General features: G+C 41.0%; 4 protein-coding genes, 1 non-coding gene and 7 pseudogenes across 8 annotated transcripts; 7 read left to right on the top strand and 5 right to left on the bottom strand.

Moving 5' to 3' along the window:
- The first annotated feature begins 14,726 nt into the window (after positions 1–14,726).
- On the top strand, positions 14,727–17,797 carry LOC129557154 (nicotinamide/nicotinic acid mononucleotide adenylyltransferase 1 pseudogene; annotated as a pseudogene).
- A 101,309-nt stretch (positions 17,798–119,106) lies between these two features.
- Positions 119,107–122,711, bottom strand: LOC148777363 (spermatogenesis-associated protein 31E1-like; annotated as a pseudogene).
- Positions 122,712–124,318: 1,607 nt separating this feature from the next.
- Positions 124,319–135,098, bottom strand: LOC148777362 (spermatogenesis-associated protein 31E1-like; annotated as a pseudogene).
- A 13,685-nt stretch (positions 135,099–148,783) lies between these two features.
- Positions 148,784–150,526, bottom strand: LOC148777361 (spermatogenesis-associated protein 31E1-like; annotated as a pseudogene).
- Positions 150,527–151,812: 1,286 nt separating this feature from the next.
- On the bottom strand, positions 151,813–175,885 carry LOC148777360 (uncharacterized; annotated as a pseudogene).
- A 593-nt stretch (positions 175,886–176,478) lies between these two features.
- Positions 176,479–190,511, top strand: LOC148777359 (putative serine protease 47; annotated as a pseudogene).
- A 47,169-nt stretch (positions 190,512–237,680) lies between these two features.
- LOC129557153 (putative serine protease 47) lies at positions 237,681–248,271 on the top strand. Its single transcript, XM_088837779.1, has 5 exons — positions 237,681–237,882; positions 238,885–239,068; positions 240,518–240,795; positions 243,122–243,282; positions 247,954–248,271. The coding sequence occupies exons 1-5, from the start codon at positions 237,681–237,683 to the stop codon at positions 248,269–248,271; spliced, it is 1,143 nt and encodes a 380-aa protein (XP_088693905.1).
- A 51,120-nt stretch (positions 248,272–299,391) lies between these two features.
- Positions 299,392–348,220, top strand: TEX10 (testis expressed 10). Its single transcript, XM_055427155.2, has 15 exons — positions 299,392–299,570; positions 304,357–304,545; positions 305,879–306,591; positions 306,977–307,220; positions 311,753–311,865; positions 319,990–320,228; positions 320,940–321,075; positions 322,476–322,651; positions 323,973–324,150; positions 328,078–328,184; positions 329,490–329,623; positions 338,180–338,260; positions 340,005–340,186; positions 345,225–345,435; positions 346,603–348,220. Exons 2-15 carry the CDS (start codon positions 304,366–304,368, stop codon positions 346,714–346,716), a joined length of 2,808 nt encoding a protein of 935 aa, XP_055283130.1. The 5' UTR covers positions 299,392–299,570; positions 304,357–304,365; the 3' UTR covers positions 346,717–348,220.
- On the bottom strand, positions 348,163–483,385 carry INVS (inversin). Of its 4 annotated transcripts, XM_055427154.2 has the most exons (19): positions 483,167–483,384; positions 480,981–481,069; positions 480,102–480,231; positions 464,618–464,784; positions 413,038–413,211; positions 411,402–411,569; positions 407,536–407,716; positions 405,116–405,225; positions 402,558–402,729; positions 397,229–397,384; positions 396,586–396,815; positions 393,219–393,325; positions 385,353–385,565; positions 372,983–373,269; positions 360,115–360,225; positions 359,508–359,604; positions 351,988–352,217; positions 351,201–351,272; positions 348,163–348,430 (listed from the first exon to the last, which is right to left on the bottom strand). In XM_055427154.2, the coding sequence occupies exons 2-19, from the start codon at positions 481,017–481,019 to the stop codon at positions 348,255–348,257; spliced, it is 2,820 nt and encodes a 939-aa protein (XP_055283129.2). In that variant the 5' UTR covers positions 481,020–481,069; positions 483,167–483,384; the 3' UTR covers positions 348,163–348,254. The 4 variants fall into 4 exon arrangements, with proteins under 4 accessions (XP_055283129.2, XP_055283124.2, XP_055283125.2 ...); XM_055427149.2 differs by having other exon boundaries at positions 359,508–360,225; positions 483,167–483,385; XM_055427150.2 differs by lacking the exon at positions 480,981–481,069 and having other exon boundaries at positions 359,508–360,225; positions 483,167–483,383.
- LOC148777358 (U4 spliceosomal RNA) lies at positions 378,108–378,186 on the top strand (annotated as a pseudogene).
- LOC129557684 (U6 spliceosomal RNA) lies at positions 391,734–391,840 on the top strand. The gene has a single exon (XR_008686276.2). It is a non-coding gene; the product is annotated as a U6 spliceosomal RNA (small nuclear RNA).
- A 148-nt stretch (positions 483,386–483,533) lies between the features above and the next one.
- On the top strand, positions 483,534–576,437 carry ERP44 (endoplasmic reticulum protein 44). The gene is made up of 12 exons (XM_055427145.2): positions 483,534–483,791; positions 527,028–527,100; positions 528,929–528,968; positions 533,316–533,431; positions 549,211–549,395; positions 550,653–550,768; positions 555,093–555,150; positions 557,764–557,880; positions 560,174–560,285; positions 561,158–561,299; positions 572,164–572,266; positions 574,382–576,437. Exons 1-12 carry the CDS (start codon positions 483,735–483,737, stop codon positions 574,481–574,483), a joined length of 1,221 nt encoding a protein of 406 aa, XP_055283120.1. The 5' UTR covers positions 483,534–483,734; the 3' UTR covers positions 574,484–576,437.
- Positions 576,438–576,716: the final 279 nt, after the last annotated feature.

The following is a 576,716-nucleotide window of genomic DNA, read 5'->3' as shown; positions in this document are numbered from 1 at the left end:
GAAGAAAGCTGATCGCTGAAGAATTGATACTTTTGAACTGTGGTGCTGGAGAAGACTCTTGAGAGTCCCTTGGACTGCAAGGAGATCCAACCAGTCCATTCTCAAAGAGATCAATCCTGGGTGTTCATTGGAAGGACTGATGCTAAAGCTGAAACTCCAATACTTTGACCACCTCATGCGACGAGTTGACTCACTGGAAAAGACTCTGATGCTGGGAGGGATTGGGGGCAGGAGGAGAAGGGATGACAGAGAATGAAATGGCTGGATGGCATCACTGACTCGATGGACATGAGTTTGAGTGAACTCTGGGAGTTGGTGATGGACAGGGAGGCCTGGCGTGCTGTGATTCGTGGGGTTGCAAAGAGTCGGACACGACTGAGCAACTGAACTGAACTTTTTCCCTAGGTTGTCCTTGACCTTGGCCAAGCACTGTTTCTCAGCCAACACCTAGAACTAGCAAATACCCCTTTGGGGTAGGGAAACTCTCCCCTGCCTGCAACTGTCATCCCTCCTTGACAATTCTACTTCACCTGATCCTCAAGTTTTCTATAGCCCTCCAATGTCATTAAAAATACAATCTTTGTAATATTTTCCTGTCTAGGTATTGTTAGCAAGACTGATGGTGCATATTGGTATATATTGGAAGTCTAGAATGTTCTCATGTTATTCCTTGAGGTGTCACTTTAAAGACAAAACCTTGACCCCTGTTTCCTATTAAAATAATATCCAAAACCTACAAAGAACTCGTAAAACTGAACATTAAAGAACCAAACAACCCAATTTAAAAAAATTGGGCAGAGTATCTGAATGCACATTTTTCCAAAGAAGATATACATATGGCCAATAGGTACATTAAAAAGATGTTCAATACCACCCATCATCAGGGAAATGCAAATCAAAACCACAATGGGACATTACCTCACACCTGTCAGAATGGCTGTTACATATAACAATAAATATCAAATGTTAGCCAAGATGTAGAAGAAAGGGAACACTCATGCACTATTGGTGAGAATGTAAATTAGTGCAGTCACAGTGGAGAACGGTATGGTGATACCTTAAAAAATAAAAATAGAACTACCATATAATCCAGCAATTCCTCTCCTTGGTATTTGTCTGTGTGTGCTAAGTCGCTTCAGTCGTGTCCAACTCTTTGCGACCCCATGGACTGTAGCCCACCAGGCTCCTCTGTCCATGGGATTTTCCAGGCAAGAATACTGGAGGGGGTTGCCATGCTCTTCTCCAGGGGATCTTCCTGATGCAGGGATTGAACCTGTATCTCCTGTGCTCCTGTGTTGCAGGTGGATTCTTTACTCCTGAGCCACTGGGGAAGCCCATTGGGTATTTGTCTGAAGAAAACAAATACACCAATTTAAAAAAATATGTACACCCTTATGTTCATTACAGCATTATTTACAATAGCCAAGATATGGGAGCAACCTAAGTGCCCATCAGAAAATGAGTAGATAAAGAATATGTGGTGAACATACACACAATGGAATATTACTCATCCATAAAAAGAATGAAATCTTGCCATATGTGTCAACATGGATGTACCTAGAAGGTATTATGCTAATCGAAATAAGTCAGACAAAGGAAAACAAATAAGGTATGTTTTCAATTATGTATGGAACCAAAAAAAAAAAAGAACAAAAAAGTAATAAAATCAAGAGTTTTAAATAAAGAGAACAAACAGGAGGTTACAGACCAGAGAGGGATGAGAGAGGAGAGAAATAGATGAGAGAGATTACGAGGTACAAAATTCCAGAAGCAAAATAAATGATTCACAAATATGAAATATATGTATGGAAGTATAGTCAATAAAGTCAATAAAACTATGTAATATCTTTTTAATGTGACGTATTGTAGCTAGACTTATTGAAATATATATAGGAATATTGAATAACTATGTTGTATAACAAGAACTAACATAGTGTCATAGGTCAATTATACTTCAAACAAATAAACAAACATACCAACTCATAGGAAAAGAGATCAGATTTATGATTACCAACTCTTTATAAAGAGTTGGTGGGGGAGAAGGATTGAATCAGGTGTTCAAAAGGTACACATTTCCAGTTATAAGATATTAAAATACTAGGGACATTATATACAACATGATAGATATAATTGAGACTGTATACGTTATACATAAAAGTTGTTAAGAGAGTAAATCTGAAGAATTCCCAGCACAAGAAAAAATTTTCTATTTCTTTACTTTTTATCTATATGAAATAAAGGATGTTCACTAAACTCAGTGTGATAGTCACTTCATGATGTGTGTAAATGAACTCTACATGCTATACACCTTAAGTTATACAATGTTATATGTTAATTTTATCTCAATAAAAATGAAAAAATTTTAATAATATCATCTACATTTTCCCAATAGTTTGTAACTATTAATTCTCCCAAAACACAAGTTAAACAAATATCATCTGATTTTTTTCAAATGCCTCTGTCCCTGTAATGAGTCACTTCCTGTTTTGTTTCTTTTTCTTGACCTCTCACATATTTTTTAAATTGTGGTACTTCCACCCGAGGCACAGACACATCGTTGCAAAGTCCCTCTACACCATCTTTCTCTCATCTTTGTAATCTGACATCTAACTGGTTTAAAAATAAATTATTAATTTGTCTCTATGAGCTATAAACAAAGCAGGATTGCTTTCATTTGCTCAGCAAAATAGAGGGATGTTTTAATGTGAATAATAACTCATTAATTGGCTTGTTATGTTTGCATAGCTATTTTAGAGTAGAGTGAAAATTCAGTACATTATATATAATGGCTTAGAAAATTTGATAGTTAAATTATATGCGCAGCTTCGCTGATGGCTCAGATGATAAAGAATCTGACTGCAATGCAGGAGATCCGAGTTTGATCCCCAGGTCAGGAAGATTCCTGGAGAAGGGAATGGCTACCCACTCCAGTATTCTTGCGTAGAGAATTCCATGGAGAGAGGAGCCTGATGGGCCACAGTCCAAGGGGCGGCAAAGAGTCAGACATGACTGAAGCAACTTAGCATGTATGCATGCATGCACAGATTAAATGAAGAGTACAATGCAAGAAATATTCACCCTGAAGAATAAAGAAAATATGTCCTTGATGTGTCAGAGGTCACTTTAGAGAAAAGTAGTGCTCTGAGTTATTAATTGACTTATTGATACAACAAATATTGATCAAGTCCTTTATTAAAAGCTTCAGTGACCACTGGCTGGTGGCTGTTTAGAATTCTAGTTGGTAGAGAAATTGATTAATCATTTGTAAACGGATTTGGAAGATGACAGACATTGGTTAAAGTGCTGGAAAATTAGATATCAAGGGGGATATTAGCAGATTACCCAAAGAGGATATGAACAGCAAAATATGAGATGTTCAAAACTCCAAGTATTTTCACTAAAGTGCTAACAAAAAATTGATATGGGCCAAAAATAGTTTATCCCCTTCATGTATCATAGACATTGATTAGTAAAAGACTGTTCAGTTAAAAGCAAATAGCATAAATAACAGAAATTTTGGTCAATAATATCAATCTCTTGCTGTCTACTCCACAGTGATGTATTTTTATGCTATAAAGTATGAAAAACTTAGAAGTCTTTATATTTACCATGGGAAAGACTATAAAATCTTTGGCAAATGGGAAGATAAAACCATTTGTGTGTTCATTATTTAAAACTGCAGCAGCGGGAGTCCTGCCTGTGAGATGCTTGAATAGTCCTTGTTTAGAAGAAATCTAGCAAGCAGTAGGGCACTAATGACCTGGAGTCTTGTTTCAGCAACAGTAAATGTGAATGAGATTTGAAGTAGTGAAGGTGAGGTAGTGAGGTTACTCCCCAAGGTGTAACCAATACAGAGTAATTTCCTTACACCCTTATATTCTTCATATAACACCAGCATCACCTGACTTTCAGTTATTCCTGACTCGATAATGCCTGTGGTCACAGATACTTGTGTGTTGCTAGGTGATAACAAAGTCCCATCAATAGCAGCAGTCTTATTGAGCCTATTCCTGCAGATGAGTGATATATATTTGGGTCATGATTCAAAGATTAACTAAAGAGAAAGACTTTTAAAATCATGTCCACTGAATAGGATTAAGGAGTCAGAAGATCTGGGGCTCCTCTATCAAATTCAATTCACATCTCTAGATATTGAACAGCATTCACTTGGGGAACTATTGATAGAAAAATACTGCAAACATCAAAACACACCTCCAGTTCAATCCTGGGTGGGAGTTTGGTCATGTGGACCTAATCTGGCCATCTTTTTGTGCTAGAAGTTCCACCACTGAACTATGGACTCAGGAGAAGGTGAGGGAGTGAAAGAAAACACTGAATGCTTGGCCATCAAGGATTCTGCTGATGGGCTAAGATCACCAACAGGTATTTTGAAACTTTATTGAGTAAAACAGAGTTTATTTATTTTAAATTTGTTTAAACTTTTTTTTATTAGAATATGGCTAATTAACAATATTGTGATCATTTCAGGTGAATAGCGAAGGGACCCAGCCACACCTATACAAGTATCCATTCACCCCCAAATTCCCCTCCCATCCGAACTGCCACATAACATTGAGCAGAGTTCCTTGTGCTATACAGTAAGTCCATCTTAGTCATCTATTTTAAATATAGCAGTAAAATGGAGTTTTAAATGTAAATAAAGTTATCTTGTTATTGTTGTTCAGTCACTAAGTCATATCTGACTCTTTGTTACCCATGGACTGTAGCATGCCAGGCTCCTCTATCCTCCCGTATCTCCTGGAGTTTGCTGAAATTCATGTTCATTGAGTTGGTGATGCTATCTAATCATCTCCATCCTCTACTGCCCCTTTATCCTTTTGCCTTCAATCTTTCCCAGCTTCAGGGTCTTTTCCAATGAATCAGCTCTTTACATCAGGTGACTAAAGTTAAAGACTAAACTTTGAGGATCCACAGAAAGAGAGACAAAGCCATCTCTGAAATGGGTGTTAAAGTCTCAAATACATAGGGCAGCCACAGTAACCAGACCTGCATGGGACCAGAGAGGCCTATGGTCTCCCAAGCAGCACAAGATCAGCATATGAGGGTGGGTAGAATATTAGGGAGATAGTGCCAAAGAAGCATGAGAAGGGGATGTAACGAAGTGAGAGGGAAGAAAGGAAGGCAACTCAAGATGCAGAGATGAGCAGGTGGCTACTATGAGAAATGGCTCAGTCACACAGGGGTCCCTGAGGGACAACACACCTCAGAGTTGTCCCAGTTGAAGGATGAAGTAGTTGGAGTATTGCACCACCAGGTGTCATTGACTGAGAAATGAGATGGCAACCCAGGGACATTAATTTCCTGGCACTTCTGATCTTCCATATATATATAAGCTAGACATGCTCTTTCATAGGCAGAGAAAGTTTCAGACAGAGCCCTGGGAGTTGTAGCAATAAACCCTTAGCATTATGAAAATGTAGGTGCCAACAACACCTTCTACACACAAGGGTGTGTAGAGGCACAGCAAAGTGAATGTGAACTTTAGAACAAAGATGAACTTAAAACCACCATGAGGAAGGTCTTTTCTTATTTCTCAGCAGAGAGAAACCAACAGTGAGACCACAAATTAGGAGTCACTAACCACTGCAGATGCAGAGTATTTTTTATTTGGTATGCAGCATAAATATAACAAATATGTATCCAAATTTATATTTATGTTTACTCTAATGGAGTATGTTTCTCATTCCTTGTCCTGAGCCAAGAAATTTGTTTTATCTTTTCTCATTTATTTATTGCCTAAATTAGATAACCACTGATGTTGAATGAATTAATAATATGAATGTGCTTTCCAACTGGACAGCCCTTTGTAGAATGAGTGCAGAACCAAGTTTGGGCATGAGTGAGTTATAGAAAAGTGCTGTCAAGATCTGTGCAGCACTGCACAAATGTTAGTTAAGAAGAGAATGATGATCTGGGTGTGACATTGTGCATGGCAGAGACTCCAAAAGAAAAGGGACAGTCCCAGGATTCTTGGCTGCCCACAGATGGAATTTCTATTTTCTCTTTGACCCCATGGGGTAAACCAAATCTTGTAATAGATCATGGACCACAACCCACATGAAAATGACAATTACATACTCAAACAAAAAGTATGTTGAACACTGGAAGTCTGATTTTGTTTAGGAATCCACTGTTAATTTTTTACATTAACTTTTTTATTTTAAAAATTAATGTATGTTATAAAAATTCTGAAATTTTAAAAATCTCTGTAGGAGAAAATATAAGTCCTTTGACATTCTAACCCTCTTTAAGTAGATGAGTTAATTTGGTACGTTTACTTCCAAAATGCTTCCAGTTCATTTCTTTACCATTTTAGCACAGCTTTCTACATTTGGCATACTCATAGTCAACAATGCCAATGTCTGAACATGACAGCATTTGGAAAGTGGGAATTGGCAATTTAATTTTTTGTAGATGGGTCCCCGTGTTCACTGAAGAAACTAAGGGGGCTCAGGAGACCATCCATCCCAATCTTGCCTAATCTGAGCATCTGGGTAAAAGACACACTCTTGGAGCACAGAGATTATGCCCATGTACTGAGACTACAGAGAGCAATGAAAGATGTGTGTTTCTTATAAGCTATGGTATTCCACTATAGCAGCCTAAACTGTCTAAGACAGAAATTGTTTACCAAGAGGTAAGGGTCTTGCTGTAACAAAATACTGTAAAAAATGTAGAAATGACTTTGGAACTAAAGAATGGGTGGAAACTGGAAGACTTTTGAAGTGCATGCTAGCAAAGTCTAGATTTTTGGCAACAGACCTCCAGAGATGATTCTAGTAAAAGCTCAGAAAGAAAAGAGAGCTGTACAGAAAGTTTTCATCTTCTTCAGTTCAGTCGCTCAGTCATGTCCGACTCTTTGCTACCCCATGAACCGCAGCACGCCAGGCCTCCCTGTCCATCACCAACTCCCGGAGTTCACCCAAACTCATGACCATTGAGTCGGTGATGCCATCCAACCAAATGCCTAAATTACTGTGAATAGAACATTGGTAGAAACATGGACAGTAAAGGCCATTCTGATGAAGTCTCAGATAGATGTGAGGAACATGTTATTGGGCAATGATTACAACTTTTACCCTTGTTATAAAATGGCAAATAAAATGGTTGAACTGTGTTTGTGCTCTAGCATTTTGCAGAAAGTAGAACTTTCAAGCAAAAAACTTGGATGTTTAGCTGAAGAGATTTTTAAGCAAAGTGTTGAATGAGTCATTTGGGTCTTCCTGGCTGCTTATAGTAAAATGGATAGGAGACAAATAAATTGCAGATGGAATTGTTAAGCAAAAAGGAACCAGAAATTATCAGTCTGTTCATAATACAAAAATTTGTGTTTGGGAAGGGACACTAACAATGTGACAAACCAACTATTTGATAAGGAGAATAGAGTGCATGAGAACCAGGGACTTAATCATCTTAACAAAAACAGGAGTAGATATGGAATTGTGCCAGTGGAAGTACTGCAAGCTGGGAAAATAAGACAAAATGAAGGAAAACTGCCAGGCTTCTTAGACCCTACATGGTCGACCATATACAGCTATGAATACGCATTATTCTTCAAGACAAGGGAGGAAGGACTCTGAAGATGCTTCAGAGATCATCAGGGCTGCCACACCCACTGAAGGACCAGAGAGCAGGGATGGGTTGGGGGAACAGGTCCACTCAACTTCAGTTTCAAAAGGTGGGGCCAAAACCCAGCGCAGCTATGAGGGTATAGCTCCTGGCATAGCCATAGACAATTCATAATAAATGAGTACGATTGATTGTGTTCAAATAAAAGCTTATGATCACTGAAATATGAATATCAAATAATTTTAACTTATAAATAAACTTCTTTTGATTTTTTTCCTAACATTGTAAAATATAAAATCTGTTCTTCATTTATGTGCCATATAAGAACAGGTCGCAGCCCCAATTTTACTCAAGGGCTGTAGTGTGGTGACCCCTGCTTTAAATTTTCACATGGATTTTAGAATCAACTTGTCTTATCTATAAAAATTTTTGGCACTATTTTGTTTGGGATTGCATTAAATATATTGATGAATTTGAGGATAAATGACATCTTAACTGTATTGAATATTCCAATACATGAACACAGTATGTGTCTCTATTTATAGACCTTCTTTGATTGCTTTCATCTGTGTTTACAGTTTTTAGCATATAGATCCTATGCATATTTCATTAGGTTTTTAACATGGTTAGTCAGCCCCAACACAATTGACATTTTGGACTGGATAATTCTATGTTATGAGTTTCTACCCTGTAGCATTACAAAATGCTTAGTGTCATCCTTGGCACTACCTATTAGATGTCAGTAGTATGCATACCCCCATTGTAACAACCAAAAATGCCTTCAAACATTATAAACCCCTGGTTAAGAATCACATATATATCACGACCTTCCAGTGGAGTGACCGCGGCCCCAGGGACCCCCGCTTCACGCCCAGGGTGCAGCCGCTCCGTCGTTGCCTAAGGTCCCGGCCGCAGGGCAGGGAAGGAGCTCCCGGCTTGTTTGCTGCTCTGCGGCGGCTCTGAGAGACTTTTCTGGAAGAGCGCGGAGCAGCACAGTGAAACCGCGGAGGAGGAACCGAGTCCCAGGTCCCAGGCCTCCCGCCGCTGCGCAGGGAAGGGGCCTGCCCCCGCCTGGCCTTGCTCCGCGGTTCTGAACAACTGTCAGCGCCTCAGGTGTCTCAGCAGCCCTGGGACCCCTGAGGATCACGGCGCAAGCTGCACCCCCGTCCCCAGGGACGGTTTCCCGCCCTCCCGTTTTATTCCCCGTCTCTCAGCGATGCAAAGAGCGCCTGCAGGTCGGCAGGGGCTGGAGGAGCACCCAGGCTTCCTGCTTGCTCAGCTCTTCCCCACGAAGGGAGAAGACCCCAGATCCTTGGTATTTTTCAAGGGATCCGGGGAGGCAAGGTGAGGGATGGGGTCGTTGGCCGGTGTTTGAGGAGCTCCCCCAGAGCCAGATTGCCTGGAGATCTGGCGGCCGGCGCGACTCGGGCCCTGCCTGTGTGCCGGGCACTGCGGTGAACAGCTCCAAGCTTTTGTTGGGCCCGGGTTAAGGACGCACGCGTCCCACCTGCACCAGTGGCCGGCTGCAGGGTTACGGACGCATGCGTCCCACCTGCACCAGTGGCCGGCTGCGGGGTTACGGACGCACGCGTCCCACCTGCACCAGTGGTTACGGACGCACGCGTCCCACCTGCACCAGTGGCCGGCCGCCGAGTCTCCGCTCGCGGGTGGGTCTCGGTGCGGCCGCGGTGCAGGCCCGGGGCTCACAGGGGCCGTCCTCATTCTGGTCTCTCCTGAAGCCAGAGGCCAGAGGTTAATGCAGGTCAGCTGTTTCTATTGGGTCTGCAGCGGGCTGCGCAGCGTTCAATGTCAAGATGGCTTGGGTACCAGAGACGCAGACTTGAGTGATGGCAGAGTGGCCCCATTGATTTCTGTGGCTGTTGTCTTGTGGTATGAAGAGGTTTCTCTCAGGTTTCTGAGGGGCTGTTGATCTGATAAAACACATGGCAATACCACGAGGCCTTTTTCCCTCCGCGGCCCTCGGCCTCGGCTGTGCTGAGTGGCCACCCCGTGCCCCCCGCCCCCGCGGGAGCCACGAGCACCCGCATCACGCTCGCGGGCACGCGCCCCTCGGGTTTCCGATGGCACGGGCTTCCCTGAGCCTCCGAGGGCACCCCATTCTGTCTGCTTTGTGCGCATGGCTATATATTCCAGTAGCTGCTTTTACTCTGCGGTTGTACTTTTATTCTGGTTGTTTCTTGTTTCTCAAAAAAAAAAAAAAGAATCACATATATATATATATATATATAATGCTTTAATATAATATAATACTATATTATATATATAATACTTTAAATAATACTCTTTCAAATATAGAAGTATAATTCATTTTTTCAAGTTGACTTTTAACTTGCAATATTGCTCACTCATTTTGCATTCTAGGAACTTTTTTGTAGAGTCCTAGGAACTTTCTGGCTTCCCTGGTGGCTCAGTGGTGCGGAATTCACCTGCCAATGCAGGAGATGTGGGTTCAGTCCTAAGGTTGGGAAGATCCCTTGGAGAAGAAAATGGCAACCCGCTCCAGTATTCCTGCCTGGAAAATCTCATTAACAGAGGAGTGCTGTGGGCTACAGTCCATGGGGTCACAAAAGAATCAGATACATCTCAGCAACTAAACAATAATAATTTTCTACATAGACAGTCGTTTTGTCTACAAACAGAATATTTTATTTCCTCCTTTTCCAAAATTTTTTCCTTGATTTATTGAAATTTCTAAACTTCCAGTACAATATGGAACAAGAATCAGGAGGGCAGATATCCTTGCCTGTTTCCTTACCTTTCAGTTTTTCATTATTAAGTATGGTTTAAGCTGCCGGGCTTTCTTGTCACCTTTATCAGCTCTTTTACATTCCTAGTTTGATAAGAAATTTATTTGCTGTTGTTCAGTAGCTAAGTCATGTCCAACTTTTTGCGACACTATAGACTGCAGCCTGCCAGGCTTCCCTGTCCTTCACCATCTCCTAGAGTTTACTCAATTCATGTCCATTGAGTCAGTGATGCCATCCAACAATCTCATCCTTTGTCGCCCCCTTCTTTTCTTACCCTCAGTCTTTCCCAGCATCAGGATCTTTTCCAATGAGTCAGCTCTTCTCATCAGGTTGCCAAAGTATTGGAGCGTCAACACAAAGTAAATAAGCCAGCTTACTGTGTTCCCTATATACTCAGGAAAGTATTCAGTCCCCAGAGTTTTGATGTGAACTCCTGTGCCATCAATCACATCCTCTTATTTTTAACCCAGTGCCTCCCAAACACCGACAGAGCCTGCACAGGGCTGGATTTGGGGTTCTTAGGATCGCTTAAGAAAGACATTATAGAAAACACAGATGTGCATGATCTGAATCTGGAAATGGGGTTCACAAGGTGGTACATGTATAAGAATTACTGCTTTAGTTCATATTGCACAGTTTTATTTCCTACAGTCCATAGCAAGAGCCTTTATGGCAAACTGCATTTTGAAATGAATAGAGGATTTGAATATGTACAGGTAGGAAAGAGCCATTCTGAGCAGACATTATAACCAATCATAGAAACAGTAGCAGAGAAGAGTGCTTCCTGCAGTGACTTTTGATGACTTCTGGTCCAGTTCGATGACTGATTTGCTTGGAGTGTGGGGTACAATGTGCATTTAGGAAATATCTGGGATTGTAGTGTAGAAGGCCTTCCATGTGAAGTACATCCAGGTTCATTGCCCAGGTAAAAGGGAGTCAGTGGAGGTTTTAAAAATGAATGAAGACATGATAGAATTATGGGTCAAGAACCACACGTCTAACTGCCAACTGTAATAATAACTGATGTGTTGTGAATGAATGTGAGAGACAGAAGGCAAGGTCAACATATGAGAGAAAACAAAGATTAGAGGTGGCACTGGGGAGTATATACTGGACACTAGAAGGCAAAGAGGAGGAGGGGGAGATTTGGAGACAATTTCATTTGAGTCACAGATTTCAACTTTTAAGGCCAACTATCCTTAAGTGGGAATCAGTGTTTTAATTTACAAAATCAAAAATCCACCCTTAAGATTTACTCAGTGCAGAATATCCTGTGGATATATATTGGATAAATGTGTTAACATTTCCAATGTAAATTTAATTTGCAGTATCTCATTTCTCTATAACTTTTTGAAGAATTCTCAGTCCTTTATTAAATTGCATCAGAATAAATGAGTTGAGAACTTGGATTACTTTCTAGTTCAAGACCTATATGTAATTATCATCTGTTGTCTTACATTATTGCTTTTTTACCTATGCTATTTCTTAACTTTAAAGCTTTATTTCTCATTACCCTGTATCCACACTTAAGGAAATATAACCAGAACTAACTTCTGGGACAGTTTGTGAGAATTTGAGGGACATTTTTAATGAGAATTTTTCCAAAGGATAGAAATACAGCAAAGTATGACCAAGGCATTCCTCTAATATACCTCAGTCAATAACCTCTAAGTCTTAATTCACAGCATGTCTCTATTTTCTGACTGATTTTTTTCTCACCTTATGAAGGAGAATCCAACCTTCACATTTTACCATGGCTTTCATTATGTGAGCAGTAATGATTTTGATGCTATCCCCTAAGGTTTGTTTTTTTTTTTTTGCTGTTGTTCCAGGCCCATTTGCTTTTCCCCTCGGGGGCAAGGAAGCAGGTAGGGTAAAATCATATTTCCCTTTATCTTTCTTCCTTCAGATACGGCTGGTGGCCAGGAGGGCCAGGAGGGAAGGTGAATGTGAAGGGATAACCAGCCTTCATTGGTTCCATTTTGTGAATGAATAAAAGTTACCAGTTCAAAAGTTGATAAACCTAGCTTCTTTCACAATCACCCAAAGTGGAAGCAATCCAGAATTACTTCAACAGGTGAGTGGATTAACAAAGTATGGTACCTCCATACAGTGGAGTACTATTCTTTAACAAAAGGAACAAACCGTGATTCATGTGACAACATAGATAAAATAAATGGATAAAGTTTAATGCATTTTACTACTAAGATTGCTGGTAGGTGATGGAATTCCAGTTGAACTATTTCAAATCCTGAAAGATTTATGCAGTTAAAGTGCTACACTCAGTATGTCAGCAAATTTGGAAAACTCAGCAGTGGTCACAGGACTGGAAAAAGTCAGTTTTCATTCCAATCCTAAAGAAGGGCAATGTCAAAGAATGTTCCAATTACCAAACAGTTGCACTCATTTCACGTGCTGGTAAGGTTATGCTCAAAATCCTTCAAGTTAGGCATTAGCAGTGTATGAACTGAGAACTTCCAAACATACAAGGTGAGTTTAGAAAAGGCAGAGGAACAAGGGGCAAATTGCCAACATTCATTGGATCATAGAGAAAGCAAGGGAATTCCAGGAAAACACCTACTTCTGCTTCATTGATTATGTTAAAGTCTTTGACTGTGTGGATCACAATTGTAGAAAATTCTCAAAGAGATGGCACTACCAGACCACCTTACCTGTCTTCTCAGAAACCTATATGTGGGTCAAGAAGCAACAGTTAGAACCAGACTTGGAACAACAGACTGGTTCCAAATTGGGAAAGGAATACATCAAGGCTGTATATTGTCAGCCTGTTTATTTAACTTATATGCAGAGAATATCATGCGAAATGTCGGACTGGATGAATCACAAGCTGCTGGAATCAATATAGTTTGGAGAAATATCAGCAATCTCAGATTTGCAGATGATACCAATCTAATGGCAGAAAGTGAAGAGGAACTAAAGAACCTCTTGATAAAGGTGAAAGAGGAGAATGAAAAAGCTGGCCTAAAACCAATATTCAAAAAACTAAGATCATAGCATCCAGTCCCCTTACTTCATGGCAAACAGACAGTGAAAAAAATGGAAACAGTGACAGACTTTATTTTTTCGGGCTCCAAAATCACTGTGGATGGTGACTCCAGTCATGAAATCAAAAGATGCTAGCTCCTTGGAAAAAGTATGACAAACATAGACAACGTATCAAAAAGCAGAGACATCACTTTACTTATAAAGGTCAAAGCTATGGTTTTCCCCTGTAGTCATGTATGGATGTGAGAGTTGGGCCATGAAGAAGGTTGAAGAATTGAAGAAACTGTGGTGCTGGAGAAGACTCTTGAGAGTCCCTTGGGCAGCAAGGAGATCATACCAGTCAATCCTAAAGGAAATCAACCCTGAATATTCATTGGAAGGATTGATGCTGAAGCTGAAGCTCCAGTATTTTGGCCATCTGATGTGAAGAGCTGACTCTTTGGAAAAGACCCTGATGCTGGAAAGACTGAGGGCAAGAGAAGAAGGGGTGACAGAGGATGAGATGATTGGATGGCATCACTGATTCAATGGACATGAGTTTGAGCAAACTTTGGGGGATAGTGAAGGACAGGGAAGCCCATGCTTCAGTCCATGGGGTTGCAAAGAGTCAGACATAACTTAGTGACTGAACAACAGAAACAGTTTGTTGTAATTATGCCTCCTTACTACTACTGTGAATCCTGCAGGTAACCATGAAAACCAGGCTGAGAGACAATGGACATCATGTTGAAAAATATTATAGACAATGGACAGCAAGGCTGGACAGCTAGACTAAGACTTTTAGGAGGGTACTTGTAGATAATAGAGAGTGTTGCACATATTTGACCAGAAAAATATGCCTATCAAGTCATAGCTTATACAAAAAATTGTTTTTTTCAGCTATTCCTAGGATAGACTGAAGAAGCTAAAAGTAGAATGATGAATTAATAAATTATTATAAGTGTTTGAACTAAAGAATATGAGCAGACAGCAGGAGGGCAAAAGAAGAAATTGATTTTTACAAGAAGGATTTATAAGGAAATAGATTAACATGGGAGTACTCAAAGTCTTCAATAACTGAAAGGCATCTGAAGAATGACCCTATATTTTAGAGATTGAGAAAATAGGAGAAAGAAGCCTGCAGGGGCAGTTGCTTTCAGAAATGACAATGATTTTTACTCCAAAAACATTTGCAGTGTTTACTGATAACAGAAAGAGAGAACCCAATAGGAGCTAGACAGAAAGCACATACCTGGGGCACCTAATCTTTGGTGTGGTGGAGGTGACCTAAGTTCCATTTTCCTTTTCTTTCACTGAGGGATAAGGCTCATCTGGTCTTTCCTCTGGAAGGTCACAAAGACCCTTGTGACAAGATTGGGAGGGATGGGTAAGGCCTGGACACAGTGGTGGAGAGCAGGTCTTCCTCCCTGCATACTCCTCTGACTTTATCAAAGCAGCCTGCCTAGTCTTCTCATCCCTCTCAGAGAATCACAAGGTCTTTAGAACCAGGTGAGGTGCAACAATTTGTCCTCAACTGGTTTTCTCTGCTCTGAGTACCCCAGCTGGCAGAAAGGGAAACAAGCAACATCACAGATGCAGGAATCAGTAACACTCAAAATTCTGAAAACTAATGTATCACTTTGCTGCCTATCCAGTCTTTATGACCATTGTCTTAGAATCAAGGATTCAAGACAAGATATGGACGATGACTAGAGTCACTCTGACTTGCACCCCCAGCACTCAGGGACAGCACAAAGCTGTGAGATATGCTCACAACAACTTTGAAATGAAGTTGTTTCAAGCTCATTGAAAGCACCTTTCTACCTATAGGAGTCCCAGGATCCCGAGTGTCCAGGATACTATGAACCCAAGATCCCTTCGTATGCATGGTATTATACAATCTCCTGTTTGATTTTTTAACTATTGGTTTTAAGTAAAGTATGTCTTTTTGCCCTATTGTTTTTACTGAAAGACTATTTTTTAGTCAAGTTTGTCAGTCTCCCAAATGCCTTCCACATCATATTGCTATGAAAAATTCCCTGAGATTTTTATACTACTTGCAAGGTATTAGGCTTTATAAAAAAATTTTTTTAACTGGAAATACATTTTTATTTAGACAAATTTCACTTAGATTGCAGAAGTTTCCAGGAGCACAAAGAGTTTCTTTATATCCTTTATTCAGATTCCCCTAGTGTTACCTTACATAACCATTGGACATTTATCAATACTAAGAAATTAACATTGATACATTATTATCAACCAAAGTTTATTTGAATGTAACCCATTTTTCTACTGATTTCTCAAGACCACACACTGCATTTAGTCATCACGTTTCTAATTTTTTTTTAATCAGACAGTTTATCAATCTGTCCTATTTCTCCTGATGCTTTTGAAGAATACTGGTCAGGTATCTTGTAAAATGTTCTTCAGTTTGGGTTTGTCTATTGTTGTCCCTTGATTAGATGGAGTTTGGAAAAATTGGAGGGATAATTTATTTTTATAAAAATACAGTAAGGGTGATTTGCCTGTCTCATCACATTTTATCCAGTAAGGGTGATTTGCCTGTCTCATCGCATTTTATCAGAAGATAAATGATGTCAAAATGATTTATTACTGGTAACCTTAATTTGGTCACTAGGTTAATTGGTGTCTGCCCATATTTTCTGCTATAAAGTTATTATTTTTTCCTTTTTGAAGACACTCACAGTCCAGCCCACACTTAACAGAGGGGAATTAACCTTCACCTCCTGGAGAGAGAAATAACAAAGAACTTGCAGACATATGTCACAATCACCATAGTAATTAATAAATATTTGGCATTCATCCATGGATATTGGCTGCAACAATGTAACTATGATGTTCTAATGGTAATTTTCTGTTTTCCTCATTCTGTCCACATTTATTAATTGGAATTCTTCTATAAGGAAGCTTTTTCCCTTTTCCCCTCTTTATTTACTTAGTTATTGGAGACAGAATTGAACTCTAAATAGATTAAAGACCAAAAGTAAGAAAAAAATACAAAACTAACCTAAGGATAGAGAAAACAATATAAATACACCAAAAACATTAAAAACAATTAACATTTTTAATCAACAGTTGATAGCCATAGAGTGTTTTAAAACACTTTAAAAGACAGGGAACAACATATATGAAGCATACTGTAAGTTTTTGAGACATATGTAAAAGACAATAAATCAAAGTCTAGCATATCCAAAAATTCTTACAAATGAACTACCAAGATGATGACAACAACAACAAATAACAACACAAAAGCAACAAAGTTAAGGAGTTCCTATTTTTAAAAATCAACAAAGGTTATGGATGGGCAATAACCAGAAAACTACTTTAAAATTCCATTTGATAAACTAAGATATGTAAATTAAAGCAATGAGATACAAGGATTCTTGCCAGTCAACCTTGAGGATGTGACTTAAAATATGGATGTGGATCCTCTGTTCTACCTCAAATTAGAGAAGACTGTTGACACACAAGTTGGAATGATTCCGATAGCCAACCTTGAAAAACACTTCAGAATAACAGAATTTCCTTTGTAAGAATAACAAAGGACGTGTCAGGGTTTTGCACTTAGACCAACAACTTGACACTGTTAGCCTAGAAAATTCCAAGAAGACAACTGTGGTTCTCCTTGCTTCTGGTTTTTTATGCCAGTCATCAACATGCACCTCAGGTGTTTGAGCTGGTCAAGAACTACATGAATGCAATAGGAAAATATACAGTTAGTCCACGTACAATTTATCCTATCAGCAAGGTATATAAGAAGCATCAAACTCTTCTTTGCCCATTGTCGAGTTATCATTGCGTATCTTGCCACCAAGAATTCAAAGTAGGTAGAAGTGGGTGCATGGGAAAACCTTCAGAAGGAGTGGCTAGAGTCTGCTAAGGTGCTCAGACACCACTGAGAGAAATTGGAGGCTAGCAGCTGTGATCACCAGAAGGACTCACCTATGCCAGAAAGATCTGAATGGAGGAGGAAGTTGGCTCAACACACTCAAGATTTTAGTCAAAAGAAATCCGTGGGGTCAGAAGCAAAAGGTGTGCCAAAGGTAACATTGCTGTGTGGGCAGATTTACTGGGATCCTTCGGTCATCCCAGCCTGCAGAAGAATGAGGATTTCACCCAAATTGTTAAGAAAGTATGAGCTCATAGGTATTACCCAGGCTGGAATTGTTGTTCAAAAATTAATCTGTGAACCAGGTGTTCTGTGAAAACATCAGAACAACATTCTTCTGGTGAATGAATGGATCACCAATGACATCTTATTCACAAAGACCCAGCAAGCCCTCAGAAGGAGTTAGAGCATTCACTACTTGGTGCTAGATCTTGTCCAAGAGTATACTGAAAAGCATAATTTGTATGACTCCAAGAGTGAAGAGAGGCATTTTGGGGTGATACTGGCTCCTTTGCAAAAAAACAGTGCCGATTCTAAGTCATAAAAAATTCTCCAGCATGATATTCTGGACTTCCTTTTGGGAATTTGAGACAATCCAAGTGTTAGTAACTGGGGAAAAGAATTGTGATCCTGTCTCTTAAACTAAAACTTAAAAGTTTGATAAAAATCAGTAGTAAATTAAAATCAGTTTTGTCTCTCTATCAGGAGTTTCTACGGTGAATGTTTTCAATATGGTCCCTCTTTCTCAGGATGTACAAATCTTTTTATCTTTATTTTTGTCTTTCCAGCTGTGTTGAGATATAATTAACATATAGCACTGCCTAAGTTTACAGTGTTGACTCACTGGAAAAGAGTCTGATGCTACGGGGGATTGGGGGTAGGAGGAGACGGGGACGACGGAGAATGAGATGGCTGGATGGCATTACCGACTCAATGGACATGAGTTTGGGTGAACTCCAGGAGTTGGTGATGGACAGGGAGGCCTGGCGTGCTGTGGTTCATGGGGTCGCAGAGAGTCGAACAAGACTGAGCGACTTAACTGAACTAAACTGAAAGCTTACAGTATAATTATTTAATTTAAATACATCATGAAATGACTACCACAATAAGTTTAGCAAGCATCATTTTCTCATATATATACAAAGTAAAAAGAAAAAAAATGTTTCCTTGTGATGTGAACTCTAGGAATTACTCTCTTAACAACTGTCATATATAACACACAGCAGTGTTAATTGTATTGATCCTGCTGTACATTACAACCCTTGTACTTTTTATCTTATAAATGGAAGTTTTTACCCTTTGATTCCCTTCATCCAATTCCCCCATCTCTGGTAACCTCAAATCTGATCTCTTTTTTTAGGAGTTTTTCTGTTTGGTTTTTGAAGTGTAATTGACCCACAACACTGTACACAATACAATGAATCAGTACTTTTATACATTACAAAGTGATTACCATTGCTTTAGCTTTAAAACAAGGGATCAGCAGCACTAAAACCAGAAGAACATATAATCAAACTACAAAAAGAATTCAAAATGAACATCCTGGCTTTACCACATAAGAGAAGCAGAGTGACAAGCAAGGATGCGTTTAAGGTCCTAACGTCAGTGATGAAGAGAACTAACATTCTATGCATACCTTTTTCTGTGCAGTCTTTCCCCAGGATGGCCAAAGAAGTAATTCTTAAAACAGAAATCTTGTAAAATTCACCACTGATCAGTCATCTCCAGCTCTGCAAAATACAGGCTGTGAATGCTTCTGGCAAAAACTTTATACCTTTAATTTGTTCTCCAGCACACATCTGAAAGCCAGTGAAACTTTGCCAAAACACACTTGCCAGCACCACCACCTTTGGAGGAAGGGAGAGGGGTCTAAGCCCTTTAGAAAGTTGCACAGGTGTTTTTGATGCCCTCCCCCACCCCCAGAGGTAGAAATCCTCTCCCTTACATGTGTTACGTACATTCTCTTCACACTAATCAGTTGTGACTCATGTTCTAGTACTGGTCATCCACCATCTGTCTTTAGGAACAACTTCAAAGATGACATCATCCTTCCTAGAACAGAAGGAACCACAGAGAATGAGAGATCTCACTCAGGGATTTTATGCAATATGAATGCTTTTAGCCTTTACCGAGAGCTTAATCATCAAAAAGATGAATGGACATGAGAAAGGCCATCCTGGCTCACCCTGGAAAATCCTTCAGCTCAGGATTTGGGACACTGATGAATGGCTTGTGGAAGAACACCCAGTGATCTCAATCCAAAACTCTGGAGTTTCTGAAGAGCACTACTATTTCTATTCCAGCTCACTGTGAATCTGCCATTTGTTAATTTAAGCAGCAAAAGGATCTATTTTCTTATGCTTTTCTACTTCTTGTCCTTTTATATAGACTCTAATCAAAGTAGAATTCCCAAATAATAAAGTCATTGTTGTTTAGTTGCTAGGTCATGACCGACTCATGACCCCATGGACTGTGGCCCTCCAGGCTCCTCTCTCCATGCAATTCTCCAGGCAAGAATACTGAAATAGGTAGCCATTTCCTTCTCCAGGGGATCTGCCCAACTCAGGGATCGAATCTGTTCTTCTACATTGGCAGGCAGATTCTTCACCACCAAGTCACCAGGGAAGCCCCAGTTTAGCTTTATACTAAAAACATAAGCTTGTTATATAATTTTCTATTGACTAAAATTTTGTGGCGGATTCACCAACTTATAAACCAAGAGGACCAAATGAATTTTTTATATAATAGTTTATGTTCATGAAAGTCATTCTGTGATAGAAACAGGACTAAAGTTAAATTTGCAATGAAAATGGAATAATTTACTTTTTTGCAATTTATATTTCATACCTACACCTGATGAAGGGTTTATAATTCTGCAGAGGAAAAAATACTTAAAACTGTGCAATCATATAGTCAGATCTGAATCTATAGTTTAAAAAGGGAAAATGTTAAATAAAGCAAATGCAAAAATAGCAACAACAATGAGCTACACTTCACATCCATCAAAATGATAAATAAGGCCAATATTGAGGAACAGTGGCTCCCGAGGCACACTGGATGCAGAGAAACTGAAGATGTAGTCAACCAGATTTTGGAAATAACTACAACAGAAGGTCTGAAAAACAAAGAGATTGTTTTCATCTCATCAGTCCTAGATGAAGAGGTCAAGCTGTAAGCTTTTGGAGTGAGAGCACTGACTCCAAGACCTTAGACTACCAGAGAACTAACCCTAGGGAGTGTGAAATAGTGAGAACTCACACAAAAAAAGCCACTCGAATACAAGACCCAGCATCACCCAACCACCAGTAGCACCCTGTACAGGGCACCTCATCTAAACAACAAACAAAACAAAAATATAAAAAAGTCATCAACAGACAGGATTACCACTTCATTCAGCCTTGCCGATCAGAGGGGAAAAAAGGAAAAAAAAAAAAAAAACTCAGCACAAATCTCATCCTCTACAAAGTTTACACAAACCACTGGACCAACCTTAGGAGGGCAGAAATCAAAAGGAAGAAAGAATTCAACCTTGAAGTCTGGGAAAAGGAGACCTTAAACACAATAAGTTAAAAAAAAATAATGAAAAGGCAGATAAATACTACACAAATGAAGGAACAAACTAGAAACACAGAAGTCCAAATAAATGAAGAGGAAATAGGCAAATTACCTGGAAAAGAATTCAGAATAATGATAGTAAAGATGATCAAAAACCTTGAGAACAGAATGGAGAAAATGCAAGAATCAATTAACAAAGACCTAGAAGAATTAAAGAATAAACATACAAAGACAAACAACACAATTACTGGAATTAAAAATACTCTAGAAGGAATCAATAGAAGAATATCTGAAACAGAAGAATAAATCAGTGAGTTGGAAGATAAAATGGTGGAAATAACTTCTGAAGAGCAGATAAAGCAAAAAGAATGAAAAGAACTGAGGATAGTCTCAGAGACCTCTGGGAAAATATCAAACACAGCAACATTTGAATTATAGGAGTACCAGAAGAAGAGAAACAGGGTATGAGAACATTTTTTAAGTGACCATAGTTGAAAATTTCCCCAGCATGGAAAAGTAAATATTCAATCAAATCCAAGAGGTGCAGAGTCACATACAGGATAAACCCAGGGAGAAACACACCAAGACACATACTAATCAAACTAACAAAGACTAAACACAAAGAAAAATTATTGAAAGCAGCAAGAGAAAAGCAACAAGTAACATTCAAGGAAAACCCCATACGTTTAACAGTTGATCTTTCAGCAGAAACTGCAGACCAGAAGAGAATGGAAGGATATATTTAGAGTACTGAAAGGGAAAAATCTACAACTGAGATTTCTGTACCTGGCAAGGATCTCATTCAAAATTGATGGAGAAATAAAAAGCTTTTCAGACAAGCAAAAGGTAAAATAATTCAGTACCACCAAACCAGCTTTCCATTCCGTTCCGTTCAGTCGCTCAGTTGTGTCCGACTCTTTGCGACCCCATGAATCACAGCACGCCAGGCCTCCCTGTCCATCACCAATTCCCGGAGTTCACTCAAACTTATGTCCATCGAGTTGGTGATGCCATCCAGCCATCTCATTCTCTGTCGTCCCCGTCTCCTCCCGCCCCCAATCCCTCCCAGCATCAGAGTCTTTTCCAGTGAGTCAGCTCGTCGCATGAGGTGGCCAAAGTATTGGAGTTTCAGCTTTAGCATCAGTCCTTCCAATGAACACCCAGGATTGATCTCCTTTAGAATGGACTGGTTGGTCTTCTCCAACACCACAGTTCAAAAACATCAATTCTGCCACTGTTTCCATTTTGTCACCATCTATTTGCCATGATCTTAGTTTTTTAAATGTTGAGTTTTAAACCAGCTTTTTCACTCTCCTCTTTCACCTTCATCAAGAGGCTCTTTAGAACTAGAATTGATGCTAGTTAGAAATCTTTTCTCATTCTTTTGGATGTAAGGAAAAGATCACTGCAGAGTAGATAAAAAGAAATAAGAAAATCAAAAGTCTAAAGGGAAAAATGGGGATAATACAACAAAGTTTCCACTTACGGGATGTATTCAATGTCTTTATCTTTGTGGTATTCTCTCTGTCACTATCACACATACTGGAACACATTGCAATTTGAGGAAGTGCTGCATTCAGCACTGTGCTAAAACTGGGGTTTCAGTGGGGACTTTAATTCTTTTACTTCCATGAAACATATAGTCCAAGACAAAAAGCATACACAAAACAAATAACCTCACAGCTATAAAACTGCAACCGCAACTAGTGGCTATAACTATGGAAAAAGTGAAGTTATTGTCAGATAACTTCCCAGTGAGACATGTATTTGTTCCCTCTCAGTCCTCAGAAAAGTGTGTTACACGGAAAGTCCTGGGAACAAGTTTTAGTCTGCTGGGGAGACAGGATATCGTTGAGTCCCCTACATCTGAAGTTGTGCAGTTTTTGGAATGTCAAGAACAAAGTGAGGGAGTCAGCCCATCCAGACCCTCGGCCCACCAGTCTCTCTCTCTCTTTCTCTGCTCCAATAACCTAACCAACTGCCATGTGTCCATCCCCATTCCCCAGCCTGTTCACAGAGCTGCCAAAGAGATCCCTCCAAATGTGAGTCTGACTGTGTCACTCCTACTCAAATTAGGGCATCTCATCTGATTACTAATAAATCCAAAAGTATTGTATGTGCCTCTTGCAAAGGAAGTCTCGTGTGATCTGGCCCCAGGCCTCTTTTAGTCTCTCTCTCTCACCTCCACATACCTTTGCTCACTGAATTCTATCTATGCGGGGCTCTGTGCTTTTCCTCAAACACCCCTAATCCTACTCTTGCCTTAAAAGACTGCACTTGGAATGGTCTTCCCACCCGCAGCGTATGCCTCCATTGTCTACCTCAGTGGGATCTCCTGAGTGCACTTTTAAAATTGTTGCCTGTGGCCCCCAGGGGGCTGTCTCTGTTATCCTTCCTGGCCCACATCTTCAACTGACACAACCCTAGATACAATATCTACATATTCATAGTGTGTCCTTCCTCATGAAGTCCAGCTGCTCCAGGCTGGCGCTCCACCACCCACAAGCCCACCCCTGTCTTCATCACCTCTTTTCCCACATCTGGGTCTGTGGAGGTTCCTGGGACCATCAGTTGATTTTCTGTGTCTAGGGAGCACAGGGTAAGAGCCTAGAATCTCCAGTAAGGCTCTGGCCACTGAATGGGGGTGTCTGGCTGGAAGCTACCCCTGCAGATGGAGTAGCTGCCTGGGCAAACACCTGGGGCATGAGTGGGAGAAGGGAAACATGACTGACTGAGTAGGGATGAAGGTGAGGAGCGTTAGGGAATTCTAGAGTCTTTCAGAGCCCAGTTCATCCCACGTGGTTGGCCTCTGCTCTGAAATCATATACATATCCCAGGAGCATGCAGTTTAGGTGGCACTTAGGCCAGGGCCCCAAAGATCCAGGCAGGGCCACACTGAGGGACCCAGACCAGCCCTGGTTCCTTCCTTCCTGCATAGCCTAGGAACTGCTCCAGTCAAGGTCAGTGAATGGGACTACAGACCCATTGTGGTTCGTTGACAAAACGTAGTCCCGAACTTGAGCTCCAACATCCTTCCTTGCAGAGTCCAGTTCTAGCAACAATCCCACTAAGTCAGTTTAGTCAGAATCCCCATCCTTGAAATCTGATCACCCATGATATCTGATTGAGTTCCTCATTCTCCACCATCTCCTAGGTGATGTCTGATCACTCTGGCTCACCTTCAGCAAGACCCTTGTTAGGTTCAATTAGCAAGAACTCCCCCCAACTCTCTACTTTACTGCTTACTGGTTTTCCATCCACAGACTCCCACCTTGTTCCTTGCCTATAAATTCCCACTTTTCCTTGTTGTATTTGAAGTCGAGCCCAGTCTCTCTCCCCAACTACGAAAACCACATTGTTTCAGCCCTCACTTCCTGAGTAAAGTCAGCCTTACAAGTATCATGAGTAATTATTTCTTCAACATTCCAGGACCCCAACACAGGCTTTCTCCCCTTGTTACAAGGCAAGCTTGGTTCTCAGACACAATATGTACAAGTGACTCAGTTTCTGGCCACATTCTTCTTTTCCACAAGATGAGGGACCACATTACCATTCAGCTGGAGAATTAGACACACAGCGAGTGTGAATACAGGACGGCCAGCCCCAAAAGGTGATGCCTTCTTGTATCATCCTTACTGGCACTACAGCTAGACAGGTACTTGTTCATAATCCTGTCGGCAAAGGTTTGGTTTTACTGGGGTTTTTCCTAGTTTACCCTATAGAATTCCTGGCTTATGAAGGGGTTTTTGATATACTTTCAATCTATGATAGTTAAGAGTTTTTATTAATCCTACTCACCATTATCATTTCACACTAATTCAATTCTTAAATAATTTTGTGACTATAGAAACCTGATGTCTTCAAAGATTCATCCTCGAAGACTCCTGCTAACATTTTCTAAAGAAATGCTGACCTCTTTCAGTCATTGTTTTCTCCATCATTTTCTCTCATCATTTCCTCCCCCAGCTCTGTCCTAGACTATGGACAGTGATGTCTGCACTTGGGTGTCCTGAGTGTGTTACTTAGGCCCAGGGGTTCTGCTGGTTCTGTCTCGCCACTGTGCTGAGTGGGATTTCTAAGAAAGGAGCTCCTTAGGCCCCAGGTGCAGAGGCCGCTGATCTTTTGTCAGGGTTGCATATTTCAGAGGCTTCAAATAGCTCAATACAACACACTAAAATTAAAAACAAAAACAACTACCATCAGAAGTTTTTGCTCGACTAAAAACATGTGTTTCTTATTTCCTTCTCCATTAAAAGAAGTATTATGGTATTATTGAGGAAAGAGTTTCAAAGTTATAGCACAACATATGCTGATCTTCAAAGCAAATGAATATCAAAGGAAGGCAGTGACCATTTTATGAGATGGACTAACTGGACAAAGACTTGAAAAATCAGCCCAGCTGCTTTACTGGTATTGAGTATACCAATTATGTGATTCCTGGAACCAGACATCTTGGAATGGGAAGTCAAATGGGCTTTAGAGAGCATCACGATGAACAAAGCTAGTGGAGGTGATGGAATTCCAATTGAGCTATTTCAAATCCTGAAAGATGATGCTGTGAGGGTGCTGCACTCAATATGTCAGCAAATTTGGAAAACTCAGCAATGGCCACAGGACTGGAAAAGGTCATTCTTCATTCCAATCCCAAAGAAAGGGAATGCCAAAGAATGCTTAAACTACCGCACAATTACACTCATCTCACACGCTAGTAAAGTCATGCTCAAAATTCTCCAAGCTAGGCTTCAGCAATATGTGAATCGTGAACTTCCAGATGTTCAAGCAGGTTTTAGAAAAGGCAGAGGAACCAGAGATCAAATTGCCAACATCCGCTGGATTATGGAGAAAGCAAAAGAGTTCCAGAAAAACATCTATTTCTGCTTCATTGACTATGCCAAAGCCTTTGACTGTGTGGATCACAATAAACTGTGGAACATTCTGAAAGAGATGGGAATACCAGACCACCTGACCTGCCTCTTGAGAAACCTGTATGCAGGTCAGGAAGCAACAGTTAGAACTGTACATGGAACAACAGACTGGTTCCAAATAGGAAAAGGAGTACGTCAAGGTTGTATATTGTCACCCTGCTTATTTAAATTCTATGCAGAGTACATCATGAGGAATGCTGGGCTGGAAGAAGCACAAGCTGGAATCAAGATTGCTGGGAGAAATATCAATCACCTCAGATATGCAGATGACACCACCCTTATGGCAGAAAGTGAAGAGGAACTTAAAGGCCTCTTGATGAAAGTGAAAGAGGAGAGTGAAAAGGTTGGCTTGAAGCTCAACATTCAGAAAACGAAGATCATGGCATCTGGTCCCATCACTTCATGGGAAATAGATGGGGAAACAGTGGAAACCGTGTCAGACTTTATTTTTTTGGGCTCCAAAATCACTGAGGATGCTGATTGCAGCCATGAAATTAAAAGACGCTTACTCCTTGGAAGGAAAGTTATGACCAGCCTAGATAGCATATTGAAAAGCAGAGACATTACTTTGCCAACCAAGGTCTGTCTAGTCAAGGCTATGGTTTTTCCCGTGGTCATGTTATGGATGTGAGAGTTGGACTGTGAAGAAAGCTTATCGCCGAAGAATTGATGCTTTTGAACTGTGGTGTTGGAGAAGAGGACTCTTGAGAGTCCCTTGGACTGCAAGGAGATCCAGCCAGTCCATTCTAGAGGAGATCAATCCTGGGTGATCATTGGAAGGACTGATGCTAAAGCTGAAACTGCAATACTTTGGCCACCTCATGCGACGAGTTGACTCACTGGAAAAGACTCTGATGCTGGGAGGAGAAGGGGATGACAGAGAATGAGATGGCTGGATGGCATCACCGACTCGATGGACATGAGTTTGAGTGAACTCCGGGAGTTGGTGATGGACAGGGAGGCCTGGTGTGCTGTGGTTCATGGGGTCGCTAAGAGTCGGACACGACTGAGCGACTGAACTGAACTGAACTGATTATGTGATTCTGCAGGTTATTCTTTTAATTTTTAGGAACCAGTTTAATATCAATGATTAATAATTATAAAGGCATCCAAAGATATGTGCAGTGTCTTTATATTTAATATCACAAATAAATGCTATACTGCTCTTTCTTGCTATGAGGGACAGTAAAGTCAATTTTCATGGAATTGCTAACAATTACAATGAAGTTTAGGTAATCATAAAGAACTGATTGGAATGGAAAAAACAGAACTAAACTAATTGAAGTAACGTTTAATAACCCTTGAAAATATTTTCTGAAATACAATGTCTTCTAATAACAATACAACCTAACTGATGCTTTCATCGCTAATCAAAATATTCATCAAAATTCTATAACTTACTGAGCTGTGGTAGTAACCAACAATATGAGCAAAATATAAATTTTGATGTCTTTCTGTTGTCAACCATACCAACAAAAGTCATGAATAAAATGAAAATATGAAAAAATACAGTTTAAATGTATTTTGATCCCATTTTGTTGATATTTACCTATAAATGTCAATGGAATTCAACTCTTGGCTCCTAATTACTATATATTTTTCCAAAATATTCCCTAAAAAGTTATTACTGTCAAAAATCTAGAAATTGTAAAAATTAAAGCCATATCAGTAAACTGGGAGCTCTCAAATTCAAAACTGATATGGAGCTCAATGGCCTGGAATTACAGAATGACTCATTAAGTGAAAATGAGAAAGCTGTTTAACCTTTACAATGACTGTTATTACATCGGGGGTTTCTAAAAGGCAGGACACTGGTTAAAACTGATTATAATTTTCAGGATGATGGACTAAGTTTCTTTTGTGATTATAATAGCATTTAACAACAAATACCTAAGTTTCAATTATGTTCACAAAATAAGCTAGATTTAGGCGCTAACATGCCTTAAGTGGTTTTGACTGCATGAGGAATTTTCAGTCTTGGTCTCCATCTTATTTTCTTTGAACACTAATAATCCGTTGCCATCTTTATATATGCAATGGAGAAAATATTCTTAGTAGTTTCTACAAATAACCCATTAGAGTTAGGTTGAATTCTCATATTCAGATTTATGAAGACAGATCAGTTGAATAATAAAAAATAAGTTTTAGTTCATCAAAGGTAAAAATAAGCTATTAACATTGAATGTGAACATATGTTATACAACCAATTAATGGTCGGCTATGAACCTCATGTTCTCTAATTACCACGTAGCCTTAGCCCTTTGAATTACAGAAACTTTTTCTAATTCTCTATTATATACTTAATATTTCAAATGAAAATAAAATGAGCCTTGTTTTTTAAAAATCTAATCAGTTTGCTCAATTTTTCTCTATTGATAAAAATTGGTCATTAACACTAAATTTAACTGCAAAAATAAAATGAATAGCAGACATAAATATGTAAGTAAATAACAATATATATAAATATAAGGTATATGAAAACATAATAAATTCTGCCTTAATTCTTCATTTCACAAACATAAATTCCAAAGAGTTCTTATCTCTGTCTGTCTTTCAAGTTTGTCCAAAGGATGTAATGAGAAGTATTAAAGAATATAAAGCATATAATATTTTTGTTTGCAAATCAAAAATCCTTTCCAACTATGATCATAGAAAAAGATGTGCAGGTATAAGAAAGGGAAGAGCAGAAGGAAGATCCTTGAACAAAAGTCGGAGGTCACCTATTTAAAATAGCTTAAAAAGGCAATAAAAGCAAACCAAAGGAGGGGTACTGTTAAAGTCAGCAATTTAACAACTGGATCTCCTCCACAGAAATAGATTTCGACTGACTGCAATTTCAGAAAACATGTTTGAAGACTTTACTCTATGCCCTGTCCCTTTTTAAAGTGAAGTTACAGACTTCAGATTTATTGAAAAGTGTCTCTTTTTCCTTTCCAAGAAGGAACCTCTCAACCTTCATTCACTTAGAGCAACTTCCTGGAATTGGCGCACGCAGGGATGTTCATGACTCTTCTGGAGAGGAGGTAAGGCATCACTTAACACTGTTCTCATTTGCACACAAGGGCTTTTCTCACAGATGGCATTAATAGTTGATCAAAAAGTTCTGTTGAAACACAATCTCTTATTTCTCTTTGGCCATTAATGTATTTGACAAATGCAACTGCAGATTTCTTGTTTTGAGTAATAGAAAATTGAGTTTCTTTCAGATTTGTAGTTAAAGTGCTCCCCATAATAACAAAACCTCAGCACTTCCACAGAGAACTCGGGATTACCTGGGAAGACACTTGGGGACTGGTAATTTGCCCTGGGCAGCTCCTGCAGGAAGGCCTGGACAGCACCTGTGAGTGGGTGACAGCAGCTCAGCTGATCAGGGTTGGTTCAGCTCCTGGAGGTCCGCAGGAACACAGTGGGCTCTGCTGTGTATGAATGAAGTAAGGCACTAAGAGGAGCTGGGAGTGGGGTAGTGGTTGCAGGACCATGAGGCCTTTCACACACACACAAATCAAGAGAGGGTCTGGAATCAAGCAGTCAGACAGGTTTGAATCCTGTGGCCCCCAAGGTAGGCAACTCAGGGCAAGTCACTCACCCACCTTGCCTGACAGTTTCCACACCTGCATCCTAGGCACACAGATATTCACTTAGTTCATGTACAGTACTCAGGACAGTGTCTGGCTGTTTAGCCTTGTTATTACCTCAGCCCCTGGCTCACAGTCAGCAAATTACTGTCACTGATGGTGTGAATCAGACCCTCACCAACACCAGGTATGTTAGGGTGAAAAATCCCAAGTGTCACTGCCTGAGATGGCACGCCGGTGGATTTCAGAATTTAGTTTCCATCTATGATGCTCCCAGCTTCGATGTACAGAGTAGTGTATATGCCCCACAGTAAAGGTCATGGAACAGGAAGATTCCAGCAGTCTTCTAAGGGCAGCAATGGGCTCTGCACTATAACAGCCGCTGTGGGCTGGAGGTGGTGCTCCTTTTAGGGGCTTTTCCAGAACCAATAATAAATTCTTGGCACTAGTGGTAAAGAATCTACCTTCCAATGAAGGAGACACAAGAGCCCTGGGTTCGATCCTTGGGTCAGGAAGATCCCCTGGAGAAGCAAATGTTACCCCACTCCAGTATTCTTGTCTGGAAAATTCCATGGAGAGAAGAGCCTGGAGGGTTAGTCCATGGGGTCACAAAGAGTCCTACATGACTGAGCACAAGCATCTCTCTCATCTCCAGAACCAAAGTGTCAGTAGATCTGTGGGCTTCTCTCTGGAAGGGATCTCCAAAACTGATTGCTTATCACCTTAGAAACAAAAGACACCCTCATAGATGTACATCTATTTAGGTATGTGTTATGTAAGCCACAGTACAGTGTACAAAAAGAAATGCTAAGTGCTTGTTAGATACAGATGAAAAGGATCTGCTGCTAACAGCTCTGGCTGTGTACCTACTACACAACAGTCCATCAGCCACGGTTCGTAGTTTCTGGAATGCTTGTAAATCCATATTTCAGAGGTTTTCTTGGCAATGTCTAATTTTTGCCAATCCTCATCATTCACTGATTTCACCGGTAACTCGAAACACTTGTAGGGGAGCAAACACTATCAGCACTGCCATCCCCTTGTGGCCACCCCTTCCCCTATGTGTGCTTTATTGGCCTCTTCAGCCAGCTGGTTCTTGGAAGGAAACTGGAAACTTAAGCCCCTTGTCCATTCTGCGAGAGCCCTTTGGTTATAACCAGTGTCATCTGTAAGTCCATATGGACAGACACCTGAGACTGGTCGCCATATGCTGAGGGGATGGTGAAGGAGACCCCACTGTCAGCTCCTCTGTGTTGGGGGACTCTCATCATCCCCAGGGACCCTGGCGAGCCACATGGAACTGGTATGCCAAGGGCCATGGGAAGGGACCACTGCCATTCTGCCTACTAACACTGAGAAAAGTTAGTGATGCCACCTCTGTTGAATGCACAGAGACAAATTCAAGCACTCTGCTCTGTTCCCACCCAGGCTGGCTTTACTGTCAGCTCCTAGGGTTTGCCGGTGCCTCCCAGGAATGACCTCAGGTTTTCTATTTATTAGGCCAGTAAACAAAATCTTTGGTGTTCCAAAATTAAGTTGTGATACAGTGTTGTTGTTGACCAAATAAATACATAAAAATATTTAAAATAAAAGTGAAATATAGCACATTAAACTCTCTTTGTGACTTTGATTTCCTAAAGGAAGGTGAATTTTAATGCAAGGTATAAGAAGGGCATAATCCTAGAATTAAGGCTTGGCCCTTTTAATTGAGCAAATTTGGCTTTGTAAAATACCTATCACATCCTCCTTCCTGTTCTCATTTCCCAGGGGACCTGGACCTGCACTGCACTGGGACAGGCATCTGGGAGCCACTGGGTAGACAGTGCAGCCAGCGTGGCCAAGAGCTGGCTACGAGTGTGTCCTATGTTGCATCCCCCATACTCTCCCCTTTGAGGTCCCTCCGGGGCCTTCAGGGAGCCTCTGACAGCTGATTGAGGAATGGACAACCCTGAGGGAATAAAACACCAGGGATCCATGAAACCTCCAGGCTTAAGTAGTATGGACGGGAATTAACTGTGGGGGAGATGTGGGTGGTACGTTAAGCTGCAGGGACCAAGTGAGTGAAGCAATAGACACAGCTGGAGAAGGGAATGGCAACCCACTCTGGTATTCTTGCCTGGAGAATTCCATGGACAGAGGAGCCTGGCGGGCTACAGCCCACGGAGTCGCAAACAGTCAGACACGACTGAGGGACTAAACAACAAAAAATAGCCCCGGCCGAAAGAGCAGTTACCACTGAGCGACTGATCACCTCTGTGTACCTGCACTGCTCTCCTTATTTCATAGTACAGAATTTTCCTCCAAATATCCACATATCCAAATATAATATCTTTCAATTTACCTGAAGTGAACCAGGCACAGAGTAGAACATGAGGGATAGTAACATATCAGAGTCATCAAAGTGACAATGTCACATTCACTATTTGGAAACTCCTTTAAACAATTTGAATGAGATAGAGCTTTTTTTGCAGTTTCTTTTGACTGGTTGAAAATAGAGAACTGAATTGTCCAGAGTCATCTGAATGCATCAGTGATTTAAAAAAGGGTAGAGAAAACAATAGTTCAGTTCAGTTCAGTTCAGTGAGAAAACAGTAGAGTGACATATTAAACAGCCTAACTTCCTCTCAATGTTTGCACATAATGTACAATACTGCAAAATGGACGTCTTTTTTGAAACCACCCCACCTCTAGCCCCCAGGGACATAATTAATGCTGGTATTAGATAGCACTTCAAAGAATGGTGATTTCATTTTCTTACAGTCAGAGAAAATTGCATCAATATTTCAAATAAGTGAATCCTAGAGGAATTTTTATTAATTGATAAAGAAAATTTTTCTGAAGCAGAAATAGCATCATAAATGTAATTGAATTGGGGAACATAATAAAAATGTTGAGTGCAAGCCTCACTCATTTCATTCTGTGGTTTTAAAACTTCACAATAGAACTTAAAATTTCCAGAAAAGTGTACAATGGCCCATGTCTGAAAGAAAGGCCAGTGTTTCCTCAGAGACTGTTGTTTGTTGCCTTTCCAAGCTTCATAGAAAAAGAAAGGTTATTAAAATTTAAATGATTATCATATCCCTGTGGAGAGACTATACACACCAAGTGCTTACTGAGGGACTTTTAACAAAGGGCTCATGGGGGTAGAGACAGGTTTAAGGGAATCCCTGAGGATATGGGCACCCAGGGACCTGGGGAAAGTGAAAACAAGAAGACTGTTCTACCCCAGATCTGCAGGGGCCTGGTAAGGGAAGTCCCAAAGCTTGACCATAGCCTGCTGTGGAAGACCCTTGCCCAGCTGAAGTTGTGGCTATAGAAGAATCCATTCACTGCCAAGGTTGCATCCAACGAGGGTGATGGAAGACAAAGAGTAAGTGCCCTGGTCTCTCCCTGCTCCTGCCCTCTTGTTCCCAATAGCATCTCTCACTAGCTGAAGCTGCATGTGTGATGGCTGAGGGGTGGAGCACAGAAAATAGCCAGTCAGACTTCTGGAGAAATATCTGAATGTCATATGTGTTCATACATTAATCTTCTCATGCCTTTAAAATGGTTCCCATTTAGCCAACAAAACCGCAGTATATATCAGTAAGGAAAGCACTTAGCAACTCTGATGGGAACTCTTTCTGTAGTGTAAAACTTTGCCAGTTTTCCTTGATTTATAATGCGTTTTTGTGTTTAGAATATTACCAAACTCAAATAATGGCTGAGTCCAAGAGATGACCAAAGTACAATAAACCACCAAGGACAAGAGGCAGCATGTGATGTGGAGGCATGGAAATTTTATGAAAATGAAACGTCATAAAAAGAAGCAAGAAAATTATGCATCAAAGGAAACAAATGTGTCTGTGTGCTCTTTCGCTCGGTTGCATCTGACTCTTTGCAACCCCGTTGACTGTAGTCCACCAGGCCCCTCTGTCCATGGGATTTTCCAGGCAAAGATACTGGAGTGGGCTTCCATAAAGAGTAAGACAGAGAACTGTTTCTTAGAATTATACAAAGTCACTGATAAGAATTTTTAAAGAAGAAAAAAGATAGGAAAAGAGACACAGATTTTTATTGACAAGGTCAGTAGATACAGTAATGAGACCATAACAAGGAAGGGCTTTCCAATATATGACAAAATTGAACATTAGGTCACTAAACTGCTTATAATGGTTGAACCATGTTGCCTTAAAGATGTTGCAGTCCTAATTCAGCACCTTATTTGGAAATGGGGTCTTTGCAAATGATCCAGTTAAGGTGACAGTCATTAAGATAAACTCTAATCCAATATGACTGTGTCCTTATAAAAAGATGAAATTTGGACACAGAAACAAACACCCACATGTGAAAATGAAGGTAGATATCAGTGAGGCATCTAGAAGTCAAGCAAACCAGCAGGAGCTAGGAGAGCAGTCTGGAACAGATTCTCCCTCACATCCCTAAAACGACCGAGTTCTACTGACACCTGGATCTCAGGCTTCCAGCTTCCAGAACTGTGAGACAATGAATTTCTCTTCCTTAAGCCATTTAGTCTGTAGTCTCTTGTTACAGCAGCCCTGGCAAATTAATTCTCTGCCTTTACTGGAAAATAGTCACAGCTAGCAAGTGAAATGGCACTCCTTGGCTACTGAAGCATTGGTAGACCTGAGACAACTTTTCAGCCATCCTGTTGCTCTGCAGGTAAAATTGTAAGACATCCAAGAGAGAAGTGTTCATTCAATAGACAAGTTATTGGGGAAAGTAGCATCTTCAGCTGTCAGCACTTGCCACAATGAAGGATGATGTGTGAAGAATTAGTCAAGAAAGAACACTAACTTAATTTTGATGCAAAAATCCTTCTCTTTGAACATAGATAATGGTTTGATATAAGAGACTACTGCTAACTCTTTACACCACCCGATAATCTTTCGCAATGGACGTGTCATTATTTCATATAGTGTGTGATCACTGCATTTCGGACTCTTTTGTTGACCATGATGGCTACTCCATTTCTTCTAAGGGATTCCTGCCCACAGTAGTAGATATAATGGTCATCTGAGTTAAATTCACCCATTCCAGTCCATTTTAATTCACTGATTCCTAGAATGTCAATGTTCACTCTTGCCATCTCCTGTTTGACCACTTCCAATTTGCCTTGATTCATGGACCTAACATTCCAGGTTCCTATGCAATATTGCTCTTTACAGCACCGGACCTTGCTTCTATCATCGGTCACATCCACAACTGGGTATTGGTTTCACTTTTGCTCCGTCCCTTTATTCCTTCTAGAGTTACTTCTCCACTGTTCTCCAGTAGCATACTGGGCACCTGCCGACCTGGGGAATTCCTCATTCAGTATCCTATCATTTTGCCCTTTGATACTGTTCATGGGGTTCTCAAGGCAAGTATACTGAAGTGGTTTGCCATTCCCTTCTCCAGTGGACCACATTCGGCTGTGGTCCATGTGATCAGATCAACTAGTTTCCTGTGATTATGATTTCAGTGTGTCTGCCCTCTGATGCCCCCTCGCAATACCTACCGTCTTATTTGGGTTTCTCTTACCTTGGTCGTGGACAATCTCTTCACAGCTGCTCCAGCAAAGTGCAGCTGCTGTACCTTACCTTGGAGGAGGGGTATCTCCTCAAGGCTGCCCCTCCTGACCTTGAAGGTGGAGTATCTCCTCTCCAAGCCAGGCTTCAGCAATATGTGAACCGTGAACTCCCAGATGTTCAAGCAGGTTTTAGAAAAGGCAGAGGCACCAGAGATCAAATTGCCAACATCCGCTGGATCATGGAGAAAGCAAGAGAGTTCCAGAAAAACATCTATTTCTACTTCATTGACTATGCCAAAGCCTTTGACTGTGTGGATCATAATAAACTGTGGAACATTCTGAAAGAGATGGGAATCCCAGACCACCTGACCTGCCTCTTGAGAAACCTGTATGCAGGTCAGGAAGCAACAGTCAGAACTGTACATGGAACAACAGACTGGTTCCAAATAGGAAAAGGAGTGCATCAAGGCTGTATATTGTCACCTTGCTTATTTAACTTATATGCAGTGTACATCATGAGGAACGCTGGGCTGGAAGAAGCACAAGCTGGAATCAAGATTGCTGGGAGAAATATCAATAATCTCAGATATGCTGATGACACTACCCTTATGGCAGAAAGTGAAGAGGAACTCAAAAGCCTCTTGATGAAAGTGAAAGAGGAGAGTGAAAAGGTTGACTTGAAGCTCAACATTCAGAAAACAAAGATCATGGCATCTGGTCCCATCACTTCATGGGAAATAGATGGAAAAACAATGGAAACAGTGTCAGACTTTATTTTTTTGGGCTCCAAAATCACTGCAGATACTGATTGCAGCCATGAAATTAAAAGACGCTTACTCCTTGGAAGGAAAGTTATGACCAACCTTGATAATATATTAAAAAGCAGAGACATTACTTTGCCAACCAAGGTCCGTCTAGTCAAGGCTATGATTTTTCCCGTGGTCATGTATGGATGTGAGAGTTGGACTGTGAAGAAAGCTGATCACCGAAGAATTGATGCTTTTGAACTGTGGTGTTGGAGAAGACTCTTAAGAGTCCCTTGTACTGCAAGGAGATCCAACCAGTCCATTCTGAGGGAGATCGATCCTGGGTGTTCATTGGAAGGACTGATGCTAAAGCTGAAACTGCAATACTTTGGTCACCTCATGCGACGAGTTGACTCACTGGAAAAGACTCTGATGCTGGGAAAGGTTGGGGGTGGGAGGAGAAGGGGACAACCGAGAATGACATGGCTGGATGGCATCACCGACTCTGTGGACATGAGTTTGAGTGAACTCCGGGAGTTGGTGATGGACAGGGAGGCCTGGCGTGCTGTGATTCATGGGGTCGCGGAGAGTCGGACATGACTGAGCGACTGAACTGAACTGAACTGTGATCACTAACACAGTGAGGAATGGGGTCATGTAAACCTTTCAAGGTGAAGCTGGATGTCAGGAGAAGACTCAGTGAAGGCATGGAAATATCAAAACTTGCTCTCAGATATAAAATCAGTTCTGTTCAGTTCAGTTAGGTTGCTCAGTCGTGTCTGACTCTTTGCAACCCCATTTACTGCAGCACACCAGGCCTCCTTGTCCATCACTAACTCCCAGAATTTGCTGAAACTCATGTCCATTGAGTTGGTGATGCCATCTAACCATCTCACCCTCTGTCATCCCCTTCTCCTCCCACCTTCAATCTTTCCCTGCATCAGGGTCTTTTCCAATGAGTCAGTTCTTCACATCAGGTGGCCAAAGTAATGGGGCTTCAGCTTCAGCATCAGTCCTTCCAATGAATATTCAGGACGGATTTCCATTGAATTGACTGGCTTGGTCTCCTTGAAATCCAAGAGATTCTCAAGAGTCCTGTCCAACACCATAGTCCAAAAGCATCAATTTTTTGGTGTTCAGCTTTCTTAATGGTCCAATTCACACATCCATACATGACTACTGGAAAAATAAAACCCTGTAAAGGAAAATTATCTTGGATCAAGGTATCAGCTTCATCAATGCATTAACAAACAAGAAATGGTAGGAAAGACTGTAAATTAGAAATGAATAAAGTGATCCTTTTGAAGAGCATGCCATTGGTTATGTTATCATGTTTATATTATTTTTATTAGTATGACTTTTTTCCTTTATAAACATATAGATAACTGAGCACTGGTGAAATACTTCCTGATGAAATCTTTGTATTCAATTCCTGGGCAGACTTTATACAATATGTTTTGATAGTAGTGTGCATGTAATCTTGGTGTTAGTAAGAGGTAAAAATGCACAACTGTTGTGAAAAAGTCTAGTAGAAAAAGAGGAAGTAAAATTATCACACTATAATGTAATCATACTGATAGCGTGTAAAATGAATGAAGCAGATATTGTTTTTAAGAGAACTATTCATGACATGGTCTCCATTATAGTAAACTCTTATGTGCAGAACATTTGGCAATAAACAATGCTTCAGAAACTATTTTTCCTGTAACTTTGAGCACAGTAATTAAAACCTCACTAGTTGTATTTCCTTCATCTGTTAAATAGCAAGTTCGATGCATGAAGAAGATCTCACTAAGCTGGTGCTCTGGGACAACCCAGAGGGATGGGGTGGGGAGGGAGAGTTCAGGATGGTGCAACACAGGTACACCTGTGGCTGATTCATGTCGATGTATGACAAGAACCACCACAATATTGTAAAGTGTTGTAAAGACTCCAATTAAATTTAATTAATTAATTATTTTAAAATTGAGGACAATGTCCAGGATATATACAACTACAAGTCATTGTGGGGAGAAGAAAAAGCAAATAGTAATAGAAAAATAATAGAGAAGAGAAAATAATGTCAATTAACATATGGTACATATGCTCTATACTATTAATCAGGAAAATTCAAACTAAAGCTATGTGATATGATTTCTTATTCAGAAAGTGAGCAAGATTTTAAAAGTCTGATAATATCAGGATCTGGTTTAGACCATAGAGAAACAATAACTTTTGTATACTGTCCCTTTGGAAGTCAATTGAACAATGCCTATTAAAACTAAAAATATGCATATCTTACTCTCCAGCAATTGTATCCTTAAGTATCTACTCCAGAAAAATTATTTTTCTCAAGTGAGACATAACAATGTACTTGTCTATCTTTCTCAAAAAGTTAATTTTATATAATGGCAACAAACAGGATGTTTAGTACCTGGGAAGTATTGCAAGAAATTTCCATCTAAAGAATCATGCTACTTTGCTGATTAATGTTGTTACCCAAGAATCCAGCCTGATAGCAAAGACAGAAGGCAAAGAATGCAGAAAAGAAGCATTAAGAAGCAAAAGTATAACTGACTCTTTGCGGTGTTGAAGTCTAAGCATTTTGACAAATACATTCAGGCATATACTTAACATCAAAATTATCATAGAGAACAGTGTTTTCACCCCCAAATTTCCTCCTGTTGCCCTTCATATACTCCCCTTTTACCGCTCCCCACTCCTGCCAACCATTATGTTCTCCAACCCAATAGTTCTTCAGAATGTTATAGAAATAAAATTCTATAGTGTGTAGTTTTTGGGTTTGGCTTCTTTTGCTTAGCAAATGCTTTTAAAATTCAACGATGTAGTTCATGTGAATCAAATCTGTTCTTTATTTTTTTAATTTATTTATTTTAATTGGAAGCTAATTACTTTACATTATTGTATTGGTTTTACCATACACTGACATGAATCTGCCCCAAGTGTACATGTGTTCCCCATCTTGAACCCCCTCCCACCTCCCTCCCCATCTCATCCCTCTGGTTCATCCCAATACACTAGCCCCGAACATCCTGTATCATGCATTGAACCTGGACTGTTCTTTTTTATGTCTGAATACAACTGTAGAGTATGGAGGTACCATAGTTTGTTTGTACATTCACCCACAGAAAGACATTTGTAATTTTTTCAATTTTTAACAATTATGAATAAACTTGTTATAAACATTTACAATTCTTTAAATGACAGAAATAAATTTAAACACTCTTAGTACGGCACTCAGTATCTTGTGACAAACTCATCGAGCAAAATATGAGTCTGAAATTGGTTTTCACAGTTAGGTACAGCCACATAGTTTTTAAGTGGACTATAAAGAAAAAGAGGAAAGAAGTTAGAAGGTCTATGGAGTGCAGTCAAACAGGAAAACAGCCCTCCTATATTCTTCCCTGCTACTGTCTACTTTGACTTTAAAATGAGCTCCATTTTCCTGCTTCATAAGTATACATGTGCTTTTTAATTTAAAATTTGCATGGGCAAGATTTTGTAAAAGACACTCAGATAAGTTCATTGTGGCCGTGAGAGAATTAAGACACTAATTAGTAAGAAAAATGGATCTTTGCTATAAGAAAAAGCATAATTACTTCATATGATGAATTTTTATTTGATTTTTCAAGAAAGGTAATAAATTGGAGTCATGGAAATAATCAGTGTTAATAGACTCTCATTTTTCATTATCAAGAGGAGAAAAATAATTCTTCTCAGTGTATTAACAGGATTTATCTTAGCATAACTATTGTAATATTAAGGAAGCTTTCACTTTTTAAAGTGGCTCTGGTAGCACTACAGAAATGTGAATGTTGTGTTAGTCGCTCAGTTGTGTCCAACTCTTTGAGATCCCACGAACTGTAGCCCACCAGGATTCTCTCTCCATGGACTTCTCCAGGCAAGAATACTGGAGTGGGTTGCCATTCCCTGCTCCAGAGGATCTTCCTGACCCAGGGATCAAACCCAGGTCTTCTGCATTGCAGGCAGATTCTTTACCAACTGAGCCACCAGGGAAGCCCTAGAGAAATGTGAAGTACTCAGTAAAAATAGGATGAACAGACAAGAAAGGCTAGATTGAATGAATGAAAGTGGACAGTGGAGGATGTCTTGGTCAGCTAAAGAGCAGAGGAAGGCATACAGTATGGGGGCAGGGGAGATAGCTCTCACTTTAGGGCAATAGCTTGTTCATCTGACAAACGGTTTGCTTATTAGAGAAGGAATTCTAAGTAAGACTCACTTCAAATTCTTTTCCTCATTTATTTCCACTAGTCCTTAATCTCAGTGGGCACCTTGTCTGGACAAAGCCACTCACTACAGCCACTACTCTCAGCAAATGAGTGGCTGTCAACAAAAAAACAAGAGATGACAAAGGCTGGCAAGGGCGTGGAAAGGGGAATCCTTGTGCACCACTGGGGGGATGTAAATTGCTGTGCACTAGTCCTGGGTGTTCGTTGAAAGAACTGATGCTGAAGCTGGAACTCCAATACTTTGGCTATCTGATGCGAAGAGCTGACTCATTGGAAAAATACCCTGATGCTGGGAAAGGTTGAGGGAAGGAGGAGAAGGGGACGATAGAGGATGAGATGGTTGGATGGCATCGCAGACTCTTTGGACATGAGTTTGCATAAACTCTGGGAGTTGGTGATGGACAAAGAGGCCTGGAGTGCTGTGGTTCATGGGGTCTCAAAGAGTCGGACGTGACTGAGCAACTGAACTGAACTGATCCCTTCTCCAGGGGATCTTCCTGACCCAGGAATAGAACAGGGATCTCTTGCATTGCAGGTGGATTCTTTACCAGCTGAGCTACCAGAGAAGCCTGGGACTTCCCTGGCAGTCCAGTGGTTAAGAATCTGCCTTCCAATGCAGAGGACATGGGTTTAGATTCCTGGTTGAGGAACTAAGATTCTACAACCCAGGAGGCAACTGAGCCCACACACCACAACTGCTGAGTCCTCACTCGTTCTAGAACCCATGCTCCACAACAAGAGAAGCCCACACTGCAACTTGGGAGAAGCCCTTTCATGACACAACTAAAAAAGCCCAAGTACCACAATGAAAAGCCTGCATACCACAACAAAGACTCAGCACAGCCAAAATAAAAATAAAATTTAAAAGAACAATAATAAGTACTGATAAGTGCTGGAGATACAGTGTACAACATGGCAGCTATAGTTAACACTTCTGCATGGTATTTTTAAAAGTTGCTAGAAGAATAGATCCTAAATGTTCTATATGAGATTATGAATGTTAACATAGATGTTAATCAATTTGAAATATATAAATCAAGTCCATATATTGCACAGAAACTTACATAGTACTATATGTCAATTATATTTCAATAAAACTGAAACACTTTTTAAATAAAAGGTAAAAACATGTTAAAATATTGCTCTCATCCATATGCATAGATACTTTTTATGTCTAAGAAATCATTGTGACTGGATAAGTAAAATACTGACAAGTCCTAACTTGTGATGACTCCATTGTGATGGGCTTAATAAAAACCCCTCTTGGAGCTAGGACAGAGCAGAAACTGTCAGGCTAATTCATTCACTCCCTGAATGACCTAGAAATACTAGAACTTGTGTTAAGGGTCTTATTAAATTTAAAAATGCTTCCCCTTCTCTTCTCTCCCTGTTTCAGTTATCCTTCTTCTTGTGTTCTCATTTATTAATTTATGAGGGAAAATAAGTTCACATGGAAATTCTGATTATAACTGTGGTTTTGTGTTTACTGCCTTTGTGGTGAATTCACCACAAACAAAATGACATCTACCACACACTAAATCTTCTATCATTAGTTTGTGGCACACGGTCAGAAGAAGCCTCCATGCTCAATGCTCACTGAAGTCAGGAGAGGACCTCAGAAAGTCTGGGGAGATTTGGTGACTCAGCTGTCTTCACTGGGCTTCTGGGGTGCTCTCCTCTGCAGTTGCTGTCAGAGCCCCCCAACTCTCAGCTCCCTGTTGGATGAGATGGTGAGAAGGAGCTTCTAGTCATTTCTGCTCTCAAATTTTATTAGTTAATTGATATTTTTGCCTTCTATAGACCCTTCTCAATACACAGCAGCAATCTATTCATACTCACTCATTCTTTAATCTGTCCAATATTTATGGAATGCCTACTTTATGCAAGACACTGTGTTCAATGATGGGAACACTAGAGCTAGCGAAATAGACTCAGTTCTCTTCTCCCCTCCAAAGGCCTTTGTCTGGGGAGGGAAGCAGAGAGAGATCAGATAGCTGATCAAGCACACAGAAGCCAACCAGGATCAATGCGATAGAGGAAACACAGCAGATTGGTAAGAATTGAGAAGAGGAGCACCTGATCCAGCCAGTTGGAGGGAAGGGTGTCAGGAAAGATCCTGAAGATACAACAGGTGAGAGGTGATATGGAGGAGCAGGAGTGATGGATGGAGGGGTCTCTCCCCAGATGGTGCTGAGAATAACAAGTTCCAGCAACTGAAAAATTGTTAGTCTGGCTCAACTGGTTCAGTGGCAATCCACAAAGACTTATTAACTATGCAAACAGGGGAGTGTGATGTGCAGAGTCACACAGCACGTGGTCCCTGAAGTTGTGCATCTTTCCTGGTGTTTATCCTTCTTCCAACTCTCCCAACACAGCTCAACCAATCCTTGGTCTGTGTAGATCCTCCATTGCTGTCTCTACTTTGCTGATGCTGGCAGTAATCTCCATTGGTCACATCTGGGGTCAGCATTGCCCATTTCTTGGCCAGCTGGTACCTTCACTATGTCTCTGGCAGCCATAGCTCTGGGCAGAAACCACCTTGTGACCCAGTGTAATAGAGTCTTTCAGAGAAACAGAACCAATAGGATGTGATATATGCATATAAATAAGAAAATAACTTACTATAAGGAATTGCCTCGTGTAGTCACGGAAGATCATAAGTTCAAAACTACAGGCTTGAGAGTCAAGAAATCTAGTGTTTCAGTTCCAGTCCAAAGACAATCTGCTGTAAACCCAGGAGAGCCAATGATGCAGATAAAGTCTGAAGGAAATCTATTGGAGAATTTCCTCAGTCCTAGGGCGCCAGTCATTTTGTTCTATTCAGACCTTCACCTGATTGGATGAGGCCCATGACATTATGGAGAGCAATCTGTTTACTCACAGTTCACTGATTTAAATGTTAATATCATTCAAAAACGCCCTCCAAATTTATGCATAAAGTTAACCATCACACTCAAGATCACATTCTGATTCTCACTCTCAGTTCCTAGAAGAAGGGGCTCCTCATCCTGTTCCCTAGTGGCTGCACTCCAGTGCTTGCGAATGGGACAGTCTTGCAGAGAAGGCAGAAATGTCACCAAAGAACAGGGACCCTGTGCCATCTCACCATCCTTTTCTTCTCTCAAACGTGGTTGTGTTTGAAGAAGTCATCATTACTGCATCTCTTGGGTGGAGTAACCCATTTTTCTTCCATCATTGGTAGGCTTTAAACATCTTCACTCGTCCTTACTCATGGGATGATGTTCTCGTCTAGGTGCTTAGCAATCATCACGGTTGTTCACCAGTAATTCTTGATTAGGAAATCCTGTGGAACAAATACAAATTTCTTAGAACTCACCCTGGCAAGAGTGTCACAGATAAAATATTCCCCACACATGAAAAAATATAGAGAAAATATCAGAGAAGCGTACTCTACTTCCTCAATTCTAAGAAGTTATCAATTTTAAGACACAATAAATCTTATAACAAGGTTGAGGGAAAGAAACATTATGGTAAATATACCCTTCAATTTTCAAACTCATGCTGACCATAGTATAAAAGTTATGTTTAGCTGTTGAAGCCCTATGGTAATAGGCTTAACATATTAAATTATTTTAGTGGCCGCATAATCAGAATAAGCAGCACAGTTTCAGAACATTGCTGAATACACGTAGCTCCAGAGGAAAGAAAACAGAGAAGAATCTGAAATTCATGTTCTCAGGATAATCAAAGAGAATAGATGTGATTAGCTGAAAGCATGAGAACTGGGTGTCACATGGAAGAGAGATCAAACTTGCTTAAGGACACAGGTCCAGAACAAGGGCTGCAGTTTACAAAAAGGGATGTTTGACTCTCCCACTGCAAGTGGATTTCCTAAGTGCCTCTCTGCAGGTCAGGGTGGCAGCTGGGGGCAAAGGGGACATTATGCACAGAATTCTCTAATGGAGGGAATTAGATGGAGATCCAGGAAGAGAAAGAAGTGTGGTTGGAGGGGACTTTGAGGACAGCTCCTCTGACACTCTAATGTTATAGATGAGGAGCCTGGAACCTAGCGAGTTGATTACCACACAGTTGATACAAGTGAGGCTCTGCTGAAACCCCCAAAACTCACAAAAGGACTCTTGTGTCTTTGTTAGCTAGTGTTCCCAAGGGTCAGCATCCCCTCCCTGGAGCCTGGATTTCCAGACACAACTTCACTTTCTCTGAAAAGTGTGTTTTTTAGGAATCTGCTTCTTGCTCACAGCTCCATAAATGTTCCCACTGATGCATGGGTATCATTCCTTGCTCATTTCACCACACAGTAAATCCACTGTTGATGTTTGTAGGCTCCAGAAAATCTTGCTATCCACAGGATCTTATTTATTCACATAAAACTTCTTCTAGAAGTGTTATTATTTTCTAGAGGATTTCCTACAAAACATAGTATTCTGTGGAGCACATAACTTGGCAAACTAAGGCACTTATTTGCATTCTGAACACCTCCTGATTAGCCATCAAGCTACTGTCATTCCTATCATTCCTACTGAAAGGTAGATTTACCTAGTCATTTTCAACTGTGGTGATAACCTCCAAAAAACTCTTTCTCTAAATTCCTTGTTTCCAGAAGACATTCATTTCTTCAACAGTAAATGTGAACAGTCAGAACATAACTGAAGTCCAACCTCATGAACAGAGGTCATATACTTAAGCTACTTCACATGTCCAAATAGTACAAAGAAGTCTGGACTATTTAAGTCACCTCGGGGTCAGACAAGAGAAAACACTAAAGTAGTGGAAGTTTCAGTCAATGAAAATGCCCACTAACAGAATGGGATGTGCACAGAATACATTTAAGAAAGTAGTTCTGGTGGTCTAATACAAGGAAGAAAATTTGCTTGAAATCATAATTGTAGTTTAACATGAAATTATTCCCTTGGCTTTTTTTAAATACACATAGAAAAAGCTACATTATTATTTTACAAAAGGAAAATAACAGAATATATTAAATAAGAGTTTTCTTTGTCTTGAAATTTAAAGGAAAAGCTTTTATATAGACTGAGCAATAGAGAATTGTTAACATAATAAATGTATTCAATAGCAGCTTCCTGAAAGTCATGATGGGCTCCAAAATCATTGTGGATGGTGACTGCAGCCATGAAATTAAAAGACGCTTGCTCCTTGGAAAGAAAGCTATGACAAAACTAGACAGCATTTTAAAAAGCAGAGACATCACTTTGCCAACAAAGGTGCCTATAGTCAAAGCTATGGTTTTTCCAGTAGTCATGTATGGATGTGAGAGTTGGACCATAAAGAAGGCTGAGTGCTGAAGAACTGATGCTTTCAAATCGTGGTGCTGAAGAAGATTCTTGACAGTCTTTTGGACTGCAAGGAGATCAAACCAGTCAATACTAAAATCAACCCTGAATATTCATTGGAAGGACTGACACTGAGGCAGAAGTTCCAACAATTTGACCACCTGTTTGGAAGAGCCAACTCATTGGAAAAGACCCTGATGATGGGAAAGACTGATGGCAAAAGGAAAAGTGTGTGGCAGAGGACAAGATGGTTAGGTAGCATCTCTGACTCAAAGGACATGAATTTGAGCAAACTCAGGGAGATAGTGGAGTACAGAGGAGCCTGGTGTGCTGCAGTAAATGGGGTCACAAAGAGTCGGACACATCTTAGTGACTGAACAACAACAAAAGTTATGAAAACAAAAAGAGGAACGCATTTGCGTTAGTTCTAATGAGGTGGATGAATCCAGAGCCTATTATACAGAGTGAAGTAAATCAGAAAGAGACAAACAAATATCGTATGCTCTTGGAAGGAAAGTTATAACCAACCTAGATAGTATATTAAAAAGCAGAATCAGAAAAATGCAAATCAAAACCACAATGAGATACCATTTCACACCAGTCAGAATAGCTGCTATCCAAAAGTCTGCATGCAATAAATGCTGGAGAGGGTGTGGAGAGAAGGGAACCCTCTTACACTGTTGGTGGAATGCAAACTAGTACAGCCACTATGGAGAACAGTGTGGAGATTCCTCAAAAAACTGGAAATAGATCTGCCATATGATCCAGCAATCGCACTCCTGGGCATAAATCCCGAGGAAACCAGAATTGAAAGAGACACATGTACTCCAATGTTCATTGCAGCACTGTTTATGATAGCCAGGACATGGAAGCAACCTAGATGTCCATCTGCAGACGAATGGATAAGAAAGCTTTGGTACATATACACAATGGAGTATTACTCAGCCATTAAAAAGAATGCATTTGAACCAGTTCTAATAAGGTGGATGAAACTAGAGCCTATTATACAGAGTGAAGTAAGCCAGGAAGAAAAACACCAATACAGTATACTAACGCATATATATGGAATTTAGAAAGATGCAAATGATAACCCTGTATACGAGAAGCAAAAGAGACACAGATGTGTAAAACAGTCTTTGGTACTCTATGGGAGAGGGTGAGGGTGGGATGGTTTGGGAGAATGGCATTGAAACATGTATATTATCATATGTGAAATGAATCGCCAGTTCAGGGTCGATGCATGTTACAGGATGCTCGGGGCTGGTATGCGGGGATGACCCAGAGGGAGGATAAGGGGAGGAGGGAGGTGGGAGGGGGTTCGGGAGGGGGAACTCATGTACACCCAGGGCAGATTCGTGTCAATGTATGGCAAAACCAACCAATATAATATTGTAAAATAATTAGCCTCTAATAAAAATTTTAAAAAAGAAAGTGGAAGTGAAATCCAAAAAAAAAAAAAAAAAGGCAGAGACATTACTTTGCCAACCAAGGTCCATCTAGTCAAGGCTATGGTTTTTCCAGTGGTCATGTATGGATGTGAGAGTTGGACTGTGAAGAAAACTGATAGCCAAAGAATTGATGCTTTTGAACTGTGGTGCTGGAGAAGACTCTTGAGAGTCCCTTGGACTGCAAGGAGATCCAACCAGTCCATCCTAAAGGAGATCAATCCTGGGTGTTCATTGGAAGGACTGATGCTAAAGCTGAAACTCCAATACTTTGGCCACCTCATGCGACGAGTTGACTCACTGGAAAAGACTCTGATGCTGGGAGGGATTGGGGACAGGAGGAGAAGGGGACGACAGAGAATGAGATGGCTGAATGGCATCACTGACTCGATGGACATGAGTTTGAGTGAACTCCGGGAGTTGGTGATGAGAGAGGAAGGAGAGGATGGGATGCATGGAGAGAGTAACTTGGAAACTTACATTACCATATGTGAAATAGACAGCCAATAGGGATTTGCTGTATGATTCAGGGAACTCAAACCAGGGCTCTGTAACAACCTAGAAGGATGGGATGGGGAGGAAGGTTGGTGGGAGGTTCAAGAGGGAGGGGACATATGTATACCTATGGCTGGTTCACGTTGATGTTTGGCAGAAATAGACACAATTCTGTACAGCAATTATCCTTCAATTAAAACAATTTCAAAAATTTTTTAAGTTATTAAAGCATTTTTAAAGCATAAATTTCTCAATGTATCTTCGCCATTTACTTATTTCTCCTTCTCTTGAGTGCAATTAGTCAGTTAAACTTTTATCAACCTAGGAGAAATGAACTTAAGTAAGATCAAATACTCTTAGGTAGGGTGGTCAGGTTCAGAGGACAATTTGGTTTATTTACTAGTTGTTTCTAAGCCTATCTGGAAGAAGAATTTCACAGATGCTTCATCAAGGAGGGCTTAAATGAAGAAAACTGGAAGGATGACCATAAACCCCATTTCAACTCTGTAGAAGAGATTCAGAGATGCAGACTGCAGCATCCATTCTCTAGAAAGAAGGGATGGAAGCATGTAAGAGTTATAAAAGATGGTTAATAGGGATAAATCCAAACTCTTCAAAGTGGCATCATCTGGGTCTTGATTAGTTTTTTCAGTCAACTTCCAACTAGTTAAGACCTCAGCCAGGGTCAACAGCCTTGTCATCATTGTTATGCTCAGCATGACACCCTCCTTCCTGGCATCTCTCATTGTTGTGATTTTCCACAGATGTGGCACTATTGGTAAAGTACCCACCTGCCAATACAGGAGATGTAAGAGACATGGGTTTGATCCCTGGGTTGGGAAGATTCCTGGAGGAGGGACGGTAACCCACTCCTGTATTCTTGCCTGGAAGACTCCATGGACAGAGGAGGCTGGCAGGGTACAGTCCATTGGGTCACAAAGAGTCAGGCATGACTAAAGCAACTTCAGGCACACATGAGTGATATTTGACTGGTATCAGTCTCCCCCTTATGCTCTAAAGTGTCAACTTCTGCTAGGTGCCTGGTATCTGGAAACGCTTCATAAATATTTTTCTATAAGGAATAAATGAGTCAAGTATCCATTATCAGGCCTCCTACTTGTGCATCTTTCCTGCCTTTCAAGTCCCATGGACCTTCCCTCACTCTTCTCCTCATAGCTGTGCTTCACCTCCCATCCTCTCACTGCTTAAAATTTCCCCGAAATTGCCAGCATATTTCTCTCTCTTTCACTTTTAAGGACTTTAATGATCACATTGAGCCCATGCAAATAATCTGGGTTAATCTTCTCCTTTGAATGTCCTTAATTAATCACAGATGCAAAATCTCTTTTGATACGTAAGATGACATATCAGGACGTGAACATCTTCGAGAGAGATCACTTGACATCACTATGATGGCTTTCTTATGGTTCATAGAACATTCCACCTATTAATACAACTAGCTTTTTGCATGTTTTGTCTTTCCTACATATTCCTTGAGGATGAGCATCAGCTCTATGTATCCAAAGTGTGTAGAATGGAAACCATACCATTTGGCAGAGAAGCTCACAGCCAAGCAAAATCTTCTTGCACTGAGCTGGAGAATCAGGCATAGATGCAGGACCTCTTTGATCCAAAGACCTGTGTAAGCATCTCTTCTTCATTAGCCACAATTTCACACCATGGTCATCAACAACGGATTTAAAATGTAATACCTAACAGGAGCTGAACAGCAGTAGGAAAGCACATCATTGTTTGGTAGATTTATCCTCTCAATTAAACTATAAGGAAAACCAAGCACATTTTTTCTGCATTAGAAAAAACCATGAACTTAATGTGCATAGATTATTATACACTGTGGAATGTGGAACACTATTGAAAATAAGAAAATGAAGAGCTTTCTCACAAAATTTGGAAATAACAATCTTTCAAAATTCAAGAAGTTTCCCTCTCTATGTTTACTTTGGACCCACTTTCTTGGTTCATTAAGTGCTTCTCATCATCTAAATATTTTGTATCCTTTTGATCACAGTGTTCTATTTATAATAAATATCTTCCTCTGAAAATATGTATTTGATTGTATCTAAATTATCATGAGTTATATATTAAAACTTACACCTGATTACATATTTACATATGGATTTAGAACTAATTTCAGCTTCTCATGGTCAGCAGCTAAACATGTTTGATGAGCTATCATTTTAGTATCCTCCCTACCTTATCTCCAAAGCCACTTGTTATACTATTTTATTGCAGTTATGTTCTTTGGACTCTCATATTTATGGTATTTTGCTCACAATTGCTATAAATTAAATACTACTCTGCTGCTGCTGCTAAGTCACTTCAGTCGTGTCCAACTCTATGTGACCCCGTAGACAGAAGCCCACCAGGCTCCCCTGTCCCTGGGATTCTCCAGGCAAGAACACTGGAGTGGGTTGCCATTTCCTTCTCCAATGCATGAAGGTGAAAAGTGAAAGTGAAGTCACTCAGTCGTGTCCGACCCTTAGCGACCCCACGGACTGCAGCCCACCAGGCTTCTCCGTCCATGGGATTTTCCAGGCAAGAGTACTGGAGTGGATTGCCATTGTCTTCTAGTGGCTTCTAAAGTCAAGTTAGACTTTCCAATATTCTAATTTAGAATCAGAGAGTAACTTTTACAAGATAAATACAATAAATTCTTTTTTGTTTGTGCAAGTTGTTTTCCTTTAGGTTAGCTGGTGTTTACTGAGCATTTAAAAACTGCTATTAATTTAAAAATGACTAATCTGTCTAATATTGAATGGTTTGCCTTGGAAACGAACAGAAATCATTCTGTCATTTTTAAGATTGCATCCAAGTACTGCATTTCGGACTCTTTTGTTGACCATGATGGCTACTCCATTTCTTCTAAGGGATTTCTGCCCACAGTAGTAGATATAATGGTCATCTGAGTTAAATTCACCCATTCCAGTCCATTTTAATTCACTGATTCCTAGAATCTCTATGTTCACTCTTGCCATCTCCTGTTTGACCACTTCCAATTTGCCTTGATTCATGGACCTAACATTCCAGGTTCCTATGCAATATTGCTCTTTACAGCACCGGACCCTGCTTCTATCATCGGTCACATCCACAACTGGGTATTGGTTTCACTTTTGCTCCGTCCCTTTATTCCTTCTAAAGTTACTTCTCCACTGATCTCCAGTAGCATACTGGGCACCTACCGACCTGGGGAATTCCTCATTCAGTATCCTATCATTTTGCCCTTTGATACTGTTCATGGGGTTCTCAAGGCAAGTATACTGAAGTGGTTTGCCATTCCCTTCTCCAGTGGACTACATTCGGCTGTGGTCCAAGTGATCAGATCAACTAGTTTCCTGTGATTATGATTTCAGTGTGTCTGCCCTCTGATGCTCCCTCACAATACCTACTTTCTTATTTGGGTTTCTCTTACCTTGGTCGCGGAAAATCTCTTCACAGACGCTCCAGCAAAGTGCAGCCGCTGTACCTTACCTTGGACAAGGGGTATCTCCTCAAGGTCTCCCCTCCTGACCTTGAACGTGCAGTAGCTCCTCTCGGCCCTCCTGAGCCCTCGCAGCCACCGCCTATTGGACGTGGGGCAGCTCCTCTCGGCCGCGCCTCTTTACCTGGTCCGTTGCACAGGGGCCGGTGTCTGCGCCGCAGGGGCCGGCGTCTCTCGCGTCTGCGCTGCCGGGGCCGGCGTCTCTCGCATCTGAAGTTTAACGGTTCTATGAAGACCTACAAGACCTTTTAGAACTAACACCCAAAAAAGATGTCCTTTTCATTATAGGGGACTGGAATGCAAAAGTAGGAAGTCAAGAAACACCTGGAGTAACAGGCAAATTTGGCCTTGGAGCACGGAATGAAGCAGGACAAAGGCTAATAGAGTTTTGTCAAGAGAACGCATTGGTCATAGCAAACACCCTCTTCCAACAACACAAGAGAAGACTCTACACATGGACATCACCAGATGGTCAACACCGAAATCAGACTGATTATATTCTTTGCAGCCAAAGATGGAGAAGCTCTATACAGTTAGCAAAAACAAGACCAGGAGCTGACTGTGGCTCAGATCATGAACTCCTTATTGCCAAATTCAGACTTAAATTGAAGAAAGTAGGGAAAACCACTAGACCATTCAGGTATGACCTAAATCAAATCCCTTGTGATTATACAGTGGAAGTGAGGAATAGATTTAAGGGACTAGATCTGATAGATAGAGTGCCTGATGAACTCTGGATGGAGGTTCGTGACATTGTACAGGAGACAAGGACCAAGACCATCCCCATGGAAAAGAAATGCAAAAAAGCAAAATGGCTGTCTGAGGAGGCCTTACAAATAGCTGTGAAAAGAAGAGAAGTGAAAAGGAAAGATATAAGCATCTGAATGCAGAGTTCCAAAGGATAGCAAGGAGAGATAAGAAAGCCTTCCTCAACGATCAATGCAAAGAAATAGAGGAAAACAACAGAATAGGAAAAACAAGAGATCTCTTCAAGAAAACTAGAGATATCAAGGGAACATTTCATGCAAAGGTGGGCTCGATAAAGGACAGAAATGGTGTGGACCTAACAGAAGCAGAAGATATTAAGAAGAGGTGGCAAGAATACACAGAAGAACTGTACAAAAATGATCTTCACGACCAAGATAGTCACAATAACGTGATCACTAACCTAGAGCCAGACATCTTGGAATGTGAAGTCAAGTGGGCCTTAGAAAGCATCACTATGAACAAAGCTAGTGGAGGTGATGGAATTCCAGTTGAGCTATTTCAAATCCTGAAACATGATACTGTGAAAGTGCTGCACTCAATATGCCAGCAAATTTGGAAAACTCAGCAGTGGCCACAGGACTGCAAAAGGTCAGTCTTCATCCCAATCCCAAAGAAAGGGAATGCCAAAGAATGCTCAAACTACCACACAATTGCACTCATCTCACACGCTAGTAAAGTCATGCTCAAAATTCTCCAAGCCATGCTTCAGCAATATGTGAACCGTGAACTCCCAGATGTTTAAGCAGGTTTTAGAAAAGGCAGAGGCACCAGAGATCAAATTGCCAACATCCGCTGGATCATGGAGAAAGCAAGAGAGTTCCAGAAAAACATCTATTTCTACTTCATTGACTATGCCAAAGCCTTTGACTGTGTGGATCACAATAAACTGTGGAACATTCTGAAAGAGATGGGAATACCAGACCACCTGACTTGCCTCTTGAGAAACCTGTATGCAGGTCAGGAAGCAACAGTCAGAACTGTACACGGAACAACAGACTGGTTCCAAATAGGAAAAGGAGTGCGTCAAGGCTGTATATTGTCACCTTGCTTATTTAACTTATATGCAGAGTATATCATGAGGAACACTGGGCTGGAGGAAGCACAAGCTGGAATCAAGATTGCTGGGAGAAATATCAATAATCTCAGATATGCAGATGACACTACCCTTATGGCAGAAAGTGAAGAGGAACTCAAAAGCCTCTTGATGAACGTGAAAGAGGAGAGTGAAAAGGTTGGCTTGAAGCTCAATATTCAGAAAACAAAGATCATGGTATCTGGTCCCATCACTTCATGAGAAATAGATGGACAAACAGTGGAAACAGTGTCAGACTTTATTTTTTTGGGCTCCAAAATCACTGCGGATGCTGATTGCAGCCATGAAATTAAAAGACGCTTACTCCTTGGAAGGAAAGTTATGACCAACCTTGATAATAAATTGAAAAGCAGAGACATTACTTTGCCAACCAAGGTCCGTCTAGTCAAGGCTATGGTTTTTCCTGTGGTCATGTATGGATGTGAGAGTTGGACTGTGAAGAAAGCTGATCGCCGAAGAATTGATGCTTTTGAACTGTGGTGCTGGAGAAGACTCTTGAGAGTCCCTTGTACCGCAAGGAGATCCAACCAGTCCATTCTGAGGGAGATCAATCCTGGGTGTTCATTGGAAGGACTGATGCTGAAGCTGAAACTGCAATACTTTGGTCACCTCATGCGACGAGTTGACTGACTGGAAAAGACTCTGATTCTGGGAGGGATTGGGGGTGGGAGGAGACGGGGACGACAGAGAATGAGATGGCTGGATGGCATCACCAACTCTGTGGACATGAGTTTGAGTGAACTCCGGGAGTTGGTGATGGACAGGGAGGCCTGGTGTGCTGTGATTCATGGGGTCGCGGAGAGTTGGACACGACTGAGCGACTGAACTGAACTGAACTGAATCTGTCTAATTTCAAATGCATGCTATAGAAATTAAAATTATCAAGAAAGTCAAACATGCTTGACCTGCATGCTTCAAAAGGTAATCATAAAAATTTACTACACCGAATCAGAATATACATGCAGAAAGAGGGCTATCTACCATTAGCTCTGCTGGACGTCAGTCTACTTCAAACACAATATTCTTTTCACAGTCTGTTACTTTTCATACTTCCCAATCAAATACCATGCCATGACTCACTGGAAAAGAGTCTGATGCTGGGAGGGTTTGGGGGTGGGAGGAGAAGGGGACGACAGAGAATGAGATGGCTGGATGACATCACCGACTCGATGGACATGAGTTTGAGTGAACTCCAGGAGTTGATGATGGACAGGGAGGCCTGGCATGCTGTGATTCATGGGGTTGCAAAGAGTCAGGCACGACTGAGAGACTGAACTGAACTGAACTGAATGCCATTTTCTCTGAAGGAAAGCACAGAATTCAAAAAATCAGCAAATACAGTTTTATGTCCATTATCTACCACACATACTTGAAATGTATATACTTAAACCTTACAGAAGTTAAACCAGGAAGTGGGGGAGGGATAAAGTGGGAGATTGGGATTGACATACACACACTACTACCTATAAAATATATAACTAATAAGGACCTACTATATAGCACAGGGAACGCTACTCAGTCCTCTGTAATGATCTACATGGAAAGGAATCTAAAAAATGTGGATATTTGTTACACATAACTGATTCATTTACTGTACAGCAGAAACAAACACAACATTGTAAATCAACTATACTTCAATAAAGATAAAAATGATAAAAAATAAAAATTTAAAAGTTAATTCCAGAATAGCTAAAAAATGTTCACTAAACCTTAGAATTAATTATAAAAACAAAGAAGGAAAATATAGTTATATAGTAAACAAATGAAGACTTTAAACAGAAGCCATCAGAAAAATAACAGGAATCAAACTAATGCATGTGTCATATTAGTTTATGACTAATGCATATTAGTTTATGACTAATGCATATCACACATGCATGTGTGAGCACTAAGTTGCTTCAGTCATGTACAACTCTTTGTGATCCAGTGAACTGTAGCCCGCCAGGCTCTTCTGTCCATGGGAATCTCCAGGCAAGAATACTGGAGTTGGTTGCCATGCCCTCTTCCAGGTTATCTTCCCAACCCAGGAATCAAATCTGCGTCTTTTATGTCTCCCGCATTGGCAGGTGGGTTCTTTACCACTAGTATAACCTGGGAAGCCTTATATTAGTAAATAATATGAGTTAAATTTGCTTTAAGAGAAAAATTTCTCAATAGAAATTATAAATCAATCCAACTACACTTGTATAAAACTATCTAAAAACTATGTGAGTTGGAGGAAGTCAAAGGTAAAAATGGGAAATGGTACACCAGATGGAGGTAAATGGTGACAAATAGATGTTGTTTAGTCGCTAAGTTGTGTTCGACTCTTTCCAACCACATGGACTGTAGCCCCCCACACTCCTCTGTCCATGGGATTTCCCAGGCAAAAATATTGAAATGGGTTGCCATTTCCTTCTCTGGGGGATCTTCCCAACTCAGTGATCAAATCCCTGTCTCTGCATTGCAGGCAGATGCTTTACTGCTGAGCCACCAGGGAAAACTATGACAAATAGATAACAAACAAAATAAAAATAAACATGAAAATAATAATAAGGTAAGGTAAAAACCAGTCATGAGATAGAGGAGCATTTCATAAAGAAAAACATCACAAGCGGAGGCCTGACCAAATCACCTCAAGATGAAATACTAAGCATGAACAGTAGAAGTATTATTAACATATGTGGGGGTGGATCCAGGCCTTTTCCTGGGGCAGCTGGTTGTGAGACCATGGAGTGTATAGTCTCCCATTGTCCCTTTCCAGGAAATCTATAGATAAATCATGCCCAAGGCTGTTCCTGGAACATTCTAGTTGTCTTATATTTTCTGGCTGTTGTAGTGAAAACGTGAGAATATATCACTTCACCATGCCTCAGTGTCTAGGATCTTGCTGTGGGAAACTGTGACATCTGAAATTGCCTAGAAATTACTGTTAAACATCCATTGGCCTTCTTTGAACAGAATACTTTGTACTTTCTCCCTTATGATTTTCCTATATTGCTTTGTTTATTTTTCTACACTCTTTTTGAGTGAATTGCTATGTTTAACTCCAGTTTCTCCTCTATTACATTGAAATCCATGTCTTCTAATTTCAGTCTATTATTGATTACGAGAGGATTTTAACACTCATACTTAAAAATACATACTTGAAAATCCAAAGTTTAACATATTGCTACACTCTCCTTAAGACTGTAAAATGCTGAACATAATTCCTTTCCTTTTACATATTTATAAGAGCTCAAGATTTTAGTTCTGTCTTTTTAAACCTAAATGTTCCATTTTTCTAAACAGTCAATTTGGATTTCCTTAACTATACTTATTTATTTTTCAGAATTATTTCCTGTCTCATCTCTTCCTTTAGGAATCTTTTCTTCTTCTTCTGATACTTCCTTTAGAAGTAACTTTAATTATGGTTTGTTGTTCATTGTTGTTCAGTTGCTAAGTCGAGCCTGTCTGTTGGTGACCTCATGGACTGCAGCACGCCAGGCTTTCCTGTGCTTCACTGTCTCCTGGAGTTTGCTCAAACTCGTGTCCATTAAGTCGATGATGCCACCCAACCATCTCATCCTCTGTGCCCCCTCCTTCTCTTGTCCTCAAACTTTCCCAGCATCAGGTTCTTTTCCAATGAGTCAGCTCTTCACATCCGGTGGCCAAAGTATTGGAGCTTCAGCTTCAGCATCAGTCCTTCCAAAGAATATTCAGGGCTGATTTCCTTTAGAATTGACTGACTTGATCTCCTACAGTCCAAGAGACTCTCAAGAGTCTTCTCCAACACCACAGTTCAAAAGCATCAATTCTTCAGCCTTCTTAATGGTCCAACTCTCACATCCATACATGACTACTAGAAAAACCATAGTTTTAACTATATGGACTTTTACTGGCAAAGTGATGTTTCTGCTTTTTAAGACACTGTCTAGGTTTGTCATAGCTTTTCTTCCAAGGAGCAAGCATCTTTTAATTCTGTGGTTACAGCCACTGCTTGGAGCCCAAGAAAATGAAATCTGACACTGTTCCCACTTTTTCTCCATCTATTTGCCATGAAGTGATAGGATGGATGCCATGATCTTTGTTTTATGAATGTTGATTTTAAGCCAGCTTTTTGGCAATTAAATTTATTTTTTCCACTAAAGTACTTGCTGTTGGTACATTTCTGGGTTTTCAATATTCTCTGCTACGTTCTGGCCTCCACTGTTGCTTAGGAGATGCCCATCATCAATTTATTTTCTTTGAAATTAATCTGTGTTCTCTTTCTGGATACTTTTAAGATATGTGTTTTACCCTTATTGTTCTCTGAGGCATACCTCTTCCATAAGTGGTACTGGGAAAGCTGGAGAGCTACATGCAAAAGAATAAAATGAGAACACTTCCTAACACCATGCACACAAATAAACTAAAAATGGATTAAAGACTTAAATGTAAGGCCAGGAACTATAAAGCTCTTAGAGGAAAACATAGGCAGAACACTCTGCCATAAATTGTAGCAAGATCCTCTTTGACCCACCTCCTAGAGTAATAGAAATAAAAACAAAAATAAACAAGTGGGACCTACTTAAACTCAAAAACTTTTGCATAGCAAAGGTAACAATAAACAACATGAAAAAAAAAAAAACCAATGATTGGGGGAAAATATTTGCAAATGACATGACTGACAATGGATTAGTCTCCAAAATCTACACACAGCTCATGAAGCTTATCATCAAAACAAACAACCCAAGCAAAAACTGGGCAGAAGACTATAGACATAGCTCCTCAGAAAACATACAGAGGGCCAAGAGGCACATGAAAAGATGCTCAACATCACTAATCATTAGAGAAATGCAAATCAAAACTACAATGAGATATCACCTCATACCAGCAAAAATATTGGAGTGGATAACTGTTGCCTTCTCCAGGAGATCTCCCCAACCTGGGGATCAAACCCAGGTCTCCCGCATTGCAGGCAGATTCTTTACCAGCTGAGCCACCAGAGAATACAAAGAATACTGGTGTGGATAGCCTATCCCTTCTCCAGGGGATCTTCCTGAACCAGGAATCAAACCAGGGTCTCCTGTGTTGCAGGCAGATTCTTTACCAGCTAAGCTACCAGGGAAGCCCTTCCAGTCAAAATAGCTACCGTCAAAAAATCCATCAACAATAAATGCTGGAGAGGGTGTAGAGAGAAGGGAACCCTCCTACACTGTTGGTGGGAATATAAATTTGTGGAACCATTATGGAGAACAGTATAGAGGTTCTTTTAAATATTACAAATAGAACTACCTTATGACCCTGCAATCCCACTCTGTTCTATAAATTCAATTTACATGCCCTGAGTTAATTTTCCATATGAATTTTGCTATTTTTCTTAGCATTAAGTTTCTTTGTTCAATAACAAAAATGTTATTGAAAGCAAATGTGTATTGGTGTTGGGAGCAAAGGAGTTGCATCTATGTGGTAATCTATTGAATCATTTTTACTGGAATTTCCTCTAAACTATCTAAAAATATACATAGTTACAATTATAACCTTGCTTAAAACTCTCAGTGAATCTCTGTTGTTTTGAATACACAGACTACATTGCCTATAATGATGTAAAAGGGCTTCTATATTTTTATTTTTCAAGAAACTCCTCTAGATTTTTGTGCTTCTCATGTTTTAGAAAACTATTTAAGACAATTAAATCTTTTGAGTATATTTAACACATGGCTAGAGAGGAAAACATCTAGAACAATTTCTGGTACATAGTGTTCAGTCTATAGATGTCAGTGGCTATTGCTGTTTTCACATTTAGCCAAATGCTGCTGCTGCTGCTGCTGCTGCTGCTAAGTCACTTCAGTCGTGTCCAACTCTGTGTGACCCCACAGATGGAAGCCCACCAGGCTCCCCCGTCCCTGGGATTCTCCAGACAAGAACACTGGAGTGGGTTGCCATTTCCTTCTCCAATGTGTGAAAGTGAAAAGTGAAAGTGAAAATGCTACATTCCATTATTTAATTTTTAAACCCTCTCTATTAGCTGTAAATCATTGTTTTTATTTTGTGCGTGATGAAACTTAACTGCTACTTAAACTGTTTAGATAGATTTTCTGTTATCCAGAGATAGTATAAAAATGTTAAGATTTTAATTCATATCACTCCTTTTCTTTTTCCCACTAGTTACTAGGATATTCTTCTAAATCTATAAGCAATGATGATCATAGGATAAACAGATTTCTGCCACATGTTCAGATTTTGGTAGAAAAGACTCAATGTCCACTGTTCTTACTTAAGTGCTAGCATTCTTTTCACCTTTTGTTTTGGCAGACATAACTAATCAATCATTGAACTCTTCTCTGACTTGAGATGAGGCTTTAAGCATTCACAGTGAATCTATCAGATTTTAAAAAGAGATGAAAGAAATTTCACATCCCTGCCCAAAATATGCTACCATGTACTGACTGCTTCAAAGAAAGCAAATAGATTATTTGTGAGAGTTTCTCACTTTCAGAAATTTTAAACCTACAGGCTATTTTTAAAAGAACAAAAGATGGAATAATAGATTTTACCAATGAAATTAAAATTTATGAAGTTCAATGATAAATCTTACATTGAAAAAAATTTATAATATGCTATCTAAAATTGTTGATTATTTTAAGCATATTTGAAGTAAGGTAATTGGCTCCATTGTCTCCTAAGTAATTGTTGAGTGGGAAGCCTTGCTTAGGAAAAAAAAATATCCAGATCACTTGGTGAAAACTGATCGTTAGAAATCAGCACAACCAAAGCACATGTGCAGGTCAGGAGGATCTTTCAGAAAATCACAATTATAAAGAGGAGGACAGTGCAGAAAGACAAAACATTTTTGTTTTGTGACCACATCAGACATGTGACCCAGAAGCATGCTCTAAATCTCAGCAACAGCTGATCTCTCAGATCCTCCTAGGACCTGCACCTCTAACCTGCATGTGTCCTTGAACTCATTGAATTATACATTTTTTTCCTACTAACCCAACCTGATAACATTTTTCTACTTATAACTCAGCACATTCTTTTCTTATCAATGCTTGCCTCTCAATAGTAGTAGAGATGGTTCAGGGAAACATAGAGTATAAAATGTGGTTATTATCACCTTAGAGCTAGGATACTATTTGTCCTATAAATACAAAATAATGTTGTTTACAGAAAAATCAGAAAGCACTCCAGAGTGAAGTGGAAGTGGCTCAGTCATGTACGACTCTTTGAAACTCTATGGACTATAGAGTCCATGGAATTCTTCAGACCAGTATACTGGAGTGGGTCAGTTCAGTTCAGTTGCTCAATCGTGCCCAACACTTTATGACCCCATGAACTGCAGCATGCCAGACTTCCCTGTCCAAATCCCTGAGCTTACTCAAACTCATGTCCATCGACTGTTATGCTATCCAACCATTTCATCCTCTGTTGGCCCCTTCTCCTCCCACCTTCGATCTTTCCCAGCATCAGGGTCTTTTCTAGTGAGTCAGTTCTTCACATCAGGTAGCCAAAATATTGGAGTTTCAGCTTCAGCATCAGTCCTTCCAATGAATATTCAGGACTGATTTCCTTTAGGATGGACTTGTTGGATCTCCTTGTAGTCCAAGAGACTCTCAAGAGTCTTCTCTAGCACCACAGTTCAAAAGCATCAATTCTTCAATGATCAGCTTTCTTTATAGTCCAACACTTACATCCATATACAACTACTGGGAAAACCATAGCTTTGACTAGATAGACCTTTATTGGCAAAACAATGTCTCTGCTTTTTAATATGCTGTCTAGGTTCATCATAGCTTTTCTTCCAAGGAGCATGCATATCTTAATTTCATGACTGCACTCACCTTCTGCAGTGATTTTGGAGCTCAAAAAAATAAAGTTTCTCACTGTTTCCATCATTTCCCCAACTACTGACATGGAGTGATTGGACCAGATGCCATGATCTTAGTTTTCTGAATGTTGAGCTTTAAGTCAACTTTTTCACTTTCCTCTTTCACTTTTATCAAGAGGCTCTTTAGTTCTTCTTTGCTTTATGCCATACTGAGTGTGTCATCTCTGTCTGAGGTTATTAATATTTCTCCCAGCAATCTTGATTACAGTTTGTGCTTCATCCAGTCCAGTATTTCTCATAATGTACTCTGCATGTAAGTTAAATAAGCAGGGTGACATTACGCAGCTTTGGCATACTCCTTTTCCTTTTCCTTTGACATACTCCTTTTCCTATTTGCAACCAGTCTGTTGTTCCATGTCCAGTTCTAACTGTGGCTTCCTGACCTGCATACAGATTTCTCGGGAGGCAGGTCAGGTGGTCTGGTATTTCCATCTCTTTAAGAATTTTCCACAGATTGTCGTGATCCACACAGTCAAGTTTCTATGCTTTGGCATAGACAATAAAGAAATAGATGTTTTTATGGAACTCTCTTGCTTTTTTGTGATCCAACGAATGTTGGCAATTTGATCTCTTGTTCCTCTGCCTTTTCTAAATAAAGCTTGAACATCTGGAAGTTCATCTTTGTGCCCATCTTTGCATGAAATGCTCCCTTGTATCTCCAGTCTTCTTGAAGAGATCTCTAGTCTTTCCCATTCTAATGTTTACATCTATTTCTTTGCACTGATCACTGAGGAAGGCTATCTTACCTCTCCTTGCTATTCTTTGGAAATCTGCATTCAAGTGGGTATATCTTTCTTTTTCTCCTTTGCCTTTCTTTTCTATTCTTTTCTAGATGTTTTTAAGGCCTCTTCAGACAACCATTTTGTCTTTTTGCATTTCTTTTTCTTGGGGATGATCTTGATCACTGACTCCTGCACAATGTCACGAACCTCTGTCCATAGTTCTTCAGGCACTCTGTCTATCAGATCTAACCCCTTGAATCTATTTGTCACTTCCACTGTATAATCATAAGGGATTGATTTAGGTCATACCTGAATGGTCTGGTGGTTTTCCCTACTTTCTTCAATTTAAGTTTGAATTTGGCAAAAAGGAGTTCATGATCTGAGCCACAGTCAGCTCTTGTTTTTGCTGACTGTATAGAGCTTCTTCATCCCTAGCTGCAAAGAATATAATTAATCTGATTTCGGTATTGACCATCTGGTAATGTCTGTATGTAGAGTCTTCTCTTGTGTTGTTGGAAGAGGGTGTTTGCTATGACCTGTGTGTTCTCTTGGCAAAACTCTGTTAGCCTTTGACCTGCTTCATTTTGTCCTCCAAGGCCAAATTTGCCTGTTACTCCAGTTATCTCTTGATTTCCTACTTTTGCATTCCAGCCCCTATAATGAAAAGTACATCTTTTGGGGGGTGTTAGTTCTAGAAAGTCTTGTAGGTCTTCATAGAACCATTCAACTTCAGCTTCTTCAGCATTACTGGTCAGGGCATAGACTAGGATTACTGTGATATTGAATGGTTTGCCTTGGAAACGAATAGAGATCATTCTGTTGTTTTTGAGATTGCATCCCAGTACTGCATTTTAGACTCTTTTGTTGACTATGATGGCTACTCCATTTCTTCTAAGGGATTCTTGCCCACTGTAGTAGATATAATGGTCATCTGAGTTAAATTCACCCATTCCAGTCCATTTTAGTTTGCTGATTCCTAAAATGTTGATGTTCACTCTTGCCATTTCCTGTTTGACCACTTCCAATCTGTCTTGATTCATGGACCTAACTTTCCAGGTTTCTATGCAATATTGCTCTTTATAACATCATGCTTTACTTCCATCACCAGTCCCATCCACAACTGGGTGTTGTTTTTGCTTTAGCTCCATCTCTTCATTCTTTCTGGTGTTATTTCTCTACTGTTCTCCAATAGCATATTGGGCACCTACCAACCTGGGGAATTCATCTTTCAGTTTTCTATCTTTTTGCCTTTTCATACTGTTCATGGGGTTCTCGAGCCAAGAATACTGAAATGGTTGCCATTGCCTTCTCCAGCAGAGCATGTTTTGTCAGAACTCTCCACCATGACCCACCCATCTTGGGTGGCCCTACATGGCATAGCTTATAGTTTCATTGCATTAGACAAGGCTGTGGTCCAGGTATCAGTTTGGTTAGTTTTCTGTGATTGTAGTTTTCATTCTGTCTATCCTCTGATGGAGAAGGATAGAGGCTTATGGAAGCTTCCTGATGGGAGAGACTGACTGAAGGGGAAACTGGGTCTTGTTCTGATGGACAGGGCGATGCTCAGTAAATATTTAATCCAATTTTCTATTGATGGGCAGGGCTGTGTTCCCTCCCTGTGTTTGATGTGAGGCCAAACTATGGTGGGGATAATGAAGATAACGGTGACCTCCTTCAAAAGGTCCCATGCATGCCCTGCTGCACTCAGTGCCTCTGACCCGGCAGGAGGCCACCGCCGACCCACACCTCTGCCAGAGACTCCTGGACACTCACAGGCAAGTCTGGGTCAGTCCCTTGTGGGGTCAGTGTTCCTTTCTCCTGGGTCCTGATGTGTATAAAGTTTTGTTTGTGCCCTCCAAGAGTCTTTCCTCAGTCTTCTGTAAGTTCTGGTGGCTCTATGATGGAGTTAATGGTGGCCTCCTCCAAGAGAGCTTATGCCATACCCAGGTCTGCTGCACCCAGATCCCCTGCCCTTGCGGCAGGCCAGTGCTGACCCACACCTCCGCAGGAGACACTCAAACACAGTTCTGGTTCAGTCTCTGTGGGGTTTCTGGGTCCTGGTGCGCACAAGGTTTGTTTAAGTTCTCCAAGTGTCTCTGGAGGGTATGGGGTTTGATTCTAAACTCAGTTTCACCCCTCCTACCATCTTGCTGGGACTTCTCCCTTTCCCTTGGATGTGGGGTATCTTTTTTTGGTGGGATCCAACATTCTCCTGTCAATGGTTGTTCAGCAGAGAATTGTAATTTTGGAGTTCTTGCAGGAGAAAATGAGCACACCTCCTTCTACTCTGCCATCTTGAAACTTCAGTGGATATCCGTTCCCTTCTCCAGGGAATCTTCCCAACCCTAGGATTGAACCCAGGTCTCCTGCATTGCAGGTGGATTCTTTTACCAGCTGAGCTACCAGGAAAACCCAGAAGTTAAAAACAAATACCCCTAGAGTTAGGAGAGAGTGTTCATAGAGAAGAAAGAACTTGAGCTCAGTAACACTGTGTCACTGTTATTTTTGTCAGATCACTAGAGATGGTCCCTGAAGGAGGAGGTCACAACATGCATCTCTGTACCTCTCCTAATACAAAATAGGTATTATCAATGAGACTGGTCACACCTGGAGTGCAAGGGATGGCTAGTCAAGGAGACCAGATGGACACACAAGTGTGGCAGTTGAAGAAACCCAGTGTCCATGGGAAGATAGAGGAACCCAGGGTCTGACCACATTGGCCACAACCAGCCAGCTCAGAGTCTCAGCTCAGCATTACCTGGAGAGAGTTTCAGACTCCACCCCAGATCACCTGTCTCCAGTCAACTCTGATTGCTGACTGTTTCTTTTCCCATGATCTTTAGGGAGCCTCATTTATGCCATCAATGAGATTCCTTTATTCTGTTGATGCTTTTAGTGGTATACTAGAGAGTATCCCAGGGACAGGGAACCTGGTGGGCTGCCGTCTATGGGGTCACACAGAGTCGGACACGACTGAAGTGACTTAGCAGCAGGAGCAGCAGAGATGAGTGCTCAGAGAAGGCAATGGCAAGCCACTCCAGTACTCTTGCCTGGAAATCCCATGGACGGAGGAGCCTGGTGGGCTACAGTCCATGGGGTCGCTACTAGTCGGACAAGACTGAGCAACTTCACTTTCACTTTTCACTTTCACACATTGGAGAAGGAAATGGCAACCCACTCCAGTGTTCTTGCCTGGAGAATCCCAGGGATGGTGGAGCCTGGTGGGCTGCCTTCTATGGGGTCACACAGAGTCGGACACGACTGAGGCAACTTAGCAGCAGCAGCAGCAGAGATGAGTGCTAGATTTTATCCAAAGTCTCCAGGCTGCTAAAGGGAAACTGCATCAGTGGCTTTCTACCTTTGCTTAAATGTTGGCAGTTTTAGACTGAACTTTCAAAAATGTTTTTAATAGTCACCAAAATTCTTACATATTTTTGCTTATGAGAACAATGTTTTTTCTTATTCCCTGACAAATTTATGTTTCAATAATTATATTCAATAATTTTCTTAAAAATGTTTATCTACTGCTGACGGACTGAGTTTTGTTGCTCTGGGATTATGATCAGAGGGCTTCACCCCAAAAAATAAGGATCTCCACTGAGTCACACCTCTATCTTGTGAGTGAAGACATGACCACTCTGGCTTGGCAACCAGGTTAAGTGTTTATAGCAGTTGAAAGTTACAAGCAGTTGAAGGAGGAGACTCATTTGGAAGCAGGCCTTTGGTTTTAGACATTTAAATGCAGGTAAATAGAATCTAGTTACCTAGAAAGACTTTAAACCAAGATATCCCTCCAGATGTTAGGAGGAAGAGGGACCATGTCATGAGGTAAGAGATGCCAGGGAGATGCACCAGGAATGGATCCAAGCCCTAGGTAGGCATTTCAGGAAGAGATCCCATAGAGTTTGCAATGCATGCAGTACATCAGCCTCTTCTTGCTGCTTTCTTTTCCCCAACCCTGCTCTCCATATGTCTAGATCTACAACAGGAGCACACTGTATAGCTCTGCAAATGATAATATTTAGGCACATTTATCAGCCACAAATCTCTAAACAGCAGTTGTACCAGCAGACAAAAGAGAGGACAATCCAACTTACCTCCTGAGCAAAAGAAACCGTAGATCCAGGCAACCAATAGCAACAATCCAAAGGGCTGTCTCAATTGCTGAAGATCAGTTTCACACCCTGATAATTCACTGGGACTGGTTACAACACAACTTTCTCTTTTACTACTACTTGACTTCAGATTAGGTCAAGTTTCCTTAAACTTATTGTACCTCCCCTGAAATGTATTAAGATGTTTCAGTTCAGTTCAGTTCAGTTCAGTCGCTCAGTCGTGTCCGACTCTTTGCGACCCCATGAATCACAGCACGCCAGGCCTCCCTGTCCATCACCAACTCCCGGAGTTCACTCAAACTCATGTCCACAGAGTTGGTGATGCCATCCAGCCATCTCATTCTCAGTCGTCCCCGTCTCCTCCCACCCCCAATCCCTACCAGCATCAGACTCTTTTCCAGTGAGTCAACTCGTCGCATGAGGTGGCCAAAGTATTGCAGTTTCAGCTTTAGCATCAGTCCTTCCAATGAAAACCCAGGATTGATCTCCTTTAGAATGGACTGGTTGGATCTCCTTGCAGTCCAAGGGACTCTCAAGAGTCTTCTCCAGCACCACAGTTCAAAAGCATCAGTTCTTCGGCTATCAGCTTTCTTCACAGTCCAACTAGGCATCTGAAAAGTATCTAATGCTGCATTTGTTCTTTAACATTTAGAAAATATACTTCTTGTTGCCTGCAATTCATACATTAATTAGAGGTTTTTCTGTTGTCTCATTAACATCATCACAAGACAACCAGACCAAAATCTACTGAATCAGAATCACAACAAAAAGAAAATTTATCAAAGTTTGCAAGGACTGCTTTCCTAACAATGCTGGATACTTGCAAATACCTTCTACTTACACGTGGGAGAGCTCAGGGGTTCAAAAGACTGAAAGAGGGTAAAGTGAATTTGCTGAGTCAGTTTCTGTCAGTATCATTTTGCTGGGAATGCATCAGCTTAGGCTATTCCTGCAGCACAAGCAGTAGGAAAAACATTGCACATCAAGAGCGAAGTAGAGAGGAAAGACACATTAAAGGGAATCAGCTTAGAGAAACAATGCATAGACTTCAACGACAAAAATGAAAAAGGTTTGTATTAGAAAATATCACAGACTAAATACATGACTGTGAATGGAGAACTGAGAAAGGCCTGAGTTAATTTCTAAATCAGTTACATGCTAAATGGGAGGCTCATGGGATAAAAACACAAGTTGTGGGACTCAGGGTCTGAGTGCCCTTGGTGCTCTCTCCAGGTCATCAACTAGAGTATTGTGGTGGCCACAAAGATGACCTTTACAGGCTGAAGTTATTTCTCGGTTGTTTCATTGCTTAGTTCCCTAATACCCAGATTTTTTAAAACTTGCATGTCATGTCTGTTCTTGGCATTGCCTTCTCATGGCCTTTTAAGTCTTGGCTTGAAATAATTTTGCTGTTTCTAGGACAATAGGTACAAGGGGAAAATATGGATATTAATCATCCAGTAGAAGGAAAAGGAGACAGGAGACAGAGAAGGGAGGTGACATGTCACTGGAGACAGGCCCCTACACTTTTTCTCTTCCATTCAGAGATTCTTTATTGACTCTGAACATCTCATTTTCATTCTTAATGACACTCATATTTTCTTCATGAATTATGGAGCAGGAAGGACCTCAGCTTCCAAAAAGGCTGGGAATGTAACTGTACCATGTGGATCTTATTATTTTTTCAGATCTTTCAAGGACAACTTCTTGTCCACATTTCTTAAAATGTCATCAGATGTTTGAAAAATCTGGCCCCACCTCTTTCTCTGGTCCTTCTGTCTATCATTGTTCCCATAAACCTTATACATAGCTTCAAGCTGCTCTGGACACAGTAGGTTCCCTGTGTTCTGTTTTGCTTGCTCACTTGATCCATTTCTTTATGTCTTTTTTTCAGGAATGCCCCTCCTTACCTGGGCTCTCCCACTGCATCGTCATTACTAAGCGTCTTATCTTACCTGAGACGCTCTCTCCGGCCTCTTCAGAGGAAGTGGTCACTTCTTTTCAGGGCCCTCAGGGCTCTGTGGAGGACTCAGCTTCAGCCCTCAGCACATTGTCTTTTTCCCATGCACCAGTTTACCTTTATTACCACTTCTCTTCACCTCAGCACATAACATGGGTCAGGCAAATGGGAGACATTCATTAAATGTACTAAATGAATCAATAAAAGAAGAAATGAACACTTAAATGATGTCATAATCACTCCTAAAATCAAAGTTTTTGTGGTCAATCAAAATATCTCTTTACATCTCTTCTATCATAGTGAAACAAGGTAGGTTCCCTGCTCAGCACACCTTTGATCTAACTTTTAATCTGCATCAAAGACCCTGAGGAGTGCTTTAAATCTTCCGTTCACAATAGCCATGTCTTTGTCATTCAGTAATAACCCTCTGATGGTCCTGAAAGTCTGACTTTAAAGCGCAACCAGGGCTGGAACTTTACAAGAACACTGTAAAAGCTAAATTTTTCAAAGCAAGATAAACCTTAAAATATATTTGATCTTTTTTTTTTTTTTTTTTGGAAGACTGTGGTATGTACAACAGTCACTTTACAACCAGCATGAACAAATCAAGATTCAGTGAGCTGAAGGTATGAGAAACTTGATAAGATATTTCAACCCAAAATGTCCAAAATGAAATATTGTGATGTGAAATATTATTTCACTGTGCTTGAATATGGCTGAACTTTCTGAAGAAATAATAGTCCTTTGCAATTTTAGAGAGAATGAACTCAACCAAATAGGAATTTGTAATGCCATAGTTCTGGTTTTGTTCTACTAACAACAAAAATAATATACTCTCAGTTCATAACAAGTTAGAGAAAATAATCCAATTAACATGATTACTGCACTTTACATATATATATGTACATGTATGAATTTTCTTTCAACAAAATATACAAAAGCAAAAGCACAAAATGCCTAAATAATATAAGAGATAATACATAAGATGTATACGTAACCCATGTATTGGAACTGACAATTCACTCAAATGGAGTTAATTCACTTAGGAACTGAATAAGTGTCACAGACTGTTTAGTTTTCTATTACCAAGTACTACAAAATTAGTGGCTAAAATGTCATTCATTTGTAAGCTCAATTTTGTAGGTCAGAGGTTCAGGAGGACCTGACTGGACTCTTCTCCCAGTGTCATGAGCTAAGATTAAGGTTGGTGGGTGCTTATGGGGAGATTCTGGGAAACCAGTAGGCTTCCAGGCTTATTCAGATTGCTGACAGAATTGAGTTCTTAGTGGTTTAGGTCTGAGGTTCCAAATACCCTGCTGGTTGTCACCTGGAAATCATGCTCTACTCCTAGAGGTCACCCATATTCCTTCTCACGTAGCCAAGTCCATGTTCAAATCCCTCCAGTGTTTTAATCTCTGATTTCTCCTTTTGCTTCTGTCTTCTGCGACCATCTATAGATGTTTTCTGCTTTTAAAGTCTCATGTGATTATGTCAGGATGACTCATACCCTCTCTATTTTAAAGATAACTGCCACACAGCAGCACACTCACAGGGCTGCCATCCCATCATGCTCACAATTTCCAGGGCTTAACATGGAACCCAAGGGCCTTTTGCAGACTTCTGCCACAGAGTACGTTTTAGGATTAGACCCACAGCAGATCACAGAATGCCAGAACAGAAAGGAAACTTGGAAAATAGTAGCTTCACTTTCCAACTAAAGCAAAAATCCTGTACATGGAGTGAAGAACCTTCATTTAAACATATGTAATGACTGACCTAGATAGCATATTAAAAAGCAGAGACATTACTTTGCCAACCAAGGTCCATCTACTCAAGGCCATGGTCTTTCCAGTAGTCATGTATGGTTGTGAGAGCTGGACTGTGAAGAAAGCTGATCGCCGAAGAATTGATGCTTTTGAACTGTGGTGCTGGAGAAGACTCTTGAGAGTCCCTTGAACTGCAAGGAGATTCAACTAGTCCATTCTAAAGGAGATCAGTCCTGGGTGTTCATTGGAAGGACTGATGCTAAAGCTGAAACTCCAATGCTTTGGCCACCTCATGTGATGAGTTGACTCATTGGAAAAGACTCCGATGCTGGGAGGGATTGGGGGCAGGAGGAGAAGGGGATGACAGAGAATGAGATGGCTAGATGGAATCACCGACTCGATGGACATGAGTTTGAGTAAACTCCGGGAGTTGGTGATGGACAGGGAGGCCTGGCGTGCTGCGATTCATGGGGTCGCAAAGAGTTGGACATGACTGAGTGACTGAACTGAACTGAACTGAATGACTGAAAACACATTTCTTCATTTTTTTGACCAGTATCATATTTTGGTTTCTTTTATTTTTTGAATGAAATATAGTTGTTTTACAATGTTGTGTTAGTTTCTGCTATACAACAATGTGGATCAGCTATACATATACATATATCCCCTCACTCTTGAGCCTCCCTCCCACCCATCCCCCACCCCAACGCTCTAGGTCATCACAGAGCACCAGGCTGAGCATATGTGTTATACAGCAGCCTCCCATGATTTATTTTACACATGGTAGTGTATATATGCCAGTGCTACTTTCTCAATTCCTCCTACCTTTCCATCCCCTACTGTGTCCAGAAGCCCATTCTCTATGTCTGTGTCTCTATTCCTGCCTTCCAAATATGTTCATCAGTACCATTTTTCTGTATTCCATATATTTGCATTAATGTTATATTTTTCTCTTTCTGACTTACGTCATTCTATATGATCAACTCTAGATTCATCCACATCACTACAAAGACCCAATTTCGTTCCTTTCTATGGCTGAGTAATGTGTGTGCTTAGTTGCTCAGTCGTGTCCAACCCTGACTCTGGGACACCATGGACTGTAGGCTCCAGGCTCCTCTGTCCATGGAATTTTCCAGACAAGAACACAGGAGTGGGTTGCCATTTCCTACTCCAGGGAAACTTCCCAACCTAGGAATTGAAACTGCGTCTCTTGCATCTCTTGCATTGGCAGGCAGATTCTTTGCTGCTGTGCCACCTGGGAAGCCCATGGATGAGTAATGTTACATTGTATATAAGTACCACAACTTCTTTATCCATTCGACTGTAAATGGACCTCTAGTTTGCTTCCATGTCCTGACTATTGTAAATAGTGTTTCAGTGGATGTTGGAGTACATGTGTCTTTTTGAACTACGGTTTTCTCAGGTTATATGCCCAGAAGTGGGATTTCTGGGTGATATGGTAGTTTCACTCCTAGTTTTTAAAGGAATCTCCATGCTGTTTTCCATAATGGTTGTATCAATTTACATTCCCACCAACAGTGCAAGCAAGTTCCCATATCACCAAATTCTCTCCAGAATTCATTGTTTGTAGATTTTTTGATGAGGGTGATTCTGGTGGTGTGAGGTGTTACCTCATTGTAATTTTGATTTGCCTTTTTCTACTAATGAAAGTGCAGCACTCAATATGCCAGCAAATTTGGAAAATTCAGCAGTGGCCACAAGACTGGAAAATGTCTGTTTTCATTCCAATCCCAAAGAAAAGCAACACCAAAGAATGCTCAAGCTACCACACAATTGCGTCCATCTCACACGCTAGTAAAGTCATGCTCAAGATTCTCCAAGCCAGGCTTCAGCAATATGTGAACCATGAACTTCCAGATGTTCAAGCTGGTTTTAGAAAAGGCAGAAGAACCAGAGATCAAATTGCCAACATCCGGTGGATCATCGAAAAAGCAAGAAATTTCCAGAAAAACTCTATTTCTGCTTTATTGACTATGCCAAAGCATTTGACTGTGTGGATCACAATGAACTGTGGAAAATTCTGAAAGAGATAGGAATACCAGACCACCTGACCTGTCTCTTGAGAAACCTGTATGCAAGTCAAGAAGCAACAGTTAGAACTAGACGTGAAACAACAGCCTGGTTCCAAATAGGAAAAGGAGTACATCAAGGCTGTATATTGTCACCCTGCTTATTTAACTTATATGCAGACTACATCATGAGAAACACTGGGCTGAAGGAAGCACAAGCTGGAATCAAGATTGCTGGGAGAAATATCAATAACCTCAGATATGCAGATGAAACCACCCTTATGGCAGAAAGTGAAGAGGAACTAAAAAGCCTCTTGATGAAAGTGAAAGAAGAGAGTGAAAAAGTTGACTTGAAGCTCAACATTCAGAAAACTAAGATCATGGCATCTGGTCCCATCACTTCTTGGGAAATAGATGGGGAAACAGTGGAAACAGTAGCTGACTTTACTTTTTGGGACTCCCAAATCACTGCAGATGGTGATTGCAGCCATGAAATTAAAAGACGCTTACTCCTTGGAAGGAAAGTTATGACCAACCTAGATAGCATATTAAAAAGCAGAGACATTACTTTGCCAACCAAGGTCCGTCTAGTCAAGGCTATGGTTTTACCATTGGTCATGTATGGATATGAGAGTTAGACTGTGAAGAAAGCTGATCACTGAAGAACTGATGCTTCTGAACTGTGGTGTTGGAGAAGACTGTTGAGAGTCCCTTGGACTGCAAGGAAATCCAACCAGTCCATTCTAAAGGAGATCAGTCCTGGGTGTTCATTGGAAGGACCGATGCTAAAGCTGAAACTGCAATACTTTGGCCACCTCATGTGAAGAGTTGACTCACTGGAAAAGACTCCGATGCTGGGAGGGATTGGGGGCAGGAGGAGAAGGGGATGACAGAGAATGAGATGGCTGGATTGCATCACCAACTCTATGGACATGAGTTTGAGTGAACTCTGGGGGTTGGTGATGGACAGGGAGGCCTGGCGTGCTGTAATTCATGGGGTCGCAAAGAGTCGGAAACGACTGAGCGGTTGAACTGAACTGTACTGAACTAATGAGCAATGTCATGCATCTTTTCATGTGTTTGTTGGCTATCTGTATGTCTTCTTTGGAGAAATGTCTGTTTCGTTCTGCCCATTTTTGATTGGATTGTTTGTCTTTCTATTGAAGTACATGAGCTGCTTGTATATTTTGGGATTAATCCTTTGTTAGGTGCTTCATTTACAATTTCCTCCCAGTCTAAGGGTTGTCTTTTCATCCTGTTTACGGGTTTATGATTTCCTTTGCTATGCAAAAGCTTTTAAATTTCATTAGGTCCTATTTGTTTATTTTTGTTTTTATTTTCAATTACTTTAGGAGGTGGGTCAAAGAGGATCTTGTTGCAAGTTATATCAAAGAGTGTTCTGCCTATGTTTTCCTCTAAGAGTTTATAGTATCTGGCCTTACATTTAGGTCCTGAATCAATGTTGAGTTTACTTTTTTGCATGGTATTAGGAAATGTTCCAACTTCATTCTTTTACATGTAGCTCTCCAGTTTTCCAAGCACCACTTATTGAAGAGACTGTTTTTTCTCTATTGTGTATTCTTGCATCTTTTTTCAAAAATGATATGCTCAAAGGTGCCTGGGTTTATCACTGGGTTAGCAAGAACCTGTGATGATATTTTCTCCCAATAATTTTTTGGGAACTAATTATTTTATTGAAGTACATGCTCATCTCACATGCTAGCAAAGCAATGCTCAAAATTCTCCAAGCCAGGCTTCAACAATATGTGAACTGTGAACTTCTAGATGATCAAGCTGGTTTTAGAAAAGGCAGAGGAGCCAGAGATCAATTTGCCAACATCCAGTGGATCATCAAAAAAGCAAGAGAATTCCAGAAAAACATCTATTTCTGCTTTATTGACTATGCCAAAGCATTTGACTGTGTGGATCACAATGAACTGTGGAAAATTCTTCAAGAGATGGGAATACCAGACCACCTGACCTGCCTCTTGAGAAACCTATATGCAGGTCAAGAAGCAACAGTTAGAACTGGACATGAAACAACAGCCTAGTTCCAAATAGAAAAAGAAGTACATCAAGGCTGTATGTTGTCACCCTGCTTATTTAACTTATATGCAGAGTACATCATGAGAAACACTGGGCTGGAGGAAGTACAAGCTGGAATCAAGATTGCTGGGAGAAATATTAATAACCTCAGATATGCAGATGACACCACCCTTATGGCAGAAAGTGAAGAACTAAAGAACCTCTTGATGAAAGTGAAAGAGGAGAGTGAAAAAGTTAGCTTAAAGCTCAGCATTCAGAAAACTAAGATCATGGCAACCAGTCCCATCACTTCATAGCAAATAGATGGGGAAACAGTGGAAACAGTGGCTGACTTTACTTTTTGGGGCTCCCAAATCACTGCAGATGGTGATTGCAGCCATGAAATTAAAAGACGCTTACTCCTTGGAAGGAAAGTTATGACCAACCTAGACAGGATATTAAAAAGCAGAGACATTACTTTGTCAAGAAAGGTCTGTCTAGTCAAGGCTATCTTTTTCCAGTAGTCATGTATGGATGTGAGAGTTGGACTATAAAGAAAGCTGAGCACCAAAGAATTGATGTGGTGTTGGAGAAGACTCTTAATAGTCCCTTGAACTGCAAAGAGATCCAACAAGTCCATTCTAAAGGAGATCAGTCCTGAGTGTTCATTGGAAGGACTGATGTTGAAGCTGGACCTCCAATACTTTGGCCATCTGATGCGAAGAGCTGACTCATTTGGAAAGACCCTGATGCTGGGAAAGATTGAGTGCAGGAGGAGAAGGGGACGACAGAGGATGAGATGGTTGGATGTCATCACTGACTCAATGGACATGAGTTTGAGTAAACTCTGGGAGTTGGTGATGGACAGGGAGGCTGGCGTGCTGCAGTCCATGGGGTCACAAAGAGTCAGACACAACTGAGCGACTGAACTGAACTGAACTGAACAGTGGATTTAATAATTTTTAAAATTGAATCTAATTTTTTTCTGATATATAGTAGTCTTTTACTTTTTCTATGTTTCAGTGCTGTGACTTTGCTTATAAATAGTTCACTGTGTTATTTCAGCCTAGAAATACTCAACATCTCTTGTAAAATGCAGGCTGACAAGGAATATAGACTTCAATATGTGGCCTCATTTTATTGAAACATGGACATTCATCCAGGTGATTCTCTCTGCTACTAAGATATTTTTCCTTTTAAAATTACACTTACTTCAATTTCAGACTCATATGCTCTCATGAAGAATTTAGTTTTCTGAATAGGCTTCTAGAATTTGGAAAGTCTACTAAAGACTACCAAAGAGTAAAAAAAAGAAGGCAACATAATTTATTTTAAAATGGTTTCCTGTGATTTAGTATCACCTTATTATATCATTATTTGAATTGGCACCAGTGATAAAGAACCCACCTGCCAATGCAGGAGACATAACAGACTGGAGTTCAGTCCCTGGATTGGGAAGATCCCCTGGCAAAGGGAAGGGCTACCCACTCCAGTATTCTACCTTGGAGAATTCCATGGACAGAGTAGCCTGGTGGACTCTAGCCAATGGTGTCTCAAAGAGATGGACATGACTGAAGCAACTTAGTACACATGCACCTATTCATTCAACCTGTGACTTCAGTTCAGTTCAGTTCAGTTCAGTCGCTCAGTCGTGTCCGACTCTCCGCGACCCCATGAATCACAGCACGCCAGGCCTCCCTGTCCATCACCAACTCCCGGAGTACACTCAAACTCATGTCCACAGAGTCGGTGATGCCATCCAGCCATCTCATTCTCCGTCGTCCCCTTCTCCTCCCGCCCCCAACCTTTCCCAGCATCAGAGTCTTTTCCAGTGAGTCAACTCGTCTCATGAGGTGGCCAAAGTATTGCAGTTTCAGCTTTAGCATCAGTCCCTCCAATGAACATCCAGGATTGATCTCCTTTAGAATGGACTGGTTGGATCTCCTTGCAGTATAAGGGACTCTCAAGAGTCTTCTCCAACACCACAGTTCAAAAGCATCGATTCTTCGGCGATCAGCTTTCTTCACAGTCCAACTCTCACATCCATACATGACCACGGGAAAAACCATTGCCTTGACTAGACGGACCTTGGTCGGCAAAGTAATGTCTCTGCTTTTTAATATACTATCAAGGTTGGTCATAACTTTCCTTCCGAGGAGCAAGCGTCTTTTAATTTCATGGCTGCAATCAGCATCTGCAGTGATTTTGGAGCCCAAAAAAACAAAGTCTGACACTGTTTCCACTGTTTTTCCATCTATTTCCCATGAAGTGATGGGACCAGATGCCATGATCTTTGTTTTCTGAATGTTAGTATTGCCTTATTATATCATTGTTTGAAGCAGTGTTAAATATTCCAGAAAACATTCAAAGCCCCACAAAAGCCCCCTATGCTACAGGCTCCTTTGACATCCTTAAAAGGAAACATATATAAGTAAAAAAGTGAGAATAAAATTATGCTCGGGAGAAGCCTGTGGGTCCAATAGTGCTTTTGTGGTTTAAACATCTGGTTATCCAACCATCCAGGCTGCCTTTGTGAGCCCAGTAACCCTGGAACTAAGTGAATGATCCTGTGGATTTCTGTGGGCTTGCTGATTTCCATAAGCAAGAATGGTTTTCTTTTAAAGGGCTGATTATCACCAAAGTACTAATAATGCAGGAAGCTTAAAACCTGTGAGCACAATTTTTTTCCCTTTGTTCTTTCTGGTCATGAGAAAATCTTAAAGTTCATTCAAAATATTTTTGTCAGTTAGATTATGAGTTGAAATGCCACAGGGCAAAAACCAACTTTCTGCTGAAGCTACATTCCCCAGCCCAGCAGTCAGCTGGTTTGTTTTCATTTTGATCACTCAAATCCTAGATTATAGTCCATTTCATAAAAGTTTACTTTTAGTAAAATAATGATGAAATAGCATTATCATCTGGGATATTATGATGAATAATTAGTGCCCTACAAACTTGACTAGCACAGTGATCTTTCTTGGTAAAATCTATACAGCACTTAAATAACATTCATCTGAAATGTCCAAACTTGTTTCTGAAATAAACAGATTTTTCTCTTCATCTAGATGGAATTTCTCATGATGGAACTAGAGAGGAAGTCCCTGCTTCCCCTAAGAATGCACTATATTATATTATGTGAATAGTTTAAATATATTGCAATTTATAATATATTTAATTCTGAGTTTATTGGGTTATCAAGAAACCTGTGTAGGAGACAAAAAAGGTATAATTCATTTTCATGTTGGTGAACTTCCCAGAAATAAAAATGTTTATAACTTTAGTGATTATTACTCTCCGAACTCAAGTTGCTCCCAATTTTTTTTTATTTTAACCACATCAGCTGATAGATCATTTAAAATATCTTTGATTTAGATAATGCCATGATTTTCAACATGAAAACTTGGAGGAGTTAAAAACAATGAAGGAAAGTGCCATAACAAAGTCCTGCTGTCTTCAAGTTCTTTGAGTCAGAGTTCACTGTACTTGGGCTTCCCTGGTGGCTCAGACAGTAAAGAATCTGCCTGCAATGCAGGAGACATGGGTTTGATCACTGGGTCAAGAAGATCCCCTGGTGAAGGGAACGGCTACCCACTCCAGTATTCTTGCCTGGAGAATTTCACGGACAGAGAAGCCTGGCAGGCCATACAGTCATGGGGTCAACAGACAAGACAGAGAACAATACTTTAACATTTCACTTCACTTAACGGTATTAGACTGAAACGAGTTGACTCACTGGAAAAGACTCTGATGCTAGGAAAGATTGGGGGCGGGAAGAGAAGGGGACGACCGAGAATGAGATGGCTGGATGGCATCACTGACTCTGTGGACATGAGTTTGAGTGAACTCCGGGAGTTCACTGGCGTGCTGTGATTCATGGGGTCAGACACGACTGAGCGACTGAACTGAACTGAACTAAACAAGAAGAAAGTCAGTCCTGAACCCTGTCTCAATCCAGCAGTGAGTGGTATTTATTCACAAGTTCATTAACTAACTGAAAAATAAGCCCCAGCCCTTCCATCTCATCATGAGAAGCATTTTCAGTGTGTTTTACTTTTGCATCATGCTCCTTTGCCCTGTACACGTCACTACTGAACTTATGGAGCTCAACAGTGTTTTTCCTTAAAATAGAAACCTCTCAACCCAAAAGGAAGAGAGCTAGACTGCACGTTGGGACAGAATCCCCTGAGGGTTGGGCCCTGAAACCTCTCTTCTACCACCACTGCTGCACAGACACCAGAGAGAAAAAATAAATAATCATTATTAATGTGACCACAAAGTACCACACTTTATATTCTTGTAGAGAGGCATCATTCACTTATTTTGGAAAAAGAGTGTTTAATTGGGGTAGGAGGTATATGCCAATGGCTCCTCGGCTCACCTCATTACAGGGTTAGTAACAGGACTGGCCTTGACTAGACGGACCTTGGTTAGCAAAGTAATGTCTCTGCTTTTTAATATACTATCAAGGTTGGTCATAACTTTCCTTCCAAGGAGCAAGCGTCTTTTAATTTCATGGCTGCAATCAGCATCTGCAGTGATTTTGGAGCCCCCAAAAATAAAGTCTGACACTGTTTCCACTGTTTTTCCATCTATTTCCCATGAAGTGATGGGACCAGATGCCATGATCTTTGTTTTCTGAATGTTGAGCTTCAAGCCAATCTTTTCACTCTCCTCTTTCACTTTCATCAAGAGGCTTTTGAGTTCCTCTTCACTTTCTGCCATAAGGGTAGTGTCATCTGCATATCTGAGGTTATTGATATTTCTCCCGGCAATCTTGATTCCAGCTTGTGCTTCTTTTGAACTGTGGTGTTGGAGAAGACTCTTGAGAGTCCCTTATACTGCAAGGAGATCCAACCAGTCCATCCTAAGGGAGATCAATCCTGGATGTTCATTGGAGGGACTGATGCTAAAGCTGAAACTGCAATACTTTGGCCACCTCATGCGACAAGTTGACTCACTGGAAAAGACTCTGATGCTGGGAAAGGTTGGGGGCGGGAGGAGAAGGGGACGACGGAGAATGAGATGGCTGGATGGCATCGCCGACTCTGTGGACATGAGTTTGAGTGTACTCCGGGAGTTGGTGATGGACAGGGAGGCCTGGCGTGCTGTGATCCATGGGGTCGCGGAGAGTTGGACACGACTGAGCGACTGAACTGAACTGAACTGAACTGAACAGGACTGGCTGTTAAGAAAGGACCACCACTCCCCGGGAACAATATATGAAAACTTGGGGCAAACTGTCTAAATGGACACAAAAATACCTGCTCTATGGCGCAAGTATAACAAAATATCATAGTCAGGTGGCTTAGACAACAAACTTTTCCCTCACAGTTCTAGAGACTGAGAAGTTTCAGATTAAGGCATATCTGGTGTTTGGTGAAAGATCCCGCTTCCTTGTGCATCAGTTCAGTTCAGTCACTCAGTTGTGTCTGACTTTGTGACCCCATGGACTGCAACACACCAGGCTTCCCTGTCCATCACAAACTCCCAGAGCTTGCTCAAATTCATGTCCATCGAGTCGGTGATGCCATCCAACCATCTCATCCTCTGTCTTCCTCTTCTTCTCCTACCTTCAATCATCTTTCAGTGTCCTATCTTTTTGCCTTTTCATACTGTTCATAGGGTTCTTAAGGCAAGAATACTGAAGTGGTTTGCCATTTTCTTCTCCAGTTGACCACATTTTGTCAGAACTCTTCACCATGACCTTTCCATCTTGGGTGACCCAACACTGCATGGCTCATAGTTTCGTTGAGTTAGACAAGGCTGTGATCCATGTGATCAGTTTGGCTAGTCCTTGTGCAAAGACAGCCACTTGCTCATTGTGTCCTCATAAAGAGGGGAGGAAGACAAATACCATACAATATCCCTTATATGTGGAATATAAAATATGACACAAATGAATATATCTGAAATGGCAAACCACTGCAGTATTCCTGCCTGGAAAATCCCATGGACAGAGGAACCTGGTGGGCCATACAGTCCCTGGGGTTGCAAAGAATCAGATACAACTGAGAGACCAACGCTTTCACTTTAACAAAATAGAAACAGACTCAAAGACATGGAGATCAGACTTTTGGTTGCCAAGGGGGAAGAGGTTGGGGAGGGGCTGGAGTGAAAGTTTGGGTTAGTGGATGTAAGCTATTACATATAAACTGGATAAGCAACAAGGTCCTACTGTACAGCACAAGGAGGTATAGCATGTCCTGTCATCTTGGATGGCCCCATCAGCCTAGGTAGTTCCATGCTCTTCCCTTCCTCAGTTTCAGTCTGGGCTACAAGCTGAGAAAGAATATTTCTCAGGTCAGCTCCATTTGTCTCTTAGTCTCCTGCTTTGGTAGGCAAATTCCTTAGCACGAGCACCACCTGGAAGCCCCATTCATATCTAAACACCCAAACATTTCAGCCACATCAGGTTCTATGGATATTATTTACAGACAGTGATTTCCCCCACTGATTCCTTCTCTATATAGTGGAGGTTTAACAAAAACATGTGTCCTCCCTACTGTGTTTACCACTCACGTTATTTTCACAGTACAATTCACCCTCAAGCCTGTGGGATCCTTTTGCTAAACTGTGAGTCACTGGAAATGCAGGAGGGCAGGGGATCAGTCGTTATTGGTTAAGGTGGAGAAGAGAATATAGATGAAAATTACTTTTAAAAAATGCCGTAGGAGGAAAATCAGACTAAAGCATGCAAGACATAAATATATTGTGGCCAGTTTGAAGAAATAGGGAGAGTGATGGAGGATTTCATCCACTCTTTTATCAGTGTATCTACCAGAAGAGAATGCCCTTCAAGTGTTTGTGGGCTAGCTCCCTGCCTCCCAAATAGCCATGAGTTTTGTATATTTTGTCAAGGTGTGTGCACAGTACATGAGCATTTGGCACACACTAAAACCACAACTTCATGTCCCAAGTTTTGCAAAACACTTCAAAGTCAATGTGTTTTCCAACTAAAAACAACTTACTGTATCATTTGTCAGTCAGTCCCTTCCGAAATTCCAGGAACAAGGCACTGGTGTCCTATAGAAATGCCAAGATGAGAGAAGAGGAAAAGTATGAAGAAGAAATGCAATTTTTATGGAAAGGGGGTTTATTTTAGTGTAGCTGGGAAAGGTTGGGGGCCGGAGGAGAAGGGGACAACCGAGAATGAGATGGCTGGATGGCATCACCGACTCTGTGGACATGAGTTTGAGTGAACTCCGGGAGTTGGTGATGGATAGGGAGGCCTGGTGTGCTGTGATTCATGGGGTCGCGGAGAGTCGGACACGACTGAGCGACTGAACTGAACTGAACTGAAGGTCAGACAACTAAGATCATGGCATCCGGTCCCATCAGTTCAGCTCAGTTCAGTCGCTCAGTCGTGTCCAACTCTTTGAGACCCCATGAACCACAGCATGCCAGAACTCCCTGTCCATCACCAACTCCCGGAGTTCACTCAAACTCATGTCCATCGAGTTGGTGATACTATCCATCTATCTCATCCTCTGTCATCCCCTTCTCCTCCTGCCCCTAATCCCTCCCAGCATCAGGGTCTTTTCCAATGAGTCAACTCTTCCCATGAGGTGGCCAAAGTATTGGAGTTTCAGCTTTAGCATCAGTCCTTCCAATGAATACCCAGGATTGATCTCCTTTAAAATGGACTGGTTGGATCTCCTTGCAGTCCAAGGAACTCTCAAAAGTCTTCTCCAACACCACAGTTCAAAAGCATCAATTCTTCGGCAATCAGCTTTCTTCACAGTCCAACTCTCACATCCATACATGACCACGGGAAAAACCATAACCTTGAGTAGATGGACCTTGGTTGGCAAAGTAATGTCTCTGCTTTTTAATATGCCATCTATGTTGGTCATAATTTTCCTTCCAAGGAGTAAGTGTCTTTTAATTTCATGGCTGCAATCACCATCCGCAGTGATTTTGGAGCCACAAAAAATAAAGTCTGACACTGGTCCCATTACTTCATGGCAAATAGATGGGGAAACAGTGGAAACAGTGTCAGACTTTATTTTTCTGGGCTCCAAAATCACTGAAGATGGTGACTGCAGCCATAAAATTAAAAGACACTTACTCTTGGAAGGAAAGTTATAACCAACCTAGATAGCATATTATAAAGCAGAGACATTACTTTGTCAACAAAGGTCTGTCTAGTCAAGGCTATGGTTTTTCCAGTAGTCATGTATGGATGTGAGAGTCAGACTATAAAGAAAGCTGAGCACAGAAGAATCGATGCTTTTGAACTGTGATATTGGAGAAGACTCTTGAGCGTCCCTTGGACTGCAAGGAGATCCAACCAGTCCATCCTAAAGGAGATCAGTTCTGGGTGTTCATTGGAAAGACTGATGTTGAAGCTGAAACTCCAATACTTTGGCCACCTGATGTGAAGAGCTGACACATTTGTAAATACTTTGATGTTGGGAAAGATTGAAGGCAGGAGGAGAAGGGGACGACAGAAGATGAGATGGTTTGATGGCATCACCAACTTAATGGACGTGAGTTTGGGTAAACTCTGGAAGTTGGTGTTGGACAGGGAGGCCTGGTATGTTGCGGTTAATGGGCTTGCAAAGAGTCAGACACGACTCAGTGACTGAACTGAACTGAAAGCCAGACGAAGAAAAACAGGATTTCTAAGGTAAATGTATACTGCTTTCTTCCATGAGCGTTATGAATACACCAGAAATTACAACATGGCATGTACTCAAGTGCAGGTTGTTTCTGATCTTCTCAAAATAATGTGTGAACAATTTTGACCAAGGTTTAATTCAAGCAGCCAAACCAATCATGAATATGGACACAGCATGACTCACAGGTACTGATCACCATTGCTGGCTTAGAAGGGATCAGTTTGAGGTGTATTGAAGGTGGGAGGGAAGAAGTGAAAGGTATGACTGACTTAAGACTCACTCCTTCATTCGTTCATTTGATGAATACTTCTGGGTTCCTTTCACCCATTCATAGGCTGTACCAATAGGTGCCAAATAGTAACAGAGAGACCCAGTTGGGACATAGGTGGTACTCCGAAAATACTTGGCCCTGATGAGAAACTGAAATTATAATGAAGCAGTCATAGCCCAGGCATACTAAAGTGTTGTCCATCAGCCATGGAGGATCTGGTCTCGGATGCTTTCCTCCACTGCTAAGAACTTGAATTTTCTCTAAACTGTATCAAACAAATACCAGGCTATATGAAACAACATCTGTCACCTGCAACTTAATGGTCTCAAGTTGTTCCCCCATGTAACTTTGTAACCATTTCAGACACCAACCAATCCTTGCCGAACAAACACCCCTACTTCTTGCCAGATCCAGGTATAATTCTCGGACACATAACTTATGTAACTAACTGTGACCTTGCAGTTTTTGCCTTTAAGAGCTTCCTCCATTCTTAGTCCAGCTACAAAATGTGTTTCTTGAATCAGTCTTATCCATGCTGAGGTCCTAACAAATCCCAAATAAACAGCTCTTTATTTCAGTCAAGACTCTACTTCTGAAATTTGGGGTAACACTCCACATAAATGTAATATAGGTGCCCAATCCCTGGCTTAGCTGTGCTGAGCCATGGGCTCTTATACTTTGAGTATGAGTCTTCTCATGCAAAGGGAGAAGACAGAGCCCTGCTGGCTAGCAGGAGAAATGCTGCTCTCAGAATTGGAGGCCCATGGTGAAAGGATCCAGGAGCTGCCCAAGAGCAAACCTGTTGTTGAACTATTAGAGAATCCCATTTCTGGCTTAGCTCCAGCCTGCAGGCCATCAGCCTCTTTGAGTCTCTAGTTAGAAGCTGCATTAAAAAAAAATAATAATAAGTGACTTGCAAAAAGCCAGCACAATTTCTAACAAAGGAACAAGGTCCAACATACCCTTGGACTTTTTCCGCAAACAGAGCACATTTTAAAAGTTAAGTTCAAGTAAGTTAAGAACTAGAACCAACTTTTCAAAGTGAGAGCATTCTTGGCATTAAAACAAAGGAGGGGAGAAGGAAAAAAAATGGATCTATTTGATTACATGAAATTGAATAAATTTTATGTGAGAAAATATAATACGCAGTTAAATTATAACATATGGGGCAATATTTGTAATAGCCAAGAGAGGGGTGTATAAAAAGACCATTCCAATCAATTAAAAGTTATAATGATCCTAATATATAAATGAGCAAAAAAAAAAAACAGCCAATTACAAAATCTTCACTAAAAATGGCAAATGTGTATTTTAAAAATTGCCTCAAAAGGGTAAATAAAATTAAAACTATAAAACAAGTGTGTTTTTTCTTTCATCAATAACAGTGAAAAGACACAAGAAACCCTCAGGTTTCAGTACTGGTGATGAAGTGCTCATGAACATTGTAGTAAAAAGGAATAAACTGAAAAGTATAACTCTGCTGAAAGGCAGTTTAGATAGTTCTACTTCTGTGTGTGCTGTGCTTAGTCGCTCAGTTGTGTCCGACTCTTTGCGACCCCATGGACTGCAGCCCGCCAGACTCCTCTGTCCATGCAGATTTTCCAGGCAAGAATATTAGAGTGTGTTGCCACGCCCTCCTCTAAGGGATCTTCCCAACCCAGGGATCGAACCCAGGTGTCTCGCATTGCAGGTGGATTCTTCACTGTCTGAGCCACCAGGGAAGCCCAGTTCTACTTCTAGGAGAGTATAATAAAAGAATAGTGCAACCTTTGAATGCTGCATGAGTTATGTTAAAAAACTGTAAATAATCTTGTGCAAAATAGGAAAATGTTAAGTATATTATGAAAACACTAATAAGATGAAATATTTAAGATGTTTAATGTTCGCATAGAGCATTTCAATTACATGAGGAATTACTATGGCAGAATGTTAAAAAGAATAAAATTGTAAATAAAGTAAATATCAACTTCAAAAATAAAAAGAAAATAAAGCTTGAAGTAAATATTTTTAAATGTTATAATTTACTGATGTTAATTTCCTAGTTATAACAAACATAACAGAAATATGAAAGTTGTTAACATTATGGGAAACTGGGTTAAGGGTCACACAGGAACTTTGTGTACCATCTTTGCTATTAATACATTTCAGTAAATCTAAAATTATTCCAAAATACAAAGCTCATTTTTAAAAAATATTATCATGTATGGATGACACTTGGCAATAGAAAATTTCAGTGAATTTTTCTTTATTTCTTGTTCCCATCCTTTTGAAATTTTAATGTATGATCAAGTATTCACAACATGAAGAAAAAGGAATCATTTTTTTAAAGTCTCAGATTTGAAAATCCTCAACACCTCAATTATTGGTGGTGGGGAGACAGAAAAGTATGTTGACTTATATATCCTCCCCCATAAAATGCAGAAATCAAGTGATAAATTCAGAATCCATAATGACAAAGAAACCTAGATGCCTCCTGTCCATGAGACTCCAAGAGGCGCACTGTGGTGACTCAGTCATATCACTTCCCCAACATGGGGCAGAGACCACCAAGGCTCTATAGACACATGATAGGGTGAGCACCCATTACCTCTGGGGCTAACTGGGGAGAGCCCTCCGACCAGCCCGGCCTACGGGAACCTAATATGAATGGATGGAGAGTCTGAATCCAGAAATGTCTCCAAAGAAATGGTTTATTTCAGACACTCACTGAGCAACCAAACTTCCCAAGAAAGTGCATTCTTTAAAGAATAATTAAAAATTAAGAATGGGCCAAAGTTAACATATCTATATGTGCTGACTGCTTCTAAAGGACAAAAATATTTGAATTCTAACTGAATACACTATTCCCTTGAAAAGATGCTCAACATCACTTACGTTGATTAAGTGATTAATTTCCTTCACCTTGATGCAAAGCCTTACAGTTTCAAAAGAGTCAAGGTCAGAACTAATGAATGTTTATGGGTGCTCCAACTTTTCCTGTGGGAAGTGTTTGAGATCTTCCAAGAATGGCCTTTTTCACTCATTTTTACAAGTACATTTTTCCCTCTCTAGGCTATGCCTATGGAATAGAATCACCAGCCGTCCTGACTTATTTCTCCTCCTTTCTTTGAGTCTTTTTTTCTACCAGCTTTATCAAGATATAATTTACACACAGCACTGTATAAGTTTAAGGTGTACAGCATAATGATTTGAGTTATGAACATCATGAAGTGATTAGCATAGTTAAGTTTAGAGAACATCAGTGATCTCACATAGATACATAATTAAAGAAACATTTTTTTCCTTGTGATGAGAACTCTTAGGATTTACTCTCTTAACTTTTACATATATAGAGTGGTGTTAATTTATAATTTATCAGTAGTGTTAATTTATGTACATTACATCCATAGTACTTATTTATCTCATAACTAGAAGTTTGTACCTTTTGACTGCCTTCATCAATTTGCCCTTCTCCTGACCCCCATCTCTGGTAACCACAAATCTGCTCACTTTTTCTTTGAATTTGTTTGCTTTTGAAGTATAATTATTTCCTATCATACAACATAGTGATTAGTTATTTCTTTATATCCCAAACTAATCACCACAATAAGCTTGACATCATTAGTTAATGACAATACTCCCCACACTGTACATTTCATACCCAGGACTCATTTGCTTTGCAACTGGAAATTTATGCCTCTTAATCTCCCTCAGCTAATTCTTTCCTTTTTAATTCCAAGTTGTAACTAACACTTGCTAGCTTTATGGTTAAAACTCATGGCGGTCCCAAACTTCTTGAGATGGAAGTGTCTTTACTGATGAACATGTTAAGCACCATGAGTCTACGTTCCTGTGACTGTCCTGGTCTTGACATGGAAAGCCTTGCATCCTTCCTTGGGATGTGAAAGTGCTAATTTCGGTGATGGGTGGTTGTTGAGGTTGCAGGGAAAGCTCAGAAAAGAAGAGTTGAAAGTAACCCCATGTTTGGTGTCAAATGGTCATGGCAAAAATTATCCCTGTGACCACTGGCTGATATTGCCACCATGATGCACAGTTTAGGACAGTGGATGATGCATTGCTGCTTTGACCTAAGTGTGAAGCCTGAGTGTTGTAAGCCTGAGCACTACAGCTTCTCTACTTTGCCTGTGAATTCATTACTGTACTTTGATAGTGCTAGTTTAGTTTTTAACTTTATGAATAGTGTAAATATGTTCGCTACTTCTACTGAAATCCTGTTAAAGTGTTAGTCACTCAGTCATGTCCAACTCTTTGTGATCTCATAGATTGTAGCTCACAGGCTTCTCTGGCTATGGAATTCTCCAGGCAAGAATATTGGAATGAGTAGCCATTCCCTTCTCCAGGGGATCTTCCTGACCCAGGGATTGAACTCCAGTCTCCTGCATTGCAGGCAGATTTTTCACCGTCTGAGCCACCAGGGAAGGGTTAAGTCCCCTCCATCAGTTCAGTCACTCAGTCATGTCTGATTCTTTGTGACCCCATGGACTTCAGCACACAAGGCTTCCCTGTCCATCACCAACTCCCAGAGCTTTCTCAAACTCATGTCCATCAAGTCGGTGATACCATCCAACCTACTAGACTTTTATATTTTATTATTTATCTTACAATGACATTCCTCTCAATCTCTACTTGAACCTAGCCAATCTTGATCCTCAGTCCCCACCAAAACTGCAAAAAATGGGTTAAAGTTACAAATAAGTAAATAAGGGCATAATAGGTACACAAATCAGGTAAAACATAGTATGAAAATGACACACATATTCAATAGTTTCAGAATCAATCCTCCCTGCCTCCTAAGAAGAAACATGAAGGAGTCTCATGGGACTGAGCCCTTAACCCATGGGAGCTGAAACTTCTGGGTTAATATTGTCAAATGGAATAGAATCAAAGACACCCAACCGGTGTCAGGGAATTGTTTGGTGGTATGGAAAACACACACACACACACACACATACACCGAGAGGCTGAGCTACAGATGAAATTATTGACCTTAATACTCAACCCTCTCTATGGTCATGTCCTTTCTTATTCAATTTTGCAGTTCCTCCCATAAAAGATGGAGTACATTTCCCCATTTGTTGATAGTGGACTCAGCTGGTGACTTGCTTTTATTCCTTCTAGGTCCAGACTCAAGTGATCCCCATTTTCTGCTTGCCCTCTTGTGTTTCTGCAATTGCCAGGTGAAGAGCATGCCCAGACCAGCCTCCCAATCAGAGTAAGAAGTCAGATTCTTGGAGGAGGTCCTAATGCAACCACAAGTTGTCAAGCAGAGTTAAGCCTGACCTAAAATGGGCAGACCTCTGGGAAATCTTCTGGCATAGAGGACAGGCATGTTTCTTATCTGCTCTGAGACTGATCCTTCAAAAAAAACGATCACCTGCATTATTTTTTGACCAACAAACCCACGTAGGGCGGATTGGGCCAGTCTTCACCCAGATTGCTCTCAGATTATTCCTCACATTTTCTTTGCGCTTCCTCTGTGTTACAGGGGGGCTGGCTCCTGCAGGCTGCATTTCCCAGGCACCCAGGTTTGGCTTCTGGATGGGTCTGACAGTGAAGACATTGTTGGGAGACTGAGAAGCATGAAGAAAGGAGATGCCAGTGCCCTCTGGCTGCTCCTCCACTGCTGCAGGTCCTGGTGAGGAAGCCCACATGTGATGCCAGCTCCCAGCAGTGGTCCTGGTCATCAGGGACACTCCTTCTTACCTGGGCCCTGTGATCTGGGGTTAGTAATTCCCAGTTACACATCTGGGTGGCCTCAGTGTTCCATCTGGCTTGTCAGTTCCATGTGTACCCTACCCCTGCAATGACACTTCCTCCCCTTTTTCCCTTGGCATGTTGACAAAATTTATTTTATTGATGTCATGCCTTGTGTTGGGTTTTTGTTTTGTTTTTATTTTTGTTCTGCAATTATATACAATACTTACCCATACAACTTAAAGTTACTCCTTAAAGCTGAGTTGGTTTCTGTTTCCTAGTTAGGCCCTTGTTAGGCAGCATGTGGTGGTATTAGCTATTATACAAACAACTCCTGGGTAGAAAGAAACAATAAGGTGCGTTATGTCTAGCCCAGGTAATTTAGAAAGATAGCCTTGGAGTAGAAAAGGAATTGACTTGAGATACTGTTGTCCCAGTCTGATACCCAGAATAAGAATTCCCTGGCAGTCTCTATGAAGAGGGCCATCAAATGTGACCTTCGTCTTCATGGGGACAGAACACTCAGTGCACGTGGAGGCAGCACATTTTCTGGTCTTGTTTTCTCAGTCCATGGTGAGATTTCCCATATAGCAGCCAAACCCATCCCCCTCCTTGCTACTCTTCACAGAATTACAGCAGGTAGTTCTGTACCTTCTCTTCCCCTCCTTGCCCCAGTATCTTTATCTTTTTCTCCAACTTTTTATGGAAAGCGTACAGACCTCCAGCATCATGGTGCAAGGAGCATCTGGGAGCATCCGATTGCAAGGGCCAAGGCTTAACCTTAACTGCAACACTTTCATTGGTTGGAGTCTGAGGTTGCATTAATGTTTGATGTAGCCACGTTGACGCACTGATTTATATGTAAATATTCAGTCCAATAAAACCCCTGGCAGCTTTGGGAAGCCGTGAGAGCTTGTGATTTGCAACACTCAGTAAAAAGTCTCCAGACTGTAGACTTGACTAGAATGACACATATTTTTTTCTTTTTTAGCAAAGATGGGTTTATTTGGGGTCCACAGAAAATTGCAATTCAAGTTCTGCAACTATGGTAAACCATGTACAAATACCTAAGCAACAAAAGAAGGATAAAAATTTTATAGAGAGGAAAAGGAATATAAGCAGAGTCCATGGCTTTTCATTGGCTGCCACCTTGCCAGGAACGAAGAAGAGTCTTTCTTCTTCCCGGTAACGTCTGCTAGCCTCCCAGGACATAAGAACTTGCCCTTCTGGTCTCCCAATTCTATTTAATTGAGGTTTTTGTTTATTCATTTTCTTATGAAGTTTTGATTGCTGTCTCTGATGTACATTCAATTTTCTGAATGGAAGATGCTATAGCTTCAGTAATCAGAAATAATTTGGGGCTGACTGTCCCACTGATTGTTGTATCTTTCAGGTGCACCCTTTTTGTGACCACCTGACTCTGATACTAGGAAAGGTTGGGGGCAGGAGGAGAAGGGGACGACAGAGAATGAGATAGCTGGATGGCATCACCGACTCTGTGGACATGAGTTTGAGTGAACTCTGGGAGTTGGTGATGGACAGGGAGGCCTGGTGTGCCGTGATTCATGGGGTCGCGGAGAGTCGGACACGACTGAGCGACTAAACTGAACTGAACTGAACTGAGTCCTTTCTTGGGTCTGTGTTTTTGTCAATAAATGAATTGTTTTATTGTAAGAGCTCTTAAATTTCCAACATTATATTTTTGGGAAGATTGGACACTTGGCCAGGGTCATCAGCCCGACTAACATTTATAACGGGTTCCCAAAGAGGCAGGCAATTTATACACATGGTCTGATCCTCTTAATAGACCTATAACACAAGAAATATTACTATCTCCACTTTACATGTGAAGAAACTGGGCACTGGAGAATGAGTATTGTGCTGAACTGAATTCAGTTGATAATACTATCTGAAAATGTGGGAAGGCTGTTTACTTATGGAATTAAATCAGCCATGCAATGTAGGGACCTAAGAGCAAGCACATGGTGGTTTTCTTCTTATTCTAAAATTAGTTCTGAGCTTTACTTTTTTAGGGATTTCTGCGGTGTTACGTCAAGGTTGTATATTCTAGTCACTCTGCTTATTTAACTTATATGCAGAGTACATCATGAGGAACGCTGGGCTGGGAGAAGCACTAGCTGGAATCAAGATTGCCAGGAGAAATATCAGTAACCTCAGATATGCAGATGAAACCACCCTTATGGCAGAAAGTGAAGAGGAACTCAAAAGCCTCTTGATGAAAGTGAAAGAGGAGAGTGAAAAAGTTGGCTTGAAGCTCAACATTCAGAAAACTAAGATCATGGCATCTGGTCCCATCACTTCATGGGAAATAGATGGGGAAACAGTGGAAACAGTGTCAGACTTTATATTTTTGGGCTCCAAAATCACTGTGGATGCTGATTGCAGCCATGAAATTAAAAGACGCTTACTCCTTGGAAGGAAAGTTATGACCAACCTAGATAGCATATTAAAAAGCAGAGACATTACTTTGCCATCAAAGGTCCGTCTAGTCAAGGCTATGGTTTTTCCCGTGGTCATGTATGGATGTGAGAGTTGGACTGTGAAGAAAGCTGATCACCAAAGAATTGATGCTTTTGAACTGTGGTGCTGGAGAAGACTCTTGAGAGTCCCTTGGACTGCAAGGAGATCCAACCAGTCCATTCTAGAGGAGATCAGTCCTGGGTGTTCATTGGAAGGACTGATACTAAAGCTGAAACTCCAATACTTTGGCCACCTCATGGGAAGAGTTGACTCACTGGAAAAGACTCTGATGCTGGGAGGGACTGGTGGCAGGAGGAGAAGGGGATGACAGGGAATGAGATGGCTGGATGGCATCACCGACTCGATGGACATGAGTTTGAGTGAACTCCGGGAGTTGATGATGGACAGGGAGGCCTGGCGTGCTGTGATTCATGGGGTCGCAAAGAGTCAGACATGACTGAGCGACTGTACTGAACTGAACTGTGTTTACAAATTATTGAGCCTTATGCTTTCCTAGGCCAGTAATAAATGGAACAAGAGGGAACAACAGAGATTAGAAATGTGTTGGCTGGATCGGGTCTGATAAATAGATAGCTGTATTTTTAATGAAGATGGCATGACTGGAAATCCCATTTATAGTTATCTAGTTTTCCTATTTTTTATATGGATAAAACATTCAGAAAACAAAGATCATGGCATCTGGTCCCATCACTTCATGGGAAATAGATGGAAAAACAGTGGAAACAGTGTCAGACTTTGTTTTTTTGGGCTCCAAAATCACTGCAGATGCTGATTGCAGCCATGAAATTAAAAGACGCTTGCTCCTTGGAAGGAAAGTTATGACCAACCTTGATAGTATATTAAAAAGCAGAGACATTACTTTGCCGACCAAGGTCCGTCTAGTCAAGGCAATGGTTTTTCCCGTGGTCATGTATGGATGTGAGAGTTGGACTGTGAAGAAAGCTGATCGCCGAAGAATCGATGCTTTTGAACTGTGGTGTTGGAGAAGACTCTTGAGAGTCCCTTATACTGCAAGGAGATCCAACCAGTCCATTCTAAAGGAGATCAATCCTGGATGTTCATTGGAGGGACTGATGCTAAAGCTGAAACTGCAATACTTTGGCCACCTCATGAGACGAGTTGACTCACTGGAAAAGACTCTGATGCTGGGAAAGGTTGGGGGCGGGAGGAGAAGGGGACGACGGAGAATGAGATGGCTGGATGGCATCACCGACTCTGTGGACATGAGTTTGAGTGTACTCCGGGAGTTGGTGATGGACAGGGAGGCCTGGCGTGCTGTGATTCATGGGGTCGCGGAGAGTCGGACACGACTGAGCGACTGAACTGAACTGAACTGAACTGAACAATAATAATAATATAGGGCTCATTTCCAAAACCACTTGGAGAAAATAATATGCAATTTTAAGAAATATTATAGAATTATTATAAATTATTTGGTTACAAAACAAAAATAAAATGTCACCTCAAAAATCAAGATTTTTACCCAGTTGATGCAAAAAAAAAAATCCTAATACATTTCTCTAATGTTCCCAATTGAAAACAAAATCATTTTTAAAAGGACTGCCAGTTCATTCAGAACTAAAAACTTGATTCATCTTACCACATGATTTCATTTCTCCCAGTTCACTTTTGAGAAGGATTAGATGACAGGTGTTCAACCAGGACTTTCTGTACTACTTGTTTGATGATTAATGGGGTCTTGGCACAAGAGTGGAGTTTTAGAAAAGAAATAGGAGATGCTTTGTTGAATAGACATGGAGCTTCTTTGTCCCAGAATGTAGGTATCATTTCAGAAAGGAATCTCTCCCTGAGAAAACACATTCATGAAAAGTAAAACCGTTCATGGAAACAAAATCTGAAAGCAGTAATAGAAAGGGAAGTTGGGATGCCTACTCCTGAAATCTTAGTTATCACAATGTCAGCTGGCAAGCCGGGGTGAAGTGGGCTGTCTGGAGAAACAAAATAAAAGCATAAGCTGCAAAAGACTAATCATTTTAAGCATCAATTAACCATTTACTGGAATGTAAGAATTGTGCAAAAAGTCTTTTTTTTTAATTTTTTACTGGGGCATAGTTGATTAACAATGTTGTGTTAGTTTCAGGTATACAGCAAGTGATTCAGTTATACATACACATGTATCTATCATTTTTCAAAATCTTGCCCCATTAGTTTATTATAAAATATTGAGCAGAATTCCCTGTGCTATACAGTAAGTCCTCCTTATTGGTTATCTATTTTAAATATAGTAGTGTGCAGAAAGTCTTTTAAACATTTAAAAGATAATGTGTTCTGACCCTATAAGAGGTCATGACAGTATTGCCCAGACTAAGGTTGAGTCATTGGGTGGAGAATTCAGAGGAAAAAAAGATTAATATAAGCTTATGAGATGAGGTGAAGACTGTCAACCTGAATAAAGAGGTAAATTGAGGCAGGTTCAATTGAGAAGAAACTGAGTTTTTTCTGCTTTAGCCGAAGAATTATAATTCAGGAAATGCATGCGTTAGTGCTACAGGCGAGTCCACTGAGGGCTTGAGGTCTGCTGTATTACGGGCCTGAAGTGCAAAGAGAGGTACGTCCACACAGAATCCAAGCAGTAAGTTCCTTGGCTTGAGGATGAGAAGAGATCCTTGGTGAATGTTCATCGATCAAGAGATATCTCCAGGTGTTCTGTAAATCTTGCATGTATGGGAAATCAGTCTCTCCATTCTCCTGAGTACATGCATGGGATTCTCCATTTCATATCCTCCAGTTCCATTTCACATTAAAATCCTTTCACACATCTAAAGGAGAGGTGTAATGCCCTGGGCCCCTGGTTTTTCTACAGCTTTTGTTTGGAGAATCAAGTCCCTCCATCCTCTCTAATTCACTTGGCTCATGTCCCAACAACTGGCCAGACAGCCCACTCTCCTGTGGCTGTCTGGAGAGCAGACACCACTGCAGCCACCACTTCGGGGAACCCTGAACTTACCACCCACTTTCTAGCAGTCTTTTCACTGTCTCGAGATCTTATTACTTACAGGATAATCTGGGTCCCCTTTGGCACTAGACTCACGGAGAAGGACCTGGGCCAGGAAGTGTCACAAGCAGGCAGGGCAGCACCCAAGACCTCTTTCAGGGTCAGTCCTTGCTGCAGTCCCGAACCCCAGACACAGCACAGGTGAATGAGATGACAGCAGGTCCACCTGTTCACTCAGAAGCCCCAACCCCACAGGAGCCCATCTCTCTCCTACTGTTGCCACAGACCTGGCCCCTCGCTTCCTACAAGGAACAATCCTAGTAATGAGTCACCTCAGTTGGAGAACCACAGCTGCCCACCAGACGTGCTCATACACTCTCAGAGCCCCAAAGTCAGATGCAATTTACATGTCAGGGTTATTTCACCACAGTCAGTGCTGCCTGGTGGAGCCGCTGCCAACCCCCTTTCTCAGGATTCAGGGGAACAAAATACAAGATCAGCCTGAGGTCAAATGTGCCCTCAAAGGAGACGGTTCTGACAACCCTCCATGCACAGGGGCACCTGGTATTTTGATCACAGGGGTCCTTGAGAAGAAGGTGGTTTCTATTACAGTTTGGATTGGCTTTGGAGAATAAAGAACAGAGAGGAGCCCCACGTTTCCCTGAACTGGGATGCACTGCTTTCTTCTCTTCCTCATCAGTGTCTAGGTCCACTCTTACAATTCTTATCTTTTTTGCACCTCTCCACATCCCACAACCAAAACCCCATAATCAAAGAAGCAAACCTGCAAAGATGATGCTGGGAGAGGGCAACGCACACACATACGCTGATGAGTCAACACAGGCTGTGAGTTCCAAACAAATGGTGAGTGTGAGTGATTCAAATAAAGAATGTAAATATGTAATGTTTGGAAGTCTATTGACCAAATTGTTAATAGTATTTATGTCTATGGGAAGATAATAAGATCTTTAGCTTTCAGCACTACTAATTGCTATTTTGAATTTTCAGTGTGTATATTTCTTTTACAATTTTTTTAAGGCTTCCCAGGTGGCTCAGATGGTAAAGAATCCGCCTGCAAGGTAGGAGACCTGGGTTCGATCCCTGGGTTGGGAATATTTCCTGGAAAAGGGAATGGCTACCCATTTCGGTATTCTTACTTGGGGAATTCCACAGAGGAGCCTGGCAGGCTACAGTAGGGCTTTCAGCACAACTGATTGCTATTTTGAATTTTCAATATGTATATTTATTTTACAATTTTTTTTAAAGCAAGTATTTATAATTTATATTATCCTGATGAACCAAAGCAAGGATCCTGAAGTGGGGAGAAGGTGGGGCCCAGGTGTCCCTGGCCCTGCATGACTGATTCGCAGGGAAGCATATGGGGCCCAGCTGAGCACCCAGTATGAGAGCAGCAGGCACCTGTAGCAACTAGCTACACCGCTTGATCCCTTGAGGGGCTGCTGTATCTTGTTCCCTAGAATCAGTTCAGGGCTCCTGGCACATTTCAAAGTCTTTGGCTCCTTCTTCTGGACAACCTCTGCATAGCAACCATTTTCCTCGGTGAAAGCAAGATCCGTGTTTCTGTTATACAGAGACAGAAATCAAACACTGAATAATTGATAGCAGTCCTGGTTGTGATACCCTTAGAAATGATTGCTTAATTCTCCAGGAGACAAACTCCATGATTAGGAGTCTGAGTGCCTGTAGTGCAGAATGTTTCCTTTGACTACATCCTTCTCTCCATGGAGGTTCAGAGAGCTACTGGTAAAGAACCTGTCTGCCAGTGCCGGAGACATAAGAGATTCAAGATCCATCCTAGGGTTGGGAAGATCCCCAGGAGGAGGTCTTGGCAACCCATTCCAGTATTCTTTTCTGGAGAATCCCATGGACAGAGGAGCTTGGGGGGCTACAGTCCATAGGGTCGCAAAGAGTTGAACAGGACTGAAGCAACTTAGCATACATGCACTCCAGCAAGAGATTAAAACATTTTTAAACCAGTCTTTCTAATTATTATCATGCTATTAAGCTTCAGTCCCAAATTTGAAACCTCATAGCCATGTTTCCTCTTTGCCTACAAGGATGGACAAAAGCTACCTGTCCTCACAAGTGTTCACACAGCCCAAACTATCACCTGTGTTGGGGCAGTGACACTGTGGTGATGCCCATATCAGGCCACAGTGGAATCCATCAGAGCACTAAGCCTGGGGAATGTGGAAGATTGAGTCATGACCCAGAGGCATCGTAATCCTTGGGACGTGTGACTTTGTTATCTCAGGGGGGCAGGCATGATTAAGGTAAGGATCTTGTAGGGACTTGACCCTGCAGTACCTGGATTAGCCCCATGCAGTCATCAGAGTCCTAATATGAGGAGACAGAGCAGGAGCTGGCTACAGACACAGGGAGTGACATGACAGAAGGCGAGCAACAGGGAGAAAGAGGTTTGAAGATGCTGTGCTGCTGACCTTGAATGGGGAAAGGGGGCCATGGACAAAGAATGTGGGTGGGCTCTGGCGACTGGAGAGGGCAAGGGACAGGTTGCCCCCTACAGCCTCCAGAGAGAGCACAGCCCTGCCAGCCCATTGTAGACTCTGACCTCCACACTGTAAGACAATACATTTTTATGGTTTTAAGCCACTGGATTTGTGGTAATTTGTCACAGCAGCAATCAGAAACTAACACAGGTATGAAAGGGTTAAATGATGGACTCTCTGTTCAGTGAGGGGAGGAAGGCAGCGGTCTTACCTTCTCCCCTCCTCAGGGTATCTCCTTGTAAGCAGGAGGCTCAGTAAGAGACTGACATCTCAATGTTATAGCTCCAAGGTCAAAGGCTTGTGACCCCTGGAACTGTAAACACATGCACCTCCAAAATTAACTCCTGAGGTGTGCCAGAGACATCCCAGAGGCAGCCACTTGTCTCTCAAGGAGATAAGAAAAGCTTTAATTGTTCTACTTTCCCATACACGCTTAGATGAAAGTCTCATCCAACTTTGCAGTCTATTCATGCTTGCTCTGTAATAAACCCTCTGCCTCAATTGGTTTCTCTCTCCTCAGCTCTGTTTTTCTGTTTCTGTCTCTCTCCCCGCCCCTATACTGTATAGGGGGTGGGTATGTTGTCATTGTCTTTCCCCAGTGAGGCCCCGTGGCCACACTGTGTCCATCATTACTGAAGTCATCCAGGGGCTTCCCAAGGCCGGAGCACCAGGCAACATCAGTTTTGGATGCCCAAGTGACAAGACCATGTTCCCATGGTGAGTGGTGGGAGGTGAGTGCCCTGGGTGTTTCTGCTAGAACTCTGACCTGAGGTCAGGGGAACTTTAGTGCCCTTCCAGGTTCTGCCAGTCAGAGGAGCAGGACCTTGGAGGAATCTACTCCTTTAGGGACCCCAGGTTCCTAAACTGAGAGAGTTGGTCTTTAGCTGGACTCCAGTCTCTGCAGCTTTCAGGTCCTAACAGCATTTGGTCAAGAATGAGAGAGCACCTCTCTCTTGATGCTGGACTGTGCCCCTCGTCATATGGCTCCAATGATCAGACACATCTGTGCAAACAGACCACAGGACAAGCCCAGAGAAGGGAATGAAAGCTGAGGGGGCTGGTTATCACACGTATGCACTGGTTCAGAAAGCCTGGCCTGAAGTGTAGGGGGAGGGTGGCAGGCCCAGGGGCAAGACTAAGAATCCATATGGCTCCAGTCACCCCTGACTTAGACTGATGTGAGGTCGGAGCTGTAGTCCTGCCCACACGCATCTTCACTTGAAGGCTCACCACAGGAAGTTCACTGTTCTTGTCAGTAATTCACCATCAGGTCAGTGTGGCTAACATCAGAGTGAACTTAGAGAAAATATATTAACATCAGCCTGCTGGAATTCTGAAGCTGCAGGAATAAAGTAGAAATATAGTTTCTATTGTCTGTTGGCCATCACAGGCTGGGCACTGTCAACTAAAAAAAGATGTACAACTTGACAGTTGCGAGTTAAGTTTTATTGCGAGTTAAGTTTTATTTGGAGCAAAATGAGGACTGCAGCCCAGGAGGCAGCATCTCAGATAGCTCTGAGAGACTGCTCCTAAGCAGCAGTGGGGGAAAGTCAATATATAAGGTTTTGGTGAAGGGGGAGTTCAATGCCATGAAGCATTCATTTCACAAAAGGTTTTTGTTAGTCATGAGGATCTGATGTCACCATGAAGGAATTTAGTGCTTCTCTAGATATGAGGAGATGCAAAGATTGAGATCATAAAATCTGTTCCTAACACATCCAACTATGTAAAGACCTGTCCCACCAGATTCCCTGGAGCACAGAGTGCCTCACTCCACCCTGAACTCCCTCATGGATTGTTGAAGGTCAACAGCTATAGCAGCATGGTGTTCGATCTCTGTAAAGGCAGATGGCAAATGCCTTTGTTGTTCAGTTGTTACCAATGCTCCTGCTAAGTGCCAATTTGTAGTTGACAGAACCAAGCTGAAGGCAATCATCAGTAGAATGAACTGAAGTGTTTCTCACTGGTCATCATTTTCCTAACATCCCCAAACAGTTACTGAAGTACAACTCAGACACTTCAATTCTAAGATATTCTGAATATATGTGTATGCATAATTGAATCATTGCTGTAAGCCTGAAACCAATATATGGCATCATATTCAGTTCAGTTCAGCTCCGTCGCTCAGTCGTGTCCAACTCTTTGTGACCCCATGAATCACAGCACACCAGGCCTCCCTGTCCATCACCAACTCCCGGAGTTCACTCAAACTCATGTCCATTGAGTTGGTGATGCCATCCAGCCATCTCACTCTCTGTCGTCCCCTTCTCCTCCCGCCCCCAATCCCTCCCAGCATCAGAGTCTTTTCCAGTGAGTCAACTCATCACATGAGGTGGCCAAAGTATTGCAGCTTCAGCTTTAGCATCAGTCCTTCCAATGAACACCCAGGACTGATCTCCTTTAGAATGGACTGGTTGGATCTCCTTGCAGTCCAAGGGACTCTCAAGAGTCTTCTCCAACATCACAGTTCAAACGCATCAATTCTTCGGCGATCAGGCTTCTTCACAGTCCAACTCTCACATCCATACATGACCATTGGAAAAACCATAGCCTTGACTAGATGGACCTTTGTTGGCAAAGCAATGTCTCCGTTTTTAAAATGCTATTTAGGTTGTTCATAACTTTCCTTCCAAGGAGTAAGCGTCTTTTAATTTCATGGCTGCAATCAGCATCTGCAGTGATTTTGGAGCCCCCCAAAATAAAGTCTGACACTGTATCCACTGTTTCCCCATTTATTTTCCATGAAGTGATGGGACTAGATGCCATGATCTTTGTTTTCTGAATGTTGGGCTTCAAGCCAACTTTTTCACTCTCCTCTTTCGCTTTCATCACAAGGCTTTTTAGTTCCTCTTCACTTTCTGCTATAAGAGTGGTGTCATCTGCATATCTGAGGTTATTGATATTTCTCCTGGCAATCTTGATTCCAGCTTGATCTTCTTCCAGCCCAGCGTTCCTCATGATGTACTCTGCATATAAGTTAAATAAGCAAGGTGACAATATACAACCTTGACATACTCCTTTTCCTATTTGGAACCAGTCTGTTGTTCCATGTTCAGTTCTAACCTTTGCTTCCTGACCTGCATACAGATTTCTCAAGAGGCAGGTCAGGTGGTCTGGTATTCCCATCTCTTTCAGAATTTTCCACAGTTTATTGTGATCCACACAGTCAAAGGCTTTGGCATAGTCAATGAAGCAGAAATAGATGTTTTTCTGGAACTCTCTTGCTTTTTCCATGATCCAGCAGATGTTGGCAATTTGATCTCTGGTTCCTCAGCCTTTTCTAAAACCAGCTTGAACATCTGAAAGTTCACAGTTCACGTATTGCTGAAGCCTAGCTTGGGAATTTTGAGCATGACTTTACTAGCGTGTGAGATGAGTGCAATTGTACGGTAGTTTGAGCATTCTTTGGCATTGCCTTTCTTTGGGATTGGGATGAAGACTGACCTCTTCCAGTCCTGTGGCCACTGCTGAGTTTTCCAAATTTGCTGGCATATTGAGTGCAGCACTTTCACAGCATCATCTTTCAAGACTTGAAATAGCTCAACTGGAATTCCATCACCTCCACTAGCTTTGTTCCTAGTGATGCTTCCTAAGGCCCACTTGACTTTCCATTCCAAGATGTCTGGCTCTAGGTGAGTGATCACACCAGTGTAATTATCTTGGCCGTGAAGATCTTTTTTGTACACTTCTTCTGTGTATTCTTGCCACCTCTTCTTAATATCTTCTGCTTCTGTTAGGTCCCTACCATTTCTGTCCTTTATCAAGCCCATCTTTGCATGAAATGTTCCCTTGGTATCTCTAATTTTCTTGAAGAAATCTCTAGTCTTTCCTAATCTGTTGTTTTCCGCTATTTCTTTGCATTGATCGCTGAGGAAGGCTTTCTTATCTCTCCTTGCTATTCTTTGGAACTCTGCATTCAGATGCTTATATCTTTCCTTTTCTCCTTTGCTTTTCGCTTCTCTTCTTTTCACAGCTATTTTTAAGGCCTCCTCAGACAGCCATTTTGCTTTTTTGCATTTCTTTTCCATGAGGATGGTCTTGGTCCCTGTCTCCTGTACAATGTCATGAACCTCTGTCCAGAGTTCATCAGGCACTCTATCTATCAGATCTACTCCCTTAAATCTATTTCTCACTTCCACTGTATAATCATAAGGGATTTGATTTAGGTCATATCTGAATGGTCTAGTGGTTTTCCCTACTTTCTTCAATTTAAGTCTGAATTTGGCAATAAGGAGTTCATGATCTGAGCCACAGTCAGCTCCTGGTCTTGTTTTTGCTAACTATATAGAGCTTCGCCATCTTTGGCTGCAAAGAATATAATCAGTCTGATTTCGGTGTTGACCATCTGGTGATGTCCATGTGTAGAGTCGTCTTGTGTTGTTGAAAGAGGGTGTTTGCTATGACCAGTGCGTTCTCTTGGCAAAACTCTATTAGCCTTTCCCTTGCTTCATTCCGTGTTCCAAGGTCAAATTTGCCTGTTACTCCAGGTGTTTCTTGACTCCCTACTTTTGCATTCCAGTCTCCTATAATGAAAAGGACATCTTTTTTGGGTGTTAGTTCTAAAACATCTTGTAGGTCTTCATAGAACCATTCAACTTCGGCTTCTTCAGCATTACTGGTTGGGGCGTAGGCTTGGATTATTGTAATATTATTACCTCTTTAAAGGCCCTGTCTCCAAATATAGTCATGTTGGGAGCTGGGCTTCAACATATGGATGGGGGTGGGGTGGGGGGGATGGGCACCAACTGGCTCTTAACAGGGCTACAGAGAATTAAGATGTAGCCCCAAGATTCACATGATTCATAAGAACAATGTTTTCCAATCTAAACTTATTTCCTAATTTTTTGGGTCTGGTTTACCCAACTGGATATCTAGAGAAATGATGGAAATATACATCTTCCTATCATCAAGGCATTCATTAGGTATTTTATAACTGTCTGAAAAGATGAAGGACTGTTGGCTAAGTGCTGGTGGGGTGACTGACTTATAACAGCCTAAGCAGGAGTGCTGAACAAGGGACCCTCTTCGATTCAGCACACTTACCAAAGCCAGAGCTTCCAACTGGCCCTGGAATACATATTTTATCAGAACTATATGTAAATCTCCTCAGTGTGCACAGCCAGCCAGCCACATACCAGAGCACTTTGCCTGCAGTGGTGAGACTTGAGAATTGTACCATGTGAGGAAAGTGGAGAAAGCAAGCAGCTTCCCCACATTTGAAGAGCTGATCTGAGTGGACTGTGTTTACCTCTCTAGAGATCAGGGAGGAGAAAGAACTACATATTTGCAACTGGGAGGCCTGGAACCAAGACAAGGATTCCCCATGTTTAATCAGTTGAAAATTGGGTTGAACAATTGACACTGCTGATTCCCCATTTTCTCACCAATACATGGGACAATACAACCAGAAGCACTGTTTTACTATTTTACACGTCAAATTGAAAACAGTGATCACCCCCTGGGGAGGGAATTGTGATCAAAGATAGTCTAAGGGAGAGCTTCTAATATCAACACTTGGCATTTTTTCAAAGAAAATATACTTATATGTTATTTGTATAATTAAACATGTATATAAAATTCAGGCAGTGGATGAAGACTGTTTTTGATCAGATGAAACCAAGTAATATCTATGAAATTGCCTTTTATAACTTTAAGGCAGAATGTCAGAGAATTATGATGCTAACCTAGCACTGTGATTCCTGGGGACAGCCATGAGAAATCAAAATTTATGATTGCACGTATATGTGCATATACCTACATTCAGTATGAACTGTGTTCATCTACACAACACACAATAAAGATACTCTATAGAAATACACAGATATTGAACCCTGTTTCGATAGACAAATGATGGCAATGATTCTTTAATAAAGGTATGTTGGCTGCATGAATAATTCAACCATATGAGTTTAAAAAATAGTCTACAGTATTTCTGTACACATCTCATTAATATAGAACTAAATCTCTAGGTGATAGAGGGTGTTTGTTTAATTTTTATTTAAATGTAACTGATCTTTAACATAATGTCAATTTCAGATTCAGGACATAGTGATTTGATATTTCTACACATTACAAAATGATCAGCACAATGACTCTAGTTACCATCTGTCACCATGCAAAGACATTACAATATTATCACCTATATTCCCCATGCTATACATTTCACCCCCAAGACTCTCTTATTTTTTAACTGGAAGTTTGTACCTTTTAATCTCCCTCAACAAGTTCACCCTTCCCGTCTATCCACTGGCAACCTACCTATTCATTCTCTGATCTATAATTGTGTTTCTGTTTTGTTATGTGTGTTCTTCTGTTTTGTTTTTAGACTCCAAACATTAGTGAAATCATGGGATGTTTGTGTTTTTCTGTATGACTTATTTCATTGAGCCTAATACCCTCTGGGTCCATCCCTGTTGTTGCAAATGGCATGATTTCATTTTTTTAATGATTGAGTAATGTTCCATTCTCTCTATATACTACTCATCCATTCATATATCAAAGGACACACAGACTGCTTCCATATCTTGGCTATTGTAAATAATTCTGCAACAAATAAGGGTACATATATTTTTGAAATAGTGTTTTGTTTCCTTTGGAAAAATACACAGATGTGGAATCCCTGGATTATATGTTGTTGTTATTGTTGTTCAGTCACTAACCTGTGTCCAACGCTTTGCTACTCCATGAACTGCAGCATACCAGGCTTACCCGTCCTTTACTATCTTCCTGAGTTTGTTCAAACTCATGTCCATTGGGTCAGTGATGCCATCCAACCGTCTCATCCTCCGTTGCCCTTTCTCCTCTTGCCCTCAGTGTTTCCCAACATCATGACATTTTCAATGAGTTGGCTCATCACATTAGGTGGAGCTTCAGCTTCATCATCAGTCCTTCCAGTGAATATTAAAGGTTGATTCCCTTTAGGATTGATTGGAATGATCTCCTTGAAGTACTAGTGGCTCTCAAGAGTCTTCTCCAGCACCACAGTTTGAAAGCATCAATTCTTCAGTGCTCAGCCTTCTTTATGATCCACCTCTCACATCCATACATGATTACTGGAAAAACCATAGATTTGACTACATGGACCTTTGTTGACAAAGTGATGTCTCTGCATTTTAATACACTATCTAGATTATATAGTAGTTTTATTTTTAATTTTTTGAGGAATCTTCATGCTGTTTTCCACAGCGGCCCCATGAATTTACATTCCCACCAACAGTGCACAAGTGTTCCGTCTTCTCTATATTTTGCCAACATGCTATATGTTGTCTTTTTGATAAACCCATTTTGACAGGTGTGAGGTGACATCTCTTTGTGACATTTTGATATAGTGATGCTAAGAATTTTTCATTTGCCTTTTGGCCATCTGTATGTCTTCTTTGGGAAAATGCCTATTCAGGTTCTCTGTCCACTTTTTATTTTGGTTGTCTGCTTTCTGATTGTAAGTTGTAGAAGTTTTTTTTTTTTTTTTTGGACGTTAATCCATTATCAGATACAGTGTGTGGGCATATCTTCCCCCAGCCAAAAGTTGGGCTTTTCAGTTTGCTTATAGTTTTCTTTACTGTGTAAAGGTCACTGTGGTTTCAGGTCTTTTAGTAAAGTCTTTAATCCATATTGAGTTTATTTTTCAACATAGCATGAGAAAGTAGTACAGTTCTTTTCTTATAGATGTAACTGTCCAGTTTTCTCAACGTTGTTCATTGAAGTGGGACTCTTTTCCCATTTGTTTGTTCTTCCCTCCTTTGTCATAATTAATTGATCATATAAGGGTGGATTCACTTCTGGGCTCTTTATTCTGTTCCACTGATCTACATCTCTGTTTTTGTTCCAGCACCATGCAGTTTTGATTACTGCAGCTTTATAGTATAATCTGAAATCAGTGAATGTGATGTCTCCAGCTTTGTTCTTCTTTCTCAAGATTGCTTTGACAAATTTGACAACCTAGAATAATAAATTTCTAGATACATACATTTTACCAATATTGAATCTTAAAGAAACAGAAAACCTAAACAGACTCATTACCACTAAAGAAACTGAATCAGGAATCTAAAAAGAAAAGTTCTGAACCAGGCAACTTTACCTGATGAACTCATCAAATTTTCACAGACAAATTAATACCAATCTTTTATAAACTTATTAAAAAATAAAAAAGGGATAACTTCCAAATTTATATTATAAGGCTAGCATCACCCTTTCACCAAAAAGAGACAAGGACACAAGAAGAAAAAATACAAACTAATATCACTGATAAACATAGATGTAAAACTCCTCAACAAGATATTCACAAGCAAATTCAGCACTACAATTAAAGGCTCATACACCATGATCAGTTGAGATTTATTTCAGGAGTGCAAGAATGGTACAACATCAGGAAATCAGTGTATGTGACTTAAAAACATTGTAAATATAGGGTAAAAACACATGATCATCGCAGCAAATGTAGAAAAAACATTTGACAAAACTCAGTATGCATTTATTATTTAAAAATCCAATAAAGTGAGCAGGTGGGAAAATAACACGATGAAATAAAGCCAGAAATTATAGAAAGCCTTTTTCTCTTATCACAACAGTATGAAAGTAAAAGTAAATTGCAGAAAGAAAATGGCAAAAAGCAGGAGGGACTAAATATGTTACCAAAAAAAAAAAAATTCTCCAAGCCAGGCTTCAGCAATATGTGAACCATGAACTTCCAGATGTTCAAGCTGGTTTTTGAAAAGGCAGAGAAACCAGAGATCAAATTGCCAACATCCTCTGGATCATGGAAAATGCAAGAGAGTTCCAGAAAAACATCTATTTCTGCTCCGTTGACTATGCCAAAGCTTTTGACCCTGTGGATCACAATCAACTGTGGAAAATTCTGAAAGAGATGGGAATACCAGACCACCTGACCTGACTCTTGAGAAACCTGTATGCAGGTCAGGAAGCAAGAGTTAGAACTGGACATGGAACAACAGACTGGTTCCAAATAGGAAAAGGAGTACGTCAAGCCTGTATATTGTCACCCTGCTTATTTATGCAGAGTACATCATGAGGAATGCTGGGCTGGAAGAAGCACAAGCTGGAATCAAGATTGCTAGGAGAAATATCAATAACCTCAGATATGCAGATGACATTACCCTTATGGCAGAAAGTGAAGAAGAACTAAAGAGCCTCTTGATGAAAGTGAAAGAGGAGAGTGAAAAGGTTGGCTTGAAGCTCAGTTCAGTTCAGTTCAGTTCAGTCGCTCAGTCGTGTCCGACTCTCCGCGACCCCATGAATCACAGCACGCCAGGCCTCCCTGTCCATCACCAACTCCCGGAGTACACTCAAACTCATGTCCACAGAGTCGGTGATGCCATCCAGCCATTTCATTCTTGGTCGTCCCCTTCTCCTCCCGCCCCCAACCTTTCCCAGCATCAGAGTCTTTTCCAGTGAGTCAACTCGTCGCATGAGGTGGCCAAAGTATTGCAGTTTCAGCTTTAGCCTCAGTCCCTCCAATGAACATCCAGGATTGATCTCCTTTAGAATAGACTGGTTGGATCTCCTTGCAGTATAAGGGATTCTCAAGAGTCTTCTCCAACACCACAGTTCAAAAGCATCAATTCTTCGGCGATCAGCCTTCTTCACAGTCCAACTCTCACATCCATACATGAACACGGGAAAAACCATTGCCTTGACTAGACGGACCTTGGTTGGCAAAGTAATGTCTCTGCTTTTTAATATACTATCAAGGTTGGTCATAACTTTCCTTCCAAGGAGTAAGCGTCTTTTAATTTCATGGCTGCAATCAGCATCTGCAGTGATTTTGGAGCCCAAAAAAATAAAGTCTGACACTGTTTCCACTGTTTTTCCATCTATTTCCCATGAAGTGATGGGACCAGATGCCATGATCTTTGTTTTCTGAATGTTGAGCTTCAAGCCAACCTTTTCACTCTCCTCTTTCACTTTCATCAAGAGGCTTTTGAGTTCCTCTTCACTTTCTGCCATAAGGGTAGTGTCATCTGCGTATCTGAGGTTATTGATATTTCTCCCAGCAATCTTGATTCCAGCTTGTGCTTCTTCCAGCCCAGCGTTCCTCATGATGTACTCTGCATATAAGTTAAATAAGCAAGGTGACAATATACAGCCTTGACGTACACCTTTTCCTATTTGGAACCAGTCTGTTGTTCCATGTCCAGTTCTAACTCTTGCTTCCTGACCTGCATACAGCATTCAGAAAACTAAGATCATGGCATCTGGTCCCATCACTTCATGGCAAATAGATGGGGAAACAGTGGAAACCATGTCAGATTTTATTTTTGGGGGGCTCCAAAATCACTGCGGATGCTGATTGCAGCCATGAAATTAAAAGACACTTACTCCTTGGAAGGAAAGTTATGACCAACCTAGATAGCATATTAAAAAGCAGAGACATTGCTTTGCCAACAAAGGTCCAACTAGTCAAGGCTATGGTTTTTCCCGTGGTCATGTATGGATGTGAGAGTTGGACTGTGAAGAAAGCTGATCGCCGAAGAATTGATGCTTTTGAACTGTGGTGCTGGAGAAGACTCTTGAGAGTCCCTTGGACTGCAAGGAGATCCAACCAGTCCATTCTAAAGGAGATCAGTCCTGAGTGTTCATTGGAAGGACTGATGCTAAAGTTGAAACTCCAATGCTTTGGCCACCTCATGCGACTAGTTGACTCACTGGAAAAGACTCTGATGCTGGGAGGGATTGGGGGCAGGAGGAGAAGGGGACGACAGAGGATGAGATGGCTGGATGGCATCACTGACTCGATGGACATGAGTTTGAGTGAACTCCAGGAGTTGGTGATAGACAGGGAGGCCTGACGTGCTATGATTCATGGGGTCACAAAGATTCGGACACGACTGAGCGACTGAGCTGATCTGAACCGAACTGAAACCAAGATAATAATGCTGAGCACTAAGTCAGTTTCAGACAGTGGGGAACTGGCTGGGCTGGAGCTGATATTCGACCCATCTGTTATGCAGATATGGTATGTGTTGGAATCCCCTGGTTAGAGGTCTAAGGACAACCAGGAGCGGCAGGGAAACACTTAACTCCAGAAATAAGATGTAGGAAGGCCTGGCCCCCAAGGCACAGCCAGCCTGAAGCCACTGCTATTGGGAGGAAAATAAGACCTTAGGACCAGTGAAGTGGCTACTAGTGCAGCTGAACTGCCTGAGCTCCCCTGATCTTCTGGAGAATGTGTGTGGACCACATGGTGTCTCAGTAGCTCACTGACTCCAGGGCCCTGAGCATTCTTGCCTGCGGATCCATACCAGAGGTTCATCACCAAGCCAGGGAAGTCAGGCAGGAAAGTTAGTCTTCACTGTCAACTACAAATTGGCACTTACCAAGAGCATTGCCAGTGACTGAACAACAAAGGCATTTTCCATCTACCTCTATGGAGATTGAATCCCATGCTGTTGACCTTCAACAACCCCTGAGGGAGTTCAGGGTGGAGTGAGGCACTCTGTGCTCCAGGGAATCTGGTGGGACAGGTCTTTAGACAGTTGGATGTTTTCAGGAACAGATTTTATGATCTCAATCCTTGAATCTCCTCATCTAGAGAAGCACTAAATCCCTTCATGGTGATATCAGATCCTCATGACTAACAAAAAGCCTTTTGTAAAATGAGTGCTTCATGGCATTGAACTCCCCCTTCACCAAAACCTTATATATTGTCTTTCCCCCACTGCCTCTTTGGAGCCATCTCTCAGAGCTATGTGAGATGCTGCCTCCCAGGCTGCAGTCCTTATTTTGCCCCAAATAAAACTTAACTCACAGCTCTCAAGTTGTACATCTTTTTTAGTCGACAACAGTGATGAGAGAGTAACAGGCAGGAAGGCCAGAGGTCCCCAAGCGGCAGGAGGAAACAAATCACAAGTGGCAGATGTTTTTCCCTTCTCTACATGAAATTAAGAGGTTTTTTGTTTTGCTTTATTTTTTAATTCTCTGTTGACAACAGCTGGTTCTGACTTGAGCTAACCAATGAGTTTCTTTTATGTTAATAAAACTATGTATTTGCTTTGGAATTTGCCTTTCTTCACCTGACTTCCCTGGTGGCTCCATGGTAAAGCATCTGCCTATACTGCAAGAGACCTGGGTTTGATCCCTGGGTCAGGAAGATCTCTTGGAGAGGGAAATAGCAACCCAATCCAGTACTCTTGCCTGGAAAATCCCATGGACAGAGGAGCCTGGTAGGCTGCAGTCCATGGGGTCACAAAGAGCCAGACAAAACTAGCCACTTCACTTCACTTTCTTCAAAATAGTTTTTCCTAAGACTAACTTTTTTCTTTTCTTAAACCTTGGGTTGATAATGGCTCAACAAACCAGTATTCCTGTCAATTGTTTTATGGCCAGGGGATGACACACCTCTTGCCATCCTATCTCAAAAGTGCATATTGTGGGAGAGGGGCCTGGTGAAACTCCCTCAGCCTTGAGGTGTCTCTCTTATCTAATTAAATAGCTTTCTAACATACATAAAACACCTTGCTAAAAACTAATAAGGGGGCACTCTTTCTGTCCCTTTCTGATGTCTATGTCAGAACCTTTCCCTATCTCTATTATACTTTAATAAAACTTCACTACACAAAGAGCTCCAAGTAGTCAAGCCTCGTCTTTGACCCCAGATCAAAATCCTCTCCTCCCGAGGTCACAAATTCAGTGTAACTGACAAATAATTAATCTCAAAAATATACAAGCAGCTCATGCAGCTCAACTCCAGAAAAGTAAACGACCTAATCAAAAAATGGGCCAAAGAACTAAACAGACATTTCTCCAAAGAAGACATACAGATGGCTAACAAACACATGAAAAGATGCTCAAACTCACTCTATCAGAGAAATGCAAATCAGAAGGTACCATCTCATGCCAGTAGAATGGCTGCTATCAAAAAGTCTAAAAACAATAAATGCTGGAGAGTGTTCAGAGAAAAGGGAACCCTCTTACACTGTTGGTGGGAATGTAAACTAGTACAACCACTATGGAGAACAGTGTGGAGATTCCTTCAGTTGAGTTGAGTTGAGTTCAGTTCAGTTCAGTTGCTCAGTCGTGTCCGACTCTCCACGACCCCATGAATCACAGCACACCAGGCCTCCCTGTCCATCACCAACTCCCGGAGTTCACTCAAACTCATGTCCATCGAGTCGGTGATGCCATCCAGCCATCTCATTCTCTGTCGTCCCCTTCTCCTCCCGCCCCCAACCTTTCCCAGCATCAGAGTCTTTTCCAGTGAGTCAACTCATCGCATGAGGTGGCCAAAGTACTGCAGTTTCAGCTTTAGCATCAGTCCTTCCAATGAACACCCAGGATTGATCTCCTTTAGAATGGACTGGTTGGATCTCCTTGCAGTCCAAGGGACTCTCAAGAGTCTTCTCCAACACCACAGTTCAAAAGTATCAATTCTTCGGCGATCAGCTTTCTTCACAGTCCAACTCTCACATCCATACATGACCACTGGAAAAACCATAGCCTTGACTAGACGGACCTTGGTTGGCAAAGTAATGTCTCTGCTTTTTAATATACTATCAAGGTTGGTCATAACTTTCCTTCCAAAGAGTAAGTGTCTTTTAATTTCATGGCTGCAATCAGCATCCACAGTGATTTTGGAGCCCCAAAAAATAAAGTCTGACACTGTTTCCACTGTTTCCCCATCTATTTCCCATGAAGTGATGGGACCAGATGCCATGATCTTAGTTTTCTGAATGTTGAGCTTCAAGCCAACCTTTTCACTCTCCTCTTTCACTTTCATCAAGAGGCTTTTGAGTTCCTCTTCACTTTCTGCCATAAGGGTGGTGTCATCTGCATATCTGAGGTTATTGATATTTCTCCTAGCAATCTTAATTCCAGCTTGTGCTTCTTCCAGCCCAGCATTCCTCATGATGTACTCTGCATAAATAAGCAGGGTGACAATATACAGCCTTGACGTACACCTTTTCCTATTTGGAACCAGTCTGTTGTTCCATGTACAGTTCTAACTGTTACTTCCTGACCTGCATACAGGTTTCTCAAGAGGCAGGTCAGGTGGTCTGGTATTCCCATCTCTTTCAGAATTTTCCACAGTTGATTGTGATCCACAGGGTCAAAAGCTTTGGCATAGTCAACGGAGCAGAAATAGATGTTTTTCTGGAACTCTCTTGCATTTTCCATGATCCAGAGGATGTTGGCAATTTGATCTCTGGTGCCTCTGCCTTTTCTAACACCTGCTTGAACATCTGGGAGGTTCCTTAAAAAACTGAAAATAGAATGGCCATATGACCCAGCAATCCTACTGCTGGACATGCACACCAAGGAAACCAGAATTGAAAGAGACACGTGTACCGGAATGTTCATCGCAGCACTGTTTACAATAGCCAGGACATGGAAGCAACCTAGGTGTCCATCAGCAGATGAATGGATAAGAAAACTGTGGTACATATACACAATGGAATATTACTCAGCTATTAAAAAGATTGCATTTGAATCAGTTCTAATGAGGTGGATGAAACTGGAGCCTATTATACAGAGTGAAGTAAGTCAGAAAGAAAAACAACAATACAGTATAATAATGCATATATATGGAATTTAGAAAGATGGTAACAATGACCCTATATGCGAGACAGGAAAAGAGACACAGATGTAAAGAACAGACTTTTGGACTCTGTGGGAGAAGGCGAGGGTGGGATGATTTGAGAGTATAGCATTGAAACATGTATAGTACCGTATGTGAACTAGCTCACCAGTCCAGGCTCGATGCATGAGACAGGGCACTCAGGGACTGTACACTGGAACAACCCTGAGGGAAGGGATGGGGAGGGAGTTGGGAGGGGAGCGTTCAGGATGGGGGACACATGTACACTCATGGCTGATTCATGGGAATGTATGGCAAAAACCACTACAATACTGTAAAGTAATTAGCCTCCAATTAAAATTATTTTTTAAAAAAATCCAGTCTAACACATGGCTCGCTGCAGCAACCCTTCAGTGACAAGCCTACCTCCCACCTCTTTCTCCTGTCAACCCTATCCTCTTCCCAGAGGAAACCAGGGTTATCTGTTTTATTAAAGTCCTTCCATTGATGTGATTTGCAACTAAAAATGAATACAATCTATTTTCATTATTACAACTGTCTTCAGTTTTTCTTCTGGTTGAATATTCATGTGAAAGTGAAAGGAAGAGTTACTCAGTCATTTCTGACTCTTTGTGACCCCATGGACACAGTCCATGGAATTCTCTAAGCCAGAATACTGCAGTGGGTAGACTTTCCCTTTTCCGGGGGACCCTCCCAACCCAGGGATCAAATCCAGATCTCCAACACTGCAGGTGGATGGATTCTTTACCAGTTCAACCACAGGGGAAGCCCAAGAATACTGGAGTGTGTAGCATATATGTTTCAATATATCTGAGTGTATTTCCAATGATTGTCTTTGTACTGATATCATGGCTTTACTGTTCCTGGACTAGATTCCTAGAAAAAAAAATTTCTACCATCTCATAAATTTCAAAGTACCTGAAAGTACAGGGTGGACAGAACTAGCAAATAAAAAAAGCAAATGCTTAACTGAACTTAATTTTTTAATTTCACAGAAACGATGAATTAATTTTTAGTATAACTGTGTCCTATGCAATATTTGGGAATAGTTTTACTGCAAGTTCTTTCTCTGATTATATGAGATTTACAGTTACCTCAAAATAGACATTTAGTCTGGCAACACATTCAAGGAAAGTATAACATGCTAAGCCATTAACAGTTACTCATCTTTTGAGAAAGAGAACAGGCAGTCAATAGACAGAAGTGTATACCTTGTGTCCAACACAAAACACAATTGCAAACATGTACAAACCCTTTAGACTCTTTGGAGGAAATTGATTTGGAAGAGCCATTATATAGCATTCAATGTTTAGACTTTTAGTAAGGCTAAGGCAGAAGTAAGGAAGAATAAAGCAGAAAATCTTCTCTTTCCTTGTGTTAAAGGGACTAAATATCCTAGAGCCCTGGTTTTTCTATGTTTTAAAAATCCACTACCCATGAAATGGATGTATGACTTCAGACAACGTCAAGAGTTTATCTACCAATAGCCATTGAGCAAAGAATGTTCAAACTACTGCACAATTGCACTCTGCTCACATGCTAGTAAAGTAATGCTCAAAATTCTCCAAGCCAGGCTTCAGCAATACGTGAACCGTGAACTTCCAGATGTTCAAGCTGGTTTTAGAAAAGGCAAAGGAACCAGAGATCAAATTGCCAACATCCATTGCATCAACGAAAAAGGAAGAGAGTTCCAGAAAAAAATTGGTTTCTGCTTTATTGACTATGCCAAAGCCTTTGACTGTGTGAATCACAATAATCTGTGGAAAATTCAGAAAGAGATGGGAATACCAGAACACTTGACCTGTCTCTTGAGAAACCTTGCAGGTCAGGAAGCAACAGTTCTAATTGGACATGGAAGAGCAGACTGGTTCCAAATAGGAAAAGGAGTACGTCAAGGCTATATATTGTCACCCTGCTAATGACTTATATGCAGAGTACATCATGAGGAATGCTGGGCTGGAAGAAGCACAAGCTGGAATCAAGATTGCAAGGAGAAATATCAATAACCTCAGATATGCAGACGACACCACCCTTATGGCAGAAAGTGAAGAAGAACTGAAGAGCCTCTTGATGAAAGTGAAAGAGGAGAGTGAAAAAGTTGGCTTAAAGCTCAACATTCAGAAAACTAAGATCATGGCATCTGGTCCCATCACTTTATGCCAAATAGATGGAGAAACAGTGGAAGCAGTGTCAGACTTTATTTTGGGGGGCTCCAAAATCACTGCAGATGGTGATTGCAACCATGAAATTAAAAGACGCTTACTCCTTTGGAGGAAAGTTATGACCAACCTAGAGAGCATATTAAAAAGCAGAGACACTATGTTGCCAACAAAGGTCCAACTAGTCAAGGCTATGGTTTATCCAGTGGTCATGTATGGATGTGAAAGTTGGACTGTGAAGAAAGCTGATCGCTGAAGAATTGATGCTTTTGAACTGTGGTGTTGGAGAAGACTCTTGAGAGTCCCTTGGACTGCAAGGAGATCCAACCAGTCCATTCTAAAGGAGATCAGTCCTGGGTGTTCATTGGAAGGACTGATGCTAAAGCTGAAACTGCAATACTTTGACCACCTCATGTGAAGACTTGACTCACTGGAAAATACCCTGATGCTGGGAGGGATTGGGAGCAGGAGGAGAAGGGGATGACAGAGGATGGGATGGCTGGATGGCATCACCGGCTGGATGGCATCACCGACTCTGTGGACATGAGTTTGAGTGAACTCCGGGAGTTGGTGATGGACAGGGAGGCCTGGCGTGCTGTGATTCATGGGGTCGCGGAGAGTCGGACACGACTGTGTGACTGAACTAAACTGAACTGAACTGAATGGTAGATTTTCATATGTGCAAGGGCAATGTTAGGAAAAGTACTGGTGTGTATTAGTTTGGGTGTACAGTCTATTGGAAAAGACTCTGATGCTGGGAAAGGTTGGGGGCGGGAGGAGAAGGGGACGACAGAGAATGAGATGGCTGGATGGCATCACCAACTCTATGGACATGAGTTTGAGTGAACTCTGGGAGTTGGTGATGGACAGGGAGGCCTGGCGTGCTGTGATTCATGGGGTCGCAAAGAGTTGGACACGACTGAGCGACTGAACTGAACAGTCTATTTTGTGTACTTGAGGAATGTCAGATGATCATTTGTGTACTGAGGGTATCATTTGTGCCTAGTGCTTGTTGTATGGGTCTGTGGGTTTTGTGTGTGTGGATTTTTATGAGTTGTCTATGTATATTTTTCTATGTAGGGGGAAAGTCTGTGGCTATTTTATAGGGCTGGTAGATGTTGTTTATGGTAGTGTTTATATGATTCTATATTCTTCAAGATGAAAGAATTAATTCTGTGTGAGAATTTGGGAATGTGGGGTAAGCATATGCAGGTAGTGTGTTAAGTGTGTTTGAAACAAAGAGTATATATAATTATATGTTTGCATATTTGTAGTGTAGTGGGTAATTATGGTTATATTTGGGGCTTATGGAGAGTTTTGTGTATAATGAATTTATGTGTGTATTCAAGAAGCATGGCCATTTGGAGGAATATTTGCTAGTGCTTTGGATTTCTGTTAGGCTTATATAGTTTGAGAAGTGAGTATGTGTGTATCTGATGAGAAGGTGAGGTTCCAGGTTTATACAGGGGAGTTGACAAATTAATTTATATATATTAGAAATATGTGATATGGTTATTTGTTAGTATATGTAGATTTATGAGCTGGTGCCTACTAGCCAGGGGTCATTTGGTATATGGAAGTTATTTCATAAGTGGTTTCCTGGAGATATTTCTGTGTGTCTTACTTGTGTATACTGATTTGTATGTGTCCATCATAGGTGCATGAATTATGAGTGTTCATAATGTATGGAGTGTTAGAAGTATTCAAGTGTATTTCTTTGGAGACTGCTAGGGTTTTTATACATGTGCATTGTAGTAGGTTAATATATTTGTATATTCAGGATGAGGATAGATATACCTATATAGTGTCCTTCTATTTATATGTTGGGAGAGAGGTGAGGAAGTTGTATTCTGGAGAGATAGCATAATGTACCTCCAGCACTCTTGCCTGGAGAATCCCCATGGACAAAGGAGCCTGGTGGGCTATACTCAATGGGGTCACAAAGAGTCAGACACGACTGAGCAGCTAAGCACAGCATTTTATTCATTATATTGATTAAGAATGGTGTATTTTTCTTAATATCTTTTTTGGGTAGTTCATTGCTTTTATATAATGACTTCTATATGCTTATTTTATATCCTGAAACTTTACTAAATTAATTTATGAGTTTTAATGGTTTTTGTTACTGTAGTCACTGTTGTATATGATCATGTCATTTGCAAATGGAGTTAATTTGACTTCTTCCTTTCTGATTTTAATGCATTTTATTTCTTCTTCTTGCCTAAGTCCTCTTTTAGGACTTTCACTGCTGTGTTGAATAAAGGTGGTGGGTGTGGACATTTTTCCCTTTTTCCTGATATTAGAGCGAAAGCTTTCAGTTTTTCACAGTTGAGTAATATGTTTGCTATGGTTTTTTTCATATATGCCATTATTGTGTTGAGGTACAATCCTCCTATACCCAATTTACTGAGAGTTTTTATCATGAAAGAATGATGAATTTTGTCAAATGCTTTTCTGCATCTATTCAGATGATCATGTAGTTTTTCCCCTTCATTTTGTTAATGTAATATGTTGATTGATTTGTGTATTTGGAATCATCCTTGCATCCCATGAATTAATCATGGGGTATGACCCTTTTAATTTATTCTTGAATTAGCTTTGCTAATATTTTGTTGAGGATTTTTGAATCTGTGCTCATTCCAGATATTGACCTATAATCTTCCTGTAATGTCTTTTTCTGACTTTCGTATCAAGGTAATGCTGGCCTTTTAAATTTAATTTGAAAGTGTTCCCTCCTCTCCAGTTTTTTTGGATGCATTTGAAAAGGATTGGTATTCTTTAAATGCTTGGTAAGAAAGGTCAGTCTTCATTCCAATCCCAAAGAAAGGGAATGCCAAAGATTGCTCAAACTACCGCACAATTGCACTCATCTCACACGCTAGTAAAGTCATGCTCAAAATTCTCCAAGCCAAGCTTCAGCAATATGTGAACCGTGAACTCCCAGATGTTCAAGCAGGTTTTAGAAAAGGCAGAGGCACCAGAGATCAAATCGCCAATATCTGCTGGATCATGGAGAAAGCAAGAGAGTTCCAGAAAAACATCTATTTCTGCTTCATTGACTATGCCAAAGCCTTTGACTGTGTGGATCACAATAAACTGTGGAAAATTCTGAAACAGATGGGAATACCAGACCACCTGACCTGCCTCTTGAGAAATCTGTATGCAGGTCAGGAAGCAACAGTCAGAACTGTACATGGAACAACAGACTGGTTCCAAATAGGAAAAGGAGTACGTCAAGGCTGTATATTGTCACCTTGCTTATTTAACTTATATGCAGAGTACAAAATGAGGAATGCTGGGCTGGAAGAAGCACAAGCTGGAATCAAGATTGCTGGGAGAAATATCAATAACCTCAGATATGCAGATGACACTACCCTTATGGCAGAAAGTAAAGAGGAACTCAAAAGCCTCTTGATGAAAGTGAAAGAGGAGAGTGAAAAGGTTGGCTTGAAGCTCAACTTTCAGAAAACAAAGATCATGGCATCTGGTCCCATCACTTCATGGCAGATAGATGGAAAAACAGTGGAAACAGTGTCAGACTTTATTTTTGGGGGCTCCAAAATCACTGCAGATGCTGATTGCAGCCATGAAATTAAAAGACGCTTACTCCTTGGATGGGGTCGCGGAGAGTCGGACACAACTGAGAGACTGAACTGAACTGAACTCCTTGGAAGGAAAGTTATGACCAACCTTGATAGTATATTAAAAAGCAGAGACATTATTTTGCCAACAAAGGTCCGTCTAGTCAAGGCTATGGTTTTTCCCGTGGTCATGTATGGATGTGAGAGTTGGACTGTGAAGAAAGCTGATCGCCGAAGAATTGATGCTTTTGAACTGTGGTGTTGGAGAAGACTCTTGAGAGTCCCTTGTACCGCAAGGAGATCCAACCAGTCCATTCTAAAGGAGATCAATCCTGGGTGTTCATTGGAAGGACTGATGCTAAAGCTGAAACTGCAATACTTTGGCCACCTCATGCGACGAGTTGACTCACTGGAAAAGACTCTGATGCTGGGAAAGGTTGGGGGCGGGCGGAGAAGGGGATGACAGAGAATGAGATGGCTGGATGGCATCACCACCTCGATGGACATGAGTTTGAGTGTACTCCGGGAGTTGGTGATGGACAGGGAGGCCTGGCGTGCTGTGATTCTTGGGGTCACGGAGAGTCAGACATGACTGAGCGACTGAACTGAACTGAAGATTCACCGGTGAGGTCATATGGTCCTGGATTTTCTATATTTTTATATTATTGATTCAATCTCTTTATTTGTTATTGGTCTGTTCAAACTTTCTACTTTGTCTTGGTTCAGTTTTGATAGGTTGTATGTTTCTAGGAATTTATCTGTTTCTTTGAGGTTATCTAATTTGTTGGCGTAATGGTTTATAATAGACTCTAATGATTCTTTTTTATTTCTGAGGCATCATTTGTATTGCCTCCTCTTTCATTTCTGATTTCATTGATTTGTCTTCTCTCTTTTAATCTGGCTTATGATTTTAAAAAAACACTTTAATATTTCTATTATTTTTCTATTCTCTAATTCTTTCTGCTAAATGTGAGATTAGTCATTGTCTATAGTTCCTTGAAGCATAAATTTAATTTGAAATTTTTGTTACTTTCTAATGTATGCATTTATCACTATGAACATCTCCTGTAGTACTGCTTTTGCTTCATCCCATAAATCTTGGTGTGTTGTTTCATTTTAGTTTGTCTCAATATACTTTTTCATTTTCCCTTTGATTTTGTCTTTGACTCAATTTTTTTTTAAAAAAAGTGTTATACAGCATTATAATTAAAATTGGTTTATTTTATATATGAGGGTTAAGAAAATAAATCCTAAGAGTTCTCATCACAACAGAAACACTTTTCTATTTTTACCCATAGGAGATGATGTTCACTAACCTTCTTGTGGTTATCATTTCATGATATATGTAAGCCAAATCATTATGCTATATGTCTTAAAATTAGGCAGTGGTCAATGTCAATTATACCTCAATAAAACCAGAAGGGGGAAAAGAATGTACTGTTTACTTTCCACATATTTCTCAATGTTCCTGTTTTCTTACTCTTGTGATAGGATTTCTTGTTTCATCCTATTGTGGTCAGAAAAGATAACCTGAAATTATTTCAGTCTTTTTAAATTTTTGCTACATGACCAGAAGTGGTATTCCTGGATCACATGGTATTCTAATTTTTTTTTTTTTGAAGAATCTCCATACTATTTTAAATATTGGTTGTACCAATTTACATTCCAAACAGCAGTGCACATGGTTTGTTAAGTGATATCAGATCCACCATGAAGAAACTATCAAAGGGTGTACACTCTGATCCTAAAGAATGCCTGTGAGGTCTATGTGGGGGTCTCTGTATGATGATCTGAAAGGACTCTGGGTGAGATTACTCTGTGTGGGTATATGAGGGGGTCCTGTGTATCGTTAGTGTGGGTAAATGCATGTCTGTCAGAGGGCTTTGTGTGGGGTCAGTGTGGATTTGTGGGACATTCCCAAGTGAGGTTAGTGGAATCCCTGTGTGGGGTCATTGTGGGTCTGTCCATGGGTTCCTGTGCAGGGTCGCTGTGAGTCTGTGGGAGATCCCTGTGTGGAGTTAGTGTGAGTCAGTGGGAGGTCCCTGTCTGGGATGAGTGTGGGTCTCTGGAAGGGCCCTGTGCAAGGTCAGTGTGGGTGTGTAGGAGATTTCTGTATGGGGACACTGTGGGTTTGTCAGGGGTCCCTGTCTGGGGTGAGTGTGGGTCTCTGTGGGTACTCTTCATGAGGGCCCTCCATTGCTGTCCTTTCTGCACTTCACGGCAGGAGAAGGGCAAGGGACTCTTCCACGTCTGGTTTCTTGCTGTTCTGTCAGTGTCCCTTCTGTGTCATTTCTCCAGACAGGCACCTTAGTTTCAGCTCCCCCAAATCAGCACTCACCTCTTGGTGCCTCCGAGAGGACCTGGCAGCAGGCAGGCTCAGGATCCATGCTCTGTGCTCGCCTCTCCTGAACTCTGGAGGTCACTCGATGACCTAGGCCGCCACCCCACCCCCCCCGCAGACCCTGGCTGGGCCCCCACCGCTATGCCCACCATGGGGGATGCGGTGCATAGGCAGGACTAGTCTCCGGGAGAAAGCACAGCACAAGCAGGCCTGTGCCCTCTGCCCCTACCCTGGGCCTGATCCCACATGTGGGGGCCCTGACAGGCATGGAGGCATGGCCATTCCTGCAGGCTCCTATATCAGGGGCCCTTCCAGGAGCAGGTCTCTCCACCATGGGAGTGACTGTGACACAGAGCCCCAAATTGTTCTAGGGGATTGCTTTTGTCTGCCCACTTTCCTGTGTGGACGGGCCCCGGGGAGAAAAGCTGACGACACCCTCATTCTCTACAGGTGACTTCCCATCCGCTCGGTGACACATCCTGTCTGCTGGTCTCTTCCTTCTCCAGGCTCTGGGATGAGTGAGGGTGAGAGCAGGTGAGACTTACTATGACCCCTGCACAGTCCCTGGGCCTGTTGAGTTCCCCACCTGTCCCTTGGGAGCCTCCTTGGGCCACACATGTAGATAGAAATCACAGACCACAAGTCTGTCCCAAGGTCCCTGTCCTGTGAAATCTGATTATTTACATTGTGGAGAAGTGACGCTTCCCTTCTTGAAGGCTCTGCTGCCTCTGGCAGCCTGGCCTTCTGTGGAGAAGCTCAAGGAGTTCTGCCTCTGTCTGAGCTCTTGGAGCTGGAGTAGAGAGGAGACTCTGGGGTGGAGCCACCAAGAGCCACCGGGCCCCTAACTTCTTTCCTCTATTCCTGTAGATGGTGGTGGGATGCCAGGGGCTCCTTGGTCTCTGTGCCATCAATGGGCACTCTGCCCCCTGCCTCCTTCCCCAAATCCCACCCGAGGGGCACAGAGTCCCACCCTCAGACCATGAGGTGATTGAACATTCAGCCATGCCCCTTGTTCATTCACCCAGGGCAGGTAGATGCTCTGGGCTGGGGTGGACTGGCCCTCAAGGGCCTCCATGCTCCCCACCACACATCCTCAGAACTGGGAGTATGTGGTCCTCATCCTCAACTCTGCTCCAGAGCATGAGAAAGACGAGGTAGGGTGACAGGCCTGGCACATCTCATTCCAGCTTCTTCTGGGAGAGGATGGGTTTCCAAGGCAGCTTCATCTAGCCCAACATGACATGAGGACAAGGTTTCTCCCACCTCTCGCTCAGGACCAGCACTGCCCCCAAACGCCCCTCCTTATTCTGATATGTGAATTTGTCTCTGACACTTTCTGAGCCTGAGGGGAACACCCCTCCCCTACAGCCCCACAATTTCCAGATAGAGAGAGAGCAGGAGAAGACAGAGCCAGATCCAAAAAAGGGGGAGGTCTTTAGGTTTAGTTCACCTTGATGTGTTCTGAATGCTAAGATCATGGTAACTGAAGGTACAGTGAAGGAATTGGGGTGAAGGTAAGTATCCACACTGGGGTGTTAACCTCCCTCCATGGCCCTATCCCACCTGGAAGCCAAAGCAGGCTTATGGAAAGAGTAGACCATTATCCACTGCCTTTCCCCCAGCAGGGCACAGACAGAGGCCACCAGCATTCAAAAGAAAAAACATTTATTCCAGGAAGCAAAAATATTTCTGGTAACAAGAAGCTATTAACATGCAGAGGACGTGCTAATATGAGAAAAGAAAAATTGTCTCTGCAAGATAACCTATCAGGAATGCTGTGAAAAGCATGTTCTGATTGACCAAAAGAGGCATATTTCTGGAGGGGACAGCCTAGGATACTTGCACTCTTGAGTCATGATGCCAGGCTCTGCCTGTTAGAAGATCTGGCTCCCTGGGTGAGAAGGACCACTTGCTGTCCCTGGGACTGGTCCACTTACTCTTTTTTGGAGAATAATAGCCCATGGGGGTAACTTGGTAATCAAGCGCTATATCTCTTCTAACTCTTGTTTGCTCTTGGTCGGAGAGAAAACTTCGGTGGCAGTAATGAACACCTAATGAGTCCCGGAATTCTGCTTTGTACCAATTTAACACCAAAGCATGAGGTCCACGGTGAAATACCGTCTTCTTTGTTAGGATCTGTCCAACATGAGCGTCTGAGCCTCAAATAGCCCTGCTGTCCATGGTCAATTTGCTTTTGACTGCCTCTTGGCTCTGGGCTGTGGCTGTTTCAGGTTTGCCTTTTTGCAGGGGCCTTTCTGATTCTTTGTATTTACTGGGGAAATCCACTGTAGGAGATTAATCCTCTTTTTTTTTTTTTTGAAGCGGCTTTCTGAAAGAACTTGTCCCTTCTTCAGGATTAACTGTTGAAACTTGCTTCTTAGGGACTCTGCTGATTCCTTTTTCTGGCCAGAGTGACTAATCGCTCGGACCTGGTAGCCATTCATTCTGCCAATCCTTTTTGATGCTGTCCTAGTTTGGGACTCCTGTATGCCTCTCTCCCTTCAGTGGGGACACACTTCTTGCTCTGGCTCTTACATTTGGGCTCCTGTCTCAGGGCTACCTGCTGCCCCTGTCTGCTCCCGCCACTCAGTGTAACATCATAGAGCGTCTGGGAATTGGACATGGATTTGTCTCCTCTGGACAAGGTTTGGGAACAAGACAAAGATTCCTGAGAGCGGCAAGGAACATATCTGAGTGACAGTCTTTGAGAAGTGTATCTGTGGAACAATCTTGAAGGAGCACACCAGTTTCACAATCTTGAAGGAGCACCCTGCTGGCCCAGGTTCAATTCTGATTCTGCTGGTATGTGAACCCTTGGAACTCAAGCTTTTGAAACTCTGCCTCAAATTTTAGATATTCTGGATTTGAGCAAAAAATTTTGTATTCAATGAAGGGTTTCTATCGGACCTTGGAGATTGTGGACTCTTCAAATTTATATTAATGTGTAGGGATTTGACCCACACACTAGGTTCCAAAGTATCTTTTCCAGCAGGGTCTCCTTTCACAGGCTCTTGTTCTTGTTCCCTGGAAGATGCAGAACATATGTCGAGGTTCACTACTGTCATGATAAGATTCTGGGGAGGCTCGTCCCCAACTTCTTCCTGTGGCTCATTGCTGTACTAGAACTGGGCTCCAAGTTGCCTTTGTCAGCCCCCACGACAGATGCACTGTGCCAAATTCTGGTCACTAAACTGTATGTGGCGGTGTGAAAAGGTGGCTTGCTTTCTGTCCAGTCAGAGGGACCTCTGAGTGCTTATGGACGTCACCAGGTGTGGGTCCTCCCAGAGCCCCCGGGCTTCCTCACTCCCCTGTGAGGGAGTGGGGCGGGGCCTCTCCAGGGAGGGATTTGCCCCTCTTGTTACTACTTTCTCTCTTGCCTGGGGCTGAGGAGGTTTTCCCAAGCCCTTGGTTAATAGGCCTATTGAGGGGTCCCCAGATCCACAGGTGGCCTTCACGGTAGAAACTTGAGCCTTTTTCCACTTCAAGCTAAGTATGAACTTGAGGACCTTGAAGAGTAGGTCCCACTTGAGGGTGACTAGGTCCTCACCCTCAACTTTACTATATGTGTTTCCAGCTCCTGCTGAATATCAGGACTGACGACAACAAACTGAAGGCAGGTGTCCATGGAGGCTTTCCCATCCTGAGAGGAGTGTGGATTTTCTGTCTCCATGGGAGCATGCGTCTCTCCAAGAATGTCTAAAAGAAGACTGTCAGCAAATCTCAGCCTGTACACATTCAGAGGGATCTCACTCTCATGGATCTGCTGTGCCTTCCTCCCTATAAGGACTCCTGAGACTTCTGGACGCTTCCTGCTGAGGCTCAACTCTCTTTCTGACTCAGGTTTCGCTCTGGGATCATTCACTGGAGGGTTGGCGGAGATCAGGAACAGATCTTTTAGGATCCTCCCCACACTCTGCCCTACATCATATTGCAGGTCTGTCCCTGGTGGGATTCATGCTGGGCAATTGGACCTCATCTTCTCTGTGTCCCGGCTGATTTTGCCTAAACCTGCAGAGGGCCTTGGGAATTTATCCTAAGGCTGCATCAGTTTCTGAGATGCTTGAATTCTGCAGAGCAGGCCAAACTGTTGCTGCATGAACCTTTAGGAAAACTGATGCTCCAGTTCCTCCCAAACCTCAGGGCTGGCCAAATCTTCAGGAAGGATGGAGACAGAGCTGTGGGTGACCTGGCTAAAGACTTGCTGAGATTTCTTAACCAAAGAGGGCAACGTTCTTCCTTTTTCTAGTTGCTTTCACCAAAAGTGACATCCCACGTTTTCAATTGCATTTGAGATGAAAGATTGTGACTTATTTGAGACTGTAGGGCAAGATGTTTCACAGGACCCAATCTGGTGTTGAGAAGATGTTCAGACTCGGAGAGAGGGTGATTGATGGATAGTGGTCTTTAACTGTGCCTCAGATGGTGCTTAACACTGGTGCATGTTTGGAGTCAAGGGTTTGGGTTGGGCATGGATCTCCATGTAAGCCTGAGGAGGTGGTGGTGGTTGACATGGGGTCATGGTTAGAGTCAAGGATAGGGGATGGGCTGGGGTCTGTATGAGAGGCCAAGGTGGTTGTGGTTGACATTGAGCCATGGTTATTGTCAAGAGTAGAGGTCGTACCTGGGTATTCATGTGAGCCCAAGGCGGTGGTTGAAACTGGGGCATGGTTGTAGCCAAGGATAGGGATTGGGTCTGGGATTCCATGGGTGCTTCAGGTGGTGATTGACATTGAAACATAGTTGCAGTCAGGTAGGGGTCAGGCCTGCATCTCCATGTAGCCCAAGGTGCTGGTTGAAACTGGAGCATGGCTAGAGTCCAGATTTCAGGTCGGACCTGGATCTCCATTTGAGCTTGAGGTGGTGGTTGATACTGCTGCATGATTGGAGTCAAGGATAGGAATTGAACTGGGTCTCCATTTGAGCCCAAGGTGCTGGTTGAAACTGGGCCATGGCTGGAGTCCAGGTTTGGGATCAGGCCTGTGTCTCCATGTGAGCCAGAGGTGGTGCTTGAAACTGCTGCATGGCTGGAGTCAAGGTTAGTGGTTGAGCCTGAGTCTCCATGTGAACTTGAGGTGGTGGCTGAAAGTGAGGTATGGTTGGAGCTAAGTGTTGGGGGTGGGTGCATGTCTCCATGTGACCAAGAGGTGATACTTGCACCTGGGGCATGGTTGGAGTCTTATTTTGAGGTTCATCCTGGGCTACAGGTTGAGTCAAGTGCTAGGCCAATGTAGTTGTGAAGGTACATTAGATGAAATTTGGATTTGGAATTGTTCAGCCTTAGAATGCTCATTGTTAAGACAGGGCATAACTCAAGAGGGGACCCAGGTACTATGACAGTAGCCACCAGACTCTCACTGTGCAGAATGCGGAGACACCTAAAGACATAACTGCATGTCTTCTGTAGATGGTCCCCCAAAGTGTCAGGATATTGGGGCTTCTTGGGAACAAGCAGCTATTCTGGTTTGCGTTTGATGCTCCAGAAGTTTTGGTGACCCAAGGTGTCCTGCTTGTCACCGAGTGACTTGATCCTCTTCCCCAATGAAGTTAGGTGGTAGCCTGCCTCCTCCTTGTTTTTCTCTTTCCAAATCTTCCCTTCTACCCTCTTGGTGATTACTATCTCCAGATCTTCTGGATCCACGTTGACAAAAGAGATGCTAGCAGCCTCTACCTGCCTATTTGTGGGGTCTCCCCAAAATGAGGCCTCTGGTGGGTGGCTGGGAAGCTGGTCTTGCTTGGATTCTAAATGTGTCAAGGTGGAGAAGCTCCAGGCTTTGGCTGCCTCCTGTCACCATGCCAGGACTGATACAGGATTGCCTGAATGGACAATGCCTGAGATGGCTGGTCTTTACAGGGAGTGTGGAGATGACCTGTGTGGGATGGTGCCCAGTGTGAGTGCCATGGAGTCACCCTGAGTGAGACTCAGCATGGAGCATGATGGTGCTGGCGCAGAGGAGGGTGTTGGAGGTGGAGGGCAGGCTCTCCATGGGTGATTCCATGGGATTCCATGGATGCTTCAGGTGGTGATTGACATTGAAACATAGTTGCAGTCCAGGTAGGGGTCAGGCCTGCATCTCCATGTAGCCCAAGGTGCTGGGTGAAACTGGAACATGGCTGGAGTCCAGATTTCAGGTCGGACCTGGGTCTCCATTTGAGCTTGAGGTAGTGGTTGATACTGCTGCATGATTGGAGTCAAGGGTAGGGATTGAATTTGGTCTCCATTTGAGCTCGAGGTCCTAGTTGAAACTGGGCCATGGCTGGAGTCCAGGTTTGGGATCAGGCCTGTGTCTCCATGTGAGCCAGAGGTGGTGCTTGAAACTGCTGCATGGTTGGAGTCAAGGTTAGTGGTTGAGCCTGAGTCTCCATGTGAACTTGAGGTGGTGGCTGAAAGTGAGGTATGGTTGGAGCTAAGTGTTGGGGGCGGGCGCATGTCTCCATGTGACCAAGAGGTGATACTTGCACCTGGGGCATGGTTGGAGTCTTATTTTGAGGTTCATCCTGGACTACAGGTTGAGTCAAGTGCTAGGCCAATGTAGTTGTGAAGGTACATTAGATGAAATTTGGATTTGGAATTGTTCAGCCTTAGAATGCTCACTGTTAAGATAGACAGGGCATAACTCAAGAGGGGACCCAGGTACTATGACAGTAGCCACCAGACTCTCACTGTGCAGAATGCGGAGACACCAAAAGACATAACTGCATATCTTCTGTAGATGGTCCCCCAAAGTGTCAGGATATTGAGGCTTTTGGGGAACAAGCAGCTATTCTGGTTTGCCTTTGATGCTCCAGAAGTTTTGGTGACCCAAGGTGTCCCGCTTGTCACCAAGTGACTTGATCCTCTTCCCCAATGAAGTTAGGTGGTAACCTGCCTCCTCCTTGTTTTTCTCCTTTCAAATCTTCCCTTCTACCCTCTTGGTGATTACTATCTCCAGATCTTCTGGATCCACGTTGACAAGAGAGGCCACCAGCCTCTACCTGCCTATTTGTGGGGTCTTTCCAAAATGAGGCCTCTGACGGGTGGCTGGGAAGCTGGTCTTGTTTGGATTCTAAATGGGTCAAGGTGGAGAAGCTCCAGGCTTTGGCTGCCTCCTGTCACCATGGCAGGGCTGATACAGGACTGCTTGAATAGACAATGCTTGAGATGGCTGGTCTTTAAGGGGAGTGTGGAGATGACCTGTGTGGGATGGTGCCCAGTGTGAGTGCCATGGAGTCACCCTGAGTGAGATTCAGCATGGAGCCTGATGGTGCTGGCGCAGAGGAGGGTGTTGGAGGTGGAGGGCAGGCTCTCGCATGAGGCGGAGCAAGTCAGGGAAGGGGAAAGAGCAAGTGGCTAGGGTGTAAGGCTATCCAGTGGAAATAAAGGCTCTGCTGTTGGAGAAGCACTCAGGGATGAATGTGAGGGAATGGAAACTGAGGTGACCCAGGTCACTGAGCCTGGAGAAATGGTAGAAGCACAAGGTAGGGGACACTTGGTCAGAAAAGCTGGGGAGATGCGGGTATCTGCCTCTTCCCTGTGTCGTTGGTGGGCTCCAGCAGGAACTGGTTGGCAAGCCTCAGCAGGTGAATCTTTACATGAGAGCTGATCAAAGCTTCCCTTCTCAGGGAACCTCCGTAGGTGTCTGCAGGAGACATGAGGAACAAGCTACTGCCAGGAGACTTGGGGCCACGAGGGCTGGGCAGTCCAGGCAGGGGTGGGCATCTGCATCCCACAGTCTGTCACGGCCCCAGTGCTGACTTCACAATGCTCCTTCTGTCCCTCACCCCAGGAAGTTGGCCATATCCCGCCCCCAGGACTCCCCCTCTCAGCTAAGCCCCAGGCTGCCAGTATCCCTGGGGTCACACCTTAGGCTTTAGGAGGAAGAACCACCTAGAAAACAAAGGGAAGATTCTCTACCTTTCCAGAAGTGAAGTCAGGTCCCGGACCTCTTCCAGTGCTTCCAGACAATCTCTTCAAGCTGAAAATCGGCAGACTGGGTCATGGTGGTGAACATGGGAGCCTAGGGGTCTAAAAGGGAGTTGAGTGCACTGTCATTTTAAGGGTACACCATTGGGAGATTGGAGACCAAGCACCTGTGTCCAAGGCCACATAATCCCTGACAGTGATGGTGAGCTTGTGAAAGGTGTATCATTTACAAAGTGTGTCCATATTCATTACCCTTGATGCCCTCACAGCTTGCCTGTGGGGAGAATGGGCAGGCAAAACTCTGCAGTTGAATCTGAGCAAAGTAAAATCATGTGCTCTACAAGTCCTTGAGGGCTCACCTCCCAATGCAGGTGCTATTTGTCCATAGCACCCCACATGCCCTTTGGTACAGAGCCTTTTCCAGGCCCCTCACAGCTTCATGCTAGTCTCTGGGTAATGTTCTCCTTCCCAGAAGCCTCCCTGGGAGTTCTGTTTCTCAAGGGAGAAGTCCCGCCACTGGTCACTCTCAGAGTCCATGGAGCTGGGTCCTCATGACCAGAAACATGGGGGCTAACCCTGGGGGCACTCATGGCTGGATATCAGAACTCACCTTTCAAAGCTTCATTTCTCTTGATGCTCCTGCTTCTTCCCCTCCACTCCATTCAATGCTGAGAGAGAAAATGAGGACTTAGGATCCAAATCTCAGTCTCTTCTCTCTAAACAAGCATCAGACACCAGCGTCCATATGTGATACGACTTTCTACATTTCACTGACACCTCTGTGATTTTTCTTTCCTTTCACTCATTTTTAAATGGGATGAAATGTTTTGTTTTCCTACTTTGAAAAACATAAAGGGTTTTCAATGTGAGATTCACTCTGGACTTTCTTCACTGTTCTTCTGCTCAAGAAACACACATATTCTCAGGCTATGGGTGAATCTGAGCTCCATCAGACAGTTCTCTGCTTCCTAATACCAGCCTCCCCACTTCCCAGCTCCTGCTCTGAGGCTCTCAGGGCTTCAGTGCTTCCAGCAGGTCAGTCCTGTCTGAGCCACTGTTCACAGCTGCTGAACTAGTGCTCAGGAGTCTGTCCTCTGGCTGAGATTCAACTCAGAATCCAGTCATTGGCCTCTGGTCACTGTGTTTGGGACTTGCTTTGGAGCCACCTACCTACCTGGATACATGGGTTGAGATCTTTAAATAGAAATCCTAGTGTTCACTGTATCTCTGCCCAGCCTGGTTTGTCCCTAGAGGGATATTCATCTATTCTTTTTTTTTATTTTAATTGGAGGCTAATTACTTTATTGTATTGGTTTTGTCATACATTGACATGAATCTGCCCCGGGTGTACATGTGTTCCCCATCTTGAACCCCCCTCTCACCTCCCTCCCCATCCCATCTCTCTGGTTCATCCCAGTACACCAGCCTCTAGCATCCTGTATCATGCATCGAACGTGGACTGGCGATTCGTTTCACATATGATAATATACATGTTTCAATGCCATTCTCCCAAATCATCCCACTCTCGCCCTCTCCCACAAGGGTCTTATTAGTTGTCTAAGAAAAATGAAAATAATAATAGAAAAGAACAGAGAAATATGTGCTTCTGAGGCTGGACCAAGAGTTCCTTACCTTCCTGATGTTTCCATGTTTCCTAGGAGGAGGAAAGGATGGGTTATTCTCAGGTTAGCGAAGGATCAGGAAAAAGAGCCCCAGTCCACACAGAAAAGGTGAGGATTGTATCGATCGGCCAGCAAGTGGAATTGGAGTTCAGCCAAATATCCAAAGTGCTTTTCAGAGAAAAGAGAGGACTCTCCATTGTCTGCATCACACTGCTGCCCTCAGGCAACTGAGCACAGGGTGTGCACTTAGTAACTAAAGAACTCGGCCTACCTCATAGAGATGTGGTCTGGTCACAAAGGGTTCTTGCGGGTTTAGTTCAGTTCAGTTCAGTCGCTCAGTCGTGTCCGACTCTCCGCGACCCCATGAATCACAGCACGCCAGGCCTCCCTGTCCATCACCAACTCCCGGAGTACACTCAAACTCATGTCCACAGAGTCGGTGATGCCATCCAGCCATCTCATTCTCCGTCGTCCCCTTCTCCTCCCGCCCCCAACCTTTCCCAGCATCAGAGTCTTTTCCAGTGAGTCAACTCGTCTCATGAGGTGGCCAAAGTATTGCAGTTTCAGCTTTAGCATCAGTCCCTCCAATGAACATCCAGGATTGATCTCCTTTAGAATGGACTGGCTGGATCTCCTTGCAGTATAAGGGACTCTCAAGAGTCTTCTCCAGCACCACAGTTCAAAAGCATCGATTCTTCGGCGATCAGCTTTCTTCACAGTCCAACTCTCACATCCATACATGACCACGGGAAAAACCATTGCCTTGACTAGACGGACCTTGGTCGGCAAAGTAATGTCTCTGCTTTTTAATATACTATCAAGGTTGGTCATAACTTTCCTTCCAAGGAGCAAGCGTCTTTTAATTTCATGGCTGCAATCAGCATCTGCAGTGATTTTGGAGCCCAAGGAAACAAAGTCTGACACTGTTTCCACTGTTTTTCCATCTATTTCCCATGAAGTGATGGGACCAGATGCCATGATCTTTGTTTTCTGAATGTTGAGCTTCAAGCCAACCTTTTCACTCTCCTCTTTCACTTTCATCAAGAGGCTTTTGAGTTCCTCTTCACTTTCTGCCATAAGGGTGGTGTCATCTGCATATCTGAGGTTATTGATATTTCTCCCAGCAATCTTGATTCCAGCTTGTGCTTCTTCCAGCCCAGCGTTCCTCATGATGTACTCTGCATAGAAGTTAAATAAGCAAGGTGACAATATACAACCTTGACGTACACCTTTTCCTATTTGGAACCAGTCTGTTGTTCCATGACCGGTTCTAACTGTTGCTTCCTGACCTGCATACAGGTTTCTCAAGAGGCAGGTCAGGTGGTCTGGGATTCCCATCTCTTTCAGAATGTTCCACAGTTTATTGTGATCCAGAGGGAGTAATAGAGGAGGAGGCTGAACTGTAGCCCCTCCCTAACCATCCAGCCCCACAGCTTCATTCATCTCCCTTCCTCTGAGCCTTCCCATCCTACCTTCTCATCCTGTTAGATAGAGACATTAGTCAAGTGTCGATTCAGTCCACCTAGAACTCAGAGAATTCCTGGTTCCTTTGATATCACTGCTTGAGCCCCATCAGTACTTTTAAAAATCTGGAGTTCTGCCTAACTTTGATTACTCCCATGTATTTTTACTCTTAGGATATATATTTTTTTAATTTCAGTTAATCTTTACTATACTCAACCACAGGCAATTAAAAATTAGATAAAAATTATTTGAAATTTACAAGGCAATCAAATATAAAGCAAATTGAAATAGTTAAACCTTCAGAGTCAAGTTTCATAAGTTGCCAGCACCCTTGTTTCTGAAATCAATAAACTGAAGAAAAACTTTTGAAATATTCTGTACACATACCCAGACATCCTTTTTTTTTTTATTTTAATTGGAGGCTAATTACAATATTGTAGTGGTTTTTGCCATACATTGACATGAATCAGCCATGGGTGTACATGTGTTCTCCATTCTGAACCCCCTCCCACTTCCCTCCCCTTCCCATCCCTCAAGATCATACCAGTGCACCAGCCCTGAGCACCCTGTCTCATCCTTTAAACAAATCAGCCCAGCGTTTTCAAATCTAAGGATCAAGGTTTTGGTTTTTTTTTTTCCTTTATCCAATTCAACATCTTCCTTCTGAACTGCTAGCAGCAAATTCTCCCAGTCTTTGTTTATCTGGGAATATTTTTATTTTACCTTCTTTTCTGTAGCATAGATTTTACAGACATGGAATCCTTGGGTGATAATTTTTTCTTTCAGCTCTTTGAATATGGCATCTCAGTCTTCCCTCTGCTGTTGCTGATTGGAAGTCAGTGATTAACCTTTCTGTGTTCCCCTCGTATATGGAGAACCGTTTTTCTCTTGTTACTTTCAAGATTTTTTTCTCGATTTTTCCACACTTTGACCAAGATTTGTCTTAGAGTGGATCAGTTTGCTTTCATGTTTCTAGATGTAAACACTGCCTCTGGAAATTGTTTTCCATCAGAATTTTTAAAGTTTTCAGCCGTTATGTCTACAAGTAATTTTACTCCCTCCCCTTTCTCTCCCTGCTTTCTGAGAGTCTCTTTCCTTCCATACTCAATTGTGTGCTGAATGGATGCCATAGATCATTTTCCCTCAACATTTTTTCTCTTTAACACTGATTTCTATGAATCCATCTTCAAGTTTATGGATCATTTCTGCTAGCATCTCAAATGTGCTACTGAACCTGTCTAATCAGTATTTCATTTTAATTATTTTAGTTTTCGAATCCAGAATTTATATTAGTCTCCTTTTTTAAAAAAATAATTTGTAGCTGTTCATTGAGTTTCTCTGTTGACTTAGTATCATCAGTTCAGTTCAGTTCAGTTCAGTCGCTCAGTCGTGTCCGACTCTCCGCGACCCCATGAATCACAGCACGCCAGGCCTCCCTGTCCATCACCAACTCCCGGAGTACACTCAAACTCATGTCCACAGAGTCGGTGATGCCATCCAGCCATCTCATTCTCCGTCGTCCCCTTCTCCTCCCGCCCCCAACCTTTCCCAGCATCAGAGTCTTTTCCAGTGAGTCAACTCGTCTCATGAGGTGGCCAAAGTATTGGAGTTTCAGCTTTAGCATCAGTCCCTCCAATGAACATCCAGGATTGATCTCCTTTAGAATGGACTGGTTGGATCTCCTTGCAGTATAAGGGACTCTCAAGAGTCTTCTCCAACACCACAGTTCAAAAGCATCGATTCTTCGGCGATCAGCTTTCTTCACAGTCCAACTCTCACATCCATACATGACCACGGGAAAAACCATTGCCTTGACTAGACGGACCTTGGTCGGCAAAGTAATGTCTCTGCTTTTTAATATACTATCAAGGTTGGTCATAACTTTCCTTCCAAGGAGCAAGCGTCTTTTAATTTCATGGCTGCAATCAGCATCTGCAGTGATTTTGGAGCCCAAAAAAACAAAGTCTGACACTGTTTCCACTGTTTTTCCATCTATTTCCCATGAAGTGATGGGACCAGATGCCATGATCTTTGTTTTCTGAATGTTGAGCTTCAAGCCAACCTTTTCACTCTCCTCTTTCACTTTCATCAAGAGGCTTTTGAGTTCCTCTTCACTTTCTGCCATAAGGGTAGTGTCATCTGCATATCTGAGGTTATTGATATTTCTCCCAGCAATCTTGATTCCAGCTTGTGCTTCTTCCAGCCCAGCGTTCCTCATGATGTACTCTGCATATAAGTTAAATAAGCAAGGTGACAATATACAACCTTGACGCACACTTTCATCTAATTCTTCAAACATGGTTCCATTATTTCATTTTGTAGTCATCATTATTTTGATACTTTATCTTTTGACCTTCATACTGAATTTATAAGTGGTATACTTATATGAGTTATCAGTGGTATGTTATACAAATGCTTTACTCACCACCATTACAACATTAGAGCTTTCTGATTTTAACTGTACACTTACCTGTCCCAGTGAGAGAGTTAACTTAAGCAGTTATTTAAGAGTAACTTAACTTGATAAGGAGTCCAAGCCTAAAACCCCTTTAAGGAGGAGGCAAACTTTCTTTCTTTTTCACATTCTTTTGCCTTAGACAAGTAGGCATTGTAGGGAGCAGCATCTCAGGTTCAAGGACATTCCTTTTTTTGAGCTTTGGATGTATGCTATTGGAAAGGGTCTGGGCAAAATGCTCACATCCTTGAGGTGCTTTTTGTCTATTCTCAGAAGCTAGTTGAGAAGTATACATGGCCCTGCTTAAATTAGTGAGGTGGGTACACTCCTACCCCCTCCTGATGTCTGTGTCAGAAGCTTTTTCTGTCACCTTCACTTTAAATATACACTTCACTTTAAATAAAATATGTGAGTGACTAAGACGGTCTTTGGTCCCAGAGTTAAATCTTCTTCAGATACCATGAATCCAGAGGCACTGATCACCATTGACTGCTAGGTTATCATCTTGGGGGCTTGTCCAGGATCTTCAAGACAAGGTAAGAACACTCAGAGTTGAGACTCTTTTGCTCTTTTACTGTGGTCTCTACTTTACTAAATCAGAAGCATATGGACCAAACCTCTTTTCCCCGGTCAGCTTTTCCTGGTCCCTCTGACCATTTCATATCTGCTTGGAGAATTAAAGCTATTAACCTTGTGTGCCGGATTGTAGACTTTCAGGGGACTTGCAATCCATGCTTTTATTGTGTTTTTCTAGCCAGGCCCCCATTCCAAGTTTTATAGGACACTGCAGGCAGGAGCACTTTAGGGAGCTAGCTGGAGCTCTAGCTCCAGACTGGAGCTAGACTGGATCTATCTCTCAGACTGGAAATCCACCATCCTAACCCCAGAGACACAGAGGCAAGTTCTTGTCATGACTATGCCTCTGGACTATATGGATTGAGGCATTGCTGGTGAGCATGAGATTCCTGAGGACACAGATTGAGGCACCTCAGATTTGGGCAGATTGAAAATGCATCGGGCTTCTTCCCTTAATAGCACTAGCTCTTAGCAGACCAGAGAAAGCCCGCCAGTGGCTCTTGTCTCAACTCCTTAGATATTCTTTTTGTACAGTCTGCTGGACAGGAATAAAAAGGATGATGTTGACACTCCATGAATATGAAAGATTATTTTTTTCCTCACAGGTTGGCCCTCCATCACCTCCTTTGTTATCAAATAGACTTATGTGGCAGCACGCAGAAGGGTTATCTTGGGTTTTCTGTTCATCCCTTTATGACTCACCACTTCTGCTGTTGTCAGGCATGTGCACAGGCACACAGAAGATGGGTGCTTCCCCTAGTGGTCTTGGCTTGGCAATTATCCGGAAAACTACTGTGCTCCACCCCAGGGGGCACCGGAATAAAGGGAAATCAAACCAAGGTTTTAATGATGAGGACCTGGACACCAATCTGGGATGTCATCAGGTCTACCCCTGGTGCATCTCCACCACGCCTGGGTGGTAGAACTAGGGGGGATGGGTGTCCTACTAAGAGACAGGTTAACTCTGGCCAGGGAAGGAAGCTTAGGTGGAAAACCAGTCTCCAACCCTATCTAGAGCAGGTACAGATGCCTCCGGTAGAAAAAAGCCATGGCACTGGGTGCTACTTTTTTCTCTCTTATGGATGCGAGCTAACAGTTCCAGAACCACTCCTTTGAATAATATCTTGAAAAACTTAGATAATGTTGATCTTCAAGGCCTAAAAATCCCTTATATATGGGGTTTCTTTGCTTTAAGAGAAGATCTCACCTGCCCAGAGAGATAATCCCTGCTGGGACATCTTATCGATCAGTCTACCCCTGTCATCAGAGCCAATCTGAACACTCTCTGGTTTAAATTTTAGCTATGAAGCTATGACTACAAGAAGGAGAGATAATATTTTGGATCCTGAATGGCCATGGTATTCTTTAGACTCTGGAGAAAACTAGTTAAAATGAAATCTTTTTGAAATTGCAAAACTGGTTCTTTTTGCACATGTAATTACTAAAAAGTTGACTTGTTAAAATACTTTTGAGGGGAGCTCTGATCCTGCCTGAGAAACAGAAACATGCCTGGGAAAAACCTGAGTTAACTCTTATCATATCCTTGATATACACAGCCCACTTTATCTGGGACTCCAGCCTTGAGCAAATGGGTAGAACTCAAGCCAAGAAAAAAAAAGGGGGCAAAGAGACATTTTCAATTTCAGGCGGAAGACTGTGAGGTTTCTGTCTGTCCAGATTTATGTGTGTCTCAGTGTATGTCTCCACCTTGGAAAAAATTGCTAAAGGTTAAGTGGTTCAATGAGCTCTATTTATTGGCCTAAAGAGAATTAAATGCTTACAAATCAAACAATTCTCAATTCAAGAAAATTAAAGTAAATGAATTTCATGCTCGTGTGAACTAGGAAATAATCATTATTGAATTGATACATGATATTGATGTTTGTTTATTGATCTAATTAACAGAAACATTGTGAAGACACCTTTATAAATGACATAACTTTGGGTGATGTATCCTTACCAATCTACAGAATGATGAGGTAAAGTACAATTCATGGTTGCTGAGGAAAACCAAAATGTGTGTTTTTAATAAAAAGTAACAAGGAATGGAATTACATTCTATTAAGGAAAAGGAAAGTAAGTCTAAACTTACAGGTGGCTGTCCTCTGAATGGACAAATGAAGTGATGAATACAGAAAGTGTAAAAAAAGGTGTGTGGCAAGTGAAAGAAGAGTTTGCTAAGACATTGAACTGCCTTTGAAGTCTTACTGTTACTATGACTAAGTGAATAACTACTGTTTCACAGTGAACATAAGCCGATACCAAACTGGAATTTGGTTTTCTCTCGCTGATTAAAAGAACAAAGTTTTCTTGGAATGTGGCTTTTGATAACAGACTATAGCACATATTAACAAAGCTCATTCTGCTTCTACAAAAGTTAACCCCTCTTCAGGGAATTTAAAATGGATTAAAAATGGCTATAAACCAAACAGTTGGGGTGGCAGAACTCCAGCCAGAGGGCTGGCCAGAGGCAGGGACTGTGGAAATGTGTGGACACTGGGAAGACACTTTTTGAGGCCTTCCAAGCTCATCGTGGGGAGGGAGTTCCTGTGCGAGTTCCTGCGCAAGTTCCTGGCTCCAGACATGGGATCCACGTGAGTGCATGTGAGTCCATTTGTACTCATCTGCCAGTGGGAGTCCAGGATATGTGGGCAATGCCAGGATTGCAAAGAACTTGGCCTGAATCTTTTGAATAGCATCTAGTCCATATCGGATATGCGCTAAAGGGGAACTTTATTATTTTATCATGTGTCCTGAAGTCTGGGGCGGGTGTATTCTGAGGCCTCCTGGGATGCGGCTGGTTACACAATGACTCTGTGTCAGGTAGACTGGCAGGAAGGATGATGAGAGCACTGCTTCAAGGTTTATTGCCAGGCCACTAAGTCCTGAGTCAGCTAAGCAGAAAGAAGACACTAGGCTCCTACTGCTGAAGGTGCGTGGACACCTTGGGACAGGCTGGCCTGGGGCCCTGGCCAGAAAGGAGCAGTTGCGTGTAAGGTTGAGGGCCAGGAAGGTGGGCAGTGAGTTTGAGACCATGGGGGTAGGTGAGGGACCATGGTGGGGGTGGTGAGGGATGATGGGGTCTGTGAGGGAACATGGGGTGGGTGAGGGATCATGGGGGTGGGTGAGATGACATGGGGGTGGGTGAGGAATTGCTGGGAGTCAATTCTAGGAGCAGAGGTGTGAGGACAACCAGACTGGACCTCAGCTCGCAGCCTGGCAAGGGTCTCCTCGCTCTGTCTCCCACTCAGTGTGGCAAATCCTCCACATGCAAGAGCCTCCTGTGCTGTAGGCAGGAACCCCCTTCCTCATGGCCCAGGTTATATACTTCAGTCCAGCTCAATTGTCCTGATGTGGGGAACAACCCCCTACCTCCACAGGGAGTAGGTTGTCCCTTCTCCAAACCTGGGAAGTGATGCTTCTTTACTTTGAGAAAGATTCTTACTCCCCTGCAGTACAGACACCTGACAATATGTCTTACTTCCTATTACGGGTTGAATTCTGACACCCCCAACCCTAGTTCTTTGGCTGAGGTGGTAAAGAATCTGCCTGCAATGCGGGAGACCCAGGTTTGATCCTGGGGTTGGGAAGATCCCCTGGAGAAGGGAATGGCAACCTAATCCAGTATTCTTGCCTGGAGAACTTCATGGACAGAGGAGCCTGGCAGGCTGTATACTCCATGGGGTCACAAAGAGTCAGACATGACTGAGCAACTAACACAGACAAAATTCTTATGTTGAGTCCTAACCTCCAGAACTTCAGAATGTGACTTTCTTTTGTCTGCTCAGTCCAGCATGTGGGTTCTTGGCTCTTCAACAAGAGACTGAACCCATGTCCCCTGCAGAGGAAGCCTGGTGTCTTAACCACTGTACAACCAGAGAAGTCCCCAGATGTGACTTTATTTGGAGTAGAGCTTTTAAAGAGATAATCAAGTTAAAATGTGGTCACTAGGATGGGTCCTAATCCAATACAAATGGTGCCCTTATAAGAAGGGGAAATGTGGACACAAACATACAGAGGGAAGACAATATGAGGACACAGGGAGAAGATGGCCATCGACAAGCCACGGTGAGAGGCCTCAGACTTCTGGGCCCCAGAACTGTGATAAATTCCTGTTATTTAAGCCACACTGCCTGTGATATTTGTTACGGCAGCTGGAGCTGACCGATATTCTTCCTCTGGGGCCTGTGCATTCCCACGGTAGGAAGACTCCCTCCTCTTTCCCCAGCTGGACTTCTTCAGTGTCCCCACCCCTGCCCTCCTCCTGCTGTAATGTTCCTGCCGGTTCCTGTTTCCTTGTCTGAGGAATTTGACGACAGACCTCAAGTGAAGGGTGAGTGCTGAGGATCAGGAGGAGCAATAGGGCCCAAAGACAAGATCAGGATGAGTCTTTCATTTGTTTTTACTTGGCTTTTCAAGCTTGGATTGTGGGGGTCACAGCTGGTGGACAGGGAAGCCAAGAAGGGACCACTGAGACCTGATGGGGCTGGGGGAGGGGAGGGAAGGAAGGTTCCAGTGAGCAGGCTGGAGCCTGAGGCACACAGCTGGAGCTGAGGGGCTTGGTGGATCACCACAGGGCCTGTCTCAGGGCCCCGAGCATGAACAACAGTGGGGGCCAGGTCTGTGGAGGCACAAAGGCTGTGCCTGGCGTGGACGAGCCAGCAGCCTGCAGAGACTGGTGTGGAAACTGGGTCTGTGGAGGAGTGGATGTGGGCTCAGGGAGAGGTGTAAGAGCAGATGTGGGCTCAGTGTGGGGTGTAAGAGTGGACACAAGGGCTCAGGCTGTGCTGCCTTATTTTAGGGTAGCCACTTACCCTCTTTGGGACCTGTTTGCTCACCTATAAAACAGGGGAAAACAGAGAGTGTAAAGAAAGCGTCAAAATTCAAATATCCAACAGTGGGACTTCCTTGGTGATCCAGTGGTTACAAATCTGCCTTCCAATGCAAAGGACACTGGTTGGATCCCTGGTCAGGGAACTGATATCCCACATGCCAACTAAGTCCACACGCTGCAACTACTGAGCTCACGTGCTCTGGAGATAGCATGCTACAACCAAGAGAGGCCCACACGCTGAAATGAAGAGCCTGAGGGCCATAACTAGTGCCCACCCAACACAGTCAAAAGAAAACAAACAAATGCAAAAAAATACACACAAAAAAAGATATCCTAGAGTAGACTGCTGCTGCTAAGTCACTTCAGTCGTATCCGACTCTGTGTGACCCCATAGATGGAAGCCCACCAGGCTCCCCCTTCCCTGATATCTGGAAAATATAAAATACATAAAGAGCCCCTAAAGGAAGAGACAGAGCAACCAACAGAAAAATAAGAGGGGAAAAAATCTTGAAAAGAAACTTTACAGAAAAAGATATCCAATGATAATAAATATGTGAAAGCATATTTAATTGGTCATCAAGAAAATCAAACTACAGTAAGCTACTAAAATGAAAAAAGATGGAAAGTGCTAAGTATTGGTGAGACTATAAACTCTCTTCCACTGCTTCAATGAGTGGAAATGGTGAACCACTTTGGAGACATTTGGTAATATCAACCAAAGGTGAATACACGCATACTTTCTCCTCCAACAATACTACTCAAGTGATTCTATGAAATAGAAGATAAAACATTTGGAAGTGAAATGAAATGAAAAACTTGGGAGTACTAAAATACCCATTAAGAGTGTAACTAATCATAGAATTCAATGCACACAGGAAAGTCCTGTAGAGCAGGGAGACTGAACACACTACAACTACAGGCAACAGTATGGATGAATCTCCCAAATACAATGTTAAGACAAAAAAGATTGATAACTGGAAATAAATTTTACTTATGGAACATTCAGAATCTAATCTAAAGTACTGAAGGTGAAGATGGTGGTTTGTGTTGGGTGTTGGTGACAGGAACAAGGTGTGAGCGGGGCCTCTGGGGTATTGAACACGTTGCCTCACTATGTGAAAATTCATCCAACTTATGAAAAGAGCATGGATATATTCTTTTGTATGTATGTTACACTTCAATAAAAACTTTAAAATAAACCTCAAGAATAGATGCTGCAGATGCCCTCATGTGCAAGGGAATTAGGAAGGGGGGTTGGCCTGGGGGACACTGACAAGGAATGGAGCCCAGGAAGAAGTCCCAGGGGCTCCACAAAGAGAACAGAGGCAACACAGCCCATCTCCCAGAGAAACTGAGGCCCTGAGAACAGGCAAGGGAAAACACAAAGGGCCTTACTCATTTGGCAGATGGATTTTCCTGTGGAGAAGTCCCCAGCACACAGCATGTCCAGATATACAGAGCAGTTCTTGCCTTTTCCATCTCCGTATAACAGTTTATAGAACTTGTTCTCAACGAAGCTCACTTTCCCTCCTGGAGATGAAAGGGTTCAAGCAGAGGTGCTCTGAGGATAAGGACAAAATCAGGGAAGGATGCTGTAGCCTAGCTACAGACCTCTGCCTTATTGGTCAGACTGCACCTCAATGTCGGGTTTCTCCACACAGCTGAGCTTTCATCTTTGTTTCAGTCTTCTACCTATGCCTGATGCCCTCCCCTGTTTCTCAAACTTTTCCAAATTCATCCTATTCCTTCTACCTCTTTCATAGTAACAGACACACTCCTATTCCACAAAGGAAAAAGGCAAATCCGTCCAACATCTGCCACTCACTGGTGCTTAGCAACCATTCACCAACCTATCTATCCTTTCACAAACCATCCCATCCACGCACCTTTTGTCTATCACTAACACTGCTTTCCATCCACCTGTTCCTCCATTCACCTGTCTTTCCTCATGTCCCATTCGCCCACTCACCCTTCCATCCATTTGCCTATACACTCATCTTTTCATCCATCTCTCCATTCTCCCCTCCATCAATAGACCACTCACTCCATCTCCCTGCCCACCATCCTTTCACCCATCTGCCCAACCATCTTCCCTTCCACCCACTCATCCTCCCACCTTCCCGCCATCCATCCTCTCATCCTATCACTCATTTATTCTTCATCCAATTTACTCATTTATTCCTCTGTCCTCATGTTAAGTATCTTTTAGCTAATGATACTAACATTTTTAGTTGGGGCAGAGAAGTTAAATGAAATAAATAAGGAGCATTATTTTAGATCTAATAAGTGGTGTAACGGAGAAGGCAATGGCAAGCCACTCCAGTACTATTGCCTAGAAAATCCCATGGATAGAGGAGCCTGGTAGGCTGCAGTCCGTGGGGTCGCTAAGGGTCGGACACGACTAAGCGACTTCACTTTCACTTTTCACTTTCCACTTTCACACATTGGAGAAGGAAATGGCAACCCACTCCAGTGTTCTTGCCTGGAGAATCCCAGGGACGGGGGAGCCTGGTGGGCTCCTGTCTATGGGGTCACACAGAGTCGGACACGACTGGAGTGACTTAGCAGCAGCAGCAGCAGCAGCAAGTGGTGTAAAGGTAATAAAACAAGAAGATGTGCTATTAGGGGTTGCCTGTTTCAGCTCACATGATCAAGTAAAACTGCTCAAAGAAGTAGCCAAGCTGCATATGTAATGAAACAAGGCATGATGAGCTTAGCTGGAAAAGCAAATGAGTCCAGGGAGATAGTCAAAGTGGAGACCTGAGGTGGGAACTGCCTTGGCATCGTCAAGGCAGGAGGGAGGCCTGGTGTGGGTGAGGGATGCAATAGGAGATGAGAGAGAGGAATGGGGCCTGAGAGCCAAGGCAGGGAGTTTTGACCTTATTTTAAGAAGAAATGAGAAGGCACTGGGGGTGATTAGCACGGAACTGACACAATTCCTACTCTAAAGCAAATACACAGACAACTATGTGGAGACTAACAAAGAGCACACAGATTGAGAGCTGAGACCAGTCTGGAGGGCCAGGGAAAAAGGACCAGGGGGCAGCAGTGGCATACCTACCAGGTGCCAGGCCCTGCCTGGGGCATGGACTGGGTTATTAAAACAAGAAAGACAGGGTCCCTGACCTCAAGGAGGAACGTGTGTGTGTGAGTGTGTGTGTTAAGTGTGGTATACATGTATTGTGTGTGTTTGCATGTGCTGTGTGTGCATGGGTGCTGTAAGAATTCTGGAGACCTGGTTGTTTGCCCTATAATTACTGAGTGTTACTGACACACTAATAAGCAAGGACCATGGATGCTGGAAAATCCTACCCAATGAAGACTGCATCTATTCAAAAATGCCTATAACACCTCTGTAGAACATCATACTAAATTATGACCCTACAAAAAACAAATAAATAAATTATGACCCTACAAGCAATTACAAATAAATATCCTTTCCCTCCATAATTTTGCATCATAATCATTTCACCAAGTCATAAACACTCCTTTCCCTAATGAAGACTCTTGCTTATAAGTTACTCATAACTTTGGGGCTACATTTCTCCTCTTTCAATCTTAAAAATTACAATTTTTTCCTGTTACTCAGTTTGCCTAATAACCCTACAAAGTAGATAACTGACCTGAGCTGGGGAAACAGCAAAGTGAGTTTCAGAGAGTGAAACCCTCTAAGTCATAATCATTCTAAACTGATCAGGCAGGTTCAGAGGTCAGAGGTAATACTTGAGTTTTCTTTCTACTTTTCCCAAGCGCTTCCTATGGCTCTGGGAAATCAGAGAGTTTGTCAGCGACCGGGAAGAAGTCAGGGCCCAACCATGACCTTTGAGTTGGATCAAGTCATCTCAGATCTATGATTGATTTAAACCTTGGAATCAAGAACCAGAAAGAATTCAAGAACTCATATTCTTGATTCCAAAGTCAAAGATTCCCAGACTTCAGAGCTTTACACTTTAGGGAACACCAAAGCTTTAGAATCACACACTTTCACAACTAGAACTAGAATGGTCCAGTCCTCTGGAAGTGAAGCATAGTGAGCCAAGGGGACCTTTGCCTGGAGACCCCTCAGGTGGAGACACACCTCCCTTCTTTGCTCCTGTCCTTTTCCCCTTCCTCCTCCTCCTATCCCCCCAACTCCCCCACACCTTCTCAACTTTCCTCGTCGAGCATCCCCCAGCCAGTTATCCAGCAGGATGAGTTACTGCGGACCTTCATGCCAGGGACTGGGAGGCAGGCAGGGATGATATAGGAGGTGAAGTTCACAGGAAAGAGCAGCTGCAATATGGCAATATCATTCCCGAAGGGATGTAACTTCTTGAAGTCTGGATGCGTGATAATCCAGGTCACAGACACCTCCTGGGTGTGCTGGGTGTGCTCGTACAGCTGGGTGCTTCCTAACAGAACCCGATAGTTCCCCAGGGCTTAGGATTTCCTGGAGGAGGAAAGGGGCACTGTCACCATCATCTCCAAGTGGGGACTAGCTCTTTCCCTGCATCCTCATCTAACTGCCCACACCCCTCTGGACCCTTCCACTCCATGTGATGCCAGACAGCTTCTGTCTCCCCATTTCTAATGTTCAGGAGGCCTTCTTTCTTGAGGCTAACTGATATCCTACTTACAGTTTCAGACATATGACTGGCTTCTCCATTAGAAACTAGAATTGCAGAAGCACTGAATCCTTGCTCTGGAATTGTCCTCAGTGGGATCATCATATGAAGGCCTTTTGATTGTACACAACAGGCCTTCTGGCTCAGTTCTGTCTCTAACTTTACCCTTCCAGAGACCCCATACAACCCACATTTTGGCCCCACACTCTTCCTGACCATCCCCTTTCTTTAAACACCTCCCTGCCCAAGTCCTGCTTCTCCATTTAGTTACAAAGATTTACAAAATATTTGTTAAATAAATGAGCAAATGGGTGCAGGAAATGGAACCTTGACTTGTTCCCCTAACACAGGAGCTGAAACTCCCCACCTCCCTCAGTTTTCAGTTCAGTTCAGGCACTGAGTCATGTCTGACTCTTTGCGACCCCATGGGCGGCAGCACGCCAGGCCTCCCTGTCCATCACCAACTCTCCTCTTTCACTCAGTCTTTCCCAGCATCAGGGTCTTTCCCAATGAGTCAACTCTTTGCATTAGGAGGCCAAAGTATTGGAGCTTCAGCACCAATCCTTCCAGTGAATATTCAGGGTTGATTTCTTTTAAGATTGACTGGTTTGATTTACTTTCTGTCCAAGGGACTCTCAAGAGTCTTCTCCAGCACCACACTTTGAAAGCATTAATTCTTTGGAACTCAGCCTTCTTTATGGTCCAACTCTCATATCTATACATGAGTAGTGGAAAAACCATAGCTTTGACTATAAGGACCTTTGTCAGCAAAGTGATGTCTCTGCTTTTTAATACACTAGGTTTAATAGGTTTGTCATAACTTTTCTTCCAAGGAACAAGCGTCTTTTAATTTCGAGGCTGCACTCACCATCCGCATTGATTCTGGAACCCAAGAAATGAAATCTGAACTGTCTTCACTTCCCCTCCTCCCCCCAGTTTATTTGCCATGAAGTGATAGGACTGGATGCTATGATCTTTGTTTTTGAATGTTAAGTATTAAGCCACCTGTTTCACTCAACTCTTTCACTTTCATCAAGAGACTATTTACTTCCTCTTAAATTTCTGCCAATAAAGTAGTATCATATGCATATCTGAGGTTATTGATATTTCTCCCAGCAATCTTGATTCCAGCTTTTGAGTCATCCAGCCCAACATTTCATGTGATGTACTCTGCATATAAGTTAAAAAAGGAGGGTGACAATATATTGGCCTTGAACTACTCATTTCCCAATTTGGAACCAGTCTATTGTTCCATGTCCAGTTCTAACTGTTGCTTCTTGACCTGCATACAGGTTTCTAGGGAGGCAGGTAAGGTGGTCTTGTATTCAGATCTCTTTAAGAATGTTCCACAGTTTGTTGTGATCCACACAATCAAAGGCTTTAGCGTAGTCAGTGAAGCAGAAGTAGATGCTTTTCTGGAATTCTCTTGCTTTTTCTATGATCCCACAGATGTAGGCAATTTGATCTCTGGTTCCTCTGCCTTTCTAAACCCAGCTTGTACATCTGGAAGTTCTCAGTTCATGTACTGCTGAAGCCTAACTTGAAGGATTTTGAGGATAATCTTGCTAGCACGGGAAATGAGTGCAATTGTATGGTAGTTTGAAGTTTCCTTGGCATTGCCTTTCTTTGGGATTGGAATGAAAACTGACATTTCCCAGGCCTGTGGCCACTGCTGAGTTTTCCAAATTTGCTGGGATACTGAGTGCAGCACTTTAACACTATCATCTTTTAAGATTTTTAAATAGCTCAGCTGGAATTCAATCACCCCCACTAGCTTTGTTCATAGTATTCAGAATGTTCATAGTCCAAAGGCCCACTTGACTTCACATTCCAAGATGTCTGGCTCTAGGTTAGTGATGACACCATTGTGGTTATCTGGGTCATTAAGAGCTTTTTTGTACAGTTCTCCTCTGTCCATAGAATTCTCCAGGCAAGAATACTGAAGTGGGTTGCTGTACCCTCCTCCAGGGGATCTTCCCAACCCAGGGATGGAACCCATGTCTCTTATGTCTCCTGCATTGGCAGGCGGCTTCTTTACCACTAGTGCCACTTGACTGAAATAAATAGGTCAAAAGAGCCTTCATATCAACCCTGCTTCTCTTAGAGGAAAGATTGTTATCCTGCAGATAATCTAACTTAACAATGACAAACGCATGCCAGCTATCATTAAAGTCAATTTTAACAAAGCCGGGAAACTAGTTGCTTATGAGCAATGAGAAGTATGTCTGTGATATCACTGAAATCCCCCTTTGGAAAGGGCTGGATACACAATGTGAGGATTTTGATGACTGATGTACAATTTATGTATGTTAATGCACACTTTGATTATTTATGTAAACTTTCATTGATTCAGATGTGAAGTCCCTTCTGGTCATATTATTAGGGCCATGAGTATACCCAAACAGAGATTAAATGATATCTTTTGTAAATTCCACACTATTTGAGGCAAAATATCCTTTTTTAGCCCTGTAATCAACATTAAATGGAGCCCATTTGAGTTTTGGGAATTGTACATTTTAAAAGAATTATTTAAATACTGAATCTTCATATATAGTTCTTCAGTTTAAGGTATGTTACCTGGACATTAGGATTTTATCATATGTTGAAAATATGCATAATATCATTTGAGGGCATTACCACATTTTCAGGAAGAAATGAGTTTATTTTTTGAAGGGACCAAAAAGGAACATTGCCAGAGATATGATTCATTTGAAAAACCTACACATAATTTTAGCCTTTTCATTGAAAAATAAAGCCCAAGCCTGACATAAGCTGTTATGTACAAAATGCTATGTTAGTTGCACAGCCCCTGGGAGGTGAAGGAAACTCTGCATACCTTGTTGCTGGTATAATTTATTCCTAGAGCCCATTTGCTGCAGTCCTTTACCTTGTTTCCAAAGTAAACAAATTTGCGTCTTGAGTTCAGATCTTATCTTCCAGAAAAGAAAAAAATATGATATTGGCACCATTTGACATGAAATTAAAAGATGCTTACTCCTTGGAAGGGAAGTTATGACCAACCTAGACAGCATATTAAAAAGCAGAGACATTACTTTGCCAACAAAGGTCCTTATAGTCAAAGCTATGGTTTTTCCAGTAGTCATGTATGCATGTGAGAGTTGGACTGTGAAGAAGGCTAATCGCCGAAGAATTGACACTCTTGAACTGTGGTGTTGGAGAAGACTCTTGCAAGTCCCTTGGACTGCAAGGTGATCCAGCCAGTACAACCTAAAGGAGATCAGTCCTGAAAGTTCATTGGAAAGACTGATGTTGAAGCTGAAACTCCAGTACTTTGGCCACCTGATGTGAAGAGCTGACTCATTTGAAAAGAACCTGATGCTGGGAAAGATTGAAGGTAGGAGGAGAAGGGGACGACAGAGGACAAGATGGTTGGATGGCAACATCAACTCAATGGACATGAGTCTGGGTAAACTCTAAGAGTTGGTGATGGAGAGGGAGGCCTGGCGTGCTGCGGTTCATGGGGTTGCAGAATCAGACACGACTGAGTGACTAAACTGAACTGACAGGAAGATGACTAAAATGGGACAGTTAATATGGTTTCATTGGAGGTTGGCAGCATTTAACTCATGTTTAAAATTTGTGATTCTCTAAGCCATAGGACTGCCGGGAGAAATATCAATAACCTCAGATATGCAGATGACACCACCCTTATGGCAAAAAGTGAAGAAGAACTAAAAAGCCTCTTGATGAAAGTGAAAGAGGAGAGTAAAAAGGTTGGCTTGAAGCTCAACGTTCAGAAAACTAAGATCATGGCATCTGGTCCCATCACTTCATGGGAAATAGATGGGGAAACAGTGGAAACAGTGTCAGACTTTATTTTTTTGGGCTCCAAAATCACTGCAAGTGCTGTAAAAGACGCTTACTCCTTGGAAGGAAAGTTATGACCAACCTTGATGGTGTATTGAAAAGCAGAGACATTACTTTGCCAACAAAGGCTATGGTTTTTGCCAACTAGGCTATGGTCTAGTCAAGGCTATGGTTTTTCCACTGGTCATGTATGGATGTGAGAGTTGGACTGTGAAGAAAGCTGATCACCGAAGAATTAATGCTTTTGAACTGTGGTGCTGGAGAAGACTCTTGAGAGTCCCTTGGACTGCAAGGAGATCCAACCAGTCCATTCTAAAGGAGATCAATTCTGGGTGTTCATTGGAAGGACTGATGCTAAAGCTGAAACTGCAATACTTTGGCCACCTCATGCGACGAGTTGACTCACTGGAAGAGAGTCTGATGCTAGGAGGGATTGGGGGTGGGAGGAGACGGGGACGACAGAGAATTAGATGGCTGGATGGCATCACCGCCTCGATGGACATGAGTTTGAGTGAACTCCGGAGTTGGTGATGGACAGGGAGGCCTCGCCTGCTGTGATTCATGGGTTCGCAAAGAGTCAGACATGCCTAAGCAACTGAACTGAACTGAACTGAAGCCATAGGACGGAGCTCAAGTTAAAGATCTGTGAAGGAATGACTTTCGCAGGTCTGCACATAGAACACTGTAACTCTTCTGTTCAGAGGCAATGGTTTAAAAGGACAGAAGGCATGAGCATTTCCCCAAGCAGCAAACCACCCACCAAACCCCAACCCCAACCCTCCCCAGCCCCCCGTTTAGGGCAATGCTGATGATGTCTGGATGTCTTAGAGTTCTGGGAGCAGAGGTTGGGGCTGGGCACTGCCAGTGGTCCTCCTGTGCTGCCAGTTTGTTAACTGACATCAGACCCACCATGAAGGACCTGTCATGGGTGGATACTCAGATCCTAAAGAATACCTGTGAGGTGTGTGCACAGGAAGTCTCAGAGACAGGTCTCTGTGGGATGCCCTGAGAGGTCACTGGGTGAGATTTCTCAGAGTGAGTGTGTGGGAAGTCCCCCTGTGGAAACAGTGGAGGTCTCTGTGTAGAGACTCCTAGTGAGGAGATCTCCATTGCTGGCTGTTTTTCCCCTTACAGCAAGAGAAGGGCACAGGGATTTTCCCCTTCTGGTTTCTTGCTGTTCTGTTGGTGTCTCTCTGTGTCACTTTTCCCCACAGGTGTCTTCGGGGTCAGCTCCCCCCACCCTCAGCACTCACCTCTCAGTGCCTCTGAGAGGACCGGGCAGCACCCAGGCTCAGAGTCTCTGCTTTGTGTCTCCCTCTCTCCTGAGCTCTGGAGGCCACTCTGTGCCCTGAGTCCCAGCCTCTCCCTTAGGTCCTGTCTGAGCCCCCACTGCTCCACCCTGGGGGATGGGGCCAAGAGGCAAAACACGGCTATAAGTAGAAACCATAGCACAAGCAGGCCTGAGCACTCTGCCCTGCAGAACCGGTCCTGGTCCCACATGTGGGGGTCCTAAGAGGCGTGGGGGCAGGGCCATTACAGCTGTCACCTGGATCAGAGGCCCCTCCTGGAGCCCGTCTCTCCACTGCCTTAGTGACTATGACACAGAGCCCTGAATCACTCGAGAGAATTGCTCTTGTCTTCCTGCTTTCCAGGGCTTCCCTGGTGGCTCAGATGGCAAAGAATCTGCCTGTAATTCATGAGACCTGGGTACAATACCTGGGTCAGGAAGATACCCTGGAGAAGGGAATGACTACCCACTCCGGTATTCTTCTCTGGAAAATTACATGGACAGAGGAACCTGGTAGGCTACAGTCCATGGGGTCTCAAAGAGTTGGACATCACAGTGATTAACACTTTCTTGTGTAGATGTCCTGGGGAAGAAAGCTGACAGCACCGTTCTCCACAGGTCACTTCCCACTCGCTAGGTGATACATCCTGTCTGCTGGTTTCCTCCCCCTCCAGGCCCTGGGCTGAGCAAGGCTGATGACAGGTGAGACTTTCTATGACTTCAGCAGAGCCCTTGGGCCTACTGAGTCCCTCTTGTCCTCTGGGAGCCTCCTTGGGCCACATGCATAGGTAGAGGTCCAAGACCGCGAGTCTGTCCCAAGCTCCCAGTCCTGTGAAAGCTGATTAACTACACTGTGAAGAAGTGAAGATTCCATGCTCAGAGGCGCCTCTGCCTTTGGGAGCCTGGCCCTCTGTCAGGGACCCCAGGTGGCCTCCCTCTTTCTGGGCTCTGGGAGCTAGAGTAGAAGGGAGACTCTGGGGTGGGACCACCAGAAGTCAATGGGCCCCTAACTTCTTTCCTCTGGGCCTGTAGACACTGGTGGGACACCAGGGGCTCCTTGATCAGTACACCATCTATAGACAGCTCTGCCCCCTGCCTCCTTTCCCTGTGTCTGACACTAGGTGTACCATGTCCCACCCTCAGACAGTGAAGTGACTGCACACAAAGACATGCCCCTACCCATTCCCTGGCAGAGGTGGGTACTAGAGCAGGAATGTCTTCTCAAGGGTGGAGGTGGACTGGCCTCCATGCTCCACACCACATACCCTTAGAGCTGAGAGTGTGTGGTCCTCACCCTCGCCACTGCTCCAGCGCATGAGAAAGACAGAGGAAGGGTGACAGGCCTGGCCCATCTCATTACAGCCCCATCCAGAAGAGAAGGGGCTTCCAGGACAGAGTCATCTAACCCCACCATTACCCGGGGATGATCTCTCACCCTGGACTCTATGCCAACACTGCCCCAAACTCCCCTCCTTATTCTGACATGTGAATTGTCTCAGACACTTTCTGAGCCTGAGGGGAATTTCAGCTTCTGCAAACTCCTCCCCTGCTGCTGCTGCTGCTAAGTCACTTCAGTCGTGTCCGACTCTGTGTGACCCCATAGACGGAAGCCCACCAGGCTCCCCCGTCCCTGGGATTCTCCAGGCAAGAACACTGGAGTGGGTTGCCATTTCCTTCTCCAAGGTGTGAAAGTAAAAAGTGAAAGTGAAGTCACTCAGTCGTGTCTGACCCCTAGCGACCCCATGGACTGCAGCCTACCAGGCTCCTCCATCCATGGGATTTTCTAGGCAAGAGTACTGGAGTGGCTTGCCATTGCCTTCTCCGAACTCCGCCCCTACAGCCTCAAAATTTCAAGGTAGAGAGAGAAGTGGAGAGGACAGAGCTGGATCCTGAGAAGAGGGCTTGTTTCTGTAATGCTGGTATTATGGACACTGAGGGGCAGGGAGGGAATTAGGGTATGGATGAGTATCCACGCTGGGGTTCACTTTTCTTCCATGGCTTCGTCCCATATGGAAGTCAAAGCAGGCACCTGGGAAGAGTGGACCCTGATCCATTTCCTTCCCACCAGCAGGGCACAGACGGAGCACCGTTTCTCATGAGAAAAAAACATTTATTTCAGGAAACTAATTTTGTGGTAGGGAGAAGCTTTTAGCACACAAAGGATGTGCTAACACGAGAGAAAAAAGGTTTCATATGCATGGTATGCATTTTTTTATTGGAGAAGAGTTTTCCTTTCAGGAAAGCTGTGACAAGCATGTTCTGATTCACCAGGTGTATTTCTGAAGAAGACAGTGCCTTGGACAGTGGAAGGGACGACCTGGGACACCTGTCACTCTTGATCCATGCTGGCAGGCTCTACCTGGAAGGGGACCTGACTCCCTGGGTGGGAAGGTCCACGTGCTGTCCCCAGGACTAGTCCACTTACTCTTTGTAGGATAGCCGTGACCCATGGGGGTGGCTCACTGATGGCAGGCTGTTTGTCTCATCACTCTTCTTTGCTCTTCGTTGGAGAGAAACCTATGTTAGCAGTAAGCTGGACCTATGGGCCCTGGAGTTCTGCTTTGTACCAATGAAACGGAAGATGAGGTCTATCTTCTCTAAGACCTGTCCAACAGCTGTCATGAGAGCCTGAGCCTCAACAGTCTTGACATCCATAATCAGACTTCTTTTGACTGTTCCCTGGATCTGGGCAGTGTCTGTGGCAGGCTTGCCTTTTTGCAGGGGCTATTCCAGTATTTGCTTTATTGGGGAAAATCCACTGCACAAAGTGCTTAATCCTTTCTCTGAAGTGGTTTTCTGAAGAAACGTGTCCCTTTTTCAGGATTAACCGGTGAGACTTGCTTTGTAGGGACTGTGCTGATTGCTTTTTCTGGCCAGGGTGGCTCATCCTGCAGGCCTGGTAGGACTTCCGTACCGCCAACCACTTTCTATGCTGTCCTAGTTTGGGATTCCTATTAGTCTCTCTCGCATCAGTGGAGATGAACTTCCTGTGCTGACTCTGATGTTGGGACTGCCTTCTCAGGGCCTCCTGCTGTCCCTGGCTGCTCCCTCCACTCGCTGTAACATCACATGTGCGGTAATTGGACATGTCTCCACTGGACAAGGTCTCAAAACAGCACAGAGATTCCTGAGAAGCCAAGGTGTTTGTGGCAATGAATATATCCGAATGACAGTCTTTAAGAAGCCTCTCAGTGGTACAGTCTTGAAGGAGCAGGCAAGTGGCCTGGCCTTGAGCCTGTTCTGCCACTCTGTGAACCATTGGAAACTAAGCGTATGAAACTGTTCATCAAAGTATACATCTTCTGGATTTGTGACAACAGACTTTGTGTTCGAGGAGGGATTTTTATCGGACCTTGGATACCATGATTTCCTCATATCTATATTAATTATTTGGTATCTGATTAAGAGACTAGGCTCAAAAGTAACTTTCCAAGTAGTGTCTCTGTCCATCACCTCTTATTCTCTACAAGATTGGGAACATTCATTGAGGTCCATGACTGTCTCACTAGAGTAAGTTTCTGGAGAGGCCTGTCCTCCAGATTCCTCCTGTGGCTCATTCATGAACACTGCTAGACTTGGACTGAGCTCCAGGCTGCGTTTGTCAGCCTCCACAACAGACTCACTGTGCCAAATTCTGCTCACAAATTTGTATGTGGGGGCCTGAGAAGGTGGCTTGCCTTCCTGTCCAGTCAGAGGGGCCTCTGAGGGCTTTTGGACGTTTGCCAGTTGAGGTTCCTCCCAGAGCCCCACAGGTTTCCTCAGTCACACAGTAGGGGGCAGGGAGGGGACTCTCCAGGGTGGGCACTGCCTACATTGTTATCACTTTCTCTCCTGGATGAGGATGTTTTCCAAACCCCTCTGGAAACTGGGCTTTTGGGTGGTCCCCAGAGTGGCCTTCAAGGTGGACCATGGAAGGCATATGAGGTGAGTACTTTTCAACTTTAAGCTCAATGTAATCTTGAGGACCTTGGGTAGTAGGAACCACCTGTGCCTGACCCAAAACCCTGTCATATGCACGTTCAGCTCCTACTGAAATAAGGACAGAGGACAAGAGACTTCATGGGAGGTGTTCATGGAGGCGCCCCTACCCTGAGAGGAACCTGCATTTTCTGTACCTGTAGGCACATTTGACTCTCCAGGAAGGTGTAAGAAGTGGTTGGCAGCAAGCCTTGAACAACAGATAATAACAAGGATCTACCACTCATGCATCTGCTGTCCCTTCCTGCTTATAAGGACCCCTAGGACTTCTGGATGCTTCCTGCCTGGGCTCAAATCTTTCCAACTCAAGCTTTTCACTTGGAACCTTCACTGAAGGGTTAGCTGAGATCATGTACAGATTTTTTTAGGATCCTCCCCATGCTCTGCTTTACATCCTGGCACAGGTGCTTCCCTTGTGGGATCCTTGCTGTGTCTCAGGACCTCATCTTCTGTGCATCTGGATTGCTTTTGCCTAGACCTCCAGAGAGACTTGAGGGCCCCTTCTTTTCCAGTGCATTAACAAGGCCTTGGGGAATCACCCTGCGTCTGCATCACTTTTTGAGACTCTTGGGTTCTGCAGGGCAGGGCACTCTCTTATTGCATGACCCTTTTGGAAAGATGGTACTCCTGTTTCTCCCAAACCTCAAAGCTGAACAAATCCCTAGGAATGATGGAGACAGAGGTGTGGGCCTGAGAAGACCTGTTGCCCTGCAGAATACTGGGGGTGACCTGGCTAAAGACTTGTTGAGATTTTTTTTTAACCAAAGATGATAAAGTTCTCTCACTTTCTAGTTGGTTTTTTCAAAAGTTATATTCCAGGATTTGAATTGCATTGGGGATCAAAGATTGTGGCTTATTTTGGATTATAGGGCAAGACTTCATAGTACCTAGTCTGCAGCTGAGAGGAAGATGGTTGGATTGGGAAAGACAGGGTGAGATGAGCAGTGATCTCTAACTGAGCCCAAAGTGGTCCTTGATCTTGAGGCATGGTTAGTCAATCGTCGGGGTCAGACCAGGGTTGTCATATGAGCCCAGAATTATGGTTGAGAGTGAGGCTTGGTTGGAGTCAAGAATTGGAGTTAGGCCTGAGTCTTTATGTCAGTCCGAGTTTGTGGCTGTTAGTGAGATATATTGGAGTCAAGGTTTGGGGACCTGGGTTCCCATGTGAGCCCAAGGTTGTGGTTGTAATGGAGGTTTTATTGGAGTCAAGGACTGGTGTCAGGTCTGGGTCCTCATGTGAGTGTGAGGTGGTGGTTGAGAGTGAGGCATGGTTGGAGTCAAGGGTTGGAGTTGGGCCTGGGTCTCCATGTGAGTGTGAGGTTTGTGGGTGAAAGTGAGATGTGGTTGGAGTCAAGGGTTGGGGTTGAGCATGGGTGTCCACATGAGCTGGAGGTGGTGGTTGAAAGTGAGTCATGGTTGGAGTCAAGTATTTAGATTTGACCTAGGTATTTACTTGAGCCTGAGGTGGTAGTTGACACTGGGGTAAGGTTGGAGTCAAGAGTTATGGTCTAGGCTGAGTCTTCATGTGAGGCTGAGGTGGTGATTAAATCTGGGGTACAGTTAGAGTTAATGGTAGGGGTCTGGCCTGGGTCTCCATGTGACCCAGAGGTGATAGTTACAACTGGGACATGGTTGGAATCAAGGAGTGAGGCTGAGTCTGGGCTACAGCATGGGTCAAGAGCTGGACCAATGACAGCTATGAAGTTAATTTAGCTTGAATTTGGAGTTGTTCAACCTTAAAGCATTCATTGAATAAGATAGGCCGTAACTCTAGAGGGGACCCAGGTACTGTGTCAGTAGCCACCAGAGACTCACTCTGGAGAAAGGGGAGACCCCAAAAGAGCTGCCTGCATGTCTTCTGTAGATGGTCCCCCAAAGTGTCAGGGTATCTGGTCTTTTGGGGACCAAGCAGCTGTTTTGGTTTGCCTTTTATGCTCCAGAAGTTTTGGTGACCCAAGGTGTCCTGCTGTAACTCAGTGACTTAATTCTCTTCCCCAGCGAAGTCAGTTGGTAGCCTGCCTCCTCCTCCTATTTCATCTTCCAAAACTTCAGTTCCACTCTCTCGGTGATTCATATCTCCAGCAGCTTCTGGACATACAGCTTGACAAAAGAGAAGCTATTGGACTCTACCTGTATGTTTCTGGGGTGTCCTAACATGGAAGAATCACACGGACATTCCTCTCACTACCACCCTCTATATCCTCCCCACTCCCCATCCATTTTTTATTCTTATTTTTTTCTTTTCACCCTCTTTTTTATTTCTCATATTGTCCTAAAGTGGTTCTTTATTACTCCTTTCTGTAGTCCACTTTTACCTTTTTTTAAGAATAAAATTAAGAAAACACCATGTTTTAAAAATAAATTCCATACTTTTTATTTTTGTGTGTGATATTTTGTTTTCAATATTGTACTTTTGAGAGTCTAATTTTTATTCTAGGTTTTTAACTTTTGCTTTTCAATCTTTTGTTATTAATTTTGTATATTAAGAGTCAGCAAGTTCCAGAGCAGGATGCTCCATGCCAATCCTTCAGCAAAATAGGGACACAAACCCGCACATTAGCAGATAGGCTGCCCAAAGTCATACCAAACCCATAGACACCCCAAAACTTACGATTGAATATGGCACTGCCCTTCAGAGAGACATGATCCAGCTCCATCCAAGAGAACACAGGCACAAGTCCCCCCAGTCAGGAAACCTTCACAAGACACTAGTCCAAACCCCAGTGATGCAGGGGTCAGATTCCACAATTAAAAAGAATTACAACCCTCCAGCCTAAAGCAAGGAGGCACCAAACACAGTAAACTAAATAAAATGAAAAGATGAAAAATATGCAGGAGGTGAAGTAACAGGGCAAAAACTCACTGGAACAAACAAACGAAGAGGAGACAGGGAGTCTATCTGAAAGAGAATTCAGAATACTGATAGTAAAGATGATACAAAATCTTGAAAACAAAATGCAGTCTGGGGTATAAGCAAATCACTACTAGAAAGTCATCAAACAACAATGAAAGAAAGCTAGAAAGGAAGAGGACAAAACACCTGCAAAATACACATAAGACAATTAAGTAAACCATAATAGCAATCCCTAACGATCAATGAATAATATAAATGGATTAAACAGTGGCTGAATGGTTTAAAAAAAAAGATTCAACTCTAAGCTATCTGTAAGAGACTGATTTTAGATTTAAAGACACATATAGGCTCAAAATGAAGGGATGGAAAAAGATACTCGATGCATGTTAACAGTAAGCAAAAGAAAGCAGGGGTGGCTACTCATATAAAAGAGAAAATAGATGTTAACTCCAAAATTGCCTCCATAGAAAAAGAAGGTCTCTATATTTTAATAAAAGAGTCACTTCAACAGGAAGATATAAAAATTATATATGCATACAGCACCAGAGCACATAAAGGTATAAAGCAAATACTGGAATTAAAGAAAAAAATTGATTGCATACAATGGCAGTAAGAGACTTCAATAATCCGCTTATAAAAATGGATAGAAAATCAATAAACAAAATGCCTTGAAAACACTATAGATCATACGGTCCTTACAGACATATTTAAACATACCACCAAACAGCAGCACATATGCATTCAAGTATGGAAGCAATATTATCCAGGATATATAATAGGCCACAATCAAGTTTCAACAAATTTTAAAAGACTGAAATAATTACAGATATCTTTTCTGACCACAATAGGATGAAATAAGAAATCCCTTAAGAGCAAGAAAACAGGAAAATTGAGAAATATGTGGAAACTAAACAATACATTCTTTTCCCCACTTCTGGTTTTATTGAGGCATAACTGACATTGACCACTGCATAATTTTAAGACATATAGCATAATGCTTTGACTTACATACATCATGAAATGATTAGCACAAGAAGGTTAGTGAACATCATCTCGTATGGATACAAAATAATAAATAATAAATAAATAATAAATAATAATAAATGATAAATGTTCCTTTCGTGATGAGAACTCTTAGGATTTACTTTCTTAACTCTCATAAATAAAATACACCCATTTTAATTATATTTATCATGCTGTATAAAACTTTTAATTGGGCCAAAGATAAAATCAAAGGGAAAATGAAAAAGTATATTGAGACAAACTAAAATGAAACACAATACACCAAGACATACAGGATGAAGCAAAAGCAGTACTACAGGAGATGTTCATAGTGATAAATGCATACATTAAAAGGTAATAAAAACTTCAAATAAAAAATTTAATTTTATGCCTCAAGGAACTGCAGAAAATGAAAACACTAATCTCACACTAAGCAAAAGGAATTAGAGAATAGAAAAATAGAAAATAGAAACAAATCTAGTAGTGTCTTTTTAAAATATTAATATGACCTAAATCAAATCCCTTATGATTACACAGTGGAAGTGAGAAATAGATTTAAGGGACTAGATCTGATAGAGTGCCTGATGAATTCTGGATGGAGGTTCATGACATAGTACAGGAGACAGGGACCAAACCATCCCCATGGAAAAGAAATGCAAAAAAGCAAAATGGCTGTCTGAGGAGGCCTTACAAATAGCTGTGAAAAGAAGAGAAGCGAAAAGCAAAGGAGAAAAGGAAAGATATAAGCATGTGAATGCAGAGTTCCAAAGAATAGCAAGGATAGGAAAGCGTTCCTCAGCGATCAATGCAAAGAAATAGAGGAAAACAACAGAATAGGAAAAACAAGAGATCTCTTCAAGAAAATTAGAGATTCCAAGGGAACATTTCATGCAAAGATCAGCTCGATAAAGGACAGAAATGGTATGGACCTAACAGAAGCAGAAGATATTAAGAAGAGGTGGCAAGAATACACAGAAGAACTGTACAAAAAAGATCTTCACGACCAAGATAGTCATGATAACGTGATCACTGACCTAGAGCCAGACATCTTGGAATGTGAAGTCAAGTGGGCCTTAGAAAGCATTACTACGAACAAAGCTAGTGGAGGTGATGGAATTCCAGTTGAGCTATTTCAAATCTTGAAAGATGATGCTGTGAAAGTGCTGCACTCGATATGCCAGCAAATTTGGAAAACTCAGCAGTGGCCACAGGACTGGAAAAGGTCAGTCTTCATTCCAATCCCAAAGAAAGGGAATGCCAAAGAATGCTCAAACTACCGCACAATTGCACTCATCTCACACGCTAGTAAAGTCATGCTCAAAATTCTCCAGGCCAGGCTTCAGCAATATGTGAACTGTGAACTCCCAGATGTTCAAGCAGGTTTTAGAAAAGGCAGAGGCACCAGAGATCAAATTGCCAACATCAGCTGGATCACGGAGAAAGCAAGAGAGTTCCAGAAAAACATCTATTTCTGCTTCATTGACTATGCCAAAGCCTTTGACTGTGTGGATCACAATAAACTGTGGAACATTCTGAAAGAGATGGAAATCCCAGACCACCTGACCTGCCTCTTGAGAAACCTGTATGCAGGTCAGGAAGCAACAGTCAGAACTGGACATGGAACAACAGAATGGTTCCAAATACGAAAAGGAGTACGTCAAGGCTGTATATTGTCATCTGACTTATCTAACTTATATGCAGAGTACATCATGAGGAACGCTGGGCTGGAGGAAGCACAAGCTGGAATCAAGATTGCCGGGAGAAATATCAATCACCTCAGATATGCGGATGACACTACCCTTATGGCAGAAAGTGAAGAGGAACTCAAAAGCCTCTTGATGAAAGTGAAAGAGGAGAGTGAAAAGGTTGGCTTGAAGCTCAACATTCAGAAAACGAAGATCATGGCACCTAGTCCCATCACTTCATGGGAAATAGATGGAAAAACAGTGGAAACAGTGTCAGACTTTATTTTTTTGGGCTCCAAAATCACTGCAGATGCTGATTGCAGCCAGGAAATTAAAAGACGCTTACTCCTCGGAAGGAAAGTTATGACCAACCTTGATAGTATATTAAAAAGCAGAGACATTACTTTGCCAACAAAGATCCCTGTAGTCAAGGCTATAGTTTTTCCCATGGTCATGTATGGATGTGAGAGTTGGACTGTAAAGAAAGCTGATCGCCGAAGAATTGATGCTTTTGAACTGTGGTGTTGGAGAAGACTCTTGAGAGTCCCTTGGACTGCAAGGAGATCCAACCAGTCCATTCTAAAGGAGATCAATCCTGGGTGTTCATTGGAAGGACTGATGCTAAAGCTGAAACTGCAATACTCTGGCCACCTCATGCGACGAGTTGACTCACCGGAAAAAACTCTGATGCTGGGAAAGGTTGGGGGCGGGAGGAGAAGGGGACGACGGAGAATGAGATGGCTGGATGGCATCACCGACTCTGTGGACATGAGTTTGAGTGAACTCCAGGAATTGGTGATGGACAGGGAGGCCTGGCGTGCTGTGATTCATGGGGTCGTGGAGAGTCGGACACGACTGTGCGACTGAACTGAACTGAATATGACAGACTGTTAGCTAGATTAACTAAGGAAAAAGAGAGACGACAAATCAATGAAATCAGAAATGACAGAGGAGGCAGTACAAATGATACTTCAGTAATAAAATAATCATTAGAGTCTATCATAAATAATTATGTCAACAAATTAGATAATCTAGAAGAAACAGATAAATTCCTAGAAACACACAACCTATCAACACTGAATCGAGAAAAAACAGAAAGTCTGAACAGACCAATAACAAATAAGGAGACAGAATCAATAAAATAAATATAAAGAATATCCAGGACCATATGGCTTTACCATTGGTAAATTTTACAAACATTTAAAGAATTAATACCAAGCATTTTCAAACTCATCCAAGAAAACTGGAGAGGAGGGAACCCTTTCAAATTAAGTTTACAAGGCCAGCATTCAGTTCAGTTCAGTCACTCAGTCGTGTCCAACTCTTTGTGATCCCATGAATCACAGCACGCCAGGCCTCCCTGTCCATCACCAACTCCCGGAGTTCACTCAAACTCATGTCCATTGAGTCGGTGATGCCATCCAGCCATTTCACTCTCTGTCGTCCCCTTCTCCTCCTGCCCCCATTTCCTCCCAGCATTACCATGATATAAAAATCAGACAAAGACATTACAAGAAGATTATAGGTCAATGTCTGGAATGAGCACAGATTCAAAAATCCTCAAAAAATATCAGCAAAGCTAATTCAATAATTAATTAGAAGGATCCTACTCCATGATTCAGTGTGATTTATTCATGGGATGCAAGGATGGTTCAAAATACACAAATCAATCAACATAATACACTACATTAACAAAATGAAGGGGAAAAACTCACGATCATCTCAATAGGTGCAGAAAAGGATTTGACAATATTCAACATCCTTTCATGACAAAAACTCTCAGCAAATTGGGTATAGAAGGATCGTACCTCAACACAATAATGGTATATATGAAAAGATCACAGCAAACATATCACTCAACAGTGAAAAACTGGAAGCTTTGGCTGTAATATCAGGAAGAAGGAAAAAATGTCCACATCCAATACGTTTATTCAACATAGCACTAGCACTGAAAGTCCAAGCCAGAGGACTTAGGCAAGATGAAGAAATAAAATGCATTAAAGTCAGAAAGGAAGAAGTCAAATCACCTCCATTTGCAGATGACATGATCACATATGTAGAAAATCCTAAAATTTCAAAAACAACAACAGTGACAACAGCTACAGAAACTGTACAACTCATAAACGAATTTAGTAAAGTTGCAGGATATAAAATCAGCATACAGTAGTCATTATATAGAAGCAATGAACTACCCCAAAAAGGATATTAAGAAAAACACACCATTCTGAATATAAAGAATAAAATTCTGTGCTATGTTGTGCTTAGTCGCTTAATTGTGTCTGACTCTTTGTGACCCCATGGACTACAGCCCGCCAGGCTCCTCTGTCCATGGGGATTCTCCAGGCAAGAAGGCTGGAGATACATTATGCTCTCTCTCCAGAATACAACCTCCTCACCTCTCTCCCAACAAATAAATAGAAGGACACTATATATGTATATCTATCCTCATCCTGAATATACAAATATATTACCTACTACAACACACATGTATAAACACCGTAAGTCTCCAAAGAAATTCACTTGAATACTCCTAACACTCCACACATTATGAACACTTTCATAATTCATGCACCTAATGATGGACACATACAAATAAGTATACCCAAGTAAGACACATAGAAATATCTCCAAGAAACTACTGATGAAAAAACTTCCATATACCAAATGATACCTAACTAATAGAGCCATACATCTGCATATACTAACAAATAATCATATCACACATTTCTAATACATATAAATGTAATTTACCAACTCCCCTGTATAAACCCAGAACCTCACCTTCTCATCAGATACACACATACTCACTTCTCAAAATATATAAGCCTAGGAGGCCCCTACTGAAAAACAGAAATCCAAAGCACTAGCAAATATTCCTCCAAATGGCCATGCCCCTTGAATATACACACAAGCTCATTATACACACAACTCTCCATAAGCCCCAAATATAACCACAATTACCCACTACACTACAAATATGCAAAGACATGACTATATATATATACTCTGTTTCAAATACATACCACACTACCTGCATATGCTTATACTACATTCCCAAATCCTCACACAGAATTAATTCTTCCACTTTGCAGAATACAGAAACATATAAACACAAGCATAAACATCTACCAGCCCGATAAAACAGCCAGAGACACGCCCACTACACAGCAAAATATACGTAGATAGCTCCTGAAAATCCACACACACAAAACCCACAGAACCATACAACAAGCACTAGACACAAATGATACCCTCAGCACACAAATGATCATCTGACATTCCTCAAGTACACAAAATAGGCTATAGTACTTTTCCTAACAATGCCCTTACACATCTGAAAATTCACCATTCAGTTCAGTTCAGTCGCTCAGTCGTGTCTGACTCTTTGGAACCCCATAAATCGCAGTACGCCAGGCCTCCCTCCCAGATTCACCCAAACTCATGTGCATCAAGTTCATGATGCCATCCAGCCTTCTCATCCTCTGTCGTCCTCTTTTCCTCCTGCCCCCAATCCCTCCCAGCATCAGGGTCTTTTCCAATGAGTCGACACTTCGCATGAAGTGGCCAAAGTATTGGAGTTTCAGCCTCAGCATCAGTCCTTCCAATGAACACCTAGGACTGATCTCCTTTAGGATGGACTCTTTGGATCTTCTTGCAGTCCAAAGGACTCACAAGAGTCTTCTCCAACACCACAGTTCAAAAGCATCAATTCTTCAGCACTCAGCCTTCTTCACAGTCCAACTCTCACAACCATATATGACCACGGGAAAAATCATAGCCTTGACTAGACGGACCTTGTTTGGGAAAGTAATGTCTCTGCTTTTTAATATGCTATCTAGGTTGGTCGTAACTTTCCTTCCAAGGAGTAAGCATCTTTTAATTTCATGGCTGCAATCAGCATCCGCAGTGATTTTGGAGCCCAAAAAAATAAAGTCTGACACTGTTTCCACTGTTTTTCCATCTATTTCCCATGAAGTGATGGGACCAGATGCCATGATCTTTGTTTTCTGAATGTTGAGCTTCAAGCCAACCTTTTCACTCTCCTCTTTCACTTTCATCAAGAGGCTTTTGAGTTCCTCTTCACTTTCTGCCATAAGGGTGGTGTCATCTGCATATCTGAGGTTATTGATATTTCTCCCAGCAATCTTGATTCCAGCTTGTGCTTCCTCCAGCCCAGCGTTCCTCATGATGTACTCTGCATAGAAGTTAAATAAGCCAGGTAACAATATACAGCCTTGACGTACTCCTTTTCCTATTTGGAACCAGTCTGTTGTTCCATGTCCAGTTCTGACTGTTGCTTCCTGACCTGCATATAGGTTTCTCAAGAGGCAGGTCAGGTGGTCTGGGATTCCCATCTCTTTCAGAATTTTCCACAGTTGATTGTGATCCACACAGTCAAAGGCTTTGGCATAGTCAATGAAGCAGAAATAGATCGTTTTCTGGAACTCTCTTGCTTTCTCCATGATCCAGCAGATGTTGGCAATTTGATCTCTGGTGCCTCTGCCTTTTCTAAAACCTGCTTGAACATCTGGGAGTTCACGGTTCACATATTGCTGAAGCCTGGCTTGGAGAATTTTGAGCATGACATTACTAGCGTGTGAGATGAGTGCAATTGTGCGGTAGTTTGAGCATTCTTTGGCATTCCCTTTCTTTGGGATTGGAATGCTGTGGCCACTGCTGAGTTTTCCAAATTCGCTGACATATCGAGTGCAACACTTTCACAGCATCATCTTTCAAGATTTGAAATAACTCAACTGGAATTCCATCACCTCCACTAGCTTTGCTTGTAGTAATGCTTTCTAAGGCCCACTTGACTTCACATTCCAAGATGTCTGGCTCTAGGTCAGTGATCACGTTATCGTGACTATCTTGGTCGTGAAGATCTTTTTTGTACAGTTCTTCTGTGTATTCGTGCCACCTCTTCTTAATATCTTCTGCTTCTGTTAGGTCCATACCATTTCTGTCCTTTATCGAGCTGATCTTTGCATGAAATGTTCCCTTGGAATCTCTAATTTTCTTGAAGAGATCTCTTGTCTTTCCCATTCTGTTGTTTTTCTGTTGCGGCCAAAGTAAACTCCCCTTAATCACATATATCCACAGACAAAACCAACCTACACATTAGACAACCTATCAGACTCCCACCAACCAATTAATTACGTACAAACCCCATCTATGCTTGCAAATCAATCATGATTTGACATGTGACTACAAATAGATGTCTGCTACTTCATTATGGACAAGAGTGCCCTTTGAACATATGTGTTGACTGATATTTTCACCATAAATAGGAAGACATCTGTGAAACTATGAGAATGTATGTTAGATCTTCACTCACTTTACTCAATTTTCCAATGACATGCACTACTTCCTGCAATGACCTCTTTCAAGTGGAAGAAATACCCGGTAGCTTTTACACTCCTCAGAATACACCAACTAGAATGGCACCTGTTTAACTGCTCTCACGATTGACCCTCCACTGATAAGCTGCTCTCATGATTTGCCGTCCACTGCAGACCCTGCAGTCAGGAAAGCATTCTTGCAGCCTGCTCCCCAGAGGGGCCAATAACGCTGGTGTAAACACTGCACGGAACTGAGCGCTACAGGGGAGTCTCCCTACACTGACAAGGGCGCAAGCAACCCCCAGGGAGGAAACAGAACCGAGCGCGACACCTGAGGGTTGAAGAATCTGTGTCCCCCTTACCTCAAAGTTCCTGTGATTGATTCTAGAGACTGCCCTGAGAGGCACTCCTGTCCGCCCAGCGAGGCTGGCCGTTGGGGCTCCGCCCTGTGCGTTTCAGCTACAGTTTCATCTTCCTGAGCAGTCAACCTTAACGGACGCTGGGAACAGCTGTTGGATAATGGCGGTCAGTCTAACCACCCTGTTCGTGCGCATGCGTGCAGGCACGGGGCACACAGACAATGTCCCAGGAGGTCGCTGCAGGAGGGGAGAGAAGTCTGGGTTCTGACACGCTGAGGAGCTTCTATGTCCATGGCTTCTCACCAGGAAACTTCATAGCACTGTCTTCTTAAAACCAGCTCATGTGAGCTGCGCACCGGTGATTTTTACATTGCACACGTGAAATCCATGCACTTAGATTCTAGAGTTTTGGAGAACTCCACCCTAAGCACAATATCCTTAAATTGAGAAAGTGCTTTCATGCCTTTTGGACTGCAGTTCCTTGGTTCTTATTTATGTCTGTCAAAAACCAGTAGGTCCTTTTCCCTAGTAGGCCAAAATTTTCCATTAAGGAACCATTCTAGCAAAGAATTTCAGATCTGGGAAACACTCTGAGATACTGTCTGCTGACTCCATTCTTACACTTTCCAAATGCACTCACTCTACTAGAGTATATTTTCTTATTATTTATTTAGTTCATGTAGGTTCTTCAGTAAATACTGATTCTCAGATGTTTCCTTGCAAGGTTTTTGTTATATCAATAACTTTGATCAAGACTTGAAAATCTGGGTCATCTTCAGTTGACATAGCAGCAGCATGGGAATAATCTTATGCTCCATTCCATTTGTATTATATATTGGAGAATTTTAGCTGCCAAATCTTAAAAAAAAAAAGAAAGAAAAGAAATAGTAGGAGAATCTATTTACTGATTTGGATTAGTAATACTTTACAAAGAAGACTCAATCATCAGATTCTCTTAGTGATCAATTCCAAAATTAGTGCCATTTCTACTTCATGGGATACCTCTTAAACCCCTGGTATCTAACAATACTGAGAGTCTCCAAGCACACAGATTGAAAACTCTACAAGACATAAGCATGGGATCCTACTGTACTTCTAATATTCCATGCTTCAGTAGAATATGATTGGTCATCTGAGGTCTGTGATCTATATAAAGAGATTTTTTTCTCAGCAAACAATATCTGCCCCCCACCTTTCTGCACAGTAAGAGATCATGGTCCGAAGGACTTTTGCTACTCCCTTCTGTTGTTTGTCTCCCCAAATTACTTTTGGACTGATTTAATTATATCTGCCTCTGTGGTCTTAAGATTTTGGAGTACAAAATGATTGTAGACGTGAGATGGGTTAATGTTTTCCACAATTCAATTTTTATATCAGTGGCTCTGGGAAGGCTCATTCAAACTCTACTCAGAGCTATGAATGAGAATTTTTTAACAATTGATTGACAGGACAAGGAGAAGAATCAACAAGAAAGCCTGCCTTTCTGGAATGCCAGGGTACAATATTTTGCCTCCCCATTCCTCTAGTGTGAAGTTACTGGTTAAAAACAATTTCATCTTTTCCCATGAGAAAAGCTCATATAGTGAGAAATGTCTCCAAGTTGTTAATTTCTTCAACCCTTAACAGTTTGACTGTTGTTTTTTTTTTTTCAATAAACTTTACTTTGATCTTCCTTAAATTGCTCTCACCTCATCTTCTCAACTAAGGTCAATGGAGAGTGTACAGAGTAGCTAACTCAGAGAATAAAAAATAAAAAGTTAGGTACATGTAAGAAAATATTTTTGCACTGAAGAACACTAAAGGCCTGGGATATATCTAGATGGAAAAGTCATTCCCTTCAAGTGACTGATAAAACCCTCTGAAAGTGTCCAATATATCTATCATTGAAATCTTTCAGATTTAGAGTTGGGGAAAAAGTTAGAAATCATGAGGAATTGGGCATGAGTTAAGGGCAATTTCCTACACAATTGTAACAACGAAGAGGAAAGAAACCTAAGTTCTGGATTCCCAATTCTCTTTCTTTTCAATATGGCCACTGTTAAGTTTTCATACAAGTCTGTCCTTTTGAGGCTTTTTTTTTCTTTCTCCCCCCACCCCCCACAGGAGCAAAAAGCAGAAGGAGAAACTTTTATCCCAAGGGACTCAACCACACTTTTAAATGTTTTACAAAAGTTAAAAAGCAATATAATGGAAAAGGAGTAGAGTTTTTAACAAATATTAAAATTAAATTAAAATGAAACATAGATTTAAATGTAAAATTTCAAATTTTGAAACATTTTTAAGAAAATAGAAAATCTCTGGGTCCAAGGGCTTGGTGAAGGGTTTTTACACATTGAGAGCAAAAACATTACTCATAAAAGAGAAAATTGGTGGGGGGGTGCGGTCCTAAGATGGTGGAGGAATAGAGCAGGGAGACCACTTTCTCCCCCACAAATTCATCAAAAGAAATTTGAACGCTGAGCAAATTCCACAAAACAACTTCTGAATGCTGACAGAGGACATCAGGCACCCAGAAAGGCAGCCCATTGTCTTCGAAAGGAGGTAGGAAAAAATATCAAAGATAAAAAGAGAGACAAAAGAGGGAGGGATGGAGATCCGTCCCAAGAAGGGAGTCTTAAAAAAGAGAGAAGTTTCCAAACACCAGGAAACACTCTCACCTGCGAACCTGTGGTGAGCCTTGGAACCTCAGAGGGCAACATAACTGGGAGGAAAAATAAATAAATAATTAAAACCCACAGATTACATGACTAAAGGCAACTCCCAGTCGAGAAGCAGTGCAGACGCTTGCATCCACCACTAGCAAGCTGGGACTGGGCAGGGAGGTGCAGGCTGCATTGCTTAGGGTAAGGACCGGGCCTGAATGCCCCGAGGGCAATCTGAGAGAACTAAGCAGAGATAACAACCCAGACTGTGGGATAGCTATCCCTTGAAAAGCTGTAACCTAAGACACTGCCAGGCCTGCTCACAGAACAAAGGACTGAGCAGAACTAGCCGGCAAAGGACCAGACCATCCCCCACCAGAGACAGGCAAGCAAGGGCAGCCAGAGCCGGAAGGTGGCATCATCAACCAAACTGCAAGCAGGCTTGTTGCTAACCAAGACTCCTTGGGATTCTGGATGGTTGACATCTGCCAGGAGGGTCGCAGCCAGAGATCAGCTCCCCAGAAGAGACACAGGGCACACCTGAGAAGGCGCACCTGTTGTACACCCAGAACACCGAGCAGCAGGGACAGGGGAGGCGATAAGTCGCAGCCCCAACTGGGGGGTGTATGCACTCGCCAAGCACCTGGTCACCTGAGCTGCTTGGACCAGGGAAGGGCACAAAACGCAGGCCCAATCAAGTCTGTGCCTTTGTGGAATACCCGAGAACTTGAACCTGAGTGGAGCAGACCTGGGAAGTGCCCTCAACCCAGGGCCCACCTCAGACAGTTCCCGGCAGAGCAACCTAGAGCCTGAGCACTGTAGACTGGAAAGCACACACGCCGTGAGCAGGAGCAAACCCATTGTGGCCAAGACACTGGTAGCACTCCCCACAGATGCCAGTGATATTTGTTTGCAGTGTTCCTCCCTCCCCACAGCATGACTGAACAAGTGAGGCTAAAAAAATGACCACCACCGCCCCCTTGTGTCATGGCGGAAATTAGACACTGAAGAGGCCAGCAAACAGAAGAAGCTAAAATAAACAGAGGGAATCGCTTTCGAAGTGACAGGTGCAATGATTAAAACCCTGCAGTTAGCACCAACTACATAGGAATGGGCCTATAGATCTTGAGAAGTGTAAGCCGGATCAAGGAGCTATCTGGAAATGAACTGACCCCACACTATCCACAAGGACAGCAGAGAAAGTCCTAGATATATTTTTACTATTATCATTTTTTTAATTTTTTTAATTTTTAAGTCCTCTATTACTCGTTTAATTTTCATTTTAATAACCTATTATTACTTTGCAAAATAAAAAGACCTTATTTTTAAAGCAAACTTCATACATATATATATATATATATATTATAATTTTTGTGACTGTTTTTTTCTTTAATATTGTATTTTTGAGAATCTAACCTCTACTCTAGATTTTTAATCTTTGCTTTTTGGGTTTTGTTATCAATTTTGTACCTGTAAGGACCCAATCTTTAGTACCCATTTTTATTTGGGAGTGAGATTACTGGCTGGATTACTCTCTCCCTCTTTGGACTCTCCTTTTTCTCCCCCAGGTCGCCTCTATCTCCTCCCTCCCCCTTCTCTTCTCTACCGAACTCTGAATCTCTTTGCGTGTTCTGGGCTCTGGAGAACACTTAGGGAACTGATTGCTGACTGGATCAGTCTTTCTCCTTTTGATTTCCCCTTTTATTCTCCTGGCCACCTCTGTCTCCTTCCTTCCTCTTCTCTTCTCTGTGTAACTCCATGAACCTCTCTGAGGGGTCCAGACTGTGGAGAGCACACAGAGAAGTGATTACTGGCTAGCTTGCTCTCTGCCCTTTTGATTTCCCTCTTCTCCTCCTGGTCACCTCTATCTCCCTCCTCCCTCTTCTCTTCTCTGTGTAACTCTGTGTACCTCTCTGGGTATCCCTCACTTTGGAGAAACTTTTCATCATTAACCTAGATATTTTACCATCAAAGCTGTATAGATGAAGAAGTCTTGAGACTACTGTAAGAATAAGACTGAAAACCAGAGGCAGGAGGCTTAAGTCCAAATCCTGAGAACACCGGAGAATTCTGGACTCCAGGGAACATTAATTGATAGGAGCTCATCAAAAGCCTCCATACCTACCCTGAAACCAAGTACCACCCAAGGGCCAACAAGTTCCGGAGAAAGACATACCATGCAAATTCTCCAGCAACACAGGAAAATAGCCCTGAGCTTCAATATACAGGTTTCCCAAAGTCACACCAAACCCACAGACATCTCATAACTCATTAGTGGACACTTCGGTGCACTCCAGAGAGAAGAAATCCAGCTCCACCCACCAGAACACTGACACAAGCTTCCCTAACCATGAAACCTTGACAAGCCACCCATCCAACCCCACCCACAGTGAGGAACCTCCACAATAAAGAGGAACCACAAACTGCCAGAATGTGGAAAGGCCACCCCAAACACAGCAATATTAACAAGATGAAAAAGCAGAGAAATACTCAACAGGAAAAGGAACAGGATAAATGCCCACCAACCAAAACAAAAGAGGAAGAGATAGGGAATCTACCTGATAAAGCATTCCAAATAATGATAGTGAAAATGATACAAAATCGAACACAAACTGGAGTTACAGATAAATAGCCTGGCGACAAAGATCGAGAAGATGCAAGAAATGTTTAACAAGGACCTAGAAGAAATAAAAAAGAGTCAATATATAATGAATAATGCAATAAATGAGATGAAAAATACTCTGGAGAAAACCAAGAGTAGAATTACAGAGACAAAAGATAGGATTAGTGGGGTAGAAGATAGAATGATACAAATAAATGAAACAAAGAGGAAAAAAGAAATAAAAGAAATGAGGACAACCTCAGAGACCCCTGGGACAATGTGAAACATCCCAACAGTCGAATCACAGGAGTCCCAGAAGAAGAAGACAAAAAGAAAAGCCATGAGAGAATACTTGAGGAGATAATAGTTGAAAACTTCCCTAAAATGGAGAAGGAAATAGTCACCCAAGTCCAAGAAACCCAGAGAGTCCAAAAGAGGATACACCCAAGGAAAAACACCCCAAGACATATATTAATCAAATTAACAAAGATCAAACACAAAGAACAAATATTAAAAGCAGCAAGGAAAAAACAACAAGTAACACACAAGGGGATTCCCATAAGGATAACAGCTGATCTTTCAATAGAAACTCTTCAGGCCAGAAGGGAATGGCAAGACATACCTAAAGTGATGAAAGAAAATAACGTACAGCCCAGATTACTGTACCCAGCAAGGATCTCATTCAACTATGAAGGAGAAATCAAAAGCTTTCAGTTCAGTCACTCAGTCGTGTCCGACTCTCCGCAACCCCATGAATCACAGCACGCCAGGCCTCCCTGTCCATCACCAACTCCCAGAGTTCATTCAAACTCATGTCCATCAAGTCGGTGATGCCATCCAGCCATCTCATTCTCGGTCGTCCCCTTCTCCTCCCGCTCCCAACCTTTCCCAGCATCAGAGTCTTTGCCAATGAGTCAACTCGTCGCATGAGGTGGCCAAAGTTTTGCAGTTTCAGCTTTAGCATCAGTCCTTCCAATGAACACCCAGGATTGATCTCCCTTAGAATGGACTGGTTGGATCTCCTTGCAGTACAAGGGACTCCCAAGAGTCTTCTCCAACACCACAGTTCAAAAGCATCAATTCTTCGGCGATCAGCTTTCTTCACAGTCCAACTCTCACATCCATACATGACCACAGGAAAAACCATAGCCTTGACTAGACGGACCTTTGTTAGCAAAGTAATGTCTCTGCTTTTTAACATACTATCAAGTTTGGTCATAACTTTCCTTCCAAGGAGTAAGCGTCTTTTAATTTCATGGCTACAATCAGCATCCACAGTGATTTTGGAGCCCAAAAAAATAAAGTCTGACACTGTTTCCACTGTTTCCCCATCTATTTCCCATGAAGTGATGGGACCAGATGCCATGATCTTTGTTTTCTGAATGTTGAGCTTCAAGCCAACCTTTTCACTCTCCTCTTTCACTTTCATCAAGAGGCTTTTGAGTTCCTCTTCACTTTCTGCCATAAGGGTAGTGCCATCTGCATATCTGAGGTTATTGATATTTCTCCCAGTCAAAAACTTTACAGACAAGCAAAAGCTGAGAGAATTCAGTACCACCAAACCAGCTCTCCAACAAATGCTAAAGGATCTTCTCTAGACAGGAAACACAGGAAGGGTGTGTAAACTGAAACCAAAAACAATAAAGTAAAAGGCAACGGGATCATACTTATCAATAATTACCTTAAATGTAAATGGGTTGAATGCCCCAACCAAAAGACAAAGACTGGCTGAATGGACACAAAAACAAAAACAAGACCCCCATATATGCTGTCTACAAGAGACCCACCTCAAATCGAGGGACACATACAGACTGAAAGTGAAGGGCGGGAAAAAGATATTCCATTCAAATAGAGACCAAAAGAAAGCAGGAGAAGCAATACTCATATCAGATAAAATAGACATTAAAACAAAGGCTGTGAAAAGAAACAAAGAAGGATACTGCATAATGATCAAAGAATCAATCCAAGAAGAAGGTATAACAATTATAAATATATATGCACCCAACATAAGAGCACCAGAATATGTAAGACAAATGCTAACAAGTATGAAAGGGGAAATTAATAATAACATAATAATAGTGGGAGACTTTAATACCCCCATGCACACCTATAGATAGATCAACTAAACAAAATTAACAAGAAAACACAAACTTTAAATGATACCACAGACCAGTTAGACCTAATTGAGCTATATTTCACCCCAAAACAAAGAATTTCACCTTTTTCTCAAGAGCACATGGAACCTTCTCCAGGATAGATCACATCCTGGGCCATAAATCTAGCCTTGGTAAATTCAAAAAAATTAAAATCGTTCCAAGCACCGTTTCTGACCACAATGCAGTAAGATTAGATCTCAATTACAGAAGAAAAACTATTAAAAATTCCAACATATGGAGACTGAAAAACATATTGCTGAAAAACCAACAAATCACAGAAGAACTCAAAAAAGAAATCAAAATATGCATAGAAACGAATGAAAATGAAAACACAACAACCCAAAACCTCTGGGACACTGTAAAAGCAGTGCTAAGGGGAAGGTTCATAGCAATAGAGGCTTACCTCAAGAAACAAGAAAAAAGTCAAATAAATAACCTAACTCTACACTTAAAGATGATACTGTGAAAATGCTGCACTCAATGTGCCAGCAAATTTGGAAAACTCAGCAGTGGTCACAGGACTGGAAAAGGTCAGCCTTCATTCCAATCCCAAAGAAAGGGAATGCCAAAGAATGCTCAAATTACCGCAGAGTTGCACTCATCTCACACTCTAGTAAAGTCATGCTCAAAATTCTCCAAGCCAGGCTTCAGCAATATGTGAACCATGAACTCCCAGATGTTCAAGCTGGTTTTAGAAAAAGCAGAGGAACAACAGATCAAATTGCCAACATCCGCTGGATCATCGAAAAACCAAGAGAGTTCCAGACAAACATCTATTTCTGCTTCATCGACTATGCCAAATCTTTGTATGGATCACAACAAACTGTGGAAAATTCTGAAAGAGATGGGAATACCAGACCACCTGACCTGCCTCTTGAGAAACCTGTATGCAGGTCAGGAAGCAACAGTCAGAACTGGACATGGGACAACAGACTGGTTCCAAATACGAAAAGGAGTATGTCAAGGTTGTATATTGTCACCCTGCTGATTTAACTTCTATGCAGAGTACATCATGAGGAACGCTGGGCTGGAAGAAGCACAAGCTGGAATCAAGATTGCCTGGAGAAATATTAATAACTTCAGATATGCAGATGACACCACCATTATGGCAGGAAGTGAAGAGAAACTCAAAAGCCTCTTGATGAAAGTGAAAGAGGAGAGTGAAAAGGTTGGCTTAAAGCTCAACATTCAGAAAACTAAGATCATGGCTGAGTTTTCCAAATTTGCTGGCATATTGAGTGCAGCACTTTCACAGCATCATCTTTCAAGATTTGAAATAGCTCAACTGGAATTCCATCACCTCCACTAGCTTTGTTCCTAGTGATGCTTTCTAAGGCCCACTTGACTTCACATTCCAAGATGTCTGGCTCTAGGTCAGTGATCACGTTATCGTGACTATCTTGGTTGTGAAGATGTTTTTTGTACAGTTTTCTGTGTATTCTTGCCACCACTTCTTAATATCTTCTGCTTCTGTTAGGTCCATACCATTCCTGTCCTTTATCGAGCCCATCTTTGCATGAAATGTTCCCTTGGAATCTCTAATTTTCTTGAAGAGATCTCTTGTTTTTCCTATTCTGTTGTTTCCCTCTATTTCTTTGCATTGATCACTGAGGAAGGCTTTCTTATCTCTCCTTGCTATTCTTTGGAACTCTGCATTCAGATGCTTCTATCTTTCCTTTTCTCCTTTGCTTTTCACTTCTCTTCTTTTCACAGCTATTTGTAAAGCCTCCTCAGACAGCCATTTTGCTTTTTTGCATTTCTTTTCCATGGGGATGGTCTTGGTCCCTGTCTCCTTTAAAATGTCATGAACCTCCGTCCAGAGTTCATCAGGCACTCTATCTATCAGATCTAGTCCCTTAAATCTATTCCTCTCTTCCACTGCATAATCATAAGGGATTTGATTTAGGTCATACCTGAATGACCTAGTGGTTTTCCCTACTTTCTTCAATTTTAGTCTGAATTTGGCAATAAGGAGTTCATGATCTGAGCCACAGTCAGCTCCTGGTCTTGTTTTTGCTAACTGTATAGAGCTTCTCCATCTTTGGCTGCAAAGAATATAATCAATCTGATTTCGGTGTTGACCATCTGGTGATGTCCATGTGTAGAGTCTTCTCCTGTGTTGTTGGAAGAGGGTGTTTGTTATGACCAGTGCGTTCTCTTGACAAAACTCTATTAGCCTTTGCCCTGCTTCATTCCGTGCTCCAAGGCCAAATTTGCCTGTTACTCCAGGGGTTTCTTGACTTCCTACTTTTGCATTCCAGTCCCCTATAATGAAAAGGACATCTTTTTTGGCTGTTAGTTCTAAAAGGTCTTGTAGGTCTTCATAGAACTGTTCAACTTCGGCTTCTTCAGCATTACTGGTTGGGGCACAGGCCTGGAATTCTGTAATATTGAATGGTTTGCCTTGGAAACGAACAGAAATCATTCTGTCATTTGTAAGATTGCATCCAAGTACTGCATTTCGGACTCTTTTGTTGACCATGATGGCTACTCCATTTCTTCTAAGGGATTCCTGCCCACAGAAGTAGATATAATGGTCATCTGAGTTAAATTCACCCATTCCAGTCCATTTTAATTCACTGATTCCTAGAATGTCTATGTTCACTCTTGCCATCTCCTGTTTGACCACTTCCAATTTGCCTTGATTCATGGACCTAACATTCCAGATTCCTATGCAATATTGCTCTTTACAGCACCAGACCTTGCTTCTATCATCGGTCACATACTCAACTGGGTATTGGTTTTGCTTTTGCTCCATCCCTTTATTCCTTCTAGAGTTACTTCTCCACTGATCTCCAGTAGCACACTGGGCACCGACCGACCTGGGGAATTCCTCATTTAGTATCCTATCATTTTGCCTTTTGAGCAGTGGCCTCAGGACTGGAAAAGGTCAGTCTTCATTCCAATCCCAAAGAAAGGCAATGCCAAAGAATGCTCAAACTACCGCACAATTGCACTCATCTCACACGCTAGTAAAGTCATGCTCAAAATTCTTCAAGCTAGGCTTCAGCAATATGTGAACCGTGAACTCCCAGATGTTCAAGCAGGTTTTAGAAAAGGCAGAGGCACCAGAGATCAAATTGCCAACATCCGCTGGATCATGGAGAAAGCAAGAGAGTTCCAGAAAAACATCTATTTCTGCTTCATTGACTATGCCAAAGCCTTTGACTGTGTGGATCACAATCAACTGTGGAAAATTCTGAAAGAGATGGGAATCCCAGACCACCTGACCTGCCTCTTGAGAAACCTGTATGCAGGTCAGGAAGCAACAGTCAGAACTGTACATGGAACAACAGACTGGTTCCAAATAGGAAAGGGAGTGCATCAAGGCTGTGTATTGTCACCTTGCTTATTTAACTTCTATGCAGAGTACATCATGAGGAACGCTGGGCTGGAAGAAGCACAAGCTGAAATCAAGATTGCCGGGAGAAATATCAATCACCTCAGATATGCAGATGACACCACCCTTATGGCAGAAAGTGAAGAGGAACTCAAAAGCCTCTTGATGAAAGTGAAAGAGGAGAGTGAAAAGGTTGGCTTGAAGCTCAACATTCAGAAAACAAAGATCATGGCATCTGGTCCCATCACTTCATGGGAAATAGATGGAAAAACAGTGGAAACAGTGTCAGACTTTATTTTTTGGGGCTCCAAACTCACTGCAGATGCTGATTGCAGCCATGAAATTAAAAGACGCTTACTCCTTGGAAGGAAAATTATGATCAACCTTGATAATATATTAAAAAGCAGAGACATTAGTTTGCCAACAAAGGTCCATCTAGTCAAGGCTATGGTTTTTCCCGTGGTCATGTATGGATGTGAGAGTTGGACTGTGAAGAAAGCTGATCGCCGAAGAATTGATGCTTTTGAACTGTGGTGCGGAGAAGACTCTTGAGAGTCCCTTGTACCGCAAGGAGATCCAACCAGTCCATTCTAAGGGAGATCGATCCTGGGTGTTCATTGGAAGGACTGATGCTAAAGCTGAAACTCCAATACTTTGGCCACCTCATGCGACGAGTTGACTCACTGGAAAAGACTCTGATGCTGGGAAGGGTTGGGGGCAGGAAGAGAAGGGGACGACCGAGAATGAGATGGCTGGATGGCATCACCGACTTTGTGTACATGAGTTTGAGTGAACTCCGGGAGTTGGTGATAGACAGGGAGGCCTGGCGTGCTGTGATTCATGGGGTCGCGGAGAGTCGGACACGACTGAGCGACTGAATTGAACTGAACTGAACTGAACTGAAGATCATGGCATCCGGTCCCATCACTTCATGGCAAATAGATGGGGAAAGTGTCAGACTATATTTTGGGGGGCTCCAAAATCACTGTGGATGCTGATTGCAGCCATGAAACTAAAAGATGCTTACTCCTTGGAAGTAAAGTTATGACCAACCTAGATAGCATATTGTACAGGAGACAGGGACCAAGACCATCCCCATGGAAAAGAAATGCAAAAAAGCAAAATGGCTGTCTGAGGAGGCCTTACAAATAGCTGTGAAAAGAAGAGAAGTGAAAAGCAAAGGAGAAAAGGAAAGATAGAAGCATCTGAATGCAGAGTTCCGAAGAATAGCAAGGAGAGATAAGAAAGCCTTCCTCAGCAACCAATGCAAAGAAATAAAGGAAAACAACAGAATAGGAAAAACAAGAGATCTCTTCAAGAAAATTAGAGATACCAAGGGAACATTTCCTGCAAAGATGGGCTCGATAAAGGACAGAAATGGTATGGACCTAACAGAAGCAGAAGATATTAAGAGGTAGCAAGAATACACAGAAGAACTGTACAAAAAAGATCTTCACGACCAAGATAATCATGATAACGTGATCACTAACCTAGAGCCAGACATCTTGGAATGTGAAGTCAAGTGGGCCTTAGAAAGCATCACTAGGAACAAAGCTAGTGGAGGTGATGGAATTCCAGTTGAGCTATTTCAAATCCTGGAAGATGATGCTGTGAAAGTGCTGCACTCGATATGCCAGCAAATTTGGAAAACTCAGCAGTGGCCACAGGACTGGAAAAGGTCAGTCTTCATTCCAATCCAAATGAAAGGCAATGCCAAAGAATGCTCAAACTACCGCACAGTTGCCCAGATCTCACATGCTAGCAACGTCATGCTCAAAATTCTCCAAGTCAGGCTTCAGCAATATGTGAACCGTGAACTCCCAGATGTTCAAGCAGGTTTTAGAAAAGGCACCAGAGATAAAATTGCCAACATCCGCTGGATCATGGAAAAAGCAAGAGAGTTCCAGAAAAACATCTATTTCTGCTTCATTTGACTATGCCAAAGCCTTTGACTGTGTGGATCACAATCAACTGTGGAAAATTCTGAAAGAGATGGGAATCCCAGACTACCTGACCTGCCTCTTGAGAAACCTGTATGCAGGTCAGGAAGCAACAGTCAGAACTGTACATGGAACAACAGACTGGTTCCAAATAGGAAAAGGAGTACGTCAAGGCTGTATATTGTCACCCTGCTTATTTAACTTATATGCAGAGTACATCATGAGGAATGCTGGGCTGGAAGAAGCACAAGCTGGAATCAAGATTGCCGGGAGAAATATCAATCACCTCAGATATGCAGATGACACCACCCTTATGGCAGAAAGTGAAGAGGAACTCAAAAGCCTCTTGATGAAAGTGAAAGAGGAGAGTGAAAAGGTTGGCTTGAAGCTCAACATTCAGAAAACGAAGATCATGGCATCTGGTCCCATCACTTCATGGGAAATAGATGGGGAAACAGTAGAAACAGTGTCAGACTTTATTTTTTTGGGCTCCAAAATCACTGCGGATGCTGACTGCAGCCATGAAATTAAAAGACGCTTACTCCTTGGAAGGAAAGTTATGATCAACCTTGATAGTATATTTAAAAACAGAGACATTACTTTGCCAACAAAGGTCCGTCTAGTCAAGGCTATGGTTTTTCCAGTGGTCACGTATGGACGTGAGAGTTGGACTGTGAAGAAAGCTGATCGCGGAAGAATTGATGCTTTTGAACTGTGGTGTTGGAGAAGACTCTTGAGAGTCCTTTGGACTGCAAGGAGATCCAACCAGTCCATTCTAAAGGAGATCAATCCTGGGTGTTCGAAGGACTGATGCTAAAGCTGAAACTCCAATACTTTGGTCACCTCATGTGACGAGTTGACTCACTGGAAAAGACTGATGCTGGGAAGGACTGGGGGCGGGAGGAGAAGGGGACGACAGAGAATGAGATAGATGGATGGCATCACCGACTCCATGGACATGAGTTTGAGTGAACTCCGGGAGTTGGTGATGGACAGGGAGGCCTGGCGTGCTGTGATTCACGGGGTGGCAAAGAGTGGGACACGACTAAGAGACTGAACTGAACTGAGATAGCATATTAAAAAGCAGAGACATTACTTTGCCAACCAAGGTTCATCTAGTCAAAGCTATGGTTTTCCCAGTGGTGTTGTACCTTACCTTGGACGAGGGGTATCTCCTCACCGCCGCCCCTCCTGACCTTGAACTGTGGAGTAGCTCCTCTCGGCCCTCCTGTGCCCGCGCAGCCCCCGCCACTTGGACGTGGTGTTGCTCCTCTCAGCCACCGTCTTGACCTCGGCCGTGAGGTAGCTCCTCTCGGCCGCCGCCCCTGGCCTCGGGCGTTGGGTAGCGCCTCTGGGCCACGCTTCTGCGCATGTTCGCGCGCGGAGCCGGCGTCGCTTCTGCGCGCGCGGAGCCGGCGTCGCTTCTGCGCGCGCGGAGCCCGCCTCACCATGTCTCCATCCTGTCAGAAGAAAAAGCCCATCACGGATGAGAAGGGCAGAGCAAATGGGGTGGGGGTTCCGGAGAAGGTGTGTGGAGAGGGAGGGCTTGCAGGAGGGGAAGGCTGGGTGAGGGGAACGTGAGAGAGGGTCTCCAAGTAGATGAGCTGTGAAGACAGTGAGAGAGGAAGGAAGTTTTAGCACCTGTGTTGGGGGAACAAGGCAAGGTCAGTTTTGTGCCTTCGTTTGCTCATTTATTTAACGAATCTTCTTCAAGTCCTTGTAACTCAGTGGAGAAGCAGGCTTTGGGCAGGTAGGTGCTGAAAAAAGGGGATGGTCAGGAAGAGTGTAGGGCCAGAAGGTATGTTGTGTGGAGTCTCGGAAAGGGTAAAGTTAGAACTGGGACTGAGCCAGAATTCCTGCTGTGTACAATCAAAAGGTCTTCATTTGATGACCCTACAGAGGAGCTTTCCAGAACAAGGATTCAGTGCTTCTCCAATTCTAGTGTGTGATGGAGAAGCCAGCCGTATGTTCGAAACTCTAAGTAGGATATCAATTAGCCTCAAGAAGGAAGGCCTCCTGAATGTTAGAAATGGGGAGACAGAAGATATCTGGCATCACATGGAGTGGAGGGGTCCAGAGGTGTGTAGGCAGTTAGATGAGGATGCAGGGAAAGAGCTAGCCCCACTTGGAGATGATGGTGACAGTGCGCCTTTCCTCCTCCAGGAAATCAAAGCCCCATGGAACTATGGGGTTTTGTTAAGAAGCACCCAGCTGTACCAGAACACCCAGGAGGTGTTTGTGAGCCAGATTATCACGCACGCAGACTTCGAGAAGTTATATCCCTTCAGGAGTGACATTGCCATGTTGCAGCTGCTCTTTCCTGTGAACTTCACCTACTACATCATCCCTGCCTGCCTCCCAGTCCCTGGTATGAAGCTCCCTATAACTCATACTGCTGGATACCTAACTGGGGTATGCTCAACAAAGACAGTGAGGGGGTGTGGGGGAATTGGGGGGGGATGAGAATGGGGAGGAGGAGAAAGGGGAGAGGACAGAAGAGCAAAGAAGGGAGGTGTGTCTCCACCTAAGGGGTCCTCCAGGCAAAGGTCCCCTTGGCCCACTATGCTTCATTTCCAGAGGACTGGACCATTCTATGGAGAAGGTGATGGCACTCCACTCCAGTACTCTTGCCTGGAAAATCCCATGGATGGAGGAGCCTGGTGGGCTGCAGTCCATGGGGTCGCTAAGAGTTGGACACGACTGAGCGACTTCACTTTCACTTTTCACTTTCATGCATTGGAGAAGGAAATGGCAACCCACTCCAGTGTTCTTGCCTGGAGAAACCCAGGGACGGGGGAGCCTGGTGGGCTGCCGTCTATGGGGTCACACAGAGTCGGACACAACTGAAGCAACTTAGCAGCTGCAGCAGCAGGACCATTCTAGTTCTAGTTCTGAAAGTGTGTGATTCTAAAGCTTTGGTGTTCCCTAAGTGTAAAGCTCTGAAGTCTGGGAATCTTTGGCTTTGTAATCAAGACTCTGAGTTCTTGAAATCTTTCTGGTTCTTGCTTCCAAGGTTTAAATCAACAAAAAATCTGAGATAACTTGATCCAACTCAAAGGTCATGGTAGGGGCCTGACTCCTTCCAAGTCACTAGCAAACTTGCTGATTTCCCAGTGCCATAGGAGGTACTTGGGAAAAGTGGAAACAAATACAAGTATGTCCTCTGACCTCTGAGCCTACCTGATCAATTCCGAACCTCACTTTTCTCTTCTCCCAACACAGTTCACCCATCTACTTTGTAGGCTTATTAGGTGAACTGAATGACACAGGAAAATAGCTGTACTTTTTAAGTTTGAAAGTGGAGAGATGTAGGCAAAAACTTATGATCAAGAGTTTTTATTAAAGAAAGGATTGTTTATGATCTGGTGAAATGCTTATGATGCAAAATTAGTGAGGGAAAGAGTATTTATTTGTAATTATTAGTTGGGTCATTTTTTTTTATTGGAGGCTAATTATTTTACAATATTATATTGGTTGGTTTTGTCATACATTGACATGAATCCGCCCCGGGTGTACATGAGTTCCCCCTCCTGAACCCCCCTCCCACGTCCCTCCTCCCTTTATCCTCCCTCTGGGTCATCCCCGCACACCAGCCCCGAGCATCCTGTAACATGCATCGACCCTGAACTGGTAATATGGTGTTTCTCTACAGAGCTGCTACAGGCATTTTGAACAGACGTTGTCTTCATTGGGTAGGATGTTCCAGCATCTCTGGTCCCTGCCTATTAGTATGTCACTAACACGTCCTAATCATACAACAAACAACCAGGTCCGCAACATTCTCACACCACATACACACACACATCATACACAGACACACACACAAACAACACATGTATACCACACTTCACACACACACAGGCACAATACAGAGACACACACACAACACAGTATTTCACACACACAAAGACACACATACAGCAGATGTATACATACTTCACACACATACACATACACACAGACTGGTTCCTCCTTGAGGACAGGGACCCTGTCTTTCTTGTTTCAATATCCCAGTCCATGCCCCAGGCAGGGCCTGGCACCTGGTAGGTATCCCACTGCTGCCCCCAGGTCCTTCTTCCCTGGCCCTCCAGGCTGGTCTCAGCTCCCACCCTGCGAGCTCTATGTTACTCTCCATATAGCCTTCTGAGTATTTGCCTTACAGCAGGACTCATGTCAGTTCCCTGCTCATTGCCCTCAGTGCCTTCCCATTTCTACTTAAGATCGGAACTCCCTGCCTTGGCTCTTAGGTCCCATTCCTCTTTATCATCTCCTACTGCATCCCTCACCCACACCACCCCAGCCAGCAGGCCTCCCTCCTGCCTTGACAATGCCAAGGCCATTCCTACCTCAGGTCTCCACCTTTACTATCTCCCTGAACTCATTTGCTTTTCCGACTAAGCTCATCATGCCTTGTTTCATTGCATATGCAGCTTGGCTACTCCTCTGAGCAGTTTTACTTGATCATGTGAGTTAAAACAGGCAACCCCTGATAGCACATCTTCTTGTTTTATTGCCTTTACACCACTTATTAGATCTAAAATAATGCTCCTTATTTATTTCATTTACACAATCTGTCCCAACTAAAAACATTCCCCTGTATCATTAGCTAAAAGATACTTAACATGAGGACAGAGGAACAAATGAGTAAATTGGATGAAAAATAAATGAGTGATAGGATGAGAGGATGGATGTGGGAACGTGGGAGGATGAGTGGGTGGAAGGGAAGATGGTTGGGCGAATGGGTGAAAGGATGGTGGGCAGGGAGATGGAGTGAGTGGGTCTATTGATGGAGGGGAGAATGGAGAGATGGATGAAAAGATGTGTATAGGCAAATGGATGGAAGGGTGAGTGGGCAAATGGGACATGAGGAAAGACAGGTAGGTAAATGGAGGAACAGGTGCATGGAAAGCAGTGTTAGTGATAGACAAAAGGTGAGTGGATGGGATGGTTTGTGAAAGGATAGATAGGTTGGTGAATGGTTGCTAAGCACCAGTGAGTGGCATGTGTTGGAGAGATTTGCCTTTATCCTTTGTGGAATAGGAGTTTGGCCTGTTGCTATGAAAGAGGTAGAGGGAATAGGATGAATTTGGAAAAGTTAGAGAAACAGAGGAGGGCATTAGGCATAGGTAGAAGACTGAAACGAGGATGAAAGCTCAGCTGTGCGGAGAAAACCCCATGTTGAGGGGCAATGCTGACTGGTAAGTCAGGGGTCTGTAGCTCGGCTACAGCATCCTTCCCAGATTTCCTCCTTATCCTCCCAGCACCTCTGCTCGAACCTTTCTATCTCCAGGAGGGTAAGGTGAGCTTCATTGTGAACAAGTTCTATAAACTGTTATATGGAGATGGAAAAGGCAAGACTGCTCTGTACATGCTATATGCTGGGGACTTCTTGACAGGAAAGTCCATCTGCCAAGTGAGTAAGGCCCTTTCTGCTTTTCCTTCACCTGTTCTCAGGGCCTCAGTTTCTCTGGGAGAGGGGCTGTGTTGCCTCTACTCTTTGCGGAGCCCCTGGGACTTCCCATTTCCTCCCTCTATGCATCTTCCTGGACTCCATCCCTTGGCAGTGTCCCCCAGGCCAACTCCCCTTCCTAAGTTCCTTTCACATGAAGTCATCTACAGCATCTATTCTTGAGGCTTATATTAAAGTTTTTACTGAAGTGTAACATACATACAAAAGAATATATCCATGCTCTTTTCATTCAGTTCAGTTCAGTTCAGTTCAGTCGCTCAGTCGTGTCCGACTCTCCGCGACCCCATGAATCACAGCACGCCAGGCCTCCCTGTCCATCACCAACTCACGGAGTTCAGTCAAACTCATGTCCACAGAGTCGGTGATGCCATCCAGCCATCTCATTCTCTGTCGTCCCATTCTCCTCCCACCCCCAACCTTTCCCAGCATCAGAGTCTTTTCCGGTGAGTCAACTTGTCGCATGAGGTGGCCAAAGTATTGCAGTTTCAGCTTTAGCATCAGTCCTTCCAGTGAACACCCAGAATTGATCTCCCTTAGAATGGACTGGTTGGATCTCCTTGCGGTACAAGGGACTCTCTCCAACACCACAGTTCAAAAGCATCAATTCTTCAGCGATCAGCTTTCTTCACAGTCCAACTCTCACATCCATACATGACCACGGGAAAAACCATAGCCTTGACTAGATGGACCTTTGTTGGCAAAGTAATGTCTCTGCTTTTTAATATATTATCAAGGTTGGTCATAACTTTCCTTCCAAGGAGTAAGCATCTTTTAATTTCATGGCTGCAATCAGCATCTTCAGTGATTTTGGAGCCCAAAAAAATAAAGTCTGACACTGTTTCCATAAGTTGGATGAATTTTCACATAGTGAGGCAACATGTGATCAATACCCCAAAGGCCCCACTCACACTTCCTTCCCGTCACCAACACCCAACAGAAACCACCATCTTCACCTTTAATACCTTAGATTAGATTCTGAATGTTCTGTAAGTAGAATTTATTTCTAGCTGTCAGTCTTTTTTGTCTTAGCATTATATTTGTGAGATTCATCAATTCTGTTACCTGTTCAGTCTCCTTACTCTATAGGACTCTACTGTGTGCCTTGAATTTGATGATCAGTTACACTCTTAATGGATATTTAAGTACTTTCCAAGTTTTTCGTTTCATTTCATTTCCAAATGTTTTACCTTCTATTTCACAGAAACCCTTGAGTAGAATTGTTGGAGTAAAAGATATGCATATATTCAGCTTTGGCAAATATTACCGAATATTTCCAAAGTGGTTCACCATTTCCACTCATTCAAGCAGTCGATTAGAGTTTATATTCTCACCAATACTTAGCATTTTCCGTCTTTTCACTTTTAATAGATTGTTGTGGTTTGCATTTTCCCGATGACCAATTAAATATGCTTTCACATATTTATTATTATTGGATATCTTTTTTTTATGTAAAGTTTCTTTTCAAGATATTTTTCCCCCTCTTATTTTTCTGTTGGGTTCTCTGTCTCTTACTTTAGGGGCTCTTTATATATTTTATATATTCCAGATATATGTCTATTGTTGTCTATTTGTTTGTGTATTTTTTTTGCTTTGGTGTTTGTTCTGTTTGTTTGTTTTCTTTTGCCTGTCTTGGATCTTAGTTGTCGCATGCAGGCTCTTCATTGCAGAGTGTGGGCCTCTCTAAGTTGTAGCATGTGATCTCCAGAGCACGTAAGTCAGTAGTTGCAGCATGTAGACTTAGTTGTCCCGTGGCATGTGGGACATTAATTCCCTGACCAGGGATGGAACCCGTGTCCTCTGCAAGGAGGGAAGATTTTTAACCACTGGGCCACCGAGGAAGTCTGCTTCTTGGATATTTTAATTGTGAACCTTTCTTTACACTTTATGTAATGCCCTGTTTTATAGCTGAGAAAACAGGCCTGGAAAGGACAAGTGGCTACCCTAAAATAAGGCAGCACAGCCTGGACCCCTGTGTTTTCACTTGAAGCCTAACGTGACCTCCACTGTATCGCCCTCAGGGCCAAGCCTCCCAAGCTGGCATCATGTGCCAAGCTCTTCCGTGGCCTTTGTCTGCTTGCCTGCTGGATATCCATAGTGCCCTTGAGTCGACTCTTCCTCTCATTTCTCCTCGGTATGAGGACACCACTGAGATGGACCCTTAAGAGCCAAGGCAGCATATAACTGCCCCACCCCCTGACTCCTGCCTCTCTTAGCCTTTCAGTCCCCACAGCCTACCTGAGAGACTCCATCTAGATTCATCTTCTGCCATATCACCTGCTCTGGCTCCCATCCTCCAACCCAGGCCCCTCTTCTCTCCCTGAAAGTGCCTCCCCCCTTGTGTAGGGCACCCAGAAACAGGTCTGAGGAGAGACAGACGACAGGGGCACTCAGTGCTTAGACTGTGGGGCAGAAAAGACCTGTTTCCAGTATTCAGTCTGTCATTTCCTGGGGTTGTGACCTTAGCTAAGTTTCCTCACCCATGAAATGGATTTGCTAAGCCTCCTCTTAATAAGGTCCCTGTAGGAAATTTAATACTGTACTGGCATTCAGGAGGTACTTAGCAAGTCCTGGCTTTCAATCTCCTGGCCTGGCCTGTCTCCATCTACCTGGATTACACCTGCTTTTCTGGGCCTGTGTTAGACCTATCCTCTCACTCAATGTGGAATTCACTGCCCTGGCTCCACTCAGCACATACAAAACCCACACACCCACACTCAGTTTACTCTGTCTTTTCAGTACTGCAAAACACAGCTCACTTTCCATGGGATATACTAGTGGTGGGGCTTCCAACTCCCATGGGGTCAGGAGGCTACTGGAGCCCTTCCCATCTCCCCCATACTGGCCCAGAATCCACCACAATATCAGCACCCACAAGGCTCATCTGCATGAATCCCTGAGGCCTGGAGTGTACAGGAACTTGGCCTTCCCCAGCCTTAAAGAGTGCAGTATGGGTGCACTGTGGGGAGGGCCAAGGGCACCCCAGGTAGGGACCCCAGAGGAGAAGAGCTGAGGTGATGATGGCACATTCCCAGTGTCCAAGAAGCCCCTGGTGTGAATTTCTTGGTGCTTTGGCGACATCACCTTAAACTGGTGGCTCAGACAACAGAATGTATTATCTTAGATTTCTGGACATCAGAGTCTAAAGTCAAGGTGTTGGCCTGGATGCTTCCTTCTGGAGGCTCTAGGAGGAAATGTTTTCTTGCTTTTTCTATCTTTTTAGAGGTCCCTAACAATCCTCGGCTCACGGCCCCTTCCTACATCACCAAATCACATTGCTCCTCCCTCTGCTCCTGTCATCACATCTCCTCCTCTGACTCAGACCTCCTGCCTCCCTCTTTCCTCATGAGTACCTTTGTGTTTATGTTGGGTCCAACCAGATAATTCAGGATAATCTTCCTATTTCCTGATTCTCAACGCCACAACAGCTGCAGAGTCCCTTTTGCCATGTAAGGTAACATAGGCCTAGGTTCTGGTGATGAGGATGGCCATCTTTGAGGGTTACTTTTGGCTAGCCACACCATGTACCCTTCTCTTTCCTTCAAGTCACCACTTCCCCCAAACCTTCCCTCTCAGCTGGAGAGCTTGCTTCCTATTTCACTGAGAACATCAAAGCATTCAATTGGCCTAGGTGCCATTCATCTTCCCAGTCCAGCAGGCATGTTGCATCTCTCCTGAGCCTCCTGGCCCCTTGTTGCCAGTCCCTCCTGGAGTTCTGGGTGCCCAGAGTCTCCCTTCCTCCATGTCTTCCATGTCCCCTTTCATGGCTCCCGTGTAAACGTGCGGTGGCAATCTCCCTCCTTCTCTTGCCCAGTTTCTCTGCCTCATTTCCCCCAAAGACTCCTCATAACAGCCCTGGATCTAACCCACTCTGCCCAGGAGTGTCCCCAGTGCCACCAGAGCCACAAGTCCCTAAGAGCCTGTCTTGCCAGAGCCACCCTTGGACCTGAGTCCTCCTCTCACTCAGCACTTCAGCAAGTCTCACTGCCATTTTCTGGCACCAGGACCAGCCAGCTACTCTGCTCTGCACTGTTCCCCTCCAATCCCACCTCTAAATCCTGGAGACACCAGGGCTCTGTGCTCAGCCTGCTCCTTCCCCTCTGCACTTCTTCCCTGGTTGGTGAGATAGGCTCAACTTTGACAGGTCCTGTTGCCTTTTTCAAATTATTGTCCCAAATCTGTTTCTTACCGCCCTGGCCCCTCCCCACCCATAATCTCTCACTTCTCTCCTGTCAGTTCAGTTCAGTCGCTCATTCGTGTCCGACTCTTTGCGACCCTATGAATCACAGCACACCAGGCTTCCCTGTCCATCACCAACTCCTGGAGTTCACTCAAACTCATGTCCATCGAGTCGGTGATGCAATCCAGCCATCTCATTCTCTGTCATCCCTGTCTCCTCCCGCCCCCAATCCCTCCCAGCATCAGTCTTTTCCAGGGAGTCAACTCTTCGCATTAGGTGGCCAAAGTATTGGAGCTTCAGCTTTAGCATCAGTTCCAATGAAAGCCCAGGATTGATCTCCTTTAGAATGGACTGGTTGGATCTCCTTGCAGTCCAAGGGACTCTCAAGAGTCTTCTCCAGCACCACAGTTCAAAAGCATCAATTCTTCGGCAATCAGCTTTATTCACAGTCCAACTCTCACATCCATACATGACCACGGGAAAAACCATAGCCTTGACTAGACGGACCTTGGTTGGGAAAGTAATGTCTCTGCTTTTTAATATACTATCTTGGTTGGTCATGACTTACCTTCCAAGGAGTAAGTGTCTTTTAATTTCATGGCTGCAATCAGCATCCGCTGTGATTTTGGAGCCCCAAAAAATAAAGTCTGACACTGTTTCCACTGTTCCCCCATCTATTTCCCATGAAGTGATGGGACCAGATGCCATGATCCTTGTTTTCTGAATATTGAGCTTCAAGCCAACCTTTCACTCTCCTCTTTCACTTTCCTCAAGAGGCTTTTGAGTTCCTCTTCACTTTCTGCCATAAGGGTGGTGTCATCTGCATATCTGAGGTGACTGATATTTCTCCCGGCAATCTTGATTCCAGCTTGTGCTTCTTCCAGCCCAGCGTTCCTCATGATATACTCTGCATAGAAGTTAAATAAGCAGGGTGACAATATACAGCCTTGACGTACTCCTTTTTCTATTTGGAACCAGTCTGTTGTTCCATGTCCAGTTCTAACTGTTGCTTCCTGACCTGCATACAGGTTTCTCAAGAGGCAGGTCAGGTGGTCTGGTATTCCCATCTCTTTCAGAACCGGTTCATTCTCCACACAGCACCAGAGCAATCCAGCTGCTAGACTTGACCTAGCAGTTCTCCATGGGCGTCAACTCCAACCCCCACCATGAAGGCCCTGGGAACCTGAGTCCCGTCTACCTGCCTTGCTTCCCATATGTCATTGCTCTTCCTCCCACCCACCTGGCCATCCCTCCTCTCCTCGTCTGCACTCACTGCTCCCTCTGCTCCAGCATCAGAAAGTTGGGTTGTCCTCTTTGGAATCTCAGCTCGGGAAAGTGCCAGGCTTCCACCCTATGAAATGTCCTTCCTTTCCTGTCCTGTCCCTTCCATGGCTTGCTTCCACATGTCACGTCTGACAATGGCAGCCTAGTTGGATTCTTTACAAAAGGTTCATGTAAGGGGAACTTTGTCATTTCACCCCTGTGCTCAAAGGCAGCAGCTGTTCTGAATGCTGGTTGTGTGTGCTGGACAGGTGCTTGAATGGGACCAAGCACAGCTATGTCCCCTGCTCCTCGACCGACCTCCAACAATGAAGCCTTCCGTTTAGCTAATGAAGTGAGGGAGTTTCCACCCAGATGGTCCTACTCTGTCAGCATTTCAGGACTCCAGTAACTCCCAGAGGCTTTCGGGAGACCCTCAGCTGCTCCCTGAGCAATACAGGCTGCCTCCACCAGGCCTGGGTATGGGCAATTTCTGAAGAAACTCAACCAAGAAGTTGAGAGAAAGCTAAAGGTCAGACTAAAGAATGAAAAAGGAGGATGACTCAGGTGGGGATGTGCTGCTGCAGCTCAGAGTTTGCAAAAGCTGGGTCTGCAGCAGCTTCAGCTGGCCAGTTTCCACTCACAGACCAGCTCTCTTGGGTTCAATTCCTGCAGCTGTCCCTTCTTGGCCTTGGAGAGTGCTATCTCCTGGACCACCATGCCCTTTCTGGGCACAGCCTCCATATATTGATGGATTTACATTTGTGATTGTTCTGAGGGTCAATCAAGAACTTCCTAAGCATGATTCCAGTGCTTACCTGCACGACTTAATCAGGCTGGTCTGAGTGGGATGCTGGCTTCTGGAATTTCACAGCGGTCCACCTGAGTGAGGCTGGAGGGCAGAGACTCATAAGCCCCACTTTGCTACCTTGTCTTCTCAGACCTGGCTCAGTAACCCACCTGAACTCCCATTTCTTTCCTAGAGTGATTCTGGGGGGCCCCTGGTCTGTGACTTCACTAGTTCTGGGTTCTGATGGGGCTGGCCAGCTGGAGCTTTGACTGCCAACACCCCATTTACCCTAGCATCTTCACCAATGTCACCAACTGGATCGATGAGATCCAGAGACTCACACCCCTCCCTGAACCCACGTCTGCTCTTCTCCACAGACCCAATTTCCACAACAGCCTCCTCACTAGAACCTTCCCCCCTCCCCTCCCCTGCTGTGGGAGTGCACAGACTTCGGAGGAAGTACATCAGTCAGCTCCAGCTGCCATAACAAATATCACAAGCAATGTGGCTTAGACAACAGGAACCTTCTTGGCCCTCAACCCCACATGACTGTTCCCTGCTGGCCAGGGGCCAGGCCAGCCTGCCCCAAGGTGTCCACACACCTTCAGCAGTAGGAGCCTAGTGTCTCCTTTCTGCTTAGCTGACTCAGGACTTAGTGGCCCTGCCTGTAAGCCTTGAAGCAATGCTCTCATCATCCTTCCTGCTAGTCTGCCTGTCACAGAGTCTTTGTGTAGCCAGCAGGATCCCAGGAAGCCTCACCATGCACTTGCCCCTGCCTTCAGAATCCCTGATAATCTGGTAAAGTTCCCCTTTAGCACATATCCAATATGGACTAGATGCTAGTCAAAAGATTCAGGCCAAATTCTCTCCAATCCTGGCATTGCCCACATATCCCGGACTCTCACTGGCAGATGAGCACAAATGGACTCACATGGACTCTCACACAGATCCCACTGGCTGGAGCCAGGAACTTGCGCAGGAATTCCCTCCCCAAGATGAGCTTGGAAGGCCTCAAGAAAGTGTCTTCCCAGCGTCCAAACATTTCCACAGTCCCTGCATCTGGCTGGAGTTCTACCACTGAGGTACCACCATGTTTAGCCATGTGTCCACCACCAGCATCAACCTTTAAGAGCCCAGCAGTCTGGAAGGCGGAAGACTAGCTTTCCCTCCCTTGGTGGTGAACTCAGTTATGAATCCTCAAAGCAAGATTGCTCAGGGTCCTGGAGTCAGGGAGCTACTACCACACCATGTGGTCCACACACGTTCTCCAGAAGATCAGGGGAGCTCAGGCAGTTCAGCTGCACTAGTAGCCACTCCACTGGTCCTAAGTTCTTATTTTCCTCCCAACCCCAGCAGCCTCAGGCTGTCTGCCCTGGAGCCTGGCCTTCACACACCCTATTTCTGGAGATAGGTGATTCTCTGTCCCTCCTGGTTGTCCTTAGACCTCTAACCAGGGGATCCCAACACATACCTCATCGCGTAACAGACAGACCAAATGTCATCTGCAGCCCAGCCAGTCCCCCATTGCCTGAAACTGACCTAGTGCTCAGCATTATCTTGGTTTAGCTGCTTTTTAAAGATAAACGGAAGCCTAGCAGGGTTAAGTAGTTTTTCAGAAATGACATAGGTAGGAATTAGTGGGAACAGAAATTCAAATCTTGGTCTTTCTTAAAGAACTTAAATATCTTTGTTCTTCGTGCTCCTGCAGACTGTACCCAGATGCCTGTTACCCTGTGTTCATTTTCCTGGAGTAAATAGCCAGGAATGCACATATACTTAGTTTTGCATTTTTTTTTTAAGAATCAGACAAACTGCTTTCCAGAGAGACTTTATGATTTTAAAGTTCCTTTAGTAACACTATGAGAAATCCAGTTTCATGGCATACTCAACTAACAAGTTAATTTTCATTTTAGCCATTCTAAATCAACATGTGATTGTTCTCATTGTGATCCTAATTTGAGTTTCATAATGACCAGGAGTTTTGAACATCTATTCATGATTTATTTGCCAAACACATGTCCTCTTTGGTGAAATGTCTCTTTATATCTTTTCCCCATTTTCTAATTGAATTGTTCTGTTTTTACTTAGTTTTAATAGTTTTTTCTATACTCTAGACACAAGACTTTTCTCAGATGTGTGACTTGCAAATAATTTCTCCAAACTCATAGATTCTTCTCATCCTTAACAGAGTCTTTCATGTAGGAAGATAATGAATTTTAGTAAAATCCAATTTTCTCTTCTTTTATGAGTAATGTTTTTGCTCTCATGTGTAAAAACTCTTCACCAAGCCCTAGGACCCAAAGATTTTCTCCTACTTTTCTTATAAAAGTTTAAAATTTTAAAGTTTTGCGTTTAAATCATATTGAAAAAGAAAGACAATTGGGAATCCCGAACTCAGGTTTCTTTCCTCTTCTTTCTTACAACTGTGTAGGAAATTTGTTCTTAACTCCTGCCCAATAGCCTCATGATTTCTAATTTTTTTCCCCACTCTAAATCTGAAAGATTTCAATGACATATATATTGGATACTTTCAGAGGGTTTTACCAGACACTTGAAGGGAATGATTTGTCCATCTAGATATTTCCCAGGCCTTTAGTACTCTTCAGTACAGAAATATCTTCTTACATGCACCTTTTATTTTTTATTCTCTGGGTTAACTACTCTGTGCACTCTCCCTTGACTTTAGTTGAGAAGATGAGGTGAGATCAATTTAAAGAAAATCACTTAATTTAAAAAATAAAAAAATTAAGGGTTGAAGAAATTAACAACTTGGAGACATTTCTCACTATTTGAACTTTTCTCATGGGAAAATATGATATTATTTTTAACCAGTAACTTCAAACTAGAGGAATGGGGAGGCAAAATACTGTACCCTGGCACTCCAGCAAGGCAGGCTTTCTTGTTGATTCTTCCCCTTGTCCTGTCAATCAGTTGTTAAAAGAGTCTCATTCATGGCTCTGAGTACAGTTTGAATGAGCCATTCCCAGGGCCACTAACATACAAATTGAATTGTGGAAAAAATTAACCCATCTCATGTCTACAATCATTTTGTACTCCATCAAAATCTTAGACCACAGAGGCAGATATAATTAAATCAGTCCATAAGTAATTTTGGGAGACAGGCAACAGAAGGGAGTAACTAGAAGTCCTTTTACCATGATCTCTGACTATTCATGTAGAAAGGTTGGGGCAGGTAATATTTGCTGAGAAAAAAATCTCTGGATATGGATCACAGACCTCAGATGACCGATCATATTCTACTGAAGCATGGAACATTAGATGTACAGTGGGATCCGATGCTTATGTCTTGTAGAGTTTTCAATCTGTGTGTTTGGAGGCTCTCAGTATTGTTAAATACCAGGGGTTTTAAGAGGTATCCTGTAAAGTAAAAATAGTACTAATCTTGGAATTGATCACTAAAAGAATCTGATGATCGAATTTTCATTCAAAAGTATTACCAACCCAAGTCAACAAGTTGATTCTGCTACTTTTTTTTTTTAGATTTGGCAGTTAAAGTTCTCCAATATATAATAAAAATGAAAGGGAGCATAAAATTATTCCCATGCTACTGCTATCTCAACTGAAACTGACCCAAATTTTCAAGTCCTGATCAAAAAAAAGTTATTGATAACTTTTATCAAAAGTTATTGATAAAAAAACCTGCAAGGAAACATCTGAGAATCAACATTTATTGAAGCACCTCCATGTAATAAATACAGTAAGAAAAAATATTCTAATAAGCTGAATGCATTTGGATAGTCTAGGAATGGAGTCAGCAGACAGTATCTCAAAGCATTTCCCAGATCTGAAATTATTTGTTAGGATTGTTCTTTAGTGAAAACTTTTGGTCTACTAGGGAAAAGGACCTACTGTTTTTTGACAGACATAAATAAGAACCAAGGAACTGCAGTTCAAGGACATGAAAGGGCATGAAAACACTTTCCCAATTTAAGGTTATTGTGCTTAGGGTGGAGTTCTCCAAAACTCTTGTATCTACATGCATGGATTTTACGTGTGCAATATAAAAATCACCAGTGTGCATCTCACAGAGCTACTTTTAAGAAGAAAGTGCTACGAAGGTTCCCGATGAGAATCCATGCATAGAGAACCTCCCCAGTGTGCCCGGACCCTCCACTTCTCTCTTCTATCGCAGCAACCTCCTGGGACAGTTGTCTGCGTGCCGCATGGCTGCACGCATGCGCACGCCCACTGTGGGCAGGCTGACGGCAGTTATCCAACCGCCGCTCCCAGCGTCTGTTCAGGTTGTCCCCTCAAGAAGACAGGAGCTCTCGCTGCAATAGGGAGGGCGGAGCCCCAACAGCTAACCTGGCGTGGGTGGGGGCGGGCCCTCATGGCAGCCTCTAGAATCAATTACAGGCACTTTGAGGTATTTGAGGTAAGGGAGCCACAGATTCTTCAACGCTCAGGTGTTCCCTTTCACCCTGGGGTTACTTGTGCCGTTGTCAGTGTAGGGAGACTCCCCTATAGCGCTCGGTTCCCTTGTGATGTTTACACCAGGGTTATTGGCACCAGTGGGGAGCAGGCTGCAAGAATGGTTCCCTGACTGCAGGGCCTACAGTGGAGGATAAATCGTGAGAGCAGTTAAATAGGTGCCATTCTAGTCCGTGCCTTCTGAGGAGTACAAAAGCTAGAGGGAAGTTACTTGAAAGCCGTCATCCAGTTGGCAAGAAGCAGCGCATGTCATTGGAAAATGAGTTGAAAGTGAGTGAAAATCTAACATACATGCTCATCATTTCACGAGTTTCTTCCTTTTGAATATGAAAAGAAGGAACGTGAAAAAGAGGAAGCACAAGTCATTGGAAAATCAGTGGAAGGTGAGTGAAGATCTAACGTACATTCTCATAGTTTCACAGGTGACTTCCTTTTTAACGTTAAAACGTCTGTCAACACATATCTTCAAACTGTGTTCTTGTCCCTGATGAGAGAAACTTTGCCGAATGTAGTAACAGACATCGATTTGTAGTCTAATGTCAAATCATGATTGACTGGCAAGCTTTGATGGGGTTTGTACGTATTTCATTGGTTGGTATGATAGTCCAGTGTGTGGGTTGGTTTTGTCTGTGGCTATTTGTGTTTAAGGGGAGTTCATGCCTCTATTTTTGTGAGAGTGTGTGAGGGTGAGTGTTGTATTGGGTGGGTGTTGAGATTGTAACACAGGCATCAAGGATTGTTGATTAGGTGTTTGTAATTTGGTGTTTGGGAACTATTTTTACATGTGCTTTTTTCACCCATGAATTTGGGGATTTGTATGTGTTTAATGGTAGATTTTTCACATGTGTAAGGGCAATGTTAGGAAAAGTACCGGTGTGTATTAGTTTAGGTGTACAGTGTATCTTGTGTACTTGAGGAATGTCAGATGATCATTTGTGTACTGAGGGTATCTTGTGTCTAGTGCTTGTTGTATGCTTCTGTGGTTTGTGTGTGTGTGGATTTTCAGGAGCTGTCTATGTATATTTTGCTATATAGGGGGGAAGTCTGTGACTATTTTATAGGGTTAGTAGATGTTGTTTGTAGTAGTGTTTATATGATTCTATATTCTGCAAGATGCAAAAATTAATTCTATGTGAGAATTTGGGAATGTGGGGTAAGCATATGCAAGTAGTGTGTGTAGTGTGTTTGAAACAAAGAGTATATATAATTATATGTTTGCATATTTGTAGTGTAGTGGGTAATTGTGGTTATATTTGGGGCTTATGGAGAGTTGTGTGTAAAATGAATTTGTGTGTGTATTCAAGACGCATGGCCATTTGGAGAAATATTTGCTAGTGCTATGGATTTCTGTTTTTCAGTAGGAGCCTCCTAGGCTTATATAGTTTGAGAAGTGAGTATGCGTGTATCTGATGAGAAGCTGAGGTTCCAGGTTTATACAGGGGATTTAGTAATTTTCATTTAAATGTATTAGAAATGTGTGATATGGTAATTTGTTAGTATATGCAGATGTATGAGCCAGCTCCTACTAGCCAGGGATCATTTGGTATATAGAAGTTATTTCATAAGTGGTTTCCTGGACATATTTCTATGTGTCTTTCTTGTGTATACTGATTTGTATGTGTCCATTATCAGATGTATGAATTGTGAAAGTATTCATAATGTATGGAGTGTTAGGAGTATTCAAGTACATTTCTTTGAAGACTTGTAGGGTGTTTACGCATATGTGTTGTAGTAGGTAATATATTTGTATATTCATGATGAAGATAGATATACATATATAGTGTCTTTCTCTTTATATGTTGGGAGAGAGGTGAGGAGTTTGTGTCCTGGAGAGTTAGCATAGTGTATCTTCAGCAGTCTTGCCTGGAGAATCCCTATGGACAGAAGAGCCTGCCAGGCTATAGTCCATGGGGTCACAAAGAGTCTGACGCAGGTTCCTGTGCAGGGTCGCTGTGAGTCTGTGAGAGATCCCTATGCAGAGTCAGTGTGTGTCAGTGGGAGGTCCCTGTCTGGGGTGAGTGTGGGTCTCTGGGAGGAACCTGTGCAAGGTCAGTATGGGTGTGTGGGAGGTTTCTGTTTGGGGACACTGTGGGTCTGTCAGAGGTCCCTACTGGGGTCAGTGTGGATCTGTCTAGATCTCTGTGTGGGATTATTAGGCGCCTTGTGCTGGATCAGTGTGGGTATATGAGAGATGAGTGAGGTGAGTGTGGGTCTGACCCACTCTTTGAGGAGACCCTCCATTGCTGTCCTTTCTGCACCTCATGGTAGGATAAGGGCAAGGGACTCTCCACGTCTGGTTTCTTGCTGTTCTGTCAGTGTCCCTTCTGTGTCATTTCTCCAGACAGGAACCTTAGTTCTATCTCCCCCAACTCAGCACTCACCTCTTGGTGCCTCTGAGAGGACCTGGCAGCAGGCAGGCTCAGGATCCATGCTCTGTGCTCTCCTCTCCTGAACTCTGGAGGTCACTCAATGACCTAGGCCACCACCCCTCCTCTCAGACCCTGGCTGAGCCCCCACCCCTATGCCTACCATGGGGGATGTGGTGCAGAGGCAGGACTAGTCTCCGGGAGAAAGCACAGCACAAGCAGGCCTGTGCCCTCTGCCCCCACCCTGGGCCTGGCACCATATGTGATGGCCCTGACAGGCATGGAAGTGGGGTCATTCCTGCAGGCTCCTATATCAGGGACCCCTCCAGGAGTCTCTCCACCATGGGAGTGACTGTGACATAGAGCCCCAAATTGTTCTAGGGGATTGCTTTTGTCTCCCCACTTTCCTTTGTGGACCGGCCCCGGGGAGAAAAGCTGACGACACCCTCATTCTCTACAGGTGACTTACCATCCGCTCGGTGACACATCCTGTCTGCTGGTCTCTTCCCTCTCCGGGCTCTGGGATGAGTGAGGCTGAGAGCAGGTGAGACTTGCTATGACCCCTGCACAGTCCCCGGGCCTGTTGAGTCCCACCTGTCCTCTGGGAACCTCCTTGGGCCACATGTGTAAGTAGAGATCACAGACCACGAGTCTGTCCCGAGCTCTCCATCCTATGAAATCTGATTATTTACATTGTGGAGAAGTGAAGCTTCGCTTCTCAGAGGCTCCATTGCCTCCGGTAGCCTGGCCCTCTGTGGAGAAGCTTTAGGTGTTCTCCCTCTGTCTGAGCTCTTGGAGTTGGAGTAGAGGGGAGACTCTGGGGTGGAGCCACCAGGAGCCACCAGGCCCCTAACTTCTTTCCTCTATTCCTGTAGATGGTGGTGGGATGCCAGGGGCTCCTTGGTCTCTGTGCCATCAATGGGCACTCTGCCCCCTGCCTCCTTCCCCAAATCCCACCCTAGGGGCACAGAGTCCCACCCTCAGACCATGAGGTGACTGCACACATGGCCATGCCCCTTGCTCGTTCACCCAGGGCAGGTGGGTGCTGTGAGCAGGGCTGTCCTCTCCTCTGCGGCAGGGGTGGACTGGCCCTCGGGAGCCTCCATGCTCCCTACCACACATCCTCAGAGCTGGGAGTGTGTGGTCCTCATCCTCATTCTCTGCTCCAGAGCATGAGAAAGACAGGTAGGGTGACAGACCTGGCCCATCTCATTCCAGCTCCTTCTGGGAGAGGAGGGGCTTTCAGGGCAACTTTATCTAGCCCACCAGGACATGAGGACAACTTTCTCCCACCTCTCACTCAGGACCAGCACTGCCCCCAATCGCCCCTTCTTATCCTAACATGTGAGTTTGTCTCTGACACTTTCTGAGCCTGAGGGGAATTTCAGCCTCTGAACAGCCCCTCCCCCTACAGCCCCACAATTTCCAGGTAGAGAGAGAGCAGGAGAAGACAGCCAGATCCAAAAAAGGGGGAGGTCTTTAGGTTTAGTTCACCTTGATGTGTTCTGAATGCTATTGGACATTTCTGTAATGCTGAGATCACGGAAACTGAAGGTGCAGTGAAGGAACTGGGGTGAAGACGAGTATCCACACTGGGGTATACCTCCCGCCATGGCCCCATCCCACCTGAAAGCCAAAGCAGGCACCTGTGAAAAGAGTGGACCATTATCCATTGCCTTTCCCCCAGCAGGGTACAGACAGAAGCCACCAGATCTCATAAGAAAAACATTTATTTCAGGGAGCAAAAATACTTGTGGTAACAAGAAACTATTAGCATGCAGAGGATGTGCTAATATGAGAGAAAAAAAATTGTCTCTGCAAGATAAGCATTTCCTTGGAATAGAGTTTTCCTATCAGGAATGCTGTGAAAAGCATGTTCTGATTGACCAAAAGGGGCATATTTCTGAAGGAGACAATGCCTCGGACAGTGGAGGGGATGGCCTGCAATACTTGCACTCTTGAGCCATGATGCCAGGCTCTGCCTGGAAGGGGACCTGGCTCCCTGGGTGAGAAGGCCCACTTGCTGTCCCTGGGACTTGTCCACTTACTCTCTTTTAGAGAACTATAGCCCATGGGGTAACTTGGTAATCAAGGGCTATATCACTTCTGACTCACATTTGCTCTTGGAGAAAAAACTTTGGTGGCAGTAATGTGGACCTAATGAGTCCCGGAATTCTGCTTTGTACCAATTTAACTCCAAGGCATGAGGTCTATGATGAAGCACCATCTTCTCGTTTAGAATCTTGTCCTACAGCTGTCATGAGAGTCTGGCCTCAACAGCCCTGCTGTCTGTGGTCAATTTGGTTTTGACTAACTCTTGGCTCTGGGCTGTGGCTGTTTCGGGCTTGCCTTTTTGCAGGAGCCCTTCTGACTCTGCGTTTACTGGGGAAGATCCCCTGCAAGAGGAGATTAATCTTTTTTTGAAGCAGCTTTCTGAAAGAACCTATCTGTTCTTCAGGATTAACTGTTGAAACTTGCTTCTTAGGGACTCGGCTCATTCCTTTTTCTGGTCAGAGTGACTAATCCCTTGGGCCTGGTAGCCGTTTGTTCTGCCAATCCTTTTTGATGCTGTCCTACTTTGGGACTCCTATATGTTTCTCTCCCTTCAGTGGGGACACATTTCTTCCTCTGGCTCTTGTATTTGGGCTTCCACCTCAGGGCCACCTGCTGCCCCTGGCTGCTCCCTCCACTCGATGAAACATCATAGAGCGTCTGGGAATTGGACATGGATGTGTCTCTTCTGGACAAGGTTTGGGAACAACACAGAGATTCCTGAGAAGCCAAGATGTTTGCAGCAAGGAACATATCTGAGTGACAGTCTTTGGAAGTGTATCCGTGGCACAGTTTTGAAGGAGCAGCCTGGTGGCCAAGCTTCGATTCTGATTCTGCTGGTATGTGAACCCTTGGAACTCAAGCTTTTGAAACTCTGCCTTAAAATTTAGATCTTCCAGATTTGAGGCAACAGACTTTGTATTCAATGAAGGTCTTCAATTGGACCTTGGAGATCATGGACTCTTCAAATTCATATTAATGAGTAGGGAATTGACCCACACACTAGGTTCCGAAGTAACTTCTCCAGCAGGGTCTCCTTCCACAGGCTCTTATTCTTGTTCCCTGGAAGATATATCTTACTGCAGTCATGATAGAGTAAGATTCTGGAGGCTCATCCCCCAGCTTCCTCCTGTGACTCACTGCTGGCCATTGCTGAACTAGAACTGGGCTCCAAGCTGCCTTTGTCCGCTGCCATGACAGATACACTGTGCCAAATTCTGGTCACTAAACTGTATGTGGCGGTGTGAAAAGGTGGCTTGCTTTCTGTCCAGTCGGAGGGACCTCTGAGTGCTTATGGATGTCACCAGGTGTGGGTCCTCCCAGAGTTCCCTGGGCTTCCTCACTCCCCTGTGAGGGAGTGGGGCGGGGCCTCTCCAGGGAGGGATTTGCCCCTCTTGCTACTACTTTCTCTGTTGCCTGGGGCTGAGGAGGTTTTCCCAAGCCCTTGGTTAATAGGGCTATTGAGGGGTCCCCAGATCCACAGGTGGCCTTCACGGTAGACCCTTGAGCCTTTTTCCACTTCAAGCTAAGTATGAACTTGAGGACCTTGAAAAGTAGGTCCCACTGTGCCTCACCCTCAACTTTACTATACATGTTTCCAGCTCCTGCTGAATCTCAGGACTGACGACAACAAACTGAAGGCAGGTGTCCATGGAGGCTCTCCCATCCTGAGAGGACTGTGGATTTTCTGTCTTCATGGGAGCATGCATCTCTCCAAGAATGTCTAAAACAAGATTGTCAGCACATCTCAAACTATAGACATTCACGGGGATCTCACGCTCATGGATCTGCTGTGCCTTCCTCCCTATAAGGACTCCTGAGACTTCTGGACGCTTCCTGCTGAGGCTCAACTCTCTTTCCGACTCAGGTTTCGCTCTTGGATCATTCACTGGAGGGTTGGCTGAGATCAGGTACGGATCTTTTAGGATCCTCCCCACACTCTGCCCCTCATCATATTGCAGGTCTGTCCTTGGTGGGATTCAAGCTGGGCACTTGGACCTCGTCTTCTCTGTGTCCCAGCTGATTTTGCCTTGACCTGCAGAGGTCTTTGAGGGCCCCTCCCAGCCCTGTGCCTGACAAGGCCTTGGGAATTTATCCTAAGGCTGCATCAGTTTGAGATGCTTGGATTCTGCAGGGTAGGCCAAACTGTTGCTGCATGAAACTTTTGGAAAACTGGTGCTCCAGTTCCTCCCAAACCTCAGGGCTGGCCAAATCCTCAGGAAGGATGGAGACAGAGCTGTGGGCCCAGAAAGACCTGTTCTCCTGGGGAAGGTTAGGGGTGATCTGGCTAAAGACTTGCTGAGATTTCTTAACCAAAGAGGGTTAAGTTCTTCCTCTTTCTAGTTGCTTTTTCCAAAAGTGACATTCTAGGACTTCAATTGCATTTGAGATGAAAGATTGTGCCTTATTTGAGACTGTAGGGCAAGATGTTTCACAGGACCCAATCTGGTGTTGAAAAGATGGTCGGACTCAGAGAGAGTGATGGAGAGTGGTCTCTAACTGCACCTGAGCTTGTGCTTGACACTGGGGCATGTCTGGAGCCAAGGGTTTGGGTCAGGCCTGGATCTCCATGTGAGCCTGAGGTGGAGGTTGAAACTGCTGCATGGTTGGAGTCAAGGTTAGTGGTTGAGCCTGGGTCTCCACGTGAACTTGAGGTGGTGGCTGAGAGGCGTGGTTGGAGCCAAGATTGGGGGCAGGCCTGCATCTCCATGTGACGCAGAGGTGATGGTCGCACCTCTGCGTGGTGGATGGAGTCTTGTTTTGAGGTTCATCCTGGGCCACAGATTGAGTCCAGTGCTGGGCCAATGTCAATTGTAAAGTTACTTTTGATGAAATTTGGAATGGTTTGGCCTCAGAATGCACATTGTTAAGACAGGGCATAACTCATAGAGGACCCAGGTACTATGACAGTAGCCACCAGACTCTCACAGTGCAAAAAGGGGAGACCCCTGAAGAGATAACTACATGTCTTCTGTAGATGGTTCCCCAAAGTGTCAGGATATTGGGGCTTCTTGGGAACAAGCAGCTGTTCCAGTTTGCCTTTGATGCTCCAGAAGTTTTGGTGACCCAAGGTGTCCCGCTTGTCACCAAGTGACTTGATCCTCTTCCCCAATGAAGTTAGGTGGTAACCTGCCTCCTCCTCCTTGTTTTTCTCTTTCCAAATCTTCCCTTCTACCCTCTTGGTGATTAGTATCTCCAGCATCTTCTGGACATCCACGTTGACATAAGAGATGCTAGCAGCCTCTACCTGCCTATTTGTGGGGTCTCCCCAAAATGAGGCCTCTGGTGGGTGGCTGGGAAGGTGGTCTTGCTTGGATTCTAAATGTGTCAAGATGGAGAAGCTCCAGGCTTTGGCTGCCTCCTTTCACCATGCCAGGGCTGATACAGGACTGCTTGAACGGACAATGCCTGAGATGACTGGTCTTTAAGGGGAGTGTGGAAACGACCTGTGTGGGATGGTGCCCAGTGTGAGTGCCATGGAGTCACCCTGAGTGAAACTCAGCATGGAACCTGATGGCGGTAGGCAAAGGAGGGTATCAGAGGTGGAGGGCAGGCTCTCGCATGAGAAGGGCTTGGCAAGGAAGGGGAAAGGGCAAGTGGCCAGGGTGTAAGGCTATCCAGTGGAAATAAAGGCTCTAGTGTTGGAGAAACACTCAGGGATGAATGTGAGGGGATGGAAACTGAGGAGGTCACTGAACCTAGAGAAATGGTAGAAGCCCAAAGTAGGGAACACTTGGTCAGAAAAGCTGGGGAAATGGCGGTAGCTGCCTCTTCCCTGAATGGTTTGTGGGCTTCAGCAGGAACAGGTTGGCAAGCCTCAGCAGGTGAATCTTTACATGAGAGCTGATCAAAGCTTCCCTTCTCAGGGAACCTCCCTAGGTGTCTGCAGGAGATGAGGAACAGGAGGACTAGGCAGTCCAGGCAGGGGTGGGCATCTACATCCCACAGTCTGGCACGGCCCTAGTGCTGACTTCACAATGCTCCTTCTGTCCCTCACCCCAGGACATTGGCCGTATCCCGCCCCCAGGACTCCCCCTCTCAGCTAAGCCCCAGGCTGCCAGTATCCCTGGGGTCACACCTTAGGCTTTAGGAGGAAGAACCACCTAGAAAACAAAGGGAAGATTCTCTACCTTTCCAGAAGCGAAGTCAGGTCCCAGACCTCTTCCAGTGCTTCCAGGCAATCTCTTGAAGCTGAAAATCAGCAGACTGGGTGGGTCATGGGGTGAACATGGGAGCCTAGGGGTCTAAAGGGGAGTTGAGTGCACTGTCATTTTAAGGGTACAACATTGGGAGATTGGAGACCAAGCACCTGTGTCCCAAGGCCACATAATCCCTGACAGTGATGGTGAGCTTGTGAAAGGTGTATCATTTACAAAGTGTGTCCATATTCATTACCCTTGATGCCCTCACAGCTTGCCTGTGGGGATAATAGGCAGGCACTGCTCTGCAGTTGAATCTGAGCAAAGTAAAATCATGTGCTCTACAAGTCCTTGAGGGCTCACCTCCCAATGCAGGTGCTATATGTCCAATGCACCCCACATGCCCTTTGGTACAGAGCCTTTTCCAGGCCCCTCACAGCTTCATGCTAGTCTCTGGGTAATGTTCTCCTTCCCAGAAACCTTCCTGGGAGTTCTGTTTCTCAAGGGAGAAGTCCCGCCACTGGTCACTCTCAGAGTCCATGGAGCTGGGTCCTCATGGCCAGAAACATGGGGGCTAACTCTGGGGGCACTCATGGCTGGATATCAGAACTCACCTTTCAAAGCTCCATTTCTCTTGATGGCTCCTGCTTCTTCCCCTCCGCTCCATTCAATACTGAGAGAGAAAATGAGGACTTAGGATCCAAATCTCAGTCTCCTCTCACTAGACAAGCATCAGACACCAGTGTCCACACATGATATGACTTTCTACATTTCACTGACAGCTCTTTCACTGACAGTGACTTTTCTTTCCTTTCACTCATTTTTAAACGGATGAAATGTTTTGTTTTCCTTTTTTGAAGGACATAAAAGATTTTCATTATGAGATTCACTCTAGACTTCTTTCTTCACTGTTCTCTGTTCAAGAAACACACACATTCTCAGACTATGGGTAAATCCGAGCTCCATCAGACAGGTCTCTGCTTCCTGATACCAGCCTCCCCACTTCCCAACTCCTGCTCTGAGGCTCTCAGGACTTCAGTACTGCCAGCAGGTCAGTCCTGACTGAGACACTGTTCACAGCTGCTGAACTAGTGCTCAGGAGTCTGTCCTCTGGCTGAGATTCAACTCAGAATCCAGTCATTGGCCTCTGGTCACTGTGTTTGGGACTTCCTTGAAGCCACCTACCTACCTGGATACATGGGTTGAGATCTTTAAATAGAAATCCTAGTGTTCACTGTATCTCTACCCAGCCAGGTTTGTCCCTAGAGAGATGACCATGTATTCTTTCTTAAGAATAGATGTCCTGTTCCTTTCCATCTCAAGTTGACTCAGAAAAGTGAAAATAATAATAGAAAAGAACAGAGAAATATATGCTTCTGAGGCTGGACCGAGAGTTCCTTACCTTCCTGATGTTTCCATGTTTCCTAGGAGGAGGAAAGGATGGGTTATTCTCAAGTTAGTGAAGGATCAGGAAAAAGAGCCCCAGTCCACACAGAAAGGTGAGGATTGTATCGATCCACCAGCAAGTGGAATTGGAGTTCAGCCAAATATCCAAAGTGCTTTTCAAAGAGAGGACTCTCCATTGTCTGCATCACACTGCTGCCCTCAGGCAACTGAGCACAGGTGTGCACTTGGTGACTAAAGAACTCTGCCTACCTCATAGAGATGTGGTCTGGTCACAAAGGGTTCTTGGGGGGTAAGAGGGAGTAATAGAGGAGGAGGCTGAACTATAGCCCCTCCCTAACCATCCAGCCCCACAGCTTCATTCATCTCCCTTCCTCTGAGCCTTCCCATCCTACCTTCTCATCCTGTTAGATAGAGACATTAGTCAAGTGTCGATTCATTCCACCTAGAACTCAGAGAATTCGTGGTTCCTTTGATATCACTGCTTGAGCCCCATCAATACTTTTAAAAATCTGGAGTTCTGCCTAACTTTGGTTACTCCCATGTATTTTTACTCTTAGGTTGTTTTTTTTTAATTTCAGTTTAGTTCAGTTCAGTCAATCAGTCGTGTCCAACACTTTGCGACCCCATGAACTGCAGCACGCCAGGCCTCCCTGTCCATCACCAACTCCCAGAGTCCACCCAAACCCATGTCCATTGATTCGGTGATTGCCATCCAACCATCTCGTCCTCTGTCGTCCCCTTCTCCTCCTGACTTCAATCTTTTCCAGTATCAGGGTCTTTTCAAATGAGTCAGCTTTTTTCTTCAAGTGGCCAAAGTATTGGAGTTTCAGCTTCAACATCAGTCCTTCCAATGAACACCCAGGCCTGATCTCCTTTACAATGGACTGGTTCGATCTCCTTGCAGTCCAAGGGACTCTCAAGAGTCTTCTCCAACACCACAGTTCAAAAGCATCAGTTCTTCAGCTCTCAGCTTTCTTTATAGTCCAACTCTCACATCCATACATGACCACTGGAAAAACCATAACCTTGACCAGACAGACCTTTGTGGACAAAGTAATGTCCCTACTTTATGCTGTCTAAGTTGGTCATAACTTTCCTTCCAAGGAGTAAGTGTCTTTTTATTTCATGCCTGCAATCAGCATCCACAGGGATTTTGGAGCCCCAAAAAATAAAGTCAGCCACTGTTTCCACTGTTTCCCGATCTATTTTCCATGAAGTGATCGGACCAGATGCCACAATCTTTGTTTTCTGAATGTTGAGCTTCTAGCCAACCTTTTCACTCTCCTCTTTTACTTTCATCAAGAGGCTTTTTAGTTCCTCTTCACTTTCTTCCATAAGGGTGGTGTCATCTGCATATCTGAGGTTATTGATATCTCTCCTGCCTATCTTGATTTCAGCTTGTGCTTCTTCCAGCCCAGCATTCCTCATGATGTACTCTGCATATAAGTTAAATAAGCAGGGTGACAATATACAACCTTGACGTACTCCTTTTCCTATTTGGAACCAGTCTGTTGTCCCATGTCCAGTTCTAACTGTTGCTTCCTGACCTGCATACAGGTTTCTCAAGAGGCAGGTCAGGTGGTCTGGTATTCCCATCTCTTTCAGAATTTTCCACAGTTTATTGTCATTCATATAGTCAAAGTCTTTGGCATAGTCAATAAAGAAGAAATAGATGTTTTTCTGGAGCTCTCTTGCTTTTTCAATGGTCCAGCAGATGTTGGCAATTTGATCTCTGGTTCCTCTGCCTTTTCTAAAACCAGCTTGAACATCTGGAAGTTCACAGCTCACGTATTGCTGAAGCCTAGCTTGGAAATTTTGAGCATGACTTTACTAGCATGTGAGATGAGTACAATTGTGTGGTAGTTTGAGCATTCTTTGGCATTGCCCTTCTTTGGGATTGGAATGAAGACTGACCTTTTGCAGTCCTGTGGCCACTGCTGAGTTTTCCAAATTTGCTGGCATATTGAGTGCAGCACTTTCACAGCATCATCTTTCAGGATTTGAAATAGCTCAACTGGAATTCCATCACCTCCACTAGCTTTGTTCCTAGTGATGCTTCCTAAGGCCCACTTGACTTCCCATTCCAAGATGTCTGGCTCTAGGTGAGTGATCACACCATCATGATTATCTTGGTCGTGAAGATCTTTTTTGTACAGTTCTTCTGTGCATTCTTGCCACCTCTTCTTAATATCTTCTGCTTCTGTTAGGTCCACACCATTGCTGTCCTTTACCGAGCCCATCTTTGCATGAAATGTTCCCTTGGTATCTCTAATTTTCTTGAAGACATCTCTAGTCTTTCCTATTCTGTTGTTTTTCTTTATTTCTTTGCATTGATTGCTGAGGAAGGCTTTCTTATCTCTCCTTGCTATTCTTCGGAACTCTGCATTCAGATGCTTATATCTTTCCTTTTCTCCTTTGCTTTTCGCTTCTCTTCTTTTCACAGCTATTTGTAAGGCCTCCTCCGACAGCCATTTTGCTTTTTTGCATTTCTTTTCCATGGGGATGATCTTGATCCCTGTCTCCTGTACAATGTCACGAACCTCCATCCAGAGTTCATCAGTCACTGTATCAGATCTAGTCCCTTAAATCTATTTCTCACTTCCACTGTATAATCATAAGTGATTTGATTTAGGTCATATCTGAATGGCCTAGTGGTTTTCCCTACTTTCTTCAATTTAAGTCTGAATTTGGCAATAAGGAGTTCATGATCTGACCCACAGTCAGCTCCTGGTTTTGTTTTTGCTAAGTGTATAGAGCTTCTCCATCTTTGGCTGCAAAGAATATAATCAATCTGATTGGCACAGCAGAAGTGTGCTGGGCCCATAACCCAGAGAGTTACCTTAGGCAGGTAGATAAGGAGTCCAAGCCCTTTTAAGGACGAGGTATACATTCTTTCTTTTTCACATTCTTTTGCCTTAAACAAGTAGCCTCTTAGGCAGCAGTATCTCTTGTTCAGGCACATGCCTTTTTTTGAGCTTTGGATGTACGTTATGGGAAAGGGACTGGGCAAAATGCTCACATTCTTGAGACATTTTTAATCTATTCTCAGCAGTTAGTTGAAAAGTATATAAGGCCCTGCTTAAATTAGTGAGGGGGGTAATCTCCTACCCACTTCTGATGTGTATGTCAGAAACTTTTTCTGTCACATTCGCTTTAAATAAAATCTACACAAAGCTCTGAGTGACTGAGACTGTCTTTGGTCCAGGAGTTAAATCTTCTCCTTTGGACACCACGAATCCAGCGGCACCGATCACTATTTGCTGCTAAGCTATCACCAGTGAGTTTTATACTTTGATATATTTTCCTTTTGCTAAGGAGCATCGTTTCATTTCAGCTTGTAGAACTCCTTTTAACATTTCCTATTAGACTGATCTAATGGTCATGAAGTCCTTCAGCTTTTGCTTGTCTGGAAAATTCAGTGTCTCCTTCACTTCTGAAGGACAACTTTGCTAGGTATTCTTTCTTTCAATTAACTTCTTTCCCCTTTCTCTACCTCTTGTCTTTCTCCCTTATAATTCATGTCATAGGCCCTTGAACATCCCCAACTACCGCAAGCACCAAGGGCAAAGTATGTGGCTGAAAAAAACCACAATCAATCAAGAACCCATGCTAAGCTGTTTGGTGAGTCTCATCTTCTATGTGAAAACACTCTAGCAAGGCCTGCCAAGACTCAGCTAGGCGGCTGTCTTATCTATGTGCAAAACCAACACAGCGAGTGAAGGAAACTGAGGAAACAGGAAAATGTTCCAAACAAAAAAATAACGTGAAGTTTCAGAGACAGTCCTTATTGTTTGAAGAGAAGTGATTTACGTGGTACAGTTTGAAATAATGGTTTAAAAGATGTTCACTACTGTCAGGATAACAGGGTGTGAACAAAGCAGAAATTTCAGTGAAGAGACAGAAAGTATGTTATGTTAAAGTAACAGACAGCAGCTGCAGATCTGGTTTCTTGTTGTTTTCATTTGCGTGGTATATTTTTCCGTCTCTTCAGTTTCAGTGTCTGTGTGTCTTTAGCTCTGAACTGAGTTGATTGTAAGCAGCACAGAGATGGGTCCCTTTTTATTTCCAATCAGCAACTCTAATATCTTTTGATTGGATCGCATTTTATATCAAAATGACTTATAAAGCTTCATTCTTATATTAAAAAGTTGTATCCTTCAACTTCACTGAATTTCCTTACTAGTTTTGAGAGCTTTTTAATTACATCTTTATGGTTTTATATATACTAACATATCATCTGCCAATAATGATAGTTTTACTTCTTCCTTTACAATTCAAACTCTTTTTATTTCTTTTTCTTGTCTGATTGCTATAAGTACTTCCAATATGATGTTAGGTAGAAGTGGTGAGATTGAGAATTCTCATCTTGTTCCTGAATTTAGAGAAATGCCTTTCAGCTTTTCACTATTGAGTTTGATATTAACTGTGTATTTGTCATAATTGACCTTCATAATGTTGAGATGTATTCCCTCCAAACTTATTTTGATGACAGTTTTCATCACAAATGGATGTTGAATTTGGCAAATATTTTCCTGCATGTATTAAGATAATCGTATGATTTTTATCTTTTTGTTAATGTGGTATACAATAGTGATAGATTTGCAAATATTGAAACATTCTTTCATCCCTGTAATAAACCCAACTCGACCATGGTATGTGATCCTTTTTATATATTACTGGATTCAGTTTACTACTCTTTTCTTTAGGAGTTTCTGCCTACATTCACCAAAGATACTGGTCTGTAATTTTCTGTTTTGTAGTGTCTTTAGTTTTCTATCAGGGTAATATGGCCTCATAGAATAAATTGGAGAGTACTCCATTCTCTTCAAGTTTTTGGAACAGTTTGATAAGAGCAGGTGGGACCTCTTCTTTGTATGTTTGGTAGAAATCCCATGTGGAATTGTCCATTCCTGGACTTTTGTTGTTTGGAGGGTTTTTTAAATTACAAATTTAATGTCATTACTAGTAACTGATCCATTCAAGTTGTGTGTTGCTACTGCTAAGTCACTTCAGTTGTGTCCGACTCTGTGCAACCCCATAGATGGCAGCCCACCAGGCTCCCCCGTCCCTGGAATTCTCCAGGCAAGAACACTGGAGTGGGTTGCCAGTTCCTTCTCCACTGTGTGAAAGTGAAAAGTGAAAGTGAAGTCGCTCAGTCGTGTCCGACCCTTAGCGACCCCACGGACTGCAGCCTACCAGGCTCCTCCATCCATGGGATTTTCTAGGCAATACTACTGAAGTGGCTTGCCATTGCCTTCTCTGCAAGTTGTGTGTTACATTTTAATAAAGTCTGGGCAGATTGCATCCCTTTCTTCTAGGTTGTCCAATATATTGGCATATAACTGTTCACATTATTATTTTATGATATTTCTATCTCTGTGCTGTGGGTTGTTATTTTCCTTCCTTCATTTCTTATTTTGTTTAATTGGGTCTTGTGTCTTCTTTTCTTGGTTAACCTGGGTAAGGCTGGTCAATTTTATTTATGTTTAAAAAAATCTTGGTTTCATCGATTTTTTTTCTATTATTTTTGTCTTTGTTTATTTCCTCCCTTCTGTTAGCTTTTGGTTTTTATTATTCTTATTTTTATAACTACTTTAGGAAGTAGGTTATTTATTTCAGATTATATTTGTTTCTTGAGGAAGAACCTTATCATTATAAACTTGTCAAACTGATTTTCCTGCATCACATGTAGTTTGGAGTAATGCATTTGCATTTTCATTAGTCTCTAGGTGTTTTCCAATCTTCTGTCTGAGATCAGTTCAGTTCCATCGCTCAGTCGTGTCCGACTCTGCAACACCATGGACTCCAGCACACCAGGCCTCCCTGTCCATACCAAACTCCCAGAGTTTACCCAAACTCATGTCCATTAAGTCAATGATGCCATCCAACCATCTCATCCTCTATCATCCCCTTATCCTACTGCCCTCAATCTTTCCCAGCATTAGGGTCTTTTCCAATGAGTCAGCTCTTCGCATCAGGTGGCCAAAGTATTGGAGTTTCAGCTTCAACAACAGTCCTTCCAATGAACACTCAGGACTGATTTCCTTTAGGGTAAACGGGTTGGATCTTCTTGCAGTCCAAGGGACTCTCAAGAGTCTTCTCCAACACCGCAGTTCAAAAGCATCAATTCTTCAGTGCTCAGCTTTCTTTATAGTTCAACTCTCACATCCATACATGACTACTGGAAAAACCATACCTTGACAAGATGGACCTTTGTTGACAAAGTAATGTCTCTGATTTTTAATATGCTGTCTAGGTTGGTCATAACTTTCCTTCCAAGGAGTTTCTTTTAATTTCATGACTGCAGTCACCATCTGCAGTGGTTTTGGAGCCCAAAAAAATAGTCATCCACTATTTCCAACGTTTCCCCATCTATTTGCCATGAAGTGATGGGACCCCAATGCCATGATCTTAGTTTTTGGAATGTTGAGCTTTAAGCCAACTTTTTCACTCTCCTCTTTCACTTTCATCAAGAGGCTCTTTAGTTCTTCACTTTCTGCCATAAGGGTGGTGTCATCTGCATATCTGAGGTTACTGATATTTCTCCCAGCAATCTTGATTCCAGCTTGTGCTTCATCCAGCCCAGCATTTCACATGATGTACTCTGCATATAAGTTAAGTAAACAGGGTGACAATATACAGCCTTGACAACTCCTTTTCCTATTTGGAACTGGTCTGTTGTTCCATGTCCAGTTCTACTGTTGCTTCCTGACCTGCATACAGGTTTCTCAAGAGGCAGGTGGTCTGGTATTCCCATCTCTTTCAGAATTTTCCAGTTTATTGAGATCCACACAGTCAAAGGCTTTGGCATAGTATATAAAGCAGAAGCAGATGTTTTACTGGAACTCTCTTGCTTTTTTGATGATCTGGTAGATGTTGGCAATTTGATCTCTGGTTCCTCTGCCTTTTCTAAAACCATCTTGAACATCTGGAAGTTCACAGTTCACATATTGCTGAAGCCTGGCTTGAAGAATTTTGAGCATGACTTTACTAGCGTCTGAGGTGAGTGCAATTGTGCGGTACTTTGAGCATTCTTTGGCATTGCCTTTCTTTGGGATTGAGATATTCACTGACAAATTGTTTTTTTGTTGTTGTTGTTAGCATTTTTAGTCTCTCGTGCTTTTTCTCATTTTCAGCAATTTGTTTTTAATTTTATACTCATGTGATCAGAAAAAAAATGCTTTCTATAATTTTTCTTTTCTAACTTGTTGAGATTTGTTTTGTGACCTAGCGTGTGATGTATCTATATGAATGTTCCATGTGCACTTTAAAAAGAATGTTTATTCTACTACTTTAGGATACAGTGTCTTGTAGTGATATATGAAGTCCAGTTGGTCTATTGTCTGGTGTACTAATGAAGGCCACTGATGTACTTGAGGTGTTAAAGTCCCATATTCTTATTTAATTGGGTTCGGCCCAAGTTGGCTCTGTTTCCTTTAAGTGTGTTTTCTCCTGTCCCTTCACAAGGTCCCTTACCCCTGAGGGGGTAAGGCATGCAGCAAGTTGGGTGTTTGGAAGCTCTTCAGTTAAGTCTGCTGTGGACAGAGGCCTGAGCTCTCTCTGATGCTCTGCATGGGCAGGCACCCATAGTTACTTCTTTCAGTCTGCACAGATTCAGCCTCAGGTTCAAGACGTCTTTGGTCCTCACAGCTGATCACTGCCCCCATTTTCTGCCATTCTTGCCCAGTTGTGGAGCGAACGGGCTTTAGTGATCTCTCTGCATGTATCCTGGGGCAAGATATCATGCAGTGGCTGTTGTCAGAGATCTAGGCTGCTCCTGATGCCCTGCAGAGTAAGCACCAAGCATAGCTGCTCTTTCTGCCACACCCAGGCTCTACCCCAAAGCCAGGTTATTTCTGCTTCCCACAGTCAAGTCTTAATCTCTGGTTGTAATTGCTCCAGATTCAATGCCATACTTTGACATGGAGTTAGCAGGACCAAAGTGTTTACTTTTCAAGGGCTAGGGCATGTTTTGAGGTGATCATGAGAAAATCAGCAGCTGGTAGAACAGAATTCTCTTCACCTTGCCTCAGGAGCAAGCCAGCACTTGCTCTCCCTGTGAGGAAGTCCAAGTTTCCCACTGCCCATATATTTGTCCCAGCAGTCCTTCCACCACCCAATGGGCTTGTCTCCCTTGTATTAGACCCCAGGAGTACGGCATCCAATCTGTGGGTCTTAAGAATCCCTCTCAAGGGTAGGTGTCCAGCTGTGTATTTTCCCTTTTCTTCTGAATGTCCTCCTGAGGTCACAGATGTCAACAAGATTTTTTTCATCCCTTCCTACGTTACCTGTGCTTCTTTCTGATAGTCTTGATTGTACTGGAATCCTTCATCCAGCTTTCTGTTACTTTTCATTGAGAATTATTCTACATGTAGATTTAGTTTTGTTGTATTCATAGTGAGCTTCACATGCTCTTACCCTGTCATCTTGACTGATCCTTCATATTTTATTCTATAAATAATATTACATCATCTGCAAATAGTGACAGTTTTACTTCTTTATTTCTAATGGAATGCTTTTAATTTTCTTTCTTTAATAATTTCTCTGGCTAGGACTTCCAACACTTTCTTGAATAAACCAGAAGGAGTGGGCATTTTTGTCTTGTTCCTGATATTAGAGAAAAAGCTTTAGTTTTTCACCATAACTGTAAGCTTGTTGTAAATTGCCTTATTTCATATTGGTCTATTCCTGCTATACTCACTTTGTTGGGGTTTTTAGCCATAAATGGATGTTGAATTTTGTCAAATGTTAGTAGTACCCAGCCTCTGAGTTCTACTGAAAGAATGACTGTCAGGCCTCAGACGTATGTTTAATTAGAAGTTTATCTTTCAGACTGCATCTTTGATGGTTAGCAGTAGGACTCTTTGGTGGCTCTTTCTCCTGTCTGGCCTTTCCTGCTGTAGAATTCCCTTTAGCTTTACTTGTAAAGCTGGTTTGGTGGTACCGAATTCTCTTAGCTTTTGTTTGTCTATAAAACTTTTGATTTCACCGTCAAATCTGAATGAGATCTTTGCTAGGTAGAGTTATCTTGTTATAGGTTTTTCTCTTTAACCACTTTAAATATATCTTGCCACTCTCTTCTGGCCTGCAGAGTTTCTGCTAAAAAATCAGGTATTAACCTTATGGGGATTCCTTTTTATGTTATTTTTGGCTTTTCCCTTGCTGCGTTTAATATTTCTCTTTGTGTTTAATTTTGGTTAGTTTAATTCATATGTGTCTTGGTGCATTTCTGTTTGGGTTTATCTTGTATGGGATTCTCTGTACTTCCTGGGCTTGGGTGGCTTTCCTTCCCCATGTTAGGGGAGTTTTTGACTATAATCTCCTCAAATACTTTCTCATACCCTTTCTTTTTCTTGACTTTTTCTGGAACTCTTATAATTCAAGTGTTGGTGTGTTTAATATTGTTCCAGCAGTCTCTGACAAAGTCCTCAGTTATTTTCATTCTTTTTTCTTTATTCTGATCCTTGGTAGTTATTTCTACCATTCTGTCTTCCAGCTCACTTATCCATTCTTCTGCCTCAGTTATTCTGCTATCAGCTCCTTCTGAAGTATTTTTAATTTCAGTATTGTGTTGTTCATTACTGTTTACTCTTTATTGCTTCTAGGTGTTCATTAAATGAGTAAATCTTTCTTGCATTTTCTCCATTTTCTTTTGATATTTTGAAACTTCTTTACTATCATTACTCTAATTCTTTTACAGATAGGTTGGCCTATTTTCTCTTCCTTTATTTGGTCTTGTGAATTTTTACCTTTCTCTGTCATCTGTAACATCTTTTCTTGTCATCTCATCTTTTGTGTGTGTGTGTATGTGTGTGTTTGTGTGTGGTGACTGTGACTCTGTTCCGATCTTGCTAGTTGTTTGGCCTGACATTTCCAGAAGTGGAGTTTGTAGACAGTTGGGTAGAACCAGGTCTTGGTGTTAAGATGTGAACCTCTTGGATACTTTACTCTGAGTTCAGTTCAGTTCAGTCACTCAGTTGTGTCCGACTCTTTGAGACCCCATGAACCACAGCACGCCAGGACTCCCTGTCCATCACCAACTCCCGGAATCCACCCAAACCCATGTCCATAGAGTCGGTGATACCATCCAACCATCTCATCCTCTGTCGTCCCCTTCTCCTCCTGCTCTCAATCTTTCCCAGCATCAGGGTATTTTCAAATGAGTCAGCTCTTCACATCAGGTGGCCAAAGTATTGGAATTTCAGCTTCAACATCAGTCCTTCCAATGAACACCCAGGACTGATCTCCTTTAGGATGGACTGATTGGATCTTCTTGCAGTCCAAGGTACTCTCAAGAGTCTTCTCCAACACCACAGTTCAAAAGCATCAATTCTTTGGTGCTCAGCTTTCTTCACAGTCCAACTCTCACATCCGTACATGACCACTGGAAAAACCATAACCTTGACTAGACGATCCTTTGCTGGCAAAGTAATATCTCTTCTTTTTAATATGCTCTCTAGGTTAGAGGCCTATTTCCTGGGACCTGACATTCTCTGTTACTGTGGAAATTCATACTCAGCCACAGGGGCTTACGCCTCATCTTTGGCCTATGAACTGGGTGGGATCCCACATGTTGTGGGGTGTGGGTGGGGGGGCGGGGAGAGAAAAAAGGAGGAAAAAAAAAGCAAAGAAGAACAGTAACAAAAATAAAGAATAACCACCCCTGAAGGGAAAACCTGACTCCAATAGCAAAGAGAGAGAAATTAGGCCTGTCTCATAGACTGAGCTCCTGGGCCTATTGCCTCTTGCTATGCTCAAGTTTCTGCCTTCTCATATCTGATTCAGTGTGTGTTTTCTCTCTTTTGCCTGATGTGTAGTTGTTGCTCAGCCAGTCTTTAGTTGTTGTTTTTTTCTGGAGGAAATTATTCCATATAGAGCTGCAGAACGGGTGTGTCCGTGAAAGGTGGTGAGCAAAGCACCTTTCTGCATTGCCATCTTGAATCAGAACCTTGACAGTGTTCTTTCTATAACTTTTCTATTTCAATTTTCTATAATTTAAGACTTGAATCTAAGCAAACCATTAAATCTGCAGCTGATAAATACAGATCAACCAAATGAAAATAAACAAAGTTGTTTGGAGCTTGCTTTAACAAGGGAGTCAGCCACCATTACTTGCATTGGCCAGAGATCAAAGCCTGGCAGGGGAGGGGGAAGCTTTACAGGGGGGATAATGGGAGGCTTTGTGTATGCCCTGAGTAGAGGCTGTTGGAACTGGGAAGCTTGTGGCAATTAACTAGAAGTAGGGCATAGTTTCAAAATTTGTATTTATTTATTGTCTTTAGCTGTGCTGGGTCTTCTTTGTGTCACTCAGGCTTTCTCTAGCTGTGATGAGTAAGGTATTCTTTGTTGCAGTGCATGGGCTCTAGGTGTTCAGGCTTCAGTAGTTGTGGGCTCCAGAGCACAGGCTCAGTAGTTGTGGTACATGGGTGTAGTTGCTCTAGGGCATGTGGGATCTTCCCAGAGCAGGGAGCAAACTCATGTTCCCTGTATTGGCACACAGGTTCTTAACCACTATACCACCAGGGAAGTCCCAAAGTAGGGCACCTTATGTGACTGGTTAGGTATGTATATTTGGATTTCTCTGGTTTGTCCTAAGCTGGAAGCAGTGAGAAAAATTAGAGAAGTTGTTATTTATTAATCAAGTCCTGGTCATTTGGACAGACTGTATCAGTCTGATGTCAGGGAGGGGTACTGGTGACTACGTAGCTAAGTACATTCATATGGTCCTTTCATTCACATGTGACTGACCCCCAATAAAAACCCTGGACATCAAGACTTGATGATAGTCAACACTGCTCTGCACATGCTGTCACACTGTTTACTGAGAGAGCTAAGTGCTGTCTGTACAAGCCCAAAGGAGAGACAACCAGAAAATTGCATCTGGTTCCCTCCTTTTTTTTTTTGCTAGTCCTGATATGTAGCCTTTTGCTGGTTCTGATCTGTATCCTTCTGCTGACATAAACCATAGTAAGCATTGTCTGAGTTCCAGGTGGAATGAATTGAAACTTGACTAAGGCAGGATGGGAGGCTCAGAGAAGGGAGATGAATGGAACTGCAGAGCTGAATGGTCTGGGAAGGGCCATATCCCAGCCTCCTCCTCTATTACCACCTCCTCACCCTCAGGAGCCCAATGTGACCAGACCACATCCCTATGAGGTGGGCCTAGTACTTTAGTCACCAAGTACACACCCTGTGCTCAGTTGCCTGAGGGCAGCAGTGTGATGCAGACAATGGAGAATCCTCTCTTTTCGCTGAAAAGCACTTTTGATATTTGGCTGAACTCCAGTTCCACTTCCTGGGGGATTGATACCATCCTCGCCTTTCTGTGTGCACAGGGGCTCTTTTTCCTGATCCTTCCTTACCTCAAGAATAACCCATCCTTTCCTCCTCCTAGGAAACATGGAAACATCAGGAAGGTAAGGAAACCTTGACTGAGACCCACAAGTACATGATCCTCTCTTCTATTATTATTTTCACTTTTCTGAATCATCTAGAGAGATTGCTGAGAAGAGAAAGAATAGGACATCTGTTCTCATGAAAGAATAAAACATCACCCTCTGGGGGCAACCAGGCTGGGCAGGGGGCAGAGTGAGCATTTCTCTCCAAAGATCTCAGAAAACAGTTGTCCAGGTATGTTCGAGGGCTCCAGGGTATGTCCCAAACACAGTGACCAGGGGCGGAGGACTGGATACTAAATTCAGTCTCAGCTATAGCAAGGCACGCGAGCACCGCTTCACCAGCCTTGGACAAGGACTGGTCTGAGGACAGTGCTGAGATCTTGAGAGTCTTGGAGTGGGGTACTGGACTTGGGAAACAGAGACCCACCTGACAGAGCTCAGATTCACCCATTGTTCTGAGAATGTGTGTGTTTTTGAGCAGAGGAACAGTGACAAAAGATCCGGGTGACTCTCACTTCAAAATCCTTATGTTCCTCAAAAAAGGAAAACAGAAAATATTTTTATACACCTTAAAAATGCATGAAAAGGAAGAAAAACCACAAAGCTCTGTTAGTGAAACGCATAAAGTCATATTATGTATGGACACTGAGCGTCTGATGCTTGTCTAGAGAGGGGAAACTGAGAATTGGGTCTTAAGTCCTCATTTTTTCTGTGTCTCAGCATCAAATGGAGCCAAAGGGGAGAAGCGGGAGTAGGGAGAAAAATGGAGCTTTGAAAGGTATGTACTGCCATTCAGCTATGTGTGCCTCTGGAATTAGCCCCACCTCTCTGGACCTGAGAGCCCAGATTCACCGGCTCAGAGGAGGCCAGTGGCAGGTCCCATCTCCTGGGAAACAGAACCCTCAGGGAAGCTCCTGGAAGAAGAGCAGCACCCAGATACTACCCAGACCATGTAGAGAATGAAGCTGTGAGGGGCCTGGATATAAGTGTGGCCCTGCAGGTACCTCTGGGCTTCACTGGACCAATAGCACCTGGATTGGGAGGTAGGACTCCAGGTCCAACTGTGGACACATTGTTTTGTTTTTTTAATTACTTTATTCATTTTAATTGGAGGATAATTACTTTTGTACATCATTTAACTTCTACAGATCAGTCTAGAAGTAACTCCAGAAAGAATGAAGAGATGGAGCCAAAGAAAAACAACGCCCAGTTGTGGATATGACTGGTGATGGAAGCAAGGGCCAGTACTGTAAAGAGCAACATTGCATAGGAACCTGGACTGTTAGGTCCATGAATCAAGGCAAATTGGAAGTGGTCAAACAGGAGATGGCCAGAGTGAATATTGACACTTTAAGAATCAGCTAACTAAAATGGACTGGAATGGGTGAATTTAACTCAGATGACCATTGTATCTACTATTGTGGGCAAGAACCCTTAGAAGAAATAGAGTAGCCATCATAGTCAACAAAAGAGTCTGAAATGCAGTACTTGGATGCAACCTCAAAAACGACAAAATGATCTGTTCGTTTCCAAGGCAAACCATTCAATATCACGGTAATCCAAGTCTATGCCCTGACCAGTAACACTGAAGAAGCTGAAGTTGAACAGTTCTATAAACACCTACAAGACCTTCTAGAATTAGCATCCCCAAAAGATGTCCTTTTCATTATAGGGGACTGGAATGCAAAAGTAGGAAGTCAAGAAACACCTGGATTAACAGGAAATTTGTCCTTAGTTAGGGTACAGAATGAAGCAGGGGAAAGGCTCAGAGAGTTCTGCCAAGAGAACGCACTGGTCATAGCAAACACCCTCTTCCAACAACACAAGAGAAGACTCTACACATGGACATCACCAAATGGCCAACAACGAAATCAGACTGATTATATTCTTTGCAGCCAGAGATGGAAAAGCTCTATACAGATAGCAAAAACAAGACCGGGAGCTGACTGTGGCTCAGATCATGAACTCCTTATTGCCAAATTCAGAATTAAATTGAAGAAAGTAGGGAAAACCACTAGACCATTCAGATACGACCTAAATCAAATCCCTTATGATTATACAGTGGAAGTGAGAAATAGATTTAAGGGACTAGATTTGATAGAGTGCCTGATGAACTCTGGACGGAGGTTTGTGACACTGTACAGTAGACAGGGACCAAGACCATCCTCATGGAAAAGAAATGCAAAACGCAAAATGGCTGTCTGAGGAGGCCTTACAAATAGCTGTGAAAAGAAGAGAAGTGAAAAGCAAAGGAGAAAAAGGAAAGATATACCCATTTGAATGCAGAGTTCCAAAGAATAGCAAGGAGAGATAAGAAAGCCTTCCTCAGTGATCAGTGCAAAGAATTAGAGGAAAACAACAGAATGGGAAAAACTAGATATGTCTTCGAGAAAATTAGAGATACCAAGGGAACATGCAAAGATGGGCTCAATAAAGGATAGAAATGGTATGGACCTAACAGAAGCAGAAAATATTAAGAAGAGGTGGCAAGAATACACAGAACTGTACAAAAAAGATCTTCACTACCCAGATAATCACGATGGTGTGATCACTCACCTAGAGCCAGACATCCTGGAACGTGAAGTCAAGTGGGCCTTAGGAAGCATCACTAGGAACAAAGTTAGTGGAGGTGATGGAATTCCAGTTGAGCTATTTCTAATCCTAAGAGATGATGCTGTGAAAGTGCTGCACTCAATATGCCAGCAAATTTGGAAAACTCAGCAGTGGCCACAGGACTGCAAAAGGTCAGTATTCATTCCAATTCCAAGAAAGGCAATGCCAAAGAATGCTCAAACTACCACACAATTGCACTCATCTCACACGCTAGCAAAGTAATGCTCAAAATTCTCCAAGCCAGGCTTCTACAATACATGAATCGTGAACTTCCAGATATTCAAGATGGTTTTAGAAAAGGCAGAGGAACCAGAGATCAAATTGCCAACATCAGCTGGATCATCAAAAAAGCAAGAGAGTTCCAGAAAAACATCTATTTCTGCTTTATTGACTATGCTAAAGCCTTTGACTGTGTGGATCATAATAAACTGGAAAATTCTGAAAGAGATGGTAATACCAGATCACCTGACATGATTTCTTGAGAAATATGTATGCAGGTCAGGAAGCCACAGTCAGAACTGTACATTGAACAACAGACTGGTTCCAAATAGGAAAAGGAGTACGTCAAGGCTGTATATTGTCATCCTGCTTATTTAACTTATATGCAGAGTACATCATGAGAAATGCTGGGATGGAGGAAGCACAAGCTGGAATCAAGATTGCTGGGAGAAATATCAATAATCTCAGATATGCAGATGACACCACCCTTATGGCAGAAAGTGAAGAGGAACTAAAAAGCCTCTAGATGAAAGTGAAAGAGGAGAGTGAAAAAGTTGGCTTAAAGCTCAACCTTCTGAAAACAAAGATCATGGCATCTGATCCCATCACTTCATGGCAAATAGATGCGGAAACATTGGAAACAGTGGCAGACTTTATTTTGGGGGTCTCCAAAATCACTGCAGATGGTGATTGCCACCGTGAAATAAAAAGATGCTTACTCCTTGGAAGGAAAGTTATGACCAATCTAGACAGCACATTGAAAAGCAGAGACATTACTTTGCCAACAAAAATCCATCTAGGCAAGGTTATGGTTTTTCCAGTAGTCATATATGGATGTGAGAGTTGGACTATAAAGAAAGCTGAGCCCTGAAGAATTGATGCTTTTGAACTGTGGTGTTGGAGAAGACTCTTGAGAGTCCCTTGGACTGCAAGGAGATCCAACCAGTCCATCCTAAAGGAGATCAGTCCTGGGTGTTCATTGGAAGGACTGATGTTGAAGCTGAAACTCCAATACTTTGGCCACTTGAAGAAAAAAGCTGACTCATTTGAAATGACCCTGATACTGGAAAAGATTGAAGTCAGGAGGAGAAGGGGATGACAGGATGAGATGGCTGGATGGCATCACCAATGCAATGGACATTAGTATGAGTAATCTCCGGGAGTTGGTTATGGACAGGGAGGCCTGGCGTGCTGCAGTCCATGGGATTGCAAAGAGTCGGACACAACTGAGCAACTGAACTGAACTTAACTAACTTCTCTCAGATTTATCTATGCATTGAATGTTGCCAATTGTCCCCCACAAAGGGATTGGTGAAGGCATCAAGGGGTAATGGATATGAAAGCACTTTGTTAAGGATAAACCCTATCACAAGCTTCACCATCACTGTCAGGGTATCATGTGGCCCTGGACTCTGGTTCCTGGATCCCAATCTCCCAGTTGTGTCCCCTTAAAGGGACACTGCAATCAGTCTCCTATAATACCCCTGTGCCCTGGCTTCCTCACCATGACCCAGTCTGCTGATTTCCAGATTGCAGAAGTTGCCTTGAAGCACTGGAAGAGGTCTGGGACCTGACATCACCTCTGCAAAGATAGAGAATCATCCCTTTCTCTCCTCGGTGGTTCTTCTTCCCAGAACCTCTGGTGTGACCCCAGGGCTGCAGGTAGCCTGGGATTGAACTGGAAGGGGGACTCCTGGGACTGGATTATTGTTAAAATCCTGGGGTGAGAGACAGCAAGGACACTGTGAAGTCAGTATGGGGCTCGTGCAGGGCTGTTGGCTGCAGATACCCACCCCTTCCCAGCCTGCCCAGTTTTCCAGGCCCAGAAACTCCTGGCTGAAGTTTCTTCCTCATGTCTGCTGCAGGCACTTGAGGAGGTTCCCTGACAAAGGCAGCTTTCATCAGGTCTCCTCTCAAGATACCCCAGGGGAGATGTGCAAAGAAACACCTCCTGGAGCCCAACAGCTGTGGAGGGAAAAGTATGCTCCCACCACGTCCTCTATGTCTCCTCTGCCCAAAGGGCCTCTACCTCAAGCCTCCAGCTTTTCTCCAGGCTTAGTTCCCTCCTTAGTTTCCCTTCACTCAGATTCATCCCTGAGTGCCTCTCCAACACCAGAGCCTTTCCTTCCCCTGGACAGTCTTCCACCCACGTGTTCTCTCTCCTTCCCCACCATGTCATCTTGATGCAGGTATCTGCCTTCCACCTCAGCACCATTAGGCTCCTTGCTGAGTCTCACTCAGGGTGACTCCATGGCACTAACACTGGGCAGAATCCCACAAAGGTCACCCCCCGGTTCCCCTTGGAGACCAGCCATCTTAGGGCTTGTCCATTCAAGTTAGCCCCTTTCAACCCTGTCTTGGTGGCAGGGGGCTGCCAAAGAATTGAACTTCTCCACCTTGACACACTTGGAGTCCCCAAAAGAATACCTTCCCACACACTCACCGGAGGCATTTTGGTGAGACCCCAGAAACAGACAGGTAGAGGCAGGTAGCCTCTCTTTTGTCAAGGCAGATGTCCAGAAGCTGCTGGAGATATGAATCACCAAGAGAGTGGAACTGAAGATTTGGAAGGAATAAGAAAAGGAGGAGGAGGCAGGCTACCATCTGACTTCACTGGGGAAGAGAATTAAGTCACTGAGTGACAAGCAGGATACCTTGGGTCACCAACATTTCTGGAACATAAAAAGCAAACCAGAACAGCTGCTTGGTCCCACAAAGCTCCGATATCCTAACACATTGAGGTACCATCTACAGAAGACATGCAGGCAACTCTTCTGGGTCTCCCCTTTCTGCACAGTGAGTCTCTGGTGTCTACTGACATAGTACCTGAGTCCCCTCTAGAGTTACACCCTATCTTATTCAATGAATGCTCTAAGGCTGAACAATTCCAAGTTCAAGCTAAATTAATTTCACAACTGCCATTGGTCCAGTCCTTGATCCACCCTGTAGCCCAGGCTTAGCCTCAGTCCTTGACTCCAACGATGTCCCAGTTGCAGCCATTACCTCTGAGTCACATTTAGACCCAGGCCAGACCCCTACCCTTAATTCCAACCATGCCCCAGATTCAACCACCACCTCGGGCTCACATGGAGACTCAGGCTATACTCTTGGCTCCAGTTCTTCTCTCCAGCCATGCCCAGTGTCAACCACCAGTTCAGGCTCAAGCAGAGACCCAGTTCCAATCAAAACACTATGAAGTTATGACTCCAAACATAACTCACTTTCAACCAACACCTCCAGCTCATGTGGACATCCATACTCACCCCAACCCTTGACTCCAACCACAGCTCACTTTCAAATACCACCAACTCAGGCTCACATGGGGACCCAGGGCCGAACCCAATCCTTGACTTCAATCAAACCTCACATGGGAACTCACTGCCCATCTCACACTCTTTTCCAATGGAACCATTTTCCTCTCAACTGAAGACTGGGTGTGATGAAGTATCTTGCCTTATAGTCCACAATGAAGCACAATCTTTGATCCTCAATGCAATTCAAATCCTACAATGTCACTTTTTAAAAAAGCAACTAGAAACTGGGCAAATTTTACCCTCTTTGGTTAGAAAAATCTCAGCAAGTCTTCAGCCAGATTACCCCCAACCTTCCCCAGGAAAACAGGTCTTCCCAGACACGCAGATGTGTTTCCATCATTCGTGGGGATTTGATCAGTCCTGAGGTTCAGGAGAAACTGGAGTACCCTCTTTCCAAAAGGTTCATGCAACAAGAGAGTGGCATGCCCTGCAGAATCCAAGAGTCTCAGAAATTGATGCAGCCTCAGGGCAAATCTCCAAGGCCTTGGCAGGCACTGGGCATGAAGAGGCCCTCAATGCTCTCTGCAGGTCTAGGCAAAAGCAGCCAGGAAACACAGAAAATGACATCCTGGTACCTAGCAAGGGTCCCACCAGGAAAGCACCTGAGCCAGGATGTAAGGCAGAGCATGGGGAGGATCCTAAAATTTCTGTACATGACCTCAGCTAACCCTCCAGTGAAGGTTCCAAGTGCAAAGCCTAAGTTAGAGAGTTGAGCCCAGGCAGGAAGCATCCAGAAGTCCTTGGGGTCCTTATAAACAGGAAGGCATAGCAGATCCATGAGAGCTGGATCCCTATTAATAATGTTTGTTGTTCAAGGCTTTCTGCCAACTACTTCATAGACCTTCCTGGACAGTCAAATGCTCCTATGGGAAGAGAAAATGTAGGTTCTTCTCAGGATTGGGAAGCTTCCATATAGACTTCCTATGGGTCTCTCGTCCTCAGTCCTCATATTCAATAAAGTTTCAGGTGAGGCACAGATGCCGTCCTTCTCCTCAGGTTCATATATAGCTTGAAGTTGAAACTTTTCATCACATACACCTTCCAAGATCCACCTTGAAGACCACCAGTGACTCTGGGGACCACCCGAAACCAAGTTAACACAGGGCTCAGGAAATCATTCTCTTCCCCATCCAGGAGAGAAAGTGGTAACAATCCAGGCAGTGCCCACTTTAGAGAGTACCTGCCCTGCTCGCTACCAGGCAACTGAGAAAACCCAGGGGGCTCTGGGAGGAACCTTAACTGGAAATGTCCAAGAAGCCCTCAGAGGCCCCTCTGACTGGACAGGAAGACAAGCCACCTTCTCAGTCCCCCACTTACAACTTTGTGGGCAGAATTTGGTAAATTTGGTACAGTGAGTCTCTTGTGGAGGCTGACAAAGGCAGCTTGGAGCCCAGTCCACATCCAGCAATGGCCAGGAATGAGCCACAGGAGGAATTTGGGGATCAGGCTTCCCCAGAAACTTGCTCTAGTGTAACCGTCATGGACCTTGATGAATGTTCCAAATCTTCCAGAAAACAAGAGGCTGTGGAGGGAGACCTGCTTAGAAGGGTACTTTTGAACCTAGTCTACTAATCAAATCCCAAATAATTAATATTGATATGAAGAAATCATGGTCTCGGAGGTCCCATAAAGATCCATCATCGAACACAAAGTCTGCTGCCACAAATCCAGAAGATATACTTTGATGAACGGTTTCATAAGCTTAAGTTCCAAGGGTTCATAGACTGGCAGAAACAGGCTCAAGCCCAGGCCACTTGCCTGCTCCTTCAAGACTGTGCCACTGGGAGGCTTCTCAAAGACTGTCACTCAGATATATTCATTGCCACAAACACCTTGGCTTCTCAGGAATCTCTGTGCTTTTCTGAGACCCTGTCCAATTCCCACACGTGATGTTATGTCAAGTGGAGGGAGCAGCCAGGGACAGCAGGAGGCCCTGAAAAGGCAGCCCCAACATAAGAGTCAGAGCAGGAAGTTCATCTCCACTGATACGAGAGAGACTGCAAACTACAATAGCATAAAAAGAGGTTGGTGGTACAGAGGTTCTACAAGGCCCACAGGATGAGCCACCCTGGCCAGAAAAAGGAATCAGCCGCCGCCGCCGCCGCTAAGTCACTTCAGTCGTGTCCGACTCTGTGTGACCCCATAGACGGAAGCCCACCAGGCTCCCCCATCCCTGGGATTCTCCAGGCAAGAACACTGGAGTGGGTTGCCATTTCCTTCTCCAATGTGAAAGGAATCAGCAGAGTCCTACAAAACAGTTAATCCTGAAGAAGGGACAGGTTTCTTCAGAAAACCACTTTGAGAAAGGATTAAGCACTTTCTGCAGTGGATTTTCCCCTAAAGGCAAAAGACTGGAATAAGCCCTGAAAAAAGCAAGCCTGCAGCAGACACTGCTCAGAGCCAGGGAACTGTCAAAAGAAGTCTGATTACGGAGAGCAAGGCTGTTGAGACTCAGGACCTCATGACATCTGTTGGACAGATCTTAGAGGAGAAGATGGAGCTTCACCATGGACCTCATCTTCGGAGTTTCACTGGTACAAAGCAGAACTGCAGGCCCTGTTAGGTCCAGCTTACAGCTATCACGGCTTTCTCTGAAATCAAGAGCAAAGGAGAGTGATGAAACAAACAGCCCACCATCAGCAAGCTATCCCCGTAGGCCACAGGTATCCTACAAAGAGTAAGTGGACCAGTCCCAGGAACAGCACATGGACCTTCCCACCCAGGGAGTCAAGTCCCCATCTGGGCAGAGCCTGCCAGCATGGATCAGAGTGACAAGTATCCCGTGCCATCCCCTCCACAGCCCAAGGCACTGTCTTCTTCAGAAATACACCTCTCCTGGTCAATCAGAACATCCTTGTCACAGCATTCCTGGTATGAAAATTCTTCTCCAAGAAAAAAATGCATACCATGCATATGAAACTTTTTTTCTCTCATGTTAGCACATTCTCTGTGTACTCAAAGCTTCTTCCTATCAAAAAATTTATTGTTTTCTGAAATAAATGTTTTTACTGCTGAGAAATGTTGCTCTGTATGTGCCCTGCTTGGAGAAAGGAAATGGATAAGGGGCCACTCTTCCCAGGCGTGTGCTTTGACTTCCATATGGGACGGGGCCATGGAAGGAAAGTGAACCCAAGCATGGATACTCGCCTGCACCTCAGTTCCCTCCCTGCACCTCCGTGTCCATAACACCAGCACAGTATTACAGAAACAAGCAACAGCTTTCAGGATATGTCACGGCGAACTAAACCTAAAGACGTCTCCTTTCTCGGGATGCAGCTCAGTCCTCCCCACCTCTCTCTCTACCTTGTGAGGCTGTAGGGGAAGAGTTTGCAGAAGCTGAAATTCCCCCCAGGCTCAGAAAGTGTCAGAAACAAATTCACTCGTCAGAATAAGGAGGGGAGTTTGAGGCAGTGCTGGCCCCGAGTCCAGGGTGAGAGAAACCTCGTCCCCGTGTCATGGTGGGATTAGATAACGCTGTCCTGGAAGCCCCTCCTCTTCCAGATGGAGCTGTGATGAGATGTGCCAGGCCTATCGCCCTTCTGTTTTTCTCGTGCTCTGGAGCAGGGGTGGGAATGAGGACCACACACTCTCAGCTCTGAGGATTGCAGTGTGGAGCATGGAGACCCCTGATGGCTGGTCCACCCCTGCCCTGGAGAAGAGGACAGCTCATAGTACTCACCTCTGTCAGGGAATGGGCAGGGGGCATGTTTTGGTGTGCAGTCACCTCACTGTCTGAGGGTGGGACACTGTGCCCCTAGTGTCAGATGTAGGGAAAGGAGGCAGGTGGCAGAGGTGCCCATGGATGGTGCAGTGACCAGGGAGCCCCTGGTGTCCCACCAGCATCTATAGGCCCAGAGGAAAGAAGTTAGGGGCCCGTTGGCTCCTGGTGGCCCCACCCCAGAGTTTCCCCTCTACTCTAGCTTCCAGAGCTCAGACAGAGGGAGGCCACCTGGACTCCCTGACAGAGGACCAGGCTCCTAGAAGCAGCGGAGCCTCCAAGCAGGCAATCTTCACCTCTCCAGAATGTAGTTAATCAGCTTTCACAGGACTGGGAGCTTAGGACAGACTCGCGGTCTGGGACCTCTACCTATACATATGGCCCAAGGAGGTTTCCAGAGGACAGGTGGGACTCAACAGACCCAAGGGCTCTGCTACAGTCATAGCAAGTCTCACCTGTCATCAGCCTTGCTCAGCCCAGAGCCCAGACAGGGAGGAAGCCAGCAGACAGGATGTGTCACCCAGCAAGCGGGAAGTGACCTGTGGAGAAGAGTGCTGTCAGCTTTCTTCCCTATGACCCATCTACACAGGAAACTGTTAGTCACTCAGTTATGTCCACCTCATTGAAATCCCATGGACTGTAGCCTGCAGGCTCCTCTGTCCATGTAATTTTCCAAATAAGAATATTGCAGTGGGTAGCCATTCCCTTCTCCAAGGGATCTTACTGACCCAGGTATCGAACCCAGGTCTCCTGAATTGTAGGAGATTCTCTACCATCTGAGCCACCAGGGAAGCCCTGGAAAACAGGGAGAGAAGAGCAATTCTCTAGAGCAATGCAGGGCTCTGTGTCATAGTCACTACAGCGGTGGAGAGACGGGCTCCAGGAGGGGCCTCTGATCCAGGTGACAGCTGGAATGGCCCTGCCCCCACGCCTGTTACGACCCCCACACACGAGACCAAGTCCAGGTCTGCATGGAGGCGTGCACAGGCCTGCTTGTGCTGAGGTCTCTACCTGGAGCTAGGTCTTGTCTCTGGGCCCCATCCCTCAGGGTGGGCACAGCAGTGGGGGCTCAGACAGGGTCTAAGGGAGCGGCTGGGACCCAGGGCACAGAGTGGCCTCCAGAGCTCAGGAGAGAGGGAGGCACAAAGCAGAAACTCTGAGCCTGGGTGCTGCCCAAACTCTCAGAGGCATTGAGACGTGAGTGCTGAGGGTGGGGGAGCTGACCCCGAAGACACCTGTGAGGAAAAGTGACACAGAGAGACGCCAACAGAACAGCAAGAAACCAGAAAAAATCCCTGTGCTCTTCTCTTGCTGAAAGGGGCAGAACAGCCACCAATGGAGGTCCCCTCACTAAGAGTCTCCACACAGAGACCCACACTATCCCCACACCGAGACCTCCCACATACCCTCTCTGAGAAATCTCACCCAGAGACTGCTCAGAGCATCCCACAGAGACCTCGCTGTGAGACCTCCCATGCACACACCTCACAGATGTTCCTTAGGATCTGAGTATCCACCCACTGACAGGTCCTTCATGGTGGGTCTGATGTCACTTAACAAACTGGAAGCACAAGAGAAGGACCAGAGATGGTGCCTGGCCCCAACCCCCACTCCCAGAACTCCAAGACATCCAGGTATCATCAGCATTGCCCTAAATGGTGTTCTCTGCTTGGGGAAACACTCATGACTTCTGTCCTTTGTAACCATTGCTTCTGAACAGGAGAGTCATGGTATTCCACGTGTAGACCTGCAAAAGTCTTTCCTCCACAGATCTTCATTAGCTTGAGCTCTGTCCCACGGCTTCAGTTCAATTCAGTCACTCAGTAGTGTCTGACTCTTTATGACCCCATGAATCACAGCACGCCAGGCCTCCCTGTCCATCACCAACTCCCAGAGTCTACCCAAAGCCATGTCCATCAAGTCGGTGATGCCATCCAACCATCTCATCCTTTGTCGTCCCCTTCTCCTCCTGCCCTCAATCTTTCCCAGCATCAGGGTCTTTTCAAATGAGTCTGGTCTTAGCATCAGGTGGCCAAAGTATTGGAGTTTCAGGTTCAACACCAGTACTTCCAAAGAACACCCAGGACTGATCTCCTTTAGGATGGACTGGTTGGATCTCCTTGCAGTCCAAGAGACTCTCAAGAGTCTTCTCCAACACCACAGTTCAAAAGCATCAATTCTTTGGTGCTCAGCTTTCTTTATAGTCCAACTGTCACATCCATACATGACCACTGGGAAAATCATAACCTTGACTAGACGGATCTTTGTTGGCAAAGTAACGTCTCTGCTTTTTAATATGCTGTCTAGGTTGGTCATAACTTTCCTTCCAAGGAGTAAGCATCTTTTAACTTCATGGCTACAGTCACCATCTGCAGTGATTTTGGAGCCCAAAAAAATAAAGTCTGACACTGTTTCCACTGTTTCCCCATCTATTTCCCATGAAGTGATGGGACCAGATGCCATAATCTTAGTTTTCTGAATGTTGAGCTTTAAGCCAACTTTTTCACTCTCCTCTTTCACTTTCATCAAGAGGCTTTTTAGTTCTTCACTTTCTGCCATAAGGGTGGTGTCATCTGCATATCTGAGGTGATTGATATTTCTCCCAGCAATCTTGATTCCAGCTTGTGCTTCCTCCAGCCCAGCGTTCCTCATGATGTACTCTGCATATAAGTTAAATAAGCAGGGTGACAATATACAGCCTTGATGTACTCCTTTTCCTATTTGGAACGAGTCTGTTGTTCCATGTCCAGTTCGAACTGTTGCTTCCTGACCTGCATATAGGTTTCTCAAGAGGCAGGTCAGCTGGTCTGGTATTCCCATCTCTTTCAGAATTTTCCACAGTTTATTGTGATCCACACAGTCAAAGGTTTTGGCATAGTCAATAAAGCAGAAATAGATGTTTTTCTGGAACTCTCTTGCTTTTTCAATGATCCAGCATATGTTGGCAATTTGACCTCTGGTTCCTCTGCCTTTTCTAAAACCAGCATGAACATCTGGAAGTTCACGGTTCATGTATTGCTGAAGCCTGGCTTGGAGAATTTTAAGCGTTACTTTACTAGCGTGTGAGATGAGTGCAATTGTGCGGTAGTTTGAGCATTCTTTGGCATTGCCTTTCTTGGGATTGGAATGAAAACAGACCTTTTCCAGTCCTGTGGCCACTTCTGAGTTTTCCAAATTTGCTGGCATATTGAGTGCAGCACTTTCACAGCATCATCTTTCAGGATTTGAAATAGCTCAACTGGAATTCCATCACCTCCACTAGCTTTGTTCGTAGTGATGCCTCCTAAGGCCCACTTGACTTCACATTGCTTAGAGAATCAGAAATTTTAAACATGAGTTAAATGCTGCCAACCTCCAATGAAAGCATCTTATTTGCCCCATTTATTCATCTTCTTATCAGATGGTGCCAATATCCTATTGTTTTCTTTTCTGGAGGATAAGATCTGAACTCATGATGCAAGCTTCTTTACTTTGGAAACAAGGTAAAGGATGGCAGCAAATAGGCTCTAGGAATAAAATTAACCAGCAACAAGGTGGGTGGAGTTTCACTCACCTCCCAGGGGCCCGTGCAACTAACAAAGCATTTTGTACATAACCTCTTGTCTCAGGCTTGGGTTTTAAGTTCAAATGCAACAGCCTAAAATTATGTGTAGGTTTTTCAAATGAATCATATATCTGGCAATATTCCCTCTTGGTCTCCTGCAAAAAATACTTATTTTTTTCTCAAAATGTGGTAATGCCCTCAAATGATATTATGCATATTTCCAATATATAATATAATCTTAATGTCCAAGTAACATAGCTTAAACTGATTAACTGTTTAAGAAGATTCAGTATTTTAAATAATTCTTTTAGAATGTACAATTTCCAAGACTCAAACGGGCTCGATTTTATGTTCATTATAGGGCTAAAAAAGGATGCATTTCCTCAAATACTGTGGAATCTTTCAAAAGATATCATTTAATCTTACTTGATATATACACATGGTCTAATAAAATGGCCAGAAGGGACTTCACATCTGAATCTAAGAAAGTGTACGTAAATAATCAAAGTATACATTAACATACACAAAGTGTACAGCAATCATCAAAATCCTCACATTGTATATCCAGCCCTTTCCAAAGGGGACTTCAGTGATATCACAAACATACTTCTCATTGCTCATATGCAACTAGTTTCCCTGTTTTGTTAAAATCAGCTTAATGATAGCTGTCATGCATTTACCACTGTTAAGTCAGATTATCTGCATGATGACAATCTTTCCTCTAAGAGAAACAGGGTTGATATTAGGGGTCTTATGGCCTATTTATTTCGATCAGGTGGCACTAGTTGTAAAGAACCGACCTGCCAATGCAGGAGACATCAGAGACATGGGTTCTATCCTGGGTTGGGAAGATCCCCTGGAGGAAGGTATGGCAACCCACTCCAGTATTCTTGCCTTGACAAACCCCATGAACAGAGGAGAATTTACACAAAAGTCCTTAGTGACCCAGATAACCACAATGGTGTGTTCACTCACCTAGATTCAGACATCCTGGAGTGTGAAGTCAATTGGGCCTTAGGGAGCATTACTATGAACAAAGTAGGTGGAGGTGATGGATTTTCAGCTGAGCAATTTAAAATCCTAAAAGATGATGCTGTTAATGTGCTGCACTCAGTAGGCCCGCAAATTTGGAAAATGCAGCAGTGGCCACAGGACTGGAAATGTCAGTTTTCATTCCAACCCCAAAGAAAGGCAATGACAAAGAATGTTCAAATTACTGTACAATTGCTGCGAAATGAGACCCTGACTCATTTCACATGCCAGAAAAATATGCTCAAAATCCTTCAAGCTAGGCTTCAGCAGAACATGAACTGAGAACTTCCAGATGTACAAGCTGGATTTAGAAAAAGCAGAGGAACCAGAGATCAAATTGCCTACATCCATTGGATCATCGAAAAAGCAAGAGAATTCCAGACAAATATCTACTTTTGCTTCATAGACTACACTAAAGCCTTTGACTCTGTGGATCACAACAAACTGAGGAAAATTCATAAAGGGATGGGAATACCAGACCACCTTACTTGCCTCCTGAGAAACATGTATGCAGGATAAGAAGAAAGAGTTAGAACTGGACATGGAACAACAGACTGGTCCAAATTGGAAAAGGTGTACGTCAAGGCTGTATATTGTCACCTTCCTTATTTAACTTATATGCGGAGTACCTCATACAAAATGTTGGCCTGGATGACTCAAAGCTGGAATCAAGATTGCTTGGAAAATACCACCTCAGATATGCAGATGACACCACTTTAATGGCAGAAAATGAAGAGGAACTAAAGAGCCTCGTGATGAAAGTGAAATGGAGAGTGAAAAGCTGGCTTAAAACTCAACATGCAAAAACAAAAATCATGTCATCCAGTCACTGAAAAGTGAAGACGGTTCAGATTTTATTTCTTGGGCTCCAAGATCGGTGCAGATGGTGACTCAAGCCATGAAATTAAAAGATGCCTGCTCCTTGGAAGAAAAGTTATGACAAATCTAGTGAGTGTATTACAAAGCAGAGACATCACTTTGCTGACAAAGGTGCTTATAGTCAAAGCTATAGTTCTTCCAGTAGTCATGAATAGATGTGAGAGTTGGACCATAAAGAAGGTTGAATGTCGAAGAATTAATGCTTTGAACTGTGGTGCTGGAGAAGACTCTTGAGAGTCCCTGCAGGAGATCAAACCAGTCAATCTTAAAAGAAATCAACCCTGAATATTCATTGGAAGGATTGGTGCTGAAGCTCTAATACTTTCGCCACCTAATTTGAAGAGCCAACTCGTTGGGAAAGACCCTGATGCTAGGAAAGATTGAAGGAAAGAGGAGAAGGGGGTGACAGAGGATAAGATGGTTGGATGGCATCACTGACTCAATGGACATGAGTTTTAGCAAACTCAGGGAGACAGTGAAGGACAGGGAGGCCTGGCTTGCTGCAGTCCATGAAGTCACAAAGAATTAGACAGGATTTAGTGACTGAAAAACAACAATCTCAGAAGGTAATATGTTTACAAAGAGGACAGCTAAAGTTGGCTGAGTCTCCTTTCTATTACATGGAACCCCAGATGCAATAAAAAGAGAGCTTCCAAACTTGCTGTCAATGGTCGCAGATTCTTCCCTCTTTTGTTTGTATGATCAAATAACAGATCAAACAGTGTGAGCAGGGATGGTTTTAGAAATGGCTTGTAAAAGCCAGTTGTTATTTTAGAAGCCTTTTAATTAAGGTTGCTGTGCAGTGCTTAGTCGCTCAGTCATGTCCGACCCTTTGCCCTCATGGACTGTAGCTCACCACCTTTTTAGTATTGTTCTCCTGTCTCCTGGGATTCTTCAGGCAAGAATCCTGGAGTGGGTTGCCATGCCCTCCTCCAGGGGTTCTTCCCAACCCCTGAATATTATCCTAGGATTTTGCTATTTTGCTTGATACATCCATTTGGGGGCCTCCCCTGGTCCTGCCAACATGTGTACAACCTGAGAAAGATCTAGCAGTTTGGGGTCAAGGCCCTGACAATGACTCTTAGCACTTTAAAAAAATTTGCGGGCTCCTTCTTAGACTTCCCTGGTGGCTCAGATGGTGAAGTGTCTGCCTGCAATGCAGGAGACCCAGATTTCATCTTCCTGGGTTGGGAAGATGCCCTGGAGAAGGAAATGGCAACCCATTCCAGTACTCTTGCCTGGAAAATCCCATGGACAGAGGAGCCTGGTAGGCTACAGTCCATGGGGTCACAAAGAGTCAGATACTACTGAGTGACTTCACTTTCACTTTTCACTTTCTTAGATTTAAAGAACTCCTTGACTTCAGCTCTCAGTTCAATTTTGGCAAAGGAGTAAAGAACACCTGAGGGGGCTCGCCTGCAACCTCAGGTACAGTTATTTTAAATGATAATTGTTAAATATACTCTTTAGAAAAGTAGTTCAGACAGAGAATTAGTAAAACATGAGTACTCAGGTGAAAAAGACAAGGTAGGGTGGGCAGTAGGATTTAAGTCTTTATAGTCTTTTGATTTAGGTACATTTTGTCTCTTTAATTGTTTATAAACTTATTTTTAATTGGAGGGTAAATGCTTTACAATGTTGTGCTGGTTTCTGCAGTTTAACAATGTGAACCAGCCATGAGAATATATAAATATTTATCCACCCCTTCCTGAACCTCTCTCCCACCCCAACTCATCCCACTTCTCTAGGTTGTCAAGGAGCATCAGGTTGAATTCCCTGTGTTATATAACAACTTCTCACTAGCTAAATATTTTACACATGGTAATGCACATGTTTCAGTGCATTCATTAGCTTTTTGTACTGAGTCCTTAAATGAAGCTATTTTGGAATCTTGAAACCTTCTCTAAGTTTTTACGTATCAATTAAACTAGGCATCTCATTCACCTTGTTCAATTTGGGATCCTATGCTCTCTAGGGTTTTCCTTAAATGAGCAATCTTGTCTAACTGGAACACTCCCCACAATGACTACTATAATTCTAGATCAATATTAGTAAAATTTTGCCATCATTCTAAATATCTATAGCCTCGAGGTCTATAGCTCTTACATATAAAATATAAAATAAGCAGGTGTGCCAGAGGGTGGCATGCTCAGTAGGGTAAGGCTCCCATTTCTTTAGCTAGCCTTTGTAATCCCAAAACAAGACAAACAAACCTGTGCCATAATATATCAACACTACCTGAGAGATGCGACTATGACCTGGCCAAAATAAGGCCTGGCATGCACAACCACCAATTCTCAGAGAACCTTGTATTGGGTAAAATGATAAAACCAGCAAATCCCTAGAAATGGGGACTACAAACTGATTCCATGCAAAATGGAGACCTATAGCTGCCACCGACAGTGCTAAGCATAGAATCTGGATTGATACTGATTCCAAACACATGCAGAAATAGAGACTACATTGTCAGCAGTTCCCAACTTGGAATCTAGCAAACAAAATTAGGGGCTAGGATTTACCACTCAAAAATAGATTGGCAACAACCAAGAAATGTTACTGTGCACTGGAAATTTGATCTAATAGGCTATGGGTTTGGCCTCAGGCAGAATGATCTGCCAACCAACCCAACCTGCCCTGAAAGGAAAGTCAATTAGATTAGGGGCACAAATGCAAAGAGAAAGGAGCTCAAACCAAGAGGAGCACACCAACAACCTCCGTGAATGGCAAGAAAAACAGTGAACTCAGAGGATGTGTGGGCACCACAGTTGTTTCTCCTTGTCTCTATATGTCATCAGACATTCCCTTGAGATCCCATCGCTGCCACCGGTACATGAAGAAAGAAAAATTAGCTAAGTAAATTTAAAGATTTACTTCGAATTTAAAATAAATTGACTCTAGTAAATGATTCATGAAACCAAGCAGCATTGCATTTGGAAGACAGGGAGATAATCCAAGGAGTTACACATCATGGAAGGCTTTTAAGGTAAGGAGGGCAGGACAAGGAAATAAGTCATCAGCATGGGAACAAGTGTAACTTCAGTGGAAGAAAGTAAACATTGAGATGACAATGGCTTCTCTTTAGCTAAACAGCAGAATTTTCTATTAGCTGGGTTCGTTACTGGCAGAAAGGAAAGTCTTCCTTCTCCAGCTGAACTGGTAATGTGGCTGCACTTCTTGTTTGAGAATGCAAGGTATTCTGTTGGGTAACTGAGAATGAATGACATGGCATGAGCGCTCCCTCTACAGACCTTCCAGACTCCAACTACAGTTAAGGTTTGCTTTTCCTCGTTTTCACAGTATGTTTTGTTAGCAGGAGGATTCACAATGAGGGAGAAAAGGCCAGAAGACTCACCGTTAAGATGGTTCAGAAATTCTTGGTGAATCCATGGGAGGCAGGAGGTGACTGTGGGGTCAGCTCGTGTCCACAATGATCACATGGCTCCATCTGATGGTGTTTCAGCTTCCTGTTGAAACAATTCAGTTCAGTTCAGTTCAGTTTAGTCACTCAGTTGTGTCCGACTCTTTGCGACCCCATGAACTTCAGCACGCCAGGCCTCCCTGTCCATCACCAACTCCCAGAGTTTACTCAAACTGATGTCCATTGAGTCAGTGATGCCAAACAACCATCTCATCCTCTGTCGTCCCCTTTTCCTCCTGCCTTCAGTCTCTCCCAGCATCGGGGTTTTTTCAGATGAGTCTTCACATCAGGTGGCCAAAGTATTGGAGTTTCAGCTTCAACACCAGTCCTTCCAAAGAACACCCAGGACTGATCTTTTGGATGGACTGGTTGGATCTCCTTGCAGTCCAAGGGACTCTCAAGAGTCTTCTCCAACACCACAGTTCAAAAGCATCAATTCATCAGCATTCAGCTTTCTTTATAGTCCAATTCACACATCTATACATGACCACTGGAAAAACCATGACTAGACGGACCTTTGTTGGCAAAGTAACGTTTGCTTTGTAATATTTTGTCTATGTTGGTCATAACTTTTCTTCCAAAGAGCAAGCGTCTTTTAATTCCATGGCTGCAGTCATCATCAGCAGTGACTTTGGAGCTCAAAAAAATACAGTCTGTCACTGTTTCCCCATTATTTGCCTGAAGTGATGGGACCAGATGCCATGATCTTAATTGTCTGAATGTTGTGATTTAAGCCAACTTTTTCACTCTCCTCTTTCACTTTCATCAAGAGGCTTTTGAGTTCCTCTTCACTTTCTGCCATAAGGGTGGTGTCATCTGCATATCTGAGGTTATTGATATTTCTCCTGGCAATCTTGATTCCAGCTTGTGCTTCCTCCAGCCCAGCGTTTCTCATGATGTACTCTGCATATAAGTTAAATAAGCAGGGTGACAATATACAACCTTGATGTATTTCTTTCCCAATTTGGAACCAGTCTGTTGTTACATGTCCAGTTCGAACTGTTGCTCCCTGACCTGCATACAGATTTCCCAAGTGGTCTGGTGTTCCCATTTCTTTGAGAATTTTCTACAGTTTGTGGTGATCCACACAGTCAATAAGCAGAAATAGATGTTTTTCTGGAACTCTCTTGCTTTTTTGATAATCCAACAGATGTTTGCAATTTGATCTCTGGTTCCCCTGTCTTTTCTAAAACCAGCTTGAACATCTGGAAGTTCATGGTTCACATACTATTGAAGCTTGGTTTGCAGAATTTTGAGCGTTATTTTGCTAGCATGTGAGATGAGTGCAACTGTGCAGTAGTTTGAACATTCTTTGGCATTGCCTTTCTTTGGGATTGGAATGAAAACTGACCTTTTCCAGTCCTGTGGCCACTGCTGAGTTTTCCAAATTTGCTGACATATTGAGTGTAGCACTTTCACAGCATTTAGGACTTGAAATAGCTCAACTGGAATTCCATCACCTCCACTAGCTTTGTTCCTAGTGATGCTCCCTAAGGCCCACTTGACATCACATTTCAGGATGTCTGGCTCTAGGTGAGTGATCACACCATCGTGATTATCTGGGTAGTGAAGATCTTTTTTGTATAGTTCTGAGTATTCTTTTTTGTATAATTTTGTGTATTCTTGCAAAGCAGATCAGGCCTCTGACCTTGCTTCTAACTTGCCTGGACACGGCCCTGACTTGAGTGCCCTGATTGTCTTATTATGAGTGAAAGACTTGCAGAACCATAGACAAGACAGGAGACAAGTCTTGAAATTGTTGAGTCCCTGGAGGGACACTGGCCAACCAAGCCCCAGGCTTAACAATATTCCAAATTTTACATGATGAACAAATAGCATTAGCATGAAACCTAGCTGAAATTGCTCACAGATTGATGATGGTATCGTTTGCATCCTGGGATTATAAACTGGAATCCCAAACTGCAATATTTGAAGTCTCACTCATGGAGCAGATGCATTGCCTGGGAACTTTTCCCAACTGGGACTCCAGATATGCTGTGTCAGGGGACTTCCCAGTGCTGTTTAATTCTGGATGTTGGTCAAAACCCAATTCGGTGATGTATCCTCTGCTGTTTCTATTTCTCTTTTCTTTTAACATTAGTATATTAAAAGAAAGCCAGATAATTCTCTACTAAATTTTGGTATTTATTTGAGTATAACAAGTGGCTTATTTTGTTAACAAATTCTTTGAACCTGAGACGAAAGTGAAAACTTTCTGCAAAACACCCACTTTCATCCTTGTTAGTTCACTGATCCCCAGAGGTCCTGTGTATCCCTGAGAAGTTAGGTTTCCATGGAGCTAGACTGGTTGAAGCCCTTCTCTGGTGCCTTAAAAGAAAGAATCCACCTGCAATGTGGATTTATCCCTGGATCCCTGAGTTCGATCCCTGGGTGAGGAAGATCCCCTGAAGGAGGAAATGGAAACACACTGCAGTATTCTTGCCTGGGAAATCCCATGGACAGAGGAGCCTGGCAGGCTGCAATCCATGAGGTCGCAAAGAGTCAAACATGACTAAGCATACACACACAGGTTGGTTGAGACTTAGTGACACAGCTGCCCAGCTCCTGGGGCAGTTGGGTTCAGGGACACAAGACTTTGTAAACTTTCACCACCTGGACCCAACGTGGAGTTGTCCTCGCCCATCAGCTGTGCCACAGAAGAGCCAGCAACACTGGAGCTGTCCAACCGACTCTCAGGGCCTTTTCCTTAGAGAGCACTTGGTTATCTGACCTCTTATCCATGAAGCACCATGACTTTTGACTGCTGCCTGCTACACCAACAACACACCTCTGAGGGTTCTCCTCTGCATGCCATCTGTCCACCAGACCCACCCTTCTAGGGGCCCAAATGCTAGGACCACACAAATGGTGAAGGAGTGCCCACCAGCCTAAGGTGTAGACACCCCTCTATCCATACACATGGTTTCTGTTGAGAATCCCCAACACTGATGGGAATTCTTTGACCCACCTGATAGGAACAATGCAATGATTCAGAAAGATGAGGGTCCATTCACACATATTGCTTATTTAACTTATATGCAAAGTTCAGTTCAGTTCAGTTCAGTTCAGTCGCTCAGTCGTGTCCGACTCTCCGCGACCCCATGAATCACAGCACGCCAGGCATCCCTGTCCATCACCAACTCACAGAGTTCACTCAAACTCATGTCCACAGAGTCGGTGATGCCATCCAGCCATCTCACTCTCGGTCGTCCCCTTCTCCTCCCGCCCCCAACCTTTCCCAGCATCAGAGTCTTTTCCAGTGAGTCAACTCGTTGCATGAGGTGGCCAAAGTATTGCAGTTTCAGCTTTAGCATCAGTCCTTCCAATGAACACCCAGGATCGATCTCCTTTAGAACGGACTGGTTGGATCTCCTTGCAGTCCAAGGGACTCTCAAGAGTCTTCTCCAACACCACAGTTCAAAAGCATCAATTCTTCGGCAATCAGCTTTCTTCACAGTCCAACTCTCACATCCATACATGACCACGGGAAAAATCATAGCCTTGACTAGACGGACCTTTGTTGGCAAAGTAATGTCTCTGCTTTTTAATATACTATCTAGGTTGGTCATAACTTTCCTTCCAAGGAGTAAGCGTCTTTTAATTTCATGGCTGCAATCAGCATCTGCAGTGATTTTGGAGCCCAAAAAAATAAAGTCTGACACTGTTTCCACTGTTTTTCCATCTATTTCCCATGAAGTGATGGGACCAGATGCAAAGTACATCATGTGAAATGCCAGTCTGGATGAAGCACAAGCCAGAATCAAGATTGCCAGGAGAAATATCAATAACCTCAGATATGCAGATGACACCACCCTTATGGCAAAAAGCGAAGAACTAAAGAGCCTCTTGATGAAAGTGAAAGAGGAGAGTGAAAGAGCTGGCTAAAACTCAACATTCAGAAAACTAAAATCATGGCATTCAGTCCCGTTACTTCATGGCAAATAGATGGGGAAACAATGGAAACAGTGACAGACTTTATTTACTTGGGGCTCCAAAATCACTGCAGATGGTGACTGCAGCCATGAAATTAAAAGTCGCTTGCTCCTTGGAAGAAAAGTTATGACCAACCTAGACAGCACATTAAAAAGCAGACACATTGCTTTGTCAACAAAGGTCCATCTAGTCAAAGCTATGGTTTTTCCAGTAGTCATGTATGAATGTGAGAGTTAGACTATAAAGAAAGCTGAGCACTGAAGCACACCAGCCTCCTCTGTCCGTGGGATTCTCAAGGCGAGAATACTGTGCTGGGGCAGTTGGGGGAGAATCACCATGCCCTCCTCCAGGGGATCATCCCTACCCAGAGTTAGAACTTGCTTATTTTATGTCTCCTGCATTGGCAGGCAGGTTCTTTACCACTAGCATTACCTGGGAAGCCCAGAAACTATCATGCTAAGTGATATAAGTCAGACAAAGATGAGTACTGTATGGTTACACTTCTTTTGGAATCTAAAAGATAAATGAACAAACATAACAAAACATAAACAGAGTTATAGACAAAGAGAACAAACAGGTGGTTACCAGAAGGGAGAGGACTGGGGGGGAAGAAAGCAAAAGCTGAGGGAGATTGAGGTACAAAGTTCCTGTGGCAAGAGTTCCGTGGTGGTCCAGTGATTAAGAATCCGCCTGCCAATGCAGGGGACATGTGTTTGATTACTGATTCAGGAAGACAACACGTGCTATGGGGCAACTAAGCCAGTGCACCTCAGTTACTGAAGCCTCCATGCCCTAGAAAATGTGCTTCACAAGAGAAGCCACAACAATGAGAAGCCTGCACACCCCTGCTCTCTACAACTAGACAAATCCCTCATGGAGCAAAAAAGACCCAGTGGAGCCAAAATATATATATAAAGTTCCAATTGCCAAATAAATGAGTATGAAATGGGTAAAAATAACACTGTGGAGAATACAGTGAATAACTATGTAATGTCTTTGTATGGTGACATATCATAACTATTCCTATTATTTTGAAATGTTCAGAAATATCCAATCACTATGTTGTGTAACAGCAACTAACAGCATTGTAGGTCAATTATACTTCAAAAACAAACAAATTCACAGAAAAAGAGATATCAAATTTGTGGTTACAAGACACCAGGAATGGAGAGGTAGGAATTAGATAGCTATAGTCAAAGAAACAAACTTCCAGTTATAAGATAAGTACTAGGAATGTAATATACAACATGATAAATGTAATTAACAGTGCTCTATATTATATAGGAAACTTGTTAGAGTAAATCCAGAGTTCTCATCACTGGGAAACACATTTTTTTTTCCTATTTCTTTAATTCTGTTCCTATGTAGGTTCACTAGATTTATCAGGATGACCATTTCATGATGCATATAAGGCAAATCACTATGCTGCTGCTGCTGCTGCTAAGCCGCTTCAGTCATGTCCAATATTGTGCGACCCCATAGATGGCAGCCCACCAGGCTCCTCTGGCCCTGGGATTCTCCAGGCAAGAATACTGGAGCAGGTTGCCATTTCCTTCTCCAAATCACTATGCTGTGCACCTTAAACTTAAAAGATTGAATAAAAAAAAGAAAGAATGGACTTAGGTTAATATTAATGTATCAGTATTAGCTCACTACTTGCGACAAATGTCCCAGTGTAATACAAAGATCTTATCATTAGGGGAAACAGGGTGAGGAGGAATATTTGAACTCTTTGTATTATCATTGCAGTTTTTCCACACATCTAAAACTATTCTAAAATAAAAGGTTTATTTTAAGTATGAATCAATAATTTTTAAAAACATTTACTGAAAATCATTGACTTGTCCCTTGTATAAATAAACTTCATGGTTTAAACATTATGTTGGAGTTGTTTATAAAGTTATTAAGAAGATCAGGGTGGGATTGGGGTGGTCTGGGGCGGGGCCAGAGCAGGGTGGGGTCAGGCTGGGGTCAGTAACCCCGGCAATGGGCGGTGGGGAGGCGGGGATCCCCCAACGCCTAGGCCAGCCCGCGGCTCTTCTCTGCCTGCTGTTGCTGAACGTGACCACCCTGGAGCTGCGAGGTTCCCCAGCCACGGCCGCCCCCGGCCCGACTGCAGGCGATAAGGGAGCGTTGAGGGGCGGCGCTTCGACTTGGCGAACACAGCGGTTGGCTCCGGGAGCTACAGGTGCGTTGGGGCCTCCATTCGGGCCAAGATCCCCTAGCCTACAGGGCCTGAAGGTGGCCAGCTGTGACCAGGGCCTGGTGAGTCATTAAGTCTCATCGTTTCTCTGCCCTTCCCTCCAACCAAGCAGCCCAGAGATCCGCTCCACACAGATGGGTCAGGCCCTCCACTGTGAGGCCTCTAGGTGGGAAAAGACCCAATCCCTTTGTGGGGCTGTGGGAGTGGGGACTAGCAGAGTCTGGCCGGGAGGTTGGAGGCTGGGTGGAGGAAAGTTATAGGACTGCTGAGTGAATGGGCCTGAGTTCAGGGACCAGGGGTCTCATTCCCCTTATCGAGGCCCTGGGAGCCCAGGCCCTAGACCAGGATGCCCGGTCTCAGGGGGCCTGGGCACACTCCTGCCCTCCCAGGTATGAGTCCTAGAACAGGGCTGTCCTTATTAGCCCACTCCTTCTTCTTTTAGAAATGGAGACTCCTGCAGAGTCAGAGAGGGGAGTGAATTGCCCCAGATCACACAGCACCACAGGCTTCTGCCTGCAAATCTCCCTCCCTAAGACATGGGGTAAAGTGGAGGGAACACAGACCCTTAGAAGCCATGATCTTGATAAAGTAATGTTGGCAACTTCTGAGACCTTTAGCTCTTTGATCTACAAGACAAGGTATTGAGGCGGCTAGTTGACAGAAATAAGGTCTGTGATGTGTGCAACCCTTGGCAGCCTTGCTCAAGGATGTTCATCTCCCTGGAGATGCTCCTGTGAGCTGGTCCCTCCATCCTCCACCCCACCAGACCCCTGGGTCCTCATCCCTACAGGGCTTGGTGTGTTGCGCTCTGTTCTCCAGTCCTCAGTGGCAGCCAGTGAAGGCAGAGTCCTATCATTTTGGCTACGCCGCTGGACGCCTGGCCTTTAGGCTAGGCCACTGGATGCCTCGCCTTGGTTTTCCCATGTGTGAAGCAGGGAGGCCTTCCTGGTTGTGACATTTGGGGCACCAACAGTGTCTCTATTGTAGGTGGCAGCAGAGTTTCCACAGTGTGCGGGAAATCCAAGGTGATGGGGAGGATCTACGGTGGCCAGGACGTGGAGGCTGGCCAGTGGCCGTGGCAGGCCAGCCTGCGGTCCCAGGGCTCGCACATCTGTGGAGCTGTCCTCATTGACTCCAGCTGGCTTCTTTCCACTGCCCACTGCTTTCTCAAGTGAGTCTCCTTCTCCTTTCTAGGCTGACAGCACAGGCTTTGGTAGGGGAGGGGGATGCAGGGGAAGACGAGAAAAGGAATGATGGGTGTCCCACGTTACTCCTCTGGGCTTTCCTCTGGGCACTGTGTGGCCTTCAGAGGCTTGTCGTTCCTGCCTTTGGCCTGTGTACCCTCCACTTGGACTGTCCTCCCCGCTCACCTGCCAAGATCCTCCTCATGCTCCACCCTTGGCCGGTGTATCTGTTCCCCAACACAGGTGTGCCTCAGGAGACTGACAGTGTCCATCCTCACTGCCATGTGGTGTGGACCCATCTCAGATCACAGCTTCTTCTCAGTGTCCCCATATTTCCAAGTGTCAGACTCTTGGCAGAGGCCTGTGACCACATGTGTGACCAACAGCTGGGCGATTCTTCTTATTAGTCCTGCGGAACTGTGTGCCCAGGAGGAGTCACAGTCACTGGTGTGCATTCAGGGAGCCATGGTGCCAGGCCCCATAAGGGGGAGGTGGGCTCCCTGGGAGAGTGACAGGGCTGCTCAGGAGTCTAATTCACCTAGACATTTGGGGCTGGCTCGGTGCCAGGCTTCTGAACAGATGAGGAAGGGTCACCAGGGAGTTCAGGCATTACAGCGCATGTGTGGGTGCTGGAGCTTAGAGAGCTCAGAGTCTGTCAACACCCACTCTGTGCCAGGCTCCGTGCAAGCCCCTCTGTGGCATCAGGGGTGGCAAATCCCACCTCACCATGTCTCCATCCTGTCAGAAGAGAAAGCCCAGCATGGATGAGAAGGGCAGAGCAAATGGGGTGGGGATTCGGGAGAAGGTGTATGGAGAGGGAGGGCTTGCTGGAGGGGAAGGGTTGGGTGAGGGGAACATGAAAGAAGGTCTCCAAGTAGATGAGCTGTGAAGACAGTGAGGGAGGGGGGAAGATTCAGCACCTGTGTTGGGGGAACAAGGCAAGGTTCCATTTCCTGCACCCATTTGCTCATTTATTTAACAAATCTTTTGTCCTTGGAACTAAGTGGAGAAGCAGGCCTTGGGCATGGATGTATTTAAAGGAGATGGTTAACAAGAGTATGGGGCCAGATGGTGGGTTGTATGGCATGTCAGGAAGGGTAAAGTTAGAGCTGGGACTGAGCCAGAATACCTGCTGTGTACAATCAAAAGGCCTTCATTTGATTACCCCACCAAGGACCTTTCCGGAACAAGGATTCAGTGCTTCTGCTGTTCTAGTGTATGATGGAGAAGCCAGCCATATGTCTGAAACTGTAGTAGGGTATCAATTAGCCTCAAGAAAGAAGGCCTACTGAGCATTAGAAATGGGGAGACAAAAGCTGTCTGGCATCACAAGAAGTGGATGGGTCCAGAGGGCTGTGGGCAGTTAGATGAGGATGCAGGGAAAGAGCTAGTCCCCACTTGGAGATGATGGTGACAGTGCGCCTTTCCTTCTCCAGGAAATCCAAAGCCCCGGAGAACTACCGGGTTCTGTTAGGAAGCACCCAGCTGTACCAGCACACCCCTCAGACCCAGGAGGTATCCGTGAGCCAGATTATCACACACCCAGACTTCGAGAAGCTACATCCCTTCGGGAGTGACATTGCCATGTTGCAGCTGCTCTTTCCTGTGAACTTCACCTCCTACATCATCCCTGCCTGCCTCCCAGTCCCTGGCATGAAGGTCCCCAGTAACTCATCCTGCTGGATAACTGGCTGGGGGATGCTCGACGAGGAAAGTGAGAGGGTGTGGGGGAGTCAGTGGGGGGGATGAGAATGGGAAGGAGGGGGAAGGGGAGAAGGACAGGAGCAAAGAAGGGAGGTGTGTCTCCACCTGAGGGGTCTCCAGGCAAAGGTCCCCCTGGCCCACTATGCTTCATTTCCAGAGGAGCAGACCATTCTAGTTCTAGTTCTAAAAGTGTGTGATTCTAAAGCTTTGGTGTTCCCTAAAGTGTAAAGCTCTGAAGTCTGGGAATCTTTGACTTTGGAATCAAGAATCTGAGTTCTTGAAGTCTTTCTGGTTCTTGATTCAAAAGGTTTAAATCAATCATAGATCTGAGATGACTTGATCCAACTCAAAGGTGATGGTTGGGGCCTGACTCCTTCCAGGTCACTGAAAAACTCTGATTTCCCAGTGCCATAGGAGGTACTTGGGAAAAGTGGAAAGAAAACTCAAATATGATTTCTGCCCTCTGAGTCTGCCTGATCAATTTAGAATGATTACGACTTTAAGAGGGTTTCACTCTCCAGACCTCACTTTGGTTTTCTCCCAGCTCAGGTCATCTATCTAATTTGTAGACTTGTTAGGCAAACTGAGTAACAGGAAAAAATTGTATTTTTTAAGATTGAAAGAGGAGAAAAGTAGACCAAAACTTATGAGCAAGAGTCTTCACTAAAGAAAGGAGTGTTTACAACTTAGTGAAATGCTTATGATGCCAAATTAGGGAGGGAAAGAATATTTATTTGAAATGATTTGTAGGGTCATAATTTGGTATGGTGTTTCTCTACATAGGTGCTACAGGCATTTTGAACAGATGCTGCTTCATTGGGTGGGATGTTCCAGCCTCCCTGGTCCTTGCCTATTAGTGTGTCGGTTAACACTCAATAATCATAAGACAAACAACTAGGTCCCCAGAATTCTCACATCACACACACATAACACACGTATACCAAACTTCACATACATACACACATACACACACACACACACAACAAATGTATACCACACTTCACACACACACACACACACACACACACACACACAGACTGGTTCCTCCTTGAGGACAGGGACCCTGTCTTTCTTGTTTCAATATCCCAGTCCATGCCCCAGGCAGGGCCTGGCACCTGGTCGGTATCCCACTGCTGCCCCCGGGTCCTTCTTCGCTGGCCCTCCAGACTGGGCTTAGCTCCCACCCTGCATGCTCTATGTTACTCTCCGTATAGCTGTCTGAGTGTTTGCCTTACAGCAGGACTCATGCCAGTTCCCTGCTCATTGCCCTCAGTGCCTTCCCATTTCTCCTTAAAATAAGATTGGAACTCCCTGCCTTGGCTCTCAGGTCCCATTCCTCTTTATCATCTCCTACTGCATCCCTCACCCACACCACCCCAGCCAGTAGCCCTCACTCCTGCCTTGACGATGCCAAGGCCATTCCCACCTCAGATCTGCACCTTGGCTGTCTCCCTGGACTCATTTGCTTTCCCAACTAACCTTGTCATGACTCGTTTCTTTACATATGCAATTAAGCTGCTCCTCTGAGGAGTTTTACTTGATCATATGAGCTAAAACAGGCAACCCCTAATAGCACATCTTGTTTTATTTCCTTTATTCCACTTATTAGATCTAAAGTAATGCTACATATTTACTTCATTTACCCTGTCTGCCCCAGCTAAAATGTTCCCCTGTATCATTAGTTAAAAGATACTTAGCACAAGGATAGAGGAATAAATGAGTAATTGAATGATGAATAAATCAGTGATGGGATGAGAGAATGGATGGCGGGAAGGTGGGAGGATGAGTGGGTGGAAGGGAAGATGGTTGGGCAGATGGGTGAAAGGATGGTAGGCAGGGAGATGGAGTGAGTGGTCTATTCGTGGAGGGAGAATGGAGAGGTGGATGAAAAGATGAGTGTATAGGCAAATGGATGGAAGGGTGAGTGGGCGAATGGGACATGAGGAAAGATAGGTAGATGGATAGAAGAACAAGTGGATGGAAAGCAGTGTTAGTGATAGACAAAAGGTGAGTGGATGGGATGGTTTGTGAAAGGGTAGATAGGTTGGTGAATGGTTGCTAAGCACCAGTGAGTGGCAGGTATTGGACGGATTTGCCTTTTTCCTTTGTGGAACAGGAGGAGTATAGTTTGTCGCTATGAGATGGAGGGAATAGGATGAGTTTGGAAAAGTTTGAGAAACAGGGGAGGGCATTAGGCATAGGTAGAAGACTGAAACAAGGATGAAAGCTCAGCTGTGCAGAGAAAACCCCATGTTGAGGGGCAATGGTGACTGGTAAGGCAGAGGCCTGTAGCTAGACTACAGCATCCTTCCCTGATTTCCTCCTTATCCTCGCAGCACCTCTGCTCGAACCTTTCCATCTCCAGGAGGGTAAGGTGAGCTTCATTGAGAACAAGTTATGTAATATGTTATACGGACTTGCGAAAGGCAAAAACTTCTCTGTGCATGAGGACATGCTGTGTGCTGGGGACTTCTCCACAGGAAAGTCCATCTGCCAAGTAAGTAAGGCCCTTTCTGTTTTCCCCTGCTGTTCTCAGGGCCTCAGTTTCTCTGGGAGAGGGGCTGTGGTGCCTCTGTTCTCTTTGTGGAGTCCCTAGGACTTCCCGTTTCCTCCTCTATGCATCTTCCTGGACTCCATCCCTCGTCAGTGTCCCCCAGGCCACCCCCTTCCTAAGCCCCTTGCACATGAAGGCATTACAGCATCTATTCTTGAGGGACAAATTAAAGTTTTAATTGAAGTGTAATATACATACAAAAGAATATATCCATGCTCTTTTCATAAGTTGGATGAATTTTCACATAGTGAGGCAGCATGTGATCAATACCTCAGAGGCCCCACTCACACTTCCTTCCTGTCACCAACACCCAACAGAAACCACCATCTTCACCTTTAATACCTTAGATTAGATTCTGAATGTTCTGTAAGTAGAATTTATTTCTAGTTGTCAATCTTTCTTGTCTTAACATTGTATTTGTGAGATTCATCCATACTGTTACCTGTAGTTGTAGTGTGTTCAGTCTCCTTACTCTATAGGACTCTCCTGTGTCCATTGAATCCTATGATCAGTTACACTTTAATGCATATTTTAGTACTTTCCGAATTTTTCATTTCATTCACTTCTAAATGTTTTATCTTCTCTTTCACAGAAACCCTTGAGTAGAATTATTGGATTAAAAGCTATGTGTATATTAAACTTTGGCAGATGTTACCAAACTTCTCCAAAGTGGTTCACCATTTCCATTCATTTGAGCAGTGGATGAGAGTTCATATTCTCACCAGTACTTAGCACTTTCCATCTTCTCTCATTTTAATAACTTATTGTGGTTTTCACTTTTCCAGTGATAAATTAAATGTACTTTCACATATTCATTATCTTTGGACATATTTTTCTGTAATGTTTCCTTTCAGGATTTTCCCCCTCTCATTTTTCTGTTGGTTTGTCTGTCTTTTCCTTTAGGGGCTCTTTGTGTATTTTACATATTCCAGATATCAGTCTACTGCTGGATATTTGTTTTTTGGGGTTTTGGGTTTTGCTTTGTTTATTTTGTTTTGGCTGTGTTGGCAGTGTGCTAGGTGTGACAGGCAGACTTTTCATTGCAGCGTGTGGGCTTCCCTTTAGTTGTAGCATGCGAGCTTCAGAGTGCATGGGCTCAGCAGTTGCAGCATGTGGACTAGTTGCCTCGTGGCCTGTGGGATCTTAGTTCTCTGACCAGGGATTGAACCTGCATCCTCTGCACTGGAAGGCAGATTCATAACCACTGGACCACCGAGGAAGTCCCACTGTTGGATATTCGATTGTGAAGCTTTTTTTCCACTCTCTGTGGTGCCTTTTTATAGGTGAGAAAACAAGCTTGGAGAGGGAAAGTGGCTACCCTAAAATAAGGCACCACAACTTGGGCCCCTGTGTTGATTCCAAGCCTAACCTGACCTCCACCACATCATCCTCGGGGCCCAGGCTCCCAAGCTGGCATCATGTGCTGATTCTTCCATAGATGGTGTTGTGGAGTGGAGGGGAAGTGTTAGGGTTCTGGAGTTAGAGGCCCTACCATGTGACCTCGGGTGGTCTTTTCACCTTCTGAGCCTGTGTCCTTATTCATAGTGTAGGGTTTTGAGGCCTCCGTCATGGGATTGTTGCAAGGATGGTGTAGTGGGTTGGATAGTGTCTCCTAAATTTGTATCCTCTAAATCTCAGAATGTGACCTTATTTGGAAATAGGTCTTTGCAGATACGATTGTTAAGAATCTAAAGATGAGACCTTGCTGAATTTAGAGTGAGCTCTAAATCCAATGACTTGTTTTCTTACAGAAAGAGGGAGAGACACAGATAGTTGGTTTCAGACTTCTGACTTCTAGAACTGTGAGAAGATCAATTTCTGTTGTTTTCAGAGTTAGCCAGTCTGTGGTGATACACTTTGGCATGCCAGGAAATGCACATAGGAGGGATGAGATGCACCTGGCCCACAGGATGGCCTCACAGACAGCTGTTTTCATGGGGGCCCCGTGAGCTGCTGAACCAGAGGGGAGAAGCTTGGCCCCTTGCCCTTCTTGTAGGAGGTGGACCCAGGTTTCTTGGTTCCCAGTCCACAGCCAGTGGTATGAACTGTCTGGCTGTCAGGCCTGGCCTGTCCTTTTCACAGAGTCAGCTGCACCTGAAGGTGAAACAAAGGGCTCAGTCCCCCGAGTCCCCATCTGCTACACTAGACCTCCCTTCCAGCCTGCAGAGGTCATGCCCACGGACCTCAGGGCTGGACCCTTTGTCTCCTTGCCTGCTGGACATCCATAGTGCCGTTTGAGCCCACTCCTCCTCTCGTTTCTTCCCAGGCTGAGGACAGCACTGAGATGGACCCCCAAGAGCCAAGGCATTAGATGACCCCCCCCCCTTAGCCTTTCAGTCACCACAGCATACCTGAGACACTCCATCTAGACTCATCTTCTGCCACATCACCTTCTCCAGCCCTTACCCTGAAACCCAGGCCCCTCTTCTCTCCCTGGAAGTACCCCTCCCCCTGCACAGGGCACCCAGAAACAAGTCTGAGGAGAGACAGGCCACAGAGGCATTCAGTGCTCAGACTGTGGGGCAGAAGAACCTTGGTTTCAGGATTCAATCTGTCATTTACCGGGATTGTGACCTTAGCTAAGTTTCCTCACCCATGAAATGGGGTTGCTAACAGCCCCAACTCCATCACAGCTGCAGAGTCCCTTTTGCCACGTAAGGTAACATAGCCCCAGGTTCTAGTTATGAGGATGGGCTGTCTTTGAGGGTTACTCTTAAAGGCTAGCCACACCATGTACCCTTCTCTTTCCTTCAAGTCACCACTTCCCCCACCCCTCCCTCTCAGCTGGAGAGCTTGCTTCCTATTTCACTGAGAACTTCAAGCATTCTGTTGTCCAAGATGCCATTTATCTTCCCAGTCTGGCAGGCTTCTTCCACCTCTCCTGAGCCTCCTGCCCCCTCCTTGCCGGTCCCTCCTGGAGCTCTGGGTGCCCAGAGGCTCCCTTGCTCCATGTCTTATCTCCGCTTTCATGACTCCTGTGTAAACGTGTAGTGGCAATCTCCCTCCTGCTACTGCCCAGTTTCTCTGCCTCCTTTCCCCCAGAGACTCCTCCTAACAGCCCTGAATCTAACCTACTCTACCCAGGAGTGCCCCCAGTACCACCAGAGCCTCATGGCCAACGTCCCCAGGAACCTGTCTTGCCAGAGGCACCTGTGGCCCCAAATCCTCCTCTCACTCGGCACTTGAGCAAGTCTCACTGCCATTTCCTGGGCACCAGGACCAGCCAGCTACTCTGCTCTGCACTGGTCCCCTCACCTCCCACCTCTAAATGCTGGAGACCCCGGGGCTCCTTGCTTAGCCTGCTCCTTCCCTCTGCACAGCCTCCCAGAGATAGGCTCGGCTTTGACAGTTCCTGTTGCCTCCTTCAACATCTTGTCCCAAATCTGACTGTTTCTTACCGCCCTGGCCCCTCCCCACCCATGATCTCTCACCTTCTCTCCTATAACTGCCTCCAAACAGGTTCCTTCTCCACACAACACCAGAGTGATCCAGGTGCCAGGCATGACCTAGGCAGTTCTCCATGGGCATCAACTCCAACCCCCACCATGAAGGCCCTGGGAACCTGAATCCCGTCTACCTGCCTTGCTGCCCACATGTCATTGCTCTTCCTCCCACCCACCTGGCCATCCCTCCTCTCCTCGTCTGCACCCACTGCTGTCTCTGCTCCAGCATCAGAAAGTTGGGTGTCCTCTTTGGAATCTCAGCTCGGGAAAGCGCCTTGCTTCCACCCTATGAAATGCCCTTCCCTTCCTGTCCTGTCCCTCTATGTGTTGTTTCCACATGTCACGTCAGACAATGGCAGGCTGGTTGCCTTATTTACAATAACTCCATGAAAGAGGAACCTTGACATTTCACCTCTGTGCCTGAGGGCAGAAGCTGCCCTGGATGCTGGACGTGTTTGTTAGACAAGTGTGTGGAAGGCAGCAAGCACAGCTATCCTGCTCCTCTTCACCCTGCTTCCAAGGATGACACCTTCCCTTTGGGTGATGAAGTGAGAGGATTTCCACCCAGGTAGTCCTGCCCTGACAGCATTTCAAGACTCCAGTAACTCCTAGCAGCTTTCAGGGGACCCTCAGCTGCTCCCTGACCAATACAGGCTGCCTCCCCCATACCTGGGTATGGGCACTTTCTGCAGATGCTTAACCAAGAATTTGAGAGAAAACTAAAGGACTGACTAAATGAGTGAAAAGGGAGGAGGACCTGGGTGGGGATGTGCTGCTGCAGCTCAGAGTTTGCAAGATCCAGGTCTGCAGCAGCTTCAGCTGGCTAGGTTCCACTCTCAGACCAGCCCTCTTGAGCTCAAATCCTGCAGCTGTCTGTCCCTTCTCGGCCTTGGACAGTGCTTTGTCCTGGACCACCACGCCCTTCCTGGGCATAGGATCCATATATTGATGGATATAGATCTGTGATGGTTTTGAGGGTCAGTCCAGGACTTCCTGAAGCATGGTTCCAGTGCCTGCCTGCACGACTTAATTGGGCTGATCTGCAGTGGGAAGTCGGTGTTTGGAGTTTCATAGAATGAGGCTGGAGGGCAGAGACTCGTAAGCCCCACCCTGCTACCTGGTCTTCTTAGAACAGCTCAGTCACCCACCTGAACTCCCGCTTCTTTCCTAGGGTGATTCCGGGGGCCCCCTCGTCTGTGACTTCACCAGTTCCTGGGTACTGATGGGGCTGGCCAGCTGGGGTTTTGACTGCCGACACCCCATCTACCCCAGCATCTTCACCAACGTCACCTACTTCACCGACTGGATCGAAGAGATCCAGAGACTCACACCCCACCCTGAGCCCACGTCCACTCCTACGCAGACCCAGTTTCCACACCAGTCTCTGCAGCCTGCCGCCTCGTCCGTGCTGGGCACAGCCTTTGTGCCTCCACAGACCTGGCCCCTGATGCTGTTCCTGCTTGGTTCCCCGAGGCAAGCCATGTGGTGATCCGCCAAGTCCCTCAGCTCCTGCTCTGTGCCTCAGGCTCCAGCCTCCTCACTGGAACCTTCCCCCCTCCCCTCCCCCAGCCCCATCAGCTCTCAGTGGTCCCTTCTTGGCTTTCCTGTCCACCAGCTGCAACCCCTACAATCCAAGCTTGAAAAACCAAATTAAAAAAAATGAAAGACTCATCCTGATTCTGTCTTGGGGCCCTATTGTTCCTCCTGATCCTCAGCACTCACCCCTTCTCTTGAGGTCTGTCATCATCTGATTCCCCAGACAAGCAAACAGGAACTGGCAGGGCCATTACAGCAGGAGGAGGGCAGGGGTGGGGACACTGAAGATGTCCAGCTGGGGAGAAAGAAGGGTATCTTCTCTTGCAGACACCACTCCTGCTGTGGGAGTGCACAGACTTGGGAGGAAGTATATCAGTCAGCTCCAGCTGCCATAACAAATATCACAAGCAATGTGGCTTAGACAGCAGGAATTTATCATCTCACAGTTCCAGAGCCCAGAAGTCTGAGGCCTCTCACCTTGGCTTGTAGACGGCCATCTTCTCCCTGTGTCCTCACATTGTCTTCCCTCTGTGTTTTTGTGTCCAGATTTCCCCTTCTTATAAGGCCACCAGTCATAGTGGATTAGGACCCAACCTAATGACATTATTTTAACTCAATTATCTCTTTAAAAACTCTACTCCAAATAAAGTCACATTATGGGGACCTCTGGTTGTCCAGTGGTTAAGACTCCAGGCTTCCACTGCAGGCAGCATGGGTTCGGTCCCTGGGTGGAGAGCCAAGATCCCACTTGCTGGACTGCGCAGCCAAAAGAAAGTCACATTCTGAGGTGCTGGAGGTTAGGACTCAACATAAGAATTTGGGGTACACAATTCAGCCCGTAATAGGAAGTAAGACATTTTGTCGGGTGTCTGTAGTGCAGGGGAGTAAGGATCTTTCTCAAAGTAATGAAGCATCACTCCCCAGGTTTGGAGGAGGGAGGACCTCCTCCCAGTGGAGGTAGAGGGAAGTTCCCAGTGTCCAGGACAATTGAGTTGAACTGGAGTATATCACCGGGCTTCCCTGGTGGCTCAGAGGTTAACGCGTCTGCCTCCGATGTGGGAGACCCGGGTTCGATCCCTGGGTCGGGAAGATCCCCTGGAGAAGGAAATGGTAACCCACTCCAGTATTCTTGCCTGGAGAATCCCATGGACGGAGAAGCCTGGTAGGCTACAGTCCACAGGGTCGCAAAGAGTCGGACACAACTGAGTGACTGAACGGAACGGAACAGGAGTATATCACCCAGGTCATGAAGAAGGGAGTTCCAACCTGTAGCACAGAAGGCTCTTGGATGTGGGGGATCTAGGAAACTGAGGTGGAGACAGAACAAGAAGGCCCTTGTCAGGCTGCGAGCTGAGGTCCAGTCTAGCAGTCCTCACACCTCTGATCCTAGAGTAGACTCCCAGAATCTTCCTTACCCACCCCCATGGTCCCTCACCGACCGCCATGGTCCTAAATTCACTGCCCCAGCTTCCTGGGTTTGATGCCCGGGCAGGGAACTGGATCCCACATGCCACAACTAAAAGTTATCATGCTGCAATTAAAGATCCTGCATGCTGCAACTAAGATGCAATGCAGTCAAATAAATAAATATTTTTTAAAAGAAATATGCATTCGTGTCTACCATATGCAGGCCCCCAACATGCAAGAGAGCTGCATTCCCTGTTCTCATTTTTAGGTGCAGAAGGGACATAGTGCACTGAACTGAGTTACAACAAAAGAGTAAAACCTTGGGTTGGTGGGGGATGTCAGGGTAAGGATGAGAGATAGAGAAGGGGGATTACAGAATTGTTGAATCAAGGCCCACTGCTTACCACTTATAGAATCCAATTTACAAACACTGATAGAAAGGAAAGTTGTCTTTTATCACAGTACCAGCAATCTGTGAAGATGGTAAAGTCAATGTCCCCAAAAAAACTACTTCTGGAGATTCTGCTCAATCATGAAAATTTTAAAGGAAAAGTGAAAGTCGCTCAATTGTGTCCAACTCTTTGCAACCCCATGGACGTCCATGGAATTCTCCAGGCCAGAATACTGGAGGGTGTAGCCATTCCTTTCTCCAGCAAATCTTCCCGACCCAGGAATCGAACCGGGGTCTCCATTGCAGGCAGATTCTCTACAAGTTGAACTACTAGGGAAAGGAGAGAATTAATCTCAGTTAAGCCCTGAGATGGAGTCAGAGTCATTGCATGCAGGCTCCAGGACTTCTTGTGATCTTCCTCTAGTCCTTATCTTGTTTACACAGTTTGTTTATGGGATTACTGAAGGGGAATCTAGGAAAGAAATCTGGTCCTCTGTTAATTATTTAGTCTTAGATTCTTCCATATTGAAAAAACTGAAAAGTTAGGCAAGGATTGCGTGATTAAAAGATCTGAAAGGTGTGCTCAGGCCTGAGTGCCTGGTTAAAGGTTAGGTACCATATAGCCTTGCTAAAGTAGCAAGGACAGAGGCTTTCTGCTGAAGGCGGTATCCAGCAAGGAGCTGTTTACACGATGAGATGGTGTAGGTGCTAGTACATTCAGTAGTGTCTGACTCTGCGACCCCATGGACTGTAACCCACCAGGCTCCTCTGCGCATAGGATTTCCCAGGCAAGAATACTGGAGTGGGTTGCCATTTCCTCCTCCAGGGGATCTTTCCAACCCAGGGATTGAACCTGAGTCTCCTGCATTGCCTGCATTGCAGGCGGACTCTTTACCTGCTGAGCCATCAGGGAAAACTGAAGTGGTATAGATCAGGGTCCACATGTTTGGGAAATGACATGACACTCAGGACACTAAGCAATGTTTTTAAAGTCCATAAATATTTATCTCCCACTTTCTTTTCTAGAGATCTTAATTTTGAATTCCCTTTTTTCTTGTTTTATACTGATTCTTTTTCCCTAAGTTATTTTCTCTTGCATTGCTTATTTCAGTTTTCTTCATCCTGGCATATATGATAAAAATTTATTTCATTCATTGATATTTGTGTAATGACATTTGTTTTGTTTTACTGCTTCTTATGCATGGCATCCAGTCCCATCCAGTTCAGTTCAGTCACTCAGTCATGTCCGACTTTCCGCAACCCCATGAATCACAGCAGGCCAGGCCTCCCTGTCCATCCCCAACTACCGGAGTTCACTCAAACTCATGTCCATCAAGTCAGTGATGCCATCTAGTCATCTCATTCTCTGTCGTCCCCTTCTCCTCCTGCCCCCAATCCCTCCCAGCATCAGAGTCTTTTCCAGTGAGTCAACTCGTCGCATGAGGTGGCCAAAGTATTGGAGTTTCAGCTTTAGCATCAGTCCTTCCAATGAATATCCAGGACTGATCTCCTTTACGATGGACTGGTTGGACCTCCTTGCAGTCCAAGGGACTCTCAAGAGTCTTCTCCAACACCACAGTTCAAAAGCATCAATTCTTCAGCTCTCAGCTTTCTTCACAGTCCAGCTCTCATATCCATACATGACCGCTGGAAAAACCATAGCTTTGACTAGAGGGACCTTTGTTGGCAAAGTAATGTCTCTGCTTTTTATATGCTATCTAGGTCCGGTCCCATTACTTCATGGCAAATAGATGTGGAAACAGTGGAAATAGTGGCTGATTTTATTTTTCTGGGCTCCGAAATCACTGCAGATGGTGACTGCAGCCATGAAATTAAAAGATGCTTACTCCTTGAGAGGAAAGTTATGACCAACCTAGATAGCATACTAAAAAGCAGAGACATTCATTACTTTGCCAACCAAGGTCCGTCTAGTCAAGGCTGTGGTTTTTCCAGTGGTCATATATGGATGTGAGAGTTGGACTGTGAGAAAGCTGAGCACCGAAGAATTGATACTTTTGAACTGCGGTGTTGGAGAAGACTCTTGAGAGTCCCTTGGACTGCAAGGAGATCCAACCAGTCCATCCTAAAGGAGATCAGTCCTGGGTGTTCATTGGAAGGACTGATGTTGAAGCTGCAACTCCAATACTTTGGCCACCTGATGCGAAGAGCTGACTCATTTGAAAAGACCCTGATGCTGGGAAAGATTGAGGGCAGGAGGAGAAGGGGACAACAGAGGATAAGATGGTCGGATGGCAATCACTGACTCAATGGATATGGGTTTGGGTGGACTTCGGGAGTTGGCGATGGACAGGGAGGCCTGGTGTGCTGCAGTTCATGGGGTCACAAAGAGTTGGACACAACTGAGCGATTGAACTGAACTGAACTGAATATATTACTGGTCTACTGCAAAAAGATGTAACTTAGAAACAGGTAGGTGGTAGAGATGATTTGGACAAGGGATGAGGAAAGAAGCAATGTTACCATGGACTTAGGCAATAGTATGGATAAGTTCATCCAGAGAACCCACAGTCAAAAGGATTGTATCCAACCACTAGCCAGACTTATCAAGAAACAAAGGGAGAAGAACCAAATCAATAAAATTAGAAATGAAAATGGAGAGATCACAACTGACAACACAGAAATACAAAGGATTATTAGAGAATACTATCAGGAATTATATGGCAATAAAATGAATAACCTGGAAGAAATGGACAAATTCCTAGAAAAATACAACTTTCCAAAACTGAACCAGGAAGAAATAGAAAATCTGAACAGACCCATCACAAGCACGGAAATTGAAACTGTAATCAAAAATCTCCCAGCAAACAAAAGCCCAGGTCCAGACGGCTTCACAGCTGAATTCTACCAAAAATTTACAGAAGAGCTAACACCTATTCTACTCAAACTCTTCCAGAAAATTGCTGAGGAAGGGAAACTTCCAAACTCATTCTATGAGGCCACCATCACCCTAATCCCAAAACCTGGTAAAGACCCCACAAAAAAAGAAAACTACAGGCCAATATCACTGATGAACATAGATGCAAAAATCCTTAACAAAATTCTAGCAATCAGAATCCAACAGCATATTAAGAAGATCATACATCATGATCAAGTGGGCTTTATCCCAGGAATGCAAGGATTCTTCAATATCCGCAAATCAGTCAACGTAATACACCACATTAACAAACTGAAAAATAAAAATCATATGATTATCTCAATAGATGCAGAGAAAGCCTTCGACAAAATTCAACATCCATTTATGATAAAAACCCTCCAGAAAGTGGGAATAGAAGGGACATACCTCAACATAATAAAAGCTATATATGACAAACCCACAGCAAACATTATCCTCAATGGTGAAAAACTGAAAGCATTTCCCCTAAAGTCAGGAACAAGACAAGGGTGGCCACTCTCACCACTACTATTCAACATAGTTCTGGAAGTTTTGGCTACAGCAATCAGAGAAGAAAAAGACATAAAAGGAATACAAATTGGAAAAGAAGAAGTAAAACTTTCACTGTTCGCTGATGACATGATCCTCTACACGGAAAACCCTAGAGACTCTACCAGAAAACTACTAGAGCTAATCAATGATTACAGTAACGTTGCAGGATATAAAATCAACACACAGAAATCCCTTGCATTCCTATACACTAATAATGAGAAAATAGAAAGAGAAATTAAGGAAACTATTCCATTCACTGTTGCAACGAAAAGAATTAAATACTTAGGAATATATCTACCTAAGGAAACAAAAGACTTGTACATAGAAAACTATAAAACACTACTGAAAGCAATCAAAGAGGACACTAATAGATGGAGAAATATACCATGTTCATGGATTGGAAGAATAAATATTGTAAAAATGAGTATACTACCCAAAATAATTTATACATTCAATGCAATCCCTATCAAGCTACCAAAGATATTTTTCACAGAACTAGAACAAATAATCTCACAATTTGTATGGAAATACAAAAAACCTCGAATAGCCAAAGCAATCTTGAGGAAGAAAAATGGAACCGGGGGAATTAACCTGCCGGACTTCAGGCTCTACTACAAAGCCACAGTCATCAAGACAGTATGGTACTGGCATAAAGACAGAAATATAGATCAATGGAACAAAATAGAAAGCCCAGAGATAAATCCACGCATCTATGGACACCTCATCTTTGACAAAGGAGGCAAGAATATAAAATGGAGAAAAGACAGTCTCTTTAACAAGTGGTGCTGGGAAAACTGGTCAGCCACTTGTAAAAGAATGAAACTAGAACACTTCCTAACACCATACACCAAAATAAACTCAAAATGGATTAGAGAGCTAAATGTAAGACCAGAAACTATAAAACTCCTAGAGGAGAACGTAGGCAAAACACTCTCCGACATAAATCACAGCAGGATCCTCCATGACCCACCTCCCAGAATATTGGAAATAAAAGCAAAAATAAACAAATGGGACCTAATTAAAATCAAAAGCTTCTGCACAGCTAAGGAAACTATAAGTAAGGTGAAAAGACAGCCTTCAGAATGGGAGAAAATAATAGCAAATGAAGCAACTGATAAAGGATTAATCTCCAAACTATACAAGCAGCTCCTGCAGCTCAATTCCAGAAAAATAAATGATCCAATCAAAAAATGGGCCAAAGAACTAAACAGACATTTCTCCAAAGAAGACATAAAGATGGCTAACAAACACATGAAAAAATGCTCAACATCCCTCATAATCAGAGAGATGCAAATCAAAACCACAATGAGATACCATTTCACACCAGTCAGAATGGCTGCTATCCAAAAGTCTACATGCAATAAATGCTGGAGAGGATGTGGAGAGAAAAGAACCCTCTTACACTGTTGGTGGGAATGCAAACTAGTACAGCCACTATGGAGAACAGTGTGGAGATTCCTCAAAAAACTGGAAATAGAACTGCCATATGATCCAGCAATCGCACTCCTGGGCATACACACCGAGGAAACCAGAATTGAAAGAGACACGTGTACTCCAATGTTCATTGCAGCACTGTTTATAATAGCCAGGACATGGAAGCAACCTAGATGTCCATCTGCAGACGAATGGATAAGAAAGCTTTGGTACATATACACAATGGAGTATTATTCAGCCATTAAAAAGAATACATTTGAATCAGTTCTAATGAGGTGGATGAAACTGGAGCCTATTATACAGAGTGAAGTAAGCCAGAAAGAAAAACACCAATACAGTATACTAACACATATATATGGAATTTAGAAAGATGCAAATGATAACCCTGTATACGAGACAGCAAAAGAGACACAGATGTATAGAACAGTCTTTGGGACTCTATGGGAGAGGGTGAGGGTGGGATGATTTGGGAGAATGGCATTGAAACACGTATGTTGTCATATGTGAAACGAATCACTAGTTCAGGGTCAATGCATGTTATAGGATGCTCGGGGCTGGCATGCGGGGATGACCCAGAGGGAGGATAAAGGGAGGAGGGAGGTGGGAGGGGGGTTCAGGAGGGGGAACTTATGTAAACCCGGGGCAAATTCATATCAATGTATGGCAAAACCAACCAATATAATATTGTAAAATAATTTGCCTCCAATAAAAAATAAATTAACTACAAAAAATAAATAAATAAATAAAGCTACTTGTATAAAATAAATAAGCAACAAACATATATTGTACAGCACAAGAAAATATAACCTTTATTTTGTAATATTGTAAATCAACTTTACTTCAATTAAAAAAAAGTAAAAAGAAGAAAAAAAAAAAAAGGATTGTATCCAAAATGTGAAAAAGCAGTTGAGAAACATGGAAGACACTTTAAGACATTTCAAATATATAGTAGTGGGTGAATGATTATGTGTTATGTGAATTATATCTCGGTAAAGGTGCCTAAAAATAAATTCAAAGATAGATCTAGATCTAGATATATAGGAGTTCCAGAAGAGAATAGAAAGGATGCTAGTGAAGTGTTAGTGAAGAGACAGCAATTGATAATTGTCTAGGACTTAAAAAAAAAATCTAAGTTCTCAGAAAGTCTTAGATACAGTCTAGTGACTCTGTAAAAGTTTGGGATAAGAAAAACTTTAAAGACTACAATACAGAAGTAAAAAGTGTATGCAGTTGAAGTCCTCCTTCATCTATACCCTCAATATCACTTCCCTCTCTGCTTATCATCCCTATTAACTGCTTAGTGTGTGGGTGTACATCTATATCCATAGTGTATCAATATCTGTTATACTATTTATCCACATTTATACGAGTATATTATATAGTTCCATATGTTTGTTTTTAATTAATATAGAGGATCTTATAATACATTTGCTGTCCAACTTTCTCTTTTCATGCCACAATATACCAGAGGCATCAGATTCAACTTCTTTATTGTAAAGTTTTTCTTTTTTTTAATGTTGGAAAAGACTGATGCTGGGAGGGATTGGGGGCAGGAGGAGAAGGGGACGACAGAGAATGAGATGACTGGATGGCATCACCGACTCGATGGACATGAGTTCGAGTGAACTCCGGGAGTTGGTGACGGACAGGGAGGCCTGGCGTGCTGTGATTCATGGGGTCGCAAAGAGTCGGACATGACTGAGCGACTGAACTGAACTGAACTGAACTGAAAAATAATATTCCTGGAACATTCCTGGCAGTCTGGGAAAGTCTCCCTGCTTCCACTGCAGGAGGCATAGATTTGATCGCTGATCAGGGAACTAAGATTTCACATCCTTGCAGTGCGGCCTAAATTTTTAAAATAAATTAAAAAATAATGCTTGCTATTTTTTTCAAATTCAGAAAAACATACAGAGGAGATCATAATCTCACTCTTCATCTATGGATATTTTTAAATAATAAAAGCAATAATCATTCCTGGCTAGAGAATAGAAACCGTTGAGAAAAGAAAAACATGATAGCATGTGATTCTTCCTAGAAAAAAATTACATTTATTAACATATACTATCTATATAGAATTTTCTTTTGTGTTAAAAGTTAGCACAAAAGAAGTCATTATAACATTATTCCACACATTGATTTTTCACTTAATAGTGAAAGAGATCTTAGAGATCTTTCCATACTAGTTTTATGTAAAGCTATTGTATTCTTTTCTTTTTAATGGAGTCACAATATTCCATAAAACATAATATATTATACATAAGTACAACCATTTACTCTATATGGAATACATTGTATATAATCACAGTCACTTACATCCTCTGATGCTCCTTTAATATTCTCCTTTTTCAATATTTGTTTTTATTATTTGCCTGCGCCGGGTCTTAGTTGCAGCAGCACTTGGGATCTTTGATCTTCGTTGGGGCATACAAGGTCTTTAGTGGTGGCATATGAGCTCTTTTTTTTAAAGTTGGAATATAATTGCTTTACAATGTTGTGTTAGTTTCTTCTGTACAATGAAGTGAATCAGTTATAGTGTACATATATATCTACTCCTTTTTCAGCCTCCTCTATCCTTCTCCCCGCCCCCATCCCACCCATCTAGGTCATCACAGAGTACCAAGTTGAGCTTTCTGTGCTTAATAGCAGGTTCCCACTAGCTACCTATTTTACACATAGTAGTGTATACACATCAGTCCTAATACCCCATCAGCCCTACCCTCCCCTTCCCCCTCTGCGTCCACATGTCCATTCTCTACACTTGCATGTTTATTCCCGCCCTAGAAACAGGCTCACCTGTATCATTTTTCTAGATTTTGAGGCTTCCCTGGTGGCTCAGAGGTTAAAGCGTCTGCCTCCAATGAGGGAGACCCAGGTTCGATCCCTGGGTTGGGAAGATCCCTGGAGAAGGAAATGGCAACCCACTCCAGTACTCTTGCCTGGAGAATCCCATGGACGGAAGAGCCTGGTAGGCAACGGTCCATGGGGTCACAAAGAGTCGGACACGACTGAGTGACTTCACTTTTCTTTCATACTGTATTTGTTTTTCTCTTTCTGACTTACTTCAAACTCCATGTCTATCCACATCTCTACAAATGGCCCTGTTTCATTCTTTTTAGTGGCTGAGTAATATTCCATTGTATATGTGTATATTCTTTATCCATTCATCTGTTGGACATTTAGGTTGCTTCCATGTCCTAGCTGTTGTAAATAGTGCTGCTATGAGTATTGGGGTACATGTGTCCTTTTGAATTATGGTTTCCTCAGGATATATATATATGCCCAGTAGTGGGATTGCTGGGTCATAGGGTAGTTCTATTTTTAGCTTTGTAAGGAACTTCCATACCATTCTTCACAGTGACTGTACCAATTTACATTCCCACCAACAATGCAGCAGTATCTCATCATTTGGTTCTCAGAGGATCTAGACTAACAGAGTATACCTGGGTCTTCTGTTTCATCAATCTATTTGTCTATTCTAGGTCTGCTATCACAGAATTTTAATTACTACAACTTTGTGTATATTTGGAAATTCAGTTAAATAAATCCCTTACATTGTCTTCTTTGTCAGAATCTGCCTATTCTTATGCATATGCTTCCAACTGAACTTGTTTGATGTTTTTTTTTCTTTTTAATTAATGCAGGTACATGATGATGAAAAGCTAAGTGAAAAGTAAGTTTCCCCTCCCATCTGTAACCCTCACTTCCAGAAATTCCCTTCTCTGAGGAAACTATCTTTATTAGATTTTTCTGTATTGTTCCAGAAGTATTCTAGATACACACAAGCATGTTTGCGTATGTATACATACATACATTTCTTCTTTCTTGGCCCTGATTATAGTGTAGTATGCACTCTGTTCTGTACTTTGCTTTTTCATTAAGAATAGATCTTGGAAAGCTTTCAATGTCAATGTTTATAGTTCAGCTTCATTCTTTTTATATTTAGCATCTTATTGTTCCCTCCCAAAGCACATTAAGTAGTTCACAGTCCCTTGCTATAACAAAGAATGCTATCGTGAACCAAAGGAACTTTAGAATCATCTTGTCAAGTTCTTTTTGTTTAATCCAACTGGGATTTTAGGTGGACTTGCCTTGAAATTTATAGATTTAATTTGGGCAAAGGAAACACCACTATATTTGGGTCTTCCAAACCAGTCCATGTACAATGATTTTCCATTTAGTTAGAAGGAAAAAATTTATGTCCATTGGTCAGCTTTGACAGCTTTCGTAAATATAGGTCTTGCACTTTTGCTTAGATTTTTTTTCCTGAGTTTTGTCTTCTTTGCTTGTTCTTCTTATTTAATGATTACAACAATAATTTTAGTGAACATCCATTATCTCATACAGACAAAATAAAAAGGAAAAAATATTTTTTCCTTGTGATTTAGGATTTCGGTTCAGTTCAGTTCAGTCGCTCAGTCGTGTCCAACTGTCCGCGACCCCATGAATCACAGCACACCAGGCCTCCCTGTCCATCACCAACTCCCGGAGTTCACTCAAACTCATGTCCACAGAGTCGGTGATGCCATCCAGCCATCTCATTCTCCATCGTCCCCTTCTCCTCCCGCCCCCAACCTTTCCCAGCATCAGAGTCTTTTCCAGTGAGTCAACTCGTCGCATGAGGTGGCCAAAGTATTGCAGTTTCAGCTTTAGCATCAATCCTTCCAATGAACACCCAGGATCGATCTCCCTTAGAATGGACTGGTTGGATCTCCTTGCGGTACAAGGGACTCTCAAGAGTCTTCTCCAACACCGCAGTTCAAAAGCATCAATTCTTCAGCGATCAGCTTTCCTCACAGTCCAACTCTCACATCCATACATGACCACGGGAAAACCATAGCCTTGACTAGACGGACCTTTGTTGGCAAAGTAATGTCTCTGCTTTTTAATATATTATCAAGGTTGTCATAACTTTGAGCCAGACATCTTGGAATGTGAAGTCAAGTGGGCCTTAAAAAGCATCACTACGAACAAAGCTAGTCGTGGTGATGGAATTCCAGTTGAGCTATTTCAAATCTTGAAAGATGATGCTGTGAAAGTGCTGCACTCAATATGCCAGCAAATCTGGAAAACTCAGTAGTGGCCACAGAACTGGAAAAGGTCAGTCTTCATTCCAATCCCAAAGAAAGGGAATGCCAAAGAATGCTCAAACTACCACACAGTTGCACTCATCTCACACGCTAGTAAAGTCATGCTCAAAATTCTCCAAGCCAGGCTTTAGCAATATGTGAACCGTGAACTCCCAGATGTTCAAGCAGATTTTAGAAAAGGCAGAGGCACCAGAGATCAAATAGCCAACATCCGCTGGATCATGGAGAAAGCAAGAGAATTCCAGAAAACGATCTATTTCTGCTTCATTGACTATGCCAAAGCCTTTGACAATGTGGATCACAATAAACTGTGGAAAATTCTGAAAGAGAGGGGAATCCCAGACCACCTGACCTGCTTCTTGAGAAACCTGTATGCAGGTCAGGAAGCAACAGTCAGAACTGTACATGGAACAACAGACTGGTTCCAAATAGGAAAAGGAGTGCGTCAAGGCTGTATATTGTCACCTTGCTTATTTAACTTATATGCAGAGTACATCATGAGGAATGCTGGGCTGAAAGAAGCACAAGCTGGAATCAAGATTGCTGGCAGAAAGTGAAGAGGAACTCAAAAGCCTCTTGATGAAAGTGAAAGAGGAGAGTGAAAAGGTTGGCTTGAAGCTCAACATTCCGAAAACTAAGATCATGGCATCTGGTCCCATCACTTCATGGGAAATAGATGGAAAAACAGTGGAAACAGTGTCAGACTTTATTTTTTGGGGCTCCAAAATCACTGCAGATGCTGATTGCAGCCATGAAATTAAAAGACGCTTACTCCTTAGAAGGAAAGTTATGACCAACCTTGATTTAGGATTTACTCTTTTTAAAAAGAGCTTCCCTGATAGCTCAGAGAGTAAAGAGTCTGTCTGCAATGCAGAAGACCCAGGTTCATTTCCTGGGTCAGGGAGATCCCCTGGAAAAGGGAATGGCTACCCACTCCAGTATTCTTGAGGTGATATTTCATTGTGGTTTTGGTTTGCATTTCCCTGATGATTAGTAACATTGAGCATCTTTTCATGTGCCCATTGGCCATTTGTATGTCTCTGGAAACATGTCTATTCAGTTTCTTCACCCATTTTTTGATTGGACTGTATTTTATTTGTTTGATGTTGAGTTGTAGGAGTCTTTGTATATTTTGGATATTAACCCCTTACCAGATATATCATTTACAAATATCCTCTCCCATTCAGTAGCAGCCTTTTCATTTTGTTGATTTTTTGTTGTTTTTTTTTTTGTTGTACAAAATCTTTTTAGTTTGGTGTAGTTTCATTTGCTTGTTTTGCTTTTTTCCCCTTCCTTGAGGAGATAGATCTAAAATAATGTTGCTAAGACATGTCAAAGACTGTACTGCCTATGTTTTCTTCTAGGAGTTTTATGATGTCAGTTCTTAACATTTAGGTCTTTGATCCATTTTGAGTTTGTTTTTGTCTATGGTGTGAGAAAGTAGTCCAGTTTGTTTCTTTTGCATGTATCTGTCCTGTTTTCCCAACACCATTTATTTTTATTTTTTGAAATGTTTATTTATTTGGTTGCACAGGTCTTAGCTGCAGCACGTGGGATCTTCAATCTTCATTGCATCATGTGGAATCTTTAGTTGCAGCATGTGAACTCTTTATTGTGGTATGCATGTGGGATCTAGTTCCCTGAGCAGGGATCAAACCCAGGCCCCCTGCACTGGTAGCAATACCATTTATTGAAAGGCTATCTTTTTCCCATTGTATATAGTCTTGCCTCCTTTGTCATAGATGAATTGCCCATGTATGTGTGGGTTCTCTTTGGGACTCTACTCCGGGAGTTGGTGATGGAGAGGGAGGCCTGGCGTGCTGTGATTCATGGGGTCGCGGAGAGTCAGACACGACTGAGCGACTGAGCTGAGCTGAGCTGAGCTGATTCTGCTCCATTGACCTATGTACCAGTATCAACCCCACCCAACAACTATGTTATACACCTGAGACTACTGAAATATTAGCCTGTGGTTGAGGTGGTTGGGTCACAAAGAAGCCAACTGCAGAGCTCTCCCTTTATTGCTGGTCCACTGGTGGGTGAAGCCAGATGGCTGGCTGCAAGGTAGGGTGTCTCAGAGCCAGTGTCAGCCCGCTGGTGGGAAGGCCTGGCCCATGGGGTCCCTGGGGCTAGTGTCGGCGGGCCAGTAGGTGAGGTTGGTTCCTGACACAGCTGGCTGTGGACTCTGAGGTGTTCCAAGTGTGTGTGTGTTAATCACTCAGTCGTGTAGGACTCTTTGCAATCCCATGGTTGTAGCCCACCAGGCTCCTCTGTGCATAGAATTCTCCAGGCAAGAATACTGGAGAGGGTAGCTATTCCCTTCTCCAGGGATCTTCCCAACCCAGGGATGGAACCAGGGTCTCCTTCATTGCAGGGAGATTCTTTACTATCTGAGCCACCAGGGAAAAGCTGGTGTCAGCCCACTGGTAGGAGAGGTTAGACCCTGAGGCATTTAGGTGAGGGGCTGAAGGTGTCCTGAGGCTGGTGTTGACTTGCTAGCGGGTGGGGCCTGGTCTTGGCTGGCTAAAGGGTTTGGGATAGCCCTAGGGCTGGCTTTTCCCCAGGGGTGGGTGGAGCTGGGTAGGTGTCTCTGGCTGCAGAGTTCTAGGGTTCCTAGAGTTGGCTTTGGCCCACTTGTGGGTGGGTTTTGTCCCCAGTTGGTTGGGGACTCAGGGGTTCCTATGGCAACTGGCCTGCTGATAGGTGATGCTACAGCCCTGTCTGGCTAGCAGCTTGGTCTGGGGTATCCCAGCAGTGGTGCTAACTCCCTGATGGGCAGGGCCACGTCAGCACTAATAAACTAGAGTGAGGATTCCAAAATGGCTTTTGACAGCATCAGCATCCTCATGGTCGAACAAGCCCACCAGAATGGCTGCTTCCAGAGTCTATGTCCCCAGTGGAGTCCCAGTTGCCTTCCTCACCTATGGGAGGCTCTCCAAGACCAGCAGATGGCCCTTTTCAAATGACTACTTCCATCCTAGATATCTGAGTGTGTGAAAAATTTTGTCCACTTTCATGTTAACCTGTTTGAACCAGGATATGTTCTATATGTTAGCAGTGAACAACTAGAAAAGCTATATAAATGTGGCATCTAGTTTCTCTATCTCAAAATATGAGATGGAGAAAGCACACAGAGAATCATTCGTGGAACATTTTTATGGGCCAGGCCTGAAGGAGGCATACATTATTTCTGCTTGCTGCTGCTGCTGCTAAGTCACTTCAGTCGTATCCGACTCTGTGTGACCCCATAGACGGAAGCCCACCAGGCTCCCCCGTCCCTGGGATTCTCCAGGCAAGAACACTGGAGTGGGTTGCCATTTCCTTCTCCAATGTGTGAAAGTGGAAAGTGAAAAGTGAAAGTGAAGTCGCTTAGTCGTGTCCGACCCTTAGCGACCCCACGGACTGCAGCCTACCAGGCTCCTCCATCCATGGGATTTTCTAGGCAAGAGTACTGGAGTGGCTTGCCATTGCCTTCTCTGGTTACTTCCGCTTACCTAAGGGTAAATAAAAATCCAACACCTGCACTGGTTTCTCAGTCACTGAGAGGAGACAAGATCTTCAACAGGAGCTATGCACTAAGTCACCCTCCTCCTGAATGCATTGACAGGATGGAACATTAGGATTTCTTCATTGGGTAACTGTTGAACATGTTCTGTGCTGGGGAAGACATGTGAATCTGATCTTCTGCAGAAGTAAAAGCTAGCTAGTTGTTATCAAACTGAAGGCATTAAAAGCTCACCAAAGTGGTATGAAAGTGGTCTGGAAATTATTTTAAACTGGAAACATCTCAGCAATCAGCAGCCACAGGAAAAAAAATTGTTATCTGAACTTAAGCAGAACCTCTAGAAAATACAGCTGCCATTTACCCTCCTCCTGGAAAAAAGTCTGATGGTAGGAGGGATTGGGGGTGGGAGGAGACGGGGACGACAGAGAATGAGATGGCTGGATGGCATCACCGACTCGATGGACATGAGTTTGAGTGAACTCCGGGAGTTGGTGATGGACAGGGAGGCCTGGCGTGCTGTGATTCATGGGGTCGCAGAGAGTCGGACACGACTGAGCGACTGAACTGAACTGAAGAAAGTTTCCTTCTTGAAAGACTACAGACCCTCAGCATGAGATAGTATAAACTCAGCTGCGTTTATGTGTGTTAGTCGCTCAGTCATGTCCAATTCTTTGCAACCCCATGGACCGTAGCCCACCAGCCTCCTCTGTCCATGGGATTCTCCAGGCAAGAATACTGGGGTGGGTTGCCATTTCCATCTCCAGCAGATATTACCAACCCAGGATCAAACCCAGATCTCCTGCATTACAGGCAGATTCTTTACCACCTGAGCTACCAGGGAAGCCCAAACTCAGCTGATATTGTATAAAAAAACTCAATAGGACCTTCTGTTCAGTGGGAAACATACTTTCCCTTTGAAGCCCTAAATCATCCTCCTTTTTTTAAGCTGGTATGTAAACATTTATCTCTGACTATTCAGGGAATTACTCACTACTGAGTACTCTTTTGAGCATAATAAATTATTCTTTGTTAATCTGTCTATTGTTAGTTAATTTGCAGCTCCACCGCCCCGCCCTGCCACCCCGCTGCCACGCCCCGCCCTGCCCCTCAGCCAGTGATCAGTTTGACCTCAGTTATTGAAGTTTTCCTTCCCTTATTTACAAGGACACAGTTTGGCTATATTCTCTGTATTCCCTCTGTAGCTGTGGCCCTGTAACTGAGCACTAGTCAATGGAACATGAGTGTTGAGGAAATAATTTTAAATAAATTTACTGAGAACCCAGGAAACATTTCCACAAAGGTACTCAAAAAGAAAAAAGTTTTATTATTGAGTAAGCATTACACCATGCCCATCACGGTTAATGACTAAAAAGATGTAAAATAAAAAAGAAATCTCACCCTTTTATATACACACGTTAACTATCTCTACCAAAGGGGAAAAATATCTTTTCTTTTCTCATATCTTTTCAACGAGCGAGAAGTCCCATCTTGTAGCCAAGCATCCCCGTTAGACCAGGTAGCTAGGAAACCGTGCTTCTGGAGGTTCAGTTTCAAAAAAGTGGCTCCAAAAAAGATATTCTTGAGATGCTGAACTGGCAAGAAGCTCACTTGGTTCTAAAAAAGATTTACATACATCTCCAGGAGACAGAGAAAGCAATTACAGCTTCAAGTTTTCTAAAACGAAATGCTAAAATGAAGGAAAATGGGAAAATTTCTTTTTCCCTTTGGGCGCAAGGGGAATTTTAATTAAATCAATTTTTAAATATTTTAGATTTTTATTTACTCATAGATATTCAAAATTAATGTACACCTCATGCAAGCCTGGTCTGTAATTATGTTCCATGAGTGAGTCTCTGTAATATCTAATAATCAAAAAATACTTTTTAGGGGCTTCCCTGATGGTCCAGTGGCTAAGACTCCATCCTCCCAGTGCAGGGGACCTGGGTTCAATCCCTGGATAGGGAACTGGATGCCACGTGCCGCAACTAAAAGCCCACATTTCACAACTAAAAGATACCACATGCTTCAACTAAAGACTGCGTGCTGCAACAAAGACCTGGTGCAGCCAAATAAATAAATATTTCAAAACAACATTTTAATGCCTTATCAGGTATTAGTAAATATGCCACATATGATTGCTTTGTGAAGATCAAATGTGTAAAATTTAAGATAGATATACTCTGTTCATTTTGTGAATGTACCATATGCAAGGGACTTGAAATGGGACAATGTAAAAATCCTTTAGTATAGTTGGGTTAATGGGATTTCTAAGTGAAAAATGCAGCTGTGTGATTCCCAAAAGTCACCAGAAAGAACTTGGGATGCTGCTGTTCTAGATGTGCACTAATGTGTTTATTATTAGTCTGAGGAGGGAAGTTCTAGAAAATTGTTGCACAAATAGTTTCCATTTAGGAGTTTTTTTTCCAAGTTACATTTTAAATTTCCATTATGGTGAATATTTAATTGTAACAAAAAATAAGTTGCATTTGCATTAGCATACCCCATAACACCTAATTGGCACATAAATTTCACTGAAAGGCAATATTCCTACTTCATTAAACTACTTGCTACAAGAATTCTGTAATGAAATAATTAAACAAATTTCAAATAAGGGTTAATAGATAAGTTTATTGCCTTAGGGAGGGTTGGGGTTCAGGCAACTGTCACAGAAGTCTAGTTCTAAAATGTGTTTTAAAAATATTTCTGTTATAATCATCATTTATTTTTATGTGAACCATAATTGATTCTAAAAGAAATGTAAGTGCCTTTTTCCTCAGTGAGAGATAGTCTAAATAGTCTTATATTGATTATGTTAATTATAACCAGGATCTGTGAAGTCATCAGTTCAGTTCAGTTCAGTTCAGTTGCTCAGTCGTGTCTGACTCTTTGCGACCCCATGAATCACAGCACGCCAGGCCTCCCTGTCCATCACCAACTCCCAGAGTTCATTCAAACTCATGTCCATCGAGTCGGTGATGCCATCCAGCCATCTCATTCTTTGTCGTCCCCGTCTCCTCCCACCCCCAATCTTTCCTAGCATCAGACTCTTTTCCAGTGAGTCAACTCGTCGCATGAGGTGGCCAAAGTATTGGAGTTTCAGCTTTAGTAGTTAGTTAAATAATACAAATTTTATGAATAAATTTGATTTCCCTTCATACATAAAGCAGATAAAATTTCCGACATCAAACAAAAAAAACAGGCATTCTAATTTTAAGGTTAAAAGTTATAAAGCAATAACTTGATATTGAAGTAGACTCTTACATGAAATTTGGCACAAAGTACACATTCAGCAAATGTCAATTTCCTTTCTCCCTTCTTTTCTATACTGTGTTGAATTTTTCTTATTAAATACGGTATTTTTTAATTTATTTAAGGAAGTAAAATCTCAGCCAGCATTGAGCACCCATATGAGTATTATCCAGTCTTTGAACACTCCTTCATGACCTGAGTTGAAGGGAACACAATTTGATGTCTGAGAAAGGAGGGGAAGTGAACTGTAGAAGGGCAGGCACTTGTTTCAACCAAGCCTCAGGCAAGTTGCAGGCAAAAGTCAAGGAATTTAAGCCCATTCTCCAGGGGCTTTCCTGGTGGTCCAGTGGTTAAGACTCTGTACTTTCAACGCAGGAGGTGCAGGTTTGATCCCTGGTCAGAGAACTAAGATCCCACATGCTCTGTGCTGCAGCCAGAGAAAATAAACCTGTTCTCCAAGACCATCTTAAAGTAATTTTATTAATCACACTAGTTGATTGTGTGAAGGAGAGCTAAAGATATTTTTTATGTGAATTATATCTTTTGTTCTGTTTACCGTGATCCTGAATAACAGCTGAGAAGACCTTGAAAGAATGTCTTGGACTACACATTGTAACGGAGAAGGCAGTGGCAAGCCACTCCAGTACTCTTGCCTGGAAAATCCCATGGATGGAGGAGCCTGGTAGGCTGCAGTCCGTGGGGTCGCTAAGGGTCGGACACAACTGAGTGACTTCACTTTCACTTTTCACCTTCACACATTGGAGAAGGAAATGGCAACTCACTCCAGTGTTCCTGCCTGGAGAATCCCAGAAATGGGGGAGCCTGGTGGGCTTCCGTCTATGGGGTCACACAGAGTCGGACACGACTGAAGTGACTTAGCAGCAGCAGCAGTAGCAGACATTGTAAAAATACAGAACTTGCAGTCAGTGCATCCACTAGTTTTGTTTTTAATCATTCTTATTAGTAATTCACAATGAAAACTTTGAATTTCCTAAATCTGTGTAGTTCTAAAGTAAAGTTAAATATTTACTATTTACAGAGAAGTAGAAAAGAATGTCTATTCTGAAAGGGCTTATAATCTACTAATAAATGGGTTTTCCAAGTGGTGCTAGTGGTAAAGCATCTGCTAATGCATGAAATGCGAGAGATGAGAGTTCAATCACTGGGTTGGGAAGAGTCCCCTGAAGGAGGAAATGGCACTCCACTCCAATATACTTGCCTGGAGAATTCCATGGGCAGAGTAGCCTGGCAGGCTACATTCCACAAGGCCACAAAGAGTTGGACAGGACTGAGTGACGGAACACACAGTGCATAATCTAAATTCATGCAAAAGCATGACAAAAATCAGTTATTTATCCAAAAGATCAAAGTGATTAAATACAAAATAAATAGATAAGGTACAGAAAAGAACAATCACAGCTGAGCTGGCTTGGTCAGGAAAATTTTCTGAAATGTTAGCTGTGAGTCATTTTCTCCTATTTGCACTCTCTTTTGAAGAACTCATGCATTTGTGTTTATTTTCAATTAATTTTTTTAATTTGGTAAAATATACAAAGCATCTTAATCATTTTAAAGTGTACAGTTCAGTAGTGCTAAATACTTTTACATTGTTGTGCAATCAATCTCCAGAATGATTTTTGTCTTGCAAAACTGAAATTCTATACCCATTAAATAACTCCTCATTCCCTTCTCTCCACACAACCCCCCCACCCCCAGCAACCACCATTCTACTTTCTGTCTCTATGGATTTGACTGCTCTGCTGCTGCTGCTGCTGCTAAGTCACTTCAGTCGTGTTCTAGGTACCTCATATAAGTGGAATCATGTGATAGAGTAGAACATCCTCACATGGCCATACCAAACCCAGCAGAGGCTGGGAAGTGTAGTCTGGTTGTAGGCTGAGGAAGGAAAGGAGACTGGACTTTGGCAGTCCTCCTGGAGTTTACAGAGGAGCTAAAATCCTGAGAATCATGCAGTTCTTCCTTCTCTGTCCCTCTACACCCAGTCCATCATGGAGACCCATGAATTCTACTGCTCACGAACTCTCTGCACCCCACCTCCTCTGTTTCCCACCATTGCCACGTCTGTAGATACTTGTTTGAATCCTAAGTTACACAGCTCCTATATAGTCAGGTAATAGAGGACTTTAGGCCTCCCAGGTGGTGCTAGTGGTAAAGAAGTCACCGGCCAATGCAGGAGAAGAGACGCGGGTTCGATCCCTGGGCTAGGAAGACCCCCTGGAAGAGGGCCTAGTAACCCACTCTAGTATTCTTGCCAGGAAAATCCTATGGACAGAGGAACCTGGCGGGCTACACAATTGAAGCAACTTAGCACAGCACACAATACACACAGGTCTTTATCAAATGAACCATAAATGTGCAGAGTGTGCATGGAAATGAAGCATTTAATTTTAACTAATTTGTTGACAATGATCTATTTTTATGTTTATTCTGACTGTGCTCTGGCTTGAAGATGTGAAGGAGACCTTCTCCAGGAGTACTTATTAGATTCTTTTTCTTTTGTGGAATGACTAGGTTCATCAGCTGTGCTGCTGGTCCAGGAAATTTCCTCTCATATTGTTACAACAAACTCCCTTTCATTTGAGTAGCTTTACTAGCTTCCTGCTCCTAGTCATCAAAAGATCTGTCAGTAAATTGTTTTTTTATTTTTTGAAAGTATACTTAACGTCTAATGTAGGTATCACATGGTACTAAACGTTTGAGTGTTATCACATCATCTTGCTTGGAAACTTCTTTGGCGGTGGCTGGTGCCCAGTCTAAAGAAAAGCAAGACCTCTGTATTATTTTTTTATTGCTGTTGTAACGAATTACCACAAATATATAGGGGCTTATGGCTTCCCAGGTAGCTCAGTGGTAAAGAATCCTCCTGCTAATGCAGGAGACGTGGATTCGATCCCTGAGTTGGGAAGATCCCCTGGAGGAGGAAATGGCAACCCACTCCAGTATTCTTGCCTGGAAAATCCCATGGACAGAGGAACCTGGCAGGCTACAGTCCATAGGGTTGCAGAGTCTGACACAACTTAGTGACTGAGAACAGCATAGTGGCTTATAAAAATATCCATTTGTAATCTTGGTTCTATAAGTCAGAAGTCTGTAATTATGTCAAATTTTTTTAAATTTCCTGTTTTATTGAAAAATAATTAACATACATCACTGTATATGTTTAAGGCATGCAGAATGATGATTTGATTTATATATGTTGTGAAATGATTACCACGATTGGTTCAACTGACTAAAAGAATTGACAAAAAGAGCTTCTCCTTGTGATGAGAATTCTTAGGATCTACCATCTTAAGAAGTTTCTTATGTATCATATAGCAGTGTGAGCTATGGTCATCATGTTGTATGTTACATCTCTAGTACTTGTTTATCTTATAACTGAAAGCTTGTACCTTTTCACTACCTTTCTACAACTCCTTCCCCCTCAAAACTCCACCTCTGCTAACCACAAATCAGATCTCTTTTTCTATGAATGTGGGTGTTTTTATTCATATTTCTTTTAGATCCCACAAAAAAGGTGAGATTGTATACTATTTGCCTTCTCTATCTGATTTATTTCACTTAACATAACGTCTTCAATTTCTATCCATGCTGTCACAAATAGTAGGCTTTCCTCATTTTTTAATGGCTGAATAATATTTTGTTTAATATATATGCCATAACTTCTTTATCTATTCATCCATCAGTGGACACTTAGGTTTTTTCCATGTCTCACCTATTGTTAAAACAATAATTTTTTTGTAAATTAATTTATTTTAATTGGAAGCTAATTACCTTACAATATTGTAGTGGTTTTTGCCATACACTGACATGAATCAGCCATGGGTGTACATGTGTCCCCCATCCTGAACCCTCCCCCCACCTCCCTCCCCATCCCATCCTTCATCCCAGTGCAACAGCCCTGAGCACCCTGTCTCATGCATTGAGCCTAGACTGGCGATCTATTTCACATATGGTAATATACATGTTTCAATGCTATTCTCTCAAATCATCCCACCCTCGCATTCTCCCACAGAGGCCCAAAGTTATATCTGTGTCTCTTTTGCTGTCTTGCATATAGGGTCATTATTACCATCTTTCTAAATTCCATATATATTCATTAATATACTGTATTGGTATTTTTCTTCCTGACTTACTTCACTCTGTATAATAGGCTCCAGTTTCATACACCTCATTAGCACTGATTCAAATGCATTCTTTTTAATAGCTGAGTAATATTCCATTGTGTATGTACCACAGCTTTCTTATACATTCATCTGCCAATGGATATCTAGGTTGCTTCCATGCCCTAGCTATTGTAAACAGTGCTGCAATGAATATTACGGTAAACGTGTTTCTAATTTTTAAAAATACATGTAACTGAACTACAGTTAACATGGTTTGGTCTAGTTATAAGATTACATCAGAAACTCAGTTTGAAGTCAGGAAGACAGGATAGCATTGCAAGCAATAAGACTTCTAACCCCAGCAATATCTCTCACTAGTAGTGTGGACTTGGTTAAGTTATTTAACTTGTTATAAACCAATATATTATTATAATAATTCATTTTTATTAATTTATATTATTACACATTGCTATATAATAATGATAATAAGAACACCTAAACCATTGACTAATTATAAATTATATGAGAGTGCTTATAACAAAATTTATCAGTTCAGTTCAGTTCAGTTGCTCAGTTGTATCTGACTCTTTGCAATCTCATGGACTGCAGCACGCCAGGCTTCCCTGTCCATCATCACCAACTCCCAGAGTTTACTCAAACTCATGTCCATTGAGTCAGTGATGCCATCCAACTATCTCATCCTCTGTCATCCCATTCTCCTCCTGCCTTCAATCTTTCCCAGCATGAGGGTCTTTTCAAATGAGTCAGTTCTTCGCATCAGATGGCCAAAGTGTTGGAGTGTCAGCTTCAGCATCAGTCCTTCCAATGAGCATTCAGGACTAATTTCCTTTAGGATGGACTGGTTGGATCTCCTTGCTGTCCAAGGGACTCTCAAGCATCTTCTCCAACACCACAGTTCAAAAGCATCAGTTCTTCGGCACTGAGCTTTCTTTATAGTCAAACTCTCACATCCATACATGACTACTGGAAAAACCATATCTTTGACTATATGGACCTTTGTTGGCAAAGTAATGTCTCTGCTTTTTAATATACTGTCTGGGTTGGTCATAACTTTCCTTCCAAAGAGCAAGCATCTTTTTATTTCATGGCTACAGTCACCAACTGCAGTAATTTTGGAGCCCCCAAAAATAAAGTCTGTCACTATTTCCATTGTTTCCCCATCTATTTGCCATTAAGTGATGGGACCAAATGCCATGATCTTAGTTTTCTGAATGTTGAGTTTTAAGCCAACTTTTTCACTCTCCTCTTTCACTTTCATCAAGAGGCTCTTTAGTTCTTCACTTTCTGCCATGAGGGTGGTGTCATCTGCATATCTGAGATGTATATACAAAGTGTATAGTGTATATATATATGGGCTTCCCTGGTGGCTCAGTCGGTAAAGAATCCGCCTGCAATGCAGGAGACCTGGGTTTGATCCCTGGGTTGGAAAAATCTCCTGGAGGAGGGCATGGCAACCCCTCTAGTATTTTTACCTGGAGAATCCCCATGGACAGAGGAGCCTGGCATGCTACAGTCAATGGTATCGCAAAGACTCGGACACGACTGAGCAACTTCACTTTCACTTTTCACTTTCATGCATTTGAGAAGGAAATGGCAACCCACTCCAATGTTCTTGCCACGAGAATCCCAGGGACAGGGGAGCCTGGTGGGCTGCCATCTATGGGGTCGCACAGAGTGGGACACGACTGAAGTGACTTAGCTGCAGCAGAAGTGGAATTACTTCATCATACAGTAAGTATACATTAAACTCAATTTTTAAGAAATGATGAATGGTTTTCAAAAGTCGATATACCATTTTATGGAACTCCCAGCAAAATATGAGAATTTCTGTTACTCTACTTCCTAATACCATTTGGCATTGTCATGTTACTAACAGTGAAGGAAACTGGAATACATCACCCCAAAATATACCCCTCTGTCATGTTGATTAAAGGCACTTAAGAAACAGCAGATGCAAGTAGGATGCTCTGACCCTCCTTTTTCATTGTGCAAATAGGAGACAAAACTCCCACGTGAAAGGGTCCCTCCCTGTACCAGGAGGAAAGAAGCTATTCTTGTCAGCCCAGAGGAAACCGCAAATCTTGCTCCATTTGTTTCCTCCTGTATATACAATACTTCCCCACAGTTGGCTGACCTTGGAAGCCTATGCTGCTTTCCTTTATCCTGTCATCTCTCTACAAATTTATTGTTCTTTGCTGATGATGGTCTGTAAGCAGGAATTCTAAGCTGTCATTTTGAGTTATTTTTTGTTTAGATTTCTAACACACGATGTGTGCTGTGTGCTTGTAGGTGTTAGTAAACTGGTTTTCTCTTGTTAATCTGTCTTTTTGTTAAGAGTCCCAGTTGAAAACTAAGATGTGTCAGGTTCGGTTCTGCCTCTTTTACAATAGGGACTATGTCCAATTCTCCCTCTTTCTCTTTCTGTCTATATATACCCATTTTGTCCTCACAATGATGTAATAAAATAGGTACTAATATTACCCACATTTTATAGATGAGGAAACTAAAGTACTTAAACATAAAACAGCTTGCTCAAAGTTGTACAAATGGTGGTGCAGCGAATTTTATCTGGTAGCCTGCCATCACCACTGGGCTCACTCACTACCTACTGCTTTCTCCACATATAGCTTATGTAGAGAACTGTAGTAAATATCCCTACCATACATTATATCGTAGTGTACACATGTATATTTTATATAATCTAGTACTTCACTCTTATGTACAAATGGAAAGAATAAGCCTCAAGAGATGATCTTATGAATTTGGCCCGTGTTCCCTTTGCTGTTCCTAAACTTCCTGATAATTTTTCAAAGTTTTAGATGCTTAGGTGTTTTATAAGGGCTTCCCTGGTGGCTCAGACAGTAAAGAATCCACCTGCAATGCAGGAGACCTGGGTTCAATCCCTGGGTTGGGAAGATCCCCTGGAGGAGGGCATGGCAACCCACTCCAGTATTCTTGCCTGGAGAATCCCCATGGACAGAAGAACCTGGTGGGCCACAGTCAATGGGACTGCAGAGTCGGACACAACTAAGCGACTAAGTACAGCACAGGTGAATTAAGGAAGAACTGAAGAAGAGCTGCTGTGTTAGGCTAAAGTGACAACACTCTCAGATCTTTTCTAACTCCAAATATCTGATTTACTGCCTTATGAAGAAACTGACTGCTGTACAGATAGGAAATATCTGTGAACCATTTGCTAATGTGGGAAGAAAATTTAAATGGAGTTGGTACTGCTAAGAGACCTTGCTAAAATGGAATCAGGAAGCCGTTGAGCTAGTGTAACTTATGCAAGTCTCAACCTGGATGGAATCTGGCCTTTTGACTACTTACTGTCCTAACGAAGGAATCCAGAACATCTGTCAGAATCTCAGCACACTTACAGTGCCTTCACCCTAGAATAACTTGTGACAGCCTATCTACTTACTGGACCTTTACCCTAAAATGACTGGTGGGAAGACTGGAGACTGGTGACAGCCACCCCCTAAGGACAAATATTTCCTTTCTTGTGTCAGAGTCCCGCCTCATGCCTTTTGCTTACATAAGCCCCTGACTCTTTCTCTGCCCTAAAACACTCTTGATTTTACCTGAATCTTTGTCTTCCAAACTGCATTTCTTAAGACCCCAAATAAACACTCTCCTTTTTTTTTAATTGGAGGATAATTGCTTTACAATGTTTTGTTGGTTTCTGCTTTACAACAACTGGAATCAGCCATAACTGTGTATTTATATCCCTTCCCTACTGAGCCATAAACTCTTTTCTTATTTGTAGGCTTCTGCATTTTGTTTTGTTTTAGTTGATATTAAAGACAAGCTAGCTTTGTTATTTTGTGATTTTTAGTCCCTGTAACCATATTTCATAAAAAAAGACTGAGTGGTACAGAAAAGGGAACATTTTAATTTGAAATATACATAATTTGTGAGTATATGAATGCATTTATCTATTTTTTAACCTAAAAATTTATATTTTGTTTGAAGGTTTTCTTTTTCCTTTCCTGTACTCCATAAAGACAAGTAACAGCCTTTGTGTTTTCTATTATCTGAGTTCCACACTGAAAACAGGATCAAAATTAGAATTTAGATTTAATGATAGTAAAATTAAAAGATGATATTTTTACAAGGTCTCAACATTTCTAAGCATATTGTGTGTCTCATAATAAAATTAATTTATTTTTCTTGAGTATTCAAAAGGAGACTTTTTAATTCCTAATTCTGGTTTGTACAATTGTATAATTAATGATGATGATCATATTAGAAGGGCAGATTTATATGTGTGGGGGAGGTGGTGGTGATGGGGAAGCCCAAATAGAAACTATAAATAAAGGAAATAAAGTTTCATTTTTTAGCATTAAAATACAATCACAATATCTATGAGTTTTGAGTTGGGGATGTGTCACTTAAAAAGAAAGACAGGCTTCTGGATTGCAAGGCTGAAGCTAAACTGAATTTATTTTATAGCTAAAGAATGTGTCAATCAGAAGAGGAATTGATGGGCCTTTTAAACAAAAGAAAAGGAAACTTCCTAAGGAAAAATTTGGTCTGCTCATTTACCACTGCTCAGGGGAAGAAACTTATTTGGAAAATTTTAGAAACCACTTTCCTAGAGACAAATCTGACCCAATTTTGAAAGTGACTTACGAGTAATCGCTCAAGTTAACCCACTCCTTTTATTTTATTTCCATATCCCCTATTCAGCCTTGTGGTCCTAGTTTTTCTTTCTTCCCATGGAATTGTGCCTATTGGATAAGACTGTGCTAGGTTTATTGCCTTGAGTGTTCTGGGCTCTGCAGCAAGTCTATTTTTTTTTTTTTTTTTTAAGAAATCCAAACGTTGACAGTCTTTGGGCATTAGCTCCTTTGAGCGTGGTTAGTGAAAGCATACTCTAACCCTGCCTAAGCTAACCTTTAAGCATTCGGGGGGATGAATCAGACCCTGCAGACACCTTAGTAAATTTATCAAAGTAATGGCACAAATTACCTGCATTTTTCCCTCCAAAGAACTCTGCATCATAGTTTCCTCTCAAAACATCAGTGCAGTTGTTGCTCATCTCATGAATCCACTGAAATATAGTACAATGATATTTATGGAAAGCTTTTTCTCTTAAGGTTTCCATTTATTACTTCACAGAATCCAAATAATAGGAACTCAAATAATTTTCTTCTGCTCTTTTAAAATATCTTTCTGTCCTGCAGATGAAGTGACCTCTAAGATGGAAAGAGAAACCATATCCCTAAAATTGTTTTAAAAATTAGATGAAGATAAAATTGGTGAAATATTCAAACTCATGAGAACTATGGAAACCCCGCAGAGAAATCAATTATTTGGGAGGTAAGGTATTGAAGAGCATTTAAGTGTTTTGAAACAAACAGATGAGCAATAGCAAAATCAAATTATTTTGCAATTGCTATATTGAAAATTTAAGATTATTTTAAATATATTCTATATGTATCCCAATGGCTAATATTAAAATCTGAATCTTTTATAATAAATCATACTCTGCGTGAGAATAATAAGTCTGAACATTGGATAAAAAGTAAATTTGTCAGAAGTTATACGGAAGTACAATGGTAATTTTACCATAATGGTGAAATTAAAGAAGTAGTAATAATGTGAATAATGTGAATTAACATGTCCACCCTTTCAATGGACATGCACACCTGGATAGCCAATAAGAACCTACTGTATATAGCACAGGGAACTCTGCTCAATATTATGTGGCAGCCTGGATGGGAGGGGAGTTTGGGAGAATAGATACATATGGCTGAGTACCTTCACTGTTCACCTGGAATTTTCACAGCATTACTTTTTCATTGGCTATATCTCAATACAAAACAAAAAGTTTAAAGAGTAAAAAAAAAAAAAAAAGAATGCTCCCTTTCTTTATTTGTCTCAAAAATTTGGTCTTTCCAACAGTCCTTACTGACATGTGAGACATCAAGGACCTGGAAAGGTTAAGCTGCCCATAATGCTAAAAAGTGGTGGACCAGGATTCTCACCTACAGAGCTTAACTCCAGAGCTTCGTCTCACCATCAGTACAGTACGTCCCAGAGAACTGATGCTTACTTGAAAATGCAGCCTTTTGAATGTAGGTTTTGTTTGTGCTATGTAAGAGAAGTCTAGGTAAAGAATTGTTCACTGAGCTGTCAAATGCAGATTCAATTTCAAGAAGGAACTTGAATATCTTCTGACTATTCTTTTGTAAAAATTTTTGGCTGCACCAGACCACTGGGGAAGTTACCTTGTGACTATCTTTGATGACTATTGGTAAATCCATTCAAATTCTTTACATTTAATAGTACAAATAAATGTGGTTAAAGTAAGTTTGAAGTCAGGAATGCCAAATTAATTTGCCTCTCTATCCCTGTGTTCCCCTTCACAGCTAAGATTTTCACCAGAGCACTGGAGAATTCTTTTCTAAATATGTATTCCACAAAATGTTATTCCCATGAAATTTTAAAATGTTTATAATCAATTACTTTGGTAAATGGTGGACTAAATGAAAAAATAAAACATTGAACTATGCAGCATTTCCTATGTTTATTTAATCATGCAAGTCTTCTTTCTTCAAATGAGCATTTTGGAGTTTAGTGTTCCCCCAAACACCCTATTAAGAGCTGCCCTAAGCCAATTTTTCAAGCACAGTTATAAGGTTCTTTTTGGTAGATTCATGTAGCATTTAGAGTGGTTGAAGACTAACTATGCCTCCTTAACCTTGCCACCAGGTTATAAGGAAAGCAAATCTGGCACATAATTATGAAACATTTACTAAACAGAAATTCATTATTAATAAAACATGCATGCGTGCTAAGTTGCTTCAGTTGTATCTGACTCTTTGCGACTCTACGAACTGTAGCCCACCAGGTTCCTCTGTTTATAGGATTCTCCAGGCAGGAATACTGGAGTGGGTTGCCATGCCCTCCTCAATCTTCCTGACCCAGGAATCCAATCAGCATTTCTTATGTCTCCTGAATTGGCAGGTGGGTTCTTTACCACTAGTGCCACCTGGGAGGCCCACAATAATAAAGCATAAGGTAAATCTCAATAAAATTCATATCTCTGCTCTTTCAAGTGCACTGATCACAGCCTGCATGAAAGATTCACTCAAGGCAGAACAATACAGGCAGAGTTAAGTTCAACTTTTGGACTCAAGATCTTTTAGAGATCAAGCCTCAAGTACCATCCCTAAGGTTATTGGCTACACAGTTTGCTAGATTTTATTTCCTGTTCAAAGAATAGAAGGGATTGTCTTAAACTATTTCTGCCACATCAAAAGGCTTGAATAACACTTGTTTCACCAATAAATAACAAAAAATCAATTAGCACACTTTTATGTCACCTTCAGTTCAGTTCAGTCGCTCAGTCGTGTCCGACTCACCTTATCTATACTGAATTATCTTAAAATCATTTCAGACATCGTTATACACACATTGGGACATGTCTTATAACATCAGTTACCCTAATTTGCATCTTAGAGCAATGTGGCTGTGGTGTGAATTTATGAAAGGGGAGAAGGGAAATAGCTACATCATCAAACAATGTTGCCAAATGTGTTCTATGAACCAACTGCATTAGAATCACCTGTAGTTATCTTTCAAAATGAAGATTACTCCAAGTAATTACATGCACACCCTATCTGAGAGTCACTGGCACTGAGAATCAGCCTAAATCTTCTGGAAATGGCTTCAAAATTTTGTATCTCCTTTACTTTTGGAGCCATTTTGTGCCAAAACAAAGGGGATATGATGACAGTGAAGATCTATAAAAATTTTAAAGGGTTACTACAATAAGCTAAACTTATATGACTCAAGAAGGTCCCACAGTTTTTCTTTTCTGGACGTTGCCACCAGGAATAAGAGCCACAAGATTTAATAACTGATACAGCAATGGGCACCAACCAACCAGAATTGATGCCTTCCAGCTTGCAGGATCAGTGAACTGGCACCTTCTTGTTCCTGTACGTTGCTGCTGCTGCTGCTAAGTCACTTCAGTCATGTCCGACTCTGTGTGACCCCATAGACGGCAGCCCACCGGGCTCCCCCGTCCCTGGGATTCTCCAGGCAAGAACACCAGAGTGGGTTGCCATTTCCTTCTCCAATGCATGCAAGTGAAAAGTGACGTTATCAGCCAACAAATAACAATCAACCTCCCTGGCTGGCAAACAGACAACTGTATATAAATAGTGGTGGGGTGATTTTTTTCCCTTTTTCTTTATAACTTTCATGTTGTGTTTTCTTTATCGGACATGTTGTATACTAACAATTGGTTGGTTGGATAGAGACAGTAGTGCCCTTGAGCCAGCTTTTATTGACTTTGTAAAGTCAGTTGTTAGCATCTTTTCCAAACTCTCCATCCAGTGATATCACACTGTTGCTTGAACTGGATCATTGTGGGAATGTTTCTACCAAAGTGAGTGCTACCAATATGCCTCCCTGTCATAGCTGGTTGTTATACATTTTGCAGCATACCACTGGGGAGAGAGATTATTTTTGCACACCACTACTGTAATACATACAAATATATTATATATAGCATTTATCACTTTAAACATTTTAGGTGTACAGTTAAGTGGCAAAAGTATGTTCACGCTGTTGTACAACACCATTACCTCCATCTCCAGAATTATTCCATCCTTCCAAACTGAAACCTTGTACCCACTAGACCACAACTCCCCAGCCCTGGATAACCACTGTTCTGCTTTCTGCCTCTATGAATTTGCCTATCCCAGGTACCTCAGAGGAGTGGAATCATACAGTAATTGTCTTCTCATGTCTGACTTCTCTCACTTACTGTAATGATGTCAAGGATCACCCATGTTGTAGCATGTTTCAGAATTTCATTCCTTTTCGAGGCTGAATAATATTCCATTTATGTATATACCATATTTGGCATATCTGTTCATATGTTGATAGACATTTAGACTGTTTCTATCTATGCAGCTTTACTGAGGCATAATTCACATGTAACACAATTATACATTTTAGGGCATACTGTTTGATACGTTTTGAAAAATGTATATATCCATGCAAACACAACAAAGACACAGAATAGTTGCACCACTCCCACCATGCTAGAAAGTTTCCTCCCTCACCTCTCTTTTTAATGCTTGGTTATGTGCCCGCATCAGGTCTTAGCTGCATCATGCAGGCTCTTCCTCACCTAGTATTTGCAGTGCACGGGCTTAGTTGCACCACCGCACATAGAGTCTTAGTTCCCTGAAACTGTGTCCCATGCATTGCAAGGAGAATTATTAACCACTGGACCGTTAGGAAAATCCTTCATCCTTAACCTCTGTAGTCAGTCAACGTGCCTCAAATCCCCGTCTCAGGCAGCTGCTGATGTGATTTCCATTAATACAGATTTATTTTGCTTGATGGAGAATTTTCAGTAAATAAAGTCAGACAGTATTGTATTTTATTTGGGCTCGGCTTTTTCATTCAGCATGTTTTCAAGATTCATTTGTACAGCTGTGTGTCTCAGTGATTCATTCCTTTTTATTGCCGAGCAGCATTCCACCGTCAAGGACTGTGAAGAATCTGAGATTTTATCCTATCTGCAAGCTAACAAGGTAGGCTGCCTCAGATTCATGCTTGTACCAGATCAAATACGATTTTGTTGCATGTAAATTATGCCTCAGTAAACTTATACAGGTAAAAACAACCTAAATATCCACACATAGTAAATCTTGAGTCATAGCTGAGGAACCCTAAGCATAGCAAACCTCAGTCTTTAATAAGAGGCTGCAAGAAAATCTGCCCAACATTTGTTCCCGGAAGGAGACATTATCATCAGTTCAGTCAATAGATTCAGTCGTTCAGTCGTGTCCGACTCTTTGCAACCCCATGAATCACAGCACGCCAGGCCTCCCTGTCCATCACCAACTCTCGGAGGTCACCCAAAATCATGTGCATCGAGTCGGTGATGCCATCCAGCCATCTCATTCTGTCTTCCCCTTCTCCTCCTGCCCCCATTCCCTCCCACCATCAGGGTCTTTTCCAATGAGTCAACTCTTCTCATGAGGTGGCCAAAGTATCGGAGTTTCAGCTTTAGCATCAGTCCTTCCAATGAACACCCAGGACTGATCTCCTTTAGAATGGACTGGTTGGATCTCCTTGCAGTCCAAGGGACTCTCAAGAGTCTTCTCCAACAGTTCAAAAGCATCAATTCTTCGGTGCTCAGCTTTCTTCACAGTCCAACATTCACATCCATATGTGACCACTAGAAAAACCATAGCCTTGACTAGATGGACCTTTGTTGGCAAAGTAATGTCTCTGCTTTTTACTATGGTTTCTAGGTTCGTCATAACTTTCCTTCCAAGGAGTAAGCGTCTTTTAATTTTAAGGCTGCAATCAGCATCCGCAGTGATTTTGGAGCCCTAAAAAATAGTCTGACACTGTTTCCACTGTTTCTCCGTCTATTTCCCATGAAGTGATGGGACCAGATGCCATATTAGTTTTCTGAATGTTGAGCTTTAAACCAACTTTTTCACTCTCCTCTTTCACTTTCATCAAGAGGCTTTTTAGTTCTTCACTTTTTGTCATAAGGGTGGTGTCATCTGCATATCTGAGGTTATTGATATTTTTCCCAGCAATCTTGATTCCAGCTTGTGCTTCCTCCAACCCAGCGTTTCTCATGATATACTCTGCATATAAGTTAAATAAGCAGGGTGACAATACCCAGCCTTGATGTACTCTTTTTCCTATTTGGAACCAATCTGTTGTTCCATGTCCAGTTCTAACTGTTGCTTCCTGACCTGCATACAGGTTTCTCAAAAGGCAGGTCAGGTGGTCTGGTATTCCCATCTCTTTCAGAATTTTCCATAGTTTATTGCGATCCACACAGTCAAAGGCTTTGGCATAGTCAATAAAGCAGAAATAGATGTTTTTCTGGAACTCTCTTGCTTTTTCCATGATCCAGCAGATGCTGGCAATTTGATCTCTGGTTCCTCTGCCTTTTCTAAAACCTGCTTGAAGATCTGAAAGTTCACAGCTCACGTATTGCTGAAGCCTGGCTTGGAGAATTTTGAGCATGACTTTACTAGCATGTGAGATGAGTGCAATTGTGCAGTAGTTTGAGCATTCTTTGGCATTGCCTTTCTTTGGGATTGGAATGAGAACTGAACTTTTCCAGTCCTGTGGCCACTGCTGAGTTCTCCAAATTTGCTGGCATATTGAGTGCAGCTCTTTCACAGTGTCATCTTTCAGGATTTGAAATAGCTCAACTGGAATTCCATCACCTCCACTAGCTTTGTTCCTAGTGATGCTTTCTAAGGCCCACTTGACTTCACATTCCAGGATGTCTGGCTCTAGGTGAGTGATCACACCATTGTGATTATATGGGTCATGAAGCTCTTTTTTGTACAGTTCTGTGTATTCTTGCCACCTCTTCTTAATGTCTTCTGCTTCTGTTAGGTCCATACCATTTCTGTCCTTTATCGAGTCCATCTTTGCATGAAATGTTCCCTTGGTATCTCTGATTTTCTTGAAGAGGTCTCTAGTCTTTCCCATTCTGTTGTTTTCCTCTATTTCTTTGCATTGATTGCTGAGGAAGGCTTTCTTATCTCTCCTTCCTATTCTTTGGAACTCTGCATTCAGATGCTTATATCATACTGGACTCCAAAAAACTTGCCCTCTGCTCCCGATGGAGAAACTATATCTTCCAAGGGTATCTGCTATGCAAGTGTTTTTTAAAGAAGACTGTCTGGAGCAAAACTGTCACTTCCTCTGTTCATAAGACATGTGGAAACACAAAGGACCCAGGGAGAATCATTTCCCAGTGTCTAGTGTGTGAATGAAGTGAAGTGAAAGTGATTCAGTTGTGTCTGACCCTTTGTCACCTCATGGTCTATACAGTCCATGGAATTCTCCAGGCCAGAATACTGGAGTGGGTAGCCTTCCCTTTCTCCATGGGATCTTCCCAACCCAGGGATCGGATGGAACCCAGGTCTCCCGCTTTGCAGGTGGATACATTTTTTTGTGAAAGTAATGTTTGTGAAACATTTGTGTGGGAATACATTTGTTTATTCACTTTCCTATTGATAAACATTTGTTTATTCATCTTCTATTGATGAACGTGATTCACTCTCCTATTGATGAACGTGGAGATTGTTTGCACTTTGGGCTATTATGAATAAAGTTGATATGAACGTTCTTATACACACATTTTGGGTCTCTATGTTTTAATTTCTCTTGGGTAAATACCTAGGAGTTTAATTGCTAGGTCATATGATAAGTCTATGTTTAACATTATTAAAGTGTTCCCTGGTTTCAAAAATAGTCATAATTTTTTTATTTCTGTTAGCACATGAGAGTTCCAGGCACTCCCCCTCTTTGCCAGTAAATATTAACATTTTATTGAGTCTACTTTATTATTATTATTTTCTCTCTGTCTTTCTCTATATACCTCATCCCCACTCTTTCAGAGAAATTTGCAGATGTGACACCTCTTTACCCCTAATGTTTTGATGTGTGTTTCTTAAAAAAGACTTTTATATAACCACAGTACTATTATTAAAGTCAGGAAGTTAATATTGATACAATACTGTTATCTAACTTAGAGATTTTATTCAGAGTTCACCAACTTTGCCCATAAGGGCCTATTTTGCAAAAGAAAATCTGATATTATGTGTCATTTAATTATAATAGCCCTTTTGATTCTTAATAGAGTGATTTGTATTAGTTTTTACATTAGGAGCAAATGGCCCTGTGATGTTAATCTCTTTATCCTTTTTTAGGCATTATGATCTCCATTTTAATCTTTATTTTTATTTATTTATTTAATCTTTATTTTTAACAAGTTAACTGATTAATTACATAAAGCAATACATTCACGTGGCTAAAAATTTTTTAAACATTAAGTATTTAAAGGGGAAAATCTCTTTTCCACCCTACTCCCAGGTTCACAATTTGGAGACTCCCCAAATAGGAATTTGTAACCCATCCCTAATTGACCATGTATAATTTTTTTTTACACAAATCTGCTGACTATTGTTTGCCAAACACTTGAGGAGTAGGAGCTCATTTTCTTTTAAAGCAACGAGGTAATCTGGCAATGACGAGAAAAGGGATTGCTGTAAACCTACTTCCTCTTTCAAATTAAATTGATCTTATTCCGACTAAGAAGCTATTTACTACTGCCTGTCTCCTTACTTAACTGTGTCACCAGGACCTAACACTGAAGCTTCTCACAGGTGAAGGACTTTGTAAATGTGCACTGAAGAAAGAAATAAACAACTTGATCCACCCAGATGATTCTTTAAAAATCCAGAACGTCTCTGCCTTTCTCCTCTTGTTCTTATGTTACTTGGGAGAAAGATTCTAGAGGACAGAACTGCTGCTGCTGCTGCGAAGTCGCTTCAGTCGTGTCCGACTCTGTGCGACCCCATAGACGGCAGCCAACCAGGCTCCGCCGTCCCTGGGATTCTCCAGGCAAGAACACTGGAGTGGGTTGCCATTTCCTTCTCCAATGTGTGAAAGTGAAAAGTGAAAGTGAAGTCGCTCAGTCGTGTCTGACTAGTAGCGACCCCATGGACTGCAGCCTACCAGGCTCCTCTGTCCATGCGATTTTCCAGGCAAGAGTACTGGAGTGGCTTGCCATTGCCTTCTCCGAGAGGACAGAACTACACAAGTCTAATTTCTGGAGGAAGACCGTTAAGGCTCTGGACTAGGACCCTCTGGGGTCAGTGACAGTGATTTAGGCAAGATTTGCCTTATATTCTGAGAATGGTAACGTGGTAATGGTAAAATAGTTAAGTGTCACAGGCATTGGCAGTGAAGACCCAGGTACACAGATGAGTCTTGTCACTTGCCCCTGGGTATGACTGTTATATTTTCCAAATACAACATATAACCTGAAAGAAACTTTCCCAAATAAGTGAATTTATTTATATTAAAATTTCCAGTAGAATAACCATTATATATAGCTATTTGTAGGTTGTTTATTCATTATTGGAATCTTCTTACTCTCTTATGACCTACTTGCTTTTTTTAAAAACCAAGTTTTTTTCTTTTTTTCTTTAAAGATTATAATATAGAAAATTTCACACACAAAAAAAATAGAACGCAAATCTCCATATTCTCTTATCCTCCAGTTTCAACAGTTTTCAGCTCATGGACAAACTTTTTCTATTTCTGCTTGACCCACCTCATCCCCCAACCCCTCATAAAGGTGGTTGAAGCAAATCCTAAACCAAAGCAAAGCAAATCATCTTATATCATCATTTCATCCATAAATGTTTCAGCATGTTTTCTTAAAAGGCATAAATCTTTAAAAAAAAAAAACAACTAAAATTCCTTTATCATTATCCATGATTCCTTAATATTATCAAAGATCTAGTGTTCATATTTCCTTGATTGCCATAATATATAATTTAGTTTCTTTGTTTAAATCAGCGTTCTTGGTTGATGTATGACTTAAGATTCTCTGATCTTTAGCTTCCTACTCAATCTCTTTTTTGAGGAGGGTATTTATATTGAAGTATAGTTGATTTACTTCCCTGGTGGCTTAGCGGTAAAGAATTCGCCTGCAATGCAGGAGACACAGGAGACTTGGGTTCAATCCCTGGGTCGGGAAGATCCCCTGGAGAAGGACAGGGCAACCTACTCCAGTATTCTTGCCTGGAGAATCTCATGGATAGAAGAGCTTGGTGTTCTATAGTCCATAGGGTAGCAAAGAGTCAGACACGACTGAAGCGACTGAGCACGCACGAGCACCTAGTTGATTCACAATATTATTTTTGTTTCAGTTATATAATATAGTGACTCAATATTTTTATAGATTATACTCCATTTAAAGTTATTGTGAAATAATGACTATATTCTCTGTGCTGTACAATATGTCCTTGGGGCTTATTTATCTTATACAGCAGCAGCAGTTTTTTATTTTAATTTTTTAAATTATGAAAGTATGATAACACATTTACAGGAGACTTGGAAAATACAGAACAAGATTACATATAGCTACACTGTATATTACAATTATTTTTTAAGAAGATAAATTAAGATTTTTAGTTGGAGTTTTGGAGAAGGAAATGGCAACCCACTCCAGTGTTCTTGCCTGGAGAATCCCAGGGACGGGGGAGCCTGGTGGGCTGCCGTCTATGGGGTCACACAGAGTTGGACACGACTGAAGTGACTTAGCAGTTGGAGTTTTAGTATCAAACCCTCAAAAATTAATAGAATGAATATATAGAGAAATAGAAGGATATACTAGACCTGAAAAACACTATGAACCAATTCAATATGATTAAGATTTATACAATTTTTACATGACAGAAAGACACAAATTCTACTCAGGTTCCCACAGACTGTAAACTAGGAGACACTGGAACTTATCCAGGGACATAAAACAAGGTGCAAAAATTTCATGATCTTAAAGGTATTGAAATCACACAGTGTCTGTTCTCTTATCACTGTGAAATTATGTTAGAAACCAATATAAAAAGATATTTGAAAATAACCCACATCATTTCAAGTGCAATGTGACAATTACCAAGAGAGTTACTCAGTCTCTTTTTATTCCTTCAAATCAGCTTTTACCCAGAAGAAACCAGGTGGTTTGTCTTGTTTCCTGTATCCAGGAGGTGCTGATTACATTGCCATGGTGTAGTTTCTGCCTTTAATTTACATAAATTCCATAGATCTAGGCTTGATCAGATTCAACTTTGAATTTTTTGTATGTCTTTTTAAAAGATAGTATTGCGTTCTTTAATAAGGTATGTAATGTTTGTTTCACCCTCCGTGATTTAAAAAGCTGTTTATGATCATTGCCATTTGTTTACTAAGGGCTTTTGAAAATGGTAATGTTTTAATCCTTTCATTCCTTCTTCATTTATTAGCTGGAATATTTCTACCAAAAAAAGTTCTCTGATCAACTTTTTGGCCCGATCCTTCCACTGAAGATTTCCCCACATCCCTAAATATTCTTAAAAGTATTTTTAATTTTTATTTACTTATTTATTTGGCTTTGCCAGATCTTAATTGCAGCACATGGGGTTGAACATGCTCTCCTGCATTGGGAGAGTGGAGTTTTAGCCACTTGAACTTTTGTATAACCATTCCCTAACTGCTGCACATTTAGATTGTTTCTGATTTTCCACTCTGTAAACATTGGTGGGACCAACATTCTTGTACATATCTTATATATAAACCTTTATTTATGCATCTGGTTTTTCTTTTAGAATGGAGTCCTAGCAGTGGAAGTCTTAGAGCTAAAAGTTTTATAGTTTCTTACAGCATAGTGAAAAGCACCAGCTTATTGCCTCCACAGATGAGAGGGCAGGTTTTCCTCTATATTCTAACCATTCTCACACATATTTACTATAAGCACAGTAGGAACAATCAAGGCTTGTTATTTTATTTTATAGAATGCACAGAAGTAAGAAAAAAACAATTGTTCACATTATAAAAAAATAAAAAATTAACCTGTACAGTTTCAAAACCATGGAGAAATGTTGAAATATTGCTGCTAACACTCATGCTTACTCACCTATTGTTTTCAGAAACTAATGGCAAATATGGAATAGCTGTGTGTGTGTGTAATCATTCTAAAGTTATGGAAATAAAGTTTTAAAAACTAAACTTCTGACTATATTATGTTAATTGCAAAACGCTGTTTTAAAGGATAATATTTTGGAAATAATGCCCCAGGTTCTGTAACAGCCATTTGTTAATTTTAACATTTTCTTTAGTTGAGTATAATAAGGAAGACTGTCTCATTTCTTTCCCTGTAAATTTAGGGGTTTTGATATCCAGATTCAGAGTTTATAGTTACCTATAGTTACATGCACATCCTTCTATCTTAATTTCCTCAGGGTTGATGTTCACTTGGGAGGCATTCAGATGGCTGTCTTGGTAGTTTGAAGCTGGGCCTCTGTGTGGATTGTTTGGTGCTGAGCCGTATCATTTGTTAAAACTTTTGAGCTACCATCCTATCATTCTTGGGAATAAGAATGTTAACCTGCTGCTTGTACCTTCTGACTTTCAACATGGAATCAAGGATACCTACAGAGCCCTTTATTTACTCTCTAGTTGTGTATGTGTGTGTTAGGTGCTCAGTTGTGTCTAACTCTGTGCAAGCTCATGGACCGTAGCCCGCCAGGTTCCTCAGTCCATGTGATTCTCCTGGTAAAAATATCCCACAGAGCTCTTTATTCACTCTCCAGCTGTGGAAACTGCAATCAAAAATGACATCCAGATGTGGAAAAATATTTACAGAGACTATAAAGATGTGTAGGATCGGTAAGGTGACACTTTAACCTCTATGATGATTCCATGACTTTTTCAAAAAGGTTTGTTAAAGAATGTACTTTCTTACATAAGTGATCTGTTTGCTTTCTAGCTTTATTATTATTAATTTACTTGTTTGGCTGCATCAGGTATTAGTTGCGATAGTTTAGTCACTAAGTCGTATCCCACTCTTCGTAACTCCATGGACAGCACCCCACTAGGTTCCTCTCTGTCCATGGGATTTTCCAGGCAAGAATACTGGAGTGGGTTGACATTTCCTTCTTCAGGCATTTAAGAGACAAAATTTTGATTAAGGTGAATCTTCTCCAGAACTTTGTAATGGGACTTACAGATGTGTTATTACAGGGCATGCTAATATCTCAAGTTTGGGGATATGGTTAAGTAAGCATTTAAAAATCAATGCTTGGACAAATAATGCATGATTCCACATACATGAGGTCTCTGAAACAGTCAAACTTAGAAAAGCAGAAAACTGAATGGTGGTTGTCAGGGGATGGGGAGAGTAGGAAATGGGCAGTGATATCAGTGAGTATAAAGTTACAGTTAAGCAAGATGAGTCTTACAGATCTGCTGTTCTACATAATGCCTATAGTTAGCAATTTGCTGTTGTGCATTTAAAAAGTTGCTGAGAGGGTAGATCTCATGTTAAATGTCCTCATCATAATATATTGTTAACTTGAAAAAAAAGTAGAGGGAAACAAGGAAACTTTTGAAAGTGATGAATATGTTTATAACCTTGATTGTTATGCTTGTACCCTGGGTACATGCATGTATCAAAACACATTGTATTGCATACATTAAATATCTGTAGTTTTTTTGTATGTCAATTATACCTTAAGAGAAAGTGAAAGTAAAAGTCACTCGGTCGTGTCCGACTCTTTGCAACCCCATGGACTATACAGTTCATGAAATTCTCCAGGCCAGAATACTGGAGTAGGTACCCTATCTCTTCCCCTGTGGATCTTCCTGACCCAGGAATTGAACCAGGGTCTCCTGCATTGCAGGTGGATTCTTTATCAGCTGAGCTATCAGGGAAGCCTGATATCTTAACAAAACTAAAAAAAAAAATTATCAATACTGGTAAAAACTGCTGAGTGAGTGAGTGAAGTTGCTCATTGTGTCCAACTATTTGCAACCCCATGGACTGTAGCCTACCACGCTCCTCCATCCATGGGATTTTCCAGGCAAGAATACTGGAGTGGGTTGCCATTTCCATCTCCAGGGGATCTTCCCAACCCAGGAATCAAACCTGGGTCTCCCTCATTGTAGGCAGACTGAGCCACAGTATCATACCAATTTCCTGGTTTCAACAATGTACGATGTTAAAATAAAAAACAGAACAGTGTTTGACATTATGGTGTTAAATATTAACTTTATTTAACTTTTTGATAGCCATCCTTTCAATCATCTTTTTATGCTATTTCCATATCACTGTTTTCCTCTAGTTCTCTCAGGTAATTAATAACATTCTGACTTTTTTTCATATTTTTCTCCATGTTTATGTGGTCATACACATATATAGACATATATTGATGTTTATATTTTTGGTTTATTTCATAACAATGTGATTAGATTATAAACATTTTCTTACTTGAAAACACATTATGAAAAAAAAACCTCTTCCAATTAACTGGTATAGATGGAACTGAATCTTTTAAAAAATATTTATTTACTTATTTGCCTGTGCTGGTCTTACTTGCCATACAAGGGATCTTTAGTTGAGGCATGTGGGATCTAGTTCCTGACCAGGCATGGAACCCAGGCCCCCTGCATTGGGAGCTCAGAGTCTTAGCCACTGGACTACCAGAGAAATCCCTTGATGGAACTGAACCTTTTCAATGGCACCAAAAAAATCAGTTATCACAGTTCATTCAATTATTCCCCTTTTGATTGCATGTTCATTTTTTCCTAGTGCTTTGTTACTCAAATTTTGTTGTAATAAATATCTTGTAAGTATATACTTCAGATTGGTGCTTTTGTATCTATGGGATAAATTCTCAGGGGATATAATTACTAGGTTGAAAGAGTATGAATTTAAAACCTTTTAAAAAGATATTTCCAGATTCTTATGGTTGCAGTATTATATATTTCCAACAAAGTATGAAAAACAAAGCAGGGCATGAGAATGTACTTCTCCCTTCATTCCTACCAGCAGTTGGCATTATTTTATAATTTTGCAAATTTGATAAATGAGGTGTTATATTCCACTTTTATATTAATTTTACCTTTCCCTGACAATAAGATTGAGCAGGCTTGCAAACTTTATTGATCATTTGGATTTTTGGTGAGTGAATTGTTAATAGTTTTTTGCCTTGTTTTCAATTGAATTCTTTTTGTCATTTTCTTGATAATCTGTCAGAGCTCCTTGTATATTGCAGATATTAATAATTTACCTTTCATATATATATATATAGAAAATCTTTCTCCTAAACTACTTTTTCGGAGAAGGCAATGGCAACCCACTCCAGTACTCTTGCCTGGAAAATCGCATGGACAGAGGAGCCTGGTGGGCTGCAGTCCATGGGGTCGCTACTAGTCGGACACAACTGAGCGAATTCACTTTCACTTTTCACTTTCAAGCATTAGAGAAGGAAATGGCAACCCACTCCAGTGTTCTTGCCTGGAGAATCCCAGAGATGGGGGAGCCTGGTGGGCTACCGTCTATGGGGTTGCACAGAGTCGGACACGACTGAAGCGACTTAGCAGCAGCAAGCTACTTTTTGCCTTTGGTTTGTATTTATGGCATCATTTGCCATACTACATCTAATATTTTCTAACACTGTGAAATAGATCTATATTTTTCTTCAGTGACTTCTGTTTCCTGTCTTCTTAATGAAAACATTCCCAATCCCTAAATTATACTTTATAAAATTTTTTCTTGTACTTTTGTTATTTTGTTTAATGATTTACAGTTTTCATGGGGTTGAAGTGCTTGATTACTAAGCTACCTTCCCTTGACTTCAAACCCATCCCTCTCTACTCTGCTTTGTACCTCAAGATACTCAGTTCAGTTCAGTTCAGTTGCTCAGTCGTGTCCAACTCTCTGCGACCCCAGGGACTGCAGCATGCCAGGCCTAACTGTCCATCATCAACTCCCGGAGTTTACAAACTCAAGACCATTGAGTCGGTGAAGCCATCCAACCATCTTATCCTCTATTGTCCCCTTCTCCTCCTGCCTTCAATCTTTCCCAGCATCAGGATCTTTTCAAATGAGTCAGTTCCTCACATCAGGTGGCCAAAGTGTTGAAGTTTCAGCTTCAATATCAGTCCTTTCAATAAATATTCAGGACTGATTTCCTTTAGGATGGTCTGGTTGGATCTCCTTGCGGTACAAGGGACTCTCAAGAGTCTTCTCCAACACCACAGTTCAAAAGCATCAATTCTTTGGTGCTCAGCTTTTTTAATAGTCTGACTCTCACATCCATACATGACCACTGGAAAAAACATAGCCTTGACTAGACAGACCTTTGTTGGCAAAGTAATGTCTCTGTTTTTTAATATGCTGTCTAGGTTGGTCATAACTTTTCTTCCAAGGAGTAAGTGTCTTTTAATTTCATGGCTGCAGTCACCATCTGCAGTGATTTTGAAGTCCCTAAAAATAAAGTCTGCCACTGTTTCCACTGTTTCCCATCTATTTGCCATGAAGTGATGGGACCGGATGTCATGATCTTAGTTTTCTGAATGTTGAGCTTTAAGCTGACTTTTTCACTCTCCTCTTTCACTTTCATCAAGAGACTCTTTAGTTCTTCGCTTTCTGCCATAAGCGGGGTGTCATCTGCATATCTGAGGTTATATTTTTCCCGGCAATCTTTATTCCAGCTTGTGCTTCTTCCAGCCCAGCGTTTCTCATGATGTACTCTGCATATAAGTTAAGTAAGCAGGGTGACACTATACAGCCTTGATGTACTCCTTTTCCTATTTGGAACCAGTCTGTTGTTCCATGTCCAGTTAGAACTGTTGCTTCCTGACCTGCATATAGATTTCTCAAGGTGGTCTGGTATTTCCATCTCTCTCAGAATTTTCCAGTTTATTGTGATCTACACAGTCAAAGGCTTTGGCATAGTCAATAAAGCAAAAATAGATATTTTTCTGGAAATTTCTGGCTTTTTTGATGACCTCTAGGTATAGAACTCTGCAAATCCCCTTTCCGCTTTATCAGGTCACACCCTGTTGGGCTCTCAGTGACAAGTAGAAGAGTGACACTGGAAAGATACAGAAGGAAGAGACTTGCTTATTCCTATTTGTCCTGCATTCCTGTCAACATCACTGCAGTATTTTGTCTTCACCCAGTGGCAACTAGCTTCAGAATAGCATCCCAATTTGCAGTTTTCCCAATACTTGAAAAACAGCCCTATCACACCACCTCCTCAATGGCAAGCCACGCCAGTGTTCTTGCCTGGAGAATCCCAGGGATGGCGGAGCCTGGTCGGCTGCCGTCTATGGGGTCGCACAGAGTCGGACACGACTGAAGCAACTTAGCAGCAGCAGCAGCAGCACACCGCCTCAGAGATACCAGTTGGTTGGCACCATGCCCTTCTCTGTGGGTCTGACCTCCAGCTCATTGGGCTCCATGTCCATCCTTGTAAATTTTAATAATCCCCACTCTCTCCTTCTCTTCCCCCATCCCTTGGCATGGTAACTGTTTCCTGCAGTTATTCTCCTAGGATATCTCAGATTCTCTTTCTGCCTTTTAATTTCTTTAGTACTTGGTTAACAGTTCTTTTTATTAAATTCTCTCTCTTAAAGTAACTAACATGATTTTTGTTTCCTGACTGGACCCTGATGCTGTTGAATTTTTAAATCTTTTAAACCTTTTAAAAATCTTTTCCTTTGGATTTTTTGCATGTTATGGCATGCTTTTGTTGTTAGGAATTTTCCAGAGGCCAATCCCACTTCCCTCCACCCTTTAAAGAGCTCATCAGTTGTCCTAACAGTGATCATTATCTAACCCATCTTTTTCTACTGATTTTGTTTAAAATATTTTTGATATATAGACCTTAACAATTTATGTCAAACTTATCTCTGTTTTTTTTTTTTTTTTGGTCATTTTTTCCATTGCTTTTATGCTTTAAGAAGTCCTTTCCACCTAGAAATCAGAAAAAATACCACATGGTTTTTCTTTCTGCACAATTGTTGCCTCAGTTTTTGAGCTTTTAAAAAGTTGAGAACCACTATAAGAATGTATTTTGCTTTGTCAATGAATATACATATACAGGTTTATATAAAACTGAAACAAAAATTATATCACAAAACCACATTTGAGGTGGAGGATTTTACTGCTTACAGAATATCCTTCACATTTCTCAGCTCCTATACAGTTAGCAGCAGTCTGGATTCTAGACAAAGGGATGTAATCAGAAATACTATATGCAACTTCCAAGAAGTGTCCTTAAATGGAGGGACCATGTCCTTTTTGTTCCTTTACCTTAACTTGCTGACTGAAATGTGAGTGTGATGGCTGGAGCTAAAACAGCCATCTTGAACCATGAGGTGACCTTGAGTCTGATGAAACAATAGACAAGTGGCCTGAGTGTTTGAGGGATTGCTGGTACAGAGCCACCTGAAGACTAGACTTCCTACATCTTGACTTTAATGCCAGGAATTAGCAATTATACTTTAATGTGAAAAAGTAAATTGTCATCTTGTGTTTTACTGTTACTTCCATCAAACTTAATTCTCACAAATACATCTTCTGTAGAGTTTATGCCAATTTATGCTTCCACCAACAACATATGAGATTGCTCTTTCTCTATAGTGTCAACAATAGATGTGGTGTCAAAATTTGGATTTTGGGACTTCCCTACTGGCTCCATAGTAAAGAATCCGGCTGCCAGTGCAGAAGACATGTGTTCAATCCCAGATCTGGGAAGATCCCACATGCCACAAAGCAACTAATTCTGTGCACCACAACTATTGAGCCTGTGCTCAGAGCCTGGGAGCCGCAACTGCTGAGCCCATGTGCTACAGCTACTGAAGCCCATGTGCCCTAGAGCCTGTGTTCTCCAACAAGAGACTAAGTTCTAAGTAAGTTCAGTTGCTTAGTCATGTCCCGACTCTGTGATCCCATGGACTGCAGCATGCCAGGCTTCCCTCTCCATCATCAATTCCCAGAGCTTGCTCAAACTCATGTCCATCGAGTCAGTGAGGCCATCCAACTATCTCATCCTCTGTTGTCCCCTTCTCCTCCTGCCCTCAATCTTTCCCGGCATCAGGGTCTTTTCAAATGAATCAGTTCTTCAAATCAGGTGGAGCTTCAGCTTTAGCATCAGTCCTTCCAATGAATATTCAGGACTGATGTCCTTTAGGATTGATTGGTTTGATCTCCTTGCAGTCCAAGGGACTCTCAAGAGTCTTTTCAAACACCACAGTTCAAAAGCATCAATTCTTTGGTGCTCAGCTTTCTTTATGGTCCAACTCACACATCCATACATGACTACTGGAAAAAGCATAGCTTTGACTAGACAGATCTTTGTTGGTAAAGTAATATCTATGCTTTTTATTATGCTGTCTAGGTTGGTAATAGCTTTTCTTCCAAGGAGTAAGTGTCTTTTAATTTCATGGCCGCAGTCACTATCTGCAGTGATTTTTAAGCCCCCCAAAATAAAGTCTGCCACTGTTTCCACTGTTTCCCATCTATTTTGGGACCGGATGCGATGATCTTCGTTTTTTGAATGTTGAGTGTTAAGTCAGCAAGAGAAGCCACTGCCATGAGAAGCCCACACACTGCAACTAGAGAGTAACCTCTGCTTACCACAACTAAAGAAAAGCCCACACAGCAACGAAGACCCAGCACAGCCAAAAAAAATTTTTTTAATTAATTTTAAAAGAAGTTTAGATTTTGATAAGCTTAAAAGCGAGGGGAAAAAATCTGAGTTTTAATTTATATTTCTCTTTTTGTGAATTAGGCTGAATATCTTTTACGTAACGATGATATTTATTTCTTTTTTGTTAACTGGCTGAAAATAAATATTTTTCTACCGAGTACTTGATATTCCCCCCTTGTTTCTAGGAATTCTTTGTATATTAAGAAAGTTAATCATTTACCTATGATATGAGTTGCAATTTTTTTTTTTCAGAATTTGTCTTCTCTTTCTCTCTTTTTTTTGTCTGGTCATAATGAAAATTTCTAAACATTTTGGGAAAAGCCTGTAATCAAATTTTAAAAGCTTTCCCCTGGTGTTTAAGTTTTAAGTTCTAGAAGAAATCCAAAGTTGTAAAATGATACATTCATTTGTTTGCTGGCACTTTTATGGATTTGTTTTTTATATTTACATCTTTGAATGTAATGCATGAAATATGAGCCCAACTTTATGTTTTATTAAGTGGCTGGCTCCCTTTGTGCAAACCAATCATCTTTACACCATTGATATGAGGTGTTATCTTTATAATGTACATATAAAGATAAATTTTTTTTAATTTATAAATTCTCATCTTTATTTGGTTCTATTTCTAGATTTTATATTTTGGCCCACTGGTTTGTCTATTCATATGCCAAAACTATGTTTGAATCACTGAGATTTTATATTTCCATATCTAATAAAATTGGTCCTCCTTATTGCTTTCCTTTTAAAAAAATTTGTTGGCTATGCTTACTTGTTTAATTTTTCATATAAAAATTTTAATCAGTTTGTGTAGGTCTAGAAAAAAACCTGGTGACATATTTATTGAGATCTCATTCAATTTACCAATTAATTTAAGGACAACAGGTTTATTTAGGAGGTTAAATATGCTAAGCACAGTTTTTATTCAGTTCTAGGAATTTTATAGGTTTTTGGTTGCTATTGCAAAAGGTGCCTCCTTTTCTATCCTGTTATCTAACTGATTATTATGTGAAGTCTATTAATTTCTGAGCGTTAATTTTATACTGCCTCACAGAGAAGGAAATGGCCACCCATTCCAGTGTTCTTGCCTGGAGAATCCCAGGGATGGGGGAGCCTGGTGGGCTGCCATCTATGGGGTCACACAGAGTTGGACACAACTGAAGCGACTTAGCAGCAACAGCACCCTTTTTAAATTCTCTTATTGTTTTTAGTAGCCTTTCAGTTGATATATTTTAGGCATACAATTATATCTAGAAATGTAGATAATTTTATGTCTTCAGTTTCAATTCTTGTGTCTTGGACAGATTTTGTAGTGCAACAGTGGTTGTATTCCTGGCTCCTGAGTATTTTCCCTCCTTCCTTTTATCCAAGCCTGGATCGGCAGCCTTTCTCACCTTTCTGTGTTAGTCAATATTCTCTGAATAAATTCCTTTTAAAGTCAGAACTGGTTCTTTTATCTAAGAAACTTGACTAAAAGTTTTCATTTTGCACACTGTCCAATGACACATCATCAACAGGAATCTGTTGCCATTTATTGAAGGCTTACTGTGTGCCAGGCAGTGTGTCAAGTCATTTGCATATGATGTATCTATTAATTCCTAGAGAATGCACTTTTCCAGTCCCTGATCGTTGTAGCAAATTTAAACTCATCCTTTTCACATTTCTTCAGAGAGTCTCTGGTTTTGTGTTAGTAGTAGACCTGAAATGTAAGAGCCAGGTTAACATGTTTACGCTTTTATTATTTGTCTTGACATTATAAAAGCTTCCCTGGTGGCTCAGATCGTAAAGAATCTGCCTGCAATGCAAGAGACCCGGGTACAATCCCTGGGTTGGGAAGATCCCCTAGAGAAGGGAATCACTTACCCATTCCAGTATTCTTGCCTGGAGAGTTCTATGGACAGAGGAGCCTGCCAGGCTACAGTCCATGGGGTCACAATTAGTTGGACACAACTGAACAATTAACACGACATTATAAAATCAAGTTTATTAGATTAATAGAGCTTCAATTTTTTTTTTTTTTAAGCAGTGGTACACTATTTCCAAGGGCTTCCCTGGTGGCTCAGAGGTTAAAGCGTCTGCCTCCAATGCGGGAGACCCGGGTTCGATCCCTGGGTCGGGAAGATCCCCTGGAGAAGGAAACGGTAACCCACTCGTGTATTCTTGCCTGGAGAATCCCATGGACGGAGAAGCCTGGTAGGCTACAGTCCATGGGGTCGCATAGAGTCAGACACGACTGAGCGACGGAACAAACGAAACGAACACTATTTCCAAAGCAAATATTAACTGGAAGCCCAGTATACAGAACAAAGAAGATGCAAAGTTTAGGTACATATTGTGTTAATAGGTTCGAATTTTGTGATGCTTCTGAGCATAGACAAAGAAAGTAAAGATGTTCAGAAATATAAGCCATTTCTGGACACAGATTTTGATGACTGTTGAGAGTCGGACACGACTGAGCGACTGAACTGAACTGAACTGAAAGGTTAAATTGTGTCCCTCTGAAAAGACATGTTTAAGTCCTAACCCCTACTACCTTGGGTGACTTTATTTGGACACAAGAGTCTTCACAGAGGTCATCAAGTTAAAATGAGTTCATTAGGGTATGCCCTAAATGACATGTGTCCTTATAAATAGGAAATTTGGACACAGACACACAGGAAACGAAGATATTGTGAAGACAGGGAGAATGCCACCTACAAGTGAAGGAACATGTAAAGCTTAAGCTTGGAGAGAGGGATGGACCAGATTCTTCTACTGAGCTCCCAGATATCTCTGCTCTTAATCCCTATCCAGCAAACTGAGGCTTATTCCTTATTTGCTTTACTAAGTCTTATTTAATTTATAGGCAGAGTACATCATGAGAAACGCTGGGCTGAAAGAGGCACAAGCTGGAATCAAGATTGCCGGGAGAAATATCAATAACCTCAGATATGCAGATGACACCACCCTTATGACAAAAAGTGAAGAGGAACTCAAAAGCCTCTTGATGAAAGTGAAAGAGGAGAGTGAAAAAGTTGGCTTAAAACTCAATATTCAGAAAACTAAGATCGTGGCATCTGGTCCCATCACTTCATGGGAAATAGATGGGGAAACAGTGGAAACAGTTTTTTTGGGGCTCCAAAATCACTGCAGATGGTGACTGCAGCCATGAAGTTAAAAGATGCTTACTCCTTGGAAGGAAAGTTATGACCAACCTAGATAGCATATTAAAAAGCAGAGATATTACTTTGCCAACAAAGGTCCATCTAGCCAAGGATATGGTTTTTCCAGTGGTCATGTATGGATGTGAGAGTTGGACTGTGAAGAAAGCTGAGAGCTGTGAAGAATTGATGCTTTTGAACTGTGGTGCTGGAGAAGACTCTTGAGAGTCCCTTGGACTGCAAGCACATCCAACCAGTCCATCGTAAAGGAGATCAGTCCTGGGTGTCCATTGGAAGGACTGATGCTAAAGCTGAAACTCCAATACTTTGGCCACCTCATGAGAAGAGTTGACTCATTGGAAAAGACCCTGATGCTGGGAGGGATTGGGGGCAGGAGGAAAAGGGGACGACAGAGGATGAGATGGCTAGATGGCATCACCAACTCGATGGACATGAGTTTGAGTGAACTCCGGGAGTTGGTGATAGACAGGGAGGCCTGGCGTGCTGTGATTCATGGGGTCACAAAGAGTCAGACACGACTGAGAGACTGAACTGAAGTCTTATAACCTGGTAAACTGTAGAAACAAATTTAAATCGAGCTCTAAAATCCATATCTGGGGCTCCACACCTCCTGGAAATCTTTGGCAAGGTTATCTTTCAAAGACGCATTGTCTTTGCTTTCCCACTTCCTTTCTAGGCATTCAAATTTCTCTCTTAAATTCTCTGGGCCCACTTGATTTTAGTAGCAGGACCCTACCTAGTGCTGAGAAACTAAATATTAGGTGCTAGGTGTATTTTGCCCTCTTGTCAACTAATTCTTAATTGCTCCATTCAGGTTAAAGTTCCCAGGAATTCTAAGGTTCTTGCAGTCCCAAACTTTTCCTCTTTCTCAATGCAGTTCAACTTACACTCTTATTTGAATGTGGCTCCGGGTCTGAAGAAAGGTGCTCTAGCAGGGAGAGAAGACGCCAGCCCTCAACTAGCTGTGACCAGGGCGACACCCATCTGTAAATGCCCGCCAGGGAAGTTCAGGGAGGTCCAAGCTTTGTCCTTGGATCCTGCGCGCTACGATCTCGGATTCCCGGAGAGCGGGGCGCTTCCGGCGCGGGCCCCCTCCTCCTGAGGGCGGGGCCTGCCGCTCCCGCTCCCGCCTCCCCGGCTGCGCGCGGCTGCGGGCCGTGGTCACGTGAGCACGGCGCGGCGGAGGAGGGGCCCTGATTTCCGGGCGGCGGAAGGAGACGCGGCCGCGTGAGGACGAGGCGATTTGAAAACACGCTTTGGGAGCGAGAGGCTGAGGCTGGTGGCGCACGCCGTTGCCCACTGGGCTCTTCCTCGCACTTTCTTCCCCTCTACCTCCGCGCCCGGGTCCCGGCCGGGCCCGCAGGTGAGCGGCCGCCGCTGGCCTGGCCGGGCCCTCCCGGGGCGCGGGACGGCGCGCGGGGCCGTTGCCCCTCGGTCCGCGGCCCAGGCGGTTAGGGCGGGCTGGGGGCAGTCTGCGGCCCCCGGGGGCCGGGCCGTGGCGCTCGGGCAGAGCAGGGCCTGGGTGCGGAGAGGGGCAGCGCGGGGGCGGGGCGCCCCGCGGGCATTTGAAGCGTTTCAAGTGACTGGGCGGGTTCGCGCGGTTTCGGGTCTAGGAGACTTTTAGGCCGGTGTGCGTTAATTGGGCCCCGCATCCCGGACTGTGGTCCGGACCGCCGTCCCCGGTGGGAGAAGGAAAGATAGTTTCTTGAAAACCACGGGGTCTTCACTTATGGGATGCGGGACCAAAGTCTGGGGTTAAGGATGCGCAGTCGTCTCTTAATCGGCCCTCGCAGTCCAGGTGTGGGGTAACCAACCGAGCAGGTTCGGACCATCGGACGTCTCGAGTGGTCCTGGTCTGGGATATTTGTTCTTTGGAAAGTCAGGTGTCTCCGATTGGCCCCTAGGTACAGTTTGGAGGAACTCGTGAGCGTAAAGGGTTGGAGAGGAAATTACTAAAGGCCGAGTACAATGTGACTTCTTGAGTTTTTTTTTTTCGGCGGGTGGAAAGAAGTTGGCAATTAGGGAAGGGTAGTGAGTTGGCAGACAAACTAGCTGAAATTCGGTTCGGTGAAATCCTGATAGACTAGACTCTCCCTTTTGTTGAAATTAGAAAGCTTGTAGTTGGAGCATATGAAATTCAGCTTGAACACTTTTTTGAGGATCACCTGCTTCAAGTGATGTGAGAGCTCAGTCCCTGAGGTTGGTGTCCCTACCTTCTATTCGATACCACCTACTGTAAAAGTGGCTTGTGTTGGTTTCTCAGTCGTATCCGACGCTTTGTGATCCCATGGACTCTAGCGTACGCTCTCCGAGGGATTTTCCAGGCAAGAATACTGGAGTGGGTTGCCATTTCCTTCTCCAGGGATCTTGCTGACCCAGGGATCGAACCGGCTCTCCTGCATTGCAGGCCGATTTACTCTCTGAGCCACCGGGGAAGCCGTTTGGTTTGGTGTATTATGAAAATCTTGATTTTAAGCGAAAATAATAGTTGCTGTATAACTTTGAGTTCCTAGTATAAAAACGTTCCTTGTGTACCATAATAATGATCTTAATAGCTTGAAAAGTCAAGGAGGGGCGGTCAGTCCTGTTTGCTTTCCTAACAGGGAGAACAGAGTAATTAATACTAAGTGGTGGGTAATGCTTGTATGGGCTTGACTGTGTATTGGACACTGATCAGCTAGTTAGTGGCTAAAGATAGCACAGAGAATTAGGGGGTGGAGAGTTAATTGATTCAATTTTTCTGAATATCTTGTTCTACTTGTTTTCATCTCTGGTACTAGATAGTAATTGTAGCGAGAGCTCACAAATTGTGCTTGCTTAATTCAGAGAGGCCAAGTGAGAATTAGGGCCTTCTTTGTAGTTTTGACTTACTCATATTTTAGACCAGAATACACGACTGAAGTGACTTAGCAGCAGCAGCAGATCAGAATAACTAGAGGTGTGGGTGGACTGAAAATTTGGTATTGGGATAAATGAAATAAGGCAAGCCGTTTTGCCACCTTTCCCCCAATTCTAACCAGGATTGCAGCATATATAACATAAAGTTGGTTTTGAGGAGTTCAGTCTTATTTACGAAACCCTCTTCAAGTCCTTAGTGAAGGACTGACACATCTTTAAAATGGTTTTAGCATCACCTTCCTTGCATGGTCTTGTGAGAACTGAATGCTTTTGTATATCTACTGTTATGCTTGGTATGTACTGGTCATGAGACTAAGAAAATATACATGTTTGTGCTTATAGCATATCTATTTACCGTGCCAGGCACAGTTCTGAGTATTTTACACATGAGCTCATTTGCTTCTCATTCGTCTTACCTAGTAACAACTGTATGAGGTAAGCATTATTATTAGCCCCGTTTTGTAGATAAAAACTGAGACACGGTGATTTAACTACGGCTATAAAGTGCAGGAGTCTGGATAAGAGCTAGTTGCTCTCTTTTATCTGCTCTTAACCTATGTAGGGAGAAGGCAATGGCAAGCCACTCCAGTACTCTTGCCTAGAAAATCCCATGGACGGAGGAGCCTGGTAGGCTACAAGTCCATGGGGTCGCTCCGAGTCAGACATGACTGAGCGACTTCACTTTCACTTTTCACTTTCACACATTGGAGGAGGAAATGGCAACCCACTCCAGTGTTCTTGCCTGGAGAATCCCAGGGACGGGCGAGCCTGGTGGGCTGCCGTCTATGGGGTCATACAGAGTCGGACACGACTGAAGTGACTTAGCAGCAGCAGCAGCAACCTGTGTAGGGAGAAGGCAATGGCAAGCCACTCCAGTACTCTTGCCTAGAAAATCCCATGGATGGAGGAGCCTGGTAGGCTGCAGTCCGTGGGGTCGCTAAGGGTCGGACATGACTGAGTGACTTCACTTTCACTTTTCACTTTCACACATTGGAGAAGGAAATGGCAACCCACTCCAGTGTTCTTGCCTGGAGAATCCTAGGGACGGGGGAGCCTGGTGGGCTTTTGTCATGGGGTCACACAGAGTCGGACACGGCTGAAGTGACTTAGCAGCAGCAGCAGCAACCTGTGTAGCCAAACCCTAGGTGATAGGGCTTTAATGTGTTAAAACCTTGGAACCATGTGAATTTGAATGTAATGTAGTAGGTGATTGGCTTCTGGATTCCTGAAACTTCAAGTTTCTGGTCTTGCACCAGCCATTTTATTAATGTTAAAATAATGCAAACCTTCATTTTGTTCAAATTTCTTGAACTCCCACGTGTAGCATTGTGACTTAAAGTAGCTAGGCATAGGATAATTATGATAGATCAGGAGAAGTTTTATTTATTCCAGAGACACCTACTCCAGTGGGAATACAGTGCAAGGCAGGGTTCATTATTTTTGTGTGGAAAAGGTTTCAAGAAGGGCTGAGCTAGTTCCAGGTATAGAAGGCTATTTTTTTAGATAGAGGTTAGTTGATGGGAAGATAAAGCTGTAGAGGAAGTTAGGAAGGATCAGTGATCTGTCAAACCCAGGTGTTTTTACTGTAAGCAAGTAAAAGGAACAGCTGAAAGCTTGTGAGCCTTGATCAGATCTGTGTTTAGAAAGTGCCGTCTGGTGATTACCAAATGGACCATGAGGTGGACACTGGTGACAAGGCAGGAATACTGGTGGGGAAACTTGAACAGTCTTGGGTTGAAATAAAGGATTTAAGCAGGGGCCTGGAAATCGATATAAGGCACAGATCAAAGATTTTGTGTGTAAGTGGGATAATCTGTGTGTAAATTGAAAGAATGTGATGGAGAAAGGCAGTTGGACAGGGTTATACCTGAGTTATTTGTTATAATAGCAGCCGAGCTGGTCTTTGTTCCTTAGCCCCACACTGTATTTCCTTTTATATTGCTTTTTTTCCCTCCTGTTTTTGTTTCCGGTTTATATCTAGTCTGAACTTTTCCTGGTGTTCAGAATGCTAGTACTTTGATTTTTGCCTATACTAAGCTTATCCCGTATTCTTCATCTTTACTGTTTTCCTTGCTCATGAAATGCCCAGTGACTGTCCTTGCAGCATATCTGAATCGTCCCCATTTTCAGGCACCCAGCTTAGGTTCATGAAACTTTTCCTTGCTATTACAGGTTGCATTCAATAATAACATTGGTTTAGACTTTGTTTTGCTTGAGTTTCTTGGGGGTTTCTGGGGGCCAGGAGCTTCCCAGTAGGTGCAAGGTATACCTTTAGCAACTCTGTGCTACCTCCCTCTTGTCCTATGAAAACAAATAATTTTCAGATTTTTTTTTCCTTTTTTATTGACGTATACAGTGTCAGACTTTATTTTTTGGGGCTCCAAAATCACTGCAGATACTGATTGCAGCCATGAAATTAAAAGACGCTTGCTCCTTGGAAGGAAAGTTATGACCAACCTTGATAGCAGAGACATTACTTTGCCAACCAAGGTCCGTCTAGTCAAGGCAATGGTTTTTCCCGTGGTCATGTATGGATGTGAGAGTTGGACTGTAAAGAAAGCTGATCGCCGAAGAATCGATGCTTTTGAACTGTGGTGTTGGAGAAGACTCTTGAGAGTCCCTTATACTGCAAGGAGATCCAACCAGTCCATTCTAGAGGAGATCAATCCTGGATGTTCATTGGAAGGACTGATGCTAAGGCTGAAACTGCAATACTTTGGCCACCTCATGCGACGAGTTGACTCACTGGAAAAGACTCTGATGCTGGGAAAGGTTGGGGGCGGGAGGAGAAGGGGACGACGGAGAATGAGATGGCTGGATGGCATCACCGACTCTGTGGACATGAGTTTGAGTGTACTCCGGGAGTTGGTGATGGACAGGGAGGCCTGGCGTGCTGTGATTCATGGGGTCGCGGAGAGTCGGACACGACTGAGCAACTGAACTGAACTGATACATATATTAATTGATGTATACACAAGTTTTCTACTTAGCACATTGCTTGACCCAAGATTCCTATTTAGAACATTGCTTGACAGAGGTTCCATAGCCAAAAATATCAAGTAAACGGAGTTGTTTTTTTTTTAATTTTTTACCTTATAAAGGTATTTTCCATTTAATATCTTGATGCATTGGCATGGTTATTGTTGATTTTGACAATGTTAGAGTAATGTAAAGGTTAGAAAATACCGTCTTTATTCTTTTATAATACATCTTTGGTCTGTATTCATTGTTTTTAAATTCTTTCATCATAGTACTCAAGAATGACCAAAAAAAGAAAACGCCAAGATGATTTTCAGAAAGTAAAACTAAAAGTTGGTAAGAAGAAGCCCAGGTCAGAAAATGCTACTCTTACAAACTTTAAAACGAAGACTATACATCTGCCTGAGCAGCTCAAAGAGGATGTAACACTTCCAACAAACAATAGAAAACTTAACATAAAGGTAAATCATAAATATTTTTTGATAAGATAGGATTTTCCTTGAAGTCATCTAGAATGGTGTACTTTTATGGAAAGTTGTTTTTACTCTTAGGGTGTATTAATGGCTGAAGATTAGAGTTTTATCTGTTTTTCAGAGGTGATGCTGCCACTACAGCTTTCCCACTTCCTCCAGAAAGACTTGCTTAGCTGAAGTCAAAGTGATTTCTTCCTTGTATATTCATTTGATAATTTAGTATGTCCTCTGGAAGTAATTTTTATATCTTTTTGATGTGTCAAGTTTTTGATGTGATAGATCTTCAGCTGTTTTTATAGCTCATTAAGATAGGACCCTGTCTTACCATTTTTGAACTTTTACAATGCATAGCTATTCCAGATTCATAGTAAATGTGTGAAAATTGAAATTTAAGCAGTAGTTTTGCTTAAAAATATAACAGCTTTATTGAAATGTAATTTGCACATAATAAAATTTATTATTTAAAGTGGACAATTCAGTGGTTTTTAATATTTATATTGTTAGGCTGCTATCACAGTAATCTACTTTTAAAACATTTTTGTCACTTTAGAAAGAAACCTTATACCTGTTAGAAGTTGCTCCCCATTTCTTAACCCCCACTAGACAGCCACTAAGCTATCAAAGATTTGCATATTCTGGACTCTTCATATAAATGGAATCATATGAAATGTGGTCTGTTGTTACTGGTCTTTCACTTAGCATATTTTTCACTCAACTGTTGATGGGTGTTTGCTTACTCCCACTTTTTGACTGTTATAAATAATGCTATTGGAGACATTTGTGAACAAATCTTTGTGAAGATAGACATTTTCTAGTTTTGCTTTCTAATCTCTGCAGGTTAAATAATATCAAAAAGATACTTGAAGTTGTGGTGTATTTACAGATTATATAAATTATTCTACAAATAAGATTGCCATATGTTACACTCTGAATAAAATACACACAACCTGAAAGACCACTTAAAATAGGCAGAAAATAGTGTAAATATGTATATGGTACACAGTAGGTCTTTAAGTGGTGATGATGATTGCTGTCAGTTTAAACAACAGTGTGCCTAATCCTGTGTAATTTCACAAGGAGAAATACTGAAAGTTAAATAATTCTTTAATGAAGCCAAAGCTGTTTGGCTAAAGCTAAAACTGTTTCTGATTTTAACAAAAGCTACATTTTTTTCAAAGTAACATTTGAAAAATACGTAATGAAGCAGCCCTGGACACCCACTGAAGTGTCAGTTTATTAGCATAGTTTCAGTTAGCACTGTTTATTTGAAAATGATGTGTACGTTTGTGTATATACCTAAAACCTGTATTTTTATTTATAGGATCTGCTGTCACAGATGCATCACTACAATGCTGGGGTTAAACAAAGTGCTCTTCTTGGACTTAAAGACCTTTTGTCTCAATACCCATATATAATTGATGCATACCTTTCAAACATATTAAGTGAAGTGACTGCTGTGTTTACAGATAAAGATGCTAATGTACGATTAGCAGCAGTTCAACTTCTTCAATTCCTGGCCCCCAAAATACGAGCTGAACAAATTTCTCCATTTTTTCCTTTGGTAAGTGCCCATCTCTCTAGTGCCATGACTCACATTACTGAAGGAATTCAGGAGGACTCTTTAAAAGTTTTGGACATTCTGCTGGAACAGTACCCAGCTCTGATTACTGACCGTAGCAGTATATTGCTTAAGAATTTTGTAGAACTTATTTCTCATCAGCAGCCGTCCAAAGGACTGGTAAATAGAGACAGATCCCAGTCCTGGATACTTTCTGTAAATCCTAATCGGAGACTCACTTCTCAGCAGTGGAGGCTGAAAGTCTTAGTGAGACTCAGTAAATTCCTTCAGGCCTTGACAGATGGATCCAGTAGGTTGAGAGAAAGTGAAGGACTTCAGGAACAAAAAGAAAATCCCCATGCCACTAGCAACTCCATTTTTATCAACTGGAAGGAACATGCCAACGACCAGCAACACATCCAGGTTTATGAAAATGGGGGTTCACAGCCAAATGTCAGTTCACAGTTCAGGCTACGGTAAGAAGGATTTCAGTTATGTCCACACTCAGTTTTCCTATATTATAACTGCTGACCATTGATGGCTAATGGTGGGAGACATGCAGTTGTCTTCCATAGTTTCATATAGTTACTCATAATTTAATTTTATTTACTGATGGGAGGAGTTATTTCAAAGTATATTAATTTACTCATTTCTAGCAAAGCCTAATGGAAAGTAAAAATTGATAGTCTTTTGGCTTTGTCATCTTAGAATTCTGTTTTTCTTGCTAGTGTTGATCAATGTAATTATCAATTCATGGTACTTCATTTTGCTGGTACTTAATATATTTAAGATTTAAATTAAACAAAGAGTAATATTTTTTAATTAAATTAAAATTTTTTCATTCTTACCTTTCCTTACTAGGTATCTGGTTGGAGGACTAGGCACTGTGGATGAAGGCCTGTCGTCTATTGAAAACTTGAAAGGATTTATTGAGATAATAATTCCATTGCTAATTGAGTGCTGGATTGAAGCTGTGCCTCCACAACTAGCGGGTTCTGTTGGAAATGGTGTAGAACGAGAACCTCTGCAGGTTATGCAGCAAGTTCTTAATATTATTTCCCTTTTGTGGAAACTCTCTAAACAACATGATGAAACTCATAAATTGGTGAGAACTACTGGGTTATTTTCTGAGTAATGCCTTTTATCATAACTGGACAGATTAGAAATCAGTGTATTACTACTAACTAGTTATGCATTTTCCGAAAAATTCCCAAAATTTAACTATAAACTTCTAACATTTGCTGAAAACTGCAAATTAAAATAATTCTGTGAGTTTATTATCTGTATCTTTTAATTTTTAAGTGAAATATATAATAAGGTGCTTGACTTCTTTTTTTATTAACTATATAAAATATAATGTAATATATAATATTTTATAATTATATAATAATGTTGCTGCTGCTGCTGCTGCTAAGGCGCTGCAGTCGTGTCCGACTCTGTGCAACCCCATAGACGGCAGCCCATCTGGCTCCCCCGTCCCTGGGATTCTCCAGGCAAGAGTACTGGAGTGGGGTGCCATTGCCTTCTCCGATATAATAATGTTACATTGTATTATTTACAGTAGGTTGATTACATAGGAACATTCTAGTATCTGGAGACCTCTTCCATGATTTAAAAAGTTGGTTATTAAGTAGTGTCTTCCAGTTTGGGCCATGTTACAGATTTTATGCCAAGAAATGGACGAAATTGAAGATCTCATATCTAACCCTGAGTTGTTTTTAAACTATTACGTTTCAGGGGAGAAACTGTATGTAAATTTGCTTGGTGTATGCTTTTTTGTCTTTTTTCTTGATAAAGGATATAAATTGGAAAACATTTCTTAAAGTTACCTTTAGTAGGTAAGCTGCAATTGCAGGTATGGTGCAGGTGAAGTTAACCTAAGTAATTCCAAGTCATAGAACAGTTTCCTGCTAGCAAACATGTTTCTCGATGAGTGAATTTACCTCCTGTTTGGGGAGATTTTTGAGTATTGGTGGGTTTTTTAAAAGTGTTATGTTGTAGGGAATATAATACATAGTCCATGGCACAAGTAAGGAAGAACATGCTTAAGTGATGCTTGATTAACGTGGTTAATCTTAAAAAAGGTAGCTGCTGGAACAATACTTTAAAGCTTGGTGCATTGTTTTATAGGAGAATTTCTGCAATGACTTGACTAGGAAGTTGTGAATCTTTGAAGTTGCCTACATAAGTACAGAATGGACAAGGCAGTATTTTAGTTTTGTTTAGGTCTGTTTATTTCAGGCATTTGAGTGTTTGATTATTCATGGGCACCTTAATACTTATTATTGCTTTAGTAATATTTATAATTAAAATGGTAGGACTAAATGCAGATTCATTAAGTGTGTTGCTTTGGATCATCTGGTATCATTCAGATAACACTAATAGAATCTAAACACTGCATTGGTTTTATGAATATTTAAAATAGTATGTTTTAGAAATATTCTGTGCTATTACAACTAAAATTATTTATTAGCAGTAACACAGGATACTAAATTCAGAAGACTGTTTCGCACAGACTGTTGAAGGTTATGTAGAATAGTAAATTGGGATACTGTATAAAATTGAAATAAACCAAGGGTGGTTAATTCAAATAGAAATAGTATTTAAAAGCATCCGTTGGTAGAGTTCTCTAATTTACCATGGCAGATTTGAACTGTAATAACTGAATAAGGTAAACCTATTACTTTTCAGACAAAGTATAAATGTGTATGTTACACCAGGTAACATTAAATGCCTGTTGGTTAATTTTTCATTACCATTCCCGCTGTTGGTTCCTCTTCCTCATTCACCTTAGTTATAGCTTTAGTACTTAAGGTACTGAGTGGTCAAAGTTCAAACTTTAGGAGGAATGAAATGGCATTCCTTGGTCTTAAAATCTAATTATGCACCACAGGCTGAATTTTTTTTTTTTTAATTCAGAAAACGTGTAGCTTTTCTGTTGATAAATTGGCATCTGTATTAGGCTGCAACCTTAGGGTAACTGACTGCTTACTTTTTAAGTTTTGCTGAATGCATATAGTGTGTTTGTATTTTGCTGCATAATTGAGAAGTTTCATTTTTGTCCAACTATTTTTTTAAAAAAAACTTTTTAGGAATTTGAAATCTTTCATCTTTGGAAAGAAATCTCAAGTTAACACTAAATCTTATTTGCAGTGGTTGAGTACTCAGATCCTGACTGAGGTGGTTTATTTCTAATACACTTTTTGTATCCTTAATTTAAAGTATACTGTGTTTAATATTTTTAAAACACACAGTGTTTTAAAATACAATGTAACATTAACTTTTTAGTTAACTTCAGGTTTTGGAGGCCTGTATTAATAGCTTTAGGTCAGTATTGTAATTTTATACACTATAGAGATTTTGTTGTGTCTTAGCTTTGTATTTTAATGCTTGCTACTTTCAGTCAAATGTTTCTTTATTGTTTCATTTTTACCATGAAGATCAGAATCTGTGAGAAAGAATTGGATGCAAAGGTTAATTGAGCATCTATAAATTTGGCTGTTTAATTAAAATTCAGTTCCTCTGTAAACAGTAGTCACATTTCAAATGCTCGGTAGCTTCAGGTAGCAGTGGCTACTCTATTGGACAGCACAGATATAAAATAGCTGTCACTGCAGAAAGGTCTTTTGAATAGCACTGCTTTGCAGCGAGTTAGGTTCTGTGTTAGACTGTGGGAATATAGAGATAAACATGACTGGCAAGGCAAACAGTTAGCTCCTGGTGGGGTTAAGAGATGGTAAACAGATGATGTCTGTCATGTCATCATTAGGAAGAAAGATGAAAGTGGGATAAGAGAGAACATGTAATGAAACTGTGCAGGGAGGGAACTGTTAAACAGGTGGTCAGGAAATGCCTTCTTAATATTTGCATGTCACGAAATGAAGAGAAGGAGTGAGTCTTGTGAAGACCTGTAGGAAGAACCAGGCACAGGGAGCAGCAAGTGCGAAACCCTGAAGTGAGAACAAGTTTGACATATTTGAAGAATGGCAGCAAGGCCTGTGCAAGTGACGTACTGGAACAGTGATGGATGATGAGGGGAAGTGACGGTAGCCACATCATGTGGTGCCTTGTGGTCTGTGGTAGAGAGTTATGATTTTAACCTCAGTGTGGTGAAGAGACATTGGAGGGTTATGAGCAGAGGAGAGGCGTGATCTAAATTATATTTATTTAACTTTAATAGAAGGACTGATGCTAAAGCCTGAAACTGCAATACTTTGGCCACCTCATGCAACGAGTTGACTCACTGGAAAAGACTCTGATGCTGGGAAAGGTTGGGGGCAGGAGGAGAAGGGGACGACAGAGAATGAGATGGCTGGATGGCATCACCGACTCTGTGGACATGAGTTTGAGTGAACTCCGGGAGTTGGTGATGGACAGGGAGGCCTGGCGTGCTGTGATTCATGGGGTCGCAGAGAGTCGGACATGACTGAGCGACTGAACTGAACTGAACTGAACTTTAATATGTCAGATTTACAAATAGTAACTAACAAACTCCCATGTCCTCATTCTCCAGCTTTAGCAAAACTAGGGCCCAACTGAGATCATTGATCCCATGGATGACCTGTCCTTCCTTTATATACATTATTTCCTTTATCCTTTCCTGTAATATTTTGAAGTGTGATTTATGTTTTAAAAGATCATGCTGGCTGCTGTGTAGGGGGGGCAAGAGGAAAAACATGAGGACCATTGGGAGACTGAAACAGTAATCTTAAGTGAGAGATAATAGTGGCTTGCAGTTGAATGGTAGCTAGCAGTTGAAGTGATGAGAGGCAGCTGGATTTTGGTGAAACCAGCGGGAATGCTGGTGTATATAGTTAAGGAAAGAGGAGCAGGAGTGATGCCTATATTATGGTCCAAATGATGGTGTGACTACCCATAGGAGAGTTCAGTTTATTCATGTAAAATTTAAGATGCTTATTAGAAGTCCAGGAGGGGTTGTCAAGTACACATTTTTAGGTCAAGAAAAAGAGAAGAACCTAGTGAAGGTAACTAAGGAAATGTGCTGCAATAGCTAGCTATTGATTTATGGTCTGAGTTTGGCCTCCAGTTTTGCTAGAGCTGGAGCTAGCTGTTGTAGCATCTTATGTCCCATATCCCAAGCAACCCCTCAGTCACTGGCAGACTGCAATGATTGTTCCTCTGGATAGTAGGACATCAGTGTTTCAGGTAGGAGAACATGATACATTGAAGAATACTGCTGAAGAATTTTAGACAAGTACATTGATTTGTGAAGGTGTTAAATGCCTTTAACGAGCAGTAGAATTTCTAGAGAATATAGTTACTCTTAAATGGAACACTGGATAGAAGATTTTCTTGTATATTTTATAAATATTGTATTAGCAGTTTGAATTCAGAATTTTATTCAATCTTACTTTCTCCCTTTTTTCCCCTTTTAAGTAGATGAAATGCATATAAAAATAAAAGTACCAAAAAGAACTGTGGGTGAAAATTGGATGGCCTAACAGTTTATTCAGATTTTAAGATTTATTTACATATTATATCATTAGCAGAAGATGTATTATAAGGGTAAATTTGTAAGTGAATATTGACAAGTTGTTAAGTTTCTGCTTAAAGTCTTATTTGCTATTGTAAGTTATTGTTTCTTAAAGATTTTCTAATCTGTGCTTATTTTACTAGGAGTCATGGCTTCGAAAGAATTACCTTATTGATTTCAAACACCATTTTATGAGTAATTTTCCATATGCCTTAAAAGAAATAACCAAGCAAAAAAGGAAAGAGACAAATAAAAGGTATTGCCATTCTCTTCCACTGTTTAACCTGACATTTTCAGAAAACAGTCTTAAACTGAACTTTGTACACTGAGGTGTTTTTATCTAGACTTTGTGAAGTAAAGATAAAAGCTGTAGTATCTGATCTTAAACAAGTCACTTTAAGCTCTGGACTTCCAATTTTATTTAATTTTTATTTTTAATCTGTAAAGTGAATGTTTTGTGCTAAATGATTGTCAGCTGTCAAATTATATAGATAAGAATTTAATAAAAATTTGCTAAGAGTGGATAGTTTATTTGTGAGAGGCATTGTGTAATTACTGAATCTTTGAGAGCTTAGCATCACTAGTTTCTGCTCTCCTTTATATACACAAGAAAGCATAATGTAACTATTATCAGTATCCTGATTGAAGAGGGATAATTGGAGAAAAGTATGGATAAAATTTCACTGGAAAAGTGTAAGTCTGGAAGTAATTTGAAATGTTTACCTGAAGTAAGAGCAGATACCTAATAAAATTTGACAAGCAGATACACGTTAGAAAACTCAAGGTGCAATTCCCCAAATGAGCAAACACTTAAACAGATGTTAAAGTCTGTCAGAAGGTTCTTAAATTTATCAAAAGGGAGAATCAGTGAGGCTCTTTGGGCAGAGTTCAGAGGTTATGCTTAGAAGTGATAAGTATGTTGTCGGCAGATAAACTTCATTCATTCAGTAAAGTTTTTTGGTCTCTCACTGTAAGTAAAGTATTATGACAGATAATTAGATGTCCTAAGGTATACTCTTTGATCTCTTAAGTGATTTCATATTGCAAAAATCAATACAAAATCTTAAAATTGATAAAAATGTATGTTAGACTCTAGTCATGAGATGGAAATCATACCAGTGATTTTCAGAGAATTTAATACAAACGGTTTTTAACTAGGTATTTCCTAGTTTAATGGAAAATGGAAACTAGTTATTTCCACTTCATAGTGGAAAGACAAAAGGGAGCAGTAAGGTATTGTAGAGGTAGACCTGCAGGAAGTAGCCACTTGACTGGGAGAACAAAGAGAAGAGGGCAAGCAGCTTGAAGGAAAGGCTGTCTGGAGCCCAACTCAGACCTCTAGGAAGGGGTTCACACTTGCTGGGACTAATGTCTTTGAGATCAGGAGAGGGGCCCAGTGGGATAGGGGTACAGGGTTCAGCAAAGAGAGTTCTGACTGGCTGGTGCTGCTGTTCTGGGGGCACGATGATGCTGGTTCTGTGTCAGGAAATACAGACTGGAACCAACTCTGGCTGCTAGAATGAACTGCTGCTGGCCTGAAGTGTTGGGTTGCACTGGAAGGAAGCAAAAAATAGGAGTAGGAAGCAAACAAAGTGCCGCATTTTCCTCCTACAGCTTTCCAGTCTCAAGTACCCCTTTGCTTCCCAGGTGACTCAGTGGTAGAGAATCCTGCCAATGCAGGGGACAGATTTTGATCCCTTGGTTGGTAAGATCTGCTGCAGAAGGAAATGGCTACCCACTCCAGTATTCTTGCTTGGGAAATCCCATGGACAGAGTTGCCTGGCGGGCTACAGTCCACAGGGTTCCAAAAGAGTCTGACACAGCTTAGTGACTAAACAGTAACAAGTACTTTATTGGCAGAGCCTAACAAGAAGCAAACTGTAAAGGAAAAACTGTGGCTCACTCCCAGGATCACAGAGTAAGAAGTGTGGAAGGGTGGTTTTAAGGCTGAGAAACAAAAGCTCAATAACTTGCAGGAAGAAAAATGAATCTACATATTTAACACAAGGCATATTTAAGTGTCATTAGAACTTTATAATTAAGAAATGCTATAGGAATTCATAGGAGGAGACAGATCCTTGTTAGGTTAAACAGACAAAGCAGTGTTGGAGAATAGTGTTTTAACATGAATGTGATTCTAGCAGGCCGAAGTGAAGTAGGGGATGATTGCAGTAATGGAAGGAGATACTATCGGGTATGAGAAAGCTATAGAATTGCATAATGGAGAACGCGGGACAGACCTGGATCAGATCGGTTTCTGCTGATGACTAACCTTAATGCTGAAAGTCATTTTTTGTCTCTGACCCTCATTTCTCTTTCATCATTGATTGATCCTTTTGGCATTGAAGACTATTGGTTGGATCAAAACCATGTTTTAGGACCATTAATTTAGAGTTTCTGGAGTTGGAGGTGACAGAGAACCAAATAGGGAGATACTTTCTACAGAAGTTTTTAATCAGGTGCATGGATAAGCTTCAGAATATCCTTCAATGCGTGAATATAATTATGTGTTTTTTATGTTGTCAAGTAAGAGGTTTCAGATATAATTTTCATCAAAATGGGATTAAAAGGATGTTTGGAATTTGGAATTAACATTAAATGTTAAGTAAACTAAGATCATGGCATCTCGTCCCATCACTTCATGGGAAATAGATGGGGAAACAGTGGAAACAGTGGCAGACTTTGTTTTTTTGGGCTCCAAAATCACTGCGGATGCTGATTGCAGCCATGAAATTAAAAGACGCTTACTCCTTGGAAGGAAAATTATGACCAACCTAGATAGCATATTAAAAAGCAGAGACATTACTTTGCCAACAAAGGTCCGTCTAGTCAAGGCTGTGGTTTTTCCCGTGGTCACGTATGGATGTGAGAGTTGGACTGTGAAGAAAGCTGATCACCGAAGAATTGATGCTTTTGAAGTATGGTGTTGGAGAAGACTCTTTGAGAGTCCCTTGGACTGCAAGGAGATCCAGCCAGTCCATCCTAAAGGAGATCAGTCCTGGGTGTTCATTGGAAGGACTGATGCTAAAGCTGAAACTCCAATACTTTGACCACCTCATGCGAAGAGTTGACTCATTGGAAAAGACCCTGATGCTGGGAGGGATTGGGAGCAGGAGGAGAAGGGGATGACAGAGGATGAGATGGCTGGATGGCATCATTGACTCGATGGACATGAGTTTGGGTAAACTCCGGGAGTTGGTGATGGACAGGGAGGCCTGGCGTGGCATGCTCTGATTCATGGGGTCGCAAAGAGTCGGACACGACTGAGTGACTGAACTGAACTGAAACTACTCAAGAGCATATGGGTGTATGTCACTATTCACTTTATTGGACACTTAATATGTTGAAGGCACTTAGGAAAAAGAGTGTAGGGTAATAAGAGTGTATCAATATAGTAAGGAGCTGGTCCTGCTCTTTCATGGGGGGCATAGGTCCTAGGAGGGCTGCCTGCCTAGGGAGTAACTTGTGCGAAGATAAAAAAGGAATTAACTATGAAGAGACTGAGGTGATGAAATTGTGGAGTTTTTAACAAAAGCTGATTGACAGTATTATCATAAATTTCCCTAGTGATTTGTTTTGAGGGTCCGCAGGCTGCTCTTGTACTTCCATAAGGAAATGCGTTGAATATTTCACAAGTAGCCTTTAGAGGCTATCTACTAAATTCACAAGTTAAAGTTAGTGGAGCCAATGTGGCCTAGGCCAGTGGTCTTCAGTTTTGACCTGATGTATAGATTTTTGTAATCTTGTTGAACTGTGGAGTTACAAAAGATATTATTTTCATTGTGGTAAAATGTCCATAGCATAAATTTTAGCATTTTAACCATTTTTAAAATGTACTGTTCGGTGGCATTAAGTACATTCACATTTTTCATGTTGCCAAACTGAAACTCAGTACACATTAAGTAATAACTTCTATCCTCTTCTCCCCCCCAGGTACTGGGAACTGCTATTGCATCTTTCTTCCTTTATTAATTTGACTGTTTTAGGTACCACATGTCAGTAGAAACTTACAATATTGTTTTGTGTCTGGCTTAACTTCACTTAGCGTGATATCTTTTACGTTAGTCATGTTGTGGCACTACTAGCGTTTCATTCCTTTTTTTTTTTAATGGAGTTTATTTTTTAGAGCAATTTTAGATTCATAGTAAAATTGAACAGAAAATATGGAGTCCTCATATACTGTACTCCTGCCCCTATGGATGCATAGCCTCCCTCACTGTCAGCATCCCACACAAAAGTTGTATATTTGTTGTAAAATACGAACTTAAATGACACATCATTTATACTCAAAGTCTTTGGTTTATGTTAGGGTTCGCTCTTGGTGTTGTACAGTCTCAGTTTTGTGTAAAGACATGGTGTCATACATGGTATTTTCACTGTCCTAGAAACAAGTTGCCCTCCAAATATGCAAGTTCTGCATCTGTGGATTCAGAAAACCACGATTCATAAACATGATACACTATCTGCAGTTGGTTGAATACGTGGATGTAGCATGGTCTGGAGGGCTAACAGTATTTTTCACCACCATGCATTCACAGTTTAAAAGAACATGCCAGTTTCACTCAAAATTGTTCTTAGTGAAGTGGTAAAAATTACTAATCTTATTAATCGTAATCCTTGAAAACACATATTTTTAATATTCTGTGTGGTGAAATGGGAAGTGTGCCTGAAGTGTTTTGGCTGCATACCAAAGAATGATGGTTGTTTCAAGGAAATGCACTTGTCATTCTGTTTGTATTTTCTGTGATGGACATCATTTTAATTTGAATAACTGACTGTGGTTATTCAGACTTGGCTATTTGCAGATATTTTCTCAGAAATGAATAAAGTAAGCCTATCAGTTCCAGGCAAATAGTGTCAGTGCTAGCGATAAAATTTGAACTTTCAAACAAAAATTAATGTTTTGGAGAACTTGCATCCACCATGAGTTTTATCTGTATATTCTACTTTTTTGCTCTTCATTTTTTTCATCTCTCTTCATCAGGCTTATTTAGAAGCTACTAGAGAAGGAAATGGCAACCCACTCCAGTGTTCTTGCCTGGAGAATCCCAGGGACGGGGGAGCCTGGTGGGCTGCCGTCTATGGGGTCGCACAGAGTCGGACATGACTGAAGTGACTTAGCAGCAGCAGAATATATGTATTCTCCTTTATTTCCAAGGACTATTTTAACAGAGCACAGTACTTGGGTTTGGCAGTTTTCTTGTTTGAGCATACTGACAGTAACACTTGGCTCTCTCTTGGTTTCCACTGCTGTTAGGAAGTCAGTTATGAGTCTGAACTATTGCTACTTTATAAAAGTTACTTCCCTCTCCCCACCCCCACATAAGACTTTTCTCCTTGTCTTTTATTTTCTGCAGTTTGACAATGATGTATCCAGATATGGTTTTCTTTTTTATTGATTTTCCTTGGAATTCAGTGAGCTTCTTAAATCTGAGATCTTGAATGAAGTGTCTAAACACATCTGAAAAAAAATCTCATCTTTAAAAAAAAATTAGTGCTGTTTTTCTTCTTCCCTTTAAAGACTAATTGAATGTATATAAGACCCACTTACTGATTTTTCTGTTTCTCTTTCTCATTCGAACATACATTTGTTGAATTTGTTTTGTTTTTATTTTTCAGTTCTAGAGTTTCTGTCTAGTTATTCCAGCACTGTTTGTGGAAGACTATTGTTTCTATTTTGGATTGCTTCTGCTCCTTTGTCTAAAATCATCAGATGACGGTACTTGTAGGCCTATCTTGGGGTTCTTGCATTAACCTATGTTTGTCTATTCGTTCACGGGTACCATATTGTCTTGATTACTGTAGTACAGTAAGTCTTGAAATTGAGTGGTGTGAGTCCTCCAACATTGTTCCGCTTCAGTCTTATATTGGGTAGTCTAGTGTTTGCCTTTGTGTATAAACTTCAGAAATCATTTTGTTGATAACTGTAAAGTAACTGGCTGGGGTTTTGATTGGAATTGTGTTGAATCTATAGATCTAGTTGGGAAAAATTGTTGTGTTAACTACTGAGATGATGCATAACTGGCATTGTTTTATGTAAGAGCTCTTTTTACTTCCAGTTCACCCTTACTCTGGAAGGGAAAGCCCTTAAGGGTCCAGCTTGAAGTAGGGATAGTATACCAGAGTCCCCGGGTTTGTCTGGCTCTGGGGCTTGACTTTTCCCTGTGAGGCCTCTGAAAGGTTACTTCAGTTTTCCAGCCTTTTCTTTGGAATTGGCAGCAGCCTTTGGATCTTGAGTGCTATGGTCTTGCTTTATTTTGGGGACCCAGCAGTTGTTCATCCTCTTGTTACTTCTTGAATGCTTTTGAGTTGTTAAAAACTATTTCATCCAGCTTTTAAAGTTATTTTCAGGAAGGGAATCGGTTCTAATTTCCTCCTCTATCATTGTTGAAAATGAGTTTCCCCAGTTTCCTGCCTCCCTCATAGAATTGGTGGTCAGTGTATTTAGACTTTAAAATTTTGTGTAAATTCTTGGAGGAGCAGGATGAATTCTCCCAACTTCTGAATGTCTATTGACACCTTCCAGACAGTAATAGGTTATACTGCTTAAGATAAACTTAAGTAGATCTTCAAAAGCTCTACCTGTGGTGTAGAAATGTTGCAGTTGAGTTTTTGTGTAGTCTGGTTAGTATAAAATGTGCCTTGGTTTTGGACACTGAATAGTTGGGCAAAGAACCTACCAGTAGTTTGGGGTTTGTAGTATAGATTGAAAGTCATATGTCCCAGTTTTCATTCATTCTTTCTCTTTGTGATAGAATTCCCAGTTTTTTGCTGGGCATTTGCTGTGCTGTGCTGTACTTACTCATGTCCTGACTCTTTGCGACCCCATGGACTGTAGTTTGCCAGGCTCCTCTGTCCATGGGGATTCTCGAGGCAAGAATACTGGAGTGAGTTGCCATGCCCTTCTCCAGGGAATCTTCCCAACCCAGGAATCGAACTGGGGTCTCCTGCATTGCAGGTGGATTCTTTACCAGCTGAGCTAAAAGCTCACATACATGTATGCATTTAAGCAGATTTCAGATCCAGCTAATTTTTATTCTTCCTATACATCCCCCTTTCTCCTAGTCTGTACCAGCTTTGTTTCTTGTGCTTGTCACGTCTTGCCTGTATTGCTCCAATAGACATATAACTACTTCTTTATTTAGAGTCTTGTAACTGATTTTTTCTTTTTCATCAGCAGAAATGAAAGAACTTTTCAACTATGTTACTCCTGTGCTTGCAGAATTGATTTTAGTGTCCTTAGCTTTCAACTCTTTGTGATCTTGTCCCATTTGTCATTCTTAACCCTACATTTGATACCCTAATAACACCAAATATTAAAAATTTCTCTTCCCTTGTATTTGTGGTTCCTTACTACTGTATCCTTTCTCATGCCTAATCCAGGGTTAACTTTTTCTTTTAAAATAAGTTAATTTCAGGTATTTAGTTTAATCAACTTTACATGTTTCTGAATAAGAAAATAAATAGGCTCTGCTGTTGAAAGCAGTGTAGCCTGAAATCTACACTGTGTTTATATATCTAGTGGTTTATATCCTAAGTTGCAAAGTTTGTTTTTGTTAAGATAATCTATTAGAACCTTTTTTTTGAAATCTTTCAAGCTTTGAAAGAAATGTGTTTTATATGGCTAGGAAAAAGTGATTTTAATATGTGAGTCATAAAATTAAGCTGTTTCAGAAAAAAGTGATTTTAATATGTGAGTCATAAAATTAAGCTGTTTCTGAATCGGGCTTATCTAGACCAGTCTCCTGTTTCACACATAAGGAAATTGTGGCCAGCAGAAATTAGTGATTCTGTTAAGTCAAAATTAGTTAGAAGCAGAATCAAGGTCTATTGTGAGTTTCATCGTAATATAATATCTGCTTAAAATCTTCAAGTCTGTTGAAGTTTTCAAGTGTTCTTACTCCCACATTACATATAGGATTACCAAGCAGTGTTTCAAGGGCCTGTATTTTTTGTGTGAATAGCAACTTGGGTAATGAACTGAGTAGTATATATTCTTAATTTATGCCTTAACAACCCTGATTCTGTAATGAATGGTTTACTTACAATTGCTTTTGTATCCTTCTTGGCAATTCATTCTGGGAGGAATGAAGTGAACGTGAAGTCACTTAGTGGTGTCCGACTCTTTGTGACCCTATGGACTGTATGTAACCTTTCAGGCTCCTCCATTCATAGGATTTTCCAGATAAGAATCCTCGAGTGGGTTGCCATTTCCTTCTCCAGGGGATCTTCCTAACCCAGGGATTGAACCTGGGTCTCCTGAATTGTAGGCAGACTCTTTATCCTTTGAGCTACCAGAAAATCTGGGAGGAATAGTTAAGTAAGTGAAGCAGCCATGGTAGATACAACACATAACAGTTATGTGTGTCTTTGTTTTTAGCATCAAGCATTGCACGATTCTCTCGAATAATGTAGATCATCTTTTACTGAATTTAACACTGTCTGATATCATGGTCTCCCTGGCAAATGCCTCAACTTTGCAGAAGGATTCCAGTTGGATAGAAAGGATAAGGAAATTTGTAACAGAAACCCTTGAAGATGGCTCTAGGCTAAATAGTAAGCAGCTGAACAGATTGCTTGGAGTCTCCTGGAGGTTAATGCAGATACAGCCAAGCAGAGGTAGGTGTTAATGCTTTGTCCTTATTTAAGAGAGGAGCTCTTATGCATGCTATTAATATTTAGAGTCTAACTTTGAGTTCATAACTGTCAAAGATTTCACATAGTCATTTACGTTCAAGCCATAAAAGGTAGCTGGCATAGTCATGAAGGAATATCTCCTTGAACCCTGATGGCTGAGAACACCCCTTTTGCAGTGGGTAGGTCCACTCTGAAGCTGATGGGTAGGTTTTCTACTAGATTACATAGTTGGACTGAAAGGAGGTAAGTTTTATTAAGAGGAAATGACATTGTGCCTAAGGATGAAGAAATTCTCTTTTCTGATCTAATTTGACTAGAAATTGATCCTTATCTCTTTACCTTTCTTGTAGCTTGAAGTTATGTTGCATTAAGTCAATTGTAGTGTGACTTACTAATTCTTTTCATTCAAAAACAGAACTTTCCTGTTTGGTTCCTGGCTTATCCACCTTTCTAGTATTCTGTTTTTTGTTGTCCTTTCCTAGGTTTGTTGTGTCTTAGGAAAATTTGTACTGTAATCTCTGGTTGGTTTGACTTTTGTATTAGGCCATTGATGTAGGATTTTGATGGTAGTCGTCAGTTTGTGGCTAAAATCTGCTTTGTCATAGGAACAAGGTGCTTCTGTGCTTTTTAAAAGAATTACGGTGCTGGTGAAGAAACATTTTGACTCATGCAGTTGTTTTCTCTTGTTTTTAGAGGCTACAGAGTCTCTCATAAAGGCAGTTTATACATTGTATCAGCAGAGAGGCCTTCTCATTCCAGTTCGGACTTTGTTACTGAAGTTTTTCAGTAAAATCTATCAAAAAGAAGAACTGAGATCTTACAGAATCCGGTACAGTTCCCTTTGTTATTTTGCTTTTCTTTTTCTTACCAGGTTACTTTGTAATCTGTATAAATAAGATGATAGTGATTATCTTTGGAGAAATTCTCTCTTTTTATCCTTTTTGGTTTCATTAAAGTTTTTTTATAAAGAGGCATACATAATAGTTCCAGTTATCTTTATACACATAACTGAGAAGGTAAACATCTCTTTAAGCATATGTTTCCACTTGTCTGCTTAACAGCTAAAGGACAGTTGGAACCACCTGTGGCAGCCTCAGCTTTTTCTTTTGCTTCCCATAAAATTTATGGAGGTTTAACTTCTGGCCGTTAGTGACATATTGGGACGTATGTTATAAGAATGAGGGCAGTAGAAGAGGAGAGGTGTACAATAGGTGAAGGAGATTAAAAGGTAAAAACTTAGTTATTAAGTAAATAAGCCATGGGGATGTAATATACAGCATAAAGAATATGACCAGTAATACTGTAGTAACTTTTATTAGGACAGGTGGTTACTAGACTTGTGGAGACCATTTGCAATGTGTACAGGTGTCAGATTATTATGTAATATATACCTGAAACTATCATAATACTGTGTGTCAAAAATGTTTCAGTAATTTTTTTTTTAAATGGGAGTATTTTAAAGTGAAAAAGCTCCTGGCTTAGTTGGGTGCTGTCTGGTGACATAGACAACACAAAGAGTGGAACTAAGCAATCAGTTTTTAGATATGGTGAGTTTGAGGTTTATTTGGGATAGTCTGGAAGAGATGTTTGGGTGAAAGATAAGAGATTTGGGATACCTCAGCATACATAGGTAGTTATTAGAACATATTCGAGTCGTTACTGTGAGTCGTGTGCTTTTCTTAATTTTTCAGTAATTCTCATACTTTGATGTAGGTACCGTTGGTTTTTGCCTTATAGAAGGAAGCTTAGGTTAAGTAAGTTGGTGAGTGTCATGCTGCTAAAGGGCAGCCAGACTGAGACTTAAGTTCAGGTCTGTTAGACTCCAAAGGTCATATGTAAATCACTAAGCTCTTGGGGGACAGCAAAAGTGATTGCTGAGTCCGAGATGAGACATTAGAGAGTTAGCAAGTATATGAAAGAACTGAAATAACACAGGTTTGAAGCCACTTAATGTGGGGGCACCCTATACTGAATGCATCAATTACTTAATATAGTAAAATAATTATTACAAATTAGTGTAAATAGTTCACAAGAAGTTAAGAAGAGTCTATGTCCTTTAAGATAAAATTACAATTTACATAGTGCCCCAAATTACATAAACTTTTAAAATTCAGTGGGTAAAGAAAACCTTAGAGAATGCTATAGCTGAATAAATGATGCCAGCCATCTTATAGGCTCTCAAATGTTTAAATAAGTGTGGTGTATTTCCCTTGTCTTTGATGGCCTTAGATACCGTAGTAAAGTGTTATCACGTTGGTTGGCTGGATTACCACTGCAGCTTGCTCATCTCGGCTCCCGAAACCCTGAACTTTCAACACAGCTTATTGACATTATCCATACTGCTGCAGCCCGAGCAAATAAAGAGCTGCTCAAAAGTTTACAAGTTACTGCTCTCCGAATCTATGGTAAGAGTTTTGTTTATCTGTGTAAGTGGTAATCAGTTTACCCCAACTTAGGAACAGTGTTTCAAAGGGGAGATCTTTAGGTTTTACTTTTCCTTCAAGTTATACATTAATTATACCATGGTAAAATGAACAAAATATCAAACAGTAAATTCATTTTCAGTAGTATTACTTAATACAGTAATTTTAGAAAATTAAAGGTTGTAGATGTTTCTTCAGATCTTAAATTGTCTTTTAAGCCACGAAACTCACAAATTCAAAACAGATTAGGTATTTTTACAGAATTCTTTTGAAACTTTGATGGCAAATTTTACTTATTTAATCATTATAGATATCTTGTATGGCTTTCATATATTAATTTTTTATTCACCCCTGAAACCTTTTAATTCTTTAAGCAAAAATATCAATAAAAACATACTGACATGTATACATATGTATAATTAGTATTTATTATTGGGACACAATTTATATACCATAAAATTGGCCATTTTACACTGTGAAATTCATTAATTTTTACCATATTCCCAAGATTGTGCAGTAGTCACTATTATCTTATTCCAGAATATTTTTTATCACCTCAGAAAGAAACTCTACCATTAGTAGTCCATCCCTATTTCCTCATTTCTTCCTTCCTCAGCTCCTGGCAGCCACTGCTCACCGTTTCTGTCTCTTTGTATTTGCCTATTTTGGTCATTTCTTATAGATGAAATTGTATAATGTGTATCTTTTCAGTCTAGATTCTTTCACTTAGTGTACTGTTTTTAGGATTCATTCATGTTGTAGCATATATGAGTACTGTATTTCTTTCTAATGCTTAGTAACATTCCATTGTTGAAGATACACCACTTTATCCATTTATTAGGTGACGAACATTGGTTTTTGTCTACCTTTTGTGTGTGGTATTATAAAATCTGTATTTTTTAGTATTGCTTATACATAGGGGCGTGTGTGTATACTCAAGTCTTTGGTTTTAAATTAGCTTGATATTATAATTGTCCCTGTTTGGCAAAAGTGCTTGTTTTTTTCTTTTTTTTACTGTTTTGCTTTGTTTCTGATTCCTTTAACTCCATCAGTTTTTATTTCAAATAACACATTTGAATGTTATGAAATTGAGTGTTAAATGTTATCTTTAAATAATGATTGTATTTAGTCTTTTACTCTAGGCAGTACCTTAAGCCATACATATATGCTTTTTGATAAAACTTTTTTCCATGTAATTGATACGTTAGAATTCAACATAGCACATAGTGAAAGTGATCAGTCTGCTTTATTAATTCTTGTTTGTATATCTTTTAAAATTTAACTTGTCTTCCTACGTCACTAGATCCACAAGAAGGCACTGTGGTGGTTCTCCCAGCAGAGTCTCAGCAGCTTTTGGTCCAGCTTGTGTATTTTCTACCCAGTCTGCCTGCTGACTTGCTTTCTCGGTTAAGTCGCTGCTGTATTATGGGAAGACTCAGTGCAAATTTGGCTGCCATGCTTATCGGGATACTGCACATGAGGTAGCATGCTGAAGTGAGCTGTATTTCAAGTGTATAATCTTTTCCCTCACCCTTCCCCTGTCACTGGCAGTTTATGAATTGACTTTTTAAAATACTTCCCATCCCTTCATTTGCTCTTAAAACAGCAGTTAAAATTGTTGATGTTATTACTAGATAGAGGAAGTTCACTAGAGGAAGACTGTTCCAGGTTGTTTGTTTAGTGGTTTGCATTGTCATGGTTTCAGTCACTAAGTTCATGGGCTATAGCCCACCAGGCTCCTCTGTCCATGGGATTTTCCAGGCAAGAATACTGGAGTGGGTTGCCATTTCTCTTTCCAGGGGATCTTCCTGACTCAGGGATTGAACCCCTTGTTCTCCTGCACTGCAGGCGGATTCTTTACCGCTGAGCCATCAGGTAGAAACATACAGTGATTTGTGTAGGTGGATTGAAACAAGGGTTAAAATTATCAGAAGTAAGCAGTAGTAAGGATTCAGTGGCAGATGAGTGTGCTGTGCTTTTGGTGTTATGAAATTGTAATACAGGTCTTCCTTTCTGGAAGGGAGCTCAGTTTAATGTAGGTGGTGATATAAAAGCTTGCTTACTCAGACAAGGAATCATTGAAATATCTGTGGGTGGGTGAGTGGGTGGGCGTGTGTGTGGCAAAATATACATAAAACCATTTTAACCAGTTAGGTATACAGTTAGAACTGTTTGGGGGCATTAAGTACATTCACACTGTTGTGCAGCTGCTACCACTGTTCATCTCCAGTACTTTTCATCATTCCAGACTGAAACTCTGTACTAATTGTTTCCCCTTCTCCCAGCCCTTGTTTACCACTATTTTGTCATCGTGATTTTGATATATTCATCTGTTAATGGATACTTGGTTGTTCTGCCTTTTGGCTATTATGAATAATGCAGCTATAAACATTGGTGTGCAGATACCTGTTTGAATCCTTTTAATTCTTTTGGCTCTATACCCAGAAGTAGAATTGCTGGATCATATGTTAGTTTTCTGTTTAATTTTTCGAGGAACTACTTTCCAGAGTGTGACTGTACTGTTTTACCCTCAAAGGTCTTAAACTAATAGTGTTTCATGTTGTGAGTATTCAAAGTATCCTTTAAAATTTAATGTTTGTTTCAGGCATAGTACTTTCGTATTCAGCCATTTGTTATTGATTGTGGCTCAAGGCCAGGGTCTGATAGTTTTAGGCAGGAATTGAATCTAGGCTGTAGCTGAAAAATTTAAAAACTAGCTTCTTTGTGGCTTCTTGTGCAGATCCTCTGTCCCAATTAAACAGGAGTAGCTCACTTTATTAGTAGATTTTCTTTAGCTTTGTTTGCCAGTCTCTTCATACCAGGATAGGATGTATGTTTGAATGTTGTCACCCAAAGTGTGCTTCATAACTGATAATAACTTTTTCCTTTGGCAAAAGAGAGCTGTTTGCAATGTGTTGTCTATATGTGAAACCCCTCTTTGTCTAGTTGAGTACTTAATGCCAGGTCTTTAAGAAATACAATTTAAGTGGTTTCATGTCTGTTAACTTCCGGTAGAGGGCACTCTTTTCCCATGATAGAACTAGTGGAGGATCTGTTGTAACATTCATTTAAAAGCAACTTTTGAACACCTCTTAAAATTAATTCTCCTTAGAACTTGTATTTAGTATCTTTATTGGCATCAGTTATGATTGACTTATGCTCAGTAACTTTTGTCAAGGATTTTTTCACAAGTCTTTTTTTACCTTTTTTTGTGGGTTTGTGGCGAGTACCGAGAAAATATTAATTTACAAGTAATGGTAATAGAAGATTATAATCATCAAAAGCAAATTGTCATGTAGTTAAAAGTCTACTAAGTTAAATTTTGCCTTTTAGCATTTGCAAAGAGTCTTAGTATACTTCTCTTTCTGTAGATGTATTGTCCCTATTCAAACTAATCTCTTTAAAAATTAAAACAAAATGGGGGCTTTTCAACTTTCCCAGGCCAGTGGTATTATTATTGCATCACTTTTTCTAGATTTAGAATTGAAGAATAATGTTTGGTTCCTTAGAAGTCACCTGGGTTATTTCATATCTTTGGTTTTCTCTTCAAAATATCCCCTTCTGTCCTTGATCATGACTGTAAACTAGCCAGCTTTTTCATTATCTCCCACCTGTACCATTATAATAAGTAGTTTTGCTTCTCAGCTCCATATATTTCATGCACTGTTGCCAGGTTAATTTTCTTGAAATAGTCCTTTAATAATTTCTGATTTTCATCTGTTATATTAATTGGGCTGTATGATCTAGTTCACTTTGGGTATTGTAGTTCTGACACTGTTGTCTCTAGCAGAGGGAGTTTATCTCAGAGCAGATCATCTCAGTTTGTTCAATGTGTAAAAAACCCATCAACTTAAAACTGTTGGTGTTTAGTTTATCTTTTAAAAACTGTACTTAGAATTGCTGTTCCTACCTTTTTTACCATCCACTTAGAGCTTTTTTGAGTTTGAGTTTTTTCTCCCCCTCCATCTGCCTGTGTTGTTCTGCTGACCTTTACTCTTCCTTATCCTCTCTGCCCCTAGTTTATTTACAGCTGGTTTGGGGGGCATAAGACATGGATGTGGAAATGTAATCTACACTGTTAGATAAAAATATCAAAGAAGGGAGAAGTTACTGAGAAATTCAGCCTGGTTTTGAAGCAGGGTGAATATGTGAGCTGGGCTGCCAGGAGCAGGTCTGGTTTACTTCTGTTGTCCAAGCATAATTGATAATAGCATCCCTTCTATTCTCAGAAGTGTTCTGGTGTATCCAGTATATATGGTCATTGTAGTTTTAAGGACAGTGTGATATGTTGCTTGTCTTTTGTCCAAACTAGATTTTTAAATGGATTTGCTACCCCTTTTAGCCACTGGATGGCACAGTTTTCACTAGGTTCAAGAGGATATTGGTTTGTTTTCTAATCACCATTTTGTTCTCATTTCCACTGAGTGTCTCTTACTTTTACTTTTTATAACCTCTTAGCTTGTGATATTCCCTCCATAGCCCTTTAAGCAAAGAGAAGTCCTTAATGATTCAGAAGAATGTTTCCATTATTTTTAACTCCCCAACTTTTAAGAATGTTAATAAATACAGTTATTTCAGTGGTAAAAAAAAATTTAAGTGCTTCTCATTGAATTAGAAACTCTTAATTTTGTCTTGACATTTATTCAGATTTCTGTAATAAAAAATTGTAGTCTTAGGTTTTTGGATCTGATTATTCTCAGCTTTTTCTTTTTTTGCTGTATCCATGGTTGACATTTGCTGTATTCCTTAGTCTTACCTTGAAGAGAGTTTTTAAAGATATCACTGGAAACTGATCTCATAGCAGGAACCAGATAATCTTCATTTAATGAGAAGCTGCTTTATGTTTAGCTATTCCCTTAAGTCCCCTACCAATACTTTAGCTGCAGTATTGTGAAGTAGACTAGTTAATAAAGCTTTGCAAAGTATAGGAATGCATAGTTATCGCAGAGTGGCTTTAAATTGAAGTATTCTTTACCTAGTTAAGATGGTTTTTTGCTTAGGTAGGAAGCAGGAGCTTGTTTAAACTTAGCTCATTTATATAAGCAAGGTAAGACTTTTTTTAATAAAGATGAGGTAATAAATACATAGCAGCTGAACCTACTACTGAAAAGCAGAACTTCATCTTGGCTCCTTGAATCTGAGTTTTGAGTGGTGTGGAAAATTTTTTAAGTTGTACCATATATGTGGACCGGTTATGCTTTTCAAGGAAACTTTACATAAATATACGTTAGAAATGTTTACCATATTATGGTACTTGAACCCTTATATGTAAAGATGATACATATTACGGATTTTTGTAGCTGTTAAATTAACTTGTTTTCAATAAATAAAAATAGTCATATATTCTATGCTTTATTCCTGAGTCTTCAAGTTGGTCACTTCTAGTACTAGGTCTCCATTTGTTATAGATCATCATTTTCTGGATGGAAGTCTTCAATGAAAGAACGGAATGGAAGTGTTCAGTTAAACATCAGTAATGCAGACTATTTCAGCTTCTTATTTTCAACACTTACAGGTAACTACACTGATCTGCCAAGTTAAGGAAAGGAAAAGAACCTAGTATGAAAATTCTCCTGAGATTTACTGTCTTTCCTGTTTGGGTCTAAGTTTTGAACCTCACTGCATAGTTTAGTAAGATGGTAAACAGAATATTCATTTTAAACATGTTTAAAATGTTCAATGTGTTAGGAAAAACATCAGATTTTAATTAGCCATATTTTGCTTTCCATTGATTTCAAAGAAAAATTACTAAAATGAGTCTTGATGTGTTAGATTGGTATTATTACTGTTGTTTTAAAGGATTGTTATTACTGTCTTCAGCAGTTTTGTTTTGTAATTGGATGATAAAGATGACAGTGTTTGAAATTTTCTGAAGACTTAAAATTAAGAGACTTCTTTAATATGTTAAGTCAGAATCCAAAAATAGCTTGAAAGGTTCTGATAAGGAGCTGAATGTAGCAAGATAAATATTATATAAAAGAAACAAGTAGACTTGTATACGTTTGTTTGATAGTTTTGGATGTATGCGTTTGAGATGGATGGCTTTATGTTTTAATTAGTAGTACCTGTCAAAGGGTTTAGTGGTTTTACGAAACTCATTAGGAATCAATCAGGAGTGTGATATGGCTTCCAAACCAGATGATGACTCTTTAGGGCATGTTTGTGGAAGTATAGTGATCTGAAAACATCAAAGCAGGTAGCTAGGGTCAGACCACATTGTGCTGGTATTCTGATCATTCTAAGAGCTGTCTTTCAGGAGGGACTTTGGCAAGTTGTTTGTATAGGTCAGACTAGGTATAATAGAGGTCTAGGTATAATAGAGGTGGTAAGAGAATCAGAAATCTTACTATATAGGATAGGTAGAAGGAAGTACACAGTAATTGTTGAAGGAATAGACTTAGGAGGGATGGAATAGTTTTAAAACATTTGAAAGGCTATTATATAAGAATACAGAGTTTGGTATATGTATGAAGGAGCATATTGTTTTTCTTGTTCACTTGCTTTTTTAAACCTGACATTAATTACAATGATTATGTCTTTCACATTTATTTAAGTATAAAGGTGGTAAAGTCCTCAGTATAAGGGGTATAATATTGTTTCTAGATGTATTACACATTTGATTCAGGTCACATCTTTGTGTACATAATTGTGAATTTTATTACATTGCTGGCATTTCATTTTTTAAAATAATACATGAAGAAATTCAGAGAAAACATCTTGAAGAATTTAACTTGAAGATACATGTCTATTTTTAAAAAATTACTTAAGAATGTTATATGCTTTGTGATTTATTTTAAATTGGCTTTCTTACTCAAATTAGGGTTTTCAAAAGAGGAACTGACTTGGCTTCAGAGCCTTCGAGGAGTGCCTCATGTCATCCAGACGCAGCTTTCCCCTGTGCTGCTTTACCTCACTGACTTGGATCAGTTTTTACACCATTGGGACGTAACAGAGGTAATGGTCCATTTGAAAAGGCATGCGAGATTGTTAGAATTCAGTTCATCAGCCACCAGTAGTTACTATGTGTTAGCATTGCCTTGTGTAAGATATTTTTAGAGATTTAGAGTAGTATAAAACACAGTCCCTGTTCTGAAAGTGCATGTGATCCTTGGACAGGTGATGTAGATTTCTAAAAGAAGAGTGTTCGTAAAAGTTATGCCACTAGAATAGAATAAATTAGCTGTTTGAATGATAGAGACACATTTATTTTCTTTTTGCTAGTATAGGGTAAAAGGATAAATCCATTTATAGAAAAGAGGAAAGGCTTCATGGAAAAGGAAGAATTTTATGTAGATATTGAAGGATGAGTAAGAGTTAAGTAGGATTTTGTATCCTTGAAGGTGTTGTGTTTTTCTGAACAGAAAAAATTATTTGGAAGTTCCTTTGGTTTTAAAGAATTAGTATGTAGTTTATCAAAGTTACATTTTAAACCCCAAATTTCCCTTAAATTTCAAAGTTCGGCTTAACAAATCTTTTTAGATAAATATAGTAAGTTTAGGCAATCATTTTAAAAGGAGACTTTATATTTTATCTCTTTTACAAACATATTTAAAACTTTAAAAAACAGTTTAAATAACTTAATATAACTATTTGGTAAATAGTTCGGTTTTCAGACAAACCTTCACAAATGTTATGGTAAATCTTAAAACACTTAATAAACTTACAAGCATGGTACATCTTAATATCTTAAGTTTCAGTACTGTTTGTAGTGAAATTCAAATTAAAACTGCAAATCTAGGTTAGCTGTTAATAGTGTTTTAAATTGGAATTATAGGGCTGATCTTTTACGCTAATGGTCAGAATTGTTTTTTGTTACAAATATATAAATATGTAAAAGCATCATAAATACTAGTACTAAGGATTTGAGTCTGTAAGATATTTATGTTAGTTAATTTCTTTTATTTCTTCAGTTTCTTTCCTTGCATTGAAAGGTACTTGCCCAGTAGGATTGCAGTTGTGTCATCCCAAATAATGTTGGTTGGAACCTTTCTTGCAAATTCTGAGGTTGTGTTCTGTGCTAGCTAACTTTTTTTTTTTTCATGGTTCATAAGGTTTTTGGTTAGGGCACTGACTGTATATTGTTTTCTTAAAACTCGTAATAGCTAGGCCGTAGCCTTTCAAGCAAAAAATAACCTTTGTCATTGTTCTCAACAGGGTAGTCTCTAGAACTTAAATCTGTTTTATTGCTATACCAATTGATTTCATTCAGCTGATCTATTTACTACTTCTTTCATTCTTTTCCAGAATAATCTTTACGATCTTCCTGTATCTTAGGGCTACACCTTTTGTAGACATTTAACATATTTCTCTCATGGTTTTATTTGATCACAATACTTAGGTCATGCCAGGGACACTTTGTTCTCTTTATTACCTGGTGCCCAGCTATGTTCATATATCGGCTTTCAAAAAATAGTGGATTTTAAACAGTGAAAACTAATGAGTTAGGTAACCAACTTGCATATTTAATATCTGGCATTTTATCTTAATCCATAGTACATGAAGAGATTTAGGCCTTGCATACTATTAGATTGGAAGGATTGGTTTTAACGTATTAGTAGTTGTTTTATAAGATTGTTTCTAATGTTTTTAAAGTACATCATTATGGACTGGGGAAAGCATGGTATGGGGATTGATTAGTGGGCCCCAGATTCCAGATCTAGACTTGTTAAGTGTCTAGTTTGATAACTTGGACAACTCCAATAATCTTTCTCTGACAATTTTAGTTTTTCACAATCACATCTTCTGTGTAAAGACACAGATGTCATGAAAATGTGATCGGTTATATTTTTGAGTGTACATTGGCAAGTACATGTATTAAACTTCAAGGATGCTGTCTTTGAAATGTTAAGACATAAATTAGGAAAAATCTGAAAGTTTCATTGTTAGTTTTTGAAGTTAAGATTCCAGTTCTGTTTTGGATAAAATTTGCCATTAAGTTGGCCTTTTCATATGAAATTATTTGAAATATATGTAGTTTTTGACAGCCTTAGTGTAAAAATTGATTTTTTACTATTATTCCATTTGAAAAAGTTAGTCGTCCATGGAGTGGGTTTGCTTAGTTGTTTTATCTGCTTAGTCTGAAGTGTTGTTTTTTTTTAAATCGGACCTTTTTATTCTGAGTAGATTTTCTTCACAGTATAATTTATTTATTTTTCTACTTAATACATTTAAGAATTTTATTTATATATGGCAGTACGAGGTCTTTGTTGCCATGTACAGGCTTTCTCCAGTTGCAGCAAGTGGGGATTACTCTTTGGGGCTACTTTAGTTGTGGAGTGCAGGCTTCTCACTGGGGTGGCTTCTGTTGTTGCAGAGCATGGGCTCTAGGGCTTCATTAGTTCTGGCACGCAGGCTTAGTTGCCCTGTGGAATCTTCCCAGACCAGGAATTGAACCTGTGTCCTCTACATTGATGGTAGATTCTTAACCACTGGCCCACAAGGAAGGTCCCACAAAGTACAATTTAGAAGAATAGAAGGATAGTAGTAAAAGTGTTCTTCCATTCCCTGTCTCCCAGCCATCCATTTCCCTTCCTTAGTTTCTAAATGTATTCTTTTGGATAACTTCTGTGTCTTCACAAATGATTATATGTACACTTTTGGCTTCTCCTTTTATACAAATAACATACTCTGATTTGGACCTTGCAGTTTTCACTTAGTATCTTCGTGATCATTTCCTCCAAACACTGAAGGAAGAATTGTATGATTTTGATATTAATGATGGAAATAGTAGTTAAAAGGGAAAGATCACAAAGGGAAAAGGAATCTTTGGACAGAGATATCATTCCCAAATGGAAGTGTCTTTTCCAGAGCCAGTGGAAGGTTTACAGTTAATTTTAATTGTCATTTATAAAATATTGAGTGGTTTGAAAAGACTACTTTTTAACTAAATTCTGAAGAATAATAATAAAACATTAAGAAATAGAACATTTTTCTTTGTTTTTGAAACCTCTTATTTTATTAACAGTTTTATGTGTATGACATTTCTATATAGAATTAGGTAGAAAATACTTCAGTGTAGAAATTAAACATACAAAATCTTTTTAAGAAAAGTAAAGTTTTATATTTTTTTTAAACTCTTAATTTCTACACTAGCAAATTGTCATGCCTGTTCTGGAATCGTGTACTGTGAGGTCAGGATTCTGAGGTATGCAAGTTTCAGTTAACACTGTAGTTGCAAAAGTGAAGACTACCTATGTATATGTATGTTTGTGTGTCTCTTGTGTTTGTATTTTTGTTTACTTTTATTTTGAAACAATTTCAGACTTAGAGAAAAATTACAACTGCAGTACAAAGAACTTCTGTTTTCTTAAACTATTTGACAAAATGCCCATAGGCCATACTGTAGCATACAAGTAGACCTTGTTTTATTGTACTTGCAGATTCAGTTTTTACAAACTGAAGTTTTGTGGCAGCGCTGCATTGAGGATATCTGTCATCTTTCCAGTAGCATTGGTACACTTTGTGTCTCTGTGTCACAGTTGGGTAATTCTTGCAGTATTTCACACTTTTTCATTGTTATTTCTTACAGTGAACTGTGATTGGTGATCTTTGATAATACTGTTGTAATTGTTTCAGGGTTTGTAATTAATTGTCGTCATGAACTGTGCCCACATGAGATAGTGCAGTGAACTTAGTAAAATATGTTTGTTCTGACTGCCCCACCAGCCAGCCATTCCCCATCTCTCTCCTTCTCCTCAGGTCTCCCTATTCCCTGAGACTCAACAATATTGAAGTTAGGGCAGTTAATAACCCTGCAGTGGCCTCTGTGAGCGTGTGTGTGTTAGTCGCTCAGTTGTATCCAACTCTTTGCGATCCTATGGACTGTAGCTCACCAGGCTCCTCTGTCCATGGAATTCTCCAGGTAAGAATACTGGAGTGGGTTGCCATTTCCCTCCCTGGGGGATCTTCCTGACCCAGGGATCAAACCCCAGTCTACTGCATTGCAGGCAGATTCTTTACCATCTGAGCCACCAGGTGTTCAAGTGAAAGGAAGAGTTGCTTATCCCTTACTTTAAATCAAAAGCTAGAAATGATTATTAACTTAGTGAGGAAAGCATATTGATAACAAAGATAGGCTGAAAACTAGACCTCTGTACTGGTTAGCCAAGTTGTGCATGCAAAAGAAAAGTTCTTGAAACTAAAAGTGTTATTCCATGAACACAGGAATAATAAGAAAGTGAAACAACCTTATTGATGACATGGAAAAAGTTTGAATGATCTGGATAGAAGATCAAACCACCACAGCATTCCCTTAAGCCAAAGCCAAATCTCGAGCAAAACCTTGATGATGATTTAGTCAGTAAGTCATGTCCAACTCTTCGCCACCCCATGGACTGTGGCCCACCAGGCTCCTCTGTTTGTGGAATTCTCCAGGAATTCTTCTCCAAGAATACTGGGAGTGGTTGCCATTTCCTTCTCCAGGGGATTTTCCTGACCCAGGGATTGAACCTGGGTCTCCCGCATTGCGGGCAGATTTTCCAACTGAGCTACAAGGGAAGCCCTAAAACTCTAATAAAAGTCTCTTCAATTCTCTGAAGGCTGAGAGAGGTGAGGAAGCTGCAGAAGAGTTTGAAGGTAGCAGAAACTGTTTCATGAGGCTTAAGGGAAGAAGCCGTCTCCATGACATGAAAGTGTAAGGTGAAATAGCTGAGAAGTTTCAGCAAATTATCCAGAAGATCCAGCTAAGATGATTATTGAAATAGTGGCTACACTAAATAACACTTTCAATATAGGCAAAACAGCTTTATACTGGAAGATGATGCCATCTAGGACTTGTCTTAGCTAGAGAGAAGTGAGTGCTAGGTTTCAAAGCTTCAGAGGACAGGTTGACTCTTGTTAGGGGCTGATGCAGTTGGTGACGTAAGTTGAAGCCAGTGCTCGTTTACCATTCTGAAAATTCTAGGACCCTTAAGAATTATGCTAAGTTTACTCTGCCTGTGCCCTACAAAGGAAAAAGCCTGGATGACGGTACACCATGGTTTACTGATTATTTTAAGCCCACTGTTGATATCTTCTGCACAGAAGAAAAGCTTCCTTTCAAAATATTACTACTCATTGACAAAACACTGGTCATCCTGGAACCCTGATGGAGATACACAATGAGATTAATGTTTTTTTCATGCTTGCTAGCACAGCATCCATTCTCCAGTCCATGGATCAAGGAATAATTTAGACCTTTCAAGTTTTATTATTTAAGAAATACATTTTCTAAAGCTAATAGCTGCCATAATTAGAGATTCTTCTGATGGATCAGAGCAAAGTAAATTGGAAACTTTCTGGAAAAGAGTTCACCTTGTAGATGCCATTGAGATCATTTGTGATTCATAGCAAGAGGTCAAAATATCGATATTAACATGAGTTTGGAAGCAGTTCATTACAGCCTTCATGAGGAGTTCAAGACTTCAGTGGAGGAAGTAACTGCAGATGTGGAAATAGCAAGAGAACTAGAATTAGAAATGGAGCTTGAAGATGTGACTGAATTGCAGATATCTCATGATAAAACTGAACGGATAAAAGAGTTGCTTCTAATGAATGAGCAAAGAATGAGGAAATGAATCTACTCCTGGTAAAGATGTTGTGAAGATTGTTGAAATGACAGCAAAGGATTTAGAATAGTACATAGACTTTGCTGATAAAGCAGTGTCATTCATTGACCCTGACATTTTTGAAGAATCAGTTCAGTCACTCAGTCGTGTTCGACTTTTTGCGAACCCACGGACTGCAGCACGCCAGGCCTCCCTGTCCATCACCAACTCCCAGAGTTGACTCAAACTCATGTCCATTGAGTTGGTGATGCCATCCATCCTCTGTCATCCCCTTCTCCCCCCACTTTCAGTCTTTCCCAGCATCAGGGAAATGAGTCAGTTCTTCACATCAGGTGGCCAAAGTATTGGAGTTTCAGCTTCAACATCAGTCCTTCCAATGAACATTCAGGACTGATCTCCTTTAGGATGGACGGTTGGATCTCCTTGCAGTCCAAGGGACTCTCAAGAGTCTTCTCCAAAACCACAGTTCAAAAGCATCAGTTCTTCAGCGCTCAGCTTTCTTTATAGTCCAGCTCTCACATCCATACATGACTACTGGAAAAACCACAGCCTTGACTAGACGGATGTTTGTTGGCAAAGTAATGCCTCTGCTTTTTAATATGTTGTCTAGGTTGGTCATAACTTCTCTTCTAAAGAGTAAGCATCTTTTTTGCAGGACAGTTATTTTGTAAAATTTCTCTCAATTCAGGTTTATTTCTGCATGGTTAAATCAGGTTATACAAATGTGGAAGGAATATGACACAAGTGATGCTATGGGTTTCTGATTGCAGCTTGTCAGATGGTGCAGGGTTTTGATTTGTCCCATTAGATATTCGCTTTGCCCACTTGAGTAAGTGGTATCTGGTCACCTTCTCCACTCTATTTTGTCCCCTTTAGTAATATTTTATGATGTTTTGAAACTGTAAATATAATTTCTTTTTGGTCTTCTCTTTTATTCATTTATTTATTTTTGTTAGTATGGTTTCTTATATTTTCCAGTGGGTTAAAATTCTTTACTATCTTCATTAATTTTGATATTCATGTTTGCCATGGTCACCTCCTGGAAGCAAACGTCTATGTTCTTTTGACATGTCCTCATGTTTCTCTGAGTGCTGTTGACCTTGAACAACACAGGTGTGAACTGTGCAGGCCCACTTACATGCAGATTTATCTCAGTAGTAAATACTACATTACTCCATGGACCCATGGTTGAATCTGCAGATACGAACAACCTTAGATGTGGAGGGCCCATTATTAAGTTACGTGCAGATTTTCAACTGCACAGAGGGTCTGTGCCTCTGATCCCCTCCCGATGTTGTTCAGGGGTTAGCTATACTACCTTTATTGTATCGCAGATTGTTTCAGATTCATGTTGTATTTTCCCTGTCCCAGCCTAGCAATCAGGTATTTCTTTAAGAAGCCCAGTTTTCCCTTAGGTGGAGAATGGATTTTAGGAAACAATTCTGGACTCTTATAAGTGTGTTCATTGCTGTTTGATGTTGCTGTTCCCAGACCTTATCAGTGAACAGAAATTAGGAATTCAACACTATGGGGTTCATTCTGGTTTTCTCCTTTCCCTCTTGTACCTGCTTTTTCTGATGGTGAGAAACCCGACTTCCATTTTCTTAATATATTCACCTACTTGGTCACTTCCTCTGTCTGTGATTGTCTCCTTTCGGTGCCACCCTTTTCCCCTGTGGGCATCTTTCTTATCCCATTTGAACTCCAATTCTTGGGGACAGAGCACCTGTATTTGTTAACAGATAACTGACTCTGGGCCACTGAAGCTCTCCATTGACTCTAGTGCTGACGTCTAGCTTGGCCTCACACAGTAGCTTTAGAACTGATTCATTCAGGAGGGGAGGGGAAGCAGAAGGGAAAAAGGAGGGGATTGAATGATCATTTATTATTGAATGGTTCTTTCACATGTGATTTATGTTTTATGAATGATGATCTTCACTGTGCTCATTTTGAAGAAGGAAGATGGCATTGAAAATATCGCGGTTACATTGTTACCTACAGGTTTAAAAGAGAAGACAATTGTCCTTTGAAAACTCTGGGTAGTATCACTCTGCAAGAGGTTTTATAGAGACATAATGCAGATACTGTTGAATTTTGAGGATTGACAGTTCTCTTGAATTTATCTTGACTATTCCTTCTCTTCCTGGAGTCATATTCTTCTTTCCACTAGCCTTATCTTTGTCTCCCCATGCGATTTTTCTACATACTTCATTTTGGTACTGCATTCCATCAGCTTCTGGAGTTGTGATTATCTGAAGGACTTGATGCTGTCATTCTGCTTCTTGTTTTCTTAAGATCTTAGAAAATTAAAAATACTAGAGATTTTATTCCCATCTCATTCATATATTTCTTTCTTATAGACTGTTCTTTTACCTTTAGGGAATAAGAGGCAGCATAATTTGCACATGGTATTTTTATTTTCTGGATCATGTTTTTTTCAATGATGTATTTTTCCACCAAATGGGAGAAAGGCTTTTGTCAGCTCTTTGTTTACATCACTGAGACCTCCCTATTGTAGCACTTATTTAATGGGAATGTAGGCTCTACCTTGGTTGATTGTAAGCTACCCGAGGGCTGTGAGATGGAAGTTTCTCATTCTTTCACTCCTGTGCGTAGCGCCTGTTAAGACTAGCTCAGTTTGTGTGGTAGTCACTCAGTCGTGTCCAACTCTTTGTGACCCCAATTTGGTAGCTTGTCAGACTCTTCTGTCCTTGGAATTCTCCAGGCAAGAATACCAGAGTGAGTTGCCATTTCCTTCTCCACAGTGCTCAGTAAGTATTTAATAAATGAATTATTTGGAAAATTAGCCCATATATATGAGGATTGATTGATGTTTGCATCTTTAGAGTCACTTCTTGTTGAGTTTTTTTAATATGTAGAGCAAGTAGGTTAAAAAAAAAAACTATTGGACTTGTTTCTGACCTACAATGTTCTGATTTGGTACTGGTTTTCTCTTTTCTGACAGACAGTTTGTCACAATTTATTGGTTGTCCCTGTCCGAAGCCAAAGCTTTGACGTCCTGCAGAGTGCCATCAGTAAGCATTTGGTAAATATACTTACAATTTTTTTCTGTTACACAAAAAGCATAGAGATTCACTGGTTAAGATTTGGTTTGCCATAATCAGGGAGAGAGTGAGTGTCTAGAAATCTAAGCTTAATAATTTCATGGCCTCTCATCTGTGGTGAGAACTGAGAAATCTTGGTTTGTTTGCTAATTAATTCTATGACCTTAGGGAAATTCCCCACTTTTCCCAGGACCTTACTCTCTACATATGAGTAATGAAAGACCTTAAAGTGATACCTTGGGTCTTTCTGACTTGAGATGCTTTCATGAACGTGTGCTAGTGTCATACCTAGAAGCGGTGAGGTGTGGAGAGGGCTGTCACCTCACAGGCTTAAGGCCTGGTCACTGGAAACAGTGAGCTTAGCCATGAAACTTACTTGTCTTTTGGCCTATCGGTGTCTCTTGTTCCCATTGATATTGAATTCTTATTAGGTATGCCTGGGTTTTGCTTTTAACTTCCTCCAACCTTTACACTAATGATATATTACAGTGCAAGGGAGAGCCCCCAAGGTTTTCTTCAAGGGACTGTCACTTGTTTGGATAATTTTATAGGCACATGCGTACCCCCTTTTCTTTACTTCCCTCAAGTTGGAAGGCTACCACTTTGAATTCTCAGTACCCTTTTCTTCCTGCTATTAAACTTCCAATTCATATACATTGTATCTCCAAAGATCCCCATCATTTTTTTTTTTAGCTTCCACTCTAGAAATGTATGCCCGCCTTTGATTACATTCACTGTTCCAAGATCAGCATTCCAGTCAGTCTTGGTCACTTTCTTCAGACAACCTGGTAGAAAGATTAAGACCTCAGAGCCTACAGACTATGATTACTCAACAGTTGCTTGCAGGAGATTTTAACTATGTATACTTAGAGTTACAAGTTAGAGTCCACCTTAATGACTGTTAATACAGTAGAGTCCAGGTGAGCTATGTACCACGATGTCCCCTGTCTGGGTCTGGGGCAGTGAGGCAGTCAAGAGTAAGTATAGTAGTACCTTACTCCAGTGCAGATGGTTTTCTTTGGTTATGTCTGAATGACCAGTCAAATCAAAGCGCAGGGGAAGGATAATTGTAAAATGAACTCTGGTTTGTGCGTTTAATTTCCTGGGATGGGGGTGGTGCCAGATTAGCATTTTCAGTCTGAATACTCAGGATCATGTAAATGTGATAGTTGGTATCAAAATTTTCTTTGGATGCATGAAATAATCCTTTTAAATAATATTTCTGGTCAACAGAAATTGTAACATGTAGAAAATTTAAGAGACTTTGTCTTGAAGAGGGTGTGGGGGATTGAATTGATAGTATTTCTTGAGTTTAAATATTTTCAAAGTCATTTCAGGTAGTAGTTAAGTTGTCAGAGGAAAACAGGACCTTAAGATGTGGTAGGTGGCATGGCATGTATTGTGGTTATACTAATTTCCACCAGTAGTAGTGTAGTCATTAAGTCATCTCCAACTGTGTGACCCCATGGACTGTAGCCTGCCAGGCTCCTGTGTCCATGGGATTCTCCAGCAAGGATATTGGAGTAGGTTGCCATTCCCTTCTCCAGGGGGTCTTCCCAAACACAGGGATTAAACCTGGGTCTTTCACATTGCAGGCAGATTCTTTACCATCTGAGCCACCAGTAGTGATGGGAGGTTAACTGTCCAGGTGATGGTATTTGTTTTTTTATTCTGGGGAGAAGGTCTGTTGTGAAGAGGTCATTAACCTCATTTTTCTCTGCCTAGGTTGGATTGACTGTAATTCCTGACAGCACGGCTGGCTGTGTTTTGGGTGTTATCTGTAAGCTCCTGGATCATACGTGTGTACTTAGTGAAACTCTACTGCCGTTTCTGGCTTCTTGTTGCTACAGTCTTCTTTATTTTCTGCTTACTTTAGAGAAAGGAGAAGCAGAACATCTAAGAAAAAGGTAACCGTTTTGTACTCTTAAACTTTTAATTTTTTTCCAGCTTGTTCAACTCCTTTCAGTCAGTCAGTCCATAAAAGATATTTCCAAAATCTAATTTTTTCTTAGAGTTTGTGGATCCCTAGCTACCTGCTTCTTTGTTTTTTTGTGAATCCCCTATGTGATGTGGTATAGCAGTCTTAGTTTTTGTTTTTTCTTGTAAGCTACAAATTTAAAAAGTTAGATGGTATTATAGAGTTTCTTGGGAGCTTTCCTAAACTTTGCTATAGATCTGGCAAGAAAAAAATTCTAGAAGGATGGACTTATTAATACTAGCTTTTGTATTTTGTTTGGGCTTCATTAGAACTAGCCAGAGTCAAATTTTAAATTCATGGGTTTAGGAAATTGTTCTAAGATGTTGGTGTTTTTAATTATTACTTTTGGTCCTATATAATTTTTAGGATAGTACGGAAGATTTCACTTTCATTTTCAAAAGTGTTCTCATGCTTATGTTCTTTTCGGTATGCTGTTTACAGTTCATTGCAAGAAGGTTTTTAAACAGTCTTAAGAGATGAGCACATATAAGAAAATAATCATTCTGTCACATTTTGACATTTGCCTTTCACGTCTTTTTTGAGCTTTTAAGTGTCATAGAAATATGTCATACATATGATCGTATAAAACATTTAAAGCGTTTAAAGAGTATAAGTTGAACATCCGTTTAGCCAAGTTCCAGATTTAGGAGTAGAACATCGTCAGCGTGCACTCTATCCGTGTCCTTTCCAGTTACATTTCTCTTTTACACCTCCAGAGATCACATCTGTGTTAGTCACTTTGCTGCCTTTTTATTTAAAAATTTTATGTGCAGTTATAAACAGTTCACATTTTTGTTTTGCATGTTTTAAGAGTTTGATATAAAAGGAATCATAGTGTATTTTTTGTGACTAGATTTTCATCATCATTGTGAGAGTTACTCATGTTGATTTAAGGATGTAATTAATTTTGTTTCTCTATACCAGGAGTCAGCAAACTTCTTTCTATGTAAAGAGTCAGATGGTGAATATTTTAGGTTTTTCAAACCATAAAGTCTTGTCAGAACTACTCAGCACTTCCTGATCCTATGAAAGCAGCATCAGATGATACATCAATGAATAGGTGTGACTGTGTTCCAATAAAATCTTATTTACAAATACAGGCTGCAAGCAGGATTGGCGGTGGTCTGGTACCCTTGCTCTGTAGTATTCCATTTTATGAATGTACTATAACTTACTGATTGGGATTTTTCCCACAAAGTGTTGTGTGTATTTAAGACTTGGTAGATTTCACTGTTAATATCCTGTAAAATTTACACATAAATAAATAGATCTGATGGTACTTTTCTTACACATCATCAAACTTTAGGTCTCATAGCCCAAGAAAAGCCTTTGTAAATAGCAAGGAACTTCTCAGGGTTATAAAAATTTTATAATGAGCATCTGCATTTATGAAATAGGTATTTTGCTATTTGTTATTTCCTGTCACTTGAAATATAGGCCCTTTGTGATACACTTATGTTTCAGAGGTCTTCTTAATTTCTTGTAGAACATTCTGCTTTGATTGTGTGTGGTTGGACTGAACAAAATTCATTTTGCCTGTTTAAAACTTCTGTTTTAAAAGTGTTTTGTGCGGGGTATTGGAAAGTTTGATACTACCAGGACCATATGCATCTCCGCATGACATTACTCAGGCACAAGAAAGAGTTGGCATCCAGAGCCTTAGGTACTTAAGTTTCCCCTTTGGGCTGCACCTACCCTCCTACACAAGGAAATTGTGAGATTACAGATAAATAATGAGAGTGCCAGTCAAACTGGTGGGAACTTTTGATTTCACAAGTGCTAACCAAAATATCAGGCTCGACCAATTGAGGTATTCAAAACTGTAGCCACGATACAATGAAGAAACTGTTGTATTGTTTCCTGGACTCTTAATAAATGAAAGATCTGCTGTTCAACTGAGCCCTCTTGTCTCGTAGATAGTAGTCTGTTCTTTTCTATGGTTTTTGACTCTTCTCTTTGTTGTCTTGAAAGTCAGGTTATATCCTAGTGTCAGTTCAGTCGCTCATTCGTGTCCGACTCTTTGCGACCCCATGAATCACAGCACGCCAGGCCTCCCTGTCCATCACCAACTCCCGGAGTTCACTCAAACTCATGTCCATCAAGTCGGTGATGCCATCCAGCCATCTCATTCTGTGTCGTCCCCTTCTCCTCCTGCCCCCAATGCCTCCCAGCATCAGTCTTTTCCAGTGAGGCAACTTGTGTAGGTTTGTTTATTATTTACCCTGCTTGAGACTTAACTTCACTCCTTTAATCTGAAGACAGTGTTTGTTTTTTTTTTCAGGTATGGGAAGTACCGTTTTTACCTCTATTATCTTACCCACTGTTTCTGTTCTCTCCTGAAAACTCCTTTTAAACATAGGGAGCATCTGATTCTGTCCTCTCTTAACATCTTCCATTTCGCTAATTCTTTAACCCTTCTGTTTTTGTCAGCTGTTGTTTTTTCTTTGATCCGTTTTGAGTTTTTACTTGGCTCTTTGTCATTCTTGCTTATTCTTCATTCATTGGTGTTAAATTTCTTGTCAGTTTGTTTCGTTCGCTGTTTCTCTGGTGTGGGAATTCTCCCGTGTTTGGGGGAGCAGGTCAGGCTTTAGAAATTGTCTTTCGTGGGGATGAAGAAACAGCCTCATGTTTGGGGTTGTATAACTTTCTCTGAATTCATCTGTTGTGAGAGTCTCTGGAGACCTCCCTATGGGCAGTTTCACATTTGCCTTTTCCTGGCTTCCAGCTGTTTGCAGGGAGCCCAGTTCTAGCCCCTGACCTAAACCTGGGGCTGAAGCCTTATCTTCCAACGCTGTTGGCTGTTGAAAACAAGTCCTAAAATCCCACATCCAGTTCTGTGCCCCTGTGTATCTATAGGAGTTCTGTCAGTTTCTGGCACCTAGAGAGTTCACCATTCTAGCTTTTGAGCTTAGCTGTATTTTATTAAGTATATTATCCATATTTCTCTGTGTTTAGGGAGTGGAGGATTGGTTGATATTATCTGACAAGAATATATCAGAATTTTGCAGTTAGTGGCAAAAATTATATATGAAATATGAAAATTATATATGAAATATTGGACTTTCATCAGTTCCTTTAGAGTGGTTTAGAACCATTGTTCTCTGTTGAGCTAAAATATCAACTTCATTGGTCCTGGTTCTGTCCTTTAAATAATTTATAGTTAAGTACTTTTATACATGACAACTCTTAGAAAAACCTAAGACTGACTCTTTAAATGGTATTGCTTCCATCGTTTGTGGTTCCCCAGGTCACATCTTCTTTCTGACCTGACAGTTTTCTTGTGGTGTGTGAAGGTGAAATTCTAAACCACTCATCCCTTTAGTATACTTAATTTGGTATGATGTAGAATCCATGAGTCCTTTTTAGAAGTTTTGATCTACAGTTATTTGAAATTCACTCAAGTTCAAGTAGAAAATGAATATATTGGATCATTACAGTAGTGACTTGTTTTTTGAAAAAAACAAACCCCCCAAAACTCCAAAGGGTAGGAATTGTGCGGGTAGGAATTTGAAACCCAGGAAGGAACAAAGTGGCTTTCTCTAGTCTTTTCCCTTCTAGATTGTGTAGCTATCATCTCTGTGCCTTTGCCTCATCGTTAACTGTGTCTTTCAGTCTGACTTTGTCTTCTTGCACACGGCTGTCCTGACCTAGCTGTGCATGAGTCCACAGGCTGATTAAAGTCTCCAGTAAGAGGATCTGGTTGCCTTAGGATGGATTCAGTATCCACCTCTGATTCAGTTGCTGTATGTGAACTTGGGAGGGAGGTCAGATGGTGAAAGGTTTGCTGCTTCTGTGTCTAGAGGTAGTCAGGTTTTCTTAGAAAGTCTTGGGACTGGGATGGTTATGCACTTTTGAAACTGTAACAGACTAAGATCAGAGCCTTTAGCAGCCAGTGGACTTTTCCTCCATTTAATTGATACTTTTCTAGACTGTGGTTAGACCATTTACTGCTCTCATAAAATATTTCTGTTCCTGTTCTATAAAGTTACCAAAAGAATGATGCTCACTGAAATCTGGATTTACTATCTCTGCTCCATGATTGTTCACTGACTGCCTGTTTTCTCAGATCCCTTTTGGTTCCTTGTGAGCACATATTTCTCTGCAAATTTGCCCTATTCTAAGACATTGAAGAAGGTCAGAATCCAGGTCAGAGGCTTAGAGTTTCATGAGGTTCTTTTCTTTCTCTTTTCAGTTCAGTTCAGTCGCTCAGTTGTGTCTGACTCTTTGCGACCCCATGAATTGCAGCACGCCAGACCTCCTTGTCCATCACCAACTCCCAAAGTTCATCCAAACTCATGTCCATCGAGTCGGTGATGCCATCCAGCCATCTTATCCTCTGTCGTCCCCTTCTCCTCCTGCCCCCAATCTCTCCCAGCATCAGGGTCTTTTCCAATGAGTCACCTCTTCGCGTGAGGTGGCCAAAGTATTGGAGTTTCAGCTTTAGCATCAGTCCTTCCAATGGACACCCAGGACTGATCTCCTTTAGGATGGACTGGTTGGACCTCCTTGCAGTCCAAGGGACTCTCAAGAGTCTTCTCCAACACCACAGTTCAAAAGCATCAATTCTTTCTTTTTTACCAGTGGGATATTCTTTCCCCTTTGACCATTGGTATTGTACAACAGTTGAATAATGTTCACTGGTAGAGAATAATATGTATGTACAGGTCTTTCTGTTCTCTGGTGAATTTTGTGTTAAATATGATCACTAGGGCTTCAATAATGTCTTGCCCAGGAAAATGCTGCTTGCTAGGCTTTCTGAAACCCCTAAAATAGGGAAAGGCAGCTAATTCTTCACTGCATTTTCTTACTGAGCTCTCATGAAACTCAGTTCTTACTAGTCTTGATTTGTGGGGTTTTATCAGAAAACACTGTTTCTCATTAAAAGGACATTATTCAGTCTTGGGAGGTATGGAAAGGGACCCTCTCCTGTATGTGTCCATTCACTGATGTGTTTCTTTGTTTTGCAGGGACAAGCTCTGGGGGGTCTGTGTCTCTGTCCTGGTTCTCTTGCCTCGAGTCCTCAGGTTGATGCTGCAGAGCCTGCGGGTGAACAGAGCTGGGCCTGAGGAGCTGCCTGTAGTGGGCCAGCTGCTCCGACTGTTGCTGCAGCACGCACCCCTCAGGACTCACATGTTGACCAACGCCATCTTGGTGCAGCAGATCATCAAGAATATCACAGTAAGAAGCACAAACAGGGCCAGCTACTGCTTGTACTAGATTCATGGGCACAGAGGCGGTTGTGGGAGGCCAGGGCTCCTGCACCTTGACAGATTCCTGGGATTAAGCCCAGTGTGGTGGTTTCTTAAGACTTCCCCTGGCATCTGGTAACTTTCACTGATTTCCAGAATCAGTACTGAAAGCCTTAAAATACTCGAACTAAATTAAGGTGGCAGGCAGCTTAGTTGGAAAAGGTACAGGCATCAGAGTCAGTCCTACCTGGATTGTGATACAGATTCTATTGATTGACTATGGTGATTTGGCAAGTTTTCTTTTTTTTAAACCTATGTGAGCTTGTTTTCCTAGCTGTATAAATGGAAATAGTAGAAACTTTGTTGGGTTTTGTTGACCATTGAATGAAATCATCCAAGTAAAGTTTATACTGTAACTGACATTTATTAAGTATGCAACAAATGTTAGCTGTCATTAAGGAAATTTAGTAGGAATAAACTGCAGACCTATTTCTGGTCACTTAGATCACTGGAGAGGGGGAAGAAGCTGGAAGTTGTAGGCTTCAGCTTTGTCTAAAGGTTGGTTCTGTGTTCACCTGGGGCAGACAGCTCTGTTTCTTAAGGATTCATTTGGGTGTTTTGGTTTGGAGAGTTGAAATGAGGTTTTTTGATTGGAGGAAGTTATTAATTGGTATATGTATTAATACTTCAGAGTCATGGAGCTTATACATGCATAAACATAGAATGTATTCTGAATCTCATCAGTAATGGAAGACGAAGCAGAATTCAGAAATAGAAGGAAGTCAAGAATTTGGAGAATCAGCCCATCTGTATAAGAATGACAAATTGAGTCCTGTAGAATTATTATTCTCAGTTGATGTTAATGCAGAGATCATGAGATTCTAGAATGCAAAAGGGCAGAAATAGAGAGTGAGGGGTGGTTCATGGCAATTTCATTAGTGCCTAGCAGAGGTGGGAGGGAAGAGACCCAACAAGAAACTGGTAGCACTTGTGCTTGAGGATGAAACTAGGAGTTTTAACTCCCTGTGGTAATTCCCCAGTAATCGGTTCCCTTTTCAGTGAGATTTACTGTGGTAAAGATCTTGTTTGGGTGTGATAAAAACCATCAGGAAGCAGTTCTGGTACCACTCTCACATTATTCTTGTTGTCTTTGCAGACACTGAAGAGTGGAGGTGTGCAGGAGCAGTGGCTCACAGACTTACATTATTGCTTCAACGTGTATATCACTGGGCATCCCCAGGGTCCCAACGCATTGAGTACAGTATATTGAAAAGGCATTGTAGCACCTCTGTTGGAAACTTTATTCACATCTAATTTTGAAGAGAGACTGATGTAATAAATGTTTGTCATTAAAGCTGAACTTTTAAAGAAGCCGTTTATGAACCTTCCTTTGCACTGAAACAGGAAAATATTGCTTGGGAGTTGCCACTGATGCACAGGCTGGCTTCTTGGACTAGTGTGTGATGTGTGGTTAAGTATATATATCCTCATAGCTAAATATATATAAAATACAGAGCAATAATATGGTACCTTCTGTTATATTCTAAGAAACCAGCTGAATCTTTGTGGCCCCATCTAGGCAAATCTCATTCTGTGCGTTCTCAGTCCAGGTTCATTCAGACAGCAACAAACTAGTTTTTGGTTTGGTTTGGGAGTGGTTACTTCTCACTATGGAGTTGTGTTGTTTACAGAGGATTTCTAGCAGGATTTCAAGACAGTACTCCCATTGTTGTGAATTTTCCTATACCTAAGTGGTGATTGATCTGAGCTGCAAAACTCCTAAAAAGTGATTTTTCTGCTAGTGATTATAATTTTTGTTATCATTTTCACAATAATGATGTAATTAGCCAAGTGTAAAAAAAAAATCCAAGTGTTTAACACTTCATTGTATCCAGTCTCTTACTGTCAGGACAGGGGTGGCAGTAATCTTAAAACAGAAGCAGTCCTGGAAATACTTGTGAGCCTAATATGTCATTGTTTCTGCCTGTCTACATTCCTAGTAGCTTTGCCCTTAAAAGATATGAAGAAGCCCATAATCACTGATTTTATTTAAACCAGATGTTCTTCAAGAGCTGGAATGCATAGTTCGCAGTGCCAGAGGAAATGGCAATTTGACAAGATGGCTTACCTCTGCAGGTCAGGCAGAAAATAGAAGTAGGGGGTTAAGGCCTGAAGTGGCACCCTGCCGACTGAGGCCTTGGTGTTAGGTACAGCCACTGGTGCTCAGCAGAAGGAACACCGTTCACAGACAGGACACGGCAGCAATCTGTGGCTTTCAGAGGCTGACATGGAAACTAAAATGTAGGCCATCAACAGTATACCTAGTACAGTCTTACAATTTCTAAAAGCAAAACACTGGGTCATGACTCTGGCCTAAAAATTATAGCGGGATGTGGTGTCTGTAATGTAGTCCATTGCATTTGATCCCAGAAAAGTAGTGAGCTGAAGGCAGTTGCTGTGGGCCAGGCTCCTCCCCATCTCATTTAGGTTTTTCGGACTGGAGTCAACAAAGCCAGGCTTGCACCAGGTGGCAGGGAGAATCCCAACCCAGCAGCATCGTCAGTGCTCACTTTTGTTAGTTCTACATAGATTCGCTGTTGCTATAACGTCTTCTTTTCCAGTCCTACTGACATGGAGGCAGACGGGCAGTTCTGCACAGGTAGGGACTACCCTGATCCTTTCAGCGCGGGTGAACAATTTACAAAACAGTGCTATGTGAGAGCAGAAAGAAAACATTTCTTTTCAGTTGTTACTACATTTTCAGGCTAATAAGGCTTTGGGATATTAAAGTTGCCTAAAGTGTAAAAGCTAATCAGAGAACTTGAAGTCTGTACTAGCTTTTCGAGCCCCCCTGGCACAGTCTTCCTCCTTAGGCAGTTGAAGCTTTAGTTTGTTTCTTGATGGGTTAGCTGATTGCAGGTTGTAAGAAAAATTCTGTGATCTTCCACTGTTCTCAAGGAGGTGAATACACTGCAAGTTGCTCACTGTTAAATAACAGATAGATACTCAAATTATTAATGCTGAAGGGCAGGGTGGGGAGGAAAAGGGGTTTAGGTTTGGACTATCCATGTGACCCAATAAGGTGATGGCTGGTTTATGGTAGAGACAGGATGACATCAGCCCCTCCTCTCAAAGATACGTGACATCTTTTTAAGGAAGAACCTTTGACTGTGAGGGGGCAGGTGCCTGAGGAGCTAGGACTGGAACGTAGGTCTTCAGTTTCCTTAGGATAACCACTATGATGCTGCTTTCTCTGCATCTCCTCTTAACACGACAGTTAAGACAGGATGCTACAGTTGGAAAACTCGTGGTGCGCTCAACCCTTTCACTTAACAAATGAGGATGCTGAGGCCCCAAAGAGTTAAGAGACCCTTTGGAGGCTGTATTGCTGAATGTTGCTCCTAACTTGCTGTGAAGAAAGGTGAGTAGTTTTTTTAAAAAGTTACAAAGATAATCGTTCTCTTCTGTTTTTATTACTGTTATTCAATAAAGCTGAAGTGAACTGTTTTGGAACTCTGATGTTTTCTGGCTGCTTTGCTATATTTCTGGCTGCTTTGCTGTATGTGAACAAGTATGATAAAGTGATCAGTATTATTTGCTGTATGTAGGTGGGCAGGGATAGTCTGTATTCATACAGGGGGTACCATTTTTACTAAGCCATGGTTATTCCATTCAGTGGAATGGGAATTTTTTAGAGGAAGTTTTTATTTTAATGAGATGGGCCCCCAAATTTGGGACATTTCTCTCTCTCTCTCTCTCTCTCTCTCTCTCTATATATATATATATATATGTTCTCTGATCCATTCCGGTGCTGCTGTTCTTTGTCGGTGTGGGTGGTTTGCAGGTGGGTGAGAAGACTGGGGAGAATGCAATTGTTTGTTTCCTGGATGCATGTAAAGAAACAGTCCAAGGAGTTAGTTTCTTTGGTTTATCCAGCTAACTTTCTATTCCTTTTAAGAGAGAAAAGCACTACTAACATCTCCCCCTGAGCTGAGGGTTAGGAGCCACAATCGTAACTCAGATCTGAGCACCTACAATGTGCCCAACGATGCACTAAAGCTCAGTAAACAGTGAACAAGAGCCAGACATCCTTAACTCGATGGGATTCTCAAAGCAAAAAAAATTAAAACTTTTTGGCTGTGCCTCAAGGAATGTGGGATCTTAGAGCCTTGACCTGGAATGGAACCCACGCCCCCTGCAGTGGTAGTGCAGACTGCCAGGGAAGTCCCTCAAAGCAAAAATTTCTACTCAAGGTAAAGACTAAAACAAACGGCTTGTCTTCCTTGGTTCAGTTGGCCATCTGTGATGCCATGCTTCAGAAACAAATATGTCTGTCCAAGTCATGCCCATTTCATGGAAATTTATAGACATGTATTCTGAATAAAACATGGGCTGCAGCTAACTAGCTTGCTGCTCTGCCCATCAGCCTTATTCACAGGTTAATGATTAATGTGGGTAGGTAGGTGGGCCTCATAAAACCTTTGTCCCCCAAGCTTGGGTTCAGGAAAAGATTCTCTTCCATCTTCATCCATTTTCAAGCCAGTGTAGAATAAACAAGCTGATAATTCATATATAGTTCTAGGAAACTATTGACTATTTTGTTTCTTCTGTCTTTAACTGTGAGTCCTTTAACTTAAAACCTCTTATGCTGTTAAACACCTTCATTTTTAAAGATTTGATAGTCTTGAACTTTCTCAAGAAAGAGTAAAATACCAAAATACCAAAAATGCTACATCTTAAAGTAATTTTATCTAACAGTTGTTTTTGAAACTATTCTTAATTTCACTCAAGATAACTAGAGGGGTGTGTGTGTGTGTGTTTTTTTTTTTTTTTCCTTTCTTTTAAACCTAGAACTATGGGCCTGATTCCTTTGAGTTTCTAATTGCCCTGATCAGCCTGCCTGTGTTACATGAATTGCCCAACTCTTATTAAAGCTTTGGTAGTAATTACTGTCCCCCCATCTCCAGATTTTCCCCCATCAAAAACTAAATGAACATTAAAGTTCATGCTGACAGTCACTGTTCACCTCCCCAGCTGCACCCTGTTCCTGCCGGATGACTGGATCAGGGACTGGGGGGAGCGTGTTGCCATAGCCACCTATGAGAAACATTAGACCTGGCATTAACTACTGACAGCACTGAACTTATCACCCACATTTAATGCTGGCATGAATGGAGGGGCCCTGAGTAAGACACTCTTGTCTTGTGGCTAAAAAGAAAGTTCCCTGAACTGCTCCTATGTGAGTGAAAGTGTGGACAGTTGAACTTGAGCTGGACCTGCTATTAAATACAAATGTCCTCGTGAGGTGGCCCTAAAAGGCAAAAGCCAGAATTTGTAGTAAAAGGATTTCTTCCTATCTTTGAGGAGGAGATGGTGGATCTTAATGGGAAACCAAAACAGAACAAGAACTCCCAGGATATTACTTTGAAGAATAACAGTATCTGTGCTTATCCCTCCTGTATGTGAACAAGTATGGTGAAGTGATCAGTAATAGGTGCCATTTATTATTTCTGCTGGAGGTAATGTTAATAGTTTGGGGTTATAAAAATAACTTGTCTCTTCTGAAGAAGAGATGTTTATTGTGGTGATAATTCCATGAAAGGGGGATGAAAAACATGTAGTCCTGGAATCAGCTGGCCATTGGAACCCCTGGCAGTCTGCTCTAATGTCTCCACCTTTGGGATGAAACAGAAAAGGGAAGTGTTTCTCACATGGCCTCGCCTTTCTGCTTTGCCCATGCAGGGGCTGCCTTACCTGAGTTGAGACCCAGCACAGAGTGGGCTTTTGAAGATCTTGTGGGCTGACGTACCTTTCCTTCTTGAGTACCTGAAATCAACCAACAATTATCTTTTTTTAACCAATGACAGCTGTAGCCTGACCAAGTGCTGAATTTCTTATTGAAGTGAAGGCTTGAGCTTGCAGGTGTCCGCCAACATAAATTAGTTATGATGTGGAGAACCACATAGGTCCAGGGTTAAGTCTGGAGATTTTGCTGCCAGGGCCACAGATCTGTTTGTGAAGGTGCCTTAACTTTTGTTCCCTCCATTGAGGAGCGAGTCAGGCACTTTCCAGAGCTGAAAGGGTTTCGGTATGTAGCAGTTTATTTGCCAAAGAAGCATGTACTGTAGTGCTTGGATCTCGGGTGTTCCCATAGACAGGCAGCTCTGTGCTATCTAAGCGCAGGGAAGGTCAGCATGAGGCAGGCAGGGTCGGCCTGGGCCTGGGATCCTCTAAGGAGAATTTAAGGGGAAAATGGGCAGCAGTCTAGAGAGCTTGTGTGGTGAGGCTTCCATGAGGGAAGCCCAGCAGATGATCTCTGGCAGTAAGGCTCTCTTGGTTGAGATCAGAATGCTTCATGAAACCAATTCCAACCCAGAGTTGCTTCAAGGGAGGCATAAATATGATGAGAATTCTCTTGGTGCCTGGCTGTTTAATAAAGTTCCTACCAAATGGAGGTTTGCCCAATGTAATCAAATCCTGTTTCAAAATCAGGTGACACACTTCGGGGGTGCTACCATAAAGTACACAGGAGGACAGTTACCGTAGATCTGTTTGAGCACTGAGTGCCTGGTGGGCTTGGTGCCTGAGCTGCCCTTGGGTGGACTCTTGGTGGTCTTGCTTACTGCCATGGTCTTTGGGGGCTTCAGTTCCAGTTCCTTCCTCCAAACCTGGAGGATCAAAGCCAGGCACTCTCGGTTCCATCTGTCCATATCTCTGGCTCCAAGCTGCTTCAAGCGCAGGAGGTATGACAGGTGCTTCCTGAGCTGGTAGCTGGGGAGTCAGAAGAGGGCAGAGAATTTAAGGTCATAATACTGAGAAAACCAATGCCCTTGAAGTTCCTAGAAGCTATAGCAATAGTAGTTGCTGAACTCTAGTGAGAATCATTCAAACTCCCATTCCTAATTTCAGTGGCAGTATGTTGTATATTAAAGTTCTGCCCCTGTCCATCAGTATTTCCTGAACTAAGAATCACTGAGATGGGTCCTTGCCAAAGTGAGACAGGCCAATGTGTAAACAAACAAATGAAGTATGAGAAGTACTATGAGAGCTAGGAGCTAGATGGCTGGTGTTTGTGCTGGGTTTCAAGGGATGAGTGAAAGCTTGCTAGGCAGGGAAGGGCATTCTGGGTAGCAGAATTGGCATGATTAGAGATGTGAGCATTTGTGCATGAATCTTTACGAATGGAGTGAGATGTGTGCAAAGGATTTATGTATTTGGTAAGACAAGGAGGACTGGAGGCTGGGCCGCACTGTGGAAGGAACCAGCATGTGGTCAGGGCCTCCTGTGTACCAGGCACCGCCCCTGTGGTTAAGTCTGAAAGTAACCCTGTGAGGCAGACATTATGAAGCTGACAAAGGCTGAGTAGAGGGGAATGTCACCACAATGGTGACAAATCCATTTTGACTGTTCCCCATTACAAGAACAGCAGCTAATAGTTATTCATGGATAAGACAGCAGTGAGAAACTGGAACATGGGGATGAGGCTAAAGCACCCCCCTGCTCTAGAGACCGAGATAGATTTAGAAGGGTAACCGTGTGAGCAGCTCCATGCTGATAGCTTTGCCTCCCCCCAGGCTGGCACAGCACCACATGGAGAGGTCTGCCCTGAGCCTGCTATTCTTCCAGTGGGAAAAGAGCCCAGCGTGGACATCCAGCTCCCCCAGCATCATGGGTTGCTTCTTCGGAGCAACTCCAGTCTTACTCCGTGAGGACTGCAGGGGACCCTGGGGCTTAACCACTGGGAATCCAGTGATGACAGAGAAGGAATGAGGGGCTTGTAACAACCAGCATAGGGATCTTGGCAGAGCCTACCTGTAGAGTCCAAGTAGTAGTCCAAACCAGTAGCTCTGTTTGGACTCTGTAAAAACAAGATGGCAGCACAGTCTGACCAGGGAGCCCACTGGTGTTCTTGGAGCCTAGTCTGCCCCTGCCCCTGCAGGAGAGCTGAGTCATAGCCCAGCCCGTGGCTGAGTGTAGTTTCTCATCGCTTCCTGACCAGGCCACCTGGAAGCTGTGTAGCCCAGCAATGCTCAAGAATAGTGCAAAGCAGGCAGAGCCGATCATCCACAAAGCCAACAGCATTGTTCAGCCAGGGACCTTGGGGAGCAGGGCAGCTTGAATCAAGATCACGAATAAGCCACCTTTGGAACCAGTTCCGCCACTCTGCCTGGGTAGGGAAAGTAATTCCAAGCCCCACCATGGCCGAATCGGCCTTCAGCCCGTCCAACCAGGGGACCTCACCAGAGTACAGTCAAGCCTTAAAACCCATCCCATAGTCCTTAGAGTAGCACTTGAAGAGAGGACTGCCTGTGGCTTTCCCCCTCTACAGAATAAAACTAGTGGCTGGGTCTGGCCAGGGAACTCAGTGCTGGTGCTGGGGCGTCGTCCTATCCAACCAGAGCAGGAAGGTAAATCCTAGCTCAGCCTACTGCCAGTCTTGACTAAATAAGCCTGACCAGAGAAGCCGGACAACTTGCAGAGCCCAACCTACAGCCTCACTTGAGCAGGGAACCAAAGCAGGAGTGCTGCCCAACTGTTCTTGGTTGGCAATGGCAGCACCCCCTGCCACACAATCTTAGAGCTTAGGCAGTGGCCTTGCCCAAAAAGAGAAAGCAAGTCCCACCTGCCCAAGTACATTATCAGCAGACATATCCACAAACCCAAACTGAGCTCAGTGTTGAAGAACTGTCTCTGCCAAAGCAAGCTTGGGAGAGGAGACTGCTTATTCAAATGCATAGATGCCAACATAAGGAACCAAGGATACAACTCTTCCCCCACCCCCCACCAAGAAAAAGAAAAACCACAGGTAAATATACCAAAGGAAATAATGATATTTCAAGATACTTTATATAAGCTTCATGGTAATCACAGGGGTAAAACCTGTACTAATTATACCAAGGAACATGATAAAGAAGTCAATGCATATTGATACCAGAAGGCATCAAAACACAAAAAAAGAGGGGACCATGGAACAATGGATCAACAAAACAGAAGACAACAAAATGGCAATAGTATATCCTTACCTACTAACAATTGGGCTGAGGTGGCACTAGTGGTAAAGAACCCGCCTGCCAGTGCAGGAGATGTGAGAGACGTGGGTTCGATCCCTGGGTTGCGAAGAGCCCCTGGTGGAGGGCATGGCAACCCATTCCAGTATTCTTGCCTGCAGTATCCTATGGACAAAGGAGCCTGGAGGGCTACAGTCCACAGGGTCACACAGACTCGGACATGATGAAGCAACTTAGCACATACGTACCAGTAATTACTTTAAATGTAGAAAATTTAAAACAGAACTACCATATGATCCAACATTGCCACTTCCGAGTATATAACTGAAGGAGATGAAAGCAGTACATTGAAGAGATCCCTATATCCATAGCAGCATTATTTTACAAAAGCTAAAACATGGAAACAACGTAAGTGTCCACTGATGGATGAATGAATAAAGAAGTTGTTTTATATATATACACACACAATAGAATACTGTATATTATGTATGTATTATCAGTTCAGTCACTCAGTCATGTCTGACTCTGCGACCCCATGGACTGCAGCATGCCACACTTCCCTCCCTGTCCATCACCAACTCCTGGAGCCTACTCAAACTCATGTCCATTGCATCAGTGATGCTATCCAACCATCTCATCCTCTGTCGTCCCCTTCTCCCACCTTCAATCTTTCCCAGCATCAGGGTCTTTTCCAGTGAGTCGGTTCTTCTTATCAGGTGGCCAAAGTATTGGAATTTCCACTTCAGCATCAGTCCTTCCAATGAATATTCAGGACTGATTTTCTTTAGGATTGAATGGTTGGATCTCTTTGCAGTCCAAGGGACTCAAAGAGTCTTCAAAACCACAGTTCAAAAGCATCAATTCTTCAGCGCTCAGCTTTCTTTACAGTCCAACTCTCACATCCATACATGACTACTGGAAAAACCATAGCTTTGACTAAACAGATAATGTCTCTGCTTTTTAATATACTGCCTAGGTTGGTCATAGTGTTTCTTCTAATATATATATGTATTATATATATACACAATATTATTCAGTCATAAAAAGAAATGCTGCCTTTTGCAGCAACATAGATGAACCCTGAAGACCTTATTTCAGTTAAAGATAAATACTGTATTATTTCACTTACATATGCAATCTTCAAAAACAAAAAAAAAAATCCATAGAGAAATCAGATTTGTGGTCATCAGAGATTGGGGGAGGGGAATTGGAGGAACATGATCAAAAGGTACAAACTTCCAGTTATAAGACAAATAAGTACTGGGGATACAATGTACAATGTGACGACTATAGTTAACACTTCTTTACTGACATAGTGAAAGTTTTTAAAAGAGTAAATCCTAAGAGTTCTCATCACAAGGGAAAAAACCTATTTGAGATGATGGTGTTCACTAAACTTATGTGGTAATGGTTTTATAACATATGTAAACCAAGTCATTATGCTGTACATGTTAAACTTACGTGGTGCCACATATCAGTTATACCACAATAAAAATTGGAGGGAAAAGGCTAACAGAGCCAGGAGAAGCCAACATTCAAATCAGTGTTTGTCTAGTCCAGCAGCCAAAGACTGCTAATGACTTGGTCTCTACTCTGTTCTTGGTGGGGATGCTCAGAGATTTCTAAGACCATTCTGCTGGAGGGTGGAGCCTGGGGTGGGAGACGGAGGGGCACCGGGGTGACGGCCGTATCTATCTCTGGTGTTCTTCCAGTGTTTATCCCATGTGCTCTCCCGAGGCTCTTATTGAGCCCTTGGCTGTTGTGCAGCCTCCCAGGGAAGCTGCACCAGGGTTCATTAACCGCAGCTGATTAACTCCTCCCGGTGCGCCCACAGGGAGCTGCATGACCGGTCTTAAAATACACCAGATGGGACAGAACCTTCTTCCCAAGTGCTCAAAGCTCTGTGCAGTGCTTGGTGCAGCCCTTCCCTCCTGTCTTAAAGGCTGGTCTCAGTAGAACTACATAATTCTTCCTGTCTTTCCCCAGAGCACAACAAACCATGGCACCCCTTTACTAGAATATACCATGTTTCCAAAAAGCCAATTGTAGAGAGAAGTAAGCGTTATGGGACAACATGGCTCCCCAGTTCAATTCTTCCATATCCCCTGCTCTGTGAGCGGAGGCTGGAAACCGAGGGCTTGGCTGAAGCTGTAACAAACTGCCAACTCATTGACTCTGGTTGTGGAGACTGAGTCTGTCAGATGGTCTCATGTTCTCAAGGAGAATGTGCACTCCTGGTTTGCTGAGAATCCAAACACACCCAGTGGTCCTTTTCGGCCTGGGTGCAGGGCTCTTGTTATGGTCTGGCCGCTCCTTGCTTATTTACTCCAGAACATGCTGGAGAGGAGCTGATGAAAATGCCTTACACAGCAGCTCCTCTTCACCACAGCAACTTTCCAGCCCAGCCTAGCTTGTCCAGTATCCAGTTTCAACCTTTAAAATAGTCAAGTCTTGACTGGTAATAAAACTCACATTCTAAGACGAAGTTTCATTTTCTCTGGGTCCCAGGTTCAATCTGTTCACCCCGTCTGGTGTGTTTTCAGGTGACCTGTCTGCTTCCCTGGGCATATGTCCTAGGACAGTGACCTGAGTTTATGGGAGTTCATGTGCTAAGCCGTGCTCCCCACCCCTGCCCTAAGGGCCTCTGAGGACATCTCGGACACCCCATGTTGTCCTGGATGGCACTGATGGCTCCTGGGCTTCAAACAGCAGACAGACATGGTTATAGCAAAATCAATAAAGGGGTTTTAACTGTCGCTTGTCACGGGACTTGCCACAGTGTGCAGCCTCCCAGAAGCCCTTTTGGAGCTGATGTCCCAGGACTCAGAAATGCACAGGGTGCAACTAGAGGGGCCTGTGTAACTGCCTCCCCAGGTGGGCGCAAAGACTGTGAGTCCACTGTTCTTGAGGAGAATCACTGAAGGCTCGTTTGCTGCTGCGGACACTGGCTGACAGGATCTGTCAGCTGCTGACTCTTCAAAGGAGCCAGAGGACAGCCTGACAGGGAGGCCCTGCAGCTGGGGAGCAGCTGTGGGGCCCGACGTGGCAAGCCTCACAGGCTTGTTTGGATCCCAGGTTTCAGCTGAGATACTTAACAAGAAGTTCCTCTGGGATGGTAGCCAGTGTATGTCCTGGCAGAACACCCAAGATGGGGGAGCAAGGACCCTTCCTATCTGGCTTCAGAGGTCACCGGTCTGAGTAGGAGGCCAGTACTGGCACACACCAGCTCTGTAAGCGGGGCTGGCTGATGAACCTCCCTGTGCTTGTCTCCTCCACGTGGGACGGGGGGAAGAACAGTGTCCCCGGTATCCCTTACAGCGTTACTGTGAGGATTACACAAGTTAATACAACTACTTACAGCAGTGTCTGGCGGGAGTGCCAGATGACTGCAACTGCTGGTATTAGTAACAGTGATAACAACCAACCCCATAACATTATAAAAACATGTTGATGCGGTGAGACCATCCAGACAGCCTGTTCTTCTCCAGTCTGTTCTGAGGTGAACAGCGTGAGGTTGGCCTGTGCCTCCATTATTTTGACCATGGCACACACTACCTTCACAGAGAACCTAAGGGAAAGATACCTGGACTTAAGTCAGAACTTCAAGTGCTGGGGCTGACCATTAGGGCCAGCCTTGTTTCCTGAGAACATCTGCTTGTCTGAAAACCAGGGATCGAATGCCTGTCATGTCAGCTTGTAGCATGGTTGAGAGAGCTGAGGAGATCAGGCATGAGGTGACTGTAAGCAGCCACGAGCCTAAGCAGACATGAGGATACCCTACAGTGAAGACCGTGCAGGCCCCAGGCAGGTCGCTGGGCTCTGGGTTAGGAGACTTCAGCACAAAGATCCTTGAGGCTTCTCCCTGGACCTCCCAAGACCCTCAGCTCTCCCTCTGCCAGCCTTAGGGTCTCTGGCACTTTGATCTCCCAACAGGGGCACTGATACGTGGCACACCTGTGCTCACACTGATTGCTTTGTTCCCCCATCAAGCTTCCTCTCTATCAAGACGGAGACCGCATGGCTCCCACCTGCCCATGACGGGTCTGGCCCTCCCCCTGGGTGTGGTCATCACTGGAAGGCCTAATCTGGATTGGAGCCCTAGGAGGGCCTGCAGTGTGAAAGGGATTATGAGAGATGTGAAAACCTGAAGCAAAGGACTTCTGCAGTCTTCCCAGACTTACACCCTGGTGAATTCATCTCAGTACTTCAAGAAGCACCCCCCACCACTCCCAGCACCCACTCCACATTCTGAGCTCACACAGGTTTCTATGATAACTTTCAGTCACTCAATGCACTGTATCTAATTCCTGAGGAGTAAAGAGGGAAAATTATCTTACATGTGCAGTGCTTTAGAACTTAAAAGCACACGTTATCTCATTCCAGCAACCTGTCATAAAAGCAGGACAGGTTGCAGCAATTGTTAAACACCATTTTACAGAGGAGGAAACCGAGGGTCAGGGAGGCCATTGCTCTAGGTCAGATAACGTGTTAGAGCTTCCCCTGAAACTCAGGCTTCCCGGTTTTTCATTTACACTCCACTATCTTGGGCGCTTTCCTATCTTCCTTCCAAATAGCTTAATATAAATTATTAAGATGTAAACATGTATGAATCTCATAGGTAGGCTCAGTAAAATTGGCCTTGTCAGGCCAGCACATGCAGTTCTCTAGAGAGTATCACAGAGGGCTTTCCTGGTGGCTCCATGGTAAAAAAAATCCACCTGCCAATGCAGGAGACACAGGTTCAATCCCTGGTCTGGGAAGATCCCACATGCCTCAGAGCAACTAAGCCTGTGTGCCAGCACTACTGAGTCTGTGCTCTAGAGCCCATGCTCTGCAACAAGAGTAAGCCACCGCAGTGAGAAGGCTGCCCTCCACAACTAAAGAGAAGCCTCCGCGCACCTCAACCAGAAGAAAGCCCATGCAGCTATGAAGAACCAAAGAAGCCAGAAATAAAACTGTATATATAAAGAAAGTGTCCCAGAGCAGAGGGAGTGTCACGTCAGGTGGAGGACAGCCACAGAGCCAGAGCTATGGTGGCGCCCTGCCTTCATACCTCCTCCAGGCCCGCTGGATGACCGCCGCTGCCTTGTTCTTTCTGCGGAACAGCTCCTTCCTGCTTCTTTCTCTCTGGATGATCTGCAGCCGCAGCTCTACGGGGAGAAGGTCAATGTTCACAGTCTGCCCAGGGAGGGGACCAGGAGCCGGATCAGTCTCCTTGGGTAGCCGAGTGTCCTCAGACCGAGCCGATGTCCCCAGCTTCCTGACTCCTGATCTCAACACCTCTGTGCTCGGTGGCAAATCTGAGGAAGTCCCTCCTGCGAGCTTGTCCTGTGTCACTGTGTTCCTTGGCGTCCGGTGGTGGAGAGGACTCTGCCCAGCGTGGACCGCCTCCCCCCTGGCACTGCCAGGCCGGCTGGACCCAGCCGGGGAGCGCCTCCCTCCTCTGAGCTCCTGGCTGCGCCTCTTTGGGGAGGCACGCATGGCCTTGGGTGCTGCGTCCTGCCGCCGGCTGGCCTTCCAGTGGCTGTCCTGCTGTGGAAGGCTTGAAGCTGCTCGGCTGGGCTCCTCGCCTTCCGCATCGGGCCCGGCCCCCCTGACGTGGGAGGGCTGCTTGGAGGGGCCTTTCCCCTTGTCACAGTGCTGCTCACCAGCTGTCTCACCTCTGGGCTTCTCGGCAGGGGAGACTCCCGGACACCTGTTCCCATCACTGCCTTCACTGGGGCTGAAGTGGACACAGGCAGATCGGCCTTTAGAATGTTCTCTGGCTATTTCTTGGGGAGACAAGGAAGAAGGGGAGGAACCATTATTGTCCAAAACTTACAGGGTTGGGCAGTTTTGCTTACTTGTTCACCAAAAAGATATTCAGACTTTTCCTTTCGTGTCACCATGATAGTGACAGTATGATTAGGAAAAACTGTTTAACTTCTTTTTCTAGTAATGGTAGGTTAGACAACCTGAAAGCCTTCCCCTATAGAAACCTAGAAATTCTGACTAAAATATAATAAATGTTATTATCAAAGCACCATAGTGCCTTCAAGAAAAATAAAAGAAGTCCCTGGGGGCCAAAAACAAAAGAGAAAACCGAGAACTCTAGTAATAAGCTTGTGAGCTGATCCAGCAACTATCAGGCAGGTGGTAGTGGTGAAGTGGGCAATGGCTGGTCTTATTAAATAATGGATTGTTTTAACATCCAGATAAGAACAGAAGACAAGCTTTGCAGGCAGAAAGTTAACTGGAAACAGGACGTTGCATGAAGTCAGGACTCTTGAGGCAGTAAACTCTTGGGAAATGATAATCCAGATAAAAATATCTTCCCAGCACTAGAAGATGATAAAGAAATTTGTCTCAGGCTAGGTTCCAGATAGGGTGAAGGGTCATCCATGAGAGTTTGAAACCAAAGTGCTGTGTGCCTCACATAGGTTCGGTATTCATTTATTCTCAACACAGAGGAAAAATTAATATAAAAATTAGACTCAGGATGATGGTATTGCAGGGGACCTCATAGAAGCAAACACAGGTCGCACAGAGGGGACCTCCTAAAAAGAACTTTGCAATTGCAATCCAAAATTACAAAATACATAAGGAAACAGCCTACTAGGAGGGATAGTTAACAGAGAAAAAATAACAAGATTAGATCAACAAAAATGTCAACTAATAGAACAGTGTGCATGTGCACATACATGTGCACAAAACACACTCATTAAACACACGAAAGAAGTACAAAATCAGAGCAAAAAGTTTAACTAAATTATCTAAAATGAAAATGTTAGTCTTAAAGTAATAAACAGTGAAGGAACTTCTGCCTCAGAGAAGGAAATGGCAACCCACTCCTGTGTTCTTGCCTGGAGAATCCCAGGGACGGGGGAGCCTGTTGGGCTAACATCTATGGGGTCGCACAGAGTCGGACACGAGTGAAGCAACTTAGCAGCAGCAGCAGCAGCAGCACCAATAAGGACAATCAAAAAGCTAAACTATTACAACCACCTGTTTGCCAGGTGGCGCTAGCGGTAATGCCTACCAATGCAAGAGATACAAAAGACATCAGTTTGATCCCTGGGTTGGGAAGATCTCCTGGAAAAGGAAATGGCAACCCGCTCCAGTATACTTGCTGGAGAATCCCATGGACAGAGGAACCTGGTGGGCTCAGTCCATGCGGTTGCAAGGAGTCAGATACAACTGAAGTGACTTAGCATGCATGCACCTGTCTGAGGCACTGAAGAGCTAACAAGGCAGAAAAACAAACAAACAAGGCCAAGATCCAAGAAAATCCCATGACCAGGAGAGGCATGGGACAAGGCATCTGGGGCTACATATCCCTAAGGAAATAAGTTCCTTGAGGTTTGGAGGACAAAACTTGGAGTCCAGATTCTGCCAAGGAGCACTGTTTTTGATTGGGCCCCTCGATGGCTGTTCCAGGGAGAAAAGGTGAACTGGCAGTGGACTGACCCTTGCCAGCACTGAAAGCCCAACTCTGCATCATCTCAGTTCTGGGACTGCATTAAGGTGACCTTGGATTGCTCTTTCTCCTAAACGCCTGACAGAAGTCAATGTAAATCCGCCCTGGAGGAATTATTAATCATACCATGCTAGGCTTTAAGTTATTTCTCTAATTTTTTATACTCAGTGGTCCAGTACTTAGTGAAAAATATACAGGGAGATGATACAAGACAGAATTGAGAGAAGGAGAGAGGGAGAGAGAATAGACAATAAAACAGACACCCTGGTTATCCAGACAACGTGTTTTCAGAAACAGACTTTAAAATAACTATTCTTACGTGTGGAACAATATGTATATTATTCATGTATGAAGGAAGGGTATATAAGAAAATAGACTTGCACCTGCTCAATTGTACAAAACAAGTACAGAAGGATAATCTGGAAACTGAAGAGACTAGATCCCTACAAGGACGGAGTGGGGAAGGGACAGAGATGAGGGAAACGGGAAGTGAGCAGCAGGACGAGGAGGGAGAGATGCTTTCCTGAGTAAAACCTTCCAAACCGCACTCTCAGACTCATTAAATGTTTCACATGCACCAAAACAAAACAGAAGACCACAGTGACTGAAAATAACCATGAGATACCACTACACACGGTAAAAATAAAAAATACTGACAACATCAGATGCTGATGAGGGCGAGAAGCAACAGGAACTCTCCTTCATTGCTGGTGGGATGCAAAATGGTACAGCTGCTTTGGAAGACTGTTGGGCAGTTTCTTTCGAAACAGAACATATTCTTATCATACAATCCAGCAATCCTGCTCTTTGGTATCTTCCCAGATGAATTAAAACCTTATGTCTACCCAACGTCCTGCATATGGGTGTTTATAGTAGCTTTATTCATAACTGCCCAAACCTGAAGCACCCAAGATGTCCTTCAGTAGGTGAACATATAAATAAATTGTGCTATATCCAGACAATGGAATATTATTCAGCAATAAAAAGGAGTGAACTAAAAGAAAATGAGTTTTTAAAAAATGAACGTGTACCAAAATGAGCTACCCAGTCACACAGAATATTATGAAGTGAAATATTACTATCCTTGCATGCAGTAGGACTAATACATATTAATAAGTGAAGGAGGTCACTAAGAAAAGGCCATATACTGTATGATTCCAACTATATGACATTCTGGAAAAAGGGAAAATTATGGAGATACTAAGTGGCTCAGCGGTTACCAGGGGTTCAGGAAAAAGAGTGATGCACAGGCAGAGCACAGTGGATTTTTAGGGTAGGATGACAGTTAATTTAATGAGAACTTGACTGGTGTAAGAGATGCCCAGATAGTTAGTAAAACACTATTTCTTGGTGTGTCTGTGAGGGTGTCTCTGGAAGAGATCAGCATTTGAATTGGTAATCTGAATAAAGAAGACCACCCTCACCAAGGCAGGCTGGCATAGTCCAATCTACTTAGGGCCTGAACAGAAAAAAATGGTGGATGAATGGTGATTTTCCTTTTTTGCTAGAGCTGGGACACCCATTTTCTCCTGCCCTTGGACACAGGTGTTCCTGTTTATCAGACTTTTGGACTTGCACCAGGACTTGGACCAAGCTTCCTGGGTGGCTCAGTGGTAAAGAATCCACTTACCAATGCAGGAGATGCAGGAGAGACACAGGTTCAACCCCTGGGTCAGGAAGGACCTCTAGAGCAGGAAATGGCAACCCGCTCCAGTATTCTTGCCTGGAAAATTCCATGGATAGAGGAGCCTGGCAGGTGACAGTCCATGGGGTCACAAAGAGTCAGACACAACTGAGCACAACGACTTAAACCATCAGCCCCTCGATTTCTAAAACTTTGAACTCAGACTCAGAGCATCTGTTCCCTTGTTTTTAAGCTTTCAGACTCACTGAGTCACACTGCCAGCTTTCCTGGTCTCTGGCTTCCAGATGCCAGACTGTGGGTCTTCTCAGCGTCCATAATCAAACAAGCAATCCATACCAAATCTGCTTTAATGTCTGCCTGCTTGCCCACCAATCTATCTGTCTGTCTGTCTGTCTATCTATTTGTCTATTTTATTGGTTCTGTTTCTCTGGAGACCCCTGATAAAAGCAGTAAAACTATTCTGTATGATACAATATAGGATACAAGTTATACATTTGTGAAAACCCACAGAAAGTGTAACACCAGGCATGAATGCTGTTGTAAACTGGACTTGCGTGATAATGATGTATCAGTGTCAGTTCAGTTTGGCTGCTCAGTGGTGTCTGACTCTTTGCGACCCCATGGACTGCAGCACTCCAGGCTTCCCTATCCTTCACCAACACCCAGGGCTTGCTCAAACTCATGTCCATCAAGTCGGTGATGCCCTCCAACCATCTCATCCTCTGTTGTCCCCTTCTCCTTCTGCCTTCAATCTTTCCCAGCATCAGGGTCTTTTCCAATGAGTCAGCTCTTCACATCAGGTGGCCAAAGTATTGGAGCTTCAGCTTCAGCATCAGTCCTTCCAACGAATATCCAGGACTGATTTCCTTTAGGATTGACTGGTTTGATCTCCTTGTGGTCCAAAGGACTCTTAAGAGTCTTTTCCAACAACACAGTTCAAAAGCATCAATTCTCTAGTGCCAAACTTTCTTTATGGTCCAACTCTCTCAACCATACATGACTACTGGAAAGACCATTGCTTTGACTAGATGGACCTTTGTCAGCAATGTGACGTCTCTGCTTTTTAATATACTGTCCAGGTTTTTCAGAGCTTTTCTTCCAAAGAGTAAGCATCTTTTAATTTCATGGCTGCAGTCACCATCTGCAGTGATTTTGGAGCCCAAGAAAATAGTCTGTCACTGTTTCCCTATCTATTTGTCATGAAGTGATGGGACCGGATGCCATGATCTTCGTTTTTTGAATGTTGAGTTTTAAGCCAGCTTTTTCGCTCTCCTCTTTTACTTTCATCAAGAGGCTCTTTAGTTACTCTTTGATTTCTTCCAGAAGGGTGGTTTCATCTACATATCTGAGGTTATTGATATTTCTCCCAGCAATCTTGATTCTAGCTCATGCTTCATTCAGTCTGGCATTTCGCATGATGTACTCTGCATATAAGTTAAATAAGCAGGGTGACAATATACAGCCTTGACGTACTCCTTTCCCTATTTGGAACCAGTCTGTTGTTCCATGTCTGGTTCTAACTGTTGCTTCTTGGCCTGCATACAGGTTTCTCAGGAGGCAGGTAAGGTGATCTGGTATTCCCTTCTCTTTAAGAATGTTCCACAGATTGTTGTGATCCACACAGTCAAAGGCTTTAGCGTAGTCAATGAAGCAGAAGTAGATGTGTCAGTGTAGGTTCATCAATTGTTAACAAATATGCTACTCTGGTGTAGGGTGTTGATGATGGAGGAATATATGCATTTGTGAGTAGGAGTATATGGAAGCTCTCTGGACTTTCTGCTCTATTTTGCTGTGAACTTAAAACTGCTCTAAAAAGCAAACTCTAGGGCTTCCCTGGTGGCTCAGTGGTAAAGAATTTGCCTGCCAATATGAGAGACACAGAATTCAATCCCTGATCCGGGAAGATCCCACATGCTGCGGGGCAGCTAAGCCCTTGTGCTACAGCTATTGAGCCAGTACTCTAAAGCCTGGAAGCCACAACTACTGAGCTTGAGGGCTGCAACTACTGAAGCCTGCATTCCCTAGAGCTGTGCTCCACAACAGGAGAAGCCATTGCAATGGCCTGTTCTGTTCTGTTCTGTTCTGTTCTGTCGCTCAGTCGTGTCCGACTCTTTGCGACCCCGTGGACTGTAGCCTACCAGGCTTCTCCATCCATGGGATTCTCCAGGCAAGAATACTGGAGTGGGTTACCATTTCCTTCTCCAGGGGATCTTCCCGACCCAGGGATCGAACCCAGGTCTCCCGCATTGGAGGCAGACGCGTTAACCTCTGAGCCACCAGGGAAGCCAGTGCATCTCTCACTGCAATGAGAAGGCCACACACCACAACTAGAGAGTCACCCCACTTGCCGCAACTAGAGAAAAGCCCACACAGCAATGGAGACCCAGCCAAAAATAGATAAGTACAATTTTAAAACCTTTTAAAAAAAGCAAACTCTATCACAAAGAGACAAATAATGAAGAGACTATTATTAACAGATATTATTACAAACTAATAACTAATAATGACACAAATAATGTGATTTGGGTATTAGTAGAGACAGATCAGTGAGAAAGAACAGAAAGTTAAAAATATTCCCATTTACAAAAATAAAGATGGCATTTTGAATCAGATGAGGTGCTCACAGACCCTGGGCATGACCCCAGAGAGCAACACTATGCTCTCCAGAAGCCACTGTTCACAAGCCTACTGCCAGCACAGTAGCTCCAGATGGCTCAATGTTTATGGCTAGCATGACCACTTATTCTCTAAAAAGAAACCATTCAATTAAAAACTCACTATACAACAAATTAAATATGAGATATTAAAAATTAGAAAATAAATATTTATTTTAAAGTGAGAAAAATGTTTTCTTGGCATAAAACCACAAAGAGAAAATCTCAGAAGAAAAAATGAAACAATTTTAGGGTATGCAAAAAAGTTTATTATATATGACAGAGAAAGGTTACTATCCTCATTGTATAAAAAGATTTTAGAACTATTAAGAAAATGAAAAACCAATATAAAAATTGACAGAGGATGTTAGTGAATAATCCAGAAAATAAATACACAAAGCCAATAAAACTATGACAAAATTTCATCTTACTAACTAGGATTTAGTAAAACTATTATTTGCCTAAGTGTTTGGAGAGAGTTTTTTGTTTTTGCTTTAGAAAGGGTGGAACAAACTTCTTCAACCTTCTTGGTAAGAAGTTTGGCAGCAAGTTTAAAGAGCTATAAATATTAGAGATAAACACAAAACTTTATATGAAAAGCTGTTTGGTTTACATATTCTGCAACACAGGCTTGATTAAACAAAGCATGCTGTATTCATAATCTGATATAATAATAAGCAGCTATTAACACTTTTGTTGATAACAAAGAAATGATGTAAGAATACCTCAAAACAGGATGTCCACAATTTTCTGGGGGCTCAGGATGGGGAACACATGTACACCCATGGCAGATTCATATCAATGTATGGTGCCAGAGATCAAATTGCCAACATCCGCTGGATCATGGAGAAAGCAAGAGAGTTCCAGAAGAGCATCTATTTCTGCTTCATTGACTATGCCAAAGCCTTTGACTGTGTGGATCACAATAAACTGTGGAACATTCTGAAAGAGATGGGAATCCCAGACCACCTGACCTGCCTCTTGAGAAACCTGTATGCAGGTCAGAAAGCAACAGTCAGAACTGTACATGGAACAACAGACTGGTTCCAAATAGGAAAAGGAGTACGTCAAGGCTGTATATTGTCACCTTGCTTATTTAACTTATATGCAGAGTACATCATGAGGAACGCTGGGCTGGAATAAGCACAAGCTGGAATCAAGATTGCTGGGAGAAATATCAATAATCTCAGATATGCAGATGACACCACCCTTATGGCAGAAAGTGAAGAGGAACTCAAAAGCCTCTTGATGAAAGTGAAAGAGGAGAGTGAAAAGGTTGGCTTGAAGCTCAACATTCAGAAAACAAAGATCATGGCATCTGGTCCCATCACTTCATGGGAAATAGATGGAAAAACAGTGGAAACAGTGTCAGACTTTATTTTTTTGGGCTCCAAAATCACTGCAGATGCTGATTGCAGCCATGAAATTAAAAGACGTTTACTCCTTGGAAGGAAAGTTATGACGAACCTTGATAGTATATTAAAAAGCAGAGACATTACTTTGCCAACAAAGGTCAGTCTAGTCAAGGCTATGGTTTTTCCCATGGTCACGTATGGATGTGAGAGTTGGACTGTGAAGAAGGCTGATCGCCGAAGAATTGATGCTTTTGAACTGTGGTGTTGGAGAAGACTCTTGAGAGTCCCTTGTACCGCAAGAAGATCCAACCAGTCCATTCTAAGGGAGATCGATCCTGGGTGTTCATTGGAGGGACTGATGCTGAAGCTGAAACTGCAATACTTTGGCCACCTCATGCGACGAGTTGACTCACTGGAAAAGACTCTGATGCTGGGAAAGGTTGGGGGCGGGACAAGAAGGGGACGACCGAGAATGAGATGGCTGGATGACATCACCGACTCTGTGGACACGAGTTTGAGTGAGCTCCGGGAGTTGGTGATGGACAGGGAGGCCTGGCGTGCTGTGATTCATGGGGTCGCGGTGAGTCGGACACGACTGAGCGACTGAACTGAACTGATGGCAAAACCAATACAATATTGTAAAGTAAAAAAAAAAAAATTAGAAGGGTTTGTATAATTGTTTACTTTTAAAATTTTTTAAAAAGATTTTTGTTTATTTTTAGGAGTTTTATTTGTTCTTCTTTGTTTTTTTCTCTGATTTAAATTTTTTGGTAATATACATTAACTAATTTTATAATTATGAAAAAATGTCAAGTACCCACTACCAAAAAAAACACAAAAAAACAGCAATTAGAATCAGATAGGGCGTGGGAAAGAATTCATGGAATAAAATAATAACAAATAAACCTAACACTATTACAAATAGATGAGGTAACCACACTAAAATGTGGAGAAGGGAATTTACCAAAGTAACTTGGTAAAATCATATTTTGGCTGACTACTGTAAGACTAAGGAATATATGAAAATACTGAGCTCTAGTTGGTAAATTTATTTCTCAAAGGGGTATGGGATGGCAATTCTAAAACTACTTTATGTGTATAATAGGATTGAACAAATAAGCATATATATCACAGATAACTGAAGCCAGATCTGTCAGCTGGAGAAAAAAATTTCAAATAAAAAAGATAAAAGCTAGAATAAAATCTGTGGTGTCAAATGCAATTGGAGGTATTGGTATGAAAACACTGTGTGTGTGATACACACACACACAAACAGATGCCAAACAGATATAAATATTTCTCAGTTCTCTCTGTTGAAAGGGCTTAGGAGCAATGACAGTCCAATAGTGGTATACACACCGAGCACTCAGATCTTGGTTTCCATTATCATCTCCAACAAAAGGAACCAGGTTCCGTGGAGAAGTGTTGATTACAAGGCTTTGATGGGATTTCACGTTTGAAGGCACTGATATGCTCACATATTGAGAAGAAAATGGATTAGAGGAATCAGAGTAGATAAGGAAGACCAGCTGGGAAGTTACTGCAATAGTCCAAGACAGAGATGAAGGTAAACAAATGTTAGGTCGACTATGTGGTGGTAGTATATGAGATATGCAGAATGGATCTGGAAGATATTTATGAAGTAAAGGTGACAAGACCTGGTGACAGACTGGATTTTGAGTGGTAAAGGAAAAGAAGATAATGATCAGCTTTTACTCCTGGGATGGACATACAGATGGATGAATATGTCATTAACCAATATCAGGAACAGGTTTACATGAAATCATGATCAATTCTATCTTGGACAGGTTGAGTCTGAGATACCTTGGGGATATCTAAATGATGACATAGTAAATAACTGAAAATACATAACTGGGGTAAGGAAAGAGGTAAGCAAACAGAGTTTGCTGCCTTAGCCACTGTGCATGTTCCAAATGTAAGGGCCACTGATACTCCCACTAGTCATACCCACTGAATCTCAAGCACTTAGCCAGTACCATACAGATATATATTCAACAAATGCTTATTATATCTCTCATGTGCCCGACACCCTGCTGGGATACAGAAGTGAGAGACATATTGGTCCTTCTGATAGACTGTTTAATGGCCAAGGATTCTTCCCATCTGAGGATCCACTCACCTTTCAAATGTGATTTTGTGATATGTCTATGTCTCCACTCTCTTGAACTCGGCTGGCCTTGTAAATTGCTCTAATCCACAGAATGTAGTAGAAGGGATGTGATAGTTTTGAAGCCCAGGCCTCAAAAGGGCCTGTACCTTCTGCTTTCCTTTTTCAGGACACTGCCCTGAGAATAGTATGCAAGTAAGATGATCTAACTTACTGGAGGATGAAAGGGCATGTAGAAGAGAACTGAGACACCAATCGCCACTAGCCAGCACCAATTGTCAGAAATGTGAAGGAAGACATTGGGACTTTCTAGCCTGACCACCCTTCTAACAGCTACAAAAGCAAGCCCAGCTGATCCAGTAGAGGAACTGCCCAACCAACCCACAGAACTGTGAGAAATAATAAAGCATTGTTTTAAGCCACTTAGTTTGGAGGGTGGGGTGTTATGCCACTGGAGATAATCAACACAGAAACTGATACCTAAAAAAGAGGCTTGCTGGCCTAGCAAAAACCCAAAGCACTGACTTTGGGACTGGCTGGTGAGCAGAGGTTAGAAAGACAATGAAGAAACGATCAGCGAAGACTAGAAAAGTGCTATTGGAAGTTGCTACAGGAGTTGCTACAGGAGTCTGGAAAAAAGTGAACCGTGTAGTTCAGTGGTATGATAATTGGCAAAACTGTCACCTGCAGTAACTTGGAAGACAGAAAATACACCTAATGAACTTATAGATATGGCTTAGGAGCTTTCCAGAAGGAATGCTGAAGAAAATATCAACTGGATTTTTTAGCTGCATATGATAAGGTGTGGAGAGAAGGAGGGCTTCCCAGGTGGTGCTAGTGGTAAAGAACCTACCTGCCAGTGCAGGAGACATAAGAAACTCAGGTTCGATCCCTGGAGGAGGGCATGGCAACCCACTCTAGTATTCTTGCCTGGAGAATACTCATGGACAGAGAAGTCTGGCAGGCTACAGTTTATAGGGTTGCATAGAGTTGGATATGACTGAAGCAACTTAGCACGCACACACAGAGAGAAAGAAATAAGATAAAGAAAGAACTTCTCAGCTTACAAGAAGAATTTACAGTAACTAAAGCCCAGTGCTGGGTTAGGATAGAAAACTGTTTTAAATTATCTTTTTTTCCAGCCACCAAAAGAGTCTCATAGTAAAATATGACCTAGAGATAAAGATCAAATCAAGAGTATGGCTGTGTAACCCTTTATTAAGATCTCATAAATATTAAAGATGGTACATTGTGGCCCTTTTAGCTAGACAAAAGAACTTCTAAGAATCCCAAGGGCATTTTTCCATAGTAGCGTGAGCCACCCAAAGTAGAGAAAGGCCTATTTGAAAAATAATGATGTGGTTTTGGAACATGAAGTGAACTCAATCAGATTCATAGGAGATCCATGAATTTTTTAAAATAATTATATCACTGAGCGTACCACCAGCTTGACTTATGGAGGCAGTTTCAAACAGAAAGGAGCCTCTGGGACCTCAATTTCTCTTATGCTGGAAACAGGCTAAGAAAGCTACTCAGCTGCAAACACGGGCTACGTCTCATTGAAAAGGAAGACTTCTCAGCAGGGCCAACAAGCCAGGTGGCACAGCCCAGAGCCAACATGAACATGGCATAGAAAACACACAGAGGAGTAAACCCAGACCTCAATCAAGGCATATTTCATACCTCAGAGTAGGGGCCTTGCTAATGTATAACCAGGTGGCTTTCAGAATTGCTATGGACTAGTCATTGCTATGCACCAATTTCTCCTCTTTTGGAACAGGAGTATCTATTGTGGTTTGCATGCATCCACGGTTGTTCAGCCGTGTCTGACTCTTTGTGACCCCATTGACTGTAGCCCACCAGGCTCCTCAGTCCATGAAATTTTCCAGGCAAGAATACTGGAGTGGGTTGCCATTTCCTTTTCTAGGGGATCTTCCCAACCCAGGGAGCAAGTCCAAATCTCCTGCACTAGTAGGTGGATTCTTTACCACTGAGCCACCTGGGATTCTGTTCTTATCTCACCATTGCTTGTTGGATGCATGTGTTGGCCAGTGTGTATTCTCGTTGACTGCTCTCTGAATCAGAAAGACTCACACATGGTGAATCTCACACAGGTCTCAAGATCCCAGACTTCAAACTTGATGCGTTAACTGATGAGAGTTTTGGGTCCTAAGATAAGGGGTGAAACATTTTACATGTGGGAGAAATGTGAATAATCTGTGACCAAAAGGTAACTATGATGGATTGTTTAATAGCCAAAAATTACTCCCATCTTAGTATGCAAAGATGGATCCTATTTCTTTATATTATTTAGTCTGGGATGGTCATACAACTTGCTTTGATCAACAAAATGTGGTGTGCACATTCTTGAACCTATTCCTCAAGAAGTCTTATAGCTTTTTCCTGTGCTTTGTTAGAATGATGTCCAAGATCACTGTGTAAGGAAGCCAATCTAGCCTATGGGAGGATGAAAGGCCTTGTAAAAGAGTCAAGGAATCCCAGCTGACAGCCACCATCAACTGCCAGATATTCAAGTCCGTCCATCTTAGGCCAACCAATTCAACTGACCTCGACCTGAATGTAGCCACATGAGTGAGTGTAGATGATGCCTGAAGAGGAACTGCGAGACCAACCTACAGAATCATGAGAAACAGTAAACTGTTATTGTAAATCACTTAGTTTTAGGGTAGTCTGTTACACAGCATTAGATAACTGAAGCAATCCTGATTTTACAGGTTGTGTAGTCTAATGGAAAAAACAGACAAGTAAGCCAGTAATCCACTAACAGTGCAAGGTGATGATCTTTACAACAGGGATGCAAGGGAAAGCTGTGGAAGCATATAGAATGAAAAAAAAGTTTCCTTTGGTGGGAATGCATGAGTGTCAGAGGAAGGAGCATTCACTCTGAGAGCTAAAAAATAAGAGGCATTTTTAATTAACATGGGTAAAGGAAACGGTAACCCACTCCAGTATACTTGCCTGGAGAATCCCATGGACGGAGAAGCCTGGTAGGCTACAGTCCACGGGGTCGCAAAGAGTCGGACACGACTGAGCGACGGAACGGAACGGAAAGGGACTGCTATATAACTATCCTAAGCTAAGAAAGAATTTGAGGAAATACAACAGGAAGGGAAGAAAAGAGAAACAGAAGAAATAAACAGAAAATAAACGATATAGTGGCAGACTTAAGTGCTGACATAATTATCTTAAATATAAATGGTCTAAATAATATGAAACAAAAGAGCCCACAGTCCATGGGTTAGCACTGAATTGCAAGGCAATACACTTACCATTTGGTTTTCTGGGTTCTGTTCTCTGCAAATCTGGGGAGAGCTGCTGCTCCTTCTCGGGGGCTCTGATTGGAGACCCTCTACCTGGAGATCGTCTGCAGGCTTTAAGCTCAGGGCCTTGGGCCTTGTTGCGGCAGGGGGCCTGTTTGCTGGGGGCTCGGCTCTGTCTGTGGGGCTCAGCTTGGGTGCTGGGCAGACAGAGAGGAGCATGGGGTCTGCAGGAATCTGGGCTTAGCCTTCCTTTCTGCTGTTCTGCCTCTCTTCGCTTGTTTTCTTCTTCTCGTTTCCTGGGAACAAAACCAAGGGCAAAGAGGAAAAAATTCAGAGCGTTACCTATTCAAGTATTTCTGAATGAGATTTGATTTTTAAAAGGAGCTACCACAACGCTGGGCTGGAAGAAGCACAAGCTGGAATCAAGATTGCTGGGAGAAATATCAATAACCTCAGATATGCAGATGACACTACCCTTATGGCAGAAAGTGAAGAGGAACTCAAAAGCCTCTTGATGAAAGTGAAAGAGGAGAGTGAAAAGGTTGGCTTGAAGCTCAACATTCAGAAAACAAAGATCATGGCATCTGGTCCCATCACTTCATGGGAAATAGATGGAAAAACAGTGGAAACAGTGTCAGACTTTATTTTTTGGGGCTCCAAAATCACTGCAGATGCTGACTGCAGCCATGAAATTAAAAGACGCTTGCTCCTTGGAAGGAAAGTTATGACCAACCTTGATAGTATATTAAAAAGCAGAGACATTACTTTGCCAACCAAGGTCCGTCTAGTCAAGGCAATGGTTTTTCCCGTGGTCATGTATGGATGTGAGAGTTGGACTGTGAAGAAGGCTGATCGCCGAAGAATCGATGCTTTTGAACTGTGGTGTTGGAGAAGACTCTTGCGAGTCCCTTATACTGCAAGGAGATCCAACCAGTCCATTCTAAGGGAGATCAATCCTGGATGTTCATTGGAGGGACTGATGCTGAAGCTGAAACTGCAATACTTTGGCCACCTCATGCGACGAGTTGACTCACTGGAAAAGACTCTGATGCTGGGAAAGGTTGGGGGCGGGAGGAGAAGGGGACGACGGAGAATGAGATGGCTGGATGGCATCACCGACTCTGTGGACATGAGTTTGAGTGTACTCCAGGAGTTGGTGATGGACAGGGAGGCCTGGTGTGCTGTGATTCATGGGGTCGCGGAGAGTCGGACACGACTGAGCGACTGAACTGAACTGAACCACAACACAGTGGGGATTTGGTAATTCACAATTTCACAGATTCCTGACTTTTGTATCTGAAAGGATGATGGAGCTGGAAAGAACCTTACAGATCAACCTGTGCCCAGCTGGGACACACATGACGTGAAACTGTTTTGGTGAGATACAACAGGATCCCACAGTGTGTGTCCCCAAGTTTGTGATCCCTGGAGTTGTAACTACACTCTTTTCTCCTGTTCCAGAAAGTAAATCAGAATGCAACTGAGAATGACAAGCATAGGGATAACCTTTAATCTTCTCTATTCATTAAAAAGACCACTGGCAAACCTTAATGATTACATGAAAAATTACGCAAAAAGACCTTGAATGAGTCACTTTCTTGTCGAACTCAGTTTCTCCAGGTCTAAGGCTTGTATGATAGCTCTGTGTGTCTGTGTATGTGTGCTCAGTTTTGTCTGACTCTTCTGCAACCCCATGGACTGTAGCCTGCCAGATTCCTCTGTCATGGAATTTTCCAGGCAAGAATACTGGAGTGGGTTGTCATTTCCTGCCCCAGGGGATCTTCCTGAGCCAGGGATTGAGCCTAAGTCTCTTGCATCTCCTGCACTGGCAGGTGGATTCTTTACCATTAGTGCCACCTGAGAAGTGCTTATATGATAGCTAATAATCCTGAACTGATTTAAGAGTCTGTTTGGATGTCCTGTGAAAGCCCCACTGGCTCAAATGGTAAAGAATCTGCCTGCAAAGCAGGAGACCAAGGTTTGATCCCTGGGTCGCAAAGATCCCTTGGAGAAGGAAATGGTTACCCACCCCAGTATTCTTTCCTGGAGAATGCCATGGACAGAAGAGCCTGGCAGGTTGCAGTCCATGGGGTCACAAAGAGCCAGACACGACTGAGTGACCAATAGTTTTTTACTTTTCACTTTTGGAATGTCTTGATAAAATCAGGGCTATGTTTTATAATGAGATGGAGAGATTTCTCTTATCAGAGTATCTGGTACTAGGGTCCCTCTCAGTTGGGGGCCTTGTTTAGACAAATACTTTAATAAGCTTGAGGACAGGATTGAGGGCTGGTAGAAGGTGAGACCCTCAGGGCCTAGGTGATGACTGACTTTGAGGCTCCAGAGAAGAGGCCTGCTCTGTCAGGATACAAAGAATTTATTTGTAGTTCCTGACAGGGAGGGAAGAGATGAAAGAACAAGAGAGAGAACGGAGGGGTAAGAAAGAGGAGCTGAAAGACTGAGTACTGCGTGGAGCAAGGGTGGGGCAGGAATCCGCCCAGGGTGAGGGGACAGACAAGGACTTTAGATCCGTGATTCACATACTTTAAGGAATGGAATCTCCTGGGATCTTGGTAAAACCTAGATGCTGACTTGCCAGGCCTGGGGTCGGGCTCAAGATATTGTATTTCTATCAAGCCCCCAGGTCATACAGGTACTATCGGGCCTCTGACCACACCCGGAGAAGCAAAGCTTACGAGAACAGGCAAGTCTCAGGTGCGCTGTTAACTATACCATTATGGGATGTGAACTGGGAGTCTTCTTGATGACACCAGTTTTCTGGAAGGTCCCATGCTCATACATTCCTTCTCATAAGCAACCTGAAAGTTGCAGGGCGAAGGTCCCAGACACAGAAGCAAGAGTGGGGCAGAGACCCCAAGTCCCCAGGAAGTCACAGAATTCAGATTTCCACAGACTGCAATTTGAAGCAAAGCTTATTTATATCTCAAGGGACAGGGAGGACCAGATGACAGATATCTGAGTCACACTTAAATAGAAAGCCTGGTCAACTCAACTCCCCTTCTGAAGGTCTCTTGGCCTGTGTTGTGAAGCCCTCCTGATAGGTTGCCACTGGGTGCCATCCCAGAGAAAGTGGTCCGGTGGGCCGTGCTGACGCCAGCGCAGCTCGAACGTTCTCATTCCACTGTGGTCTGGTTACAGGCCTCTCCGAGCACTGACACTGGCACATGCTGCACTGCCATCGACAGGCGAGCCGGACAGCCTGCCATCCTCAGTGCCTGGGATTCACATGGACGCTAGCAGGTGCCACTTCAGTGTGATTCGTCTGGGAGAAGCCTGCTTTCAGAAGGTGGAAGTATCTGGGAGGCAGAGGTGCTGCTAATTGATCTAACAGCGTTGCTCCTGGCAGGGAGGTGGGGAGCTGCTCTCTTTACGAGGCTGGATGAATAGAACTGCTTTAAGAGAATGTTGGTCCTGCAGACAGACAGGCATGTGGGGTTGCCCAGCTTGGCACCTGCATGGATATATCACTGCCATCAAGGGGGCCTTTGAGGTGATAACCTAGACTTTGTTATTTGAGCAGTCATTTATTTCTCTCTGTTTTAGGAGACCAAACAGCTCTCTTTTTCAATTCCAAGAAGCCGCTGTACAATTAGCCCCGGGGGGCAAACTTTGTCACTGCAGACCTTTCAGGGCCTCCCACGAGGACAGCCATGGGACAAACAGGGGACCCAGCCTTTCAGAGTGATCAGGCTGGCCAGCACTTGGGGAGCTCTGCCTTTTTAAGACTCCTCTGGAGGAGGAGGTTTGCAAAGGGGTTGGTTTTTCATTGTGGTAGAACTCAGTAAGCCGGGAGAAAGAATGTAACCAGGAGAATATATAATTACACCCTCAGCTGATGAACAGAATTAATGTTTTTCAAAAACTGATGCATTTTACACTTAAAAAAAATCTTTCAATGCACACATTCCACAAATGTGCATTTCACAAGAGCTGTGGTTCTTGATGTAAAAGTTGTGATCACTGAGGAGAAGGAGGCGGGATTAGAACTGGGAATTATGCCTGACCTGCATCCTATTATGCCTGACCTGCATCCTATTTTATCTATATTGCCACCTTGAAACAAAAAGCAACAACAACCACAATCACCACCACAGACACACACACACACACACACACACACAGAGGAAACAGCTCCTGAGAACAGAACATGATCGTGTGTGTGTGTGTGTGTGTGTGTGTGTGTGTGTGTGGCCAAGCTCTTATTTGGCAGATAAGGAAACTGAGGCAGAGAGCTTAGTGACTTGCCCAATGCTATGTGCTAAACTATATACAGAACTGAGCTAGACTTGGCAACTTTACTTCGTCCTATAAAATTCACCTACAAAATCATTTTTAAAAATTTCAATCTTCTTTTACCATGTAAAAATGAATTGGGTCATAAGAAGAAAGTGGCAACATCACATCAAAGTAACCATTATCAGCATTTCAAGCTCGCTTCTAGCTTAGCTTTTAGTCCTAAACTCTTAGACTCAATAATTATCCTAAAATTTCAGTGTGTTTTCTCTAATTGATTGCAGAATGTCAAAGATCTTTAATCTTCAGGGTGGGCCATGCTATACACTTGACCTATTTTTGTAAAGTTCAGGAAACAAATAAAAGAGGACAAACTAAAGTTATTCTACTTTACATGAAAATTTAAAGAGAAAAAAAAAAATCCTGGCCATGACACAGCAAGCAACATTTTAGCTGGAAATTTATTAAGATGGCAGAATCTTAACCAGTGCCACATTTTCCTCCCCTTTTTCTCTTAGGGAAATCAGCCAGACAACAACTTCTGATGGGCCACCAATTAGTCTGGCTTGTACTGTCTTTCTAAAGCAATTTGAACCACTCCCTAGAGGCTCACAGTATAAAAATGTGAGAAAGCCAACCAGGGATCAGATATCTGACAACATCTGCTTCAGGTGCTGTCCACCACAGGGTGAAAAGGGGAAAAAAGACCAGAGGCACACTTTGCTGGTGCAAATCTCTGAAGGGCTGTGGTGGGGCAGAGATATACCCTGGCACTCTCCCAAGACAGATCTAAGACCCAAGGAGAGGGCTTGACAAATGAGTAGCCTAGATGACAACAGCTAAAAAAAAAAAAAAAAAAAAGCCAATAAGAAACCAAGTGAGCCCTGCACTGTGGCATCATAGCCAATGAGGTTTATCCGAGCTGCAGTTATTGCTAATTGAAAACTTTTCCAAGGAACGAATGTGGGTCAGTTGTAGTGAGTGGATGGACCTAGAGCCTGTTATACAGAGTGAATTCAGAAACAGAAAAACAAATACTGCATATGAATGCATATATATGAAATCTAGAAAAGCAGTACTGATGAGCCTATTCATCAGGAAGAAACGGAGAGGCAGATACAGAGAACAGACCTGTGGATATAGTGGGGAAAAGAGAGGGTAGGGTAGAATTGAGAAAGTACCGGTGACACATATAGACTATCATGTGTAAAACAGTTACTGGGAAGCTGCCATATAACACAAGGAGCACAGTCAGCTCTCTGTGATGACCTGGAGGGGTGGGATGGGAGAGGAGAGGGAGGCTCAAGAGGGAGAGGAAAAATGTGCAGTTGTGACTAATTCCCCTTATTGTGTGGCGGAGGCCAACACAACATTGTAAAGCAATTATCCTCAATAAAAAAAAGAAGGAAAAAAGAAACCAAATTATCAAAAGACTGCTTGTCGTGCAAGGGCAGTAACTTCAATGACTTGAACGTTCCATGGCTCCAGCATCTCAGCATTGGATGCATCTGTTTGCACAACATGGCACATTCTTGCCTCTGGGTCTGGAAAGTTTAAGTCCTGGAAGTTGATGGGTTTTTTTTTTCCCTACCCCACTGTGTGGCTTCCACAGAGAGTTGTATTAATAGTTGTCCAGTTTCATCAAAAAGAAAGTAATTCTGCCAGACACCACAGAAATAAAGCAGGCTCATTCTCATTCATTAGTACTCAAGTTGCCAGTGCTGTAAATACAGGACTAAGAGAGGTTTGAGAGACATGATTAAAATGGCTTCCACAGAAAAGGAAGGTTAGGTTAGTGTGTCCTGCTGTTGCACTGATTACACCTGGATTTGCCCTGGTGACTTTCTTGGTCATAGTCCTGGTGTAGGCTTGGGGCCAACTAATTTTCTTCACTTTCTCAAGGATTTAGGAGGATACTGGAATGCTCGGCTAGGTTAGCTCTGAGTCATAGGAAGATTTTCACTGAATTGCATTGCAGAATTGATGGTGGTGGCTTCGTACCACTCTCTTAACAGTCACTGGAAACAGCAAGGCACAACTGAGTAAGTGCTGGGTTAAGACAAAAGCTGACTTGGGGGCCTGGTGACCCTTGGCACCAACAGTTACATATTGCATATAAGTCAGAGAAAAGAAGCAGGGCCCTTCCATGCCGGCCTATCAGAGAGCACTAGGATCTGGAGAGCCTATTGCATAAGCATGGCTGGGGTTGTTCCCCAGAACCAAGCCATGGTAGGAACCCTGGCTTAGGGTACGACTGAGATCCATGTGCCAACCTCCTCCCTTACTAGCTGAGTGATTTCAGGCAAGTTAATTGGTGTTATCATCCCCTGCATGAAATAAGTTTAAAGACAGTCGCCTTGTTTACTTCACTGAGTTATTGTAAGGGTTTAATGTACAAGAATTTTGTAAGTTATAAAGCACTATATCAATACAAGTAACCATCCTTATTTTATTAACAGGCAAGGAGATCCAACCAGTCCATTCTAAAGGAGATCAGTCCTTTGTGTTCATTGGAAGGACTGATGTTGAAGCTGAAACTCCAATACTTTGGCCACCTCATGCGAAGAGGTGACTCGCTGGAAAAGATTCTGATGCTGGGAGGGATTGGGGGCAGGAGGAGAAGGGGATGACAGAGAATGAGATGGCTGGATGGCATCACCGACTCGATGGACATGAGTCTGAGTGAACTCTGGGAGTTGGTGATGGACAGGGAGGCCTGGTGTGCTATGATTCATGGGGTCGCAAAGAGTCGGACACGACTGAGCGACTGAACTGAACTGAACTGAAAACGGTTAAGCTGTCACTGGTTCTGGCTGGAAGTGAAGAAATGTGGGTGTGGCATGAATGCCTCACCACCTAGGAGTTACAGGGCTGGGCCTGATGATATTTTCAGGAAGTACTCATTGTTGAAACCACACAACCCCTTTTTCTGTAGAAGCCATATTAATTACGTCTCTCAAGCCTCTCTTGCGTGCATGCTAAGTCACTTCAGTCATATCCAACTCTTTATGACTCTATGGACTGTAGCCTGCCAGGCTCCACTGTCCATGTAATTCTCCAAGCAAGAATACTGGAGTGGGTTTCCATTTCCTTCTCCAGGGGATCTTCCCAACCCAGGGATCGAACCTGCTTTGCAGGCAGATTCTTTATTATTACATGCTTGCTATTAAAAAGCAGAGACATCACTTCATTGACAAAGGTCCATATAGTGAAAGCTATGGTTTTTCCATAGTCACACAGGGATATTGGAGAAGGAAATGGGACACTCACTCTAGTATTCCTGCCTGGAAAATCCCATGGACAGAGGAGCCTGGTGGGCTACAGACTAAGGGGTTGCAAAGAGTCAGACATCACTGACCAAGTAACAACATAGGGATATGAGAGTTGGACCATAAAGAAGGCTGAACACCAAAGAAATGATGCCTTTGAATTGTGGTGCTAGAGAAGCCTCTTGAGAATCCACTGGACAACAAAGAGATCAAACCAGTCAATCCTAAAGGAAATCAACTGTGAATATTCACTGGAAGGACTAAGGCTGAAGCTCCAATACTTTGGTCACCTGATGCAAAGAGCCAACTCATTGGAAAAGACTCTGATGCTAGGAAAGACTGAGGGCAGGAGGAGAAGATGGTGACAGAGGATGAGATGGTTGGATGTTATCACCGATTCAATGGACATGAATTTAAACAAACTCTGAGAGATGGTGGAGGACAGAGGAGCCTGGCATGCTACAGTCCATGGGGTCGCAAAGAGTCAGACAGGACTTAGTGACTGAAGAACAAGAAACACATCAAGGGCTTTAAGTCACTAGAAGTATGGAGGTACCTAACACAATCCCTGCTCTCCAGGAACTGACAATCTAGTTGGGAAATCAGACCCATACCTCCTACAGATGCTGAATTCTAGATATGATGCACGCTAAAACAGAAGTATTAACCCAGAGCTGGGGGTTGGGGATGTGGGAGACTAATTAAACTGGAAGAGAAAAAAAGGTTACATAGAAATAATGTCAAAGTGAGAAAGGAGGGAAGTGACAGAAGGTTATTTCAGGCAGACAGAGGGCACAGCTCTCAAAGAATCTTTGACTCAGAAGAGATCTGAGAGCACGGCTCTTTCATATAGTTTTTAAAATTCCTTATATATTTATCCTGGAGAGATGATAATTCAATTTCTCCTGGAACATTTCCAGTGAGAGGAAACTGATTACCTCAGAAGACAGAAAAGGTTTGGTTCTAACCTTTTCGGCTGGTACTGCATTGGATGGGGGGTGCGGGGGGAGGGTCTGTCAGATTCTATCTCTTCATTGTTGCTGAAGCACAGGCTTAGTAATATTTGGTCTTTGACTTCCTCTCAAGGGAATAAGAAAATGTCATGCGTTTTAGGACCTTTGACTTATAGAATGTTATAGCTGGAAGGAACCTTAGATATCATTTAGTCCAACTTAAAAATCTTTCTGTGATTCATGAGCCATCTTAGAGAATGTGATAAAAAACTATAGATCCTCTCCTCCCACCAAATGTAAATGAGCTCATAACATACAAAATACTGCCTACAGTTTCAGGGCATTCATGGAGCCCCAAAACCTGTCCTGAACTAAAAAGTTTTCATTTTACTGATGAGAAACTGAGGCTCGGAGAAGTGGAATAGCATGGAGTGGAATGATGGAAGTGTTCTCACGCATCAGACCACAGGTGAGCAGAAGATTCAGGCCTAAGGGTCAACCCTGAAGAAAGGCATTGACAAACGGAAGATGTTTGGGGAGCAGGCTGCAAGGGGATCTATTACAAAGTGAGAAGGAGAGCTGGGGACAGAGTGCGAGTATCAGGAGCACCTTCTTTAATTATCTGGAAGTTGGTTAATGGAAGAGGATTTAGACTTTTCTCTTTTGCTTCAAGGGGCAGCTCAAGATGAAAAGGGAGAAAAGAACTTCTGCCAACAGTGTGTGTGTTAGTCACTCAGTCATGTCCGACTCTTTGTACTATAGCCCACCAGGCTCCTCTGTCCATGGGATTCACCAGGCAAGAATACTGGCATCAGAACTGTCCACTAATGAAATGTGCTGCCTTAAAGGCACAGAACTCTTTCTCACTTGACTTTTTGAGGACACAGAACAACCTCCCATTGAAGGAACTTGAGCATCATGAGAGTTTGAACTGGGTGACCCAAACTGGACTGGATTACATAACTCTAAGAGACACAGTCTCATACACTAGTCAGAAAGAAGCTCAGGTCTCCCAAGAGTGTGGGGTGTAAGGAAAGCTGTAAGTGAGGAAGTGAAGAAAGTTCAAGACGGTTGAGACGGCGGGTGTGAGGGTGGAATTAGTGGAGAGAAAGGTGAGACTTGGAGATATAAGCGGAAGTAAAGTGTTACAGGGTCTGATGCAGCATCACGAATGCTATTCATGGACGATGCCTGTACAGAGTGGTGGGACAGAAGAACTGAAACTAAAGGACATTTCCAAAAGAGGAAACAGCACATCTAGTGGTGGCACTAGCAGGGAGATCAGGTGAAAAGAGAGACAGGTGTGGTGATGGGTTCACACAGTGAGCCTGAAGTGACAGTGACAACAGGGCATGCAAATGGAAATGTCCAATGATCTGACATGCTGGCAAGTAACAAAAGGACAGCAAAGTGGAAATGCCTGGTGGAGAGCTGATGATCTAGGATTAGAGTTCCAGGAGATTAAGATGTCAGAGAGATGAAGGGGTTATCTACAAAGATAAAGTAATTTAAGTTTTGAGAGTAGATATATTTTCAATGAAAAAAATATGGCAAGAAAAGAAGTCTAAGGGTTTAGCCTGTAGCGCCGACTTCAACGTGGAGACGGTATCGTTGAAAAGATGTACGAAGGAAGAGTTCAGAAAGTTAGAGGGGATCTGAGCTTAGAGAGTGAATAAAAACCCAGCAAAAAGGAAGTTTCAGGGAAAAAGAGCGATCAACATAAATACAGTCTTATTTTCATGTGCATTCAGCTCTGTGTTTTGGCAGGTAGATTACAGTAGTGTTCATTCTGGCAACACACTGGAGGTGTAGTATGAATTATAAAGTGCTTTTACATGGATTATAGGTATTTCCTAAAAAAAAAACAACAAAAAGCCTTAGAAAATATGACTAAAACTTCTCTTTCAATTTCTCAACCAGCAAAATAGAAATCACTTTAAGTTTAATCAGTTTCCTTGACACCCTTACTTTAAGGAAGGTGATTTCTGCCATCCTAACATGAGAAACGGGAGGGTATGTTGAGGCAACGTGACGTGCCTGGGCCACCTTAGTCAATGAGGTGGCAGCAGCAAAGACTAAATTTAACATTCTGATTTCTGTTCCTTAAAATCAGATTCAAAACCAAAATGAAACACTGACTCACATTTTCAGGAATAACTTTTGAGAAATAAAATGAACACAAATTAAATCAGTAATTCTCAATTCAAACATTTCTCTTGGAGATCTATGCTACAATGACTATTAGGAGGTGATGGTTAAGAAGTGTTAAGAAACTCATTTACTCCCAATAATGAGGACCCATAGAGGGAAGACTGTGACTGTGACTGAGAAACAGTAAAGGAAGCTAAAATTTTCAGTTTTGGTAATTTCAATGATTATCACAGTGAGCACAGCTCCCATTTACAATTTTTTTAACAATCAATTTCAGAAACTAAGAATTAAGAACAGGGCTTCCCTGGTGGCTCAGTGGTAAAGAATCTGCCTGCCAACGGGTTTGATCCTTGATCTGGGAAGATCCCAACTGCTGTGGAGCAACTAAGCCTGTGTGCCGCAACTATTGAGCTTGAGCTCTAGCACCCAGGAGCCACAACTACTGAAGCCCATGCATCCTTAAGCCCCTGCTCTGCAACAAGAGAAGCCATCTCCAAAAGAAGTCTGTGCACCACAAAAAGAGTATCCCACCTCCCTGCAGCTAGAGAAAAAGCCGCATAGTAAGGAAGACACAGCACAGCCACACACACCACACACACACCACACACACACACACACACACACACACACACACAAAATCTTCCTGTGATCTTTATCATCAGATGTTTTGGTTTTATACCTGTTAATGAAATACTCTCTTGCTATTTAAAATACACACACACACACACACACACACAATCTTCCTGTGATCTTTATCATCAGATGTTTTGGTTTTATACCTGCTAATGCAATACTCTCTTGCTATTTAAAATACCCAACACGTGTAGAACAGAAAAGCCAAACCAAAACATAATCTAAAATCAATCACTCACAGTAAAAACAACCACAATGTATAATAAACTTCCTGGGTGGCTCAGATGGTAATGCATCTGCCTGCAATGCAGGAGACCCAGGTTTGATCCCTGGGTCAGGGAAGATCCCCTGGAGAAGGAAATGGCAACCCACTCTACTATCCTTGCTGGGAAAATCCCATGGACAGAGAATTCTGGTGAGTTACAGTCCATAGGTTCTCAAACAGTCAGACATAGCGGAGCAACTAACAGTTTCAGATTTATAACAGGCACAAATGACTATTTCAAACACTATATATATCATTACCCAAACAAGTGTGAGGTCCTCGAAGCAAATACTATTTTCTTCTTAGGCTCAAGTCAAGAGTGTTGTTATGTGCAGTAAGAATTCAATCAGTATTTCTGGAATAAATTGCGTTAGTTAGTAGGGATTTGTTAAGGAATAGGTAGGGGAGAGCAAGTTATATATACAAGTTGGTTGCTTTAATCAAATCAAAACTAGACCTATATTTGTCTAGCAGAAGCAGGCTAGATATTGGTGTGAGTTTCTTTTGAAAAGGTAGGGTGAGAGGACCAGATATTCCTTTGTGGCTTACTGCAGGCAGCGCCCTCACCCTCAGCTCCTTGCCATGGGTGGGTATGGCAGTGATGTCTCCCAGAGTTAGAACCCTGAGGACTAACCTAGAGGAACAGCCACCAAGTGGAGATAAGGCCGCTGTCCTTCCTGTTGGCCTCAGTCCCCTGAAGGACTGGTGAGCAGAAGTGGGGAGGTGACGTAAATGGAGGGATCACAATTACTTCAGATTCCCTCCTGGCTCTCTCCTGGCTACTCCCACCACCATGCCCCCTTCCACGCTGACTCTTGAGTTGTGAGAACACAGTCTCCAGAGCTCACACTTACTTGGCAGCAGCATCCTTTCTCAACTGTTCATGCTTCATGAGGAGATTTTTCCGGTCTCGGAAAGCTTTTCTGACCTTGTACCCTTTGTAGACAGCCTGGATCTTGAAGGCAGCAATGTCCTGTATAGCTGCGATGGACAGGGCACCATGCTCCAACATGAACTGGATCACTTCATGACGCTCCCCAAGCAGAGCATAATCCAGGGGGGTGTACCTGAAGTATGGAGATTTTTTTTAAAGTGTTGTAAGGTAATTCAGAGCACAGTTAAACTGGTGACATTATGCAGTAGGAGGAAACCTCATTCTAAGATGTGGAATACTCCTCAGGCATAGCTATCTTCTGTCCTCCAGGGCTGTTCCTTTTTTTCTCTGAGGAGCACAGAACAAGGATGGAGCTGGTAGCTGGTGTTTTGCACTGCTGACCATGTCTATTCCTCAGTTTTGCTCACTTGCTCACAAATTAGGGGATTTGAGAATACATGATCACTTTTCTTCCTCCCCATGTTCTAAGTAATTCCTCAATCCTATCTAAAAAACACTGCCAATAGTATTCTGTGAGGTTCCTAAGTTTGAGCCCATGATTACTGATAGTTAATGTTTATGAAATGAAAACTATATCTCCAAATGGACAGAGTTAGTCTGTGAGAAGAATGGCCCTTTAAACCCCTGCAGAAATGATGGATTATTAAACAGAGTTGGGACAACTGTACGGTCATTGGGGGGAAAAAAAAGATTCTTACATCACTTTCCCTCCAAAATAAATGCTGGATGAAGTAATGATCTAATTTTTTTTTTTTTAATGGGAATTCCCTGGTGGTCCAGTGGTTAGGACTCTGTTCTCACTGCTGAGGGCCAACGTTCAACCCCTACTTGGGGAATTACGATCCCATAAGCTACATGGTGTGGCCGAAGAAAAATACCATGAAAGTAGAAGAAAAAATCATGGACGATTTTTAAAAATATTGGAGTGGGAAGTTTTTTCCAAAGAAAGATACAGAATGCAGAAACCTTAAGATTGATAAATCCAAGTACATAAAAATAACAAATATTTATAGGGCAAAAACACCAATAACAAAGATAAAAGATAGTTCTTCAAACAGGAAATACTAGGGGCTACTAGCACATAAAAATATGTTCAATGTCACTCATTTAAGAGAAATAGAATTTATTGAGTGAGCACTTTAATCTAAAGATTAATTTAGCAAAGACCAGAAAGTTTAATAACACACTGTGCTGGTAAGGATGGAGGGAGACAGGCTCTCTACATACTAGGGAAGCAATCTGGCAATATATTTCACAATTATTCATGTATCTGCCCTCTGCCACTGCCTTTTCACTTATAGGCATTCATCCAATAGATCTGCTCTCCTGTGAAGTGCTTTATGTATAAGGATATTCACAGAAGCACAGCTTGAAATAGTAACACAATGGAAACAACCTCAATTCCATCAACAGTGAAAGTCGTTCAGTCATGTCCAACCCTTTGTGACCCCATGAACTATACAGTCCATGCAATTCTCCAGGCCAGAATATTGGAGTGGGTAGCTGTTCCCTTCTCCTGGCAGATCTTCCCAACCCAGGGATTGAACCCAGGTCTCCTGCATGGCAGGCAGCAGATTCTTTACCAGTTGAGACACCAGGGAAGCCCAAGAAAACTGGCGTGGGTAGCCTGCCTCTTCTCCAGAAGATCTTTCCGACCCAGGAATCAAACTGGGGTGTCCTGCACTCAGGTGAATTCTTTACCAGCTCAGCTACCAGGGAAGCCCTCCATCAATAAACATAGGACTGGTTAAATAAAGTACAGGCCATCCCATCACAAAGTCATCTGCATAAAGCAGCCATTATTGTGTACATGAATAAATAAGGAACAATCACCAGGATGACTTGTTCAGTGAAGGAAAATAGAAAAAGTAAGAAACCAGAACAGTATTATGATGTGCTTCACTGATATAAAAAGAATATATCCCTATGTGCTCACCTATGTAAAATATTGATATAACTCTCTAGAAGTTTCCCAAGAAAATGTGACAGTGATATCTCTGGGGAGGAAGCTAACTGTCTCAGAGACAGGGATAGGAGGAATATTTAGTTTCACTAAATGTCCTTTTATGCTTTTTAAATTTTGCAGTGTACATACCTTTTTGATAAGTGTATTATTTAGAAAAGATGGCTATTATTATTATCATAGAGTTACATATTAGAATTTTAACTGACTACTTTCTAGATCTGTGATTTTAGGCAGATTCTTTTAAAAAATACATCTTCTCTATTTTTGGAATATAAAACAAACCAGATAAATATACAGAAGAAAATAACAGTCATCTACATTCTCACTCTCAGAGTTAACCACTGTTGACATTAATATCTTGGGAAGTATGTTTCCTTTTTTAAAGAAAAATAATTACTTTGTAAAAATGACACACAGTTTAAGAATTCAAATGATGCAAAAAGTACTAAAATTTGAAGTAAAGAAAATACCCCCAATTCTACCATCCATCCGTGGTAATAACAATGGTTGTCACTTCCTGACCAACTTATGCTCCACCTATCCTCATACAGATTTGGTATGATGACAGAATATAATCAGTGTGAAGAAGACAGCAGTGTGCCTGGCATGAGGGAAGCAGCTCATAAAATTTAGTGTGATTGGTGCTATTACAGGACACACATTGCAGCGCTTATATGTTGGTGATAGCATTTATCACGAATATTATTTGCACAGACCCAAACTAGCATTTTGAACTGTGGTGTTGGAGAAGACTCTTTAGAGTCCCTTGGACAGCAAGGAGATCAAACCAGTCCATCTAAAGGAAATCAGTCCTGGGTGTTCATTGGAAGGACTGATGTTGAACCTGAAACTCCAATACTGTGGCTACCTGATGCGAAGAGCTGACTCATTGGAAAAGACCCTGATGCCAGGAAAGATTGGGGGCAGGAGGAGAAGGGGACGACAGAGGATGAGATGGTTGGATGGCACCACCGACTCAATGGACATGGGTCTGGGTGGACTCCGAGAGTTGGTGATGAACAGAAAGACCTGGTGTGCTGCAGTTCATGGGGTCACAGAGAGTCGGACATGACTGAGCAACTGAACTCAACTGAACTGAACTGAAACTAGCATTTATGACTGCTGAACAACTGCCGGATCAGCTTCCTCTGGATGACTGTCACTGAGTCAGTGCACTCACAGGTGTTGGAAGGAAACAATCAGCTGACTGATGAGCTGGAAAAATGATGACTATATGGGTGTATGACTAGACTGGGAAAATCAGCCAATGATTATAGAAAAGAAACTCTTCAAAACTCACCTAACAGTCACAGTAAGATACAAAAGGAAGAGGTTTTCAGTAAATGCAAAGGGTAGTTTGGTCACTTTAGTAAGGAGACTCTAAATTCAGAAGGAAGTTCTTGAATGCTAAAATGAACGAACCCCCGTTTAAGGACAGCTTGATCTGCCAATATTGTTCAGAAACCAGAAGGCCATAAAATAGAGGTGCCTGAATAAACTTTAAAACATTATTTACATGTAAATAGCATTTTGTAAACTCAGAAGAACTTTTACAAAATCCTCTATATATTCTAAAATACCTTTCATAACTGTACTTTCCCCAATAGAAAAAGTCATCAGAGTCAGAGAAACACTGCAGTGAATTTGACAGATTTAGTTTAACACCCTCACTGTATAAATGAATAAACAGACCTGGAAAGATTAAGCAACATGCTGAAGTCTATGTAACCAGTTACCTGCAAAACCTAGATGGGACTATAATCACACGTTGCCCTGTTCAGTACAATAATCCTTCTATAATTCATCTCTCAGTCATTGAATATATGTCTCCTATGGAATGAAACTGCTTCTAAATCAATGTGCAAATGACTTATGCATTTTTATTAAGCCTGATCATTTTTTTCTATAATTATTAATATGTAGTATCTTTCACATAGTATACAAGAAGGATTATCAAAATATGGCTTATGAAAGTGAGGCCCAAATTATGTGTTTACTTACAAATATGACAAAAAGAAACGACATGGGCATAATATTTCCTAAAAAATGCTGAACCGGAGGTCAGCAGACCTGTGTGACCCTGGGCATTCTCTTCACTTCTCTGAGTTTCTGTTTCCTCATCTGTAAAAGGTGAAAGGAACGGGAGAAGAAGAACTAGATTTCTCAGGCTGCTTGTGGATGCAAAGTTGCATTTCAAATATGTTAAATATTTTTATTATGAAAAAATCATGTTTTTATTATGAGAAACTTTAAGCATAAACAAAAGTAGAGTGAACAGCATGCTAATGTTTATACACTCATTACCCAAATTTAATAATTAGCAAAATTTTTACCACATTCACTTCATCTACTCCTTTCCTTTTTATTTTTGCTCAAGTATTTTAAAAGCAAATCCCAGAGGAATTCCCTGGTGGATCCAGTGGTCAGCACTCAAGAGATTTCACTGCCATGGGCCCAGGTTCAAATCCTGGTGGGGAAAGACCCCACAAGCCATCTATCCATCAATCAATCAATAAAGCAAATCCCAGACTCCAATCATTTAATATCTCTGTATTTCAGATTCATCTATAATAAGGTAAACGTAATCACAATGCCATTGTATTAACAAAATTAACAGGAATTCCTTAGCAAGATCTAATGCCTACTCTAAAGACACATTTTCCTGATTTTCTTTTTAAAAATGTCTTTTTCCTTTTTTTTTTTTTTACAATTAGTTTCTTCAAATTACTTCTCGGTCAATTTTTGATTTAAGGAGACATAGACTAAATATCTAGTAAGGCTTTAAGACTAAAGTCTGTACTTAGTGTTTAGGCAACTGACCGCATTGTGATTACTACTATTGAATCTTTCTTCATCCCAAACTCAACTGAGACACATTCAGGCACTGTGAATATTCCCATCTGTGTCAGAGTATGGCTGTCAGATAGTTATTGACTGAAAGCCAGCAGTAGGTGGCAAAAATTATGTCTATAAAGAGAACATCAAGCGGTTGTGTCAATGCATGTGAAGTAAAAATTAACAGTACATTGATGGTAACCAGTCAAGAAACAATGCAGATAAAGACAAGAGACAAGATACAATTGGACTTGCCATGTGGGAATGGTCTGATGGAACAAGTAGAATGCCTAAACTGGAATGTCAATAAACATAAAAGGCAGTGCCAAGTTCTGACATTTGTACATCAAGGTGCATTGCTGATGAAACATTAAAACAGACTGGGATATTGCCACTGTCTCTTTTCATCCATAGACTGGCAAGTACACTTTGGAAGATTTTTCCTTCGGTCTTTTGGTCTGTAATTAACATATGCTTACTCCAGGAGGTGTTAAGTACCTTAATTCATAAGCTTACTTAGGTCTGAAATTCAAAATTCAGCATATAAATGGACATTGAATTACAAAAAATTATTTTTTTATTGTTTCCTAAAAAATAGCACTCAGGCAGTAAATGGTTTTATAAAAAATATCATTTATAGAAATATATCATCCCTAATTCTTAGAATTCTTAATCTTTTTGCTTCTTCAGGGTTTCAAAGGGAGAAGCCTCCGGCACCCTTACATACCTGTTTTAAGGTCAAATCCTCAGTCTTGAGGATTCTTCTGGCTTTCCAGTTTCCTTAAATGTCCAAATGCCTATCTTCATCTTTTTGGTTTTGCAGTTGTCATTTGACTATAATAGAGATGTGGAGTTCTTTATATAATCACTCTCAAAGTAAGGCATACTAATCTGGTTTATCTAAGTTTGCCTGTGGTCTAAGAATTCCACATAAGTTTCTAACGAAGGTATGAGTCAGGGTGATGCTACTGGGAGCCTGAAAACACTAATTTGACAATTCACCAGTATTTACTGAGCATCTACTTCATGAAAAGCACTGTAAGCAATTCAGAGATGACCATGAGTTCTCCGCTAAAGGAAGACAAATTCTATAAAATCATAATAAAAAGTGAAATGTGCCAAGGCTATAAAGATTTCACAGTGGGGAGGAGAACACAGTTTGGGACACATGACTGCAGGACCAGGACAACCTTCTTAGATGAGACTGAATTTGAACAGTAGAATGACAAGATTAACAACTATATTAGCGATCTGATTAAGAAAGGTTACTTTGGAAGGTAATGAATTGAATGAGGGAAAGATCAAAGGAAGGAAAACAAGTGAGGAGGCATTGCCATAGTTTCAGAAAGAGTGAGAGAGGGCAAGACAGTGATGCTGGTGATGAAGTGGAGATAACGGTGGGAGCCAAGGAGGGGTGTGAGTCTGAACTATAGATTGAGAAAGTACCAGCACCCAGGTGAGTGCTGAAGCCTCAGTGGTTGGTCAGCTTGAGAGAATAGATCCACTCGTGAAGACTTTCTATTTAAAACAGAAAAAACGGTGCTCGCTTCGGCAGCACACATACTAAAATTGGAACGATACAGAGAAGATTAGCAAGGCCCCTGAGCAAGGATGACACGCAAATTCGTGAAGCGGTCCATGTTTTTGGGGAACTCATGTACCCCCGGGGCAGATTCATGTCAATGTATGGCAAAACCAACCAATATAATATTGTAAAATAATTAGCCTCCAATAAAAAATAAATAAATAAAGAAAAAAAAACAGAAAAAATGCAACAGAAGCCAAAAGAAATGGAGAAGGAGCATGATTAGAAGAGAATCCTAGTTCTAAGAGAACTGGGAAAACATACTGTCACAGAAGCTTAGAGAACATACAGGCTCAAGAATCTGAAGAAGAGGAGTCAACAGAGAGGAGATGCAGAAGGGCCAATGAGGGGGCAGAGAAGACATCATACGCTTTATCAACTAGGAATCTGTCAGGGACCATTCAGATGCAGGTTTCAGTGTAAATGGGAGGGTGGATGCCAACCTGCAAAGGCAGGAATGGTGACAATGCAGAAACGGAGGCAGTGAAGACGGTGTGAGAGAGGGCAAAGAAGACACACCTCAGAGAAGAGAGACTTGGAAAATAACAGATGGAGGGTACAAATAATGGAGAAAGGTTCTGAAAGAAGTGGGAAAGATGAAGGGGTTGGCCCTATGTTTCTTCTGAGACGGTGGGTTTAGAGAAAACCCCTCTTTTTCTACGAAGTGTCCCCACCTCCTGATAGAAAGAAAAAGCTGGTGGTGGCTGAGAGCTTAGGGATGGTGCCACTGCAGGGCCATTTTAGTGAGAGTATCCATGAACAATGAAAACTAAAGCACAGATCTGGGTAGGGGGCAGGGAGTAGGTATGGAAATGTGATTATCATCTTAGTTGTTACCTACAAATTACTAGAATCTTCCTAGATCCAAGACCATCAAGAATGTCTCCTGCTTCACACTATGCCAAGTCCTTTTTATTGGGTCTGGGTCACTGCATAGCAACCCCAGCCTAACTCTGGAATCTCATATTATTTAAGAAATCTGTATTAAGATTAAAATCCTGAGCTTTAGCCTCAGTTTCTCCTTATTTGTTCAAGCTACATGGTGGCATCTCTGTCCACTAACTGATACTATCCTCTCCATCAAGAGAAACTTCTTGAACATATAACACATCTCACTGGCCTAACTGAATTCTTAGTCCTGGTCAGTCAGGACTCCCCCGATTTGATGCTAGACACACATCAAAAGAAGACCTACATTTCTTCATCTGGAAAGTATGAGCTTACCCTAAGTAATGCCTGAAGTTTCTAATAATTTTAAATCCCATGATTCTAAATCAACACTACATGGAACTTTTGTTTTCTTCTGTTTCAGGATTTCTTAGTGTAGTGTTTCCTGATGAAATACTATTTCTGAATGAGCATCTAAACTTGAGAATTTTAAAATATGGCAGAAAAGATGTGAGATGAACAATGATTGATTCTTTTTGCCAGTGGCTTACCTCTCTTCATTGTTTTCCATCTGATTAGGGAAAGCAGCAAAGTCTAGTAGTAATTTAATGGCATCAAGGTATCCATTGTTACAGGACCAGTGCAAAGCTGTTCTTCCCTACAAGCATAAACAGAAATCAAATACATCTGGTGTCAGTATTTTGGGACACATTTATTTCAGTTCAGTTCAGTCGCTCAGTCGTGTCCGACTCCTTGTGACCCCATGAATCACAGCACGCCAGGCCTCCCTGTCCATCACCAACTCCCGGAATTCACTCAAACTCATGTCCATCGAGTCGGTGATGCCATCCAGCCATCTCATTCTCTGTTGTCCCCGTCTCCTCCCACCCCCAATCCTTCCTAGCATCAGACTCTTTTCCAGTGAGTCAACTCATCGCATGAGGTGGCCAAAGTATTGGAGTTTCAGCTTTATGCTAACTCAAATATATAAACATTTCTCCCAGTTGCTTACTTACAGAAAGAGAAAACATTAAGTATTCAGTAGAGAAAAAGAACAGTATCTTAACCAAGTGATCAAAATTAATACTATGTTAATGGACTTCTCAGGCTTCCCTGCAGGCTCAGTGGTAAATAATCAGACTGCAATGCAGCAGACACAGGTTTGATCCCTGGGTTGAAAAGATACCCTGGAGGATGGCATGGCAACCCCCGACTCCAGTATTCTTGCAGGGAAAATCCCATGGACAGAGGAGCCTGAAAGGCTATGTCTATGGGGTTGCAAAGAGTTGGACATGACTAAAGTGACTGAGCAGTAGCAGCAGCAAGGGACTTTCCTGGTGGCACAGTGGAGAAGAATCAACCTGCCAATGCAGGGGACACAGGTCTGATCCCTGGTCCAGGAAGATTCCACATGCTGTGGAGCAACTAAGCCAGTGCACCACAACAACTAAGCCAGTGCATCACAACTGCTAAGCCCTTGGTCCCAACTATCAAGCCCTCATGCATAAAGCCTGTGCTCTGCAACAAGAGAAGCCACTGCAATGAGAAGCCTGCACACCACAAGGAAGAGTAGCTCCCACTTGTCGCAACTAGAGAAAGCTCATGGAAAGCAACAAAGACTCATTGCAGCCAAAAATAAATAAAATTCTAAAAAATGCCATGTTAAGAAGTATCACGTTTCCAAAAGTGATACTCCGAGGATTCAGTATCATCTATGTAACAGTCCATCGCAAATGTAAATCCTGAATCAAATTATGATGAATCATTCAGTTCAGTTCACTTCAGTCGCTCAGTCGTGTCCGACTCTTTGCGACCCCATGAACAAATTGAGTGAAATTCTAGAAAATAAATGGCCTGTATTCTTTAAAAATTTCAATGTCATAAAAGATAAAAAAAAGTCAAGAAGCACTGCTAGAGATAAAAAGGAATATTTCATAGTGTTAAAGAAGTCAAAGAGGTTTAAGATAAGGTTGTTTTTAGTAAAGATTCCTAAAATTGTTTTTGAAAAAATAAAAATAAATAAATAAATAAGAAAAAAGAAGTCAAAGAGGAAGATATCACAATCCTAAATCTGAATGCAACTAATAGCACAGTCTCCAAATACACAGGATAAAAACTGACAAAATTAAAAGAGGAAACAGTCATATCCATAATTACAGTGGGAGGTTTTAACCCATGTAATGCAATAGTTGAGAGCAGAAATAGATTAAAAAGTAGGAAAGGTATAGACAGCATGAACAATACAATGTAAAATGTATATAAAACACTGTATTGAACAATGACAAAATTAGTATACTTTCCAAGTGTACACAGAACATTTACCAAAATCAACCATATGCTGGAACATAAAGAAAGCCTCAAAAGCTTTTCAAAGATTAAAATAATGCAGAGTATTTTTTAAAACTAAAGTAAAATTTAAGCTACAGATCAGTGCAGTAGGCAGAATAAGGCACTCTGTTACAAAGATGTCTACTTTATAACTTCTGGAATCTGTAACTATGTTATATTAAATGGAAAGGTGGAATTAAGGTTGTAGATGGAATTAAGGCTGCTAATCAGTTGACTGGGCTTCCCTGGTGGCTCAGAGGTTAAAGCTTCTGCCTCCAATGCGGGAGACCCGGGTTTGATCCCTGGGTCGGGAAGATCCCCTGGAGAAGGAAACGGTAACCCACTCCAGTATTCTTGCCTGGAGAATCCCATGGATGGAGAAGCCTGGTAGGCTACAGTCCACGGGGTCGCATAGAGTTGGACACGACTGAGCGACAGAACAGAACAGAACAGAATCAGTTGACTGTGAGTTGGATTATCCAGTTGGGCCAAGTGTAATCACAAAGGTCCTTATAGTAAGTTAAAGAGAGAGGCAGAAGGTGAATGTCAGAGTGATGCAGTGTGAAAAAGTCAACCAGTCACTGCTGGATTTGAAGCTGGAGGAAGAGAGCCACAAGCCACAGAATGTGGGCACCATCCAGAAGCTGGAAAAGTCAAGGAAACTGATTCTCTCCTAGAGCCCCCAAAGAGAATGAAGTCCTGCCAACACCTTGATCTTCAGGACATTTTGGAATTCTGACACCCAGATTAGTAATATGACAAATTTGTTTTGTTTTAAAACACTAAGTTTGTGGTAACTGTTACAGCAGCAATAGAACACCAATATAATCATTAACAAAAAGATAATGAGAAAATACCCAACTGCCTGGAAATTAAACAATATACTTAACTAATCCATAAATCAGATAATAAATCAAAATGGAAATAAGAAAATGTTTGCATGATGACAGTGATGGTACAGTTTATCCAAATCTGTAAGAGGCAGCTAAAGCAGCATTTAGAGTAACAAATATGCTTAAATACATATATTGAAAAAAACCAATGATTTAAAATTTCATCAAAATAGTTTTTTAAAGATTAAATAAAACCTTATAAAAGTGGATGGTAGGCAATAATAAAGATGAGAGTAAATACCAATGAAGTAGTGAAAATTTTTAAATATAGAAAATAAAGGCAATTTTATAGACTTGCTATGAGGATTGAATGAGTTATAAAACAGAAAGCTCTTAGAACTTTGAAATATTAAGCAGCCATGATTATGAAAAAGATTATACACCAAATGAAAAAATATTGGTGATAATTTTAAGTAAACAAAACAAAATGTGGTTTGTATAATCATATATATATATTTATATACCTATATACATATGCCATGTATCTATATATTTTATAAAAGTTATAAAACTATTCCCATCCTATGGCTTTTAAAAATTATATACATGTATGCACAAGGAATAGAAGAGAATATGGACAAATAAAATTAACTAACAGATTTGTGAGTGATCTCTTCACCTGACAAACTATTTTACTTAATTGTAGTTAACAAAGAAGCAATGCTGCAAACACTTTGCAGCTAACTAGAATTTTTACCTCTTTGTCTTGAATGTTAGGGTCTGCATTGTTTTCCATGAGCACTGCCATGCAGTTGATATAGCCCCCATATGCAGCGCACTGCAGTGGGGTTCTTCCTGCATAATCCTGCACATTTGGGTTGATCTTATTTTCTATCAGGATCTGGCAAACATCTGCATTTCCTCCCAGCGCGGCCCAATGTAGAAGAGAATGTCCATCTTGGTCGACTAGATCCACCCTTGCTCCACCTGAAAAAGCAAAAATAAAGTGAAAATGTCTAATACAGAGAGCATTTATCAAAAAGAAGAGAAGTTTAAAGAATATAACAGTCCTTTAAATGCTTTACTCCTAGCAAAAAGCTTTCATGTATATCATCTATTTCAGATTTTTACAATAAGCCTGGGAGTTGGTCAGGACAGAAATCGTTCCCCTTTTATATGAAGTGAAACTGACGATCAGGCAGATACAGTGACTTTTCCCAAATCAAACAACTACTAATAGGTGGAGCTAGGAGTGACTCTCAAGTTTCCTGATGCCAGGCTCTTTCCTCCATGCTTCCACCCAGGCAGCTCTCTGCCATGTAAAGCTGTATTTCAAAAGGTGAATGTAAGAAATCCTACCTTTTGAGACTGACTTGTTATGAGCACTCTTAATAACTAACCTTTGATGAGTGTCTGAATCACATCTTTGTGCCCCATCTCACAGGCTCGGAAAAGTGGAGTATGTTTCATGACATCAGTAGCATCTACTTGAGCGTTATTTTCCAGTAATAACTTCACGGTGCTGACATGGCCAGAAAGTGCAGCAGCATGTAAAGCTAAAAAGGGAGCAAAAGAGAGTGAAGAACTTTTAAGTAACAACTTTACCTTTTTACTATCCTATGTATCTCTTCCTCTTTCGATTTTCCCATCATTTTGGCCAAACGCAATTTAATCTTCAAGATTATCTATTTTTCACTTGTATACATTCCTTTATATCTTCCTTTCTATTGGTATGTATTATTACTCCCACTTTTCCCTTCCTTCTACCTTTCTCATCTCACTGTTTTCTTCCTTTCTATCCTGTTGGTCTGAAATGGTCTCCTCAGTTACTAGTTTATTATCTTTTCCTCTTTCTGAGCAAGCAAGAGAACAAAAAATGACAAAGAGAAATGATTTAAATGATGCATGCAATTCTGCCCACCAACCCACTCACAATCAGTATATGCCTCTGAGGGGATGTGTGATGGGAGCCATCAATCTACTGTGCTACTCTTGCAGTTGGTCTGTGTACCCACATGGTACTGAAAGTGTGTGCATCTTGCTGCCTTGAGAGCATTATACATAGAATACGATTCCAAATGCAAGTCAGCTATTTCTTCAGGGCCCAGTTTTAAAAAGAGCAATTCATTTCAAGATTGGAGGAAAAAACAGAGTGGAATGTGGTAAGGGGTTGAAAGAGCAGTTTTGACTATGTGTGAGTTTCATATTGCACTGATCCCTGCCTATGTTATTGCCCTCTAGTACTTATGTCATCACTCTTTAGATTACTCTTTAAATTCTATTTAAGTCATTACTCTTGAAATTCTTCTCAATGTTTCAGGGTATCTGTCTAGAGGTCCAGGCCTGTTCTATCTAAGAATTATGGCTCTACACTGTCTAGGACAACGTTTTTTTCATAAAGTATGATCCATGGACCAAACCTGGGGTGCCTATAAAATGCAGATTCCTGGGGATTTGTTGAGATGCCACTATGGGCTGGGTACACAATATAATGCTGGGAATTCAGTAGGGAACAAAATAGCTAAGGCTACATTTTCATAGAAGAAGCAAAGCAGAACAAAACAAAAACACTGAATTAATAACATTTAAGTGTTAGACGGTGACAGATGGTATAGTTAAAGAAGTAAAAACTATTTTGATATGTGAAGTGACCTGGGGATTACTTTTGATTGGTGGTTAGGGAAAGCCCTGTCAAGGTGCTGACATTTAAGCTGAGACTAAATCATAAAAAAAGAGGCAAAGCAGAGCTCTCAAGGGAGACTAGTCTGGGCAAAAAGAATAATGAGAACAAGGACAGGGATGAATGTTTGTGTTTAAGGAAGGCAAAGAAGCTGCAACATATGAGTGAGAGTGCAGTAAGTCAGAAAGGTAGAAAAGGCTAGATCATACTTGGCCAACAGGTCAGAGTAATGGAAGACACTGAAGGGCTTTATGTAGGTGAGTGATGTTTGACTTATGTTCAAAACGGATCACACTAGCCATTTTGAGAATGCATTCAAGCAAATCAGAATGTAAGCATGGAGACCAGTTAACACTAGTACAGGAGACTGGGTGAAAATAGTGGTGGTTTGAACTAGGGTGACAGGAGTGGAGATGGAGAGAAGCATAAAAAGTTTAGAATATGTTTTGGATGTGGAATCAACAGGATTTATTGACAGGAGTTGATAGGATCTCTGTTTAATATGGGAACATCTCTAGTAATTGTTATGCATACGTGAGTTTGAAAAGCCTGATCTAAGTGCCTGAAAGGTACATTGGCCTAGACAAGATGGGTGTGAGAGCCTTCAAGTATCTGAAGCATGTCATGTGGAACATTATAAAGCAACATTCAGTTTGAAAAATACTGGCTTAGGATAAGGTAGCACATCTTAACAGAGTGAGATTAAGATGGAAGTAATGGGTGAATTCCCTGGTGGTTGAGTGGTTAAGACTCTGTACTTTCACTGCCAAGGGCCCAGCCAGGTTCCATTTCTTGGTTGGGGAGCTAAGATCATAAAAACCACATGGCACAGCCAAAATAAAAGACAGAAGTTGTGGTAATGAGTTATCTGTACTGGAGCTGTTCAACTGGAGGTTGAAAGACAGTAAGCAGATGTCTTTGGTGAAAAATGTTGGTGAGAATGTTATAAGGCAGATTAAGGCACATGATACACCTGTGATAGTTCAGTGATTTTTCACATGTAAGACCATAAGAATGTTAGTTTTTTCCCTCCCAAATGAAATTTTATAAAACATCCAACATATAAAATAGTTAAGAGGTGAGTGTTTCTGGTTAAAGTAGGGGCAGGGGTTACCCATTCAAGCACCCACTCCCTGGGCAACACTTTAGGGAAGGTACTGGTCTGAAGAACACAGTTTAGAAACCCCTGGACTAGATGTAATTTTAAGGTACTTTTTAATTCTGAAATTCTGTAATTGTGTAATGTGGCATCATTGTGTAATGTGGCATCAACAGATACTCTTCAGATAAATATCAATGTCAAGTTTTTTTTTTAAAAAAAAGACAAAATTTCAATTGAGTGAAAGATAGAATTAAGGATCTTGTTAAAGGAAATTTCCCATTTCTGATCATTTTCATTTATTTTAAAACAATTTTAGACTACAATCACTGTTCCTTCTTTGAAAAAACACGTTTACATAGGAACTTTAAAAATTCTTTCCAGTAACTTTATGTTATGGAGAATTTCAAATGTTATTCAAATGTAAAGGCACATCTTCTTTATCAACTCATCAGTCAATGGACATTTAGGTTGTTTCCATGTATGGCTATTGTGAATAGTGCTGCTATGAACATAGGGGTGCCTGTATTTTTTGGAAGACTAGTAAAAAAGATAAATAAAGCCAAGAGTCTCTGGGTGAATATGTCGTCACCCAGCTTCAACAGTGATCTTGTTGGCTAATCTTGTTTCATTTAACTGCTATCCATTCCCCCACTCTGATTGTTTTGAAGAAGTCTCGAGTCATATCCTTCTGTTTGTGAATATTTTAGTTAGTATGGCTGAAAGACAAGGGTTCTTTTTTAAAACACAGCCACTGTATCAATCAGAGTATCTATCTCTCAGATACTTTAACAGAGAAAATTAAATATGAAGGATTGCCAGCCTTGTACTGAAGAGCTAAAATAGCAAAAAGGAAACACTAAGGTATCACAGAGGCCAGCAATTCTAAGACTGAGGAAACAAAAAGAAGAGAAAGGAATTATCACATTAAAGGCTTAGAGGAGGCGCCCTGCAGAGCTGAGACTCAGAACTCTGAGGAGGGGCTCTGCTTGGCAGGTCCTGTAAATGCTGGGAAAACCACAAAGTGAATTAACTATTGCCACTGGAACAAGCGATCAGTGCTCTGCTGAGTAAGACTGACTAGGATATGCTGACAGGAACTGGAAACAAATACAAGAACAGGAAGCAAACAGGAAGCTGTAATCCCAAGCTCCTCTTCTGGCTTTCCAGTCTCCCTGTACTGCCCACTGTGGGCTGACTCCTCTGCTGGCAAAGAGCAAATGTGGTTTGCAGAACCCCAGCCCCAGCAATGTAAAGAAAATATAGGCTCGTTTTCATATCTAAAAGATGTTAACACAAGTTTTGTAACATCAGATATACCCAGAGAGTGTTCACATTTTCCTGATAGCTTTGTATTTTGTTTTATAGTTGATTTATTCGATCCAAATAATACTTATAGATTGCTATTGATAAGAACTCATTTTTAATTAAGGAAAAACAACCCTCTAAAGGGATGATGGAGAGGAACTCACTGGCATAGAAGTGTCAGGAAGGTATGTATCACTGACGTATAATAGAATCTCCTTAGGAGAAACAGCCCAGGGAATGAATGAATTTGAAAATTTAGGTCTCAACCCCAACTAAGATGCACATCAGAAAGACAACTTTGGTTGAGAATGCATGTATCCTAGCCCATACTTTATTAAAATACATGAAAAATTAAAGAGTGATGCCAGTGATAAAGACTGCATAATAATAAAAGTCTGATAAAAAAATTACTCAGATCATTTATAAACTCAGTGCCTTATGTGTCTGTATAATACTCCTTAAGAAGCTTAAGGTTTATGGTGAAACTTTGATAAACAAATAATTTTACAAGTTGAAGCCTTTATCAAAATTGATATTACCTAAAAACTCTTTAAAAAATCAGAAGGTGTGATGGTCTAGGTATAGGGAGGGAGATAGGTGTAGCAACCACATTCCCCTCTGTCCCCCAAGTGCTATATGAACAGTTTTGGCGATCAAGAAAGATAGAAAGATCTTGTCCAGGATGACAAGTACGTGCAAGTGGCTCTAGAATGTTTTCATGTATAAGAAAACATAACATTGAGAAGCCTGCAGCTGTTTTGTTCCATTCAGTGTTTCTGTGCTGTGATTTTTCCTTCTGACTTGTAATTTGTATATACAGGTGTCCTTTGTTATCTATGGGGGATTGGTTCCAGGAGCCTCTACAGATACGAAAATCTGAAGATGCTCAAGACCCCTTTATGAGATAGTGCAGTACAAGTCAGCCTTCCAAAGCCACAGATGCAAAACCCTCGGATATGGAGGGCTGACTGCAGTACACAAGGAAGAGTTGTGTCACCCAAGGTGACAATGGGTGTTACAAAAACAAGTACTTAGTAATCAACACATCGTTCGAGGGCTCTCTTCTTAGAAAAAGAGATTAAAGGAAGCATATAGTAACAGCTTTCGAAGCTTTGAAGCTTTTAGAGTCATGGGAGGTTAACTCTGAAATGGGAGATTCAGGATGCAGTAATGCTGTTCAAAACTGAGAAAACAGCATATTAAATGAGACTGGTGAGAACATACACAGATGTGTGCATTCTTTAAAATATAATTCTAAATTTTTGAAAATGTAGTTAATAACTGCTAAGTGAGTGACTGAACTGAACTGAAGTATGCATAGTTTTTAAAGTGCAGGTTTATGCTTTTTTATGCAAAGATATATGATCAGAAGAGTTCCTGCAATTACGTCTAAGGAGCAACAAGGCTTGTAAATCAAATGTCAAAATCACTTGATAAAAACATAGGGTAATTTTAGCTGTAATACTTGGAAAAATAAAGCTGTTTGAGTGATATTCTGGCAACCTAAACTTAAAAAGTAAAGATCAATGTCAAATAATATTAGATTAGGAACAATGGTTTCAACTTACTATTTTGCAAGTATTATAGCACCATCTATACTCTGAAGCTTGAATGAAAGCTGACTATGTCTGCCAATTCTTACCTGTACCTCCATATTTGTCTGCCATATTAATGTCAATGTCAGATTTTAAGCTCAGCATAGTCCTAAGGACGTCATCACTGCCTTTCCCAGCAGCCCACATAAAGGATGTTCTTCCTTCAAGGTCTGAATCATCTTTGACTGACGGATGTTTTAGAAATACTTTAACTGTTTCCTATAAGAAAACATTTAAAAATTTGAGACATGAGAGTGGCATTTTCTATGGCAATAAAATCAGTGTTATATGTGACTTCCACTAAGAAGCAAAGTATTTTTTGGTCTACTTTTGAATCAAATGAAATTATCTTTTTATGAATAATAAAATATAATTTCCATTGAAAATAACAATCTCCTGTCCTTATGTATTGGTTTTAGTTTTCACAGCATTTCAAAATATAACTTAATTCCCTCATTCAATATTCTTATAATTGAGAATGATTATTCTCAATTAAATCTAAAAATTTAACTGCAGAGAAGAAACTATGTACTTTGTTACTATTTTTTAAAATAGTTAATGGATTTATCAAATGATGAGAGGTGGCTACTGAGCAGTGCAGTGTTCAATTCATTTAACAAGTATTATTCAGTAACTCCTGCATTCAGGGTCCTTCCTCTATAGAATCACACAAAAACGAGAACCCTTAATAACTCTTTAGTGCTTGACAATTTTAATGGCAGTTAATATTCATAGCTACTTCCCTGGTGGCTCAGTGGTAAAGAATCCAACTGCCAATGCAGGAAATGTGGGTTCGATCTCTGGCTCAGGAAAATCCCCTGAAGAAGGAAATGACAACCCACTCCAGTATTCTTACCTGGGAAATCCCATGGATGGAGGTGCCTGGCAGGCTACAGTCCATGGGGTTGAAAAGAGACAGGCATGACTTAGAGACTAAATAACAACAATATTCATAGTGCTTAAAATTGCATCTTTCCTCAAAACTCAGATGCTTACAAACTGATAAGAAGATCATAGACACTTTTGCTTGCATGGAAATAAAATAGTTTCAGAAAAACAATTTCTGGAGGCTGTGAGTTGGCTAAAAATGTATAAAATGTTGATGTTCAATACTTTAGAGCAAGAAAAATGTAAAGGTTCGTCTATTCCAGCTCCTCATTTTACAGATGAGATTTAGGTTCAAGGCCACATAAATACTGGTAGCAAACACAAAAGTAGAATCCAGGGCTAAGTCACCACACTCTTTCTACTGCAACACACACTGTTTCCTAGTCTTAAAACTAGTTGTTGAGCTACCGTGGTATTATAGCTTAGCTCCCAGGAGCTAGTGTAGGTGCTTATTAAGTAGATTTGAATAAAGAAATAATTTTTTAACGTTGGTGATTTTGGGGGTTTGTTTTAACAATTTGCAAACATTTCTTTTGTTGAGTATGTTTTCTAAGTGATGAATGCTTACAAGGGTTTTATGAGGTTTTGATGGTGGTGGTAGTGTTTTTCAAAAAGGGAATTACAACCTCTTGCAAGTTAATAGAGTCTAAAGGAGATCAAGGGACTTGAAACTGAGCTTAGATTTTGCATCATTATTAAAAAACTATTTCTGTAATTGGCAAATTATCTAAAGCAAGCGTTTCTTTGAAAAAAAAAACACATCTATAATGTTCTAGTATTTTTTCTTACTTTCATTAGCACAGTTACTTAACTACTAGTTTCTGTACATAGCTAAATTTGGAATCTAAGAGCTGGCTTCAAGATCTTAGACAGGACTTCCCCAATGGCTCAGTGGTAAAGAGTCCACTTGCCAACGCATGAGACATGGATTCAGTCCCTGATCTGGGCAGATCCCACATGCCACGGAGCAACTAAGTCCATGCACCACAACTACTGAGCGTGTGCTCCAGGGTCCGTTAGCTGCAACTACTGAGCCTACTTGCCACAACTACTGAAGCCTGCATGCCCCAGGGCCTGTGCTCTGCAACAAGAGGGGCCACGGCAATGAGAAGCTCACACACCACCATTAGAGTGTAGCCCCCACTTGCTCCAACTAGAGAAAAGCCCACCCAGCAATGAAGACCCAGCACAGCCAAAAATAAATAAATAAATAAAATTATAAAAACACGAAAGTACATTTAAAGAAAAAACATCACGGGCAGATCATTTAATCTCTTACAACCTTGGTTTCTTCATCTCTAAATAGGGATAACACGTCTTTCATAGGCCTGTGTTGAACTATGGATTGAATTCTGATTTCCATAGATTAACTATAGTGGGCCAACTGAATTTCTTATCTATTCATAATAAGAATGAACCCCACCTCAAAATACTTAGTATTTTTCTGAGATCCTGGGAGACAATAGAAGATAAAGGTTTACTGAAACTGTAGGTGGTAAGCAGAATAGATTTTTAGGAGTGCCAGGAAGGAGAACTATAGTTATATTTGCTGTGGGTACCAGAGAGAAAGAAAAGTAGGAAATTAAGGTATTTTAGCAATCTGAGTATTCAGTGTACTTATTCAATGGTACATTAAGGGAGGTGAGGAAGATGGAATTATACTGTGCTGATGATAACATTCTAATTTAAAAGGAGATAACTGTCATGGTTTACTTACTGCAAAGTTACTCTGAGCTGCATAGTGCAAGGGTGTTGCTCCTTGGCTGTCAGATGGAATGGTCCCAGACTTATTTCTTTCTAAAAGGAGATGAACAATCTGTGCATGGCCTGAAAGCAGACACAAGGTAGTTATCACACAAAAGGACTGATTCATTTATGGTCTATTTAAAGGAATGGGGTAAGAAAAATCACCAGTACATAAACGAGCACTCACAAGGGTTTCAGAAGAGCGGTCCCTAGTGCAGCCTCTTCTAACTTCTTACCAACTATGATTAGGCAGCACAAAGGCAAAAACGTAAATACTAAAAACTCAATGCTTTGATCAACAAGGAAATGACTAATTATAACCGCCAGATTGAGATAAAACTGTATTTGGTACCAGCTCACTGCATCCCCTGGTTCACCTTATAAAACTGCCCATCAAGAGGGAGGGAAGGTGTCAGAAGTCAGGCCCTCTCTGTCCCTAGTCTCCAGGTTCTACTGCACAACCAATCAGAACTGTATGGTTGTTCTCTTCTGCTATTCAGGTGGACCAGCTATAACACAGTCTCCTGTGACCTCTGAGGCCCTCTATCACTTCGCACCTCCGTCCCCCAATGTTTGAACATCTAGGCAGTAATTTCAAACCCCAGAAGTGGGCAGGAATAGTGAAGAGCTGGTAGAAAACAGTACTCTGCAGTCCATTTTGGAGGATATGGAGGAGGTCTCCCCAAGTGAAGGACTGTAGAAAGGATCAAAGAATGAACAGACCTGGTAACAGTATATTTAGGAAACCTGAATTTCACACATGCCATTGCTTCAGTGCACAGGGAGTGAGGCAATGACGCAGAAGCCACATTAGCAGAGCAAGAATACACTGCATGAACGCCAGGCAGAAAAACAGGAGTTTGCGTGGGAATTGTGCTCCTCTGCCTGCTCTCCAGCTGTGGTTTGAGATCGAGTGCTCCATAACACAAACGGGCAAAAGTAGGGTCAGGGGCAATTTATGCCACACACTCAATCTAAATACTTCTCATCTCGTTTGAGAGATAAGGAGAAAAATTCAGAAAAGGTTTATGGAAACACTCTAAGACAGGGGGAAAGGAACACCATGGGAAAGAACAAGAGCATACCTCAGAAAGTGATCTAGAGAAGGATCCGGAAGAGAATTTCAGGCGACAGTGTGGCATCCTTGACTTTTACAAAGAGATGGTCTCTATGAAGTGAAACAGTAACCTAAGAAGAAGATAATCTAAAATGAAAGGGTAATAGAAGGAGGTAAAAGCATAAAAAGCTTAGATAAAAAGAAATATGGATGATAGAAGGAAATCAAAATATAGCCTAAAATACAATCTATAAGAGGCAGAAAGAAAGCAGAATTCATGAAAAGAAAATTCAGTTTAGTGCTAAGCAGACAAATTTGCAAAAATGCAGAGGAAAAGGGATGAAACTAAACACTGAAATGAAGACTGAATAATTATAAATCTGACTATAAAACCAAATGCAAATGTAAGAATCATTTAAAAAAGAGATAACATGTAATTTAAAAACTAAGTCTATAATAATAATCTTTTCATAATCATTAATATTAATAATAACTGTCAGATCATATTAACAAATACCCAAAGAGTATAAGTGAAAGTATGCCAAATTCCTCATTTTAAATAGATGGGAATCAGTAAATGCAGTTTTGCTCTTGACTCAGGCTTAGCTTATGAAAGCTTTTAATAAATTTAAAAGTAACTACTAGTAAAACCTAGAAACCCTCCTGAAACATTAGGAAATTCAAAACCAGATAGCTACAATGTAATCCATACACCACAAGGAAGAAAACAAAGAAATCAGGAAAAAAACCCAAATGAAGGGGAAAAAAAACTAATCCTCAGAGATCAGAATAACAGAAGAAAGATCAGATTGTACAATTTGTAACAATGAATGTCAATGGGCAAAACTCCTTCACTAAAAGGGAAAGACACTCAGATTGCCAAAATTCAGACAGATACACATATATACTCTCCCATATAAAAAAGTGATCCCCAAAAATGTTAAGGAAAAGGCACATCAGGAAATATGAAGAAAAGAAAATCAAATATAGTATTAGCTGAAACATAAAATTAAAGCCCTTCTCCAAAAAAAGCAAAGGCACTGAATATGAAGATTATTTTATATTTACATTTGTTAACAAATGCACACTGGTTTTATAACAAAAATTTTAAAAGACCTGTTGTTGAAATTAACATATAACAGAGAATACATTTATATTGTTAAAATTAAAGCATACAACAGAGGAATTTAGGTACAAAGTACTACATATCAATTAAAAATTAAAACAATTAAATAGGAGGTGGGAGTTGATGGAGCGGGGGAGAAGCCATGGAAAATTTCGTGTACTCAAGCAGTTCCTTCTACTGTTGATCCTAGGTTTCATATTCAACTCACCTAGCAAAGCTGCCCAGTGAAGCGGCGTTCGAAATAAGTTATCATAAGATGTTATATTGCAGCTTTCGTATGAGGTCAAGACATCAACCACTGTCACATTCCCATCAGCGACTGCAAAGTGAAGAGGTGTTCGACCCTCGTAGTCTTGCCAGTTCAGTAAAGACTCTGTTGGAGCAGCATCCTATTTTTAAGGAACCAGAGACTTCAGACATACAGAGACTCCTCAAAAAAGCCACATTTGATGTAAGTATTAACTGAGCAATTTTTGAAACCTGTATATTCTCTCTCAGCAGAAGTGATAAAATTTAGAAAAAAGTATACAGTCTAAATCTTAAAAAATTTAATTTCACATTTAACTATAAAAAGTACAGAAAAATAAATGTACTTGTACTATCTAGATTAAACAGGAATCAACACTTTCCCTAATGTGTTTTTTGTTATGGATTCAACTAAAGCCATATGCTTTGTATTTTTGCTTCATATGTATACAAACACATCTTCTATGTGTTTTCAATATTTATACTTATGCATTACACCATGCATATCCTTGAATTTTTTCTTTCAAAATTATATTTTTGAATTTTTAAATTTCAACATTTGGGTATCTGTAATGATACTAGTCTATTTGTTAAACCACAATTTAGTTATCCATTCTCTTGAAAGTCTCTCAGTCATGTGGCTCCCCTGTTCATGGAGATTCTCCAGGCCAGATTACTGGATTGGGTAGCCTTTCCTTTCTCCAGGGGATCTTCCCAACCCAGGGATGGAACCCAGGTCTCCCGCATTGCAGGTGGATTCTTTACCGTCTGAGCCACCAGGGAAGCCCTTACTGAAGGATATTTAGATTACTTACACTGTTTTCCACTATTAACAAAAATGCTGCAACGCATTTTTTACATTGCACTTCCTTTACATATCTCCTTGTGGCATATATGTGAGATTTTTCTCTAGCCCAGACAATTTGAAGGGAAACTGCTGGATTGAAAGATATCTGCATCTTCAGTTAGGTATTGTCAAACTGCTCTCCAAATGGCTATACTAATTAACACATCCGTGACAATGTGTAAAAGCTTTTATTTCCCCACATGCTGGCACAAATTAACCCCTTGATGTTATCAAATTTAAAACATTTTTCCCCTTATTGCTATGAAAAGCATTTCACTGATGCTTTAAATTGTATTCCTTTTATGAATGAGGTTGAAATTTTTTATCACATGGTTATTAGATTTTTGGTTTAAACTGACAGTTCACAACATTTATTTGTTTTTCTACTAGATCTTTGTAGAGATATGATGCACTGGTTAGGTCCTCCTTCCCTACCTCCACAGCTGCTGAAAGTGTTGCCAGCAGACGATCTTCTACCGTCAGCTTTTTGGAACTGCTTTAGCAGAAGAGAGTTCCCTCACCCACCTCAGGTCCCTTTTCAGATTAGGTCATACCCAAAGTCAAGCCCTCCTGTCCCAATTTAAGAACTCTTTAAAGGGCCTTTCCAGGTTTAGAGCTCTCTATACAGTCAGCCTATTTTATAAAAGAAGAGTATGAAAGGTATTACAAAACATTTCAAAAAAGAAGTAGAATATTACCATGGCTGCATTCTAGGACCTTGAGTCTCCCAAGGACTTAAATGCACTTATAAAGGAGGGGGAAAAAGCCAAATTTGTAAGGAAGATATTATAAGTGAGAATCACCCTCCATAGACCTCAGATTTTAGAATTAACACATAAAGAATATAAAATAACTACTGATAAAACACGTAAGAAAATTAAAAATGGGTACTTCCTTGGCAGTCCAGTGGTTAAGAATCTGTGCTTCCAATGCAGGGGGCATGGGTTTGATCCTTGGTGGGGGAACTAAGATTCCACAAGCCACACAGCACAGTTAAAAAGTTTTAAAGTAAGCAAGGGAAAAAGCTCTCAAAATGATCAGGCAGATCTGAAAAAGAACCGAGGAGAACTTTTAGAAGTGAAAACACAGTCACTAAGATTGAAGACTAAACAAATAGTGTAAACAAGACTGGATGCAGCTGAAGAAAGGCTTGGTAAACTGGAAGGCAGATCTGATTTAATTACCCAGAATGTAGCAGAATGGGACAAGATGATAGAAATGTAAAAGAAAAACTAAGAGACATGGAAAGTAAGATGGAAAGGTCTGAAATATGTATTACTGGAGACCCCACAGGCAGGAGTAGAGAGAAAGAGAAGCAATACTGAGATAATGGCTGTATGTTTTCCAGAATTGAGATGCGCTAATCAGAATGTATACTAAACACACACACACACACAAAAGGCATACTAGACACACTGCAGTAAAACTGTAGAATACTATATAGAAAATTTTTAAAAACCATTCTAAGAGAAAAGATAATCTATAAAGGGATTACAATTAGACAAATAACAGACTATTTAAGAGGAACAATGAAAGGCAGAAAACAGCAAAATAACAGTCTGAAAGAGCTGATAAAAGTAACTACCTACGATTGTGTACACAGAAAAACTACATACTCAAGAGCATTGCAGAAACGCAGACATTCTTAACAGTTGAATTAATCAGGGAGTTAACTACCATACATCTATACTAATAAGAGTTCTAAGAATTGTATTTCAGGGAAAAAGGTAATAACTCTGGAAGGAAAATTGGAGAGCCAAGAAGAAATGCACAGCAAAGGAATCAGCTAACATACAAGTAGAAATAAATTAATCATTATATAAATAAAACAATAATATCTTCAAAAGTCTAATTTGTGAGTTATAAGCAAATAGGACCAAACATTAGACTACCACAGCATGTAAGTTCTAATTTGGGAAGAAATGATTAAAAAACCTTTTCAAAGAATCTACTGATAAACATTCAAAATTCATAAGTATAGAAAGTTGGTTAGATATATAATTAATGGCCAAAAGTATCAACTGCATTTCTATACACCTGCAACAGCCAGTTAAATTCATACCCTAGATAGACTTTTTAAAAAGGTTCAAAGCAGCACTGTTGTAAATAGCAAAAAACTGGAAACAGTTCCTAATGTTTGTCAATAACAGAATGAAAAATGTGTGTCATTTAATCTTCAAAAAATGGAATACTATTCAGCATATAGCAGTAAAAAGTAATATATTACAGCTACACACAGCAACACAGATTAAACCCAACTTAACACTGAACATGAGTTTGAGTTGCTGATGGACAGGGAGGCCTGGTGTGCTGTGATTCATGGGGTTGCGGAGAGTCAGACATGACTGTGCGACTGAACTGAACTGAACACGAGAAAAGGATGTCACAGAATACATACAGTATGATTCTATGAATATAAAATGCAAAAATGTTAAAAATGAAACAGTTCATTGTTTAGGAATGCAAACATATGTGGCAAAACTATAATGAAAGCCAGTGGAATAATAAACACAAAATTGAGGGTAGTGGCTGCCTCTGAGAAAGGAGACAAAAGAATGCTACTTGGAGGCACCCAGGGAACTTAAACAGTGATTCACTTGGCTCCTCCACTCAGTGATGAGTACATAAGTTTCCTTATTCCTTATATCTTAAATGTATTTATTCACTTACATCTACTTACTATTTGATAAGAACAAGTATAAAACAAAGTCAGGGATGATAAATAGGAACTCAGAAAAGTAGCTGATGGGGGAGCATGGCATAGGGAGAGAGGATGCTTTTGGAAGCAGGCACGCAGGAAATTTCTGTGTGGTCTTAAATCACAGTATTAAAATGTTCTATTTCTTGCTGATGAGCTCACACATTTTTTGTTGTACTCTTTTGAGTCATAATTTGCTCGTGTGCTATAAAATGCTTTTGCATACAGTGGATAATTCATAACGTAATTTCTTTTTGGGGGTAAGGCCATCCATTATACCTACCAGAATGCATCGCACTGTGTGAACAGCACTTGGATCTTTGTGGTTGGCTGCCCAGTGCAGTGGGATCTTGCCTTCGACATCAGGAATTCCAATATTAGAATCATGCTTGATGAGCAGCTTCACATGCTCAGGGTTATTGTAGTAGGCACTCCAATGCAGAGCTGTTTGCTGCAAAATGGAGAGATTCTCAAAATGACATTGACAACAGAACAGTGACAACACAACAAACTTTTCCCAAACTCTTACTGCATGGCAGGTACTGCTGTAAGACTTTTGTGTATTTTTCTCTCCTGTAGTCTATGTCAGGACAACTCTGGAAGAAGAGCACTCTTGAATTTGCATGTGACTGATGAAGAAACTGAGCATGAGGAGGATGAGCAATCTGCTCAATGGCATAAAGGCAGTAAAGGACTTTTACTCAAGTGATTAATGGGTCTTTGTGGACTGAACAAAGTGTTTTTTTCAGTGAAATATTTATTTTCTGGCCGGAGCACATGGCTTGCAGAATCATAGTTTCCCAACCCAGAGAACCCGTGCTCTCAGCAGTGAAAATGCAGAGTCCCAACCACTGGATGCCCAGGAAATTCTCAGTGAAATATTAGCACTACAAATGCTGTAAGTTAGGAATAACATCAATTTACAGTAGTTGTAAAATTAAAAAATTGATCTCAGAACTTCAGGTTATATGATTGACTACTAAACAAAATTTAAAAATCACATCAAGAATACTATGGGAGCGAAAAGATTACTGAGTATCAACCCAGGGACTTAATTATAAGAGTTTTAATTTCATGAGCGCACAGGAGTTTGCAAGACTCTATGATTAAGTGCCTGATGAAAAGGAAGAGGATGACTGCCTTTGTCTTACTAAAGACCATATTTTTTTCTTGTAAAGAATAATCAGAATGTTGATCAAAACAATGACCAATGTATACAACATGTTCGAATTCAAGAGCAGGGAAGATAACAATGTCAATCCCAATAACAACGTCAGAGCAAATATTACAATCAAAATGAAATCAATAATAATTTTGCAGCTAGTATTTATTGACCGCAGACTATACACTGGGCATTGTGCTAAACATTTGATATATATTATCTCATTTTATCTTCAACAACCCTGTTATCCCCTTTCGCATATGGGAAAATTGAGGTATAGAGAGGTTAAGTCAGTTGATGGACACAGAACAAGTAGTGGCTTCTACACTGAAACCCAAGAAGAAGTAAGCCAGAGCCCAGGTCATTAAAGCAGTTATGCGCTAAGCACACTATTTGGGGGCATTTGGTCACCACAAATCTCACAACAAATTGCAACTATCATGACTAACAGTCAAATAATGAGTTGGAGTTAGATAGGCCTGAGTTCACATTCTAGCCCTGGCACTTGGATCTTTGGTAGAATTTTCATCTTCTTGAGCTTCAGTTTCCCCATATGTGAAAAGATGATACTACCCACTATACTACCATTGCTGGCAGGACACAATTTAAGTGAAATCCTTTACTGGGGCATGTGGAGATTTGGAATTGTTCTACCATGTATGAGTGGTAATTGAGGCTTTCGTCCTTGAGGCTTCACATCATAAAATAAGGTGTTTGCTTTCTGTTCTACTTGTCTTCAATTCTGATAGTCTGTTACCTTGTTTTTATCCTGTGTGTCCACCTCTCCTGGTGCCATAAACTTCAGCAGAAGTGCCAAACACTTAGGGCTCTTGTGCCGAGTAGTCAAGTGTAAAGGAGTCATTTCTTCCAGATCCTTCTGCATCCAGTTTGCTCTGCGTGTAAGTAAGAGTTTCATGAAACGATAATTTCCCTAAATGAAGAATAAGAGACAGTAAGAAGAAATGTAGTCTCGATCCAAATTTTTTTTTTTAATTTTAAAATGCCTTAAGCATTGTAATTATTCTACTGGAGTAATAACATTCAGATAAATTAATAAAAGGAAAAAATACTTAAAATTCTACTATACTGTTGTTTTATTTTGCTCATGTTTTTTTCCAACTGTTTTCTACATACCTATAGTTTCCTTAGGGGTTGGTCAATATTTCATTGTGTTAAGGCAAGATATTTTATTTAATCATTCTATTATTGTTTGTAAATTTTTGAATAGAAAATACTACAATGTATATGATTTTTCACTTAGTTTTTTTTTTTCCCCCCATTGAATAAATTACCAGGAACAAAATTACTGGGTCAAGGGAGTTTGTGCATTTTATGGTTTTTGGTGTATCTTTCAAATTGCTATCTAGTAGCAACAATGTATGAATGTATTAGTTTCAGCACAATCTGACCAGCACAGCATATATTATTTATATTCAAAGTATAATAACTTTGTGAAGTAAACAGAGATTTTTAACCCCAATTTAGAGGTGAGAGAAGTGAGATTCAAAGGGGTTAAATATTTTTTCCACAGCAACTGGTTAATAAGAAGGTGGTTAGTGTTCTTGAAGAGAGCTATTTATAGTTACAACTAAGGTATAAGGAACTTCCTCACAGTTCAGGTTCCAGACTCATATGGTCACATAAACACCAATCTAGAAGTCACAGTGGGCCACCCACAGCAGGCATTGCTGTCCACATGTTAAACCCTCCAATCTGGCACAATCAATCCATCTGGAGAAAGAAGTTCTAGCTAAACTTCTTTCTCCAGATGGACTGCCTGTAATTGTACTTGTGCTTCTTTCTGGCTCAGGCAGGAAAGAATCTGCTTGCAATGTGGGAAACCCGGGTTCGATCCTTGGGTTGGGACAACTCCTTGGAGACGAGAATGGCAATCCATTCCAGTATTTTTGCCGAGAATTCCATGAACAGAGTAGCTTGGTGGGCTACCGTCCATAGGGTCACAAAAAGCCGGACACGACTGAACCACTAACACATAATGGTACTTAGATCAACCATTATACAGTATGCCTGTGTGAGCTTTGAAACCCTTGAAGAGTAGCTTTTGAACTCTTCCCTGAGATCTACTTCCATATTTCCAATTCTGATTGGAGACTTCAATATGCTTGGTACCATAGATAATTCTATTTCTTTCATTGTTTTTGGAGTATAATTGCTTTACAATGTTGTGTTAGTTTCTGCTAGACAACAACATGAATCAGTTATAAGTATACACACCTCCCCTCCCTCTCGAGCTCTCCCTCCCCCTCCCACCCATCTAGGTCAGCACAGAGCACTGAGCGGAGCAATCTGTGCTATTCAGCAGCATCCCATTAGCTATCTGTTTCACACTTGCTAGTGTATATATGTCAAGGCTACTCTCTTGGTTTGTCTCCCCTCTCCTTCCCTTCTCCATGTCCACAAGTGTGTTCTCTATGTCCATGTCTTTATTCCTGCCCTGCAAAGAGGTTCATCAGTACCATTTTCTAGATTCCATATATATTTCACGTCAACACGAACAAACTATATTCCATGATCAAATTCTCTGCCGTCCTCATGCCTATTTCTCTTTCTCTACTCAAAGCATAGTGGCAGGCAGGGCAGCCTGTCTTTTTCATCTTCTGAGACCCTCTTTCGCATTGCCTTTCTTTAGGACTGGAATGAAAACTGACCTTTTCCAGTCCTGTGGCCACTGCTGAGTTTTCCAAATTTGCTTTCATATTGAATGCAATACTTTCACAGCATTATCTTTTAGGATTTGAAATAGCTCAACTGGAATTCCATCACCTCCACTAGCTTTGTTCATAGTGATACTTCCTAAGGCCCACTTGACTTCGCATTCCAGGATGCGAAGATGAGAAAGAACGTTCAAACTACTGCACAATTACACTCATTTCACACGCTAGTAAAGTAATGCTCAAAATTCTCCAAGTCAGGCTTCAACAGTACGTGAACCGTGAACTTCCAGATGTTCAAGTTGGACTTAGAAAAGGCAGAGAAACCAGAGATCAAATTGCCAACATCCGTTGGATCATCAAAAAAGGAAGAAAGTTCCAGAAAAACCTCTACTTCTGCTTTACTGACTAGGCCAAAGCCTTTGACTGTGTGAATCACAACAGTCTGTGGAAATTTTTTCAAGAGACGGGAATACCAGACCACCTCACCTGCCTCTCGAGAAATCTGTATGCAGGTCAAGAAGCAACAGTTAGAACTGGACATGGAATAACAGACTGGTTCCAAATTGGGAAAGGAGTACATCAAGGGTGTATATTGTCACCCTGCTTATTTAACTTATATGCAGAGTATATCATGTGAAATGCCAGGCTGGATGAAACACAAGGTGGAATCAAGATCACTGGAAAAATATCAATAACCTCAGATATGTAGATGACACCACACTAATGGCAGAAAGCAAAGAACTAAAGAGCCTCTTGATGAAAGTGAAAGAGAAGAGTGAAAAAGTAGGCTTAAACTCACATTCAGAGAACTAAGATCATGGCATCTGGTCCCCTCACTTCATGGCAAATAGATGGGGAAACAATGGAAACAGTGACTGACTTTTTTGGGGGGGCTCCAAAATCACTGCAGATTGTGACTGCAGCCATGAAATTAAAACATGCTTGCTCCTTGGAAGAAAAGCTATGACAAACCTAGACAGCATATTGAAAAGCAGAGACATTTATGTGCCCATAAAGGTCCATGCTAGAAGGAAATGGCAACCCACTCCAGTGTTCTTGCCTGGAGAATCCCAGGGATGGGGGAGCCTGGTGGGCTTCCATCTATGGGGTCACACAGAGTCGGACACGACTGAAGTGACTCAGCAGCAGCAGCAGTCAAAGCAATGGTTTTTCCAGTAGTCATCTGTGGATGTGAGATTTGGACTATAAAGAAAGCTAAACATCAAAGAATTGATGATTTTGAACTGTGGTGTTGGAGAAGACTCTTGAGAGTCCCTTGGATTGCAAGGAGATCCAACCAGTTCATCCTAAAGAAATCAGTCCTGAATGTTATTGGAAGGACTGATGCTGAAGCTAAAATTCTAATACTCTGGCCACCTGATGTGAGGAACTGACGCATCTGAAAAGACCTGGATGCTGGGAAAGACTGAAGGCGGGAGCGGAAGGGGATAACAGAGGATAATATGATTGGATGGCATCACCGACTCAATGGACATGAACCTGAGCAAGTTCCAGGAGTTGGTGATGGACAGGGAAGCCTGGCGTGCTACAGTCCATGGGGTCACAAAGACTTGGATACGACTGAGTGACTGAACTGAACTGACACTGTCTACAGACTTAACATTGTTGGAAATGTGATTTTAAGTAATATAATTACAATGCTTTAATGTTCTACTATCAGGGGCTATCAGTATTAATAAGGAAGACACTTATTAATTGAGCACCCCCACCCCCACTCCCGCTGTAATGAATGCGAGGCTCCAAGGCAACAGGGAGGTGAGGAAAGCCCAATGAGACTTGTCTGCTTGCCTCAGAGGCAGGCACAGAGGCAGGAGTCGACTCAGCTCCAGCGTAGAGGCTGAAATAAGGGAGAAAACTAGGAAAAGGGTCCATAAGGCTGTCTACACTAGATGGGCAAACCTGGAATGGACTGAAAAAGATGGATGCAGCTCAGTTATTTCCATTCAGAGTGGTTTTCCTTGACCACCCTAGGGAAAACTTATTTTGTTCTTCATTGCAGAATCTTTTCATTTCCTTCACAGCACTTTCCCCAGTTTGCAGTTACATATATATCTGTTAATTTCTCTTTACTGAGATCTCCCTCACAAGTAGTAAGCATAATGAAGGCAGAGGCTATGTTTTATTGATCACTGTGCTCAGCATGGTGCTTAATAAATGTTACTTGAAGGACTGAGTGAATAAGAGGAAATAAAATATCTTCTAGAGCTTTTTGTTTTTATTTAAAACTTATTGACAGTTGCTAAATTAGTGCTTAACAGTTAAGAATATTAATTCTCAAATATGTGGTATTTGGTTACTCTTATTTTTTAATATTTATTTATCAGAGTTTCATTCATAGTGGACATCATTTATCTGGATTTTTTCACTTCACCCAATGCCAGTTCCAGTTTTTGAGAAGGTACTAAAATTTCCTCAAGAGGGCACCCTGCTCTAAATCTTTTGCCATCTTTCTTTGAAAAAAGAAAAAAATGCCCAGGAAAAACAAACCTATGTGGTACTTCATACCAAAAAAAATAAGGTTTGACCTTTCTGAGCATAACATTTCAAATATTACAGAATAATTCATCATGACCTTTTAAAGATAGTCAATCAGACAATCATTGTGATTTTGAAATTAAGAGAAAAAGGGAAGGAGAAGAAGGAAACTAGAATATGTTAGGGGGTGGCTACTGAGTTATAGACACAGTGCTTATTATATTTACACTCCACATTATTCTGGGGGTTCTACCTACACAAAAAATGGTACATTTCAGTAATAATTAATCATTCAACAAACATTCTTGGAGCCTTGTTACAAAGCAGACAAGAGTAAAATGTACTTTAATTTGACACAGATTTCATCTTTGTTCTTCACAGAAGTATCATGGGAAATTTTTACATATCAAATAAAGTATCTTCCTGTGCTTCTAATTTCCTCATCTGTAAAACATAATAATAGTACCTGAGATTATCATGTATATGAAATGAAAAAGTAATATTTGTACTTAGAACAGTACACAAAGCAAATGCTCAGTGATGTTTGCTAATTTTATTACAGTTTTCCCATGTGGAGGAGGCAACAAAACACAGATGGTCAAGTGGAACCAAGAATGACCCATGACTGAGGGCACGTAGATAGAAAGATCTAACTGAACACAGTATACATAGCTCAGCTAGAGGAGAGAACCAAGGTTAGGAACAGGTGAAAATAAAAACAGATGGAATGTTCTATATAATGGCTTTTCTGATTTTTTTTTTAACATTGAGAAAAATGTCTATACCTTCAGATAAAGGTGATACAGTACCAAAAAGAACATACCCAATAGGAATTTAGTGGGGAGTATTGCTGTGCTGTGCTCAGCCATGTCCGACTCTTTGCAACCCCATGGACTGTAGACCCCCAGGCTCCTCTGTCCATGGGGATTCTCCAGGCAAGAATACTGGACTGGGTCGCCATGCCCTCCTCCAGGGGATCTTCCCAACCCAGAGATCAAACCCAGGTCTTCTGCATTGCAGGAGGATTCTTTACCAGCTGAGCCACCAGGGAAGCCCATGAATTCTGGAGTGGGTAGCCTATCCCTTCGCCAAGAGATCTTCCTGACCCAGGAATTGAACCGGGGTCTCCTGCTTGATCAGGCTAGCTTCTCCTATTCCAAAGGACACAGACCATCTGAGATACTATTGACAAATGCTGGGACTAAAATCAATATAATCCATTTGGACCAAGATCAACCTCCTTGGTTTTATGAACAAGCATTTGTTAAATGCTCACTGTATACAAACTCAATTCTGAGACTGAACAGAGGGGACAGACAGCTCTTTGAGCTAAAATCAGGAGAGTATTTATAGTACCATTGGAAAAGAGGAAAATACTAGTTTCAGGTAGCAAGCTATTTTGATAACCCCTGATGACTGTATAACTTTTGGGACCCATGTTATAGGCTATAAACGTGTTACAGGCCCATAAAGCCCCCTCAATACATATGCAAACAAACAAAATGTCCAAACATTTCCTCACCATTGCTCCAAATCTAGACTTCTTATGTTTTCAGGTTTATTATGACACAATTACTTTTGTTTTGATACTAAGAATTTAGTATCATCTCTTAGGGCCACATGACACAATCCTGAGGTGAAGAGTGGGGATCTACTTTTATAATTTCTGACTGGGTAGGAAATAGTATAAGAGTGAAATAGATAATAGATCAAAAGAGTATATATTCTTAAGAAAATTCTGCAGGCAAGTAAGCAGAAATGAGACCTAAAGTTACAAAAAAGTCCTATTTCATCAGTAAAATGATATTAACTCTGATATGATTAGGTCTATTATGTCATGCAAATGTGAAAATATTTCCTGATGGCTCTGAAACATTGAATAAGATGTCATTTTTCAGTTTGGGGTTTTTTGTTGTTGCTGTTATTGTTAGCTACTAATAAGCTTCATCTTAATCTTTCTATAATTATTAACATGATGATCTTCTTTTGTCTGTCATGTAAATGATTATGACATTTGGATTTTCCCCAGATACATGAAAAGGAGTATAACATCTGAAAGGGTAAAAGAGAATGAAAAAGCTCTCTGACCTGGAGAACAGCACTTGAAATGAATCTGAGAAACAAATCAACTCAAAATGTCACTTAAGTTCATATTTTTGTCTGTCCAATTTGCTAAGATGAACTCCTTTTTTTAGGAAAAGTCATTTAATCTAAATAGCAAAGATATGGAGGTTTTGAGTGAAATACTTTCATATTTTAATTTTTCATTTTTAAGAAATAAAATATAACATGTATGGTTAACACTCCCTTTGTGCCCTTCCCCAGTTCTATTCCCTTTCTATCTTTGGAGAAATTGGTGATTATTATTCCCATGAATGTTTTGATATATTTTATTTCTTACAAATACATGTATTCATAAACTACACAGCATTATTTTGTATGTTTTCGATCTTTATATAAGTAGCCCTCCAGGAATCACTTGCCACCTTTTACTCAAAGCAATATTTTTGAGATATATCCAAATTGCTTTGGTTCATACATTTTCACTGGAGAAAGCATTCTGTCATATGAAAATAGTATATTTATTTATCTCTAAGGGAATATTTAGCTTGTTTCTCATTTTTCACTATTACAAACAATATTGGAATGAATTTTCTCGTATATATCTCTTGGTACATGTACCAGAATTTCTGAAACCGCTGGGCTGTAACTCTTCTCTCAAGTAGGTACTCCAAGTTACGTTCACACCAGTTACGTTTGAGAATTTTTGTCTCCCCACATCTTCTCCACACGTGGTTTTGTCAGACTTGCTAACTTTTGCCAATGCGTACACAATTGTGTCTTATCATGGATTTAATTCTCACTTTCCTTCCTGAGGCGGAACGTCTTTGTTGGCTATTTGTTTCTTCTTCTTGAACAGCCTTTTTGTGTTGTTTACTCATTTCACAGCTGAGCTATCCGTTTTTTCCTTACTGATCTGTAGGAGTTTTCTGGATACTAATTCTTGACTTATTTAGCAAATATCTTCTCTCTTTGTGCGGCTGTTCTTTTTGCTTTGTTTACACACTTCTGCTAGGAATAAATTCATTATCTGAAATGATGATATTGTTAGCTGTCTCAGCATTAGATTACTTCATATATATTGTTTGCGGGTTCATTTTGAAGCGAAGATTGCTGTTATTTTTTGTTTTGTTTTCCTTTTTTTCTGTCTGCTCACCTTTATAGCTGCTAACACCCAGCTCCTGGTCCATTTAAGAATTTGTATTTATGATGACGTTTTGCAGCCCCATGTCTAGTGATATTAGGGGTATCGCAGTTACTGTCACTGAGCTAGTGGGTAGCTTCCTGCTCCTGAGACTTGATCTTTGTCCTGCTCCTACCACTTCTCTAAAACAGCTTCCTCTAAAGTAATAGCCTCATGTCAAGACAAAGAATACCCCAACTCTAAGTAATTTTTTTTTGCTTTAGTGTGAATACAGGACTGCATATAGCAGCCCTTTTCCCCATTGGGTCACTGAAGAGACCAGATATTTTCCCCAAACCTGTATGTTTCCTGATGCATTCCTGTTCTATGTCCTCAGCATTTATATTTACTCTCATGGTAGTTGAGGGAGAAAACAACTGTCCACCAAACATTCATTTTATTTTGTTTTCATTTATAGGTTTGTGTATAATTTTCTCCTGGAAATATTATAACTATATATATATATATAAAATAGCAGAAATAAATGTAAAGTAGGCATTCTGCCATATTTTATCTAAATCCTAATCACTCTGTACCCCCAAAAGATACATTATTTAAAACTGAAATGGAAGTAATATAAACATGATTTGTTGTTATTAATTCTAATGATATCTATATAATTACATATTTATAAACTCTCAATGCATTTATAATATTAATTTTTAATAAAAATCACTATCCCTAGGAAGTATATGGAGAAGGAAATGGCAACCCGCTCCAGTATTCTTGCCTGGAGAATCCCAGGGACAGAGGAGCCTGGTGGGCTGCAGTCTATGGGGTCGCACAGAGTCAGACACGACTAAAGCAACGTAGCAGCAGCAGGAAGTATATGGGTCACAAATATCAATAACCTCTTTATATCAAGCTTTCCTGTAATGGCTGCAGACACAAATCAGTCTTTAGAAATACCACAGTAGTGTCGGGAGAGGCACTCTGCCATGGGGCTGGAGTGTCCCTGCATGTTCTTATTAAGTGTGACAAGAATGCAAAGCCTTGACTCCTCTATTTGGGCCATTTCTTGGAGTTGGTTCTGTACCAAGCAAACTTGTGGGACATTCATGTCTCCTTGAACATTAGATCAAGAGCAGTCTTGCTTAGTATCTACTAAAGTAAGTAGTAAAGTTGGAGATACGCCCCAGTTCAGCATCCCTCAGATGCCATGTGAACCCACTGTGTGCTCAGTGTCCATTTGGGGCCCTGGCAATGCCTCCTGGTTCTTGGCGTAAAGGAACTGATGCAAAGATGCAAGTAATTATGCTTTCTGCAGTGCCATCAGTGGTAAGCTCTTTTGTCTCTGATGGCACTCATATATCTTCTGCCAGTACTTAGAGCTAATTCATTACCTTGTAGTAAGTTGGTGCATACAAAGAAAAAAGCAGGGAAGTAGGATAAATTATATCCAACAACTGACATTACAGGAAATGAGGAGGGGATGCTGACAGAGACACAGTCTTATCGAAGAGCAAGGACAAGGGCCCTGCAGGTCATGTTCAGGGATGATTCCACATGGAATCTTCACACACCCACATGGAGGGCAGGGCTGGGGAGGTAAGGGATCCCGCTGACCTGTCTGTTCACTCAGTGATGAGGAGCAGGATTAAAAGAACCTGCCCAAGTGATGCCTTGGTTTTGGCTCATCTTCCTCTGGGCAATCAAAGAAAGAGATGACAGCATGAAAATGGGGCAGCAAGCTGAAAGGCAGTGTGGTTATGGTTGCAGAGCCAAGGACTTTCCAAAGTGGAAATAAACGGTGAAAGCAATGAGACCCTGCTATTTGATATAGAACTTTGGGTGGACTGAAAACAGTAGACGTTCCCTTGGTTGAGACTTGAGTGAGCAATGGCTCAAAAGTGAAAATGAATGCAATGCCTTGTCTAATAATGCAGAGCCAACTGTGCCATGTACCCAACCCCGGCTATAGTCTGCTTTGTTTGGTAATGAGGACAAAGCACTGGGTGTGGAGGTGGCCACTGTTTAAAGCAAAGCTGCTTGTTTAATGGTGCCCTCAATACATAGAGGTTCCCCTGAATGCCTTGGCCTGATTTACTGATCTGGCTAAGTTAAAACTTGATGGCATCCACTGGGAGGCAGTCCAACCACAACTGGGAAGCAGTCCAATCTCAATGACAACTCTGGAAGACTGACTATGCTAAGGATGGGTCAGCCCAGTGGGCTGAAGTGAAAGCCACTGTCCTTAACTTAGATACTACTCTTAAGGATGGGACATGGTTTTTTTAACTCATGGAATGTTGTCAATGTTCAAGTCATCTGATCTGGCACTTGGAAGACTATAGATGATAGTTTACAGACATCCCTCTATGGGGCTACAAACTGTGGAGATAAACTCTAGCTGCCAACTGAACAGTCTGGGTCAGTCATGTAGATGCCCACAGTAAGGGCCTTATTCTCTTATGAGACCAGCTGGTGTCAGGCTGCTGAATAAGCCTCTATTGCCAAGGTCACTGGCCATTTGCCTCCTGGATTCACCATTGCACTAAACATGGTAATGAATCCATCATCACAGATTGGACCCAGAGTAAAAGGTACATGTTTGATGTAGAAGCTACCACTGCATACCAGACTTGCTTGTTCTTCTAAGTTGGCCGATTTCTCTTCAAATAAAGGAGGCCACTTTAACAGGGCATTGCCCCTGCCCATTCTCGGCAGGGATTTTGACCAACCCCTTTCAGGGACACCTTATGCCTCATGATTGCAGACATGTTTCAGGTTACAAAGTCACTGTTCCAGTCTGATTAGCCTATACTAGCCACAGCATTGAGGCCCATGAAATTAAAGTGTTTTTCATGTTTCGGGTTTCTACACCGTCTGACTACGATGTGTCTTTTGTCACAAAGACCATCCAAAATTGGGCCAATAGTTAAGATATTTTATGGACATTCTATGCCCCATACTGTTTCCAGGAATCTGAAATAATCAGAAGCAGGCATGGCTTCCTCAAAAACAAATAAGATTTCTAACTCTACTGCTGTTACCTCTTCCTGATCCACACACCTAAGAGAGAGGTAGTTTGGTTACTGTACATGGCTACCCTCAGAAAGAGTTCATCTCCTCATGGCAGCCTTCTGGGAAATAATCAGGACAAAAGGAGTGGGGGATTATACACAGCTATTTTGAAAATGGAGGATTCATACCCTAAGAGTAATCCCAGGCTGGCCTCGTGGGTATACCCTCTGGGTGGCATGTGTGTGTATATGCTCAGTTGCTAAGTCATGTCCAACTCTTTGTGACCTTATGGACTGTAGCTCACCAGGCTCCTCTGTCCATGGGATTCTCCAGGCAAGAATACTGGAGAGGGTTGCCATTTCCTACTCCAGGGGATCTTCCCGGCCCAGGGATTGAACATGTGTCTCCTGCATTGGCAGGTGGGTTCTTTACCACTGCAACACCTGGAAAGCCAATGGTGATCCATGTTTAACAACAAACCCTGAACTAAAGTGACTTCTGCCTCTTCAGGTTTTATGTTTATATCTGGAGGGGAGAGGGAAATATTTCTCCACTGGGCTTAGGGGTTGTTTCTCAGCCCATCTAGTGCCTCCTATAATTATCGGCAATAACACTGAGATCAGCAAGTCAGCCAAACTCTCTTGCATTTATCATAATAGATAACAGAAAAGCCTTAAGAGTATATCTTGGCTATGGAAAGTAAGACCTGCTGTCTCCCCTGGTACTTAGTCACAGTGGACTTAATCCAGGACACTGAAGTCAATACTGCAGGTTGTTCTCATCCTGCAGCTTAGAATTCTATCACTTAAATGCTATAATGAGACATATTAATCAGATTTGTTCCTAGTCTCTGTTGGTCAGATTAATCAGAGTAGCTGATGGAAGGGCATGCTCATGTGAAGAACATGGAGGGCCAAGTGGTGGGTTGTTGGGAGAGGCAATTTACCATGGGTCCTAATCAGCCATGCATGTTCTTATGCCAAAAATGCAGAGACTTGACCATTCTTGGCCTAGGCAGCTTCTCTGGGCCAGGACAATTTGAACGACAGGACATCTCTTCCATTGAGTTTCCTAACTGTTCATTACAAAGGTGTAGATTCCTGAAGTTGAGTATCCCTCTGTGCTGTGATGGAAACCTACTGCATGTACAGCACCTATCTGGGCCTTCAGCAACTCCCTCATGGTTCTTTGGGGAAAGGGAAATCAGTGCAAACAGATGGGTGCTGGTGCTTTCTTTCTACACCGTGAATAATAAGTTTCTTTGTCCCCGACCTGGAGGCTTGTGTCTATTGTCAACATCCATGAAGCAGTAACAGACTAACTTCTTAGCTTGTGTATAGGGTAAAATAAAACCTTAGGCCTTGAAAATAGTTCTATATTATTGCAACATGAATGAAGTATAAGAAGAAGTGAAATGTGATTAGACAGGTGACTAGGGGCTAGAAAATGGAGTCTAATACAGCATGATGAAGAGTCTAAAACTTATCATATAGGTAATGGGGCACCAATGAAGAGTTTGAGGAAATGATGTGAGTAATGTTTTTAGAAAACACCCTGGAGGCAGTCTGAAGCATTGATTTGAGACTGTAACAAACAAATCTTTGGCAGTGCAACTGGTTAGAGGGTTACAGCAGTGATCCAGAATAGAAACGTTGGCAGCTAAGCGGAAATCAGAGGATGGGCTGTGAAATGTAAGAGGACTCCTGAATGGGTCCAATGGAGAGTGGTGTCAACAACTGAAAAGATAGAAGGAACAATAGGATTCAGGATGAAGATTTTGAATTCTGTTTTTTTAACATGTGGAGTTTAGGATGTCTGAGGGAAATCTCACAGAGATGTCTAACAAAAAAGAAAAGAATCTATATGGATCTGAAGATTGGAAGAGATGGCTAGGATTCAAGATCAAGGTTATAAATCATCTATATTAATAGCTATGTCAACTGTTTCATCAAATGACATAATTTCTGGAATAAATGAAAGCACATAAAACTGGAAAAATGAATCTATACATCCTAACTGAAATATAAACATAATTTAAATAACCACATAAATAGCTTAGCTTAGTATAATGCGATCCATACTGTTCTTTTTCCTAGACCAGGAGATACTGCTATCATATCAAATACAGAGTGTAAATAAATTGGAAAAAAGATGGGCCTTTCCTTATTATTATTGCCTGCTTGGATAATTTTTTGGCTCCAATTAGGTGTCTCACTGTACTTTGGTTTCATGCTTTTTTTTTTTTTTAATGTGAATCCTTACAGGAAACAGTTTTAAAAACCAAATTTTTGAATGACTGAGCTATAGAAATGATTACATGGATTACTGAGCTATAGAAATGAAATGAAATCCGTGTTGCTTTTTCCAGTCAGAGACATTCTCCTTCTTAAATTTCTGATTTCAAGCCTAAATACTGTGTTTTACAGGTAAATTTTCTAATTACTCAACACCTGTGATGATAACCACATCACTAACATGTCAACTTAAGCAAATCTTAATTTTTTTAAAAAAAAAGCAATTTGACAATTCTCTAAGCAAAGGCTAAGAATGGCACTTCAAAGGCAGAATGGGAGCTCTATTTGTTGCTTTTCAAGTTTAAGATGTTCATCCATCTGGCAGAGCAGCTAGACAATACATCAGCCAAGAACATCTCGCTGGCTTAAAACAGATTCTGGCTCTCAAGAAGGATTTGACTGAAGGAAAGGCAACATCTTTAGTTGCTCTGTGGCTGAACTCTACTAATATTTCTCTTCAATGCCTCCTCCAAGCCTTGGCTCCATCCACTAACTTGGTTTCCATAGGAATAGACAGAACTATCAAGTGGCACATAGTCAAACAGCACAACAGAAAAAGAAAATGTTACTGTCAAGAAAAAAGTCGACAGACTTTTCTCTAAGAAAAGAAACTATAGAAAGGTATCCTTGACTGTGAGGGTTCCTTTCGCAATGCTGGATTTTTCATGTGATTTTTCTGCCTGATAGGGACAATTTCTTAATATTAGTATGAAAATCCCTTCAGTAAAGAGCATTTCATACAAAAAAATAAATATTCAAAAATTGTAAAATGCTGTGATGCTTCTTTCCATAAGTACAATTCCCTCATGCTTGTGAGCTACCCTCATTTATTTAGAGTGGTGCTTTAAGTTGGCACAACCTTTTGGGCTGATTATAAAACGTATTTTGTTTCTCATAGTTGACATTTTATTTATAGGAAAACATTGATTTCATCTTAAATCAGTAGTTCTCAAACTCTAGCATGCATCAGGATCTCTGAAGGGCTGGAAAACAGACTGCTTGGGGACTTCCCTCAGAGTTGTTCACTCACTAGCTCTGGTGTGCGTTGTAAGAATTTACATTTCCAACAAGTTTATGGGAGATACCAGTGCCGCTAGGTCCAGGAGTTCACACTTTGAGAATCATTGTTTAAACAAATAACCTAATTATCAGGATTCTCAACCACAAAGAACTTAAAAAAGCACCCGCAACCACCAGAAAAGAATGCCTGTCTCATTCTAGGTCAATGAAGTCAGAATTTGAGACTTTGGGATTAGTATTTCCTAAATGCTCTGCAGGTGATTTGAAAATGGTATCAAGAGTGAGACTTTCTAATTCAACAATTCATTCAACATTCAACAGTTCCTTACTATGTAATTACACTGAATCAGACACTCTGCTAAGGGTTTTGGAAGCTTTAAAAATACTTAAAATACATATGCACAGTCATTATACATTACAATGCAGTACAAGCAAGGAGGGGCAAGTGCATAAAAAATACAAAATACACCAAGAAGGTTGGATGATGACCTTCAAAGGAGGAAAGAATTTACTCCTAGTGTTCTCATTGTTTGATGAACATTATAATCTGCCTGGTCTGTTCTCCTCACTGACCCTGACCAGTCTTCTGAGTTGCACTGAAAGCAGTTACTTTTAAAAAATCATGTTTTATGTATATTATCATATGTGAAACAAATCGCCAGTCCAGGTTAGATGCATGAGACAGGGCACTTGGGGCTGGTGCACTGGGATGACCTAGAGGGATGGGACGGGAAGGGAGGTGGGACGGGGAGGGAGGTGGGACGGGGGTTTAGGATGGGGAACACATGTACACCCGTGGCGGATTCATGTCAATGTATGGCAAAACCACTACAATACTGTAAAGTAATTAGTCTCCAATTAAAATAAATAAATTTATATTTTTAAAAAATCATGTTTTAGTACTAAATTCAGAAGCTAAATCCAAACAAATCTTGTTTAACATTTGGTTCCTTTGAAGCACCGCAAGTCTTGTAGTAGGCTCCATCTTTAGTTTTTCAACAATGTACCTTCTATTGATCCTAACATGCAGTTAAAAAAAAAAAAAATCAATTCATCTATTTGGCTAAGATATGTTCCTTTGGGGAAACTGTTTCAAACAACTGATTGAATCCATCTGTTGCCTTCTCTACTTCAGTTCCACACTATGGATGGATTTCTTAGATAGCAGGAAAGACAAATGACAGATAAATATGTAAATAAATTCAATTACACTCAGAAATCTTTAATGAACCTCATTCAGGCTACGCATTAAAAGGTTTCATTAAATGCTGAGCACTAAGTAGTTATCTGACTTTATAACTATGACCCATCTTCAAAATAGTAGCCAAATCCCCACAATGAATTGTGATACCTGAATTCAAACACTTGCCTTCTAGTTTCAAATCTAAGCCATTTTCAAAATATCATATCACACACCACCTCCAACTACAGATCAACCTCTGAACTCTGTACTGTTCCTCACCTTTCTTCCACTGTTCTGGGACCTTTTCTCTTGAAATTAAGAAAGAGGCAACTGAGTTGGTAAAAAAAAAATAATGCTGAAGTTTAGCAGTTAGAGTGGGGAAGAAACATCAGTAGAGCAAAGATTATTTTCACTGTTCCATTTGATAACTTATCCCAGGATAAGTGTCCCTTTCGCCACAGCTATGTTTTAATTCTAGTTTAACAGTCCTTCTAAATTCAAGCACATCACATTCTTAAATCAACATTTTAGTATTGCCCTCAAGCTCTTTGTGGACCAATTATATATAAACAAATACACATTTGAGAAAGCAATTCAAAAATTATGAATTATATATTTCATATGTATTGAAAACTTTGGAAAATTATTAAAAATTTGGAAAATAAGAAAAAAGATCACCTACAATTCCATCACCCTAAGTCTAACATCAGAGAAGGCAATGGCAAGCCACTCCAGTGTTCTTGCCTGGAGAATCCCAGGGAAGGGAGAGCCTGGTGGGCTTCCGTCTATGGGGTCACACAGAGTTGGATATGACTGAAGTGACTTAGCAGCAAGTCTAACATATGCTTTTTTTGAGCCTCTTGGTACAATTTCTTCCACTTATTATTAGCTTTTTTGTTTAACGTGAGAGGTCATTTTTATAGTTTCCATCAGACCATACACCTAATTTCACATCTAGAATAAGCAGTAACTGATTAAAAATAACATTTTAGGGCTTACTCTCTGTCTGTAGAGTGTGTTTCTCTCTAAATAAATCTATTTCTTACCTATGAAAAAAAAAAAAAAACTTCTATTATTGGCAGCTATCTATGGAAAGCCACTCCAGTACTCTTGCCTAGAAAATCCCATGGATGGAGGAGCCTGGTAGGCTGCAGTCCGTGGGGTCGCTAAGGGTTGGACATAACTGAGTGACTTCACTTTCACTTTTCACTTTCACACATTGGAGAAGGAAATGGCAACCCACTCCAGTGTTCTTGCCTGGAGAATCCCAGGGACGGGGGAGTCTGGTGGGCTTCTGTCTATGGGGTCACACAGAGTCGGACACGACTGAAGTGACTTAGCAGCAGCAGCAGCAGCATTGGCAGCTATCATAATAATAACTGACTCAGGTGGAGTGGCCAGAGGAGGCTAATACTTGTGGGTGAAAGTTTGAGGAGTAATAAGATATTTACATAGTTTCAAATGAGCTCTCCACAAAATACATATTAATCACAAAAAGAAAGCAAGTAAGGTTACACTGGAGCAACCTGGCAGATGTCACTTTATCCAAATGATCAAAGTCATCACCAGTAATGGGACAAATAACATCATGCGTTTCTGCTATGGTGCACTAAGACGAATACCACGCATCATTCCTGTGACATTTTTACCAAAAACGTATAATCTAGATTATGAGGAAACATCAGACAAATTCAAAATGAAAGACAATATAATTGGTCTGTACACTTAGAATGTAACGTCATATGTGGTCACACATACACACTCACACACACACACAGAGAAGATTAAGGAACTTTTTCAGATGAATGAAAATTAAAAAGATATAATAATCAAATGAAATGTCTAATCCTGGATTTTCTCTTAGAGAGATGATATTTTTTGGATCACTGGAAAAATCTAAATAAGATTTGATAATAGTATTTATGTTAGTTGCTTGGTTTTAATAATTGAACTGTGGTTATTTAAAGGATGTCCTTGTTAGTAGGAAATATGCACTAAAGATGTGACAGCAAAGGAGGATCATGTCTACAACCTACTCCAGATGGTTGAGAAGACAATGTCTCACACTCATACACTGAGAGTAAAAGATAAAGCGCATGTGGTTAAATGTGCACATCTGGGGAATCTGGGTGAAGGGTACATGAGAATTCTTTGCAGTATTCTTGCAACTTTTCTGCAAATCTGAAATTATTCCAAAATGTAAAGTTAGAGGGGGAAGAGAGGGAAAAAAACTTAATTTTATTATAAAAGTAGTATGATGTTCATTAAAGAAACTTCAAAAATGAAGACAAATACAAAGAAAACAATGAGCAGACTGCATTTCACAAACATGAGGGAACCATGGCTTACACTGATTCACTTGCTCCCTGTCTCTTCCTTATAGGACATGTTTCTTACCCTCAGATGGGCATTTACATTTTGAAATTTTCCATAATCATACCTTTATTAATATTCATAATATCCCTTTTATGAAGGCCAGAATCATTGTCAGTTCACAGATGAAGAAATACAGATTCAAAAATTTAAACTATGGGTTGACTTTAGAAAGATTACCAGTTTATATAACAGAAAAAAAAAGCAATGCTATTGGATGGCTGGTTGACTATGATTCACAAACCAGCTGCAAGTTAGCTTCCTGTAAAACAATAAGTTTGGAGATGATTTGGGGGATTCCTTCTAATACTAAAATGTCACAATTTTAATTTCTTCAATTATCACCAACATTGTTTTGTATACAGAATGTGCAGTGCCTAGCATGGTGCCATATAATATACATATATATTATATACATAGTATTAATAGGTACTAGATAAAAATTTCTGAATGACAAATGCATTACAAATTATAAAATTGGTAATACATTATGAGGTTATGAAGATAAGATCATGTATATAAAAGTGTTTTATAAAGTATAATATTATTATAATTATTATTGATGTAGAATAGAAAACAAATTGCTCATTCTAAAATAGAGATTAAAGTTAAGATATGCCACCTCTTAAAAAGATGTCACCTTTTTGAAGGAATCTAAGAAATTGACTATGAAGTTTATTTCTATATTACTCTTGTTTCAAGTATAATTCACCTTATCCTCATCAATAACCAATTTAACTGACTGTTTACAGATAGATGGAGAGACAAATGACAAATTAGTACCCCCAAGGTTTGTGGCGTGGACATAAAAAGTGAATTTATTTTTCAGACACCTTTTATAGCCATAGTCTTGCAAGTAGAAGACATCTTATCTGGTTTACTATTGATCCAAATGACAAGGCTGAGCATCAGATTAAGGATATGTCAGAAACCTGAAAGAAGGCTACCAACAGATGCAGTGGGATGGTAGCTTCTTTCGAAATGATCTATTAAGGCCATAGTGTTTACAAAGGCAGTTGAGAAAACACAGCACAATATATACAGGGTTGCATCAAGTAATCAGCAAGAGTGCCCATAAAAACTTCTGATACACTAATGCGAACCCCCATACACCATTTACAATACCTGTTTACTTCCAGCATTAAAAACTATTCATAAATTTTTTTTGATGCTAAAACAAATGATACAGGCTTTTTCTTTACCTCACATCCTTTTCCTATTGTTATAGTTGCTTTCTCCACAAATGGCAGTGTTCTAAGAGGTCACCTGTTTTAAGATGATGGGAGATACTATCTAATTTAAACTGAGTGCAAATCAGGAAGGTCAAATGCAACCTGAGATTTTAATTCTAAGATATATTCTTTGATGATAGTGAAATCTGACTTAGCTAAGTATGGTAATGATCAAAAAATATCATACCAAAATAGAGTCCTGAAAAATAAAAATTCCAAGAGTGTTTCTTATATACAGTATACTATTTTCATGAAAAAAGAAACACCTTGAGGATAAAACACCAAGCATGCTAAAAAAAAAAAAAATATATATATATATATATATATATATATATACACATATATATAGCAAAAAAAAAAAAAAAGAACCTGATCAGAGGTGGGAAAATCTGTCTTACATGATCACTCTGGGATTAACACTTCTTTAAGGGAAGATCCATTACTTTCTATACTAGAAAGAACTGGAGAATTTTGTGAGAATCATGGGAATAGAAAAAGCTTCAGAAAATTCCCTTCAGATGGCTTTAAACAGACTTAAACTGTTTTTTCAAAACCCAGAGCACTCTAACCAATTTCAAGGGACCAACATTTGACATTGTTATAAACTAGAGACAGAGAACAATAGTCTAAAACTACCTAAAACATTAGCAAAATATTCACTTTTTAGTTTGCCTTTTTAGCTAGCATGAAACATTTTACAGCAATAATAACATTTTTTAAATTTATCATCAGCTTAAACAGTAGCACACATAAGTTTCAATGCACTATCATTATTAAACGGTATGAGATACAAGTTAGAATATCTGGGGTTTGATCGTGGCTACAACTAGTTTCCTAAATAAGAGCATATCATTATCTATCATTTATTTGTATATCTAAGGCATTGTTTTTAGATGTGATGAGTAATTCAATTTTCAGGGCCCAAGTTTCTTCAGCTGTGAAATAAAGATATTCAATTAAGTTATAAACTGCTGCTGCTGCTGCGTCACTTCAGTCGTGTCCGACTCTATGTGACCCCACAGACGGAAGCCCACCAGGCTCCCCCGTCCCTGGGATTCTCCAGGCAAGAAGTTATAAACTAGTATTTACCAAGTCTTTGACCAATTCCTTAAGTTGCTTCCCTGATAGCTCAGTTGGTAAAGAATCCGCCTGCAATGCAGGAGACCAGGGTTCAATTCCTCAAGAAGATCTGCTGGAGAAGGGATAGGCTACCCACTCCAGTATTCTGGCCTATGAAATTCCATGGACTGTATAGTCCATGGGGTCACAAAGAGTCAGTAACCAACTGAGCGACTTTCACTTTCAGTTAAGGTGCTATCAGTTTATGCCTTAAAAAGTGTTGCAATCAAATGCTTTTGAAAAATCTTGGGTTCAAAAAAAATACAGAGGTTTCTTTACTGTATCATTTTTCAGAGCCTTTAGGATGCTAGTATGTATTGCCAATTTCCAAGAAAGAACATTCAGTATTTCCCAAACTTCTCTGACAATGGGATCCATTTTTCACACATTTCATGAGACTACCTATCCTAAAGAAGGAGCTTTGAGAAATGCTGTACATAATGATTTTCCAGGTCCTTTTTAAGCTTTTATAAATTTGATTGTTTTTTTAATAAGAAACATAGAGCAGGTTATTAACTACCCTCATTTTTCTTGGATAGAATAAACCTGGGAAATATGCTTGGGGGGAAAAAACTCTCACAAAGTCAAGGAGAAAGTCACTTGAGACTGTAATTGTCAATAATAAAAATCAAGCTACTGGGTAACGTAAAACATTGGGAATAAAGGCCAGCAAATGCGGCAAGAAATAAAAATCACCCAAACCACAAAACACTTGAAGCAGAGATTGTTTCCAATCAAATCTCCTTTCACCCTAATTTATCAGAGTAATCAATATGTTCCTCACAATGCCTCAGCAGATGCCAAACATATGCTTTCAGTTCAGTTCAGTTGCTCAGTTGTGTCCAACTCTTTGTGACCCCATGAATCACAGCACACCAGGCCTCTCTGTCCATCACCAACTCCCGGAGTTCACTCAAACTCATGTCCATTGAGTCGGTGATGCCATCCAGCCATCTCATTCTCTGTCGTCCCCTTCTCCTCCCACCACCAATCCTTCCTAGCATCAGACTCTTTCCCAGTGAGTAAACTCGGAGCATGAGGTGGCCAAAGTATTGGGAGTTTCAGTTTTAGCATCAGTCCTTCCAATGAACACCCAGGATTGATCTCCTTTAGAATGGACTGGTTGGATCTCCTTGCAGTCTTTATGTTTTATATTAATACCTTAGGAGACAGGATTTGCCTATAGCTGTGGTGAAGTACCTATCTTATTACCTCCAACACACCTTGCATTTATGCTCTCCAAGCCCATCACATTACTTTCATGCTCAAACTCCCAATCACATCCTTAACTCTCTTCTGCCACTGGATAAGAGATATTGCTCTGGTTAGAAGAGATAGCAGTAAAGAGGGCTGTAAAGCTCAGAGCTTCCAAGTGCAGTCATGCACATCTGAAGGGGATTTCTGGTAGCCCACAATAAATCTAGTTAGTCCAAGGAGACTAAATTTATGAATGAGTCTGCTCAGTAATACAGCCAAGTTCCAGAATGACTCTGCTGACCTAAGAGTAGAATATTCAATGGACAGGACAAGCTTTGACATGTGGCAACTTTAATTCTGGAGGCCACCCGAATAAGTAAGCAATGCCTATAGATGCTACTGTATGAAACTGAAAGGTTTATGCTATAGACAAGTAAATAGGCAAGAAAAGGATGGGGAAACCAGAAAGAAAGGAAGGAAGTGAAATACAAAATGAATTAGGATTAAATAAGAAAGAAACTTACAGGAAACGAGTCCATCTCTCATTCTCTTCTATAATTAACTTCCTTAGTGTTTCTTTTTTAAAAAAATGCTAAGGCCATTTCTGCTGTTCAGTCTTGGCTCACTCAATTCCTTCTATCTGAAATTCTATCCCCCATTTCTGATCTTTGTCTAAGTTTGACCATTTCACTAGGCCCACCTGAAATTTCAGGCCCTCCATATATTAGGTTTATCGAGTACAGGAAATAGCTATTTTAGTTATTTTAGGCAGGAATAATTTTTCATACAGTGATTTCTATATTTATAAAATAATCAGGACTCTAACTAGGCTTCAAGGAATGATTCCTTGAACAGTGCAAAGCTGCCACTGTGACAACAGTATTAAGTTCAATCCAAATCTGCACATCCATCAGGAAGGCAGGGTAGGGGTTGGAGGGGGATCTGCTCTAATAACTGCCTCTCAATACCCAGTAGGAAAAACACTGAAAACTGGAATATGCTGTAAAAGCTTCCCTTGATAGTTGTTACCACCTGAGAAACCGTTATGGCCTGGGTTCTTCAGAAGGTACACTCAGTATACTGACACTGTCTTATAAGAAAAATACCCTCTTCCAGTATAGGCCCATTCTCCTTATCTTGGGTATAGGGCTCTTGCAGGTAGAATCACAACATATATTCTTTCTTCTTCAATAAAATCTAACCTAATTCCTCTGTATAGCTGTTCAAAGGGTTAATAAATTGCTAATTATAAACAAATTCTGCCTTTGCAGACACCTTTCCAGTTTAGTGTAAAAGAATATAAGTCTAAGACTTCCAAGGTAACTAAAATTTTTAGCCTTATATTTTGTGGTGGGATAAAAGATTTAAAATATATTGTGGAAATTTAAACCTATCACCTCACTGAGATTCCGTTTTTCCTTTGCAGATGAAAAGAAGGAAGAAGGACTTAGGGGAACAGATGGACACATTTCTATTATCTCTGAAATCACTCTGAAAGTTCAACCTAAGGGAAGTTTGGTTTGCTTCTGGACTTGTTTAGAGGTGACTCTTCGGATGTCTGCACAGTAAATGGCCTTGGAATCTAGATATAGTATCTCCTTTCAGGCATGAGGATGAATCTGCTTGCTGCCCAAGGACAACAAGGATAACGTCTTGTTTGAGGGAAAAGTTTGGGCAGGTATGCTCACATTCCTGATGTAAGATTTCTAAGTTCAAGTTTTCTCAAATGTGAAACAGTCCCACTGCCTGTGCAGCATCTACCTGGACTTGCTTCTGCATCACCGCAGAACTTGGGGGCAAGAAGAATCAATGCTGCCTGCTGTATCATAAATAATAAACTATCTAAATAAATTTGATCTTATGGTCTCTTCACCTGCTGAATCTATGTGGCAAGCCAACCTAATAGCTGCAATAGCTTGACTGCTTGACTGCACTGTCTTTCGAGTGTGTGCTCATCAATTATTTGACAAATGAGTGAATGAAAGAACAAAAACTGGCTGCAGCATGGAGAATGGTTTGAGAAGGAAGAACTGAATCCAGAATGCTGATAGGCTCCTTTAGTTCTTTAGACATTAAATTACAACGGATGGGATTAGAATGATGGAATAACAGGAATGGAAAAAAGAGCCAAAGTGGGGAGACCTCAGATATGCACAACAGTTCAGTTCAGTTCACTTGCTCAGTCGTGTCTATCTCTTTCCGACCCCATGAAACACAGCACGCCAGGCCTCCCTGTCCATCACCAACTCCCAGAGTTCACTTAAACTCGTGTCCATCGAGTCGGTGATGCCATCCAGCCATCTCATTCTCTGTCGTCCCCGTCTCCTCCCACCCCCAATCCCTCCTAGCATCAGACTCTTTTCCAGTGAGTCACTCGTTGCATGAGGTGGCCAAAGTATTGGGAGTTTCAGCTTTAGCATCAGCCCTTCCAATGAACACCCAGGATTGATCTCCTTTAGAATGGACTGGGTGGATCTCCTTGCAGTCCCAGGGACTCTCAAGAGTCTTCTCCAACACCACAGTTCAAAAGCATCCATTCTTCGGCGATCAGCTTTCTTCACAGTCCAATTCTCACATCTATACATGACCACTGGAAAAACCATAGCCTTGACTAGACGGACCTTTGTTGGCAAAGTAATGTCTCTGCCTTTTAATATGCTATCTAGGTTGATCATAACTTTCCTTCCAAGGAGTAAGCGTCTTTTAATTTCCTGGCTGCAATCAGCATCTGCAGTGATTTTGGAGCCCAAAAAATAAAGTCTGACACTGTTTCCACTGTTTTTCCATCTATTTCCCATGAAGTGATGGGACCAGATGCCACGATCTTTGTTTTCTAAGCCATGCCGTGTGGGGCCACCCAAGACGGACTGGTCATGGCGGAGAGGTCTGACAGAATGCAGTCCACTGGAGAAGGGAATGGCAAACAACTTCAGTATACTTGCCTTGAGAACCTCATGAACAGTATCAAAAGGCAAAATGATAGGATACTGAATCAGGAATTCCCCAGGTCAGTAGGTGCCCAGTATGTTACTGGAGATCAGAGGAGAAATAACTCCAGATAGAATGAAGGGATGGAGCCAAAGCGAAACAAATACCCAGTCATGGATGTGACTGGTGATAGAAGCAAGGTCCGATGCCGTAAAGAGCAATATTGCATAGAAACCTGGAATGTGAGGTCCATGAATCAAGGCAAATTGGAAGTGGTCAAACAGGAGATGACAAGAGTGAACGTCGACATTCTAGGAATCAGTGAACTAAAATGGACTGGAATGGGTGAATTTAACTCAGATGACCATTATATCTACTACTGTGGGAAGGAATCCCTTAGAAGAAATGGAGTAGCCATCATGGTCAACAAAAGAATCTGAAATGCAGTACTTGGATGCAATCGTAAAAACGACAGAATAATTTCTGTTCGTTTCCAAGGCAAACCATTCAATATTATAGTAATCCAAGTCTATGCCACAACCAGTAATGCTGAAGAAGCCAAAGTTGAACGGTTCTATGAAGACCTAAAAGACCTTTTAGAACTAACACCCAAAAAAGATGTCCTTTTCATTATAGGGGACTGGAATGCAAAAGTAGGAAGTCAAGAAACACCTGGAGTAACAGGCAAATTTGGCCTTGGAGCACGAAATGAAGCAGGGCAAAGGCTAATAGAGTTTTGCCAAGAGAACGCACTGGTCATAGCAAACACCCTCTTCCAACTACACAAGAGAAGACTCTACGCATGGACATCACCAGATGTTCAACACGAAAATCAGATTGATTACATTCTTTGCAGCCAAAGATGGAGAAGCTCTATACAGTTAGCAAAAACAAGACCAGGAGCTGACTGTGGCTCAGATCATGAACTCCTTATTGCCAAATTCAGACTAAAATTGAAGAAAGTAGGGCAAACCACTAGACCATTCAGATATGACCTAAATCAAATCCCTTATGATTATACAGTGGAAGTAAGAAATAGATTTAAGGGACTAGATCTGATAGATAGAGTGCCTGATGAACTCTGGATGGAGGTTCGTGACACTGTACAGGAGACAGGGACCAAGACCATCCCCATGGAAAAGAAATGCAAAAAAGCAAAATGGCTGTCTGAGGAGGCCTTAGAAATAGCTGTGAAAAGAAGAGAAGCGAAAAGCAAAGGAGAAAAGGAAAGATATAAGCATCTGAATGCAGAGTTCCAAAGAATAGCAAGGAGAGATAAGAAAGCCTTCCTCAGCGATCAATGCAAAGAAATAGAGGAAAACAATAGAATGGGAAAGACTAGAGATCTTTTCAAGAAAATTAGAGATATCAAGGGAACCTTTCATGCAAAGATGGGCTCGATAAAGGACAGAAATGGTATGGACCTAACAGAAGCAGAAGATATTAAGAAGAGGTGGCAAGAATACACAGAAGACTTGTACAAAAAAGATCTTCACGACCCAGATAATCACGATGGCGTGATCACTCACCTGGAACCAGACATCTTGGAATGTGAAGTCAACTGGGCCTTAGAGAGCATCACTACGAACAAAGCTAGTGGAGGTGATGGAATTCCAATTGAGCTATTTCAAATCCTGAAAAATGATGCTGTGAAAGTACTGCACTCAATATGCCAGCAAATTTGGAAAACTCAGCAATGGCCACAGGACTGGAAAAGGTCATCTTCATTCCAATCCCAAAGAAAGGCAATGCCAAAGAATGCTCAAACTACCACACAATTGCACTCATCTCACACGCTAGTAAAGTCATGCTCAAAATTCTCCAAGCCAGGCTTCAGCAGTATGTGAACCGTGATTTTAAAGATGTTCAAGCAGGTTTTTGAAAAGGCAGAGGCACCAGAGATCAAATTGCCAACATCCGCTGGATCATGGAAAAAAGCAAGAGAGTTCCAGAAAAACATCTATTTCTGCTTCATTGACTATGCCAAAGCCTTTGACTGTGTGGATCACAATAAACTGTGGAACATTCTGAAAGAGATGGGAATCCCAGACCACCTGACCTTCCTCTTGAGAAACCTGTATGCAGGTCAGGAAGCAACAGTTAGAACTGGACATGGAACAACAGACTGGTTCCAAATAGGAAAAGGAGTACGTCAAGGTTGTATATCATCACCCTGCTTATTTAACTTATATGCAGAGTACATCATGAGGAATGCTGGGCTGGAAGAAGCACAAGCTGGAATCAAGATTGCTGGGAGAAATATCAATCACCTCAGATATGCAGATGACACCACCCTTATGGCAGAAAGTGAAGAGGAACTCAAAGGCCTCTTGATGAAAGTGAAAGAGGAGAGTGAAAAGTTTGGCTTGAAGCTCAACATTCAGATATGCACATAGATTCATCTAAAATCCTTGGCTGATCCCTGAACTGCAAATGCATGGAGAAACTCCAAGAAGTCTGCTGCTGCTAAGTCACTTCAGTCGTGTGCGACTCTGTGCGACCCCATAGACGGCAGCCCACCAGGCTCCCCCTTCCCTGGGATGCTCCAGGCAAGAACACTGGAGTGGGTTGCCATTTCCTTCTCCAATGTGTGAAAGTGAAAAGTGAAAGTGAAGTCGCTCAGTGGTGTCTGACCCTTAGCAACCCCATGGACTGCAGCCTACCAGGCTCCTCCATCCATGGGATTTTCTAGGCAATAGTACTGGAGTGGCTTGCCATTGCCTTCTCCGAAGAAGTCTGCAGAAACTAATAAATTGAAGGTTGAAAAAGTTGATCAGAGATTTCAGCTACTACCCAGCATAGAGGAGACAGAATTTGGAGTTTTGAGTTTCACCTAGTTAGAGGGCTTGATACACTTCTCAGGGGTTCCACTGAAACCCAGGCTTTCCGAAGAGCCATGCCTTAAAAGCATAGATTATGTACCAGGGCTATGGATCAGGTCTGAAAGAGTCAACAAAAGACTATGGGAAAAAAGTAAAACATTTAAGTTCAGTGTGATTAACCAGTTTTAACTACCTGATTAAAAAAAAAAAAAACACTCTAGAGGAAGACAACAGAATGAGGAGTCCCTATAGCATACCACCTGAAATTCTGAGGACATGATAAAAAATTACTACACATGCAAAGAAACAAAAAAATTTGGGATAAAATAGAAAAAAAACAATTAATACAGACCTCAAGATGACTCTTTCGCCACCTGATGTGAAGAACTAACTCATTGGAAAAGACCCCGATGCTGGGAATGATTGAAGGCAGGAAGAGAAGGCGATGACAGAGGATGTGATGGTTGGATGGCATCACCGACTCGATGGACATGAGTTTGAGCAAGTTCCGGGATTTGATGATGGGCAGGAAAGCCTGGCGTGCTGCAGTCCATGGGGTCGCAAAGAGTTGGACACGACTGAGTGACTAAACCGAACTTAACAATAAGACTCAGATGTCGGAATTCACACACAAGCACATTAGAGCAGCTATTATAACAGCCTAACAGAAAAAAAAAAAAAAATGGTTTCCCTGGTGCCTCAGGGGTAAAGGCCAATGCACGAGAGGTAGGTCTGATCCCTGGACCATGAAGATCCCCTTGAGAAGAAGAAGGCAACCCACTCCCATATTCTTGTCTGGAAAAACCTTAGACAGAGGAGCCTGGTGGGCTACTTACTCTAGGGTCGCTAAAGACCTAAATTGGACACAATTTAGCATCTAAACAACAACAGTAACAACAGAAAAAATGGTCATACTGAACAAAAAGATGAGGGGAAGACATCTGACAGTATTCAACACCCACCCTTGGTACACATTCTCAGCAAACTAGAATCAAAATAAATTTCCTCAATCATTGTAGCAGTTACCAATTATTTGCCTTATAACTCCAAATAAACTCTTCTTTATCTTGTTAAACCAGTCAATCCTAAAGTAAATCAATCCTGAATATTTATTGGAAGGACTGATGCCTTGGCCACCTGATGCAAAGAGCTGATTCATTAGAAAAGACTCTGATAATAGAAAAGACTGAAGGCAGGAGGAGAAGGGGACAACAGAGGATAAGATGGTTGGATGGCATCACTGACTCAATGGACATGAGTTTGAGCAAACTCTGGGAGATGGTGAAGCAGAGGAAAGCCTGGTGTGCTGCAGTTCATGGGGTTGCAGAGTCAGACACGACTGAGTGACTGAACAAACACAGTGATACTGGAGCTAGACTTTATAACCATTTCTCCTTTGCCAGCTGCCGTAAAATTTGGCTTTAACAGTAGGTGGTGCAGCAAGAACACTGTAAGTTCCTATCTGATACCATTTCCTGTCAGCTCAAAGAACTTCCTCTAGCATTTCTTATAATGTGGGTTTGTTTAAGATAAATTTTTAGTTTTTGTTTGTCCTTATTTTTAATATGTTAAGACAGTTTCACTACATATAGAATTCTAGGTTGATAGCTTCATCCCCCAAGCATTTTAAAGCTATCATTCTAATGTCCTCTTGTGTCTACTCTTTCTGAGATGTATGCTGTCATTTGTATTCATGGTTTACTCTATTGAGTTGTGTCTTTTTCTCTGGATGCTTTCAGGATTTTCTCTTTATCTTTGGTTTTTACTAGTTTGACTATAGTATTTATAGGTAAGGTTTTCTGTGTATTTATCTTTTGGGGTTCATCATGCCTCTTGAATCTTTAAATTTATGTCTTTCACCAAGTTTGGGCAAGTTTTGGTCATCACTAAGAAAATTTTATTTTTCTGTCCCCATTTCCTCTCCTCTCACCTCTTGTAATTACACTTGTAACCTCATTACAAGTATGTTAGATCTTTTAATATTGCCCCATAAATCACTGAGATACAATTTTTTCCTTAATATATTCCTTATTTTAGGTTGTAAAATTTATATTGATCTATCTTCAAGCCCACTGACTCTGTCATCTCTGACCTACCAATAATTTCTTCCAATAAAATTTTTATTTATATATTTTTCAGTTCTAGAATTTCCATTTAGTTCTTTCTTTACAGCTTCTACTTTTTGTGCTTATTAATTATATTTTTTGTAAACAGTTAAAATAGTTGCTTTAAAATCCTCATCTGCTAATTACAACATCTGGATCATCTTCGGTTGCTCTCAATGATTTCTTTTTCTCTTGGGTATGGATCACAGTTTCCCATTTGTCCACATGTCTAATAATTTTAGATAATATTTTACACACTGTAAATGAGACTCTGGATTCTGTGTGTTCATGTTAAGTCATTTCAGTCATGACTGACTCTTTGTGACCCAATGGACTACAGCCCACCAGGCTCCTCTGTCCATGGGATTCTCCAGGCAAGAATACTAGAGTGGGTTGTCATACCCTCCTCCAGGGGATCTTCCCAATGCAGGGATCAAACCCACATCTCTTACATCTCCTACACTGGCAGGCAGGTTCTTTACCACTAGTGAAAGATTATAGACATACCATTTCATTGCATTTCACTTTTTTGTGCTTATCAGATATTGTGTGTTTTAAAAAAGAAAAGGTTTGTGGCAATTCTGTGTTGTCAGAAGACAGCATCTTTCAGCAATAAAGTCTTTTTTAATTAAGGTATATACCTTTTTTTTAGCTACAATGCTATTGAACACTTAACAGATTACAGTATAGTGTAAACATAATTTTTATATGCACTGGGAAACCAAAATATACACATGCTTTATTATGATATTCACTTTATTTCAGTGGTCTTTGAACCTGCAATATCTTAATCAGTACACCTGTACTGATTTCTTTTTGAAGCAGGCAGTTAACTTGTCTGAATTCAAACTCTAAACTATTTCTCTTGCATAGGCAGGTAGCAATTAAGAATCTCTGATGAGTTATTTTAGCCTTAACTTGAGTGCCTGAAGTTTTCCCCATATATGTTTTGATAACAGGTCAGCTAAAGATTTTGGCAGCTTATATGTAGAATTCAGAGCCCTACTTCTGTGGCTACCTTTATTCTTTAATTGGAGAAGGAAATTGCAACCCACTCCAATATTCTTGCCTAGAGAATTTCATGGATGGACAGGCCTGGTGGGCTATGGTCTGTGGAATCACAAAGAGTCGGACATGACTGAGCAACAAACGCTTTATTCTATACCTTTTTTGATTTGGAGCCATCATCCTAAATGCTGTCCTCTGATTCCTCACAAGTAGCAGCAGTGCAGACTTCTATTCAATTTTCCTTTTCCTTAAAGAACTGACTAGGCCCAGTGATAAAAGCGGAAACCCATTCAAAGCCTCATCTTTTCTTATTCCAAGAGTTTATTCCTCTCCAACTTCAGCCTGCTTCTGTTCACTCTTCACTTCCTCTAGGCAGTTGTTTTTAAATTTTGTCCAGATATTAAAATGAATGTTGAGGGAAGGATGATCCACAATGAGCTACACCATCATTAACAGAAGGTGTTGTTATTTTTCATTTATTTTTTAAAAAATATTTTTATTGAAGTAGAATTTTTAATGTTAATTTCTGCTGTACAGTAAAGTGTTAATTTCTGATATACGGTAAAGTGATTCAGTTATATATACATATATATTCTTTTTCATATTCTTTTCCATTATGGTTTATCACCGGATATTGAATACATTAGTTTCCTGTGCTATACAGTAGGATTTTGTTGTTTATTCATCCATGTGCTAATCTCCTACCCTTCCTCCCACTTGGCAACCATAAGTCTGTTCTTCATCTCTGTAAGTCTGTTTCTGTTTTGAAGATATGCTAATTTGTGTCATATTTTAGATTCCAATATAAATGATATCATATGGTATTTGTCTTTCTTCTTCTGACTTACTTTGCTTAGTATGATAATCTCTAGGTCCATCCATGTTGCTGCAAATGGCAAAGACGTTGTTACGTTTAAAAAGCTCTCTAGATGGTTGACAGACACTGTACCAGCTTGATGATGGAAGACACATTTAGGTAGTCTTGACCATCCACATAAGTACCACTTAACTATTTTATTTTGGATCTTGTGCTGACAATAGCTATCCTTGATTAAAGATCAAATATAATCTCTACACGATGCAACATCCTCTCCTGCTGAACCGTTACAACACACTGGGTAACACAACTTCTCTTAGTTTTCCTTGACCAAGCAGGTGAGGTCAGTATCACGGTTCTGTCCTTTCCTCTATCATTGTAAGTCAAATGCTATATTTTGTTTCATACTGTGCTGCCAAAGAGGGTATGCTATATTTTGTTAACAAATCCTAAAGTTTGGGTAATAAAAGGTTTTACAGAGTAAATGCTATTTTAAACATGTCTGCAAAAGAACAAATAGATTCAATGATTTGAATATGAAACTGTACCAAAATGAATTCTTACAATACTAGCACAATAATTCCTCGTTTCATTCCTCCCAATACACAAATATTTAACACTTATTTATTTGGTGAAATGATTGCAAGGGGATACAAAGGTAACTTTGATAGTACTCCAGAACACTTGATTTGTTCATAAATAATCACAATCAGGATAAAAAGTGCTAAGGTTCATAAGGGAAGATCTAATAAAAGATTCTCAGAACTGTTACCTGATTATCTCAGTTGTTGTTTCTTAATTTTAGCTTCAAAGTGACTCATTTAATTTGCTTGAATACATGCTTTTCCTAACTCAACGGGCTTATCACTTTGGGATTCAAGTCAGGTCTCTTCAGGCTATATATCCCTTAGCAGAAACAAAGGGTCCTTTCAAATTCATGATTTAACCTGCATTAGAACCATTTGAAATTAGTATTATCACAAATTTGAAGAATATGAAACAGATGCCCAGAGCACTTATGCTTAAAACTTGCCCCAATTCACTTAGTTATAAAGGAGTAGAACCTAAGTCATGAATCTAGGTCTTCTGACTTCTGCGTCTAGTGCAATATTTCTGCCACTGTTACTGGTAATACAACTCAGGAAAAAGAAAGAAATTCATGGAGAGGGTTATAAAGAAGGTCAAATGTACCAATGAAGTCAAAGAAGATGAGGACTTAGGAAAGATATTTGAATTTGGTGATCAGAAAAGCATTGGTGAGTTAGCTGCAAATCCATTTCCTTCAGCCCAATATAATCAACGTTTGAGTTTTAAATGTAACCCTTCAATAAAATTTCAAGTCCTTTCACAGTTCTCCATGTAGGGTCCTTTAAGGTTTGACTCCATTTTACTTGCCCAATATCATCTTTCCATATTTTATACCTCATAGTCAATGATCCATATACATTAGACTATACATTCTTTCTCTCCTTGAGAGTACTACAAGAACACTCCAAGATATTCTTGAAGTGGTCTCCCTACCTCTTTGCTCTCTCCACTTAGCACAGATGCTATTTGTTTACATGCCATGGTGGCTTAGGTGCCCCTCACTTTTCTCCACAATATCCCTAAGCTTATTCCTCTTCTAGGATTTAACACAAGAATATTATAGTCTCAATTCAGTTCAGTCACTCAGTAGTGTCTGACTGTTTGCGACCCCATGGACTGCAGCACACCAGGCCTTCCTGTCCATCACCAACTCCTAGAACTTGCTCAAACTCATGTCCATCGAGTCAGTGATGCCATCCAACCATGTTATCCTCTGTCGTCCCCTTCTTCTCCTGCCTTCAATCTTTCCCAACATCAGGGTCTTTTCCAGTGAGTCAGTTCTTCGCATCAGGTGGCCATAATATTGCAGTTTCAGCTTAAGCATCAGTCCTTCCAATAAACACCCAGGACTGATCTCCTCTAGAATGGACTGGTTTGATCTCCTAGCAGTTCAAGGGACTCTCAAGAGTCTTGTCCAGCACCACAGTTCAAAATCATCAATTCTTCGATGCTCAGCCTTCTTTATGATCCAACTCTCACATCCATACGTGACTGCTGGAAAAACCATAGCTTTGACTAGCAGACCTTTGTGGGCAAAGTAATGTCTCTGCTTTTTAATATGCTGTGTGGGTTGGTCATAGCTTTTCTTCCAAGGAGCAAGCATCTTTTAATTTCATGGCTGCAGTCACCATCTCCAGTGATTTTGGAGCCCAAGAAAAGAAAGTCTCTGTTTCTATTGTTTTCCATCTATTTGCCATGAAGTCATGGGACCAGTTGCTATGATCTTAGTTTTTTGAATGTTGAGTTTTAAGCCAGTTTTTTCACTCTCCTCTTTCACCTTCATCAAGAGACTCGTTAGTTCCTCTTTGCTTTGTGACACTAGGGTGGTGTCATTTACATATCTGAGGTTATTGATATTTCTCCCAGCAATCTTGATTCCTGCTCATATTTCATCCAGCCTGGCATTTCACATGATCTACTCTGCATATAAGTTAAATAAGCAGGGTGACAATATACAGCCTTGACATACTCCTTTCCCAATTTGGAACCAGTCCCTTGTTCCATGTCTGGTTCTAACTGTTGCTTCTTGACCTGCATATAGATTTCTCAGGAGGCAGGTGAGGTGGTCTGATATTCCCATCTCTTTAAGAATGTTCCACAGTTTGCTGTGATCCACACATTTAAAGGCTTTAGTGTAGTCAATAAAGCAGAAGGACATATTTTTCTGGAATTCTCTTGCTTTTTCTATGATCCAGTGGATGCTGGCAATTTGATCTCTGATTCCTCTGCCTTTAAGGGCTTCCCTTATAGGTCAGTTGGTAAAGAATCCACCTGCAATGCAAGAGATCCCAGTTCGATTCCTGGGTTGGGAACATCCACTGGAGAAGGGATAGGCTACCCACTCCAGGGTTCTTGGGCTTCCCTTGTGGCTCAGCTGGTAAAGAATCCGCCTGCAATGTGGGAGACCCGGGTTCAATCTTTGGGTTGGGAAGATCCCCCGGAGAAGGGAAAGGCTACCCACTCCAGTATTCTGTGCTGGAGAATTCCATGGACTATATAGTCCATGGGGTCGCAAAGAGTTGGACAGGACTAAGTGACTTTCACTTTCACTTTCCTCTGCCTTTTCTAAGTCCAGCTTGAAGATCTGGAAATTCTTGGTTCATGTACTGTTGCAGTTTAGCTTGGAGAATTTTGAGCATATTATATAGTCTAAGTACCATTTATTTACCTTGTCTGTTTTTCCCATTAAACTATGAAGTCTTCGAGGGCAGGATCATGTCCTGTTCATGGTTTATTTCTGAAACAGCATAGAGGCTTTTGCATCAGTTCAGTTCAGTTCAGTCACTCAGTCGTGTCCGACTCTCCGCGACCCCATGAATCACAGCACGCAAGGCCTCCCTGTCCATCACCAACTCCCGGAGTTCACTCAAACTCATGTCCATCGAGTCGGTGATGCCATCTAGCCATCTCATTCTCTGTCATCCCCTTCTCCTCCCGCCCCCAACATTTCCCAGCATCAGAGTCTTTTCCAGTGAGTCAACTCGTCGCATGAGGTGGCCAAAGTATTGCAGTTTCAGCTTTAGCATCAGTCCCTCCAATGAACATCCAGGATTGATCTCCTTTAGAATGGACTGGTTGGATCTCCTTGCAGTATAAGGGACTCTCAAGAGTCTTCTCCAACACCACAGTTCAAAAGCATCGATTCTTCGGCGATCAGCTTTCTTCACAGTCCAACTCTCACATCCGTGCATGACCACAGGAAAAACCATTGCCTTGACTAGACGGGCTTTTGCATAAACACTTGTTAAATGAAAGAATCAATAAGATTATAAGGAGTTACAAGGCAACAAAGTAATCTAATGTGACTTCAACAGCAAAGATGCCACTTATAGGTCACAGACAGTATGTTTTGATCAAACACCCTAATGTGAATCTAGCTACTTAAATGTTAAACTTCTTTTGCAAGGACAACAAGTTTGCATCTACCATTTCCTGTGAGCAATTTCGCTTAAGAAAATGTGGTCTCAATTATACTCTCACAGATGTAACTATAGAAGAACTGTATGAAGTCTGAGAGATTTCTGCAATCTTTGGAGAGTTGCTTTGAAACTTAAGAATTTCCCTTAGATCAAACAAGTACTTTTGATAATAATTTTAATAATTAGCAGTATTGAGAATTTTGCTAATATTCATTATGGACCATAAAGAATAGAATCTTTATGGACTATAAAAGATTCTTCAAGATAGGACTTACACAGGAAGAACTTAACAAAATATTTGTAATGATAATGACTCTCAGGGTTTGAAGGGTTCAGTGGGTCACTGGGTTCATCTATCCAGTGTCCAGTTTGTACATTATTCAGTTCTTTTGGCATACTTTTTTGAGTCATTTCAAATTGGTTCAGTTCAGTTCAGTCGCAGAGCTTTGAATGACTATAGCAAAGAGACCATGGAGCTATAGGGATGGGCTGAAGACATAATCCATAACCTACGAATGCTTATTCACACATTCTTGACATTACTGTCAATATACCTTTATTCAAGCTTTCATGAAGATATGCTATATAAATGATGCTTACAAATGCTCTCAGTACATAGTATACTACAAAAGCATTTTTAAAAATTATGTATGCTTTTGAATGTCAAAAATGCACTGAATTTAATTGTACGTAGTGTACATATAAGGAAACATAAATGTTTACCATTTATCACTGTTAATTTCATTTCACAGTTCGTTACTGAAATTTAAAATCATTCACTTGGCCTTGAAGAGGTGGTAATAGGATCTCTCTACATTAGAGAATAAACTAACTCATTTTTTCCAAATGTCTTCTCCATTCATACTACAAATGTATGATACATATAGAAGAATAGCATAAGTATACAGGGATATAGAAGTGAAGTGATTTTGAGCCTGAATTTGACATGACAGCATTGGTATCATTTAAATCCAATTCTAGCACCTGTTCTAATTCACTAAGAAATAAAAAATTGTGTATTATTTGTAAGAAACAATTTAGCTAATGCATAACTTCATTTTTTGGGTTTGTTCATGTAGGAGTAAATGAAAGATTTTGTTTTATAAGGAACAATATTTCTAAATGAGTATGGGAGAAAAATACTATCCAATATCCATACTTCATTATTAACTCATCTATCCTTTAATGTCTCTGTCATTTTCTTTTAATAACACTTTAAAATCTTGATCACTTGTTAGTTCTGACAATGAGATGACAATTTATACAATCTCTCCCCTACAGTTTCATTTCTAATCTCCACTTAAGCAGTTTACCTTCCAGTGTGATCAAATACAAAAATAACCAATGTAGATTTGTTTTGTGTGTATGTGTGTGTGTTTGCACATCCACACTTGAAGATATCGTTTAACGTTACATAGATTTATTATCCAAAGGGATCTCTAATTAAATAAAAAATGGAGCCTATGTTAGCTAAGTTGACTTCAGGATGCATTCCTTTGTATAAAGGGCTTTCACATGCCTTCCCCCTCAATTCTAAAAGCACACGTTCCTTATTCCCTTCACCATGAATAAGGCCGACATTTGACAGCTTCACAAGGCTGACAGGGTTACCCAACAGCCCACCCTCCCTATTCTCAATCCAATTAGACCTCTAATCCTCCAGATGAAAGGCCCAACTGCTCACGTTCCTCATGACAACGACAGCTATTGATTACTTGTCACTGCAGCTAACACCTTCCCTGTCGAGGCTGCTCTGACAGAAGCAAACCTACCAAATTAGACAGCACTTTATCTGCCCTGGAGGCCAAATGGCACAACAAGTAAAGGCTAATAAATGGTATAAAAATGAACAAATCATAACATTATGACAGGCTGATCGTTGCCAGCAGCCTCCTAGCTCAAGCTTGATATTCTGTTAGGCTTGCTCCTTCTCTTTCCCCTCTGCTCTAACTCCAACGTTGACTGAATTAAAGGCCAGAACAATTAAGGCATTTGACCAGCAAAGATAAGCCAATTGAAGTATCACCAAGGGACATAAATGTCAATAACTGACTGCCATTTGTCAATACAAACATTCTGGAGATGCAAATACTCAGTCCTCCGTTCTCACTAGGCTACACTGACTCACTTTCCAAAGAGAGTCAGCTCAAATGGACAGTCTATGGCTATTTACCAGAAGAAGAGGGGAAAAAAAGAAAAAAGAAATACAGTCTCAAGAGAGGAAGTATTCTATGGAGAACAAGCAAGAGTCATTGGGGTGGGGTTGGAGGGCTGCATGAGAAAAAGAGAGATAGCAAAGCAGATCTATTGTTCCTTTAAAAAAATATTCTGTTAGACAACTGGAAAGTCAGTACATGTTTTTAGTTGAGAATGCATACATAATGTAGGGAATGCTGGAAAGCTAATGAAGCTGTAACTTTAGAAACACACTCATTCATTTAATGAACAGTTTTTGAGCATGAACCATGTACCAGGCACTGTTGTAGGCAATAGGAAGAAAATGGTGAATAAAACAGACCAAAAGAATCCCTAACTTTATGGAGTTTACATTGTAGCAGAATATAAGACAATAAACAAGGTAAAAAATAAAATATATGTGTGTGTGTATGTGTGTGTGTGTGTGTGTGTGTATGATGTGATACTCCATCATTCTCAGGTGGGTAAGAAAAAGTAGAAATGTTAAGATAAAAGTGGGTAAGTCTAAAAAACCAAAGAACCACACACACACACATAAACAACCAACCAAACTTAGTCCTGAATTAGAATAGGAAATGATAAAACTGTATTTTTATGTTAAAAATATTTCCAAGCAGTGTCTACTGCTATGGCTTAGAAACAATCAACCCAGTAACAATAAGCACCCCTAGACTTAAGATTGTGGTCTCTGAATACATATATGGTGAAAGATTCAGAATGGAACAGAGACTTGAAAACATTCTATGAAGAAGGAGTGAAGGAATAGTAAAACTGGAGAAAAATTTCTTCACTTGGCCATCATGATTATCATTATTACATTGTTGGCCATGCCCTGCAGCATGTGGGATTTTAGCTCCCTGATCAAGGATCGAACCTGTGCCCCTTGCAGTGGAAGAAGTGAGTCTTAACCACTAGGTCGCCAGAGGAAGTACCATAATGATTATTTTTAAGACATGTCAGATCATATCACTTCTTTCCTCAAAACCCTCCAATGCCCCCTTCATCTGGTTCAGAATAAAAACCTATTCCTGACAATGGCTGAAAGGCCTAGTGAATCTGGCACCCATTTCTGTCTTGTCCTTATGACCGACTAGTCTCCCCTTGCTCACTCATTATCACCATGCTAGCCTCTTTGTTACCCCTCCAATATCCAGGCATGCTCCCACTTTAAGTCTTTGTTCTGACCGTTCCTCCAGCCTGGAATGAAAGTCCTTCCCTCAGTTATTTACATGGCTTACTTCCTCACCGTCTACAAATCTTGCTTCCATTGTGACTGCTTCCAACTCAGTGAAGACTATTCTGACAGACGTATTTACAGTTCTAATTTGCTTTCCCCAGGTGCCTCTTCCCTGGTTTTCTTGATACCCCTTAGTTTAGCATTTTGGTTATATTTCTCTTACTGTATTAGTGAATGATCATCTGGGCTTTGGAAAAGCTTCACAGTCAGAAGAGCTATAAAGAGGTCTATGATTGGTCACAAGGAAAATGCTGTGTCCCGGGGCTGACAATATTCGTATTTTGGGAATAATAAGCCCCCTGATTCTCTCTCATTTCAATTCTGAACAGTAAAATGTACAAAAAACAAGAAGAGGAAATTATATGAACAAATACAGTTCTATGACACAAGAAGATAATTAGCAAATTAATGATCACATTTTCTTTGGAATCGATATTATATACAAAATTAATTTTTAGAAGTTTAAATGAAAGTAAATGGATCTGAAGTTCCTTTTTATCAGCTGTAAAAATATTCACTGGCCCCGTGCCCAGAGTTTAAAAGAAATCAGCATGAGTCTAATGAAAAACAAGCTGTAGGTCTTAGGGAAATTCAATATATACTCTTTCTTTTCCTTTTAGTTTCTGATTGGTTTCCATGGGAATCTAGGCTTGTGGGGATCTCTAATCTAGTCATGGAAAGCAGATGCCTGAATTTTCATGGCTTAGTAAAAGTGGGGGTCAGTGAAGAGATAAAGATGATTAGAAAATGAATATGGTCATAGGAAACAAGATCATGTTTGAAAGAAAATGCTGCAAGCGACATAGTTTTCAAAACACAATCTGCAAGGCTGTTCTTCTGTGTTTGAGAGGTATTACAACATAAAGAAAAACACACACACACACTAATGTAAAGGCATTACCTCTGGGTTTAAATTATGAATCTGGCCCATAAGAAAGAAGCCCGTTGGAGAGCAGTTCTCCTGGGTTCCCTTACTTCATGGTTCTCTGCTTGAGCACTCTTTTCCAATAAAGTCTTTTGCTTTGTCAGAAGAGAAAGGAAGGAAGGAAGGAAGGAAGGGAGAAAGACAGACTTAGGTACTTTTGGGGGGAGATGACTGGGAAGCTGGATTTCAGAATTTCTCTATGACAGAACCAGAGGTCTGAGAAAGTAATCTGCAGAAGAGTAAGTTCTCCTTCAGTGGAGCATTACCAGGAGCACTGAGCTGGGTTCAGAAAAACAAGGTAATTCCTGAATCAGCAAGTGAAAAATTGGCCTTGAAGAACTCAAACCAGACCTCAGTTTACTTCTATAGAAAACAGTTAATATTCAACTATTCTAATTGCTAAGAAGCTGCTACGAAATTTTTTTTTTCTTACTAGAACTATGTTGTTATGGTCCTTCAGTTGCTGAGTCCTGTCCAACTCCTTACGATCCCATGAACTGCAGCATGCCAGACTTCCCTGTCCTTCACTATTTCCTGGAACTTGCTCAAACTCACATTCACTGAGTCTATGATGCCATCCAACCATCTCATCCTCTGTCAACCCCTTCTCTTCCCGCCCTCAATCTTTCCCAGCATCAGGGTCTTTTCCAGTGAGTTAGCTCTTTGCATCAGGTGGCCAAAGTATTGGAGCTGTACTATGTTAGAACAACTCAGAAGTAGTGATATCTATTAAGATTTGCTGACATTTTGTTCCTTGTAACTGTGAAAGTAGAAGTACATTAACTATAGTCAAAGTATTAAAGAATGGACAGGTTTTTATTTCAATTATTAGATTTGTTTAAAAACAGACCAATCTTGGTTTTGGTTGAAACACTCATTTGGTTGGAATACTCAATTCAAAGACCCTAATTTTTTGAAATCAGGTTCTAAGCTAGAAAACCAGCAGACAAGTTTAAATATAGTTTCTAAATATCAGAAGAGGACAAACTTGATACTGGCTTGGAAACCTAAGAAGTTAGAATGTAATGAAAAAAAGATTTTTCGGGTTAAGACTCTCTGCCCAGAAAAAGCAGCTTAGCTAAGGCTGAAGTCAAATGGAATAAAATGTAAAGGCTGTTAACGCAGCCCATCTCAGTCCAGAGGTGGTCTTGAGAGATCATTAAAATTCCAGAATATAAGAGTTTTATAAGCTCAGACTTTCCAGGTAATGTGGGCACTGCAAATGTCTTTTGGTGCCTTCTTTTAGAAGCATGTACTTAGTGGCTCAGCAGTGTCCGACTCTATGCAACCCTATGGACTGGAGCCCACCAGATTCCTCTCTCTATGGGATTTTTCCAGGCAAGAATATTGGAGTGGTCTGCCATTTCCTCCTCCAAGGGATCTTCCTGACCCAGAGATTGAACCTGTGTCTCCTGCACTGGCAGGCGGATTCTTTTACCACTGAGCAACCTGAAGCACACCAAGAGCTAAAACCCCATTTGCTTACACTTCAGATAACCACTGGCTACAGTTTGTGGGAGAGTAAGCACTTATTAAATTGGTTTTAAATAGACTGAGTGAATACAGCCACAGAGATTCCTGGAAGTACCCACTAAACACTCCAGGTCATCTTGATGTGTGCTAAAATTTAAGAACCAGTGGATTACAGCATAGATACAAGGCTTCCAAATAGCTCCTGAGGTGAAGGCTGGGGAAATGTGATCTGAGTGCTTAAAAGCCTAGGCCAGAAACAAACAACCCAATCAACAAATGGACAGAACATCTAAACAGACACTTCTCCAAGGAAGATATACAGATGGCCAAGAGGCACATGAGAAGATGCTCAACATCGCTAATTATTAGAGACATGCAAACCAAAACTACAACGAGATAATCAGCTCACATCGGGCAGAATGGCCATCATCAAAAAATCTACAAACAATAAATGATAGAGAGGGTATGAAGAAAGAACCTCCTATACCATTGGTGGGAATGTAAATTGGTACAGTTGCTATGGAGAGCAGTATGGAGATTCCTTAAGGAAGTAAAAATAGAGTTACCATGTGACCCAGCAATCCCACTCTCCTGGGAATATATCCAGAAAAAAACACTGTTCAAAAGGAGACATGCACCCCAATGTTCATTTCATCACTGTTTACAGTAGCCAAAGCATGGAAGCAATCTAAACGTCCATTGATAAACGAATGGATAAAGAAGATGTGGTGCATATATACAATGGAATACTACTCAGCCATAAAAAAGAAATAGTGCCATTTGCAGGAACATGGATCAACCTGGAGATTACATACAAATATCAGACAGAGAAAGACAAATATCACATTACATCACTTACATGCAGAATCTGAAAAACTAATATGAATGACTTTGTTTACAAAACAGAAACAGATTCACACACTTAGAGAAGGAACTTGGGGTTACTGGAGGGGAAGGGTGGTGGAGGGAGGGATAGATTAGGATTTTGGGATTGACAAGTATATATTGCTATATTTAAAACAGATAATCAACAAGGACCTACTGGATAGCACAGGGAACTCTGCTCAGTACTCCATAAAAACCTAAATGGGAAAAGAATGTGAAAAAGAACAGATACATGTATATGTATAACTGTATAACTTTGCTGTACACTTGAAACTAACACAACACTGTTAATCAACTATACTCCAATATAATTAAAAATTAAAAAATTATAACAATGAATAAGAACAACAAAAAAGTCTAGGCTAGGAACCATTCTTGCTTCCATTCTCCTTTTGCTGAACTACAAATAATGGTCACCAAATTCTGGATATTTTATCATTTTTTTATAATAGATTTTTATTGAGGTATAACACATATATAGTAGTGCATACGTCTCAAGTCTACAGACATCTGTATATGAGTGTAAGATAAGGAAACCAAATGCTGTTGGTATTAAGTTTTCCAGAAAAGTTTCAGAGGTATTCTACTCTTCTCCTTTACTTTTTAAATCATTAACATGCAAACATATTTTTAAAAATGAAAATTAATATTTAGTTTTCATAGATGAATTGAGAATTCTCTTTATGAATAAAAAAGGAACACTCAACCACAAACTGAGGCTTCTTTAATTTGTGTATTTAACATGATATAATTTTTCAAAGTGGGTGGGTAATCTTCATCTTCTTGAAGCCAAATTAATAACCTCCTGGAAGATTAAAAATGCATAATTATTGACATTTAGTAAGATTGCTCAAGTTTTTTTTTATCCTTATCAACAAATAAATGTATCTGTTGAAATCAGAGAAACAGTAGCTTCCCTGAATCAAAATATTTCTAACAGTTAGATATCTTTTGTGAGAAACCCAGAAAAGGTATGATTGATTTCTTTCTTGGATTAAACTGAGTATGCTAAATGAAAAACAAACTAGGAACAGACATACAGTATTTTGAGATTAATTTTATTCCCACGTGTATCATTTCCTTAGCTGCTTGGATTAATAGTAATTTGTTTCCAGAGAAGTATGTGTCAGAATAACTAAGTCAATCAACACAGTTCAATAAGCTTTTCCCATATATATTTTGAAACTGGATAAATGTTTCTAATAAACAAAATGTCTAGCATTTGTATTAACAATGACTTTCTATATAAGTAACACAAAATGTATTCATTCATTTAACCAAGACAAATCAGACACTGTGCTAGATTCTAGGGGATTCAAAAATAAATAAAACAAGTCTCTCATCTGGAACTCCAATCTGGTGGGAAAGACACAAGTAAGTAATAATTATCATACATATGAGATAGTGGGGCTCCAAGAGAGATATGAACGAAATGCTATGCAAACATGAGACTTTCCTATTAATCAACCTAAGCTACCACAACATAGTACATTATCACAAAAAGCCCAAAACCATAATAAATAACATACGAAAATGGTTAATCTTTGGGTCAGTAATAATAGCAATGACTACTTACATGTTATGGCTGTTGAGATTTACAAAACACTTAGGTAAATTAATATCACATGTAAGTATATGAACTTTACAGTAGATAGGCCAACTTTTTTACTTAATATATTTAATATATTTTTTTGTTATTTAATATCTTTAACCATGGTGTTTGTGAACAATTTAAGAGCAGGAATCACGTCTTTCATCTTTGCATTCCAAGGCCTAGCACAGTGCCTGTTACACAGTAGTTTCTAACATATGTTGAACCTATGCATGCATGCACATATATATGAATATCAATGTTACATAAGTGGCACTTCTGAGTTCACAGATAACAGAATTAAATTAAGACAGACAATACTTGAAAAGAATATTTGGTATCCAAAATATCAGAGAATTTCACTAAACAAAGGGATGTGAAGTTTAATAGGGCTCAGTATTGACAGTACTTATTTATAGCAGACATATTATTCATTTTTTAATATTCTCTCTAGATGATGCTGTTAAAGAGCTACACTTAATATGCCAGCAAATTTGGAAAACTCAGCACGGCCACAGGACTGGAAAAGGTGAGTTTTCATTCCAATACCAAAGAAAGGCAATGCCAAAGAATGTTCAAACTACCATACAATTGCCATCATTTCACATGCTAGCACAGTAGTGCTCAAAATTCTCCAAGGTAGGCTTCAAACAGTATGTGAACTGAGAACTTCCAGATGTTCAAGGCAGACTTTGAAAAGGCAAAGGAAACAGAGCTCAAATTGCCAACACTCACTGGATCATAGAAAAAGTAAGAGAATTCCAGAAATATATCTACTTCTGCTTCACTGACTACACTAAAGCCTTTGACTGTATGGATACAACAAACTGTGGAACATTCTTAAAAAGATGGGGATACCAGACCACCTTACCTGCCTCCTGATAAATCTATATGCAGGTCAAGAAACAACAGTTAGAACTGGACATGGAACAAGGGACTGGTTCCAAACTGGGAAAGGAGTACGTCAAGGCTGTATATTGTCACCCTGCTTATTTAACTTCGATGCAGAGTACATCATGTGAAATGCTGGGCTGGATGAAGCACAAGCTGGAATCAACACTGTTGGCAGAAATATCAATAATCTCAGATATGTAAATGACACCACCCTAGTGTCACAAAACAAAGAGGAACTAACGAGTCTCTTGATGAAGGTGAAAGTTCAGTTCAGTTCAGTCACTCAGTCGTGTCCGACTCTTTGCAACCCCATGAATCACAGCACGCCAGGCCTCCCTGTCCATCACCAACTCCCGGAGTTCACTCAAACTCACCTCCATCAAGTCGGTGATGCCATCCAGCCATCTCATTCTCTGTCGTCCCCTTCTCCTCCTGCCCCCAGTCCCTCCCAGCATCAGAGTCTTTTCCCGTGAGTCAACTCTTCGCATGAGGAGGCCAAAGTATTGGAGCTTCAGCTTTAGCATCAGTCCTTCTAAAGAAAAGCCAGGACTGATCTCCTTTAGAATGGACTGGCTGGATCTCCTTGCAGTCCAAGGGACTCTCAAGAGTCTTCTCCAACACCACAGTTCAAAACCATCAATTCTTCGGCGATCAGCTTTCTTCACAGTCCAACTCTCACATCCATACATGACCACTGGAAAAACCATAGCCTTGACTAGACGGACCTTGGTTGGCAAAGTAATGTCTCTGCTTTTTAATATGCTATCTAGGTTGGTCATAACTTTCCTTCCAAGGAGTAAGCGTCTTTTAATTTCATGGCTGCAATCAGCATCCGCAGTGATTTTGGAGCCCAAAAAAATAAAGTCTGACACTGTTTCCACTGTTTCCCCATCTATTTCCCATGACGTGATGGGACCAGATGCCATGATCTTAGTTTTCTGAATGCTTAGCTTCAAGCCAACTTTTTCACTCTCCTCTTTCACTATCATCAAGAGGCTTTTGAGTTCCTCTTCACTTTCTGCCATAAGGGTGGTGTCATCTGCATATCTGAGGTGATTGATATTTCTCCCAGCAGTCTTGATTCCAGCTTGTGCTTCTTCTAGCCCAGCATTCCTCATGATATACCCTGCATATAAGTTAAAATAAGCAGGGTGACAATATACAACCTTGACATACTCCTTTTCCTATTTGGAACCAGTCCGTTGTTCCACGTCCAGTTCTAACTGTTACCTGACCTGCATACAAATTCCTCAAGAAGCAGGTCAGGTGGTCCGGTATTCCCATCTCTTTCAGAATTTTCCACAGTTTGTTGCGATCCACACAGTCAAAGGCTTTGGCATCGTGAATGAAACAGAAATAGATGTTTTTCTGGAACCCTCTTGCTTTTTCCATGATCCAGCAGATGTTGGCAATTTGATCTCTGGTTCTTCTGCCTTTTCTAAAACCAGCTTGAACATCTGGAAGTTCCCAGTTCACGTATTGCTGAAGCAATAAGGTGAAAGAGGAGAGTGAAAAAACCGGCTTAAAACTCAACATTTAAAAAACTAAGATCGTGGCAACTGGTCCCATGACTTCATGGCAAATAGATGGGGAAACAATGGAAGCAGTGACCAACTTTGTTTTCTTGGGCTCCAAAATCACTGGAGATGGTGACTGCAGCCATGAAATTAAAAGACGCCTGCCTCTTGGAAGAAAAGCTATGACCAACCCACACAGCATATTAAAAAGCAGAGACATTTTTTAGCCCACAAAGGTCTGTATAGTCAAAACTATGGTTTTTCCAGTAGTCATGTTTGGATGTGAGAGTTGGATCATAAAGAAGGCTGAGCATCGAAGAAATGATGATTTTGAACTGTGGTGTTGGAGAAGACTCTTGAGAGTCCCTTGAACTGCAAGATCAAACCAGCCAATCCTAAAGGAAATCAGTCCTGAATATTCATTGGAAGGACTGATGCTGAAGCTGAAGCTCCAATACTTTGGCCACCAGATGCAAAGAGCTGATTTGTTAGAAAAGACCCTCAAGCTGGGAAAGATTGAAGGCAAGAGGAGAAGGGGATGACAGAGGATGAGATGGTTGGATGACATCACTAACTCAATGGACATGAGTCTGAGCAAGGTCCAGGAGTTGGTGAAGGATAGGGAAGCCTGGAGTGCTGCAGTCTATGGGGTTGCAAAGAGTCAGACATGACTGAGCAACTGAACAACAACTAGGTATGTAAACATGATACAGAGCAGATACTTGGCAACTACTCATTGAGTGAACACTTCTACGTCCACAATATATCTCCTGGATCCAACTCTTCCTCTCTCTTGGCCTGAACTGTAATAGCTTTTATGTACCTCCATTCTTATCCTCTTCCAAAGTAGCTGCTAATGACTTGTGAGCAATCTGTACTCAGGTTTTCAGGCTCTGCTTTTCAAGTTTCAGCTACTGCTAACACCAAACTCCACCTGGGTTTTTCCAGCTTTCTAAGAATCCTGCTTCCTGCTAGGGTCGCATTCTTTTACATCCCAATTTGGAAAATTCCTTACAGGAAAAAGCCAGGATGAATGTGGAGCTAATTTCACAAGCTGCCCTTCTCTGAATGATCCTGCCTGTGCTGACTGTTTCCAATGTCTTCAGACAATTTATTTGTTAAGTTTTCAGATGTTTTTGACAGATGAGCTGTTCAAAAATAGGGGTTCATGGTGAGAACTTATGCCTGGTCACGAAAGTCTCTGGTTGGTAGCTCTTTACTATGATTTCTTTTTCTATATCTCTAAATATTTTTTATGTATCTATAAATATTCCATCAATGGTTACTTCATATAGTGTTTTTAATGTTTTTGATAGAAATTTGTTTATTGTTTTTGCTGACTCTCCTTGACTGTACATTGCTTCTTTATGTGTTTGGTGATTTTTCACTGTGAGATCATATTTGGTCTGTTTTAACATATAGGGGCAGGAGAAGGGGATGACAGAGGATGAGATGGTTGGAGAGCATCACTGACTCAATGGACATGAGTTTGAGTAAACTCCGGGAGTTGGTGATGGACAGGGAGGCCTGGCATGCTGCAGTCCATGGGGTCGCAGAGAGTCAGACACGACTGAGCGACTGAACTGAACTGAATATATATGGGAAGTTTCAGTTCAGTCCAGTTCAGTTCAGTCGCTCAGTCGTGTCCGCGACCCCATGAATCACAGCACGTCAGGCCTCCCTGTCCATCACCAACTCCCGGAGTTCACTCAAACTCATGTCCACAGAGTTGGTGATGCCATCCAGCCATCTCATTCTCTGTCGTCCCCTTCTCCTCCCGCCCCCAACCTTTCCCAGCATCAGAGCCTTTCCAGTGAGTCAACTCGACGCATGAGGTGGCCAAAGTATTGCAGTTTCAGCTTCAGCATCAGTCCTTCCAATAACACCCAGGATTGATCTCCTTTAGAATGGACTGGTTGGATCTCCTTGCAGTACAAGGGACTCTCAAGAGTCTTCTCCAACACCACAGTTCAAAACCATCAATTCTTCGGCGATCAGCTTTCTTCATAGTCCAACTCCCACATCCATATATGACCACAGGAAAAACCACAGCCTTGACTAGACGGACCTTTGCTGGCAAAGTAATGTCTCTGCTTTTTAATATACTATCAAGATTGGTCAAGGTGAAGCTATTTTCTCTAAAGAGAATTTGTGTCTGTGTCTGCTGAAAGGCAGGATGGGCTACAGACTTGGGCCATCTCCAGCCATTTTTGAAAATTATTTCTAGATCCTCCACCATCTTATTCCTGCTTGAACTATACTATCTCTGACTCTAAATAATCGTGCTTTTGCATGACACACAAAACCAAACACAATACCCAGGTTTGATGTGGGCAGAGTATTAAAGAATGATTCCCTTTTTCTGGAAACTCTTACTAATACTAGTATAACTTAAGCAGTATTCTACTAATACTAGTATAACTTAAAGATGTATTATGGCTTTTGGCAAACACACAAAAACACACAGCAACACAGAGATGGGGGAAATGCATAATTATCAGATAGCTGCGAGACGGTGAAAGTTGTTATTTATAAAATCAGTTATGTAAACTGTGACATGTAAATCATAGTTCTATTTATTCTTTGACACTAAAGAAATCACTACTTAAAAAATAAAGGAGAAACAAAAAGCAAATGGAAACAATGTACTGCATCTCACTGAGAGACTTAACAATTCACAGGTCTGGTTGTGCACTCCCCTTTCAACTTTTTTCACATTATACCTCTACAAAAATGTCATATGATTGGATCATCAACTTAAACTCTCTTTTTACTCGCATGATCCATTTGATGTGCAATTAGTTTCCCCTAACTTACATTTTTGAAGTTGAGTTTTAAACCTAAATGAATCACAATGAAAAAAAATCTAAAGTGTATTAAATTTTTAATACTGGGGCTATTCCCAATCTGAAATGTTTACTTTTTTATGATCACAAGTTAAATAGAGTTACCCTTCCTGACTGAATACTTTTAACAGCTGAAAAGTTTAGGTGAAAGGTTATAGATACCTCAGCAGTAGTTAAAAGAGAGATTGAAAATGAGGGAGAATTTTTTTAAATTACTGTAATGAAAAGCAAATTCAAGAGCAATACTTTGGAAATAACCTGACAGACCCAACTGATAAGAGCACATAACTAGCATATTCAGAAGTACATCTTAATGTCAATCTTTTTTTATGCTTTCAACTAATGAAAAGGTATTTTTCTAACCCCTCAATTAATCAGCTATATCTGGTTCACATTTTTTAATGGGAAAAACTAATAGTTTTTGCTGGATCTAACTAATTTTCATTGCTTTTTGTTCCAAAAATACGTATCTGAAATAACAAAGAAAAATACCAGGTACCAGAAATACATTTTATAGACCAAAATTTCATGGTCAGTAAAACTGTTTTCAGGTAAATAAAATCTTCAAATAAGTTTAGAAGCTTCCCACTTAAAAAAAAACATTGATATGCTTAATCCTAAAAAAAACTGAGCTCTTAACAAGCCTTTAAAAATTTGAAATAATTTATACTAGCAATATAGTTTTAGATTTTAAAAAAATTGAAAATACATTTCAGAAAATATTTTTCTTTTATGCTTCTAATGCCACATCAGACTCTTTTCCAGGGAGTCAACTCGTCGCATGAGGTGGCCAAAGTATTGGAGTTTCAGCTTTAGCATCAGTCCTTCCAATGAACACCCAGGATTGATCTCCTGTAGAATGGACTGGCTGGATCTCCTTGCAGTCCAAGGGACTCTCAAGAGTCTTCTCCAGCACCAAAAGAGTCTGATGCTAGGAGGGATTGGGGGTGGGAGGAGACGGGGACGACAGAGAATGAGATGGCTGGATGGCATCACCGACTCGATGGACATGAGTTTGGGTGAACTCCGAGAGTTGGTGGTGGACAGGGAGGCCTGGCGTGCTGTGATTCATGGGTTCGCAAAGAGTCAGACATGACTGAGCGACTGAACTGAACTGAATGCCACATATTTTACACTCACTAAGGAAAACATTTTAAACTATGAAAAGTACTAAAATTCATATATATTTCCATTATTTCAATCCAACCACTACTGACAATTATTTTTTGGCTGTGCTTCATATGTACGGCTTCTGGGATCTTAGTTCTTGCTGCTGCTGCAAAGTCGCTTCAGTCGTGTCCGACTCTGTGCAACCCAAGAGACGGCAGACTACCAGGCTCCGCTGTCCCTGGGATTCTCCAGGCAAGAACACTGGAGTGGGTTGCCATTTCCTTCTTCAAGGCATGAAAGTGAAAAGTGAAAGTGAAGTCGCTCAGTCGTGTCTGACTCTTCGCGACCCCATGGACTGCAGCTAGTTCCTGACCAAGGATCAAATCCATGCTCCCTGCAATGGAAGCTCAGAGTCCTAGCCACTGAACCGCCAGCAAATTCCCAAACCCAACCACTACTGACAGTTTTTTTTTTTTAGTATTTAATAAAAATAAAGATAAAATTGAGAGGCTCAACAGAGTCAAAGCTGTCTTAAAAAGCTTCTCTAAAAAGGGAAACATCAGGTAACAATAATCAACAAGAAAAATCTTGCAAATAAACAATACTCAAAATGGGAATTACTCATAGAAGCATTAAGAATAAAAATAACAGAAACAACTTTATGCCTATACATTCGAAGATTAGTTGTCTCGTATACAGTGTTATCATTACCATCTTTCTAAATTCCATATATATGTGTTAGGATACTGTACTGGTGTTTTTCTTTCTGGCTTATTTCACTCTGTCTAATAGGCTCCAGTTTCATCCACCTCATTAGAACTAATTAAAATGTATTCTTTTTAATTGCTGAGTAATACTCCATTGTGTATACGTACCACAACTTTCTTAGCCATTCTAAGATGGACATCTAGGTTGCTTCCATGTCCTGGCTATTATAAACAGTGCTGCAATGAACATTGGAGTACATGTGTCTCTTTCAATTCTGGTTTCCTCGGTGTGTATGCCCAGCAGTGGGATTGCTGGGTCATATGGCAGTTCTATTTCCAGTTTTTTAAGGAATCTCCACACTGTTCTCCATAGTGGCTGTACTAGTTTGCATTCCCACCAACAGTGTAAGAGGGTTCCCTTTTCTCCACACCCTCTCCAGCATTTATTGCTTGTAGACTTTTGGATAGCAGCCATTCTGGCTAGCGTGAAATGGTACCTCATTGTGGTTTTGATTTGCATTTCTCTGATTATGAGTGATGTTGAGCATCTTTTCATGTGTTTGTTAGCCATCTGTATGTCTTCTTTGGAGAAATGAACAGATAAATCCACACACCTATGGACACCTGATCTTTGACAAAGGAGGCAAGAATATTCAATGGAGAAAAGACAATCTCTTTGACAAGTGGTGCTGGGAAAACTGGTCAACCACTTGTAAAAGAATGAAACTAGAACAATCCTTAACACCATACACAAAAATAAACTCAAAATGGATTAAAGATCTAACTGTAAGACCAGAAACTATAAAACTCCTAGAGGAGAACATAGGCAAAACACTCTCTGACATAAATCACAGCAGGATCCTCCATGACCCACCTCCCAGAATATTGGAAATAAAAGCAAAAATAAACAAATGGGACCTAATTAAAATTAAAAGCTTCTGCACAGCAAAGGAAACTATAAGCAAGGTGAAAAGACAGCCTTCAGAATGGGAGAAAATAATAGCAAATGAAGCAACTGACAAAGGATTAATCTCAAAAATATACAAGCAGCCCAATTCCAGAAAAATAAATGACCCAGTCAAAAAATGGGCCAAAGAACTAAACAGACATTTCTCCACTACTGACAATTTAGTGTGTGGTAGTTTTCTTTCTTTCTTTGCCTTTTTCAATGCATAAATTGATTTGTAATATAGTTTAACATAGTCCAATCATACTATCCATATAATTTTATTTCCTTTTCCCCAGCTTAATTTTAGATAAGAAAATAAACTGCATTGCTTGAGGAACTTGAGTAAGTGATGGTTATCTGTGCTTACTCTCTGCAGTTTAAAGACTGCAGTTTTTGAGAAAACATATGAAAATAAAGTTATAAACCTGAGATTTCTTTACCATCTGTCCATTACACAGTTCCACTAATCAATTTACAAATACCACAAAGAAGGTTTACTCTTCACAGTAATTTGACTTCTCACCTTTTGAGCTGCAAGATGGAGGGCAGTTCTCTGGCTATGGTCAGTTTTATTAACATCTGCTCCTGCCTTCAGAAGAGTATCTGCACAATCCAGTCTGTCAGCCAACACACAATACATAAGTGGTGTTCTCCCAAATTGATCTTCTTTGTCTTTAAGGGCAGAATTCCCTGTGAGGGTAAGAAACAAATAGTGATATTTGATAATTATTGCTGTTATCACTAATATAACTAGGAACTATATTTACTAGCTGTTTCTTATCAAGTACTGGGGTAAATGCATTAAATATACTACCTCAATTTTACTCACCCTATGAGAGAGATAGAACCATACCTATATTACAGGATATTGAGACTCAGAGGAGTTGGGTAACTTTTTCACCTTACACAGAAAGTAGATGGTGAAGCTAAAATTCAAACTGATTGTTGACTTTAAGCAGTATGTTCTTAACTACCATGTTATACTAAATTAACATTTTGAGATATGAGGTTATTTTTTTCCTCCCTTACTCTTCGTAAAAAAAAAAAAAAAACAACAACAACTCACTTATTTAATGTAGACCATACACTAGGCATTGCGGTATGTTTCTGAGAACTACAAAAATGAATCATGATTGACTTTCCGTTCCACACAATAAGGAACAAGCGTATAATTCCATGACCCTCCTGCTAATTAAAACTAAACACCCCAGGAAAAATAAATGAAAGGTGGTAAAAGGAAGGCAAATTGGTTAGAGAACAATGAAACTCCAGGAACAATCTGGTGTTGAGTTTTCAGATTCGGTTTTTTTTGCCTTCTATATATATAGACAGCCTGGGTGCTAATGCAGCCAGAACACCAGAAACAGCAAGAGGCACATTCACAAAATTCCCCAAGAAGCCTGTTCTCTCCAGTCAAAACATCAGGACGACAGTAGCTCTGCAGCACTGAAATCTTTTGACTAACTTCCTCTATTCAAAGCACATGTGACAACAAACTGTACCTCTTTTCCTTGCCATCTGAAACTGCAGAGACTGTGGGAGAGGAGCCCTATGAAGCATTATGCCCTGAATCAGGCAAAGGACAGCAATGAGGTGTTACCTCATCCCTTCTCAACTAGACAGCGGAGAAAAGAAAGGAGGAAGCTAGAGAAAGCAATTCTTTATATAAGTGCATAATGCCATGGATAACTTTTAGCAGACCATGTATGGAACCGACCAAAGTTAAAGCAGAAAAAGCTTTGAGAACTGAACTCTTAGTGGAATACTGCCCAGGTTCTAAATTGGCCGGGGTTTTACAAAAGTGGGGCAGACCAGACAATAACTTGCAAGAGCTTTGAAAAAGTTTGACATTTGAACCACAGTCCACAAAATTGGAACAAAATGTTCATTCTAACCTAAACAGATTATCAGTTTACTAAAATAGGAGATTTAAATAGGATTCAGAGTCTTTACCATAATACACAAAATGTTCAAGATACAATCCAAAATTACTAGACAAACCAAACGTCAGGAAAATATTAAATAAGATAATAAACAGGCACCAAAATTGTGATGGTACAGATATTAGAATTAGCTGACAGATTTTAAAGCAGCTGTCATAAAAAGTCTGATATGCAACTATGAATGCTCTTGAAGCAAATGGAAAAATCCAAAGCCTCAGCATTGAGAGAAAACATAAAGATGAACTCGGTGGGACTTCTCTGGTGGTCCAGTAAGAATCCACCTGCCAATGCAGGGGACACAGGTTCAACCCCTGGTCCAGGAAAATCCCACAGGTTGTGGGGCAACTAAGCCCATGTACCACAACTACTAAGCCCACACTCTTGAGCCAGCATGCCGCAACTACTAGAGACCGTGTGCCATGGAGCCTATGCTGTGCAACAAGAAAAGCCACTGTAATAAGAAGCCTGTGCACCACAACTAGAGAAAACGTACATGCAGCAACAAAGATCCAGTGCAGTCAAAAAAAAAAAAAGAAAGAACTAAAAATAAAAAAGGGATGAATCCAATGAAAATATCACAATAACAACATTTTTTAAATAAGTAAAAAACCAAATAAAATAACCAAAATAAAAATCACATTAAATAGGCACAATAGCAGAATGGAAATGATGAAAGAATCACAGAATTTGATGACAGACCAACAGAAATTATTCAGTCTGAACAACTGATAGAAAAGATAGAAAGAGAAAGAATCAACAGTCTCGGGGCTCTGTAGGACAATAACAAAGTTTCTACCATTCATGTCATCAGAGCCTGAGAAACAGAGGAAAAAGAGAGGCTAAAAACATATTTGAAGGAATAATGACTAGAAATGGCCCAAATCTAGTGAAAGACACAGACCTACAAATTTAAATAGTTGACCAAAGCTCAACAAAATAAACCCAAAGAAATCCATACTGAGTCAGTCAAAATCAAATTTCTGAAGACTAAATTCAAATGATAGTGTATTTCTCATAAGAAACTATGGAGGCCAGAGGCAATGGCAATGTTGAGGGGGAGGAGAAAGAACTGTCAACCCAGAATTCTACATCAAGTGCTTGCATAGCCCGGGAGTGAAAAGAAAGAGAAGTGTTTGAGGATAGCTAAAGGATATAGCCTCTTGAGAAACCTGTATGGAGGTCAGGAAGCAACAGTTGGAACTGGACATGGAACAACAGACTGGTTCCAAATAGGAAAAGGAGTATGTCAAGGTTGTATATTGTCACCCTGCTTATTTAACTTATATGCAGAGTACATCATGAGGAACGCTGGGCTGGAAGAAGCACAAGCTGGAATCAAGATTGCCAGGAGAAATATCAATAACCTCAGATATGCAGATGACACCACCCTTAAGGCAGAAAGTGAAGAGGAACTCAAAAGCCTCTTGATGAAAGTGAAAGAGGAGAGTGAAAAGGTTGGCTTGAAGTTCAACATTCAGAAAACAAAGATCATGGCATTTGGTCCCATCACTTCATGGGAAATAGATGGAAAAACAGTGGAAACAGTGTCAGACTTTGTTTTTTGGGCTCCAAACTCACTGCGGATGCTGACTGCAGCCATGAAATTAAACGATGCTTACTCCTTGGAAGGAAAGTTATGACCAACCTAGATAGCATATTAAAAAGCAGAGACATTACTTTGCCAACCAAGGTCCGTCTAGTCAAGGCTATGGTTTTTCCTGTGGTCACGTATAGATGTGAGAGTTGCACTGTGAAGAAAGCTGATCACCGAAGAGTTGATGCTTTTGAAATGTGGTGCTGGAGAAGACTCTTCAGAGTCCCTTGGACTGCAAGGAGATCCAACCAATCCATTCTAAAGGAGATCAATCCTGGGTGTTCATTGGGAGGACTGATGCTAAAGCTGAAACTCCAATACTTTGGCCACCTCATGCGATGAGTTGACTCACTGGAAAAGACTCTGATGCTGGGAAGGATTGGGGGCGGGAGGAGATGGGGACGACAGAGAATGAGGTGGCTGGATGGCATCACCGACTCGATGGACATGAGTTTGAGTAAACTCTGGGAGCTGGTGATGGACAGGGAGGCCTGGCGTGCTGTGAGTCATGGGGTTGCAAAGAGTCGGACACGACTGAGTGACTGAAGTGAACTGAAAGGATATAGTAGTTATAGAGGGTACAATGAAACTGCTCTAAAATCAATTGTTGTGATGTTTGCACAATACAACTCTGTGAATATGAAAAAAACTATTGAACTGCACATTTTAAATTGGTTTGTATGCTGATATGTGGATCTCAATAAATACTTTCCACTACATACACATTAAAATGAAATGTTAAAAACATTCAAGAAATGTAGAGGAAGACAGGAATGGGAAAAAAGAGGAATGAAAAACAGGAAATAATACATAATAAGTTGGAAATCTTAAATTCTAACATTAATGATTGTATTATTGTAAATGGGGCTTCCCCAGTGATGCAGCAATAAAGAATCTGCCTGCGACGCAGGAGATGCAAGTTCAATCCCTGGACTGAGAAAATCCCCTGGAGGAGGAAACAGTATTCTTGCTGGGGACATCCCACGGACAGAGGAGCCTGGCAGGCTACAGTCCATTGGGTCGCAAAGAGTTGGACATGACTGAGTGACTGAGCACATATACATACACGTAGATAAATGGTATAAGCACACCAATAGAAAGATTTTTTTAAAAAAAGAGAGAGGACTTAACTACATGCTTGTGGGTTATCTATTTTATATATAGTACTGTGTATATTTTAATCCCAAACTCCTAATTTATCCCTCCCTGATCAACTGGTTTTTGATAAAGGTGCAAAGGCAAACCAATAGATAATTTTTTTAAAAAATGGTACTGAAAATATTGGATATCCACATATAAAAACAAAAAAACAAACCAAAACCTACACTTTTTACCATATACAAAAATTATCTAAAAATCAATAATAAATGTAAATGTAAAATTTCTATAGCTACATAAACCTTTTAGAAGCAAACAAAGGTAAAAGATCTCTGTAACCTTGAGTTAAGTGAAAATTTCTCAGAGATGATACCAAAGAATAGTCCTACACAAAATCAACAGATTGAATTTCATCCAAATTCTATTTGAAAGACACTGTTAAGAAAATAAAAACACAAGTCACAAAAAGTTGGAGAAAATATTTGTAAATCACATACCTGATAAAGCCTTCTATCCAGAATAAAGAACTCTTACAAGTGAATAATAAAGCCAATAATGAAATTATAAGATGACCAAACCGTCTGAATAGACATTTCACCAATTAAGCATATGAAAAGATGCTCAACAACATTAATACACAGGAAAATAACACATTCAAACCACAATGTGATACTATTACGCATCTATTAGAAAGGCTAAACCAAAACCAAAACAAATCTGTCAATACCAAATTCTTGGTGAGGATGTGGAAAAACTAGAACTCAAATTTTGCTGGTAGGACTGGTACCATAAACGTTACAGCCACTATGGAAAACTGTTCGCCAGTTTCATAGTAAGTTAAATATACACTTACTACATGGCCCAATAATTTCATCGAGTGTTTAGTACACAGGAGAAATAAAAGCATGAAAGTTTACGTTCACATAAAAACCTGCATGTGGATGTTTATGAAAGCTTCCTTTATTAGTACTAAAAACTGGAAACATCTCAATTGTCCTTTAACTGGAAAATGACAAAAGAAATTGAAGTACATCTATACAACAGAATACTGCTCAGCAATAAAAAGGAATGAAGTACTAATCTACTCAATAACATGGAAAAATCTCAAATGTATTATGCTAAGTTAAAGAACACAGTCTCAAAGGGTACATATTGTATGATTCATTTACACGGGTTTCTAGAAAAGGTAAAACTATGGGACAGAAGACAGACCAGTGGTATCCAGGGGCATCCAGGGGCTGAGATGTGGGGAGGGACTGATGATGAAGGGACATGGGAAAATTTGGGGTGTGATGGACCTGTTCTACATTTTGACTGTGGTGGTAATTGCATGACCACATTTGCTAAAATTAAGTAACTACAGACTGAAAAAGCATAAAATTGACTGTATTTACTGAACTGAAACTCCACAAACTTTACTTTAAAACAACAAAAAAAGATACCATAACACTTTAAGTGAAAAAAATTTACTTTTGTCACAAACGATCAGATATCCATGTACTGGCTGAGGGTAATCATATATGAGTTGAGCATGAGGGAAGGCAGTTATTTTAAGGTCTTTTAGCATGAACTGCTAACAGAGGAAGAAAACTGACCACACGAAATATTTGCTTTGGGGAAATACAATTGGTAAATGAAGAAAGAGAGCATGTCACGCTTTGGTCTGAGTTATTTTTGCCTGAAACTAAGTTGCTTTAGCTCTAAATATTTCAATACATTGGGACCCAGAAGTACTTCATACCTTCTCCAATAGCTCATTTTGCTGATCCATGTTTCCATGTACGCTGCTAATAAAGCAAGAAAGGTAACTGCTCCTGAAATTTGAAAGAGCCTTACAAAATACTTGTCTTCCCTGGTGGTTCAGATAGTAAAGCGTCTGCCTACAATGCGGGAGACCTGGGTTAGATCCCTGGGTCGGGAAGATCCCCTGAAGAAGGAAATGGCAACCCACACCAGTACTCTTGCCTGGAAAATCCCATGGATGGAGGAGCTTGATAGGCTAGAGTCCACGGGGTCGCAGAGTCAGACAAGACTGAGTGACTTCACTCCACTCACTAAAAAATACTCAGGTCATGTACAGTAACTTCTGGAAGTGAAGTGTAAGTCATCCTCTTTGCGATCTATACAGTCCATGGACTTCTCCAGGCCAGGATGCTGGAGTGGGGATCTTCCCAACTCAGGGATTGAATCCAGGTCTCCCACATGGCAGGCAGATTCTTTACCAGCTGAGCCACCAGGGAAGCCCAACTCCTGGAAGAGGCAGGTTTTTGTTCTGTTTCAGAATCTTGGTTTTGAAGATGGAGGTAAGTTTTGAATTTGACTCAACATATCTGATAATAGAAGCCCCTATGCATAAGTCTTTAGAGTGGTCACTCAGTGCTAGGTATTATTCTCTATACAAAGACCTCCAATATTTAATCCAGAAGATTCCAGAGATTCTATCACTGCATTTATAGATATGGACTCATTTAAACCCAAATTCATTAACAGAACTGAAATGTATTACAGGTAGAGCATGTTCCTTTTATCATTTGAGTCCTTCTAGAGTGAAAAATGAAACTTACAGAGAATCAGTTTAGTTCACTTCAGTCACTCAGTCGTGTCTGACTCTATGCAACCCCATGGACTGCAGCACATCAGGCCTCCCTGTCCATCACCAACTCCCGGAGCTTACTCAAACTCATGTCCATCAAGTCGCTGATGCCATCCAACCATTTCATCCTCTGTTGTCCCCTTTTCCTCCTGCCTTCAATCTTTCCCAGCATCAGGGTCTTTTCAAATGAGTCAGTTCTTCGCATCAGGTGGCCAAAGTATTGGAGTTTCAGTTTCAGCATCAGTCCTTCCAATGAACACCCAGGACTGATCTCCTTTAGGATGGACTGGCTGGATCTCCTTGCAGTCCAAGGGACTCTCAAGAGTCTCCTCCAACACCATAGTTCAAAAGCATCAATTCTTCAGTGCTCAGCTTTCTTTATAGTCCAACTCTCACATCCATACATGACTAATGTAAAAAATGCTAGTCTCTAGCTTATTGTCTTTCATAATTGATAGACACTCTCAATCTGCATCTTATTTGTTAGTATTAAGCAAAGACAACAGTACTTACTGTTAGCAAGATAATGGTAATTCATGTAATAATTTCCTCCTAGAGTAGCATCCTTCCTCAGAAGTTTGAATAAGGGAGAGGATTCAGGACTGGTGGTCATAAGAATGAACATGAGAAATGGAGGCAATTGGCACACATTGGGGTAATCCTGACTGATTAGATTTCATGGGGCCAAAGTGGAGTCAGAACCACAAGGTTAACAGGTCACTCTGCATTCCAGGGCAGCCGCTTCCCTCTTAGAAAGTCGGCTGTAAGATACAGGGAAACTTCAAGGCTCCTCTTCAACCCCTGACATACTTTGGTTTTGTGTCATTGATATTTATACTTTCCAACAGGGAAGATTTAATTTGGTTGTGTCACCACCATCCAATATGCTGTGCCTATAAGGAACATTTTCTGCATCTGAGGCAGCTGAAAGCATGCATCCCTTAGTATGACTAGAAAAAGCAACCCTTAGCCTCCTCACCTGGGTCCTGTTTTGAGTTGCTTTAAGGGGATAGTCGGAGAAGGCAATGGCAAGCCACTCCAGTACTCTTGCCTAGAAAATCCCATGGACAGAGCAGCCTGGTGGGCTGCAGTCCATGGGGTCGCTACGAGTCAGACACGACTGAGCAACTTCACTTTCACTTTTCACTTTCACACATTGGAGAAGGAAATGGCAACCCACTCCAGTGTTCTTGCCTGGAGAATCCCAGGGATGGGGGAGCCTGGTGGGCTGCCGTCTGTGGGGTCACACAGAGTCGGACACGACTGAAGTGACTTAGCAGCAGCAGCAGCAAGGGGATAGTGGCTCTCTGGCTAGTTTCCAAGTGGTGAGCAGCCCATTAGGTTCCGAGTTTCCTGCTAAATGAGAGTAGCTGAGAAAGGCCTGTTCCTTTATCTAGCTACCGTACTCCTTTCCTTCATTTCCTTGGTTACAACATTCAGCTAATTGTCCAGTCTCCACCACAGCTTCTTCTGATGAACAAATGAGATGATTCATTGTTTGAAAGTGTTTGGTAACTGCAACATGTTGTACAAATGTAGAACTTATGATGTAAACTAGTATTCACTGGACAGCAGTCACTTAAATTTGCATTCCTATCAGGGACAGCAAATATAGGATGCAGCTGGCTAGTGTGCTGCGTTGTTTTAATTATTCTGGCAACTGTGGAGGTAGCCTCTAATCCACCACCAACTGTGGCTGGCACTCTGCATGTGCTCAGTCTATACAGTTCAGGAAGCTGAGCTGGAACTGTGATTGGAAACCCACTGCTCTGCTGCAGTCAGTGATCTGAAGGCTAGCTGAAACAGGGGAGTCTCTGCACAGACTGGCACGTGCAGAAGCCAGAGCTCCAACTCCAGCATTTAGAGGCAACGACTGTGACATGGCAATGACACTTGTGCCACCCTACACAATAGCGATGGCGTCACACTGTCCAACACAAGTGAATTCAGCACTCTCTGTGGGTATCTTATTTGCTTGTTCTAAAATGTTACCTTTGTGTGGAATCAAAGATGCATTTATCTCCTTTCACCTGCTTCTTACTTCATACCTTTCAGATTGTCACAATCTTGGGAAGACACTTGTGGTGATTTAAAAACTATCTGCTTATTTTTATAGAAGCCACATGGGAACAATGGAAAGAAGATAGGATCCATAATCCAATCACTTGGTTTGAGTTTCAACTTTGTAGCTATTAGCTATGCAGCTAAACTGCTTAACTGCTGAGTCTGAGTGTCCTGACATAAAATAAGAATAACAACATGGGAGGGACATATATTTTGAGGGCACCTGAGACTTTACAAAATATATTTACATATTATCTCATTATCATTGTTGAACTATCTTAAAATATTATTTATACTCATCGCTATTTTCAAGTTATCATAGTTGCTACATCTGCCACTAGATCTTGCTATTTGGTTAAAAAATGAATGTAAGTCTATTGCTACATCATAATTTTAAAATACTTTGATAACTGTATTTTGATACAGCTGATTTTCTTTGGATTCTCATTACATAATATTTAAGTTCTTAAAATACATGTTTCTGAAAAGGGGGTTCACAAAGTTCACCAGATTGCCAAAGGAGCTTATAGCACAAAAATGTTCAGAAAAGTCCAAAATAGATAGCCATTAATTTCATGAGTCAAGGTTTAGAACTAATCAACTTGTTTGTCTTTCTCTACGTACTCATACACAAGAATGTGCATGTATAGGTAGCTATATCTATAGGCCCTATAGTTTAGTATTTAAAAGCATGGACTTTACAATCAGTCTTGCAGGCTTCAATCTCAGTTCTGTTCTTTACTAGACAAGTTACTCAATCTCTCCACGTCTCAGTATCCTGACCTATAAAATGAGGGAAGAGCACCCCAAACTCTTGGTGGCGTTTTGTTATTAAACGAGTTCACGTGTTACAAAACATTTAAAACAGTGCTTATATAACATAACTTTATGATTGTTGGATAATTTTATTATCATTATTAGTTTAGATGCATATGCCTGAAAGTATATTTGTAAACATATACGTGTGTAGGCTTCCCTGGTGGCTCGCACGGTAAAGAATCTGCCTGCAATGTAGGAGACACAGGTTTGATCCCTGAGTTGGGAAGATCCCCTGAAGAAGGGAATGGTTACCCACTCAAGTATTCTTGCCTGGAGAATCCTATGGACAGAGGAGCCTGGCAGGCTACAGTCCATGGGGTCACAAAGAGTCAGACATGGCTGAGCGACTAACATTTTCACTTTCATGTATGTAAGCAACCATTTATAAAACCTTTAATGACCATAACGTTTAAAGTCAGGGTAAAGGAAAACGTAACCTGAAATAATGTCACTGCTCTATGACTTATGAGGCTCCCAGCCACACCTAACTATCGTGTTGGGAGATGTTATAAACAAAGAGAAACAATGATTCAGAGAGATTTATGTAAGTTCAGAGCATGGACAAGTCAACAAAAGATATAGTAGAATCAGAAATGGTGCTGCCTGGATACCTTACCACTGCAAATACCCCGAACACTTTTAGCAATGATGCCAGGATCCATCATTACACACAGTGAATATTTACAAATTATTTTGTTTGGTTTTTACAAAGAAAGCAGGATCATTCTAGCATTTAGAGATTTTTCATTCTGAGACATTTCTGAAACTACACAAGATTTTATCATTTTACTGTAAGTCCAATCTGATATAACAAGTTTCTATCTATTGTCTGCCATGTGTGATGCTAGATATTTTACATTTCTTATCTAATTTAACTGTCCCACAGGCACAGTATTATAATCTATAGTTTACAGATGAGGAAAGAGGCTCAAAAAAGTTAAGTGGTTTAAGCCACGGTAATATAATTAATAAATAACAAAGCCAGGCCTTCTTTGGTGGATCAGTGGCTAAGACTCCATGTTTCCAATGCAGGGGGTCCGGGTTCTGTCCTTGGTCAAGGAACTAGATCCCACATGCTGTGATGAGAATTAGGCAACTGAAAGACCCCACATGCCTCAACACAGATCAAAGTCAGACAAATAAATAGATTACTTAAAAAAAAAGACTAGGCCAGAATTAAAATCTCAGGTTTATCTGGCTCTAAAATCTGAGTCCTTTTTAGTATATTACACTGTACAGTATTAAAATGAATCGACTAAAATATATTATCCACAATACCTCTGGTATTAAATTAAATTATTTGAGCTTAATGTTAATAGAAAAATCTACACATCTATAAATGATAGTCATAGCATGAAAGGATTTTACTATGTATGTTTATGTTTTTAGGGCCCAGTACTGAGTCCTAATTCATCTGAATCTAGGACGTAATAAGCTATGTTAAAACGTTAATCCACTGTATTAGGTTAAACACTAAGAATTGCTACTAAAATGATGTCTCATTCAGGAAAAGCCTCTTCACTCCTCCTCCAGGACAATGGGCAGCACAGAAAGTGTTCGATTTAATTAGCTGTGTATATAGAAAGAGATGCTCATCTGTTTCCATGGAGTCAAACACATCACAACACACTTCTCCATGGAAACAGAGAAGGGAAAACAGAAAATGCTAAAGTGAATGAATTCATCGAGCAGTTGGTGAGCAAAGATTGAAGGAAAAAAATAATTCATTTGTAGTACTATGTTACTAGTTTAGAAAAGAGAAACGGCATATACTTAAGAGATCATCATTCATGATACATAAAAGAACATATAAGATACACTGAAATTTAAGATGTATCTTAATACTAAATAATAACATTATTTGGTGGGAATATACAAATGTTAGGAAATACCACAGAGCATAGGTATTACTGTCTTTGAACACAAGACAAAAATGGCAGAACTCTTAAAAGGTGAACAATATTACAGCTCAAAGTCAGTAATGAGTAAGGGATTCCTTAGACAACACAATAAAATACATAGAACTGACTTATAAATACATTTATCAGTTCTGTATTTGTTTCATATCATGATTCTTTGTTTCTAAGGAATTTTTTTCCTTTGTATATATAAAATTAGAGAAATATTTCAAGTTTTATTATGTAACACATTAATTTATATGATTGAGCCTATTTAAGTGTTTTTAATTTACAACATACTGCACACTTTGTTCCCCTTGATAATTATATTTCATGTTAAAATGATGAAAGAGTTATAAAATATGTTTTCTTGAGGAATTCTGACTTAAAAAATTTTTTCCAATGAAATTTAGCCCTAACTTGTCTCTTAATTCAATTTAACTCAATTCAGATTTAATCTCAGCCCTCTAAATGATTATAGACTCATTGGGAGGAAAGATACCTAAAACAATGATAATAATTTTCATCCATTTCTTCAACAAGCATTTCTCATGTGTCTACACTGTGCTGGATTTTGTGTATACAATGATGACTTCAACAGACCTAGTCTATACTCATGGAGGCTATTAAATTAGAGAGGAGAAAGATATTAAAATAGTCAAACATACACATACACAGTTATGACCTGAGATAAATTCTATGAAAGAAAACTGAAGAGTTCCAAGAGAGGACACAGTGAACAGACTTCACTGAGATTCAATGGGCAGAGCAGGCTTCTATGAAGAAGTGACCTCAATGATGCGATTTGAAAGATGAGTAAAGGTCAGCCAGACAGAGAATGAGGAGAATAGTATTTTAGGCAAAAGCTTTGAGGTGGAAAAGGGCTTACAGATTTGAGAAATGAAAATAAAGCCAGTTTTTCTAGGAAGAGAGTGGTGAAATGTGAGGTTGGAGAGAAAAGAGGTATAGTTTCAAAATTTGCAGACAGCATATTACACCAAGAGGGAAGGAGGAATGAACTGGGGCTTCTGGAAGAACAATGTCCTGTTCTCTGACCTAACGTTGACTGCATGCACTTTTGCTTCACATTTATTCATGAAATTGAACATTTAAGTTCTACGGACTTCTCTATACATATATTTCAAAATAAGAAAGTATATTTTCTTTTCTTTCAGTAGAATATAGATGGGGATAAAGAAGGGGGGATAAAGAGTGCAGATGGCTCAAGAAGCTTGGTTTTGGTGACAGAGGCTGATAATTGCCCCCACACCACTCTCTCATTCTTTCTTTCTGGGAACTGAGCACCCTGAGTTTTAGCTAGGTGTGATGCCACTCAGGGAGAGAGAATTTTTTTTAGCCTTTGTCCTAGGATGGCTGTAACTCCACCCACTTCCAGGATGACAAATTGCTACCCTGCACTCTCTCTTTCCCCGTTCCTGCTGGCTGGGCTCTGACAACAGCGAAAGAATCTGCCTTTGACCCAAAGATGGATGTCACACGTTGAGAATGGCAAAGTAAAGCCCTAGCAACATCTCTGGATGAATCTGTAAAGCAGAGATGTCTCTCCACCCTAGACTGCCCACTTACCTTTGTTCTATTATGAGAACGAAATATACCTCTATCTTATTTAAGTCACTGTTAAAGCAGTTTAGACCATGTACTCATACATTTACACAAACGAAGGCTGACAAATATGGCAATACCTAGAGGGGGATACCTAGAAGGAAGAGAGAAGGGATGCTTAAATAATGGAGCTAACTGCTGATAAAAGAATTTAGAATAGAAGAAAAGGTTGATGATGTAGTAATCCGAGGTTTAAAAAATGAAACAAGATAGGACGTAGGGACAAACTATCTTTGACAGAAAGGGATATTTGCTCTGTTTAATCAGGAAGAGAGAAGATGGGTGAAGCTGTAGGCTGACATAGTTATTGGGCTGAAAGTTGGGAGAGTTCCTATTTAGTGTTTTCACTTTCAGTAAGAAGCATAAAGCATTAGCTGAGAAAGGGAGGGAGGGAGATATGGCAGTAGTCAGAGTTTCAATAGAGGAAAAAGGTATGGAACAGTCATATGGAGAAATGTAATATGATGAGCAGAGAGTCTTGAGTGCCTTTCTGAAGTGGGTAGACATGAATTTAAGGTGTTACTGATCTTCCAGACAGGGTGAATTGTTCAGGGCTTGACAGAGGTAGATGGATTAGGTCCATCCAGAGTTGGGATTGCAACAGCCAGGTGTCACAGGTGAGAAGAAAAGGGAGTTTTTCCAAGAGAAGGATTTTAATAATAGACTGTGGAATCAGGGCTGAATAGAAGGGAAAGGAAAAACAGAAGAAGAATGACAGTCAAAAGTGGAAAAGATAATGGACTGGAGGACTCAGTGACACTGAAAAACTATCATTCTCATTAGTAAATGAGCTGGAACTAAGAGTTTTAGTAGAATGGTGGGTGTCAGTGAGAGATTCAGAGGTGGTAGAAGACGTCAAATTCGAAGAGTAACTGAATATATATAGCTGAGGTGAAGTGAGGATCACACCTCTGACAGAGAAGAGAAAACTTTACAGAGAATGTGGTAGAAGAACTTTGTCTTTGAAGATGAGTTGGAGTTTGCTTAGCAGAGAAGAAGGTTAGCGGGTAGAAGGTTAAAAAGGGGAGAGGGAATAGATGGATAGAGGAAACAAAGACAAAATTTATGTCGTATTGAGGAACAGAAAGCCTAGTCGTCAGTTAGGGTGCATGAGTAGAAATTCCTGGAAAAACGAGACATTTAGAGTGAAAATACATTCTAAAGGAATAGGTATGGAGGTTCAAGTAGTGTTGACTTTAAAGACTAGGTTGTCAATCATGATGTCACTAGACATTTAGTGGTATGTATCGAGATTATAAATAACAGAGATTTTTATATTATTTATTTTCTTTGGGACTAACAACGTGTGACTATGTAGATTTGTGGTTTTTGCAGTCCTGGAAAATTCTCAGCCACTGTCTCTTTCCTGTTCACTTTATTCTCTAGAACTTCTCTAGAAGTTCTTCTAGAACCTCCATGTTGGACCTTTCTCTCTATATAAGACAGGGTGACCACTATCAACTTCAATCAGCTGAATCAATGATAAGAACACTTAATCAATTTAAAACCATTGAAGTTTAAATCATTTGTAAACATTACTTTGGGAATATATTAAATGTTATAGATCATTATCTAATATCTCATTCCAGATCTCTATTCTTACAGAGATCTCTAATAACAGATGAATTATTAAAACACAAATTAATTATTTTAGGACCTTAGAGTACCTATCTAGTTCAGTTCAGTCGCTCAATCGTGTCCAACTCTTTGCGACCCCATGAACCGTAGCACGCCAGGCCTCCCTGTCCATCACCAACTCCCGGAGCCCACCCAAACCCATGCCCACTGAGTCAGTGATGCCATCCAACCATCTCATCCTCTGTTGTCCCCTTCTCCTCCTGCCTCCAATCCCTCCCAGCATCAGGGTCTTTTCCAATGAGTCAACTCTTCGCATCAGGTGGTCAAAGTATTGGAGTTTCAGCTTTAGCATCAGTCCTTCCAATGAACACCCAGGACTGGTCTCCTTTAGAATGGACTGGTTGGATTTTCTTGCAGTCCAAGGGACTCTCAAGAGTCTCGTCCAACACCACAGTTCAAAAGCATCAATTCTTCGGTGCTCAGCTTTCTTTATAGTCCAACTCTCACATCCATACATGACCATTGGAAAAACCATAGCCGTGACAAGACAGATCTAGATTCAATGCCAAATACACAGGTATTTCTCAAGTACTTTTCACCTAATATAAAAACCACAGTTTTAAGTTTCAGGACTTAATTACTTTCTTGTCCAAGTCCTGAAACCAAATATAAACAATAATGTATTTCCACGAAAACGTGTGAGTAAACTGCAAATTAAAACTAAAATGAACAAATTTCCTTAGGACAAAGAGTTATTTTTTAAAGTTTCTGGACTTAGAGAGGAGCTTGGAGCTTACCTACAATAAGCTTGTGAAGAGCACCCTTATCTCCATTAATAGCAGCAGCATGAACTTGGGATGCTAATGAAGAACCAGGAAACAACAAGTTCTCTGACCTGTTCATAGTCTTCTCAACAACTGGAACAATCTGAAACAATGATGCAACCAATAAATATTCGTAGGAAACACTTCTGAAATCCATCTCACCAGTTCTAAATGGGTATGTTATAAATACGGCTTACTAGAAACACTTCGCCAGGATTCAAAATGTCTACAGTCATAGTTTTAGAAGAGACATAAACAGCAAATCAGCTGAACTTCTGTACAAGTTGCTCATCTGTAAAATGAAAGGATTAGATGCTTCTAAGAGGCTTATCAGGGGCTGAGGGGGAAAAAAAAAGGCTAAGTATTTAACATTAGACCCAGGGTTCAAAAGGCCTGGTGACTGGCTATGTTAATACAGGTGATTTGACTCCACGTAATACTAAATATTAGAACTGATATTGGGACTAAAGGTGACTACCAAGTCACAAAATAGATAACGATATAAACTTGTCAGGTTAGAATTACCCTAGATTTAAGTGCTAAATTAGAAGGTACCTCATTCTTTGTTTCATGCCCACAAAAGGAGACATTTTTATTTGTTCTCTTCTTGTGTCCAGCAGGGAAATATACCGAGTTAGAGATCTTGACCTCAGGAACTTAACTTGGAAATCACACCATTAGGATAAACCATGTTTCATTAAGGAATATTTTGCTGACTGGTCATTTGATATGGTTTGATATACTCTTCTAGAAATGCATTAGCTGCATAGGAAAATAATACATTCCCTATCATAAGAGTGCTTAAGCAGAGATTGGATTATGTCAGAAAAGGAGCAGGAAGTATTCAAGTACCTGATGGAAGGAAAGAGGAGTAGTTTCATCAATGATCATAAACTTGCATCCTAAACTTAAGATGTCCTATCAAAGTTTCAAACTTGAACCTACAAGGATAAGGGAGATAATAAGTACAAGAAACATGGGGAGTGATAAGTAACACGGCAAACTGGAGCATGTATACCTATCGAAAGGGAGCAGCTGTTAATTAGCTACAGCTAATATCTACCATAAGGGTAAGCAAGCCCTCTTCTGATTTTAACAAAAAGTGAAACTCCAATCCCTGTGACTCTCTTTTGTAAAATAAATTTATTACAGTTCATGAGCTTTATTGTCATTGACAAGGATTATTGGTTATTTTAAAGTGAAAGTATTTTCTTAATTTTGTAAAGTGTAGCTCTTCATGGTTTTATTTTGCTGACAATTTCAGTTAACGTGTTGGTAGAAATTATGGGCCTTTTGAGAGACTTCTGTCATGTCTGAGCAAGTCTGTCATGTCAGAAAAACCAGTTATATGCAGGATTAAAGTGACTTAAAGAAGCTGCAAAACAGGGGTGGAGGTTAAAACACAAAAGAGTAATTATACTTGGGCTCAAGGTCCAGTTGTTTAATAATATGCAGTGTAAATGTAGGCTACCTCAGCTCTGCCTTCCCATAAAATATGAAACATGAAATCAGTAGACCATGCAGATTCATTCAACAGGTTGAGTGCCAACTCAACTCACTGTTCTGAACTCTAGACATTGTTCTGCACTTTAGATCACGCCAGGTGATCAGAGTTTTGGACACATCAGAACCACAAAAAAAAAAAAAATACTTTTGAAAAATAAACTAAAAATTTTATCTCAGTTATATATATATTTATATATACTTTTGGGAAATAAACTAAAAGTTTTATCTCAGTTATGTATATATTTATATATATCATCTCATAATTCTTAGCAACTTCGTACAGAAACAGGTAGGTAGATAGAATGAAAAATCAGTCATAGGCTGAGTACTAAGTCCAGAGGGTGACCAAGGTCAAAGTTAAGTTTCTTGGAGTAATCAGTTCATACTCATCTGTCTCTGATCTTTTTTAACTCCTCATTTCCATTTACCAGAGAGGTTGGTGAGTGGTAAAGACATAAGAACACCAGACTAGGAGAGAGGAGACCTAAATAAAAATCTTGACTCCATCACTATTTAATTTTGTCAGCCTGAGAAATCCTTTAAAAAAAAAAAAGTATACAAAAAATTTTTAGCGCTGTTTTTCATAAACTTTTATAGATCAAAATCTCTTAGCTATGAAATTCTATAAAACGCAAAGGTATCATCATCAACTATAAAACAAGCCACTGTAATAAACGCTCTAATAATAACTATAGAAAACTAGTGGTGCTGTAGTAGTAGTACTGTTAGTCGCTCAGTCAAGACTGACTGTATGCAACTCTATGGACTAGAGCCCGCCAGGCTCCTCCGTCTATGGAATTCTCCAGGCAAGAATACTGGAGTGGATAGCCATTCCCTTCTCCACGGATTCTTCCCGACTCAGAGATAGAACCCAGGTCTCCTGCATTGCAGGCAAATTCTTTACCATCTGAGACACCAGGGAAGCCCAAAGTGGTGCTGTAGTCACAAGCAAAGTAAGAGTAATTGTGATTAGGACCAAAGGACTGTTTGTTAGGGAAGTTCTCAGAGATGGTGACTGACATCAAATCGGGATCTCCTGCATTACAGGCAGATTCTTTAGCAGCTGAGCTACCAGGCAAGCTCAGTTGAGATTGCTTGGCCACAACTGCGGGCACGCGAGATCTAGCTAGGTGTTTGTAAATGAATCTGGAGAGCTACCCGGGCCCAGGTTAAGTTCCTTAACTGCTTGGCTAGCAAGTGTTGTAGTTACGTGTAGGAGTGATCCATGCATCAGTAGCAATCACTTTAGCACTGAGCTTTTCAGTTTACAACGGGCTTCCCCAGTCCATCCCATAACTATTTCTTAGTGACAACTTCGGGTAAGTCATTAACACATTCCATTGAAACCCACCAAGGGGGTGGCTCTGACTTTATAATGCTAGAACTAACACAGAGAGAAGAGCAAGTAGGCAAGGAGGCCAGTTATTGGAGGTTCAGGCCACAGCTCAGGCCAGGAGGGCCGAGAGTTTGAGGCAGGGGCTAACCACTGCATACCGATAGGAGCATCCCCAGCCAGGCCCCCTCTTACTCACCGTCGCCTCCTCCAGGACTCACGTCCTGGGGGCGGCTCCAGGAGGCACGACCCCCGCTGGGCCGCCCCTCCTGCCAAGCCAGGTCACTACATCCAGCTGAGACTATGTCCACCGAGCTGAAAACTAGTGGAACCCTTCGGAAGGTGGCGCGAGGGTCCTGACGGCACAGCCTTCTGGGAATTGTAGTTCGCGTTCTCTAATAACTCTCCCCACGCCCTTTCTATCCCACAAGGCCCCGCGCGTGGCCGACTTGGTGGACCAGGCCCGAGAGCTTGATGGGAAAAGAGTTCCGTGCGTTTGATGACGTGCTCTTTGAGAATGGCGCAGGACTACATGTTCCGACAGGCTCTGAGGGAGGCAGGACCCGGAAGTGAGGGTGTGCGAGGCCTCTCTGGAAGTTGTCCCGGGTGTTCGCCGCTGGAGCTCCGGGTCGAGAGGACGGGGTCCCGCTGCCGGGAGAATCCTCCACTGCCGCTGGCGCCCGGAGCCCAGCCCTTTCCTATCCTAACCCAACCTTCTCCAATCCCGGACGCCAGCGCCTGTCCCTGCCGCGGACTCCGGCGTTACCATGATTCCTACCGTCTTCCTATCCTTACCCGACCTCAGATGCTCCCTGCTTCTCCTGGTGAGTGAGTGAAGGAATGACAGACCCTTCGATAGATGGTCTGTCGGTCTCCTGCCCTTGCCGCGGGGGACACAGCTGCTCCTATCCTTGCTTTCCTGTTTTTTCTCCTGGTGGCGAGGAGTGCACCCTCCCCCGCTGCCTTCATTCTCGGCATCCGTCTGTCCGCTTCCCAGGCCCCGGGTTCCTGAGGCCTGAGAAACCACGGACGGAGAATGAGACCTGTAAACCCGAGAATTAGCCCTGGGGGAAGAGTCTGTGGGAGGGTCATCGCGAGCAGCGCCCCTTCCCCCGTCTTTCGGAGGTTGTTTCAGTCCAGAGGACTCATGAACTTGGTGGTAGTCTTGTGTCCAAAAGGTCAGGGCGTAGACCTTCTGTTCCCTCCCACCCCCTTCTTTTGGGAACAGTGTGAGGCCGACAGGTGCTGGGGTCTTGTGAATCTCGCTCTTGAGCCCTGAAACGGTGCCCGGGTCGGCGGAGCCCTCTGTTGTGGCTTGATACGATTGGTTGAGAACCCGGAACTGGAAGCTGGTTTGGTGTCCACTGGGGGAGGAAAGGTTTGAAGGGTGGAGGCTGTGATTACCAGAAAGCCTCAGTTCAGAGCCTCCCTCACATCTGGTTAAACTGCTCCTCTCCACCCCGAAATTTAAGCAGAGTTCTTCAGGCTCCTGATTGGTGAATGACCAGGTTTTCTGCATGAATATGCACTTATTCCTTAACTCCCTCACCTGCTCAGCACCACCCCATCTTGCAAAGGAGTCTTCCCCCACTCCGTCTTCCTCCAAAGTACATCTTGAGTGTGCAACCTGAGTAATCCAGGCTTCAGGTCAAATTGAGACAAAAGTGAAGGACTAACTCCATGTTGCAAAATAATGTATTTTTAATTGAACTGTTGTTACAATACGATATTTGAAAGTACTTTAATTGTAAGTTTTTATAAAGCTAAATTTAAGTTGAACATTAAGTTAAAATCACTCTTGAAAATGTAAGAAATATAAATTAGTGACTCACAGGAAGTCATATAGCTGGTTACTGGCAGAACTGGGATTTGAAGCAGGTGTCTTGACTCACAGTGATTATTCTGCCATATCACGTTAAATTTTTAATGTTTGTGTTTGAAATAGTTTCTCTCTGCCTGTCCCCTCTCTTCCTGTTTTCTCTTCTCTCCTCCCTCTTTTCTCTGTGATTTCCAAGTCATATTCAAAGGCCATACCCAGTACTTGGACTTTTTCAGAGGAAAAGTGACCTTAAAAAACTAAAGGGTATGTTAAAATACTTTTGAGAACTAAAAGTTGCATATAAACATGGTAATGTTACATGATGAAGTGTCCTGTTGTTACTTCTTATAATCATAGAGTAACGAGTGGCTTCTCTATAGAGGAAAATATTCTGTGGAGAACTATTTCTTGGTAATTGCATCATATCCTGTGGATCTCTTTCTTCTGGAGTACTAGAATAAGATTCAGAGACCACTCTGTCTTTAAGGGTAATAGATACTGATCTTTCCATATCCATAAAAATGGCCAGAATTATGAGTTGTTTGCCAGAAATTACTTCTAGGTTACAAAAAATATGAAGGGCAAAAATCATAAGAGATTGAAAAGAAAAGGTGAAATACTGATTAGGGAAACTGTATCAGATTCACTGGCTGTAGAGCTAAATTTAAAAAAGAAAAATAATTCGTTTTGAAATAACTTACGCTTTTTATAAAAAGCCTACAAACCTTGTTAAGCATAAAAAAATTTTTTTCTAATACTTTTAAAATCTAGTTAACATTTTGTATACTTACCTCTCTAAATAAGTGTAGCAGAATAGAAGGTATTTTAGAGAATAAAGGTTAACCTCTAAAGGTTAATAGGCTGGAAAATAAAACCCAAGAAAAGGTTTAGTAAGCCAGAGTTACAAGTGGAGCTAAATTCAGTTCAAACACAGTGTTTACCAAAGTAGTTTTAATAATCATATGCCAGTTAGCAAATATTTATAGAACATCTGTCTGATCACAATTTGAATTACTTATCTAATTGGCAGTTCCGTTCTTGTGATGGAACCTGCTTACTCAGTAACCCACCTGTCTAAAAATATATCCTTGAGAGGGTGTGGAGAGAAGGGAACCCTCTTACACTGTTGGTGGCAATGCAAACTAGTACAGCCACTATGGAGAACAGTGTGGAGATTCCTCAAAAAATTGGAAATAGAACTGCCATATGATCCAGCAATCGCACTCCTGGGCATACACACCGAGGAAACCAGAATTGAAAGAGACACGTGTACTCCAATGTTCACTGCAGCACTGTTTATAATAGCCAGGACATGGAAGCAACCTAGATGTCCATCTGCAGACGAATGGATAAGAAAGCTTTGGTACATATACACAATGGAGTATTACTCAACCATTAAAAAGAATGCATTTGAACCAGTTCTAATGAGATGGATGAAACTAGAGCCTATTATCCAGAGTGAAGTAAGCCAGAAAGAAAAACACCAATACAGTATACTAACACATATATATGGAATTTAGAAAGATGCAAATGATAACCCTGTATATAAGACAGCAAAAGAGACACAGATGTGTAAAACAGTCTTTGGGACTCTGTGGGAGAGGGTGAGGGTGGGATGATTTGGGAGAATGGCATTGAAACGTGTATATTATCATATGTGAAATGAATCGCCAGTTCAGGGTCGATGCATGTTACAGGATGCTCGGGGCTGGTATGCGGGGATGACCCAGAGGGAGGATAAGGGGAGGAGGGAGGTGGGAGGGGGATTCGGGAGGGGGAACTCATGTACACCTGGGGGGATTCATGTCAATATATGGCAAAACCAACCAATATAATATTGTAAAATACTTAGCCTCCAATAAAAATTAAAAAAAAAATTTCATCTGAGTAAAAAATATATATATATAAATATATCCTTTATCTTCTCTAGTGTACTTTCTTCCTCCTCCTTTCAACTTCCCCTGTCAGACTTCAAGTTTATTCCCTCCCTCGTTGAGCCATTGAATATCTAAGTTCCCACTTACCTGAGGTCATTTTTTTCCTCTCCCTTAAATGGCATGCTCCAAAAAGCCATATATTCTCTTACCACAATAATTTTTTTTCAAGCAAACTATGCTTCTGCCCTGGAGAAGGAAATGGCAACCCACTCCAGGATTCTTGCCTGGAGAATCCCATGGACAGAGAAGCCTGGCAGGCTACAGTCCATGGGGTCACAAAGAGTCGGACACGACTGAGCGACTTCACTTCACTTCACTTCACGCTTCTGCCCTGAAGAACTAGATCTGTTTAGTGGTGTTCATACAATAACAGCTGAAACATAAAATCCTAAACTTCTGTAGGCAGGTAGTTCCCCCCCAACCTCTATCTCAAAATCATTTTGGGATATATCATTCTATGCCTTAAAAGCCTTTCTGGGATGGGTAACTAAACATAAAAGTTCAATGTGACAACTTTTTCTTCCCTGAGTTCTTATGTACTTTAAAGTACATAAAGTTCTTAATGTACTTTAAAGTACATAAAATTCTTATGTACTTTAAAGTTCATAAAATTCTTATGTGCTTTAAAGTCAGGGTCTTAGACAATGAGTTCTTGTATTTTGGGCTTGCTTTTTGAAACATACTGTTTGCCTTTAAATTATTTTTCAACTCCACTGAATTTGCAACATGTCTTGGGCAAAGTCAGGTATTGTAGACACACTGATTTTGGGTAAATCAGAAAAGGTATTTGAGTCACCTGGCAAATGCAAAAAAGGCATAATCTTCCTGAAACCTTTACTGTACCTCATTATATTATTACTGTTATGATTTGAATTGATCCATTAGATGTACGATTACAACTTTAGTTCCTAAACTGTATAATCTCTGCCTCTATAACTGTTTATCATATTTTGTGGATGATTTGAATGCTGGAGCAACATTTCTCTACTAAAGCTCCATGTATATAATGTCTGTATTGGGAAATTCCTTCTCAGTTGTGTGTGCTTTTAAGGAGAGCTACCTGAATCAGAGAAAAAGCATCTGGCCATATGTATCATGGCAGTATCTTTTCATTTTGCTATATGACAGTCTTTACTTGGCAGCTCATAGGATAAGTTAAGGGGATGTTTCGTTTATCACTAACCAAAGAAGAGTCAGACACGACTGAGCGACTGAACTGAACTGCAAGAATCAGTTACTTATCAATTAGCTCTTTTCTCCTTATCTTTCTGAGACGGGTTTACTCAGGATTAAAAGTGATCATTTTCCCCTTAAATTATTTATTTCTTAATAGTTCTTCCTGCATTGGTTTTGTTCATGAGTTTTGAGATTGTGAGATAAGTAAAATAAGACTAAGTTGGAATGAAGTTGTCTGATACAGCCTAAACCACCTTTTCTGTGGTTCATAGGTTTATAACATTCTGCTCCAGTTACTTTATGGAAAAGGCTTTCTCATTAATCTCTTGATGGTTAGGTTTATAGATCATAAGTTGTTGCTAGCCCTAATTGCCTTGTGCCTGGACATTAAGGCTTTTGACATTATTGTTCTCCTGGTTTGTTCAATATGTATAAGAAGGCAGGAAGTGTTTACTTAGGGAACTAAGTAGATCAGAGAGCTAAGTAAATATTTATTTAACTAAACTCTTTAAGTACCTTAAAAAAATAAGTACAGTAGAATTCAGAGATGTCAGTTTTAGCCATTTGTGGCTATTATAAATACTGATTCCTATCATTAAAAAGAGTACTTCTGGATACATGTGGTTCCATTTATAATTCTGTGGGTTATTTATCCTATTGATATGGCTTGCTCCAGATCAGTGGTTTACAAAACCTGGTTGCTCATTAGAACCATCTGGGCCAATTTTAATACAATTCTGTGTAGGCCCTCTACCAAGCTAGTTATATCTGGGGGACCCAAACATTGCTTTTTGTTTGTTTGCTTTGCTTTGTTTTTAATTCCCAGGTCATTTGTTTTTTCTTTAGTATGTCTCCCTAAAAGATAAGAATTAAACAACAAAGCAAAAAACAGAATATTTGTCACAAGTGGAAAAAGTAACAGAAATTTCTTTATATCATCAAATACTTAGTGTTAAGATTTTCCTGTTTGAAAGAGAAAAAAAATTTTTTAACAAATTGAATGTTCAAAGCAGGAGCCATGTAAGGGCCATACATCCCAGGTGGATTATACATCTCTTGTAAAATTTTTAAATCTATGGCTTCTCTCTCAATTTCAAGGTTTTTTTCCCTTGTAATATATTGCTGAGAAAACTGGGTCCTCTGTCTTGTATTATTTCTCACTTTCTGAATGTTACTGATTGTGTCCTCCTGGTGTGGTTTCATGTTTCTCTGTTCCATTTATTTCCTATACGTTTGTAGTTAACTTTATGTGGGCTTAACCACCAACTCAATAGTTAGGTTCATTTGTTTTTCAGTTTTTAAAAAGTTATTTTCTAATATATAATTATCGATATGTAAGGTTTACTGCTTGCAAAGCAATCTATAAGACAAACTGTATTTGCAGAAGGCTAACTTCTATCCCTGCAGATGCTGATTGCAGCCATGAAATTAAAAGACGCTTACTCCTTGGAAGGAAAGTTATGACCAACCTAGATAGTATATTAAAAAGCAGAGACATTACTTTGCCAACCAAGGTCCGTCTAGTCAAGGCTATGGTTTTTCCCGTGGTCATGTATGGATGTGAGAGTTGGACTATGAAGAAGGCTGATCACCGAAGAATTGATGCTTTTGAACTGTGATGTTGGAGAACTCTTGAGAGTCCCTTGAACTGCAAGGAGATCCAACCAGTCCATTCTAAAGGAGATCAATCCTGGGTGTTCATTGGAAGGACTGATGCTGAAGCTGAAACTGCAATACTTTGGCCACCTCATGTGACAAGTTGACTCACTGGAAAAGACTCTGATGCTGGGAAATGTTGGGGGCGGGAGGAGAAGGGGACGACAGAGAATGAGATGGCTGGATGGCATTATCGACTCTATGGACATGAGTTTGAGTGAACTCCGGGAGTTGATGATGGACAGGGAGGCCTGGCGTGCTGTGATTCATGGGGTCGCAGAGAGTCGGACACGACTGAGCGACTGAACTGAACTGAACTGAACTTCTATCCCTGGTCTAGTCTATTCTATTAACTTCCTGGTGATGGACAGGGAGGCCTAGCGTGCTGTGATTCATGGGGTCGCGGAGAGTCGGACACGACTGAGCGACTGAACTGAACAGAATATAAGAAACCTTACAAAAAAATTTTTTTAATTTTTATTTCTTTCTTTTAAAAAGTAATGTATGCAGTCTACTTGTATCTGTATATCTGTATGTTTCTCCATCCCCTTTGTAAACTTTGGCACATTATTCATACTTTCTCTGCTCACCTAACCCTCTCCACTCTTAAACTCTGTAAAGTGTATCCTAGAGTGTAAAGTGTATTCAGGATAGAAATATTCCTTATTTCTTTTAAACTGTTTATATCTCCTCTGGGTAGATGTGCTACTATTGTTCCCATTCTTTTGCTTTAACAAATATTTTAAACTACTTTCAGAACTACTTTTCTAGTGTATCTTTGAGATATTAATAGATTCCTATAATTGAAGTTGCTCAGGCAAATAATAAATGTAACTCTGTAGATGTTGCTAGCTAGTGGAAATTCCACAGGAGTTTTGCCATTTTGAGTTCTCACCAAAAAGGTAACAGACTTTTCTCATATTTGCATTCTTTGCCCTGGGGTTTTTAACTCTTTATCACCTTAGTTGATCCTCTAATTCAGTCAGATTGAGAAGCACTGGAGCGTACTACTCAACTCAGTAATATTTTGGAAGGGTTAAAACTTGTAAAAGCCTTGTAAAAAATGCCTGATTGTCACAGTTACTGACAACATGTTCTACACTGTAGACTCTGACTTTTAATAGCTTTGTAGTAATTCAACTTTTAGATGCACTATATTTTACTTCATTGTTTGTTAAAATATTACTATTTTAATATAAATGATATTTTTAATATAAAATACGTTTATTGGTCATCTCCAGTTTTCCACAGTTGTTAAAAAATGTGCAGATGATTCACATACAATGATATGCACTATAGATCTGCAAATATATTCTCAGGTTAATTCTCTGGAATTGTATATCTTAGATACTTTTATTTTTTTTCTTATGGTATGTCTTTTATTTAGGGTTTCTGATACATTGTACAAATTTGTCCTACTGGAAAGTTGTACAGATGTTTATTTCTATGAACAATGTATGAGTATATCCACTTCCTCACACTCTAGTTACAATGGGTGTTTTTTTAGTCTGAGCCAGTTTAGTTGACCAACAATATTATCCGGTTTAAGTGTACCTTTATTTGATTACAACCAAAGAATTGTTTTCTTCATAATTAATGACTATTTGTAGTGCAGGTCAGGAAGCAACAGTCAGAACTGTACGTGAAACAACAGACTGGTTCCTATTAGGAAAAGGAGTGCGTCAAGGCTGTATATTGTCACCTTGCTTATTTAACTTATATGCAGGGTACATCATGAGGAACGCTGGGCTGGAAGAAGCACAAGCTGGAATCAAGATTGCTGGGAGAAATATCAATAACCTCAGATATGCAGATGACACTATCCTTATGGCAGAAAGTGAAGAGGAACTCAAAAGCCTCTTGATGAAAGTGAAAGAGGAGAGTGAAAAGGTTGGCTTGAAGCTCAACATTCAGAAAACAAAGATCATGGCATCTGGTCCCATCACTTCATGGGAAATAGATGGAAAAACAGTGGAAACAGTGTCAGACTTTATTTTTTGGGGCTCCAAAATCACAGCGGATGCTGATTGCAGCCATGAAATTAGAAAACGCTTACTCCTTGGAAGGAAAGTTATGACCAACCTTGATAGTATATTAAAAAGCAGAGACATTACTTTGCCAACCAAGGTCCGTCTAGTCAAGGCTATTGTTTTTCCCGTGGTCATGTATGGATGTGAGAGTTGGACTGTGAAGAAAGCTGATCGCCAAAGAATTGATGCTTTTGAACTGTGGTGTTGGAGAAGACTCTTGAGAGTCCCTTGGACTGCAAGGAGATCCAACCAGTCCATTTTAAAGGAGATCAGTCCTGGGTGTTCATTGGAAGAACTGATGCTAAAGCTGAAACTGCAATTCTTTGGCCACCTCATGCAACGAGTTGACTCACTGGAAAAGACTCTGATGCTGGGAAAGGTTGGGGGCTGGAGGAGAAAGGGATGACAGAGAATGAGATGGCTGGATGGCATCACCGACTCTGTGGACATGAGTTTGAGTGAACTCCGGGAGTTGGTAATGGACAGGAGGCCTGACGTGCTGTGATTCATGGGGTCGCGGAGAGTCGGACACGACTGAGCGACTGAACTGAACTGAACTGAACTGAGGATGCAAAAAATACAGGGTTAGCTGTCATGGCGTCTGTGTGCAAGTTCCACCTCTTCCACATCCTTAACACTGTATCCTTGGGTAAATCACCTAACTAAATTTTTTAGTCTCTAAGGTAAGCACTCCAGATTTGATGACTCAGTGATTCTTTGGTAGTCTATCTTGTTTTTTTAAAGGATATTCCTCTGACTTCTCTAATTAGTAAATTTCTTATTTGATTGGATAGTTCCTCAAAAAAATCTGCTGGCTTTGCAGGTCTATACCCCCCTCATTCTGCCATCCAATGGGAGATAGAGCATGCTTTGGTCACAGCTTTTCTTATATTACTGTACTCTGTTTCATTTAATTAACTAAATGAAAAAACACAGTTTGGCATTTCACAGCATTCAATGCTCTTTAGCCTACCTTTGATCCCATAGAGAGGATCTACCTGCGTTTCAGGCTGCAGCAAATTTATTTCCTTGGTATTATTCTTTCCTTTCCTTCTGTCGTTTGGGAGCCTGTTTACTGTCTGCTGTGGAAGAGAAAAATAATTGAGATTCATATCATGTTTTCAAGGAATTTATAGTTCAATGAGGGAGAGAAGACCTATATGTAAATAATTAGAATTCCAAAATGAGAATGATAGATGTCCTTAAGGTATTTGTAGAAGTCAGTTGTAGATCTTGCTTCTTCCAGTGTCCTCACTCCAGGCATACTGATTCAGAATCTGTACTTTAATAGTGTACCTTGCTGATTCATATATGACCATTAAGTATGAGAAGTACAGCTGTAGACATCTAAAAAGAAGCAAATTTCTTCTCATTTGCAGAATCAGAAGTCTTGAAGGAAGATGAGAACAGAGCCTTAAAAGGTTAAATTGATGAGTTAATTTTCAGTCTTGAGTGGAATGAATAAGAAAGCTTATATCCTTCAATGACTTAGTAAATCTGTATCATGAATTGGATACCTGCTTTGGAGGTTTTCTTCCTTTTCTTTTTTTTTTGTAGTTAATTTATTTTTTATTGGAGGCAAATTATTTTACAATATTACATTGGTTGGTTTTGCCATACATTGATATGAATTTGCCCCGGGTTTACATAAGTTCCCCCTCCTGAACCCCCCTCTCACCTCCCTCCTCTCTTTATCCTCCCTCTGGGTCATCCCCGCATGCCAGCCCCGAGCATCCTATAACATGCATTGACCCTGAACTAGTGATTCGTTTCACATATGACAACATACGTGTTTCAATGCCATTCTCCCAAATCATCCCACCCTCACCCTCTCCCATAGAGTCCCAAAGACTGTTCTATACATCTGTGTCTCTTTTGCTGTCTCGTATACAGGGTTATCATTTGCATCTTTCTAAATTCCATATATATGTGTTAGTATACTGTATTGGTGTTTTTCTTTCTGGCTTACTTCACTCTGTATAATAGGCTCCAGTTTCATCCACCTCATTAGAACTGATTCAAATGTATTCTTTTTAATGGCTGAATAATACTCCATTGTGTATATGTACCAAAGCTTTCTTATCCATTCGTCTGCAGATGGACATCTAGGTTGCTTCCATGTCCTGGCTATTATAAACAGTGCTGCAATGAACATTGGAGTACACGTGTCTCTTTCAATTCTGGTTTCCTCGGTGTGTATGCCCAGGAGTGCGATTGCTGGATCATATGGCAGTTCTATTTCCAATTTTTTGAGGAATCTCCACACTGTTCTCCATAGTGGCTGTACTAGTTTGCATTGCCACCAACAGTGTAAGAGGGTTCCTTTCTCTCCACACCCTCTCCAGCATTTATTGCATGTAGACTTTTGGATAGCAGCCATTCTGACTGGTGTGAAATGGTATCTCATTGTGGTTTTGATTTGCATCTCTCTGATTATGAGGGATGTTGAGCATTTTTTCATGTGTTTGTTAGCCATCTTTATGTCTTCTTTGGAGAAATTTCTGTTTAGTTCTTTGGCCCATTTTTTGATTGGGTCCTTTATTTTTCTGGAATTGAGCTGCAGGAGCTGCTTGTATAATTTGGAGATTAATCCTTTATCAGTTGCTTCATTTGCTATTATTTTCTCCCATTCTGAAGGCTGTCTTTTCACCTTACTTATAGTTTCCTTTGCTGTGCAGAAGCTTTTGATTTTAATTAAGTCCCATTTGTTTATTTTTGCTTTTATTTCCAATATTCTGGGAGGTGGGTCATGGAGGATCCTGCTGTGATTTATGTCGGAGAGTGTTTTGCCTACGTTCTCCTCTAGGAGTTTTATAGTTTCTGGTCTTATATTTAGCTCTCTAATCCATTTTGAGTTTATTTTGGTGTATGGTGTTAGGAAGTGTTCTAGTTTCATTCTTTTACAAGTGGCTGACCAGTTTTCCCAGCACCACTTGTTAAAGAGACTGTCTTTTCTCCATTTTATATTCTTGCCTCCTTTGTCAAAGATGAGGTGTCCATAGTTCCTTTTCTTTTTTTAAGGAGTCTTGCTGTGTGGTTCACTGACATGGCTAGATGTCAGAATTGGCCCTAAAGAAGCTAGCAAACCCTTTGGCCAGTTTCCATTAGAACAGCTCATTATTATCTTAGCCAAAACAAAAATCATGTTCTTTAGTGGATTCTCAGTAGCATTCCAATTACTCCACTCAAGAGGAGAAGGATAAAAATGCGACTTTGGAGAAATTTCTTATGTAATGCCATGGATCTCAGGTCTTGGTTTTGTTCTTGTAGAGACTGCAGTCAGATTCTGACTGCTTTAATTCCCTCAGTGATGTTGTGATCAAGATCTCTGATTCCTCTAGTTGTATGATTTTCTCATTATGTAGAACCTTGAACATTATATTTTAATGTATCTAATTTTTAGTCACCTGAATTTGTAGACATGAACATTACTAAAATAATACAAAAAAATGGAAAAGAAGGAAGAAATCATCTCAGAAAAATATTTAAGTATTGGAGCTAAAGAAAACTGTCAAGTGAATTAGAGTGCCAGTAGTTTTCCCATTTCTTCCTTAAGATTAAGAGTCTAGTAGTGGAAGGAAGCTGTTGTAATTGAACTTAAGAGATTTTAGAAAAAGATCTTTAGGCATCAGAAGAATTTTTAACACTGGAAAAAAGGAATTTCTATGGGACTTTACCATTAGTGTTTTGCTCAATTCAGTAGGTGGGTCACATGCAGTAGAATGACTGAAGGTTTAATTATCTATAACTGTACTGTAAATTCATTAAAATGGAATAAAATATAAAATTCCATTCCTCAGTGACAGTAGCCGATTTTCAAGGGCACAGTGGTCACGTGTGTGTGCTCAGTCACTCAGTTGTGTCTGACTCCTTGCGAACCTTTGGACTGTAGCCTGCCAGACTTCTCCGTCCTTGGGATGTTTCAGGCAAGAATACTCGAGTGGGTTACCATATCCCTTCTCCAGGGGATCTTTCTAACCCAGGGATCGAACCAGCATCTCCTGTGTCTTCCTGCATTGCAGGCCAATTCTTTTCCCACTGATCCATGATTACCGTGTTGAACAAGGCAGATGATGAACCATTTCCATTGTTGCAGAAAGTGCCGTTGGATACTGCTGGTGTAGTTGTCATCTGTCTCAGAAATCCAAGACAAAGGTGAGGTAAAGAATGAGGAAAATGCCTCAAATAGTGTTTCAGTGCTTGTGAGGAACATATATCTTGCCTGTCCAAGGGGTAGCAATAACCTGGAAAAATGTTAATTGTCTTATTAGCACAGATTTGTCTTTTGGTAGCCTGATAGCAAATTTAGGGAGGCATCAGACAATATCCCTGAGTTGGGAAGATCCCCTGGAGAAGGGAAAGGCTACCTACTCCAGTATTCCAGCCTGGAGAATTTCCTAGGCTGTATAATCCGTGGGGTTGCAAAGACTCAGACATGACTGAGCAACTTTCACCTCACCTCAGACAATATAGTTAAAACTCAAAAATAAGAGTTCGAGTGTTTAGTACTGATTCATCTACTAGTTCACAAGGCAGTTTAGGACAAGTGACTGTCCTTCTCGGGGCTTTGTTTTTCAACTGAAAATTGAGTCGGATTGCATAGACTGTTTGGGGCAGTCCAGTGAGCCTTCCAGTGGAATGTGACTGGGACGTTGGGATTTGAGGGACTACAGTTTGTCTCTGTGATAAAGTCCCTTTTGAGGGCTTCATCTTGATAAATGATACTTTAGAGAAAACTTTATTGATTAAGAACATTCCTACATTTTAGTTATTAAAATTACCTGTAGAAAGATGGCCCCCATATGTTTTGTTTGCCTCAGGTTTCAGAAGGATACCTTTGCCAGGAATTTAATCTTCTAGTTTGATAAACACAGAAGTTAATGTGCATCTTTCTTCCTGCCCACTTTAAGATGGCCAGAAGTGATATGAGCTCATTAAGACAAACCAATATCTAAAATATAAGCATTTTCTAAGAAATTTGAGCCAACTCCAAAATGTTGACGAAACTGTAATTTAGTGATGGAGTGAAAGTGTGAAAGTGTTAGTTGCTCAGTCGTGTCCAACTCTTTGCAACTCTATAGACTTAGCTCACCAGGCTCCTCTGTCCATGGAATTCTCCAGACAAGAATACTGGAGTGGGTTGCCATTTCCTTCTTCAGAGGACCTTCCCAATCCAGGGATCAAAGCCGGGTCTCCCTCATTGCAGGCAAATTCTTTACCATCTGAGCCACCAGGGAAGCCCAGTGATGGAGTAGAGATCATGAATAACTTTATAAAGTGAAATAGTAAATGTAGTTAAAATTTCTTGGTCCTTTGGACAAGATACTCTTATATTTACATGCCTGCTGTTGAGCTGGGGGTTTTTTTTTGAAGTTTTATAAAATGTAGGGGGAAATGCCAACTGTTAAAATATTACTGAAACAATATGGAAGTCTGTTTATGAGTGAAGAATGGTTTCAATTGTGTGTGTGATCTAAGAGAGAGTTTGTTGGTTTTTTTTTTGGCTGTGCCAGATACTATGCCAGATCTTAGTTCACTGACCAGGGATCAACCTGTGCCCCCTGCAGTGGAAGAGCCCTAACCTGTAGATTACCAGAGGATTCCCTTAGAGAGAATCTGACCCAATTGCAGTAAAACCCCAATTAGCTAGTAAAAGCTCATGTTTCTATAATGACTTCACATTCTGAAAGAGCTGAGATAAAGAAGAGCTACACTTTTTTTGGTAGTCAAAATAATTCTTTGTAAACAGCTACTCAAATTGACTCATTCCTCAATTTTTCTAGCACCAGTTTTTACTATTAAAATGGATTCTGATTCTCATAGGAAGTCTTGTGATCTGTTCACAATTAACACAAGTACCACAGTGTTGCAAAATATTTGGTTCTTAATTTAACCTTTGTTTTTTTTTAATTAATTTTTTAAATTTAATAAATGGTACAAAGCACAATGCCAAAAACATTAACAGTTAAAATTTCACCAAATGAAAAAATACTATAGAATACACAGTTGTAAAAAGCTACATTAAGTTATTTTACAACTGCCTCAAGCTGCAAAAGAAAAAATAAAACCCAATGCCATACCTAAGTTATTCCTCCAATACATGAGCACAACCTTTGAATGAACAGTTTCAAGTACCCTAATTTTGCTTTAGAACTGTAAAAACTGTGCTGCATTTTAAAGCACATTCTATTTATTTTTTTCAGAAACTGTCCAGTTTGTTTATTATTTAATTGTGCCTGCACTCTGATCTTGAGTATCTTCCAGAAGCAAAGTATTTTTTCCTTAATAATAACTTGAAAGTATTATCAACTAAAGAAAACTTCTAGGAGAATATTTAATTTAGGAGTCAGAGATGTGGGCTCAAATCTTAGATCTGCTGCTTTTCACCTTTTGTTCTCTCGCCTATTAACTTCTGAGGAATAATACAGGTTTTGTGTCTGACTCATAGGAGGTGTTATTTGCCTGGTTCTACGATTCTGTAGAACAAAAAGTGCTAAAAAAGTATCATACTTTTTCTTTTCATTTTTTTAAATTATTTAACTTTTTATAATTGAATATACTAAGAATCATTCAATTATACACTTTAAAAGGGTGAATTTTATGATTGGTGAATTCTATCTCAATAATGATTTAAGAAATCGTTAGAATAAATGGGAAGTAGGGTGCCCATCAATGCCAGCTTGCACACAGGACTCTTCACATAACTGGCAAAATGTAAAATATCCTCACTGGGGGAAAAAGCAAACAAACAGGCAAAACAAAAAACAAGCAACCAGTTGCCATTCCTCAGCAGTGCCAATGTATTTCCTTTTTTTCCTCAGATATTTTAACTTTTTATTTTGTATTGGAGTATAGCAGATTTATGACATTGGGATAGTTTCAGGTGGACAGCAAAAGGACTCAGCCATATATATACATGCATCCATTCTCCCCCAAGCTCCCCTCCCATCCAGGTTGCCACATAACATTGAGCAGAGTTCCCTGTGCTGTACAGCAGGTCCTTGTTGGTTATCCATTAAAACCACAGCAGTGTGTGCATGCGTTTATCATACTTTTTTATTCTCAGATATTAGTTTCTGGTACAATACCTTACACAGATTAAGTGCTCAATAATAATTTTGTTGAGTGTATGAAACAAAGAAAATGTAGGTCTAGGGTAAGGAGGATCAGGAATGCCCAGAGGAGTAGGAGTTTGTGAGCATCACCAAGAAGGTGAGCTTTGAACTGGGTGAGGGAGTCAGTCCTTGGGATTTCTTGAGGGGAAGAGCCTTCCAGGCAAGGGCATTAGCCAGAGCAGTCCATAATGTGAGAGTGTCACAGGTACATTGAAGGAGCAGCAAGAAAGGCAGTGTGTGTGTCGTGCTGTGAAGAAGGTGCAGTGTATTAGAAGATTAAATCATGTACCTTAACATGTGTTGCAAAGCTGTCTTTATTGCTGACATTTTCTTTTTTCTTATTTTCTATTTTGTGCTTTATTTTTTTTTTTAATTGCCAATATGACCCAAGAAGGTAGAACTCGCTAACAGGCTTGCTGATGATATTGATCTCAGCCATGGCCCAGTTGGCTCTGCTGGGAGTAGCCTTGGCTGTTTACCCCAGTGTTCTCCTAGTTTGCTAAATTGAAAATATTCTCTGTGTGTAACACTATGGGTCACAACTTGAAGTTGTAATAATTCAAGCTATTAAGATAAAAGATTTCCTGACTTTTTTTTATTCCTAAATGCAGTATACTTTCATATTACAGAAAAGCATAATGAAGGAAAAAAGTGCATACTCCTACCACTAAAACATTTTAGTGTATATCCATCCTTCCAGTTTTTATGTGTGCATATTTGAAAGGACTTTTTAACAGTGAAATGTGTGTTTTGAACAATGTAGTGTTGGGCTTGTGCTCTTGTTTGGTCCTGCTGTAGTCTACCATCACTGGCTACCTGAGAACAGAAGCTGCCCACGTGTGTACATGCATTTGTGCCCATGGAATTGGAAATGGCATTGAGCTGGACCACTTAACGTTAGAAAGTTATTTAGCTTTTCAGAGCTTCCTTTTTCTTGCCTGTCAAATAGAATACAGTCCTCTCTGGGAAGACAAAATGAGATGTCCATGGTACATTGTAGGCGTTTAAATTTTTTGACTTCTGTCATGTTGTACATGCTCAACAAATGTTGTTTAGTTTGAGGCATCAGTGAGTGAATGAATGAATGGTTGAACATATTTGCTCTTTTGGGTAACTTTCAAGTTGTCCATCCTGTGATATTACAATTGTGGGCATTGAAGTAATGAGCTGGCATGACAAGCTTCCAGCACCTGTGGTCTTCTGATGCTGATTGCACTGTCAGTATTATACTAAAAAAAAAAAAACAACTTAAAAATGGGACCATACAGTGAATAAATTATTGCCTAGAACGTGGAATGTTAGGTCCATAAATCAAGGCAATTCGGAAGTGGTCAAACAGGACATGACAAGAGTGAACATCGACACTAGGAATCATCGAACTAAGATGAACTGGAATGGGTGAATATAACTCAGATGACCATTGTATCTACTACTGTGGGCAGGAATCCCTAGAAGAAATGGGGTAGCCATCATAGTCAACAAAAGAGTCTGAAATGCAGTACTTGGATGCGATCTCTGTTCGTTTCCAAGACACACCATTCAATATCACGGTAATCCAAGTCTATGCCCCGACCAGTAACGCTGAAGAAGCTGAGGTTGAACAGTTCTATGAAGACCTACAAGACCTTCTAGAACTAACACCCAAAAAAGATGTCCTTTTCATTATAGGGGACTGGAATGCAAAAGTAGGAAGTCAAGAAACACCTGGAGTAACAGGCAAATTTGGTCTTGGAGTACAGAATGAAGTAGGGCAAAGGCTGATAGAGTTTTGCCAAGAGAACGCACTGGTCCTAGCAAACACCATCTTCCAACAACACAAGAGAAGACTCTACATATGGATGGTCAACACCAAAATCAGATTGATTACATTCTTTTCAGCCAGAAATGGAGAAGTGCTATACAATCAGCAAAAACAAGACCAGGAACTGACTGTGGCTCAGATCATGAACTACTTATTGCCAAATTCAGACTGAAAGTGAAGAAAGTAGGGAAAACCACTGGACCATTCAGGTATGACCTAAATCAAATCCCTTATGACTATACAGTGGAAGTGAGAAATAGATTTAAGGGACTAGATCTGGTAGACAGAGTGCCTGATGAACTATGGACAGAGGTTCGTGACATTGTACAGGAGACAGGGATCAAGACCATCCCCAAGAAAAAAAAAATGCAAAAAACAAAATGGCTGTCTGAAGAGGCCTTAGAAATAGCTGTGAAAAGAAGAGAAGCAAAAAGCAAAGGTGAAAAGGAAAGATACACCCATTTGAATGCAGTTCCAAAGAATAGCAAGGAGAGATAAGAAAGCCTTCCTCAGTGATCAATGCAAAGAAATAGAGGAAAACAATAGAATGGGAAAGACTAGAGATCTCTTCAAGAAAATTAGAGATACCAAGGGAACATTTCATGCAAAGATGGGCTCAATAAAGGACAGAAATGGTAGGGACCTAACAAAAGCAGAAGATGTTAAGAAGAGGTGGCAAGAATACACAGAAGAACTGTACAAAAAAGATCTTCACGACCCAGATAATCACAATGGTGTGATCACTCACCTAGAGCCAGATATCCTGGAATGTGAAGGCAAGTGGGCCTTAGGAAGCATCACTACGAACAAAGCTAGTGGAGGTGATGAAATTCCAGTTGAGCTATTTCAAATCCTGAAAGTTGATGCTGTGAAAGTGCTGCACTCAATATGCCAGCAAATTTGGAAAACTCAGCAGTGGCCACAGGACTGGAAAAGGTCAGTTTTCATTCCAATCCCAAAGAAAGGCAGTGCCAAAGAATGCTCAAACTACCACACAATTGTACTCATCTCACACACTAGTAAAGTGATGCTTAAAATTCTCCAAGCCCGGCTTCTACAATACATGAACCGTGAACTTCCAGATGTTCAAGCTGGATTTAGAAAAGACAGGGGAACCAGAGATCAAATTGCCAACATCTGCTGGATCATCAAAAAAGCAAGAGAGTTCCAGAAAAAACATCTATTTCTGCTTTATTGACTATGCCAAAATCTTTGACTGTATGAATCACAATAAACTATGGAAAATTCTGAAAGAGATGGGAATACCAGAGTACCTGACCTGCCTCTTGAGAAACTGCTATGCAGGTCAGGAAGCAACAGTTCAAACTGGACATGGAACAACAGACTGGTTTCAAATAGGAAGTGGAGTATGTCAAGGCTATGTAGAGTCACCCTGCTTATTTAACTTATATGAAGAGTACATCATGAGAAATGCTGGGCTGGAAGAAACACAAGCTGGAATCAAGATTGCTGGGAGAAATATCAATAACCTCAGATATGCAGATGACACCAACCTTATGGCGGAAAGTGAAGAAGAACTAAAGAGCCTCTTGATGAAAGTGAAAGAGGAGAGTGAAAATGTTGTCTTAAAGCTCAACATTTAGAAAACTAAGATCATGGCATCTGGTCCCATCACTTCATGGCAATTAGATGGGGAAACAGTGGCTGACTTTATTTTTCTGGGCTCCAAAATCACTGCAGATGGTGACTGCAGCCATGAAATTAAAAGACACTTACTGCTTGAAAGGAAAGTTATGACCAACCTAAACAGCATATTAAAAAGCAGAGACATTACTTTGCCAACAAAGTTCCGTCTAGTCAAGGCTGTTGTTTTTCCAATGGTCATGTATGGATGTGAGAGTTGGACTGTGAAGAAAGCTGAGTGCCAAAGAATTGATGCTTTTGAGCTGTGGTGCTGGAGAAGACTCTTGAGAGTCCCTTGGACTGCAAGGAGATATAACCAGTCCATCCTAAAGGAGATCAATCCTGGGTGTTCATTGGAAGGACTGATGTTGAAGCTGAAACTCCAATACTTTGGCCACCTGATGCGAAGAGCTGACTCATTGGAAAAGAGCCTGATACTGGGAAAGATTGAGGGCAGGAGGAGAAGGGGACGACAGAGGATGAGATGGTTGGATGGCATCACCAGCTCAATTGACATGGGTTTGGGTGGACTCCGAGAGTTGGTCATGGACAAGGAGGCCTGGCGTGCTGCGGTTCATGGGGTCGCAAAGAGTCAGACACAACTGAGAGACTAAACCGAACTGAGTTCTGTTTTATAACTAAGATTTGTACTTAAATTCAGTATATAATGATGAAAACAGTTTTTGGAAACAGTGGTATTTTGTTGTACAGACTGCTGGTTTTAGAAATAAAAGTGGTATTTTGTTGTACAGACCACTGGTTTTAGAATTAAGAGACTTGGGTTTGAACCCTGTTCCACCACTAGTTTTCACAAGTCACTTAGTCTATTTGAGTCTTAATCCTTCAGCAGCTGTTTGCACTTATTGTATGTCACATACTGCAAACTTTCATTTTCCTCATTTATAGAGATAATTCCTACTTCAGCTATAGGAGTTGCTATGATGATGTAAAAGAGCTGTGTGTTTGTAAATAGTAAATCTACATGTTGTAACATTGAAATATTCTTGTGTGCTTCAAACATATATTTGTTACTTACATTTTCCCCTGCTGCCTAGGTATGCAGTGTAGTACATCCTTTCAAGGAGAGTTGATGCATTATGGAAGTCGTCCTAAGATCTGAAATGACAGGATACTGAAAGTCCTAGTTCATTCTCAGCTATACCCTTTTTTGTAGTTGTGTGATATTAAGCAAATTTCTTTATCTTTCTGACCCTCAAGTTTCATATTTTAAAATGAAAGTAATATTTTCCAAGGTTGTGTGCTTAAGATATAGTATATATACAGTACTTGCATCATGTCTGGCATATAGAAGAGATTTTTGTTCTGTAAGATAATGAATAGAGAAGGAAGATAGAGTCGTGCTTATGAAATGGAGGCAGTACCTTGGAGGAGGATTACGCCTGTCCTGATAAGCTTTCGGTGCTTGTGCTACCTTTCCAACCTTCTGAAATGAGCAAATGGATGAGGCTTTTTATTTCAAAAGTCTGATTCTAAACACTGTGGTTTCTCAAAGTGCTTATCAACTTGTCTCTTTCCCCTGGTAAGTTACAACATAGTCTTATCAAAATAGTGACAAATGTAACTGTGATTGATAGAAATAAAAATCTGACTTGATATGCATTTCTGCTTTTACTAAAAAGCAAATAAATTCCTGTAAGTGGTTTAAATGAAAGTGGGAAACATGCTTTATGCTTTTCTGTTTGAAAGGTATCATTTGCTCCACGCAGAAATCGTTTCTATGCTTTATACTCTCAAAATCATTAAAAAATACTTCCCTGACTGTTGTAGCTGATATTTGGAAAAGTGATGATGATTCCTTAGAAATATATAATCTTTCTCTAGTAGAATTTAGAGAATCGAAGATTATTGCAGCATATTTTGGTCACTGAAAAGATGTAAATATAAAAATCCTATTTGTGTAAGTGTGGAAGATTTCAAATTGCTGGTTACACAGTTTCATATGTTCCCGTAAGCTTAACTTTCATATACTGTAGTTATCCCTTAAATATTGCTTCCAGCAGCATGTGAAGTTATTTATTTACACTTAAGCATGTATAATATATACCACTTTTAGTAAGTTTTGGCCATTAAGCTAGATCTGCTTATAGATTTGATGAAAGCTGAGGATATAACAGATCTTTTTGAGTTTAGAAACTGTGATAAAGGTATTCGGTAAGAACCTATTGGCATATATGATAGTTTTAAAGAGTATTTCAAGTTGGATCAAGAAAAACTCATCATATGGTTTCCTTTTCTAATCTCATGAATACATCTACAAACCCCTCCAATTGGGAAAATGGGTACTTGGTCAGAAGAGAAGGGTAAATTATGTTTCCCAGTCCACAACACTAAGTTGTAAAGACCTTGATATACACTGGTTATTGTGTTGAACACAAGGGTGGTTTAAGATACATAAGATGAGCCTTCAAGAAATAGCTTTTAATTCTGCGAAGTATTCAATATTCTGTAGCAGAATAATCAGATTTTAAGTCTTCTTTTTCTCATTTGGCCCATGAGCAAGGGAAACCATCCAGGAAGTAGTTAAATGTACTTACAGTATAGTGTTGGATGCCTAAGTGTAAGTCATTCTTAGCTTACCTTATTTGGGAAATACTTATATGTGCAGTGGTACTGACTTCCCTTGATCATCTTCAGCTGTTATTTCTTATGCCAAATAAATGGTGATATATGAAGAAATTACCAGAAAGTTGTATATATTCCAACATGAATTGATTTTCTAAGAGTATACTATTTATTCTGGAATATTACTTTGAAGACTAAGTTAATAAATACCCTTGAATAGTCTAAAAATGGGATAAAAGATATTTTCTTAATGGCTTAAAATGGGCTTTTATTCAGGTTGTTTAAATGGTTTTTAGTTTAAGAAAGGAACAAGGGTATCTTCTGGGCACATTTTCTTCTAAGAGAAATTCATGATACTTGTATTACTATCAGAGTTTATCATCCCATTGCCAGAACTGAGGTATTTCCTATCAGTAAGTTGTTTTAGGTAATTTAAGTCAATTCCATTCACACAAGCCAAATGTGTGCGAGTGTGCCTTTTTTTCCCCTTTTTTTCTGGAAATCATTAAAAAATATAAAGAAGCATTCCTATTTCTGTTTAGCTTCTGAAATGATATTTGTTAATGCCTTAGTTCCTAAGTCTAGGAGTTCCCTTGTCGCTCAGCTGGTAAAGAACCTGCCTGCAATGTGGGAGACCTAGGTTCGATCCCTGGGTTGGGAAGATTCCCTGGAGAAGGGAAAGGCTACCCACTCCAGTATTCTGATCTGGAGAGTTCCATGGACTGTATAGTCCATGGGGTTGCAAACAGTCGGACACAACTGAGCAACTTTCATTTCACTTCTTCCTAAGTCTACAGTGACACCTCATACAACGGTTGGCTAATTTTATCTGTTGGTGGCAGGCAGAGTCTATGTGGTTCTGTTGATTTGCATCCATGTAAACAAATTTTAAGCTTATAGACTGAAAGTGTATAATAAGCAGAGGAGCTTGTGTCTGCCTTACTAGTGGCACCAGACATGGTTTAACTTTTTAAAAATGATGATTGTGATGTTTTTAGACTACCCTTTAGTAAGTCTCTCACGCATACCCTGCTAACATTTTATTCTGTCAGGTACCCTGTTTCTTCTTGAAATAGTATGCCCCTTACTTCTTTTTTTCTCTTTTCCTACGTTGTTGTTTTTTTTTTTTTCAAATTATGAAACTGTGGTAACACATTTACAGGAAACTTGGAAAATACAGAACAAAGTTACATATATAGTTCCATGATATATTACAGTTATCTTTTTAAGTAGATAAATTAAGGTTTTTTTAGTTGGAGTTTCAATATCAAACTTTCAAAAATTAATAGAATGACTATACAGAGAAGCAGAAGGATATAGTAGACCAAAAGCACAATGAACCAATTCAACATAATTAAGATTTATACAGGTTTCACATAACAGTAGAATACAAATTCTATTCAGCTTCGCATAGAAACGTATCCAAGGACATGAGACTAGGTGTAAAAATGTCATGGTTGAAGGTACCGAAATCATACAGTCTGTTTCCCCTTCTTCCTTTATGCTTCATTGGTTCGCTCTGGTTTCTCTCTCTGTTCCTCTGTCTCCCCCTCCCTCTCACTGGTTGGGGAAAGGGAAAAGGCCTTCATATAAGTTACAGAAGGAGGACAGTAAGGAGATAAATGTACTAAGAGCTGCTTTTCTCCCTTCTCATCACATCTTGTTATCCAGTGATTTTAACTCACAGCTTTACCTATTGCTTCTAAAAATTGGAGTGACTTGGGCATCTGTTAGTGTTTTGTTAGTGCCTTGGACTCAGTTTCTTGGTGTTTTAGTTCTGGTGTGAAAGTAGTCAAATACAGTTTCCAGACTCTTCCTGCTAGTTGGTAGAAGCTGTTTCCTCATTGTCTGGGCGAGACATATACCTAGTGAAATTGAAGTAAATCAGTGATTGCATAGTAACTGCTTTTCTAAAATAGTCTTACTTTCATTTCCTCTGGCTACTTGGCTTTATAGCTTTGCCTCATTGACTTTTGCATCCCTTTAGTTTGTCAACATGACTTGTTTGTCTTTCTTTTCAAAGTTCTACAAATCTCCCCCACCCCAGTCCAGGCCCTTATTTCCCTTTCTTTGTATTACCGCTTCACTTAATTAGGTGTATTATCTTACTTCTCTCCAGTAAAGAGAGGAGCACAGTGATTTCAGAATTTAAAGATTAGGGCTCCTTCCTTACTGAGAAGTCTCCCATGACTTCTTACTTCTGCTATAGCGGATGTCAGTCTCTCTGTCAGGCTTTCAAGAGTATTATACTCTGGGCTTTCCGGTTGGCACTGGTGGTAAAGCATTCCCCTGTCAATGCAGAAGACTTAAGCGGGTTCGATCCCTGCATTGGGAAGATCTCCTGGAGGAAGGTATGGAACTCACTCCAGTATTGCCTGGAGAATCCCATGGACAGAGGAGCCTGGCAGGCTATGGTCCATAGGAACACAAAGAGGTCGGACACTACTGAAGCGACTTATCACACAGCACAGCACAGCACATACTTAGTCTCCCAACACCTTGGTGGTTTTTTTTTTTTTTCCTTTGACATTCTAGCTTCCAGGTTCATCTCCCAGTACTGCACTATGTGAACTTCCATAGCCAGGCTTTCTCTTCACTTAATTCATCCATGGAAACTACTCTGCTCATTTTACCCATCCTGTGCTCTCTGCCTTCTCCTAAATTTTTCTGTAAGCCTTGCAATACTTGGTATCATATAAAACGTTTTGTGTTCTAACTTTTCATGCATGATCATGAATCTCTTGAAGGACAGAATGTGCCTTTAATCTAATTCCCTGAAGGCCCTGCTGGTTCAGTGCTTCCATCCCCATAGACTATAATTGAAGAACTTCAGTGAGCTTGTGGTAGAGCAGGTGCATATGTTCCTGGTGAGCTGTACATAATAAAGTTGTCTGTTAAATGTGTGGAAGGAAAAGGTGAGCAGATGTTCAGCCTGGTAGGGTAAAACATTCCACTCTGAAGTGTATTGGTTCATCCTGTGAGTTCTCTATCATATCTAGTGTTCAGTTGGAGGCTAAATATCCATTCTGCCAAGGATGCTGTTAAGCAGAGTTCTGCGTGACCCAGGAGGGGAGGGTATTATTCAATCAGATAAATTAGTGTCCCCTTCAACTTTGTAATTCTAAATAAGTACTGTTTTGACCTAACAAAGAGGAGGCCAGGGAGACTGATGGGAATTTCGGAATTGACAAAGGTAATAAGATGTTAAGCAGTAATATTAATACTTTATAGCTGAGTAATCTTTGTAGGTTTTGGACCTGTTTTTCAGTGCTTTATTTACATCTCATGATGTTGAAAACAAAATTAAAAATTACAAAATACATTTTTGTGACCGGCACATTTGATTATTTGTTCAACTACTGAGAGACTTCCATTTAGAAGACTATCTAGCCTACTCTTTATCTAGAAATTTTGTTTTGAATTACTGAAAACAAAATGTTCATTGGAATTGCTGTATTAATTTTATTTGTGATAAATAGAAAAATTATACTCCTCCCAGAGAAGGCAATGAATGGCAAGCCACTCCAGTACTCTTGCCTAGAAAATCCCATGGATGGAGGAGCCTGGTAGGCTGCAGTCTGTGGGGTCGCTAAGGGTTGGACATGACTGAGCAACTGCACTTTCACTTTTCACTTTCACACATTGGAGAAGGAAATGGCAACCCACTCCAGTGTTCTTGCCTGGAGAATCCCAGGGACGGGGGAGCCTGGTGGGCTGCTGTCAGTGGGGTCGCTCAGAGTCGGACACGACTGAAGTGACTTAGCAGCAGCAGCAGCAGCCACAAGGCTAGAGAATGTGAACTTCAGCTGATTGAAACTTGCTTTTCTCTCTCTTTTAAAATAGAATCCAGTGACGAGTACAGTATTTTTAAAATTCATTCTCTTCATTTGATTGTGAATTGACTTGTCACTTTTTTACTTGCTGCTTGTCCTAAGGCAGGCCTGATATTCTTCTCAAGTCTTTTTGTGAGTGGGAGGTCTCTAGAATTATTGCTGTATAATGAATTATGTTTCTTTTTCCTACTTAAAAGTGATCCTTTCACTGTCATAATTTGAGTTCTAGTCCCCAAGCAAAAGTTTCAGAAAATGCCTTCTGTTTAAACAGTCAAGTAAATGTCATTCATGTCCTCTTCCAGCTCTAAGAAGATGGGCTTCTTTTGAGGTCTCAAAGAATTGTAGAATATCTAAACATGGAAGAATTTTAAAGTTATTTGGTTAATCTCTTTGCTCATTAGGCAAACATTGTGGAGTCTCTACCATGTGTCAAGCACATACTAGGTACTAAGGAAATAAATGAACAAAGCAGTATAAAGACTACACTTCATTGGCAAAAGTAAAAGTTTACTAAAAAAAAAGTAAAAATTTTTTAGGGAAGAAAATTTTATTTTTAATTATATCCAACTTGTCAATTCGTTCTTTCATGAATCATGCCTTTGGTGCTGTATCTAAAAAGTCATCAACTTAAGACCATCTTGATTTTCTCCTGTGTTATCTTCTAGGAATTTTATAGTTTTGTGTTTTACATTTAGGTCAGTGATCTATTTTGAGTTAGTTTTTGTGAAAGGTGCATGGTCTGTGCCTACATTCATGTTTTTGCATGTACAGTTTGTTACAGCACCATTAATGGAAAAGACTGTCTTTGCTCCATTGTATTGCCTTTATTCCTTCATCAAGGATCAGTTAGTTGGTTCTGTTTTTCTTGGTCCTGTCTCTAGATGGTCTATTCTTTTCCATTGATCTATTTCTGTATCTCCATTGATCTTTTGCCAGTACCACACTGTCTTGATTATTGTGACTTTATAGTTAGTCTTGAAGTCGGTGGTGTCAGTCCTCCAACTTTGTTCTTGTCCTCAGTGTTGTGTTGGCTAGTCTGTATTGTTTGTCTTTCCACGTAAACTTTAGAGTTAGTTTCTTAATATCCAGATAAGAACTTGCTGAGAATTTGACTGGGTTTGCTTTAACTGTATAGATCAGGTTAGCAAGAATTCACCTCTAGACAATTTTTGAGTTTTCTTGTACATGAATATGTACGTAGTTCTTCTTTGATTTCATTTATCAAAATTTTGTAGTTTTCCTCATATAGATCTTGTATACATTTTGTTAGATTTATACTAAGTATTTTTATTTTGGATGGTGCCAATGTGATGGTGTATTTTGAATTTCATGTTTAACTTGTTTATTGCTGATTTAGGAAAACAATTGACTTTTGTGTATTAACATTATATTCTGCAACATTGCTGTAATCGTTTATTAGTTCTAGCAGCTTTTTGTCATTTGTTTTGAATTTCTGCATGGATTATCAAGCTGTCTGTAAACAAAAGTTTTATTTTTTTTCCCCAATCTGCATATGTTTTATTTCCCTTTCTTGTCTTATTGTATTAGCTAGGATTTCCAGTGTGATCTTAAAAAACAATGATGTGAGGAGACATCCTTGCCTTATAACTGATCTTAGTGGTAATGCTCAAGTTTTTCACCATTAAGTATGATGTTTGCTGTAGACTTTTCATATCTTCATTAACAAGTTCTAGAACTTCTCCTCTGTTCCTGATTTATATGAGTAGATAATAGGTTTTGTCAAATGCATTTTCTGCATGTATTTATATAATCTTATGACTTTTCTTCTCTAGCCTATTGTTGTAATGGGTTACATTAAATGATTTTCAAGTGTTGAACTGGTCTTGCATACCTGGAATAAATACCACTTGGTCGTTGTGTATAATTCTTTCTATTTACTGTTAGACTCGGTTCACTGATATCTTTTGGAGGAATTTTGCATCTGTGTTCCTGAAAGATATTGGTTTGTATTTTCTTGTAATGGCTTGTCTGCTTTGGTATTAAGGTAATGCTGGTCTCATGGAACGTATTAGGAAATATATCCTCTGCTCCTGTCTTCTGAAAGAGATTGTAGAGAATAGGTGTAGTTTTTTTTCCTTTATTAAATGTTTGGTAAAATTCACCAGTGAACCCATCTGAGTCTGGTGCTTTCTGTTTTGGAAGGTTATTAGTTATTGATTCAGTTTCTTTAATAGGTATCAGTCTGTTTAGATAGTCTGTTTCTTTGTGTGTTTTTTGGCAGATTGTGTCATTTGAGGAATTGGTCTGTTTCATCTAGGTGAACACAGGGTTGTTCTTAGTATTCCCTGATGATCCTTTTAATGTCCATGAGATCTGTAGTGATGTGCCCTCATTCACTTCTGATGTTAGTAATTCCTAATTATGCCAATTCTTTTATCCTTCTTTCTTTACCTCTATTTCATGGCAGTTAAGAAAAAGGAGACAAAAATGTACAAAGGAGATAGAGTCTTAAATTTAGATTTCCTTTTAGCAAACCACAGTCATTTCCTGTGTAATATTTTAGTAAACAAAAACTACATGGTGGTGATGAAGGTTTTAAAATAATAACCCTTAATGTGTATGAGAGCTTTGAGACCATCTCGGGGAGGCTTTTAGACCAAATAAGAGACAAACCCATTTGCTTTACAAAAGTTAATTAAAATATTATGGAGCATATGAGGCAGCATTAAAGAGTCTCTCTTCTAATGATTATTTAATTAGGTTAGATATCTTAGCTAGTATATGGCCTTTCAACAATGTGACTGACATTTAGAATTGGTTTGGTTAGAAGTAACAGGATGTTATGAAGATAACAGATTTTTTAAGTTAGTAGTGGATTAATATGTTCAGTTCAGTTCAGTCGCGTCCAACTCTTTGCAACCCCATGAATCACAACACTCCAGGCTTCCCTATCCATCACCAACTCCCGGAGTTCACTCAAACTCATGTCCATCGAGTCGGTGATGCCATCCAGCCATCTCATTCTCTGTCGTCCCCGTCTCCTCCCACCCGCAATCCCTCCTAGCATCAGACTCTTTTCCAGTGAGTCAACTCATCGCATGAGGTGGCCAAAGTATTGCAGTTTCAGCTTTAGCATCAGTCCTTCCAGTGAACACCCAGGACTGATCTCCTTTAGAATGGACTGGTTGGATCTCCTTGCAGTACAAGGGACTCTCAAGAGTCTTCTCCAGCACCACATTTCAAAAAGGCCTGTATAATAATGGAATCATGCTTGGATTTGATAATAAAATATTTTTACCTTAAAACATAGTACTGAAGAATAAAGCTAGAAAGCCTGAGTTCATTCTAAAACTAACTGAATGTAGAAAATAGGAAACCAAAACTTTCACTGAAGAACAATTTTTCATTGAAGGCTGTTGATGTGTCAAAAAAAAGTCAAGTTCACATGTTTAATAGTGAAATAAAATCATTTTTTGACATATGTAGGAGATATTTCCTTCATATTCATATTCTGCATTGTAGGAATTCATGGGCTACCAGAAGAACCTGGTAAATAAGAGAGTTTAAAACTTTAAATTATGTAAGTGAAAACATTAGCGTTTAGTTCACTATATTATATTGTGTACTGACTGTCTTTCCCATCCTAATTCCCCACTTATCTGTGGGTTCTTAACTTTTTCTCCCAAATAAACTGCTTGTCTCAGGGATCTACTTTTGTCAGGAGCCCAAATGAGGATAAGCTATCATTTTCCTCTAAAATTTCCTTTATTTTGACATAACTGCTTGCATCCTCATGGTATCATATTACGTGTATTCGTTGTTTCCTATGTGCGCTTCCCAGGCAACTCAGTGGTCAAGAATCTGCCTGCTGATGCAGGTTCACTCCCTGGGTCGGGAGTATCCCCTGGAGAAGGAAATGGCAACCCACTCCAGTATTCTTGCCTAGGAAATCCCTTGGACACAGGAGCCTGGTGGGCTACAGCCTGTGGGGTCACAAAGAGTTGGACATGGTTGAGTGACTAAACAACAGTTGTTACCTATACACTAATTCTTGGGCTTGATTAGATTGAAATCACGTTCAGTTTTAGGGGATTAACATTACTTCATAAGTGGTGCTTTTTATTTCCTATTGCATTCTTTCAAGATACATTAGAATATAGTTAATGCTGCTGCTGCTGCTGCTGTTAAGTCGCTTCAGTCGTGTCCGACTCTGTGCGACCCCATAGATGGCTGCTGTATGCTAAATATGAGAGTTGTTGTGAGGGGGAATCCTAAGAGTTCGCACCACAGGGAAAATACATATTTTTAAAATTTTGTTTCTACATGAGATCATGGATGTTTATTAAACTTAACTGTGCTATGGTAAGGCAATGGCAAGCCACTCCAGTACTCTTGCCTAGAAAATCCCATGGACGGAGGAGCCTGGTAGGCTGCAGTCCATGGGGTCGCTACGAGTCAGACATGACTGAGCGACTTCAGTTTCACTTTTCCCTTTCACACATTGTAGAAGGAAATGGCAACCCACTCCAGTGTTCTTGCCTGGAGAATCCCAGGGACGGGGGAGCCTGGTGGGCTTCCGTCTATGGGGTCACACAGAGTCGGACACGACTGAAGTGACTTAGCAGCGGCAGCAGTGCTAATCATTTCATGAGTGTATACATTCAGTGATTACGCCTTACACTTATACGGTGCTGTGTCAATTATATCCCAAGAAAACAGGTAGAAAAAAGCAGTACATGGTTGTCCCACTTGTAGAGATGTTAAGATTGTTCAGTAACAGTGTCGATGCAGTTGTTTCACATTAAGATTAATTCAAAGCTTCTGGATAGCCTAGGCAAAACGGGACTACGACTTACTGTATATAATACTCATTGCTCAGTGCCCAGCAGTTATCTAGGCTTCCTTGATGGCTAAGACAGTAAAGAATCCACCTGCAATGCAAGAGACATGGGTTTGATCCCTGGGTCAAGAAGATCCCCTGGAGAAGGGAATTGCTACCCACTCCAGTATTCTTGCTTGGAGGATTCCATGGACAGAGGAGCCTGCAGGGCTACAGTCCATGGGGTGGCAAGGAGTCAGACACGACTTTACAACTAACACTTTTTTTTTGGCAGGAATTATGTGACTCTTAAAATACTTGAGAGAAAATGTTCTCTTTCTCTTTTTAAATATGAAAGTGAAATTGTTAAGTTTGATCTTGCCAGATATAATATAAATATCAATATAGTGTTATTCACATCGCTTTCCCCAGTGCCTCGGACAATACCTAGCATGTAATAAATGACTCAGTGAAACATTTGTGAATTGAATGAGTGACCTAACAAAAGAATGTTTGGACCACATGTTTGTAGACTCTCTTATGGGCATGTTCTTTCATAAGACATCCTGGCGAAGAGTTACAGTTTAGCAAAAGGAGGGCAGTCATAATTTTCTCTGGGCATATATGTATGAATATTTGTTCTGGACTGTTACCTGCCAGATCCCATGCTAGATACTAATTGGGAGACGGTGATGAATGGAACATTCTCCTACACATTTCCCCCTGGTCCCAGAGGGTATACAGAAAAGGAAGAAAACAATTCTCATCTTGAATTTTCTTCCAGTTCCTATGCTCTGTTAGTACTTCCATTTCTGGAAATCTGGGTTTTAGAGAGGTGGTGGTTTTATCAAAAAATCCTTTCCACACAATGATAAGCTCATTCTCAGTCCTGAAGAGTTTTTTGTAATAAGAGTATTCTTCTCTGAAGGTCAGAGAAGTGCATTGTCTTTTCCAGGTAAATTGATTTATCCATTTTTAGGATACAGTGAAGAACAAAACACAGATGACATCAATTTTTAATGGAAATTCTTGCATGATAAAATAACTAATATGTAAGAAAAAGTATGAATTATAGCATTTTTTTCTTTTTATTTTCTATGGTTGTTTTTACTGATAATTTTGTATTATTTATATTTGAATTCTTTGTTTTTGCATAGAATTTGTTTTCTGAAACATGTCTGCACCCACCATATTTTGAGTTATTTAATGAAGAAGGTTGTGATTGTTTTAATGTTTCTTTATAAAAGCGGATTGGTTCTGACTTGTCCAAAATGGGTTGCACTGATGTTATAGGAAGGTTGTATCTGAGCGAGTTAAGGGTTGTAGTAGCTTCCCAGTGCTATTCTATACTTAGTCCTGTTTTTCCCCTCTCTTTGAACTTGTGGTTCATTATAATGCTTCTGGGAATACTGACAGTGAGATGTGCCTTGATTGATACTCAGCTTCAAGGCTGTTACAGTGCCTGTCAGCCTCAGCTTATTTTCTCTGGGGACCTTTCATATCTCTTAGCTCCTGGCAGCTAACTGCAGACCTCTGTGTTTCTGCTGCCTGCCAGCTTAATGCAAAACCGAGAGTGAGAGCATTGGCCCCCAGGAGGAGAAGTACTCTGGTCCCATGGCATTGGGACTTCAGGTGGGAGGCTGATTTATCAATCTGGATCATAAATGGAAGGAACCTTGTGCCTGGTACATTACTTATTTCTTGCTATAGGAGACACACAGGTGTCCTAGGTAGTGCCAATAGTAAAGAATCGGCCTGCCAAAACAGGAGACTTAAGAGATGCAGGTTCAATCCCTGGTTCAAGAATATCCCCTGGAGGAGGAAATGGCAACCCATTCCAGTATTCTTGCCTTGAGAATCCCATTGACAGAGGAACCTGGCAGGCTACAGTCCATGGGGTCGCACAGAGTTGGATACGAATGAAGCGACTTCGCATGTGTAGGAGACACGTAGTTTGTGAAGGGCTTTGAGAATCTCCCAGCAGAAAGGTGGGTAAATGAAAGATTCAGCAAAAATACAATAAGCTGTTACTGCAGAATTCCTTGCACATGTAATGGCAGTTGAGAACAGTAATGCCATAGAGAAGATACATCCTCTACTGAAGCTTTTATTTTTTGTGTAGAAATCTATTCAAGCAGAACATACTTTTAAAAATTAATATCAATGTAGATTTCTAATGAGATTTTAGTTCCCCATTTCTCTAAAATTGGTAATTTGCATGTCAATACAAAATTCTCATGAATGAGCTTACTGTATTCATATTTGAGGGCCAAAAAACGTTGTACAGTATAAAATGAATTTACGTGCTTGTTTGCAGAGTCAAACTTTTATTCTCTAAGGCCATGGTACTTCAACTTTAATATGAACAGGAGTCACTTGGAGATCTTATAAAAATGGAGATTATGCTCCAGTAGGTGGGCTGGGGCCTGCATTTCTCCCCAGCTCTTCTGTGATGCCACTGCTGCTGGTTCAGGGACCACTGTTTGAATGCAAAGTTTGAAGTCTTTGGGCTATAAGACAAACTCACTCACTGGAAATACTTTCTGTTTTCTAAACTCATTTACTAAAATATTCTAATAAAACACAGTAAGGCCGAGGAAATGCTTTTCTGACTGTAAATCTTGCCAACAGAAATAATATTTAATAACCTTTTCTGCCTGGTATTAAACTGTATTACTTTCTGGTCCTGAAAGTCCCAAATCATTTATTTTCATAACTGAATTAACAGCCTTAAAATGGAACAATACAAGACACTGGATTTTTATCCACTGTTGTAGCATAGCTATTTGTAAGTGTGAGCATTCTCTGTGCTGAAGTGTCTGGAAGTCATGCCAGGGAATAGCTGAGGGAACTGGAAGAAGGTATGACTAGGGATTTGTGACAGCGCAAAGACAGCAATAGCGAGAGGTTTCTGTAGTGAATAGAAAGATCACTTCTGAGTGTCCTTCTAAATCTGAGTGTGTGTATCATCACCTGCTGTTGTGCTTTTCGTCATTACATTATTAAAAACAAATTTTAGAATAGACTTATTTGATAACCTTGTTTTCCTGCAACATGTTAAAAATATTTATTGACTATTCCCATTTGTGAACCCCTTTTCCTTGGTTCTCACTTCTAACACCCTACCTCTAAATTCTCAGTTTATTACCACAATCTGCCCATTCATTCACTTAGTACATATACGAGTAATCATTATGTACTGGTAGGTACTGTAGTAGGTGATGTGTGGGGTACAGAATGGAATAAGGGACAACCTCTACTTTCAAGGTATTGAAAGTCTTCTACAGGAGGTAAGGTAGGACAAATAATCTGTGTGGAAAATTAATATGTTAACAACCTAAGAAAGTGCTCTGGAGCTTCAGAGGAGAGAGAAATTAATTACTCTTGTCTGGGATCATCAGGAAAGCCTTCATAGGAAAGATAACATTTGAACTGGGTCTTGAAAACTAAATGCTTTCCTAGCTGTTTCAAGCAGAGGAAACTACATGTGCCAAGCATGGAAGCAAGAGACTAAGATGTCACATTTTAGGAACTGCAAATACTGAAGACCCCTTGCATTCTTGGATTTGTAACTTAGAGGATTTGGACCATTTGTGAATGATCCTTGAGCAGTCATATATTTTTCTAAGTTATTGATTTTACTGATTTTATCCCCTTCCTAAGAACCCAGTGTTTCAAGTCAATGCCTAAGGCTAGTGATTGGTTTAGCTTAGCATTCATATCTTGGTCCATCTTTATTTTTCCCTATTCATCTCTCATTCCACTCTCATTTTACCGCATGTTATTATGGGAGGACATTATTAATGCTTATTAATAATTTAGGATTTGTGAAGAGATAGTTACAGTTGCTCCCAGTTACCAAGAGTCTACTGCAAATAGGCTGACCATATATAATATATAATTTATTGTTCAAACTGGGACCCTTCTGAAAGAGAGTGGTGCTATTAATAATATTCCAGGGCAAAAAGCATATACTGGATTTGTCTCAAGCAACCTAGAGTATATGACCAACTAGAATGTATGGTCACTGTTAACTGTATTTCATGTTACTTGGAGTATAGAATATGAATGGGAAGCAGTATGATGTGATTTGGGAATGCTAGTGTGGGTACTTTGTGAATGGTCCTAAATGCAAGCTAAGGAGTTAGGCTTTTATGCTGTAGACAGTGAAAAACCATTGGAGTTTTTTTTTTTAGGGACAGAGGAATCTATATATGCAAAGCAGAATTCAAAAAGATTAGTCTGGACTCTGTGGGTAGGTTGGAATGAATGGAGATACTGATGCAGGAAGTGTCATTTAAGGCTCTTTTCCAATGGTAACCACTCAAGTGGTCTTAACGTACTAGGAAAATGTATTTCTTTATTTAAAAAATTATGCTGAGAATTTTAATAATTCACTTCCAACACTTGTTATTATTGATGCTAGTTGTACTTCTAAAGAAGATCCTGTTGGGTTGACATCTTGTTCAGTTAAATGTTTTTTTCGAAAGAGGAATTGCATTCGGGCTTAGCAGTAAGTGCCAGAGAATTTTATATGTGTTAGTATTATAGCATGTTTACATGTTAACACTGTAACAGTAAGTTTGACCTCACACTGAGAGAAGGTAAATAATAAATCTTCCCAAGATTTATTTCTAAAATACTTTTTTTTTAAATCATGTAACTAACTTTTCTTTTTTGTTGTATCTTTTATTAAAATTGATATCTAATCTAGAGAGAATTTTAATTTTGCAGTAACTCCCATTTCCCTAACCTACATTTTTCCTTTTTCTATGCTTGCAGTGCAGGTTGGGCTTTGTGGGGGGTAGGCATTTTCTGCCAGGAAAACCAGACAAAGCAATATGGAAGAAGGAATTAATCTTTGAAGGATTGATTATGCAATAATGGAAAAGAGAAAAGTAACTGGCTACTGAGTGGCTTCAAAATTGCGGTGGAAATACAGCTAATTCTCTGGTTTCACCAGCCAGTTAGGTGGTCATAAAGGGTACAGAGACATTAAAGGAAAGACAAGCTTTTTAGTTCCCAGAGATATCTCAGTATTTAAAAACCATCTAATGAAGAAAATATTCTTTACTTGCTGAAGAAGAATCTCCTATTTATTAATTAAAAAAATTTTTATACAGTTTGAGAGGTTACTTTCCATTTGCAGTTACTGCAAAATACTGGCTGTGTTTCCTGTGTTGTACAATATATCCTTGAACTTGCTTAAGCTTGAGCTTACAACCAATATAAGATGATTGGCAATGCTTCTTCATTTTCTTGGCAAGAAAATGAGCTAATGAACTGGAGAGAATGACCAATTTGTAAAATATTTCAGAAATTTGTGTATGCATATTTACATATGTTGTAGTATTTCATCATTAGAGACTAAATTCTCCAGGACTATTAAGATCTATTGAAGATTTCTATGTAGACTTTTGTTGTTTCTTTAAGAAAAAATTAAAAGTTAACTTCAAGTGTCAGTCAGTTCAGTCGCTCAGTCGTTTCCGACTCTTTGCGACCCCAGGAATCACAGCATGCCAGGCCTCCCTGTCTATCACCAACTCCCGGAGTTCACTCAAACTCATGTTCATCGAGTCCAAGTGTAAATTTTAAAAAATGATTTCCCTCCTTCCTTCCTGGTTTAGAGCTACTTGTCTATATTTTACTTAAGCACTATAGCATTTGACACATAAAGATGTTTCCCGAGGAGAATCTTGTTTCTGCCCATGGCTGACATGAAAAGAAACAATTTGTCAGACTAGTGGCGCTTGCTAACAATTCAGATAAACAACCTGTCTTTCCCTTCCTGCTGCTGCTGCTGCTAAGTCGCTTCAGTCATGCCTGACTCTGTGCGACCCCATAGACGGCAGCCGACCAGGCTCCACCGTCCCTGGGATTCTCCAGGCAAGAACACTGGAGTGGGTTGCCATTTCCTTCTCCAACTGTGTATTAATAGAAATGTTAATGATAAATTGCCTCCTTTACACCCTACAGTGAGGAGAGATTACTGGGTCAGAGACAGTGTTCTTGCTTTGGGCCGCCTTAATCATGGCTGTTAGCGGAATCTGTCTTAGCAGTTGCATGCCCATTGGCACTATGCTTCTTATGTAATAGTTATCTATTTAATACAGCCAAATTGATTGTGCCTAATTATGGTCACTGTCTAGCTTGTAAAAAACCAATTAAGTTTAGAATATGCTTCTCTGTAAACATGTATGTTGATAGGCAGTGACTAACTCTTCAAAAATGGGCTTCCTTGGCTTATACAGCTGACGATCATGATCATATCTGTGTGACTCACTTTTTTCTCCACTCCATACCACCACCACTAGTGTGAGAGCTCTTGAGATAGAGCATGCATATTCTGCCTTATGCTTTTGTGCCCTCAGTACCTAGCAGACACTGTCAGTGACTGTTGAGTTATTTAATGACTTGACTTTGATAATGACCAGCTTTGTTGCTTTATATTTTTATGTGATCTTGAATTTTTTTCAACATACAGTCCATTCTAAAATCTTGCTGTATCAATACTGTTGTTAGAAACAAGACAACAGACCCAAAGTAGAGTTATTTATGCTAAGCTCCACATCACCAAACCATGGCTTCACTTAATTACAGTTGAGGCTCTTCCAGAAATGAACTCTAAAACCAGTCAATCAGGAGTCACCTGATTAGCAATCGTTAGGTGATCTGCTAGATAGACCCACTGCTGCTGCTGCTGCTAAGTCACTTCAGTCGTGTCCGACTCTGTGTGACCCCATAGACGGAAGCCCACCAGGCTCCCCCGTCCCTGGGATTCTGCAGGCAAGAACACTGGAGTGGGTTGCCATTTCCTTCTCCAATGTGTGAAAGTGAAAAGTGAAAGTGAATTCACTCAGTCGTGTCTGAATAGTAGCGACCCCATGGACTGCAGCCCACCAGGCTCCTCTGTCCATGCGATTTTCTAGGCAAGAGTACTGGAGTGGCTTGCCATTGCCTTCTCCGTGTATAGTCACTACCATCCTCTAAAGGAAAGTAAATTTGCAATAACCAACCAACTTTTTTTTCCTTTGTCTGGTATAATGTCCTTGTTCCTTCTCCCCTCTACCTGTAAAAGTCTTTAATTTTGTGCAGCTCCTTGAAGCTCTTTTCTCTCTGCTAGATTGGATGCTGTGTGATTCAAATTTATTTCTGCTCAAATAAACCCTTAAACCAGAGAAGGCAATGGCACACCACTCCAGTACTCTTGCCTGGAAAATCCCATGGACGGAGGAGCCTGGTGGGCTGCAGTCCATGGGGTCGCTAAGAGTCAGACACGACAGAGCAACTTCACTTTCACTTTTCACGTCCATGCTTTGGAGAAGGAAGTGGCAACCCACTCCAGTGTTCTTGCCTGGAGAATCCCAGGGACGGGGGAGCCTGGTGAGCTGCCGTCTCTGGGGTTGCATAGAGTCGGACACTACTGCAGCGACTTACCAGCAGCAGCAGCAAACCCTTAAACATTTTAATGTGCCTCAGTTTATCTTCAAAAAGTTTATATAGTTGTCTAGAGCTAGTCATAAACTGATGTGGGAAAAGATTTGTTAATTGTGGTATGGGTAGTAAGTAATGACTAGTGAGGGAAACCTGCGTTTTCCAGTTGATTTTCAAAGTATTGAAAATAGTGAAATTTGTATGTAAGTAAAATATTCGGGGATTTTAAATTATCTAACTTGCTTTCAGGAGAGTATAATTTATTGGTTGCTAACAGAAATAACGTCAGCTATTGACTACTGGTATGGTAACCTGAAAATAAGACTAATATTATTCTCAGGCTTTTTCTAAGTAAAGAATGAATTTATAGAAATATTTCAAATAATTACAGGCTTATTTAGCTACATCAATATGTGCCTTTATATTACTTAGAAATTGAGTTGTTGGTGAATTATAAACTTTTTAATTGTAACTGTTGTGAGTACCAAAAGCGTCCGTGAAATGAGTGGGCAGACGAATGTCTTTGGTACCTTGATCAGGGTCTAATGTTAGTTATCATTTGATAAAGAGCAGTGGTTCAGTGAATGGATTTCCACACATAAACAGGATTGAACCAAAAACTGTCCAGATATCAAATGGAAGCAATTTAAATATCCATTGACAGAGGAATGGATGAAGATGTGGTACATGTATACAGTGGAATATTACTCAGCCATGAAAAAGAATGAAGCAATGCCAATTGCAGCAACATGGATGGATGTAGAGATTGTCACACTAAGTAAAATAAGTCAGACAGAGAAAGATGAAGATCATATGATATCGCGTATATGTGAAACCTTAAATTGTACAAATGAAACTTATTTACAAAACAGAAATAGAGTCACAGATGTAGAAAACAAACTTATGGTTACCAGAAGGGCGGGGGAAGATAATTGGGAGATTTACATACTACTATATGTAAAATAGATAACTAAAGGAATTTCCTGGTGGTTAGGATGCTCCACTTCCACTGCAGGGGACATGGGTTTGATCTCTGATCAGGAAACAAAGAATCCCACATGCCACACTGCATGGCCAAAAAAAACAAAAAAGAATTGGAAAAAAAAAGATAACAAATAACTACCTAATGAATAGTACAGGGAACTCTACTCAATACTCTGTAATGGCTTATATGGAAAAAGAATCTAAAACAGGGAAAGACTAGAGATCTCTTCAAGAAAATTGGAGATATTAAGGTAATAGTTCATGCAAGGATGGGCATGGTAAAGAGAAATGTTAAGAACCTAACAGAAGCTGAAGAGATTAAGAAAAAGTGATAAGAATACACAGAAGAATTATGCAAAAAAGGTCTTAATGATAACCATGATGGTGTGGACACTCACCTCGAGCCAGACATCCTGGAATATGAAATCAAGTGGGTCTTAGGAAGCATTACCATGAACAAAGCTAGTGGAGGTGATGGAATTTCAGCTGAGCTATTTCAGATCCTAAAAGATGATGCTGTTAAAGTGTTACCCTCAGTATGTCAGCAAATTTGGAAAACTCAGCAGTGGCCACAGGACTGGAAAAGGTCAGTTTACATTCCAATGATGAAGAATGTTCAGACTACCACACAAGTGCACTCATTTCACATGCTAGCGAGGTTATGCTCAAGATCCTTCAAGCTAGGCTTTAGCAGTACGTGAACCAAGAACTTCCAGATCTACAAGCTGATTTCGAGGAGGCAGAGGAACCAGAAATCAAATTGCCAACAATTCATTGGATCATGGAGAAAGCAAAGAAGTTCCAGAAAAATATCTCCGTATGCCTCATTGACTGTTCTAAAGTCTTTGACTGGGTGGATCACACGAAACTGTGGGAAATTCTTACAGAGATGGAAATACCAGACCACCTTCCCTGCCTCCTGAGAAACCTGTATGCAGGTCAAGAAGCAATAGTTAGAACCAGACATGGAACAATAGACTGGTTGAAAATTGGGAAAGGAGTATGTCAAGGCTATGTATTGTCAACCCTGCTTATTTAACTTATATGCAGAGTGCTGCTGCTAGTACATCATGCAAAATGCTAGGCTGGATGAAGCTTAAGCTGGATTTAAGACTGTCGGGAGGATTATAATCAACCTCAGATATACAGATGATACCACTCTAAAGGCAGAAAGTGAAGGGGAACTAAAGGGCCTCTTGATGAGAGTGAAAGAAAAGAGTGAAAAAGCTGGTTTAAAACTCAACATTCAGAAAACTAAGGTTGTTGCATCTAGTCCCGTCATTTCATGACAAATAGATGGGGGAAAAATGAAAGCAGTGACAGATTTTATTTTTGGGGGCTCCAAAATCATTGCGGATGGTGACTGCAGGCATGAAATTAAAAGACACTTTCTCCTTGGAAAGAAAACTATGACAAACCTAGACAGTATATTAAAAAACAGAGACATCATTTTGCCAACAAAGTTCCATATAGTCAAAACTATGGTTTTTCCAGTAGTTATGTATGGTTGTAAGAGTTGGACCATAAAGAAGACAGAGTGCCGAAGAATTGATGCTTTCAAATTGTGGTGCTGGAGAAGATTCCCGAGAGTCCCTTGTTCTGCAAGGAGATCAAACTGGTTAATCCTAAATGAAATCAGTCCTAACTATTCATTGGAAGGACTGATGCACGTCAACATGCACAGTGCTGTTTGTACTTTTGGGCCGTATGTAATGTTTTAAACTTTTTCTTACAGCTTGCTGCCAAAGTAGATGTGTGTCTTTGAAATCAAATACTCAACTTCTCCCTTTATCCTCTATGCTGATTTTTGTATGTATTCATTCCTTGGTTGAGTTTATTTTTCATGGACTTGTTCACCAATCCCACCAAATATGATGCTGAAACATCTCTCTTTCACTCATTGTATATTATCAAATTACTTATTGCATTTGAGACCATACATGATTTATTTGATTTTGACTTTGTTACTTAATGCCTGTTTCTCCATTAGAAATAAACTTTCTGAGTGCAGAAACAAAGATAAAAACACATAGTGTATTAAAGATGGAACCTAAAAATAAAATACACTAAACATTACTTTTTAAATAATACAACTTTTTAAAATAAGTAAGCAGTTGTTAGTTTATTTATTTATTTTTTTTTTATTTTTACAATATGTTTTTTATTTTAAAATTTAAGAGTAAACATTAAAAAACGGTTTCCCTGGTTTTGTTTTGCCAGGTGGTTGACATTCTTGCCTTGGTTTTATTTATTTTATTTATTTTTTTCTTATTTATTTTTTTAAATTAACTAATTTATTTTTTATTGGAGGCAAATTATTTTACAATATTATATTGGTTGGTTTTGCCATACATTGACATGAATTCGCCCTGGGTGTACATAAGTTCCCCCTCCTGAACCCCCCTCCCACCTCCCTCTTCCCTTTATCCTCCCTCTGTGTCGTCCCTGCACGCCAGCCCTGAGCATCCTATAACATGCATCGACCCTGAACTGGTGATTTGTTTCACATATGACAACATACATGTTTCAATGCCATTCTCCCAAATCATCCCACCCTCACCCTCTCCCACAGAGTCCCAAAGACTGTTCTATACATCTGTGTCTCTTTTGCTGTCTCGTATACAGGGTTATCATTAGCATCTTTCTAAATTCCATATATATGCGTTAGTATACTGTATTGGTGTTTTTCTTTCTGGCTTACTTCACTCTGTATAATAGGCTCCAGTTTCATCCACCTCATTAGAACTGATTCAAATGTATTCTTTTTAATGGCTGAATAATACTGCATTGTGTATATGTACCAAAGCTTTCTTATCCATTCGTCTGCAGATGGACATCTAGGTTGCTTCCATGTCCTGGCTATTATAAACAGTGCTGCAATGAACATTAGAGTACATGTGTCTCTTTCAATTCTGGTTTCCTCGGTGTGTATGCCCAGGAGTGCGATTGCTGGATCATATGGCAGTTCTATTTCCAGTTTTTTGAGGAATCTCCACACTGTTCTCCATAGTGGCTGTACTAGTTTGCATTCCCACCAGCAGTGTAAGAGGGTTCCCTTTTCTCCACATCCTCTCCAGCATTTATTGCATGTAGACTTTTGGATAGCAGCCATTCTGACTGGTGTGAAATGGTATCTCATTGTGGTTTTGATTTGCATCTCTCTGATTATGAGGGATGTTGAGCATTTTTTCATGTGTTTGTTAGCCATCTTTATGTCTTCTTTGGAGAAATGTCTGTTTAGTTCTTTGGCCCTTTTTTTTTTTTTTTTGCTTTTTATTTTTTATTTATTTATTTATTTTTAGGTAATTATTTTTTATTGGAGGCAAATTATTTTACAATATTATATTGGTTGGTTTTGCCATACATTGATATGAATTTGCCCCGGGTTTACATAAGTTCCCCCTCCTGAACCCCCCTCCCACCTCCCTCCTCCCTTTATCCTCCCTCTGGATCACCCCCGCATGCCAGCCCCGAGCATCCTATAACATGCATTGACCCTGAACTAGTGATTCGTTTCACATATGACAACATACGTATTTCAATGCCATTCTCCCAAATCATCCCACCCTCACCCTCTCCCATAGAGTCCCAAAGACTGTTCTATACATCTGTGTCTCTTTTGCTGCTGGGAAAACTGGTCAGCCACTTGTAAAAGAATGAAACTAGAACACTTCCTAACACCATACACCAAAATAAACTCAAAATGGATTAGAGAGCTAAATGTAAGACCAGAAACTATAAAGCTCCTAGAGGAGAACGTAGGCAAAACACTCTCCGACATAAATCACAGCAGGATCCTCCATGACCCACCTCCCAGAATATTGGAAATAAAAGCAAAAATAAACAAATGGGACCTAATTAAAATCAAAAGCTTCTGCACAGCAAAGGAAACTATAAGTAAGGTGAAAAGACAGCCTTCAGAATGGGAGAAAATAGTAGCAAATGAAGCAACTGATAAAGGATTAATCTCCAAATTATACAAGCAACTCCTGCAGCTCAATTCCAGAAAAATAAAGGACCCAATCAAAAAATGGGCCAAAGAACTAAACAGACATTTCTCCAAAGGAGACATAAAGATGGCTAACAAACACATGAAAAAATGCTCAACATCCCTCATAATCAGAGAGATGCAAATCAAAACCACAATGAGATACCATTTCACACCAGTCAGAATGGCTGCTATCCAAAAGTCTACATGCAATAAATGCTGGAGAGGATGTGGAGAGAAAGGAACCCTCTTACACTGTTGGTGGCAATGCAAACTAGTACAGCCACTATGGAGAACAGTGTGGAGATTCCTCAAAAAATTGGAAATAGAACTGCCATATGATCCAGCAATCGCACTCCTGGGCATACACACCGAGGAAACCAGAATTGAAAGAGACACGTGTCCTCCAATGTTCATTGCAGCACTGTTTATAATAGCCAGGACATGGAAGCAACCTAGATGTCCATCTGCAGATGAATGGATAAGAAAGCTTTGGTACATATACACAATGGAGTATTATTCAGCCATTAAAAAGAATACATTTGAATCAGTTCTAATGAGGTGGATGAAACTGGAGCCTATTATACAGAGTGAAGTAAGCCAGAAAGAAAAACACCAATACAGTTGTTAGTTTAAAATCATGCCTTTTCTTTGTTTTGTAGATGGCAATCTGAAATTTTCTTTGAATTTAGTGTCTTAGACACGTTAAAGTGGACACGCTTATTTTACCTACTCTTACTCTCTTCTTTATAGCCTCTCACCTTCACATTGTTACCACCTGCATGTGAAGACCAGGCAGGAAGGGCTTTTGGTTAACAATTTGAAAGTCTGTCTTGAATTATTCTTTTCAGTACTTTGTTCTATCTTAGAAGCATGGTGGGTTAGAATCAGCAAACTTAGCCTTGGTTTTATATTCTTTCAAGACTGTTAATAATCTGGCAAATTTTTTTTAGTGGCAGCAGAGATAAAGTTGTTGAGAATATTAATTTAAAAGAGTGAGTACATTTTTAATTTTGAAAATTGTTTAGAAACAGTTTCTTTTATGTATTTAGAAAGAAGTATCAGAAATCTGTTGAACCCCTTTTCCAGACTTAGAGAAGTTGTACTGCTCCTTTTTCAGTGATCCCGTGAAGAGTTAGAGTAGATAATAAAGATTAAAACCAACTGGTAATTTTGTAACTAGTGGAACCAACTTAGTTTGTAAATTTTCTTTTTAGACTTTTAGCATCATTTGCCTTTTGTAGAAACATTTATTAATTTCACGTTTTTTAAATTTCCAGGTAACTTGGGTTTTTACTCCTGTAACAGCTGAAATAACAAGTCTTGATACAGAGAATATAGATGACATTTTAAGTAAGTACCTTCATATTTTTTAAGTATACTTTCTTTACTATTAAGAATTAGTTTATATGCAAAAACAAAATAAAATCTCAATTACCTAAAACAGTTGAGGAGCCAGCATTCTGATTAATTCCATGGTGTCTGTGTGTGTGTGTGTGTGTGTGCATATGTATTTAAGCACTTTTCATTTTAGTTTTTAGTAAAATGTCTTAAAAAAGTCTGCTTTCCTGTGTTACAGGTAAACTTTTAGTCTTGTTTTGTTTCTTTGCCTTGTCATAAATACCACTCTTAGAGTGTTTTGTTGCTTAAAGACCAGCAGTTTCCACTGTGCAGTATTCTGTTAATGACCTTAGGACACAGTCTACAATTTTTTTGTATGTGTGTCTTTTTAGCTTTTAACTATATCACGTACTCTGATCTCTTTTTTTGTCATCGATCCATTAAGTTTAGTAATTATTTTCACTTGTTTGTTGACAGTGTGATTGTAGATTCAGTTAATTTGGAGGAAGACATTTCTTCTTGTTTTTAAAAGAAGTAGAGGGAAGGTAAAGATGTGGTTAATAGGAAAATCACAACTTAGGAGATTTAAGAAAATGTACTGGGGATAAATGATGTCTTTTTTTTTTTTAATATTTCATTTCACCTACTGGTTTGAGCAAAACTAAAAATAATGAGAGATAAAAGCGTTATTCATTGACCATCATATGTTGTCTTATGTCCTTGGAACTGGTTTTAAATGCTAGAAAGTCTATTCCCACATTGTGGGATTTCTTGGGAGAACTTTAGCCTGTATCAGTGTCACATGGAGGATTTATAATACCAGTATTGATAGACCTGCCCCCAGTTTCTGATAGAATTCGCTAGACCCAACCTAAGAATTTGCATTTCTACAAGTTCCAGTGTGATGCTGATGCTTCTGGTCCCAGGAATCACAGTTCAAGAACCACACTGCATTAGTGAATATGGATAAAAAGTGCTTTAAAGATATTAGATAAAAAAGGAAAAAGAGAATTGAAACTCACAAATCATCTTCACTCCTTTCATCTTTCACATTCTAGAATATCTTTGTGGGTATGATTTGTGTGGGTGTGTGCACACATGTGCATGCAGTTTACTGAGTACTGAGTTTTTGTTAGATTTAGGCAAAAGGAACAGATAGATATCTTTCTACTGTCTTCACATCTGGATATGCAAATAATACTGAGTTATATTTTGCAACAGAGAATAAATGTTAAACAGGTAGGAACCAGAAAAGGTACATCTTATGCAACACTGTTATTTGTAGATTACTTGTTGCTACTAGGTGGCATCTGAGTTTTAGAAATAGCTTAGTTATACAAGTCTCTTCTCTGAAATAGGATTTTATTGGTTGGCCAAAAAGTTTGTTTGGGTTTTTCGGTAACATGTTAAGGAAAAACCAAGTGAACTTTTTGGCCAGTCCAATATTTGCAGAGCTAGTTCTCAGTTATTCTTGAATATGGAAGGTCAAAAAATGGATTAATAAAATCCAGATCACTCCACTTCATTTTTTATGAGAGTAGGCTATTTAGTAGCCTACTTGCCTGATCTGAGCTTGATTCTCTGTTTATTTTATATTCATTCAGTGGAGGTATTAAGATATAGGATGTAGAGAAAAGGAATAGGGGCTCCCACAAATTATGTAAGACATTTTTGATGCTATGTACAGGTTTCTGAGTGAGAGATAACTTAATAGTTACTGTGTATTTTTAGTGAGCCTTTAAAATAGAAAAGGCTATGATGAAAACCATTATCTTGAATTATTTCATAATTATGTAGACACAAGTAACTTAGGTTGTTTGATTTTGTTTTTCAATTTCAGACAATGCTGATGTTGCTTTAGTAAATTTTTATGCTGATTGGTAAGTAATATCTTATTTTGGCGGGGAGGGGTACAGCATTAAGGGTTTTGGGGTTATTTTGGTTTTTGCTTTTAACTTTCTAGAGGTGATTTTTCTTTGCTAGAAAGGAGTAAGTAGGGAAACCTCTTTCTTCTGTGAGACAATACTCCATTAAAAAAATTAATAATTCAGGTTCATTCATTCACAGATGAAGCAACTTAATTTGGTGAGCATTTGTTTTAAGAGAGAAAATATACTGATTCCATCATCCCACATTTTAAAATAAAAGCAGGTTACAGAATAACTCAGAGTTCTGTCTTTGTCTCTCTCTGTCTCTCCATCTCGCTCACACATGCACACACACGCACATGTTGCAGTTCTCTATTTTTCCTTACTGAGGAAGTAGGGCAGTGTTTGGAGGTGAGGACGTGGGTGTGGCAGATTTAGAAGAAAAATAATGTTGATATTTTGTAACACATACCATCTACTACTACTTCTAGGAAGCCTTTACTCCTTTCCCTGTCTGAATCGGCTTCTGTCTTGTGTGTTCATATAGTTCCCTATGTCCCACATTCTTTTCTTACTACATTGTTTTGTCTTCAATCTCTGTGTTCCAGCAAACCAATTTTGAGGGCAGAGATAAAGTTTTTCTTAGTGTTCCCAGCATTGAGCACAAGGGCACAGTATATCGTAGATGTTAAAGAATGTGGCATGGGGATAGGAAGAGGGGCACTTCAGCTGGAGAGAAGTTTGAAACAACTCACATCATCCTTATTCCTGGACAGTCTGTATCTTATATGACCCTTTTAGGCTTACCACCTAGCAGGTGCCTCTACCCCTACTTCAGGCCACACATAGTCCTGCAGTTTACCTAGATATCTATTAACAGTCTTAGTTTATTTCCTCTGCTTTTGGTCTTTTATGTCTCCATTCTTTTCGCTACAGAGTAAGCCAGAGTAGTCTTTCCTAGAGTGCAAATTAGATTAGTTTACACCTCATCTTTAAAACCTTAAATGTTTTCCATTACTTTTAGGTAAGTCCCTTACCTTGGCCTGGAAGGCCCCTGGTGACCCGATTACTTCCTGCCTCTGCTGCTGTACCTCTTGCCTCTCTCCATTCCCACATTCTGCTCTGTTATGCTTCTGTAGTATTCTGTATTCTTTCATCACTGACCTTTAATCATGGTATATCTCTGTCTGAGTGGATCTCTCTCCTCTCACTCGTTTACTTCATTAAGTCTGAACCATCCTTCAAGTCTTAGATTAGATGCCACTTTCTCCAGGCCACCTTCCTACATCATACCCCTACCCCTACTCTCAAGTACAGTTAGGAACCCTTTCTATATCTGCTCATAACCCTGCATACTTAGCCAGTCGTTAACACTTGTATGCCACGGTTTAGTTGGTGCCTCCCTCCTATATCATTAACTTTGTGAAAAGTTACCATATCTATCTTTTTTTCAACATGAATCACCAAGCACTTTGCATGACAGTTGGCAGATAAGTGCATAGTAAATATTTACTGGATCAACAATGTATAGTATCCGTATTTAAAGAACTTCAGTAGAATGTTGAAGATATACAGAGAAAATACCATTTATAAAATGTACAACAGAAGATAGCAGTTTCCGAATTAAATTAGGATTGTCCAGATGTAACATTAGCCACAGAATGTGGTAGAAAATTATTGAATTCAGTCCACTTTAAAAGTAAACATCCAGAGGAATATTTTCCCATACTTACCTAACTAAATTGTGGCAGAGTTAAAACTGTTGGGTTGGCCAAAAAGTTCATTTGGGTTTTTCCATAAGATGGTGTGGAAAACCCAAATTAACTTTTTGGCCAACCCAGTAGAATGCAGTTACCTTGATGGAGGGGTTTTGTGTGTTGTAAGAAAGAGAAATAGAACATGCCACCAACCTTGTTGTGAAAAAGCAGATTGGAAATGTGGACTAACTGCAATTATTTGAGAAACATATTACCAAAGAATACTTGGAGTTGTACATAAATTAATGCTGTTTTATTCAATGGAAAAAAATGTGGATAACTTGACATAGGACTTAAACTTACACCGTGTGGCCTCAAAGTCAGGATTCTGAGTTCCCTCTGGGAGTTATGGATGTGGCACAGTTTAAGGAAGAATTCTCTAATAGCGTTGCCTAAAAATATACCTGAAAGGACAGTAAACCACAGTAGAACTTAATAATGCTGGTATGTGCCAGCTTCTTTACATATATTGTTTTTAATGCTCAGAACTACCCTCCAGGTAGGTATTATAATTTCCATTTTAGGTTGAGGAAATTGAGGCTCAGAAAGGTCATACGACTAGTAAGTGGTGGAACTGGGATTTAACCTCAAGTATGTCTGACTCTGAAGATTATTTTTTTTCCCACTAGGTTATACTAGTAAGTGTCCTTAAATTGTCCCCTCAAAGACTTTTGCCCCATTTGGTTGATTTGTAAAGGGTTGATTTCAAGTACTAGATACAGAGATTGGGTTCAGATGACTCTTAAGACCCTGTTAATAGATCTATTTGCTTTGGTTGTGTCACTTTTGTAAATATAACTTTATATTGCAATTGAAGTTTTATCTTCCCCTTTCACCTTTTGGTGTTACAACTGATCCTGTTTTAAACGTGAATCTGTGCATAAGTGCTTATTGAGCAGCAAACTGGACAATCCAGAAAGGAGCCCTTAATATCTCTCTTTTCTTGCCCTTAAGTCAGGATTCTTTACTAAGTTATATCCTAATTTCTTCAAGAAATCATCATGCAATCCTTACCCCTTGCCTCCCTGACCCTCTAGAACCCTATTTTAGCAAACTGTGGGAACCCAGAAACCTGTGACCCTAGCCTGTACAGTTCATGTACCCTAGCCTACCCATTTATTCATTTAACAGAAATCTACTGAAATGCTTATTAGAATATGTAGTCTCAGAATAAGACACAGTCCCTGATGTCCGCAGACCCCACCCACCTATCCCAGATGGGAGAGATTTAAGAATGCTAAAAGAGGAAAGAGCCACTTGAAAGCGAGAGATTGAAGATACAGATTGTGTCTCCTTGGTATTTTCTAGGACATCTTCTTAGGAAGTCAGGTGAGTGGGCTGGAAGAGTTACATACAAAGAGAAATACAGAGGAAATATAAAGTTTGTATCTTGTCATAGACTTTATATTTTTCTTAAATTATAATTAATATGTATGACCTAATTGTGCTTCCCTGGCTCAGAGAGTAAAGAATCTGTTTGCAGTGCAGGAGATGTGGGTTCTTTCCCTGGGTTGGGAAGATCCCCTGGGGAAGGGAATGGTTACTCACTCCAGTATTCTTGCCTAGAGAATTCCATGGACAGAGGAGCCTGGTGGGGTACAGTCCATGAGGTCGCAAAGAGGCAGACACGACTGAGTGACTAAAATTTTCTTTCTTTGACCTAATTACATGTGGATTAGAGTTCACAGGTTTCATTTAGGTACATTTCTTGATGGAAAGGGCTCTGGAAGCAATAGTAGGAATTATAGTTGTCTTCTTGTTAATAAATGCTGTTGTTGTTAATAAATGCTCAATACCTTTTTCATATGAAAATGGCCATTCTAGCCCAGCTGCTTCTGTGCTGATTCTGATTCTTCTCTTTCTCATCAGGTGCCTTTAATGACTCAAAGAATATATTTGTAAAGTAGTTGGCTTGATCAAGGGGCAATCAGAATCAGAAGTCTCATGTTTCTAAAATATTGTCGGGTTTGTGGCCCCTTTTAAAAGTAAAGGCAGAGCAAAAAACTATAGGCAGAGGAAAGATGGACAGGAAGTCTCCTTTGAGAATTAAAAAATTTTGCTCCTGAACTTAGTATATTTAATAGCTTATACATACAAAAGCCTATTTGAATGAGAGGTAAATTTTGAGAGGAAACAGTTCAGTCTACACCATATGCCATTTTCATATTAACTTGCCTATGAGATTTGATTGAATTTGTCAGGTGAATCAGTCTAATATTTGCAATAAACTTATCATTTTAAAGACTTTGTAGTCTAAAAATATGTTCATTATTTAGAGAAACTAATTTCCTTTATAAATGCCTGACACTTAGTAATTACAGATCCAAGTAGATACATTTTAGAGGACTTATCTCACACTTGTTTAATTGCCTCTGTGAGAGATCCATCTTTAAATTATTTGTATAGTCTGAAATGGAATAGTCTTTGAATTTCAAATTGTTTTCATCTCCAGTGAATGACATCAGGAATCCTGAATTAACAGTGTGATTGTTAATTCTGTTTATTGTACATATAGTAAATACTAAATATAAACATAACAACAAAAATAAAATTTTATTGCTTCTACTTTTCAGTTTTAATTGGTATCCTTTTCTGTGCGTAGGTGTCGTTTCAGCCAGATGTTGCACCCAATTTTTGAGGAAGCTTCCAATGTCATTAAGGAAGAATACCCAAATGCAAATCAAGTAGTCTTTGCCAGAGTTGATTGTGATCAGCACTGTAAGTACCTCGTAGGAAGTCTGGAAGAAACTGTCCTGTCCCCACCTCTCCTAAACACACACACATATGCACACACTTCTTTTTTTAATGCTCTGTTTTAAGTAGAGAACAAGCCCAAAATACTCTTGATTTTGGTTAAAATATTAATATTTAATCTTTATGTATTGATACTTACAACACTACTTTCCATTTTGCCTGTGTGAAGGATTAAAAAAATTTTTTTTTTTCATTTAACTATAGTCGGGCAAGCATGCAGGTAGTAAATCACTGTGGTTTTCTACCAAAGCAAGTACCAAAATCAATAAATAAAATTGATATATAGGTTTAGGAAAGAAAATGATTTCTGTTAGTTTTAGAATCATGCAAAAATACCATTTGTATTCATTTCAAATAAAACAGACTCAGATTCCTGTGTGGTTTCTCTTATATAAAAGATTCTACTAAGATGTCTTTAACTGTCTTTGAGGTGTAATTTGCTCTAATTACTGATTAATGTTGAGAAACTTAGGTTAGTCCTACTTAGAACCCAACCTCTTGGATTTCATTTGTCTCACTGATGCTTTCTTTGTAAAATCCTTATAGTTTTCTGTATACAGAACATTCCCATTCTGCAAATTTCCTATCCTTTTTATTTCACCTGACAAGACTTTGTGTGTGTGTGTCCGTGCACATGTTTGTATACACTCACTTTTCACTTTGCTGATGAGGAAATGGAAATAAAAAGGTGACTTAACCAATGTCATATAGCTTACTGTCTAGTCAGGGCGGAATTCGAATCCAGATCTCCTGACCAAATGCCTTTCCAGACACATTTACTTCTTTTCCATTCAGTTCAACAAACAGTTTGGGGATTTTCTGGTAAAGCCCTGTGCTAGGCAGAAACAGCTGACAGCAAAGTATTTGAAAATCTCCTAAACCATGCCCCACATATCTGTCTGCTGAGGTTCATAACTATATAGGAGGAAGGGAGCAATAAAAGGTTGTGAGTGCAAGCATGGCCTGCTTTCCCACACTGCTTTTTGGATCTTTCCTCCCACCTTTCCCTGACAGAGAACATGAGGTTTTGTATGGGCTCTCATTTCAAAATTTTCTATTCTTTATGTATTTAATTAGACAATAGTCCCTACTTTGATTGAATTTGGATTATAAGATCTGAAATTCTGCTCTCAAACTTACAGTCATTAGAAAAATTAACTTGTTGAACAATACATATCATTAATTCTAACAGATTAGTGAACATAGATAAATCTAACATCATTGCTAGTAATCTTTATATGGGAGTAAATAGCCATAATTAAGTTTTTTTTTTAATCCACCAGAGACATCTACAGAATTAGTTTCTTACTAGTGAAAGTTATATCTGAGACATGGTGTGTTTTATTTTGTTTTTTTTTTTCCCTTCTGTGTAATTCTTCCCCGTTTTTTGACTGCGCTGGGTCTTCATTGCTTTACATGGCCTTTCTCTAGTTGGAGTAAGCGGAGGGATACTCTTCATTGCAGTTTGCAGGCTTCTCATTGCAATCGTTTCTGTTGGTGAGCACAGTCTAGGTGCCTGGGCTTTGGTCGCTGCAGCATGTGGGCTCAGTGGTTGCAGCTTGTGGGCCTCAGCAGTTGTGGTGTATAGGCTGTAGGGCGCATGGGCTTCAGTATTTGCAACACACAAGCTCGGGCCCAGTAGTTGCAGCTCACAGGCTTTGTTGCTCCACAGCATTTGGAATCTTCGCAGACCAGAAAAGAAACCTGTGTCCCCAGCAGTGGCAGGTGGATTCTTATCCACTGTGTCACCAGGGAAGCCCAATTCTTCCCTTTTTAAAGTGACACCATGAAATCCTTGTTAATGATTTGTTCATATTTTCCACACTCTCTTTAGAGATTGTACAATAGGCTGTACTTTGGGTAATCCCTCACATGCAGGTTGAATTGCAGAGGTTTTCATCTGGAAGGACCTTGAGAGTCCTGTAGTCTGGAGAAAAATGCCTGTTAGGCAGATTATTCTTTGGCAGGATTTGCCTTTTTTTTTAAAAGATTTATTGAAGTACAATTGACATATAGTAAACTGCACAAGCTTAAATTATAACAATTTAATATTTTGACACATACAGCTGTGAAACTATGATCACAGTCAAGATATCAACATCTGTCATCCCCCAAATTTTGTTTATGCTCCTTTGTGGTGTATCTCTCCTCCTGTCCATCCTCAGGTGACCATGGAACTGCCAACATTTGGATTTGCAATAATTTCTTTGGTGTTATTTCCAAGAAATTATTGCAAATCCAATGTCATGAATCTTTTCTCCTGTATTTTCTTTTTAGAGTATTATCATTTAGGTGGTAAGTTTAGCTTTTTACCCATTTTGAATTAATTTTGGGTATGATTCAAGGTAAGGATCCAGTTTCATTCTTTTGCAAGTGGACATTCAGCTTTTCTAACACCATTTGTTGATGAGACTATCTTTTTCCTGTTGAATGATCTTGATACCCTTGTCAAAAATTGTTTGACCATATATATGAGGGTTTATTTTTGGATAATCTGTTGTGTTCCATTGGTCAATATATCTGTGTTTATGCTAGTATCACACTGGTTTGTTTTTTTTTTTTAATTATTGTAGCCTTGTAATAAGTTTTGAAGTTAGGAAGTATGAGATCTCCAGTTTTGTTTGAGAGTATCTTCTGAAAGGCATATACTCTTAATTTTGATGGAGTCTAATTTATCCTTTTAAAAGATGGACTATACTTTTTAATTCTCTATCTAGGAAATCTTTGCCTCACCCATAATCACAAAGACTTTCTGCTATTTTTTCTTTCATAAATTTTATGTATGAAGTGTACATTTAAGTCTGTGATGCATTTAGACTTAATTTTTATATGTGGCACAATGTTTGGATTAGAATGCTTTTTTTTTTTAACAAATAGTTGCCAAGTTGTTCTGACATTATTTGTTGAAAAGACAATCCTTTCCTCACTAACTTTGCATCTTTGTCAGAATCACCTGACCATATATATATGGATCTATTTCTCATCTCTGTTCTGTACTGGATATATTTGTTTATTTATCTTAATACCAATACCTCACTTTCTAGATTACTTTAGATTTGTTCAGTTCAGTTCAGTTCAGTCGCTCAGTCGTGTCCGACTCTCCACGACCCCATGAATCACAGCACGCCAGGCCTCCCTGTCCATCACCAACTCCCGGAGTTCACTCAAACTCATGTCCACAGAGTCAGTGATGCCATCCAGCCATCTCATTCTCGGTCGACCCCTTCTCCTCCCGCCCCCAACCTTTCCCAGTATCAGAGTCTTTTCCAGTGAGTCAACTCGTCGCATGAGGTAGCCAAAGCATTGCAGTTTCTAAGTCTCAAAGTGTAACTCTTCTAAGTTTGTGGTTTTTTTCACAGTGGTTCGGTTACTCTAGTTGCTTTGGATTTCTGTAAGACTTTTAGAATCAGCTTGTTAATTTCTAGCCAAAGGGTGTGGTTGAGGGGGGATTGGTGGGGTTTTAACTGGGATGGCTTTGAACCCTTAGACCACTTTGTGGAGAACTGTCATTTTGATAATACTGAATCTTTTAATCCATGAACATTGTATATCTTCCCACTTATTTAGGTCTTTTCTGTTTCTCTTAGCAGTATTTTGCAGTTTTCAGCAATGTATTTGTCTACATGTCTTTCACATCTCTGTCAGATTTATCAATAGGTATTTATTTTTTGATGCTGTTGTAAATGATACTTTTCAAATAACCTTTTTATTTTTGGAACAAATGTAGAGATATATTGTAGAAAAATTGTGAAGATAATACAGTGACCTTCCTTCTACCCCTTAACCCAGTTTATCCTAATGTTGATTGACATTTTACCTTTCCATGGTATATTTGTCAAAACTAAAATTTTAATTTCTGATGTTTGTTGCTGGTATATAGAAATACAATTGATTTTTGTATAATGATCTTGTATATTGGTACTTATTAGTTCTAATAAGGCTTACGTAGATCCCTTGGGAGTTTTTACTTAGACAGTTATGCTGTATGCAAATAAAAAGTTTTACTTCTTATAGTCTTTGTTTCCTTACAGTAGTTTTTCCAGCCAAGTGTACCTACTTGGTGCTTTAGGATTAGTTTCTCTCAGGCAGAAGTTTGATATAAAGTTTCCTATCAAAACCAGAAGGTGACCTCAGAATCAAAATACCATCCTATCCACATAGGTGTTCTTATTAATCACCTGTCTGGTACTGTGGCAACCTGCTCTGTCTTACCTTCTGATACTTAAGTCTGTCTTGCTTCTGGCTCAGTGTGTCACCCAGAACTTCCATTCAAAATAATAGTGTTATTTCTTGGAAAAAAATCTTGTAAAAAAATTCTAGTCAGATTGTTGGGGAAAACCTACTGGAGTTAGGCATGCTATTTGCGTGTATTGTTTCAGTTATCTTCACCACAGCCCCTTGAGTGAGATAGTGTTACTTACTTATTCAGCATTTCATTTATATGGCTGCTCTTTTTAGCGCAGTGTGGGAGGTTTTAGAGATACAGCAATGAGCCAGATACACCCAGAAAGGCAAGAGCAATACACACACAACTGCTCATCAGGCTAACTGTTTTGAAGGGAAGGTTTTAGGTACTATGAGATAATAAGTCCAACTTAGTCTAAGGGTATACAGAGGTCCCCTTGGAGAAGGAAAGAAGGAAGAGTAGGAGTTTTTAAGGGAAATAGAGAAAGAAGAGTGTTTCAGACAGGAGGAGCAGTAAGTGTGAAGTTTCTGAGGTGGTAATGAACGCTGGACTTCCAGAGAGCTGGAGTATATTATTACTTTATGGATAAAGATACTGAAAGACTTAGAGTAAGTGATTTACCGAGGTTACATTGTATATGGAGGGAGCGAGACTGTCCCCAAGAGTATACAGCTTTTATCAGATAACTACAATTTCGAAAATCAAAGTAATTTAAATTGAGGTTTCTCAAAGAAACTGAGAATTCACCCAGTTCCTGTATTAAAATGACTTAAAATGTTTGTTATGAATAATGCAATAGTCTGTTTAAATTATCTATACTGGGTCAGTGTATACATCAAAATGTATTTACTTACATATGATACTATTTCTATTATTGTTTCTGTACTGTGTGGCCCAACCCTCTACTAAGGTAGAAGCCTTTGTTCTGGTACCAGTGGCCTGCTACCGACTTAAGTCATATATAGTTGGGCAAGTTATCTTTAAAAAAAAAAAAATCACTGAACTTGGTTCAGGAGCTGCCATAAAAAGTGTGTGTAGGGGTGAGGAGGGGTGGGTGCGGTTAAATGTTAAATCCAGGTGAGGGCCTACAGGTACTCACTATATTACTTTCTCATCTTTTCTATAAGTTTGAAAATTTTCAAGATAGAAAGCTGTTATAAAAAGTCACTGAACCTATAATTTGTCTAGTTTAGAAAAGAGAGGAGAGCCTTGTTGATTTAGACTTTTTGAGAAAATGTGTGTAAAAGCAGCTTAAATCTGCACTCTACAGGTGTTCTTTGATACTGTTAATTGTAATTTGTTTATTTTCACTGTGATAAGTAATTTTTAACATGATGATTGAATTTAAAAAGGATGTCCTTGAATAGATATTTACTGTCATTTCAAGGAATACTTAGAGCCACTCAATGGCTTTTGAAATCCGAGCCCAAGTTCTCTTAGTGGCTGTCTTTCTCAGTGAAAGCCTCCTGTGTGCAGGGATGGTGGTTGAAGGCATTCTGTGGGTCATGAACTGCCTTCTCTCATCAGCTGCCTTCTCCTGACGGTAGCATCTCTGCAATGCCAGCAGGTACAGTGGAAGGTTGATGTGCCCTTTGTGAGCATTCTTCCATTACCAAGTAGAACTTATGTGGACTTCCCTGGCATTCCAGTGGCTAAGACTCTGCACTTCCAGTACAGAGAGTGCAGGTTCAGTCCCTGGTTAGGGAACCAAGATCCCATGTGCTATGCAGCAAAAAAAAAAAAGAATTTATGCCAGTAACACAAAGATGGCTTAATGTTAGGAAACAGAATAAATCCCATCAGTATCTAAAATGCGGAAAGCCAGCTTATCCTATCAATAAACGCTGAAAGACTTGATAAAACTCAAGACAGATTATTGGAAGAAATTAATGTGGCAAAATGAATGAGCCACGCTTTGCTTGCATTGAATTTTTAAAATCTTTAGTGACTGTGTATTGCTTCCTAACATTTTCGCAAGCTTAAATTGAGGTGTGGCATGTCAGAATTTACCTATTTATCTTAGCCACAAATCTTGTATATTGTCTTGCATTTGGGAATTTCTGCCAGTGTGGTGTTACATATTTTTTATCAGCCCTGCTTAAGAACTGAGAACAAGAGGATACCATAAGAAACAAGCAACATAATTATATAATAATATATACTCACATGCCAAGTGAGTATTTTCAAAGTAGTCCCTGTGGGAGGCAGTGCACGTACTCATTCCTTACCTGGTGGGAGTCCTTAGTTTGGAGTTGTCCTCTGCTCCAGTTTACTAGTTGATCAGGAAAACCCATCTCAGGGCATAATTATAGGTCTGCTGCCCACATTTCTTTCTATCTCTGTCTTTTCCACCTAGCAGCATCCCATGGAATGCTTTCTCTTTTACCTTTATCTCACCTGTTTGTATGGCCTTTTAGGACTTTATTTGAAGGATGAAAGGTTCAGGTAAATAGGTTGAGAACCTGGAACTAGAGGAGAGAAGGCAAGAGTGATGTAACAGGCTAATTTCACTCCATCAGCCCTCTTGTTTCTGTGTATAAGCTGGATTTAGCAGCTTTGATTTCCCTTCCCCACTCTACTTTCTTCCTGCAAAAGGCTAGAAACTGTTAGAGAATTTTAAACTCAGAGTGATGCTGGGGTGACATCAGGAAGCTTCCAACTTTGTTTAAGCTTGCTGCTGTTGCTGCTGCTTAGTTGCTTCAGTTAAGCTTAGCTAATTTTTTTTTGAAATCCCAGTGTAAAGCTTATAGCTTGAAAAACCCTCATCTAGTGGTAGAATTTAGTTCTCCTCCTAAGCCCCTAACTTCTCCATTTGTCGTATTTAAGTAGAAGAGTAGAGGAAAGAAAAAGGGAAAGGAAGTCAGGGCAGTTAAAGAGAGATGGAAGATACAGATAGAGAAACAATCTCTTCCCACAACCCAGAGGGCGTTTATGTCCTGTGATGGCCACTGTGTCCTCCTTCGTTCTGCAGAGGACTGAGCGACTGGGTTCATATTTGTCACAGATCTGACAATTGCCTTTTAATTTCTCCCATCTGGGGGCCCCATAAAAGGAATTGCTACATCTCTGGTGAAGATATATTTATTATTGACTTATTAGAGGATTTCTTTTATACTGATCTTAGAAAATCCAGACTGGAACATCTTTTTGTTACCTGTATTATATATGAAGAGTTTTAAGAATTTCATTTAGGGTTCTAGTCTGGGGACTTCCCTGGTCGTCCAGTTGCTAGGACTCTGAGCTTCCAATGCAGAGGGCCCGTGTTCAATCCCTGGTCAGGGAACTAAATCCCACATGCCACAACTAAAGATTCCACATGCTGCAACGAAGATCGAAGATCCCGGGCTGCAACTAAGACCTGACATAGCCAAATTAATAAATAAATGTTAGGAATAAAAAAGATTCTAGTGTGTGGAAACAATTAGAAATAGTAGTAGCAGCTGTAGTAATATTAATGACAACAATAACAATGGTAAAGTGGAAGCTCTGTAAGAGCAAGGATCTTGTCTTTTTACCCCTCTGTGTCTAGCACTGGATTGACACCTAGCACACAGCTAGTGTTTATTTATAGTTGTTGAATAGATAGATGATAAATAATAGCCAGCATTTATGAACTGTTCCTTTGTAGGTACTTTGTTAAATACTTCAGATAGGTTCTCTGATTACTTCTCAACAATATGATAATGTATTTTTTGCTGTATTTTATCAAGTTTACTTGTTGCTGATTATAAAGCACACTTCTATCTGTAACTGAAAAAAAACCAGAAAAACAAAAATAGAACTATAGCACAGTGTTTTCTTATCACTTAGGATTTTTATGTCGATCCTAAGAGCTATTTTAGAATTACTTACAAATTTGTCACATCATTTATTTATATACCTAAAAAGGGAAACATTTATTCAAGTAATCCTGAAACAGTTTCACATTCAGAATCTGACTCCTGTGCAGTCACTTTCCAATTTTGTCATTGATTCTTGTGTTTTTCCACACAATGTCGACTTCTGTGCCATTTTGAGTGTTTCTAGGATTTTCTTCCAATCTGTTAATACCCAGTTTTGTAAGTACTGATGCTGGCACTTTACTGTTTGACTAACCTTAGAGTCTTTTTTTTCTTTTCTCAATTGAAACATGTCACTGCTAGTTAAGCAACTGTTATTCAAATTCAGCAAGATATAACCAAAATGTTAATAGTGATTTTCCCCAGTGGTAGCTGGATTACAAAATGTTCTCATATCCTTTTGTTTGTTAAGTGTCTGTCTTACAAAATTTGTACATAAGTGCACTATTAAAACTTGCCTTTGCTTCAGTGACAGATCATGATATCACTTGGTCTCATCTTATTCAACCTTTTTTGGGGAGATTGGGAATAAAATTAATCACTTTCCCTGGTGGTCATGCTGCTTTAAGATGTAGGAAGTTCATTCATCTGCCCCTGGTGGGACCAGGTTCTCTGCTGACCTCCAGTGGCTATAGGCTGTATGGCACTGAGCAAGAGATGGGTCAGTAGCTTAGTCATGTCCGACTCTTTGCTACCCCATGGACTATAACTCACCAGGCTCCTCTGCCCATGGGATTCTCCAAGCAAGAACAGTGTAGTGGGTTGCCATTTCCTTCTCCATCAAGAGATAGTCTTGAATGTATTATTTGCTGGTCAGTACAGAACATTCAGGCTTCAGCAGTATGTCAACCGTGAACTCCCAGATGTTCAAGCAGGTTTTAGAAAAGGCAGAGGCACCAGAGATCAAATTTCTAACATCCGCTGGATCATGGAGAAAGCAAGAGAGTTCCAGAAAAACATCTATTTCTGCTTCATTGACTATGCCAAAGCCTTTGACTGTGTGGATCACAGTAAACTGTGGAACATTCTGAAAGAGATGGGAATACCAGACCACCTGACCTGCCTCTTGAGAAACCTGTATGCAGGTCAGGAAGCAACAGTCAGAACTGTACATGGAACAACAGACTGGTTCCAAATAGGAGAAGGAGTACGTCAAGGCTGTATATTGTCACCCTGCTTATTTAACTTATATGCAGAGTACATCATGAGGAACGCTGGGCTGGAAGAAGCACAAGCTGGAATCAAGATTGCTGGGAGAAATATCAATAATCTCAGATGTGCAGATGACACTACCCTTATGGCAGAAAGTGAAGAGGAACTCAAAAGCCTCTTGATGAAAGTGAAAGAGGAGAGTGAAAAGGTTGGCTTGAAGCTCAACATTCAGAAAACAAAGATCATGGCATCTGGTCCCATCACTTCATGGGAAATAGATGGAAAAACAGTGGAAACAGTGTCAGACTTTATTTTTTGGGGCTCCAAAAACACTGCAGATGCTGATTGCAGCCATGAAATTACAAGATGCTTACTCCTTGGAAGAAAAGTTATGACCAACCTAGATAGCATATTAAAAAGCAGAGACATTACTTTGCCAACCAAGGTCCGTCTAGTCAAGGCTATTGTTTTTCCCGTGGTCATGTATGGATGTGAGAGTTGGACTGTGAAGAAAGCTGATCACCGAAGAATTGATGCTTTTGAACTGTGGTGCTGGAGAAGACTCTTGAGAGTCCCTTGGACTGCAAGGAGATCCAACCAGTCCATCCTAAAGGAGATCAATCCTGGGTGTTCATTGGAGGGACTGATGCTAAAGCTGAAACTCCAATACTTTGGCCACCTCATGCGACGAGTTGACTCACTGGAAAAGACTCTGATGCTGGGAAAGGTTGGGGGCGGGAGGAGAAGGGGACGACAGAGAATGAGATGGCTGGATGGCATCGCCAACTCTATGGACATGAGTTTGAGTGAACTCCGGGAGTTGGTGATGGACAGGGGGCCCTGGCATGCTGTGATTCATGGGGTCGCAGAGAGTCGGACACGACTGAGCGACTGAACTGAACTGAACAGAACATTCAGATTTCCACTAGCACTTTTAGGAAAGTACTTTGTAATTGTTCTTGAAGTAGGCAGCACCTTCTCCCAAATACCAGTGTCACTGTCACCTGTCTGCCGTCCAGAACAACTTGAACCTTCCACATAAGAAATTTAGAAGTTTTTATAAGAGCTATAAACAAGTGAGACATTAAGAATAGGAAAATAATTATAGACAACAATATTGTATTAACATCAAACTTGCTAAGAGACTGGATCTTAATTATTCCTACCACAAAAAAGGAATCATAATTATGTAAAGTTAGGAATACTAGCTAACACTACAGTGAGGAGGATCATGCTGTAATACTGCAGTATAGAAATGAATCAACTCATGTCATATGTCAGCTGTATTTCAGTTCTGAAAAAAAGATATACAGTGAAGAAGTCATATGCATAAAATAGAACTTGTTTGAGCAGGTTTAGTCCGAATCTCAAGTAAGCTTATAGGCTTTGTTTCTGATTTTTACGTTTAGGGTTTTATTTTATTGTTGTGGTTTGGTTTTGTTTTGGATTTTTTTTTTTACCACGTTGTGGAAGGGTGTAGTTTGGGAATAGAAAAACACATAAGCAGCAGTGCTCCTTATCCTGGAACCAGAACAGTAAGACCTTTCTATTGAAATCATCTGTCTCTTTTACTCTCTGACATGGATAATCATAGCAGGCAGGGACATTGCTTAGACCAGAGCAAGGGGCACTTCCCTTTTTGGAACCTTGCTGGGCATGAGGATGGCAGGCTGGCAGGCAGAACATATCAAAGAGCAGTAAGTGACCATTGAAGCAGAAGTATGTGCTAATTTTCCAATCAGCAAGCTGTTAACCTTCTTAAATTTATAATTCCTTTGACATCCATTTTAACATTTGATCCATCCAATTAATAATAATTTTTTAAACCCTCCATTTATTATACCCCTTAAGTCATTCTTTATTGTACTGTCAAATGTAACCTTGTAATTATCCTAAAATCACTTCTGACCAAAGCTTGTAAAAAGTCACCTTTATGTCTGAGATTATCGATCAATGCAATTTTAAGGTTATTACTTCTTAGTAATTAAACGTCACTTCTTTATATTGTATACCTGTTGCCATGATGTTGTTTGAGAATTAAGCAAGTGTCTATCCCTCTAAGTCTTTAAGTGTTATTTAATCTTATTTTTAAATCTAAAACTAGGATTTTAAGGCAGCCTAAAGGTTGTACTGTTTAAGTTGGTAAACAGACTCTTATTTCTGCTGGGATTGCTATAGTGGCTTCCTTACTAGTCTTCTTGGTTCTCTACACTGTCAGGTGAATATTTTCAAAGCCCAGCTCTGCTGCTCAGTGACTGCTTATCACAAGTAGGATAAAATTCAGATTCCATTAATTTAGCACTTAATACTCCCTGGAGTCCATCTCCAGCCTTATTTATTTATTTTACTTCTTATATATGCGTATTTGCTATCAGAATACTCTTTTCCCATTATGCCCACTAATTCACCAAGTTAAGGAAGTTGAAAGCATTATATTGTCTCAAGCAGTGCCTCTTGCTATCCATTTTCATACTGATCCCTAGGCCACAAATAGAAAATGGATGTTTTGTAGTTCATTTCTTTCTGAATCTATCTCATGTCCTTTCTGCCAAATCCTTTGGGAATTTAATTTATTGGCACATTAGGCTTAATATGGAATGTACACCTAAATTGAACCTAGTAGGATATATTTTCCCTTCCTAGGACTTGATATTATTGATTAAAAAATTTTTTTGTTGTTGCTATTTTGCTGATAGGATGGTCAAAAATGTATTCTCAGGTAGTTTTAATTTGTTACTTCTTGATTACAACTGAGCATATTTTTATTGGTCATATTTTTATTGATCATTCTTTATGAAAGAAATTGGTTTCTTTCATAAATTGATATCTTAGCCCACTTACTTTTTTTGATGGTCCTTTTGTTACTGCTCTTTATATATTCTGAATATGAATAATTTGTTTCGTAAAATTACTTGGGAAATGTCCCTCTTTTTGTTGTTTTTCTTCTGGAATGGTTGTATAAATGTTCTTAAATGTTTGGTAGAATTTCCCCCAACATATCCATTTTAGTGTTACAGATTTCATTCTAAGTATTGCTTAGGCTGCATGCTGCCAGTTCTGATATGTATTTTCATTTCATTCATTTCAAAATATTTTCCAGTTTCCCTTTGTAATTTCATCTTTAGTCCATGGCATATAAAAGTTACTTTATCCTCATTATGAGTTGAATCATTTGAAACTTGTTGAGACTTTTTCTATGATTAAGTTCAGTTCAGTCGCTCAGTCATATCTGACTCTTTGCGACCCCATGAACCGCAGCACGCCAGGCCTCCCTGTCCATCACCAATTCCCAGAGTCCACCTAAACCCATGTCCATTGAGTCAGTGATGCCATCCAACCATCTCATCCTCTGTCGTCCCCTTCTCTTCATGCCTTCAGTCGTTCCCAGCATCAGGGTCTTTTCCAAGGAGTCAGCTCTTTGCATCAGTTGGCCATAGTATTGGAGTTTCGGCTTCAGCATAAGATCATGGCACTGGTCCCATCACTTCATGGGAAATAGATGGAAAAACAGTGGAAACAGTGTCAGACTTTATTTTTTTGGGCTCCAAAATCACTGCGGATGCTGATTGCAGCCATGAAATTAAAAGACGCTTACTCCTTGGAAGGAAAGTTATGACCAACCTAGATAGTATATTAAAAAGCAGAGACATTACTTTGCCAACCAAGGTCCGTCTAGTCAAGGCTATGGTTTTTCCAGTGGTCATGTATGGATGTGAGAGTTGGAATGTGAAGAAAGCTGAGCGCCGAAGAATTGATGCTTTTGAACTGTGGTGCTGGGGAAGACTCTTGAGAGTCCCTTGGACTCCCAACCAGTCCATTCTAAAGGAGATCAATCCTGGGTGTTCCTTGGAAGGACTGATGCTAAAGCTGAAGCTCCAATACTTTGGCCATCTCATGCGATGAGTTGACTCACTGGAAAAGACTCTGATGCTGGGAAAGACTGGGGGCAGGAGGAGAAGGGGACGACAGAGAATGAGATGGCTGGATGGCATCACCGACTTGATGGACATGAGTTTGAGTGAACTCCGGGATTTGGTGATAGACAGGGAGGCCTGGCGTGCTGTGATTCATGGGGTTGCAAAGAGTCGGACACGACTGAGTGACTGAACTGAACTGATATGATCTTAATTATATAATCTTTTCTCCAAACCTACTTCTGAGAACCCATATTCCATCCTTAACTTCTAATACACCATTTTAGCATTCTTTGATCTTAGGGAAAAAATACAACCTTGACTTACCAAAATAGTGTATTTTTACCTCTTCTAAGGCATAGAAAAGACATTAGAGTGCTTCGGTTCAGTCACTCAGTCGTGTCCGACTCTCCGCGACCCCATGAATCACAGCACGCCAGGCCTCCCTGTCCATCCCCAACTCCCGGAGTTCATTCAAACTCATGTCCACAGAGTCGGTGATGCCATCCAGCCATCTCATTCTCTGTCGTCCCCTTCTCCTCCCGCCCCCAACATTTCCCAGCATCAGAGTCTTTTCCAGTGAGTCAACTCATCGCATGAGGTGGCCAAAGTATTGCAGTTTCAGCTTTAGCATCAGTCCTTCCAATGAACACCCAGGATTGATCTCCTTTAGAATGGACTGGTTGGATCTCCTTGTAGTCCAAGGGACTCTCAAGAGTCTTCTCCAGCACCACAGTTCAAAAGCATCGATTCTTTGGCGATCAGCTTTCTTCACAGTCCAACTCTCACATCCATACATGACCACGGGAAAAACCATAGCCTTGACTAGACGGACCTTGGTTGGCAAAGTAATGTCTCTGCTTTTTAATATACTATCAAGGTTGGTCATAACTTTCCGTCCAAGGAGTAAGCGGCTTTTAATTTCATGGCTGCAATCAGCATCTGCAGTGATTTTGGAGCCCAAAAAAATAAAGTCTGACACTGTCTCCACTGTTTTTCCATCTATTTCCCATGAAGTGATGGGACCAGATGCCATGATCTTTGTTTTCTGAATGTTGATTTTCAAGCCAACCTTTTCACTCTAGTCATTAAACCTTCTGCTTACTTCCCCTCCCCCAATTTATATGTTGCTGTTTTTATTTTATGTTTTATGTCAAACCCCACAAGGCATAATTGTTGCTTTGTATAGTCAATGGTCATTTTAATTTTTAAAAAATTTTATGGAGGTATAGTTGACTTAACTGTACATACCTAAAACATACAAATTAAGTTTTGCCCTATGTGTACACCCATGAAACTGTTAGCACTCATCCGTGTATATATCCTCTGGTACTGTTGTTTGTACCATCTAATCTCCTAGAAAATTAAGACAGTTAACAGTTTATTGCAATTCTGTTTTGTTTTGTAACTGTTAGGAATGGACATAGTGCTAGAGAATTTTCATCTTTTTTGTGCGGCTATTTTTAGAACTCAGTTAAAAAAATTTTTTTTCACCTGTCTTAAGCTACTTATGCTCTCTCAGGTCCCCGTCAGTCTAAAAATGTAGTGCATCTTTTAACATTCTCATACATGTGACTATTATGGCATTTGAGCTTTTACTAGGGCTTTCCTGGTGGCTCAGCAGTAAAGAATCCTGCTGCCAATACAGGAGATGTGGGTTTGATCCCTGGTCAGGAAGATCCCCTGGAGAAGGAAATGGCAACACACTCCATTATTCTTGCCTGAGAAATCCCATGAACAGAGAAACCATGGCAGGTAGTAGTCCATGAGGGTCACAAAAAGAGTTGGACACGAGTTAGGAATTAAAACAAGTGTCTAGAAACCATTGATTTCTCCTATTTGCTACCTCTTAGAAGTAACAGCAAAAAAAATTTAAAGGCTTTTCCATTCTGATTCAGTCTGTATCTTAGTAATTGTGACTCCTAAAAGTGAGATCAGCATACATTTTTACTCAGTTTCTTATTTTGAGACTCTGAACACTAATTTTAATGATTTGTGTGAGAATATACCCTTAGGTAAAGGGATTTTTTTTTTTTTTGGTGTATACTCTGAGTTTTGCTTTTAATTGTATTAGCTTACAGAAAATTTTCATATGTGGGATTATAAATACTGTTTCTAGCCATGAATCTAATAGTTTTAGCCTTTGAGAGTGATTTAAATCTAATTTTCTTTTACTAAATACTATAAGATCCTTACAATATAAAGTAACTTGAATGACTATTTTCAAAATTGGAATTTTGCACATTCCAATTTTTTTTTAGACTGCATCTACAAGAATACTGATATTTGTTAAGAGTTTACTCTTTTATGCATTTGAGTTGTCTCACCTGGTCCTTAAAATAACTCTGTGTGGTAGAAATTATTATCCCTATATAACAGATAAGAAATAAGGCATAGGGAGTTGATGCACCTTGCAAATTCAATAGCCAGTAAAATAGCTTTGGGGTTTAAACTAGGCAGTATACATCTGGAACCTAGCCTCTTAAGCAATATGAACCTTGTCATGATTAGTTTCTTTTTTCTAATGCTGGAAAAGAATTACATGAACCAAAATGTTCTCCCTAAATAATTGTAAGATTTTTACAGCTGGGCTAAAGGGCCCACTGAGACTAAGTTTGAAGGTGAAGTTAATTTTTGTTTTTGTTCTTTTAGCTGATATAGCCCAGAGATATAGGATAAGCAAATACCCAACCCTCAAGTTGTTTCGTAATGGGATGATGATGAAGAGAGAATACAGGGGTCAGCGATCAGTGAAAGCACTTGCAGATTACATCAGGCAACAAAAAAGTGACCCCATTCAAGAACTTCATGACTTGGCAGAAATCACCACTCTTGACGTAAGTCATTGACTTTTGCTGGATCAAATGAGCATAGCCTCCTTGATTCATGTAAACAGATTCTTAGGAAATCAAAGAATCTAGACATTTTCTTATAGTTCACTGCAGTGGATTTTGATGTATACATATACATTACAAGTTGGTTTTTCTTGAATTAATTCTCCAGGGAAATGGTAATGTTTTACTGAACCTTTGAATAAAACGTATAAAGCAATAAAATTGCACTAATTCCATTTATTTGAGGGCAAAGGGTAGCCTGAATTACGAAGAAATAGAAGTTAGTGTCAGGCACTCACAACCATAGTTTCCTTTTTCTGCTTAGTGGCAACCCTCAGGGTCTCTGCTCTCATTACTCCTATAGCAGCAATCTGTATAAATTTTAGTATCTTCTGACCTAACCACCCTTAATGATACATTAACAAGGTCTTTTTCTTTGTACGCCAAGAAGTGTTTTAAAAGCAAACGAAAACAATTAAGTTTGGGCTTCAGACTGTCATTGCTAAATTGTCATTACAACTTGATTCTTACCCTGCTTACAAATGAACAGGTTAGCTAGTTCATTTCATGGATGCTGTTAGAAGACATAAGGCTCCTGGGTCAGAAACAGCAGTTTTCTTGCTCACATCAGAGCAAACAGTGTGAGCATGGTTGCATTTGTTTCCTTGTCCCCCAAGTCCTATGGAGGTGAAAAAGAGCCCAGATGGATCCCTGCTCATAGAGGAGGTTGTGACAGGAGAACCCTGGGCTTGGGAAATATCTGTCTCAGAGCCAGCAGTAAGCCTGCTCTCTGTCCTGGAGGGAGACATCACCTCATACTTCAGCCTCTCTCCCTATAAGCACAACCTTGAGAGATGACCTGGATCAAGAATGGTCAGACTCTTGGATCTTGGGTATACCTAAATGTGTAGAAGTGTGAGAGACCCAAGATGGAGTCTCTGCCAACAGCCACACATTACAAATTGATATATTATTTTAACACACCTTAGAATTAGTCATCTTATTTAGGAAAAAACTGTCACTGATTAAACAGTTATTATTTCTTGAAATTTTAAAATGTTATTAGGAAATTATTACATTAGATGACAGTTCAGACTGTTTTCAACCTAATGTAATCTTTAGTAGTTTTGGATTAGGTGTTAAAAGCTGGTTACACTTCATTTGGAGATAACTGAACAGCAGCAGCTAGGTAAATGAAATAAAATGTTTTTTTAAAGAACTACATATGTTTATAAAGTAATTACATACTTTATTTTACAGCGCAGCAAAAGAAATATCATTGGATATTTTGAACAGAAGGATTCAGAAAACTATAGAGTTTTTGAAAGAGTAGCAAATATTTTGCATGATGATTGTGCCTTCCTAGCTGCATTTGGGTAAGTAGCCTAATTGGTACACTGTGTTGGTGGTTGGGTCAGCTCAGCTGCCATGTTAAATTCTTGTGTGTGGTGGTTTTTTGACGATGACCTCTCATAAAGATTATCTCAGTCCTCTCAAAGTCACCGACAAGTTTTTATGCCTATCTCTGACCTCTCTTTTTAGGAGTTTAAAGTCTGTTAATTATTCTTTCCGTACTATATTTTTCAAAATATAGGTAAGAGGAATGGGGAGAAGGCAATGGCAAGCCACTCCCGTACTCTTGCCTAGAAAATCCCATGGATGGAGGAGTCTGGTAGGCTGCAGTCCATGGGGTCGCTAAGGGTCGGACACGACTGAGCGACTTCACTTTCCCTTTTCACTTTCACACATTGGAGAAGGAAATGGCAACCCACTCCAGTGTTCTTGCCTAGAGAATCCCAGGGACGGGGGAGCCTGGTGGGCTTCTGTCTATGGGGTCACACAGAGTCGGACACGACTGAAGTGACTTAGCAGCAGCAGCAGCAGGTAAGAGGAAAAGGATGGACCAACTTTTCTTCTGTCTTTTCCCTACCTCAGAGGAACAATGCTCCATTCCACAGCTAACCTCTCCACTAGTATCCTTACTGTTGTCCCTTCAAATCCTCTGGGGCTTTGATCCATCAGTTATCCTTGCTTTCTCATGTTTTCAGTTTGACCCTTTTCATGAACTGTTTTCCTTTTCCAAAAGCAGGATTCTCTCATTCCTAATCTGTCTCTTCTGTCTCTTGAACTATTAACTCGTCTCTTTCCTTTCATTCTTAAATTTTTTTCAAAGATTAGTTATGCTTGACTACCCTGAATTTCTCATACTCTAATGGTTCAAATATGTTAACCTCCTGAAAACTTTTACCTCCATTACCCTAAAGAAATTTCTCTCTGCACAGTCACAAAGTGACTTCCTAATTAGCAAATCCAGTGGTCTTTTTTCCAATCTTAGTTCTCTACAATTTCTCTGAAGGATGTGACCCTGAACTACCCTGTCTTCCTTCTGCTGTGTCTGTACTTTACGTTGAATCTCCCTGGTTTGATCCTTACATTTCTGATTTCCCTGGCTTTATATTCTTTTTTTTTTTCTTTCTCTTTCAAAACGGAATCATTCTTATGGTTCTGTCCTTGAGTTTCTTCTCACTGAAAATTATCTCCACAATCCTTTGATGTTTTCCAATACTATCTGTTTTCTTTGACCTGTAACTGATAAGATTCAATTGTAGCACCTTGACTAGTACAATTGTAGTCTTGAGTAGAGCCCAGATTTCAGGCATAGTGTTTCCTCTCCAGTTTGTAACCTTTTCCCTTACTTTAAATGCTTCTGTAGGTTTTGTATGTGTGTTCCATTGTAAGCATTATCAGTGTTTTATGAGGATGGATGGTTGTACAGAGTAAATAATGAAGGAACTTCTCCCTTACGTTTTTTGCATTGCTTTTTCCCTCACTATTCCTCTAACAGTGCAAGCACACTTCATAGTAGAGCATGTATCCTTACTGTCTCTATCCAAAGAGCTTTGTCCAGATATCACCTCAGTTACTAGAAACAATCTGGAGTCAAAACATCCATTTACTGCCCAAACTTCTAATCCATAGATAACATAAGTTCAGTTCAATTCAGTCGCTCAGTCGTGTCCGACTCTGCGACCCCATGAATCACTGCACGCCAGGCCTCCCTGTCCATCACCAAATCCCGGAGTTCATTCAAACTCATGTCCATCGAGTCGGTGATGCCATCTAGCCATCTCATTCTCTGTCGTCCCCTTCTCCTCCCGCCCCCAATCCTTCCCAGCATCAGAGTCTTTTCCAGTGAGTCAACTCATCGCATGAGATGGCCAAAGTATTGGAGTTTCAGCTTTAGCATCAGTCCTTCCAATGAACACCCAGGATTGATCTTTAGGATGAACTGGTTGGATCTCCTTGCAGTCCAAGGGACTCTCAAGAGTCTTCTCCAGCACCACAGTTCAAAAGCATCAATTCTTCGGTGATCAGCTTTCTTCACAGTCCAACTCTCACATCCATACATGACCACTGGAAAAAACATAGCCTTGACTAGACAGACCTTTGTTGGCAAAGTAATGTCTCTGCTTTTTATTATACTATCTAGGTTGGTCATAACTTTCCTTCCAAGGAGTAAGCGTCTTTTAATTTCATGGCTACAGTCAGCATCCGCAGTGATTTTGGAGCCCAAAAAAATAAAGTCTATCACTGTTTCCACTGTTTCCCCATCTATTTCCCATGAAGTGATGGGACCAGATGCCATGATCTTTGTTTTCTGAATGTTGAGCTTCAAGCCAACCTTTTAGTCTCATCTTTCACTTTCATCAAGAGGCTTTTGATTTCCTCTTCACTTTCTGCCATAAGGGTGGTGTCATCTGCATATCTGAGGTGATTGATATTTCTCCCAGCAATCTGGATTCCAGCTTGTGCTTCTTCCAGCCCAGCGTCCCTCATGATGTACTCTGCATAGCAGTTAAATAAGCAGGGTGACAATATACAGCCTTAACGTACTCCTTTTCCTGTTTGGAACCAGTCTGTTGTTCCATGTCCAGTTCTAACGGTTGCTTCCTGACCTGCATACAGGTTTCTCAAGAGGCAGGTCAGGTGGTCTGGGATTTCCATCTCTTTCAGAATGTTCCACAGTTTATTGTGATCCACACAGTCAAAGGCTTTGGCATAGTCAATGAAGCAGAAATAGATGTTTTTCTGGAACTCTCTTGCTTTCTCCATGATCCAGCGGATGTTGGCAATTTGATCTCTGGTGCCTCTGCCTTCCTAAAACCTGCTTGAACATCTGGGAGTTCACGGTTCACATATTGCTGAAGCCTGGCTTGGAGAATTTTGAGCATGACTTTACTAGCATGTGAGATGAGTGCAATTGTGCGGTAGTTTGAGCATTCTTTGGCATTGCCTTTCTTTGGGATTGGAATGAAGATGACCTTTTCCAGTCCTGTGGCCACTGCTGAGTTTTCCAAATTTGCTGGCATGTTGAGTGCAGCACTTTCACAGCATCATCTTTCAGGATTTGAAATAGCTCAACTGGAATTCCATCACCTCCACTAGCTTTGTTCATAGTGATGCTTTCTAAGGCCCACTTGACTTCACATTCCAAGATGTCTGGCTCTAGGTCAGTGATCACGTCATCGTGGCAAACACCTTCTTCCAACAACACAAGACTACACATGGACATCACCAGATGGTCAACACCGAAATCAGATTGATTATATTCTTTGCAGCCAAAGATGGAGAAGCTCTATACGGTTAGCAAAAACAAGACCAGGAGCTGACTGTGGCTCAGATCATGAACTCCTTATTGCCAAATTCAGACTTAAATTGAAGAAAGTAGGGTAAACCACTAGACCATTCAGGTATGACCTAAATCAAATCCCTTATGATTATACAGTGGAAGTGAGAAATAGATTTAAGGGACTAGATCTGATAGAGTGCCTGATGAACTCTGGACAGAGGTTTGTGACATTGTACAGGAGACAGGGACCAAGACCATCCCCATGGAAAAGAAATGCAAAAAAGCAAAATGGCTGTCGGAGGAGGCCTTACAAATAGCTGTGAAAAGAAGAGAAGCGAAAAGCAAAGGAGAAAAGGAAAGATATAAGCATCTGAATGCAGAATTCCAAAGAATAGCAAGGAGAGATAAGAAAGCCTTTCTCAGAGATCAATGCAAAGAAATAGAGGAAAAAAACAGACTAGGAAAAACAAGAGATCTCTTCAAGAAAATTAGAGTTTCCAAGGGAACATTTCATGCAAAGATGGGCTCGATAAAGGACAGAAATGGTATGGACCTAACAGAAGCAGAAGATATTAAGAGGTGGCAAGAATACACAGAAGAACTGTACAAAAGATAACATACTGAATCACAAAAATAGCTAACTAAAATGTCCCTTAAAAAATAATCTACCTTCTACTAAACTATTCTTCAAATGTATGCTTTTCTTCGTGTTGCATAATCTTATAAGTAGGAAAGATGAAAAAGTATGTATTTCAAGTTATAGTTAATATGTTGCAAAACAACTAGAGTATTTCCTACATGTGCTTGCTCAGTTATTTCTAAATCTTTGTGACCCCATGGACTGTAGCCAGCCAAGCTCCTCTGTCCATGGGATTTCCCAGGCAAGAATCCTGGAGTAGGTTGCTATTTCTTATTCCAGGGGATCTTCCCAACCCAGGGATCAAACCCGCATCTCTTGCATCTCCTTGGCAGGCAGATTCTTTACCACTGTGCCACCTGGGATACTTTAGACATATTACTGCTATTATTTTTCTTAAAAAATATTATCACTGTTTCTCTCTTTCTGTTAGGGTTGTTTCAAAACCAGAAAGATACAGTGGAGACAACATAATCTATAAGCCACCAGGGGTAAGTCTCTCTTTCTTAGTGTGTATAATTTAAAATGTAAATATATGTATACTATAATTTGTAGTTTTGCACATGTTAATATTCACAGATTCATAAAGTTTTAGTATTGGAAGGAACCTTAAGACATCATTTTGTGCTAATCCAAACCTTTCAAAGTAAAGATGAAGACACAAGCCCAAAGTCACACAGGCAGTTAGTGCCAGAGCTAGGACTAGAGACCCCCTGACTCCCAGGCCTTTCCCACTTCTACTTCACCTTCACTCTGAGACTCACATTCAAAACAATGCTTCAGAGGTCTGTGGTCATCACTCTAGTTTGAATGAGACTAGCCAAACTCCCACGTCTCCTGGTGTATAAGTTCACCTGGTACTTGCCAAAATACTAAGGAGCGCTAGGTTGTTTTTAACCCTTGGCTAAGAAGTTAAGTGTATCTATACTTAGAAGTAGCTGTTTAGGCCCAGGTGATGGTAACCGCATATAAGAAAGGCAAAACTCACAGTTATTATTACCCCAAATTGACCTAACAGTCTGAAAAAGCTGGCTTAAAACTCAGCATTCAAAAAGCTAAGATCATGGCATCTGGTCCCACCACTTCATGTCAAATAGATGGGGGAAAGCTGGAAGCAGTGACAGATTTTCCTTTCCTCGGTTCCAAAATCACTGTGGACAGTGACTGTAGCCATGAAATTAAAAGATACTTGCTCCTTGGAAGAAAGACTGTGACAAACCTAGAAAATGTATTAAAAAGCAGAGACATCATTTTGCCAACAAAGGTCCATATAGGCAGAGCTGTGGTTTTTCCAGTAGTCATATATGGATGTGAGATTTGGACCATAAAGAAGGCTGAGTGCCGAAGAATTAATGTTTTGAATTGTGGTGCTAGAAACGACTCTTGAGAGTTCCTTGGACAGCAAGGAGATCAAACCAGTCAATCCTAAAGGAAATCAGTTCTGACTACTTATTGGAAGGACCGATGCTGAAGTGAAGCTCCAATACTTTGGCCACGTAATGCAAAGAGCCGACTCATTGAAAAAGACCCTGATGCTGAGAAAGATTGACAGGGGATGGCAGAGGATGAAATGGTTTGATAGCATCACTGACTCACTGGACATGAACTTGAGCGAACTCTGAGAGATGGTGAAGGACAGGGATGTCTGGCATGCTGCAGTCCACAGGGGTCACAAAAAGATGGACACAACTTAGTGACTGAACAACACCACCAAAATACATACATATAAACCTATATATCGGAGAAGGCAATGGCAAGCCACTCCAGTACTCTTGCCTAGAAAATCCCATGGATGGAGGAGCCTGGTAGGCTGCAGTCCGTGGGGTCGCTATGGGTCGGACACGACTGAGCGACTTCACTTTCACTTTTCACTTTCACACATTGGAGAAGGAAATGGCAACCCACTCCAGTGTTCTTGCCTAGAGAATCCCAGGGACGGGGGAGCCGGGTGGGCTTCCGTCTATGGGGTCACACAGAGTCAGACACGACTGGAGTGACTTAGCAGCAGCAGCAGCAAACCTATATATATATGTATGTATGTATAACTGATACTCTGCTATACAGAAGAAATTAACACAACATTTTAAATGAACTATGTGTGTGAAAGTCACTCAGTTGTGTCCAACTCTTTGTGTACAGTCCATGGAATTCTCCAGGCCAGAATACTGGAGTGGGTAGCCTTTCCCTTCTTCAGGGGATCTTCCCAACCCAGTGATCGAACCCAGGCCTCTTGCATTGCACATGGATTCTTTACAAGATGAGCCACAAGGGAAACCCAAGAATCCTAGAGTGGGTAGCCTATCCCTTCTCCAGTGGATCTTCCCAACCCAGGAATCGAACCAGGGTCTCCAGTTATCAGGGAAGCCCATGAATAACTGTACTTCACTAAAATAATACAATCAGCTACTTTCCTAGGTGTCAAACTCTGGGAAAGTTTGTGAGCTTCTCTGTGCTTTAGTTTGTTCATTAGTAAAAAACAGCCATGATAATACTAGTACCTGCTTTATGGGGATGTTTTGAGGATTAATTGAGTCAACACATACAAGGTGCTTAAAACACGGACAAGGTGATAAAACAATGCTTGGTCACAGTAGTTGTCTTAGGTAATGTTAGCAATTTATCATTATTTTAGGCACTTCATAGGTACTGATTTTGAGTGAATATATAAACAGATAACAGCAGTTAATTTTAGAGATAGCCATACCTTAGATTTAAATAGTATCATGTGTTTTTCAAGGCTTTTTCACTGGAAGTCTCCAACTTTTCTTCTGACATTTTTGAAGGGAGAGATAGCTCAATTAAATCATTAGGATAATTCTTTTTTACCCCACACCTGCTGGCTATTGATGAAGATACTGATAAGCATTTACTTGATGCAAATCCAAGGGAAAGCGGAAGGTTTAGGCATCACAGATTAGATAATCCGGTCCCTGATAATCATAGTTAGCAGCTTATTACCATCAGTAGTCCTCTTTCTCAGAAGTTCCATGATTTTTTGCTTCTTTTATATCCCATGTAGATTTTCTGAGCTCACAGATGGCTTTAAGAATGCAGTTTTGCTAGCACAGGTTAGATGTTTACTTTTTTCTTTGTTTTTGTAACAGCATTCTGCTCCAGATATGGTGTACTTGGGATCTATGACAAATTTTGATGGAACTTACAATTGGATTCAAGATAAATGCGTTCCTCTTGTCAGAGAAATAACATTTGAAAATGGAGAGGTATGGCTTTCTAGTGTATGTTGTTATTTTTAATTAAGATTTCCTAAAAAGCAAGCTTCTTCTACCCATCTTACTGTTTTAACACAGAACTTATTATTACAGTGAACACATCATAGCTATTTCCATACTACAGGCCAGTGGCTCTCCACTTCTGCTGTCCCAGAATCCCACTGTTGTATTTGCCACAGTAGCAGTGTTTCATGACCACCTTGAAAATGAGTTTGAAGGTGATTCTGATCCCACCCTTGGTTGAAGATTCGTATTTAAGATTGCTTTAGAAGCAGTGTTATGCAGATTTTAATAATCCTTTGCTTTGAAAAGGTTTTTCTGACTCCTCTCCTAAAAGAATGAAACTGTGTTCTCTTTCCATTGTAAATAATGAAAGCAATTATTATTACCATGTAACTGTCCTCAGCGATCCCATGTGCCTGAAATAAAGCCCATCTCCAATTCTTAACAACTCCCATAAGAACCTAGAAGGTTGGAGGAGCAAATACAAAGAGCTGTGTCTGTTTTTAAACAGACATCTCTGTTTTTTTCTGTATTTGAAACATAGCTTTCATTTCATTTTACTCCTTCACTTTCAAAAGCCACAGCCTAAGAATGTAATTTAAAAAAAAATTTTTTTAATTAAAACTTTCAATATGTATATATGCTTCAAAAGAATTATAAGTGCATAGCTCAGGTATTAAATATACAACTCAAGAAATTATCACAGAGTAAAACTCTCTCATATAATTCCCACCAAGTCAGAGGTTGGCAATTCTGTAACAAGTCAGTGAGTATTTTAAGGCTTTGCAGCTCATACAGTCTGTGTTGCAACTATTCAACTTGCATCCTTAGACAGTACATAAATAAGTGTGGTTGTGTTGCAGTAAAGCTTGCTTGCTTGGTTATTGTCTTAGTTTTTATCAAGTGAACATCCTTTCTGCTTTCTCAGTTCCCTGGGCTTCAGGTATGTTTATCTGAATTAATTAATATTTTTTGCAGCAGCAGCTCATTTACACCTTAGAGACTCAGAAAGATCTAGTAACCTGTCATGATTATTCACCTGCTTTGGCAGTTCTTACAGGGTTAGTTTCAAAACAGTTTAAAGGTACAGACCTGGAAAATCTTGAACAATCAAACAGAGGTCTGTCCTTCCTCCCCCAACCCTGCCTCTCATCCTATAGTAGTTGGCACATTTAATGAAATTCTTTAGACTTGTTATATTTCATAACCAATTACCCACAAATCCTTTAAAATATGAGGAAAGATTTGTTAACCTGTAAATCTGGTTGTCTTGCTCTCTTTCCTGAATTCTTGACTACCTACTTGTAAAGAATATATTGGTACAGATGTGAACATGGGTACATTGGAAGCTCTAGTAGGTTAAACTACCAGCTACTATGTTAATGTATGTAAATTAGTTTAGCAAACTAATTCACATAGATATTTTCAAACTACTAATTTATTACTTCTCTCTTAACAGTTGTTAATTCACCTATATTTGTAGGATTTTGTTTTGTTTAAACAAAAAAATTTGTTTAGTTACAAAATCAGTTATTTTGTTTATTACTAATAAAGTAATATATTTGTTACTACTTTTAACTTCTTAGCTCTTAAATTTTCTAAAACAGAACATGCCACATGTGAGGCAATGAGAAAACATTCTGAGAGTTCAGAACAGATTCAAGGTATTTTTGTTTGTGTATATGCACAGGGTATATACATAAACATACACATATATAGTGGAAGTATTTGTTAATAATGTTGATAGATTGTATATTGATTGAAAACTATATTATGGGGTTTTTGTCTTTTGCTGTGTATCACACTTTTCTGCTGTTGGTAGGTCTCATGTAAGTGGAGTGGTTTTTGCAATAAACCTTAGAATAAGCGTAAGTTTGCAAATCAGTTAGATTTATTTATGGCTGTACACTCAGTTTTTCAGTGTTATCTGTGAAGAGTGTTTATCCTCTCATAAAAATCAACATTTTGAAAAAGAACAGCACAATTCTTCCTTTAGTCAGCTCAGTTTTTAAATATCATGGCTTCATCCAGTACTAGGTCACAGGTCAGCCCAGGGGTTACCTTAAGGCAGGTCAGTTCCCACGGTACAGCAGGATGCATGGGGCCATTCTCAGTGGTTCCTTCTTCCACTGAGGCATGTATTTACACCATTGGTCTCTTTTTCCTGGAATGTTGCAGCTGCTTTATGTTACGTAGGCTGAGGTTAAAATTGTTCCTACCTAGAAAATAGAGAGCTGAATGGAGAGGCCTGATCATTCTCACTGAATACTTCTCTATACAGGAACTGACAGAAGAAGGACTGCCTTTTCTCATACTCTTCCACATGAAAGAAGATACAGAAAGTTTGGAAATATTCCAGAATGAAGTAGCCCGACAATTAATAAGTGAAAAAGGTAGACAGATTAAGGTGTTTATATCCTTCTTTTCTGTGTTGTTTTACTTTCCCCCCTTTCCATTACATTAATATTGACATAAGCATATTTGGATTAAAAACTTATTTTAACTCAACTCGTAAAATTACATGAAAATATGGGGAAGGGAGGTATGAGCAGAGATAATGCAAAGCAGTAGCTTTAAAAAAACAATTTTTTTAGTTCTTTAAAATCAAATAGCATGAAAAGTGGGGTCATGGGTGGACAGTGTGTTTTAGGCACTTTCTTCCAGCACCTCGATGCTTGTCTAGTCCTTTTCTAATAGTTTCAGAGATATTGCTGAGAGGACTTAACAACCTGATTAACATTTACTGTATTTCTAAATGAAAGTAAGTTGGGTAGTTCTCTGCAGACTTCTCCAAAGCATCAAAAGGGAATTTGAGTTATCACCAGCTTTCCCTCTGTAGTTGGAGAAGAAAGTCAAACAAAATAGACTGAAGGCTTTGTATACAGCCATGCCCTTATCAGTCTCTGTAAATATTTCGGGGGTTGCATTAGATTAAAAATCAACCAGTAGGGACTGGAAGGGCATCCTTGATGAAATGAAGATGTTCCCATGAGAACAGACCAGGATAATCTGCAGGGCAAATGATTGCCCAGAAAAATTTTAAATTCACTATTGCATTTCTAAAGAAATTATACTGTCTGCCTTAAGAATTAAAATCCTACCTCTTTAAAGTGTTGTAATATTTAGATTTTAGTCTTTGTGGTCTATATTACTCTAAAGCATGTTAGGAAGTTTTTAGTATATCACTTTTTATGAACTTGCAAACTTATGAAAATATAATAAAGAATATTCTAATCTATCTCTCCAAATTCTGTTTCTTTATAAGGTACAATAAACTTTTTACATGCTGATTGTGACAAATTTAGACATCCTCTTCTACACATACAGAAAACTCCAGCAGATTGTCCTGTAATAGCTATCGACAGCTTTAGGCATATGTATGTGTTTGGAGACTTCAGGGATGTATTGTAAGTATTCATTTTGGTTTTTTAAAATTACTGATATGTGTCTCAGAAATGAACTTAAATTTTTTGGATATTTCAAATAATCCTATGTTGAAACAGTAATGCTTTGTTATTTGGAAGGAAGAGTTTTTTTTTTTTTTTTAAACTCCAGAGTGTAATATGAATGACTATGGGGAATTTCCCTGGTGGTTCCATGGTTAGGACTTGGTGCTTTCACTGCTGTGGACCTGGGTTCAATTCCTGGTCAGGGAACTAAGGTCCCATGAGCTGAGCAGCACAGCCAAGGAAAACAAGAAAATAAAATGTTAAATGACAATGAGAATTATGATATATCCCTATAGAAATGCCTGCATTAGATGATTTTAAATGCTTGGGAATTAATTTCTGAAAGAAAATTTTTGACCTATGAGAAATTGGTTTTGAATTGAATTTAGTCTTTGTCATCTTATCAAGGGAGTAAGTAGGTTAAAGAAAATGAATAATATTGGTGCTCATTTGTGACTGTGTATCAAGAATGTTAGTGGTATTTAAGACCAAAAGATGGCTATGACAAGGCGTTTATAAAGGCATACAGCTAAGAACCTTTCCAAGAACAGATATGCTTTCTGACTCTGTTCTCATAGTGTTAATAAACAAACCTAGTAACTACCACAGATATTACTATTTATATCAGCTTTCTGAGATGTTAGATACAACAGTTAAAGTGGAAATGTTTCTTCATATATGAAAAATTTAAGCAATACAGGTATTAATTCAAAATAGATCTTTTCTTTTCAAAATTAATTTAAATATCATCCATTTTAGTGTTTAAAGATTAAATTTCACAGTTTGAGGGTGATTTGAAGTCCTGTTGCAGAATGGATTACCTCACTCACTTCTAAATATTTTAATAGAGATATGGTTGTTTGATAGAAGATTCTCAGTCCTCACATAGAGGAGGTCTCCATTTGGGGTCCTCCCTCAGGCAAGTCATGGGGTCGCAAAGAGTCGGACACGACTGAGCGACTTTCACTTTCAGGCAAGTCACTTTACTTGTTCCTTTACACTTAACCTGTGGTTGGTGGTACAACCTTCCTAATGAGATTGTTATAAAAATGAATGAGAGATGATGGTTGTGTTATGAACCATTAAGTACTTAAAAATACTAGTTGTTTTTACCTCAGCAATCCCCCTCCTGTCCACTCATGCAGCCCACTGTCTGTACTTGTTCCCCTCAACATCGCCTTTCTCCAAGCCCCGTCTCCTCTCCTCCATGAAAAACTTCTCCAGAACATTAGCTCCTACCTTAGGCGTTAACATCTCCAGAAATCTTGAATCAGTGCCCCTCTGCTGAACCCTGTCAGAGCACTTACCACATTATAAAACCCAATTGCCTATTCCCAGCTTATCTCCTTTTTCTACCTGGTTGTCAGTTCTTGGACTGGACTGGGGATCCAGTCTTAGTAAACTTTTTATATTATATATAAACCATTGGTTTATATTATACAACTGTCATATAGAAGACCCAGATAAATATTCAGTGAGTTAATATATTAAGTGGTATTCTTCTGAGTGTAGGTAAAGTGAAAACATCTAAATTGCTGGGCACACAATCTAAATTGTGTGAGCATTGACTGTTGTGCTAGACAGAAATGTCTTAGCTGGTTGTGTATCCTCTTCCTCTTACTTTATTGGCTTGCCTACAGAGGCTGTAAACTCTAGCTAAAAGAACAGACCTTTTAGGAGAGCAGGCAGCTGTTGTAGTGGTTGAGTTCACTTCAAGAGCTTCCAGGCAGTGACAGTGTTTGGTATTAAGATTCTGCCCTCTTCATGGGTTATTTGCATGAAGTTTTATATTTTCCTACCTCTGGTAGTGGACAAATCTTGGGTTGATTATTTACTTCTTCCTTTCACTGTAAATTTACAGCCCTAATTATGAAGTCTCAAGTTAGCCAATGTCAAGAGGATGCTGACTCAGGTTAGGTTTACTATTCAGAAACCAAACTATGCCCAACTTGGGCTTTTATTCCCAGGAACGTTGTTACACATGAAGCGAAACCTGTGACAAATTTCACATTGGCTATCTTTTAAGTTTTCTCCTCCAGTTCTGAAGTCAGATTTAGAACACTCTATTCTTTCCAGTCCCATCTTGGTGTCTGTTAGAGTACCCAAACTAAGATCAATGGTCTTACTATTTATCACATGACCCAATCCCCCTATCCTCCAGCCACAGTTCACTGGACCAAGAGATGGGCATGTTACCAAGAAAAGCTAATTTATCAGCTGGCAGCACTCTCTCTCTGCTTGTGCCCTAGTGCAAAAAGACACTGAGTCAGTAAAATTCCCCAAAGAAACATGGAAATGGGAAATGATCATTTCTCATCCTGCAAGTGTTGAGTCCTGTGAGCAAGGAGGGAGATAAGAGAAGTGATTATATTTGAAGCTCTGAAACAAATTACTTTTAATTTCTCCTTTAGGTGCCTGATTTCCCCTCCTAGGCACTGTTTCCTCTAATATTTTTTTAATTATAAGGAGGCACATGCTGTGTGAGCTACAGACTGAGCCTACGTGAATAGATGTTAGTGTTAAAAAATAAAAGACATGCAGCAAAGTGAATCTGACACATTTAATGGCTTGTGTAATTGTTATTGTGCTGCATGGTAATTAAGGCTTAAATGATAAGCCGTTTCCATAAATTACTGTAATTACTATTACTTTTACTTAGTAACTCAGCAGTTCTGGAGTCAACTGGTGGAAGTATGTGGTGGTACGGAGAGGGAAAGCAGATTTATGATGCAGTCTCCTCCCATGCTAAAGGCAGGCATTGCAGCATGGTTCAGGGAGCTGCTAACCAGTGTTCTGTTCATCTTTCAGAGAAACTGAGGTTAGCCACTCCAGTACTCTTGCCTAGAAAATCCCATGGATGGAGGAGCCTGGTAGGCTGCAGTCCGTGGGGTCGCTAAGGGTCGGACTCGACTGAGCGACTTCACTTTCACTTTTCACACAATGGAGAAGGAAATGGCAACCCACTCCAGTGTTCTTGCCTGGAGAATCCCAGGGACGGGGGAGCCTGGTGGGCTTCCGTCTGTGGGGTCACACAGAGTCGGACACGACTGAAGTGACTTAGCAGCAGCAGGGATGTAACATAACCAGCAAGGCCACACCACTAATCACTGGCAGGGCTAGAAGTCATGTCAGAGTATATTGAACCCCCAAACCTCAAGCTCGTAACACTTGGTACCAAAACAGTTACATTTCAGTACATACAAAAGCAGTGTAAGCGTGAATGTGAAAGATGTTTGAAGAGGCACTGTTAATACCTGAAACTGAATCACACATCTCTGAATACTTAGTTGTTTATATATATATATATAGTTTGACCAGACTGATGTCTTACCAAACGTAAAGGAAAAGATTTTATATGGAGGTGGAATGGGGGGAAGTTTTGAAGCCTAAGCACATAGGGGTAGGCCTAGGAAATGTTTGCCAGTCCTGAGAGAAGAGAATAAATGATGGGGTCTAGTGTAGACTGTTGAAGGGCTTTCTGGAGAAACTTACCTTCTGAATGTGACCTGCAAATCCCCACCATCTGTTCCTTTGCTCAGGGGTTCTTACGTAAGTTCCCACCAGAGCCCCAGTGACGGGAAAAAGCAGCAGGACAAACGTCCTGAACAAGCTACTCTAAGGCTGCTCCCCAATTCTGGAATCTAGGTCATTTATTTCAAATCACTGCATCACTGAAAATTATGATCATAATTCCTTAAACTACTCAGGGGGCATGGTTGTGGTGAGGAGATGAGAGAGGCAACATGAAACTGAAACTACAGGGGTAGGTATCTCCCTAATTTAGCAGTTTGGTTGCTGCTATGATGAACTAGCCTGTCTCCTTCAACTTAGAGGGAACAAACCAGGAATTGAATGAGATGATAAAAAACTTGGAGGGATAGGTAAAAAAAATGTTTACCCTTATAACCCTGACAACCTGGTTTCGTTCTTCATTATCTAGGGGTTCTTTTTTTTTTTTTCAAAACCCAAATCAGGCTTTTCTTGATTGAAAAAAATAAATGGTGCTGCAAAATCTTTTATGTGTGTGTATATATATATATATATATATATATATATATATATATATATATATATACACGTGTGGGTGTGTGTTATAGTTTTATTTATTTATGGCTGTGCTGGGTCTTTGTTGCTGTGCCAGCTTTTGTCCAGTTATGGTAAGCAGGGGCTACTTTTCATTGCAGTGCACAGGCTTCCCATTGCAGTGGCTTCTCTTGTTGCGAAGCACAGACTTTAGGTGTAAGGGCTTCAGCAGTTGCAACACATGGGCTCAGTAGTTTTGGCTCATGGACTCTAGAGCACAGGCTCAGTTATTGTCACACACGGGCTTAGTTGCTTTGAGGAATGTAGGATCCTGGACCAGGGATCGAACCCTTGTCTCCTGCGCTGGCAGGCAGACTCTTTACCCTGAGAATCTTTTTAAAAAGGCAAATATTTAGTTTTCATCATCTCTTGCTATACTAAGTGCTTTGTGGTGGCATTAGTAGATGTTCATTAAATGCTTTTGCTTTTAGTTTCATCACTTGTTATAAGATTAAGAGTTTGACTATTCTGAATATATGTATCTGGAATATATCCTAATATTTATCAGTAACTCATCTGCCCTATTCTCTACCTCTCCTGTTCATCTCTGTAGTTTTAATTCTCTGAATGTGTCTGTCTTATCAGCCACTGGGCTGATACATACACAGTCGTCCAGGTTCCTAAATACCATTTTTATATTCCTGTAACATACTTTTTGTATACCTGATCTTGATATGTAGTATTTATAAGTACTTCTTATTTTACAGATCATTCCAATATATTTTTACCTTATTTGGTTTTGCCAGCAAAAGAGACATCAAGCACTGACAGAGCCAGGCACTGTACCAGCCCTACTTTACGCTTTTATATGTGTTTTCAGTTCATCTATAACAAGCTTCAGTTCAGTTCAGTTCAGTCGCTCAGTCGTGTCCAACTCTTTGCAACCCCATGAATCACAGCATGCCAGGCCTCCCTGTCCATCACCAACTCCTGGAGATCAGTGGAGAAATGACTCCAGAAAGAATGAAGGGATGGAGCCAAAGCAAAAACAATACCCAGCTGTGGATGTAACTGGTGATAGAAGCAAGGTCCGATGCTATAAAGAGCAATATTGCATAGGAACCTGGAATGTTAATGAGTCAAGGAAAATTGGAAGTGGTCAAACAGGAGATGGCAAGAGTGAACGTAGACATTCTAGGAATCAGTGAACTAAAATGGACTGGAATAACAAGCTTCTTAGAAGGTAGATATCATTTCTACTTTACAATCAAGTTAAGCTCTGCAAGATTTAGAAACTTCACTAAAGTGGAGTCACTAAAGAGGCAATGGAGTACAGTGGTTATGTGCACAGACTCTGGACCCAGTCTGTTATCTATTAGTTCTATCACCCTGGGCAGTTTCCTAAGACGTTTATGCCTCTGTTTCCTCATCGTGAAACAGGATAATAATTTTACCTAGTTAACAGAGTTGTTGTGAGTATTAAATAAATGTGTATAACTCTTAGAATGGTGTCTGATACATGGTTAGTGTTTACAAGGCATGATTATTATAGGCACTAATATATTTGGATTTAAATCCAAGTCTGTGACTATAAAAACAATACAGTTAGATAAATAAAGCAGTTGTTCTCACTTCACATATCAGAAAGCTGAAGCTCAAAGAAGTAACTTAAATGACAAGATACAGTGTTTTTATACTGTAATACATTGAATGAGTTCAAACTATTGTATAAGTTGAGTTAAAAAGTAGTAAACAATACTAGGAAATTGAATCCAGCAATTAGTGAAAAAAGAATAATATATCAACAACCAAGTGGGCTTTATCCCAAGTATGCAAGGCTGGTGCATTTAGTCATTAGTGAAGTTGCTCAGTCGTGTCCGACTCTTTGTGACCCCATGGACTGTAGCCTACTAGGCTCCTCCGTCCATGGGATTTTCCAAGCAAGAATACTGGAGTGGGTTGCCATTTCCTTCCAGCCTTCAAAAATCAATGAGTAATTAGGCATATATATACCGATTACATCAACATACGCAAGAAGCATTTGACAAAATTCAATATCCATCATGACAAAAATGCTTAAGAAACTGGGACTATATGGAAACTTCCTCAATCTTATAAAGGACATTTACAGAGAATCTACAGCTAATATATTTAATGGCGAAAGACTGAATGCTTTCCTCCTAACATCAAGAACCAGGCAAAGATGTCTGCTCTCTGTGTATCTGTTAAGCATATAATTTGTCCCTTATTTCTGATTATAAAAAATATTTTCTTTGTGGATAATTCTTAAAGTTGATAAAATGCCAAAGAATAAAAATCACCTATAAATCCACAAAAGAAATCTAGATGTATGTATGTGTTATAAAATTAGAACCATGCTATTTTATAAATTTTCAACTTATCCACACATTATAAACATCTTCCCATTCATCAGTATTTTTCCATTATTTCTAGTGGCCAGATAGCTTGCCTTTGAATGGATTGTTTCATGATTTGTCTAAATAACCTCTGTTGTTTGAAATCCAGGTTTTTCCCCATGAAAAAATAACACTGCTACTAATGGGACTTTAGGACTTTACTTGATTCATCCTCATTAACATCCTTGTAGTTTCGGTGCTATGGGACACTTTCCCCATCGTGATTTTCCCTTTGTTGGTGGGGGAAACGGCTCTTTCATTGTCTTTTACTGATTGTGCTTCTTGTTTTAGACCCTTTGTCAAAAGTCATAGTGCTGTGCTATCCAATATGATAGTTAATAGCCCTATACAGATACTTAAGTTTACATTAAATTAATTTAAATGATATAAATTTAAAATTTAGTTTCTCAGGTACTCTAAACCCATTTCAAGTGCTCAGTGGCCATATGCAGGTAGTGGTTCCTGTATTTGACAGCATAGATATACAGTATTTTTTTGTCGTCACACAAGTTCTGTTGGATAGTTCTGCTGTTAAGTATTTGCAGTTTCAAGGAACAAAAAAACTCACCTGGCGAAGCTCAAAACCAGGGGGCTTATGCTGAAAAACTATTAAGAAAATGACAAGGAATGGAACTGCTTGAAGGAAGCTAGGCTGCACCACTGCGAGTGCTGGGCAGCTGCTCTCTTCTTCCCTTCCTCTGGGGCCCAGAAGCTCTTCTCTGGGCTCTCACTTAACATCTGCTCCATCCTCCTCTCTGGAGAGCAGCTTTTCCTTCTCTGCTGTAACTTCTGCCTGGACGCAGTTCTGATTTACCATGATGGGACTTAGCCTGAACTCTCTCTGACTTTTTAACTCTCATCAAATCATCTGACTGCATTCCTTAAACCCCTTGGCCTACATCTCTAGACATCTGATTGGCTCAACCCACATAGATCGAGTCCCTCTCCACTCCAAATTATATGTCCCCCATTTTTTTGCAGCTTAATAGAGGTATAACTGACATATGGAGCAAATGGAACTCTCATACATTGACGGTGGGACTGCAAAATGATACAGCCACTCTGGAAGACAATTTGGCAGTTTCTTAAAAAGTCAAACACATACCATGCATATAACCTAGTATTTTACCTAGAGAAATAAACTTATGTTCACACAAAAACCTATGCCCAGACATTTGTGGTAGCATTGTTTACAATCACCAAAGTCTTGAAAGAACCAGTGTCTTTCAGTGGGTGAATGGATAAACCAGTTGTGGTATATCCACTCAATGGGATGCTATTCAATGAATAAAAGAACAGACATTTTTATGCATGCAACAAAGGGGATGAATCTCAAATGCAGGGTGCTAGGTAAAAGAAGCCAGTCTCACAATTTCATATCCATGACATGCTGGAAAAGACAAATTATGGGAATAGATCAGATCAGCAAGAGTTAAAGGGAAGAGGAAGATAGGAGTGAGTGTTGGAATTGTTCTATTTCCTGTTTGTGTAGGTGGTAACAAGATGCTACATGCTTATGTTAAAACTCATATAACTTAAGCCTAAAAAATGAATTGTATGTAAATTTTTTAATAAAAATACTTCTCACCTCATATGCATTTGTCAGAACTCGTTTAAATAATACACTTCTGTTTTGTGCATTTCACCATGTCTAAATTTTGTATCACCTAAAAATAAATACTATAAGCAAACAAAATAGTGGAGGATGAGAGAGAAACACTTAGGGGTTCTAATTAGAAAAAGTATACCCTAAGTATGAAAATATAATTGAATTTATTATAGTAAGGGTCTGTTTATCTTCCTTTTTAGCAGATAATTATGTTGTCTGTTTTCTTGACAATGTATTGTTGATTCGCTGATTGTTACCTAATAACTGGATAATTTCTAGCCACAAGCTAGATAAGAGCTCTTTGTCATCTGTTTTTCTACCACATCAATTCAGATTCATCCTCTCTCTCTTGTCTTTGCTTTTGCTCACAGTTCTCCCATATGTTGACAAAGCGGAAAAAATCAAGTAGGGGAAAAATCTGTTTTGAGTGTACTCTGTGAATCTGTTACACTTAAGGTTTAATTGTAAATTATTTCTTGACTAGCAAAAGCAATTCACATTATATTGGTGTGACCATCTTTGAACATTTTAAAATAACAAACTAGCAAGGGCTTTATCTTAAACATTATAGATTTGCAGTTCTTTGAATATATTTGAGCACTCTGCTGTGGGTGACAATAGATGATGTCAGATTAAATTGATATCCTCTCAATGTTTGTGTCTGGTGCATGTGCAATTTCTTCTGTGCCAGAGACCCTTTCAGAAGCATTCTGTCAATACAGCTACCTGACAGCCATTTGTATTTGTAAACTGTGCATTTGGCACCTGCTGACCTCTGTTGCATTGGAGCTAGTGGGGAGCCAAAATGGGTGTACAATAAAGTTATTGGCTGTTAATCTCAGTGGGAGTTATTGAAGAGAAGAAACAGCACTTGCAGGACCTCAGGAGAGGATAAAAAGAAAAATTGGTAACATTAACACAAGCCAGGTATGCTACCAAAACAGTGATTTAAAAAATCAGTTCTACTGAAGGAAATAAAATGTTTGTAGACCTGCATTTTAATTCATGCAGTGGATTGGGGGGAGGGGAGAAATGGGTTTCTATTTTAAAATTTAATGAATTTTAATTGATCTCAGTAGAGGCCAGATCTCTACCAGGATCTCAGCAGAGGACAAACAATTCATATGAGCAGAAATAAAAACAATGGAAAAAATGCTTAATTTCTGAAGAGATGGAAATCAAAATGCTGGTGTCTTTTACTTATCAAATTAGCAAAACAGATTTTAATATTAAAGACAAAAGTGCTGGCAAGACCTCAGAGAACAAATAGGTAGACAAGCAGTAGTCAATATTGATGTTCTGTAACCATAATTTTCCCACTTTGTTTAAAGTTCTTACACATTAACTCATCACTCCTTTATCAGATATAACTCAGGGAAATAATTGTGAAGTCAAAGGCTGGTACTGTGTAAATCTGCTTAGCTTTATACTGGTCTGTTTTGCTGCAGTGCATGTTTCTGTCCTGCAGATGTGCTCATACCATAATTGGTAATTACAGGAGTGATGTCAAATATACAGTGAGTTGTATGGTTGGAGGGCATCACTGACTCAATGGACATGAGTTTGAGCAAGCTCTGGGAGTTGGTGATGGACAGGGAAGCCTGGTGTGCTGCTGTCCATGGGGTCACCGAGTTGGACACAACTGAGTGACTGAACTGAACTGATGTTGATGTTATTTTCTTCAGAATAGTTTGAAGCCACTAAGGAAAGCTTTTTCACCATAAAAGACAATGCCTTTGTCTTTGTGATGTATGAAGACTTTTTTTTAAAAAAAGGCCACTTTGATGGCCTTGAGAAGTGCTTTGATTTTCACAATGTTAAGGTAGCTGGTGAAATGGCCTGTGTAGTTTAAGTTGTGAAGAAAGTTCCCCCTCTGTTTAAGAAAAATATGAAAGAGCTAAACCCTAGTTTAGATTATTTTGATAAAATTTGTTATGCTGGCAGTGAATGCCCTGCATCTCAAAAAAGACTGCTGAGCTCCAGGTTAAGGTGTCATCTGGCTGACAGGGATCAAATGCTGGAGGAGGCTGAAGGGCGCTAATATTTTGTTCTAGGCTTTTAGTAGTAATCTGGTTACAAACCTACATAGAGATGACTTATAACCAATTAATTTTTTTCTATTTCATAGTCTTTGTCTCATTTCCTTTGTCATGAATGTGTAGAATGGTGGAGAAGCCTTACATATTTGGAAGCACCATGTCATTCTGAAGTGCTCACATCAGTCTCTGTTTTCTATGTGATTCTCTTTATTTCCCATGGCTTAAAATTCTGCCTGCCAAATACTTTGCCAAATGGATGTGGAGCTTTGTAATATAATCTTCCTTCAATTAATTCAGGACAGACCTACATAGTTTTAAGTGATTAGTCCCTAACAATATTCTTCCCTTGAGCTCCTATTATTTTTAGTGTAATTTTGCAGAACATAAGATTTTGCAGTTATATATATTAAGGAAAATTTATAAATGCCCAACATAAGGGAATAAGTCTTAGGACACCTTGATTCTGAAGCATTTGTTACAGTAAGCATAGAAGAATTTCTGTAGAACAGGTGCAAGCATTGGAACACAAAATTAAGTACTAGACATCATGATTTACAGCTGTGTGAAAGTGTTTGAAATGTACCTGGCCTGTTTGTTTGTTAGTAGTTTTGGTGGGTTGGTGGGACTGTAGGTAAGTTTTTTAAAAACTTGTTTTTAATGTTGTAAAGTTGGTAAAATAGAAATAAGTCCATCTAAATAGTTTAAGCTAAATTTTTGTTTTACTTTGGTTTTAGAATTCCTGGAAAACTCAAGCAATTTGTATTTGACTTACATTCTGGAAAACTACACAGAGAATTCCATCATGGTCCTGACCCAACTGATACAGCCCCAGGAGAGGTAGGACTCCTGTTTGTTTCTCAGTGGGAACTCTTTTTTTCTTTTTCAATTAGTCTTGAAAAGACTCTGAAGCTCTTGCATAAGCTTGAGTTTCCAGTCCTGAATATTTTTGTAAAAAAATTCTGAACTAGATAATATACAAATTATCTTCATTTAAAAATTTTAAACCTTCAGAAGAGTTGTAAGAATATTACAATATAGTTCCTTGATCATACAAACAAAGGTTGTCTGGTAAGTCCTTGGTGGAAAATGGCCACAAAAAGGTTAAATACAGTTAGCTTCATATAGAAGTAGGAAGCAGGAATTAGAAGCAGGTAGACTAGCAAAGAAACCAGTGGATTGCATTAATTGCTTAAGCCTTCCTCTGTGGCTGAGCGTGACCACCACCCTATAAAGAAAATAATGATTTGATATCTTAAGAGCCTTCATCACCATGGTATTCATAATGCTCAAAACTTACAGTTTAATGCAGCTTTTCCGTTTGAGATGTAGAATGCTTGACAACTGTTTACCAATACAATTTTATATTTGCTTGATATACAGATACATATTTTTAACCTGAGAATTTTCTTCTGTTCCAAGTTACCTTGTAAATTCTTTATAAGTACCTGCTTTGTTAAACACCCTTAAATTTGCATTTTGATGCATTATTGATTTATATCATGTCTGTTACCATTATACTGAAAGGGAATGATATATACCAGAGATGATATATACCAAAACACTTATGCATATGCACAGAACTTCAGTACACTGTTTTTGCCGAAAGAACCACCAAGTTATTAAAGAAAAATAAAAACTAAGTGAATTTTTAAGAGTCAAATTAAGTTCAGAGTTACCAGTTACTTTTGGGAATCTGACAACATGCTTTTTTCCTTCCAATATGAGATCAGATTTTCTTTGATAATTAAGCAGCTATAGATGCTTAATTGATGCTTATAGATGCTTGTTGGCAGTAACCCAAAGTAGGCCTGCTTAGTATTTTATCAGATTAAGTAAAGATGTGGCTTGCCATTATTGTATTATCCTGATTTGTTTTAATTTCTATATTAGACACTCAGCTTCATGTATTTATCTTTGCATACTAGTACATCAGTTCAGTTCAGTCCCTCAGTCGTGTCCGACTCTCCGCGACCCCATCAATCACAGCCAGGCCTCCCTGTCCATCACCAACTCCCGGAGTACACTCAAACTCACCAAATACATATTCATTTCATAGTCATATAGTTTCAGATTAATTAAACCAAACATATCTCAGCAAAAAATAACATGTTTTGGGGAAGGGTAATGTGACTAAGTATAAAAAGTAAAGTCTGTGGATACATTGCTTCCCATGTGCCATTTTATATATATATATTTATATATATTTATTTATATATATTTACATATATATATATCGTGTAGTACATGTATTATGTGCCTGTGTAAACTACAGGGAATATTAAAACAATAATAATCACATTTACTTTTGAGGAGCTCACAATGTAAAGGATAGACTGCACTGTCCTTTTGAAATTCTTCTGTGTCACTCTTATATTTCCACTGGATATTTTTATGTACTGATGGTATAAATACTACAGAAATTTCTTAACAGTATTGAAGTGTTTTTCTTCCTTACTTCAACTAGGTTTTTGTAATCGCTGACGTCCAGATCTCTATCTGCAGAATTGTTGTTGTTTATTTGCTAAGTTGTATCCAACTCTTTTGCAACGCCATGGACTTTTGCCTGCCAGGCTACAGGTGCCTTTAATAAGCTTAGCAGTCATTTGTAAAATGGAAGGGTTTTGGCCAGCTTAGGATTATACTGCCTCTACAAAATATTCTAGGAAAGCACCCAGGTGTCAGATGTTTTGTTTCTCTACCACACCTCAGTAACTGTCATCAGATCAACGGTTAATGGCTGTGGTAGCCCGTGCCTTGGAGAATCTGAGTAAGGGCATTTGAAACAGGGAAAGCAAGATTTCAAACTCAACTCTTTGTCTTTGGCACATAGTAGCTATAGTTTACTAATTATTAATAAATAATTATAGGGCAATTACCATGCATCTAATACTCCTATTAAAATAAAACTATAAAATATATTGATATAAAAATGTTTTATTCTTTCCCATGTAGGAAGTCCAGGATGTAGCAAGCAGTCCACCTGAGAGCTCCTTCCAGAAACTAGCACCCAGTGAATATAGGTATACTCTATTGAGGGATCGAGATGAGCTTTAAAAACTTGGAAAAACAATTTGCAAGCCTTTCAAACAGCAGCGTCAACTTACATGGTGGAAATAGTAAACCTATATTTTCATAATTCTATGTGTATTTTTATTTTGAATAAACTGAAAGAAGTTTTGGGTTTTTTAATTTTTTTTCTCCCCGACTCAAAATGTAATGTCATTTAATATAGCCTCTTTTAAAAAAAATCTGCTAGGGTTAAAAATAAATAAAAATCAGAGGCCTATCTTTATTTTAAATCTGTTCTGTAAAATTTTTATAAATCAAGTGAAAGGTGAGACTGCCAAGATATATACCATTAACTTGCACTACTAGGCTAGGGAAGACTTAGGGATGTTTCCTGTGTAGTATGTGTTTTTCATTCTTTTCTCTATATATGATCAACTCTGTTGGTATTTTTAGTTCTCACATTTCTCAAAGCTAAAGGGGTATATATTCTGGATGGCTGGGGGGAGGGGGAATAAATTAAAATTTTCACACTGTGTACTGTGTTTTACTGATTAGTTGGATATTGCTTATGAAAATTCCATAGTGGTATTTTTTGGATTCTTAATGTGCAACTTAAACATACTATGAAGAGGAGGAGAGCCATAAGCCAGAACATTTGGCAGGAATTGTCCTTATAAATTAAGAAAAAAAATGAAAAGTGTTATTAAATTTCTATGTGTTTGTCTAACAAAGTGGCATATGGATGGCATTTAAAACTGAATTTTACCTAAATCTGAGGAAAAGGAGATACTAGTGGAACAGATTACCAGTATTGAACTAGATGACTTTTAAGGCTCCTCCTATCATGACACTTAAATTTCCAAAGAGAAAAACCAGCAGAGAAAATTTATTTCAGTAATTCTAACCTTCTTCCATCATGTAGTCTTGTTCTAGTTGTATAGATCAAAAGCAAAAACAATAAGGCACATTTTTTTTCATTGTAAAATTGTTAAGGGGGTCCCTACGTCCTCTAGATTCCCTGATTTCCTAGGCCTGAAGCATTCAGTCAAATGGGTCCCTGTGCCAGGCCTCAGTACTGCCAGGGAGCAAAACCAGAGGGAGAAGACCCTCGGTGTCATATCAGGAAGCCCAATGCCAGAGGACAGGTTCAAAATTGGCTTTCCTCTGGGCCTGGGTTGGTGCTATAGGCCAAGAATCATTTTATACTTGGAGTCTAAGTCAATCCCAGTTTGGGGAAAGATTATTTTTAAGCTTAAAAGGCTGACATGTGCCATTATATGTAGTATGTAATATATGTAACATCTTTCAATTCTTTTAAAATAAATATTTATAATAGATATTTAATGATTGTTATTTTTAAAAATCAGTCTCAAATTCTTTGTTATGCATGACTTACCCATCATTTCATTTAGACTAATAAATGTTAATAAGGTAGTATGGGGCATGTTTAATAGAAAATGCTAGAAAAGCAGGACAGAGCTTCCTAAAATTTGGGCCTTAGTTCTGTTCTCTCCATTGCTTTTAATCAGTAACTTTGAAATCAGAGCTACGGTCTTCAGGTCAGAAGATGGACCAAATGTGAGGTGGTCAGAATGAAAACTTAGAAACATTAAACAAACAAACATACAAAACCAAAAGCAGCATCTGCAATTGACTGGAATAAATTTGTAATCCTGTAATTGGCTTTTAAAAAATAGTAAACAGAAGATAACGTTTAAGAATTGGGTTGCATAGAATTGGTTTGAGAGTAGTCATGATAAAGGCCCCAAAGAACACATGTTCAGTGTGACCTAAGATAACACAGTGTGATCTAAGTGGCTTGTTAGATTAAGTGGATTTGAGGCTTTATTTAGCATTTATGCATATGGGGGCTTGTTAGACTGTAGCCCTGCCACTGTCTTCTCCAGAGTGTGAAGCCACTGAGGGCATGCAAGGATACTAAATTTTATGCCTGTATTGGGACAATAAACATCAATAAATGTTTACTGAATGAATGAGACATGCAGTGACGTTGGGTAATTTTTATACCTGAAATGCTCAACACTCATCAGGATTTGGTGCCCGGTTTTGTAGTCACTAACAAGCTCAAGTGCAAAATAGATGAAATGCATTAGAGAAAGTTAAGTTCTTGCCACAGGGCTAGTGCAGGGTTGGGGTGGGGAGGGGGCCTGTGGAGCTGATAGTTTAGGGCCTTGTATGCCAAGCTAAGGAAGAGGTTTTTTTACTGTATCTTATAGCCAGTAGAGATCCATCAACAAATTTAAGCAAGTCAGTATGT

The sequence above is a fragment of the Moschus berezovskii genome, chromosome 7, assembly GCF_049115385.1.
Source record: "Moschus berezovskii isolate FMDL1 chromosome 7, NW_MosBer_1.0, whole genome shotgun sequence".
Lineage (NCBI taxonomy): Eukaryota > Metazoa > Chordata > Mammalia > Artiodactyla > Moschidae > Moschus > Moschus berezovskii.
This window is presented reverse-complemented; position numbering and strand designations above follow the sequence as displayed.

What these genes read in the sequence shown, in the direction of transcription:
- TEX10 (XM_055427155.2), top strand. Translation starts at nt 304,366, where the DNA reads ATGACCAAAAAAAGAAAACGCCAAGATGATTTTCAGAAAGTAAAACTA. An exon ending in ATAGAAAACTTAACATAAAG is followed by an intron (nt 304,546 to 305,878) that starts GTAAATCATAAA and finishes TTTTATTTATAG; the next exon opens with GATCTGCTGTCACAGATGCA. An exon ending in AGATCATCAAGAATATCACA is followed by an intron (nt 345,436 to 346,602) that starts GTAAGAAGCACA and finishes TTGTCTTTGCAG; the next exon opens with ACACTGAAGAGTGGAGGTGT.
- LOC129557153 (XM_088837779.1), top strand. Translation starts at nt 237,681, where the DNA reads ATGGGCGGTGGGGAGGCGGGGATCCCCCAACGCCTAGGCCAGCCCGCG. An exon ending in ACTGCCCACTGCTTTCTCAA is followed by an intron (nt 239,069 to 240,517) that starts GTGAGTCTCCTT and finishes TTCCTTCTCCAG; the next exon opens with GAAATCCAAAGCCCCGGAGA. An exon ending in GGGGATGCTCGACGAGGAAA is followed by an intron (nt 240,796 to 243,121) that starts GTGAGAGGGTGT and finishes TTATCCTCGCAG; the next exon opens with CACCTCTGCTCGAACCTTTC.
- INVS (XM_055427149.2), bottom strand. Translation starts at nt 481,019, where the DNA reads ATGATCATTGATGAAACTACTCCTCTTTCCTTCCATCAG. An exon ending in TCACTGGGCAGCTTTGCTAG is followed by an intron (nt 405,226 to 407,535) that starts GTGAGTTGAATA and finishes GTCTGCTTTCAG; the next exon opens with GCCATGCACAGATTGTTCAT. An exon ending in AGACAAATATGGAGGTACAG is followed by an intron (nt 397,385 to 402,557) that starts GTAAGAATTGGC and finishes CTCCCTTTTTAG; the next exon opens with CTTTACATGCTGCTGCACTT.
- ERP44 (XM_055427145.2), top strand. Translation starts at nt 483,735, where the DNA reads ATGATTCCTACCGTCTTCCTATCCTTACCCGACCTCAGATGCTCCCTG. An exon ending in GAATATAGATGACATTTTAA is followed by an intron (nt 527,101 to 528,928) that starts GTAAGTACCTTC and finishes TTTCAATTTCAG; the next exon opens with ACAATGCTGATGTTGCTTTA. An exon ending in TAATCTATAAGCCACCAGGG is followed by an intron (nt 555,151 to 557,763) that starts GTAAGTCTCTCT and finishes TTTTTGTAACAG; the next exon opens with CATTCTGCTCCAGATATGGT.